The 544,878-nt window shown below is 41.8% G+C and overlaps 4 protein-coding genes across 11 annotated transcripts in view; 2 read left to right on the plus strand and 2 right to left on the minus strand.

Moving 5' to 3' along the window:
* Positions 1-18,368: 18,368 nt before the first annotated feature.
* Positions 18,369-59,432, minus strand: LOC140727335 (uncharacterized). Its single transcript, XM_073044603.1, has 9 exons — positions 59,367-59,432; positions 54,373-54,663; positions 48,453-48,473; positions 47,422-47,673; positions 37,076-37,147; positions 29,087-29,152; positions 25,006-25,242; positions 22,007-22,423; positions 18,369-19,371 (listed from the first exon to the last, which is right to left on the minus strand). The coding sequence occupies exons 1-9, from the start codon at positions 59,395-59,397 to the stop codon at positions 18,482-18,484; spliced, it is 2,277 nt and encodes a 758-aa protein (XP_072900704.1). The 5' UTR covers positions 59,398-59,432; the 3' UTR covers positions 18,369-18,481.
* Positions 59,433-82,882: 23,450 nt separating this feature from the next.
* LOC140727991 (cilia- and flagella-associated protein 44) lies at positions 82,883-290,496 on the plus strand. Of its 2 annotated transcripts, XM_073046057.1 has the most exons (34): positions 82,883-82,993; positions 83,927-84,049; positions 91,237-91,387; positions 91,659-91,821; positions 92,879-92,981; positions 94,519-94,735; positions 95,100-95,214; positions 108,975-109,139; positions 115,074-115,226; positions 116,451-116,498; positions 120,353-120,452; positions 133,788-133,882; positions 149,099-149,308; positions 162,643-162,753; positions 163,471-163,620; positions 172,232-172,462; positions 174,870-175,018; positions 176,174-176,453; positions 184,372-184,427; positions 190,355-190,517; positions 191,788-191,918; positions 194,095-194,285; positions 204,046-204,220; positions 205,855-206,032; positions 208,290-208,745; positions 229,953-230,156; positions 232,828-233,023; positions 238,850-238,960; positions 244,018-244,148; positions 254,882-254,998; positions 256,002-256,203; positions 270,534-270,694; positions 275,567-275,701; positions 290,029-290,496. In XM_073046057.1, exons 1-34 carry the CDS (start codon positions 82,981-82,983, stop codon positions 290,194-290,196), a joined length of 5,352 nt encoding a protein of 1,783 aa, XP_072902158.1. In that variant the 5' UTR covers positions 82,883-82,980; the 3' UTR covers positions 290,197-290,496. The 2 variants fall into 2 exon arrangements, with proteins under 2 accessions (XP_072902158.1, XP_072902159.1); XM_073046058.1 differs by lacking the exon at positions 208,290-208,745.
* Positions 290,497-292,641: 2,145 nt separating this feature from the next.
* On the minus strand, positions 292,642-364,576 carry grtp1a (growth hormone regulated TBC protein 1a). The gene is made up of 8 exons (XM_073046056.1): positions 364,419-364,576; positions 364,192-364,331; positions 350,013-350,171; positions 338,990-339,114; positions 318,777-318,873; positions 305,136-305,308; positions 300,659-300,844; positions 292,642-293,504 (listed from the first exon to the last, which is right to left on the minus strand). The coding sequence occupies exons 1-8, from the start codon at positions 364,460-364,462 to the stop codon at positions 293,415-293,417; spliced, it is 1,014 nt and encodes a 337-aa protein (XP_072902157.1). The 5' UTR covers positions 364,463-364,576; the 3' UTR covers positions 292,642-293,414.
* Positions 364,577-393,466: 28,890 nt separating this feature from the next.
* Positions 393,467-544,878, plus strand: part of mcf2la (mcf.2 cell line derived transforming sequence-like a) — a 275,198-nt gene continuing 123,786 nt past the window's right edge. Inside the window, exons 1-10 of one of the 7 annotated variants that reach the window (XM_073046062.1) lie at positions 393,467-393,600; positions 394,145-394,440; positions 495,325-495,405; positions 505,836-505,950; positions 516,550-516,640; positions 526,706-526,825; positions 538,312-538,428; positions 539,005-539,154; positions 541,190-541,314; positions 542,114-542,228. In XM_073046062.1, the coding sequence (XP_072902163.1) occupies positions 495,333-495,405; positions 505,836-505,950; positions 516,550-516,640; positions 526,706-526,825; positions 538,312-538,428; positions 539,005-539,154; positions 541,190-541,314; positions 542,114-542,228 (906 nt within the window). In that variant the 5' untranslated portion in view covers positions 393,467-393,600; positions 394,145-394,440; positions 495,325-495,332. The other 6 variants (XM_073046063.1, XM_073046061.1, XM_073046065.1 and 3 more) reach the window with 6 other exon arrangements.

Raw genomic sequence — 544,878 nt, forward strand, 5'->3', positions numbered from 1 at the left:
CCTATCCTCAGCCCTATGACTCCGGTTCCCACCACCCTGCCAAATTAGCTTATGCCTACTCCAACAGCTCTAGCAAACCTGCCCTGAAGGATATTGGTCCTCTTCTGGTTCAGGTGTAGCCCATCATTTTTGTGTAGGTCATACCTTCCCCAGAAGAGATCTCAATGATCCATAAATCTGAAACCCTGACCCCTGCACCAGTTCTTCAGACATGCATTGATCTGCCAGATCATCCTGTCTTACCCTCACTGGAAGCAATCCAGGGATCGTTACCCTGGAGGTCCTGCTTTTCAGGTTTCTACCTAGCTCTCTAAATTCTCTCTTTAGGGCCTCCTCTCCTTTCCTTCTTACATCATTGGTACCAATATGTACCAAGATGGCTGACTACTTACCGTCCCCTTTAGAAAGTTGAGGACCCAACCTGAGATGTTCTGGACCCTGACACTTGGGAGGCAATATGCCATCTGGGTGTTTCTATCTCATCCACAGACTCTCCTCTCTATGTCTCTAACTATGGAATCTCCTGTCACCATTGCATTCCTCCTCTGCTCCCTTCCCTTCTGAGCCACTGTGCCAGAGACCCAGTCCCAATGGGGGGCAGGGGCAGGGTGGGGTCTCATTCTCCCCCAACAATATACTTACTTTTGAGGGGATGGTGATTTTCCCTCATTTCAGTAATAAATGGCGCACTGCTTATTTTCAAATTGTGTTTCCTGGTCTTAAGACTCCTCAGTTAGGAGGAGCATTCTCCATTTATCTAGCCTGTCAACCTTTTCCTTTTTAACAATTCTGTAAATTCTAATGAGAAATTTCATTCTTATAAACTCTAGAGAATATAGCCTCCCTGTCAATGCAATCTCTCCTTAAATGACAACCCTGTTTTCTCTGGAATCTTCATGGCCACTCCCTCAGTGACAAGTACCCCCTTTCTCAATTAAAAAGATGAAAACTGGACGTCAGGCGCCTCTCACCAATGCCCAATACAATTGCAGTCAGATTTTCTTACTCCTTGCAACAAAGGTTAATGTGTTCATTAGCCTTCTGGTGACTAGTGTAGAAGCACACTCAAGTCCCACTGCCCAATCCCAACACACTGAGTGAATTCTCTGCTCTTCTCTAGTGTTTGCCAAGGTGGATGATCTCACATTTTCTCAGACAATACTACATCTGCCATTTTCTATTTTCCACAGCTCAAGATGTAGACACCAGGAGGCATGGCTCCTGGTGGTAGAGTGGAGAAGATCTGACACGCACAAAAAGCTGGAACTGCGATCTTGGAGGCTCATAGGGCCAGGTGTTCACAAAGTCAGGAGAAATAAGAGACTGAGGAGCGAAGGAAGGCCATACGCAAGCTAAATGGAACTATGAGGAAGAGCGATAAGGGATTGGGGAGATAATCCTGGAGGAAGTGGAGACTGTGCGATACAAACAGGAAGGACTATCAACTGACTAAGCAATGAAAATTGCGTTATCTTCTCTACTGGGCCTTACTTTCCACTGGGCACTGCTGACATGACTGATATTGTGCGCTGCTGCCAATAGCTTGATGACTTATTTGGCAACTTGTTTACACAAGATACAGCAATTGCTGTTCTGCTCTGTCAGGAACCTCAGAACCAAACTTCTATATTTCTTGTCATGCATCTCTCATAGCAGGGTAAACGAAGTCTGCTCTAACTACTTGGGGGGTCATCTCCCATTACAAAGAGGCTTCTCTTTCTAAATGAATGTCATTTATATTCTATATAGATTGTATTCTATATTCTTTACATTCCATCATTAATATTCTATACTGTTGAAGGTGGCACCAGCGAACAACATGACCAAAGGCCACATCTTTCAGACAGTTTACAAAATCACTTCTTTTATTTCCTTTATTTCTTTTCCTTCTTTCAAATATGTTTCAGCTACTATGGAGCCTGTGATCTACATTTTGATGGTGCGTTTTTGGGCCAAATGAGCAATCAGGCACTTTGCTGTCTCCCAGGGACTTTGGTGAGGTTTCAAGCAAAATGAGTGGCCAGAGGGCTAAGAAGCCTGGAGACAGGATGCGAGCCCACGATGGGCTCCATTTCTCACTGACTGAAACATCGAGGAAGATTGAAATCAATAAGGACAAGAGCAGAAGGTGAATGGGTGTTTAGCATCACTTGCTTGTGAGTGACCAGTCGCTCTCTCTCTCTCGCTCTCTCTCTCTCTCTCTCTCTCTCACTTCCTCCCTCTCACTCAATGCTGCTGGAGTCTTGGGTCTTGGGTAAGGTTTAATCAACACGGTTTGTGGACTGGACTCTGTGGTTTACGTTTCTGGTTGTTCCTTTTCTCATTGCTACTTTGTGTGATTAGATCAGGATGTACTAGTTCTGTGACCTGCAGTCAACAAACACCACAGGGCTAGATTGAACTGAACTGAGCTGAAACTGAACGTTCCTGAACTTTTCATCGACTTTGCAGATTGATATTATATATTCTATGTTTTTCACTCATTTTTTTGCCACTTGCAGGATTTGTTCTTTTTTTGCGCCTTGGAGAATTGATGTTTTTCTCTGAGTGGGTTCCATGGTGTTTCTTTGTTTCATGGCTGTCTATGGGAAGACAAATCTCAGGGCTGTAACTGCATACATGCTTTGAGTCTACAGTACTTCCTCGGTTATCTCTCCTAGGAAGTATAGAAGGGATAACAGGAAATTGCAACCTAGAAATTTGATGGTATATATTTTTTTCTCAGTGCTAAACCAGAGTAAAACAAAATAACAGTAATTTCCTGTAGAGCTGTACAGACCCTCTGGCTAACTGAGTACGTGCTGACTGTGCACACTAATCCCATGTTATGTTCTCCATGTTCCCATCAACTCTCTCAATTCTACAGTTCAGCTACAGCTTACGTTAGACTCACAGAAGACTCTACACAATGTTGGAACACGGGAAGACACTGAAGCTCCCACGTGGCCACAGAGAGAATTTGCAAACCACTCATGCACGGCACCAGAGGCCAGATTGAACCCAGATCCCTGGACCTGTGTGGTCCAGATCTAACCAGGGACAAACTGGTCTTGTGTATGTTGCACACACAATAAGGACAGCTTCATATAATGCTGCTTCCAGTATTTTTGGATGTAAAACAACAATGTTTCTCCAAAGCCCACCAATGCTTGGCCAGTCTGAAACCACCTGTGGTAAACTATGTATTCCTGTCTGGACACGCCCCTCTGCTGACTGCTCCTGTGGCTCCTCCCACAGACCCCTGTATAAAGGCGATTGGGGCACTGCTCCTCCCTCAGTCTACGACATGTCGTGCTCCCTTTTCACTGTTAATAAAAGTCTATTGTTCACTTCCAGTCTCCTAGAGTTTTTGATGGTGCATCACCACCCTGGTTTTCATTATGCTGTTTACAGTCCAGCAGTCTGATTTAAAGTGCTCTTCACATTCTCACATGCAACTTTTGCTCTCTGATGCTGAGCACCGAGGAATCTTGTTGCCATTCCAACTCTGATACCAACACCACAGAGACTTTTTGTGGCCTCCTCTGCCATGGGACCTCAGTCTCAAGAGCTCGAGGTTCTGACTCCCCCTCAGCATTTCACATATATTTTTTACAGCTCAAAAAGGAGGCTATTTGGCCTGTCAAGTCTATGATGGTTCTCAGAGCAATTCCACCAGTCCCAATCCCCGATTTACTTTCTCACATGCCCATCAGATCCAACACCAACTGCCACCCCCTCACCCCCCACTATTCCCGGATTCTCCTATAACTACCTGTACCGTGGCCGATTAACCTTTACCCTAGCCTCTCTTTGGGATGTAGTAGGAGATTGGAGTCCACAGAGGAGCAATGAAGGCACCTATGTGATCACATGGAGAACAAGCAGACCTTATAGAGAGGTCATGATTGAACCCAGACTACTGAAGGCACATTATGTGCTAGACCAATTAATAGCCAGAGTTCTTTATGAGTTTTAACTTTCAGATTGTAGTCAACCAAGAAAGGAACTCCTACGTGGTCAATGCTGGGTGAGCTGAGAGCCTGACAGCCTCACTGCAAGACAGACAGAGATCCTTGGCATCTCTCAGGGCAAATTGTCCCCCTGCATGAATATTGGAGGGTAGGGGGTATTACCTGGCATTATTCTTCAGCTACCACTGGGTGCCACAACAGTACATGAAGTTTAGTAGATATTTGACTGGCAGGCTGAAATTTCAATTTGTCTTATCTGACATGAAGTAACATTTGTTACTGGCTCTCTGCAAGTATACACGTGAGAAGTCCTACAGAGAAAGGTCAATATTACAATATCCTGAGACCTAACATTTGAGATTAGCTAACTTTGTGCATGCATTGAAATATTCCAAAATTAAATAATCCGTATTATGCTTCAGCATGACATGGACTTCTCTTTCATTAAAATGCAAACAGTGACTTAGCACCTATATTTTAATGGTTTATTATCTCCTCCTATGTAGCAAAAGATGAGTTTAGTGTTTGGGATTAAAGTCATAGAGAGATACAGTATGGAAACAGGCCTTTCAGCGCATCAACTACATACTGATCATCCACTCATCTACACTAATCCCAATTTTTATTGTTCTCCATTCTCATGATACTACCACTCACTGTCCCATTAGGGTCAATTAACCTACCAACCCAACCCATACATTTTTGGGAGATGGGAATAAAATGATCCTTATTTTTTCCCTCTATCTTTTTGATCTTAAAATACTTACAGAATCTCTTGAGATTCTCCTTTGTCATATCTGCCAAAGCGATTTTATGTCCTTTTTTGCCATAATGATTTCTTTCCTGTATACTCCAGCATCTTTTTTAATTCCTCAAAGGACTTACTTGATCCCAGCTGCAAATACCCTTTCTTTTTCTGACCAGAGCCTCAATGTCCGTCATCAACCAGGATTTCCTAATACTGCCAGCCTTGTCCTTCACTCTAACAGAAACATACTGTCCCTGATCTCTTCCTATCCCAATTTTAAAAGCATCACAATTGCCAGACATTCCTTGAGCTGCAAACAGCCTCTCCCAATCAACCTTTGAAAGTTCATGTCCAATGCCATCATAATTAGTCATGCCCCAATCTAGTACTTTAACCTGTGGAATTGTTATACTATTTTCCATAACTATTTTAAAACTAACAGAATTACGGTGATTCAATTAAGTTCCTTTCATAGCTATAGTATCTTAGTTCCAAACACCTATCCGTGCTCTAAGTTCACCTGCTTCACCTGTAAGGCTTCTTGCATTAAAAATAAATACAGGTTGGATCATCAGATCTACTTTGACAATAGACAATAGACAATAGGTGCAGAAGTAGACCATTCTGCACTTCGAGCCTGCACCGCCATTCTGAGATCATGGCTGATCATCTACTATCAATACCCGGTTCCTGCCTTGTCCCCATATCCCTTGATTCCCCTATCCATAAGATACCTATCTAGCTCCTTCTTGAAAACATCCAGAGAATTGGCCTCCACTGCCTTCTGAGGCAGTTCATTCCAGACCCCCACAACTGTCTGGGAGAAGAAGTTTTTCCTTAACTCTGTCCTAAATGACCTACCCCTTATTCTCAAACCATGCCCTCTGGTACTGGACTCTCCCAGCATCTGGAACATATTTCCTGCCTCTATCTTGTCCAATCCCTTAATAATCTTATGTTGCAATCAGATCCCCTCTCAATCTCCTTAATTCCAGCATGTACAAGCCCAGTCTCTCTAACCTCTCTGCGTAAGACAGTCCGGACATCCCAGGAATTAACCTCGTGAATCTACGCTGCACTTCCTCTACAGCCAGGATGTCCTTCTTTAACCCTGGAGACCAAAACTGTACACAATACTCCAGGTGTGGTCTCACCAGGGCCCTGTACAAATGCAAAAGGATTTCCTTGCTCTTGTGCTCAATTCCCTTTGTAATAAAGGCTAACATTCCATTAGCCTTCTTCACTGCCTGCTGCACTTGCTCATTCACCTTCAGTGACTGATGAACAAGGACTCCTAGATCTCTTTGTATTTCTCCCTTACCTAACTCTACACCGCTCAGATAATAATCTGCCTTCCTATTCTTACTCCCAAAGTGGATAACCTCACACTTATTCACATTAAATGTCATCTGCCAAGTATCTGCCCACTCACTCAGCCTATCCAAGTCACCCTGAATTCTCCTAACATCCTCATCACATGTCACACTGCCACCCAGCTTAGTATCATCAGCAAACTTGCTGATGTTATTCTCAATGCCTTCATCTAAATCATTGATGTAAATCGTAAACAGCTGTGGTCCCAATACCGAGCCCTGTGGCACCCCACTAGTCACCACCTGCCAATCCGAGAAACACCCATTCACCGTCACCCTTTGCTTTCTATCTGCCAACCAGTTTTCTATCCATGTCAATATCTTCCCCCCAATGCCATGAGCTTTGATTTTACCCACCAATCTCCTATGTGGGACCTTATCAAATGCCTTCTGAAAATCGAGGTACACTACATCCACTGGATCTCCCTTGTCTAACTTCCTGGTTACATCCTCGAAAAACTCCAATAGATTAGTCAAGCATGATTTGTCCTTGGTAAATCCATGCTGGCTTGGCCCAATCCTATCACTGCTATCTAGATATGCCACTATTTCATCTTTAATAATGGACTCTAGCATCTTCCCCACTACTGATGTTAGGCTGACAGGACGATAGTTCTCTGTTTTCTCCCTCCCTCCTTTCTTAAAAAGTGGGATAACATTAGCCATTCTCCAATCCTCAGGAACTGATCCTGAATCTAAGGAACATTGGAAAATGATTACCAATGCATCCGCAATTTCCGGGGTCACCTCCTTTAGTACCCTAGGATGCAGACCATCTGGACCTGGGGATTTGTCAGCCTTCAGTCCCATCAGTCTACTCATCACCGTTTCCTTCCTAATGTCAATCTATTTCATTTCCTCTGTTACCCTATGTCCTTGGCCCATCCATACATCTGGGAGATTGCTTGTGTCTTCCCTAGTGAAGACAGATTTAAAGTACTTATTAAATTCTTCTGCCATTTCTCCGTTTCCCATAACAATTTCACCCAATTCATTCTTCAAGGGCCCAACATTGTTCTTAACTATCTTCTTTCTCTTCACATACCTAAAAAAGCTTTTGCTATCCTCCTTTATATTCCTGGCTAGCTTGCGTTCGTGCCTCATTTTTTCTCCCTGTATTGCCTTTTTAGTTAAGTTCTGTTGTTCCTTAAAAATTTCCCAATCATCTGTCCTCCCACTCACCTTAGCTCTGTCATATTTCCTTTCTTTTAATGCTATGCAATCTCTGACTTCCTTTGTCAACCACTGTGGCCCCTTTCCCCCCTTTGCATCCTTCCTTCTCCGGGGGATGAACTGATTTTGCACCTTGTGCATTATTCCCAAGAATACCTGCCATTGCTGTTCCACTGTCTTTTCTGCTAGGATATCCGTCCAGTTAACTTTGGCCAGCTCCTCCCTCATGGCTCCATAGTTTCCCCTGTTCAACTGCAACACTGACACCTCCGATCTGCCCTTATCCTTCTCAAATTGCAGATAAAAACTTATCATATTATGGTCACTACCTCCTAATGGCTCCTTTACTTCAAGATCGCTTATCAAATCCTGTTCATTACACAATGAACCTTTGCTTCCTGTCCTGCCCCTTTCAGTTCTGCCTACTGAACTTGGCTTGTTTAACTTCTACATTTGCCTCAGCTTTCTCAACTGCCACCCCTACCAGACTAGTTTAAACCCTTCAGAGTAACTCCAGTCAATTCCCCTACTGGGATATTGGTTCTTCTCCAGTTCAGGTTCAACCCGGACACTCTTGTGCAAGTTCCTCGTGTCCCAGAAGAGTCCCAATGTTACAAGAAACTGAAACACTCTCTGCTGCACCAGCTCCTCAGCCAGACATTTGTTCGTCCAGTCTTCCCGTTCCTTCTCTCATTAGCACCGGCAGTAATCCAGAGATTACAAAACTTGAGGTCTTCTATCTCATCCCTATATTCAGTCTGCAGGACCTCATACCTATGGCATTGGTCTCAATGTGAACAGCGACTTCCCTCAATGCAATGTTCTGCAACTGCTTGAAGATATCCTTGCTGGGCAGTGTGGTTCGAAGGAACAGAAGGGCTCAATAAACAAACAAACAAACAAACAAACAAACAGTCCTGATGAAGGGTCTTGGCTTGAAACGTCGACTGTTTACTCTTTTCCATAGATGTTGCCTGGCCTGTTGAGTTCCTCCAGAATTTTGTGTGTGTTGCTTGGATTTCCAGCATCCACAGATTTTCTCTTGTTTGTGATTAAAAAAATAAATCAATAGATAACACCTACTTAGGGCCTTGGGTTAATGTCTGAACTGAAAGTGCAGCATTTTCTCAATATTACATTGAAATGCCTCTATAATGAAATCATATTTCCAGAATGAAACTGACAACCTTTTGACTCAGAGGCTAAGTTGCCAACAACTGACTAATGGCTGACCTTTGAAGTACTTAATAAATTACCCCATAATCTCTTAACCATTTAGATGATGTCTTTATTTCGATATATTCAGATGTTCAGTGACCCTGAGATGTTGATGATGTGGAAGTCTGCAACAGTATTAATGGATAGAGTGATTATGCAAAGTGTATGCACACTCGATGTGGGAAAATGTAAGGTTATGTGCTTTGGTATACAGAATAGAAAATCTGTATGTTTAGGCTGGTACACTGATTTATTAGCCAGAGAAAGTAAACACATAACAAGTAATCTGTTGAAGGAACTCAAAGGTTTGAGAAGCATCTGTTTGGAAACTAGGAGATGTTGATGTTTCAGGTTGAAACCTCTGATTCCATCTGCTACCTACTGCTCCCTCAATGGTTCCCGTTATCATTTATTGTCAGATTCCAACAGTGACAGCCCTTTGTGTTCCCAGTTATCTCCCTCCATCAGCTGTTTCCAACATTCACCAACCTACTCCCCCCCCCACCTCGCTCCATCTGCCCCTCCTTTTTTTCTTTGTCTGCCTTCATCTATTATCAAAATAAAGCGGGTTTTGACCTGAAACAACAGCTCCTTTCTTCCCACAGATAGTCCTTGATCTGCTGAGATTATTTGCTGCTTCAGATTCCAGCACCTGCAATCTCTTCTGTCTCCAAAATAATCATACAGGCAGAGAAAGTATTAGCAAGGCAAATGTACGATAACTTAGGAGGATGATGGCGCCTAACAGCAACTTCTTTGCTTGCATCTTTGGAAATAGCTCTATTTCTATTTTTGGTATCTCTTTTTTTCTCTTTCAAGGTTCTTTTGAAGACCCTGACCTGCTGACTTTGGTTCTTTGTGGAAATGGGACCCGCTCTCAGGGCCTCACAACCAACCACTTATTGATATCCCAAGGATGCAGCCTGGAAGACTAGAGTGCCTTCAGGGTGCTGGATTTTTGAGGCTCTGGAGGTGGGTGGATTTAAGGCTGGTGTAGCCACCTGATGTGTTGTGGGAGATGGAAAATTGTAAGTAGTGAGCTTGCTGCTGGCTGGGTGCCCAGAGACCCAAGCTCTTTGGGCACAAAACTCGGATGAAATGATGCAACAGACTTTTAACACCATAAGTCAGCGATTTGTTTTGTTATGTCTCCCTTCTTGTTGTGAAACGGGGACACTGCTTTTTCCCTTATTCCGGAGAGAGAGAGAGCCTGTGGTATGTTGAATTACCAGGTGAACAAGTAGTTTTTGGGGTACTGCAAGTCTGTGTCTTTATTGATGCTTTGCTGCACATTTGAGTGCTCGGTGGGGGGTGCCAATGCTTTTTTGCTGGTGGGGGAGAGCTTCACTGCTGTTTGTGCGCGGGGAGGGGGAGCTGGGCGGCTTTGGGGTTCTAACATTTAACTGTCGTTCATTGTTTGGGGCACTCCTCTGTTTTCGTGGTTGTTTGTGAAGAAAAAGAATTTCAGGATGTATATTGTATACATTTCTCTGACATTAGATGTACCGATTGCAAGAGCTTTAAGGTTAAGAAGTAATAATATCTTGCTGCATTTGTATCAGGCCTTGATCTGCCCTCGTTTGGAGACTGTGTACAGTTTTGGTCTCCTTAACTAAAGAAACAGACACTTGGAGTCAGTATGAGATGGAATACCAGGGAATGCGTTGGCCCGTGAGGAATTACTAAGATTGGTCTGTTTTCTCTGGAGTTTAAAAGAACAAGAGTGTTATTGAGTCATCCAGATTTTCAGAGGATTTGCATGTTTGATGCCAAAAGGCTGTTCTCTTTTACTACAAGGTGGGGAGTTTGGTCACATAGTCAACAGGGCAAGGGATCAATCAATTGACACCTAGACGAAGCAGAATTTCTTTATGCAGACAGTTGGATTCTGTAGATGTTCAGTGCTTGGAAATGTTCAAAGCTCCAACTGGTAAATGTTTAGATGTAAGGAGAATCATGTTTTATAAGGATTGGGTACGAAAACAAATTTTAAATGATTGGAGTATTGATTTATTATTGGCACAAGAACCAAGGTACAGTGAGTGATAAGCTTCTGTTTGCATGATATTCAGATTGATGATTCTGTAATGAAGCTTACTTCTTCTTCTTAAGCCCATCATTTCTGCTGGGGCATAGGCCACTGGGGCTGGGGCATAGGCCACTGACAGCAGCTCACTAGATTCCTTTGTCCTTGGCCAATGTTTCAAGATGCAGCCAGTCGGATTGGTGTATATTTCCTTTCCCAAGAATGAGGTATTTGGAGCTTCGGTTGGCATTTCTGTACCACTGGGTTTTTATCGGATGGGGTTGCTAGACCCGTGCCTAACCCTCTTCCTTTCACAGCTGGGCTTGGGACCATCTTTACTGCTGTTTTTAAATCTTCTTATCCTTGTCAGAATATCCCAATGTTGTTTATAATGAAAGCAGTATTTATTTGGCAATGTTGTCACTGTTGTTACAGGAAGAATATGGCAGCCAAAGTAGGGTTCACAAATACCAATGTGATAAAGAACAGGTACTGTGCATTTAGTGATGGTTATTGAGGGATAACTATTAGTCAGGACACCGGGGATGGTTCCCTGCCCTTCTTCAAAACATTGTTAATGAATTATTTGATTGAGTGTACAGACGGGGTCTCCAACTATGAGAAACTGAACCCTAATAGAACAAGCTTCATTTCAGTCATTAATCTCAACTTGAGGTGAAACTTTCACATTGAGAAATGAATGGAAAGTGCTTCTGAATCACTCCCAGTCCCAGGGTCTGAGACATCTTGGATCAACTCCACAGCATTCCTAAGTGGGAGGGTGAGCAGCCGGAGGTTGTGGACAAATTGGTACGGACAACAGGTGACAAGCTCCTGTAAAGTAAGTTCAGGAGTTAGGTGTAATGTTAAAGGAGAGGACCTCCAGTGCTGTGATCTCAGGATCGCTACCCATGCCATGTGCTAGTGAAGTCAGAAATATAAACATCATACAGTTTCACACATGGATAAGGAGATGGTGCTTCAGAGTTCTGGATCATTGGGCTCTCTTTCAGGGAAGATGGGGCCTGTACAGAAGGGACAGTTTTCTCCTGAACTGGAGTGGGAATAATATCCTTGCAGGAATGTCTGCTAGTGCTACACGGGAAGAGGGGTTTAAACTATAGCTGTGGGTGGTGGGAATAGTGGAGTGGTTGTGTGGGAAGATGTTGTTAAGCCTATGTATAAATAGGAATTGAAAGCTTGAGCATGGTGGGACTATTGTTCTGAGTTGTGTATATTTCAATGCAAGGAGTATTGCAGGAAAGGTAGGTGAGTTTAGAGGATGGATCAAACATGGAATTATGACATTGTAGCCGTTACTGACACTTGGTTGCAGGAGTGACTCTGGCAGCTCAATGTTCCAGGATTCCATTTTAGATGTGATAGAGCTCAAGGGCTTAGAGGGGGAGTGGTGACATTACTAGTCAGTGAAAATGTCAAAGCATTGCTCAGTCAGGATAGGTTGGAGAGTTCGTCTACTGAGGCTATATAGGTGAAACTAAGGAATAAGAAAGATGTGACCATATTAATGGGATGATATTATAGACCACACAACAGTCTGCAGGAATTAAAGGACCAAATTTGTAGAGAGATTACAGACTATTGCAAGAAACATAAAGTTGTGATAGTAGGTGATTTTAAGTTTCTGCATATTGACTGGGACTCCCAAACTGTAAAAGGGCTGGATGGGATAGAGTTTGTTAAATGGGTTCAGGAATGTTTCCTTAATCAGTACATAGAAGTCCAAACTAGAGAGAGTGCAATGCTAGATCTCCTATTAGGAAAAGACACAGGGTAGGTCACAGAAGTTTGTGTAGGGGAATATTTTGTATCATTGTTCTATTAGTTACAAAATCTTGTGGAGAAGGGTAACATACACAAAATGCTGGAGGAGCTCAGCAGGCTAGGCATCACCTATGGAAAAAAGTACAGCTGAAACATTGACTGTACTTTCTTCCATAGATGCTGTCTGGGTCGCTGAGTTCCTCCAGCATTTTGTGTGTGTTGCTTGGATTTCCAGCATCTGGATATTTTCTCTTGTTTGTGGAGAAGGGTGGGTCTTGTCCTTGGGTTGAGATTTTAAATTGGAGAAAGGCCAATTTTGATGCTATCAAAAAGAATTTGGCAAGTGTGGACTGGGAGAGATTGTTTTCTGGGAAAGATGTACTTGGTAAATGGGGAGGACTTCAAAAGTAAAATTCTGTGAATACAGACTTTGTATATTCCTGTCAAAATGAAGCCCTCCTTTGGTCAGGTTGACCATGGATATTGCATCCTAGTTGTCTATGTGAGGGACAAGCCAGACCACTAAGACATGGACAGCAAGCGGTTGCCCATGCGGCAGGCTTCCCCTCTCCACGCAGCTGATGAATCCGACGGAACGGCAGAGACCGATACAGTTTGGCACCAACAGGGTTGCAGGAGTTGCCAGTCAACACAGGGACTTCTCACTGCCTTAGGGACTCCAGCCCCAGAGCTTTCCTTGGGGTTTAATCCTGAATTCTTCCCCATGAGTGGATATAGCTGTAAGGCAGCAGAGGTTTGAGACCAGAGTTTTCCTTCTCCTAGATGAGCTGGCAGCCGCAACTGACGAGCCCCATCTGCCTGATGGAATAACAGGTTTAGGGAACCTTAGTTTTTGAGAGATATTGAGGCCCTGGTTAAAAAACAGAGATGCATGGCAGCTGTAGGCAGGAAGGAGCAAATGAGGTATATGAGTACGGGAAATGCAAGTGAACACTTAAGATGGAAATCAGGAGGGCATGAGGTGGCTTTAGTAGACAAGGAGAATGAGGATCCCAAGGGTTTCTACAGATACTGTGTATTAAGAACAAAATGATAGCAAGGGATAAAATTGGTCCTCTGGAAGATCAGAGTGGTAACATATGCGTGAAGCCAAAAGAGAGGGGCGAGATCTTAAATGGATTTTTGAACCTGTGTTTACTTGGGAGTTGGACATTGTGTTTATAGAAGTGAGACAAAAGCAGCAGTGAAGTTATGGATTGTATGCAGATTACAGAGGAGGAGGTGTTTGCTGTCTTGAGGCAAATTAAGGCAAATAAATGCCCAGCCCTGTCAAGGTGTTTCTTCAGATCCTGTGAGAAGTAAATGAAATTTAAAATGTCTTTAGCCGCAGGTGAATGCCAGAGGATTGGAGGATGATGAAGATTGTTCTATTATTTAAGAAAGGCTCTAAGAATAAGACAACAAATTATAGGCTGGTAAGCTTGACATGAACAACGGGTAAGTTATTGGAAGGTATTCTAAGGGACTAGATATACAAGTGTTTGGATACACAGGGATTGATTAAGGAAAGTCAACATGGCTTTGTGCATGATGTCTAACCAATCTTAGTTTTTCGAGGAAATTACCAGAAAAGTTGGTGAAAGCAAGGCAGTGGATGTTGTCTACATGGACTTCAGCAAGGCCTTTGACAAAATCCTGCACGGGTCACTTGGCATTCAGGATGAGGTGGATTGGACATTGGCTTCGCAGGAGAAGTCAGAGACTGGCAGTAGACAATTACTTCTCTGGCTGGAGGTGTGTGATTAGTGGTGTGTCGTAGGAATTCATGCTGTGTCTTTTGTTGTTCGTCATCTATATCAATGATCAGAATGACAATAAGGAGGAAAATTCAGTAATGGGGTTTTTGTTAGCTTCTTTATTAGGAGCTCCTCTTCTGTTTTTGCTCTCCAGAATAGGTAGACAAGCTCTCAACCCTATTGTTAAACATACTTTAAAAATTTGGTTTCAATTTCGTAGATATTTTGAGTTAAATGATTTTTTACTTTCTAGTAATATTTATTCTAATTTCTTTTTTAAACCATCAACTTTGGATAAGGCTTTTTTAACATGGAAAATTAAGGGAATAATAACTTTTTTAGATTTGTTTTTAAAAGACTGCTTAATGTCTTTTTCACAGTTAATGGATAAATATGATATCTCTAATACACATTTTTTCAGGTATTTACAGGTTAGGAATTTTTTACGTGATTTTTTACTGAATTACTCCTTGGCCTGCTCTTTAAATTTGGCTTATGTTATTTTTCAGTTTAAACCTTTTCAAAAACGATTAATAGCTATCAGTTATAAACAGTTAATGAATGCTCGCATGTCGCCTAATGATAGGGTTCAACGCACCTGGGAAGTAGAACTTCAACATTCACTTTCAGATAATCAATGGAGTAAAATTTATTACTTAGTCAATAATTCATCTACCTGCGCATGCCATATCTTAATTCAGTTTAAGATAGTACACAGGGCCCATATGTCCAAAGATAAATTGGCGCATATTTTTCCTAATATACGCCCTATTTGTGACAGATGTAACGCAGAAGTGGCTACTCTAACTCATATGTTTTGGTCATGTGTAAGTTTAAATAATTTTTGGAGGGATGTGTTTGGAATATTATCTGAAGTTATAGATGTGGATGTTCAACCTAATCCACTTACAGCAATTTTTGGGATTATTCCAGAGGAAGCAAGCAAAGTGTCTGCTTCCGCCCAACATGTGATAGCTTTTTCAACCTTACTGGCTAGGAGAGCTATTTTGCTACATTGGAAAGAATCTAACCCGCATACTGTTTTTTATTGGCTCTCCTCCATTATGTAATGTCTAAGCTTGGAGAAAATTAGAAGCCGGACATTTGATACATCCTTTAATTTTGAACAAGTCTGGCGACCCTTTATTCAATATTTTCACATGATTTAATTTATTTTTATTTATTTATTTTTCTTTATTCTCTTTGGGGAAAATCCTTATCCATGAAGGTTCGGAGATGACTGAAAGGATGTGTTTTTTTTCCCTCTCTCTTTTTTTTCTAATTTTATCTTCAATTGGACTGCCCAATCTTTCTTTTTCTTTCCTTTTTTTTCTCTCTCTTTTTTTTGTTTCAGTTTAGTTAGTGGGGTTTTTTTTCTTATCAATAAAATTTCCAATCTTTTTTTATGATTGCTATGAGGAGTTGTAGATTTTTTTGACCATTGTATATATAACAGCATAATATATTACCTATTTGATTTTGACATTATATACTTTCTGTTTTTATTATTGCTGTTTATATGTCTTTTATATTATCTTCTTGTTAAACTCCTCTTCCGATTTGTATATTCTTTATTTGGAAATCAATAAAAAAGATTGAAAAATGAAATGAAATGAAAAAATGACAATAAGACCATAATAGGAGCAAAATTTATGCTCCGCCATTCCATCATGGCTGATTTATTATCCCTAAAGAACCATCTTGTAGGTATTCCACAAATTCCCTCTGTTGGGATCCAGCACCAACCTGATTTTCCCAACCTACCTGCATTTTGAAATCCCCAATAACTATCATAACATTTTACATGCCTTTTCTAGTTTCTGTTGAAATTTATATCTCCCATCTTGGCTACTGTTGGGAGGCCTGTATAAAACTGCCATTCAGATCTTTTTACACTTGCGGTTACTTAACTCTACCTACAAGAATTCTACATCTTGCGATCCTATGTCACCTCTTTCTAAGGATTTGGTTTTACAGACCCATATCACACCCTCTGCCTATCTGCCTGTCCTTTCGATACAATGTGGCCTTGGATGTTAAGCTCTCAACTATGGTCTTGCAGCCACGACTCAGTGATGCTCACAATGTCATACCTCTCAATCTCTAACTATGCCACAAAATCATCTACCTTATTCTGTATATTGTGTGCATTCAAATATAACAGCTTCAGTCCTGTATTCATCACCCATTCCCCCATGTTGTGCTTCACCTCTTTCCACTGACTGCAATTTTGCCCTGTCATCTGCTTGCCCATCCTCACGGTCTCACAACACGCAGCATTGACTTTCATACCAACTGCTCCATCCTCAGCCCTATCACTCTGCTTTCCATCCTCCTGCCACCTTAGTTTAAACCCTCCCCCAGAGCCCTAAACCTGCTCACAAGATTATTTGTCCCCCCCTTGGTTTCAGGTGTAACCCATCTTTTTGTACAGGTCATACCTTCCCCAGAAGAGATCACAGTCATCCGGAAATCTGTAACCCTGTTTCCTGCACCACTCGCTTGGCCACTCATTCCTATTCTTGCCCTGACTGGTATGTAGCATTGGGAGTAATCCAGAGATTACTACCTTGGAGGTCCTGCTCTGCAGCATTTTCTCTAACTCCCTATGCTCATTGTGCAGGACCTCTTCCCCTTTCTACCTACCTCCGTAAATGTCTCACCTATGAAGTCATCAGCCTCCTGGATGGTTCTGAGTGCATCCAGCTCCATCTCCAGTTCCTTGACCTTGTCAGTCAGGTGCTGAAGTAGGCTGCATTTCCTATAGACTGTTAGGTACCCTGAAATCCCACATCTCACAGGAGGAGCTTCCATTGCCTGATCTACCATCCTGCCTACGCTTGTCATGCTTTTAACTTCTCAAACTTAAGTTCTAATTTGCACCAGTTCTCGGTGAAGCCCATTAAGCCAAAGCCTGACAACTCTAACACTGCCTACTGTCCACCACTCACACAATGGCCATTCCACTCAAGTCCCACTTCTTTTTATTGGTCCTTGCTAATTAACCCTAGTTACTATTACCTACTTTTACCCAAGCAATCTTCGGCTCTGCAGCCAAGACCCAACAGGGCCTGCTCACCTTTTAAAACTGGCACGTAAAGACCACAAAGAACTATCTCCAACTCACTCTGCGATCTCCTGGTCTGCAAACAAGTCCTGACAGGCTTTGCTTGCTTTTTAAAAGTGGGAAACTAAATCAGCAAATTTGCAGATAACACCATGATTGATGGTCTAGTGAACAGCGAGGAAGACTATCAAAGCTTGCAGCAGGATCTGGACCACTGGAGAAATGGGTTGAAAAATAGCAGATGGAATTTAATGCAGATAAGAGTGAGGTATTGCAGTTTGGGAGGACAAACCAGGATAGGATTTATATGATGAGCAGTAGGGCACTGAGGAGTGTGGTAGAACAAAGGGATCTGGGAATACTGATCCATAATTCCCTGAAAGTGGTGTCACAGATAGATAGGGTCATTAAAAAAAACTTTTGGAACATTGGCCTTCATAAATCAATGTATTGAATACAGGAGTTGGGATGTTATGCTGAAGTTGGTGAGACCTAATTTGGAGTATTGTGTGCAATTTTGGTCATCTACCTACAGGAAAGGTATCAATAAGATAGAAAGAGTGCAGAAAAAATTTAGAAGGACATTTCCAGGACTGGAGGACTTAAGTTATAGGGAAGGTTGAATAAACTAGGACTTTATTCCCTAGAGCGTAGAAGAATGAGGGCAGATTTGATAGAAGTATACAATATTATGAGGGGTATAGAAAGGTTAAATGTAAGCAAGCTTTTTGTGCTGAGGTTGGGTGAGACTAAATCTAAAGGTCATGGGTCAAGGGTGAAAGTTGAAATGCCTAAGGGGAACGGGGGGAATTTTTTCTCATAGAGGGTAGTGAGAGTGTGGAACGAGCTGCTGGAGAAAGTTGTGGATGCGGGTTTATCTTCAACATTTAAGAGAAATTTGGATAGTTGTATCGATGGGGGAGGTATGGAGGGCTATGATCTGGTGCAAATTGATGGGATTAAGCAGATGAATGTTTTGGCATGGACTAGATGGACCGAAGGTCCTGTTTCCTGTAGTGTTCTATGACTCCATGGCGTTGAGTCCTTAAAGTTTTCAGGATGAATATCATCTCCCCTGCCTATCTTCCTTTCCCAAGAAAACTCATGGCTTGCTGAGGAAAGAAGGGCTGTTTAAGGTGGGGTGATAAGAGGTCAGAATTAAGAATTTAAACTTTTCTAATTACAAAGTTGTTCACTTTTACAGCAAACCAGTAACTGTTGTTGATTAATCGACCAATATCTTCTTTTATTTAACAGTGTCACAAATTCGCCTGCTATTCAGACACTCACAGGGCCACAAGCTCAGTGAAAATGGTTTTTTAAAACCCAATTCAGAATACAGCATTCTGCTGCCAGAGAAAGTGAGATGCCAATTCGGTGATCAGTAAACATCAGCATTTTGTTCTGCTGTTGCGATTATCATGTCATCCTTGTAACAGACTCTGATTTCACACTCAGCACTCCATGAATTAACACGAAAGCAGCAGCTTCCCACTTCTATAGTTACACCGGAATTCTGCATCATCCTCTCTGTAATTTCTTTCAACCTTCCATCGGGATGTTCACGTATCCAAGTTGTGCCAGCTTGTTTGGCAATTACTGTGCCAACTTTTTCAGCCTCTTCTTGCAAGGTGCCAGATAAATTGGACAGCTTGTACAGGAGGGGTCGGTTACATTGGAAATATTGATCATCTACATAGCCTCTGCAATGAAGCTGGATCATGAAGGAAGCACAGTTGGAGGTGGAAATTTGGAACACCTCTTCCATTCCCCCATCAATATTCACGGGATCCCGCACACTCTGCACCCTGCACAACTCCCCATTGCACTGGTACATGTGAACCTCTTCAAAAACAAACTGAAATCGCTGCCTGTCATTAGATTTTAAATACTCTGCTAGGGAAAGGAAGGTATCGTAATGAAGTTTCAGAAATAAAGACCTATTGTAGGAGAGAGGCTCAAAGTCAACCAAAGAGAGAAGTCTGGCCCTCATGCCTGAGTCAAAGGATGTCCACCCAAAATCTTCAGTGGTCAGTAGCTTCCTGATTTCCATTGCAACGTACTGTTTGTCCAAATGCCTGTTAAGTTTTGTTGGCAACTTATTGGATTGATAGTCCTGGACCCGCTGAAGAATGTTTAAAATTTTCAAACATAGCTGAGTATATTCTTCATCGAGCAGCTGCTGGTTTTCAAAGTATGTTCTTTCCTCAGACAGCAATGTTAGCAGAGATTTGGGCTGAATCACTTTCTGAATGATTCTTGATGGAAGTCCTAGAAAAGATGGATATGGACTGAAATCACACTCAAGAAAATAGTTAATAATGTGTCTACTCATTTGCGATGAATAGCGACCCTTTCTGTTTAGATTGTAGTGTGAGATTCCTGCTCATTTACTTATGCCTATCTCACAGGCTGCCCAAGGACGTGGAAGCAATAAGACGATTTGCTTTTGGATGCCATCTTTAACACTGTAAAACATTTTTAGCTGCTTCACAAGAGCATCATCAAATAACAGTTAACACTAAACCACATAAGCCATCATGGTAAGTGGTCAAAACCGGATTCAGTGAGGCAGGTCTTAAAGGTTATGCTAATAGAGGAAATAAATAGAGAGATTTAGAGAGAAAAAAATTGATCTTAAAGCCTTGGGAGATGCAGGTAATGAACAGTGGAGCAAAGAAAATTAGATGGCAAGAGGCTGAAATCACAGGATGTAGACATTTGAGGTCTTTAGGTATGATGAATTTACATTAAAAAAAAGGATGACGGTTGAAAGGATTTAAAGCAGGGATGAGAATTTTGAAGTTGAGTTGTGCAGGAAGCAACAATATAACTTCAGAAAGTGGAGTCATGGATGAGCTCAAGTTTATACAGGACAGGCAGGTGGAAGGAGGAGGCAGAGGGAGGAGATTCGTGGAATAGCCGAGTCTGGAGGTAATACAGGCATGTGAGATTTGTTCAGGTAGGGTGGAAGTGATCAGTATTTGTGGTAAACCACATATACCTGTCTGGACACGCCCCTCTGCTGACTGCTCCTGTGGCTCCTCCCACAGACCCCTGTATAAAGGCGATTGGAGGCACTGCTCCTCTCTCAGTCTCCAGGATGTCGTGGTCTCGTTTGCTGCTAATAAAAGCCTATTGTTCGCCTCCCGTCTCCAAGAGTTATTGATGGTGCATCAGTATTGTAGAGTGGAAACGTATGATATTTTTGACTGAGAAGGTGTGAATTCAGAAGCTCGGTTCAACATTATTTAGATGCTGTGGTTGTAAATAGCCTAGTTTAGCCATAGACAGTGAACAGGGAATGTTGATCAGGACAACACCTGGATAATGACAACACATCTGTCACATTCCCAATAGTTGACTAAAGGAAATTTCTGTTTATCCAGCATGAAATATTTAAAGGTGAGGTTACTGTTATATGTACAAGTACATGTTTGCGTAGATGCAAAGATAAACTTACTTGCAGCAGATGTTTACCACTTCCACCTGTCACCTCCCAGTGGACCATGAAATAAAGGGAAGTAGCTGAACATAGAGCACAGTACACAGTACAGGAGTAGGCCCTTCGGCCCACAGTATTGTGCTGAATCAGCTAAAAGGTAAATCAAAAGCCCCCTAAAACATAATCCCTCTTATCTACACAATGTCCACATCCCTGCATCTTCCTTACATCCATGTGTCTATCTAAGCATCTGTTAAAAGCCTCTAATCTATTTGCCTCTACCACCATACTAGGAAGCGCATTCCAGGCACCCACCACCCTGAGTAAAAAACTTATTCCCCCCCCTCCCACATCGCCCTTGAACCTACCCTCTCACCTTCAATGTATGCCCTCTGCTATTAGACATTTCTACTGGGGAAAAAGACGCTCTCTATCCACTTTATCTATGCCTCCCATAATCTTATAAACCTCTAACAGATCTCCCTTCAGCCTCCAGCACTCCAGAGAAAACAACCCAAGTTTGTGCAGCCTCTCATGATAGCACATGCCATTTAAACCAGGCAGCATCCTTGTAAAACTCTTCTGCGCCCTCTCCAAAGCCTCAACCTCCTTCCTATAGTGGGGCAACCAGAACCGTATGCAATACGGCCTAACTAGAGTATGATAAAGTTGCAACATAACCTCTTGACTTTTGAATGCAATGCCTCGACTAATAAAAACAAGCATTCCATAAGCCTTCTTAACCATCTCATCAACCGGTGTGGCCACTTTCATGGAGCGGTGAACTTGGACTCCAAGGTTTCTCAGCTCAGCAACACTGATAAGGATCTTGCCCTTAACAGTGTACTGTCTCCTTGCATTTGCCCTGCTGAGGTGCAGCACCTCACATTCATCTGGGATAAACTCCATCTGCCATTTCCCAGCCCGTATCTGCAATGGGTCTATATCATGTAGTATTCTTTGCCAGTCTTCTACACTATCCGCAACTCCACCAAACTTGGTATCATTTGCAAAATTACTAACCACCCGCCCATAGTTTCATCCCGGTCATTTACAGTTAACGAAAAGGGTAAGTGGGGGGGATATATGCATGATGAGCAGATTGAGAGGGCAGAGTAGGTGAAAGAGAAGGAGTGATGGTACTGGGGGAATAAGGGGATAAAAGGGTGACTAGATGTGAGTGGTTGCCGGAAGTTAGAGAAATCAATGTTCATACCATCAGGTTGGAGACACAAGGTGGAATATGAGCTGCTGTTTCTCTAATTTCCATCTTGACTCAGCTTGGCAGTAGAGGCCATAGTCAGAGATGGTAGAGTGGCAATGAGAAGAGGAATTAAAACTGATGCCCACAGAGAGATCCTGGCTGTTACAGCGGATGGAGTGAAGCTGCTCGACCCAGGAAGAAATACTGAGTGCCTCCTGCTCGGCCAAGATGGATTCTGAAAGAAGCTGACTAATTACCTTTGAAGCTGGTAACCCGCTTGATAACCCGAGGGTGGCAACGATAAACACCTCTCCAGACTGGAATTGCATCAAACTCCACTGCATCCACAAGGGGGAAAGTGTCTTTAACAAGCTGAGCAATAAATGGAATGCTTTTTTCAAAGTTTTCCTCTGCTCCATCACCCCATAGCTCTGCCAGTTCCCTGAGGATCACTATGTCTGCTCGCTTGTTCCTTTCCAGTCTCTGCAGACATTCCATGATACCTAGTGTCGGAACTTCAGAAGCATCTTCTTCTGTTTCAGCCAGGCAGTCCCTCATAATGAAAAGACAGACGTTGCTGAGCTGCTGGCTGACTTCCTTGCCGCAACGACAGTCAGCACGGCTGCTCTGAAGGAGTTGTAACAACAGTTTTGCTCGCCGTGACAATTGCAGTCCTATGGAAGGGAGTAAAGAACAATTAAGCCCATTATGCAAAGCAAATCTTGCAGCAGTTATGATATATAGGCACAAAATTGGTTCACTGAATTAAACATCCTTTTAAATCAATCCCATGCCAGGCACCTGTTGAGGCTGCCTACCATGTATTTCTGAGCAGCTTCCACAGGGTTAACTCTCCTCGGGCTCCCAACTGGCTATAGCTATCCATTATAACCGGCATTTTGATAACAACTCTGCCATCTTCATCACGGATGAAGAGTTTGTCATCAAAATTTCAATTATAATTGATATCTGTACCCGCTGGAAGCCTGAGAAGAGTTTATTCATCATATACGCTGGGATAGCACTAGATCCTTTTTCTACGGAGTCTTTACTCTCTCAGAAGGTTAAGGAGGTTTTGCATAATCACCAATCAGTCTAACAAACTTACAGGTGCACTGCTGAAAGTATCCTGACTGATTTCATACTGGACTGGTACAGCAACTTAATGTAAGAAGCTGCAGGGAATAGTGGATTCAGCCCAATAAATGACCGGATCATCCCACTCCATCATCATGAGGTGCTGCCTAAAGAGACATCTGTCAAAGGTCCCCTCTATCTTGGCCATGCTATCATTGGGCAGGAAGTATAGGAGGTCCTACACCACCAGAAATTCCTTTCAATCACTGGGTTCTTGAACCATCCTGCACAACTCTAATCACTACGTCACTAATCAGTATGGGCACTTTGCACCACAATAGTCTTTGGTTCTTTTTTGTTCTAATCAAATTTTTTCTTGTATAACATTATGTAATTAATGTTTAATTTTTGTTTTGTTGTGAATACCATGTCCCCCATGATCTCATTTCAAATAAGTTGTGCCTACATGTACATGTGTATATGACAATAAATTCAGTTTCTACTCTGTATGACCTGTTCTCCTGCTGACATTGTAGAGGCTTTAATTCACCTTACTTTCCAAAGATAGCTTGAACGAGAGTTTATATAATCTGAACGCACTGAATTACGTAAAACAGTCACATTGTGCCATGGCCAAGAAAGCGCACCAACGCACCACTTCTTCAGGAATTTGACACGTCACCTTTGATCTTTACCAATTTTTACAGATGCACCATAGAACGTATCCTGTCCAGATGCATCACGGAATGGTATGGCAACTGCTCCGCCCATAACTACAAGGAACGGTAGTGTCATGGACTCATGCTTAGTATAGTGCACACTTCTGCTCACCACACCTCAGGAATGAGGTGGTAGCAATAGAGAAAGGGCAGAAGCGTTGGCTGGAATGGAGGACTGTAGTTATAGAGAGATTGAATAAACCGGGTTTATTCTCATTGGAACATTGAAAGCTGAGGGGTGATCTTAAAGAGCTTAATAAAATTATGAGAGGGCATAGACTGTATAGATACATCCGGCAGTCTGGAACTGGAGACACAGGTTTAAGATGAGAGCGTAAAAATTTAAAGGAAATCTGAAGGGCAAGTTTTTTTCCTTAGAGAAGGTGGTGAATGACTATCATAGGAGGGGGTGGAGGTCTATATGATGTTTGAATGGGTATAGATAGGAAAGGTGTAGGGGTTTAAGCAGCCTATTGTTGGCAATTCTGATTAACGTAGATAGGTATGGTCAGCATAGGTCGGAATTGTGGTGGGTTTGGTTTGAGGTGTGTTGGAAGGGCCCTGTGCCTGATCTATTTGATTCAATGAGAGATGTAAAGTGGTCTACTTCAATAAAAAATATCATTCATTGGAGAGAGATTGCTGGTAAAAAATAGAAAGGCAGAATATTGTTCAATGGTGAGAGGCATTGGTATAGGTCAGTCTTTGTTTATGTATAGTTCTTTTAAAATATTTCTTTTTTACCATGTAAATGCCTACTAACATGTATGTACTTTGATAATAAATTTACCTTTAACCTTGAACTTTGAATTGTAAGGTGTTGGATTTCAGGGAGCTCTGAGTGTCCATAATTTAGAAATTATTGGATGTTAAAATACAGGCTGAGCAAATACCTAGGAATGCCTTTGCTGCTGGAGTATTTGAATACAAGCATTCTGATCTCTTAACTGCTATTATGTAAGGACCCAATGAGTTAGGTACAGTAATAAATTTGGAAAACAAATGAAATATTGGCCCTTATCGCAAAGAGATTTGAATACCAGAGTAGGGAACTCTAGGTGCAATCTTGTGAGGGCTGAGTAAGATCATGTCTCGAATATTGTATACTGGTCTGATCTTACTAGAAATTTAGTTGTAATAGGGGATTTCTATAAATTAGGGAGATAGCAGTTAAGAACCAGAATCCTAAAGGATATGTTGCCCATGTGGTAAGGGAATCTGCTGTGGTTTGAAAGGGAGAGGAAATACAATTGTCATGATTCCTGCTGGAACAAACAATCGTAGTAGATAAAGGAGGGAGATCCTATTTAAAGAGTATCTGCAATTAGGCTCTAACCAAATAACTCACACTTTCTGGTCATGATATTTAACTTTGATGCAAACTGAGAACATAATATACTGTAAATATTATAACACATCAATATTTTGAAATTTATAAGACTCTGAATTGTTGATCTTACGATAGAAGTTAACAGAAGCCATTTTTTGCCTCAGTCTTTCAGTGTTGTTGGTTTTCTCCAAGAACATGTGTATCACTGCAGCAAGCTGTTGAACATCTTCAGTATTTTCAAGTTCAAAGAGGCATTCCTGGACAACCTTCCTCAGAAGTCCCAGTAACACACCAAATTCACACACATTTAATGACATGGTCCTTCCAGTGTCCAGCTGAAACTGTGACAGTACCTCTCTGATGAGCTCTGAAACATTGAGATTCAACAACAGATTAAAAGAATGAGCTGGGAATTGACTGAACATACGCAAGTCAAGCCATTGGATTCTTAAATAGCAAAGGCAGCATAATGGTGCCTTAGGCTCGTAACATCCAAACTCTGCTCTTCCTGACCCTGAATCTGCAGTCCCACACAGAGAATGATTGTAATGCACAGGAACAACATTTGGGGTGAGGTCTTGGGTTCTTCCCCACCCCCCTTTCCATCTCCCCTCTCCTTACTGTCCTACTCTGATCCTCTTTACCACAACTGCCTGACCATCATCCATTTTTGTTACCCTTCCTCTTTGCTCAGACAAAGGCCAGTGCCGTTCTATTCCTGACCCCGTTCCGTCATTCAGTCGGATAGCCTTGTAGCATGCAGAAATGAACCATTCTGGAGCAACAAGGCAAAGGTCGATCTCTGCAGACTCCATAAGAACAGGGTGAAATAAATGTCACTGACAGCTAGCTCAGTGGATGAATGGAATGGGACTTGGCAGAGATCAAGAGGCTCACAATCATCCTCCAATCTACTCAATCTTTCCTCTTAAAACAATCACACCATACTCTCCACAATCTCAGTCTCTTCTGATTATCTGAGTCAACCTTCTCCCAACTGCCTCCAATATGCCTTAACCTAAATAAGGAGAACAGTACTTTAGAAACATGTCTCTTTAAGGGCTTGAGAAGGGGACATGTGTCATCATGGATGGGAAGGGTGGAAGGGGTAAGAGGGGATGAATGTAGAGGGAGGGATCCAGCACAGAGGAAGGATCATTAGAATCAGAAGCAGGTTTAATTTCATTGTTATGTCGTGAAATTTGTTGTATTGTGGCACATTCCATTGCAATACAGAAAAATAGAAATATAAATTACAAAAAGAAGTATATATGTATAAAATTAAATCAGTTAAGAAGTACAAAAAGAGAGGGAAAAAGTCATGTGGAAGGGAGTGGAAGAGGAGGTGTCATACAGAGACAGGTAGAAAACTCAGGTAGGGAATTCTCCACTTCCTTATCTTTGCTACTATAGTAAAACGCCAATAAAATGCCATCCGATTCTACAGAAGACCTGATGGTTCAGCATCTACTTCACTATGAAATGTTTCTCACATTTCTTTTAAGCACACAAGGGCCCTGGTTCCTTCACACCCCTTAAAATACACCAGGGCCCCAATTTCCACACTTCCTGTAAACTCACCAGGGTCCCATTTCCCATACTCCCTTTAAACTCACCAGGGCCTCGTTGCCTACACTCCCTTTAAACTCACTAGGCCCCGTTTCCCACACTCCCTTGAAACTCACTAAGCCCCGTTTCCCATACTCCCTTTAAACTCACTAGGCCCCGTTTCCCATACTCCCTTTAAACTCACCAGGGCCCCATTTCCTACACTCCCTTTAAACACACCAGGCCCCGTTTCGTACATTCCTTGTAAAATCACCAGGGCCCCGTATCCAACACTCCCTTTAAACTCACCAGGGCCCTGTTTCCCCACTCCCTTTAAACTCACCAGGGCCCCATTTCCTACACTCCCTTTAAACACACCAGGCCCCGTTTCGTACATTCCTTGTAAAATCACCAGGGCCCCGTATCCAACACTCCCTTTAAACTCACCAGGGCTCCGTTTCCCATACTCCCTTTAAACTCACCAGGGCCCTGTTTCCCCACTCCCTTTAAACTCACCAGGGCTCCGTTTCCCATACTCCCTTTAAAGTTTAAAGTAGATTTATTATCAAAGTATGTATAGATTGTACGACTTTGAGATTCGTGTCCTTACAGGCAGACACTAAACAAAGAAACCCAATAGAACCAGTAAAAAGACAGTCCAACACCCAATGTCAGGAGCAGAATAAGAAAATAATGCAAATAATAATGCAAGCAAATTGCATTCAGAAGAGAAGTCCCCGAAGAGAATCTGTCCACTGACCCTTAGTTCAGCGCAGAGCCCAGTAACGTTGTGGAGCGGAGTGCTGAACCGTCATGTCCCTTGCCTCGGGCCCTGATATCCCGACCTTTCTGATTTGCCTGCACTTAAGTCATCATCCAGACATTATGTTCAGTTGTTTAGATACGCTCTGGGTCCTATACTCTACTGCCTCGATTTGGCCTCTGTATGGCCTTTCCTATTCAGCACGGCTGTTTTCAAGCACACCAGTCTCATTTCCTTCTCAATTCCTTAAGGCCTCATACCCACACTCCCTTCAAACCCACAGCTTTATTGTGTCTTGATAGAAAATTATGTTCTTTTGAAATAAAGTAGTAGTACATTATTCAGATCCTCTTTCTATTTTTGGACATTCTTTGCTGGTTTCCAAAGCTTCTCAGTTCCCATATTCTTGCCATCATTGTATGCAGTTCAGTTGTTAATCTCTCTCATTTACAGTATTTGAATCACCTGTCAGTGGGATTTTTATTTCTCTCACTCTCGAATACTACGTAATATCACTCTAGTAGATGCTATTATTTAAATACTGTAAAAAATGCATACAGAATTTCCCAATCTGTGCAGAAGGCCTTTAAGTTCAGACTCATTCTCTAGCAGTGAGATATTCAAACTAAATGTTAAAATCTCTTTTCTTGTGATTACTTTTCTGTGGAAGTTCCCTTTCAATGAAAATCCGAATTGGTTATATTGAACATGAGAACAGATTCCAAAATACCATGTTTCTTTTTAAAATTAATTTTCTGGTCTGTGGGTCTTTCTGGCAGGATTAACAGCATTATTAACTGATTTGGGAAGAGGATAATGAATCACTGAACATCTCCCCTTATCAATTGCCCACCACACCATCACAGATCTTCCTCAATATTCTCTGCACCCTTCCCTCCTTACTCCTCATCTTAATGTTTCTTTCATTTCTAACTCTTTCTGGTTCTGTTTCTGTGGAGAAAGGAAGAGTTTACATTTTAGATAATTTCATTGATCTAAAATATTAACTGTCCCTTTCTCCGTGGATGATGCCTGATCTGCTAAGTATTTACCACCTGTTTAGTTTTTCGGATTTTCAGCAGCCACACAATTTTATTTCTGTAGGAGTCATGAGGAAACTCTTACTCTGAGTCAGCAGTCACAGGTTTGCCATCCATGTACAAATGTTGCAATACAAACACAATCCATTCGGCTCATCATTCCTCCTCATCAAAAACACATTGCACTTCACCCAACCAGAATTACTAGGGAGAAATGCTGATATTTGCTTCTCCAAGGAACACAAAGTGTTTCAGGCATGCTCAGCTGCTCTGTGCAGTTTGCAGTGACACCCTGGTCAACCATTGTCTGTTTGGTAGACTCCCAAGTGTAACAGCTCTCAGTCCCCAGAAACAGCCTCCCTCCAAATCCCCCAGCCGAAGTCTGCTATGCAAAAGAGATGGTTTTTGAGTGGATGTCAGATGGTTGGGCATCATCCTGACTGGTTTGGCAGGATGAACAGATCCCTGAGTAGTGACACACACAAAATACTCAGCAGGCCGGGCAGCATCTATGGAAAAGAGTTTCATGCTGAGACCCTTCATCAGGACTGGAAAAAAGTGATTAAAAGGCCTAATGAGGGGCCTGTGCATGAAATTGTGGACTGTTTACTTTTTTCCGAAGATATGGCCTGGCCTGCTGAATTCCTCCAGCATTTTGTGTGTTTTACTTTGATTTCCAGCATCTGCAGATTTTCCCTTGTCCCCTAGCAGTGACATTTTTTTGTCCCTTTGAATGGCGTACAAAATCAGAGCATCTATCAAAGTAACTGAACACCCATCCATTGCCTCAAGCTTTTCAGCTGGTCAGTCCACCTATCACGGCAATTCCTGAGAAGGTGTACGTCCTACCACTTACAAACCTTTCTCTGCTTGTTGCAGTTGAACCTCTTCACCAAATACACACTTCAGTCTAAGATCTTCCAGTACTGAAAAATAAATTTCACAATAAAGGCATGGATGACAATGAGAATGAGGTTATGGTGTATCTTCTATATTGTAGTTGAAAGTGAACTTTATTATCAGAGTACATACATGTCACCACATACAACTCTGAGATCCTTCTTCTGTGGGCCTACTCAGCAAATCTATAGAACAATAACTATAAACATCAGGAGCTGGTCAGCTGTTTACAAACTGTGCAAATGCAGATATAAATAAATATGAATAAATAACGAGCATGAAATAAAAATATAACAATCCTTAAATGAGTGAAGTTATTCCCTTTTGCTCAAGAGCCTGATGATTGAGGGTGGTAACTGTTCTTGAACCTGGTGGTGTGGGTCCTGAGGCTCCTGTACCTTCTACCTTGATGGCAGCACTGAGAAAAGAGCATGGCCTGGGTGGTGAGGATCTTTGTTGATTGATGCAGCTTTTCTACAGCAACACTTCATGTAGATGTGCTCAGTGGTTTGGAGGGTTTTATCCATGGTGTACTGGGCCAAATCCAATACCTTTTGTAGGATTTTCCACTCAGAGGCATTGGTGTTTCTGTACCAGGCTGTAATGCAGCCAGTCAGCACACTTCCCACCACACATCTATAGAAGTGTACCAAGGTTTTCAATGACATCACAAGATCACAAGACAAAGGAGCAGAAGTAGGCCATTCAGCCCATCGGGTCTGCTTCGCCACTCCACCATGAGCTAAACTATTCTCCCATCTGGTTCCAACTTCTGGCTTTTTCCCCATAACCCTTGATACCCCAACTAATTAGATACCTATCAATCTCCTCCTTAAACACCCTCAACGATTGGGCCTCCACAGCTGTATGTGGCAGCGAATTCCATAAATCCACCACCCTCTGGCTAAAAAAATTTCAAATGGGTACCCTCTAATTCTAAGACTGTGACCTCTTGTCCTGGACTCACCCACTAAGGGAAACAGCCTTTCTACATCTACTCTGTCCAACCCTTTCAACATTCGAAATGTTTCTATGAGATCCCCTCTCATTCTTCTATACTCTAATGAATACAATCCAAGAGCCGACAAACGCTCCTCATATGTTAGTCCCTGCATTCCAGGAATCATCCTAGTGAATCTTCTCTGAACTCTCTCCAACATCATCACATCCTTTCTAAGATAGGGGGTCCAAAACTGCACACAGTATTCCAAATGGGGTCTTACCAGTGCCCCATAGAGCCTCATCAACACCTCCTTACTCTTATACACTATTCCTCTTGAAATGAATGCCAACATAGCATTCGCTTTCCTTACTGCCCATCCAACCTGGTGGTTAACCTGCACTAGGACCTCCAAGTCCCTTTGCACTTCTGATTTTTGAATTTTCTCCCCATCTAAATAATAATCTGAATGACATGCTGAACCTCCGCAGACTCCTAAGGAAGTAAAGGCGCTGTCGTGCTTTCTTCACAATTGTATGTAACACTTACCCAACAGGCTGGTATATGTCTAGGGGAAAAAGAAATCCAGCCACACACCAACCCCGCCTCCCGTTCACGCAGGTGCTGTGAGAATCGAGTTTATGCCTCGCGCCCCCGCCGGCAGTATCAAACTCACAACAAATACCGGTATGACATACACTTTAAAGAGTTTACTAAAATTAAAAGAGTATTAGGCAGTACAATATATATATATATATACAAGAAAAAACAAAAGGCGCCAACTTATCAAAGTTCAGTCAGTTTAGTGCACATCGGTGGAGCTCATCCAGCGAACCATTCGACTCCTAGGTGGTCGTCCTCCCGAAACTCCCACTTCGGACTCCCCGGTGGTCTCCCGAGCGCACGTCCTGCTTCCTCGGCGTCTCCCTCCGGACTCCTCAAGCCCGCGCAACCCCTCCCCCAAGGTCCCAGCCTCCCAAAACACAATAACATTCCCCATTGATTAACAAGTGAATACAATTACCATATCAGCCATTCTAAAGTGAAACAATGGCGAGAGAAACTTTTAACAGACAAAGAAGCATTCCTACTCGTAACAAACCAAAGAAGCCCTTTTTAGTAACATACACAGGACATTGTACATGTATTTATATGATGGGCCCAGGGCAGGTCCTCTGAGATAGTGACACCCAGGAATTTAAAGCTACCGACTCTCTCCACCTCTGATCTTCCGATGATTACTGGCTCATGGACCTCTGGTTACCCACTCCTGAAGCCTACAATCAGTTCCTTGGACTTATTGACATTGAGTGAGAGGTTGTTGTTATGTTACCACATATCCAAGTTTTCAATCTCCCTCCTGTATGCTGATTTATCACCCCTTTGATGCAGCCCACAATAGTGGTGTCGTCAGCAAATTTAAATATGGTGTTGGAGCTGTACTTAGCCACACAGTCATATGTGTAAAGTGAGTAGAGCAGGGGGCTAAGCACACATCCCCGTGGTGAGACTGTGCTGATTGAGATTGTAAAGGAGATGTTTTTGCCAATCTAAACTGACTGGGGTCTACAAGTGAGGAAATCCAGGATCCAACTGCTCAAGGGGATATTGAGGCCCAGGTCTTGGAGTTTACTGATCAGTTTTGAGGGGGTGATGGTATTAAGTGCTGAGCTGTAATTGATAGAAAACATCCTGATGTATGCATCTTTGTTGTCCAGATGTTCCAGGGTTGTGTGAAGAGCCAATAAGATAACAACCTGTTGCTTCAGTTGGCAAATTGGAGCGGATCCAAGTCACCACTCAGACAGGAGCTGATATGCTTCAACACCAGCCTCTCAAAACACTTCATCACAGTGGATGTAAGTGCCACTGGGTCATAGTCATTGAGATAGGTTGCCATGCTCTTCTTGGGCACCGGTACGATTGAAACCTGCTTGAAGTAGGTGTGTAACACACACTACTAGAGCGAGGGGTTGAAGGTACCCATGAATACACCAGCCAGTTGGTCGGCACAGGTCTTCAGTACTTGGCCAGGTACTCTGTCCAGACCAGATGCTTCCCTTGGATTCACTCTCTTGAAGGCAGCCCACACGTCACACATATAAACATTACCGTTGTCAGTTCTACATCTTAGTCATGGGAATCTGCAGTCCTCAGACACAGTAACTCTTAAAATCGCCACAGGTTTGACACCTCATGGAATAATCACATGGAACAGGACATAAAGACTGCAAGGCTCAATGCTATAGTGAAAAAACAAGCAACTAAAAGCCCCAAACCAAACTAATTTTTTGCAGCTTTAAGAACGTAGCTGCGTTCAGTGAGTGCACTGGAAATTCACTAGGTTGTTGCCTGTATTGTAGTGATGGGGAGAGATCGGATGATTCTGATGACATCACTGTTGTTGGCAAAAGTTCAGATGGCAACGAGGAGGTGTATGGGAGCGAGACAAAATGGCTGCTTGAGTGGTGTTGCAACATCAGCAACACAAGGAACTGATTGTGAACTTCAGGAAGGGAAAATTGGGAAAAGACACCTTCCTCATCGAGACTCAGCAGTGGAAAGGGTGAGCGGCTTTAAGTTTCAGGGTGTCAGCATCAACAAGGATCTGTCCTGGGCCCAACAACATTGACGCAATCACGATGAAGGCACGCCAAAGGCCATACTTCACCAGAGTTTGAGGAGTAACATTTCTACAGATATACGGTGGAGGACATTCTGATTGGTTGCATCACTATCTGATATGAATGCTCAATATGCAGGCTGAAAGAGCAGATTCACACAGCTCCAGCAAGGGCAGAATCCTCCCTATTATCAAGGGCATCCTCAAGAAGGCAGGCACCCATCATTAAGGACCCTCAACATCTGGGACATGCCCTCTTTTCATTACTACTATCAGGGAGGGGTGCAGGACTACACACAAAGTCCTACACTCAACCTTTCAGGAACAGCCACTTCCCCTTTGCCATTAGATCTCTGAGCAGTCTATGAACCCATGAACACCATCTCACTATTCCTCTTTTATACTTCTTATTTATTTTTTAGTAACATAGTAATTTTTAATGCCTTGTACTATAATGCTTCCATAAAACAACAAATTTCACAACGTATTTAGCAACATATTTCCCAGCAGCGCCTTTACTTCCTAAGAAAGCTGAAGAAATTTGGTCTGTCCCCTAAAACCCTCACTAATTTTTATAGATGCACAGTAGAAAGCATTCTTCTAGGGTGCATCACAATCTGGTATGGAAGTTGTCCTGTCCAAGACTGGAAGAAGCTGCAGAAGATCGTGAACCTAGCCCAGCACATCACACAAACCAATCTTCCATCCTTGGACTCACTTTACACCACACACTGTTGGAGCAGTGCTGCCAGGATAATCAAGGATAAGTCCCACCCAGCCAACACACTTTTTATCTCACCTCCCTCCGGGAGAAGGTTCAGGAAGTATGAAGATTCGTACGGCCAGATTTGGGAACAGCTTCTTTCCAACTATGATAAGACTGCTGAACAGATCCTGACCCGGATCTGGGCCGTACCTTCCAAATATCCGGACCTGACTTGCACTACCTTACTTTCCCTTTTCTATTTTCTAATTATGATTTATAATTCAAATTTTTATTATGTTTACTTTGATTTGTACTTCAGGGAGCGCGAAGCACAGAAACAAATATCGCTGTGATGATTGTACGCTCTAGTATCAATTGTTTGGTGACAATAAAGTATTTGTATTGATAATAAACCTGGTTCTGAGTTTGATTCTGCGGGGTAGTGTCACCAGTAATTTACATAACTGCCTCATAATTTCCCAACTCTGAGACTCAGTTGCCAGGCTGGTGTGCCAAATGCCTCCATCACCACCCTATCTGCCTGTGGATGAACTATGAACCTGCACTCCGAGGTCACTCTGTTCCATAGGGCCCTACCATTCATGGTATAAGTCCTAACCAAAATGCAGTATGTCACATTTATCTAGATTGAAAGCCATTTGCCAATCCTGAGCCCGCATACTTGGCTGGTCAAGATTCCCCTGGAATTTTTCATAGCGTTCCTCAGTATCTACAACAGCAGCTATTTTAGAAAATCTGCTTACTTACCTAATGTGCTTTGTGCATTCTCATTGATATAAATTACAAACAATGTAGATCCCAGCACCGACCCCTATGGCACACCACTAGACACAGGCCTCTAGTTTGAGAAAGAACCCTTGACCATCAGCCTCTGTTTCCTATCCACTATCCACCACTGGATCCTGTGCGATCTAACCTTCCAGACTAGCCTGCCAGGAAGGACCTTGTCAAAATCTGTATAGACAGTATCCACTTCTCATGGATAAAGCAATTCTGATTGTCCTGTGTCAGACCTTGTCTCTCCAAATGTTTCCCTCAGAATCCCCTCCAGCAATTTAGCCACAGGTCTGTAGTCTCCTGGCTTGTTTTTGCCCCCCTTTTAAACAACGGTGCCACATAATTCACTCTCTAGTCCTCTGGAACCTCACCTTTGGCAAACGTCTCTGTAAGGGCCTCCACAATTTCTTCTTCAGCTTCCCACAAGGCCTGAGAGGGCATCAGTTCTGGCTCTGGGAATTTGTTCTCTTTAAGGCCTCCAGTACCTTCTCCCTGCTAAGTTGCATATGGTCCAAGACAACACCGTCTTCTCCACGGTAAAACTGAATAGGAATATTCATCAAAAATCTCACCCGTTTCCTGTGGTTCAACATACAGCCAGCCAAGATGATCTTGAAAGGTATTCTCTCCCTAGCCACCCTTTTACTCAAAATAAATCTTTGGAATCTCTTGGGATTTTGCTTCACCTTGTATGCTAGATCCTTCTCATATCCTTCTTTTAACCTTGTAACTTCTCTCTTAAGTGAACTCCTACACTTCTTGCAGTCATCAAGAGATTCACTAGTTCCCAATTGCTTATGCACAGTATATACTCCTTTTTCTTAACCAGAGCCTCATATCTCTGGCCAACCAGTGTTCACTAAACCTTGCAGCCCTGCCCTTCACCCCAACAGGAACATGCAGACCCTAAGCTCTTGATACTGAGTCCCGAGATGGCGCTGGTGAGACACGGCAACATTTTGCAGGCAGCAAAAAAATTATGAACTATTCTATTTAACATACTTTTCCTGGACTATGATCACTGAAATCCATTGTCAGTAATTTCTTTTTGGGGGTTGTGCTTTTGAACTGCATGTATGACCTAGCTTTTGCAGTATCCTGAAGGATTCGGCAAATTGGACTCTGAAGAATGTAGGTACCGCCATGGCAGGCTTTGCTGGAGTGGACCAGCAGCTAGATTGAAGCAGCAGGGGCTTGGCCTGAGAGCGGGAATGAACCAATGTTTAGCCGATTTAAGCCCCGAGCTAGATTAAAGAGATCATAGGGTCGAGGCCAAGAACAAAGGATAAACCAGTATTCAGCTGACTTCACCATGAGCTTCACACACCTCAGTGCTGAACAGACTCTGTAGCTGTGGCCTGCAGCCATCAACACTCCCTCAATGATGAACTGGCTCCCTGGCTGGGACCTACAGCCATCGGGCTCCTGGACCCTGCTCCATGGTTGGGGTCAAGAATGGATATTGTCTATGTGATACGTAAGCTAGGGCAGTATGATATGGAGAGCAAGCTGTTGCCCATGTAGCAGACTCCCCCTCACCACGCAGTAGATGAATCCAAAGGAATGTCAGTTTAGCACCAGGGACATCACAGGAGTTACCAGTCAATGTTGAACTCAATGTAAGGACTCCAGCTCCAGATTTTTCTGGGAGTTTACTCCCAAAGCCTTCCCCATGAGTGGGTATAGCGCAAGACAGCGGAGGTTTGTGATCAGAGCTTTCCTTCTCCTGGATGAGCTGCCAACCACTGTTGACGAGCCCCATCTGCCCAAAGCAAACAGTTTTAAGATGCCAGTAACCTGCCCTTGCCCTTCTCCTGTCAGTAGAAACAGTTCTGCTGGGCTAAATCACTCGTGAAGGCCGAGAACTGGACTTGGTTGTCAGAGGCTATTTGAGATGCACACCATTGGGAGCTTATCTCCACTACTCCCAGTTATAACACCTTAACAAACCATATTATATATATATTCCCATTAATTAGGACACATTAAGACCAATTAAGCAGCAGAACCACTTTGACAAAGTTTTGGGGAAATAGCTACAAAGGTATAAAAGAGACAAAATGAGTAACAAATTGTGTATTAAAATGAAAGAGAACGAATTAGAACACCACCAATACTACTACAGTACTATCAAACTGTGTATTAGTTCCTAATAGTTATCGATGGAGGAATTCATTTGCATTGCTTTCTTTTGACTGTAAAATGAACAAAATCTGTGCAGACACCTATTGCAGATAATGGACTGCTTTCATACAGTGTGGTTGATAATTGCATCCTCCAAATCACCATTTTCATTTCGATGTTCAAGATGATTTTCAATACCTTCAAATTTTCCGTGATTTCTAACTTGTTGAAGTAGTAAAATGATTTCATTTTCACTCCTGGTCATTTCTGGCAACTCCAAGCCTGAATGCTTGAAACCACAGTGAGAAAAACAGTTCTGAATTGCCTTACTGCTTATTTATCATCAACTATAAATCAGAAAAATCTCTGCTTTTTGAAAACAAACTCTCGTATTTGACACAATCTAAAAACTGTTCACTTGAGTTCACGACCACCGAAGTATACACAACTGACATTAGTTAGAAATGTTCAGCAACAGTCATGATAAAGTCTGAATGGCAAAGTTTATATCAGAGTAATTGGCAGTTTAAAAAAATTAAATATTGCAATATACTGTTGCCGCCAAACAACATATTTCATGACATATGCCAGTGATATTAAACCTGATTCTGATCCTATACTGATTTCCATTAAATGTGTCTTCAAATGTCAATTTATTGTGAGCCTTCAAACAACAATCTGAACACTTCACACAACAATGGTAAGCAAAGGATACACATGGGCAACTCAGGAAATGGTGACTGAGCGATCTTACTCACAGGAAGGTATGGGCTGTGTTTCCTCCTGAGGAATGGGACTGTGAGATGATAATGACGTTGTCTGCTCTGCATCTGCAAGGGAACAAGAGTTGCTAGCCAATAAACATGATGTGCAATAGGTTGACCACAACATAAAGCATTGGCATTATTTTCTGAACACTTTCTCCTTTCAGGCAAGTTGAGCGCATGGGCAATTGTTCCTTCAGAGTTCTACGTTCAACTGGCATGCAGATGTAGGGAAATCAGCTGTGTCTCACTAAGGAGCATTCCTATATCCATAGGTTTAAGTTGAGGGATGATCTACTAGAAATAAAACAGAAAGTGTTAGAAATGCTCAGCAGGCCGGGAGGCATCTGTGGAGAGATAACAGAGGTTCTATGATCTTTCATCAGAACTGTTCTAATGAATGTTTATCGGTTCATCAACTCAAAACACTAACTTTATTTCTCTTTCTACAGGTGCTGTCCGGCTTACTGATATGATGAAGGTTCACTTTCCAGGGCCTGAGGGGCTTATTGCAAAGCTCAGCTTTCTAGTACAGCAGCTTGACCTTTCCAAGGGGTTGTGTTGTTTGTGACAAGGTTAACAGATAAACAAACAAGAACTAGTTCTTAGTGTAAAATTACACGGAATCAGTTTGAAGTTAAAAGCACAGCTTTGTAAACAGCAGTACAGGGCACAGGCTGCTGGTTCACAGCAGGGTGGGGAGGGGGTGATGGAGTGGAGCTAGCTGCTAGGGGATGTGCTTTGCAAAGTGAAATGTCCATCAAACTTCTGTCTGCACTAACCAAATGCAAGACAATGGGGTAATGTCACTTGGCTCATCAAACATGGTCACAGGTATGATAATCAATGGTTGGGATATTTGTGTACCTTAAGTGCCAGCCATTATAGCATTAATTTTAGGGGTTTGGGATCTCTGTCCCCAGAAGGTTTAGACCATCAGTTTGAATTACTTTGTCACAGCAAAGGTATCTGAAAAGCATGATATGCAAATAATGCCAACTAGTTACAAAACGGTATAAATGTTAAAAAAAACTGAAGATTGTTGGGAATGACAAGATGGATGACAAAGAAGAACAAGCATTCGTTCCTCAACCTTCAGTTTCTGTGTCAGTCGACCATTCATTCGTAAGTTGTTAGCATGTTCTTTTAGTTTGTAAGATTTGTACCTGTGTTTGGAAATCTTTTGTATTTCGATATATCACTTCCTCAGGTATAGTCTCATTTTGGCATCCATAAGACATTATTAGTTATTGCATTACAGGAAAGTTGTGGAGGCTCTGGAGAAAGAATACTGCCTGGATTAGAAAATATTACCTCGGAAAGTTTGGACAAACTTGAGTTGTTTCTTTGGGGGTATCAGAGGCTGAGGAGAGACCTGATAAGAATTATACAAGATTATTAGAGGCATAGGTAGAGTAGATAGACTCTTTATCCATAAGACCATTAGGGATAGGAGCAGAATTAGGCCATTCAGCCTATCAAGTGCACTCCGCCATTTCATCATGGTGGATCCAATTTCCCTCTGAACTCCATTCTCTTGCCATCTCCCCGTTACGTTTCACACCCTGACCAATCAAGAACCTGTGAAACTCTGCCTTAAGTACACCCAATGAACTGGCCTCCACAGTCACCTGCAGCAATGAATTTCCACAGATTCACTACTCTTTTGTCCTGTGGGGTTGTGCATTATTCTGATTGTTGAAAGTTGTTTCCGTTGTGATTGGTTAGTTTAGAAACTGCAGCTGCTTTTCCCATTGGATAACTGCCTGGTGTCCAGGTTCAAACATCCTGGGTTTATAAAATAGCATGTGGAAGGGGCTTGCTCTCTTTTTCCTTTGCTTAAGGCGAGGATGAACATGATGATTGGGAAGGTATGCTCTGCATGCACTTTTAACTAAGTGTGTTTGTTGAATAATCATCTTTGTATTGTCTGTAACTTGGGGAACATGAAAGTTTGGTCAAATTTTTACAGTTTGTAAATGAATGATTAATATACCTATTCGAAGTCAGTGCATTTCCTGTCTCACTTGCCGGACCTGATTCATTTGGCACTGTGAGCAGGGTCTGTCTTTTTGAGCAGAAATGTATTTCTTTAAGAGGTTATTTAAAAGAGAGGACCCTCCAATTGAGAGATGCAGAGTCCCAGGGTGGACAGATAATAATGCAGGCTTTGGAAGTCTCGCTAACTTACTGATGGGTTACAGGGTGCCAGTAGATTGGTCAGACCAGTTAGATTTTGCTGGGGTTCAAATGAGACTTCACATTCTTTTTTACTTGGGTTTTTCCAGGAGAACGGATAGCCAGCTGATGCTTTTTGGCTTTTTGCAGCAATTGTAAGACATCAGAGTAAAACGATAGTGAGCCTTAAGAATGAACTGGAAGATCTCAGTCAGCGCTGTATTATTCAGAGTGAATCACTATTGATGGCTCAGAGTAGGGCTACGAAGTTAGATGATATGAATGTACAGATAGCCTGTCGGTAATGAAAGTATGGAATTTAGAGGGGGCTCAAAGGGCCATTTGGGACCCTGATCCCGTTAAGGTGCAAGTCACGTTGAGGTGGAGGTGATGATCCTTCTGGTGGGGGTTGGGAGACGGGAATATCTGGCTGGTTGATGCAAATGAAGGGGAGTGGGAGTAGAGTGACTCCCTCCGTTTCATTCTCGAAATGATCACCCTCTCTCTTGTGTGTTTGAAACAATATGGGCCAGGCCAGTAATTATGCATTCCTACACCCCTTATGGGGGCATCGATCCGCAGCTCCTTCCTCTCAGGGGAGGGGGATGGGGAGGAGTGTGCGGGCGATGCTATAATGGACACTTTGAAGAAGGCAGTGCTCAGAGAATTCTCCAGGAAGGAATTAGCGAGTTTAGGAGATAGGTACAGTTGAAGGCTGGGGAGTCTTTGGCTGCAAAGTTATTGAGGTTATGGGTGTGGGGATACCGGTGTGAGCCTATCTAATAGAGAGATGGGTGCCTTAGGAAGACTATCGTCCCAACATGTCATTAATAAGAAGTCAGACATTTGATATATCCTTTAAATTTGAAGAAATCTGGTGACCTTCTATTCAATATTTTCATATGATTTGATTTATTGATTTTTATTGATTTTTTTTGAAGTTTTGGATTTGATCAGAAGGTCTTTCTTCTCTTGGTTTTATTCTCTGGATGGACTGCCCAGTCCTTTATTACCCTTTTGTTTTTGTTTGTAGAGAATAGTGGGGGGTTTTCATATAAAAATTTCAAGAAGTCTTTTTTTTCTTTTTATGAATTGATAAGAGGAGAATTAATTATCTTTTTCCTTATACATTCTATATCAGACTCATACTTTGCATGATTTTGATAATGTTTATTTCACCTTCTGTATGTATTGTTATTGATATATATATATTTGAGATAATTCTCCTCTTGCTTGTATATATGCTCTTTTTAAATCAATAAAAAGATTGAATAAAAAATGTCTGGAGAACATTACTTGCTTCCCTTGAACATATTTTATTTACTGAGTAGGCCTTTCTGGCCCTTCGATCCAGCCACTCAGCAACTCCCCCTATTGAATGCTAGCCTGATCATGGGACAATTTACAATGACCCATTAACCTACCAACTAGTACGTATTTGGACTGTGGGAGGAAGCTGGAGCATATGGAAGAAACCCACGTGGTCACAGGGAGAACGTACAAACTCCTTAGAGGCAATGGTGGGAATTGAACCCAGGTCGACTGCACTGTAAAGCGTTGTGCTAACCACTATGCTGCTGTGACACTAATGCATTACTGTGGGTTCGGGTAATGGCAAGTTAAACTTGAGGATCCCACTCTTGCTGACTAGAATTTAAAACCCCAAGTGGAATAGAGCACAGAAGAGGAGGGCACTAAAGTTCAATGCCAGTGGGCTCTTATCACAGAAATATACTGCGATAGTGCTATCCCACTGGAGAATGTTGAATTATCTTCTGGAATGGTGGGACACCTGCTTACGGGGGCAGTTTTCCCTAATAAAAGGGGCAATGCTGTCTTTAATAGCACCAGCTGTTGGTCGTTCTGTAAGTACAGCAATTCAATTATTACAAGGTCTAGTGTATGGAGAAGAAGGTGATGTTTTAAGAGACTCTGTCTATGTGTGTGAGATTCTGTTATACATTCCTGTCAATGGTATTTCAATTTGCACACTGGACCCACAGTTCAGATTGCGGCATTTGTGTGAAGTCTCCTTACTACATTGCGGAAGAGATGCCACTGATATCAATCTCCTTAGCGACAGAATAAAGTGTTGGGAGAAATTCTCATGTTTTAGCTTTCTGTTTTGGGGGAGCTGGGAGGGGGTAGTCTGTGCCAGCCGCCCTCATCCCACAGTATGCTAATAGTTAAGGGACGAGCCTTAAAAGTCCTGGTGGAGTGAGTGTTTTAAGGGCTGGTATTTCCCTACGTACTATGTGTATAATTGGAAGGTCCTGACTCTTAAAGTGATTTCCTGGCTGACAGAGTGTGGGTGTAGGTGTATTGAGTACAGGCACAAGTGAAAGCTGGGTGGCAAGTGTGAGCAGGACCAGTATCCTGGGACCATGCCCAATGGTGTTGAGAGGCAGGGCATTAGTTGGAAGCTGAAAGGCACGTACTGGGTATGCAGATCCTAGGCATAGCTGTTGCTCCACGGGGGGTGCAGTTGATATGTGGTGCTATATTTATGCCACCCCAGTGCCCTGAATGAGCACCTTGTCCATGCTGGTTATTACAAGGGCAATTACAAAGGAAGCATGTTTTGATTGATAAGCCTTCCTCAGCATGGTACGGCCAGACTGACCGGGGAATGGATTCGATGGCCTTGGATTACCTGCTCACAAAGGAAGGTGACACTTGTACTGTTATTGGTGAAGAATGCTGCACTACGTTCCTGATGAGTTGGACAACATCTCTCACATGGTTGATCACATCTAAAGAGTCAGTGTATACCAATACCAGCTCATTAACTATTACACTCCGGGTTGGGGCTGGTGGACTACTGTAGGGTACTGGGAGGTGACTTGGGTTTACAGTACTGGGTATTGTACTCTTGTGTTTTTTGTATAACTTAGTTTGGAATTTGTGAGAGTCATACAAATTTGAGAGTTGGATCATCATGTTTGCAACTTTAGAGGAGTGAGGTGTCCTGAGGAGGACATGCCTTATTCTGATTATTGAAGGCTGTTTCTGTTGTGATTGGTTAGTTTAGAAACTGCAGGGGCTTTTCCCATTGGATAACTGCCTGGTGTCCAGGTTCAAACATCCTGGGTTTATAAAATAGCATGTGGAAGGGGCTTGCTCTCTTCTTCCTTTGTTTAAGGCGAGGATGAACATGAGGATTGGGAAGGTATGCTCTGCATGCACTTTTAACTAAGTGTGTTTGTTGAATAATCATCTTTGTATTGTCTGTAACTTGGGGAACATGAATGTTTGGTCAAATTTTTACAGTTTGTAAATGAATGATTAATATACCTATTCGAAGTCAGTGCATTTCCTGTCTCACTTGCCGGACCTGAGAACCTGATTCAATATTACACTTCTGGTTGAAGAAATTTCTGTTCATCTCTGTTTGAAATGAATGTTCCTCTATTCGGAGGCTGTGCCCTTTAGTCCTGGACTCACCCCCTATAGGAAACATCCTCTTCACATCCACTCTATTTAGGCCTTTCAACATTTGCTAGATTTCAATGAGATCCTCTCTCATTCATCTAAATTCCCGCAAGTACTGGCCCAAAGCCATCAAACACTCCTCATACAATAAACCTTTCATTCCCAGAATCATTCTTGTGAACCTCCTCTGAACCCTTTCCAATGTCAGCATGTCCTTTCTTAGAAAAGGGACCCAAAACTGCTCACAATGCTCCAAGTGAGGCCTCAGCATTACATTCTTGCTTTTATATTCTAGTTCTCTCATAATGAATGCTAACATTGTAATTGCCTTCCTCACCACTGACTCAATTTGCAGGTTAACCTTTAGGGAATCCTGCATGAGGACTCCCAAGTCCCCTTGCAGCTCAGATTTTTGAATTTTCAACCTGATTACAAAATAGTCTGGGCTTTTATTCCTTCCACCGAAGTGCATGAGCATATGCTTCAACACCGTATTTCATCTGCCACTTCTTTGCTCGTTCTCCTAATCTGTCCATGTTCTTTTGCAGTTTCCCTGCTTCCTCAACACTACCTGCCGCTCCACCTATCTTTCTATCATCTGCAAACTTGGCCACAAAGCCAAGCCAATTCTTCCAGCCAAATCATCGACATATAATGTAAAAAGAAGTGATTCCAACAGAGGCCCCTGTGGAACACCACTAGTCACCGGTAGCCAGTCAGAAAAGGCTCCCTTCATTCCCATTCTTTGCCTCCTGCCAATCAGCCAATGCTCTACCCATACTAGTGTCTTTCTTGTAATGCCATAGGCTCTAACCTTGTTAAGCAGCCTCATGTGTGACACCTTGTCAAAGACCTTCTGAAAACCCACATACACAACATCAATTGATTCTCCTTTTCCTAGCCTACTTGTTATTTCCTCAAATAATTCCAACAGATTTCTCAGGCAAAATTTTCCCTTAAATAAACCATGTTGACTTTGGCCTACTTTATCATGTCCCTCCAAGTACCCTGAAACCTCATCCTTAATAATTTATTCCAACATCTTCCCAACCACTGAGGTCAGACTAAATGGACTTTACTTTCCTTTCTTCTTTCTCTCTCCTTAAATAATAGTTTTGCAATATTATAGTCCTCTGGAACCATGCCAGACTCTATTGATTCTTGAAAGATCATTACTAATACTTGCACAATCTCTTCAGCCACTTTCTTCAGAACGCTGGGGTGTAAGTATTCCATCTGGTCCAGGTCACTCATCTACCTTCAGACTTCTCAGCTTCTCAGGCACCTAGTAATGGCAATTGCACTCATTTCTGCCCCTGACACTCTTGAACTTGCGGCATACTGCTAGTGTCTTCAACTGTGAGGACAGATGCAAAATACTTACTTTGTTCATCCGCCACTTCATCGTCCCCCCAGTACTCCCTCTCGAGTGTCATTTTCCAGTGGTCTAAAACCAGAAACTCCAGTCATTGCTGTTCTGCCGTTATCCCTGCTAGTGTCCTTTTCAAATCAACGTTGGTCAGTTTTTCTCTCTTGCATTTATGATTCTCTTTAATCCACTGTAATACAGATACATCTGACTCATCTTCTCCCTCTCAAATTGCAGGGTAAATTCTATAGTATTAAGGATTCCATTACCTTAAGTTCTCCAATTAAATCTGGTTCATTACACAACACACAATCCAGAATGCTCTCTCTCCTAGTGGGCTCAACCACAAGCTGCTCTAAAAAGCCATCTCATAGGCATTCAACAAATTCCCTCTCTTGCAATCTGACACCAACCTGATTTTGCCAATCTACCTGCATATTGAAATACCCCATGTTTATAGTAACATTGCCCTTATGACATGAGTTTTACATCTCTTGTTGGAATTTGTAGCCAACACTCTGGTTACTGTTCAGATGCCTGTATCTAATTCCCATCAGGGTCTTTTTACTTTTACAGTTTCTTAACTCAACCCACAATGATTCTACATCTTCTGATCCTACAGGTATGACACCTCTTTCTAAGGATTTGATTTCATTTTTTAACCAGCAGAGTCCCATCCCCTCTGCCTACCTTCCTGTCCTTTCAATACAATGGGTATCCTTGGATGATAAGCTCTCAGCTATAATCTTCCTTCAGAAACAACTCAATGATGCCTACAACATCATACCTACCAATCTTTAACTGTACTACACAATCATCTACCTTATTCTGTATATTGTGTGCACTGAAATATAACACTTTTGGTCCTATATTTATCACCCTTTTAGATTCTGTCCCTATGTTACATTGCAACATATCCAGGGACTGCAAATTTTGCCCTATCATCTCCCTGTCCTTCCTCACAGTCTCACTGCACACTGCATCGACTTGTAGACCAACTGCCTTATCCTCAGCCGTATGACTCTAGCTCCCAGCCCCCTCTGACAATTTAGTTTAAAGCCGAGCAAACCTGCCAGCAAGGATAATAGTCAAGGCTTTGGGCCTACTCTGCTCCAGGGATTCGGGTCTATGGACTCAATTTAGTTTTCAAACGCTGTTGCTGCTTCTGTTGTTTATGTGATTTGTGTTTTTCTCTTTCTCTGCACCTTGGGTGTTGGTCTTCCTGTTTTTAAAATTGGGTCTTTCAGGTTTCATGCTTTGTGGCTGCCTGTAAGCAGACAAAGCTCAAATTTTTACAATTTTTACATACTTTGATAACAAATGTACTTTGAATCTTGTACAGGTTATACATTCCCCAGAAAATATCCCAATAATGCAGCTATCTGAAACCCTGGCCCCTGCACCAGTTGCTCAGCCACACATTCATCTACCAAGTCATCATATTCTTACCATCACTGGCATGCAGCACGGGCAGCAATTCAGAGATTACTATCCTGGAGTCCTGCTTTTCGAGCACCATTTCCCTTTGATAAATCCATGCTGATTCCAGTATTCCTCTTAAGCTTTTCAAGGTGATTTGTTTGTACATCTTTGATTGCAGATTACACCATTTCCTTCCATTAATGTGGTAACAAATTGGTTGTTTCTCATTTTCTTTCTCTCTCTCTTTTCTTAAATGATGGGTTTACAATTGACATAATCTGACGTGTTGGAACCTCTCTTCCTACCTGACAAGAACCTAGGAAAGTCACATACTTCATAATCTCATTTGACATTGAAATGGAAAATGGCAGGACCCTAACAGTATCGAGGTACAGAGGAATCTTGGAGTCCAGGCCTATAGCTTTCTGAAAATGCTTGCACAGATCGTTCGGGTACGTGGTGTGCTTGCCTTTATTAGTTGAGGCACTGAGTTCAAGAGTCAAGAGTGGAGGCTTTACAGAGGGTGCAGAAGAAGTTTATCATAATGCTGCTGAGTTTAGAAGGCATTGGTTTCGGAGAGATTGGACAAACTTGGATTATTTTCTCTGGAGCAGTAGAAACTGAGAGGAGATAAAGAAGTTTATAAGATTATGAGAGACGGGTATCTGTTTCCCATTGTTGGAATGTATAATACTAGAGGGCCTACACTTTAGGTTGGAGGGGGGAAAGTAAGTCAAAAGGAGATATGCAGAGCAACACACACAAAATGCTGCAGGAACTCAGCAGGCCGGGCAGCATCTATGGAAAAGAGTAAACAGTCGACGTTTCGGGCCAAAGCCCTTCGGCAGGACTAGAGAAAAAAACTGGGAGTAGATGTGAAAGGTGTGGTGGGGAGGGGAGAGAGTAATGCCAGGCAATAGGTAAAACTTGGAGGAGGAGGAATGAAGCAAAGAGCCAGGTAGTTGATTGGTAAAAGAGACAGGCCATGGAAGAAAGAAAAGGGTGGGGGGGGGGGCAGGAGCACCAGAGGGAGGCAATGGGTGGGCAAGGAGATAACATGAGAGAGGGACAAGGGGATGGGAAATGGTGAAGGGCGGGTGGGCATGACTGTAAGTTTGAGAAGTCGATGTTCATGTCATCAGGTTGGAGGCTATTCAGACAGAATGTAAGGTGTTGTTCCTCCAACCTAAATGTGGCCTTATTCTGACAGTGGAGGAGGCCTTGGATGGATATATTGGATTGGGAAAGGGAAGTAGAATTACCATGGGTGGCCACTGGGAGATCCCGCTTGTTCTGGCGTATGGAGTGTAGATGTTCGACGAAGCGGTCTCCCGTTGGGTCTCACCAATATACAAGAGGCCACACCAGGAGCACTGAACATAGAAAATGACTCCAACAGACTCACAGGTGAAGTTTTGCCTCACCTGGATGGACTGTTTGGGGCCCTGAATTGTAGTGAGGGAGGAGGTGTAGGGGCAGGTGTAGAACTTATTCAACTTGCAAGGAAAAGTGCCAGGAGTGAGATCAGTGGGGAGGGACAAATGGACAAGGAAGTTGCTCGGATTTTCAGCATCTGCCGATTTTCTCTTGTCAGGAGATATGCAGAGCAAGTTTTTTAACACAGGGAGTAGGGAGTACCTGGAATGTGCTGCTGGCGGTGAAAGTGGAGACAAATATGATACAGTGTAGTTAGATAGGCACAGGAATGTGGAGAGAATGTCGGGATATGTATGGGCAGAAAGGGATTAGTTTAGTTGTGTATTTAATTAGTTTTGCAGAACATTGTGAACTGTAGGGCCTGTTCCTGTGCTGTACTGTTCTATGTTGAATGAATGCACTGAGACTATTTCACTCTGGAACTTGGCAGAGTTCTGTAAAAGCCCTTTGCTGTATGACCTTAAATACATGGCATTAGGTTAAAGGTTAAACTTGCTCTCACCATCAATGTCTTCTGCCAGGACCATGTCTTCTTCGCGCAGAGCTTCGTAGAGTCTCTGGCAGGAACGCTCCCCTTTCTGCAGGCAGATGTTAATCAACTGCTGGGCTTGACAGTAGAGTGTGCTCTCTCCCTGCACGATGTCCAGCTCGTACTGTGAAACCGTTTCATTGGAGAATAACCTCATGACAATGGGTCTAATCAGGTGACCAAGTCGCTGGCACAACGTGCTTGCCTGTTTTAGTAGTTTCTGCTCTGTAGGGATAAAAATCACAGGCTTATTTATATTGCCTCCACCCTTTCACCAAGTACAGACAATATTAGTAAATGATTACTTTCCTTTAAGTGGATATTATCACAAGGCTACAAGGACCTCTTGACATGATCAGTGTTACACAGAATACAAACCATCTGTTTTGGTCATTGATTCACACAGTTGATGCAATGATCAAACTTTATGACAGCCCATCAGCACGTGTCGAATTATACACAGAGCACAGGGATGGCAATTCCCAAAGGTCCCAAGCCTCAGTAGGCCCATGAATTGACCCCGACAGCAGGAGGTTATTCCAGTCCTCTCCCAGCTTGCATTCTTCAGAAACTTGTGCTTACATTTAGTTTATTTCTGAGTTATAAGACCATGGGTTCAAATACCACTCCAAAGTCACAGAGAATGTTGCCTCATCTGTGAGGGGCCTTGGGACATACAGTACATATCACTCGTGCTGTGTAAAGCCAGCGATTCATAAAGGTCCAACATGACTCCTGTCTTTCAGTATTCACTGTGCCTATTCTTAAATGATCTTTGAAGTGCCACACTTGTTTTGTTGGCTTACATACAAAACACTATACTCCTGTGGGTTATTACTGCTGGCAGTAGTCATACTCCCTTTAATTGTACGACAAATTATCTGCCCAAGTGTCTAACCAAAGGAAGAAAATAAGCAGCAGAATTAAGAGATACAGACACAGATAGGAGAACTATGTGTGCTAAAATAACAATGCCATTTGAATGATGTGGGGAGATAACGTACCCGTTGGTCCACGCTTGATACCTGAAAAACATTGAAAGAAGTTCTTTAATTGGTTTGTAAACAACTCCACATTACAATCCACTTTCTCAGTTATCAGGCAGTCTCAGCTTTTTAAGGAACTAAGTACTTGAAAAAGAATAAATTCACATGCTGTGAATTTTTAAAAAAATCACAAATGCTGAAATAAAGCAAAAACGGCAGGGATACTCAGCAGTTCAGGCAACATCTGTGGAAGGAGACGGACAGTGAAAGTTTCCATCTGAATGTCATGGTCCCTTCTGGCAATCCCCCACCATGCTATTTACCTCAGGAATTGGGCCTCAATCCCCTCGTTTAGTTCCAATCATTCCCAGGTTCCACTAACTGCACACACTTGCTTTCCATCAGCAAATGCAGTATAAAAACCCTGTGATCACAACAAGGAGCTGCCAGTTTGTTGGTTGACTCTGGTGTGAGTAACCTCATTTCATGGTTCTTAGGACTGCCAGTTCTAAGTCTAGCATTGCTCCTGGATACTGATTCCATGCTCGCTATGTCAAGAATGCCTCCTGACTCTGCCTCCTCTGTCCACTGCCTTGCTTGTGTAACAGAACGAACTGGCCATAATGAACCCAGTGGACATGGATCCTGTACAACAGGCCCTCACCAGTCAGGGCTACCTACTGGGTGCCCATGACAAACTATTTAGGGAGGTCATGGAAAACCTTTGGACGCTGTCCATGAATGTACGGAAGGTCAGTGAACAAGTGGAACCGAGTTTCCGCTTCACTTTCTCTGTCCTCTCCAAGAATACCGACTACCCAAACCACACCACTCGGGATGGTGTCGCCCCTGAGATCAGCAACACAGTCCCCTAGAGAGCCATACGTACCCCAGCCCGAACCCTACGCTGGGGACCTATGGAGGTGCCGGGCCTTCCTGTTACAATGCCCTCTGGTCTTTGAACTGTGGCCACGTACCTACACTTCAGATAAATCTAAGATTGTGTACATCATGGGGCTGCTATGAGGGGATGTCTTGGCCTGGGCAACCACGATATGGGATAACCAACCAGAGGTTTGTCCTCCTTCTCCTCCTCTGTTGCTGAAACGAGGAAGGTCTTCGAACAACCCATTCATGGTAAGGACGCCGCTGAACGCTTGCCGACTCTTTGTCAGGGTTCGCGAAGTGCAGCAAGGTACTCCATCAAGTTCTGAAGCTTAGATGCAGACTCAGAGTGGAATGACGAGGCCCTACAGGAGGTGGTTCGACAGGGCCTCTCAGACAAGATAAAGGATGAACTGGCAGCGAGGGACGACACGGACGACACAGACTGTCTGATCTCGTTGGCCACTAGATTAGATAATCGACTTCAAGAGCGGCTGAGAGAAAGAACCAGTCTCTCCATTCCTTGGGGAAGCCCAGTCCCAGCCAGCCTCCCTTCCCCAGCCGCTCCCAGTGTAGCTCCTGCTCCCTCCATCCCCACCATCCTGGGGGAGGAACTGATGCAGCTGGGACGGAACCGGCTCTCCCTGGCCAAACAACTTCAGAGGTGGGTCTATTGTGGCCAGCTAGGACATTTCTGGGATACCTGCCCTCAGTGGCCAAAAGGGAGGGCACCTGGTGAGCTGAATGATACTCCCTTCAGTCCCCCAGACTCGGATGCAAATCCCGGCTACCGTGAATTACCAATGACAGTCTCTGTCCCTTTCCGCTCTGGTGGATTCCGGTGCCGAGGACAATCTGCTGGATGAAGACATAGCCTCCCAGGCTGGAATACCTCGTGAGCCGCCAACTACCTTCCTGGAGGCCCGGGCCCTGGACGGAAAACTGCTGGCTCAGGTGACCCACTGTACACCACCCCTGACCTTGATCCTATCCAGCAACCATCGGGAGGAGACACGATTCAATCTTGTTCATTCACCTCAAGCCCCGGTAGTTCTAGGGTACCCATGGCTGACCCAACACAATCCCCACATTGACTGGTCTACCGGGAGGATAGCCAAATGGAGCCAGTCTTGCCACGCCAACTGTCTGCGGTCAGCCCCATCTCCCAGGGAAGCTACCATGACCCCGCCTGTCCCGGAACACCCGATTTGTCCCGAATCCCCACAGAATACCATGACCTGGGACTGGTATTCAGTAAACAATGGGCCCTTTTCCTGCCTCCGCACCACCCATATGATTGTGCCATCAACCTTCTCCCCAGGGCCCCGCTACCCACCAGTCACCTTTTTAACCTATCCCGACCGGAGAGAGAGGCCATGGAGAAGTACATCAGCGAGTCCCTCATGGCGGGCATTATCAGACCTTCATCTCCCCGGTAGGCACCGGTTTCTCCTTTGTAGAAAAGGAGGACGGGTTGCTTTGCCCTTGTATTGATTACAGAGGCCTAACCAGTATAACAGTTAAGAATAAGTACCCTTTACCCCTCATTAGTTCGGCTTTTGAATCACTGCATGGAGCCACCATTTTCTCAAAGCTGGACCTTCGGAACACATACTATCTAGTCAGGGCAAGGGAGGGGGACGAGTGGAAAACAGCCTTTAATACACCTCTGGGCCACTTTGAATATTTGGTCATGCCGTTTGGCAACACTTATTGGAGTATAAAATATTATGGAGTATAAAACTTAATGCTAAAAACTATGGTGTGTTGGTATATGCTAGGGAGAGGTGGCTGGGAGCGGTCGCCAGCTGTGAAGTTGCTGTGTAACCAAAACTGGGTGAAATGCTAAAAGACAATGATGTGTTAATATATGCTAATCAGAGGTAGTCAGCTCTGAAATTTGCTATGGGCTCTGCATGTATCCAATTGAATGTAGAGACAATAGGTGTTAATAAAAAGTAGCTAAGGGATATTTTGCTTTGAACTTGTCGGCTGTGTAACTAAAGCTATGTAGGAGACAATATGTGTTAATAAAAAGTAGCTAAGGGATATTTTGCTTTGAACTTGTCGGCTGTGTAACTAAAGCTATGTAGGAGACAATATGTGTTAATGAAAAGTAGCTAAGAGATATTTTGCTTTGAACGTGTCGGCTGTGTAACTAAAGCTATGTAGGAGACAAGTCGTCTGCTGTGTAATTAAAACTATATAGTCGACTAGAACGAATAAGTTAATAGGTAAAAACAATAGTAACGGATGTACTGTGATATGCACCGCTTGGATATGTTAATGCAGCTAAACCAGGTTTGCTTTAAAAAGCGGCTGGGTCCGAAAATCGGAAGGCAGCCAGCGACCAGCTCAATGACTGTCTCAACTTTGATTTGCAAATTAAAGTTTAACCCTTCTTGAAGAATTTTCTGCGTCTCCTGGTCATTTGAAACGCACGAAAAACCACGACACACTGAGGTCTTGTTCCTGTGCTGTACTGTTCTATGTTCTCTCCTTAAATATGTGCCCTCTGGTATTAGACATTTCAACCCCAGGAAACAGATCCTGTCTGTCTACTCTATCTATGCCTCTCATAATCTTATAAACCTCTATCAGATCTCCCCTCAGCCTCCACAGCTCCAGAGAAAACAAACCAAGTTTGCCCAACCTCTCCTTACATCACATGCCCTCTAAGCCAGGCAGAACCCAGTAAACTACTTCTGCACCCTCTCCAAAGCCCCAGCATCTTTTCTTATCAAAGGCTTATGAACCGTCTGTGGAGACTTACAGATGGTACATAAGCCAGCATTTTAGCTCAAAACCAAAAATCAATGCCTTCTGATTCATAATGTTTATCCTGCACATGAACCACCATCCACCCTTTCCAGCCCACCCTATTACTGGAGCAGCCATTGTTGGAATGGTCAATGTCAGAGTGGAGAGCTGAGCCTTTAGCTCGAGGGGTTTCAGTGTGAACAGGCAGAATAAATGGCTCAGGTATGTAGAGTGAGATCAGCTCTTTTAAAAAGCAAAGTTTCAGTGAGAAATCACAGGCAAGGTTCTATTCATTATTTGTAAATCCTTAGTACTTGATTCAATGTGGGAAGGATGTTAATTAGGGCAGTGGAATGCTCCTCCTACAAGATACAGGAAGTCAGGGAACTTCATAATCTCCTTGATGACAACATTTGCAGGAAGTGCACCCAGCTGCAGTTCCTGCCACACTGGGTGAAGGAACTGGAACTAGTGTTGGGTGTCCAAGCTTCATCTGGGAAGCTGAAGGCTTCATAAGACATGGGGGCAGAATGAGGCCATCAAGTCTGCTCTGCCATTCAATCATTGCTGATCTGTTTTCCCCTCCTCAGTCCCTCTCCCTGGCCTTCTCCCTGTAACTTTTGATGCCGTGTCCAATCATGAACCTATCAATCTCTACAGCTGCCTGTGGTAACAAATTCCACAAATTCACCACCCTCCGGTTAATGAAATTTCTCCACATCTGTTTTAAATGGATGCTCCTCTATCCTGAGGCTGTGCCCTCTTGTCCTAGACTCTCCCACCATGGGAAACATCCTTTCCACATCTACTCTGTGTAAGCCTTTCACCATTCAGAAGGTTTCAATGAGATACCCAACCTCTCATTCTTCTAAATTCCAGCAAGTACAGACCCAGAGCCATCAAACTTTCCTCGTATGATAACCCTTTCATTCCTGGAAATCTGCACTATTAATCAGCAACAATATCACAGTTGCACTCAGAGGGGACATTATGGAGTCTATATGGGTAGAAATTAACAACAACAAAGATGCAATCACTGACAATATTATACTATAGACCCCAGTAACCATTGGGACACTGAGAAAAAGGTAGGCAGGCAGGCAAGTCAAGGAAATGTGTGAAAACAACAGGGTTGTTGTCATAGGTGACTTAAATTTCCCTAATGTAGATTGGGACCTTAATGCAAGAGACTTAGACAGGGCAGAGTTTCTAAGCTGTATCCAACAGGGTTTCCTAAATCAGTATGCAGATAGACCAACAACTGGAGGGGCAAAATTGGCCCTGATATAAGTCTTGCAATATAAGCCTGACAAGGTGACTGACCTTTCAGTGGGAGAACAGTTACAGAGCATTGATCACAACCACTTAAGTTTTAAAATAACAACACACACAAAATGCTGGTGGAACACAGCAGGCCAGGCAGCATCTATAGGGAGAAGCGCTGTCGACGTTTCGGGCCGAGACCCTTCGTCAGGACTAACCGAAAGGAAAGATAGTAAGAGATTTGAAAGTAGTGGGGGGAGGGGGAAATGCAAAATGATAGGAGAAGACCGGAGGGGGTGGGATGAAGCTAAGAGCTGGAAAGTTGATTGGCAAAAGTGATACAGAGCTGGAGAAGGGAAAGGATCATGGGACGGGAGGCCTCGGGAGAAAGAAAGAGGGAGTGGGGGAGCACCAGATGGAGAACAGGCAGGGTGATGGGCAGGGAGAAAGAAAAAAAAAACAAATAATTAAATATGTCAGGGTATTGGGTAAGACCAATACCAGACTCCTAGAACAGGCTGTAGTCTAATCTAGGGAAGACAAGGGATTTCCAGGATAACAGAGAAAATGAATCAAGGATGTTCTCAAAGCTTCCTTTAGAACAATATGTCATCCTCATTTACCTCTGGAGATCTTTGGCTGGAGATTACTCATAAGAGAAGAAACAACCAAGAAGGCATTGAAAACCTCAACTATATTTGTTAGGAACACATAAAGGCCAGTAAAAACATTAGGAGTGCAGAACCTTCTAAACAACTCTCCTACGGACCACATCAAGAATCTCCTGTTCACCTGTGGCAGTGTCTGCAGATTCAATGTTGGTCCATTCAACCACCTCAGAAGTCGTAGAACTGTATCCTTAGCCCCTAAGGAGTTTATAAGAGGCCAGGAGAATGGTCCTCTTTGTATTAGAGACCAGAATTATACACACTCCAAGATTATGTACAAATTTAACTTCACTTCATGCTTTTCAATTTGAGGTGTTCTCCAGAATACAACAATGATGTTTTTGCAATATTTGAGTACTGACCAATATCTTCTGCAAGCCAGTTTTTCAGGCGGGGGTAATGGTGTTTACATTTCTTCAGACATTCCACAAATCTCCATGCCTCTCTGTCATTCATTTGAAGATGCACAATCTCAAGGAGCTTCCTTGCCTTCTGTGGTGGTGTCTTCTCAGATCGAATTTCACAGTAATTCTCATGGGTCAAAAGATGTGAAGCAATCATTTGGTCAAGCAGGGGTTCAATATTATACAGTGCAGACACCAGGATATTATGTGAACTTTGTATGTGGTCCTTCATGGTGTTGCTATCTTTGCCTAAAATCAAAGGAAACAGTAGAAAAATCGTTTAGCGGATATGACACATTGGTCTTTTAAAATTTTAGGTTTCACACATTTACATTGCTGCTGAAACAAGTTCAAGGGTGTACCTTTCTTTCAAAGATCTTTGCTCTCCAAGCCTTTCACATATTCAGCTCCAAAATAACTGCCCTAGTCTGAGACATTGCAAGAATATTTAGTATAAGACCCAATTGCACTTGGACAAAGGAAAAACCTTGGGAATTGGAAGCTACAATATAAGCTGTGTCGCAGCATTGCAGGATAATTAGGTTGAGGCCTTCTTGAGTTCCCTCCTCTGGTTCACCTTCCTCACTCTTGGATAATGGCAAGACAATCTGCTCATCTTCATGTAGGGCGAAGGCCATCACCCCCTCAGGTCTATTACACCACTTAAGCTTGCAGCTTGACCTCTTCCTCATTGGTTTGCAGCCAAGTATACAATCTTTCAGTTATTTGACCTCCAGAAAATCTGAGACAGGGAAGTTCCCCTTCCTCCACAGTGAAAGTCAACAACAGGATTTGACCTCAGTTGTTGAACCCATTCAATTAGATTATTTCTTATTTTTCTAAAACCTGAGCTCCTTTGATAAGGCAGCTTCCTCAGACCAGGAATCAGCTTAATTAATCTTTGTTGCTTTATTTTCTTCACTCTCTTGTATAATTACTTCCTGTGTGTTGTTGCCTGATTCTATGTGCCTGATGCAGCTGCAGCAAATCTTTCCATTCTATTTGTTCCTCACTCAACATGTGGATATGACAAAAATTTAAAGACAAGTATATCCATCCTAGAAACACCAGATACTATTCTAGTGTTTGATCTGTCTGCTTGAGTATCTTCATATTTCATCTCCTTTACAATTGATCTGTTTATCTGAATTTCATTTTTCTTAGTGCATCTCATGGACCAACATGTCAAAGGCACTACCCAGCTTTTTAAATATCTTCTTCCCATCACTATGAACGATTTCATATCTTTCCTCATCTGCTGCCTATTTGCTAATTCCTCAGGATTTTTCTGAAGTTTTCAGGACCTAAAACCCAAGTACTGCTGTGAAAAAAAAATCAAAAGGATATTTTTTAAAACTTCCAATATTTTTGTGGAGCAACACAGAAAGCAGCTGAAGAACCTCAATGAGTCAGGTAATCTGTGGAGGGGCAGGACAGTCAACGTTCTGGGAATCTGCAATCTCTTGTGTTTCTTATATTTATATGTTTCTGTTTCAGAAATAGAGTCAGGAAAGAGAAGGCTGTTTCATTGGGGGTCCAACAGTTAAGATTTAAAAAAAAGTTAGAGTTTGTTTTCATGTGCAAAAGGACATGTAAAAACTCAACAACTGATATACAACATTCACAAGTACAAACTTTGTAAAACCATCATGAATTATGCAAAATTATACAAGCAAGAACACAATTAGAGCCTAGCAACGTAAACAAAGTCCACTGCAGTGCCAAGTCATCCAAGTGCCTGTAGTGTTGCAATATTGAGATAGTGATTACGGTTGTACAGGTCAGCTGAATAACAGCATAGTTGAAGGAAGCTTGAGCTTGGTGGTGTGGGATCTCAGGCTTCTCCACCTTCTGCCCAATGGTACCTGCGGGAAGATGGCATTGCCCGTAGAACATAGAAAATGTACAGCACAATACAGGCCCTTCGGCCTACAATGCTGTACTGAACATGTCCTTACCTGAGAAATTACCTAGGGTAACCCATAGTCCTCTATTTTTCTGAACTCCATATACCTGTCCAGGAGTCTCTTAAAAGACCCTATCGTATCCACATCCACCACCTTCACTGGCAGCCCATTCCATGCACTCTGCATTAAAAAAAACTTACCCCTGACATCTCCTCTGCACCTACTTCCAAGCACCTTAAAACTGTGCCCTCTCATGCTAGCCATTTCAGCCCTGGGAAAAAGCCTCTGACTATCCACACGATCAATGGCTCTCATCATCTTGTACACCTCTATCAGGTCGCTCCAAGGAGAAAAGGCCGAGTTCACTCAACCTGTTTTCGTAAGGCATACTCCCCAATCCAGGCAACATCCTTGTAAATCTCCTCTGCACCCTTTCTGTGGTTTCCACATCTTTCAATCTGGTGGGGATCTTTGGGATCAACAAACTGTCTGTCTATCTTTGATGATAGATGTTGCCTTCTTGAGTCAGTCCCTCATGTAGATACTTCTGATTATATGGGGAGGGACATGCCCGTGGGTTGAGGCTTCTACTCTGCAGTTTCTTATGATCCTGCACCTTTGAATGACCTTACTAGACCATAATTTGACTGGTGAGGACACTTTCAACACTATCTGTAGTAGCTTATTAGAGTGTTCAGTGAGATAGAGCCAGGGTAATACAGCATGGAAGCAAGCCCTTCTGCTCAACTAAACCACTCGAACCACAACGTCTTTCCTGCCACACCCATTTGCCTACATTCAGCCCTTAACTGTCCAAGCCCTTCCCCTCTGTGTATCTCTCCAAATGTCTCTTATATGTTGCAATTGTACCTGCTTCAACTATTTCCCCTGGCAGCTCATTCCATATATTTACTACCCTTTGTGTAGAGAAGTTATTGCTCGTGTCTCTTTTAAATCTCTCCCCTTTTATCTTGAATCTGTGCCCTGTGGTCTTAGACTCTCCGATCTTGGGGAAAATACCCTTCACAATTTTATGAACTTCTATAAGGTCACCTCTTATTCTCCTATGTTGCAATGAATAAAGTCCCATCATGGTCAAACTCTTTTTATTACTCAGGCCCTCAATTCAAACAGCATCCTTGTAAATCTCTTCTGCACCCTCTTCATCTTGACAGTGTCTTTCCTGTAACAGGCTGACCATAACAGTTCACAATACTTCAAGCGCAGTCTCGCCAATGACTTATACAACAACATAATGTTCCTGCTCCTAAACTTGATGCTCTGAATGATGAAAGCAGCGTAATAAATGCCTTCTTCACCAGGCAACACGAGTGAATCTGCAGATGCTGGAAATAAATAAAAAACACAAAATGCTGGCAGAACTCAGCAGGCCAGACAGCATCTATGGGAGGAGGTAGTGATGACGTTTCGGGCTGAAACCCTTCATCAGGAGTGAAGTAACATGGGATGGTCAAGGGGGGATAAGAAGTGGGGGGAGGGATAAAGTAGAGAGCTGGGAAGTGATAGGCTGGAGGGAAATGGGCTAGGGGGAAGGTGGAGAATTATGGGAAATAAAAGAGAAAGAAAGGTAGGGCTGGGGGAGAGATTATAGTGAGGGGGGAAAAAGAGAGAGAAAGAGAACCAGACTAAAATAATAGATAGGGATGGGGGTAAGGGTGGGGGGCAGGGGTATCAACGGAGGTCAGTGAGTTGGATGTTCATGCCGGCAGGAAGGAGGCTACCTAGGCGGGAGATAAGGTATTGCTCCATCGACCTGCGTGTGGCCTCATCTTGACGGTAGAGGAGGCCATGGACAGACATGTCGGAGTGGGAGTGGTCTGTGGAATTGAAGTGTGTGGCCACAGGGAGATCCCGCCACTGCTGGAGGACCGAGCGCCGGTGTTCGGCGAAACGGTCTCCCAGTCTGCGGCAGCTCTCCCCAATGTATAAATGGCTACTTTGGGAGCACCGGATACAGTATATCAAAACCTCCTTCACCAGTGGGAGCACCACTTTCTAAGAAAGTAAAGACACAGGTATATCTTCCTTGTGATTGCTCAGGGCAAGTCATCTGATATGTTAATGGCCAGGAATGTAAAGCTGCTGACCCTCTCCACCAACGTAGACTGGCAAGCTCTCACCCTCCTTCCACGTATTACTGGTGTTCAGCAAGGTGATGGCACAATAAAGAATATTTTTTCAATTAACTAGGAGTGGCATGAGGATGTATGCATAGTGCACCCAAAGAGTATCAAATAATAGAATCTTCAGGAATAGTTCTAATTAGAGCAAATAATCCTGGACCTGTCATTCTTTATTCTTGTGTCAAAGTTCAAAAAAAGTTTGAAGTTCAAAGTAATTTTTTTATTATCAGAGAACATTTTTGTCACCACATGCAACCCTGAGATTCATTTTCCTGCAGGCATACTCAGCAAATCTATGGAACAGTAACTGTAAGCAGGATTAGGGAACAACAAGCTGTGCAAATGCAAATGTAGGTAAATAGCAAGAAATAATGAGAGCATGAAATGACAAGTTAAAGAGTCCTTAAAGTGAGATCATTTGTTGTGGGAACATCTCAATAGATCAGTGTGCTTATCCTCTTTTGTTTAAGAGCCTGATGGTTGAGGGGTAGTAACTGGTCTTAAACCTGGTGGCGCGAGTCCTGAGGCACTCGTACCTTCTATCTGATGGCAGCAGCGAGAAAAGAGCATGGCCGGGGTAGTGAATATCAGGAGTAAGCCCAACCAAGAGCCCAGGGAAGTTTTAATTTTGGAACAAAGGAGATCACTGTTCAGTTATTAAAGTTCTAGAAAGTTAGGGCCGTCATTTCCCAGTGAGTGAAGAAGCAAAGATAAAGGATTTACGATAAATAATCAAATATCCCATAACATGATGATATTAATTACTGAAGGTAACAAGTATCAAGCAAGTAGATGAATAAACATAAAAGAGCTCAAGGGAGGAAGTGTTGAGTGATTTATCAAGCATATTGGTTCTGTAAAGTTATAACAAGCCATCTTAAAGTAGAAGGCATCAACTTACCCTCAAGCTGAATCCCTTCATATTGCGCCATTATTCAGGACAGTTGAAGATGGGTCTAAACTTTCTGTGAAGATAAGATGTCAAGAGCTCGGATGTAAGAGGGAAATACAGACATCAGGAAAGTCTCAGCTGCCACTTAGAGCTGTCAGATAACCAAGACCATCATTTTGACCCCCCCACCCCCCCAAGACCTGTAGGTTTACCCAAATAGAACTGCATGGTTGAGAATTTACAAAGTAATATGGAAGTTCTGAAAGGTATTCTCTAGGTGACAGTTAAAAAGGCTAAAAATCATCAGGTAAATAGGGAGAGTGCTATTTGTGGGTACCCCATGGGGAGCACAGTGACTATATGAGAGCATCCAGTATATAGATAGGATGGAGTTTATATGACGGAACACCATTACTAGGATATGCTGTTGAAAGCAGTGGTTGTGGTGGTAGAATTAGGATATAGGTGAGTGCTGCTATTGAATAGATAGATGGGATGTTCACGAGGTAGTTTGATGAAATAGTGATCAATGGTTCTTGTGTTTATACATGACCCACTATCAATGAAATTGGTTGTCATGCTGAACTATTCACAAGTACACATTGTCCTAGTACTACAGATTCCAACAGGGATCTTGGGGTTCAATTCCATAGTTCCCTGAAAGTAGCCACACAAGCCAAAAGGGTTTGGGTCTTGGCCCAAAACATTGACTGTTTACTCTTTTCCACAGATGCTGTCTGGCCTGCTGAGCTCCTCCAGCATTTTATGTGTGTTGCTTGGATTTCCAGCATCTGCAGATTTTCTCTTACTTGTCAAAGAAGGTGTGTGTCATTCTTGTCTTTATTAGTTGAGGTATTTAGTTCAAAAGTCAGGAAATAATGTTGTAACTTTATAAGACTCTGATTAGGCCACATCTGGAGTATTGTGTTCAGTTCTGGTCACCAATTACAGGAAAGATGTGGAGGCCATGGAGAGGGTGTGGAAAACATTCATCAGCATGTTGTCTGGATTAGCGGGTACTTGCTATAAGGGGAGTTTGGACAAATTCAGGTTGTTTTCTCCGGAGCAGCGGATTCAGGAGGAAGTCCTGACAGAAGTTTATAAAATATTGAGAGGCATAGACAGAGCATACAGCCAGTATTTTTTATTACCCAAGGTTGAAAGGTCTAACGTTAGAGGGCATACATTTAAGGTGAGAGGGGGAAAATGAAGGAGATGTGCAGGTTTATACAGAGAATGGTGTCAGGGATAATGTCGATTTTGATACGATAGTGGTGTTTAAGAGGCTCTTAGACAGGCACAGAGAATGGAGGGAAGTGCAAACGAGACTAGGTGGCATTAGTTTAATTAGTTTGGCACAACTTCATGGCCCAAACAGCCAGTTCCCACATTGTACTGTCCTATGCTTTAATCCAATAAATCTGAACTTCCAGCTATCAGTCTCATTAAAGCACATTCTGTGGATAATAACTGAAGAAATTGGATAATATAAACCCATTCATCCTTCCCACGGCAATGAATTCCAAAATTCACTGCACTCTAACTAAGGAAATTTCTCCTCATTTCTGTTCTAAAGGGATGTCTTTGTATTTTGAGACTGTGCCCTCTGGTCCTAGACTATCCCCACTGCAGGAAACATCCTCTCTATATTGACTCTACTCAGTCCCTTCAATATTTTTTGTAAGTTTCAATGAGATCCTCTCTCATTCTTCTAAACTCCAGCAGGTACAGGCCCAGAGCCACCAAATGCTCCTCCTACATGAACCTTTTCATTCCCAGGATCATTCTTGTAAACCTTCTCTGGACCTTCTCCAATGCCAGCACATCCTTTCTTAGATAAGGGACCCAAAACTGCTCACCATATTACAAGTGTGTTTTGATTAATGCCTTATAAAGCCTCAACATTACATCCCTGCTTTTATGTTTAAGTCCTCTCAAAGTGAATGCTAACACTGCCATTACTTTCTTTACTACTGACTCAACCTGCAAGTTCATCTTTAGGGTCTCCCGAATCCCTTCGCACCTCTGATATCTGACTTCCCAACCTGTTGAGGAAATAGTCTATGCCTTTAATCCTTCTACCAGAGTGCATGACCATTCACTTCCTGACTCTGTATTCCATCTGCCACTTCTTTGCCGATTTTCCTAATCTGTCCAAGTTCTTCTTCAGACTCCCTGCCCCTCCACCTGCCTTTGTATTTTCCAGAAATGTGGCCGTCAGTTCCGCCTCACTTTGGCTACAGCATGTTGGTGGCACTGGCAATGAGCTGAAGATGAAGTTAGAGTCAAATTGTTGGATCAACATTCACTTGCAGTTTGACAGATTTCCATCTTTGATTTCCCTGGTAAATAGCAGATTTCTTGGAAAACCCATCTAATTTTCCTGGTAAACAGAAATCCATTATCTTAAATATTACATTACCAAAGCCAGATTTATCTAATTAATTGATTACAATTGCTCAGCTACTGTGGTAGGTCTTATGACATCTCTGGATTGACAGTTGAAGGGTCTGCATGTTAATTCAGTGATTTATCTCATAAACAAGAGAAATTCTGCAGATGCCAGAAATCCGAGCAACACACACAAAATACTGGAGGAACTCATCAGGCCAGGCAGCATCTATGGAAAAAAGTATCAACAAAATAGAGAGAGTACAGAGAAGATTTACTAGAATGTTACCTGGGTTTCAGCACCTAAGTTACAGAGAAAGGTTGAACAAGTTAGGTCTTTATTCTTTGGAGTGTAGAAGGTTGAGGGGGGACTTGATAGAGGTATTTAAAATAATGAGGGGGAAAGATCGAGTTGATGTGGATAGGCTTTTTCCATTGAGAGTAGGGGATTTTCAAACAAGAGGACTTATTTGAGAGTTAGGGGGCAAAAGTTTAAGGGTAACACGAGGGGGAATTTCTTTACTCAGAGTGATAGATGTGTGGAATAAGCTTCCAGTAGAAGTGGTAGAGGCAGGTTCCGTATTGTCATTTAAAGTAAAATTGGATAGGTATATGGACAGGAAAGGAATGGAGGGTTATGGGCTGAGTGCGGGCCAGTGGGACTAGGTGAGAGTAAGTGACGGAACGGACTAGAAGGGCCAAGATGGTCTATTTCCGTGCTGTAATTGTTATATGGTATATGGTTATATACAGTTGACATTCTGGGTCCCCTCCCCCCCCCCCCCCCCCACCTTTTAAATCTACACCTCAGCTTTTTTTCTCCAGTCCTGCTGAAGGGTTTCGGCCTAAAATGTTGACCGTACTTTTTCCCATGTATGCTTCCTGACCTGCAGAGTTCCTCCAGCATTTTGAGTGTGTTGCTCAGTGATTTAACTATTAACTACCATTCCCAATATGTGGGATGGTCAAGTAATCTAATTATATTAATTCTTCTCTCATCATGAAAATGTGTGAATTAAAACTAAGTTAATAAAATAAAATGTATCAGTAACAGTTTTCAGAAAACTTGCAGGATTATTATGAAAACCAAGTAAATGTCCTTCCAGAATGGAAAACTTCTGGTAAGATTATGGTACACTCGGACACAGTGGCTTCTACGGAGAATCAGGTTGGTGCTGGACCCCAGGATAGGGAGTTTGTAGAGTGCCTACGGGATGCATTCTTGGAACAGCTTGTACGAGAGCCGACCAGGGACAAGGCTATTCTGGATTTAGTCTTGTGTAATGAACAGGATTTGATAAGCAATCTTGAAGTAAAGTAGCCATTAGGAGGTAGTGACCATAACATGATAAGTTTTTATCTGCAATTTGAGAAGGATAAGGGCAGATCGGAGGTGTCAGTGTTGCAGTTGAACAAAGGAGACTATGAAGCCATGAGGGAGGAGCTGGCCAAAGTTAACTGTACGGATATCCTAGCAGAAAAGACAGTGGAACAGCAATGGCAGGTGTTCTTGGGAATAATGCACAAGGTGCAAAATCAGTTCATCCCCCAGAGAAGGAAGGATTCAAAGGGGAAAAGGGGCCACAGTGGTTGACAATGGAAGTCAGAGATTGCATAGCATTAAAAAAAAGGAAATATGACAGAGCTAAGGTGAGTGGGAGGACAGATGATTGGGAAATTTTTAAGGAACAACAGAACTTAACTAAAAAGGCAATACGGGGAGAAAAAATGAGGTACGAACGCAAGCTAGCCAGGAATATAAAGGAGGATAGCAAAAGCTTTTTTAGGTATGTGAAGAGAAAGAAGATAGTTAAGAACAATGTTGGGCCCTTGAAGAATGAATTGGGTGAAATTGTTATGGGAAACAGAGAAATGGCAGAAGAATTTAATAAGTACTTTAGATCTGTCTTCACTAAGGAAGACACAAGCAATCTCCCAGATGTATGGATGGGCCAAGGACATAGGGTAACAGAGGAAATGAAACAGATTGACATTAGGAAGGAAATGGTGATGAGTAGACTGATGGGACTGAAGGCTGAAAAATCCCCAGGTCCAGATGGTCTGCATCCTAGGGTACTAAAGGAAGTGGCCCTGGAAATTGTGGATGCATTGGTAATCATTTTCCAATGTTCCTTAGATTCAGGATCAGTTCCTGAGGATTGGAGAATGGCTAATGTTATCCCACTTTTTAAGAAAGGAGGGAGGGAGAAAACAGAGAACTATCGTCCTGTCAGCCTAACATCAGTAGTGGGGAAGATGCTAGAGTCCATTATTAAAGATGAAATAGTGGCATATCTAGATAGCAGTGATGGGATTGGGCTGAGCCAGCATGGATTTACCAAGGACAAATCATGCTTGACTAATCTATTGGAGTTTTTCGAGGATGTAACCAGGAAGTTAGACAAGGGAGATCCAGTGGATGTAGTGTACCTCGATTTTCAGAAGGCATTTGATAAGGTCCCACATAGGAGATTGGTGGGTAAAATCAAAGCTCAGGGCATCGGGGGGAAGACATTGACATTGATAGAAAACTGATTGGCAGATAGAAAGCAAAGGGTAACAGTGAATGGGTGTTTCTCGGAATGGCAGGTGGTGACTAGTGGGGTGCCACAAGGCTCGGTATTGGGACCACAGCTGTTTACGATTTACATCAACGATTTAGATGAAGGCATTGAGAATAACATCAGCAAGTTTGCTGATGATACTAAACTGGGTGGCAGTGTGACATGTGATGAGGATGTTAGGAGAGTTCAGGGTGACTTGGATAGGCTGGGTGAGTGGGCAGATAGTTGGCAGATGACGTTTGATGTGAATAAGTGTGAGGTTATCCACTTTGGGAGTAAGAACAGGAAGGCAGATTATTATCTGAACGGTGTAGAGTTGGGTAAGGGAGAAATACAAAGAGATCTCGGAGTCCTTGTTCATCAGTCATTGAAGGTGAATGAGCAAGTGCAGCAGGCAGTGAAGAAGGCTAATGGAATGTTGGCCTTTATTACAAAGGGAATTGAGTACAAGAGTAAGGAAGTCCTTTTGCATTTGTACAGGGCCCTGGTGAGACCACACCTGGAGTATTGTGTACAGTTTTGGTCTCCAGGGTTAAGGAAGGACATCCTGGCTGTAGAGGAAGTGCAGCGTAGATTCACAAGGTTAATTCCTGGGATGTCTGGACTGTCTTACGCAGAGAGGTTAGAGAGACTGGGCTTGTACATGCTGGAATTAAAGAGATTGAGAGGGGATCTGATTGCAACATATAAGATTATTAAGGGATTGGACAAGATAGAGGCAGGAAATACGTTCCAGATGTTGGGAGAGTCCAGTACCAGAGGGCATGGTTTGAGAATAAGGGGTAGGTCATTTAGGACAGAGTTAAGGAAAAACTTCTTCTCCCAGACAGTTGTGGGGGTCTGGAATGCACTGCCTCAGAAGGCAGTGGAAGCCAATTCTCTGGATGCTTTCAAGAAGGAGCTAGATAGGTATCTTATGGATAGGGGAATCAAGGGATATGGGAACAAGGCAGGAACCGGGTATTGATAGTAGATGATCAGCCATGATCTCAGAATGGTGGTGCAGGCTCAAAGGGCCAAATGGTCTACTTCTGCACCTATTACCTATTGTCTATGGGGTCAACCAAAGGTGTTACTGTCTTTTTTAAATGTATTTTTTACAAGACCCTGCCGGACATTATGAACTTAAAATACCGAGGGTCTAGTCCATCAGTGAGTTGCTCATTGGTGGAGGATTGAAAGAGCTGGACTTGGTGTGGATTGTACTGCTCTCTGTGATAGGGAGGCATTGGTGCATGAAGGAGGTGTGCAGTCTAACAGCGAGAGATCATCCTCGTCGTTTTTTTTGTGATCACAATATCCTGGTGGATATAGGTGGTGTAGAATGCTCCAATCCCATTTCATGGATTCCAGGGACTTGGACTCTCTATTTTTGTGTGACTGTGTTTTGCTGCTATCGTATATGTGCTTGGAATCTTACATGCACTGGCTACCTTACACAGAGTATGTGCTATATGTTCATTGACTCTCTCTACTGTGATTTGCACCTTGACCCTGGAGTAATGTTTTTTCATTTGGCTGTATTCATAGGTATTCATGTATGGTTGAATGACAATTAAATTTGAACATGCTGATCTTCTTTGGTGTGGTACATTTAATTCCAGATGCTAGGATTCAATAGGTCACTGAGATACCGGGGAAACTTCTCAGTTACAGCAAACCTTTACAAAAAAAATGTACAATGTAAGATGGGGCAGAGCATGCAATGACTAGCAAACTCCACCTCACTCACAACTGGAGGCATGCCAAAAATGGGAGAACTTCCACACAAACAAGACAAGCAGCAGCATTTAAAGTCTCATTCAGGGCATATTTTATCTGCCAATCATCATCATGTGCTGTGTCTTATAATGTAGACAATCAAGGTCTTCCATCTTTAATTCAGGCCTGTGGGGAAGACCCCCTTCACCCTGTTGTTCTTATTCTTTCCTCTATCCATGACCATGATTGTTCTTGACAAGTTTTTCTACAGAAGTGGTTTGCTATTGTCTTCTTCTGGGCAGTGATTTTACAAGACAGGTGACGCCAACCATTATCAATACTCGTGAGGTTGTGTGCCCGGCGTCAGTTGGCGCATAACCAGGATTTGCGAAATGCGTTGGCTGCTCATACGACCATCCACCACCTGCTCTCATGGCTTCATGTGACCCTGATGGAGGGGCTAAGCAGGCTAGCAGAGGGAAGGAGCACCTTATACCTCCTTTGATAGAGATGTATCTCCACCCTGCCACCTGATCTGGCAATACTACCCACTAAAATAACAAAGTCAACAATGGTAATGCTACACACAATGATATAGAGTAAGGAGGGAGTGGTAGAGATTTGATTTTCATTTGTTCGTGGGCAAGGCCAACATTTATTGCCTATCTTTAGTTGCTCACAAGAAGTGAACCACCATTTAAAAACTGCTGTAGCCCCTCTGTAGAAGTAGCTTACACAATGCTATTAAGTTCCAGGATTGAGCCAAATGATGTTGATAGAACAATGCAAGGTGGTGGGTGGTTTGGAGATATCCCTTTGCTACTGTTGTCCTAGACAGAAGTGTAGATTTGGGAGATGCTGCTGGAATAGAGGAGATGAATTACTGCAGTGCGTTTTGTATATGGTATGCATTGCAGCCAAGTGGTAGAGAGAACGAATGTTTAGTGTGGTGGATGGGGTGCCGATCGATGGATGGCTCTCTCCTGCATGATATTGAGTTTTTTGTTGAAGTTGCACTCATCCACACAAGTGGAGAATATTCCACGTTGTTCCTGAATTAACTGGTATATGGTAAAACGATTTGAATATCAGGAGATGAGTCGGGATAGTCTATGAACTGTTCTCATAGCCATGAGATCAAGTTAGTTTCTATTTCTATTTCTGTTCAGTGATCTCTTGTCTCCTTCTGTTCAGTGATGTTATAGTGGGGGATAGAAAGTGCCACCAAATAAAGAGGAGGTGATCAGGATTCAAGTTTATTTATCACATGTACACTGAAACACGTTGTCTGCATTGACAGAGTGTGCTGGGAAGCCCACAGGTGTCACCAGACAGCTCGGGGTTAGCACAGCATGGCAACAATGCTCACCAGAACAACACAGAACATAACAAAACAAGCCCCTGTTCTTCCCTCCCACTCATACACGCCCTGGCCCCAAAACCCTATCTAACCCCTAACTCACATCTCGATCCACAAAGCTATTCCCACAAACTGAAAAGAAACACGAAGAGAAAACTAAAACAGAGTTGCAACCTCAAATGAGGTCACAGCTCAGCGCCATCTTAAGCATCAAGACTCCCCGTTATTGGAGACAATCAATGCCAAGCATTCTTTTAGCGGGAACATAGAACATCACAGCACAGTACAGGTCCTTTGGCCCATGATGATGTGCTTATCTTTTAATCTACTGTACTCTAAGATCAATCTAACCCTCCATGTTCCTACCATACGGACATCTCCTCTATCACCACACCTTGCAGCAAGTTTCACAACTCACCGCTCTCTGTGTAAAGAATTTGCCTCTGACATCCCCTTATTCCTTTCTCCAATCATATTAAAATTATACCCCTTTGTATTCTCTTGTGCACCCTATCAAGGCTCCTCTCATCCCCCTTTTCTCCACTGGGGGAGGTCCTCCCTAGCTCAATGTATCTTCATAAGGCATGCCTTCTAGTCCAGGCAGCATCCTGGTAAATCTCCTCTGCACCCTCTCTAAAACTTCCACATCCTTCAAATAATGAGGTGAACACAACTGACCACAATATGGTCTAACCAGGGCTTTATAGAGCCGTAACACTACCTCACGGCTCTCAAACTCAGTCCTCTGACTTATGAAGGCTAACACACCATACACCTTCTTAATAACCCTATCAACTTGCATGGCAACTTTGATGGATGTGGAACCCAAGGTTCTGCTTTTCCTCCATATTGCTGAGAATCCTGACGTTAACTCTGTAGTTTGCCTTCAAATTCAACCTTCCGAAAAGAATCATTTCACACATTTCCAGGCTAAACTTCATCTGTCACTTCTCAGTCCAGATCTGAAGCTTGTCAATGTCCTGTTGCAACTTACAACAACCCTCCACACTATCCACAATCCCCCAAACTTCATTTCATCTGCAGATTTCTTATCACCCTTCAACTTCCTCATCCAAGTCATTTGTAAAAATCACCAAGAGCAGGGCTCCCAGAATGGATCCCTGTGGAACAGCACTGGTCATGGACCTCCAGGCAGAGTTTGCTCCATCTACCCCTGCCCTCTGCCTTCTATGGGCCAGCTAATACTATATCCACACAGCCAGGTTTCCCTGGATCCCGAGCCTCCTGACTTTCTCAATGAGCCTACCAGGGGGAATCTTATCGAATATCTTTAACAAAATCTGTATAAACCACATCCACTGCTTTACCTTCATCAATGTGCTTTGTCACTTTCTCAAAGGACTTTATCAGTCTCGTGAGGCTCCTCACAAAGCCATGCTGACTATCCCTAATCAGAATATGCTTCTCCAAATACTCGTAAATCCTGCCTAAGAATCCTCTCCAATAATTTTCCCACCACTGAACTAAGACCCACAGGTCTATAATTCCCAGTATTATCCCTACTCTCTTGAAGAAAGGAATTGAATTTGCCACTCTCCAATCACCTTGTACTACCCTGTGTAAGCAAGGATGCAAAGATCATTGCCAAAGGCACAGCAGTCTCTACCTTACTTTCCCTGTCTGGCCCCTGGGACTTCTCTGTCCTAAAGTTTTTCAGTTCTAGCACATCAATTTGTTTTAGACCGATCTCAGATTCATCAAGGTCCCTCTCACTGGTGAATACTGAAACAAAGTATTCATTAAGGACTTCCCCTACTCCTCTGACTCCAGGCACATGTTCCCTCTAGTATCCCTGACCGTTCTTACCTGCATTCTGGTCATCCACCTGTTCTTCATATACATGTAGAATGCCTTGGGGTTTTCATTAATCCTACTCACCAAGGCCTTCTCATGCCCCTTTCTAGCTCTCCTTCATTCATTCTTCAGCTCCTTCTAGAGCACCATCTGATCCTTACTTCATAAACCTTAAGTAAATTTCTCTCTTCCTTGACCATGGTTCCTTCACCCTCCCATCCTTCCCCTGCCTCATTGGGACAAACCTATCCAGAACCCACAGCAAATAATCCCTAAACAACCTCCGCATTTCTGTTGTGCATTTCCCTGAGTACATCTGTTCCCAATTTATGCTCCTCATTCCTGCCTAACAGCAACATAATTTGCCCTCCCTCAATTAAATACCTCCCATTCTATCTGCTCCTATCCCTCTCCAAGGCTATGGTAAAGATTAGGGAACTGTGGTCACTGTCAACAAAATACTTTCCCAGTGAGAGATCTGACAGCTGACCTGGTTTATTGCTGAGAGAAAACAAGTCCAGATTATCCACTCTCTCCCCCTACCTTGTCCTCCAAATGCAGTATGATATCCCAGTGCCAATGCTTGAACTCTCTTGCTGTGAAGGCCAATATAAAAATCGCCTTCTTAATTGCCTGTTGCACTTGCAAGCTTACATTTTGCATCTCATTACACCTCACCATTCCCCAATCCATCAGCATTCAGATAATTATTTGGTGCTCTATAATTGCTGCCAAAGAGGATAATCTCACACTTATCTACACTATACTATTTCTGCAGTATCTGTATATTCCTTCAATATGTCCAAATCAACCTGGAGTTTATCTGGATCGACTTCAAGGCTCACCCTCCCACCCACCTTTGTGTTGCCTGCAAGTTAGGGAGATATTGCATTTAATTCCTTCATCTAAATCATTAATGTCTATTGTGAACATCCAGGTTTCCACTACTGATCCTTGTAGTACTGGACTGGTTATTGCTGCCACTCAGGATAAAAGGGCTGGTTTATTCCTACTCTTTGCTTCCTGTTGGACAATCAGTTTTCAAGTAGTAATGCAAGAAGTGAGGACACTGGGGTTTTACAACAAGAACTGCCATGATTGAATAGCAGTGTGGATTCGATGGGCTGAACAGTCTAATTTTGCTCCTGTATCCTATTATATTAACGTATTCATTTCCCCTACACCATTTACTGGATGTTGACACTCACCATGGTCCACCATAAGAACAGGAAAAGGAGCAGGCCTCTTGGCCCTACAAGCCTACTAATCTGTCCTCACCTCATCACCTCATAGCCCTGAATTCCCATTTTACAAAAACTTCTTTACTTCCACATTAAATATTTTAGGTAATCTAGTCTTTATAATGCTCTGCGATAGCTAATTCCAGAGATTCACCACCCTCTGGGAGAGGAAGTTCCTACATTTCTGAGTTTAAATTTTTGTAATTTGAGCTTTTCCACGTGGAAACATCTGAACATCTTTCACCTGCTGCTGCTTATGGATCTTTTATGCTTCCATAAGATCACCTCTCAATATTCTAAACTCTGACGAATTTCTTTGGTCGCTCATGACAGACCATCTCATTCCAGGAGAGAGCCTGGTGAATCTTTTTTTGACTGCCTCCAATTCCAGTATATCTTCTTTTAAATAAGGGGATCAAAACTGCACAGTACTCCAGGTGAGGACTCACCAGTAACCCATATTTCTTTATTTCTAAATTCCAGACTTCTTGCAAGAAAGGCCAATGTGCCAGTTGGCTTCCCATCCATTTCTTGCATCTGCCACCTCTTTTTTTTGCAATTCATGTACAATCCACGTACTTTTTTTGCAATCCCTAAATGGACATTGAACCTATGAACACTACCTCACTTTCAAAAAAATATATATGTATTACTGTTTTGCACTATTTTAATCTATTTAATATATATATATATTTATTGTAATTGATTTACTTTTTTTCTTTCTATATTATCATGTATTGCATTGAACTGCTGCTGCAAAGTTAACAAATTTCACGACACATGCTGGTGATATTAAACCTGATTCTGATTCTGATCTGGACACCATCAGGTGCAGCATGATGAATACCTGTCAAATTGATTGCTAATGAATTATGTTTATCACCACCAAGACTAGCAAAAGCATTGAATTTACTCACTCCAACTCAAATGCACCCCAACTGACTCAGGCACCATGTTCTTAATTGACCCTATGTCATCTGAGCTCATATGTAGCTTAAACCCACAGTGATCCGTTCATTAACAATGATTCCAAATTACATCCTTATTTGCCATATTTTGTTTGTTAACTCTCATGTGAAGCATTCTGGGGTCTTTAACATTAATTCAGTTTTTTTCATATTCAAAAAGACATTAGGATAGTTGAGTCTCTGGGATCGGTCAGGATATACCCAAGGTTACTATGAGAAGTGAGGGAGGTGATTGCTGCACCATTGACGATGATATTTGTGTCCTCACTGGCCATAGGAGTAGTAACAGATGATTGGAGGGTGGCAAATGTTACTCCTTTGTTCACGAAGGGAATAGGAATAACGCTTGGAATTGTAGACCAGTGAGTCTTTCTTCAGTGGTGGGCAAATCATTGGAGAAGATCCTTAGAGACAGAACTAATGAGCATTTGGAGAAGTGATAGTCAACATAAACCATAGGAGCAGAATTAGGCCATCTGGCCCATCGAGTCAGCTCCACCATTCAATCCTTTCTTTTAAATCTCCTCCTCAACCCCTTACTTGGCCTTCTCCCCATAACCTTTGATGCCATGTCCAAGAACCTATCAATCTCTGCCTTAAATACACCCAGTGACCTGGGCTCCACAGCTGCATGTGGCAACAAATTCCACAAATTTGCCACCCTTTGGCTAAAGAAATTTCTTAGCATCTCTGTTTTGAAAGGGTGCCCCTCTATCCTGGGGCTGTGCCCTCTCGTCCTAGACTTACCCACCATGGGAAACATCCTTTCCACATCTACTCTGTCTAGGCCTTTCGACATTTGAAAGGTTTCAATGAGATCTCCCCTCATCCTTTTGAATTCCAGTGAGTACAGACCCAGAGCCATCAAACATTCCTCATATGATAACCCTTTCATTCCTGGAATCATCCTTGTGAACTTTCTCTGGACCCTCTCCAATGCCAGCACATTTTTTCTAAGATGAGGAGCTCAAAACTGTTCACAATACTCAAGGTGAGGCTTCACCAGTGCTTTATAAAACCTCAGCATCACTTCCTTGCTCTTGTATTCTAGACCTCTTGTAATGAATGCTAACATGGCATTTGCCTTCCTCACCACTGACTCAACCTGCAAGTTAAGCTTCAGGGTGTTCTGCACAAGGACTCTCAAGTCCCTCTGCATCTCTGATTCCTGGATTTTCTCCCCGTTTAGAAAATAGTCCGTACATTTATTTCTACTACCAAAGTGCATAACCACGCAATTTCCAGCATTGTATTTCATTTACCTCTTTCTTGCCCATTCTTCTAATCTGTCTAAATCCTTCTGCATCCTTCCTGTTTCCTCAACACTACCTGCTCCTCCATCAATCTTCGTATCATCTGCAAACTTGGCAAAAAAGCCATCCATTCCATCATCTAAATAATTTATATTCAGCATAAAAAGAAGCGGTTCCAACACCAGCCCCTGTGGAACACCACTAGACACTGGCAGCCAACCAGAAAAAAATCCTTCTATTCCCACTTTATTGCCTATGCTATCAGTCAATGCTCTAACCATCTTAGTAACTTTCCTGTAATACCACAGGCTCTTAGCTTGGTAAGCAGCCTCATGTGTGGCACCTTGTCGCCTCCGGTTCATTACATAACACCCAATCCAGTATAGCTGATCTCCCGGTAGGCTCAACGACAAGCTAAAAATCTATCTCTTAAGCATTCAATAAACTCACTTTCTTGAGATCCATTATCAACCTGATTTTCCCAATCTGTTAAAATCTCCCATGACTACCATAACATTGCCCTTTTGACTTGCCTTTTCTATTTCCTGTTGTAACCTGTGGTGCACCTCCCAGCCACTGTTGGGAGGCCTGTATATAACTGCCATCAACGTCCTTTTACCCTGGCAGTTCCTTAACTCAACCTACAAGAATTCAACATCTTCTGATCCTATGTCACATCTTTTTACTGATTTGATGCCATTCTTTACCAGTAGAGCCACACCACACCCCTCTGCCTACCTTCCTATCCCTCCGATGTAACGTGTAACCTTGGACATTCAGCTCCAACTACAGTCATCCTTCAGCCACGATTCAGTGATGGCCATAACATCATTCCTGACAATCTGTGATATTGCAACTAGATCATTCACCTTATTTCTTATACTATGTACATTGAGGGACAACACCTTAAGTACCATATTTGCTATCCTGATTCTGCATCCCTAATGATTTGATACTCAGCCCTTTGGCTGTAACTAAGTCCCATTACCTGTCTGCCCTTCATGACAATCTGACTATCTGCTATCTTTACTTTTTTACCATCTGTCCTATCCTGAGTCCCTTCACTCTGGTTCCCACCCCCCTGCCAAATTAGTTTAAACCCTCCCCAACAGCTGTAACAAACCTGCCTGCGAGAATATTGGTCCCCCTCGGGTTCAGGTACAACCCGTCACTTTTGAACAGGTCATACCTCCCCCAGAAGAGACCCCAATGATCCAAGAACCTGAAGCCCTGTCCCCTGCACCAGCTTCTCAGCCACGCATTTATTTGCCAAATCATCCTGTTTCCACTCCCACTGGTGCGTGGCACAGGCAGAAATCCAGAGATTACTACCCAGGAAGTCCTGCTTCTCAACTTTCTACCTAGCTCTCTAAATTCTCTTTTCAGGACCTCATTGCTTTTCCTTCCTGCCATTGATACCAATATGTACCAAGACATCTGACTGCTCCCACTCCATCTCCAAAATGTTGTGGACATGATCTAAGACATCCCTGACCCTGGCACCTGGGAGGCAACATTCTATCCGGGTGTCCTGTTCACGTCCACAGAATCTCCCGCCTGTTCCCCTCACTATCGAGTCCCCTATCACTACCGCTCCCTTCTTCTCTCAGTTTCCCTACTGCACCGTGGACCCATGCCCAGTGCCTGTAACCCGGTCATCATGGCATTCTCCCTGGAGGTCATCCCCCACAAAACATCCAAAGCGGTCTACTTGTTTTTGAGGGGAATGGCCAAGGGGTGCTCTGCTCTAACTGCCTATTTCCATTTCTCCTGACGGTCACCTCCTGCAACTTTGGAGTGACTACCTCCCTGTAACTCTGATCAATTATATCCTCGCTCGCCCATACAAGCTGAAGGTCATCCAGTTGCTGCTCCAGATCCCTAACACGGTCTTCAAGGAGCTGCAGCCGGATGCACTTCATGCAGATGTAGTTCCCCTGAGAGACTCTGAGTCTCCCAGTTCTCCAACATCCGGCACAAAGAGCACAGTGGAGAGAGGAAAGAAAAACAAAACGGAAACTGTAACAGACACTTTACACAGAGCCGATGCCTCTTCCTAGCTGACACCTCTTCCTAGCCAAAGTCTCTTTTAGCCGAACATAGCTTTGCGAGGAGAAGATCATGTCTTACAAATTTGCCTGAATTCATTGAGGATGTGACAAAGCACATAGATAATGGTAAAGCACTGGATGTGGTGTATATGGATTTGATAAGGTTCCCCATGGTGAGCTCATTCAGGCAGTCAGGAGGTATGGGATCCTGGCAGTGTGCATTCAGAATTGGCTTGCCCTTAGAAGGCAGAGGGTGTTTGGATATGGTGTGTATTCTGTCTGGAGGTCGGTGTTCCACAGAAATCTGTTCTGGAACCCCTATTACTTGTGATTTTATAAATGTCTTGTTGAGGGAGTGGAAGAGTGGTTAGTAAGTTTGCAGATGACAAAAATTTGGTGATCACAAAGTACACTGCAGATGCTGTGGTCAAATCAACACGTACAAACAAGCTAGATGAACTCAGCTCTGGGGATCTCCCATCCACTGCCACCAACCTCATAGTTCCCACACCCCGCACTTCCCGTTTCTACCTCTTACCCAAGATCCACAAACCTGCCTGTCCAGGTAGACCTATTGTCTCAGCTTGCTCCTGCCCCACTGAACTCATTTCTGCATACCTTGACACTGTCTTATCCCCCCTTGTTCAATCTCTTCCCACCTATGTTTGTGACACTTCTCACGCTTTGAATTTTTTCAATGATTTTAAGTTCCCTGGCCCCCACTGTCTTATTTTCACCACGGACGTCCAGTCCCTATATACCTCCATCCCCCACTGAGATGGTCTCGAAGCTCTTCGCTTTTTTTTGGATTCCAGACCTAACCAATTCCCCTCTACCACCACTCTCCTCCATCTGGCGGAATTAATTCTTACTCTCAATAATTTCTCCTTTGGCTCCTCCCACTTCTTCCAAACCAAGGGTGTGGCCATGGGCACCCATATGGGTCCCAGTTATGCCTGCCTTTTTGTTGGCTTTGTGGAACAGTCCATGTTCCAAGCCCATATGGGTATCCATCCCCTCTTTTCCTTCGCTACATCGAAGACTGCATTGGCGCTGCCTCCTGCACGCATGCTGAGCTCGTCGACTTCATTAACTTTGCCTCCAACTTTCACCCTGCCCTCAAATTTACCTGGTCCATTTCCGACACCTCCCTCCCCTTTCTTGATCTTTCTGTCTCCATCTCTGGAGACGGCCTATCTACTGATATCTACTATAAGCCTACAGACTCTCACAGCTACCTGGACTATTCCTCTTCCCACCCTGCCTCTTGCAAAAAGGCTATCCCCTTCTCACAATTCCTCCGTCTCCGCCGCATCTGCTCTCAGGATGCGGCTTTTCATTCCAGGATGAAGGAGATGTCTTCCTTTTTTAAACAAAGGGGCTTCCCTTCGTCCACCATTAACTCTGCTCTCAAACGCATCTCTCCCATTTCCCGCACATCTGCCCTCACCCCATACACCTGCCACCCCTCTCGGGATAGGGTTCCCCTTGTCCTTACCTACCACCCCACCAGCCTCCGGATCCAACGTATAATTCTCCGTAACTTCCGCCACCTCCAACGGGATCCCACTATCAAGCACATCTTTCCCTCCCCCCTCTTTCTGCTTTCCGCAGGGATCGCTCCCTATGCGACTCCCTTGTCCATTCATTCCCCCCCCCCCCCAATCCCTTCCCACCGATCTGCCATGTGCAGAAGTTCGCTGATGACACGGCCATAGTGGGGTGTGTCAGGAATGGACAGGAGGAGGAGTATAGGAAACTGATACAGGACTTTGTGATATGGTGCAACTCAAACTACCTGTGTCTCAATATCACCAAGACCAAGGAGATGGTGGTGGACTTTAGGAGATCTAGGCCTCATATGGAGCCAGTGATCATTAATGGAGAATGTGTGGAGCAGGTTAAGACCTACAAGTATCTGGGAGTACAGTTAGACGAGAAGCTAGACTGGACTGCCAACACAGATGCCTTGTGCAGGAAGGCACAGAGTCGACTGTACTTCCTTAGAAGGTTGGCGTCATTCAATGTCTGCAGTGAGATGCTGAAGATGTTCTATAGGTCAGTTGTTGAGAGCGCCCTCTTCTTTGTGGTGGCGTGTTGGGGAGGAAGCATTAAGAAGAAGGACGCCTCACGTCTTAATAAGCTGGTAAAAAAGGCGGGCTCTGTCGTGGGCAAAGTACTGGAGAGTTTAACATCGGTAGCTGAGCGAAGGGCGCTGAGTAGGCTACGGTCAATTATGGAAAACCCTGAACATCCTCTACATAGCACCATCCAGAGACAGAGAAGCAGTTTCAGCAACAGGTTACTGTCGATGCAATGTTCCTCAGACAGGATGAAGAGGTCAATACTCCCCAATGCCATTAGGCTTTACAATTCAACTGCCAGGACTTAAGAACTTTTTTTTTAAAGCTATTATTAATGCTTTTTGAGTTAGTGATTTAGATGCATATCATATTATTACTGAGTTAAGTATTGTATGTAATGAGTTTTTGCTACAACAAGTGTATGGGACATTGGAAAAAAAAATGTTGAATTTCCCCATGGGGATGAATAAAGTATCTATCTATCTATCTATCTTATCCTTGTAAGCGGAACAAGTGCTACACCTGCCCTTACACTTCCTCCCTCACCACCATTCAGGGCCCCAGATGGTCCTTCCAGGTGAGGTGACACTTCACCTGTGAGTCGGCTGGTGTGGTATACTGTGTCCGGTGCTCCCGGTGTGGCCTTTTATATATTGGTGAGACCCGACACAGACTGGGAGACCGTTTCTCTGAACATCTACGCTCGGTCCACCAGAAAAAGCAGGATCTCCCAGTGGCCACACATTTTAATTCCACGTCCCATTCCCATTCTGACATGTCTATCCAAGGCTTCCTCTATTGTCAAAATGAATCCAAACTCAAGTTGGAGGAACAACACCTTATATACCGGCTGGGTAGCCTCCAAGCTGATGGCATGAACATTGACCTCTATCTTCCGTTAATGCCCCTCCTCCCCTTCTTACCCAATACCCTGACATATTTAGTTGTTTGTTTTTTTTCCTTCTCTCTGCCCATCACCCTGCCTGGTCTCCATCTCCCTCTGGTGCTCCCCCACTCCCCCTTTCTTTCTCCCGAGGCCTCCCGTCCCATGATCCTTTCCCTTCTCCAGCTCTGTATCACTTTTGCCAATCACCTTTCCAGCTCTTAGCTTCACCCACCCCCTCCGGTCTTCTCCTATCATTTCACATTTCCCCCTCCCCCCACTACTTTCAAATCTCTTACTATCTTTCCTTTCGGTTAGTCCTGACGAAGGGTCTTGGCCCAAAACGTCGACAGCGCTTCTCCCTATAGATGCTGCTGTGTTCCACCAGCGTTTTGTGTGAGTTGTTAGATGAACTCAGCAGGTCGGGCAGTATCCGTTGAAAGGAGCAGTCAATGTTTTGGGCCAAGACCCTTCGTTAGGAATTTGGTGATGTTGTGGATAGAGCAGAAGATTGCCAAGGGTTACAATGGGACCTCGAAAGGATGCAGAGCTGAGCTGAGAAGTTGTAGAAGAACTTAACCTAAAAAAAGTGTAAGGTGATTCACTTTGGAAGCTGAAATTTCAAGGCAGAATCGAGAGTTAATGGCAGGATTCTTAGCAGCATGCAGGAACAGAGGGATCTTGAGGTTCATGTGCATAGATCCCCAAAGTTGCAGCATCAGTTGCTAGGGTAGTTAAGAAGGCAGATGCTACATTGGCCTTCATGAGTTCAAGAGCTGCAAGGTAACGTTTTAGCTCCATAAAACCCCAGTTAGACCACTCTTGGAACATTGTGTTCATTTCTGATCACCTCATTATAGGAAATATGTGGAAGCTTTAGAGTGGTTGCAGAGAAGATTTACCAGGATGCTGCTTGGATTAGAGGACACATCTAATGAAGATAGGTTGAGTGAGTTGGGGCTTTTCTCTTTGGAGAGGACGACGAGAAGTGACTTGATAGAGGAGTACAAGATGATAAGAGATATAGATAGAGTGGATAGCTGGAAACATTTTCCCAAGGCAGAACTGACTAATAAAAGAGGGGAATATTTTAAGACGATTGGAGGAAAGTATAGGGAGGATGTTAGAGGTAAGTTCTTTACACAGAGAGTGGAACACCCTGCTAGGGGTGGTGCTAGAGGCAGATACATTAATGGCCTTTAAGAAACTCTTAGATAGGCACAAGCTTGATAGAAAAATTGAAGGCTATGTAGGGGGGAAGGGTTAGACTGATCTTAGATTAAAAGCTCGGCAGAACATTGAGGGCTGAAAGGCCTGTACTGTGCTGTAATATCCTATGTTCATTCTTATTCTTATTTGCTACACAAGACTAATGGGTAATTTATGGTGTCCATAATCTTGTAAGGAATTTAAAGTATGGAGAAAAAGTATCTCTTCTGATAAAAGAGTTCAAAAGTGGTCGGCTTCACCTTAAAATCCTATCCAAGCTACTCAGAAAGAAATTAGGAGAAGCATCCCTTTATGCAAAGAAAATTGTGGATTACTTTCCTACAAAAAAAACTAATTAAACTAATATTAAATCATAGATTGGCAGAGTTTGTTATCAGAGGAGAGACGATGGTAATTAGGTAGAGATACAGGTTTATCACAGACTTATTGAATGGCATCTTCCTTCTACTATGTTTGATTTGTACTGGGAGGGTGGCTGGAAGATTAGTGACTAAATGCTAGCTGTTATAATCCAATGTGTTCACAATGGTACTGTGGATTAACCAATACATTGCAAAGACAATCTTCCTACTTTGACTCATCCAGTTAGTGGTGTCCTAGTGACTGACACTCAGATAAAGCATAATGACACTGTCAGTTATTTTTTTGAAATAAATATTGCATTTACATTGCATGTTTCACAACACAAACACTCAAAATCTTTTTTACAGTGTATGGAAGACTCTTAAAGAGGACCTACTTTTACAATAAATCATGCTTTCTGAGATCGCCAAATCTTACCTTCCCATAAAGTCTGTGAATGCACCAGATAGGAAGGGAACTTGCTTAACTTCCTTGTCAGTAATTTTGAGCTGAGTTGGCCAACTAAAGTTATTACCAGAAGAAACTCACATTCATACAGTTCTATCAGTTGTCTTTACTGGTTCAGTTTGAAGAGAAAAACTGATTCCAGTCACCTGGTTGTATTTCAATAGCTTTGTAACCACCTCTGCCAGTAGTTTAAACATTTCATGGTTCTTTTTGGTTAAGCCTCTCTCCTCATTCTTACACAATTTCTCTCCAATTATCTGTACAAGCATCTCTACTTCTCATACTAATTTCCTCATCCCCTCTTCCCTCAGCTCATGAAAACAACTCTTCTTTTAACCCCATCCATCTTGGTGACAAAGAAAAACCCTGCCCCTTCAGGGGACATCGAGGATCTGATAACCCCACCGTGGTAATTGTCCATGGCCCATCTCTCAGGACCAGATAAGGAGAACAGCCTCCCTCGGGAAGGGCAGGAACCCAGCAATAACTCAATAGCTCAATCATAATTATGATGGGGTGGCAGTGACATAACCTTTTTCTTGAGATCTGAGCATTCAGGAGGGAATCTCTTAATCTCATTAATAATTTCTTACTTAGGAAGGTTGGACACAGGTTCAGGGATCTTTCATTTTAACCTCGGGTACTCAGGACACAGACTCGTGATTCTGGGAAGCCAATGGAAAACTGGCCAATCAGTAATAATTCTCCTGGACCAGTCAATCACACAGACATGCTGAGACAACCATGGATACCCAAGGATAAGAGGGATCTCTGCAGAATGAACCCAATGGAAATTTAATGTTTCATTGTGATTCCCCATCTGAAAGCCAAATGGCCTGAAAGTGTAACAAACCCTACCCTGCTCAAGAGGCCTCCCATCCAAGGGGATTATCAAGCTTAGAGATAGGGACCCCATCCCTGAATCTAAAAAGCTACCTGCTGAACCTGAGTCAACAATGCCTGATGGGAAACTCCTTTCCATATCAATTGAGAGGATATATGTACCCCCAAGGAAGTACCTATGGGAGAAGCCCCAAAGAGTGTTACAGATCTACCCTCACTGTTTCTGTCATGTTTGGTGACCGAGAGGTGTGTCCTGCCCAACTGCATGTGAGTAGATTAGTGTAAAATCTGTAAGAGGAAATGGTAAGGTTGGTGGAGGGTGAAGGTAGGTAGGATAGAGGCTGGGGAACTCTTGGCACCACTGTTCTGACAGATGGATGTCCAGACAAATGGCTAAATCGATTAGCCCATTAAGGTCCAGTACCAGATCACAAGCTGCCAGTTCATCTTTAAGATTGTTGTTGAGCCCTCTGTAGAACATGGCTACCAGAACTGGGCCATTCCATCCACACTCCAGAGCCAAAGTTTTGAATTCAATTGACTAGTCTGCCACTCTCCCTTACCCCGTCTTATGCCAAGAAGTCCCACTGATGGGGTGATTTAATACTCCCTTTAGGGCACAATAAATGGGTCAATAAAAAAGCATTTAGGGTCCCCTCTCTCCCACTTAACTGTTGCCCAACCCAGAGCTTTACCAGAGAGGAGGGAAGTAATGTAAGCCACTTTACTTCATTTGGTAGGAAACTTGTGCAGCATCAGTTTGAACACCAGACAACGCTGGGTTATAAACCCATGGAAGACTCGGCACTTCAGTCGAAGTACTCCAGAACAGGCAGATTTAGAGAGCTATTGGCACTCTCCTCCCGAGGTTATAGTGTACCTAATTCCTGGGCTTTCAGATTTTCTTTGATGCAGGAGAGAGAGAGTTGGCTATTTCCTGCAGCTGCTGCCCATGTTTATTGACTGGGGCACTTTGTTTAGCCAGATATGATTGGTCGCCGAATCCTGTTGCGTTCTCCTTTCTGGCTTGATGTTACTGTGAGTGTCCCTGGCGAACTGGAGTGCAGAAATCAGAGAGACCTCGGCAACTCATAGAAAACAAAAGATTGATTACAGAAATTAACCAACAAAACTAACATGAACTCCAGCAAACTGTACAGAATCTTGCAGATGTGAAATCACTCACAACACACAGAAGAACTCGGCCTGAATTTTACCAAAGATCCACAACAACCAAGCAAAGAGGCGTTGGCATGCAACACCCCCACCCCCACCCCACAAAATACACCCTGGAGCATGTAGGAATTCAGGACCAATCATGTAATATAGGTGCCCAGATGAAGCAATAATCCCCAAATACAAGTGTAATGCAAGACATTGAAAATACTATGGTAAAAGATCCAAAATTGAATAAAAGTGATAAATACAAAGAGAGCTTAACAATCCCCACGATCCCAATTGAAACACCTGCAACACAAAGTGAAAACCCAGAGCTGGAAAGTAAAGACAAACAATTTTCCAAGGGCTGAAATGGCTAACACGAGGGGGCACAGATTTAAGGTGCTTGTAAGTGGGTACCAAGGGGCTGTCAGGGTAAGTGGTGGGTGCGTGGAATGCACTGCCGGTGGCGGTGGTGGAAGCGGATACAATAGGTCTTTTAAGAGACTCTTAGATAGGTACATGGAGCTTAGAAAAATAGAGGGCTATGCACTAGGGAAATTCTAAGCAGTCTCTAGAGTAGGTTACATGGTCAGCACAATATTGTGGGCTGAAGGGCCTGTAATGTGCTGGTTCTATGAAACTGTGAACAAGATTTACAAGTTAACATATAAAGTAACAATCATAGTTTCTCCAAGTCTTAACTTATTCCCAATAGGTTTTAAGAGTGGTAAACGCCACAATCAACGTTAGAGTAAATCTCATTTATCTGCATTTCAGACAAACTCAACCTTTAACCCCATCAAAGTATTTTGATGCGATAATGGTCTAACATTTAACGGAATGACTTTTCCGGACAGATCAATTCATGAATTTTCAAGAACAGGATAAATATGGTATAATCAGATTGTCATTGGTGAATTTAAAAAAAATAGGAATTTCTAAGATCAGCTGTGCACACGAGAACAGAACGCCACCCCTGGTGTAAATCTGGAACCCTTTACGCACCATGTATGAGCCCTCCCTCCGCCCGTCAGGCAGCCTTCACCGTAACCCACAGAAATAAATCTTTTATGCTCATCAGTGTATTCACACACACACAAGCATTTCCAATCTGCCACCATTTGGACATCCCTGCCAGCGCCAATACCCACCGCAGCTGCCCGCTCCCTAGCAACCACTAATCACGGCCTAGCTGACTCGTCCACCATCCCAGAAAGCACCGCTGCCCGCTCGAGTCGGATCCTTCGTTGCTGGGCAACGGCTTAAACATGGAGACCGAGGGTGAGTGAGAGAAACGAGATGTAGCCTTGGGAGAGGGACAGACATAGGGGCACGGAGGGAGGTAGGAGGAGGAAGGTGATGAAGTGAGTGCGCAGAAGGGGAGATGAAGAGAGGTTATGGTACTGGGGCTTTTCTCAGGCACAGGGGTTTCCCTCCTACATCCCAAAGATGTGTCTGTTCATAGATTAATTGGTTACTGTAAATTCCCTCTAACGTGTAAATTATTTTAAATCTGAGGAAGAACTAATGGGTCTTTGGGAAGAATAAAATGCATAGCGTAAGATTTGTGTAAAAATGGGTGTTTAATGGACAGTGCTCACTTATTGGGCTGAAGGGCCAGTTTCTGTCTTGTGTTTGTTTACGATCCTATGAGTCCATTTAGACACAGAGTTCTTCTATTTTGATATTCAAAACTGTATTTTGGGACCAACAATAACGCAGCAGTTGAGGTGGACGCAGGATTAGAGCTATGTGAGGTTTTATTGGAAAACACATCTTTCAGTTTGAAGAATTCACACTCACTTCAGATAATCAAGATTCCCAAAAGCAGAAATCTGTTCTTTAATGTTTTCCATCGCCCAGAACTGGTGACTAAGTGATCTTGTCCACATTTTAAAGTAGTTTTGCTCATCAGTGTCTGCTATCCTAACAAAGCAGAGCAAAAATCATCACCGAATCTAACACTGTTGTAGTTATGGGAACATTAAAATGTACAACATGTGGGTTCATTGCAATTGGTGTACCCTAATATTGATTCTGATGCAAAGTTATTAATCTAAGTTGTTAATATTGTTTTCTTCACAAGTCATGCCTCAGTGTTTTCAGCAGTTTGTTTTTGCAAAATACAGTGAAAGTGGAATCAAATTGGGTGTTTTTAATGGATTGTTACAATTCATTAAATAATTCTTTCTTTTTGTTTATCACAATAACAAGAGGGGAAAGAGCAGGAGATGTCTTCGCAAGTCCCTGATTCTGATGCTCCTGCTGATGACCAGAAAGATGAAAATAGTGAATATAATGTGCCAGAGGATGAAACTGCTTCAGCTGAAGAGGAAGGTGATTTCTCATAACTATTTCATTAGTGTCATCAAATTTTGTGCCACGTTTTATTCTGGGGACTTGTAAAATTTTATTACATTGAAGATTTTATATCAGTGTAATAAATGTAATCAATGTAATTTTATATAATGATTTTACTATTTCCTTTCTACATTCTTGTTATGTGCCATTACTGACTAGAGATTTGAGTGGTATTGTCACTTGTCCAGAGCCATGACTCATTTGACTGGCAGCTGAGGGTTTGGCTTTTCCAGACTTAGAGCTCAGTTAATAAATTGGTTTAGTTGGTCCACTCAGGGATCAAACTCTTTCTGTCTGTCAGTGTCTCAAGTATGTTTAAGGGGAAGTTCTTTTCAATTATTTCACATGCTAACATTCAGATACCATTTGAAGATGACAATCAGAAGAGTGTCAGAAGTTAACAAATAACATGTAAAGGGTGTTTTAACATTTGTTTACTGATTTGAGTTCTGATGATGGACATTGTTTGATCTGCTTAGGATTCTTCTTTAGGTCTTTAACATCTTCCTAATGCTTCAGATGATGCTTCAAGCACACCGTGGTCCAGCCCCTCCTGAAAAAACCCCCCAATTTAGACCCTACCTTACCTAGTAACTACAGACCTATTTCTAAACTTCCATTCCTGTCAAAGGTTATTGAAAAGGTTATTCTTAGTCAATTGCTGCCCTACCTACACCAAAGCAACATCTTGGAAAGATTTCAGTCAGGTTTTAAGGCTTATCATAGCACAGAGTCTGCCCTGCTGAAAGTGTAAAATGACCTGCTCTCCTCTCTACTGACTCAGGTGACTCTGCTTTCCTAATTCTTCTTGACCTCAGCACAGCGTTCAATACTGTGGATCATGCCATTTTAGTAGACTGTCTCCAGTACAGGGTTGGTGTTGATGGCATTGCCTTGAACTGGTTCACATCCTACCTCAAAAATAGAAGCTTCTCCATCAACATAGGCAAATATTCCTCTTCCCCAGCTAGTTTCTCCTGCAGCGTCCCACAAGGTTTCATCCTAGGTCCCATTCTTTTCTCTGTATACATGCTTCCCCTTGGCCAAATCATTCAAAAACATGCCATTTCCTTCCATTGTTATGCTGATGACACACGGCTTTATCTCCCCTTGAAACCAAACAACCGTTGAAATCTAGTCAGCCTCATGAACTGCCTTGAGGACATAAAGTGTTGGATGGCACAAAACTTCCTACAGCTGAATGAAGGTAAGTCTGAAGTTGTCCTATTTGGCCCCCCTGACTCCAACAAAGTGATTACCAATAGTTTTGGTAACCTGTCCACCCTTGTCAAACCCCATGTTAAATCCCTTGGTGTGATATTTGATTCCGCCTTTAAGTTTGACAAGCAAGTTAATGCAGTAGTAAAAGCCAGTTTTTTTCCAGAAAGTCATCCACGCCCTTATATCCTCCCGCTTGGACTACTCCAACTCCCCGTATACAGTCGGCCCTCCTTATCCGTGAATTCAACCAACTGCGAATGGCAAAAACCCGGAAGTGCTCTTCCAGCACTTGTTGTTCGAGCACGTACAGACTTTTTTTTCTTGTCATTATTCCCTAAACAATACAGTATAACAACTACTGTACATAGCATTTACATTGTATTAGGTATTATAAGTAATCTAGAGATGATTTAAAGTATACTGGAGGATGTGCGTGGGTTATCATGGATTGGGATCTGAAAAAAAATCGAAATTCTCTTAGTAAGTTGGAAAAGGTACATCTGGTATTATTTAGTGTCAGTTAGTCAAACGTTTGTCTTAGTATATGGTATATATTTTACCTTTCTATGCATATAAAACACTTAAGAACATATGTTTCAGCGACGGGCTCAGGAATGGAAGTTCTTGGGACTCGGGACAGATCACTCCCGAGCACAGTCTCCACCGTGCCGGGTTGATGTGGAGGATCAAAAACCCAAAACCCCAAAACCCAATAATTAAACCACTGCGTTGCTTAGTAATAATTGTATCTTTCAATGGGGCACAGCCTTTCTCACTTTATCCTTTAAAATTGTTCCAATTGTTGACCGACGTAGCCTAACGCTTTTCAACGATGGCATTTCGACTCTTTCCGATCGCTTTATTATTTCCACTTTATTTTCAATTGTTATCGTGATTATTTTCGTGAACAGAATCACTGCGGATTCAGATCTCTGCCGCTGGGTCCTAATGTCCACCGGACTGAGACAGGTTAAATAAGGTTTGGGGTTCTGCTGGGTCCTAAGGTCCACTGCGTAGAGACAGGTTGAATAATGGACTTGAGCATTCACAAATTTTGGTATCCGCGGGGGGGGGGGGTGTCTCGGAATCAATCCCTCGTGGATAAGGAGGGCCGACTGTACTGGGATTAGTCAGTCGTCCCTGTCCCATCTGCAAGTGGTCTAGAATGTCATGGCCAGGCTCCTGACAAGTGCCCGGAAGTGGGACCATATTACTTCTATCCTGGCCTCTCTCCACTGGCTACCAGTATGGTTTATAATTGATTTTAAGGCTCTCCTGTTTGTTTATAAAGCCCTAAATGGGCCGGCCCCTTCCTGTATTGCAGACCTTCTAACCCCTTATTCTACTCCCAGGTCCCTCAAGTTGGCTGACTTGGGACTCTTGGCTGTCCCGCAATCTAAATTTAAGTTCAGGGGTGACCGTGCCTTTGCTGTTGCAGCCCCTAGACTATGGAACAGCATTCCCCTCCCCATCAGATCTGCCCCCTCCATTGACTCTTTTAAGTCAGGCTCAAAACTTACCTTTATTCACTGGTGTTTGAATCTTCCTGATGTGGCTGATTTTTGGCTCGTGCCTAGACTCACGTGTTGTTTATTTTGTGCCGATGAGCTGTGTGCCTTGTTGTTTATATCTGTGTTTCTTGTATTTGTGATTTTAGCTACCTGTTATGGTTTGTACAGCACTTTTGGACAACATGGGTTGTTTTTAAATGTGCTTTATAAATAAATTTGACTTGACTTGACTTGGAGGGATTTCATTGGCAAATCCGTTAGTACCAATGTAATTGAAGGCAATTAAAATTAAGAAAAAATTATTTATGAAGTTGCTGTGCATGGTGATTGGGTGGTTAAGAAGGTGTATGGTCTGTTAGCCTCATTACTAGAGAATTGAGTTCAAGGGCTGGAAGGTAATGTTGCAGTTATATAAAGCTCAGGTTGGACCATTCTTTGGAGCAATGGAAGATGAGAGGCAACTTGATAGAGGTTAATAAGATTTTGAGAGGCTTGGATAGAGTGGACAACTAGCACCTTTTCCCCAGGCAGCAGTGACTATTACTGGAGGATATCCATATAAGGTGAGTGGACAGAAGTTTAGCGGAGATGTCAGAAGTAGATTTTTACACAGATACATACTACCTGGGGTGATGGTCGTTGTTAATACAGTAGGGACATTTAAAAGACTCTTAGATAGGCACTTGGATGTAAGAAAAATGGAGGATTATGGGCTTTTTACAAGGGAAGGGTTAGATTGATAGTGGCATAGGTTTATATAGGGAGGTGTGGTGGAGATTTGTTTCTAACGAAGTAGGTGTAAGGTGTACCTTCTCTCCGCTAACCTTCAGGTCGCTCTTGGGTAAGGTGCAGCACTTGCTTAGCCCCCCCTTCCCAATCAGGGTCACATGAAGCCATGGGAATGGGTGGTGGATGGTCGTACGAGCAGCAGGTGCACATCACAACTCCTGGTTATGCCAGGCCGCCAATCTCTGAAGAGTATTGATAATGGCTGGGGTCATCTGTCTTGTAAAGACACATTACAGAAGAAGGCAATGGCAAACCATTTCTGTAGGAAAATTTGCCAAGGACAATCATGGTCAACCATGACAGAGCATATGATGATGATGTTTGGTTTATTCTGGTTTGCTTAACACTGTGGATTGAAGGGCAGTACTGTGCTGTACTGGTCTGTGTTCTATCACATGAGTGCTTTGAGGGAGAATAAAATTAGAAAAGACTGAAATGTGCTGCAGTATCACCTTTATCCAGGAATGTTTGAACAGTAGGCTGGAGAATGGCCAATTATTGTTCTGTGAGATTGCGACTGGTCAGTATTGTGACTCTATTTAAACACTTACTTTGTGTCCTTTACCTGAAATGAGCACATTAATCTACTTAACTGTCAGTGAGCATCTGATGACATTGATTTAGAAATGATATGCTGCGTTAAAGGTGGTGGAACATGAAAATCAATGTTTAAGTGGTGGTGTTGTTGGCTAGTTGCTTAAATTGAATGATACATAAAATGAGTGAAGCAAAATCCATCTCCACTCTATTTTATAGTTGAGGTGGATTATTAGTCTATACACGTCAGATGCTAGCAGCAGAATAGGAGACAGTGGGGTAAGAAATTTGTTTGTGCTGAACAAATAGTGTGAGGAAGATTTGTGCCAATTTGCTCTAGTGCCATTTACACAATAAATTTGCATCATTTTCACAGCATCTGTCTTCAGTCCTCATTATTGTAACATTCGTCTGTGCTGTGTGACAGCAGTGCAAGATAATTTGCTATTGTAAAAGCTGGGAGGAAGAGAGGAACATGGCTTGTAGGTCTGGGCCCTAGCATTCTCATTTAAACTGCAGGGGATTGGGCTCGACCCTTAATGGCATGCCAGGAAGGGTCTCTCCTTGTCATCAACTACCTTCTTGTTCTCTTACTTGTTTTTCCTCCTGCAATGTAATGTGCAGCAGATGGCACCATTGTGCTGACTTTGCACTTACAGACATCACTGCAACTGCTGAAAGGTATATTTGTTAATTTTATTTAACCTTTTAATTTCAAAGTACAAGCGCTTTCAGTTTCCCCAGATTACAAATTCCTGATTTACGTAGAACCCGTACATAGGAATGAGTATGTAGGAGACCAAATGCCAGCTGCTGTGACCTGTAGGCATTTTCTGCCAGGTGGCACTTGGTTTGTGGTCACATTTCTTGTTTGTGGGAATGGAACCCTGCCATGGAGCACCTATGTACTACCTGACAAGATACGAGGTGATCAGTCTTAGCCCAGAGTTGTGTCGTTTGGTGTTTCCTTGAGTTCCATTCTTTCCCCTCTGACTACCACAGCACCAGAGAAGAAGATTCTCCCAATACTCCCAGACAATGAAATTTCAGTTTCAGGACCATTATGGTCATAACTTCTTTACCAGCATTTCCAGTAGTTGCATAGAAGTAAGGAGTCTTGGATACAAGACTGTTTTTGCACCTGTTGTAGCTGCCAAAATATGTTGGGCATCTCAGGCTGCTTACGGATGACTGAACTGTGCAAGATTTCTGTGTTAAGACCATGAGGACTTTTTGATGATAGTTATACACAACTCTTGCACTTTCAAAGAGTGATAGACTTTCTTATTAGTAAACAGTTCCCACTCCATAGATATATCTTGCATTTTTCAGACTTGGGGGAAGTCATAATTAGGTCAAACTTGCATTTGTACACTATTTGCTTCACTTTGTTCCTGGGGAAGGAACAAAGTTACAAATACATCAGTTATAAACACAAGAGATTCTGCAGATGCTGGAAATCCAGAGCAACACACACAAAATGCGAGAGAAACTCAGCAGATCAGGCAGCTTCTATGGACATAAATAAACAGTCGAGTGCTGCAAACCACTAGACGTGGCACAAATCAGTCAAATATGGAAAGATGCAGAGAATCATTGATGACTGAATTTTGGCTCAGCCAGGTTGTGTGGTCAAGCACTCTGCTCCTATATGTGATAGATCTCAGTAACATCTTGAACTTCCTTCATGTATTATATTTGGACATGCACCCAAGCTTCTTCAGTAGTAGGCCCCCCTAGCCTGAAATTTCTTCCCTTTTGGCATTTTGTTTGGTAAAGAGATCATATCTATGATCCTTTTTAACATTTATGTTCATACCGAGGATCAATTAGGACTCCTACAAAAGTGCCTACTTTCCATCACCTTAGTGACAGGATGGAGATATGTCACTAACAAAGGAACAACGGAACAAATGTACTGTGTTCCTTCCCTCCGCTAGCCTGAAGGGCACCCTTGGGAAAGTTGTAGCACTTGCTTAGCCCCCTGATCAGGGCCATGGGAGCAGGTAGTAGATGGTCGTATGAGCAGCCGGTCATATCAGAATACTGGTTTGTGCGACAGCTGACACCAGTCAGACAATCTAAAGAATATTGATAATGGCTGGGGGGCGGGGGGGGGGGGGTGGTTCTCCTGGATTGTAAAAACATTGCCCAAGAAAAGCCAATGGCAAACTACTTGTGTAGAAAAATTTGCCAAGAACAATCATGGTCGTGGAAAGACCGTGATAGCCCATGTCATAATCACAGCACATAACGAATGAAGTAACCAGCAGAAATCTCTGTAATTCTTACAACTGAGACTGATCTCCTTGTGATGTTACAGATAGTACACAGGTCCTCCAAGGCAGGATTCAGTCCCTGTGAACTGTTCATTTCTCAAACAGTTCACAAATTTCTTACAATTTGCTAAACAAGATCACTTCTATTGCATCTTTCAACAAACCTGAAATGGTGGAAGATCTTTTTAGATGACATGGGTGCAGAACAGTTACTCTCTGTTCAGAATGATTTTCTATACATGGCCCACACTGTGTTATATATACAACACTTACTGTGACAAGGTTGACATCAAATGAACATTAGACAATAATTAACATCGGCTCTGACTTTTGGATGCATGTACAAGTTGTGTCCTGAATGCCACTATGTAAAGATTGCCACAAATGGGGAAGTAAAAATGTATACAGCGGATTCTGTTTAATTGAGACACATTGGGACCAGTACATTTTGGCCAATTAAGTGTCTGCTCTAATTAGTCAAAGTTTCATGGAAATAGTCAGAAAAGTATACAAAAGACCATTTAATTGAATAACAAATTATGTATTTAAATAAAATACAAGGTCATGCAAATGATGCTAGTTAAAAACTGTTTACTCTAAGCTCTGTGACTAACAGCCATGTGACTGACACTAGTTAGACACTGTTTGGCAACAATCTCCTGCCCCAATTAAGCTGCAAATATCCCTAATAAATGAAGGAATTCCAGATATTTCTCGATTAGATTTTGTTCTTTAAGAGTTATCCCAAACAAGCAGCTGCTGTATTTCAACTGTATAAATGTGCATTATTTGTAGGCAAATCAAATGGTTGTGTTGTTAATTACAGAACAACCTGCAGAGAAGCAGGAAAGAAAAGAAACCAAGAAGACAGAAAAAAGACTACTCCTAGATGACTTTTTCTATGACTATGAGGAATTATGCTCAAAGCCATTCATTTCACCTAAAACATCAATACCAAACAATCTGCTTACTTTTCTGTATCCTTTGTAAAACTCTAGAAATGATTTACACTGGGTTCCAACCAAATGCATGAATTTCAACTGTGGCATGTAAAATGGATATCAGTATCAGTTAATATCACTATATAATAAATTTGTTATCAAATCAATGTACAGTAAATGTCATTTCTGAATAAATTGCAGTATAGTGTAAATTTAATTTTTATTAAGATCAATTAAATCTTTTGAAGTTTGCTTATGATCTCCCACCAACTTGATCATTGTCTTGCTTAACCAAATTTGATACCAGTCATTCTTTTGGCTATGACAGTACTCGGCAAGTGAACTTACAACTCATTGGTGGGGAAACCATCATGTTTGTGGCTGGCAATCTGGTGATTTTCATGAATATTAAGACCAAGGATCAAAAATATATCCGAAGCACTAGTGGAGGAGGCATTGGCATTCTGATGGTAATACTTTCTCATTTCCCGCAGTGTCAAAGTACAATAATGAGAGCAACATACTTCATTTACATAGCAATGGCCAATTGGCTGCTTTTGAAGTCACCAGAATAATTAGTATTTAATTTGATTAATTGCAGATGAAAGTACTTAGAAATTTTGCTTTTGAACATGGGAATCCAGGTTGACTTTTCCGGGTTAGACTATATGGAGTGTTCTACCATCCGAGGAATGATTTTTATTTTGGTGATATGTTAAACTGTTTCACTGTTTACCTTTGTGCTACTATTTTAAGGAGGACCAGTGAGATCTGTCCTGTACATTGGCCAAAACTGAAGTATCAATTAAGTATCAAACACATAGAGAAACATGATTAACCTCTAATTTATCTTACTATAAATCTATTTCTTGAATTTTGGTGTTCTTAAATTTACTGCTACTTTTCTCCATATCGTGCCAGTGCTTGCACCCTCAAGATAGTTCATGGTTAAATTGGTGAATTGACTTATTATTGTCACACATACCAAGGTACAGTGAAAAACTTTGTCTTCAATGTTGTCCATATAAATAATTTTCTTACAACAGTGCATTGAGGCAGTACAAGGGAAAACAATTATAGAATGCAAAATCAAATGTTACAGCTACTAAGAAAGTGCAGTGCAGGCAGACAGTAATGTGCAAGGCTGCAATGAACTATGTTATCAGGCATTTTGGAATACTCTGAGGACAATTAACTTCAATTTTCCTCTTGGGACAGTTACACAGTGGGCACATAACTGATAAATTAATCTGAATCCTAATTATATCAAAAGTCTGTCTGACGTTTAGAGTTCCTAAATTGTTAATTGCAAAGTGATTCACAATTTTAGTAGATGGTTAAAGTATGAAGGTAAAGCAATTGAACTGTTACACACGGAAACTGGAAGTTTAGGCTGTTTAGGGAATCAATGTAATTACTTGTTTCAGATGATTAACTGAGTTGGTAATAGTGGAATCTGCAAAGAGTAGACACTCTAAACCATCCAGTTTATCCCATTGGTTCCCCATTTGTTGTTCTCCCTTGCAGGTTCATCCTAATGGAAATTATTTTGCTGTAGGTGAAAAGGGCATCAAGCCCAATATTATTATCTATGAATATCCTTCCCTGAAACCATACAGGAACCTGAGAGGTGAGTGACATTCTTTTAATGCATCTGCTTTCATGTGCTAAGCTCTGGAATTTTGCCCTTAAACTTTCTCTGCATTAAGTTTTCTTTTTGATCAAGCATTTGGTTACCTACACCACTGCCTTTCTTAGATTTGTGGCAACTATTATTCCATCTAAGTACAGTGGATTCTGATGTATTGGAACACCAGTACACAGTATAGTTGAAGTTTCATGGCAAGTTATGTATCTTTAATTTAGAGATACTGCGGGAAACAGGCCTTTCTGGCCCTTCGAAACGCCAGCCCAGCAACTCGCCTATTTAACTCTGGTATAATCTTGGGACAATTTACAATGACCAATAAACCTACTAACTGATACACCTTTGAACTGTGGGAGGAACCACACACACACATGGGAAGGAACGTGCAAACTTGCTTACAGAGGATGCCGGAATTGAACTCCGATGCTCCGAACTTTTATAGCATTGCGCAAACTGATATGCTACCTTGGCGTCCCGAAATAATTAAAAAGGTATAGAAAGACAAAATACTTTTTAATTGAATAACATATTATGTATTTAAATGAAATACAGAACAAATTAGAACACTATCAATACTACTACAGTACTATAAAACTGTGTATTAGTTCCAAATAGTTATTGATGGAGCAATTCATCTATTGTATGCTGATGTCTTCTTTTGATTGACTGCAAATGAACAAAATCAGTGCTGACAACTACTGAAGAGAATGGAATACCTTTATACAATGCTTTAAATGGTAACAATCTCCAAACCTTCATTTTCATTATAACATGCAAGATAATTGTCGTTATCTTCAAATTATTTGTAGTTATTAACTTGAGATTTCTGGCATCTCAAAGCCTGAATGCTTGAAATTGCAGTGAGCAAAACAGATCTGAATTGTTTTACTGCTTATTTCTTGGCAACTATCAGTGACGTTAGCAAGTGCTGCTATATAAAAACTGTTCACTTTAAGCAAGGTGTAGTGTCTAATAGCCATAAAAGTGCACATGACTGACCGTATTTAGAAACTGTTTGGCAACAGTCTCCTGTGCCAATTCAGCGGTATAGTGTCTCAAATAAATGAAGGGAATCCTAGGCAGAATTTAGAAATGCGGATGGCTCAGCACCTACCTCACTGCAATCGCATTCCCCACATTCTCTTTATACACGTCGGGTCCCCATTTCCTGCGATCCCTTTAAGCTAACTGGTTTCACTGAAAATTGGAAAAAATGTTATACTACCGTGTAATATCCTAAAAAACAAATTTAAAGTGTTTTTAGGGAAAAAGTATGAATAAAATCCTTTACTTATGAAAATTTGCCTATCTGGTGCCACTGAAGTTTTGAAGTTCCAGATTAACAGTTTTACTGTCGTAGATAAATAACTATTTATTTCTCTTTTGATTATCTAGTATTTATGAAGCATTGTATATGGCTGTGAAGTGCAAACAATAATAGTGTAATAAATTGTCAGGTTAGTTGTTGCTATGAGTGAAGTTATTGTGGGGAAATAATAATTTTCTATTTCCTTTCCAGGAGGAACTGAGCGAGGCTATGCTTTTGTTGACTTTAACCCGTCAGGTAACCTGCTGGTCAGTGTAGGGGAGAACCCAGATTACATGGTCACCATTTGGAATTGGAAACAGGAACAAATAGTGCTGCGCTCAAAAGCGTTTTCACAGGATGTTTATCGGATTACCTTCTCTCTAGAAAATGAAGAACAACTGACCTCCTCAGGAACAGGACACATCAAGTATGTGATCGGTCCTGGATTACACCTTGTACTGTTTACGCTTTAATGTTGGTCAGTTAATGTTGATTGCACAAGTGTAGAAGATTAGTATCCATGGAAAATGTCTGTGCTGCTGTTTCACATTCCTATATGATTGAAGCAAATGCAGGTCAGCGAAACAGCACAACTTTAAAATAATGCATTTCTGAATGGCAGCATCGGAGTGGTAAATCTGTCATAATGATGTGTTGCAAATTACAAATTGTCCCTGTGGCTTGAGCATTTACTAATCACTTACTAAGTTGAGAATTCCACCTGTCTATTCCCCATGTGAGGCACAACTGATCCATAAGAAGAGTGCTTATTTTTTTTTTCATCTCAACAGATTTTGGAAGATGGTGGAGACCTTCACTGGGCTAAAACTGCAAGGTGAACTTGGGAGATTTGGGAGAACTACTCTGACAGACATTGTGGGTTATGTTGAATTGCCAGATGGAAAGGTACAGTAAACAAATTTCTAAATCCTGTATTACAGAATAGTAACATAATGGAAGAAATCCATTGGCCAATTGTGTCCATACAATCTTGATGTAAGAGCTATCCAGCGAGTCACTCCTCTACTCTGTTCCCAGCTGTTTTATAAGTTCCTTGCTTTTATTTTACTTTGTACTTAAAAAGCTTAGCATTTTTAAATGACTTTTTATAATAAAATTTAGAGGGTTCAATTCTTGATGTTGTCTGTAAGGAGTTTGTACATTCTGCTCGTGACTGTGGGTTTTGTCCCACATTCCAAAGTCATACAGGTTAGAGCTTGTAACCTGTGGGCCTGGTACGATGGTGCTGAAAACATGCGACTCTTGCAGATTGCCCCAGCACATCCTCGACATCCTCGGACTGTATTGGTTGTTGTTGCAAAAATCACATTTGGCTGTATGTTTGAATGTTTCAGTGATATTTGTGATAAACAAAGCAAATCTTTAATTGACACAGTGGGGGGGGAGGGAGGGAGAAGGAGAGGGAGAGGGAGGGAGAGAGAGGGAGAGAAGGAGGGAGGGAGAGAGAGAGAGAGAGAGAGAGAGACAAAAAAAAAGAAAGAAATGCAGAGGAGCACCAGAGGAAGGTGATGGGCAGGCAAGGAGATAAGGTGAGAGAAGGAAAAGGGGATGGGGAATAGAGGGGGGGGGGAATCATTACTGGAAGTTCGAGAAATCGATGTTCATGCCATCAGATTGGAGGCTACCCAGACGGGATATAAGATGTTGCTCCTCCAACCTGAGTGTGGCCTCATCATAACAGCAGAGGAGGCCATGGATGGACATGTTGGAATGTGAATGGGAAGTGGAATTAAAATGGGTGGCTACTGGGAGCTTCCACCTTTTCTGGCAGATGGAGTGTAGGTGCTTGGCAAAGCGATCTCCCAATCTATGTTGGGTTTCACTGATATACAACAGGCCACATCAGGATACAATAGATGACCCCAACAGACTCACGGGTGAAGTGTCGCCTCACCTGAAAGGACTGTTTGGGGCCCTGAATGGTAGTGAGAGAGGAGGTGTAGGGGTAGGTGTAACACTTGTTCTGCTTGCAAGGATAAATATCAGGAGGGAGATATGTGGGGAGGGACGACTGGACAAGGGAGCCAAGTAGGGAGCGATCCCGTTCAAGTAGAAAGTGTGGGGGGGGGGGGGATGTGGTGGGAAAGATGTGGTTGGATCCTGCTGGAGGTGGCGGAAGTTACGGGGAGTTATGTGCTGGATGCGGAGGCTGCTGGGGTGGTAGGTGAGGATAAGAGGAACCTTAACCACTTGATGCCTTTGTTCTGGAATGAAAAGCTTCCTCCTGAGAGTAGTGGAGATGGAGGAATTGAGAGAAGGGGATGGTGTTTTTATAAGTAACAGGGTGGGAAGAACATAGTCCAGGTAGCGTTGAGAGTCAGTGAGTCTGGTTCCTATGATGCATTGAACTGTGACCACAGCTCTGCAGTTTCCTGTGGTTACGGGCAGAGCAGCTGTCCTATCAAACCATGATGCATCTGCATAAGATGGTGCATTGATTAAAAAGTATGTTGTCAAGGGTGACATGCCAAATTTCTGTAGTCTGCTGAGGAAGTAGAGGTGCTGGGGAGCTTTCTATCAGATTTCTCCTTCCTCAGCCTTTTCTGCTCCCACTTATCACCTCCCAGTTTCTTACTTCACCCCCTCCTCCACCCACCTAACTTCCCCTTCATCTAATTTCACCTATCACCTGCCAGCTTGCACTCGTTCCACTCCCCTTTTCTTATTCTGGCTTTTCCCTCTTTCCTTTCCAGTCCTGATGATGAGCTTTGGCCCAACATGTCGACCATTCATTCCCCTCCATAGATGAAGGTGAGTTCCTCCAGGATTTTGTGTGTGTTCCCAGCACCTGCAGAACCTCTTGTGTTTAAGCTATTAGTGATATTCACTCCTAAGAATTTGGAACTCTCAACTACTCAACCTCAGCACCGTTGATATAAATAGGAGCAAGTGCATTGCCCCCCTCCATCTGACATCACTGACCAGTTCTTTGGTTTTGTGTACACTGAGAGAAAGACTGTGTCATGACACCATGCCACTACACATGGTGTAGTCTCCTTTCTGTACTCTTACTCATCATTATTTGTTATATGGCGGTATTATCTTGAAATTTGTAGATAGAATTGGAGCAGAATCTGTTCACAGTTGTGAGTATGTAGGAAGTAGAGTAGGGGACAAGGACACATCTTGTGAGGAACTGAACCAGTGTTGATGATAATTGCAGCAGAGGTGTTGCTGTCTATCCTTACTGATTGCTCTTGCTCTTTGTTAACATTCATGCTTTCATTTCCTAGACAACTGCTTGCTCCAACAAATTTGTCGTCATCATCTCTTGGAAAAAAAATCCCAACTTTTGATCCCACCATCATTTCAAATTATTGCTCACATATCCCTTATAGCGCCAAGGCAGTTTAGTTGCAGCACCATAATATTGCCTGACTCCCTGGCTTCTTCTCAGTTGCCACTTGGACCCTTTCCTCATGACCCCAGTGTAGAATGCTCTCTGGTTTGGCTTCCTGTCTTCCAACAAATGTGAACTTAAGCTCTTCCAAATACCACACCCCAATTTCTACCTCCCATTGCATCCACCGCCTCTGGGCTTACTGGCCTGCTTTGATTCTCCGTCCAACAATTCTTCAATTTTAAAGTTGTCAGTTATTTTCCAAATTTCTCCAGAGTCTCACTCAGTGTATCCTTCCACTCATTCTGAATATACTACATCTCTTCGAGGCACAGAAAGACATTTGTTGTGAACTGTTACTGAGAAAAAGTAAAAGGTATTAGATTGAAGCCTAAGATTTGCAAAGAGAGGAAGAAGCTGTTTCTGAATTGTTGAATGTGGGTCTTCACCTCCTATCCGATGGTAGCAATGATAAGAGCATGTCCTAGATGGTGAGATCTTCAGTGATGGATGCTGCCTCTTGATGGTGGGAGGGTTATATCTATGACAGAGCTGGATGAGTCCATAACTGTTTGCAGCCTCTTGCAAGCCTGTGTATTAGAGCCTCCATATCAAGCCATAATGCAACCAGTCAGAGTGCTCTCCACTATACATCAATAGAAATTCGTAAGAGTCTTTGGTGCAATGCCAAGTCGTCTTCAACTCTTACAAAGTAGGGCCACCATGTCTTCTGTTATTGTATTTATTGTTGTATTTATCATAGCCGGGGTGGTAGTGGGAATAAGTTCCCACTACCTATAAGGTGCTCCAAATGGCATGCGACTAACAGCCTCTGACAACCAAGTCCAACTCTTGGCCTTCACGTGTGACTTAGCTCCTAGGCCTTGTGGAACTGTTTCTACTGACAAGAGAAGGGGCAAAGGCACCTCAAAACCAGTTACTTTGGGCAGGTGGGGCTTGTAAGCCTTGGATGAGAGCCTACCTAGGAGAAGGTGAACTCTGACTTTAAACCTTTGCTGCCTTGCAGCCATTCCCACCCATGGAAAAGGCTTCGGGAGTAAACCCTGAGGAAGAAATCCAGAGCCGGGGTCCCTAAGGCAGTTTGATGTTGTTTACAGCTTCACTCTGGCAGCCTCAGTGACGACACTGGTGCCAAGCTAGATTGGTGCTTGCCCTTCCCCTGTGACATGGAGAGGGGGAACCTGCTGCATAGGCAACAGCCACTTCTTCAAATCTTCCTGCCCAGGCTTGCGGTCTGCAGAGGACACAGTCCACCAGAGGCGCAAACCCGTGATCCTCTGGGATCGATGGCTGCCTACTACTACTATTACTGCCATATACTGTGGATTCTGGTTAACTGGCTATCAGTTCACCAGGGCAGTTGCCTATCTGGGACAACTCTTAAAAACCAAAATCTAATCGATAAAATGACCTGGATTCCCTTAGTTTATTTGGGAAACTATGCTGCTTTATTGGGACAGCAGACTGTTGCCGAACAGTTTGTAACTAGTGTCAGTCATGTGCACTTGTGTGGCCGTTAGGCACAACACTGTGCATAGATCGATCAGTTTTTAAATAGTGTCAGTGGCATATGTTTGTGTTCAAATAGCACAATTTTTGTCACTGATAGTTGATGAGAAATAAGCAGTGAGACAATTCAGAACCGTTTTGCTCACTGCAGTTTCAAACATTCAGGCTTGGAGATGCCAGAAACAGCCAGGAGTGAAAATGAAACCATTTCATTACTTCAAAGAATTTGTAGGTATCAACAATCATTTTGAATGTTACAATGAAAATGAAAATTTGGAGGATGCAATCGTCAAAAGCATTGTATGAAGTCAGTCCATTATCTGCACTGACTTTATTCATTTACAGTCAATCAAAAGAACACAGCAGCATATGCCAAATGAATTCCTCCATTGATACCTATTAGGAACTAAAGCACAGTTTTATAGCACTGTAGTAGTATTGTTAGTGTAGGGTTCTCAGTAATATTAACTGTAATGTTAACTGCTAATCATAAAATAGCTTCTCTGAAGTGTTATAATGAAATGGCTTCTATGTAATGTTAACTATGAGGTAATGTTCTCTGTAGCTGAAATGTTTGGGTTTTAACTGCTGATAACGGGGGGGGGGGGGGTGAACTAACCAGTGGGAGTCTTGTTATTCTATCTGTATTTGTGGGAACTGGGGTTGATGCGCGGGAAGTTCGGCGAGGAGAAGCAAAGAGGGAGGATGTGCGGGAAGTGCTTTGGTCGACCACTGTGGTTGGTCCCAGTCCGAGAGTCGTGGAAATCGAATGGTGGACCGAGGATATTGCATGAGCTCCAATGTGTGCATGAACTGTATAATCTCTATTCTTGGTGCCTTTTTATTTTATATTTTTGTTTCTCTACTAACCCCATAGTCACAGTAAAATTTATAAAGTGTAATCGTTTAAGCGTACATTGTGTACTGACTGACATTTTACATTGTGGGTTTGTGCCGGGGTGCATTCACAGCATCTACACAAACGTGAGACACAGTTTGGCGGGCAGACGACAGTTTCCCCTGGATGAACACGGGTTGATAGAGCTAAGTGTTAGTGTTCTAATTTGTTCTGTATTTCACTTAAAAACATAATATATTACTCAGTTAAACAATAGTTTGTCTTTTTATACCTTTTTAACTACTGTATTTCCATGAAACTTCAGTTAATTAAGGCAACCGCTTAATTGGTTCAAAATGTACTTGTCCCAATGTGTCCCAGTTAGCTGGAATCTAATGTACTGTTTACACAAGCAAGGAATTTCATGGTATCCTAGTGAATATAGAACATAGACATTAAAGTACAGTACAGGCCCTTCGACAGTCATGTTGTGCTGACCTTTTAACTTACTCTATGTAACCTATCCCTCCTACAAAGCCCATAACTTTCAATTTTTCTTTTATTCATGTGTCTAAGAGTTACTTAGACACCCCTAATATATCCGCCTGTACCACCACCCTGGCAGTGCTTTCAGACACTCATCACTCTCTGGGTAAAATAAAACTACCTCCATCATCTCCCTTAAATTTTCCTCCCAAAAACTTAGAAGGATGCCCTTTTGATTTAGCCAGTATTATCTGGGGAGAAAGATGCTGGCTGCCCGGTCTCTCTATGCCTCTTATCATCTGATACACTTCTGTCAACTCACCTCTCATCCTCCTTTGCTCCAAAGAGAAAAGCTCTAGCTCTCTGAGCTTTCTTTATAAAACCAGTTCTCTAATCCAGCCACCATCCTTTACACTGTCTCTAAAGCTTCCACATCCTTCCAGAAGTGAGCAGGGGTCCCAGAACAGAACACTGTGGAATGCCACTGGTCACAGAACAGACAGTGCTTCATTTATTACTGCCCTCTGACTTCTATAGTCAAACCAATTCTGTTCCCATGCAGTCAAGTTTCCCTGAAGCTCTGAATGAGCTACCATAGGGAACCTTGTCAGGTGCCTTACAAGATCATAAGACATAGGAGCAGAATTAATTCATTCAGTCAATTGAGTCTGCTCTACCATTCCATCATGGCTGATTTATTATCCCTCTCAGCCCCATTATCCTGCCTTAGCCCATAACCTTTGATATCCTATGGAACATACGTGTAGAACACCTTAGGTTTTCCTTAATCCTACTTGCCAAGGCCTTCTATTTCCCCAGCTAGTTCTCCTAAGTCCATTCTTCTGCTCCTTCCTGGCTGTCTTATACCTCTCTGTAGCCCTGTCTGAGCAGAGAAGGCTATATAGGGTGCCTATTCTGTCTGAAGTTCAGTGATCAGCGATGTTCTGTAGGGATCTATTCTGAGACCCCTGTTCTTTGTGATTTTGTTTTATAAATGACTTGGATGAGGAAGTGGAAAGGTGGGTTAGTGAGTTTGTAAATGAAACAGAGGTTGGTGTGTTGTTGATAGTGTAGAAATTTGTCATAGGTTTCAATAAGATATAGACTCTCCTAAATCCATTCTTAAGTTCCTTCCTGATTACCTTGTAACTTGCAAGAGCCCTGTCTGTTCCTTAAACCTTAAATATGCTTCTTTCTTCTTCTTGACGTTCCACATCTCTTGTCAACCATGATTCCTTCACCTTGCTATCTTTTTCCTACCTCAGTAGAACAAATCTATCCAGAACCCCATGCAAGTGCTCCCTAAACAGCTTCCACATTTCCATTGTGTATTTCCCTGAGAGCATCTGATCTTGATTTACACCACAAAGTTCCTGCCCAATAGCATCATTATTCACCCTCCACAATTAAATACTTTACCTTATTGTCTGCTGCTGTCCCTGTCCAAGGTGATGGTGAAGGTCAAGGACTTGTGGTCACTGTCTATGAAATGCTCACTGACAAAGAGATCTGCCACATGACCAGGTTCATTGCTTGAAAAGAGATCCAGTATGACATCTCCTCTAGTCAGCCTGTCTACAAAACTGTGTCAGGAATTGTTCCTGGACACGCCTAGCAAATTTTGCACCATCTAAACCTTTTGCAAGTCAATATTAGAGAAGCTGAAGTAATGTTCCATGAATTTTTTTAATCTTAGAGCATTTGGTATAGCATTTAGATCAATGCTATACTTCTCCTGCAGGATGCAGAAGATCAGGGAGACTTCAAACTGACCATGTGATTTGAGATCAAACACGAGGAAATCTGCAGATGCTGGAAATTCAAACAACAACACACAAAAGCATTTTGTGTGTGTTATGTGATTTGAGATGCTCAGAATGTCATAAATAAGAGTTTTAGTGCGTAGTCACACCTAAGGTACAGGCAGAATGTAGTACGGTGACTATTGTGAAAGGAAAAGGGAGTGGAGAGATGTTGCAGGATTTCCCTGTGTCCGTTCCCCTAGAAAACTAATATACTGTTTTGGATACTATTGTGGGGATGGTGGTAAATAACATTACAGGGGAGGGCAGCAGTAAGCCAGGTCTATAGTACTAGGACTAGCTCTGATGCTCAGTGGGGAATATTGAGAGCAGACCAAAGTCTTGTGTTAAGAGGGGAGACCAGGATATGCAGTGGCCACAAAAATGACTCTGGAATGGGGTATTGCAGCCTTGGTGCCAGAGTTGCTATGGATCATTCTCAAAGAGAGGATGAGCAGATAGAAGCTGTTTATGTTGGATCAAATGACGTAGGTAGAGAAAGGGATAAGATAGATAGATAGATACATACTTTATTCATCACCATGGGGAAATTCAACTTTTTTCCAATGTCCCATACACTTGTTGTAGCAAAACTAATTACATACAATACTTAACTCAGTAAAAAAATATGATATGCATCTAATCACTATCTCAAAAAGCATTAATAATAGCTTTTAAAAAGTTCTTAAGTCCTGGCGGTAGAATTGTAAAGCCTAATGGCATTGGGGAGTATTGACCTCTTCATCCTGTCTGAGGAGCATTGCATCGATAGTAACCTGTCGCTGAAACTGCTTCTCTGTCTCTGGATGGTGCTATGTAGAGGATGTTCAGAGTTATCCATAATTGACCGTAGCCTACTCAGCGCCCTTTGCTCAGCTACCGATGTTAAACTCTCCAGTACTTTGCCCACGACAGAGCCCGCCTTCCTTACCAGCTTATTAAGACGTGAGGCGTCCCTCTTCTTAATGCTTCCTCCCCAACACGCCACCACAAAGAAGAGGGCACTCTCCACAACTGACCTATAGAACATCTTCAGCATCTCACTACAGACATTGAATGACGCCAACCTTCTAAGGAAGTACAGTCGACTCTGTTCCTTCCTGCAGAAGGCATCTGTGTTGGCAGTCCAGTCTAGCTTCTCGTCTAACTGTACTCCCAGATACTTGTAGGTCTTAACCTGCTCCACACATTCTCCATTAATGATCACTGGCTCCATATGAGGCCTAGATCTCCTAAAGTCCACCACCATCTCCTTGGTCTTGGTGATATTGAGACGCAGGTAGTTTGAGTTGCACCATATCACAAAGTCCTGTATCAGTTTCCTATACTCCTCCTCCTGTCCATTCCTGACACACCCCACTATGGCCGTGTCATCAGCGAACTTCTGCACATGGCAGGACTCTGAGTTATATTGGAAGTCTGATGTGTACAGGGTGAACAGGACCGGAGAGAGTACGGTTCCCTGCGGCGCTCCTGTGCTGCTGTCAGACCTACAGTCTCCCAACCGCACATACTGAGGTCTATCTGTCAAGTAGTCCACTATCCAATCCACCATGTGAGAGTCTACTCCCATCTCCGTTAGTTTGTGCCTTAAGATCTTGGGCTGGATGGTGTTAAAGGCACTAGAGAAGTCAAGGAATGTAATCCTCACAGCACAACTGACCCCATCTAGGTGAGAGAGTCCTGCAAAGTAAATATAGAAATTAAAAAGCAGGATCTAATGCTTAATAATCCCCCAATAACTTTCAGTGCCACATGCCAGTGAGGGTAAGAATAGGAAGATATGGCAAATGAATGTGTGGCTGAAAATTTGCTATATGGGGTAGGGATTCAGATTTTTGGACCATTTGAATCTCTTTTGGAGCAGAGGTGACCTGTACAAGACCTGAAATGGAGGCGGAGCTAATATCCTAGCAAGCAGATTTAGTAGTGCTATTAGAACCTATTCAAACTATAAAGAGACTTGGCTGTGATTTGCATTAATTAATAAGGCAAGAATTATTTTAGTTATTAATATCTGATTTTTCTGTTTTGGAGATAACTAGTGAAAGGGTCACATTGGACTGAGCAGGATAGAAGATAAATCATGAAAGAACAGTCAGTCAGATGATAAAGTTTAAGTTGTTTTAGGAAGAGTGTACTCAAGATAAGAGTTTCTGAATTTTCTGATCTAGTGAGGGTGTAAAATGGAACTGAAGGTGTATATATCTTAATTTCAAGGCAGTGAGAAGTCAGAGTAGAGTTGGCATATATAAATTAGATACAAAGTGGGGCAGAGAGGAAAGGGGCAATGTTTGATAATATGCATACTGTGTCATAAGGGGACAGGAGGCTGGACCCAAGTGCAGGACACAGGCACTGAAGTACTAGGGGCAGGACGGGAACAACTAAACGATAGACAAGACGTGGTGACCGTGGTGTGTGTGAGGGACGTGACGTTCAAGGTGATTCTGGGGTTCCGGGAGAGTCCTAGAGTTCAGGCAAGGTGGGATCCCGGAGTTCAGACAGGGTCTAGGAGTTCACTGGGCGGGCCGCATAACTCCTAGGCAGGGCCCGGATCTCCCAGGCAGGAACATGGGGGCCTGAGCAGATCACAGGGCACCTGGGTAGGTTGTGGGGCACAACCCATTGGCAGCGAGGGATAGGTAGGGGCAGAATCCCCCACCGGGCAACAGCAGTCCAGCCAGGCTTGCCCGACAGAGGCAAGGGATAGGAAGGGAACTAGGTCCAGGGTGACTGCCAGACTTACTCAACGACCCCACAACTCCACTCCGTCCCAGAGCCCCCTATATACACCGCCAGCTGATGGGCATCAGGTGTGCCTCCTTGAGTCCAAACAAGCCACAATGATCCACAGGTGTGACTACTTGGGCTCAAGGGTAAAAGGAGGGACGGCTACAAGACCTGGAGTCTGGAGTCCGGAGTCCCCGGACCTGATCAAGACCCGGGATGCGGACTCCGGACCGGACCATAACATACTGTGATAAAGGCTGAAGAAATGAGTATGGTGTACGATATAATGTATTACAACTAGTTTTCTGCAAGTGATCAATTATTTTCTATACCAATTGAATGGTTATCATGGCACTATTCTTTAGTTGGAATGAAATATGCATCTCCATCCCATTACCCATTTCCTAGGATAAGGAGTCTAAAACTAGAGAGCATAGGTTTAAGGTGAAAGGATAAAAATTTCAAGGGGAACTGATGATCAACTTTTTCACACAGAGGGTTTGGTTATGTGGAACAAGCTGCTAGAGGATATATTTGATTTGGGTATAGTTACAATGTTTAAAATACATTTAAACAACAATATGGGTAAGAGAGGTTTAGAGAGACATGTGCTAACATGGACAAATGGGATTAGCTTAGGTAGACACTTGGTAAGTAAATAAGTTGAACCAAAGGACCTGTTTTTGTGTTCTATAACTCTATGTCAACAACTGCTAATCGGAAGGGAAGGTTTCCCTTGAATCTTCTATTACAAAGGTGAGAGAATTGGTTTACATATCAGAGATTGCACTGGGCAACAAAGATTTTGTTTCCTGAATACTTTTGGGTGTATTTTATGGATTTTGGGCTGCTGATCATGAAAATCACCGTGAAATCTCCCTATCACGCACCATTGTTTGGAATTTTGTGTACTCATTATAATAAAGTAATTGTATTTTCAGGAGTATTTGTGATAGCAAAATGTCTCACTAATGTGGCAACAGCTGCGATACTTTCTGTTATATTTGTGGTGAATAAACACTTAAATCTCTTAAGATGGAGCCTGACTCCTCTCATTAAGAAAACCTTTGAGCTCTACTTTGGGTGTAAAATTGGCAACTAAGCCAAAGCCTGGGCTGCTCAAGTTTGTTGCTCAACATGTACGTATATTGATTTTAGACCTTGGCTCAGAAGTACTTGGAAGTTGATGCCTTTTGCTGTCCCAATGATATAGCACGAGCAGAAGGATCAAGTGACAGATGGTTACTTCTGTCTAACTGATGTGTCTGGTTTCTCTGCTAAAGACAAGAAATCCATTGAATACTCCATTCAGCCATGAGATCTGTGCCGCATGATGATAGTCTTCCAGCACCAAAGCCTCCAGAAGCGTGGAGTCTAGAAGAGGCAGACGAAGATGCTTTGTTGCATAAGCTAGGAATGGAAAACAACACTGATACTGATACAGACTTTGAATGCTTTATGTCAAGTGAGCCTTATCTGGTAACTCAATCTGAATTAAATTACCTGATCAGAGACTTGGATTTGTCAAAGGCAAAAGCAAAATTTCTGGGTTCAAGACTGCAACAATAGAATCTAGGATACTGTTGAAAATTTTCTTGGCATTTATACAGCACCAAATGACGTGCAGCTGGTTAACAACATGCTTCAAAACCATGTAGAACAACATATCACTAAAAATTCATTTTCTGCATTCCTATTTAGACTTCTTCCCTGGGTCTTGGCGCTGTTAGTCACTTGCGACTATCTCCCCAGACTCATATGCCAACTTGTCTCAATAGTTTACTCTGCTAACAGCCACATGACTCAGCGGTGAGACTGTACGGCATAAACAATATACATCAAGGTTGTTTCAATTAAGGAAAACCTCACTTTGAATGAATGCTGTGTAAATGCTACCCATACAGAGTTAGCGGTTGGCAAGAAATAACATCATACACTGCATAAAATATAAATAAAGTATGTTTACTTATTTCAGCTTTATCAAACGGTTACTAAGAGAAAGAAAAAATAAAAGGGGCAGTTACAGTAAAACCAGCCTAAGTGTGCACGTAATGTTGAAGCTCATACTGGAGTCATGTGCTGGGCCCATGGACTGTGTGAAAGCACCTGCCACATTCTGAACCTCCTTTGAAGTCCATCTCAAACAAACTAGCTCTTTCTTAGGAGTATTGGCCCTTCCTCCTTGGAGCCATTCATTTGTACAAAGCATTTTGTGCAACGGGACTCTCCTTCCGATGACATTCTGTGGCATCTTCCCTTCTGCCCCGCTCTGCAGCTCCTGCCAAAAGACCCCAAACTGGACTACTATCCATCACCAAGCACTCTCCTCTCCACTCCCCACTTGCTCTGGAACTTTCTACCACTCCCACTGTCCTGATTGGCTGACACAACATTCTTAACTTGAACAACATGTCGTCTTATCTTTAACTGAAACCAAACCAGTCTACCAGCAGGACACACTACTTCTGCAGAAAACTGTTAATGTAAACTATCCCACAGCATAGCAGCAGAAATCTTAACCAGGGCATTACATAAGTTTGGTGAAAGGTTTCTCCAGGACATGGAGAAATGGCATTAGGGCAACTGGAATGCTGGCTGACACAAGCGAGAAGCCTCAGACACTGAATACGAATGAAAATCATTTAACAAAACCTCTTTAGCTTAGTTGAACAACTTGCAAAGTGTCAGCACCATTATACTATTAAACGCATTTTGTTAGTTTCTTGTTTCTCCAAATTCCTATGTGATACAAGTAGTCTAAAATTGTATCTATGTTCAGTCTTTGTGCTCAGTCTACCATAACCACAAAAAAATTCTGAGGAAGCAACACTTTTAAATAAAAAATTGCTGTCCAGTGTTATTGATGACTGGCTAAGAGGTGTAACTTGTGTAGTTTTTAGAGTTTTGCAATCTTAGATTTTTTAGTGTTCCCTCTACTCACTTTATGACCATGTCCTACATTTCTGGAAAGTAACTTTGGAAAGTCACTGCTCCAAGGTGGGCAGGCCTCCCACCAAACTTTAAACAATAACAACATATTGGAGTGCTTGACATTACAAACTATTAACTTATCTGAACATAGCTTGAGATTGAGTAACTAAGATAGTCACACTGTTGTAGATAGGTGTAGTTCAAATGTTGAATATTTCACTAAATCACTCCAGTTGTTCCTGAGGTAAATCATTTTGGTGAACGATATTATAATCCAAGCATTGGATCCTATCAATTGATTTTCAGGAGAGTTTGACTTTTGTCAGGCCTGATTATGGTGAATTCTCATACAGTGATGAAGGTTTTGGTTTCCTGAGATTGGAAGGGGCCAAAAGAATCTTCAGATGCTGAAAATTTAAAGTGGAAACAGAAAATGCTGGGAAGATTCATCAGATTGAGCTCAGGAGATCTAATGATGTGTCATTGACATGTATCATGTTTGTAAGGTACTGTGTTGTCGTTACATTTATACCCTGATTATGATAGTAAACTTGAACTTAAGGTGAAATTTTAACTCTATTGCTCTCTCTGTATATACTGCATGTTCTGTTGAGTATTTCCAGCATTTCAACTTCCTGAATTTATTAGAGATCTGGTTTTATTTCATAACATCAACCTATCTGAGTTGTAATCAATCATTGTTCAAAGAAAACTGGCAGATACTGAACTTGTACAAGAAAAAAATTTATCATTTTGTATAGATATCCCAAATCTTAAGGTCCAGTTACTCATGAGTATTTCTATAGCTTGACAGTTGGTTTGTAGGTAAACATGGCAGTCAGCTTACCCAGAGGAAATAAAATAAATAAACTATTAAATCTTACTTTTGGTAATGTTGATTGAGAGAGAAGTTTTGGAGAATAATTTTGTGGAAAGTTATTTATCTCATTGTATTTCTCTTAGAAAATATACTGCTCTCTTGCAGGTGATATCTGGCTGTGAATGGGGCAATATGCTTTTGTGGGATGGTGGTCTTATCAAGGTGGAGCTCTGCAGGAAGGGTGGCAAGCCTTGTCATCAAGGATCCATTAATCAGTTTGTGCTGGATGAAGGAGAACTTATCACAATTGGAAGTGATGGGTGTGTAAGGGTGAGTAATGACGTTGGCAGATATCAAAACTCAAATATGGTATCAATGATGAAAATATGGTGAGTATGAAGTCTGTTTATTTCCTTTGCTTCATTCACCACACATCACTATTTTATGTTGACATTGGCACTGTTCAGTACAGAAATAGCAGCAGGTGGTGACCCACCTTCTCAGAATTTAGTATTGATTCTGGGACATCAGCCTGAAAGGAAAGGTAGGAGAATACTCATGTGGAGCATAAGAACTGAGCAGCAGTGCTAACTGGCATACATTGCTGCTGTTCAAGTTACTCAAGGCTACAAAAGATGTAGGAGCAGAACTATGTCATTTGCCCAATGCGTCTGCTCTGCCATTTCATTATGGCTGATCCAATTTTCCTGCCTCTTCTCCGTATCCCTTCATGCTTTGACCAATCAAGAATCTATCAACCTCTGCTTTAAATATACATAAAGTTTGGCCTCCACATCTGCCTGTGGCAAAGAGTTCCACAGATTCACCACCCTTGGCTTTGTTCTGGATGTCAGGTGTGGGCTTTCCGCAAGGCTACCAGCCTCCCGGTGGTCAAATCTTCACCAGGTGCATCGAGATGCAGCTCCTTAGAGACTGCGTTAAGGAACTGAGCTGCAGCTCAATAACCTTTGGTTTGTTACGGAAAATGAGGAGGTGATAGACAGGAGCTACAGGGAGATAGTCACCCCAAAGCTACAGGAGGCATATAAACGGGTGACTGTCAGGAGAGGGAGGGGAGAATGTCAGATCATGTGGGCTGTCTCTCTCAACAATAAGTACTCCATTTTGAGTACTGCTGGGGGGTTGGGGGAGACTACCTGGGGGAAGCAACAGCAGTTGTGCCTCTGGCACTGTGTCTAGCACTGTGGCTCAGAAGGGTAGAGAACTGAAGAGGATGGCAGCAGTATTAGGGGACTCTATAGTTAGGGGGATACATAGGCGATTCTGTGGACATGAATAAGAATCATAGATGGCAGTTTACCTCCCAGGTGCCAGGCCCCCGATGTTTCTGAACTGGTCCACAATATCCTAAAAAGGGAAATTGAGCAGCCAGAAGTTGTAGTACATATTGGTACCAATGACGTAGCTTGTAAAAGGGAGGAGGTCCTGAAAATTGAATACAGGGAATTAGGAAGGAAGCTGAGAAACAGGATCTCAAGGGTGGTAATCTATGGATTGCTGCCTGTGCCACATGACAGTGAAGAAAGGAATAGAATGAGGTGGCAGATAAATGGGTGGCTGAAGAATTGGAGCAGGAGACAGTGATTCAGATATCTGGATAATTGGAACCTCTTCTGGGGCGGGTGGGACCTGTACAAAAGGGGCAGGTTGCACTTGAATCCGAGGGGGACCAATATTCTTGTGGGCAGGTTTACTGGAGCTGTTGGGAGTGGTTTGAACTAATATGGCGGGGATGGGGGATGGGAACCAGTATGATAGAGCTGAGGATGAGCCAGCAAGTTTACAAGTAGACGATGGGTGTAACATGAGTGTAAGGAAGGACAAGCCAAACATTGGGTACAAAAGTAGATGGAGCAAGGAGTTAAATTGAACCACAGAGACAAAATTCAAAAGGGCAAAGAATGCAGGACTGAAGCTGCTGTATTTAAATGCACGCAGTATTCAGAATAAGGTGGACAAACTTGTGAAGCAATTAGAGATTGGTTTGTATGACGTGGGCATCACTGAGTTGTGGCTGAAAGAAGGCCATAGTTGGGACCTTAACATCAAAAGTATATTTTGTATTGAAAGGACAGGCAGGAATGTACAGACAGTAGTGTGGCTCTGTTGGTAAGAGATGGAATTACACATTTAGAAAGAGGTGACAGGGTCAGAGAATATTGAATCTTTGTGAGTGGAGGTAAGAAACTGCAAGGGTAAAAAAACATTATGTGTATCATATTCTAGGCCTCCAAATAGTAGCCAAGATGTGGGGTTGAGATTGCAAAGGAAGCTGGAAAAGGCATGTAATAAGGGTAATGTCACAATTTTAATGGGGTACTTCAATCTGCAAAGGGGTTTGGAAAATCAAGTTGGTGTCAGATCTCAAGAAAGGGAATTTGTTGAATGCCTCTACGATGGCTTTTTAGAGCAGTTTTTCCTTCAGCCTATGAGGGGAAAGACTATTTTAGATTGCATGTTGTGTAATAACCCAGATCTTATTAGGGAACTTAAGGTAAAGGAACCTTTAGGAGACAGTGATTGTAATATCAATGACACATAAATGCTGGAGGAACTCAGCAGATTGGGCAGCATCGATGGGAAAAAATGTACAGTTGACGTTTTAGACCCTTTGGCAGGACTGATGGGTTAGTGATCATAATATGATTGAATTCACTCAGCATACTGCGATTTGCAATTTAAGTCACATATATCTCAGAAAGGATGTGTTGTCGTTGGAGAGAGTCTAGAGGATGTTCATGAGGATGATTCTTGAAATGAAGGGGTTAACATGGGGAGCGTTTGGCAGCTCTGGGCCTGTACTCACTGGAATTCAGAAGAATGTTGGGGGGATCTCATTGAAACCTACTGAACGTTGAAAAGGCTAGATAAGGTGGATGTGGAGAGGATGTTTCCTGTGGTGGGACATTCACAGCTAGAGGGCACAGCCTCAAAATTGAGGGGCAACCTTTTAGAATAGAGGTAAGGAGGAATTTTGTTAGCCAGAGAGTAGTGAATCTTTGGAATATTCTGCCAGACTGTGGTGAAGGCCAAGTGCATGGGTATATTTAAAGTGGAAGTTGATAGTTTCCTGATTGGTCAGGGCATCAAAAGATATGGCGAAAAGGCAGGTGTATGGGGTTGAGTGGGATCTGGGATTAGCCATGATGGAATGGCACAGCAGACTTGATGGGCTGAATAGCCTAATTCTGTTCCTATGTCTTATGATCATATGGTCTAAAGAAATTCCTTCTTATTTCTGTTCTAAAAGGACGCCCTTCAATTATTATGCTGCGTCCTCTGGTTCTAGACTCTTCTACCATAGGAAATATCCTTTCCACATCCACTCTATCAAGGCCTCATTCTGAATTCTGAATTCTAGTGAATACAGGCCCAGAGTCATCAAATGATCAGAAGATTACTACATCATTGAGAAGATTGATTTTCTCAGTCTTTTACATTACAATACTGCAACTGAACTCCAATAAGCTTTCCTATGGATTGGATCCAATCTTCAGAACTAATGAGAAGTTATGCCTCTGATGATGAATGTACTCTTGAACCATGATCCAGTGAACCTTAATAGTCAAGCTGCACTGTGAAGACAATTCTTATGTCAGGCACACATGGAGGCTAAGCTCCCAATTTTCATCAACTCATTCTGAGAGGATAGGTTGGTAGGTTTCTACCACCCTGCCCTTGATATTTGCCTCTGCAAATGCCATTTTAGTTTTGAGGAATATCTTCTATTTTGCTGCACTTTTTGCAACTTTGAAATATCATACAATGGGAGTCTAGGAGTCCCATGTATCCCATACCTCTTCACCAGTGAAGTGTATTATAGTACGTATTAACTTTTTACATAAATTTACTTTGGTTGAGAGCAATAAGTAAACATTTTCATTGATGCTGAGCTACCAATGGTGCGAATAATGGAGCAAAGTGTGATTGCTTAATTGTCTCTTAAGGTTGTAATAACCTACTAGTCATAAGGCAGCACTTTTCTTAAGAGTCAACAGATATAGATTGCTGTACCAGTGGGAATGCTTTGATGTTAAATAATGCTAAATCATTAGAGAAATGTAGACTAATCGCAAGGTACCTTCCATGGCTTATACCAGAATGCTAGTCCTTAAATTTTGCCAATGTGCATTAAGTTCCGTAAGTGTTGAGGCTTTTGTTATTTTCAAGTTTAGAAAGTAGTTTCCATTATGCATTTATTCAATGAATAGAAGATTTCCTTTTAGTTGTTTATCTTTTCAAGATTGACATTTATTCTCCCAGTGGAGGTCTTCATTTATTCAATTCTCGTTGTTTTTGCAGAGATTTTTGAATCTGAAACAAATATGTTACATTAGAGAGGATCATCAACTTTAAATTCCTTGGTGTTATCATTTAAGTGGACCTGTCTGGGGCCTAGCATATAAGTGCCATTGCGAAGAAAGCACAGCAGGGCCTCTATTTCTTTAGGAGTTCGCGAAGATTCAGCATGGCATCTTTGACAAACTTCTATAGATATGTGGTGGAGAGTATATAAACTGGTTGCATTACAACCTGATATGAAACCTTAATGCCCTTGAAATGAAAATCTAACAAAAAATAGTGGATGCAGCCCAATCCATCAGGGGCAAAGCCCTCCCCTCCATTGAGCACATCTACATGGAGCATTACCGCAGGAAAGCAGCTTCCATCATCAAGGCCCCCTCCACCCCAGACCATGATCTCTTCTTGCCACTGCCAAGAGGAGGAAGGTATAGGAGCCTCAGGACCCACACCATCAGATTCAGGAATAGTTATTAGCTCTCAACCATCAGGCTCTTGAATCAGTGGGAATAACTTCACTCAATTTCAATTGCCCTATTACTGAACTGTTCACACAATCTATGGATTCACTTTCAAGAACTCTTCATCATATGTTCTCCATAGTTATTCCTTATTTATCTGTCTGTCTATCTATTTTTTTTTCTTGAGTATTATCATTTTGTTGTCTTTTGCACCTCGGTTATTGTCTGCCCTGTCAGGTGCAGACTTTCATTGATTCTATTGTGTTTCGTGGATTTACTGTGTATGCCCACAAGAAAACTAACTTCAGGGTTGTGAATGGTGACATATATACACTTTGATAATAAATTTACTTTGAACTGCTGTTTAGATCTTAAAACTGCTTTCCTTTGATTCTTATTTGCTGCGCTGTGCTGTTGCTGAGGTACATGGGATAGATATGACCCAACATCCAATTTAATGCTATGATCATTCATTGCAGTCAGATCCCAATACTTCATCACAAATTGGTCTTCACTCTCCCTACTATTTATTCCTCCATCAAAGGAAATTATTTCCTTGTGTTCTGTTGGGTAACAACAGACCAGGTTACAATGTCAGAAATTTATGAAGTACCTTTAGGTTTTAGGAAGTATTTAATACACTGTATCTTTACTTTACTTTATTGTCACCAAACAATTGATACTAGAGCGTACAATTATCACAGCGATATTTGATTCTGCGCTTCGCACTCCCTGAAGTATAAACTGAAGTAAATATGATAAAAAATTTAAATTATAAAAAATAATTAGAAATTAGAAAAGGGAAAGTAAGGTAGTGCAAGTCAGGTCCGGATATTTGGAAGGTATGTCCCAGATCCGGGTCAGGATCTGTTCAGCAGTCTTATCACAGTTGGAAAGAAGCTGTTCCGAAATCTGGCCGTACGAACCTTCTCCCAGAGAGAAGAAGGACAAAAAGTGTATTGGCTGGGTGGGTTGTGTCCTTGATTATCTTGGCAGCACTGCTCTGACAGCATGCGGTGTAAAGTGAGTCAAAGAATGGAAGATTGGTTTGTGTGATGTGCTGGACTATGTTCACGATCTTCTGCAGCTTCTTCCAGTCTTGGACAGGACAACTTCCATACCAGGTTGTGATGCACCCTAGAAGAATGCTTTCTACGGTGCATCTATAAAAATTAGTGAGGGTTTTAGGGGACAGGCCAAATTTCTTCAGCTTTCTCAGGAAGTAAAGGTGCTGGTGGGCCTTCTGTATCTGTGTACAATACACTGGTGTGATGGTGAAATGATGGCTACAGTTCCTGGTGTTTCTCTCAACCTGTTCAAAAGCAGTTGTGGGTAACTAATTCCTGTTAGTGAGTTGTAGGATGTGCAAGTCTCAAATGACAGATATACTTTAGCTGAAAAAATGCCCAGCTAATATACTGCACACAGATTTGTATGAATCTCCAATATTTATAAACTGATCTGGTTCAATTGATTTTAGGTCTGGGATTTTGAGACCATTGATACAGCGGAGGCTTATGATGAGTATTCAGTGGTTGAGATGGAACCGATGAATGAATTGTTTGTTGGAAGACATGTTAACCTCCAGTCCATGGTGAAATTCAAAGATTCAAGCTTTATTTGGTGTGCTCAGGTATTTTTAAAGTATTTCACATTGGAACCATATTGGTGTAGGAAGTGGAAATGTAACATTTCATTGTAACAGCTGGTTTATTTACCAACTTTCCTCCAAATTGTCTGCTAGTGAGCAAATTAAAGATGAAATAAACAAATATGGACTAAAGGGGTTGAGAACACACTAGTCAAAAACAAGAAATTGAAATTAAGAAACCATTAATGCTTTAGAATATGATCATTTTGAAGAAACTACCAAGGGAAGGAAGGCAAATTGATTAATATGGCCTAAATACTTTATTGGAGAATTATTGTCTATCCTGTTTCCCTGTTATTACTACTGTTTTTCACGTAAAGAATAAACATTTCAACAAAGATAGCAATAAAATTATATATTTCACAACAATGATTAACTCTATTAAGGAATTGTGTTTTTCATGTCTACTAATAGTTTGCTTCAAAATTAGTTAGTCTTAAAAGTCTTTGACTGGTTTCTCTTTACTCCATGTCCACTGGAATGTCAACTGTACCTATAAATTCTGAGTATGTGGAGGTTTCAGCATTTCTGTCTTTCTCAATGGGACTGAGATAAAACTAAAAGGTGCTCTATGAAAATCATAGTTTTAATGTGTTTTTCAGAAGAGCATATCAAAAACTGAAGACTAATTCAGCAATTTTTAAATTAGTTATTTAATTAAGGTATTTCAGGATGTTTAGAGATGCCCAGTTACAATTTAAGATGATGAATGGGAGTTTCCACTTGGGTAGAATTTTGGTGCATTGTTAATGCTACAAGACGACAAGCTGCTTACTGAATCTCTGGGCAGCATTCAATTTTTTTAAATATAAATTACTGGCGGATTTTTGCCTATAAAGGGAAGATTACCTTGGTGAGGAGCAAAATGGGAAATAGTTTCTGCAATGTTGGGTAACCACTATTTGGATGAATGAAAAACCTGCAGCTGATTTTAGCCTTTAAATGCCCTCTGTTGATGTGGCATCAATAATTCGCATTGGCTTTTTTGAAAATTTGAATATTCCCAGAGCAAATGTCACAATACTGCAATGTGGGTTATTATTTCTGTAAATACTGTAAGGAATTTAATGAAGTCAAGGGTATCATTTGTTTTTTTATGCAATTACATCAGAAGGTGTGGCAGCATTTATATCTTTTCCAGCAATGTTTGGTTTTGCTACATTAACACAACCACAGAAGGTAAAATGTACAATATTTTTTCCATAGGATTCCAGTGGTAGAATCTGGAAACTTGACCTCTCATTTTCGAACATTGTAAGTACAATAAGTTTCTCCTCATTTGGTTAATTTGCCTGATAAGCACATTAGGATTTTAATCTCCCTATATCATTACCTTTTGTTCATGCCTGATATGAATATGTATTCACTCAAGATCCTTTGACTGTTGCATTGCCTGTCTCGATATCGCACTAATAAAAGCAGGTTAGTGACTGTCCATGGGGAAGTGTTTGGCAAGATGGTGAGGAGTGGGTGGAGAGAAGCCTTTTCACTGATGACCTCTTCAGAACTGGGAAAAGCATAAGTAAGCTTCAAGGTGCAGAGAAAGGTAGGGTAATGGAGAAATGAAGAAAAGCAAAGGTCTGGCACTAAGAGTCTTTCTCTATCATTCTCAGTGTGGTGTTAATTTTGATCTAGTTAGAATCTGAAAATTGCACATTTGTGTATTTATCAGCCTCTTTTTCAAGCTGTTTACTTTTCATCTCCTTACTTTCAATCCCTTGATGAAATTTTTACAGCACTTTAATATTGAGTCACAGAGGAATACAGCATAGAAACAGCCATTCAACCTAATCCATCCATGCCATCCAAGATCCCCACCAAGCTAATGCTACTTATCCACATTTGAGTCAAATGTGGATACCTTTGCTGTCCATGTACTTGTCCAAGTGTCTTTTGAATGTTATTGATGTAGATGCCTCAACCACTCATTCCATTTATACATGGTGTTGCCCCTTAAATCCATTTTAAATCTTTCACCTGTTGCCTTGTACACTGAATTCAAGGAATTCTAGAAATAGTTTGTCTTCTTGCATGATGTTGGCATTTAGTTGTCCAAAGAAGATGATCATAGGTAATGGTCAAGGATATGGACCTAAGTGCATAGGCTCAATGCTATTGCTACTGTGTTTCAGCGTTTGTTTTGTGTTCAGTGGCATGGGAACACATTAAGTAATTAAAACAAAAATCTAATTATTGCAAAACTCCTCTGTGTTTTGTGCTTGCATCTAACTAGGAAACATCAATATGATAGAGACACGAAACATAGCCTCTGCTAACTCTCTCCCCTTCACTCTCTCCTCCCACTACTTAGCTCCATCTGCCATTATTTTGCCTGCCTCCATCTATCTTCCACCTGTCTCTACCTTCCAGCTCCAACCTAACCCCTCACCTACGTGTTACCAGACCTTCATCAGTCTACCAGTCATCTAATGGCCCCTGTTTAACTACTCCCCTTCTCTACTTTATACTGATTATCTCTCCTCTCGACTCTCAGTCCTGTTGCAGGGTTTTGATTCAAAATTCTCTTATATCCCTACAGATTGAGTTCAAAGCTTGAAAGAAAATTTGTTACAGTATCAAAATGAATATATTTTACTACCTTGAGTTTTATTTTTGGAGTTATTTACAGGAAAAAATAAATACAATGAAATGTTATGAGAAATTAAACACAAACAGGTAAAGATTGACAAACAAGCAAAGTGCTAAAGCAGACAAAGTATGCAACTAAGTGTAGGGTGTAGAATCTGTTCAGAGAAGTGGTGAATTAGGTTATCCCTGCCAGTTCAGGAGCCTGATGGTTGTAGCAAGAAGGGGGCATTATTTGGATGCTATGGCTAACTTTGATGATAGATACTGTATTCTTGTGTAGTGCTCCATGTAAATGTGTTCAGTGCTGGGAGGGACATTGCCTCTGATATACTAGTCTCATGACAGATACTCTGATATATTAATACCAAGAAATCTAAAGCTACAGGCACTGTCCACCTCTGTTCCTTAATGAGGACTGGTTTACACATCTCTGGCTTCTTCCTCCTGCAGCTGATAGTCAGCTCTTTGGTTTTGCTGACGTTGAGTGAGAGGATGTAGTTGTGATATCACTCAACTAAATTTTCCATCTCTCAGCTATCTGCAATCTTTTGTGTCTCCATTTTACCATGCTTGTTACCCCAGATTTCAGCATCTGCAGACGTTTGTGTCTCTAGAAAGATACTTGAATGTCTGCATGGAGATGGTGAGCCAAAGAATCTATTTCCATGCTGTACGACTCTATGAATTTAAGAGAGATTAAGATGGGGCCTATGTTCTCTGGAATTTAGAAGAATTAAATGTGATCTTATTGAAATGTACAAAATTACAGACACACCTGGATGGAAATTACAGACACTCCTGGACAGATGTCTGCAACCAGTGTTCATACACCTCAAAGTAAAAGATCAGCCATTCAGGGTAGAAGTGAAGAGAAACCTAATCCAGGGGTGAATCTCTGTCTAAGGAAGCTGTGGAAATGGATTTTTTAATATTCTTGATACAGATAGAAGCAGAAAGTGGTACTAATGTAAGCAATCACTATCAATTTTGTTGAATCTTGGAGTAGGCACAAGCGAGGGAGCACCCTATTCCTATGTTTACGTACATCTTAAGTAGTTTCTTCTTACTTAAATAATTTTAGCAGAGAATAGTTGAACATCTCAGGAGGGAAAAGTTATCATTGGTATATTTCAGTTGTGGCTTTAGCTAATAATGTCACCCAATTTACTTCTCTGCTCCTTTGTCTTTTCTGTGAACTCAGTAATCAGTATATTTCAATGTCAATTACACCAAATTTATACAAATACTTTGCAATATTTCCACTGGTTTTCACTGGAATGCTGACAGCCATATTCCTGTTGAACCACTTGCTTTCAAACACATTTCCTTACTGTTCTTTCAAAGATTTATCTAAGGTAGATAGGGTCATAAAGAGAACTTTAAGCAGATTGGCTTTCATAAATCAGGACAATGCATACAGAAATTGGGATGTTATGATGAGATTGTACAGGGTGTTAGTGAGGCCAAATTTATTGTGTGTAGTTCTAGTCATCTATCTACAGGGAATATATCAATAAGCTTGAAAGAGTGCAGAGAAAATTTACAAGTGTGTGGCCGAGGCTCAAAAGCCTGAATCGTAGGGAAAGGTTGAATAGATTAGGACTTTATTCCCTGGAGTGCTGGAGAATGAGGGGATTTCTTATGGGGGTATACAGAATTGTAAGGGGCAAAAGATAGGGTGAATGCATGAATGCAACTCAGGTTGGGTGAGACTAGAACTAGAGGTCATAAGTTTTGGGTGAAAAGTGCAATATTCAAGGGAAATCTGAAGGGAGCCTTCTTCATTCAGAGGGTGGTGCCAGCGGAAGTGGTAGGTGTCGGTTCTCTTATGTAAATGTTAAAGAGAAGTCTGGATAGGTACATGGGTAAGAGAGATTTGATGGGAAATGATCCAGCTGCAGGTAGATGGGTCTAGGCAGAAGATTGGGTTGCATGGACTGGATGGGCTGAAGGACCTGTTTCTGTTCTGCAGTATTCTACTGTAAAATCCATGTTTCCATATGCTTCTGCTCAGACTACCTTGAACCTTGACATCTCTCTCCATGCACTTAAGATACATTTTTAAAATTCCAAAACACGTTCATGTCATTTCCTTATATGAAGTTAGTGTGGGTGGAGATTCCAATGAGATGACAAAGGTGTTGGGTTACTGTTCTTTTGTTTTGATCCAATTTATCTCCCTTGTTGCTGGTGGGAATTATGAATGTGGCATAGTCGCAGTTCTGTATTGTCATTGCTGCTACCAGTATGGATCAAAATCCACAACAGGTAAGCAACACACACAAAATGCTGGGGAAACTCGGCAGGCCAGTCCTGAAGAAGGGTCTCAGCCTGAAAAGTCGACCGTTTATTCTTTTCCATGCTGCTCCAGTGTGTGTTGCTTTGGATCTCCAGCATCTGCAGATTTTTGTGTGTTTGTAATTCCACAACATTATGTGTAGAGTGTCTCCTACTTAAATGTTATTTTCAATGGCTAGTTCTTCCATATTATGCTTAATGGCTTTTTTGAATCCTTTCAGACGCAAGACCCCGAATGTCTGTTTTCTTTCCACGCTGGAGTAATCCAGGCTATGGACTTGTCACCACTTACCTATCTGATGGCAACAACAGCACTTGATCGTAGGTGACTTCTTCACTTCAATGTGGCATGATGTAGTTGATATAGTTGATAAAGCCATAGCAATACACAGCGTGAAAAATGGCCTTCAACCATTATTTCCATGCTGACCATCAACTACCCATTTGTCTACTTTTGTCTATCCATTTTGTCTATCATGTAGGTGATTCATGATACTTCTTAAATGTTGTGTTTCTGCCTGCACTCCCAGCTAGTGCTTTTCTGATTCCAACCATCCTTTAGGTGAAAAATAAAATATGTCTTGTTTCCCCTCTGAAGTTCCGACCACTCAGCTTGAAGCCTATACCCTGCAGTTTACTATTTCAACAAACCAACTATTACCACAGCACCTCAAATTTATGACCTCCATCATAAAGAACATCAGGGCGTAGCAGGTGCATGGGACACTGTCACCTGAAGATTCCCTTCCAAATAATGTACCATTTTGACTTGGAAGTGCTTCAGTCTTGCTGATTCTAAATCCTGAAACTGCCTTCCCAGAAGACAATTCAAGAAGGCAGCTCACCACCACCGCCTTAGGGCCATTTAGGGGTGGGCAATAGCTGCTAGTCTTTCTAGCAACAGCCAGTTCACAACTATGAAGAATATAATCAAACAAGCAAAATGCTAGGTGAGCTTGGCCCGTCAAGCAGCATCCATGGAAGGAAATGGAGAGATGATAATTTAAGGTTGAGATCCTTCAGGTTGATTAGTTGGGGGAGATGGGAGGAGGAACAACAAGCGGATTTCTACTTTGATAACTGTGTGGTAATTTTGAATAGCCAAGCCAGGGTAGGACTTGTACAGTGAATTGCAGGGGACTGTCATATGTTATGGAACAGAGAGATCTGGGGGGTACAAGGTAGACAGGGTGATGCTAGCTTACATCACACAAGGCATAAAAGGAGTAGGGACATTATGCTGCAGTTATAGAAGACACTGGTGAGGCTGCACTTGGAGTATGGTGTACAGTTTTAGTCACTCTTTTATAGGAAAGACATTGGCAAGCTGAAAGGTGCAGAAGAGATTTATAAGGATGCTGCCTGGACTAGTAGAGGGACTAATTTATAAAAAGAGGTTAGCCATGTTAGATCTTTATTCTTTGGAGCAAAGAAAAATTAGAGGTGACCTTATAAAATTTATAAAATCATGAAGGTTATGGATAAGACAGACAGTCATAGTTATTTCCCTGGGGTTGGGGAGTCCAAAACTAAAGGTCACAAATACAAGATAAAAGGTGAAATATTTAAAAGAGACTGGAGCAGTAACTTAATTACATAGAAGGTAGTGATAATATAAGAGGCGGTTGGAGAGTTGCATGGAGGTGAAGGGCTTGGAGGATTATGGGTTGAACGTGAGCAACTGGGACTAGTAGGAGGGATACTGTGTTTGGCATGGACCAGATGGGCTGGAGGTCCTGTTTCCATTCTACATTACTCCTAACACTCTAACATATCTTAAGTTGCAGAGAAGAGTGAGTGACAGACAGGAGAAAGAGAATATGTGAAATAGCAGTGATGAATGACAGGTCCTCTCTGGTGTATGAACGCTGGACTTATGTGCAGCATTTGGGGGACGATTTGCTGGCTGCTGTTTTGGTGAGGTAATGTGAAATTTAAAAAGAACTTGGGACCTTTTGGGACTTTTCAGTGGGTTGCAATAATTGTGAACGATCAGGCACTTGGCAAAGACCAATAAATAGAAGCTAGGTAAAAGTGGAGCAGCCATTGTGGGAGCAGATCAATGTTAGAGTCGATTGGTGTTAGAATAGTTAGCTTCACGCTTCAGCTCAAGAGGCTTAAATGGGAAGAGACAAAGGCCAAGGTGATTTTCTGGTAAATCATCTTTCTTTGTCTATTAGTACACAACTAGTGCAGTGAGAAAGGGCCCAGGTTTAGTGTTGTGTACTTCATGTGACATTTAGGGACTCTGGGAGATCTTCAGTCTCCCTAGTAACCACATCTGCACAAAGCACATCCAGCGGCAACTCCTTACAAACTGTGTTAAGGAACTGGAACTGCAGCAGGATAGCCTTCAGCTCATATGCGATAATGAGGAGGTGACAGATAGGAGCTACAGATTCAGAATCAGAATCAGGTTTATTACCATCGCGTTGTGACGTGAAATGTGTTAACTTAGCAGCAACAGTTCAATGCAATACATAATCTAGCAGGGAGAAACAAAAATAATAATAATAATAAAATAATAACAATAATAAAATAAAGCATAATAATAAATAAACAAGTAAATCAATTATGTATATTGATAGATTACACAAAGTGCAAAAACAGAAATACTGTATATTAAGAAAAAAGTGAGGTAGTGTTCAAAGCTTCAATGTCCATTTAGGAATCGGATGGCAGAGGGGAAGAAACTGTTCCTGAATCGCTGAGTGTGTGCCTTCAGGCTTCTGTATCTCCTACCTGATGGTAATAGTGAGAAAAGGGCATGCCCCGGATGCTGGAGGTCCTTAATAATGGACACTGCTTTTCTGAGACACCACTCTCTAAAGATGGCCTAGGTATTTTGTAGGCTAGTGCCCAAGATGGAGCTGACTAGATTTACAACCTTCTACAGCTTCTTTTGGTCCTGTGCAGTAGCCCCTCCATACCAGATAGTGATACAGCCTGTTAGAATGCTCTCCACATTACAACTATAGAAGTTTTTGAGTGTATTTGTTGACATGCCAAATCTCTTCAAACTCCTAATATAGCTGCTGTCTTGCCTTCTTTATAATTACATCGATATGTTGGGACCAGATTAGATCCTCAGAGATCTTGACACCCAGGAATTTGAAACTGCTCACTCTTTCCACTTCTGATCCCTCTATGAGGATTGGTATGTGTTCCTTTGTCTTATCCTTCCTGAAGTCTACAATCAGTTCTTTCATCTTACTGATGTTGAGTGCCAGGTTGTTGCTGCAGCACCATTCCACTAGTTGGCATATCTCACTCCTGTACGCCCTCTTGTCACCACCTGAGATTCTACCAACAATGGTTGTATTGTCAGCAAATTTATAGATGGTATTTGACTTATGCCTAGCCACACAGTCATGTGTATATAGAGAGTAAAGCAGTGGGCTAAGCACATACCCCTGAGGTGCGCCAGTGTTGATCGTCAGTGAGGAGGATATTGTTACGTAACCCCGTAACCAGGTAACTTACCAGCAAAGATAGATGGATCAGCTGAGTCGGATGCTACTATTTTCAAACGTTTTATTCAAAAAGGGCACAAACGTATGGTTAATACAAAACATTCAGATCATATACATCGTCAAAACTCAATCTAAAACACCGGTGTAACCATAATCAATCAGAAATAAGCTCTACAGTTGTCTAGGGGTAATACTGAGTCCAATTGAAATATAAAGAGTCACTCAGAAGTTTGCAGGCTTTTCCCTTTTGGGAACCGCTGGGGTTTTCACGTTGTAGAGAGAGAGAGTTGATTTAGAAAAGATAAACACTTGCCCGTTGTCTTGGCAGAGCAAATCCTTGGAATCAGGGGAGCAGACTTCCCCGTTGTTAGTTAAAAGCAGTCTTTCGTTGGTTCTAGCCACAGATTCGAAATTCGGAATCTAACGCACGTGGCTTCCTTCAAAATGGCTTCCCGCTCCCACGGGAATCGATATCGTGCTTCCTTGGTGTCTCCTGGGTGCGTCTGAGGGTTCCCCCCCCTCAGACCCTCCTTTATACTTCTTCACGGGATCGCAGGTGTCAGTCAAGTTGCAGGTAATGCGATCTCTCTCTCAACCAGCCCACTTTGCCCGAGGGCTTTTCACGTAGTCTCCATGAGACAATAGTCAATGTCGCCTTTATTCTGCTTCTCGGGAGAACGTGGTCTCTCTCTCTCTCTCCCATTTTCCTGTGTCTATTCAGCACGTCTCTTCCTCTTTTGGGTCAGCTGACCCCCCCTTGACTAGGGTTCTTGAGATTCTCACAAAGGAGGGGGCCGACGGCATAACACCTCCCCCCATAACGGGTTTTTAACCAGCGGTTAAAAACAGGTTGGTACAGGATTTTTTTTTTAATCTACATACTACACAAGCTTTTCTCTTCAGAGTACTACTGTTATACATTCAAGTCAGTATCTAAACAGGTAACAAGTACAGTGCCCCTTTTCTTTAATACCTTAACCTCACGTGCCATGCTAACGCCTGGTAGCATCAGACTTCAGCTCAATGAGTCTTAGCTTACATACATCTACAAAGGTTCATGCAAAATACTAATTTTTATGTTACTTTCAAACTTAACAGTCAAGCTTCCATGGGTGTTGTCTTTATTATTCACATACTTTGTCAAAATCCCTTAAAACCGGCTTCTGCTATTTAAAAATCGCGTCCCCATTAACCCTCGCCTCTTTTCCGGTTAATTCCCTCATGGTGATCTTGGGCACCCTGGCGAAATAGGCTTTCGCCCGCTCCTTTCATAGTAGTTATTTTATCAACGTGTTCCAAACTTAGACCATCTTCCGGATTTCCACCCAATTCCTTAATTTTGTGCAATTTGTTATTTTTCTCTTCAGGACCCGTCATGCTATTAGTTTCCAATTTAAGATCTGCAAGCGATCCCGCTTTGTTCAGACAGCAGGTTAAGTGCTGCCTGTTCACACCACACCCTTGCATAACAATAGCGTGTGGGGCCCCTTTACCTTCCAACTCAACCTGTAATTGATTCACAGGCTTTGTGGTACCAAGCCATTGTCTCTGTAGCCTGGTTGCTGCTTCTGATATCAGTCCAGCCTTTAAATTTTCTTCATTCAATTTGGGAACTACACATTTCCCTTTTCCTTCAATAATATTCACCTCATCAACTTGTAACCCACTTTCGAGCACAAACACCTGGGAACTCTTACTTCCCAAGGTTAACCCTTTTTTTTCCGAACCAAGCCTATCTGCTCCAAAAGGACAGCCGTCTCGTCCAGCTGAGTCAAATACCTCCACTTTTTTCTGAGCTCCGTGACTAGGTTCAGCACCACGTGCATCCCCATCTTGGACACACTCAAACGGGACATTGGCCTCTTCCAGGCTTTCAACACCCGTACCTTTTTCAAATTCTAACGTCCCCCGATCCTTCCAGCTACTCTCTAGGCAGCCCCCCGTTGGGGAAGGCGCAACCCTGCGAGCTGAAACAACCTCCTCGGCCATTTCAGCTGACTTCTCCACAGCAAGGATACCCTTCCTCTCTAAGACTGCCCTCATTTCACTCTCGGGACCATCGAGACCACCTTTAGAACTCTCAACTTCTCCAAACAATTCTGCCAAACCAGACAGATCAACCACGTCCAACTCTGGACGTTTTAACAGCTTTATCCGTTTCTCATCTTTATTTCCTACCTCTAGGACCTTTCTCTTCACTAAGGGGGGGGGGGCTATCTCCTTACCCCCTTTTACTTTACTCCTTTCTGTTTTACCACCCTCTGAACCCTCGTGGTATAGGGTCGGTAAAAACGTCTTGGCCAATTCACTACTGGCCCGAATTAAACTGCTCTGGTTCTCAGCTGCTTTTCTCGACAGGCTGCAAGTGTCCGCGCATGCGGGATAGCTCGGGGACTCCATGGGCGGGGCCTCAACTATCAGGGCGGTTCCCATCTTCCCACCCGCGAGGTCATTACCCAAAAGGAGGTCCACGCCTTCCCCCGGTAACTCCGGCAGGACTCCTAGTTCCACAGGTCCCGACACCAACTCGCAATCGAGAAGGACCCTATGCAAAGGCACGACCTCGGTCCGGTTCCCTATACCTCTCAGGGCTACCTCCCCCGTCTGAGGGCCGAATTTTAACACATTACGGCTCATTAACGATAGTTCCGCCCCCGTGTCTCTCCAAATTCGTACTGGGATGGGGGGGTCCCCTTCCCTCAAAGACACGGTTCCTTCGGAACTAAATGTCTCCCGCCCCTCCGGTACTCCATCTACCTGGGGCCCTCTTGTCCATTTCCTGATTACCACTGCACGCCCGATAGGGATCGCTGCTCTCTCCCTCTCTGGCTCCTTTCTCGGAGCAAAGCAGTTCTATGCGATATGACCCACCTTCCCACAATTAAAACAGGTTAAACCAGGAGATCTCCAGGTCTCCTGTCTGTTATCCTCACTTTTTCTGCTAGCTCCCGGCGGGATCTCCGCCTCAGCCGGCGGGCTTTCCCTACCATTCCGACGGTCTCTCGGGTAACTTTTTGGCGAGGAAAACTTTGTCTTGTGGGTTAGGACATATTCATCTGCGACCCTAGCCATCTCTGAGATGGACTGATTCGTCCTCTCATTTAAATACATTCGGATCTCTTCCGGAACGCAACCTTTAAATTCCTCAATCAAAAATAACTCCCTGAGACGCCCATAGTTCTCGGCCACCTTTTCAGCTGTGCACCAATGGTCCAAGAGCACACCCTTCTCATGGGCTAGCTCGGTATATGTTTGATTCCACCCTTTTCTTAAATTTCGGAACCTTTGTCTATACGCCTCAGGTACTAACTCGTAACCTCGGAGAATGGCCTCCTTTACTTGATCATAATTCCCGTCCCTTTCTGGGGGCAACGCGGCATATACCCGCTGTGCTTTCCCTCGTAACACACTTTGTAACAACGTCACCCACTGCTCTCTGGGCCACTTCTGATTCACTGCCACCTTTTCAAAAATCAAGAAATAACTATCAACATCCGTCTCCTCGAACGGGGGGGACCAACCTCAACGCCCGACTAACATCAAACCCCTCCTCTCTCTCTTCCCCTTGAGCTCTTCACTCCTGCCTTCGCCTGTTCAGCTCCAATTCATGGCTCCTTTGTTTCTCTTTCTCTTCTGCTTCTGCTTCTAGCTGCTTTAGTTTGAACACATGCTCTCTTTCCGCAGCCTTTTCAGCTCTCTCTGCATCCTTTTCCCTCACAGCTCTCTCTGCATCCTTTTCCCTCGCAGCTCTTTCCGCAGCCTTCTCAGCTGCTTCTATTTCTAGCTGCTTTACTTTAAGCTCATGGGCCAGCCTTGCTTTCTCCAACTCTGCTTGATCTGTCCCACTCGCTAATCTCCTTTCGGGAATATTTTCCAAATCCTCAGCTGCAAACACCTTCTTCCCAACGTAATGCTGTTGTATGACCCTTTGCACTTCCTGCCTTTTCATTGCTGGCTTCACCGCTGTGAGGTCTAACGCCTGCGCCAAATTTACCAAGTCTGATTTTGTAGCCTTCTCTAGCGCCTCTACCGTCGGGTTTCTCATAAATTCACCCACATCCATCTTTGCTGGTTTCCCGTCTGGCTACCTGCATAACCAGATTTAAGTTTGGACTTACAGCCCGATTCACTGACCCTCCCGTTTGGTTTCAAATCCGGGACGAGAACCCCACTTGTTACGTAACCCCGTAACCAGGTAACTTACCAGCAAAGATAGATGGATCAGCTGAGTCGGATGCTACTATTTTCAAACGTTTTATTCAAAAAGGGCACAAACGTATGGTTAATACAAAACATTCAGATCATATACATCGTCAAAACTCAATCTAAAACACCGGTGTAACCATAATCAATCAGAAATAAGCTCTACAGTTGTCTAGGGGTAATACTGAGTCCAATTGAAATATAAAGAGTCACTCAGAAGTTTGCAGGCTTTTCCCTTTTGGGAACCGCTGGGGTTTTCACGTTGTAGAGAGAGAGAGTTGATTTAGAAAAGATAAACACTTGCCCGTTGTCTTGGCAGAGCAAATCCTTGGAATCAGGGGAGCAGACTTCCCCGTTGTTAGTTAAAAGCAGTCTTTCGTTGGTTCTAGCCACAGATTCGAAATTCGGAATCTAACGCACGTGGCTTCCTTCAAAATGGCTTCCCGCTCCCACGGGAATCGATATCGTGCTTCCTTGGTGTCTCCTGGGTGCGTCTGAGGGTTCCCCCCCCCTCAGACCCTCCTTTATACTTCTTCACGGGATCGCAGGTGTCAATCAAGTTGCAGGTAATGCGATCTCTCTCTCAACCAGCCCACTTTGCCCGAGGGCTTTTCACGTGGTCTCCATGAGACAATAGTCAATGTCGCCTTTATTCTGCTTCTTGGGAGAAAGTGGTCTCTCTCTCTCTCTCCCATTTTCCTGTGTCTATTCAGCACGTCTCTTCCTCTTTTGGGTCAGCTGACCCCCCCTTGACTAGGGTTCTTGAGATTCTCACAAAGGAGGGGGCCGACGGCATAACAATATGTTATTATCAATCCGCACAGTCTGTGGTCTTCTGGTTAGGAAGTTGAGGTTCTAATTGCAGAGTGAGGTACAGATGCCCACGTTCTGCAACTTCTCAGTCAGGATTCTGGGAATGATGGTATTAAATGCTGAGGTATAGTTGATGAACAGCATCCTGATGTAGGTGTTTGTGTTGTCCAGGTGGTCTGAAGCTGTGTGGAGAGCCCTTGAGATTGCGTCTACCATTGACCTATTGCGGCAATAGGCAAATTGCAGTGGGTCCAGGCCCTTGCTGAGGCAGGAGGTAGTTGCAGCAGGCAGGTAGCTGGGTGACCGTCAAGAGAGAGAAAGGGAACAGGCAGCCAGTGCAGAGTACCGCTGTGGCCATTCCCTTCAATAATAAGGCAAATTGTAGCATATCCAAGTCCTTGCTTATGCAGGAGTTGACTCTGGCTATGACCACGCTCTCAAAGTACTTCATCACAGTAGGTGTGAGTGCAACTGGGTGATAGTTGTTGAGGGAGCTCACCCTGCTTTTCTTATGTACTTGTATGAATACCACCCTTTTGAAGCAGGTGGGAACCACTGACTGTAGCAGTGAGAGAATGAAGATCCTTGGGCATGCCCATTATTTGATTGGCACAAGTTTTCAGTGCCCTACCAGGTATACCATCAGGGCCTGACGCCTTGCGAGGGTTCACCTTTTTGAAAGATGTTCTGGAGTCAGCCTCTGAGACAGAGATCACAGGGTCACCAAATGCTCCAGTGATTTGCATAGCTGTAGTTTTATTCTCCTTTTCAAAGTATGCATAAAAGGTGCTGGCTTATCTGGGAGTGAAGCATCATAGCCATTCATAATGTTAAAGTCTTGCCTTCAAGGAAATAATGGCTACAAACTGCCAGAACTGATATGCATCCTATTTCGTCTCTGTCTTCAATTGGAAATGTTTTTTTTCACTCTTTAACTAGTCTTCCATAGGTCATACCTGGTCTTGTTGTATAATTTTAGATCACCAATCTTGAATCCTATAGATCTAGCACTCAGCAGACTGCGAATCACCTGGGTTATCCATGGCAATGGTGAACTGTCTCAAAGACCATCACCCAGTAGCACTCACATCTATTGTGATGAAGTGCTTTCAGAGATTGGTCTTGGCTAGACTTAACCCCTGCCTCAGCAATAACCTGGACCCAATGCAAATTCCCTGTTGCTACAACAGGTCTATAGCTGACGCAATCTCACTGTCTCTCTTCTCGGCTTTGGAGCACTTGGACAACAGCAATTCATATGTTAGGTGGTTGTTTATTGATTACAGCTAAGTGTTCAACACCGTCATTCCTTCAATACTAATCAATAAGCTTCAAAACCTGGCCTTCTGCAAATGGATCCTCAATTTCCTCATTGGGATACACAGTCAGAGTGGATCAGTAATAAAATATAATTCTCGATGACAATCAGCGCAGTGTACATCAAGATGCATGTTAGCCCTCTCTCTACATTCATGACTGTGTGGATAGAAACAGCTCAAATGCCATCTATAAATTTATCGGCAGCACCACTGTTGTTGGCAGAATCTCAGATGGTGACAAGGACTGATAGATTGGCTGGTTAAGTGGTGTTGCCTCAATAACCTTGCACTCAATGTCAGTAAGACCAAGGTATTGCTTGTGGACTGCAGGAAAGGGAAGTTAGGAGAACACACCTCATCGAGGGGTTAGCAGTGGAAAGGGTGAGCAGCTTCGAGTTCCGGGGCATCAACATCTCAGAGTATAACCTGGACTCAATGCAATAATGCAATCATGAAGAAGGCACTCAACCAGCTATACATCATTAGGAGTTTGAGAAGATTTGGCATATTACTCAAGACTCTAACAAATTCCTACAAATGTACAGTGGAGAGCATTTTGATTGGTTTTCTTATGGTGGCTCCAATGTGTTGGATCAAAAGAGCCTGCAAAAGGCTGTAGAGGTCAGATAACTCCAACGTAGGCACAACCCTCCCCATCAAGGATATTTTCAAAAGACAGTGCCCCAGTAAGGTGGCCCTACTGGTCTTGGTCATGCCTTCTTCTCATTACCATCAGGGGTGAGATGCAGGAGCCTGAAGACCTACACTCAACATTTTAGGAACAGCTTGCCCCCTTTACCATCAGATCTCTGAGCATTCCATGAACACTACCTGGCTATTCTTCTTTAGTACTATTTATTTATTGGAACAGTAATTTTTTTTGTCATGCACAAACAGCAAATTTGATGGCATTTGTATTTCTGTGATAATAAACTTGATTTTGATTATGATTCTTCCAATTTCAAAGGTTTGACAAATGTTTTCTGTCCATCATCATTCGAATTACTTAAGACCATTAATAAATTAATTATGAACAAATGTTAGCCTACCCAATTCTATGTAGTTGGTTAATGTAGATGCAGTTACTGGATTAATGTAGTTATTTCTCATTTCTGGATTTTGACTTGTATTCTATTTAGGCAATTAAATTAGATAAGCTCTAGTGGCACCAATGAAATTAACTTCACTGTCTGAGAGTATTGACAGAGTAGTTTCCTTTTCCCTTATCGCCATCCCATTTGAAGCAAATGTGAATACAGGGAAACTTGTTTTTAAGTTCTATTAGCAAAATATTTTTAAAGCTTTTAGGTTAAAGAATGCTTGCTCAGCATTCTTATGTGATGTCATATGTAATATCTTCAGTGACTACGATACTTAGACTTTTATTATTTAATTATATGAATAGTATGTTTGTGTAATGGATATCTTGATCTTTCTGACCATACCAGCAGATCCTTTTTAAAATTATCAACTTGTAAATGATTTTGACTTAAAACTCCACAAGTTGATGATTGAAATGGTACAATTCAGAAATAATATTGTCATCCTGATGCATGATGTCAAACTGACACATCAACTCTCCTTTTGCCAACACAGGTACTATGGCATTCCTCCAGCAGTTTGTTTTTTTTCACTATTAATCTTTTTGTGATCCTTCTCCATATCCTCTGTCTTTATGTATTTTGAATTTATATCTATTTTCCCCTGTCATTCCCTGTGACAAAACATTCCATTGTATAATAACCTTCTGAGTAAAATTGGCTTCTCCTCATACACTGTAGTAATTTTAAATTGATGATGATATTTTCCCACAAAATGCTCACTAGATGAAATACGAAGGGTGATTGATAAGTTCGTGGCCTAAGGTAGAAGGAGTGAATTTTAGAAAACATTTATTTTTCAATGTAGTCCCCTCTTACACGTACACACTTAGTCCAGCGGTCCTGGAGCATATCGAAGTGGTCCACAGCAGGGGTGATTGATAAGTTCATGGCCTAAGGTAGAAGGAGATATGTATTAACTTTCTACATTATCACTCAAAGAGTTGAACTGCACGTGCATGTAACGAGAGTGTCTTGGACCTCCAGGTGGTCCACAGCAAGGGTGATTGATAAGTTTGTGGTTTAAGGTAGAGGGAGATGAGTTATACAGCTCTCGTTATATGCATGTGCAGTTCAACTCTTTGAGTGAAAATGCAGGAAGTTTGAAGTTAATAACATCTCCTTCTACCTTAGGCCACAAACTTATCAATCACCCCTGCTGTGGATCACTTCTGGAGATCCAAGACGCCGACTTCTGCAAAGAAGGGATCCTTATGCTCCATGACTGCTGAACTAAGTGTGTAAATGCAGGAAAAATAAATGTGCTCGGTTTTCTAAAATTGACTCCTTCTAACTTAGGCCACGAACTTATCAATCACCCCTTGTATTTGCTCCCTGGAAAATTGCATTTAAAAAAATAAATCTCAATTAAATTCCATGATCTTAGTGGATTTAGACATTGCATTCTCTGGGGCTTCAATTTTCTCAATGCTGTTCCACTAGGATCAGATTTCTGTTGTTTGTGATATGACATATGATCTGCATGAAAATGCAGGTGGTCTAATAAGCAAGTTTGAAGGTGATATGAAAATAGGTGGAGTTGTGGATGCAGCAGGGTTATAGATCAATTGGAAATTTGGCTCGATAAGTGTGAGATGTTGTACTTTGGGATGTCAAATGCAAGGACTCTGCAGAGCATTGACATATAGATGCAAGTCAGGTAGGAAGCTACCTGAGGGAGGATAAAAAGCGGATTGGGTGGTAAAGAAGGCGTATGGCATGCTTGATTCTTCAGTTGAGCCATTAAGTATAAAAGTCATATTACATCTGACTTTTGTTTAGGTCACACTTGGAGTATGTGTGCAGTTCTATTATAAAGAGGATTTGGAAGCTTCGAAGAGGGTACAGAAAGACTCACAAGGCTGTTACCTGGATTGGACAGTATTAGAGATCAGTAGAGGTTGGACAGATTTGGATTACTTTCTCTGGAGTGTTGTAGGCTCAGGGGCAACTTGGTGGCATAATTTAAAAATATAATGGTCAAAGTCCTTTTCCCAGGGTGGAAAAATCAAGTACTGGAGGCATAGGTTTTATGTCAGTGGGGAAATGTTCAAAGGCACATTTTTTTCTTACACTGAGCTGCCTGGAATGTGCTGTCTGAGGAATTGGTAGAAATAGATACAATAGCAACAATTAAGAGGCATTTCCAGGCAAGGAATAGAGGGATACGGACTGTGTACAGGCAGGTGGGATTAGTTAGATGGCAATGGCAGCACCAACATGGTGGGCTGCAGGGCCCGTTCCTGTTCTGTACTCTTCTATCTTCTATTTGTAAAACTGCACTGTTGTCCTATGTATGGCCTAAACAATATATTGTATAGGATGTCATTTTATCATAGATTGTTCTTTATAAACTTCGTAGTGCTCTTGGCTCCTATGTTACTGCCCTCATATTTTCTGTAGCTCCCATCACAGGCTTCTTTCCATTGAGTGCATTTTCCCCTGTATGCAGATCTTCTTAAAACTATTCTCCCTTAGACTTCTTTGCACTTACCATTTTTCTGACCTTTTTTTGAGTCAGCTATCATCCTTCTGAAATCTTCTGCACTTGTCAATCCATCTATTTTGTTATGATGGCAGCAGATTTCCATTTTATGATTCCTAAACTCTCCACCCACACTTTTGTAGAAGCAAGATGTGCCATGTTTTCTTCAGAACCATACTTCACCATATAGTTGAGAAGAATTGTGCTTTAGTACTTTTATTTCTGAAAATTGGTGCTAACCTTTTTGCTCAATACAATTTCAGATACAGTGCGCATCTATGACTTTGTGAGAAATGAAGAATTGGTAACTGTGAGGTATAGACGAGGTGGAACTGCATTAACTTGGGCACCACATGTGGTAAGTGAAACTTCCTACATAATAGTAGTGCTTGTTGCTGCAGCTTTTAAGAGATGAAGTAGCTTGTATGAGTTCAGAGTTGGTAGACATGTGCATCTTTTGATACCAGTGCCACTGCTTTGGGGCCCCAAATTCGAGTTGTTGTTCCCTTGCATTCACACATTTGAACATGATATTATGCATTATGAAGGGCCCTGTCCCACCAACCAAAGAAGGGATCACTGTCTATTTCAGGCTAGTTGCTGGCTTATGCAAATTCTGAAAATTGCAAATGCTGAAGTCTAAAATATAACCAAATTGCTGGAAGCACTCAGCTGGTCAGGCAGTGTTAATGGAAAGAGATATTAGATATCAATGTTAATATTGCTGGTTTATTTATTTCAGTTGTTGGTACGGTTTAACTATTTACAGGTAATTATTGTAAGGAAATAAAAGTGCAGACAATGAAAATATGAAATGTATCAGAAAATGCTGCCAAATCACTTACCAGTTTAATATTACAGGTCAAAGCCCCTTTGTTGCTATGGCACTTAGATGAAGGATAAAGGGTACATGCTTGTACAGCAATTTAAATTGCTTATATGATTAGTTTCAATTGGCATTAGGTTCTGCCCAGCTTCTTCTGAGTATCAGGGTCAAGGATGTCTCTGAATGGTTGCAGAAAATTCTTGAGAAGGAGGGTAAATATGTTAGTACAAATAACATGGGTAGAGTGAGAGTTGAAGTCCTACAGAATAAGTATAATGAGTTAGGTCAGAAATTAAGAAGCAGGACTGTGAAGGTGACGATCTCTGGATTACTCCTTGTCCCAGGTGCTATAGTGAGGTCAGAAATAGAAGGACAGGGGAGATGAATTTGTGTCTAAGGAGGTAGTGTATGCGGAAGGGTTTCAGGTTCTTAGACCATTGGGATGTCTTCTGGGGTAGAGGCAACCTGCACAAGAGGGTCAGGTTGCACTTGTACCAGCGAGGAACCAACGTCCTTGCAGAAAAATTTGCTAGTGCTGTATGGGAGGGTTTAAACTGGATTACATAAGAACATAAGAAATAGGAGCAGGAGTAGGCCATCTGGCCTATCGAGCCAGCCCCACCATTCAATAAGATCATGGCTGATTTGTCCGTAAACTCAGCTCCATCTACCTGCCTTTTCCCCATAACCCTGAAGAAGTCTTCAGTGTCCTGCCTCAATGACTACCGTCCCGTTGCACTCACATCCATCATCATGGTGTTTCAAGAGGCTCGTCATGAGGCACATCAAGACCCTGCTGCCCCCCTCACTGGACCCCCTGCAGTTTGCGTACCGTCCCAACCATTCAACAGATGACGCTATTGCCATCACCCTCCACCTGGCTCTAACCCACCTGGACAAAAAAGACGTGTACGTTTGAATGCTGTTCATAGACTTCAGTTCAGCATTCAACACAATGATTCTTCAAAAACTGATTGTAAAGCTGAGCCTACTGGGCCTGAACACCTCCCTCTGCAACTGGATCTTAGACTTCCTGACTGGGAGACCTCAGTCAGTCCGGATCGGAAGCGGCATCTCCAACACCATCACACTGAGCACAGGGGCCCCTCAGGGCTGTGTGCTCAGTCCACTGCTGTTCACTCTGCTGACCCACTGATGACTGTGCTGCAATACACAGCTCGAACCACATCATCAAGTTCGCCAATGTCACGACCATGGTGGGTCTCATCAGCAAGAACGATGAGTCAGCTTACAGTGAGGAGGTGCAGCGGCTAATGGACTGGTGCAGAGCCAACAATCTGTCTTTGAATGTGAACAAAACAAAAGAGATGGTTGTTGACTTCAGGAGGGCATGGAGTGACCACTCTCCGCTGAACATCGACAGCTCCTGGGTATAGATTGTTCAGAGCACCAAATTTCAACACCAGCTCCATAGCAAAGAAAGCCCAGCAGCGTCTCTACTCTCTGCGAAGGCTGAGGAAAGTCCATCTCCCACCCCCCATCCTCATCACATTCTACAGGGGTTGTATTGAGAGCATCCTGAGCAGCTGCATCACTGCCTGGTTCGAGAATTGTGCCATCTCGGACTGCAAGACCCTGCAGCGGATAGTGAGGTCAGCTGAGAAGATCATCGGGGTCTCTCTTCCCGCCATCACGGACATTTACACTACACGCTGCATCCGCAAAGCAAACAGCATTATGAAGGACCCCATGCACCCTTCATACAATCTCTTCTCCCTCCTGCCATCTAGGAGAAGGCACCGAAGCATTTGGGCTCTCACGACCAGACTATGTAACAGTTTCTTCCCCCAAGCTATCAGACTCATCAATACCCAGAGTCTGGACTGATACCAACTTACTGCCCTCTACTGTGCCTATTGTACTGTTTATTATTTATTGTAATGCCTGCACTGTTTTGTGCACTGTATGCAGTCCTGGGTAGGTCTGTAGTCTACTGTAGTTTTTCCTGTGTTGTTTTTACGTAGTTCAGTGTAGTTTTTGTATTGTTTCATGTAGCACCATGGTCCTGAAAAACGTTGTCTTGCTTTTACTGTGTACTGTACCAGCAATTATGGTCGAAATGACAATAAAAAGTGACTTGACTTGAATTCCCCTACTATGCAAAAATCTATCTAACCGTTTCTTAAATATATTTAGTGAAGAAGCTTCAACTACTTCCCTGGGCAGAGAATTCTACAGATTCACCACTCTCCAGGAAAAACAGTTTCTCCTCATCTCCATCCTAAATCTTCTCCCCTGAATCTTGAGGCAATGTCCCCTAGTTCTAGTCTCACCTACCAATGGAAGCAATTTTCCTACTTCTATCTTATCTATCCCTTTCAAATTTTTGTATGTTTCTCTAAGATCCCCTCTCATCCTTCTGAATTCCAGAGAGTACAGTCCCATAGGTTAACCCTTTCATCTCTGGAATCAACCTGGTGAGCCTCCTCTGCACAGCCTCCAAAGCCAGTATATCCTTCCTCAAGTATAGAGACCAGAACTGCACACAGTACTCCAGGTGCGGCCTCACCAGTACCCTGATTAGTTGCAGCATGACCTCCCTGCTCTTGAATTCAATCCCTCTAGCAATGAAGGCCAGCCAACATTCCGTTTGCCTTCTTAATAACCTGCAAGCCAACTTTTTGCAATTCATGAACAAGCACTCCCAAGGCCCTCTGCACAACAGCATGCTGCAATCTTTCACCATTTTAACAATAATCTGCACTCCCAGTATTCCTTCCAAAGTGGATGATCTCGCATTTACCACCATTGTTTTCCATCTGCCTGACCTTGGCTCACTCACTTAACCTATCTATATCCCTCTGCAGACTCTCCACATCCTCTGTACAATTTGCTTTTCCACTCAGTTTAGTGTCATCAGCAAATTTTGTTACGCTACACTCAGTCCCGTCTTCGAAATCATTAATGTAAATGGTAAACAGCTGCACACCCAGCACCGACCCCACTCACCAACTGGAGAAACACCCATTTATACCAACTGTCTGCCTTCTATTGGTTAACCAATCCACTATCCATGCCAATACACTTCCTCCGACTCCATACATCCGTATCTTATTTTTAAGTCTCTTGTGCGGTACCTTATCGAACGCCTTCTGGAAATCCAAGTATACGACATCCACCTGTTCCCCTCTATCCACTGCACTCATTATATCCTCAAAGAACTCCAGTAATTTTATCAAACAGGACCTGCCCTTTCTGAATCCATGTTGCATCTGTCTAATGGAACCACTCCTTTCTAAATGTTTTGCTATTTCTTCCTTAATGACAGCTTCAAGCATTTTCCTGACTACAGATGTTAAGCTAACTGGCCAATAGTTTTCCGTCTTTTGCCTACACCCTTTTTTAAAAAGTGGTGTGACATTTGCTGTCTTCCAATCTGCCAGGACCTGCCCAGAGTCTAGGGAGTTTTGGTAAATGATTACCAACGCGTCTACTATAACCTCCGCCAATTCCCTCAGCACCCTGGAATGCATCCCATCAGGACCGGGGGCTTATCTACCTTCAGGCCCTCTAGTTTGCTCATCACTATCTCTTTAGTGACAGTGATTTTATTGAGGTCCTCACCTCCCATTTGTTCCATAACATCATTCTTTGGCATATTAGACGTGTCCTCCACCATGAAGACTGACACAAAATAGTCATTCAATGCCTCAGCCATTTCCTTATCACCCAATATTAATTTCCCCTTCTCGTCTTCTGAGGGACCTACGTTGACTTTAGCCACGCTCTTCTGCTTTATATATTTATAAAAACTTTTGCTCTGTTTTTATATTTTGTGCTAATTTACTTTCATACTCTATCTTCCCTTTCCTTATTTCTTGTTTAGTTGTTCTTTGTTGCTTTTTAAAGTTTTCCCAATCCTCCAGTCTCCCACTACTCTTTGTGACTTTGTACACGTGAGCTTTTTATTTGATACTATCTTTTATTTCCCTAGTTATCCAAGGCTGGCTCTCCCCACACTTACTGTCCTTACTTTTGACTGGAATATACTTTTGTAGAGCACTGTGAAAAATTTCTTTGAAAGTATTCCACTGTTCCTCAACTGTCCTACCAAGTAGCCTGTGATCCCAATCCACATTAGCCAACTCCTCCCTCATCGTGTTGTAGTCTCTCTTGTTCAAGCATAATACACTAGTTTTCGATCTAACTATTTCATCCTCCATCTGTATGTGAAATTCAGTCATACTATGATCACTCTTTCCAAGAGGGTCCCTGACTACAAGATCGTTAATCTTACCTGTCTCATTGCAGAGGAGTAGATCTAAGATAGCATTTTCCCTTGTAGGTTCACTAACATGCTGCTCAAGAAAGCCATCACGGATGCATTCTATGAAGTTCTCCTCAAGACTTCCTTGACCAACCTGATTCACCCAATCTATGTGGAAGTTAAAATCCCCCATGACAACTGCCGTTCCGTTCTTACAAGCCTCAGTTATTTCTTGGTTAATCGCCTCTGCCACTGCAATATTTTTATTAGGTGGCCTATGGACAACTCCCACCAGTAATTCTTTTCCCTTTACTATTCTTAATCTCTTCTCAGATGGACTCAATGTTCTGTGTTCTGCTCCATAGATCAACAGGGGATGTAGTGGGACTCTTGAGTAGGAACAGGTCAGTAGGCAACAAGTGCAAGTCTAGTTATCAGAATAGCCATGGACACAGTAAAGGCAGAAAAGGAATACTCAGTTATACCGCACTTATTTCGATGCACAAAGTTTAACGGGTAATGCAGCCAAGCACGGATTCGGTTTGAGGTTGAGGTGCTATAACCATAATAGAAACATGGCTGACAGCAGAGCAGGATTGGCAACTCAGTACTTGAAGATATAGATCTTCGTGCATTCAGGTAACTGAGGGGGGGGGCGTGGTTTGCCTTTTTGATAATGGAGGACATAACAGCAGTGCTTAGAAGACATCCTTGGAAATTAATCTATTGAGGCCATATGGGTAGAACTTAGAAACGAGAAAGAGAAAGTTGCTCTAGTGGCATCATATTATAGATTGCCCTCCCCCACCTCTTAAGGTCAGTGGGAACTTGAGCAGGTGTGTAGAGAAATTTAACATAGTTGTAAGAATAATAGAGTTGTATTAGTGGGAGATTTTAATTTCCCTGGTATTTACTGGGCCTTTAGGAATGTTAAGAGGAGTGTATGGAGTGAATTTGTGAAATACGTCCAAGAAAGTTTCTTGAGTCAATATGCAGACCTACTCAGAAGGTGCATCTCCCCTGAAGGTTCAACAAGCAGGACAAGTAACTGAAGTGGCAGTTAGGGAGTACTTTGGCTCTGGTAACCATAATTCTATTAGTTTTAAAATAAGGATGGAAAAGGATAGGGCAGATCCGCAGGTTAGTGCCCTAAACTGGGGGAATTAGACAGGATCCAGCAGAGACTGATTGGATGAGGCTGTTTGAAGGGAAAGGAATGAATAGCAAGTGGAAGACTTTCAAGAGTGTGAAAGCAAGTGTCCAAGCACTTCGTTCTATTAGGGTGAATGATAAACCTGACAAGGTTAGGGAACCTTCGCTGACAAGAGATATTGAGGCTCTGATCAAGAAAAAGAAGGAAGTATACATTGGGGTTAGGCCAGGATTGAGCAAATCCCTTATGACTAAAAAAAAAGATTAAGAATACTCTTAAGAGGGAAATCAGGAGAGCAAAGAGAGGGTATGAGATGAAGCTGGCAGGTAAGGTTAAGGAGTTCTGTAGCTATATTAAGAGTTAAAGGGTGGCTAGGAGTCAATATGTCTCTTTGGAGATCAGCAGAGCTGCTGATGGAGATGGGCCATATTTTTAATGATAATTTTTCCTCTGTGTATGCTGAGGAGAAAATTATGATTGCTCAAGAGATAAGGGAAACAAATAGAGATATTTTGAAGGACATTCATATTATGAGGAAAAAGGTATTTGCAGACTTGCAGCATATTATGATTGACAAATCCGTAATGTCTGACCAAGTGCATCCTCAGATTTAGTGGGAAGCTAGAAAGGAAATTGCAGAAGCCCTGGTGGAGATATTTGCTTCATTGTTAACCTCTGAAGTTCCCAAAGACTGGAATATGGCTAATGCTGTTCTATTATTTAAATAAATGGTAACAAGGGCAAGCTGAAGGCTTGCAGGTTAGCCAACCTGACATCCATATTGGAGAAATTACTGGAAGGAATTCTGAGGGACAGAATCTGCCAGCATCTGGATAGCCAGAGTCTGATTAGGAGGAGTTAGCATGGCTTTGTGTATGAGAAGTTGTGTCTGGCGAAAGTTTTTGAAGAAGTAACCAAAAAGGTAGATGAGGGTAGAGAAGTAGAGAAGTGGATTTTGCCTCTTTGGACTTTAGCAAGACTTTTGATAAGGCCCACATGGTCAAGGATGACACAAAATAGGAAGTGTTGTATATAGTGAAGAAAGTTATTGTAGATTACTGGGGGATTTTGACCAGTTAGGGAAGTGAGCCGAGGAATGGCAAATGGATTTCAAGATATAAGTGTGAGATGCAGCTTTGAAAGTCAAACTAGTGTAGGACTTATACTTTGAAATCTAAGGGAGTGTAGTTGAACTGAAGGATTAAGGAATACAAATGTATTTTCACTGAAATCAGCATCACCGGTAGACAGGGTGATGAAGAAGGCGTTTAGTACACTGGCCTTCATCAGTCAGGGCACTGAGTATAGGAATTGGGACATTATGTTGCAGTTGGATAGGTATGTAGAGGAGCATGGCTTAGAGTGATATAGGTTTAATGCAGGAAATTAGCACTGGTGAGGTGAGTACTTTGGTCAGCATGGACTTGCTAGGCTGGAGGGTCTGTATCTGTGCTGTATTTGTATTGCTTTAAAACTCTGTATCTCTCTGTATCTGCCATTTGGATGTTTACACAATCAGCCTTTCTCTGTAATCTGCCCCAAAGAATTCAAGTCATCTGCAGCTGAGCTAATGAGAAACTTGTCCTCCAAACTGTGTTATCGAGGGGTCCATGATTAACTGGTGTTGAGTGGTTTCTCTTTCCACATATGCTGCTTGTTTGGCTGAGCTCTTCCAGCATCTCTATTTCTGATCAGTCTTTTCATGTGCTCTTTCTGCTTAATTTGTTTCCCTTCAGAAATGTCTGGAATCAGTCTTGTTCCTGTCTGTGTTAATTGCCTAGAATTTGTAATATGTTTTTTTTTGAGCAACCTATGAGCTGCTGGAGGACCTCAGTGGGTCAGAACAGCAACCATGGAGACAATCAGTCTACATACAATCAATCTGTGTACTGAATATAAGCAAATGTGTATCTGTGGCTACACTCAGTTATTTGTTCACTGTGTTTTATAGGATTGCTTTTATGTTTATATGTAATTTTTTTATTTTTTTATTGTGTTTTTCTATGCTGCATGAATCCAGAGTAACAATCATTTTGTTCTCCTTTGTACTTATGTACTGTGATAATAATAAATTCAAATTGAATTGAAATGGACAGTCAATATTCTGGCTCGAGACCCTTCATCTGGACACTGCTAGCTACTACACTTTTTTTTTTCCATTTTACCCTTTTTCTTTTGGTCATCTGGGAAGTTCTGACTGCTATTTCCCCATCCTTCTCCCTTCATGGTACTGTACCTATACAGTAGCTGAAAAACATGTGAAGGATTCCCATTTTTCCACAGCATTTATTTTCTGCCAGACTTTGATTTCAATATTTCCAGGTCAGGCTTGCTTTCATCCAACTGACACCAGCCCTCTCCCAATCGAATATTTTTTTAACATTGGAGATGTCTGTATTCTTTCCCGTAGCAAGTTAACATTGCCTGAAACAGTTGTGGAGGCAGAAACCCTCATCACATCACTGAGTGCTTGCAGAGCTGTGGACATAAAGTTGCATAGAAAATCAACTGGAAGTCAATTTTTGTCTACTAAAATTGCCTCCTCCTGTGCGATGATTCTGTGATATAGGTACATAGGATGGCATCAATCCCCGTGGAAGATTCATTTCAAATCCATTTTGTACTGCTGTGCTTGCTGTTGAGCACTCAAGGGCCAGTGTGTTCTTACTGCTTGACTGGGGCACTTAGCTTCATCTTTAGGGCTACCTCACACAGAGCCTACTACTGCAATGCTCATCAATGGTCAACTACATGTAATTGTTCATTGTGTTTTCCAGTGGTTGCATTTGCTTTGGTTGTTGCTGTGGGTATTGCATTACTTTAATAGGGGCTATCTTATTGGTTAATTCAAGCAATGGAATTCGAATGGAATGTCTATTATCTATAGAAATTCAATGGAATTAAAAAATTGGTATAAGAGGAGCATTCTGAGCAACAGAGCATGAGAGGTGACCTGACAGAGGTGTATAAGATGATGAGTGGCATTGATCACATGGCTAATCAGAGACTGTTACCCAGGGCTGAAATGACTAACACGAGAGGTCACAGTTTTAAGGTGCTTGGAAGCAGGTACAGAAGGGATGTCAGGGGTAAGTGTCAGAGGTAAGTTTTTTATGCAGAGAGTGGTGAGTGTGGAATGGGCTGCCATTCCATTGGACGGTGATGGAGGTGGATAAAATAGGGTCTTTTAAGAGACTCCTGGATAGGTACATGGAGCTTAGAAAAATAGAGGGCTATGATTAACCCTAGGTAAATTCTAAAGTAAGTACATGTTCGGCACAGCATTGTGGGCCGAAGGGCCTGTATTGTGCTGTAGGTTTTCTATGTTTCTATACCACGTTATTTGTCCTTTTTTCCATTAGGCCAAAAGACATAGGAGCAGAATTAGGCCACTTGGCCCATCATGTCTGCTCTGTCATTTTATCTTGGCTGATAGGACTGATTTATTATTCCTATCAACCCCATTCTCCTGCCTTTTCCCCCTTTGTTCTTTCCTCTGCCACTAGGATCTCCCAAGTTAATTATTTTCTAATTATGATTTATAATTTAAATTTTTATTATATTTATTTCGATTTATTTGGCATATCATGAGAATTCTGGACTGAAGATATCATGTTATTTCCAGGCCTGGCCCGTGCATTATTGCTGTTCACTACTGTAGCACAGTGTTAGTATGATTTCCATACTCTAATTATACAGTGACATAATTCTTGTGAATTGGGGTATGGCATTCAATGGAGTACAGTTCAGAATCTGTCCTTCAGATGGTCTTGAGTTCAAAGTAAATTTTATTATCAAAGTACATGTATGTCATGAACCTGATGGTTGAGAGGTATTAACTTTCTGAACTTGGTGGTGTGAGTCCTAATGCTCATGTACCATCTTTCAGCAGCAGCAAGAAGAGAGCATGTCCTGGCTGCTAGGAGGATGCTGCTTTCTTGCGACAGTGTTTCATGGAGATGTGCTCAGTTTGGGAGGGCTTTACCTGTGATGGACTGGGCCGTATCCACTATTTTCTGTAAGATTTTCTGTTCAAGATTTTCCATACTACGCTGTGATGCAGCCAGTACTCTCCACTACACATCTATAGAAGTTTGTCAAAGTCATGCTGAATCTCCACATACTCCTAAGGATTCCATTTCTCTAGCCCACGGCCCTACCAAGATATCGCTGCTCCACCTTCAGAAGGAGAGTCAAGTTTGCCTGAGGTATTATGTCATCATAGCTTTCCCCTTTATAGACTGCAGTGCTTGAGGTTGGATTTAAGCAACAGGGGATTGACCATGGCTATTAATCCAAAATAAAAATGGCAGAAACAGACCAAAAGAAAAAGAAGTGTAAACAGTATAGTGTGGAGTAGCTGAAATATGGATTTATTCCAGCGCCACACAACCGACAGCAGCTAATGTGTTTGTTTTTCAAATGAGGCAATGAAACAATCCAGGCTCCTTAAACCTTTGAAGAAAATAAACTGATAAAGCAAACAAGAACTTGGCTTATTTTTAGTCGCTTTGTGAAAACTTTCAGAAACAGAAAGCACTTCAAAGCATGACTGCTGGCACTTCAGAACAAAACAGTGATGCTTTGTGTGCTTCATACAACAGTTTGTTGGTCATTGCTAAATCTGGAAAAACCCATACAATTGGAGAAGAACTGATTCTGCCAGCAGTAAGACGAGAAGATATAGGAGCATTATTAGTTCATTTGGCCCATCGAGTCTGCTTTTCCATTCATCATGGCTGACCCATTTTCCATCTGAGCCCCAATCTCTGGCCTTTTCCCTTCATGCCCTGAATAAATTATCTACCTCTGCCTTAAATATATGTAAAATAAGTAAGGGAGGTTCTGAGTACGGTTTTGCATAAGTCACCAGACCAAATGATTAAGGTGATTCCGCTCAGCAACAACTCTGTTTAAAGACGAATCTACGAAATGTCTGAGAATGTAGAAGACACATTGTGCAACATACTTAGCATAACAGAGTTTGCTCTGCAGTTAGATGAATCAGTTTTGTCAGACAATGAATCTTTGCTTCTTGGTTATGTTTGCTTCATAGAAGATAAAATCATGATTCATGAGCTGTTATTTTCAAGGGACTAGAAACAGAAAGGAGGAGTCAATATTTCTGATTGTTGGGCATTTTTTCAAAGAGAAGGACATTGTGCTCACCAACTTTCTTGCTTCTGGACTCTTGAATGGAGCTCTTGTTCATTAAAGCTGACCTCACCATCTACCTAATCATGGCCCTTGCACCTTATTGCCTACCTACACTGCACTTTCTCTAGAACTGTAACATAACACTGCTTTTCCCTTGTACTATCTCTGTGCAATTATGTTTTGTGATTATAGTATGGATGGCATGAAGAACTAAGTTTTTTCACTGTATCTTGGTAGATATGATAATAATCTGTACCAAGGATGTGTCAAATCCAGGTCTCAAATATGATGATAATAACTCAGGTTCTTAGAGAAACTCATACTCATTCCTTTCAGTACCCTGGAGTTTTCATCATGGTACACCAGAGCGGTCTCAGTTGTAATTCTCAATTTCATTGCTCGCCAGCAAAACACTTAGATCATCCTTTTCTCTTTAAATCCAGACATTGATTTCAATGGGTGAACAATATAACATTTTCTTTCAAAGTAAACCTTTCTCTGCGCAATGAAACATTTTCTCAGGTAATTAACTCTTATTATGAATGACTTCAGCAAACACTTTTGGAAGTTCCTTAGCTATCTGCTCATCAGCATTATCAGCCTCAGCATTTGCCGATACATTTACAAATTTCCAAGAGCCTTAAGCCACATATGACTCACTGTAAAACATCACCTTTCATCCTTCCTATTTTTCACACCTTTGTTCAGACTTAGTTTTTTCCCTGGATCTGTCATAAGGTTCAGCATCTTGATATTGATTTTAAGTGATATGGTGATTATTAATCTATTCACAAAGTCTTTGCTCATCAGCATATACTGTATAATGATTGTAGACAGTACTGTGCAAAAGTCTTAGGCAGTCTAGATTTTTTTTATGGTTTCAGATGGTATGACCTCCATAGAGCCCTGATATCAACATCATCGATCTGGGATTGCCTCGTGATACAGAAACAAATAAGACAGCCAGAGTCTGCATAAGAACTGTGGCAAGTTCTTCAACATGCTTGGAACAACCTACTATCTGATTTTCTTGTAAAACTGCATGACAGTGTGCCTAAAGGAACTGATGCAGTTTTAAAGGCAAAGGGTGGTCACACTAAATACTGATTGATTTAGTTTTATTTTATTGTTTAATGCTTTTTATAGTATTTTTTGATATTTAGTAACTTTTCATTGTTTTTGAAAACATCTTTGTTTTACAGATTTTTTTACATGTGCCTAAGACTTTTGTATAGTATTGTATATTTTCTATAATGCTTCCATGAACCTTAGAATTAATTCTTACGGAATATCAGTGGTTATATTTAGAGTCATAGAACGATACAGCACAGAAACAGGCCCTTCAGCCCAACTAGTCCATGCTGATCCACATCCGCACTTTGGCTAGACCCATTTGTCCACATTTGGCCCACTCCGTCTAAACCATTGCAGTCCATGTACAAACCCCATTTCCAGAAAAGTTGGGATATTTTCCAAAATGCAATAAAAACAAAAATCTGTGATATGTTAATTCACGTGAACCTTTATTTAACTGACAAAAGTACAAAGAAAAGATTTTCCATAGTTTTACTGACCAACTTAATTGTATTTTGTAAATATACACAAATTTAGAATTTGATGGCTGCAACACACTCAGCAAAAGTTGGGACAGTTAAAATAAGATTGAAAAGTGCACAGAATATTCAAGTAACACCGGTTTGGAAGACTCCACATTAAGCAGGCTAATTGGTAGCAGATGAGGTATCATGACTGGGTATAAAAGTAGCGTCTATCAAAGGCTCAGTCTTTGCAAGCAAGGATGGGTCGTGGCTCACCCCTTTGTGCCAAAATTCATGAGAGAATTGTTAGTCAGTTCAAAAGGAACATTTCCCAACGCAAGATTGCAGAGAATTTAGGTCTTTCAACATCTACAGTACATAATATTGTGAAAAGTTTCAGAGAATTCAGAAACATCTCAGTGCGTAAAGGGCAAGGTTGGAAACCACTGTTGAATGCGCGTGATCTTAGATCCCTCAGGCAGCACTGCCTAAGAAACCGTCATGCTACTGTGAGAATTATAGCCAGCTGGGCTTGGGAGTACTTCGGAAAACCATTGTCACTTAACACAGTCCGTCGCTGCATCCAGAAATGCAACTTGAAACTGTATTACGCAAGGAGGAAGCCATACATCAACTCTATGCAGAAAGGCCGGCGAGTTCTCTGGGCCCGAGCTCATCTCAGATGGACCAAAAGACTGTGGAACCGTGTGCTGTGGTCAGATGAGTCCACATTTCAGCTAGTTTTCAGAAAAAATGGGCGTCGAGTTCTCCGAGCCAAAGATGAAAACAACCATCCTGATTGTTATCAGCGAAAGGTGCAAAAGCCAGCATCTATGATGGTATGGGGGTGCATCAGTGCCCACGGCATGGGTGAGTTGCATGTATGTGAAGGTACCATTGACTCTGAGGTGTATATTAGGATTTTAGAGAGACATATGTTGCCATCAAGGCAACATGCTTATTTCAGCAGGACAATGCCAGACCACATTCTGCACGGGCTACAACAGCATGGCTTTGTAGACACAGAGTGCGTGTGCTTGACTGGCCTGCTACCAGTCCAGATCTATCTCCTATTGAAAATGTATGGCGCATCATGAAGAGGAGAATCAGACAATGGAGACCACAGACTGTTGAGCAGCTGAAGTCTTATATCAAGCAAGAATGGACAAAATTTCTAATTGCAAATCTACTACAATTAGTATCCTCAGTTCCAAAACGATTAAAAAGTGTTATTAAAAGGAAAAGTGATGTAACACAATGGTAAACATGCCTCTGTCCCAAATTTTATTGAGTGTGTTGCAGCCATCAAATTCTAAATTTGTGTATATTTACAAAATACAATTAAGTTGGTCAGTAAAGCCATTCAAAATCTTTTCTTTGTACTTTTGTCAGTTAAATAAAGGTTCATGTGAATTAACATATCACAGATTTTTGTTTTTATTGAATTTTGGAAAATATTCCAACTTTTCTGGAAACGGGGTTTGTACTTGTCCAGGTGTCTTTTGAATGTTATTGATGTACCCGCCTCAACCACTTCCTTTAGCAGCTCATTCCATATACAGAGCACCCTTTGTGTAAAGAAGTTGCTTCTCAGGTTCCTATTAAATCTTTCCACTCTCACCTTAAACCCTCACCCTCTAGTTCTTCATTCACCTGCCCTGGGAAATAGTGTTCATTCACCCAAATGCCCTTTTACCAGGAAATCATCTTATCAATCATTTCTATGAACCTGATATGCAATCTGATGGTGAGGTAAATTAACAAAGTTACATGAGGAACTCTTAAACTTAATTTCTTGATATTTCCCAGTGCTTAACTTAGTTCAACATTCTATTTGCTAAATAAGTTACAGGTCAGTACATAGACACTATGTACTGGTCCGGCATGAACTAAGTGCTGTCTCATCTGTCACTCCACTCCATCTCTACAGTCTGGCCAGACCTAACATAAGATTAAAATAACTTTTCATATGATTGGGGATTCCTAATCTAGAGATTAGGCATGTTGATATTTACTTTAGATGTTATTTATTACTTCTTTATAATTTAATAAATTTTGATCAATTGTTATGGGAGAAATAAATATTTTTTATTTTAAAAATAATTTTAATAGCTTTTGTGTGTCTCTGCATATCAGAAGCATTTTAAAACTGTTAATGCTGTCGCCCCTCCTGTGGGTTTTAACAGGAGGTGTTTGTTTGCGTGAGGTATGGTCATTATTGTGGGCTTGCAACCCTTGTTACCTACAGGGGTCGACTCTTTCTGTGCTCCATATCTAATCTAGAAAACTGCAGACAGTTTTTTACCTCATATGATTGTACTATATTGGGTGTGTATATATGAGCGAAGAATTGCATGTTTTATTTGGTAAAAAATTCTGTTACAATGTTAATTGTTAGTCATTCATAAAGGATATTTGGCTAGGAATTCTACCTTGTTTACTTACAATACTAAACACTGATATGAAGAAGAACTTATGAATGCCGCAATAATTTTCAGCCAAAGTTGTGATTTCAGATTTGGAATATATTATTTCCATGATACCTATTTATTAACTGAACAATTCTTTTCAGAAATTAAAATAATTTACTTTTCATTGGAATTTTAGGATAATTTTAAAACATGTTTTTCTTTCATTTGTGTAGAATTTAAAAGTACATTTTTTCTTTACAGTGCTACCCAGAAGGAAACATAATAATTGTAGGGTTTGATGATGGTGTTATCCGTATCTTGGAAATATACAATCCTCAAGATTTAGCTCGGGTTGCTGGGCAAACGCAAGTTGGTGAGGCTGAACTTCGACTGAAACAAGCCATGAAGCCACATACAGCACAAGTCACTGCTATTGCATTTGACCGTAATGGAGAAATGCTTGCCACTGGTGTAGGTATTTGCAGACATATGTGGTTGTGTTACATTGGTAATTCTTCATACATTTGCACTGAGCTTGGGCTCTTCCATCACTCCTTCCAATGTCTGCACCATCTCACATTGTTTACTTGCTTTGGCTTCTCCAATGACAGATAGAAATGAAAGATGCCAGATGTTGATCACTATTATTCTGTAATTTAAAGTCCTGTACTAACTTGCAGTCTGTTTGGAAGATTAGAGATTGCTTGGGTCTTGTTTTCCTTCTGAAATCAAGTAGGCTTTAAATACTCACAAATGATTAAGTGCACAGCTGATGATGCTGATAAATTCTGCAGACTTGACTGATACGATTGGCAGATAAAAGCTTAGGGATTGGAAATAGGATGAGGTTAAATTGGCCAAAATAAAGCATAAGAAAACAAGTCATTGTGCATGTTCAATATTTATGTAACCTAGTAGATTTTTAAATGTTATGCATACCTTTGTTGAAAATTTACAATTATTTAGTTATTGAGATTAAAATGATAAATTGTTTGATATCAGCACAAGCGATCACAGGATAGAACATGAAGAAAGGATAGCTCAGATGCTATGGATTGTGAGAACTTGATAGACAATGTGGCTATATCATTGGTACCAATGACAATCTTGATATGTGGGTGGTGAGGGTGAGAGGCGAAAGGGAGAAGGAATCTAGAACAAACACCAGTGCAAACTGCCGATATAGCTTTGTATTGCAAGGTGGCTTTTCCATTCATCCTTGCTTAACTGCTGGTCAATGTTGTCAAAAGATTAACTTTTGTGATTTTCAGAAAAAAGTCGAGTTCACACCAAAACTTAAAAAATGAGTCAAGCTATTAAAACATTTGATAAGTTATGAAAATATTAAAGCAAAAAATTAAACTAAATTTTGCTAGTTGTTACATGAGGAAATTTCGATAGCCCTGTGTCATATAACCAGAATTTCTTTGAAGCCCATTTCAATAAATCATCGACTATGCATTAGTGGGAATAAACTGTTAAAAGCAAGATATGCAGCATCACTACCTGATGGGATAAACACAATTGACATTTGACTTTGGATTGAAATAGTATTGTTGTTTTCTTTACTTAATATTGAAGATTGAAAAGTCTAGATAGAGTGGATGTGGTGAGGATATTTCCTATAGAGGGGGTGTGTAGAACCAGAGGGCACAGCTTCAGAATATAACAGAGATGAGGAGGAATTTGTTTAGCCAGAGTGTGGTGAATCTGTGGAATTTATTGCCCAGATGAAAGCCAAGTCATTGGGTATATTTAAAGTGGAAGTTGATACATTCTTGATTAGTCATGACATCAAAGGTTATGGGGAGGAAGCAAAATAAAAATTGCTGGAAATACTCAGTAGGTTGTGTCACATCTGTAGAAAGGGAAGCGGAGTCAACATTTCAGGTCACAGACCTTTCATCAGAAAGTGTTGGTCCCTTAGGTTTAATGTCTGTGTGAAGCCAAGTGATGTGGTCAAGGTAGATGAATATCTATACTCAAAAAGAAGGGCATGGAAAATAGTGAGTTCAGGGAGGGGGAAATTTGGATAATCTAAGCAGGTCAGTGTCAAGGAGGATGTATTCGATGTTGTGTGATGCATAACTGCTGATAAACTCCCTGGGCCAGATGAAATCTATTCCAGGTTTTAGAAGCAAGGGCAGAGAGTTTGCATTGTTGTTAGCCTTGGAAGTAGGTACCAAAAGACTAGAGAGTAGCTAGTATTATTCCACTATTATTCCAGGTGTACAGTAGAAAACTACATGTCAATATTATCGTTGAACAAATTATTGGAGAAAATCCTAAAGGGTAAGATTTATATACAGTCAGAAAAGCAGAGGGTGATCAGCCAAACTGGTAATCTGATCCAGAATGTTAATGTGCATGGGATCCAAGATGAGCTAGCTAATTGGTTTGGTGAAAGGATGTTTTCCTGATTCAAAATTCAAGATTGTGTATTGTCATTTCCAGTACACCATTGTGAAGGAAAACAAAATAATTGTTACCCCGGATCTGATGCAGCACATAAGAACACAATAAAAAATTAATAAATTCATCAGATAGCTTATATCCATAGAATGATTGTATGTTCATAAAGTGACATGAGGCACAGGAGTGTCTGCACATAAGGTGACTGACAGGAAATGATAAAGTAATGGTAGTATGGGATGTGGAGAGGTGGATCAGTGGCTGGAGGTGTTGATCAGCCTTACTGCCTAGGGAAAGTGACTGGTTTTGAATCTGGTGGCTCTGGTGTGCCTGCTCTGTAGCCTCTTCCCTGTGGGAGTGGACAAACAATCCATGAGCAGGGTGGGTGGGATCCCTTGCGATATTTCTGGCCTTTTTCCAGCACCTTTCTGTATGTGTATCCTTGAGAGCAGGTAGGCTCGTGCCGGTGATGGTATAGGATTCTTTTGACTTCCTGTTGTAGAGCCTTCTTGTCCATTGCAGTACAGTTTCTGTACCCTACAGTGATGCAGCTTGTTAAAATGCTGTCTACTGCATATTTGTAGAGGGTTGTTAGTATAGATGTGCATTGTCTAGCTCTCCTCAGCCTCTTCAGAAAGTAGTGGCATTGCTGAGTTTTCCTGATTGTGTAGAAGATGTGGGACCATGAGAGGTTGTGCGAGATGTGCACTCTCAGAAGTTGAAACTGCTTGCAATTTCTAATGCTGTGCTCCTGATGTAAAGAGGTGTGCAAGTGGTGCAAGTTCTCCTGAGGTCAATAACAACCTCCTTTATCTTGTTCATATCGAGGAAGAGGTTATTTGCCTGGCACAAGGCCTCAAGCTCTTCCATCTTCTCATCATTGTTGGTGATGAGCCCCACCAATGTTATGTCATCAGGTGTTTGGTCGTAGACTTTGAAGCCCTGAATAATCAAGAACCTATCAACCTCTGCTTTAAATATACTCAATGACTTGGCCTCCACAGCTGTCTGTTGCAATGAATTCCACAAATTCACCATTGTCTGGCTAAAGAAATTCCTTCTCATTTCTGTTCTAAAACGATGCCCCTTTATTCTGAGACTGTGTCCTCTGGTCTTATCTACAAAAGGGATGCCCCAAAATGTGACTGGCCAGGCAGACCCATTATTTCTGCCTGCTGCTGCCCCATTAAACTTGTGTCTGCATAACTCAACTCTGTTTTATTCTCCCCTAGTTCACTCCCTTCCTACCTACATTCGTGACACTTCACATGCTCTTGACCTTTTCAATGACTTTAAGTTCCTTGGCCCGATTGTCTCATTTTCACAATGGATGTCCAGACCCTAGACACTTCCATCCCCCATCAAGAGGGCCTTAAACCTCTCTGCTTCTTTCCGGACAACAGACCCAACCACCAGTTTCCTCCATCTAGCGGAACTGATCCTCACCCTCAACATTTTCTCCTTTGGATCCTCCCACTTCTGTCAAACCAAAGGTGTAGCCATGGGCACTCGCATGGGTACCAGCTATGCCTGCATTTTTGTCAGCTACATGGATCAGTCCATGTCCCAAGCCTACACCAGCATCGCTCCCCAACTCTTCCTATGCTACATCGACAACTGCTTTGGTGCTGCTTCCTGCACCCATACTGAGCTCATTGATTTCATCAACTTTGCCTCCAACTTCCTCCCTGCCCTCAAATTTACTTGGTCCATTTCTGACACTTCTCTACCCTTTCTCAATCTCCCTGTCTCCATCTCTGGAGTCAGTCTATCTACTGATATCGTATAAACTCAAACAAGAGAAAATCTGCAGATGTTGGAAGTGCTGAACTTTTCCAGCATTTTCTGTATCTTTTATAAACCCATTTGCTCTCACAGCTCTCTGTACTATACCTCTTCTCACCCTGTCACTTGTAAAAATGCCATTCCCTTCTCTCAGTTCCTCCGTCACTCCCACCTCTGCTCTCAGGTTGAGGTTTTCATTCCAGAAAAGCTTAGTTTTCAATGAGATTACCCCTCATTATTCTGAATTCCAATGAATACAGGCCCAGAGCCATCAAAAGCTTTTCATATGACAAGTCATTCAAACCTGGAGTAATTTTCGTGAACCTCCTTTGAACCTTCTCCAGTTGCAGCCATTTTCAGCCAATTTTTCCAGCTATTGCAGATCCATCTGCAAGCCATAATAGACTTCCTTGTTATCCACTACACCCCTAATCTTGGTGTCATCTGCAAATTTGTTGATCCAGTTAACCATATTATCATCCAGATCAGTGATATGAATGGCAAACAACAACAGACCCAGCAATAATCCCTGCAACATACCACTAGTCACAGACCTCCAGCCAGGGAGATAACAATCTACTACCACTCTACGACTTCTCCCACAAAGCCAGATTACTACCTCATCCTGAATGCTGAGCAACTGAACCTTCTTGACCAACTTCCCGTGCAGGACCTTATCAAATGCCTTACTAAACTCCATGTAGACAACATACACTGCCTTGTCTTTATCCGCTTTCCTGGTAATTTCCTCGAAAAACTCTATAAGGTTGTTTAGACGTGACTTAACATGCACAAAGCCAATAGACAATAGGTGCAGGAGTAGGCCATTCGGCCCTTCGAGCCAGCACCACCATTCAATGTGATCATGGCTGATCATCCACAATCAGTAACCCATTCCTGCCTTCTCTCCATATCCCTTGACTCCGCTATCTTTGAGAGCTCTATCTAACTCTTTCTTGAAAGCATCCAGAGAATTGGCCTTCACTGTCTTCTGAGGCAGAGCATTCTGTAGATCCACAACTCTCTGGGTGAAAAAGTTTTTCCTCAACTCTGCTCTAAATGGCCTACGCCTTATTCTTAAACTGTGGCCTCTGGTTCTGGGCTTCCCCAACATCGGGAACATGCTTCCTGCCTCTAGCGTGTCCAATCCTTAATAATCTTATATGTTTCAATCAGATCCCCTCTCATCCTTCTAAATTCCAGTGTATACAAGCCCAGTCGCTCCAATCTTTCAACATATGACAGTCCCGTCATCCCGGGAATCAACCTCATGAACCTACGCTGCACTCCCTCAATAACAAGAATGTCCTTCCTCAAATTTGGAGACCAAGACTGAACACAATATTCCAGGTATGGTCTCACCAGGGCCCTGTACAACTGCAGAAGGACCTCTTTGCTCCTATACTCAACTCCCCTTGTTATGAACAACAACATGCCATTAGCTTTCTTCACTGCCTGCTGTACCTGCATGCTTACTTTCAGTGACTGATAAACAAGGACACCTAGCTCTCGTTGTACTTCCCCTTTTCCTAACTTGACACCATTCAGATAGCAATCTGCCTTCCTATTCTTGCCACCAAAGTGGATAACCTCACATTTATCCACATTAAACTGCATCTGCCCACTCACCCAACCTGTCCAAGTCACCCTGCATTCTCCTAACATCCTCCTCATATTTCACACTGCCACCCAGCTTTGTGTCATCTGCAAATTTGCTAATGTTACTTTTAATCCCTTCATCTAAATCATTAATGTATATTGTAAATAGCTGCGGTCCCAGTACCAAGCCTTGTGGTACCCCACTAGTCACTGCCTGCCATTCTGAAAAGGACCCGTTAATCCCTACTCTTTGTTTCCTGTCTGCCAACCAATGTTCTATCCATGTTAGTACCCTACCCCCAATACCATGTGCTCTAATTTTGCCCACTAATCTCCTATGTGGGACCTTATCAAAGGCTTTCTGAAAGTTCAGGTACACTACATCCACTGGCTCTCTCTTGTCCATTTTCATAGTTACGTCTTCAAAAAATTCCAGAAGATTAGTCAAGCATGATTTCCCCTTTGTAAATCCATGCTGACTCAGATCAATCCTGTTACTGCTATCCAAATGCGCTGTTATTTCATCTTTTATAATTGACTCCATTATCTTCCCCACCACGGATGTCAGGCTAACTGGTCTATAATTCCCTGTTTTCTCTCTCCCTCCTTTCTTAATAAGTGGGATAATATTAGCCGTCTTCCAATCCTCAGGAACTGATCCTGAATCTATAGAACATTGGAAAATGATTACCAATGCGTCCATGATTTCTAGAGCCACCTCCTTAAGTACCCTGGGATGCAGACCATCAGGCCCTGGGGATTTATCAGCCTTCAGTCCCATCAGTCTACCCAACACCTAATGTGAATTTCCTTCAGTTCCTCCATTACCCTGGCTCCTTTGGCCACTATTACATCTGGGAGATTGTCTGTGTCTTCCCTAGTGAAGACAGATCCAAAGTACCTGTTCAACTCGTCTGCCATTTCCTTGTTCCCCATAATAAATTCACCCGTATCTGCCTTCAAGGGCCCAACTTTGGTCCTAACTAATTTTTTCCTCTTCACATACCCAAAGAAGCTATCTTCCTTTATATTCTTATCTAGCTTACCTTCGTACCTCATCTTTTCTCCCAGTATTGCCTTTTTAGTAATCTTCTGTTGCTCTTTAAAAGTTTCCCAATCCTCTGGCTTCCCGCTCATCTTTGCTATGTTATACTTCTTCTCTTTTATTTTTATACTGTCCTTGACTTCCCTTGTCAGCCACGGTCACCCCCTACTCTCCTTAGAATCTCTTTGGAATGAACTGATCCTGCACCTTCTGTATTATTCCCAGAAATACCAGCCATTGTTGTTCCACTGTCATCCCTGCTAGGGTGTCCTTCCAGTCAACTTTGGCTAGCTCCTCTCTCATGGCTCCATAGTCTCCTTTGTTCAACTATAATACTGACACTTCCAATTTTCCCTTCTCCCTCTCAAAATGTAGATTAAAACTTATCATATTATGGTCACTACCTCCTAATGACTCCTTTACCTCGAGTTCCCTTATCAAATCCGGTTCATTACACAACACTAGATCCAGAATTGCCTTCTCCCTGGTAGACTCCAGTACAAGCTGCTCTAAGAATCCATCTCAGAGGCACTCCACAAACTCCCTTTCTTGGGGTCCAGTACCAACCTGATTTTCCCAGTCTACCTGCATGTTAAAATCCCCCATTACAACTGTAGCATTACCTTTGCAACATGCTAACCTTAGCTCTTGATTCAACTTGCACCCTATATCCAGGCTACTATTTGGGGGCCTGTAGATAACTCCCATTAGGGTCTTTTTGCCCTTATAATTTCTCAGTTCTATCCATACTGACTCTACATCTCCTAATTCTATGTCACCCCTCGCAAGGGACTGAATTTCATTCCTCACCAGCAGAGCCACCCTTCTACCCACCTGTCTGTCCATTTGATAGGATGTATACCCTTCAATATTCATTTCCCAGCCCTGGTCCTCTTGCAGCCATGTCTCTGTTATTCCTACAATATCATACTTGCCAATTTCCAACTGAGTCTCAAGCTCATCCACTTATACTTCGTGCATTCATATATAATACTTTTAATCCATTACTCCCCTTGCTTCTCACATCGATCCCTTGCACTTGGCCATACTCTCCGATCCCTTCCTGAGCTTTATGCCCCGTCAATTCTGTTGTCTTTCTTTACTTTTCTTATTCTCTCTTTCCCTTTAACTCCATCCTTATATTTCCAGTTCGTCTCCACCCCCCCCACTTATTAGTTTAAACACATCCGTGTAGCAGTGGCAAACTTGCCTGCCAGAATGCTGGTCCCCCGCCTGTTAAGGTGCAACTGTCCCTTTTGTACAATTCATCCTTACCCCAAAACAGATCCCAGTGGTCTAAGAATCTAAATCCCTGCTTCCCGCACCAGCTCCTCAGCCACACATTGAGATCCCATATCTCCCTGTTCCTGCCCTCACCAACACAAGGAACTGGAAGCAAACTGGAGGTAACCACCCTGGAGGTCCTGCTTTTCAGCCTTCTTTCGAGTTCTCTGAAGTCACGCTGCAGAATTTCTTTCCTCTTCTTCCCGATGTCATTTGTGCTGACATGCACTACCACTACCGGCTGTTCACCCTCACCCTTGAGGATTCCCTGCAATCGGTCCGTGACGTCCTGGATCCTGGCTCCACAGAGGCAACACACCATCCTTAAATTCCACCTATTGCTGCAGAAACCCCTTTCTGTACCTCTCATTATGGAGTCCCCTACTACCATGGATCTGCCTGACGTCTGTCTCTTCTGCTTTGCTTCAGTGCCAATTTTTGACTCGCAGACCTGTCCGCCTCTCAGACTGGCAGTGTCTTCTGTCCCGACAGCTTCCAAGAGGGTGAACCTGTTTTCAAGAGGCATATCCCCCGGGGTCTCCTGTACTCCAAGCATCCATCCTTTCCTCATCGTCGCCCCCTTCTCTCTTCTGGTATTTTCGATGTAATGATCTCGCTGTAGGTCCTGTCCAGAAAACTCTCGTTTTCCCGGTTGAACCTGAGGTCATCCAGTTGCCTCTCCAGTGCCCTAACACAGTCCTTCAGGAGCTGAACCTGGACACACTTTTCACAGTTGTAGCTGCCGGAGGCACCATCAGTGTCCCTGACCTCCCACATTAGGCAAGCATCACACTGAATCAGTTTACCTGTCATCTCTTCACCACCTCTCACCCTCTCCAACTGTGGCGTAGTCTCCTCCCTTGGCCTCCTCGCCGAAGACTCTCGCGCCAAAGACTCGCACTTTTCTCACAAGGCACTTCTTTCGACAAGGCCGCTCCCGGAGTCAACAACTCAAAGGTCCACTCCTTTACTGGCCCACTCAGCCACCTGCTGACTATCCTTAATCAGTCCATTTCTGTAAAAATACTTCTTTCTCTAGTCCCTTAGAATCCCTTCCAATAACTTTACCACAACTGATGTTAGGCTCGCTGGCCTATAATTTCCTGGTTTATATTTAGAGCCTTTCTTAAACAGCAGAACAACATTGGCTATCCTCCAATCCTCTGATCTCTCTCCTGTCGCAAAGGATGATCTAAATATCTACTTGGCCCTGGCAATTTTTGCACTTGCCTCCTGTTGGGTCTGAGTGAACACCTTTGTCCACCCTGATTTGCTTCAGGATAGCCAATACCATCTCCTCTGTAATCTGTACAGGGTCCATGAAGTTGATTCTGTTTTGTCTCACTTCTATAGACTCTGTGTCCATCTCCTGAGTAAATGGAGATGCAAAACAAAAATTATTTAAGATCTCCCTGTCTGTTTTGACTCCATACATGGATTACCGTTCTGATCTTCCGGAGGACCAATTTTGTCCCTTGCATTTCTTTTGCTCTTAATATGTCTGTAGAACCCTTAGGATTCTCCTTCACCTTGTCTGCTGGAGCAATTTCACGTCTTCGTTTAGCCTCCTGATTTCTTTCTTAAGTGTTCTCTTGCATTTCTCATACTCCATAAGCATCTCATTTGTTTGTACCTGCCTATATACCTGCTGTGCACCTCCTTTTTTCTCTTAACCAGGGATTCAGTATCTTTTGGAAACCAAGGTTCCCTACACTTGTTACCTTTACCTTTTATTTTGATGGGCACATACAGGCTTTGTACTCTTAAAATTTCACTTTTGAAGTCCTCCCACTTACCAAGTACACCTTTGTAGAATCCACACAGTCCCAATCCACACTTGCAAGATCATTTCTGATAGTATCAAAATTGGCCTTTCTCCTATTTGGAATCTCAACCCATGGACCAGACCTATCTTTTTGCATATTTACTTTAAAACTAATGGCATTGCGGTCACTAGATGCAAAGTGTTCCCCTACACAAACATTTGTCATTCACCCTGTCTCATTCCCTAATCACAGATCCAGTACCGTATGTTCGCTTGTTGAACTTCTACATACTGATATAGAAAACTTTCCTGAACACACATGATGAATTCTATCCCATCTAGTCCTTTGACAGTACACTCGAACGCTAGAATACTACAGCATAGTACAGGCCCTTCAGCCCTCAATGTTGTGCTGACCCATATATTCTTTAATAAAAAGTACTAAACCCACACTACCCCATAACCCTCTGTTTTTCTTTTATCCATGTACCTGTCCAAGAGACTCTTAAATACCCATAATGTTTTAGCCTTCACCACCATCCCTGGCAAGTCATTCCAGGCTCCCACAACCCTCTGTGTAAAAAAACTTACCTCTGATGTCTCCTCTAAACTTCCTTCCCTTAACTTTGTACATATGCCATCTGATTTTTGCTATTTGTGCCCTGGGAAACAGGTACTGGCTATCCACCCTATCGGTGCCTCTCATAATCTTGTAGACCTCTATCAAGTCCTCTCTCATCCTTCTACGCTCCAAAGGGAAAAGTCCCAGCTCTGCTAACCTTGCCTCATAAGACTTGTTTTCCAATCCAGGCAACATCCTGGTAAATCTCCTCTGCACCCTCTCCATAGTTTCCACATCCTTCCTATAATGAGGTGACCAGAACTGAACACATTATTCTAAGTGTGGTCTCACCAGAGATTTGTAGAGCAACATGACCTCTCTACTCAGTCCCCCTACTAATGAAGCCTAGCATCCCATAGGCCTTCTTAACTATCCTATCAACCTGTGCAGCAACCTTGAGGGATGTATGGGTTTGAACCCCAAGGTTTCTCTGTTCATCCACACTCTTAAGTAACCGACCATTAACCATGTACTCAGCCTTCTGGTTTGTCCTTCAAAAATGCATCACCTCTCACTTATCTGGATTGAACTCCATCTGCCACTTTTCTGGCCAACTCTGCATCCTATCTATATCCTCTTGTAACCTTCGACAACCTACAACTCCATCCACAACTACTCCAATCTTCGTGTCATCCGCAAACTTACTTAGCCATCCTTCCGCCTCTACATCCAGGTCATTTATAAAAATCACAAAGAGCAGGGGTCCCAGGACAGATCCTTGTGGCACTCCACTAGTCACTGACTTCCAGGCAGAATACTTTCCTTCCACTACTACCCTCTGCTTTCTTTCTGTAAGCCATTTTTTTATTCCAAGCAGCCAAGGTTCCACTGAGCCCATGCTTCATAACTTTCTGGATGCATCTCTCGTAGGGGACCTTGTCAAAAGCCTTGCTAAAATCCATGTAGACCATATCTACGGCCCTACTCTCATCAATTTTTTTGTTACCTCTTCACAAAACTCAATTAGGCTCGTGAGGCACGACCTTCCCTTCACAAAGCCAGGTTGACTATCCTTGGGTAGACTGTACTTCTCCAAATGCTCATAGATCTTATCCTTAAGAATCCTCTCCAACAGTTTGCAGACCAACGATGTAAGACTCACCAGTCTATAGTTCCCAGGATTCTCCCTATTACCTTTTTTTAAACAAGGGAACTACATTTGCCATTCTCCAATCCTTCGGCACCTCCCCTGCAGCCAAAGAGGATTCAAAGATCATAGCTACTGTTCCAGCGATCAGTTCCCACAACAACCTGGGGTATATCACATTCGGCTCTGGGGATTTATCAATCTTGATGTTTTGAAGAAGATCCAACACTTCTTCCTTAATCTCCACATTGTCCAGCACACAGGCCTGTTCCATTTCGACCTCACCCTGATCAAGGTCCTTTTCACTTGTGAATACTGAAGCAAAGTATTCATTTAGGACCTGCCCAACCTCCTCCGCCTCCAGGCACATGTTGCCTTTAGCGGCCCCACCTTCATTCTTGTCATTCTTCTGTTCTTCGCATACAAATAGAACGCCTTGGGGTTCTCCTTAATCCTACATGCCAAGGCCTTCTCGTGCCCCCTTTGAGCTCTCCTAGGTCCTTTCTTAAGCTCCTTCCAGGCTACCCTATATTTCTCATGAGCCCCTCTTGCTTCCTGCTTCTTATATCTAACATATGCTTCCTTCTTCCTCTTGACGAGTTGCTTCACATGTTTCATCAGCCACGGTTCCCTTTTCCTACCATTTTTTCCTTGTCTCAGTGGGACAAACCTATCCTGAACCCAGCACAAGTGGTCCCTAAACTTCCTCCACATTACTTCTGTGCTTTCACCCTTGGGCATCTGTTTCCAATTTACTCTTGCTAGTTCCTGCCTCATCCCTTCATAGTTAGCCCTTCCCCAGTTAAGCACTTTCCCATTTTATCCCTTTCCATAGCTATGCTGAAGCTAAGGGAGTTGTGGTCACTCTCACCAAAATGTTCCCCCACCAAGAGGTCTGCCACCTGACCAGGTTCATTACCCAGAACTAGATCCAGTATGGCCTCTCCTCTTGTCGGCCAGTCCACATACTGTGTCAGGAATCCTTCTTGAACACACCTAACAAATTCATCCCCATCTTTCCCCTTGCAGTCAGGAGGTGCCATTCAATATGAGGGAAATTGAAATCACCCATAACTACAACCCTGGATTTCCTGCACCATTCTAAAATCTGCCTGCTTATCTGCTCCTCGGTGTCCCGAGGGCTATTTGGGGGCCTATAGACTACTCCCAGTACAGTGATTGATCCCTTCCTATTTCTGATTCCACCCACACCAACTCAGTGGACACTCCCTCTGCAGCGTCCTCCCTTTCTATAGCTGTGATACTATCCCTAACCAGTAATGCTACTCCCCCCCACTTTCTACCTCCCATCCTCCCATTTTTTAAAACACCTAAACCCTGGTACCTGCATCAGCCAATCCTGCCTTTCCTCCAGCCAAGTTTCAGTAACGGCCACAACATCGTAGTTCCACATACTGATCCATGCTCTAAGTTCATCCCCTTTATTCCTAATACTTCTAGCATTGAAATAGATACATCTCAACCCCTCTAACTGGCTACATTTATGTTTTGTTCCCTGCCTGTCCTTCCTCACCAACTCAGAACACATAGCATCATGCCCTTGTCCTTCTACCCTAATGTCTGCACTCACATTCTGATTTCCACCCCCCGCCAAACTAGTTTAAACCCTTCCCAACGGCTCTAGCAAACCTGCCCGTCAGGATATTGGTCCCTTTCCAGTTCAGGTGCAGCCCATCCTTTTTGTATAGGTCAGACCTTCCCCAGAAGAGATCCCAACGATCCAGAAATCTGAACCCCTGCCCCCTGCACCAACTCTTCAGCCACACATTCATCTGCCATAACTTCCTGTTCCTACCCTCTCTGTCTCGTGGCACAGGCAGCAATCCTGAGATTACCACCCTTGAGGTCCTGCTTTTTAACTTCTTTCCTAACTCCCTATATTCCTTTCTCAGGAACTCATCCCTACTCCTATCTATGTCATTAGTCCTCACGTGGACTATGACCTCTGGCTGCTCACCCTCTCTCCTGAGAATACCGAGAACTCAATCCGAGTTAGCGCGGACCCTGGCACCAGGGAGGCAACAAACCATCCGGGATTCTCGATCTCTCTCACAGAACCTCTTATCTGTCTCCCTTAACTATCGAATCCCCTATCACTAGGGGAGTCCCAGTCAATATCTATCATGCAAAGTGCCAGTTTGAAAGGAATGTGTGAAGGAACTTTACATTTGTTCTTCCCTTCTAGAGCAAAGACAGCACTGTGTTTTTTTTCCAACCTGGGGATCAATATGTGCCAGTGGGATTCATTAACATACCAGGACCAGTTGTGAGCTTGCAGTGGTCTCCACCTTTTCATGTATGTATTACATTACACTCTATAACAGAGTGAAATGAATTTAACTGATTTTTTTGTGAAAATTTCTTCTGCTTTCCTCATTTATAACTTTAGTATCATTTCTATTATCTTGCTGTATTAGAGTGAATAAAAGTGGAGTATTAAGGTCCAGGTTGCCAGAAAACCTTGAAATAAATTCATTTCCTTTCTAACTCCTGCCTGAGTTCTTCTGTCTCCACCAACTGCTCCCTGTTGTATAACACTTTCCCATGTAATACAGGGAATATAACACCTGTATTTGCCTCTTGCCTTCTCACCATCCAGAGACCCCATTGGTCTTTCTGAGCGAAGCAGTTATTTGCTGGTAGTGCTCCTAATTTATCAAATTGTATTCAATGTTCAGAATATGGTCTCTTCTACAATGAGGGTGGTGGTGGCGAGGGGGAGGTAGAACTAATACAGGGTAGGTTATCACTTCGCACAGCCCTGGTGTTTATATCAGAGGAGTGACTCTGAGCTTCTGATTGCCAGGCACATTAATTCTCCGTATTACTTTCACTTTGATGTTAGACATTGTTTTTTCTCTCTTTCTTCAGAGAAAGGACGGAGAATCAACAAGAAAATTAGCACAGGATGGTGGGCTGAGTCATAAATTGAAAAGATCACAAAATGTGATTAAATGTATGTGCATAAAATTCTTGTTTTTTAAAATTTTGCTATTTAACTATTGCATTTTAGGAGAAAAATACGTTACTTATACTTTGTGAAAATGGATATGTGGTTCAAGTGGCACGTCCAGAGCCTGAGGAAATAGATACAACTTTAACTTTTGAGATCCCCCTTCAGAAACAGTACTTCCATTTCAAGAGCATCAGATCCAGCATAGAGGTAATTTATGTATCACTTGACGGAGTAATCCTTAGCCTAACGAACTATAAAAACAAGGTACTCCAGGAAGAATGCAAGGTGACTGTGTCATCACACCCACTGAAGTGAAGAAGCCCTTTCATTTCAGCGATATCACTCAGGAATTCAGTGTAGGCAAGCTTGTCATTTTCTGCTCCTTTGTTTCAACTTTTCTATCCTTGATATCTGAGAGACGGGTCCGTTACAAACTTCTGATGGGAACATCAGTAACTGATATGCCAAATGGTTAGGCAAGCCAAAAGACAATCTTTTTTTTCTGTAAGAACTGATTCAGAATCAGATTCAAATTAGTATGTTCTCATATACATCTCAATGTAATGAAATATCTTGTTTGTGTGAAGGTTACAGAGCATTATAAAACAAAATGAAGAATGGGTCTGAAAGCTGATAAATTCCAAGATGTGATGAACTGCTACCCAAGGTTCTGAAAGAAGTGGCAATGCATTGGTTGTCATCTTCCAAAATTCAAAATAATTGATGTTTACAACAGATTGTAATATAGCAAATATAACCACAATATTTAAGAAGGGAAGGCAAGGCAATTATAGTCTAACATCACTGGTAGATAAATTACTAAAGGATTTTGAAGGATAAGCTACAAATACATTTGGAAAGGCAGTGGTTAATTAGGGATAGTCAATACAACTTTGTGTGTGGGAGACATGACTTATGAATTTATTTGAAGAAGAAACCAAGTAACTCAGTGAGGGTTGGATTGTAGATGTGATTTAAGTGGATTTCAGTAAGGCTTTTAATAATGTTTTTATGGGAAGTTAGATCACATGGGATCTGAAAGAGCTAGCAAATTGAATACACATTAGACTTGATTGTAGGAAGCAGAGGGTGATGCTAGAAGGTTGTCTTTTGGATTGGAGGCCTATGACTAGTGGTTTTCTTCAGATTGGGACTAGGCTCACTGCCCTTTGTTATCTACATGAATGATTTGGATGAGAATGTACAAGGCATGTTTAGTTAATTTCCAGGTGACTCAAACAGATGAAGATGGTTATCTGGATTTGCAGGGGCAACTTGATCAGCTGAGTATTTGGCTGAGGAATGGCAAATGGAGTATAATTTGGAAAATTGTATGGTGTCGCATTTTGGGAAAACAAATGATGGTAGAACTTTCACAGTGAATTGTGGGGGCCCTGGGGAATGTTGTAGAACAGAGTGACCCAGGAGTGCCAAGTACATGCTTCCCTGAAAGTGATGTTGCAGGTAAGCAGGGTTTTGGTATGCTGGTCTTTATCAGTCAAGGCTCTGAGTATAGCAGATGGTACATTAGATTGCAGTTGTACAGGACATTAGTGCAGTCACATTTGGAATACAGTATTGTGTTTAACTTTAGTACTCTGCTGTAGGAAAGGTGCTATTAAGCTGGAAAGAGAGCAGAGATTTATGAGGATTTGCTATGACTTGAGGGCCTGAATTATGGAGAGAGGTTGAGCACATTGGGGCTTAATTCCTTGCGGCACAGGAGTCTAAAGAGTGATTTTACAGAAGTGTATACACTGTTTGGTTACATAGGGTGAATGCATAGTCTTTTCAAGGATTGAGGGATCAAGAACTGGAGGCCATAGATTTAGGGTGAGAGGAGAGAGGAGAAGGACATCTGAGGGTCAACCTTTTCTACCCAGAGGGTGGTCCAAAAATGGAATGAGCTGCCAGAGGAAGTGGTTGAGGCAGGTACATTAACTATATTTGAAAGAAATCTGGATAGGTACATGGACAGGAAAGGTTTAGAGTGATATGGGTCAAATTCAGGCAAATATTACTAGCATAAATGTGCATTTTTGTTAACATGGGCCAATGGACTGAAGGGCCCGTTTCTGTGCAATGTGGTTCTATGATCATAACATGAAGAATAGAGCAGTATGCTTGACCTCAGTAGGAGGAATATGTTGAAACCTATTAAAGAAGATGTAACAAGGCAGAGAAAATAATGTTAGGATTGAATAACGTGAAAATAGATTGATAACACAAAGATTATCTCTGGCAACCTGTTAGTTTTCGAATGTTATAATAGAACAGATAAGGGTGAACTAGTGGAAGTGAATATAGACCCATAGCAATTGCCAACTTGTTCTGTTGTTGCAGTTAGTGATGCAGTAAATGCTGCTGCCAACAGTGAGATAAGTATAGCATGAATAAATAAAGAAGGAACAAAGATCAGCTGCCACACCTCCTAGCTGATAGTTGTGCCAGAATTGTGATTGCAGTAAGTTAGTTTCAAAGGTCCCTAGGTTTCTTCTCCTGGCAGTTTTACTACCTGGTGGAAATTGGAAGAAAAGACAATGAATATGAGTTCTTGAGGTGGCACGGTAACATTATGGTTAAGTTACAGAGCAGGCAGCCAGAATTCTGGACCGTTGATCCAGAGACAAGAGTTAGTATAGCCACTGCTGGAACTAATTTCAGGTAATTAAATAAGCCAAGAAATATTCATAAAATCTAGTTAGACTCAATAACAACAACCATGTAAATACTTGGTTTTGAGTAGACCAGACTGGTTCACTAAATCAGGGACAGCACAGTAGCATCGCAGTTAGCATATTGCTTTGCAGTGCCAGTGATCAGGGTTCAATTCCCGCCACAGTCTAATGCATTTGTATTTCCCCCCGTGACTATGTGGGTTTACTCCAGGTGCTCTGGTTTCCTTCCACATTCCAAAGATGTACAGGTTACTAAGGGTTAATTAATTGTGAGCATGTTATATTGACACCATAAGTGTAGCAATTCTTGAGGGCAGGCCCCAGCGCATCATTGGGCTATATTAGTTATTGACGCAAACAGCAGATTTCACAATGTTTTGATGTACATGTGACAAATAAAACTGATCTTTAATCTTTTTAATGTACTTCAAAAAAAGTATTCTTCCAGTCTTTTCTGGATTGAATTAAATGTGACTCCAGACTTATCAATGCTGTTGACTTCAGAATCAGAATCAGGTTTATTATCACTGGAATGTGACATGAAATTTGTTAACTTAGCAGCAGCAGTTTAATGCAATACATACTATAACAGAGAATAATAAAAATAATAATAATAAATAAAATTAAAAAATAATAAATAAACAGGTAAGTTAATTAGAACCATAGAACTATAGAACATTACAGCACAGAAACAAGCCCTTTGGCCCTGTTTGGCTGTGCCGAACCATTTTTCTGCCTAGTCCCACTGACCTGCACCTAGACATATCCATCCATACCCCTCTCATCCCTGTACCTTTCCAAGTTTTTCTTAAATGTTAAAAGTGGGCCTGCATTCACCATTTCAACTGGCAGCTCATTCCACACTCCCACTGCTCTCTGTGTGAAGAAGCTCCCACTAATGTTCTCTTTAAACTTTTCCCTTTTCACCCTTAACTCATGTCCTCTGTTTTTTTTTCTCCCCTAGCCTCAGTGGAAAAAACCTGCTTGCATTCACTCTATCTATACCCATCATAATTTTATACACCTCTATCAAATCTCCTCTCATTCTTCACGCTCCAGGGAATAAAGTCCTAACCTATTCAACCTTTCTCTGTAACTTAGTTTCTCAAGTCCCGGCAACATCCTTGTAAACCTTCTCTGCACTCTTTCAACCTTATTAATATCCTTCCTGTAATTAGGTGACCAAAACTGCACACAATACTCCAAATTCTGTCTCACCAATGTTTTATACAACCTCATCATAACATTCCAACTCTTATACTCAATACTTTGATTTATAAAGACCAATGCGCCAAAAGCTCTCTTTACGACCCTATCTACCTGTAATGCCACTTTTAAGGAATTTTGTATCTGTATTCCCAGATCTCTCTGTTCTACTGCACTCCTCAGTGTCTTACCATTTACCTTGTATGTTCTACCTTGGTTTGTCCTTCCAAAGTGCAATACTTCACACTTGTCTGCATTAAACTCCTTCTGCCATTTGTCAGCCCATTTCCCTCTGCAAATCCCTCTGCAAGCTTTGAAAACCTTCCTCACTGTCCACTACACCTCCAATCTTTGTATCATCAGCAAATTTGCTGATCCAATTTGCCACATTATCATCCAGATCATTGATATAGATGACAAATAACAATGGACCAGCACTGATCCCTGTGGCACATCACTAGTCACAGGCCTCCACTCAGAGAAGCAATCCTCCACTACCACTCTCTGACTTCTCCCATTGAGCCAATGTCTAATCCAATTTACTACCTCACCATGTATACCTAGCGACCGAATCTTCCTAACGAACCTCCCATGCGGAACCTTGTCAAAGGTCTTACTGAAGTCCATGTAGACAACATTCACTGCCTTCCCTTCATCCACTTTCCTGGTTACCTCCTCGAAAATCTCTAATAGATTGGTTAAACATGACCTACCACACACAAAGCCATGTTGACTCTCTCTAATAAGTCCCTATCTATCCAAATACTCGTAAATCCTATCTCTTAGTACTCCTTCCAATAATTTACCTACTACAGATGTCAAACTTACCGGCTAATAATTTCCTGGATTACTTTTAGAGCCTTTTTTAAACAACGGAACAACATGAGCTATCCTCCAATCCTCCGGCACCTCACCCGTGGATACCGACATTTAAAATATATATGCCAGGGCCCCTGCAATTTCAACACTAGTCTCCTTCAAGGTCCAAGGGAATACTCTGTCAGGTCCAGGGGATTTATCTACTCTGATTTGCCTCAAGACAGCAAGCACCTCCTCCTCTTTAATCTGTATAGGTTCCATGACCTCACTACTTGTTTGCCTTATTTCTATAGGCTCCTTGCCAGTTACCTTAGTAAATACAGATGCAAAAATCCTATTTAAGATCTCCCCCATTTCTTTTGGTTCCATACATAGCCGACCATTCTAATCTTCAAGAGGACCAATTTTATTCCTTACTATCCTTTTGTTCTTAATATACCTGTAGAAGATCTAAGGATTATCCTTCACCTTGACTGCCAAAGCAACCTTATGTCTTATTTTAGACCACCTGATTTCTTTCTTAAGTATTTTCTTGCGCTTTTTATACTCCTCAAACATCTTATTTGTTCCTTGTTGCCTATACCTGTCATACATCTCTCTCTTCTTCTTTATCAGATTTCCAATATCCCTTGAAAACCAAGGTTCCTTATTCTTATTTACTTTGCCTTTAATCCTGACAGGAACATACGAACTCTGCACTCTCAAAATTTCTCCTTAGAAGGCCTCCCACTTATCAATCGCATCCTTGCTAGAGAACAACTTGTCCCAATCCACGCTTTTTAGATCCTTTCTCATTTCTTCAAATTTGGCCTTTTTCCAGTTTAGTACTTCAGCCTGAAGACCAGATCTATCTTTATTCATGACCAAGTTGAAACTAATGGCTTTATGATCACTAGACCCAAAGTGTTCCCCTACACACACTTCTGTCACCTGTCCTAACTCATTTCCTAATAGGAAATCTGATATTACATCCTCTCTAGTTGGTAACTCTATATATTAATTTAGAAAACTTTCCTGAACACGTTTTACAAACTCTAACCTGGCTAGACTTTTGACAGTATGGGAGTCCCAATCAATAAGTGGAAAATTAAAATCCCCTACTATCACAACTTTATGTTTCCTGCAGTTGTCTGCTATCTCTCTGCAGATTTGTTCCTCCAATTCTCGCTGACTATTGGGTGGTCTATAATACAACCCCATTAATGTGGTCATACCTTTCCTGTTTCTCAGCTCCACCCATATGGCCTCAATAAACAAGCCCTCTAATCTGTTCTGCCTGAGCACTGCTGTAACATTTTCCCTGACTAGCAATGCCAACCCCCCACCCTTCATCCCTCTGCCTGTATCACATCTGAAACATCGGAACCCTGGAACATTAAGCTGCCAGTCCTGCCCCTCCTGTAGCCAAATTTCGCTAATGGCTATAATATCATAATTCCATGTGTCAATCCATGCCCTCAGCAATACTCCTCACATTGAGATAGACACACCTCAGAAGATTATTACCACCACACACAACCCTTCTATTTCTGACTTTTCATGAACTTTTAATATCATCTGTTTTCACCCCCGCTCCACTATCTGCTCTGGCACTCTGGTTCCCATCCCCCTGCAAATGTAGTTTAAACCCTCCCCAAAAGCACTAGCAAACCTCCCTGCAAGGATATTGGTCCCCTTGTAGTTCAGGTGTAACTCGTCTCTCTTGTACAGGTCCTACCTGCCCCAGAAGAGGTCCCAATGATCCTGAAATCTGAAACCCTGCCCCCTACACCAGTTCCTCAGCCACATGTTCATCCTCCAGAGCATCCAATTCTTACCCTCACTGGCACGTGGCACAGGTAGCAATTACGTATATTGAATAGATTTTTTTTTAAGTGCAAAAACAGAAATACTGTATATTTTTTTAAAAAGTGAGGTAGTATCCAAAGATTCAATGTCCATTTAGGAATCGGATGGCAGAGGGGAAGAAACTGTTCCTGAATTGCTGAGTGTGTGCCTTCAGGCTTCTGTACCTCCTACCTGATGATAACAGTGAGAAAAGGGCATGCCCTGGATGCTGGAGGTCCTTAATAATAGATGCTGCCTTTCTGAGACACCGCTCCCTGAAGATATCCTGAGTACTTTGTAGGCTAGTACCCAAGATGGAGCTGACTAGATTTACAACCCTCTGCAGCTTCTTTCGGTCCTGTGCAATAGCCCCATCCATACCAGACATTGATGCAGCCTGTCAGAATGCTCTCCATGGTACAACTATAGAAGTTTTTGAGTGTATTTGTTGACATGCCAAATCTCTTCAAACTTCTAATAAAGTATAGTCGCTGCCTTGCTTTCTTTATTGCTGCATCGATGTGTTGGGACCAGGTTAGATCCTCAGAGATCTTGACACCCAGGAACTTGAAGCTGCTCACTCTCTCCACCTTTAATCCCTCTATGAGGATTGGTATGTGTTCCTTCATCTTATCCTTCCTGAAGTCCACAATCAGCTCTTTTGTCTTACTGACGTTGAGTGCCAGGTTGTTGTTGTGGCACCATTCCACTAGTTGGCATCTCTCACTCCTGTACGCCCTCTTGTCACCACCTGAGATTCTACCAACAATGATTGTATCATCAGCAAATTTATAGATGGTATTTGAGCTATGCCTAGCCACACAGTTGTGTGTGTATAGAGAGTAGAGCAGTGGGCTAAGCACACACCCCTGAGGTGTGTCAGTGTTGATTGTCAGCAAGGAGGAGATGTTATCACCAATCTGCACAGATTGTGGTCTTCCAGTTAGGAAGCTGAGGATCCAATTGCAGAGTGAGGTACAGAGGCCCAGGTTCTGTAACTTCTCAATCAGGATTATGAGAATGATGGTATTAAATGCTGAACTATAGTCGATGAACAGCATCCTGACGTAGGTGTTTGTGTTGTCCAGGTGGTCTAAAGTTGTGTGGAGAGCCATTGAGATTGCATCTGCCATTGTCCTATTGTGGCGATAGGCAAGTTGCAATGGGTCCAGGTCCTTGCTGAGGCTGGAGTACATTCTAGTCACCACCCACCTCTCAAAGCATTTCATCAGTGTCGATGTGAGTGCTACCGGGTGTCGTCATTGAGGCAGCCCACATTATTCTTTTTCAGTACTGGTATAATTGTTGCCTTTTTGAAGCAAGTGGGAACTTCCACGCGTTAACAGTGAGAGGTTGAAAATATCCTTGAATACTCCTGCTAGTTGGTTGGCACAGGTTTTCAGAGCCTTACAAGGTACTCCATCGGGACCTTCCGCCTTGCAAGGGTTTGCTCTCTTTAAAGACGGCCTAACATCGGCTGCTGAGATGGAGATCACGGGGTCATCAGGTGCAGTAGGGATCTTCACAGCTGTAGTTGTGTTCCCTTTCAAAGCATACGTAGAAGACATTGAGTTCATCTGGTAGTGAAACATCGCTGCCATTCATGCTATTGGGTTTTGCTTTGTAGGAAGCAATGTCTTGCAGACCCTGCCAGAGTTCTTCTCAGTTCAGCAGCAGTGGAGATGGACAGTAAATGTTGGTATTGTAGTAATGTTCACATCCCATGAATAAATGTCAGAAAATTATCATCAGGATCTTGTATTCCACAGAGGAGACATGAGGCTGCAGATGCCGGAATCTGGAGCAACATAAGAGACACTGGAGAAATACAGTGGCTCTGCTGTCACCTCTGAGGGGGAGATGGAAAGTCAACATTTTGGGTCAAGACCCCTCATCATGAATCCAGATGAAAGGTTTCAATCAGAAATGTTGACTATCCATTTCTCTTCAGTGATGCTGTCTGACCCAGTAGGTTGTTTCAGAGCCTCTTATGTTGTTGCTGCTGCTTTACACAGGGTTGTTGAGTATATCCATGATCAAGGGATGAAGGTTCCTTAAATTTCTTATCAGTACAGTTATATTATTACCATTGTCAAACAATAAGCTATAGTGCCTGCAGTTTTACTCTCGCCTCTTGGCTTTTTTCGTTGATTTGTGATGTTTTCTGGGCAGAAGGATGGCTGATGTCAGTAAAAAATAATAATCCAAGGGCATTATTGTGGGGATGCATGCTGAGGTAATTAATATCTGTATTTCTAATTGACAATCATACATCTGTGTTGGGATAGAGGAACAAAGAGATTAATCGGAGAAAGGAAGTAAAGGAGCAAAAAGAGAAAGAAAAGCAAGAGCGGCTTAAAAAACAGAAGGAAATGGAAGAAGAAAATCAAGGTTTGGCCATTGAAGAAGAGGAAGAAGAGGAGGAAGAGGAGGAACTCCCAATGATTTACATCCCCATTCAGCCTAGTCCTATATTGTGTGGTTTCTATTCAAAGCCAAACACTTTCTGGTTATCTATGGTAAGTCTTTTTGCTCAGAAACAAGGATTGGTCAGTTTATTGCAGAAAAGTTTAATATGGTTTTGATAGAGAAAGTTTCTGTAAGTGTTTTAAAACAATGAAGTGCTTTTGAAAACTGTATTGTAGGAAGTTAAGCAGCCATTTTGTACACCACAAGCTGATCGGACTTCCAAGTGGTAGAAAACACTAGTCTGCATTTGTTGGTGTTGGTTTACAAAAAACTGATTATAACACCCTGAGCTTCAAAATAATATGTAAGGATCTTTTACATCTACCTCATAGGGGCTTTGGATTAAAGTTCACATGAAAATTAACATTTCTGATCATTCATGATTCCTTCAATGCTGTAGTGAAGAAATGGAGTTGGCTAGATACATTAATTGTCAATCATCCCATTCAGAGTTAGCACAGATGTAATAGGCCTAATTATCTTTTGCTGTGGTGATAAATTGCATGATTCCATGATTGTACATGTCCGTGATGCTACTACAAGCAAGCTTTTCACTGTACCTGTACCTCGCAGTGATTTTGACTCAACCTGACTTGATTTAACCTTCCTTAAAACACAGAAGGAGGCTATTTAGCCCACTGGATTAATACTGGTTCACAAGCAATTATGTTCCCTCAATAATTTTACATGTAATCTGTTCTCCCCAGTGTCCTCTATCAGCTATACTACACAACTGCACTTAGAACAATTTTACAGCAGCCAATTAACCTACCATTCCACACATATTTGGGATGTGGGAGTAAATCAGATCACCTGGAGGAAATCTCCTATTGTTGCATGTAGACCAAGCAAACCATGCAGATCCCACCAGGGTTCAGGATTGTAGCTGTAGCACTCATAGTTTCAAAGGTATGTTTAATGTCAGAGAAATGTATACAATATACATCCTGAAATGATTTTTCTTCGCAACCATCCACAAAAACAGAGGAGTGCCCCCAAAGAATGAATGACAGTTAAATGTTAGAACCCCAAAGTCCCCCCCCAGCTCCCCCTCTCCTGTATGTAAGCGGCAGCAAGTAACAATCCCCCCCCCCCCCACCGGCAAAAAGAAGGCATCGGCATCCGCCAATGAGCACTGAAGCGTGAGCAGAGCAACAGCAAAGACACAGTCTTGCAGTTACCCGAAAGACTACCTCTTCACATATTCGACATATCATAGGCTCTCTCTCTCTCTCCCTAATAAGGGAGAAAGAGGTGACTCCGTTTCACAGTGAGAGGGGAGACTTAACAAACAACTCGTTGGTTTACGATGTTATAAGTCCGTTGCATTGCTTTTTCCGAGCTCTGTGCCCAAAGATCTTGGGTCTCTGGCACACAGCCGTAGATCTTCTGACTCCTCCAACGACACACCGATCTCCTGCCATGACACCAACCTTCGATCCGCCCTTCTCCAGAGCCACAAGATCTCAACCCTCTGAAGGCGAGTGAAGCTCTTAGGCTGAGCCCTTGGCGTGCCAAATAACGGCGATTCGTGAAACCCCGAGTGCAGGTCCCATTCCCGCAAAGAACTATAGTCAGTGTGTAACTCCAGGTAAAGGTTTTCAAAAGAACCCTGAAAGGGAAAAATAGAGATATTAAAAATGGAAATAGAGCTATTTCCAAAGATGCAAGCAAAGGAGTTGCCATTAGGTGCCATTAATCCTCCTAAGCTCCTCCTAATTTTGTTTGTTGCTTCTGCATTTTCTGTCTAACTAAGCTTTACAACGCTTCTTTGTAAGGATGAAATGAAATGCGTAAGATCTGTACCTGAGTCAGAAAATACGTCATTGATCATAAACTTGGGCAAATTCTGCTTGTATGTACAATTATGATTTCTATTGCATTCCTGAGGATGTTAGAGCTGCAGAATTCAAGGAATGGAAAAAAGTGCAGACATTTGGGAGGAATTCAGTAGGAAAAGATGAATTATGATATCAGAGAATGATTTGAAAATATCAATGAATATGTTAAAACTAAAACATTGACAAAACAGGAACCAGTGCAGATCACTGACCAAAAGGGTGTGGATGAATGTAAATTAGTGAACCTATAATATGTTAATTGAGTTTTGGATTAGTTTATGTTTATTTGAGATGGCAAATGGAGGTCAGCATGTATAGAGAGTTGATGCATGACAATGAGACCTACTTTTGAGCTTGCACTGATAAGGATCTTGGATTCCTTACCCTTGTGACAGTTGATTCTAATAGTGACTAGTATTTGGCTTTTTACTCTTGCATCCAGCTACAAGATAGCTGATATTCCAGTGTGGGAATGGGTCAAATGTCTCCCTGACATGGGTAAATGGTATGGAAATTGATCTGGTGTGTAGTGGAAGCAGAATGTATAGGTGGGTTTGAAAGGTTTTGGGCCAGTTAGCTTGAAACCTTATTGACTGTCTTTAATGTACCTTTTCAGGGCGATTATGATTGTGGCTACCTCTACCATTGTAAGTTCGCAGATGATCAGAGAATTAGTGAGGACAGCTCCAAGAGTGAGGAAGAGCCATTTGCTTTCATAGCAATTGAAGATGCAACTGAAAACCCAATCAGAAAAATGATATTCAAGTAGGCCATGCTAAACATGAATTTAACTCTTACCTAAATTAATAATTCAACATCTAAGTGTATAGCCCTAAATTGTATATGGTATTTCAACTTTGGTCTTACTAGAACTTTTTCAAAAACAGATTCAATATTCAATCTTGACTTTAAGACAACTTGCACTTGTTTGTCACCCATAACATAGTGGAACACCCTAAGACAGGTAGCATCCAACATGAACTATTATGAGGCAAAATTATGCATCTTTTAAAGAGAAGGAGGGGTAAAGAGGAGAATTTTCAGAACATGGTAGTTAATCAGCTGAACCATGCTTGCCTATCCTAGGATGATTAAAGATTCACAGAAGGTCAGGATGAAGAACTGTACAAACCTTTAGAGCAAGGGTTTCCAACCTCTTTTATGCCATGGACCCCACCATTAACTGTGGGGTCTATAGACCCCAAGATGGGAACTCCTGCCTTAGAGGATGAAGAAACAGGGATAGGCAAATATGTGATAATGTAAGTATTTATACTTCACAAGGGGAAGTCCAAAGGGAACTTCTGACCATTGTTTCAACAGGCAGCCTAGAAAAATAATGAACAGAACATTTTTTATATTTTAGTAGTTGTTTTTAGTATGTTAGTCACCTGATTGAACCATAGTGTTACTGACAACTCCCAGATCATATAGTTCCATTGTATTTTGTTTAATTTGTTTTGCAGGGTACTAAAGAACATTGCTTTCATGCATTAATGTGTTAATTCTTGAGCATTACAAAAAGTAATTAAAATTTGAATCAGATTGGTCCTTGCTAATTGGCTTAAATGATAACACCCAAAAGAAGCATTCCCACGTTCAACCCCACCACAAAAAGAGAGCAAGAAAATGGTGAGGCAGTCTCATACTGGTGATAAAACTTCATGCTAATATTCATATCATTTTAGTTTAGATCCAGCTTTAACTCATTTTGTAACCGCAAGGACATGAAAACATGTGGTGTGCTGTCAATTAATATGAGAGTATATGAAGTAGCTATTCCTTCCAATATGAGATGTAACTGTAATGAAAGAATGAAAAAGCTATATTTAGTTTAGTTTTGATGTGGATGCACTCTTGACAGTGCAAAGACAACACAACTAGTCCAAAGATACTCACTTGCACTTCTTTTTGTTCAAGTTCTGAAAAGGACCTTCTATTTTGTGGCATGGAAGATGGAGCTCTGCGAGTATATCCTCTTAAGCCAAATGATTACAAACTGAAATCCATGCAAGGATTCTGGAGTCTGAATGTACATGATAATGATTATGGCCACATCAATCAAATCTGTATCAGTCACAATGAACAGTTTCTGCTCACATGTGGGGCAGACAGCAACATCTTTGTCTTTGCTATTCTTCCTCAAGAGGAACTTGGTCAATTAATGAGAGGAAAGCGAGCCCTTGTGCCAATTCCTAGGGTAAGTTCAATGTAATGATTTATAATTGTAAATTACGACTGCTGTTTTCCAATTATGACCAAGCTCAAGCGCACCACAAAATTTCATTGTTATGGATTTCCATTTTGCAGCACAGACTAAGTAGGCATTTGCTCTTGTGGTATAAGTGGCAGTGGCGTTAGTTGTGAAATTTATTGTTTTGCAACAGCAGTACATTGCAATACATAATAATATTAATAATAAAATTAAAAATTACAACAAGATGTACAAAAAGAGAGCAAAAAATAGTGAGGTAGTGTTCATGGGTTCATTGTCCATTCAGAAATCTGACAGCAGAGGGGAAAAAGGTATTCTTGAAATATTGAGTGCGTGTCTTTAGGCTCCTTAGGATCCCTTAGGAACGAAGATGACACACTTTCACTCCAATTTTCTGGGTCTGAGCTGAGAAATAAGGACAATATGAGAACTGCAGACTCTTCCACAGGAAGTGTTTGAAGAGATAGTTGAGTGAGTAGTGTATGAAGTGGTGTGTTTCTTCAACCTTTTACACAGGGTTGCTGTATGCTCCTGATGCACAGAGTTGACATTGTTGCCATCAACTGAATGTGTTGCCTTTGTTTTAAGTGGTCATGGGCCAGAGATTCCTAATAATCAATGAAAATTTTTCATTTTTCAAACAGACCTTGAAATGGGCATGTCCAATAGTGTCAACTCAGTATTTAGGGCTTCAGTGCAGGAGAGAATCAGAGTCAGGTTTACTATCACTGACATACGTTCTGAAACTTGTTTTCTAGTAGCAGTACAGTGCAATACATTAAAAAAATCACTACGTTACTAGAAGAAAAATAAAAATTAAAAAAGTGCAAAAAAAGAGCAAATTAGTGAGATAATGTTCATGGACTGTTTAGAAATCTGATGGAAGAGGAGAAAAAGCTGTTCTTAAAATGTTGGGTGGAGTGGATTGGACTTTTCCCAATACTGTCAGTGTTCCAAACCTGAAATGTATGGGAGGCTTTGACATGGCCCTCTAACTGCCTCAAACCAGTGGCCGAAGAGCTGCCCAAATCATAAATAAGTGGACTTGACGTTTATTATGCAACAACTCCATGACAGAAGGAGGGAGAACACCAACAAGCATCTTGGTCAATTTTTTTAAAACCTCTGTCAACAGAAGAGAGCTCACTTCTCAAATTCTGTTGCCTGCAGAAGTTTTTCTCCATCTATGTTTGCTTCACTATGGTATGCAAGCCACCAGGTTCACCATAAATCCAATCTCGGTGAATGCCAGTATCAAGCATCATTGTCCCAATTATTTTTTTTTATTTTTTCTCACTGAAGTGCAGCAACTCATCTCCAACAAGCTTCCAACCAATTTGTGGGACAAATGGGAAACTTTTCAACAACTGCCTGTGCACTCCAGAACTGAGGTCACAAAACCTCAGTGGTCGAATTGCAGTACATAGACAATGCTTGTACATGCACATGAGTCAGGCTTCAAGTCATTGTCAATTTTTCACTGAAGTATGAATGGATCTTGTACTCAAGATGACTTACAGAGTTTTGATATTTAATGTAAGGGTACTATTTGTCTGTTCTGCCTCACTTTGAGTAAGATTTCCAGCAGTAACCTTAATAGATCCCATTCTGGTGAGTGACACATCAACTCACACTTTTTCAGACCATTAGTTAACAAAGTCATTGCCAGGATCACAGGAATTAGTGTTCAGAAAGTAACTGCAGATGTTGTAAAAGTAGAAAATTGGTAACACTCAGTAGGTCAGGCAGCATTTGTGGAGAGAGAAACACAGTTAACATTTCAGCAAATGAGTTTCTTTCATAGTTGGGAACATTTAGAAAAAAAGACATGTAAACGTAAAACAATGAGTCTGCAATTTAAAATATTTCTGCTTTCCAAATTTTCCCAGCTCTCCTGATTAAAAATGAAATTAAATCTATAGAAAACAGTGACTTAGAATTGGAAGATGGAGAATTCTTGTGGATAGAGTTAGAAACTGCAAGGGTAAGAAGACCCTGATGTGAATTATTTACAGACTTCCAAAAAGTAGTCAGGATGTGGTCTACAAGTAAGAGTGGGACAGAGAAAACAAATGTCAAAAAGCCAGTGTTATATTAGTCATAGGGGATTTCAATATGCAGGTAGATTGGGAAATTCAAGTTGATATTATAAACCCAAGAGTGAGAATTTGTGGAATGCCTCTGAGTTGGCTTTCTGGAGAAGCTTTGTGGTGAAGAAGGAAAATTTCAAATGTCACTCCACTCTTCAAGAAGGAAGAGAGGTATAAGAAAGGAAATTATAGCCAGTTGGCATGACCTCAATGGATTGGAAGATATTAGAGTCGATTGTTAAGGATGTTGTTTTGGGGTTCTTGGAGGCATATGAAAAATAGGCCAAAGTCAGCATGATTTCCTTAAGTGGAAGTCTTGCCTGACAAATCTGCAGGAATTATTTGAAGAAATGACAAGCATGATAGACAAAGGAGAATCAGTGGACGTTGTGTACTCGGATTTTCAGAAGGCCTTTGACAAGGTGCCGCACATGGCGCTGCTGACCAAGTTAAGAGCCCAGGGTACTACAGGATAGATACTAGCATGGATAGAACATTAGCTGATTGGCAGGAGGCAGAGTGGGAAGAAAAGGGATCCTTTTCAGCTTGGTTGCCGGTGACTAATGGTGTTCCAGGAGTCTGTGTTGCGACTGATTCTTTTTATGTTATATGTCAATGATTTGGGCGATGAAGTTGATTGCTTTGTGGCCAAATTTATGGAGGATACAAAGACAGGTGGAGGGGCAGGTAGTGTTGAGAAAGCAGAGAAGGTGTAGAAGGACTTAGACAGATTAGGGGAATGGGTAAAGAGCTGGTAGATGGAATACAGTGTCGGGAAGTGTACGGTCATGCACTTTAACAGAAGGTGTGTTCTGAAGGAAGTAGCAGTGGAGATTGCGGAGGCATTAGCAATGATCTTTCAAAAGTTGATAGATTCTGGCCTGGTTCTGGAGGACTGGAAAATTGCAAATGTCACTCCGCTATTTAAGAAGGGGGCAAGGAAGCAAAAAGGAAATTATAGACCTGTTAGCTTGACATCGATGGTTGGGAAGTTGTTGGAGTTGATTGTCAAGGATGAGGTTATGGAGTACCTGGAGGCATATGACAAGATAGGCAGAACTCAGCATGGTTTCCTTAAAGGAAAATCCTGCCTGACAAACCTAGTGCAATTTTTTGAGGAAATTACAAGTAGGCTAGTCAAGGGAGATGTAGTAGATGTTGTGTATTTGGATTTTCAGAAGGCCTTTGACAAGGCGCCGCACATGAGGCTGCTAAACAAGATAAGAGCCCATGGAATTACAGGAAAGTTACATACGTGGATAGCGTGTTGGTTGATTGGCGGGAAACAGAGAGTGGGAATAAAGGGATCCCATTCTGGTTGGCTGCCGATTACCAGTGGTGTTCTGCAGGGGTCCGTGTTGGGGCCGCTTCTTTTTACGTTGTATATCAATGATTTGGATTATGGAATAGATGGCTTTGTGGCTAAGTTTGCTGATGTTACAATGATAGGTGGAGGGACCGGTAGTGCTGAGGAAACAGAGAGTCTGCAGAGAGACTTGGATAGATTGGGGGAATGGGCAAAGAAGTGGCAAATGAATTACAATGTCAGAAAGTGTATGGTCATGCACTTTGGTAAAAGGAATAAACGGGCAGACTATTATTTAAATGGGGAGAGAATTCAAAGTTCTGAGAATCAATGGGACTTGGGAGTTCTCGTGCAGGATACTCTTAAAGTTAACCTCCAGGTTGAGTCGGTGGTGAAGAAGGCGAATGCAATGTTGGCATTCATTTCTGGAGGAATAGAGTATAGGAGCAGGGATGTGATGTTGAGGCTCTATAAGGCACTGGTAAGACCTCACTCGGAATACTGTGTGCAGTTTTGGGCTCCTTATTTAAGAAAGGATGTGCTGACGTTGGAGAGGATTCAGAGAGGATTCACTAAAATGATTCTGGGAATGAGAGCGTTAACATATGAGGAATGTTTGACTGCTCTTGGACTGTACTCCTTGGAGTTTAGAAGAATGAGGGGGTCATCATAGAAACATTTCGAATGTTGAAAGCCATGGACAGAGTGGATGTGACAAAGTTGCTTCCCATGGTGGGGGAATCTAGTACGAGAGGACATGACTTGAGGATTGCAGGGCGTCCATTCAGAACGGAGATGCAGAGGGTGGTGAATCTGTGGAATTTGTTGCCACGGGTGGCAGTGGAGGCCGGGTCATTGGGTGTATTTAAGGCAGAGATTGATAGGCATCTGAGTAGTCAGGGCATCAAAGGTTATGGTGAGAAGGCGGGGGAATGGGACTAAATGGGAGATTGGATCAGCTTATGATGAAATGGTGGAGCAGACTCGATGGGCCAAATGGCCAACTTCAGCTCCTTTGTCTTATGGTCTAATTTCTGAATGTATTACTTTTAGAGCAATGACTCCCCTTAGCACTACGTATTGATCTGTTGCCTGCGCATGTGCATTGATCTGTTATCTCTGCATGCACATTGTCCCCCCCTCGCTGCAATGTGAATACACCAGTTAAAGCCATCTCCTGCATGCGTCCATTTATTTAATCAATATGTAGTTGCATAGACACAACGACGAGTACAAACCTGTATGTCAGAAAATACCACGAACTGCACTGACAGTTATGGGACAAAACAGCGGGAGGACAGAGTTACACAGTAAGGGGCCGTCACAGACACTAACAAAGGGATGTGTGAGTAACAGTGCACTATGAAAGACACAAGTGAAAATAATGTAGCAGTGGCTTCAGCCAGGAAAGTTGACGAACTTGATAGCACTAATGAAGGCTGGGAGTTGTATATCGAGAGGGTAGAACAACAAATAACATGGAAGAGCAAAAGAAAGCCCCCACACTTCTTAGTTTAATGGGTCCTAGGATATATGGTCTCTTGTGCTCCTTAGTAACCCCTGAAAAGCCAGTAAACAAGATGTTTGATGAAATTGTTACAACTTTACAAAATAACTTGAACCCTAAACCACTGGTAGTAGCTGAGAGATTTAGATTTTACAAGAGGAACCAGTCAAAGGACGAATACTTTGCAGAACTGTGCAAACTTTCCCAGTGCTGTGACTTTAGAGGTGGCTTGTATGGGACATGCATATGCTAAAGACTCAAAAGAAGTTACTGTCCGAAAGAGACCTAACCTTTGAACAGGCATTTGCTGTTGCTATATCGTTAGAAACTGCAGAAAAGGATACAGCAGAACTACAGAAAAAGAATTTAGAATGTGAAATGCACAAAATGTCCCTGAATGTTGCAAAAGGCCAAAATATTATTGATATGACAAATCCTCCCATGATGCAAATAACTTGATTCAAAGAAAAAGTTTGCAGAATTTATCATAGACAAGGTAACATAGAGAGAGTGCGTAAGACAGACAAAAAGCACAATTGAGTGAAAAGTTTCAAACATAAAAAACTAAGCAAAGGCATAAAATCAGACAATAGAGTCTGACAAAGGTGAGCTGTCATGCCTAGAACTGTATAATCGTCGTGGCTATCCCTTGAGGTCGAAGATGATGATCTTCGTTCCGTTGATCCATCACAGAGCGAAGACGCCTGTGTGTGTATTTGTTTAACGTGTACTTGATGTTGCACTCCAAGAAGCACATGATACTTCACAAATCAACCAACTGATTCCAATGGCATGGAAACCATGTCGATTGGAGTTGATGGATTTGTTGCAGCCTTCATCCACCTTCACAGCCATTGAGTTCAAAGTAACTTCGTCCGCCTGTTCCACCATTGAGGTCTTGGTTGGTAATACTGTATCGTATTACTGAAGCATATCACAAAATCATTTGGATCACAATAGATGTGTCTGGTGAAAAACTGAAAATGGAGCTGGATACAGGGTCAGTTTTGTCTATAATTCCAGAGGCTGACTACATGGACTGTTTTCTAAGCTACCCTTAGAGAAGACCTCAGTGATACTAAACACCTTCATCGGTGAAAAAGTGTCTCCCAAAGGCAAAGTGATGGAGGCCACAGCAGTTACAGCTTTATGTGTTGAAAAGTGGAGGGCCAGTACTTTCAGACGTGAATGGTTGAGAACTAAACTGGCACTCAGTCAAGGCTCTCGATATGGCATCAACAGGAACTGCAGCCCAGATGGTAGCACTAACTGCTTAATGCTAATGAAAAGGTGTTTGAGAAGGGAATACATAAACAGTTTGAAGAGTTGGCCAAAAGCTGTTCGGGATGCTAAAAAGCTCAAAATGCACTCTCACAGGCACTGCTACACCTGTTTCAAATCTATATCTGTCTTTCCCACAGGCCCCTGTTTGATTCCTTCCAATTAGGTTCTCTTTTCTATTTAAACTTATTAGTCACAAGTGGCATCCTACAAGTGGCTTTGATAAACCATAACATGCTCATCCTCTCAATTTTACTGAAGCCTTTGACATTGATGTCTGCATTATTCCCCACCTGTCATGTCCAAGGTTCTGTACTTATCTACTCTGCTGTGCAGTCACCAGTAGTGTCATCTCTTTCCACTCTTATTACCTCCCATTAGGCCTCTAAACATCCATCTTTAACCATCTCCTATGTATCACCTAAGTACTGTTCCTTCACAACATTATCCAAAAATATGCAACCAACATTACAATTACCGTAATATTTATGATTCCCAGTTCACTCCACCTCTCTTGATTACTATTTCATTTGTTATGGTACTTTTCTGATATCCAGTGAGGCATTAGCAGAAATTGTTTAGAACTATATAGTGAAAAGGTTCTACTGATATATCCATTCACTTCTACAATCCACTCAATAGCCACTAAATTAGGCTCAACCTTGTCATTTGCACTTTTGATCTTATACTTAACCGAGAGCTGGGCTTGTAATCACATATTCATGACTGCCTATTTAACACAATAATATCATTTGCCTCCAGCAGCACACACAAAATGCTGGTGGAACGCAGCAGGCCTTCATTTGCCTCCATCCAGTCTTCATATGCTTGGCATTCAACCCCTCATTCAAACCTTTTCTATACATTTATTTTACCACTTTTTGAACGTCTTCCATTTTCAAATCTGCATAAATGTAAAAAAGCTGTCTGTACCATTGCCTTTAAGATATGTTTCTTGATGATTCTCCCAGAATCCCACATCTGTCAGAATTTTTCGCACTCACTCAACCTATCAATTTTCTTTAGTAATCTCCACGCATCCTACTACCCCTATCATAGTAGGGTCATCTGCAAGCTTGAGTACACAGATTGTTTCTCTGATATCCAGATAATTTAAAATGTGTTTTCTCATTAAAGATGATATAATTTGTTTTTCTCAAAAACGGTGGGCTTATTGATGCTGGCAGCTGCAAGTAAGTTTTTCATTGTACTTGTACATATATGTTCTTGTGCAAATAGCAATAAACGTGACTTTGACTGAGATTCCTAGGGAACACCATATCACACTCTTGTCAAGCAGAGCACTTTCCTACTCTTCATCTTCTGCTTCCCAATCAATATCCAATCCAAACCATATTACACTTTCATGTTTGCTGGAAGTGGAATCTTCTGCTGAAGGTTTTTTTTAATCTTGGAAGCTTACCTCTGTAAATGTTTCAAACTACAAACCAAAATCTATCCATTTGTGCATATTTGTACAAAATGTGCATTTTTATATACTTTTACCTACACATCCTACTTTGTCAACAATGCTCACGTCCCATATGTTATTAAACGTTAAACACACACTGTACTTTCGGGTCAATCACTCTCTCCAAATTTTTATACCTGCATGCACATGAAACACGTTTTCTGATATTGGAATATTCAAACATTAAAAATGAAATGCACATCATTCCAGTGAGGAAAACTCTAACATATTTAATTTTTCCCCAACAGCCAGGCTTTGCTCGTGATAAAGTAGTAAATGATATTGATGACCCAAATGCCTACAGGTATGTTGTTAATTATAAATATGGAAATGAAACCACTGTAAACATAAATAATTTGATAGGTGAATAAAGATATCTGCTTAAATCTGAACAGTTTGAATATTGACTCACTACTTTTGGATAGCCAATTGTCTTCCCTAAGCCCTCAACTTCACAACAGTTTTGACCTACTTTAAGGCCAGAACCTAATTTTTGAGCAAACTTTATCATTAGTTCTTACAACACACACAAAATGTGTGTCAGGATAACTGAAAGGAAAGATAGTAAGAGATTTGAAAGTGGGTGCTCCTCCCCTTCTTACCCCATCTCTGATTTATTTAGTTCCCCCCTTTTTTTTCTCTTTCTGCCCATCACTCTGCCTGTTCTCCATCTCCCTCTGGTGCTCCCCTCCCCCTTTCCTTCTCCCTAGGCCTCCCATCCCGCCTCTGTATCCCTTTCACCAATCACCTTTCCAGCTCTCAGCTTCATCCCACCCCCTCCGGTCTTCTCCTATCATTTCGCATTTCCCCCTCCCCCCTCCTACTTTCAAACCTCTTATTATCTTTCCCTTCAGTTAGTCCTGACGAAGGGTCTCGGCCCCAAACGTCGACAGTTCTTCCTATAGATGCTGCCTGACCTGCTGCATTCCACCAGCATTTTGGTGTGTGCGTGTGAGTGTGTGTGCGTGTGTGCGTGTGTGTGTGTGCGTGTGTGCATGTGAGTGTGTGTGTTGCTTGAATTTCCAGCATCTGCAGATTTCCTCGTCATTAGTTCTTATATCTCTTCATGTGACTTATTGATCAATCTTCTTTGATGATCCTTCTAAACTTATTGGGATGTTCTACATAATAGGGTTATTTAAATCATTTTGTTAGAGAATAATATGGTGATCATCTATCTGTTACAGAACATAATTATTCTTTTGTGATGAATCGATTGAAAATTAAGTGAGTTCAGTAATTCTGTCCCTCAGATCTATTCTGTGATTCAAGTAAATCAGGCTAATCTGTTTCTTAACTGCCTTTATCAACACGAGATTGTGCTGATGCTGGAAATCCAGAGCAACACACACAAAAATGCTGCAGGAACTCTGCAGGTCAGGCAGCATCTATGGTAATGAATGAACAGTCAATGTTTTGGGCAGAGACCCTTCTTCAGGACTCAACATTAACTGTTTTATTAACAAACAAGAGAAAATCTGAAGGGGCTTGAAATCCAAGCACTGCAATGCACACAAAATGCTGGAGGAACTCAGCAGGCCAGGCAGCATCAATGGAAAAGAGTACAGTCGACATTTCGGGCTGGGACCCTTCATCAGGACTGGAGATAAAAGATGTGGAGTCAAAGTTAGAAGGTGGGAGGAGGGGAGGAAGAAATACAAGGTAGTGGGTGATAGGCAAAACCAAAAGGGGGGGGAGGGGTGAAGTAAAGAGCTGGGAAGTTGATTGGTGAAAGAGATACATTGATGCTGCCTGGACTGCTGAGTTCCTCCAGCATTTTGTCTCTTTATCTACCTTAGCTTTTAAAACCTTAATATCCCATCTTAGAAAATCTGCAATAGATAGAATTTTGCCATATAAAAATAATGAGTTTATAGAATCAAAGCTAGTAAATGGAGTTAAGACACATCTCAGTAGCTGAAACAGACTCAATAGCTACTTTCTGTTTTTACATCCTCAGTAGTTATTATTATCCCTTTTGATTCATAAGTTCTGACCTTAAAGTAGACCTCAAAATAAACCTCAAAATTGTTGTGAAATTGGGGGATTAGGGAAGCCTTACTTTGCTATCTGAAACCAGTGATTAAATATTTAAACTGTTAAGATTTAAGTAGCTTGGCAATTCCCACGAGCTCAAGTTTTGACGTGATCTTCAGTTAACCAGGTACATTTTAGAAGGAGAACAGGACTTAAATTTATCTTCAATAACAGATGCATGAAAGGTGGTTCAAGTTATTAACCTTTATCAGAATTGAGAATTTAGAAATCAAACAAATGTTAAGTTACAGAGAAGGGAGAAGGATAGTAGGAATAAATAGAATGTCTTGGTAGGATGAAAACCAGATCAAACTGAATGACAAATGTTTGTAGTACTGGTTGAGGGATATGTCTCTGGAAATCAGTTACGGTCAACAAAACTTGCTTCCACCTCAATCTCTCAGCAGGCACTGTTGCCACTTGTGTCTCTTAGTCTCCATAAATCACAAACATTTCCTTAGTTCTGTCCAGCCTTCTCCTTTCTCTGCAAATTAAAACTTAATTGATTTCTAAATTTTCCCAGTTCTGCTGAAATGTCATAAAGCTGAAATGCTATCTATTTTGCTCTCGACCTAGTGTGCCAGACCTAATGCGCATACCCAACACACACAAAATGCTGGTGGAACACAGCAGGCCAGGCAGCATCTATAAGCAGAAGCACTGTTGACATTTCGGGCCGAGACCCTTTGTCAGGACTCCTCGTGCATACCCAACATGTGTTTTGTTTTTCTTAACTGTAATTTTCCAGCATCTGCAGTTCTTTCTGGTTTTATTTATCTTTCACTCTTGCTGTCTAAAGTGCTTAGAATTACAGAAAACTACAGCACAGAAAAAAGGCCCTTTGACCCATCTAGTCCATGTCAAACCATTTAAACTCCCTAGACCCATCAACCTGCACCCGGACCATTGCCCTCCATACACCTTCCACACATGTAGCTATCCAAACTTACAATAAATGTTGAAATTGAAATTACATCCACCATTTGTGCTGGCAACTTGATCCACGCTCTCACCGCCTTTTGAATGAAGTTCCCCTTAAACATTTCACCTTTCATACTTAACCCATGACCTTTAGTTGTAGTCTCACCCAACCTCAGTGGAAATAGCCTGCTTCCTTTTACCCTATCTATACCCCGCATAATTTTGTATACCTCTATCAGATCTCCCTTCAGTCTTCTACATTCCAGAGATTAAAGTTCTAACCTATTTAATTTTCCCTACACACATCTGATGAACCCAAAGGAATAACAGAGGCGAATACAGTTTGGCACCAGCAAAATTGCAGGAATTGCCAGTCAACCTTGAACTTGACGTGGGACTCAGTACTTTCCCTTGGGGTTTATTCCCAAAGCCTTCCCCATGAGTGGGTATAACCACAAGGTAGTGGAGGTTTGAGATCAGACGTTTCCTTCTCCGAGATGAGCTGCTAACCATGACTGATGAGCCCCATCTGCCAGAAGCGACTGGTTTTAATACACCAGTAACCTGCCCTTTCCCCTTCTGTCAGTAGAAACAGTTCCACTGGGCTTACTAGCTAAGCCACACATGAAGGCCAGGAGCTGAACTTGGTTGTCAGAGGCTATTTGAGTCACAAGCCATTGGGAGCATTTAATAGGTATGGGAGCCTATCCTCATTACCACCTCCCCACCCCCTGGCTATAACAACCTTAAGGAACCTAGTTAGGGAGAATAAAAAGGGGCAAATTGGATGCAGTCCAGTATGAAAACAAATTATAGTGATTGGGCTGCTTTTATTTTGAAATATTAATAGAAAGGATTTTTTTAAAAGTTAAAAGGTATAACTATTCCTCTAGGTACAAGAGATTTTCAGTGATTTGAGAATGATGGACTGGAATCAGGATTGGCAAGAGCTATGGTGGTCCTTTAAAATGTCTCTAGACTGAAATTGCATATTCTCATAAGGAGAAAGGAAAGAGCATCCAAAACCTGGAACTCACTGGATCATAAAGATTAATATGAAGCAAAAGCTTAATGAGGATATCCATACATTTGTTACTTAAATGTATTATTCTAGCATATTTAGATTTGTACCAGTATTTTGTTTAAAAAAAAGACTTAAGGGTGAATTGTGAAGTTGATAGAAGGAAAACGATATAGTATTTAAAAAGGATGCCAGGTAACACAGAGGTCAATAGATACATTGGTCATGGCAGATACTGAATATAGCTGATATCATTCATGAGCCAGTTGTAGCAGTCTTGTTTCTAAATCAGAAACTTAACTTCAAATCTCACTCCAGAGATTTGAGCAAAGTGTATTTTCCATATTACAACAAAGAAAATATTTCAAAGGCACTTCAACAGTTGTAAAGTGCTTTGGGATATTCTGAAATGTAAATAGAAAATGTAATATAAATGCATTTATCTTTGCAAATACAAAAGAACAAATTTAAGTATTTTGCTTAAGCACCTCCAGGCTGAGACTTTTCTCACTGCTGCTGGACCCCTGGGTTTCTCTTCCTCTATTACCACACTCCAACATTGGGTCTCTCAAGCTCCACCATAACAGTTTGGGTCCACGGAGCTTCTATCTTCCTCTCAACCCACCTTCCTGAACACACTAACCCTTCCCCTTTCTCTGATGCCTCCAATTCTCATCCCCCTTCAATACCAGCTCTAATCCCTGCTGTGTCTTCACCAATCCCGTCGACCGTCCCCCCTCTAGCGTGGAACATTCTGCCCTCAGCAAGGTCCTTTGTTCTCCTTCACCCTTACTTCAATGAGTCCCGCCGTGATGCTGAGCTCTTCTTCTGTCACCTCTGTCTCTGAGCCCACTTCTTTGACAAGAATTCCCCATCAGTGATCCCTTCTGTCATCTCCAGCTCTTCTCATCTTCTTGGACCCCTATGCTGGGTCTCTGCCTGCCCTGGAACTTTTCGTCTCTAATTGCTGATGAGTCATCAGCTGGCTCACTTTAGCAATCCTCACTCCTCCTTGAAGGTTACACCCCCTCTGAATGTACTGCCATCCACTCTCTACGAACCAATCCCAACCTTACTAAAAAAACTCACAGACAAAAGGGGTGTTGTCTTAGTGAGGTGGACTGATCTCTACCTTGCTGAGACCAGGTAGCAACTTTCAGACACCTCCTCTTACCCATTCCTAACCATTAATAAACTGTCTCCAACACAATTACTGACCTAATCAATTCTGGAGAACTCCGATCTACTGCCACCAAACTCATAGTTTATTTACCCCATGCTGCTTGCTCCTATCACCTACCTAAGATCCACAAACCTGACTGTCTGGATTAGCCCATTGTCTTTGTCTGCTCCTGCCTGTCTGAACTTGTGTCTTCGTATTTGATCTCATTCTATCCCCCTTGCTTTATTCCCTTCCCACCTACATCCGTGACACTTCTCCTGCTCTCAATCTCCTCACTAACTTTCAATTCCCTGGCCCTGACCATCTCATTTTCACTATGGATGTCCGGTCCCTATACACTTCTAATCCCAATCAATAAGACATTAAAGCTCTCCACTTCTTTTTTAATAAAAGAACCAACTAATTCCCCTCTTCCTTCACCTGACTCTGGCAGAACTGGTCTTCACCTTCAACAATTTTTACTTCAGCTCTTTTCAGTTCCTCCAGACTCGGAAGGGTAGCCATGGGCACCTGCATGGGCCCCAGCTATGCCTGCCTTTTCATTGGCTACATAGAGCAGTCCATGTTCCAAGCCCTTCCCTGGTAATGCTCCCCATCTCCTTCCGTTACATTGATGACTGCATTTGTGCTGCTTCCTGCGCTCATGCTGAGTATATCAATTTAATCAACTTTGCTTCCAGCCTGTAAATTCACTTGGTCCATTTCTGGCAACTTCCTCCCCTTTCTCGATCTCTATATCCATCTCTGGAGACAAACTGTCGACCAACACCTTTTGTAAACTTACCCATTCCCATGGCTATTTTGACTATACTCTTCCCATCCTGTTTCCTATAAAAATGCCATTGCCTTTTCTCAGTTCCTTTGTTTCTACCCAGGGTTCCTCAGAATCCTGTGGTTGAACTAATAAACTTGATTGAGTGGTGATAGAGCTAACCCCTCACAAAACTACCCAAGCTGCATCTTTTGCAAAAGGATTTTTATTCTTTATTATCTATTTGTGTTTGAAAATGTTTTGAAGTGACCACCTACCATGTACTCTGACACCTTTCTGTTTTTGCCATGTATATAGTCTTGAAAATGCCAAACAGAAAGCAGAGATGGATCTGATATTGAAATTGGCAGAGGAAAAGAAGGTGAAGAAAAGAATGGAGATTGATATTCTGCAAAATGAGTTTAAGGAACTTCAGATAAAAAATGCAGAACTGCCTGAACATGTCCAGCTCAAAAAGGAGGTAACATTTAAGAGTTTATTGCTTAACCTCTGATTAACCAACCACAATTACAAGACAGTGGTGGGTTTCCAAACTTTATTAAACAAGTGAGAGCATGATATTCTGAATAGAATTAGATAGTACAGGGAAGAAAATGTTCTTAACAACAGTGCTTTTGAGAGAGGATAAATGCAATTGTTGGCAGAGGTGGTAAGAATTCTGTCATTGTATTGTTATGGAAGTACATTCTAAAGCCATTAATGACTTTTGCAGTTCAAAAGTTGGCCTAGTGCAGGGTTTTGACCCAAAACTCTGGCAATTCCACCCTTACCCACTCATCCACCTACAAAAGCTACTTGACCTTCTGGGTACCTCCAGCAGATTGTTGATAGTTTTGATAACGTTGATTGAGACCAATAAGATTATAAATTTCAGCACAATTGGGAGCCCTTAAAACATAATAAAATATGTTTTATGTTATTGTAAGGGATGGGTGTCAAATGAGGTGTGTAAAAAAAGAACTGTTGGAACAGGCAGATATCCAATCAAAAGCATTTACTCAGCTACAAATTCAATTGTTGGAGTAAGACTTGAACACACTGCCTTTTAAGGATCAAGGCAGGACTGACTTTGAGCCCAGGCTTAGCATCAGTACCATGATGCCACTCATGTTCTGTGTCATAATGCCTCGAAGCATTTAATTCAAAACTAAGAGACTTCGCAGCAGAGTAGCAAACCGTAAACACAAAATACTCTGCAGATGCTGGGGTCAAAGCAATATGCACAGCACGCTGGAGGAACTCAGCAGGTCGGGCAACATCCGTGAAAATGAACAGTCAATGTTTCGGGCCGAGACCCTTTGTCAGGACTGAAGAGGGAGGGGGCAGTAGGTGGGAGGAGGGTGGGAAGGAGAATGCTGGTAAGTGCCAGGTGAAAAACCAGTAAGGGGAAAGATCAAGGGGTGGGGAGGGGAAGCAGGGAGGGGATAGGCAGGAAAGGTGAAGAAGGAATGTAAGGGGAAAGCACTGTGGGTAGTAGAAGTAGGCGGAACCATGAGGGAGGTGATAGGCAGCTGGAGGAAGAGGCAGAGTGAAACTGGGATGGGGGAAGGGAGGGGGAGGGAATTACCAGAAGTTGGAGAATTCAATGTTCACCCTATAAATTTTTTCACCAATTCTATTACTTTACATTTATGTACACAAAGTGTCATTTACCAATCATCAGCTCATCTTCCTAATGTATCTGTATATCTTTTGTAATTAATTTTATCATTTGACACTATATTCTTTAGGATTTTGAAATTGATCGAAGGATTCAAGAACAGATTGACAAACAAATAACTGATCGGATTGAGATGGTTTACAAAGAAATGGCATGGGAACAAGAAAAGTATCAAATTGGCCTCCAAAAACTTCAAGCCAGGTAAAGTTTTGAATGTAAGCATCAGTTCATTATGCTAACAATTGTTAATTAATAGGTCAACATTTTAGAATTCTACATGCAACCACAAGGAAAATTATGAAAAGCAATGGAGAAGTTCAAAACTATTTCAAAGGTCTAATAGATCCCAGCTGAGATTCCCAGGAATAAACTCTTCTCAGGCTTCCAGCCAGGTACAGGTATCAATTATAACTGACATTTCGATGACAAACTCTGCCATCTTCTTCAGGGATGATGTTTGGGCATGTCTAGTCCGGTGGTATTGATACCCCTGTATTCCGTTCCTCCTGATTGGTTTGCCCTCATCCAATCAGGTTTCCGCCTTCCTACTTTGTTTACGATCAAATTCCAGTTCTTACTAGAGTGAGACCTTGGTCTTTGTTAAAAATTCTTTTCTTCTAGTTATTTCAATGGCTTTCTTTACCAGGTGGTCCCAAAAGCCACTGGCGCAGCACAGTAGTTTTGTGCCATTGAAGTCAATCCTATGGTCATTGTGAATGCAATGTTCTGCTACTGCCGATTTCGCAAGGTAACCCAAACGGATACACCTCCTGTGCTCCTTGATGTGGGTTTCAAATATGTGTCCCATATGGCCGCTATACATTGCTTTGCATTCACAGGAAACCCTGTTAACACCATCCAACCTAAGTCCCAGGTCATCTTTGACCCGCATAAGCTGTGACTTGAGCTTCCTTACAGGCTTGTGGATGGTACAAACATTCAAATTCTGATGGAGATGGAGAAGAATGATTGCCTCTCATTCCTGGATGTTCTAATCTGATGGAAACTGGACAGTAGCCTTGGACGTGGCGTTTTTTGGAAATGCACTCATACAGATTGATACCTCAACAATAACAGCCACCTTCATGCCTCCCAATGTAGAGCAGTTCTTTCTACTTTGATTACCCTTGTGAAAACTATTTTGGACCCGAAGATTCTCCCTGAGGAAATAAGACGATTGTACAGAATGTTCCTCCAGAATGGCTACAAGGTGAAGGAGGTCAATTGGACCCTTAAAGGGGCTGACAGAAAAAGCAGAGAACCTAACAATGATGAGGATAACCCATCACCACTGCCTGTTTTTCCCATATTTAAACGGTTTCTGGAAAGATTGCTAGGATCCTGAAGAAATACTAGATTAATACCATCCACACACCTGTAAGAAAGCTGTAATGACTTGGGACTCGGTTTGGCTAGCACTTACAGGATTCCCTGTGAATGTAGAGCAGCTTATATGGGCCAGATGGGGGCAGGGTGGAAACCTGCATCAAGAAGCACAGGAGGTGTATCCTTTTGGGTTACCTGGAGAAATCAGTCATAAAATTGACTTTGATGGCACAAAACTACAGTGCTGCACCAATGGCTTTTGGAACCACCTGGTAAATGAAGCCATTGAAATAAAACAAGGGGAAAAGAATTTTAACAAAGATGAATATGTCACTCTAAATAAGAACTGGAATTTTATTGTATGCAAGGTGGGAGAGCGGAAACCTGATTGGATGATTGAATGGCTGTTCTTCTTTCCTTTTCATTTTTCTGACTTTATCATGAGGTGAGTTGGCCAATCCTTTTTAAGAGAGATAATATTAGCATAACTTGGTGCCTCAGTGGTATTATCTATCTATCCTGTGTTGCAAGTTTTATAATAGTTGTAGTATTACAATATAGTAATAAATAACAATATTGGTATCAATTTAACAAAATGCATTAATGCAATTTTCTGTTGCTGTATCAATGACAACATAAGGAAACATACCGAGATGGTTTCCATTCCAGGGTTTAAAAGGACACGTGTGAAGACATTACAGCTGTCCGAACACATTATCTTTGGAAGATTTGCTTAGATGGGAAGATTGCATAAACCACTTTTATTTAAAAAGCTAACCCTTTAACCTAATATCTGAGAGTTCATTATTAGCTCTAGAGTGATTGAATACCATGATCAACTGAAAATTTTCAAAGACCATCAGAATAGATTTGTAAAGAGTAGATAATGCATGATTTTGTGATGACCTAGTTAAAATAGGAAACACAAATAAGTGATTATGTGTTAAATCCAGCCCATTAGGTAACAAATCTTCGACGGCACAATGTTTTTGTAAGTATTTTTAGATTCTTAATCATAAGATGATCAAATTAGCTGTGAATGTTTCCACAGGTTTCGAGATGCAGTAGAATATGACACAGTTATTGTGCACTGTTTTGAAAGTGATCACAAGGTGTCAACTTACCGAGTAACATCATTCTCCAAAGAGTATCACCAAATGAAGGCTGATATGCTGTGGAAGAGCCAGTTACAGGTGGAGCAGAAAAGCAAAGATAATGCTTTTAAGGAAAGCAAAGGAGCAGGTAGAAAATGTTTTCAGGTCCAGTGCACTTGTTAGTTTATCTTGTTATCTCAACTGCCCAAGATGTTAAATTCTGCCATAATCAGAATATCACAGATCTATGGCTTTTGAGTAGAATATTTTAAATCCTTAAGAAATTTAACAAGTACAATGTTTTGATCCAAACTCTGGTTTTCATTTTGGCATGATTTATTCTGCAGTGTGCTTTAAGGGAAATAGTAACAAAGGAAAGAAAAATGATTATAATCTTTTTACATGGTCAAAAATAGTTTACTGTACTGCAAATATGAATCATAATTCTTTATACCTTATCCTTTTCATTTTTTAAAGTTAATTATTTCCTTTCCAATTTATTTTTAAGTCATGAAAGATATTTTTGTCCTTTATTGTTGGGCCAATGAAACCCTGGTTAAGATGAACCATTTTCTGATTATTAAACTGCATCCAGTTGAAGCTGATTTCAATAACTTTTCAATTATTTCTGTACATTGATCCTATAATAAGATAGTGAAAGTTTATAGTTCGCAGTGGGTTTGAACCCTATAAAGTATGTGTAATTTTCTCTCATTTTTCACATGGGACCTCTTTTGGGACAGGTGTAACCTGTACAAAAAGGATGGGTTGCACCTGAATCCCAGGGGGACCAATATCCTGGCAGGGAGGCTTTCTTAGGCTATTGGGGAGAGTTTAAACTAGAATTGCTGAGTGGTGGGAACCGAACTGAAGTGACATAGGAGGGGGCGGTTGGTTCACAACTAAAGAAAGCTTGGAGACCGTGCGGGAGGGAGGATAGACTGGTGATAGAGAAGGGATATGCTCAGACAGATGGTTTGAGATGTGCCTATTTTAATGCAAGAAGCATCATGAACAAAGCGGATGAGCTTAGAGTGTGGATCAGTACTTGGAGCTATGACGTTGTGGCCATTATAGAGACTTGCATGGCTCAGGAGCAGGAATGGTTACTTAGAGTGCCAGGCTTCAGATGTTTCAGGAAGTACAGGGAGGGAGGTAAAATAGGTGAGGGTGTGGCACTGCTGATCAGAGATATTGTCACAGCTGCAGAAAAGGAGGAAGTCATAGAGGGATTGTCTACTGAGTCTCTGTGGGTGGAAGTTAGAAACAGGAAGGGGTCAATAACTCTACTGGGTGTTTTTTATAGACCACTCAATACGTGATGGGAGGTTTTAATTTCCCAAATATCGATTGACATCTTCCTAGAGCAAGGGGTTTAGATGGGGTGGAGTTTGTTAGGTGTATTCAGGAAGGTCTCCTGACACACTATGTCGATAAGCCTACAAGAAGAGAGGCTGTACTTGATCTGGTATTGGGAAATGAACCTGGTCAGGTGTCAGGTCTCTCAGTGGGAGAGCATTTTGAAGATAGTGATCACAATTCTATCTTCTTTGCCATAGCATTGGAAAGGGATTGGAACAGACAAGTTAGGAAAGCGTTTAATTTAGAGTAATGGGAAATATAAAACCATCAGGCAGGAACTTGGAAGCATAAATTGAGAACAGATGTTCTTAGGGAAATGTACGGCAGAAATGTGGCAAATGTTCAGGGGATATTTGCTTGGTACATTCCAATGAGACAAGGAAAGGATGGTAGGGTTCAGGAACCATGGTGTACAAAGGCTGTTGAAAATCTAAGTCAAGAAGAAAAGAAAAGCTTACACAAGGTTCAAAAAACTATGTAGTGATAGAGATCTAGAAGATTATAAGGCTAGCAGGAAGGAGTTTAAGAATGAAATTAGGAGAGTCAGAAGGGGCCATGAGAAGGCCTTGGTGAGTAGGATTAAAGTAAACCCCAAGGCATAAAGTAACCCCAAGGTAAGGCTGAGTAAACTCCTTTAATTAATCTAATTAGTTTAGGAGTAGGTAATGGAGGCAGCAGTTAGGGCAGTCGAGTGCTCCGTTTGCAGTATGTGGGAAATCAGGGCGAGCACAATTGTCCCTGATGACTACACCTGCAAAAGGTGCATCCAGCTGCAGCTCCTGACAAACTGTGTTAGGGAACTAGAGCTGGAGCTGGATGAACTTCGGATCATTCGGGAGACAGAGGCAGAAATAGACAGGAGTTTCAGGGAGATTGTCCCTAGGAGTCAGGAGACAGTTAGTTGGGTGACTGTCAGGAGAGAGAAAGGGAATAGACAGGAAGAGCAGAGCACCCCTGTGGCCATTCCCATCAACAATAAGTATACCTTTTCAGAAGGCATTTGATAAGGTCTCACATAGGAGATTTTTCAGAAGGCATTTGATAAGGTCCCACATAGGAGATTGGTGGGTAAAATCAAAGCTCATGGCATTGGGGGTAAGACATTGACATGGATAGAAAACTGGTTGGCAGATAGAAAGCAAAAGGTAGCGGTGAATGGGTGTTTCTCGGAATGGCAGGTGGTGACTAGTGGGGTGCCACAGGGCTCGGTATTGGGACCACAGCTGTTTACGATTTACGTCAACGATTTAGATGAAGGCATTGAGAATAACATCAGCAAGTTTGCTGATGATACTAAGCTGGGTGGCAGTGTGACATGTGATGAGGATGTTAGGAGAATTCAGGGTGACTTGGATAGGCTGGGTGAGTGGGCAGATACTTGGCAGATGGTGTTTAATGTGAATAAGTGTGAGGTTATCCACTTTGGGAGTAAGAACAGGAAGGCAGATTATTATCTGAATGGTGTAAAGTTAGGTAAGGGAGAAATACAAAGAGATCTAGGAGTCCTTGTTCATCAGTCACTGAAGGTGACTGAGCAAGTGCAGTAGGCAGTGAAGAAGGCTAATGGAATGTTGGCCTTTATTACAAAGGGAATTGAGTACAAGAGCAAGGAAATCCTCTTGCATTTGTACAAGGCTCTGGTGAGACCACACCTGGAGTATTGTGTACAGTTTTGGTCTCCAGGGTTAAGGAAGGACATCCTGGCTGTAGAGGAAGTGCAGCGTAGATTCACAAGGTTAATTCCTGGGATGTCAGGACTGTCTTACGCAGAGAGGTTAGAGAGACTGGGCTTGTACACGCTGGAATTAAGGAGATTGAGAGGGGATCTGATTGCAACATATAAGATTATTAAGGGATTGGACAAGATAGAGGCAGGAAATATGTTCCAGATGCTGGGAGAGTACAGTACCAGAGGGCATGGTTTGAGAATAAGGGGTAGGTCATTTAGGACAGAGTTAAGGAAAAACTTCTTCTCCCAGAGAGTTGTGGGGGTCTGGAATGCACTGCCTCGGAAGACAGTGGAGGCCAATTCTCTGGATGCTTTCAAGAAGAAGCTAGATAGGTATCTTATGGATAGGGGAATCAAGGGATATGGGGACAAGGCAGGAACCGGGTATTGATAGTAGATGATCAGCCATGATCTCAGAATGGCGGTGCAGGCTCGAAGGGCCGAATGGTCTACTTCTGCACCTATTGTCTATTGTCTTTACCGTTTTGGATACTGTTGGTGGGGGCGACCTACCAGGGACAAGTTGCCATGGTTGTGTCTCTGGCACCAAGACTGGACCCTCAGCTCAGAAGGGAAGGAGGGAAAAGAGGAGAGCAGTAGTGATAGGGGATTCGATAGGGGAACAGATAGGAGGTTCTGTGGAAGAGATCGAGAATCCCGGATGGTCTGTTGCCTCCCTGGTGCCAGGGTCTGCGATATCTCGGATTGAGTTCTCAGTATTCTTAAGAGGGAGGGTGAGCAGCCGGATGTCGTGGTCCATGTAGGGACCAATGACGTGGGTAGGAAGAGTGAGGAAGTCCTGAAAGGTGAGTTTAAGGAGCTAGGTGCCAAGTTAAAGGACAGGACCTCCAGGATAGCAATCTCAGGATTGCTACCAGTGCGGCGTGCAGGTGGGTTTAGAAATAGTAAGATTGTGCAGATCAACACCTGGCTGAAGACATGGTGCAGGATGGAGGGTTTCAGATTTATAGATAATTGGGCAGTTTTCCAGGGAAGGTGGGACCTGTTCCGGCTGGATGGTTTACATCTGAACTGGAGGGGGACAAATATTCTTGTAGGTAGGTTTGCTAGAGAGGCTCCAGTGGATTTAAACTAGATATGAGGGGGGAGGGGAACCAGAGTGTAAGAACAGATGTATGGGAGAAGGAAGAAAAAGAAGACAGTAAAGTTCTTTATACTGTTAGAGATAAACAGAGAGGAAGAGGTGGAGAATTTCTTAAATGCATTTATTTTAATGCTAGGAGCATTGTAAGAAAGGTGGATGAGCTTAGAACATGGATTGATACCTGGACATATGATGTTGTAGCTATTAGTGAAACATGGTTGCAGGAGAGGTGTGATTGGCAACTAAATATTCCTGGATTTCGTTGCTTCAGGTGTGATAGAATCGGAGGGACAAGAGGGGGAGGTGTTGCGTTGCTTGTCAGAGAAAATATTACAGCGGTGCTCTGGAAGGATAGATTAGAGGGCTCGTCTAGGGAGGCTATTTAGGTGGAATTGAGGAATGGGAAAGGTGTAGTAACACTTATAGGGGTGTATTATAGACCACCTAATGGGGAGCGAGAATTGGAGGAGCAAATTTGCAAAGAGATAGCAAATATTTGTAGTAAGCACAAGGTTGTGATTGTGGGAGATTTTAATTTTCCACACGTAGACTGGGAAGCCCATACTGTAAAAGGGATGGATGGTTTGGAGTAAAATGTGTGCAGGATAGTTTTTTGCGGCAATACATAGAGGTACCAACTAGAGAAGGGGCAGTGTTGGATCTTCTGTTAGGCATTGAAATAGGTCAGGTGATGGAGGTATGTGTTGGGGGGCACTTCAGGTCCAGTGATCACAATGCCATTAGTTTCAATATAATTATGGAGAAGGATAGGACTGGACCCAGGGTTGAGATTTTTGATTGGAGAAAGGCTAACTTTGAGGCGATGTGAAAGGATTTAGAATGAGTGGATTGGGACAATTTGTTTTATGGGAAGGATGTAATAGAGAAATGGCGGTCATTTTAAGGTGAAATTTTGAGGGTACAGAATCTTTATGTTCCTGTAAGGTTGAAAGGAAAGGTTAAAAGTTTGAGAGAGCCATGGTTTTCAAGGGATATTGGAAACTTGATTCGGAAAAAGAGAGATATCTACAATAAATATAGGCAGCATGGAGTAAATGAGGTGCTCGAGGAATATAAAGAATGTAAGAAGAATCTTAAGAGAGAAGTTAGAAAAGCTAAAAGAAGATACGAGGTTGCTTTGGCAAGTAAGGAGAAAATAAATCCAAAGGGTTTCTACAGTTATATTAATAGCAAAAGGATAGTGAGGGATAAAATTGGTCCCTTAGAGAATCAGAGTGGACAGCTATGTGTAGAGCTGAAAGAGATGGGGGAGATTTTGAATAATTACTTTTCTTCAGTATTCACTAAAGAGAAGGATATTGAATTGTGTAAGGTAAGGGAAAAGGAATATAAAAGTGGATAAATCTTCGGGTCCTGACAGGATTCCCTAGGACCTTGAGGGAAGTTAGTGTAGAAATAGCAGGGGCCCTGACAAAAATATTTCAAATGTCATTAGAAATGGGGATGGTGCCGGAGGATTGGTGTATTGCTGATGTGGTTCCTTTGTTTAAAAAGGGTTCTAAGAGTAAACCTAGCAATTATAAGCCTGTCAGTTTGATGTCAGTAGTGGGTAAATTAATGGAAAGTATTCTTAGAGATGGTATATATAATTATCTGGATAGACAGGGCCTGATTAGGAACAGTCAACATGGATTTGTGCGTGGAAGGTCATGTTTGACAAATCTTATTAAATTTTTTGAAGAGGTTACGAGGAAAGTTGACGAGGGTAATGCAGTGGATGTTGTCTACATGGACTTCAGTAAGGCCTTTGACAAGATTCCGCATGGAAGGTTAGTTAGGAAGGTTCAATCGTTAGGTATTAATATTGAAGTAGTAAAATGGATTCAACAGTGGCTGGATGGGAGATGCCAGAGAGTAGTGGTGGATAACTGTTTGTCAGGTTGGAGGTGGGTGACTAGTGGTGTGCCTCAGGGATCTGTACTGGGTCCAATGTTGTTTGTCATATACATTAATGATCTGGATGATGGGGTGATAAATTGGATTAGTAAGTATGCAGATGATACTAAGGTAGGTGGCATTGTGGATAATGAAGTAGGTTTTCAAAGTTTGGAGAGAGATTTAGGCCAGTTAGAAGAGTGGGCTGAGTGATGGCAGATGGAGTTTAATGCTGAAAAGTGTGAGGTGCTACATTTTGGTAGGAATAATCCAAATAGGACATACATGGTGAATGATAGGGCATTGAAGAATGCAGTAGAACAGTGATCTAGGAATAATGGTGCATAGTTCCCTGAAGGTGGAATCTCATGTGGATAGGGTGGTGAAGAAAGCTTTTGGTATGTTGGTCTTTATAAATCAGAGCATTGAGTATAGGAGTTGGGATGTAATGTTAAAATAGTACAAGGCATTGGTAAGGCCGAATTTGGAGTATTGTGTACAGTTCTGGTCACTGAATTATAGGAAAGATGTCAACAAAATAGAGAGAGTACAGAGAAGATTTGCTAGAATGTTATCTGGGTTTCAGCACCTAAGTTACAGGGAAAGATCGAACAAGTTAGGTCTTTGTTCTTTGGAGCGTAGAAGGTTTATGGGGGACTTGATAGAGGTATTTAAAATTATGAGGGGGATATATAGAGTTGACGTGGATAGGCTTTTTCCATTGGGAGTAGGGAAGATTCAAACAAGAGGACGAGTTGAGACTTAGGGGGCAAAAGTTTAAGGGTAACATGAGGGGGAATTTCTTTACTCAGAGAGTGGTAGCTGTGTGGAATGAGCTTCCAGTAGAAGTGGTAGAGGCAGGTTCGATATTGTCATTTAAAGCAAAATTGGATAGGTATATGGACAGGAAAGGAATGGAGGGTTATGGGCTGAGTGCGGGTCAGTGGGATTAGGTGAGAGTAAGCGTTCGGCACGGACTAGAAGGGCCGAGATAGCCTGTTTCCGTGCTGTAATTGTTATATGGTTACATGGTTATATGGCATTCTACAAGTATGTGCAAGAGGATAAGATGTGACAGAATAGGACCAATCAAGTGTTACAGTGAAAAAGTGTGTATGGAACCGGAGGAGATAGCAGAGGTACTTAATGAATACTTTGCTTCAGTATTCACTACGGAAAAGGATCTTGGCAATTGTAAGGATGACTTACTGCGGATTGAAAAGCTTGAACATATAGACATTAAGAAAGAGGATGTTCTGGAGCTTTTGGAAAGCATCAAATTGGTTAAGTCACCGGGACCGGACGAGATGTACCCCAGGCTACTATGGGAGGAGAGGGAGGAGATTGCTGAGTCTCTGGCAATGATCTTTGCATCATCAATGGGGACGGGTGAAGTTTTGGAGAATTGGAGAGTTGTGGATGTTGTTCCCTTATTCAAGAAAGGGAGTAGAGATAGCAGTATACTACTGAAGTATATGGATTTCACCAAGGCTTATTGAGAAAATAAGCTATATATACTGTAGTGTATATGGATTTCAGCAAGACATTTGATAAGGTACCTGATGCAAGGCTTATTGAGGAAGTAAGGAGGCATGGGATCCAAGGGGACCTTGCTTTGTGGATCCAGAATTGGCTTGCCCACAGAAGGCAAAGGGTAGCTGTAGATGGATCATATTCTGCATGGAGGTCGGTGACCAGTGGTGTGCCTCAGGGATCTGTTCTGGGACTCCTACTCTTTGTGATTTTTATAAATGACCTGGATGAGGAAGTGGAGGGATGGGTTAGTAAATTTGCTGATGACACAAAGGTTGGGGGTGTTGTGGAGGGCTGTCAGAGGTTACAGTGGGAGATTGACAGGATGCAAAACTGCGCTGAGAAGTGGCAGATGGGGTTCAACCCAGATAAGTGTGAGGTGGTTCATTTTGATCGGTGAAATATTATGGTAGAATATAGTATTAATGGTAAATCTCTTGGGAGTGTGGAGAATCAGAGGTATCTTGGGGTCCGAGTCCATAGGACATTCAAAGCTGCTGTGTAGGTTGACTGTGTTGTTAAGAAAGCATACGGTGCATTGGCCTTCATCAACCGTGGGATTGAGTTGAAGAGCCGAGAGGTAATGGTACAGCTATATAGGACCCTGGTCAGAGCCCACTTGGAGACTGTGCTCATTCCTGGTCACCTCACTACGGGAAGGATGGGTGCAGTGGAGATTTACAAGGATGTTGCCTGGATTGGGGAGCATGCTTTATGAGAATAGGTTTACTGAACTCGGCCTTTTCTCCTTGGAGCGACAGAGGATGAGAGGTGACCTGACAGAGGTGTATAAGATAATGAGAGGCATTGATTGTGTGGATAGTCCGAGGCTTTTTCCCAGGGCTGAAATGGCTAACATGAGAGGACACAGTTTTAATGTGCTTGGAAGTAGGTACAGAGGAGATGTCAGGGGTAAGTTTTTTGCACAGAAAGTGGTGAGTGCGTGGAATGGGCTGCCGGCGACAGTGGTGGAGGTGGATACGATGGGGTCTTTTAAAAGACTGCTGGCCAGATACTTGGAGCTTAGAAAATAGAGGCCTATGGGTAACCCTAGGTAATTTCTAAAATAAGTATGTGTTTGGCACAGCATTGTGGGCCAAAGGGCTTATGTATCAAATTCATGAGAAAACATGATGGAAAAGTAACACCGAAGTTCGAGAGTTTACAAAAGTAGTTCATGAAAGAATCCTAAAGTAGAAAGATGCAATGTTGGGATGTAACAAAATGGGAAAAAATGCAGCATTAAAGAGCTAAAAGCCTGATCTGTCTTGAAAATCTCTTGAAACTCAAAAGATCAGTGAAATTCTGTCTACTTTCATAGTAACTTTGGATGGATATCTGCAATGTCATAAACATTGAGAGGTAACAACAAAATTTCACCCTTGGCATACCAAGAATATCTGAGTGTGCTTCAGAACAGTTAGCAAGCAAAATCATTTGTGTTTGGTCAAATAAGTGTTGAAAAGTATGGTTGAAAAGGTCTGATTCATAAAACAATTTAAATAAGGGAAGGATGACAGAGAGGTTTCGTGGCAGGAGTCATTCAAGAGTAAGATATAAGTAAGATAACTGACTTCTAACAAGTATTTTACTCATTATTTCACACCACTGTCTTGTCTGAATAATTAAAATTACCTGCATTGAGGATCCTCAGTTTACTTTTAATATCCATGAATTTATTTCTCTGACCTCTTTCAAACATTCAGTCATCAAAACATATTCTCAATAGGGATTCCTTAATTCTACCTCATCTCTCTTTTATCCTGCCCTTTCTTTCCTGTATATTGTGCCACCATGAATGTTCCGCATCTAAAGCGTGGCAGTGTTAATGAATTACATGAAACCCTAGATGGCAATTTATTTCTGCCACCATTTTCCATATTTTTGCCTAGCTTGTCTCCAGATTTTCCACCTGACCTGATTTCTTTCTTGTTTCAGCCCCTGACCTCACAGCATTTGAGGATTCTGTCTGTTATTATCCCAGAAATGACTCCACTGTCATTATTTTCTCAGTCCAGAGACTGAGTCGCAGTTCATCACTGCTGAACTATGAATTGAATGGAGAAGGGACAATACGCATCTTGACTGTTTTTCTGCAGCAACCTTTTATTAAGAGCTAGAAGTCACATTGCGACACTTATGGCATCCCCTTGTAGTGGACAGTGATCCTATTGTGAACTGCTGATGATTTGTGTTATAATATGAAATACATTCTCCTTTGAAGGAAAATGGGTCGTGACAACCACTGTGTTTTATTATTGCTCTATTCTCTATTCTCTTTAGACATTGATAAGAATGCAGACCAGGACGTAGATATTGACATGTTGGGGGGGTCAAAACACCGACAAGCAAAGGTGATTACTGGATTACAACATGCAGAAAGACTGCAGAATATAATTAACAAAACAGATAATGCAAAGGCCAAAATTGAACAGAGGAAAAAAGAATGGACAGAGCTGTGAGTTATACTTTTGCTTAACCCTTTGTATGATGATTTCCAGTGAGGAAAGTAATCAAATGGAAGTAAGCAAGAAAGCAATCACAATAAAAACATCCAAGACAATCACTTGCTCTGCACACCATCCAGTGGTGCATAATAAGTCCAGAGAAGAACATGACAATGGTACGCAAATAAGACCAGCTCCATCACTATTGAGCAATTTGCTGATGGGCTGGTTATGCAGTACTTAACGTTCTTTCTATCCAGCAGTGACTTGCGATCATAAAAAGGATTTACAAGGTGGACAAATACACCTTTGATTGGACCCGGAGTGGTCACTGTGCCCAAGAGCATTGATATCTTAATTGGAATGTGAGGAGAAAAGATTGGATTAGTGTAAAATGGGTGGTTGATGGTAGTGCATAGGACCTGTTACCATATTATATCTCTCTGATCCTGAGTGAAACATTACCTGGTTTTCTGATGCCATATTAGATGTAGGCTTAGACATTTCAAGTCTTTTGACAGTTCCAACATTTAGTAAGCTTGGGGACATGCTTAACTGAAATAAAAGCAAAAAATGCTGTAACCATTTAGTGGGTCAGGTCACACCTATGGGAAGAGAAATGGGCTTAATGTTTCAGATCATAGCTTAACTGGCTAGTTAGAAGTTAGCTTGGGGGAACAGGTTGTACTACAAATACTCTGGAGAGGGAAATGAAAGGAAAAGATATAGATAAAGAGGAGGCACAAAGTACTGCAGATACTGGAATCTGGAGCATCATTTAAAGTGGTGCAAGAGCTCAGTGGGTGAAGCTGGAAGGAAAGGAACAGTTCACAATCTCCTCTAGTACTTTGTATGTTGCTGTATATAGATTAAAAACTTAAATTTGCAAGTGCATCCAAACAAAGATCTGGCTGAGAACAGCTGGTAGAGTGAACATTTTTGAAAACCACGTTCAAATGCAATTGTTTTCACTGTTTACAGGGAGCATCCCAGGCAGTATTGATGTGGGAAGATTCAACCTATCATGTTTGCATAAACCTACTGACTGTTGAGCATAATAAATACAGAAACATTCAACATATCAGGCAGTATCTGTGGAAGGAATCAATTATGTTGATGGAAATTAATTCATAATTTGAGAACAGCTTTTGTTGGAAGTGTATTATTTTCTTTTAGATACCACTGAATAAGACAGAGTTCTTAGTACTATAATTGTTATTAAATAAACTGCGCATCCTAACTAATCCAGTATTGTTCTGTATATGAAGAAAGGTAGTTCAGAATTATTATTATAAATATATTAATATAGACATTACAAGTTACTTCACAAACTGAGAATGAGTTTTGCAGATGTTATTGTGGCTTTTATTGTGGATGGAACCCGTGAGCCTTCCACAATCTAGCTGCTCTGTTCCTTTAGTTATTTTATTCATTGTGGTGATTTTGATAGTTGCTTTTGCTATGTAAGAATGTTAAGGGTTGTAGAATGATTGAATGAAATTGAAGTTCAGGTGAAGTTATGATATTGTTAAGTATTGGAACAGGTTGTGGGGGCTGGGTGGTCTACTCTTGTTCTCTTGGTCCTTTGGATTTGAGGTCAAAACGTCCTGATATCATAGATTTCTTTACATTTTGTCTTTTCTAGTTACTTGAGTCAACCTGATGATAACTATGAAGATCCAAATGATGTTGCAGCAATCAAAGATGCTCAAGAGCACATGGGAGATTTCAAGTTAAAAACAGCTTCCGACTACACTGTACCAGAGCATCTGCGTATTAATGCAGAGAAAAAAAGGAACCAACTTATTCACCTGGAGGAACTGGTATGTAACAGAACAGAATTTGATGCATATTCTGTACACTTGCCTCTTCTGCATTGTTGGAATCCTACTTCTGTGACTCAAGTTTCTTTTAAGATGCATGTGATTAGTCTATTATCCCACATGTGCTTCTAGGTTTGACCCCCATGCACTTGAAAGCAATCTGAGCATCCTATTTAATGAACGTACTCACAGCACTGTGGAAATTTCAGGCAGCAGAACAAACTTCACCTAAATTCAAATCTTTGCAGAGCCATGCATAGATGATGGCAGTGATATACAGGCCTCCAAACAGTAACTATGATGTGAACTATAGATTACAATGGGAAATAGAAAAGGCATGTCAAAAGGGCAATGTTATGATAGTCATAGGAGTTTTTAATGTGCAGGTAGATTGGGAAAATCAGGTTGGTAATGGAACTCAAGAGAATGAATGTGTTGAATGCCTACGAGATGGCTTTTTTAGAGCATTTTTTCATTGAGCCTACCAGGCAATCAGCTGTACTGGATTGGGTGTTATTTAATGAACCAGAGGTGATTAAGGAGCTTAAGGTAAAAGAACCCTTAGGAGTCAGTGATCACAATATAATTGAGTTCAACTTGAAATTTGATAGGGAGAAAGTAATGTCTAATGTAGCAGTGTTTCAATGGAATAAAGTAAGTTACAGTGGTGTGAGAAAGGAGTTGACCAAAGAAAATTGGAAGAAGATGCTGGCAGGGATGACAGCAGAGCAGCAATGGCTTAAGTTTCTGGGAAAAATGAGGAAGGTGCAGGATAGATGTATTCCAAAAACAAAGAAATACTCAAATGGCAAAACAGTACATCCATGGCTGAAAATCAAAGCCAATGTAAAAACAAAAGAGAAGGCATACAACAAAGCAAAATTAACGGGAAGATAGAGGATTGGGAAGCTTTTAAAAACCTACAGAAAGCAACTAGAAGAATCATTGAGGGAAAAACTAAAATATGAAAGTATGAAAGCAAGCTAGCAAACAATATCCAAGTGAGGTGAGAGTGGATATAGGGCTGCTATAAAATGAGACTGGAGAAATAATAGCAGGGGACAAGGAGATGGCAGATGAACTAAATTAGTATTTTGCATCAGTCTTCACTGTGGAAGACACTAGCAGTGTGCCAGATGTTGAAGGTTGCGAGGGGAGAGAAGTGAGTGCAGTTACTATTACAAGGGAGAAGGTGCTCAAAAATCTGAAAGGCCTAAAGGTGCATAAGTCACCTGGACCAGATGAACTTCACCCGAGGGTTCTGAAAGATGCAGCAGTAGAGATTGTGGAGACACAGTAACCAGCGGTGTTCCGCAGAGGTTAGTGTTAGGACTGCTTCTTTTCATGTCATATATCAATGATTTAGATGGAATAGATGGCTTTGCTGCCAGGTTTACAGATGATATGAAGATTGGTGGAGAGGCAGATAGTGTTGAGGAAACAGGTAGGCTGCAGAAGGACGTAGACAGATTAGGAGAATGGGCATGAAAGTGGTAAATGAAATACAATGTTGGAAAATGCATGGTCATGCACTTTGGTAGAAGAAATAAATTTGCAGACTATTTTGTAAACTAGGAGAAAATCCAAAAATCTGAGATGCAAAGGGACATGGGAGTCCATGTGCAGAACTCCCTAAAGGTTAACTTGCAGGTTGAGTCAGTGGTGAGGAAGGCAAATGCAATTTTAGTATTCATTTCAAGAGTCTAGAATATAAAAGCAGAGATGTGATGCTGAGGTTTTGTAAGATACTGGTGAGGCCTCACCTTGAGTACTGTGAACAGTTTTGGGCTCCTTATCTAAGAAAAGATGTGCTGGGATTGGAGAGGATTCAGAGGAGGTTCAGAAAGATGATTCCGGGAATGAAAGGGTTATCATATGAGGAGAGTTTTATAGCTCTGTGTCTGTACTCGATGGGATTTAGAAGGTTATGGGGGGTGGGGGGGGAAGGGACCTCATTGAAACCTTTCGCATGTTGTAAGGACTAGTCAGAGTAAATGTGGAAAGGATGTTTCCCATGATGGGTCAAGAAGGCACAGCCTCAGGATAGAGGACTGATAGGTTCTTGATTAGCCATGGCATCAAAGGTTATGGGAAGAAGGCTGAGGAGTGGCGCTGAGGAGGGGAAGAAGAATCAGACATGATTGAATGGTGGAGCAGACTTGATGGGCCATATGGCTTAAGTCTGCTCCTATGTCTTATGGTTTTGTGGTTTAAATGTTATATTTATGTAACCCAAATTTTTTATTGTCTTGTAAAGATCCATGAACTCAAAAGTGAAATGAGCATGAAGGTAGTCGATCTTCGTAACACAAAGCTTAATATTATTAAACAAATCACTGATCTATGTAAGGAGTTGGCATTAATACAGACCAAGCTTGATCCTTTGCAACGCCTTCCTATTCCTGTGGTTCCAAGCATGTATCCTGATGAAATGCCTGAGAAGAAGTTCCAGTATGACCACGAAAAGCTTTTAGAATTCAGGGATGAGAAGCTTCAAGGTGAAAAAAGCAAGAATCAATCCAACCAGGTCAATGAGTTTGAAAAAATATCTGGAACTGCTAATACAACACCAGATAGCTCGATTCATCAACTAGAAGGATATGCTGTGAAACCCCAGTTGTCGGAAATGGTACTACTGTCAAAACTGGAGAAAGAAATCAAAATGATTGAAGAGAAAAAAAAATTATACATGCAAACAGAGATATTAAGGAAGGTATGGAGACAGTGATGATATTAATAACACAGAAGTGTATTAGCTTGTGTAAAAATGTTTTACTGATTTTAGTCAGTATGTCGAAACTTGTCTAATTGATAAACTCTTGGCAATATGGAAAATCGTATTCAGAAACTATTCTTACCAGGTTTCTATCACAGTACACAGTTCCTGACAGATCTCATAACACAGTTGATCCTGCATTCATTGCTACTGGTTTCTGTGTCCTGAAGTAGATTTTGTGCAAGGTTTCATTTAAGCTGTGTGCACTTCCTGCTGTAACTCGCGTCCCATAGCACAATCCTTGCTTGGTCTCACTATCAGCCAGACAGGTCTTATTGCCCCACAGCAGAGTTCCTGCTAGTTTTCACTGTCCTACTGGACCTCATTCTCATTGATATCATTTCTTACTGGGTCTCACGGTGCTGGAGATCATTCTATACTACTAGGTCTCAAGGTCCAAGAGCACTGTAGTGTTCTCGCTCAGGTGTAAGAGAACGCTGAACTAAACACCGAGGTAAACCGTAGTCAATGAAGACAGGATCGCAGTAAGATTAACTGTTTACTGTTCACTCTTCCACATTAACGTATGGTGAAAACTGTTGATAAAACAATACAAAATTTGTACAGTATTTGTTTCCTTCTTGATATCACATTTACATCGTAAGTACTTGCAAAAGTAAACTACAACAACTACATTACATTAAAATGCAGCATACAGTCAGAATCTACCTACGCCATTGACTGCTTTAAATACACTTCAACACAAACTATCCGCAACTCTTTAACTAACGAAAACATAAACCTTATCAACCGTCATTACTTTTAACGGAATCAGCGTTAACATTTTAAATTCAACACATCGATTATCTCATGAACTTACGGCGTTGCTTCACTGATGTTTCTAGTGCGTAGAAAGAAACTTTTCTTGTGCTGATCCTGCACATGTGAGCCCCCTCCTTCCCGTTTCTCCAAACCGGTATTTTCCCACAAGACGCGGCGAAACCGGATGTGACGTCATCACATGCCGCGATATATCACAGACAACGAATTTACTTTAAACAATCCTAACTTTAACTAGAAAATGCTAACAAACGAATTACTAAAGCGAAAATATTATAAACTAAACAAATGCCATAAAGGCAACACAAGCACCGTTCCTGCTATTCACTGACCTACTGCACTATTCTTCCAGAATATCACAGCCCAACAATTGGAGATAACGATGAATGATTTTAGAATCAATGAGTCATAGATCCTCACAGAAAGCAGAAAGTGGGGGGGGGGGGTGGAGAGGGAACTCCCTATGCTACTGCCTTGTCCGTTTGTCCCTCCCCACTGACCCCCTCCTAGCACTTATCCTTATAAGTAGAACAAGTGTTACACTTGTCCCTATACCTCCTCCCTAACTGCCATTCAGGGCCCTAAAACAGTCCTTCCAGGTGAGGTGAAACTTCATCTGCGAGTCTGTTGTGGTCATCTACTGTATCTGGTGCTCCTGGTGTGGCCTCTTGTATACCGGTGAGACCTGATGTAGTTTGTGCTTCACCAAACACTTACGCTCCATCTGCCAGAAAAAGTGGGATCTCCTAGCGGCTATCCATTTTAATTCCACTTCCTATTCCCATTCCAACGTATTAGTCCATGGCCTCATCTACTGTCGCAATGAGGCCACATTCAGGTTGGAGGAGCAACATCTTATATTCCATCTGGATAGCCTCCAATCTGATGGCATGAACATCAATTTCTCAAACTTCCAGTAAATCCCCCCCTTCATTAGTCCTCATTCCCATTTCTCTCCTTCACCTTATCTTTTTGCCTGCCCATCGCCTCCCTCTGATGCTCCTCCATCTTTTCTTTCTTCCTTCCATGGCCTTCTGTCCACTCCTGTCAGATTCTCCAGCCCAGTATCTCTTTCATCATTCAACTTCCCAGCTCTTTACTTCACACTCCTCCCCCTCCCGGTTTCACATCACCTTGTGTTTCTCCTTCCCTCTCCCACCTTCTAACTCTGACTCCTCATCTTTTTTTTTCTAGTCCTGATGAAGGGTTTCAGCCCGAATCATCCCAAATCAGCCCGAATCATCTTTTCCATAGATGGTGCCTGGCCTGCTGAGTTTCTGTAGCATTTTGTGTGCATTGCTTGGGTTTCCAGCACTTACAGATTTTCTTTTGCAAGCCATTACTAGACTTGGTATTTTGCAGAATATAAGGTTATGTAGTGACTTTACATTGAAGGACACCTATATACAGTCTGAGAGAGATGAGAATAGGTCAAAGGCAATAATTTGAAAATTAAACACTAACAATTATGAGGACGTGAGAGCAGAAGTAGGTAAAGGATAGAATCCATTAAAATGGCATTCTAAGTTGAGTACCCAAAGTTGAGTTTATTGTCATATGCACAAGTACATGTATGAGCATGTGTAATGAAAAATTTACTTGCAGCTGCATCACAGACCCATTGCATCATATAGAACCATAGAGCACTAAGCACAGAAAACAGGCCATTCAGCCCTTCTGGTCTGTGCCGAAATTTTATTCTTCTAGTCCCATTGCCCTGCATCCAGTCCATAACCCTCTCCCATCCATGTACCTATCCAATTTATTCTTAAAATTTAAGAGTGAGCCTGCATTTACCATGTCAGATGGCAGCCCATTCCACACTCCCACCACTCCGAGTGAAGAAGTTCCCCCTAATGTTCCCCTTTCATCCTAAAGCCATGTCCTCTTGTATTTATCTTTCCTAATCTAAGTGGAAAGAGCCTATTCACATTTACTCTGTCTATACCCCTCATAATTTTGTAAACCTCTATCAAATCTCCCCTCATTCTTCTATGCTCCAAGGAATAAAGTGCTAATGTGTTCAATCTTACCCTGTAACTCAACTCCTGAAGACCTGGCAACATCCTAGTAAATCTTCTCTGCACTCTTTCAATCTTACTAGAACTGTACACAATACTCCAAATTTGGCCTCACCAATGTCACCAACCTCACCATAAAATCCCAACTCCTATACTCAATACTTAGATTTATGAATGCCAGGATGCCAAAAGCCTTCTTTACAACCCTGTCTACCTGTGATGCCACTTTCAGGGAATTATGTATCTGAACTCCCAGATCCCTTTGTTCCTCCGCACTCCTCTCCTTCCAAAATGCAACACCTCACACTTGTCTGCATTAAATTCCATCTGCTATTTTCTGGCCCATTTTTCCGGCCCATTTTTCCAGTTGGTCCAGATCCCTCTGCAAGCTTTGAAAGCCTTCCCTGCTGTCCACAATGCCTCCAATCTTAGTATCATCAGCAAACTTGCTGATCCAATTTACCACATTATCATCTAGATCATTGATATAGAAAACAAACAACAATGGTCCCAGCACAGATCCCTGAGGCACACCACATCAGGCCTCCAGTCTGGGAAGCAATCATCCACTACCACTCTCTGTCTTCTCCCACACAGCCAGTTTTGAATCCAGTTTACAACCTCTCCATGGATACCTAGTGTCTGAACCTTCTGAACTAACCCCCCAGGTGGGACCTTGTCAAAGGCCTTACTAAAGTCCATGTAGACAACATCCACAGCCTTTCCTTCATCTACTTTCTTGGTAACCTCCTTGAAAAACTCCACAAGATTCGTTAAACACGATCTACCACGCACAAAGCCATGCTGACTATCCTTAATCAGCCCTTGACTGTCCAAATACTTGTATACCCGATCTCTCAGAACATCTTCCAATAATTTACCTACTACTGATGTCAGGCTCACCAGTCTGTAATTACCTGGTTTACTTTTGGAGCCTTTTTTAAACAATGGAACAACATCAGCTACCCTCCAATCCTCCAGCACTGCACCCATGGCTTCTTCTTTCTTATTATTTCTACCAGGGCCCCGGGGCCAAGGTAGAAGCATTCATGTCACGGCCCTGTTTTAACCAATTCTACCACCACCATGCGCAGCAAGTAGTATTCAACATCTTTGTACCATTGATTTGATCATGCCTGAAGACAGAGGTTGTCGATGTCAGAAATACGGGTCTTTTTCAAGACCGGCATTGACTGTTTTATCTGCTAACATTGAAGGATTCTCTGCAGCTAAACAAAACATCCTCGCTACATTATGCAATGGGTTGCAGTGTGATGCCTCTGCCTGCAGGAGACACACACAGGAAGCAAAAACAACCACCCAAAAAATGTTCCTGGTTATGGAAAGACCTCATCGACATTATGGCAGTGCTGTATTTGTTAGAGCTGGTTCAGTCGTAAAAGCCACTTCTAAAACAGAGGAGGACAACATTGAAATTCTAACTGTAGAGCTGAGCAAAGTAGTAGAGACCTCAGTGTACAAGCCACCGGGCTCAGTTTTCAGCTTTTCAAACCTGTATCCAACCTGCACAGTAAACCACAGATCATCATTGGAGACTTTAATAGCCGCAGTACCCAATGGGGGTACAAGGAGTCTAACAATGATGGAGAAGCAGTCGAAGAATGTATGGATGCTTACCAGCTTAGTCTCATCCATGATCCTAAATTGCCAGCCTCCTTCCACAGTGCCCACTGGAAGTGCAGTTATAACCCAGATCTTGCCATTGTCAGCAACGACATCACTGGCCTCTGCAAGAAGCTTGTCACAGACCCAATACCACAGACACAGTACCGTCCTATTGTTATTCAGATAAATGCAACTGTCGTACCATTCAAAAGGCGCTTCAACTACAAGAACGGGTTCACAAGACCCTCCTGACGAAGGGTCTCGATCTGAAACGTTGACTGGTCCTTTCAACGGATGCTGCCCGACCTGCTGAGTTCATCCAGCTTTTTGTATGTCTTTTTAAAAAAATATATTTTTTATTAAATTTTTAAGAGAGTTACATGGAATGAATAGAATAATAGAGTAATGAAAAATAATATCAGCCCTTCCCCTCCCCTTAACCCCCCCTTAACATCCCTATCTTAAAAAAAAGAAAAAAAGAAAAAAAGAGAAAGAAAGAAAGAAGAAAGAAAGATTGCCTGGATATCGGAAGATCCCCATATGCTCCATGGAGTTCAAAATAGCTTTAGTATATACCTTTATTTTTTCCACCCCAAATAGCTAATAATTTTATCTTCGAACGACCTATATATTTAATCCTATCTTTTGTAAACAAGGGTGCCAAATTTTCAAGTATATATCATATTCATTTCTTAAATTATAAGTAATTTTTTCAAGTGGATGCAGCTAAATATTTCATTATTCCAACAGTCCATAGTTAAGTATGAATCTGATTTCCAAGTAACTGCAATAGCTTTTTTGGCTACTGCCAATGCAATTTTTATAAATTTTTTCTGATATTTATTCAATTTAGGTTTCGGTATTATCCCTTCAATATCGCCTAATAAAAATAATATTGGGGTATGTGGAAGTTGTATTCCAATAATTTGTTCCAGTAAAAGTCTTAAATTTATCCAAAAAGGTTGAATTTTAAAACAAGACCAAGTAGAGTGTAAAAAAGTACCAATTTCTTGATTACATCGAAAACACTGGTTAGATAAATTTGGGTTTAATCTGTTTATTTTTTGTGGTGTAATATATAATTGATGTAAAAAATTGTATTGTACTAATCTAAGTTGGACATTTATTGTATTTGTCATACTGTCAACTCCCAAATTTTAAGAATTATTATAAAGCAGATCAACTTAGATTTATTGCATCTTTTTTTGATGAAGATAAACCGGCATGGATTAGAATAGAGTTAGATAAGATAGGAGAAAATATCCCAGAAGATTTTATATATAAATGGGAATCCAAATGGATATGGGAAAAGAAAGAATCTCTTATATTAAAACATTTGATTGATTTATGGAATAAGATAAATGTTGATGATGAGATAAAGAAATCTTTATTAGCAAAGAGAACCCTAATTCAAAATAGACTCATTCCTTTTACAATGGATAACCAACTTTTATATAACTGGTTTCAAAAAGGGATTATTTTAATATATAGGGGACTGTTTTGAAGAGGGTAAATTGATGTCATTTGATCAACTAAAGAATAAATATAAAATATCAAACAACACTCTTTTCTGTTATTTTCAATTAAGGGCTTATTTAAGAGATAAACTGGGTCAAACAATGTTAATGCCGAAGCCTAATGAAATAGAAATTTTAATTCAAAAAGGAAAAATTAAAAAAATTACTTCTTGTATGTATAATTTGATTCAAAAACAGACAATAAACAAGGAATTCATAAGTCAAGACAAAAATGGGAAACTGATTTGAATATTAAAATTGATGAAACAAGTTGGTCAAGACTATGCCTTGACAGTATGACAAATACAATAAATGTCCTTTTTTGTATGTCTTGATTTGACCACAGCATCTGCAATGTACTTTGTGTTTACTACATCTTTGGTCTCACCAAAGAAAATGCTGAACTCTACAGGGTAAATGTCTGAATGTTTGAATCTGACTCCTTCTCAGAGGAAACACTAACTGCCGGTGAGAGGGTGATGTTAAGTATCTCTCAAGAGTGTCAAAACACCTGGAACACCTTGATAGAGACAACAGATCTTACAAAAAAACAGCAAGAAGGCATGGTCTCTCATATGCAAACTTGGAGGCGATCCCAAGAAAGCTGCCCAACATCCCAATGTGTCTGCTAACCAAGTTGCACACCAGTTGCTCCTAAATGGAATAACCAACAAGAAACAACCAAGAGCACAACTAGATGGGAAGAAGTACAGTGATTACCCTGGCTTCATTGGACTATTCATCATAGAAGAGCTGGAAATTGGTATATCTAGTCTAAAACATGGGAAAGCAATTGGTCTTGACAACATAGCATCAGAGCAGATAAAGCATTTTGGACAGCAAACAAAAATATGGCTTCTATAATTGTTCAACCACTGTCTGGAAACACACAAGCTACCTAATATTTGGCAGAAGTCACTATTAAAGGCCAGAAAAGATCCCTCAGATCCAAAGAGTTTTCAGCCAATCTCACTGCTTTGCCACATCAATAAGCTGTTTGAACGCCTGATACTTAATAGCATTGTGTGGCACATGGCCAAGTGGTTAAGGCGTCGGTCTAATGATCTGAAGGTCGCTAGTTCGAGCCTTAGCTGAGGCAGTGTGTTGTGCCCTTGAGCAAGGCAGTTAACCACACATTGTTCTGCGATGACACAGATGCCAAGCTGTATGGGCCCTTCCCTTGGACAACATCGGTGGCGTGGAGAGGGGAAACTTGCAGCATGGGCAACTGCAGGTCTTCCATACAACCTTGCCCAGGCCTCAGTCATCATCAAAAATTGATGGACAGCCGAAGAGAGACTCAATAGGATAGCACCAACTGTAGATGAGAAGATCATTCCAGAGCAAGCAAGATCACATTTCCTATGAGGATGTCATTGACAAATTTGGTAAAGGCAAAAAGAACACCAATGGTGACCTTATGCTAAACTTTTGTGCCTGAGAAGAAATACTTCACCTGGTTGCACCCAAGGTCAAAGCATCTCCATTTGCTTGACCACGTTGTGACTCGCAGAGCAGATATGCCGGAGGTTCTATCAACAAAAGCAATGCGTGGAGCAGAGTGCTCATCTGATCATTACATGGTACAATCACAACTTAGACTTAAACTGCTGCTGCCAAGGCAAAAAACGCCCAGTGAAGCACCCAAGAAATTGGATGCTTCAACAAGTTGGCCAGTGAGGAACATCAGAGGAGACTTGTCACAGCATTAGCATTATCTCTCCAAGAAGACAAAGACCTTCTCAATGACCCAACCAATATTGAAGAATGCTGGAAGCAGCTCAAGAAAACCATCCATTCAACTGCAAGTGTGGTGCTTGGCCACCCTAAGAGAAAAACTCCTGACTGGTTTCAAGAACAAAATGATTCAATTCAAGAACTGTTGGAGTTGAAACAAAGGCTTTATATGTGTCACTTGAAAGAGAACTCTGAAAGAAGTAAAGCAGTATTTAAGGCCATGAAAGCCATAATTCAAAGGGAGATCAGGGCTATGAAGAACAACTGGTGGAATAAGAAAGCGGAAGAACTGCAAGCAATGTCAGACAGGAATGACTACCATGGGCTCTTCTCAGGACTGAAAGCTATCTATGGTCCAAGAAGCAATACAGTGGCTCCAGTAAAAACTGCAGAAGGGAGCAAGCCATGCACTGACAGGAAAGACATCATTGAGCGATGGAGGGAACACTTCTGTAACCTTCTAAACCAACAAGGTGTGGCTGACCGCAATGCATGTGAAGGGCTCACAACTAGACTGGTAAGAGAAGAGCTATGTGGACTCATCACTATGACAGAACTTAATAAGGCTTTAAAAGATACCTGAAGTGGTAAAGCATTCGGGCAAGGTGGCATTTCATCAGATGTACTGACGCACGGTGGTCTTGCTCTGAAGATGTAACTGTTGAACTTATATAATGCTTGTTGGCAGAATCAATGGCTCTCTCAGGATTTCAAAGATGTGCTGATAGTCATCATCTACAAGAAGAAAGGCGACCGTTGTGTTTGTGGAAACCACCAAGGAATCTCCCTTTCTGTCCACAGCTGGCAAGATTATGGTGAAGATACTGCTCAACCAAGATCATCTCAGAAGATGTGCTTCCTGAAAGCCAATGTGGCTTTAGGACTGGCAGAGCAACCACTGACATGATTTTTACTTTGAGGCAACTCCAGGAGAAGGCGGTAGAACAGCAGCAACCATTGTACATCGTCTTTGTTGATTTCTCACAAGCATTTGACACGGTGGACAGAGAAACACTCTGGGAAGTGCTCAAAACTTATGGCTGTCCAGATAGGCTGGTTACGATGATCAAGTTGTTTCATGAGAACATGTCTGGCAAAGTATCTATTGGAGAAGATGTCAGCGAAGCCTTCACCATCAACCACGGGGTAAAACAGGGATGCGTTCTTGCTCCAACTTTGTTCACACTATATCTTGCTGCAGTTTTGGAAACAATCATCCATAATTTGGACAAAGGTGTGTACATCAGGACTCACTCAGATGGAAAATTGTTCAACCTGTCAAGACTCAAAGCCTCAACCAAATCAAGAGAGATATGTGTCAGAGAGCTTCTGTATGCAGATGACTCAGCCCTGGTTGCTACTGATGTTAACGTGATTCAAGAAATTGTAGACTGCTTCTTGTTTGCTGCCACTCTTTTTGGCCTAAGAATCAATGTCTCCAAAACCGAACTTCTGTACCAGCCTCCTCCTCTGTGTAGTCCCAGTGAGACCCAACCACCAGTCATATCTGTCAATGGGGTAGCGCTGAAATGTTCTGACTCTTTCACATACTTAGGAAGCGCTGTGACCAACACCAACTCATCAGATCTGGAAGCTGAGAGGAGAATTCAATCAGCAACAAAAGTCTTCGGTGCTTTGCAGAAGCGACTTTGGTTTTGCCACGACATTAAAATGGGAACCAAGGTCAAAGTGTATAACACAGCTGTTTTAACATCTATGCTTTATTCAGCTGAGACAATGACATTGTATCAAAGCACATCAAGAAATTGACCAAGACACAACTCAGGCATTTACGCCAAATATTACACGTCAAGTGGCAAGAGAGGGTACCAGATGTGGAGGTGCTCAAACGTGCTGGGACAGTCAGCGCAGAATCGTTCATCACAGCTTCTCAGCTGTGTTGGACTGGTCAGGTCACAGGAATGACGGATGATCGTTTACCCAAAGCTGTTTTCTATGGTGAGCTATATGAAGGAAACAGGAAATATGGTGGTCAGAAGCTGCGCTACAAAGATGTGCTCAAGCTCCATATGAAGAACACTGACATGAATGTCAACACCTGGGAGAAAGATGCTTTGGACAGAAGAAGTTGGCGCTGCATTGTCAAGAAGTCAATCCCAGCTATTGAGGAGAAAAGGCAGAAGAAATATGAAGCAGGTCATGAGCGCAAACGTTCGGTGCTAGACCAGTCAAATCACAAATGCAGCTGATGTGGGAGACAGCGCTGATCCAATGATGCTGGTCTTGTGGCCCATAAACGTGCCTGCAGAGACTAAACTCTCAGCACAGTCAACACCAAAATCGATGGACAGCCGAAGAAGAAGAAGAAGATATATGCTATGCTAGTTTCCTGAGTAAATACTGATGAAAAAAAGTTGTTTACCATCTCCCCCATCTCGTGAGGCTCCACACATAGACGAACACTCTGACCTTCTAGGGGACCAATTTTGCCCCTTACTATCCTTTTCCTCTTTTACTTGAGGAAACCCTTTGGGTTTACCTTCACATTATCTGCCAAAGCAACCTCACGTCTCCTTTTTGCCTTCCTGATTTCCTTCTTTAGTATTATCTTACATTTTCTATACTCTTCAAGTAACCTCATTTGTTCCTAGTTGCCTATACCTGCTATACACCTCTCTCTTTTTCTTAACCAGATCGCTAATATCCCTTGAAAACCAAGATTCCCTATGCCTGTTAACTTTGCCTTTAATCCTGGCAGTAACATGTACATTCTGTACTCTCAAAATTTTGCCTTTGAAGGCCTTCCACTTACTGAACACATCCTTGCCAGAAAACAATTTATCCCAATCCACTCTTCCTAGATCCTTTCTCATTTCCACAAAATTGGCCCTTCTCCAATTTAGAACCTCAACTCGAGGACCAGACCTATCCTTATCCATAATTAACTTGAAACTAATGACATTATGGTCACTGGACCCAAAATGTTCACCTACACATACTTCTCTCACCTGACCTCTCTAGTTCCCTAATAGGAGATCAAATATTGCATCCTCTCTCATTTGTACCTCTATATATTGATTTAGAAAACTTTTCCTGAACACATTGGACAAACTCCAAGACATCCAGCCCTTTCACAGTGTGGGAGTCCCAGTCAATATGTGGAAAGTTAAAATCCCCTACTATTACAACTTTATGTTTCTTACATCTGTCTGCTATCTCTCTACAGATTTGCTCCTTCAATTCTCTCTGACTATTGGGAAGTCTATAATACAACCCTATTAGTGTGGTCACACCTTTCCCGTTCCTCAGCTCCACCCATATGGCCTCTGTAGATGAGCCCTCCGGGCTGACCTGTCTACACACAGCTGTGATATTTTCCCTGACTAGTAATACCACTCCTTCCCCTTTCATCCTTCCCCCTATATCACGTCTGAAACAATGGAACCCCGGAACATTAAGCTGCCAGTCCTGCCCTTCCTGCAACCAAGTCTCGCTAATAGCAGTAATGTTTTAATCCCACGTGCCAATCCATGCCCTAAGCTCATCTGTCTTACCTACAATACTCCTTGCATTGAAATAGATGCACCTGAGAACATTTCTATCACGTACAAATCTTTGATTTCTGTCTATACATGCAGTCCTCACATGACCTTTATCCTCCTCCACCTCACTATCTGCTCTAACACTCTGGTTCCCCTCCTCCTGCAAATCTAATTTAAACCCCCTGGAGCAGCAGTAGCTAACCTACCCGCACAGATGTTAGTCCCTCTCCAATTCAGGTGCAAACCGTCTCATCGGAACAGGTCCCACCTTCCCTGGAACAAAGCCTGATTGTCCAGAAACGTGGAGCCCTCCCTCCTGCACTATCTCCTTAGCCACGTATTTAGCTGCATTATCTTCTTATTTCTAGCCTTACTAGCACGTGGCGCAGGTAGCAATCCTCAGATTGCAACCCTGGAGGTCCTGTCCTTCAACTTTGCACCTAACTCTCTAAACTCTCTATGCAGGACCTCCTCCTCTTTCCAATCCATGTCATTGGTCCTTACATGGACCACGACATCTGTCTGCTTCCCCTCCTTCCTTTCTAAGCAGCATTTACAAGAGAAAAATAAACTAAACATAAATTATATAATCTTCTTGCAAGAAAAAAAACACATGGAATAAAAAAATCTAAGTCCATTGTAATGCAAAGTGATGAGAGTGATCATAGTGTTGCTGAATTGTAGTGATGATTAATGTTTTGCCAGTTGATTCAAGAATTGAATAGTTGAAGGGAAGTAGCTGTTCTTGAACCTGATGGTGTGGGCTTCTGTGCCTCCTGCTTGATGACAGTTGCAAAAAGATGGATTGCCCAGATGATAGGGATCTTTGAGTATGGATATTGTCTTCTTAAGCTTTCCTGTAGATATTACAAAAAGTTAAAGATAGTATTAATCAATGAAAAGTAATTATTGTGCAAAGGCAATAAACAGAATACAAAACAAATGATCAAGTAATTAATAAAGAAGGAAACATGGAATGCTAGAAAAGTCTAGTTCAAAATGTAGAAACAGGTAGTAAAGAACTAATAAAATTACTGTTGAATACTCAGAAGTAAATTTGGTGTATTAATAATGGTAAAGAGGTGAATGAGATATTTTGCACCACTCTTCACTATAGAGGGTATAAGTAACATCCTAGAAATAGCTATAAGTCAGGAATAGGAAAAGATGAACTCAGGGAAATTGCAGTTATTAGGGAAGTGGTAGTGAGAAAATTGTTGGCTCTGGGGAAACAAGTCCCTAAATCCTCTTTAACTTCATCCTTGAGTCATAAAAGAAGTGACTGGTGAGATAGTTGATGCCTTGATTTCAATTTTCCAGCTTTTCCCAAGATTCCATAGGATGAGAACTTTGATGGAGTTAACTTTATTCAAAATGGAGAGGGACAGAAAGTAGGAAAGTACAGGTCAGATATCATAACCTCAGTCACGAGGAAAATATTAAGAAGTTTTTTCTAAGATATAATTGGGCACTTTGAAAAAGTCTGGAAAAGTCAGACAAAGTCAATATGGTTTTGTGAAGGATAATTCTGTTTATTCAATATATTGAAGTTTTCAGAGGAAAAAAAGTGCACTAGATATGTGCCATGGAGGAGAACATTGGTGCACTACATCTGGAGTTTCAGAAAGCATCTGTTGAAGTGTCCTAACAAAAATATTGTAGAATATGTGTGTAGGAGGTAGTATCTTTGTGTGGATAAAATATTGTGGAAATGGAGAGCAAGTATAAATGGGTCTTTTACTGGTTGATAAGATGTAATAAATGTACCACAGGCATTGGTGCTGGTGTTTGACTTTTTTCTGTTTTTTATAAATACTAACGAAAGGACTGAATATATGGTTGCTAAATTTGCTGATGATGCAAGGAGAGGTAGTAAAGCAAGTTGTGAAGGGACATAAGGAAACTATAAATGAATATAGGTAGATTAAAGATCTGGCAAGAGGAGTTCAGATTGGAAAATTGTTTATTTCGGTAGGAAAAGTAAAAGGACATTATCTAAATGGTGAGAGATCGAAGAGTTGTGAATATAGAAGGACTTGGTGTCTTTACATATTGATGCATATAATATTAGCATGCAGTGACAGCAGTTGGTTGGGAAAGCTAACAGAATGTTATCACTTATTGTTAGGGGAATTATATACCAAAGTAGTAAAGTTAACTTTAGTTATGTAGGATACTGGTGAGACTGCATCTGGAGTAATGTGCATATTTACCTCATTATTCAAGAAAGCATGTGAATATATTGGAGGTTTATAGACTAATACCTCGAACGGGCAGGCAGATTGTTTAATAAGGAAAGGTTGGACAGACTAGCTCGTATCCACTGAATTTAGAGGAGTGAGAAGAGGCTTGATTGGAACATAAAGACCATGAAAGATCTTGACAGGTTGATGTGTAGAGGATGCTTTCTCTTCAAAGGTTCAAAGGTCAAATTTAATGTCAGAGAAATGTATACAGTATACATCCTGAGCATACCTAGCTCCCCCCACACGTAAGCGGCAGTGAGCAACGATCCCCCCTCCCCCCACCAGCAAAAAAAAGTGTGTATCGGTACCGTCACCGAGCCCATGTGTGTGCTCAGCAATAGCAAAGACCCAGACCAAAGTTACCCCAAACGCTTCGTATTTGGTGCGCCATTTGACAACCCACAGGTTCTCTCTCTCCATGGCAAGGGAGAGGGAGGTGTCCTCCATTTTCACAGCAAGCGAGAGACATAACAACAACCCGTTGGTTAACGATGTTAAAAGTCCGTTTCGTCACTTTTTTCGAGCTCTGTGTCTAAAGAACACAAAGATTTCAGGTCTTCGGGCCCACAGTGAAAGATTTTCTGGCCTCCTGACGACGCACAAGTTTCCTGCCGTGACATCGACCCTCGATCCACTCACCTCCAGAGCCCTGAGATCTTAGGCTTCTGAACACGATTGAGATTCTCAGGCCAAACCCTTGGCACATTAAATAATGGCCAGTCGTGGAACCCCGAGAATGGGTCCCATTCCCGCAAAAAGCACGCAAAGCCTGTGTGTAACTCCAGGTCGAGATTTTCAAAAGAACCCTGAAAGGGAAAAATAAAGATATTAAAGGTGGAAACAAAGCTGTTTCCATAGATGCAAGCAAAGGAGATGCCGTTAGGTGCCATTATCCTTCTTGTTGGAGAATCTAGAAGAAGTGTTGTTTTATTAAAGATATGAAGCAAAAGGTTTGTGTCCGAGGATTGTTACTCTTTGTATAGTGTAAGAAGAGGCTTTGTGTGCTTTTAAAGTAGAGGCAGATAGATTCTTGCTGAGGAAGAGTATGAAAGATTATGTTGATGTTATAGCTGGCTCATCCATGAACTTATTAAGTGATGGCTTAGGCTTGAGAGGTACAGTACTGTGCAAAAGTCTTAGGCATACATATACATTTAGGGTGCCTAAGACTTTTGCACAGTACTGTTAACCTGGAGCAGACAGCAAGTTTATAAATCTGGCGGGAGCAAAGGATGTTGAGAAAAGCGAGGGTGGAGGGGTGTGGAACAAGTGGCAGAGAAGGAGTGCCAAGGGCAGAGGTGGTGTGGGTGCAGACACATCTATCACTGAGACACCAGACAAGGACTTTTGATTCCAAACAATTGGTTTACTGATCATTACAGAATGTCTCTCTGGTGTTTCACGCTCCCTCCCCTCTCCCTTCCTTCCTTTTTCCCAGTCATGATTCCCCTTTCCCATTCTTAATCCACAATAGAGACCTATATCTGAATCAGGTTACCACCACTCACATATGTTGTGAGTTTTTTGTGGCAGCTGTACATATATATGTGCCTAAAACTTTTGCACAATGCTATATATTGCTTGATTAGTATGTTCAGATGTTTCCTGTCCTCCGGTTCCAGATGGGTCTGACTGACACATAGCACATTTCTTGCCAGACCTTCTTTGGCTTGCTGCAATCATCTCTAGACTGATTTTATCATGTTTACCAGTCCATGCTTCAATCTTCTGACCGTGCACCCCCTACTTGACATTTGGAAGGTAAATAGATCCACATTTCTTTTATCTACTTCTGTTTCTTTCTCCCTCTGTGTTCTCTAACAAACAGTTCAGTGTTCTTTTTTCAGTCATCATGGTGGTGACCATTCTTTCTGCATTTTCCCTTTACTTTTTCCTGTTACTTTCAAAAAAAATCTCCCCAGGTCTCCTCCTATTTTAGCCCTCAATCATTTGTCTCTGGTTTGTCCCTAACTCCTCCAAACATCGTTATCTGATCACTTAAAAATTGTTATTGTTGGGACTAATCTCTGATCCCTCTCACTAAATTACTGCTCATTTATTTCCTTCACCCATCCATGCAATGCCAATTTTCCCCTCATTTCAGACACTGCTGCCCTGTTCCTTTTTAAATCTTGATTAACATAATGTTGATAGAAACAGGCCCTTTGATCCACCGTGTTCGTGCCAACCAGCAAGTACTGATATAAACATTATCAGCAGTTAGTCGATAGCCTTCAGTGTTTGACAATTGAAATGCTCATCTGAAATAAATGTTTCAAAGGTAATAGCCTTTACTATCTCCTCAGGCCGTGTGTTCCACATTCCAATTAGCATTTGTGTGAAAAAATTAATCCTTGGAATCCCTCTAAGCCTACAACCCTTACTCTTAACCAGTCCTCCAGTTTGAGACATTTTATCTTCAAAAATTCCATCATTCACTTTCCTGATTAATAATTGCCCTATTCCTTTCTCTCCTAATTTTTTGAATGTGTTGTTTCTCAAATCTGTGCCTATCTCTCCTATAGTTCCTGCCTTTGAAATCATCTGAATCAAAATCACTGATGATATTATCTAAGATCATGATCATTACTGTGGCCTTTCACTGATCCCTGGCCAAAACTAGTTTCTAGCCTGGAGCAATGTAAACAATTTCACTAAGGGGTCCTGCTGAAGGGTCTCGGCCCGAAACGTCGACGGTACTCTTTTCCATAGATGGTGCCTGGCCTGCTGAGTTCCTCCAGCATTTTGTGTGTGTTGCTTGGGTTTCCAGCATCTGCAGATTTTCTCTTGTTTGTGATTGGAATTTCGCTAAATACGCTAAATATTATTGTCTTTAGTTAGCAGCTCAGAGAATAAGTTAATCTCTCTATAGGTATCCTAAATTTGCGGGCTCTCAGAGTCACTACCTATTTTTATTTAATTTGCTTTATTTCATTTATTCCCCAAATGGAATGTAGATGTAATTGACCAGATTAATAAGTAAAAGGTGTTCGAAAATACAGGCAGATATCTACATTTGTAGGTCAAATAGACTAAGTGGAGACAAAACATAATTTGAATTTCAAGTAATCAGAAACTAGCTGATTGATTATTTATTATTGTCATGTACCAACATACAGTAAAAAAAAGCTGTTTTGCATGGCATTCACACAGATCATTTAAAAGCATAAATACATCAGGGTAGTTCAAAGGGAAAAGCAATAACAGAATTCAGAATATATTGTTACATTTATAGTTAGATGGATCGTGCGGTGCTAGTAAGCTATAAGGTGCAATGGCCATGGTGAGGAAGATTGAGATTCATCTTTATCATACAAGAGGTCCCTTCTAGAATCTTACAACAGTGGGATGGAAACTGTTCTTGAATATGATGAGCATGTTTTCAAACTTTTGTTATGTGTGCTGAACAAACCAGATGAAAATGGGGTCCAGGGCTGACCCCCCCCCCCCCCACCGGGAACTATGCTGCTAATGAGAGAGAGAGAGAGATGAAGAACAGAGGTAGAGGCATCTGCTACAGATAAGAGAGAGAGAGACAAAAGATTTATGTATTATGGCTTCTTCAATGATTATTTACCTTTTGCTACAAGGACACCTTTGCTCGTTAACATTCCTGAGGAGACAGCAGGGTGTGGCCTAGTTTGATGGACATGGATATGTTGAGTTGATGGATGGCTGATACCCCATCAGTGGGGATAAAAGACGGGTCTGGGGAGATACCCTCAGACACACCAGTGGACACTGAAAGAGTGTTGTGCACCCACAGGAAGGTGGGGGCCTGGAGGATCGGTTCAGGAGAATCGGTCCGGAGTATGGTGGATGAAGGCAGACCGGTGGGGACTTGTGTGTGTGTCTGCCCTTGCCTGGGTGACGAGTCCATCACTGAAGAATGGTCTAGCCTGGAACAGAAGGGTCATAATCGGTGACCCCAACGGTACAACGGAACAAGAAGATGATGGAAGGTTTGCCTGCTGCAGCTGCTCATCTCTTGCTCGCTCGCTCTCTCCAACATTGCAACACAGCAACAACTACCTCAGCACGAACTGAACTGAACTCTGTATTTTCTTATGACAATTCATTTACCCCTAGACTTTGATAGAGCTTGTTTTTTTACTGTTGATTCTTATTCCTACACTTCTGTATTTATTATTGCTAACCTGTTTTATATGTATATTGGCATTTTTGATACTGTATTGTTTATTTTACTAATAAACACCTTTAGTTACAGTACCACCGGACTCCAATGTATCATTCCATTTCTGCTGGTCCGTTAACCCAGTTACAGGGTACGTAACACTTCTGTATCTTCTACTTGCTGGAAGGTTGGAGAAGAAAAAAATATCCAGATTGGGAGGGGGTCTTTCTCTTGAGCATTGACCTAAAAAGTTAATTATTTCCCTCCCCAGCATGCTGCCTTATCTTTTTTAATTATCCATGGAACATGTGTGGTGTTGGCATATGTATTGTTCATCCCTAAGTAGAAGCATTGTGAATCATCTTGTGTTGGCGATTTTCCACATTTTTGTTGGATGAAGAATCTCATGAAGGATGGTGAAAGATGATTTGCATTGTATTTTTTGATTCATAGTGGTTTGTGGCTTAAAGGGAAACTTTCAGATGGAGTTCTCATGTGCATGCTGACCTTGACCCTCAGTGCAGTTACACTTGGAAGATGCTGTTACTGAAATCTTAGCAAATTGCTGTAATCCATCATGTGGATGATGAGCACTGGATTCAGGTACATTTTCTGAGTTGCTGAATGTGGTGCCAATCAAGTGGGCTGCTGTCTTCGATCATTAAATAGTTCAATTAAAAGCCCTGGAGGAACCATGAGATTCAAAATCTGCTGAGGGCCAGATCTGAGGCATTCAAGTCTAAAGACCAAGAATAGTTCAAGAGGTGCAGCTATGATCTTTGGTAAGCCATTTCACAGGCATAGTGGAGATTCTGAACCAAACTGGAATCAATGAGGGATGCTCGGCAGCTGTGACAGGGCTTGAATGTGATCACATCTGACAAAATTAAATCAAGTGACATAGGAGACAGCAGGGATTTACTTCAAGATGACCTCAATGGCTTCTATGCTCGCTTTGACCATCAGAACATGGAGGAACCATCACAAGCCCCCCACACTGCCTGATAATCTTTTGATTTTAGTTTATGAAACTGACATGTGGGCTGCCTTCAGGAGTGTGAATCCAAGGAAAGCATTTGGACCAGACAGGGTACCTGGCCATGTACTAAAGACCTATGCAGATCAACTGGCTGGTGTGTTCACTGATAATCTTTAACCTCTCGCTTCAGCAGTATGTGATACCCTTCAATTATATCAGTGCTCAAGAAGAGTGTGGTGACCTGTCTCAGTGACAATTGTCCAGTTGCACTTGCATCCACAGTGATGAAGTGTTTTGAGAGGCTAGTGATGAAATATATTAGCTCCATTTAGAAAATAGTCTATCCTTTTATTTCTTCTTCCAAAGTGCATGACCATACATTTCCCGACACTGTTTTCCATCTGCCACTTCACCGATTCTCCTAATCTTTAGTCCTTCTGTAGCCACTCTACTTTCTGAAAACTACCTGTCCCTCCTCCTATCTTTGTATCATGTGCAAACTTTGCAAAACAAAAACAGCAATTCCATCATTGAAGTCATTGACATAATTGTTGACAAAAAGTAATCCTAACACAGACCCCTGTGGAACACTATTAGTCACTGGCAGCCAGCCAGAAATGGCTTCCCTTATGCCCAATCTTTGCTTCCTGTCAATCAGCCACTGGTTTCTCCGTGCTAGTATATTTCCTGTAATACCATGGGCTCTTAAGCAGCCTTATGTGTGGCACCTTGTCAAAAGCCTTCTCAAAATCCAAGTGGACAACATCAACAATTTCTCCTTTGTCTATCCTGCTTGTTATTTCTTCAAAGAATTCCAACAGATTTGTCAGACAAGATTTTTCCTTGAGGAAACTATGCTGACCATGTTCTATTTAATCATGTGACTCCAAGTATACCGAAACCATACCCGTAACAATCAATTCCAACATCTTCTCAACCACTGAGGTCAGACTAACCGGCTTATAATTTCCTTTCTTCGACTTTTCTCCTACTTTTCTCCTACTTTTCTCTCTTCTTGAAGAATGGAATGGCATTTGCAAATTTCCAATTTTCCAGAACCATTGCAGAATCCAGTGATACTTGAAAGATGATTACTAATGCCTCCAAAATCTTTTCAGCCACCTCTTTCATAACCCTGGGGTGTACACCATCTGGTCCTGGTGATTTATCTTCCTTCAGACCTTTCAGTTTCTCAAAAACTTTCTCCCTAGTAATGGCAATTTCATACACTTCTGACCCCGACACACTGTAACTTCCAGCATCATTTTCCAGTGGACTGATATTCACTCTCACCACTCTTTTACACTTTATGTATCTGAAGAAACTTTAGGTATCCTCTTTAGTATTATTAGCTAGCTTATTTCGTATTCTATCTTTTCTTACTTATTGACATTTTTAGTTGCCTTCTGTTGGTTTTTAAGTACTTCCCAATTCACTAACTTCCCACTAATTTTTGCCATGGTTGTGGCATTTTGCCTTTAGAATACTTCTTCCTTTTTGGGATGTATATATCCTGTGCTTTCTGAATTGCTTTCAGAAATTTCAGCCATTGCCGCTATGCTGTCATCCCTGCCAGTGTACTTTTCCAATCAACTTTGGTCAACTCCTCTCTTATGTCTTTGTAATTCCCTTTATCCCACTGTAACACTGATACTTAAGCTTCTCCTTCTCAAATTTCAGTGTAAATTTGATCATATTATTATTGGTTGCCCCTAAGGGTCTTTTAACCTTAGAAACATGGAAAACCTACAGCACAATACAGGCCCTTCGGCCCACAATGCTGTGCCGAATATGTCCTTATTTATGGTTACCCATAGCCCTCTATTTTTCTGAGCTCCATATCCCTGTCCAGGAGTGACTTAAAAGACCCTATCGTATCTGCCTTTACCACCATCGCTGGAAGCCCATTCCCACTTACCACTCTCTGTTCATCACCCACTACCTCTGTGCTGCAAACTACATTGGCTTTGATGCAGCCAACACCACATTCTTATATCCATATCCCCTCACTTCTCCCTATCTCTGTTCTTGTAACTCTGAATTATCTCCTTTAATTCAGGTTTCATCATCGTGCTTGAATTTAATCTTCATGCCATTGGCAACTGGTCCAACTTGTGGCCAATGGTCCAAATACATCTTTAAGTGGCAAGCTATCAGCTTTGATATCTTGAAAATACAAACATATTAGCCCAGGCTGTCATAGGAACAAGTGGTCTGATTCCAAGTTAGATAATATTAATGCGGTGTTTTGTTGTGCTGGAGGGACTTCTCAAGCATTAAAAAAATACTTGTAAAGTAGGAAGAATCAGAGTGGGCTGAGTCAGGAGGGAATCTTAATGTGTGGTCATGACTAATCACTGTTTTATGAAAAAGTTTTAAGGAGTTAGGAAAACAACCATAATCTACAGTTACCCTCGTCTCATGTATTAAATTAATATCATATGAAAACAATAGAAATTATCAACTGAAATTGTAATATTTCTAATTGCAGCAGTTTCCAAGTACAACACTGAAGCATATATTACTGAAATACTGGAAATTTGCATGAAAGGGACTATTCTTAGCTGACTGCTAAACCTTTAATTTAATTTCCTCTCCAGATCAATGAATTAATAAAGAATTTTGATGCAGAGCTGCTGGTTCTTTGCCACCAGAAATATAGGCTAGATATAGTTTTAAAGATGGCTGACCTACGACATATTACACTGTTTGAAGAGGTGCTTCTTTTGAAAGAATTTGAAAAGAGTGAGAACATTCTGCAGGATCGTGTTGACCAACGTACCACTGAAAGAGCGGAAACACAAGTAAGTAGCTCATTCAATTTTCTTTTACCTTACAATGAATCAGTTTTAACTTTGGTTGAATTCTTTTTCCTCATTTTACATCTAGATATTAAAGCAACAACCAGAAATCCTACTCTACTTATCAAAGATATTCCATTTACCCTTTCCAACTCTTGCAAAAAAAATCCCTCTGCAAATTAAAATCAATTTGTTTTCGCTACTTCCCTGTTCTATAAAGGGCCTTCAAACTACAGTGGTGCTATAAAGTTTGTGAACTCTATAGAATTTTCTCTATTTCTGCATAAATATGACTGAAAATGTGATCAGATCTTTGCATAAGTCCTAAAACTAGATAAAGAAAACCCAGTTAAATAAACAACACAACGAACATTATACTTGTTCATTTATTTGTTGAGAAAAATGATCCAATATTATATGTATTTGTTAAAAAAAGTATGTGAACCTTTGTTTTCAGTAACTGGTGTGATCCCCTTGTACAGCAATAACTTCAACCAAGCGTTTCCAGTAACCATTGTTCGGTCCTGCACATTGGCTTGGAGGAACTTTAGGCCATTCCTCCTTATAAAACTACTTCAACTCTAGGATGTCTGTGGACTTCCTTGCATGAACTGCTTGCTTCAGGTCTTTCCACAACATTTCTATAGGATTAAGGTCTGGACTTTGACTCGGCCATTCCAAAACATGAATTTTCTTCATTTTAGACCATTCTGTTGTTTATATATTCTTGTCTTTCAGATCATTGTCTTGTTGCATTATCCAACTTGTATTAAGCTTCAGGTGGCAACAGTCTGCTACCCTGATATTCTCCGGCAAAGAGTATTGATACAATTTTGAGTTAATTGTTCCCTCAACAATTGCAAGCTGTCCAGACCCTGAAGCAGCAAAGCAGCCCCAAACTATGATGCTCCTTCCACCGTGCTTCATAGTTGGGATGAGGTTTTGATGTCAGTGTGCAGTGCCCTTTTCCGTCCAAACATAGCAGTCTGCATTTCTGCCAAGAAGCTCAACTTTTATCTCATCTGTCCACAGAACATTGTCCTAGAAGCGTTGTAGAACATCCTGGTGGTCTTTTGCAGACTTGAGATGTGTAGCAATTTTGTTTTGGAGAGCAGTGGTTTCCTCCATGGTGTCCTTCCATGAACACTATTCTTCTTCTGTGTTTTTCTTGCAGTGGACTTCAGCAAGTTCTAGAAATTTCTGAAGGTCTTTTGCTATTACCCTTGGGTTCTGTTTTACCTCCACTGCATTGTACATTATGCTGTTGGTGTGATCTTTGCAGGACGTCCATTCCTTGTGAGAGTAGCATCAGTACTGAGTTTTATTCCATTTATAGACAATTTCTCTTACGTGGACTGATGAACACTCAGGTCTTTAGAAAACTGTCGACTTTTCCAGCTTCATGTATCTCTACAATTCTTCTTTTAAGGTCCTCTGAAAGTTGTTTTGATCGAGTCATGGTGCACATAAACAGATCTTTTTTTTTCCAAAGAGCAGGCTGTGTCAGTAACCTGACTTTGTGTGTCTTTTTTATAGGGCAGGGCATCCTTACAACCTGCACCTCCAATCTCATCTCATTGTTCAAAACACCGGACTCCAAATAGCTTTTGTAGAAGATATTACCCCAGAGACTCTCATATTTTTTCCAACAAGTACATGTAATATTGGATCATTTTTCTCAATAAATCTAGGAACAGGTATAATGTTTTTTGTATTATTTATTTAATTGGATTCTTTATATCTAGTTTTAGGACTTGCATGAAGATCTGATCACATTTTTGGTCATATTTATGCAGAAATAGAGAAAATTCTACAGGGTTCACAAACTTTCTAGCTCCACTGTGAATATTAACTCTGTTTTTCTTCTCATACATGCTGCCAAGCAGGCTAATTGTTTCCAACAATTTTTGTGTTCAGAGTAGTTTAGAGGTCAGAGTAGGACAAAGTCTCTACACCATCAGTAAGGGACAGCTTGGATGACTAATGATCTACCTTTAAATTGCTCAGGTGAACGTGACCTCAAAAGCACGTAAGAAGCTAGACACCATCCAGGATGAGGAAGTCCTCATGATTGGTAGCCAATCACCATCCTTCCAACAACAGTGCACAGTGCTGTACCATTTACAAAATGATAGGTACACATCCACCATCTTGATTGGTAGCCATCCACCATCCTTCTACCAATAGAGTGCAGTGGTATACACTTTTACAAAATGCACTCAAGAATTTACAGGTTTAGAACGGCAAGATGTGGAATAGTTTGTAAACGGGGACTAGTATTTAAAATGTGTGCTTTGCTTTAACTCTAAACTGCTGTGGAGCAATTAGCACACAAGTGATGGATGAATGGAAACTGATACCGAGTCAGAAGTGAATAATATTGGGCATTCAGGTTGCAGGTGTTAGTATCTGTGCATTCAATTTCAGAAAACTAGGATGTATGTCAAAATAGTGGTAAAAACGTCTTTGGCGAATGATAATTTTAGCAAGGTCGATCACGGTTACAGTTGAAAAACACAAAGACAGCGTTACGAAGTACGGCTAAATAAATTCAAGCTCTCCTGTAGATCGAATGATTCCTACTACTGCTGTGGTCATTCTTGTATCACATTTAATCATCATACCATCCTTCAGTTCTCATATCTGACCAAATTTGGCATACCATTTCTTACAGTTAAAATTAGAGGAATGTTCTCAACAAAAAATGGCCAAAAAGCGAGACATTCTTAAACTACAAGAGAAGGAGAAGGCTATTTATACATCCTTCCAGATGTCTCTGGGTGAAAACAACAAGCATGCTGATTTTCTCACCAAAGTCTTCAAAAAGAAAATCAAACGAAGAAAAAAGAGTGAAGCACAAGTTTCTGCAGGTGCACACACAACTATATTTCTTCATGTAGATTGTCATATTCTCTCATTTCATTTTAATATGATTAATTCAGAGATTTTAGATTCTATAAGAATAAGTTGAATTAGCAGTTTCCAAAATAGCAATTATATGTCAACCACTTTGCAAAGCCATATACTTGTGAAAACATCCTCATTAGTCAGTATATAAAGAATTATGATACTAGTATGACCACTTTCACTGTCCACTACCAGTTGATATGAACAATGGGCCTTTTCATTTAATAGCTGCAGTTGTTCCTGCATTGGTGTCAGTGTGGTGATGCAGGATATTCAGCACACAGGCAATATACAGTATATGCAGTTCAGGGGGAGGAGTTACATAGGGTAGGGGAGAGATCTTTAGGATGATAGTATCTCTACAAAATTTCCCTCCTCTTGATGGTAATGTCATGAGGGCAGAGGTGCTGCTTAAGTGAATAAAAAACAAATGTTGATGGTTGTGGATATGTATGATATACAGCACAGAAGACTAAGGAGTGTTCTGTAAAGCTGACCTTAATGTGATAGAAGACGGAATGATTTTTAAGCAGATGGGCAGAGAGTGGAATGGAATATGTAAATCCCAAAGTATTAATTTCTCAAAAACTAATATTTATTTTTGAAAATCCCTTCTTCCATATCACTCTTCATGATCCACTATTATAATGGCCACTCAACTTAAACCTAATTTCTTTTTATTGGCCTTTGACAATTGCCTAATAAATCATGTTGACTGAAGCCCAACAAAAATTTCAAAAAGACCCCACTCTCTTTTAAAATCTCATGTTGGCTCATCAAAACATCAAACTGCTTATGATGATTGAAGCCTGTCGAAAAGTTCTGAAAGGCCCCACTCATTTTTAAGTCTTATGCTGGCTTGTAAAGCAAGTGACTGCTGAATCACATTACAGATATGCAGAATTCTGAATCATGCTAAGACCCACTGCAACCCGTCCAGCCCTTTCTTATGTCACACATGGTTAAAACCCTATTGATTATGTTGGTATTGCTTCCTGTTTCATTCCTTCTCTGGTATACAAATACAGTTGCCTTTCCAGTCCTTTTGCAATATTGCTGCCTTTTTCATTTGTCCTAATAGGTGGTAAAGAAGGCACATAGCATGCTCTCCTTTATAACACAAGGCATTGAGTTCAAGAGTCAGGAAGTTATGGTGCAGCTTTATAAAACTATGCTTAGGGTTCATCGAGAGTATTGCATTCAATTCCTGTTGTCCAATTATAGGGAGTATGTGGAGGCTTTGGAGAAGGTGCTGAAATGGTTTAACAGGATACTGCCTGGATTTGAGGGCATGTCCTTTAAGAAGACAATAAACAAATTGGAGCTAAGGGGAAACCCGATAGAAGTTTATAAACTTCTGAGAGGCATAAATAGAGGAGATGGCTAATATATTTTCAACCAAGTTTAAAATATTTAATAGCATTTAAGGTGAGAGGAGTAAAATTCAAAGTTGATGTGCAGGACACAATTTTTACACCAAGAGTAGTGGGTGCCTGGATTTCACTGCCTGCGGTGATGGTGGAGGCAGATACAATATTAAGAGCCTCTTACATAGTCATATGAACTGCAGAAGATGGTGGGATGTTATCATGTGCAGGCAGAAGGGATTAATTTAATTAGGAATCATTAGCTTAATTACTTCAAATTTCAAAGTGAATTTATTAGAATGTTGTACGATTCTATGTATGTTTTATATCACCACCAGTTTCAGGCTTTCACTTTCTCCAGTCATATAACCATATAACAATTACAGCACGGAAACAGGCTATCTCGGCCCTTCTAGTCCGTCCCGTCCGGAATGCTTATTCTCACCTAGTCCCACTGACCTGCACTCAGCCCATAACCCTCCATTCCTTTCCTGTCCATATTACTATCCAATATTTTTTTAAATGACAATATCAAACCTGCCTCTACCATTTCTACTGGAAGCTTGTTCCACACAGCTACCACTCTCTGAGTAAAGAAGTTCCCCCTCGTGTTACCCCTAAACTTTTGCCCCTTAACTCTCAACTCGTGTCCTCTTGTTTGAATCTCCCCAACTCTCAATGGAAAAAGCTTATCCATGTCAATTCTATCTATCCCCCTCATAATTTGTAATACCTCTATCAAGTCCCTCTTCAACCTTCTACGCTCCAAAGAATAAAGACCTAACTTGTTCAATCTTTCTCTGTAACTTAGGTGCTGAAACCCAAGTAACATTCTAATAAATCTCCTCTGTACTCTCTCTATTTTGTTAACATCTTTCCTATAATTTGGTGACCAGAACTGTACACAATACTCCAAATTTGGCCTCACCAATGCTTTGTACAATTTTAACATTACATCCCAACTCCTATACTCAATGCTCTGATTTATAAAGGCCAGCATACCAAAAGCTTTCTTCACCACCCTATCCATATGAGATTCCACCTTCAAGGAACTATGCACCATTATTCCTAGATCACTCTGTTCTACTGCATTCCTCAATGCCCTACCATTTACCATATATGTCCTATTTTGATTATTCCTACCAAAATGTAGCACCTCACATTTATCAGCATTAAACTCCATCTGCCATCTTTCAGCCCACTCTTCTAACTGGCCTAAATCTCTCTGCAAGCTTTGAAAACCTACTTCATTATCCACAATGCCACCTATCTTAGTATCATCTGCATACTTACTAATCCAATTTACTACCCCATCATCCAGATCATTAATGTATATGACAAACAACATTGGACACAGTACAGATCCCTGAGGCACACCACTAGTCACCGGCCTCCAACCTGACAAACAGTTATCCACCACTACTCTCTGGCATCTCCCATCCAGCCACTGTTGAATCCATTTTACTACTTCAATATTAATACCTAACGATTGAACCTTCCTAACTAACCTTCCATGTGGAACCTTGTCAAAGGCCTTACTGAAGTCCATATAGACAACATCCACTGCATTACCCTCGTCAACTTTCCTCGTAACCTCTTCAAAAAATTTAATAAGATTTGTCAAACATGACCTTCCACGCACAAATCCATGTTGACTGTTCCTAATCAGGCCCTGTCTATCCAGATAATTATATATACCATCTCTAACAATATTTTCCATTAATTTACCCACCACTGACGTCAAACTTGCAGGCCGATAATTGCTAGGTTTACTCTTAGAACCCTTTTTAAACAATGGAACCACATGAGCAATATACCAATCCTCCGGCATCATCCCCGTTTCTAATGACATTTGAAATATTTCTGTCAGAGCCCCTTCTTTTTCTACACTAACCTCCCTCAAGGTCCTAGGGAATATCCTGTCAGGATCCGGAGACTTATCCACTTTTATAATCTTTAAAAGCACCAGTACTTCCTCTTCTTTAATCATCATAGTTTCCATAACTACCCTACTTGTTTCCCTTACCTTACACAATTCAATATCCTTCTCCTTAGTGAATACCGAAGAAAAGAAATTGTTCAAAGTCTCCCCCATCTCTTTTGGCTCCATACATAGCTGTCCACTCTGATTCTCTAAGAGACCAATTTTATCCCTCACTATCCTTTTTCTATTAATATAATTGTAGAAGCCCTTCGGATTTATTTTCACCTTACTTGCCAAAGCCTCATATCTTCTTTTAGCTTTTCTAATTTCTTTCTTAAGATTCTTTTTACATTCTTTATATTCCTCGATCACCTCATTTACTCCATGCTGCCTATATTTATTGTAGATCTCTCTCTTTTTCCGATCCAAGTTTCCAATATCCCTTGAAAACCATCGCTCTCTCAAACTTTTAACCTTTCCTTTCACACTAACAGAAACATAAAGATTCTGTACCCTCAAAATTTCACCTTTAAATGACCTCTATTTCTTTATTACATCCTTCCCATAAAACAAATTGTTCCAATCCACTCCTTCTAAATCTTTTCGCATCTCCTCAAAGTTAGCCTTTCTCCAATCAAAAATCTCAACCCTGGGTCCAGTCCTATCCCTCTCCATAATTATATTGAGACTAATGGCATTGTGATCACTGGACCTGAAGTTCTCCCCAACACATACCTCCGTCACCTGACCTATCTCATTCCCTAACAGGACATCCAACACTGCCCCTTCTCTAGTTGGTCCCTCTATGTATTGCTGCAAAAAACTATCCTACACACATTTTACAAACTCCAAACCATCCAGCCATTTTACAGAATGGGCTTCCCAGTCTATGTGTGGAAAATTAAAATCTCCCACAATCACAGCCTTGTGCTTACTACAAATATCTGCTATCTCCTTACAAATTTGCTCCTCCAATTCTCGCTCTCCATTAGATGGTCTATAATACACCCCTATAAGTGTTACTACACCTTTCCTATTCCTCAGTTCCACCCAAATATATCTCCCTAGACGAGCCCTCTAATCTATCCTGCCAGAGCACCGCTGTAATATTTTCTCTGACAAGCAATGCAACACCTCCCTCTCTTGCCCCTCCAATTCTATCACACCGGAAGCAACGAAATCCAGGAATATTTAGTTGCCAATCACACCCTTCCTGCAACCATGTTTCACTAATAGCTACAACATCATATTTCCAGGTATCAATCCATGCTCTACGCTCACCCACCTTTCTTACAATGCTCCTAGCATTAAAATAGATGCATTTCAGAAATTCTCCACCTCTTACTCTCTGTTTATCCCTAACGGTGCAAACAACTTTATTATCTTTTTCTTCCTTCTCCCCTACATCTTCGGTCTGAGCGCTCCGCTTCTCTATCACCTGCCTATCCTTCCTCACACACTGTCTACTAGCTTTCTCTATTTGTGAACTAGCCTCCTCTCTCCTAGTCTCTTCAAATTGATTCCCACCCCCAACCATTCTAGTTTAAAGTCTCCCCAGTAGCCTTAGCAAATCTCCCTGCCAGGATATTAGTCCCCCTAGGATTCAAGTGCAACCCGTCCTTTTTGTACACATTACACCTACCCCAAAAGAGGTCCCAATGATCCAGAAACTTGAATCCTTGCCCCCTGCTCCAATCCCTCAGCCACACATTTATCCTCCACCTTATTCCATTCCTACTCTCACTGTCGTGTGGCACAGGCGGTAATCCCGAGATTACTACCTTTGCAGTCCTTCTTCTCAACTCCCTTCCTAACTCCCTATATTCTCCTTTCAGGACCTCTTCCCTTTTCCTGCCTATGTCATTGTTACCTATATGTACCATGACCTCTGGCTCCTCAACCTCCCACTTCAGGATATCTTGGACGCGATTAGTAACATCCCAGAACCTGGCACCAGGGAGGTAAACTACCATCCGGGTGTCCTGACTGTATCCACAGAATTGCCTATCTGACCCCCTAACCATCGAGTCCCCTATTACTACTGCCTTCCTCTTTCTTTCCCTACCCTTCTGAACTACAGGGCCGGGCTCTGTGCCGGAGGCACAGCCACTGTTGCTTCCCCCAGGTAGGCTGCCCCGCCAACAGTACTCAAATGTGCTGTAGTTCCCATGTACTGATACAGTTGATTGTTTCACCCCTTGTACACATTATTGTCCCTTTGCTGAATATTAATATCACTTCCTTCCAGCACTTTCTCATTGGCCTTTGCACAGTTTGCTTGGTAGACTATGTCTGTTTCACTGCCTGTTTCAGTCATGCTTGTATATTACCACCTGTTGTACACCCGTGTCCTTCAGCTAATATTCTAAATATCTCTTAGACTGACACTGCTGTGTGATCCAGTCTTTCTTATACCTTCTCCCTGGAGTTTATTACTTTTCCCTTCCTGGTATGTTGATGTGAAAGCTCTTTTGTCCAGCATAACTTTCATTTTACAGTTTCAGATGAAGAGAGTGAAGAAGAATCAGATGAAGAGTTTGGCTATAGTGATGAAGGGGATGAATCGGATTCTGACGATGGTGGAGTGGATGACTCTGTTTGTCCAGATAGTAAGAGATGTACCATTTTCTACTTTAGCTGCAGAAGATCTATTATTTTTATTTATTGAAGTAACTCACATTAAAAAAGGGAATTTGCAATTATTATTCCACCTTACTATGTCATCTGCATAGATTTTTCTTTGATATTGTTCTGCATCTTTTCTGTCTTTCTCACATGCATTTTCTATCATCCTGGTAGCAGTCTTTACCTCCTCCACTTAATAAAATTTCTGAAGTTTCTAAATAGAATTGAGAAGGCAACAAAAGTTCCATAAATGAATGAAACATCAACTCTACGGATGTTCTCTGACTTTAATCATTTTCTGGCATTTTCTATTGTATTCTTTTACTAAGGCATTCTATTAACAATAGAGCAATTGGTGTCATCATAGATTAATCTATTAACAGAGTGTTTGTAGCTGGAAAAAGTGTTTCAAACAATTTGTTTCATATTAAATTCAGCAGGCGGATTTAGAGTGCACTCTATGTGAGACATTTATCACTGCTTTCCTACACTAGTTTGGCCTTGGGTTTTGGGCTTGGACACTAAATCACTTTCCTCTTTTGTAATGTCTACAAACTCTTAACGCATCCTTTCTATCAGTTCCTGGGTCCTGAATCCCTCTCCATTGGTCTTCAGATACCATCAATCACATCAGACCCTGGGCCCTGAATCCTACTCTTGGTGTCTCTCTTGCAATAAGGTAGTCTATAGCATACTCCAAATAGATTGATTGCTCCCTTCCACCCACACCGTTTCAGTATTCGATCCCTCTGGGATGTCCTCCCTTTCTGCAGCTGTCCCTGATCCCAGATTAGCAATGATGTAACCCCTACCTCTTTAACCTCCCTCTCTTTCTGTTTTGAATCATCTAAACCCTGGAATATCCAGCAGCAATTCCTCCCCTTGTGACAGCCAAGTCTCTGTGATGATCACAATGTTGTAGCTCCATGTACTGACCTTGGCTGTAAGTTTATCACCCTTGTTCCTGATTTCTTGCATTAAAATAGACACATTTCAAACCATCCCACTGACTGCAATTTTGCCCTATCATCTGCCTGACTTTCCTCACTGCAACTAATGTATATGAACTGCCACTTCATCAGGCCTTTTAGTCCAGTTTTCATTCCCCTGCCAAACTAATTTAAACCCTTCCCAACAGCTCTAGCAAACCTGCCTGTGAGAATATTGGTGCCCATAGAGTTCTGGTGTAACCCATCCTTTTTGACCTGGTCATCCCAATCTTAGTGATCCATAACCTGAAACCCTACATCAATTCTTTAGCCACAAATTCATCTGCCAAATCATCCTCTTCTTACCCTCACTGCCACATAACTGAGGCAGTAATCCAGAGGTTACCACCCTTGAGGTCCTGCATATTCTCTCTTCTGGTCCTCATTCCTTTTCCTAGCTATCTCATTGGTACCAATACGTCCCATGATTCTGGCAACTCATCCTTCCCATGAAATAGAGAGTTATGCAGTATCTTCATAAAAGGCCACTGTACAGTTTTGGTACAGTGGTCGATATGGTATTAAAACTATACTAGTCACATAATATAGATTCACCAGAATGGATAAGGGTGGTTATTAGGAGAGAATTGAAATGTTGGTTGAATGAAAAAGACTGAGGAAATACGATAAATGTTCATAAAAATGCAGAGGTTTGAAATAAGTGACAAAGGAAGTACTATATCCTCTACTTTGTAGATCATTGGTTAATCTCCCTGAATGATTAAGGAAAGAGACCAGGAAAATGGATTTACTTCTTGGATAATGGAATAAACTTCCTTAAGGAATGGATTGAGACACAGAACATAGCTTCATTTAAATGAAAATTGAATAAATAGTCGGGAACTGGATAAATTAGCAGTGCCAAAAGATTTTAAAAAATATTTGCATTAGTTATTATTAGGATTGTTAAGGATTATTAGAAATTATTAGGATTAGTGAAGAAGAAACTTCAACATCGCGAACTGTTCTGAAAATGCGAACAGGAATATGTTCGGGGAACAACACACACAAAATGCTGGTGGAACACGGCAAGCCAGGCAGCATCTATAGGAAGAAGCACTGTCGATGTTTCGGGCCGAGACCCTTCGTCAGGATGAAGGGTCTCGGCCCGAAACGTTGACAGCGCTTCTCCCTATAGATGCTGCCTGGCCTGCTGTGTTCCACCAGCATTTTGTGTGTTGTTTGAATTTTCAGCATCTGCAGATTTCCTCATGTTTGCTCTTTAAATATGTTTGTGGAGGTGGTTACCTGAGGCAGGTTATTGTCTCCCTCTTTTATGCACAATTTGATGCACGGAATGGTGTGCCAGTGAGGAAGGTCCCCCTCCAACTCCCCCCCCAGGTGCAGCTACTCTGTCTGGCCATAGCTGATGTGAGGAAGAACCTAGCCAGGGTCAACCATGTAAAGCTGTGGGGCCTGATAACATAACTGATCAGGTGCTGAGGGACTGAGCGGCCCAGTTAACAGAGGGTCTAATGAAAACATCTTCAACATTTCTCTGGAACATCCCTGCAGGCTTCAAGGCAGCTGCCATCATCCTGGTGCATAAGAGGGTGACAGTAATCTGTCTTAATTATTACCATCCAGTGCCACTGACCTCAACAATAATGAAGTGCCTTGAGCAGCTGGTTATGGATTGCATTAAATCCCACCTTCCTGCTACATTGGACACTTCCCAGTTTGCTTATTGCTCAGATTGTCCACTGATGATGCCGTAGCCTCTGCACTCCACTAGGTCCTGTCCTCTGGAAAATGGTGCCTCATATAGCAGGATGCTATTTATTGACCAGCTTAATGTTTAATTTAATCATCCCTCAGATGCTGGTGGGTGAACTATCCTTGTGGGTCTCAATACCTCTCTCTTTAACTGGATCTTGGACTTCCTGACAACAAGACCCCAGTCAGTCCGTGTTGGTAGCAACATCTCTAGCTCAATCACACTGAGTACTGACAGACCCTCTCTTCCCTCAAGGGTTGCATGCTCAGCCCATTGCTGTTCATGCTGCTGGTGCATGACTCCAGTTCAAACCGAATCATTAAGTTTGCTGATGACACAACAGTGGCTGGCCTCACCAACATCAACAACGAGGCGGCTCACAGAGAGGAGGCAGAGCAGCTGGTAGAATGGTGTGAGCACAACAACTTGAGTCTCAAGCAACACACACAAAATGCTGGTGGAATGCAGCAGGCCAGGCAGCATCTTTAGGAAGAAGTACAGTCGACATTTCGGGCTGAGACCCTTCATCAACTGTACTTCTCCCTATAGATGCTGCCTGGCCTGCTGCGTTCCACCAGCATTTTGTGTGTGTTGCTTGAATTTCCAGCATCTGCAGATTTCCTCGAACTTGAGTCTCAATGTGGACAAGACCAAAGAGATGATTGAGGATTTTAGGAAGGCGCAGGCAGATCATTCCTCACTGCATGTAAATGGTTCCTTCATGGAGAGAGTTAGAGAGCATTTAAGTTTCTGGGAATGTACATAATGGACAATCTCATCTGATCCCTCAACACCACCACTTTGGTCAAGAAAGGGCAGTAACATCAACAATTCCTGAGGAGATTGAGGTGATTTAGGCTCTCTCCTCCTCAGTCCAACCAATTTTTACAGGAGCACCATTGAGACTGTCCTGACCAGCTGCATTACTGTCTGGTACAGAAATTGCAAAGCATCTGATTGCTAGTCTCCATAAACAATTGCGAGGACTGCTGCGAAGGTCATAGGGGTCTCACTTCCACTCATCAGAGGTATTTGTCATGAGCGCTGTGTACACAGGGCCCTTAGCATTGTCAATGATCCCTCTGGTCAATGTGTTTGACCCCCCTCTACCATCAGTCAGGAGGTACCATGGCATTAGGACAAGGGCTGTTAGGATGAGAAACGGCTGTGAGACTACAGAACTCCTTACCATTTCCCAGGTCTCATCACGTGTGAAGTGCCAGAAGTGTTATACTGTTTGCCTTTTAACTTGAGACGTTAATGCACCTTATTATTTGTTAATTTATTTGTGGTAATATTACTTGTGTGTTGTGTGTGAGTTATAGATAGATATTTAGATATTTTATTGATCCCAAAGGAAATTACAGTGTCACAGTAGCATTATAAGTGCACAAATATAAATATTAGAAAAGTAGGAAAAATAAAAAAATAAGTTACCACAAGTAGTCCAACGGGAGAGGGTCATCACTTCTCCAGCTATAGATTGACTCATTATAGAGCCTAATGGTTGTGGATAAGAATGACCTCATATAGCACTCTTTGGAGCAGTGCAGTTGTCTTAGTCTGTTACTAAAAGTGCTCCTCTGTTCAGCCAAGGTGGCATGCAGAGGGTGAGAAACATTGTCCTGAATTACCAGGATTTTCCTTTGTTCTACCACAGCCTTCAGTGTGTTTAGTTTGAGTCCTATAACAGAGGCTCAGTCTTTCTAATCAGTTTACTGAGCCTCCTAGTATCACCCGTGTTGATGCCATTGCTCCAGCACACTACCGTATAGAAGATTGTACTAGCAATAACTGACTGGTAGAACATGTGAAGGAGGGGCCTGCATATTCCAAAGGACCTCAGTCTCCTCAGGAAGTAGAGGTGAATCTGGCCCTTCTTGTATGCAGCTTCTGTGTTGGTGCTCCACTCAAGTCTGTCATCCAGGTGCACCCCTGGTACTTGTAAGTCCTCACCATATCCACGTCCTCACCATCAGTAGTAACATATGTGCGTACTGTGTTGTGGACCTTGGTCTGAAGGAATGTTGTTTCAGTTAGTAGTATATGTGTGTATGGTTGAATGACAATGATCTGGAACTTGAACTTGAAATTTTAGATTGCTGAACAATGGAAATAGCTTGGTATTGATCTTTGGCTATAAGGAAAGAATGGCCAATTGAATTAATTTTAGATTGGTTTAAGATTATAGAGAAGTGGGATTATTCTGGACAAATACAGGCTATTAAGAAACAGGAAAGCTTTAAGTTGTCTTTCAAAGAGTCAGCATAATCTGCTTGTTCTGTAAACTGGTTTCCTGATATCTGGTTTGATATGGTATCATTTCTTGATATAGCTTGTGACCCAGCACTATTTGAAAACACCCTGCAACTTCGAGAAAAACGCCTGGATATCGAAGAGGCCGTAGCCGAAGAGAAAAAAACACAGGACTCAATAAAGAAGGAATATGATTTGATTGCTAAAAAGGTTTGTTTCTTGGCATTTTCTATCTGTATAAATATTCTTATTCATATTCTGAACAGGATTAAACTGACTAACAAGAATGCAAAGCTTTAGTTCAGTCAAAAGGAAGTGCAGTAACACTGAGTAAGGTCCAGTTGTAACCCAGAAGTTCAGAAGGTACTAACTAGTCCAGCAATTTTATGTGATAAACAGAAAATACCTTCTGGTCATTGGTAGAGTAGCCAAGGATCTACATGACTGATTGGATTCCATAACACTTTGGATTGGATAACCTCATATCTGGCTTTTGACCTGTTGATCAAAACACCCATAAACCTATTTTATTTAAACTTAGTTGGCTCTGACAATGTTGATTAGAAATGGAAAGCATTTTGACCACTGAGTCTTTGGCCTCTCTACTTGAGGGAAATCAGGGGAGGATTGATGTGTGAATTTTTATTTTACTTTGTAGGTCAAAGTAGAACAAGAATGAGCCAAAAGGAAAATTCAGACTTTCCCATTTCCCACTTATCCACCTTGTCTCATTCCCTCCAGTAAAACATTCTGTCTCTTACATTTCCAGTGGGAATCCATGCATAATTTACTTAAAACATACAAAACTTTGTATTTGGGTAACCTTTTGGTTATCCAGAAGCATCATCCTGATGGTAAAGAGTGCAGTCTCATGGTGCTGTGAACATATTGGTAAATTTATGTATGAATTTGGCCACAAGTGTATTTACTGTGATTGAGTTAAAGTTTGCATGTGCCCCATTTTGGATAAAATATCACAGAGGTTAGACTGTATCATGTGTTACTAATTAGTACTGTGGCATAATTTTCATATTAAGGAAAAATGAAGTGTTGTGCTCAAAGCCTCTACATTTCTATCTTCCATCAACAGTCTGAGCTACAGCTGTCAGAGATCAGTGAATAGTCCACCAAAAACAATTGATACTTCCATCTCCATTGACTAGAAGATATAGGAGCAGAATTAGGCTATTCAGCTCATTGAGTCTGTTCTGCTATTTGATCAATGCAAATTAATTTTTTTCCCTTTCAAGCCCATTCTCCTGTCCATCTTACGAATGAAAAACCTATGGATCTCCTTTTTAATGACTTAGCATCCACAGCCATCTCTGGCAACAAATTCCAGATTCACCATCATCTGGCTAAAAAAATTCCTCCTTATCTCTACTCTAAAGGAATATCTTTTACTCAGAGGCTGTGCCTTCTTGTTCTGGACTCTCCCACACTGGAAACATCCTCTTCACCTCCACTCTATCCAGGCCTTTCAATATTGCGTATTGGTAAAAGATTTCTCCTCTTACCCAGCGAGTACAGGTCTGGATCTATCAAATGCTCCTCATAAATTAATCTTTTCATCTAACAGATCATTCTCTTAAACCAACTCTTCCAATGCCTGCATATCCTTCCTTAAATATGGGGTCTAGTACTCCAAATATGATCTGACCAATGTCTTATAAAGCCTCGGCATTACAGCCTTGTTTTTATATTCTAGTTATTTCCAAATGAATGCTAACATTGCATTTTCCTTCTTGAATTTCTGAATTCTCTCCCATTTAGAAAATTGTCTATACCTTAATTCCTATTGCCAAAATACATGCCAAAATACTTCCCTATTCGGTATTGCATGGGCCATTTCTTTACTCATTCTATCAGCCTATCCAAATCCTTATGCATACTCCCTATTTCATCTGCACTACCTGTCTCTCCACCTATCTTTGTATAATCTGTAAATTGGGCCACAATCCATTAATTCTGTCATCCAGTTATTAACATATAATATGGAAAATAGTGGACCAAGCAGTCACTAGTCACAGCCAACGGCCAGATAAACTTCCTTATTCCTACCCTTTGCTTTCTGCCATTCAGTCAATCTTCTATTCATGGGACTTCCGGTAAGATGGCAATTGTTTAGTTGCTCCGAACTTTTGCTCCGTTATTCTTCTTACCTTTGCACTATGTGTCTCCCTTCTTAAACCTTAGTTAGGTATTTTATTAGTTCTCTTCTACCTGCCTGTGAACACATCTATCTTATAATGGCTACCAAAAGTACTAAAACCGGGAAAAAGGAAACCTCTACGGCTTTGCCGGCTGACATTCTCGCTGTTCTGGAACAACATCGACAAGATACTTTAATGGATTTTAGAACTGAATTTAGAACTTCTTTCAACCAGCTGAATGTCAAACTGGATCAGATTAATGCTAGAGTGGATGATCATGCTGAACATTTATCTCGCATTGACGTAACTTCTGAAGATTTAAAACGCCGTGTTCAATATCTTGAAACTCTCTGCTCCAACCTAGAGGAGAAGAATAGTAAACTTTTTTCCAAAATGGTGGATCTTGAAAATCGGAGCAGACGTTGCAATCTACGAATTCTTGGTTTGCCAGAGGCCACCGAAAAGGGCTCTCCCGTTGAATTTTTTTCCAAGTTTCTCTGTGAGATTTTCGGGAAAGAATTTTTTCCGACTCCACCTGAGCTTGAAAGGGCACACAGGATCTATGTTCCTCGAGCAATTCTGGGTTCCTGCCCACGGCCGATTATTTTATGCTTTCATCAATACCAGGTGAAAAACCGTTTGATGATGGAGGCACGCCGCAGAGGTACTTTTGCCTTTCAAAATACGGTCATTCGTTTTGTGGAGGATTTTGCCCCCCAGGTTCTGAAGATGCGTGCTGAGTTTAAAGGTGCAATGAAAGTGCTTTTTGATCACGGATTCAGACCCTCTCTTCGAAACCCAGCCGATCTTCGAATTACGCTTACTACTGGAGATTATAAGTGGTTTAAATCAGTGAAGGAGGCTGAGGCATTTGTTGGAAGTCTCCCAGCCACCTCGTCTTCTTCGGAACCGGCCTGACCTTCTAAAATGGTTGATAAGCACTTCTCGAAGTAAAACTATCTTTTCCGAACTCAGACTTTACTTGAATAATTCAGTCATTATCTATTGAAACTCTAAGGGCTGTAGTCAATCTCTCCCTGGACTTGGTGTGTTTTTTCTAAATAGATAATTTAAGTTTAATGTTTCCCTGCGAACTTTTAGATTTCACCTGTGTAATCTATTTTATTTTTGTATAACCTTATCTATAGAGAACTACAATTGTCTTTAACTTGTTTTGGAGGTTTGGAGTTTTTATTGAAGGCCTCCCTGTTGGTTGATTCATAGTTTAAGTTTTGCTTTTTTTTCTGTAAATGGTTGATAAGGACTCTCTTTGAATTTTATAATTTCCCCCTTTTCTCCCTCCTTTTTTTTTCTTTTAATCTTTTATAATTTTTTGCGGGTAGGTTAGTTTTAGTTTTCTTCTGATTTTCTTTGTATTAAGTTTTATACTTCTGTTGAAGTTGTTCCTATTTATAATTCTGTTTTCTAGTGCATAAATTAGTTATTATTTGCTATATTATTTATACGGAACTTTTGTTAACGACACAGAACTGGAAGTCATACTTGGGTTATTTTTTTTGGTAGAGCTAGCTGCTTTTTTAGGTAGCCGTCTAATTTTGGGTTGTGAGGGGTGGTGGGTTCTCCAGTTCCAACACTACTCACTGTTTCTTTTGTTTTCCTTTGTTATTCAGGACATGTCTCTGTTTTGATTCTATGGATCTATGTTTACATTTTTGCTCCCAGACTGTTATTGTACTGCTTGATTTTTTATATGCCTGCTACCTTCTATGCACTAACAATTGATAATGGTTAATTCACTTAAATTTGTGAGCTGGAATGTAAAGGGATTGAATCATCCTGCTAAAAGAAGGAAGGTTTTCTCACATATTAAACAACTCAAAGCTGACATTGCTTTCCTTCAAGAAACTCATATTCGTAGTATTGATAATTCTCGGCTTCTGTCAAAGTGGGCGGGTCAGCATTTTCATTCATCCTTTACTGCCAAAGCTAGGGGGGGTCTCCATCCTTATTAATTCAAATATTCCTTTTGAACTCCATAATAAGATATCTGATACAAATGGCCGTTTTATTATTGTTTCTGGTAAATTATACAATACTAAAGTTGTACTAGCAAACCTGTATGCTCCCAATTTTGATGATGTTAATTTTTTTGAACGTTTTTTCTCCTCACTACCAGATTTAAACTCATACTCTCTTATACTGGGTGGTGATTTCAATTGTTGGTTAGATCCTAATTTGGATCAATCGTCCTCTGTTACTAGACTACTTACTAAATCTGCCTTAGCTATTCACTCTTTTCTCTCTAATTATGGTATCTCTGATATGTGGCGTTTCCTTCATCCCACTGAGAGAGACTACTCTTTTTTTTCACATGTTCACCATACCTTTACTAGAATTGACTACTTTTTACTCGATAATCAACTTATTCCATTTGTCTATTCTTGTGACTATCAGAGTATACTGATTTCTGACCATGCCCCAATTACTTTGTCTTTAAATTTTCCTGGTCTCCCTCAGAGGAATAAGCACTGGCATTTTGACTCGACTTTATTATCGGATGATGATTTTCTAAAATTTATTAAGGATCAGATAACCTTTTATTTTAACACCAATACATCATCTGAAATGCCATCCCAGATTGTCTGGGATGCCATGAAAGCATATTTGAGGGGTCAAATAATCTCCTATACAGCAAATCTTAATAGAAAGTCCTATGCAGATCGATTAGATCTCATTAATCAGATTAAAGAATTGGATCAACTGTATGCTCAAACTAAGAATCCTGAATTATACAAGAAGCGTGTAGAACTTCAAACTAAATTTAATCTTCTGTCTACTCAACCTGTCGAACGCCAACTTCTTGAAAGTAAGAGTCACTTCTATATTCATGGTGACAAATCTGGTAAATTTCTAGCCAATCAGCTGAGACGTTCCAAAGCCAAACAACATATTACAAAGATCCAGAAGGAGAATGGAGACTTTACATCGGATCACTTAGAAATCAATGACGCATTTTAAAATTTCTATTCTCGACTTTATTCCTCTGAATCTTTGAATGACAATTTCTCTGTTGATCACTTTTTAAATAATCTGAATATTCCTTCGCTTTCATCTGATTTTAAAGCCAAACTTAATGCGCCTATTTCATCAGAAGAAATATCTTTTGCAATTTCTGCATTGTCCTCAGGGAAATCTCCTGGACCTGATGGGTTCCCCGTAGAATTTTATAAATCATTCTCTTCACTTCTTTCCCCTCAGTTATTCTCAGTATTATCTGACTCATTTAATTACGGTAAATTGCCACCCTCTTTTAATGAGGCATTTATTATTCTTTTATTAAAAAAGGGTAAAGACCCAACAGAGTGTTCCTCGTATAGGCCGATTTCTTTGCTCAATGTTGATGTTAAAATCTTGGCCAAAGTTTTGGCTTATAGATTAGAAACTGTTATCCCCTCTATTATTTCTGATGATCAAACTGGTTTTATTAAAAATCGTCTTCCTTTTTTTAACATTCGGCGTTTATTTAACATTTTATATTCACCTCCAACTGGGATTCCTGAATGTGTTATTTCCCTCGATGCGGAGAAAGCATTTGATCGTATGGAGTGGAACTACCTTTTTGCAGTTTTAGAAAAATTTGACTTCGGTCAAAGTTTTATCTCTTGGATCAAATTGCTGTATTTGTGTCCTACTGCCTCTGTTTTGACTAATTTTCAGAAATCCCAGTTATTTAACCTCAAACGTGGCACCCGCCAGGGATGTCCTTTAAGTCCCTTTCTCTTTGATTTGGCTATAGAACCTTTGGCGATAGCATTTTGAAATTGTCCTGAATTGACCGGGATTTGGAGTTTCTCTTTATCAGCATAGAGTTTCTCTTTATGCTGATGACTTATTACTTTTTCTTTCAAATCCGTCTACATCCTTACCTCCAATGTTTTCACTTCTTGATCAGTTTAGCCAGCTCTCGGGCTATAAACTTAATTTACATAAGAGCGAACTTTTCCCAATTAATAAAGAAGCACAAGAATTAACATTTCGTGATCTCCCTTTTAAAGTAGTTCATAATCAATTTACTTATCTGGGATTACAGTCACAAGGAAGTTTAAAGATCTCTTTCGTGAAAATTTTGCCAATCTTTCATATACTATAAAACAGAGTCTGTTACAATGGTCACCTCTATCTATGTCATTGGTAGGTCGTATCAATGTTGTTAAAATGTATGTTCTCCCTAAACTTTTATATTTATTTCAATCAATCCCAATTTTTATTCCTAAATCTTTTTTTGATTCCTTAGACTCTATTACTTTGTCATATCTGTGGAAGAATAAGCGCTCTAGAATTAATAAAGTTTATCTCCAAAAATCTAAAAAAGAGGGTGGCATGGCTTTACCTAACTTTCGTTTATATTTTTGGGCAGCCAATATACGTTGTGCTACCTTTTGGTCTTTTTTCCATGGCCAACCTGAGTGCCCTAATTGGGTGGCAATGGAGTTGAGTTCCACTAAAGATTTATCTATCTCTGCACTTCTTGGCTCTGTACTCCCTAGTAGTTTGTCTAGATTAATTGTTAATCCTCTTGTTAGACACACTTTGCATATATGGGCTCAGTTTAGGAAGTTTTATGGTTTCCATGGTTTTTCCTTTTCTAGCCCTATCTTACATAATCACCTTTTTTTACCTACTACGTATGATTCAGCATTCCATGATTGGTATAGGAAGGGCATTAGACATTTTGAAGATCTTTTTATTGATAATCGCTTCGCATCTTTTCAACAGCTCTCTGCTAAGTTCAATCTGCCCAATGCTCATTTTTTTAGATATCTCCAAATTAGACACATTATTAATCCTTTAATTCCTAACTTCCCTGAAATGCCTGAGAAAAATGTTATTGATTTCTTTCTTTCTATTAATCCACTAGGTAAAGGTTTAATATCATTTATTCGTGATAAATTAGCAGCCTTACGGCGTGCCCCTGTGGATAAAATTAGAATGGCTTGGGAGCATGATTTAAATATCTCCTTATCTGATGAGACTTGGGATTCAATTCTCAAATCGGTTAATTCAACCTCTCTTTGTGCTCGCCATTGCCTTTTACAGTTTAAGATTGTTCATAGAGCCCATATGTCTAAATCTAAACTATCCCGATTTTACCCTAACATTAGTCCTCTCTGTGATAAATGCAAAAGGGGCGAGGCCTCTCTCATTCATATGTACTGGTTTTGTCCTAGCTTGGAGAAATTTTGGAAAGACGTCTTCATAATGTTATCTTGTATTCTGAATCACCACCTAGAACCTAACCCTTTAATTGCTTTGTTCGGTTTTTTGGGTGAGACAGATTTATGTCTGAGTTCAACTAAGTGTCGAATATTATCTTTTGCTTCTCTCCTGGCTAGATGTTTAATCCTCCTTAGATGGAGGGATGTTGCCCCGCACACGCATGCTCAATGGCTTAATGATATTATGTCCTGCTTAGACCTTGAAAAAATTCATTATTCAGTTCTTAATTCGGATACAAAGTTCCATAAGGTCTGGGGACCTTTTATTGAGTATTTTCATAACCTTCCTCTTAACTAAGGTTTTTTTTTTCGGTCCCTTGCTTTCAGCTCCTTTTTTGTTGGTAGTAGGCGTTAATAACTTCTTTTGCTAAGTGTATTTACAGCTTTGGGGGTTTGAATGTCCTAATGTATACTCTCTAGATTGTGTTGTGGTTGGTCTGGAGTTTTTTTTTTGTTGCGGGGCTTGGGGAGGATACTAATTTTACATATCTTCAATTTGGGTGCTTTCTCAATTATCTTCTTTTGTATTATATTATTATTGTATGTTTATTTTTGCACTGTATTAATGTTCTTCATTTTGATCTGGTTTTTTTTTTAATCTGTAGCGATATAGAAAATGTATAAAAAACTAATTTAAAAAAATCTTCTATTCATGCTAGTACCTTTCCTGTAATACCATGGACACTTACCTTGTTTAACAGCGTCAGGTGTGACACTTTATCAAAGGCCTTCTGAAAAACCAAGTAACCAACATCCACTGACATTCTTTTCTCTATCCTGCTTGTTACTTCCTCAAATAATATAATTTTTATTAGGCATGATCGATCTCTCCTAGAGGAAACCATGCAGACCTGCCTATTTTATCATGTGGTTTCAAGTATCCCAAAACCTCATCCATAATAACAAACCCTAAAATCTTACCAACCACTGTAATCAGGCTAAACACCACATTATTTCCTGACTTTTGCTGCCCTCCCTTCTTAAAGAGTGGAGTGACATTTTCCAGTCCTCTGGGACTATTGCTAACTCTGGTGATTCTTGAAAGATCACTTTAGTGTCTCTACAATCTCCTCAGCTACCTCATTCAGAACCATAGGATATAGTCCATCCAGTCCAGGTGACTTACCCACCTTTAGAGTTTTCAAATTTCCCAATCACATTCTCCCTAGTAATAGTGACTACATTTGTTTATGCCCCTGATTCTATTGAAGGTCTAGCATGAATTTCCTCTTCAGTTTCCTTGTTTCCACTTTCACCATTAATTGTAAAACAAAATAATTAGTAAAAGATAAGTACCTAAGTTACAGAGAAAGGTTGAACAAGTTAGGTCTTTATTCTTTGGAGCGTAGAAGGTTGAAGGGGGACTTGATAGACGTATTTAAAACTATGAGGAGGATAGATAGAGTTGACGTGGATAGGCTTTTTCCATTGAGAGTAGGGGAGATTCAAACAAGAGGACATGAGTTAAGAGTTAGGGGGCAAAAGTTTAGGGGTAACACGAGGGGGAATTTCTTTACTCAGAGAGTGGTAGCTGTGTGGAACAAGCTTCCAGTAGAAGTGGTAGAGGCAGGTTTGATATTGTCATTTAAAGTAAAATTGGATAGGCATATGGACAGGAAAGGAATGGAGGGTTATGGGCTGAGTGCAAGTCATTTGGACTAGGTGAGAATAAACGTTCGGCACGGACTTAAAGGGCTGAGATGGCCAGTTTCCGTGCTGTAATTGTTATAAGTAGTCAGTCCCTCCTCCAAACAACAAATTTTTCATATCATGAATGCCTACTCCAGCCCTCCCTGTGGCATTGCTATTCACATCATTTCACTGCCCTGTGATGCAACTGGTAGAGCTACTGCCTTTGTGTTTCAGTGACCCAGGAATAATCCTGATCTCCAGTGCACCAAAGATAAGCAGGTTGGTAGGCTAAATGGCAGCTGTAAAGTTCCCCTGAGATGCAGGTCAGTGGTAGAATCTGGAACTAGCTCATGGAAATGTAAGGAAAATAGAATAGGATTTCTGTATATAGGATGACCTTGAGAACTAATGTGTTCCATTTTTACAGAAGTCTTATACTGATTTTGAACATAAGTAAGAAAATTCAGTAGATTCTGGTTAATTGGGACATATCAGGATGTATACAATTTTGCTCAATTAAGCATTTGCCTAATTAGATGAAGTTCCATGGAAATAGTTATAAAGGTATAAAAAAGACAACCACCATTAAACTGAGTAATAAATTAAGTATTTAAATAAAATACAGAACAAATTAAGACACTATCAGTACTACTACAGCACTATAAAACTGTATATTAGATCCTAATAGTTACCAGCGGATGAACTCATCTAGTGTACATTGGTACAGTGATAATGGACGACTGTCATACAATGCTTTTTACAATTGTATCCTCCAAATCTTCATTGTCATTGTAACATTCAAGATGATTGTCGATACCTTCAAATTCTTCTTAGTTCCTAACTGATTGAAGCAATGAAATCATTTCATTTTCACACCCAGTCATTTGTGGTGTCTCCAAACTTGAATGTTTGGAATTGCAGTGACTATAACAGATCTAAGTTGTCAAAAGTTCTTCTTTCTCACCAACTATCAGTGACAAAAGGCCCTGCTTTTTGAACACAGCACATGCAACTTATGCTATTTTAAAAGTTTTCTCTAAGCACAGTGTAGTGTCATTCAGTGCATTTGTGCATGCAACTGATGTTAGTTAGAAACTTTGCTATGAGTCTCCTGTCCTTAATTAATCAGCATAATCTCCCAAATAAACAAACTGAATCCTGGCTACTTTCTTGATTAGTTTTTGTTCTTTAAGGTTTGTTCCAAATAAATGCTTCAATTAACTGATAGCCAAATTAATTGGAATACACTGTATACAAATATCACTGTATGGTAAAAATACTTCCACAATATTGTAATGAATGGCATCTAAAGCACCCAAGACTGATAAAAAAGAACAGTTGCTAAAAGTGCAGCGAAGGAGGAAACTAGTTCTGATCTGCTGCTCATAAGAATGAGCAGATGTACATACAGTATATCAGACTTTTGAATTTAATAGTACTATGTGAGCTTACTCATATGTACTTACGGGCATCCAGAAATCAGGTATTCATACACCCACCATGACCTATTATGGGTTGATGGAAGCCGAGACTCATTGCACCAAAGGCCTGTTTCCATTGCTGTATAACTGACTCTACACCTTTATACCCATCTTACACTGAAGACATTTCTATAAATTCACTCTTTGAACCAAACTATCAGTTACTACTCTCTTTCAATCAACTCCTGTAAATGTTTAATGATGGAAACCTAGGTAAAGTTGAGAATGGGCTAACTCTAGAAATGTCTGTATTCATGAAAAACTAAAGAGAAATTTGAGATTTCAATTCTATTTGAAATTTTCAGAGTTGACAGATGTTAGTCAAGTTCCAGTCAGAACACATTGACTGTTACTGCCATTAATCCAATTGCATCTGTTGTCAATAGACACTAGGAGCCTAGAGCTTTGTTCAACAATGTAATTGTACCATAATTATGCAGGTAAAAGCTATTAATGGGACAGTAAAATCTGCTAAACGTGATCTAGAGGTTTTGCAAAGAGAAAAACAACAGAAATTGAATGAGCTGTACGTGGTTGTCCCTCTGAAACTGCATCAGGTAAGAGAATGAATTTAAATCAATTTATAATGGAATTTCAAACTCAATGCATTTGAGATTTAATATGAAGAATGATATAGATGGTGAAATCTCATATTTACATTTTGATATTGGCTGCATAATTTTGATACACACAGAGAGCACACACTAATATTTATTCACTCAACTTGTACATGTAAAGAAAATAACAGACAAATACAGGACACAGGATTCACTTTCATCTGAGTGCTAAGTCTGCATCACACTACTTAAACAAGATACAACAACTGCTTATTCTTGCATAAAGGACTTGCAGGAAGGCACAGAGTCGACTGTACTTCCTTAGAAGGTTGGCGTCATTCAATGTCTGTAGTGAGATGCTGAAGATGTTCTATAGGTCAGTTGTTGGAGAGCGCCCTCTTCTTTGTGGTGGCGTGTTGGGGAGGAAGCATTAAGAAGAGGGACGCCTCACGTCTTAATAAGCTGGTAAGGAAGGCGGGCTCTGTCGTGGGCAAAGTACTGGAGAGTTTAACATCGGTAGCTGAGCGAAGGGCGCTGAGTAGGCTACGGTCAATTATGGAAAACTCTGAACATCCTCTACATAGCACCATCCAGAGACAGAGAAGCAGTTTCAGCGACAGGTCACTATCGATGCAATGCTCCTCAGACAGGATGAAGAGGTCAATACTCCCCAATGCCATTAGGCTTTACAATTCAACCGCCAGGACTTAAGAACTTTTTAAAAGCTATTATTAATGCTTTTTGAGATAGTGATTTAGATGCATATCATATTTTTTACTGAGTTAAGTATTGTATGTAATTAGTTTTGCTACAACAAGTATATGGGACATTGGAAAAAAAAAAGTTGAATTTCCCCATGGGGATGAATAAAGTATCTATCTATCTATCTATCTATCTATCTATCTATCTAACATCTTTACTGTTGTTAACTAAATGAGGTAGGTGTAATCAAAACCTATGTAATTGATGGAAAAAAACAGTATCCTTTTTCTTACAATGGCAGATAGAGTATATTGTCAACGGAGACATGCCAAATGATTTAGTCTCTGGCCTGGTCTTCACCAGTATGGCTTTAACATCACTGCAAAATCGGATCAAAGAGCTTCACGTGGAGACGACAGAGCAACGACAGCTGTATAAGCAAGCACGACAGAAACACGTACAACTTCTCCAAGACAAAGCAAAGATGGAAGCTGAAATAGCAGGTAATTACTGTATATGGCAAAAAGGAGGAAATATTGTCAGAAACCATCAGTGCAAGCTCATCAATGAATGACACCGGTGTGTCTAGGAAAATGGGCACAAAGGCATGCCAAAGGTCAGAGTTAATAGTCATGCTGTAACTGAAATAGGTAGTTCTGAAAATATTGACGAATACTTTACATTTCAACATTATTTTGCCTTCTAAGGCAAATCATGTTAGGTTTATCATCATGTACACAAGCACAATGAGATACTTGCATCAGTATTACATGTCAATTCATGGAATATAAATTTGATTGGGAGAAGTGCACAGATGCTGTAGCTCGTCATCATGCAAGGCTGTTGAGAGGATTTAAAAAGCGAGGATTTCTTTCAGCGGAAGGTTCAGTTGGGAGAAGTGCGCAGACACAGTAGCTCATCGTGCAAAGCCACTGAGAAGATTTTTAAAGTGAGGATTTCTTTCAGTGGGAGATTTGATTGGGAAAAGTGCAGAGACACAGTAGCTCGTCATCATGCAAGGTCGCTGAGAAGGTTCCCGGATAAAAAGGAGACACTGTCTAATGGAACAGTCATCGAAGTAGTGTGAGTCAGAGTAGTAAGGCTTTGGCTCATCGGGACTTTGGTGTGGATGGGCCTATGCATCTGCAGGATATCCAGGAGATTTCCAGCCTTCCTGATGGCCACATCTGTGACAGGTGCATCGAGCTGCAGCTTCTTAGAGACTGAGTTAGAAAACTGGAGCTGCAGATTGATGACCTTCAGCTTGTTAGGGAAAGTGAATTGATGATAAACAGGAGCTACAGGGAGGTAGTCACATCAGGGCCACAGGAGACAGGTAACTGGATGGTTGTCAGAAGAGGGAAGGGAGGACATCAGACATTGGAGATCAACCCTGTGGCTGTCCCCCTCAACAATAAATACTCCCTTTGGAGAACTGTTGGGGGGGTGGGGACAACATCCCTAGGGGAAGCAACAGTGGCTGTTCCTCTGGCACTGAGTCTGGCCCTGTGGCTTAGAAGAGCAGGAGAACTGAAGAGGATGGCAGTTAAAGGAGACTATAGTTAGGGATACAGATAGGTGAGTCTGTGGGTGCAAAAAAGAAACATGGATGGTAGTTTGCCTCCCAGGTGCCAGGGTCCACGATGTTTATGAATGCGTCCACAATATCCAGAAACGAGCAGCCAGAAGTCATGGTACATATTGATACCAAAGACATAGGAAGAAAAAAGGAGGAGGGCCTGATAAAAGAATATAGGGAGTTAGGAAGAAAGCTGAGAAGCAGGACTTAAAGGGTAGTAATCTTGAGGTTGCTGCCTGTGCCACGTGAGCATAGAAATAGAATGAGGTGGTGGATCAATGATTTCTGGATCATTGGGACCTCTTCTGGGGCATGTGTGACCTGTACAAAAAGAATGGATTGTACTTGAATCAGAAGGGGGCCAATATCCTGGCGGGGAGGTTTGCTAATGCTGTTAGGGAGGGCTTAAATTAGATTTGCATGAGGGTGGGAATCGAAGTGAGGCAGAGGATGGGGCAGTTGGCGCACAAGTAGAGACAGCTTGAAGGCAGAGCAAAGATGCACTCAGCCTGATGGTTTGAGATGTGTCTATTTTAGTGCAAAGATGATCATAAACAAGGTGGTTGAACTTAGAGTGTGGATCAATTTGTGGATCTATGATGTTGTGGCCATTACAGAGACCTGAATGCTTCGGGGTCAGGAATAGCTGCTGAGTGTGCCACAAAGGACAGGGAGGGAGGCAAAAGAGGTGGGAGCATGGCATTGCTAATCAGGGATAGTGTTGTAGCTGCAGAAAAGGAGGAAGTCATGGAGGTATTATCTACTATGTGTGGGTGGAAGTCAGAAACAGTAAGGGGACAATAACTCTACTGGGTGTGTTTTATAGACCCCCCCCCCCCCCCCCCGATAGTAACAAAGACATCAAGAAGCAGGTAGGGAGGCAGGTTCTGGAATGGTGCAATAATACTAGGGTTGTTGTGATGGGAGATTTTAACTTGCTAATACTGACTGGCATCTCTTTAGAACATGGGATTTAGATAGGGTGGAGTTTGTTAGGTGTGTTCAGGAAGGTTTCCTGATGCAATATGTAGATAAGCCAACTAAGGAGATGCTGTACTTGATCTGTTACTGGGAAATGAACCTGGTCAGGTGTCAGATCTCTTGGTGGGAGAGCATTTTGAAGATAATGGTCATAAGTCTATCTCGTTTACCATAATGCTGGAGAAGAATAGGATCAGATAATTTGGGAAAAACATTTAATGGGGTTGGGGGAAATATGATGCAATTAGGCAGGAACTTGGGAACATAAATTGGGAGCAGATGTTCTCAGGGAAATGCACAGCAGAAAAGAGGCAAATGTTCAAGGAACATTTGCATAGCATTCTACATGGGTATGTTCCATTGAGGCAGGGAAAGGACGGTAGGGTAAAAGAACCATAGTGTACAAAGGATGTGGAAAATCTAGTTAAGAAGAAAAGAAAAGCTTACAAAAGGTTCAAGAAACTAGGTACCAATAAAGCTCTAGAAAATTACAATGTTGCCAGGAAGCAGTTAAGAATAAAATTAGGTGAGCTAGAAGGGGCTATGAGAAGGTCTTGGTGAGCAGGATTAAGGAAAAACCCCAAGGCATTCTACAAGTATGTGAAGAGCAAGAGGATGAGCCATGTGAGAATACAGCCAATCAGGTACAATAGTGGAAACGTGTGTATGGAGTCGGAGGAGGTAGCGGTGGTACTTAATGAATGCTTTGCTTCAGTATTCACCAAGAACAAGGACCTTGGCAATTGTGGGGATGATTTACAGTGGACTGAAGTGCTTGAGCATATAGACATTAAGAAAGAGGATGTACTGGAGCTTTTGAAAAGCATTAAGTTAGATAAGTTGTCGGGATGGACGAGATATATACCCCAGGCTACTGTGGAAATGAGGGAGAAGATTGCTGAGCCTCTGATGATGATCTTTGCATCATCAATAGGAATAGAAGAAGTACCAGAGGATTGGAGGGTTGGAAATGTTGTTCCCTTATTCAAGAAAGTGAGTAAAGATAACCCAGGAAATTATAGACTAGTTAGTCTTACTTCAGTGGTGGGCAAGTTGTTGGAGAAGATCCTGAGAGGCAGGATTTATGAGCATTTGGAGAGACATGATCTGATTAGGGATAGTCAGCATGTCTTTGTCAAGGGCAGGTCATGCCTTACGAGCCTGATGGAATTTTTTGAGGACGTAACAAAACACTTGATGAAGGTAGAACAGTGGATGTAGTGTGTACAGATTTCAGTAAGGTATTTGATAAGGTTGCCCATGCAAGGCTGATTCAGAAAGTAAAGAGGCATGGGATCTAGGGAGACCTTGCTTTGTGGATCTTGTCCACAACAGGCAAAGGGTAGTTGTAGATGATTTGTATTATTCATGGAGGTTGGTGACTTCAGGGATCTGTTCTGGGACCCTCCTCTTTGTCATTTCTATAAATGACCTGGATGAAGAAGTAGAAGGGTGGATTAGTAAATTTGCTGATGGTACAAAGGTTAGGGGTGTTGTGGATAGTGTGGAGGGCTGTCAGAGGTTAACAGTGGGACGTTAACAGGATGCAGAAATGAGCTGAGAAGTGGCAGATGGAGTTCAACCCAGATAAGTGTGAAGCGGTTTATTTTGGTTGGTCAAATTTGAAGACAGAATATAGTATTAATGGCAAGACTCTTGGCAGTGTGGAGGATCAGAGAGATCTGGAGGCCCGTGCCTTTAAGACACTCAAAGCATATGGTGTGTTGGCATTCAAGAAACATGGGATTGAGTTACAGAGCTGTGGAATAATGCTATGGCTATACAAGACCTTGGTCAGACCCCACTTAGAGAACTGTGTTCAGTTCTGGTCACCTCATTACAGGAAGGATGTGGAAGGAGTGCAGAGGAGATTTACAAGGACGTTGCCTGGATTAGAGAGTGTGCCTTATTGGAATAGGTTGAGTGAACTTGGCTTTTTCTCCTTGGAGCAATGAAGGATGAGAGGTGAACTGATAGAAGTGACGAGAAGCATTGATCGTGTGGATAGCCAGAGGCTTTCTCCCAGGGCTGAAATGGCTAACAGGAGGGGGCACAGTTTTAAGGTGCTTGGAAGTAGGTACAGAGGGGATGTCAGGGGTAAGATTTTCACATAGAGAGTGGTGGGTGCGTGGAATGTACTACTGGTGACAGTGGTGGAGCAGGTACAACAGGGTCTTTTAAGAGCCTCTTAAATGGGTACATGGAGCTTAGAAAAATAGAGGACTATGTGCTAGGGAAATCCTAGGCATTTTCTAGAGTAGGTTACATGGTTGGCACAACATTGTGGGCTGAAGGGCCTGTAATGTGCTGTAAATTTCTATGTTCTATATTGATACATAAATTCTACATGATAGTGAAGAGTATAAAAAAGACTACATAAAAATAAGACATTGGTACAAAAGGAAGACACAATCAGAGACAAATCCATTGCTGAGGTTGGGTTAAGGGAGTGCTGGTCAGTGCAAGAACTTGATGGTTGTAGGCATAGCTGTTCTTGAGCCTACAGGAGTGGGACTTCAGGCTTCCATATCTCCTGCCTGAAGTTAGCATTGAGAAGAGGGCATGACCCAGATGATGGGAATATTTGGTAATAGATGCCCCTTTCTTGAGGCAGTGCCTCCTGTAGATGGAGTCAATGGTAGACTGGGTTGTGTCCACCACTCTGCAGCTTCTTACATTGCTGTGCATTGGAATTGCCCTACCAGGCCATGATGCAGCCAGTCAGGATACTTTTAACAATGCATCTGTACAAGTTTTTAGAGTATTTGGTGTCATACCAGATCTCCATGGTCTCACGAGACTAACGGATGCCTGTTATTATCACTATTGTGCAGTGCTATTTGTCTTTATTCATAGACTGTGTGTGAAAATTGTCATCTGATTATTCCAACTCTCTTGACATGGGTTTGCACAGAAGTCCCATTCTAAACCATCTGCTGAGCTAAATGTGATCCCTGCTCTGAATTTCCAGAGGATTTTATGTGCTTTCTACCTTAAGTCAATGGACTGGGCTGACATGGAGCATTGGTAACTTAACACTTGTAATTCTAAAGATGTAGCATGGTAAGAAGGAATCTAACTACATGGGCATGGAGCAAGTGGAATGAGGATCTCAGGTGAACTGGGGCAACCCCTGACGTCATATCTACAGAGGACCATTCTTTGTCACGACCACTGTCATCCTCCAATTCCTTGGGTTCCAATGCATAGGAGCCTGCAAAGCTCGCAGCAGATATCGAAAGAGAAAGATCATGATGAGCAACATACTTCAGATCTATCTAGGCACTCGAATCACTCATTGAAAATCTTGATAATTGATTGGAATTACAACTTGGACAGCAGTTGAGAAGACAGTGTGACCAGCAGCACAAGTTGTTACTGCTGGTCATGTTATCTTCACAACTGCAGTCTAAGGAAGGAGGTGATCCTTATTGCATAGGAGCTAACCTCTGTGAAGATACAGAAATATGGTGGGTAATTGGATTCCCTGCAGATGAAACAGTCACTCTTGCTTTATGTAACCATAGAGGAAGACAGAACAGTGGATGTTGAGTACATGGATTTCAGTATGGCACTTTACAAAGTTCCCCATGTTGACTCATTCTGTAAGTCAGGAGCCATGGGATCCAGGGAAACCTGGCTGAGATTCAGAATTGCCTTGCCCACAGAAGGCTGACGGTGGTAGTAGATGGAGCATGTTATTCCTGAAGGTAGGTTGATAGGGTGGTTAAGAAGACATATGTTGTGTTGGCCTTCATTAGTTGGGAAATGAGTTCAAGAGCTGTGAAGTAATTTTGCAGTTCTATAAAAATTCTGGTTTTTATACTTGGAATATTGTATTCAGTTCTAGTCGCCTCATTATGGGAAGGATGTGGAAGCTTTAGAGACGGTGCAGAGCAGATTTACCAGGATGCTGCCTGGATTAGAAAGCTTGTCTTATGAGGATAGGTTGAGCGAGCTGGGGTTTTTCTCTTTGGAGAGGAGGAGGAGGAGAGGTGACTTGATGGGGATATATAAGATAATAAGAGGCAGAGATCAAGTAGACAGCTAGGGACATTTTCCCAGGGTGGAAATGGCTAATACATGAGGGCATGACTTAAAGGTGATTGGAGGAAAGTATGAGGGAAATGTCAGAGGCATTTTTTTTATACAGAGTGGTAGATGCATGGAATGTGCTGCCAGGGGTTGTGGTAGATGCATGGAATGTGCTGCCAGGGGTTGTGGTAGATGCATGGAATGTGCTGCCAGGGGTTGTGGTAGAAGCATGGAATGTGCTGCCAGGGGTTGTGGTAGAAGCATGGAATGTGCTGCCAGGGGTTGTGGTAGAAACATGGAATGTGCTGCCAGGGGTTGTGGTAGAAGCATGGAATGTGCTGCCAGGGGTTGTGGTAGAAGCATGGAATGTGCTGCCAGGGGTTCTGGTAGAAACATGGAATGTGCTGCCAGGGGTTGTGGTAGAAGCATGGAATGTGCTGCCAGGGGTTGTGGTAGAAGCATGGAATGTGCTGCCAGGGGTTGTGGTAGAAACATGGAATGTGCTGCCAGGGGTTGTGGTAGAAGCATGGAATGTGCTGCCAGGGGTTGTGGTAGAAGCATGGAATGTGCTGCCAGGGGTTGTGGTAGAAGCATGGAATGTGCTGCCAGGGGTTGTGGTAGAAACATGGAATGTGCTGCCAGGGGTTGTGGTAGAAGCATGGAATGTGCTGCCAGGGGTTGTGGTAGAAGCATGGAATGTGCTGCCAGGGGTTCTGGTAGAAACATGGAATGTGCTGCCAGGGGTTGTGGTAGAAGCATGGAATGTGCTGCCAGGGGTTGTGGTAGAAGCATGGAATGTGCTGCCAGGGGTTGTGGTAGAAACATGGAATGTGCTGCCAGGGGTTGTGGTAGAAGCATGGAATGTGCTGCCAGGGGTTGTGGTAGAAGCATGGAATGTGCTGCCAGGGGTTCTGGTAGATGCATGGAATGTGCTGCCAGGGGTTGTGGTAGAAGCATGGAATGTGCTGCCAGGGGTTGTGGTAGATGCATGGAATGTGCTGCCAGGGGTTGTGGTAGAAGCATGGAATGTGCTGCCAGGGGTTCTGGTAGAAACATGGAATGTGCTGCCAGGGGTTGTGGTAGAAGCATGGAATGTGCTGCCAGGGGTTGTGGTAGAAGCATGGAATGTGCTGCCAGGGGTTCTGGTAGATGCATGGAATGTGCTGCCAGGGGTTGTGGTAGAAGCATGGAATGTGCTGCCAGGGGTTGTGGTAGATGCATGGAATGTGCTGCCAGGGAAGCATGGAATGTGCTGCCAGGGGTTGTGGTAGAAACATGGAATGTTCTGCCAGGGGTTGTGGTACAAGCATGGAATGTGCTGCCAGGGGTTGTGGTAGAAGCATGGAATGTGCTGCCAGGGGTTGTGGTACAAGCATGGAATGTGCTGCCAGGGGTTGTGGTAGATGCATGGAATGTGCTGCCAGGGGTTGTGGTAGAAGCATGGAATGTGCTGCCAGGGGTTGTGGTAGAAGCATGGAATGTGCTGCCAGGGGTTGTGGTAGAAGCAGGCACATTAGGGATATTTAAGAGACCCCGAGATAGGCACATGGGTGAAAGGAAAATGGAGGGTTATGTGGGAGGGAAGGGTTAGATTTCTGTTGGAGTGGGCTTTGCCGTACTGTTCTATGTTCAATGCCATCTACCATGAGGATGATCTACATAGAATATAAGCTGTGCTTATATGTGATTAATGAGCTGATTAACTTACCCAAGTAGTGTGTTGAACCTATCCATCTACGAAGCCACGGCACTCTACATGTGGATAGAGCTCTTAAGGATAGTGGAGTCAAGGGATATAGGGAGAAGGCAGGAATGGGGTACAGATTGTTGTTGATCAGCCATGATCACAGCGAATGGCAGTGCTGGCTCAAAGGGCCAAATGGCCTACTCCTGCACCTATTGTCTATTAAATTACATGTACAAACACTTGAACAGTTCATTGAGAAACTTACAATTTGCATTCGCATGAAGTTAATGTCACTTGTATAGTTGCAAGTGCTTCTCCTTTATTATAACACATACTGTGCAGTGAAACATATTATTCAGATTGCAACACCACACGCTGGGTGATTGAATTTCTCTACCTGTTGCACTACTTGCCACTGTTTTCTGCCTACTGTACTTCAATCACCGCAGCAACAAACGTTTAAATCAGGCTCATCAGTCAGTGCAGTTTTATTCATCTTGATTTATTCCAATCATCTGGAAAATGTATGTGTAGTCACTCTTTTTTGACTGCATTAATTTCCCAACAGGTTAACTAATCAGTAATATTCCAGTTTCTCACTTACACAGTTTTAAATTTTAAAATTGTACATGACAGATTCTCTGATTAAAAACATTCCAAATGAAGAGTTTGTACAATGTTTCCAGCTACATTCCTTAACTTTAAAATGTTGACATGGAAACCATTTGTCCTTAGGGGCTTTTCTTCTCTGCTGTTGTATTTACCTCATTACTATTACTTTATATTACTTATCCAATTCCATTCCTGATTAACAAAATCTACATAGGAAAAGTGATCTATTCATTGGTGACTAAGTGATATCCATACTACCTTTCACTGAAAACACAGGGCCCTTAGTATAATTAACATTCCTACGCATCCATCCAGCATCCTCTTTGGCTTTCTACTATCAGGCAGGAGACTACAATGTATAAAAACAAGAACGGTCAGGATGAGAAGCAGTTTCTTCCCCCAAGCCATTAGGCTTCTGAACTCCCTGCTGCATTGTGTATATATATATATACGTGTGTGTGTGTTTGTATATACTTAAATGACAATAAACTTCACTTGATTTGAAATACCGATAATTATACAATCAATTTTTTGAGGAGTCTAGATTGCTCCTAACTATATAACTGTAAAATGAATTTGACATCCATTTAATATGGAGTCATAGAGTACTACAGCACAGCAACCGGTCCTTCAGCCCATCTACCTGCACCTGGACCATATCCTTCCAAATCCCCCTCCTCAATCCGTGACTTATCCAAACTTCTTGTAAATGTTACAGTTGAATCCATATCTACCACTTCCAGTAGCACCCTCTGAGTGAAGAAGCTCCCCCTTAGGTTTCTGTTAAATATTTCACTTTTCACTCTCAACCTATAACCTGTATTTCTATTCTCACCCAACTTGAAGGGGAAAAAAGAGCCTGCATGCATTCACCCCATCTATATATACCCCTCATAATTTTGTATATCTCTGTAGGATTTCCCTGCATTCTACTACACTCCAGGGAATAAAGTACTAACCTATTTAACCTATCCTTTTTGAGAGTGGTAGCTGTGTGGAATGAGCTTCCAGTAGAAGTGGTAGAGGCAGGTTCGGTATTGTCATTTAAAGTAAAATTGGATAGGTATATGGACAGGAAAGGAATGGAGGGTTATGGGCTGAGTGCGGGCCAGTGGGACTAGGTGAGAGTAAGCGTCGGCATGGACTAGAAGGGCCGAGATGGCCTGTTTCCGTGCTGTAATTGTTATGTACTACAGAGTCATGTTAGTAATGGAACACGTTGGAAAAGCTTGCAGTGTGGGAGCAATGAACTGGGTCCGGCAAGATGAAAGACATACACACTTGAAAGCCCATGCCCAAAAGAGTGCCTGCCACATGTGGGAGACCCAGTCAATTCACCGCACGGTTGATCAGCTGCATGTGCATTCACCACATTCTTGCAATTGATCTGATATGGTACACCAGCAATATACTTGTTCATTTTCAAGCTTATTGATATATTTCCTGTAGGTAGATGACCAGGTGCATACAATAAATTTAGTCTCACCATCTTCAACTTCCCCAACTCCTGTACTCAATTCCCTGATTATGAAAGCTAATGTGCTAAAAGCTCTCTTTACTACCCTATCTCCCCATAATGCCACTTACAAGGAATTATGGATCTGTATTCCCAGATCCCTTTGTTCTCAGGCACAGCCCAGAGCCTTACCATTTACTGTGTAAGACTTACCCTAATTTGTCCTCCCAAACTGTAACACCTCACATTTGGTCCATTAAGTTCCAGTTTTCAGCCATTTTCCTTGCAAATATAAGATGCAGAAGTGGGCTGAGAAGTGGCAGATGGAGTTCAACATGGAGAAGTGTGAGGTGGTACACTTTGGAAGGACAAACTCCAAGGCAGAGTACAAAGTAAATGGCAGGATACTTGGTAGTGTGGAGGAGCAGAGGGATCTGGGGGTACATGTCCACAGATCCCTGAAAGTTGCCTCACAGGTAGATAGGGTAGTTAAGAAAGCTTATGGGGTGTTAGCTTTCATAAGTTGAGGGATAGTGTTTAAGAGATGCGATGTAATGATGCAGCTCTATAAAACTCTAGTTAGGCCACACTTGGAGTACTGTGTCCAGTTCTGGTCGCCTCACTATAGGAAGGATGTGGAAGCATTGGAAAGGGTACAGAGGAGATTTACCAGGATGCTGCCCGGTTTAGAGAGTATGGATTATGATCAGAGATTAAGGGAGCTAGGGCTTTACTGTTTGGAGAGGAGGATGAGAGGAGACATGATAGAGGTGTACAAGATATTAAGAGGAATAGACAGAGTGGACAGCCAGCGCCTCTTCCCCAGGGCACCACTGCTCAGTACAAGAGGACATGGCTTTAAGGTAAGGGGAGAGAAGTTCAAGGGGGATATTAGAGGAAGGTTTTTCACTCAGAGAGTGGTTGGTGTGTGGAATGCACTGCCTGACTCAGTGGTGGAGGCAGATATACTAGTGAAGTTTAAGAGACTACTAGACAGGTATATGGAGGAATTTAAGGTGGGTTATATGGGAGGCAGGGTTTGAGGGTTGGCACAACATTGTGGGCCAAAGGGCCTGTAATGTGCTGTACTATTCTATATATGTTCAAACTAATTGCTCCTATTCTCACGCTAGCTATCCTCAGTTTTCACATATGTGTAGAATGCCTTGGGGTTTTCCTTAATCCTACTTGTCAAGGCAAATGGATTCATGAACTCCTTTAGAAATCCCTTCTGTAATTTAAAGATTAATGATTAGCTTTATTTGTCACATTTACAATGAAATATACAGTGAAAAGTGTTGTTTGTATCTAATCAAATCGGCGAGGATTGTGCTGGGCAGCCCATAAGTGTTGGAACATAGCATTTAGCACTTCTACGAGATGCTGAGAAGAGAATTTGTGTTACACTGTCTCTATCTGTCCAGGATGTGGGCAGCACTGTAGCATAGCTAGTAGAGCTGCTGTCCCACAGCTTCAGTGACCTAGGAACAATCCTAAGCTTGGGTAAGCAGGAGTAAGCTTAGTGAGCACTATGTGGTGCTGTCTGTGCACAGCTTTCACTGTCTCCTTGGGTTTCCTCCCATGTTCCAACAATGTCGAGGTCGGTGGGTTAACTGTGAATTGCCCAAGTAGTAGGGAACCGATGGGAATGCGGAGAGAAGAAAATGGGTTAGGGTAGCATAAATGTGAAAACGGGTGCTTCTTGAACAGCATAGACTTTTTGGTGTGAGTGGCCTACTTCTGTGTTGTATCTCTCTATCTCTTTTTCAACTGGCATAGATATAATGGATTAAATGATCTCCTTCTGGTTTATAAGTATGCTATGATTCTCACTGAGTCAGTTGAGGAGCAATGTGGTCAATTTAAAGATGCAATACACGCGATGCAAGAAGTGTTTGTATCCAGGTCAGAGAAGCAATAAAAACAATAGATCAACTACATGGATAAATAAAGATACACATAAAAATTATTGAAGAAGACAGCTGTATAAGGAAAACAGAAAAAATAGTAATGATATTAACCATAGGGCGTATGAAAATATGAGAGCTATAGTCAAGAGGGAAATTCAGATTGCCGAAAGGCCGCTTGAGAAGGATATTGCTGATAATGCTAAGGCTGACCCCAAGAGATTTTTTCAATACCTTAGTAGTAAAAGAAAAGTCAAGGCGGAAGTTAAGTATACTAGGACTAATAGTGGAGTGTTAAATTATGCAGAGAAGGAAATAACTGATACTCTGAACTCATATTTTGCTAAAGTATTCACCTGTGAAGCAATATGCCAGTAAGTGTAAAGAAAAATAAGGTTGTTTTAAGTGACTTAGAGATCTTAGAAATTGAGGACCTGCTTCAGCTGAAAAGGCTGAAAGTTAATAAATCTCCAGAGCAGACAACATTTATTTAAAGAGGCCTGTGATTTTATATATATATATACACACACACACACACGTATTTTTCAAAAGTCATTGGAGACTAGTGAGATCCGCAAGGACCATAAGTGGGCTTAATGCTGTCCCGGTATATAAGGGGGATGACCGCACTGACCCTGGTAACTATAGGCTAGTAAGCTTAACCTGTATTGTAAGTAAGATAATGGAAACCAAAGAATGAGATGCCAAAGCAGCTGATAAGAACAAGCATGTTAGCAGAAAGCCAGCATGGGTTCAGAAAGGGGAAATCATGGTTTACATAGCTGGAGTTCTATGAAGATGAAAATTTATGATAATAATAGAACGTTTGACTTCATTTACTTGGACTTTCAGAAGGCTTTTGACAAGTTACCTCTCGAGAAGTTAATAAACAAATTGCAGGAGGTAGTGATTCAGGGTAAGGTGTGTGAGTGGGTGCAGAATTGGCTCAAAAACAGAAAACAATGAATTATTGTGAGAAGATCATTTTCACACCTAGAAGATGTTAAAAGTGGGGTTCCACAGGGATCAGTTTTGGGGCCACTGCTATTTTTAATTTACATTAATGATTTGGATAAGCATATACTAAATAAACTAGTAAAGTTTGCTGGTGACCACAAAATTAGGGGGAAATAGGCTGATAACATTCAGGCAGCAGAATCAATACAATTAGATCTAAATAAAATCCAGATGTGGGCAGATAAATGGCAGATGAAATTTAATGTAAGTAAATGTAAATTGTTATATATAAGAAGTAGAAATATTAGATATAAATATGCAGTAGGGGGTCTTGAGTTAGAAAGTGCACTGTATGAGAAGGGTTTGGGCATCCTGGTAGACACATTGCTAACAAAATCTGGACAATGCACAAAAGCGACTAGGAAGGCCAATAGAATGTTGGGCTACATAATGCGCTCAGTGGAGTTCAAGACTAAAGACATTCTCATTAAGCTGTATAATGTGCTTGTGAGGCCACACCTTGAATACTGTGTGTACAATTCTGGTTTCCATATTGTGTGAGGGATGTGATGGCACTGGAGAGAGTCCAGAAAAAGGAGACTAGACTCATTCCAGGTGTACAGGGTACGAGCTATGAAGAAAGATTGAAAAAATTAAATCTTTTTAGCCTAAGTAGATGGAGAATGAGAGGAGACATGATAGAAGTGTTCATAATCATTAAGGGTATAAGTAAAGTGGATGCCAGCTGCATCTTCAAAATTAATCCAACATCAAGGACACGGGGCCATGGGTGGACACTGGTTAAAGGGAGATTTCAGACTAACATCAGGAAGCATTTCTTTACACAGTGAGTTGTGGACACATGGAACCAACTACCTAGTTATATAGTTAGAGACTTTCAAATCTAAACTTGATAGTTATTTCAACACACTATGTGAATAGGAATTTGCCAAGCTTTGTTGTGTTGAAAGGGCTGTTCTAGTCAAAAACTTTCTAATGTACTCAGCCTTTTATATTTACGGCAATTTAATCCCTAATCAGTAAACCTACACCTCTAGCCCTACTTTTTTACATTTCTCATGATTTTTATAACTTGATACATTTAGCTGTTCTTTCCCAGTACCCTTGTGGCAACTTTTACCCAGTTATTGTCACAACATATCCTCACACACCTGATTGTGCTAGGAGCTTACTAACCCGATTTAACAACTTTGATTTTACATACATGCATTCCAAAACTGTCTTGCTTTCTCATGATCAGTCTTTCCACACTTGTCTGACTCCACAACTTCACTCGAGTTTTTGTTGCCACTCCAACTTCCTCTTTCTCCACATTACACCTGGTGGCTACCTCCCTGCCAGTTTAGTTTAAACCTTCACAAACCACTCCTAGCTAGAACATCAGCTCCAATGTTGTTGATGTGCAACTGGTCCAAAAGGAACTACACAGCCCTTTTCCTCCAAGTTGGTCCCAATGCTCCAAGAATTTGAGCACTCCTATACCAGCCATACATTAACTGGTTACTTTTATTCTCACTTTTGCCATTGGGAATAATCCAGACATTATCACCTTTTGATCCTGCCTTTTAATTTCTCGCCTGCAATTCTGTCACTAATAGAGTTGGAAGAGAAATGCTATCAAGAAATGGTTCGGAAGTTTGGCCGTGTGGTTGATCTGGAGGCATTGCAAACACTCTCCGTGAACATTACCTTGGAAGAACTGAAAGAGAAGATTGATGTCAATAACACTAAATTCCACAGAAAGATAAAACAAAGAGAGGTAAGTAACTTCACAGTGTGTGGGTGATACCAACCAAAATAAACGAGTAAGGAAAGTGACTAAATATTTGATCATAAATAGCTCAGCATATTTGACACGTTGAGTTCCAAACTGTGCACCCTGTCCCTCACTAACCTTTCGATATCTGGAAGGGCCTCTTGATAACTTTGTAGGTGCCTCTATCAAATTCTGTCTGATTTGAAAAGTGGTTTGAGGTGCTTTAAATGTTAAACACATTGCAGAAGTGCAGGTTTATCTACCAGGCCACAGAAAATTGTACAGCTACATGGTGCATTTTTAATGCATAAAGTTGTAAGTGCCTGATAATAGAAGTTGCCTTCACATTGTCTTAAGAAATAAGAACCCATTGTGAAGCCTGAATCAGGCCAGAATTTCACACCTGTGTTGTAATGTTTAACTAGTGGCTAAATGTATAGCTGAGGCATAGTGTTTCATTTTTAGATTTAAATTTGTGTTAGTTTAGGGTCAAATACACCAAGGTGCAGTGAAATTACTTGTTTGCTGGAGCTCACAGAGTAACAATCAATATAAACAACTAATACAATGTGTGCAAAGACCATAGTGCAAACTGAAATGTTAAAGTGACAATAATAGAATAACTGAGAGAGGTAGAATTAAGAGGAATCACAATCTAGTAAAACATTTACACATTTTGAGTGGTATTGCTTTGTTCCCTAGGCGGTGCATGAAAGTAGTCACTACGGCACACATGCTGGCCTATTCAAATGCTAATCAGTATCAGGTCTCCAGCACTTAAAGTAGTGGTCGCCAACCTGTCGATCTTTGAGACTTTCCCAGTAGATCCCGAAAAAAAAAGAAAAATAAATACACAAATACTGTTGAGAGATTGTTTCTGGGTTGCGGGGTTTTCGTTCCGTTCTTTCTGCCCAGTGCGCATGTGCATAGCTCCCCTGCACTACACAGTGTACTTCAGTGGTCCCCAACCACTGGGCCGCGAGGAAACTACGTGAGTCAGCTGCACCTTTCCTCATTCCCTGTCACGCCCACTGTTGAACTTGAACCTACGCGAGGTCATCAGTCGCCTAAACGCAGTGACACCCTCGAACCAGGGGTCACTGGTTGGCCTCACGTGGCTGGCGGGAAGCGCCGCTGCTACTGGCCTGGAGCGTGGACAGATGGGTGTTGTCTCTAAACCTGTTTACCACACCGAATGTTCATGGGAAACCTGGTGCTAAAATATTCGCAGATGACCTAATTCGGGCTCAGGGTTTCGTAAGTAGCAGAGCAGCTACCTTGCTGCGATCTACTGAAACAAACTTTTATCGGCTGATAGATCCTACTGGTGGGGGGCTGGCGCGTGTCCTAACGCACTCCTCACTCAGTCAATCGCTCTCTCCGCCGCGGCCCCGGTATGGGGACCTCCGGTCCTGACCTTGTCCTCTCACCCCACCCACGACCAGCCGCACCTGGCCAAGGCGTCTGGCAGCGGGTGGGCAGGAGGCTGCAGTTCGGGCCCGCAGGCTGTCTAATGAGGCCATGAAGCCTTCAAAACTGCTCTGGTACCCTGAGTCCAAGCACCCTGCACTTAAAGACAAACCTGTTGAGTTTTTTCAGCGGAAAAAACGTGAGCAAGCGGGACAGAAGCAAGTGCTGAGAGCCACAAAAACTAAATTGTGGAATAGACTGGACATAAGGAACCTGCTTCAAGTATCGCTGTATTCCCGTCGTGTTTAACACCCACCCCCCTATCGGCCAGTCCACAAGAATATTGTCAATATTAAACCGGCCTGCAGTGCAAAAAAGGGTGGGTACCCCTGGTGTTTATACATTATTTCTACTTCCGGGTTGCGGGGTTTTACTTCTGGTCTTTTCTGCCCCGGTGCGCATGCGTGTAACTAATTGACCAGGGGTCGATCTTGCCTTTCACTAAGGCCAAGGTAGGGGATCTTGGGCTTAAAAAGGTTGGTGACCACTAACTTAAAGAGGACCCACACCACTGCTGGATGTGTATATGCAGCTTTCTGTGGAAGTGCTTGGAACACAAGCAATGACCTTCTTATCCTTGAGGATGGTGTTTTGAGGAAGGCCCCCTAGATCAAAAGTGGTTGTAGGTACCAACAGAAGTCACTGCCAGTGATGATTCTTCTTTGTTTAGGAGCAACAAAAAAAAAGATATTTTCATTTGATTTGTCAGTGTTGGTGTCAAGGTCATTTCCTCTGCCTGTTAACCCTTCCTCTTTAATTTCCACTGCTTCCTGCCGGGGGCCTGTGGAAGAAGCTGTGCTCCCCTGATGATGCAGTAGAGGGCGGCAGAATATCTAGGCAGTTTTCAAGAGCACTGCAGACATTCCCAGCATGACCTGAATTTCACACCAAGGATTCCAGTAGCCTCAGATTGACACTGGCCAGCATTGTCGTGATGTGCTTACAAAATGATCCTGGACAGTTCTTAGGCAGCGGTATTGAACGAATCACAAACAAGAGAAAATCTGCAGATGCTGGAAATCTGAGCAACACACACAAAATGCTGGAGGAACTCAGCAGGTCAGGCAGCATCTATGGAAAAAAGTACAGTCGACGTTTTGGGCCAAGGTCCTTTGGCAGGACTGAGGATAAAAAGATGAGGAATAGATTTAAAAGATGGAGAGGGGAGAGAGATACACAAGGTGATAGGTGAAACCAAGAGGGGGAGGGAAGAAGTAAAGAGCTGGAAGTTGACTGGTGAAAGAGATACAGGGCTGGAGAAGGAGGAGTCCGATAGGAGAGGACAGAAAGCCATGGAAGAAAGAAAAGGGGGAGGAGCACCCAAGGGAGGCGATGGGCAGGCAAGGAGATAAGGTGAGAGAGGGAAAAGGGGATGGGGAATGGTGAAGGGGAAGGGGGGCATTACTGGAAGTTCGAGAAATCGATGTTCATGTCATCAGGTTGGAGGCTACCCAGATGGATTACAAGGTGTTGTTCCTCCAACCTGAGTGTGACCTCATCTCGACAGTAGAGGAGGCCATGGATTGACACATCGGAATGGGAATGGGAAGTGGAATTAAAATAAATAGCCACTTCTTCTGGCGGTAGGTTCTCAGTGAAACAGTCGCCCAATTTATATCAGGTCTCATTGATATACAGTTGGCCACACCGGGAGCCCCGGACATAGTAGATAGCCCCAACAGACTCACATGTGAAGTTTTGCCTCAACTGGAAGGACTGTCCGGGGCCCTGAATGGTAGTGAGGGAGGTGGTGTAGGGGCAGACGTAGCACTTGTTCCGCATGCCAGGAGGGAGATCAGTGGAGAAGAATGAATAGACAAGAGAGTTGCATAGGGAGCGAACCCTGCAGAAAGCAGAAAGTGGGGGAGAGGGAAAGATGTGCTTGGTGCTGGGATCCCATTGGTGATTGAACGACTGGCCAATAGCACCTTAGTCCTCCTCCTAACAGAAGGATGGAGCTTTCCAAGACATCGGAAAAATGTGTAGAGGTGGTAGATAAAAACACAAAATGCTGGCAGAACTCAGCAGGCCAGACAGCATCTTTGGGAGGAGGTAGTGACGACGTTTCGGGCTGAAACCCCTCATCAGGAGTGAAGTAACATGGGATGGTCGAGGGGGATAAGAAGTGGAGGGAGGGATGAAGTAGAGAGCTGGGAAGTGATAGGCTGGAGGGAAAAGGGCTAGCGGGAAGGTGGAGAATTATGGGAAATAAAAGAGAAAGAAAGGTAGGGCTGGGGGGAGATTATAGTGAGGGGGGGGGAAAGAGAGAGAAAGAGAACCAGACTAAAATTATAGATAGGGATGGGGTAAGGGGTGGGGGGCAGTGGTGTCAATGGAAGTCTGTGAGTTGAATGTTCATGCCGGCAGGTAGGAGGCTACCTAGGCAGGAGATAAGGTATTGCTCCATCGACCTGCGTATGGCCTCATCTTGACGGTAGAGGAGGCCATGGACAGACATATCGGAGTGGGAGTCCATTCATCCCCCCCATTCCTCCCCACTGACCTCCCTCCAGGCACTTATCCCTGCAAATGGAAGAAGTGCTACACCTGCCCCCACACTTCTTCCCTCGCCACCATCCTAGGCCCCAGACAGTCCTTTCAGGTGAGGCACAACTTCACCTGCGAGTCAACTGGGGTGATGTACTGTATCCGGTGCTCCCGATGTGGCCATTTATACATTGGGGAGAGCTGCCGCAGACTGGGAGACCGTTTTGCCGAACACCGGCGCTCGGTCCTCCAGCAGTGGCGGGATCTCCCTGTGGCCACACACTTCAATTCCACAGACCACTCCCACTCCAACATGTCTGTCCTTGGCCTCCTCTAGCGTCAAGATGAGGCCACATGCAGGTCGATGGAGCAATGATGGTTCTTATAAGAACAGTTTTACTCATTTCTTTAGAATGAAAATACATTGGCTCCCTGGGTTATGAATTTTGCTCCATATTCCAGCATCTGCAGACCTGTTCATCTCCTATGAATGATCCTATCATTTTCTTACAAACTCTCCCATATATTAAAGCATTTTTCAAATTAGTATATATTAAAACATGGCTTTGTATGGCTGGGCATGGTGTATTTTGCTTTAACTTAATTTTGGGTAGTGTTAGGGTGAATATTCAAAAGTTAAAGAACTATAGCAAGTGTATGCAGTGTGATGCAATACAAGTTACTACAGAAAATAAATGATTCTGACTTGAGGTAAAACTGGCAGTTCTCATTAACGGAACTCTTGTGTGATGCAGGGACTACAGATCGAATGCTAAGTGAAAAGTTAAATATTAGCTTTTTAATATTTCTGAACTATGCATTTAAAGAAGTACTTTTACCACCAGATCTTCCTGAAGAACTAGAAGGCACTAATCACTACAGTAATGTCATTTTTTGTTAACTTTTACCTGCATACAGGAGAAAAGAGCAGAGATGCAAGATGAGCTGATCAGTTACATCAGACAGTATACATGTAGACTGGATCAGTTGAATATGATGCTGACTGAAAAGGAGAAGATTGAAGCACAGTTAAATAGCCAACAGAAGAAAATGGTAATGTTATTAGATCATATCTTGCATTCAGATTCTGTGTATTTTAAAACTTTAAGAATAATGAGCTACAGAGGTTGTTTGCTACAACATTTGGCTCCTTTTGTTCACATACACTTGCCAGATATTGTGATAATTTGGTGAGTCTGGACTGATTTCATTACAAATCAGAGACAAATCATAGGAAATGGGTTAAGGACAGATTAATGGGCTTTCCACGGGTGATGCACATGCTGCAAGAATCCACACACTATGCTATAATGTTAGCAATCTGAGGGAGAAATATTGATCAAGGCATCTGGGACAACCTGAAGTAGTGCCATGAGATCTTTGACTTAGCACTGCCTCAAATGGTTTCATTCTATTTAGCCATCAGTAGCCATTAGGTGAAAGCATAAATTATTTTAAAAACTGTTTAAAAATAAATTTACTTAAAATGCATTTCCTTTCCGGTGGGCTTGAGATCATGCGAATATTGCTTGTGGTGAGTAAGCACGAGATTTAAAAAGGGTAGAGGCTGTTAGGACTTTCCAGCTTGAGATTGTTGGATAATTAGGCACTTGGCAAGGGCAATAAAAAGAAGTTAGGTTTAAGCAGAGCGGCCATTGTGAGAATAGGCCAAGACCTCCGGCAGATTCAGTCACTAGGTATACATGGAGAGGTAGTAAATTGGATTAGACATTGGCTCAATGGAAGAAGCCAGAGAGTGGTAGTGGAGGATTGCTACTCTGAGTGGAGGCCTGTGACTAGTGGTGTGCCACAGGGATCAGTGCTGGGTCCATTGATATTTGTCATCTATATCAATGATCCGGATGATAATGTGGCAAATTGGATCAACAAATTTGCTGATGATACAAAGATTGGAGGTGTAGTGGACAGTGAGGAAGGTTTTCAAAGCTTGCAGAGGGATTTGGACCAGTTAGAGGAATGGGCTGAAAAATGGCAGATGGAGTTTAATGTGGACAAGTGTGAGGTATTGCACTTCGGAAGGTCAAACCAAGGTAGAACATATGAGGTAAATGGTAGGACACTGAGGAGTGCAGTAGAACAGAGGGATCTGGGAGTACAGATACATAATTCCCTAAAAGTGGCACCACAAGTAGATAGGGTCGTAAAGAGAGCTTTTGGTACGTTGCCTTTATAAATCAAAATATTGAGTATAAGAGTTGGAATGTAATGGTGAGGTTGTATAAGACATTGGTGAGACAGAATTTGGAGTATTGTGTGCAGTTTTGGTCACCTAATTACAGGAAGGATATTAATAAGGTTGAACGAGTGCAGAAAAGGTTTACAAGGATGTTGCCGGGACTTGAGAAACTGAGTTACAGAGAAAGATTAAATAGGTTAGGACTTTATTCCCTGGAGTGTAGGAGAATGAGGGGAGATTTGATAGAGGTGTATAAAATTATGATGGGTATAGATAGAGTGAATGCAAGCAGGCTTTTTCCACTGAGGCCAGGGGAGAAAAAAGCCAGAGGTCATGGGTTAAGGGTGAAGGGGGAAAAGTTTAAAGGGAACATTAGGGGGGGCTTCTTCACGCAGAGAGTGGTGGGAGTGTGGAATGAGCTGCCAGATGAAGTGGTAAATGCGGGCTCAATTTTGACATTTAAGAAAAACTTGGACAGGTATATGGATGAAAGGGGTTTGGAGGAATATGGCCCAGGTGCAGGTCAGTGGGACTAGGCAGAAAAATGGTTCGGCACAGCCAAGAAGGGCCAGGGTTTATGTGCTGTAATGTTCTATAGTTCTATTACGGTGAGGAGCTTGATGTTTTGGTGGGGAGAGCTGGAGGCTAAGGTATGTTTCCAGTAAGATTCTTTCTTTCTTATTCCACAGTTAAAGCAGTGGGTATGCCAGGCCAGATAGTGGAATGCTCCTCCTGCCTGATGTGGGAAGGCAGGAAGACCTCCAGTGTCCCCGATGTCTACACCTGTATGGTGCATCGAGCTGCAGCTTCTTACAGGCAATGTTAGTGAACTGCAGCTGGATGAACTCAGAATCATTTGGGAGGTTGAAGGGTTGATTGACAGGAGATACAGACAGCTAGTTACACATAAGGTGCAGGACACAGGGTGACTGTCAGGAGAGGGAAATGGGTAAGCAGTCAGACTGCAGGGTCCCCTGTGACTGTTTCCATCAACAACAAGCATTTTACTTTGGATGGTGTTGGGGGCACGACCTCGCAGTCAAGTCTCTGGTACTGGGGCTCAAAAGGGAAGAGGGAGAAGAGGAGAGAGGTGGTGGTAGGGGATTCAATAGCTAGGGGAACAGACAGAAGATATTGTGAATATTGACGGAGACTCCTGGATCATATGTTGCCTCCCTGTTACCAGGGTGAGGGATGCCGCAGGGTTCACAGCATTTTTAAGAGGGAGGGTGAGCAGCTAGAAGTCATGGTACATATTGGTATCAACGACATAGGTATGAAAAGGGATGAGGCCCTGAAGAGAGAATATAAGTAGGAAACTGAAAAGCAGGAGCTTAAGGGTATAAATCTCTGGATGCTGCCTTTGCCATATACCACTGAGGGTAAGAATAGGATGATTTGACAGATGGATGTGTGGCTGATAAATTGCTGCTGGGAGCAGGGTTTCAGATTTCTGGATCATTGGAATCTCATTTGGGGAAGGTGTGACTTGGTCAGGTGACAGATCTTGGTTGGTGACTTGTTCAGATACATTGATCACATTTACTATAGCCTTGGAGAAGGATGGAGTGACAGTATGGGGAAGTAATTGAGGGGACAGTAAATTATCATACTATTAGACAGGAACTTAATTTGGGAACAGATGTTCTCAGGAAAATGCTGGAGGGGAATGTGAATATTGTTCAGGGAGCACTTGCATGGGGTTCTGGATAGGTTTGTCCCATTGAGGCAGGGAAAGGATAGTAAGGTGAAGGAACCATTGACAAGCGTAATGGAACATCTAGTCAAGAGGAAGAAAGAAATTTGCTTAAAGTTTATGAAGCAAAGATTAGACAGGGATCTTGGAAGTTAAAAAGTAGCCAGGAAGGAGGTTAAGAATGGATTTAGGAGAGAATTAGAAAGGGATGAGAACGTCTTGGAGAGTAGGTTTAAGAAAAACCCGAAGACATTCTGCACTTACATGAAGTTCAGGAGGATAATTAGAATGAGGATAGGATCATCAAGGATAAAAGAAGAAACATGTGCCTAGAGTCAGAAGATGTAGGGGAGGACTTAATGAATACTGGTTTTCATTGAGAGGGACCTTGACAAATGCTAGATTATTGTAGGACAGGCTGAAATGCTGGAACACATCAACATTAAAAAAAGAGGATGTGCTAAACTTTTGAAAAACATTAGCATAGGTATGTCCCCAGGACCAGATGGGATATACCCAGGTTACTACAGGAAGTGAAGGAACAGACGCTGAGCCTTTGTCAATGATCTTTGTGTCCTCACTGGCCACAGGAGTAGTCCCAGAGGACTGGAGGTGGCAAATGTTATTCCATTGTTCATGAAGGGTAATAGTGATCACCTTGGGAATTGTGGATCAGTGTGTCATACGTCAGTGGGTGCGCAAATTAGAGACAAGATTTATGAGCGTTTGGAGAAGCATAGTCTGATTAGGAGTAGTCAACATGGCTTTGTAAGGAGCAGGTCATGCCTCAGCCTGGTTGAATTCTTTGAGGAGGTGACAAAGCACATTGAAGGCAGAGTAGTGGTTGTGGTGTATATAGATCTTAGTAAGGTGTTTGACAAGGTTCCTTATAATAGGCTCATTCAGTAAGCCAGCAGATAAGGAATCCAGGCAAACCTGGCTGTGTGGATTCAGGATTGGCTTGCCCACGGAAGGCAGAAGGCAGTAGTGCATGGAGCATGTTCTGCTTGGAAGTCAGTTACCAGTGTTGTTCCACAGAGATTTGTTCTATTACTCCTGTTCTTGTGACTTTTATAAATGACTTGGATGAGGATGGTAGGTTAGTAAGTTTGCAGATGACATGAAAGTTGGTGGTGGTGTGGATGGTGTAGGTGGTCGTAGGTTACAAGGGACATTGAGCTGGGCTGAGAAGCGGCAGATAGCTTTCAATCCGGAAAATTGTTAAGTGGTTCACTTTGGAAGGTTGAACTTGAATGGCATGATTCTTCATAACGTGGAGAATCAGAGGCATCTTGAGGTCCACACCTATAGACCCCTCAAAGTTGCAGTACAAGTTGATAGGGTGGTTAAGAAGGTGCTGGCCTACATTAACAGGGCAAATGAGTTTAAGAGCTGCAAGGTAGAGTTGCAGCTCTATAAAACTGGTTAGATGACATTTAAAGTATTGTGTTCAGTTCTAGTCACCTCATGATAGAAAGGATGTGAAAGCTTTAGAAAGGGTGTAGAGGAGATTTACCAGGATGAAGTCTGGATTAGAAAGCAAGTCTTAAGATGATAGGTTAGCAAGCTAAGGCTTTTCTCTTTAGAGACAAGGAGGATGAGAAATGAGAATAGATGATAAGAGGCATAGATCAAGTGGACAGGTAGAGGCTTTTTTCCCAGGGTGGAAATGGCTAATTCAAGGGGGCATAATTATAAGGTGATTGGGAGAAAGTATAATATAGGAGGGATGTCAGAAGTAAGTTTTTTTTTACATGGCATGTTGAGGTCATGGGACACTCTTCCAAGGGTGGTATTAGAGGCAGATAATTAGGGGCATTTAAGAAACTCATAGATGGGCACATGGATGAAAAATAGGCAGCTGTATAGGAGGGAAGGGTTAGATTGACCTTGGAGTACTTTAAAGGGTTGGCACAACATTATTGATTGAAAGGCCTTTACTGTTCTAATTAACAAAAAATTACATCATAATCAATTAAAATGAATAAAAAATATTAACATACCTCGTGCAGGCCAGTGATATAATTTAGAGTCAGATGTGAAGTATATCCAGGAGCAGGTCAGTAGCCCATGCAACAGAGCTCTTCTGTATTCCCAGCTTCTTCAATTCAGTACGGACACCACCATGACTTCTTCTCCCATTTTTGCATGGCTATCTCTGAGGTCTTTTTGAGATTTGGGGAAGTGAAGCTTAGCTGTTTTATGGAATGGTAGACCAAATATAAAGGGAAGGATGGCTTAATCTTACTTCTTATATTCACATAGAAGCAGGCCATTTGGCCCATCTGGTCCATGCTGACTAAAATTCTCATCTATGCTTCTCCCATTTAAAAATTAGCTTTATTTGTCATATGTACATTGAAGCATACAATGATATGAGTTGTTTGCGTCAATGAGCAGCACAGTCCGAGGATGCCCACAAACGTTGCCATGCTTTTGGTGCCAACATAGCATGCAACAAATAACCCCTAACCCATACGTCCTTGAACTGTGGGAGGAAACTGGAGCACCTGGAGGAAACCCAGACGGTCAAAGGAGGAACTTAAAAATTCCTTAGACAGTGGTGGAATTTAATGCAGCTTGCTGGCACGAAGTACATAAAGCATCAAGAATTGAATCTGGATCTTGCCTTCGCTGGCACTATAAAGTATTACTGCTGTGCCACCCTGCCCAAAGATTCAAAGTACATTTATTATCAATGTACGCAGTATACAACCCTGAGACTCATCCTCACTAGGCAGCCACAAAACAAAGAAACACCATGGAACCCATTCAAAGAACACATCAAACAGCCAATGTGCCAAAAAAGAGACATATCACACAAATGGCAAGAAGCCGGCGATTAATACGCAGGATTTCAAACTGCCTTGGAGAGTTCAGTTCACTGTTTACAGGCTGCAGATCCAGACTGTGCTGAGGTGCTCTGATCAAATCACATATATAGCAAAAAATAGCAACCCAACACCAGAAACCCATGCAACACGGACTGCAAAGTTCTTCAAAAGCCATGGACACTAAATATTAAACCACAAAGTCCTCCGAGAAAGTGTCCCACAGCCAGAGCTGCGCTGAGCATTCCTTGCAGTGTGGATCCAAGACTCCTGAACGTTCCCTCAGCAACAGCAAGCGAGAAGGAGGGGCAGACTGGTCAAACGCAGGCAGACAGCATGAATACCTCCTTGCCTTCCGCTCCCCTTGTCGATTTCAATCTTGCTTAACACTTTAATCGGCAATGTGTAATAAAGCCAATGCTGTGCCGAACATGCACTTACTTTAGAAATTACCTAGGGTTACCCATAGCCCTCTATTTTTCCAAGCTTCATGTACCTGTCCACCTGTCTCTTACACCCTTTCTATGGTTTCCACATCCTTCCTGGAGAGAAGGAGGATGAAAGGAGACATGATAGAGGTGTACAAGATATTAAGAGGAATAGACTGAGTGGACAGCCAGCGCCTCTTCCCCAGGGCACTACTGCTCAGTACAAGAGGACATGGCTTTAAGGTAAGGGGAGGGAAGTTCAAGGGGGATATTAGAGGAAGGTTTTTCACTCAGAGAGTGGTTGGTGCGTGGAATGCACTGCCTGAGTCAGTGGTGGAGGCAGATACACTAGTGAAGTTTAAGAGACTACTAGACAGGTATATGGAGGAATTTAAAGTGGGGGGTTACATGGGAGGCAGGGTTTGAGGGTTGGCACAACATTGTGGGCCGAGGGGCCTGTAATGTGCTGTACTATTCTATGTTCTGTGTTCCTGTAGTGAGGTGACCAGAACTGAGCACAGTACTCCAAGTGGGGTCTGACTAGGGTCCTGTAGAGCTGCAACTTTACCTCTCGGCTCTTAAACTCAATCCCATGATTGATGATGGCCAATGCACCGTATGCCTTCTTAACCACAGAGTCAACCTGCACAGCAGCTTTGAGTGTCCTGTGGACTCAGACCCCAAGATCCCTCTGATCCTCTACACTGCCAAGAGTCTTACCATTAATACTATATTCTGCCCTACCATATTTGACCTACCAAAATGAACCATCTCACACTTATTTGGGTTGAACTCCATCTGCCACTTCTCAGCCCAGTTTTGCATCCTATCGATGTCCCGCTGTAACCTCTGACAGCCCTATCCACAACACCCCCAACCTTTGTGTGATCAGCAAATTTACTAACCCATCCCTCCACTTCCTCATCCAAGTCATTTATAAAAATCGTGATGGGAAAGGGTTCCAGAACAAATCTCTAAGGCACACCACTGGTCACTGACCTCCATGCAGAATATGACCCGTCTACAACCACTCTTTGCCTTCTGTGGGCAAGCCAATTCTGGATCCACAAAACAAGGTCTCCTTTGATCCCATGCCTCTTTACTTTCTCAATAAGCCTGGCATGGGGAACCTTATCAAATGCCTTGCTGAAACCCATATACACTACATCTACTGCTCTACCTTCATCAATGTGTTTAGTCACATCCTCAAAAAATTCAATCAGACCTGTAAGGCACGACCTGCCTTTGACAAAGCCATGCTGACTATTCCTAATCATATTAAAACCCCTCCAAATGTTCATAAATCCTGCCTCTCAGGATCTTTTCCATCAACTTACCAACCACTGAAGTAAGACTCACTGGTCTATAATTTCCTGGATACCTCTACTCACTTTCTTGAATAAGGGAACAACACCTACAACCCTTCAATCCTCCGGAACCTCTCCCGTGTTCATTGATAATCCGAAGATCATTGCCAGAAACTCAGCAATCTCTTCCCTTGCCTCCCACAGTAGTCTGGGGTGCATCTCATCCTGTCCCAGAGACTTATCCAACTTGATGCTTTCCAAAAGCTCCCAGCACATCCTCTTCCTTAATATCTACATGCTCAATCTTTTCAATCCACTGTAAATCATCCTTACAATCATCAAGATCCTTTTCCATAGTGAATACTGAAGCAAGGTATTCATTAACTACCTCTGCTATGTCCTCTGGTTCCATACACATGTTTCCACTGTCACACTTGATATGTCCTATTCTCTCATGTCTTATCCTCTTGCTTTTCACATACTTGTAGAATGCCTTGGGGGTTTCTTTAATCGTGTTTGCCAAGGCCTTCTCATGGCCCCTTCTGGCCCTCCTAATTTCATTCTTAAGCTCCTTCCTGCTAGACTTATAATCTTATAGATCTCTATCATTACCTAGTTTTTTGAATCTTTCGTAAGCTTTTCTTCTTGACTAGATTTTCAACAGTCTTTGTACACCGTGGTTCCTGTACCCTACCATCCTTTCCCTGTCTCATGAGTTTGTGTTCTGCCATTAGGCCACACGTTCTGCTCTCAAACTCATCGAACTTCTCTGGAGACAGCATATGTGTCAAATCTCACAGTTGGCCCAAAAACACACCATCAAAATGTAAACTGTCTTCAGGATATTGGGATTGGGCACTGGCACTATCTGACTCCTTGACGTGCCTACAGACCTTTCCTATCCACGTACCTGCTCAACTATTATGAAATGCTTGGAGCGGCTGGTCATGGAGCATATTAAAGCCTTTCTCCTGGCTACATTGGACTCTTTCCAGTTCACTTATCCCTCAAATTGATCCACTATCAATGCAATAGCCTCTGTCCTGTCCTGGTTCTCATACACCAAACTGCTATTTATAGACTTCAGTTTTGCAGCACTTTGCAAAATGATTCTTCTTCCCACAATTATTACAGTACTTTTCATAAGCAGGACATGTCTTTGGGGTGTGCCTGCTTCCACATTTGCTGTATGATTCCATATTTGTTTTGCTGTCACTTGTGCTTTGTCCTTCAGTTTACGTAGCTCCCAGTGCCAATGCTGAGGCTAATGCTAACGAAGCACTGGGAGGCCTACATGAAGCCATCAGTGAGCTACTGACTACACATCCTGACAGCTTTGTGGTGATTGCTGGGGACTTTAACCACACCAGCTTAAAGACTGTGTTCCCCAAATTCCTGCAATATGTGGATTTCAAAACCAGGGGAGACAACACACTGGACTAGGTTTATACCAACACCCCACAGGCATACAAAGCAGCCCCCCACCCCCATCTTGGCCACCCTGACCACATATCTGTCATGGTAACACCAGCATATAAACCACTGCTTAAACGTGTGAGAGCAGAGAAAAGACAGATAAGGGTCTGGCCAAAAGGAGCAGACTGTTTTTTGCACACAGACTGGGACATATTCAAAACAGCAGCCTCCTATGATGACCATACAGACATTGAGGAGTATGCGGAGGCAGTAATCAGCTACATAGCCAAATGCACGGAGGATGTCACTGTGGTGTGCTCAAGGAATGTGCTGATGTATTAGCAGATGTCCTGACAGACATTTTCAACATCTCCCTTAGTCAAGCCATTGTCCCCAGATGCTTCAAAACCTCCACAATCATCCCTGTAGCAAAGAAATCAGTTGTAGCCTGTCTGAATGATTACCGTCCTGTTGCCCTGACCCCCATAGTGATGAAATGTTTTGAATGGTTTGTCAAGCCTCATATCACAGCCAGCCTCCCCTCATCGCTGGATTCTCTACAGTTTGCTTATCATCCCAACCGCTCTACGGAGGATGCAATATCCACCACACTGCACACAGTTCTCTCTCACTTGGACAACAAAGACACTTATGCCAGAATCCTGTACATTGATTTCAGTTCAGCGTACAATACCATCATCCCACAGAGACTAGTGGAGAAACTGTTGCTGCTTGGCCTTAACACTGCCATGTGTCGCTGGATTCTGGATTTCTTGACAGAGAGACCACAGTCAGTCCGTGTTGGCAGGAACATCTCTGACTCCATCACACTGAGCACTGGATCCCCACAAGGCTGTGTGTTTAGCCCATTGCTGTTTACGCTGCTAACACATGACTGTGCAGTCAGATTCAAGGGGAACCTGATCATTAAATTTGCTGATGATAACACGGTGGTGGGGCTCATCAGCAAAAATGATGAAACAATGTACAGGGAGGAGGTCAAACACCTAGAGAGCTGGTTCAGTGACAACAACTTGATGCTTAATGTCATCAAAACCAAGGAGATGATCGTTGATTTCAGACGGTCTCAGCCTGAGCACACACCCCTCAGCATCAGCGGCTCCACAGTGGAGAGAGTGGAAAACATCAAGTTCCTTGGGGTGCAGATCTCGGACAATCTCACCTGGTCCAGGAACACCACTGGGATTGTACTTTCTGAGGAAACTTAAACAAGCATCACTCCCCACTAACATCTTAACTACATTCTACAGAGGCGTGGTTGAGAGTGTGCTGACCTTTTGCATCACAACCTGGTACTCCAGCTGCAGTGCTGCCGACAAAAAAGCCTTGCAGAGGGTGGTTAGGGGAGCAGAGAAGGTTATCGGGGTCTCCCTGCCTTCTGTCCAAGACCTCTTTCAGAGTCGATGCCTCCAGAAGACACGGTACATCATTAAAGACCCCTCACACCCTCTCCATAAACTGTTTTGTTCTTCTGCCATCAGGTAAACATTACAGGAGCATCAAAACAAAAACCATAAGGCTACTAAACAGCTTCCTCCCACAGGCAGTAGACTGCTAAATAGCTGCTCTACCTGAATCTGCTTTGGACTCTTTTAACTTGCACTGGACAATATAACTTGATTTTAACCAACATGTGGCTGTTGTGTTTTACTATTTATTGTTGTGTTTGTTATGTTATGATTGCACTTGCCCCTGGGAAACGCTGTCTCATTCTGCCCTGCAGAGCTGATGTATGGTTGGAATGACAATAAAGTTTTTGAATCTTGAATCTTCTTGGGAGCCCCAGCTTTGCAGCACTTTGCAAAATGATTCTTCTTCCCACAATTATTACAGGACTTTTCATAAGCAGGACATGTCTTTGGGATGTGCCTGCTTCCACATTTGCTGTATGATTCCATATTTGTTTTGCTGTCACTTGTGCTTTGTCCTTCTGTTTTCAGAGCAGACACTATTGTTTCTGCCCTGTGCAGCTCCTTAGCTTGTGATCATGTGGTTTCTGCTACCCTACACATACTACTTGCTTTTTCAGTGTTAAAACTTTTTTATGGAGCAGTCTTTCTCCGAGCCCATTATTTGAAGTTCAGCAAACTATTTTGTTTCTAATTAGTGAGTCTCTCAAATCTCCAAACTCACAGCCAAGTATTGGTCAAAGCCAACACCTTGTTTCTGGTCACAGGAAAATAACTTGTGTTTTTCAAACGTGACGTTTTTACTTAGAACAAAATACTCCTCAGATTTTGGCATCAGAGCATCCAATGTAAAGGCTGTCAATTTGAAAGTTGTTGTAGATGTCCAAAGCATCTTTGCTAATTACATGTAGAAAGATGTTCATCAGCCCCTCCCTCTCTGCTTGTTGCTAAATATATATTGAATTGTTGTTTGAAGCATTTCTAGTTATCAGTTAGATTGCCAGTAAACTGCATAGGTGTGGGAGGACTTAGCTAATCCACGCCAGAATATTTGGGCTCTCATCTGAATCTTTCTTGGTTAATTTGGTGAACAACGGAACAACATACACATTGGCTGCCAGCTTCTCTCCATCGGAACCTAGCGTTGCTTTCTTAGTTGCTCGTGGTATTCAGTTACGGTTCTTATTTAGACCTCGCGTCTACTTCTGATATCATGTTATGTTTGTTCTCAGTGAAGTCAAACAGTATGGGTAAAAACTAACACATCTATTAAACAGTAATGGCTCCAGCTCAACTTGAGCAGGTGCGCCCAGCTTTCCAATGTCACTTATGGTTCTGGGTGAGCTGCCCACGTTGCTCACTGGGAAACGCAGTTCTTTATTATAACACACCCAGGAACTTGAAATTACTCACTCTTTCCACTTCAGATCCCTCTATGAGGATTGCCATTTGTTCCTTTGTCTTAACCTTTCTGAATCTCCAATTTTTCCAGGTTCCAATGAAAGTTCATTGGAACAGTACCTCCGTTTGTTTCTCCACAGATGCTATCTTACCTGTTGAGTCTTTTCAGTATTTTATTTTTGTCTAAAGTTAATCCTGTTCACTGACAGTCTTCATACTACCATTCCAGAACATAGAACAGTACATCACAGGAACAGGCCCTTCGGCTCACAATGTTGTGCCAAACCAGTTAAATTAGTAATCAGATGGCGAACTAATCTCTTCTGCCTACATTTTCCTCACATTCATATGCCTATCTAAATGTCTCTTAAAAGTCCCTAATGTATCTGTTTCTTCCACTACCTCAGGCAGTGCATTCCAGGCATCTACCACTCTGTGTAAAAAAAAAAACCCTCTCACCCACTGATATTTCAACCCTGAGAAAACGATGCTGTCTATGCCTCTCATAATCTTATAAACTTCTATGATATCTTCCCCCAGCCTCTACTGTTCCAAAAAAAAACAAGAAGTTTGTTTAACCTCTCATGAAAGCACATACCCTCTTATCCAGGCAACATCCTGGTAATCCTCTTTTGCACCCTCTCCAAAGCCTCAATATCCTTCCTACAGTTGAAGTCAGAAGTTTACATACACCTTAGCCAAATACATTTAAACTCAGTTTTTCACAATTCCTAATATTTAATCCTAGAAAACATTTCCTTCCTCATGATGCCATCTATTTTGTGAAGTGCACCAGTCCCTCCTGCAGCAAAGCATCCCCACAACATTATGCTGCCACCCCCATGCTTCACGGTTGCGATGGTGTTCTTTGGCTTGCAAGCCTTGCCCTTTTTCCTCCAAACATAATGATGGTCATTATGGCCAAACAGTTCAATTGTTGTTTCATCAGATTAGAGGACATTTCTCCAAAAAGTAAGATCTTTGTCCACACGTGCACTTGCAAACTGTAGTCTGGCTTTTTTATGGTGGTTTTGGAGCAGTGGCTTCTTCCTTGCTGAGCAGCCTTTCGGGTTATGTCGATATAGGACTCGTTTTACTGTGGATATAGATATTTGTTTACCTGCTTCCTCCAGCATCTTCACAAGGTCCTTTGCTGTTGTTCTGGGATTGATTTGCACTTTTTGCGCCAAGGTACGTTCATCTCTAGGAGACAGAATGTGTCTCCTTCCTGAGTGGTATGTCAGCTGTGTGGTCTCATGGTGTTTATACTTGAGTACAATTGTTTGTACAGATGAACGTGGTACCTTCAGGCATTTGGAAATTGCTCCCAAGGATGAACCAGACTTGTGGAGGTCCACAATTTTATTTTCTGAGGTCTTGGCTGATTTCTTTTGATTTTGTATGTAAACTTCTGACCCACTGGAATTGTGATATAATCAATTAAAAGTGAAATAATCGATCTGTAAACAATTGTTGGAAAAATTACTCGTGTCATGCACAAAGTAGATGTCTTCAACGTCATGCCAAAACTATAGTTTGCTAATAGGAAATCTGTGGAGTGGTTAAACAATGAGAGTTAATGACTTCAACTGTATAATAGGGTCAAGTAGAATTTTATAAGTATAATTGTGGTCAAGTAGAATTTTATAAATCTGCAAATTAACTTACTGACTTTTGAATGGTGCCATTACTAATAAAGGCAAGCGTGCCATATGCCTCTTTAACCACCCTAACAACCTGTGTGGCCACTTTCAGGGAGCTATGAACTTGGACCCCAACATCCCTCTGCTTAACAGGTTTTTGCCATTAACAGTGTATTGTCTCTTTATATTGGACCTACCAAGGTGCAACACTTCACATTTTATCGTGTTAAACTCCATCTGCCATTTCTGCAACTGATCTATATCCCATTTGCCAGTCTTCAATGCTATCCCCAAAACTTCCAATCTTCATATCATCTGTAAGCTACTAACCCATCTACATTTTCATCTAGATCACTCAACTACATCAAACAGCAGAGGTTCTAGTCCAGATCACTGCAGAACACCGCTAATCACAGACTTCCAGCTAGAGTCTCTTTGACAACTATCCTCTGTCTTCCGTGGGCAAGCTACTTCTGAATCCAAATTGCCAATTCGCCATGCACCTAAAATCTCCACTGCACCATCTCATATTCCTTTTTGTAAATATTTATCTTAATTTTTAATTATAGAAATCAAGAATCAAGAAAGAACATACATCAGCTTCACTGAACATTTTTATATGTGTACTCTCAACTAAATGTCTGCAGTATTGAATATAGATATACTTAAATCTGGTAATATCCAGTTTGTTCACTGTTGCAGTACCATCAAATGGAGCTGTTCACATGTACTTCAGGATGAAAGTTTATCAGTTGTGCATCAGGGTAAAAACAGACTGAAGGACACCAGTTCAATTTGAAATGGTGAACTTTAGAAACCACAGTTCTGTGGGACTGTCAAGGGTCTGTGGTATTTACTGCTGCAGTTCAAGTGTAATCACCTCTGAAGCCAAAACCAGCTGTCAGAAATATTTTGTATATTTCTAGATATCTAGATAGTAGTTTCCAGTTTATAGTTACTCATTGTATCTTATCACAGACACCAGCTTGAAATGTGTGGAACTGATGGCAATTATTACTGCTTTGTTCCAGGGAGCAGAAATTCAGAAGCAGAAAGTTACACTGTCGGAGAAACATGAGCTGATTCAGCAGGTGGAGAAACAAGCACAAGAAATCAATGATTTGAAAGAAGAAATAAATCTGCTAACACGAAAAGGAGGTCACATTCTTCCCCCTGCCCAGCCACCTTTACCACAGTGAACTCTGAATCATCATTTAATAACATTACTTACTTTCAGCTACAGAATGTTCCTATTTTATTCAAACAGATTTTTTATTCTGGCCACAATTCTGCACCAGAATTGTTATTTCTTCGCAAGACTTTCTACTTTAGACATTACTACTTCAAGAGAAGCGTACCTGTGAGAAAGACAGTCAGAGCATTCTGAGAGAAAGAAAGGGAAGCACTTTTTGCCTCTTTGGACCCAAAATTGATTCTACACACTTAAAATTGCTCAGTAAATTCTGAAATTTCAATGCAATAAAAGGAAATTTGATGAACTCACTTGCCTTGTGGCAGAGGGTATTTACCATGTTATCTGAGTGGCATTAATTTTAGAGGTTACTAATTTGTGTGAGTTTGTATACCCAGTGAGAGTAAGTTACTAATAATTTAAATGCATCTGCTATAAGTCAGGTAAGACACAAAACTATGGCCAGGCGAGGGACTGGAAGTACTAGGATCTTCTCTAGAAACAAGCTGTTGTTGACAGCTTGACCTGTAATCTTGATGCATGGTCTCAACCCAAAATGTTGACTGTCTCTTTGTCTCCATAGATACTGCTTGACCTGCTAAGTTCCTCCGGCAGATTGATACTTGCTAAGACAATACAAAACTAGGTGTGATCATGAGTGGGAAGAGGATATAGAGCATATATGTCAAACTCAAGGCCCGCGGTGGAATTATCTTTGGCCCGCGAGATAATATCTAATTACTATTAAAGCTGGCCCCAGTAATCGAAGCGCCTATGGCGTATGATATGGCTAATGCTGAGTTTATTCAGGTACCAGGTTTTCAGGGTTTTTAGTGTTTATTCGGCAGTCTTCTTCATAAGAAATGGAATTTGTAAAGTGAAACACTTTGTAGTTATAGCAGAGACTGAGACACATGAGAGCAGGCTGAAAAAACGGAGGCAACGAAAGCTGCGTTGGCACGCGTCCAACTGATCCGGCCCGCATGAAGCTGCATTTTGCTCAATCCGGCCCGTGACCTAAAATGAGTTTGACACCCCTGATATAGAGGCTTCACAGCGATACAAACAAGTTGAGTGAGTTGGCAAGAATGTGGCAAGTGCAATATAATTTGGGGAAAATGAGAAGTTATCACTTTAACTGCTATAGTTCATCTAGAGTTCCACAGAACTAAATGGCCTACTTTTTTGAAATAGTCATAAGATGAATCCATCAGGGTATGCATTTAAGTTGGTACATATGACTACTGATAATATCCCATGTTAATCAGAAAGTTAAAAATCAGAGTGTCCCAGGGAAGATGGGGAGTTGTAAGAAGCAAAGGACAATGACCGATGGGGAAAGCTGCTTGCAATAGGGATCTTTCTCCTCCTGCTCTTGATGGCGTGGTGTGGATCAGTGATTTACTCTTAAGTATATGGTATTGCTGAAGATGGCAGATGATGCAAAGGTCAGCTTCTGTGGTTGGTAGTGAGAAACTGGGCCACATAAGTTACAGAAAAATAAATATGGGGTTGCCAGGTTAGCATGTAAGGGACAAACTGGAATTTGATATGGGGGCACACAAGTAATGCAATGGGAAGGGCAGACAGAGCAAGGGAATAATACAACATAAATGGCAGACTGTGGAGAAGTGGGTTTGTGGTACACACCTGATTCTACTTTCCTGAATGTAGCAGGCTGGTAGATTATGTAGCGATATCCATCATTGGCCGGGGTGGCAAATGTGATCGGTGAAGTCAAGTTAGAACTATTCTGATGCTAACTAGACTACTGTTTACAATTCTGGCAACCATATTGCAGTCACTGTAAGGAAGAGAATACATGAATGTTACCACAGTTATTTATAAGACTAACTTGCTTGGGTTGTTTAGTTCAGTATACAGAAATCTGAGGGGAAGATTTAAGTCAGGGTGTCTAAAATCAGGGACATAGAAAGAACTTATTTTTCTCAAACGTAAAAATCAGTCATTTGGGGGTATAGTGGGGCAGAGGATTCAATTTCCACCCAAACAATAGCAGAGTGTAGACATGTTACCTTAAAGGCTGGAGGAAGCTGAAACACAGATTTTAACAGTACATGATGGAGTTATGCCACATTTATACAGCCAAGAGTGGAGAAATTAGATTTGGCTGAATAACTCTCAGCTAGTTGGCTTTCTATAGTGTAAACTTCAGTGGTTTTATGATCATCCAGCCCTCACTGACCACCTCTGGTTCCAATGTATTGAGTTTAGCAGTTTCTAATCTAATCAATTTGCTGCACAAATCCAGCTCCTGACTTTCATAATGCAAACCTGCTCAATCCTGCCTTGACTCTCTCAACTAGACTGTTTTGTAAAGGGACCAGGGGTATTGGGTAACTGAGTGATATTTTAGGAAATCAGAGAGATGGTGTTTTTTGCATTTGATCTTTCAGGTTCCTTTGCTATCAATGATACTCAGATCCAACAGTTTACAGAAAGTGCTCAGACTATTGTTTAATTATCACATTTGCACAAAAATCCACTTTTTTAAAAAATACATTTAAGCATCTTTTCAATTCTGCTTTTATAAACAGGTACAAAATATCAACTGCTGCAAAGGAAGAACCCTGTATGCACTAAAAGAGCAGATCTAGTATCCAGGAAAGTGCCAACGTTTGATTATTGCCTTTACAGATCAGAGATGCAAGCTGCCATCAGACACTACTGCATTCCATGTAAATCACACTGGAAACATGCCGATGCCTTGATCAGATATGGGAAATCAGCCTTGCCAAGGCAGTGCAGTTCATCCATAGTGTGGGGATTGGACAGGCAGTGCTGGTTACAAAAATTTAATTACACCTGATCAAATGTCACTGATATCAAAATAATATTCACCATCTTCACTTACTAAATCTTAGATAATTCTATTTAACAATACATTAAAAAGTTATATTTTGAGTGAAAAGTAAATATAAATTAATGGTAAGAACTTACAAGAAATCTAGGAGTACAAACAGCCCTTCATTTAGCAATGTTACTTTAAATCTTAAACAAATAGTTGTATTTTTGATCACCTGAATTCTAATTATGTACAAATAGCTAGTCAATCTTTTTGAAAAACAGTATTGTACAGGTTAGACATAGCTCACAGTACATGACATGCTGGTGAGACAAATCCAGCCCAAATGTACAATGGAAGAATGTAAGAAGTCTTCAAGGTCCTGAGGTAATTAGTCAGCTGGAGCTGAATCATGCACATCAACTTTGATCATCTACCTGAGCCTTGCTAATCTCTCGTAGCCTGATGATCGTACTGAGGGGCAATCTTCCAGGTTCAGTAAAAATTCTCTAGAGTTAACGGTAAAAAAAAGCAAGGTAAGATTAATCAAATCCTGTCAATGTTACAAACCTGTTGTCAGGCCCATTGTAATGCAATCTATACCAACAGTTTGGATGAGAATGTAAAAGGTCATAAGACATAAGAGCAAAATTAGGCCATTCAGTCCATCGAGACTGCTCCCCAATTCCATCATGGCTGATCCCAGATCCCACTGAACCCCACACACTTGCCTTCTCGCCATACCCTTTAAAGCCATGACCAACTATCAACTTCCACTTTAAATATATTGATGGACATGGCCTCCACCACCGTCTGTGGCACAGCATTCCACAGATTCACTACTCTCTGGCTGAAAAGAAATTCTTCCTTGCCTATGTTCTAAAAGGGTCACCCCTCAATTTTGAGTCTGTGCCCTCTAGTTCTGGATCCCCACACCAAGGGAAACATCCTCTCCACATCCACCCTATCTAGTCCTTTCAACATTTGGTAGGTTTCAGTAAGATCCCCATGCATTCTTCTTCTAAATTCTAGTGAGACCAGGCCCAAAGTTGCCAAAAGCTCCTAATATCTTAACCCCTTCATTCCCAGAATCATCCTTGTGAACCTCCTCTGGAATCTCTCCAATGACAACACATCCTTTCTGAGATATGAGGCCAAAAACTGTTGTCAATATTCTAAGTGCGGCCTGACTAGTGTTTTATAAAGGCTCAGTGTTATCTCCTTGCTTTTATATTCTATTCCCCCTAAAGTAAATACCAACTTTGCATTTGCCTTCTTTACCACTTTTAGAAGATTTTTACCAGCTTTTAAAAGCTTTCCACTGATCCAACTTCCCACTCACTTTTGCTACTTTAAATGCAGTTACCTTTCCTTGTAAATTAACCTTCAGGGAGTCTTGCAGAAGGACAAGACCCCCTGCACCTCTCCCCACTTAGATAATAGTCCGCACTATTTTTCCTTTTACTGAAACGTATTATCATACATTTCCCAATACTGTATTCCATCTGCCACTTTTTTGCCCATTCTTCCAATTTGTCTAAATCCTGCTGCAATCAGCAGTACCTACCTCTCCACCTATCTTCATGTTATCTACAAACTTTGCCACAAAGCCATCAATTCCATTATCAAAATCATTCACAAACAATGCTGAAAGTAGCAGTCCCAATACTGAAACCCCTGAGGAACACCACTACTCACTGACAACAAACCAGAGAAGGTCCCCTTTATTCCCACTCGCTGCCTCCTGCCTGTCAGCCATTCCTCTATCCATGCCAGTACCTTTTCTGCAATACCATAGGATTTTATCTTGTTAGCAGCCTGTGTGGCACCTTAACAAATGCCTTCTGAAAATCCAAGTAAATGGCATCCACTGCCTCTCCTTTGTCCACCCTGCTTGTTACTTCCTTAAAGAACTCTTACAGATTTGTCAGGCAAGATTTCCCTTTACAAAAACAATGCTGACTTTGTCTTATTTTATCATTAGTCTCCAAGTACCCAGAAACCTTATCCTTAATAATAGACTCCAATACTTTCCCAACCACTGAGGTTAGGCTAACTGGCCTATAATTTCCCACCTTTTGCCTTCCTCTCTTCTTAAAAAAGCAGAGTGACATTTGAAATTCTCCAGTCCTCTGGGACCACGCTAGAATCAAGTGATTCATTAAAGATCATGACCAATGCATCCGTTATCTCTTCGGCAACCTTTCTCAGGCCTCTGGGATGTAGTCCATGTGACTTATCTACCTTAAGACTTTTGAGTTTACCTAGCAATTTCTCCCTTTATAATAGCAATGGCACTCACTCCTGTTCCCTGACACTCACAGACCTCTGACACACTGCTAGTGTTTTCCACAGTGAAGACAGATGCAAAGTGCCCATTAAGCTCATCTGCCATTTCTTTGTCCCTCATTACTGCCTCACCAACGTAATTTTCCAATGGTGCAATATTGACTCTCTCTCATCTCCCTTTTGCATTTTATATTAACTGAAAAAACCTTTTGGTATCTTGCTTTATATTATTCACTAGTTTGCCCTCATATTTCATCTTTTCTGTTTTTTAAGTTGCCTTTTGTTGGATTTTAAAAGCTCACCAATTATCCAACTTCCCACTCACTTTTGCTACCTTATATGCCCTTTCATAGAAACACAGAAATCCTACAGCACAATACAGGCCCTTCGACCCACAAAGTTATGCTGAACATGCCCCTACCTTAAAAATTACTAGGCTTAACCATAGCCCGCTATTTTTCTAAGCTCCATGTACCTCTCCAAAAGTCTCTTAAAAAAACCCTATCGTATCCACCTCCACCACCATTGCCGGCAGCCCATTCCATGCACTCACCACTCTCTGCGTAAAAAACTTACCCCTAACATCTCCTCTGTACCTACTCCCAAGCATCTAAAACCTGTGCCCTCTTGTGGCAGCCATTTCAGCCCTGGGAAAAAGCCTCTATCCACAAGAACAATGCCTCTCATCATCTTATACCCCTCTATCAGGTCACTTCTCATCCTCTGTCGCTCCAAGGAGAAAAGGCCAAGTTCACTCAACCTATTCTCATAAGGCATGCTTCCCAATCCAGGTAACATCCTTGTAAATCTCCTCTGCACCCTTTCTATGGTTTCCATATCCTTCCTGTAATGAGGTGACCAGAACTGAGCACAGTACTCCAAGTGGGGCTTGATCAGGGTCCTATATAGCTGCCTCATTACCTCTCGGCTCCTAAATTCAATGCTACGATTGATGAAGGCCAATACACCGTGTGCCTTCTTAACCACAGAGTCAACCTGTGCAGCTGCTTTGAGCGTCCTATGGACTCAGACCCCAAGATCCCTCGGATCTTCCACACCTCCACACTGCCAAGAGTCTTACCATTATTCTACCATCATATTTGACCTACCAAAATGAACCACTTCACACTGTTCTGGGTTGAACTCCATCTGCCACTTCTCAGCCAGTTTTGCATCCTATCAATGTCCCGCTGTAATCTCTTACAGCCCTCCACTCTATCCACAACACCCTCAACCTTTGTGTCATCAGCAAATTTACTAACCCTTCCTTCCACTTCCTCATCCAGGTCATTTATAAAAGTCACGAAGAGTAAGGGTCCCAGAACAGATACCTGAGGCACACCACTGGTCACCAACCTCCATGCAGAATATGACCCGTCTACAACTACTCTTTGCCTTCTATGGGCAAGCCAGTTCTGGATCCACAAAGCAATGTCACCTTGGATCCCATGCCTCCTTACTTTCTCAATAAGCCTTGCATGGGGTACCTTATCAAATGCCTTGCTGAAATCCATATACACTACATCTACTTCTCTTCCTTCATCAACGTGTTTAGTCACATCCTCAAAAAATTCAATCAGGTTTGAAAGGCATGACCTGCCCTTGACAAAGCCATGCTGACTACTCCTAATCATATTATACAGTGGCATGCAGAAGTTTGGGCACCCTGGTCAAAATTTCTGTTACTGTGAGTGAGTAGAAGATGAACTGATCTCCAAAAATCATAAAGTTAAAGATGAAACATTCTTTTCAACATTTTAAGCAAGATTAGTGTATTATTTTTGTTTTGTACAATTTTAGAGTGGAAAAAAAGGAAAGCAGCATCATGCATGGCAAAACCTTCAGCTTGCGCCTCTTGAGATAGTCCATTGTGGATTTTGAGGTGTGTTTAGGATGATTATCCTGTTGTAGAAGACATCCTCTTTTCACCTTCAGCTTTTTTTTAAAAAAACAGATGGTGCGATGTTTGCTTCCAGAATTTACTGGCATTTAATTAATTCTTCCCTCTACCATTGAAATGTTCCCCATGCCACTGGCTGCAACACAAGCCCAAAGCATGATCGATCCACCCCCATGCTTAACAGTTGGAGTGGTGTTCTTTTCATGAAATTCTGCACCCTTTTTTCCCCCAAACATACCTTTGCTCATTGCGGCCAAAAAGTTCTGTTTTAACTTCATCAGTTCACAGGATTTGTTTCCAAAATGCAACAGGCTTGTTTAGATGTTCCTTTGCAAACTTCTGACGCTGAATTTTGTGGTGAGGATGCAGGAAAGGTTTTCTTCTGATGACTCTTCCATGAAGGTCATATTTGTGCAGGTATCACTGCAGAGTAGAACAGTGCACCACCACTCCAGACTCTGCTAAATCTTCCTGAAGGACTTTTGCAGTTAAACAGGGGTTTTGATTTGCCTTTCTAGCAATCCTACGAGCAGTTCTCTCAGGAAGTTTTCTTGGTTTTCCAGACCTCAACTTGACTTCCACTGTTCCAGTTAACTGCCATTTCTTAGTTACATTACGAACTGAGGAAATGGCTACCTGAAAGCACTTTGCTATCTTCTTATAGCCTTCTCCTGCTTTGTGGGCATCATTTATTTTAATTTTCACAGTGCTAGGCAGCTGCTTAGAGGAGCCCATGGCTGCTGATTGTTGGGAGAAGGTTTGAGGAGTCAGGGTATTTATAAAGCTTTGAAATTTGGCCTTTCCTACTGATGACTGTGAACAAGCTATAGCCCTAACAAGCTAATTAAGCTCTGAGGCCTTGGTAAAAGTTATCTGAGAGCTCAAATCTCTTGGGTGCCCAAACTTCTGCATTGCACTCCTTTCCTTTTTTTTAACTTTAAAATTGTACAAAACAAAAATAATACACTAATCTTGCTTAAAATGTTGAAAAGAATGTTTCATCTTTAACTTTTGAAGATCAGTTCATCTTCTACTCACTTAACTATTCACAGTAACAGAAATTTTGACCAGAAGTGCCCAAACTTTTGCATGCCACTGTTCTTGTAGAATGCCTTGGGGTTTTCCTTAATCCTGCCCACCAAGGTCTTCTCATGGCCCCTTCTGGGTCTCTTAATTTCCTTCTTAAGTTCCTTCCTGTTAGCCTTATGATCTTCTAGATCTCTAACATTACCTAGCTGTCTGAACCTTTCGTAAGCTTTTCTTTTCTTCTTGACTAGGTTTACTACTGCTTTTGTATACCACGGTTCCTGTAACCTACCATAACCTCCCTGTCTCTTTAGAACATACCTATGCAGAACTCCACACAAATATTCCCCGAACATTTGCCACATTTCTTCCATACCTTTCCCAGAGAACATCTGTTCCCAATTTAAGCTTCCAAGTTCCTGCCTGATAGCTTCATAATTCCCCTTACTCCAATTAAACACTTTTCTAAATTGTCTGTTCCTATCTCTCTCCAATGCTATTGTAAAGGAGATATAATTATGATCACTGTCTCCAGAATGCTCTCCCACTGAGAGATCTGACACCTGGATCAGGTTCATTTTCCAATACCAAATCAAGTACAGTCTCTCCTCTTGTAGGCTTATCTACATATTGTGTGATGAAACCTTCCTGAACACACCTAACTCCACCCTATCTAAACTCCTTGCTCTCGGGAGATGCCAATCAATATTTAGGAAATTAAAATCTCCCATCACACCAACCCCTTTATTAATACACCTTTCCAGGATCTGTTTCCCTATCTGCTCCTCGATATCCCTGTTACTATTGGGCTAAAACATCCAGTGGAGTTATTGACCCTCTCCTGTTCCTAACCTCCACCCACCTTTCCTTGGCTTTTATGCAGTTCTTAACTTCCCTTGTTAGCCACGTTTGCCTACCCCTGCCATTTTAGAACAATTTCTCCTGTGGGACTATCTATCCTGCACCTTGTGAACTATTCCCAACCATCACTGCTCTGGTTAGAAAGTCTGCAGACACTAAAATAGGTGGTTTTAGGAACACTAAAGATAGTTTTCAGGAGTACAGAGTGATTTTGATCAAATGGGTAAGTGGGCTGAGGAATGGAAAATAGGGTTTAATTCAGATAAGTGTGAGGCATTACACTTAAGGAAGACCAACCAGGACAGCACTTGCACAGTGAATAGTAGGACCCTGGGGAATGTTTAGAACAGAAGAGCCTAGGAGTACACGGTTACCTGAATGTGGTGTCATAAGTAGACAGGGGAGTGATGAACATGTTTGGCTTGCTGACCTTCATCAGTCAAGCACTGAGTATAAAAGTTGGGATATTATGTTGCAGTTGTATGAGATGATAGCAGGTCTTGTTTGGAATAGTGTTCAGTTTTGGTCACCTTCCTCTACACATTATGCCTTTTAAGCTGGAAGAAATGCAGCAAAGATTAACGAGGATGTTGCTAGGACTCAAGGGACTGAGTTATAGAGGTTGAGCAGGCTACAACTTTATTCACTGGAGCATCAAAGAATAAAGGGTGACCTTACAGATGTGTTTAAAGCCATGAGACAAAGATAGAGTGAATGGACACAGTCATTTTCCCAGGATCGGAGCATCAAGAACAAAAGTACATAGGATTAAGGTGAGAGATTTAGTAAGAACCCGAAGGGCAGTTTCTTAACCCAGAGGGCGGTCCATATGTGGAACAAGCTGCCTGAGGAAGTGGTTGAGGCAAAAAAGGTTTAGAAGGATATGGGCCCAACGTGAGCTTAGATGGGTATTGCGTTGTAAGACTATAATAGAAAGCAAATGAAATGACACCGATCATATTGGCATGGAATTAGGCTATTTGGACTAATCAACCAGGCTGGGTAGCAGCTTGTTGTTAATGTGCTGTGGGTTTTTTTTTGGCCATCCACCTCACTCCCTACACTTTTAATCTTCTCAATGGCAGACATATAACACAGAAACAGAACCTATGCACCAAGCTGTTGTCAATTTCCAGGCATCATCTGAATTGTATTTAACCTCATGTCCATCATACCGTATCACCTTCCCGTTTTAAAATGTTGAGGTATTGTCTCTGTTTTACTTACTAACCACAGGAGTAATTACCACACCCCTTCATACTTCTATGTCAGCTTATTGTACACACCTCATTACTGGAAGTAGATGCTTAAAGACTGACACCAGCCCTTGGAAGTGCAAGGGCCAGACAAGCTATCTTACTTCAGCAGTGGTGCCCTTTCCTTGTCACCTATTTGGTTTGACTGTGCTATGGCAATATGCTTAGAAATAGTTTCCTGCGCTAAACTGTAAGTTGGTTAATCCATAAGATTCATCCTTTGCATCCACTGACTCACTGGGAAATTTTACATTTGATGCATGATTAATAAACTCTTCAATAATCTAGAACAAGCTTAGATGATCAACTCAAACATCAGAAATAATCTCACCTTCATGAAGTTGTGACAGTCTTGGACCAGAGGACCACGTGTGATCTGTTTGAACTTTTCACAAACCGCAGGGAAATTATTTGCCTCTAAGATTGAAGCCTGGTGGTACTTTATTAATGTCAAGGCCACACGAAAGGTGATTTTAGATCCTTCATAGAACAGACAGTCCCAGATACGAAGAACTGTCTGGAATAATGGAAAATAGATATCAAGCCAAACAGCAGAAGAACAAGCCCTTCAATCCATCATATACATTTCAAACTAACACACACAAAATGCTGAAGGAACTCCGCACATCAGGCAGTTTCTATGGAGAAGAATAAACCGTCGATGTTTTGATCTGAGACCCTTCATCAGGTCATGCCAGCTCCATATACATGAAGATGTGGTCAGTAGCATTATGCCTTGGCAAATTTAATTTCAATACTTAAACTTTGAGAGTTTAGTCAAGTTTATTGTCATCGCATCTGTCATACATGTATTTGTACAAATGAAAAACTTACTTGCAGCAACATCACAGGCTCACAGCATCGAATATACAACATTCAAAATAAAAACACACCAGAAGTTGCATAAGAGAGAACGCAAATAGATCAGGAACAAATTCACTTAAGTGTTAAGTGATCATCGTGTTGCTATATTCAGCTAGTGATTAGAATTGTGGTTCGGGAACCGAATGGTTGAAGTGAAGTAGCTGTTCCACCTGTGTGCCTCCTGTTCTACTGTAGCTACATAACAGAAGAACATAAGAAATTGGAGCAGGAGTTGCCATCTGGCCCGTCGAGCCTGCTCCACCATTCAATAATATCATGGCTGATCTGGCCATGGACTCATCTCCACCCACCTGCCTTTTCCCCATTACCCTTAATTCCCCTACAATGCAAAAATCTATCCAACCTTGTCTTAAATATATTTACTGAGGTAGCCTCCACCGCGTCATTGGGCAGAGAATTCCATAGATTCAGCACCCTCTGGGAACAGCAATTCCTCCTCATCTCCATCCTAAATTTACTCCCCCAAATCATGAGCCTCTATCCCCCTAGTTCTAGTCTCACCCATCAGTGAAAACACCTTTCCTGCCTCTATCTTATCTACCCCTTTCGTAAATGTTATATGTTTCTATAAGATCTCCTCTTATTCTTCTGAATTCCAGTGAGTACAGTCTCAGGTGACTCAATCTCTCCTCATAGTCTAACCCATTTGTCTCTGGAATGAACCTGGTGAACCTCCTCTGCACCGCATCCAAAGCCAGTATATCCTTCCTTAATTAAGAAGATCAGAGGTGCACACAGTACTCCAGGTGCGGCCTCACCAGTACCCTGTACAGTTGCAGCATAACCTCCCTGCTCTTAAATTCAATCTCTCTTTAGCAATGAAGGCCAACATCCATTTGCCTTCTTGATAGCCTGCTGGACTTGCAAACCAACTTTTTCATGCACAAGCATTCCGGTTCTGATGCACAGCAGCATGCTGCAATTTTTTACCATTTTAGTAATAATCTGCTCTTCCATTTTCCCTTCCAGAGTGGATGACCTTGCATTTACCAGCATTGTATTCCATCTGTCAGACCCTTGCCCACTCACTTAACCTATCTATATCTCTCTGCAGACTCTCCATATCTTCTGCACAATTTGCTTTTCCACTCAATTTAGTGTCATCAGCAAACTTGGGTACATTACAGTCAGTCCCCTCCACCAGATCGTTAATGTATATCGTGAACAGTTGCAGGCCCAGCACCAACCCCTACGGCACGCCGCTCACCACTGATTGCCAACCAGAGAAACATCTCAACTCTCTGCTTTCTATTGGTTAACCAATCCTCCATCCACGTTAATACACCACCCCCAACTCTATGCATCCTTATCTTATGGTAAGTCTTTTATGTGACATCTTATTGAATGCCTTCTGTAAATCCAAGTAAATAACACCCATCTGTTCCTGACTATCCATTATGCTCATTATATCCTCAAAGAACTCTAGTTAGTTTGTCAAACAGGACCTGCCTTTGCTGAATCCATGCTGCGTCTGCCTGATGGATCCATTTCTTTCCAGATGTCTTGCTATTTCTTCTTTAATGACAGCTTCAAGCATTTTCCCAACTACAGATGTTAAACTAACTGGCCTGTAGTTACCCGCATTTTGCCTACATCCTTTTTTAAACAGTGGTGTGACATTCACCATCTTCCAATCTGCCAGGACCTGCCCAGAGTCCAGAGAATTTTGATAAATCATCACCAAAACCTCTGCTATAACTTCTGCCATTCCTTTCAGTATCCTGGGATGCATTCCATTAGTATCTGGGGACTTATCTATCTTTAGGCCCACAAGTTTTCTCAGCACTACCTCCTAAGTGATAGCTGTTGTATCGAGGTCCTCCCCTCCCATAGCACCCATAACATCTCTCTTTGGCAATGTTAGACATCTCCTCCATCATGAAGACTGACACAAAATAGTCATTCAAAGCTTCTGCCATTTCCTCATTATCCCCTTCCATCAATTCCCCCTTCTCATCCTCCAAGGGACCTACATTCACTTTAGCCACCCTTTTCTTCTAAATATAATTATTAAAACCTTTACTATCTGTTTTTATATTCGGTGCTAGTTTATTTTCATAATCTCTCTTCCCTTTCTTCATTGCTCACTTTGTGGCTCTTTGTTGATTTTAAAGTCTTCCCAATCTTCCAGTTTCCCACTATTCTTGGCAACTTTATTTGCATGAGTTTTTAGCATGATGCCTTCTTATATTTCCCTAGTTATCCAAGGCTGGCTCTCCCCACCCTTACTGTCCTTGCTTTTAACTGGAAAATGTTATTGTTGAGCACTGTGAAAAATCTCTTTCAAAGACTTCCACTGTTCCTCAATCATCCCATCACATAGTCTGTGTCCCAGTCTACATTAGCCAAATCCTCCATCATCCAATTGTAGTCTCCATTGTTTAGGCATACTAAAACACTGGTTTTAGATGGAACTATTGCACCCTCCATTTGTAAGATAAATTCAATCATACTGTGATCACTCTTTCTAAGAGGATCCCTAACTACAAATCACCAATCTTACCTGTCTCATTGCACAGGACCAGATCTAAGATAGCATGTTCCCTTGTAGGTTCAGTAACATGCTGTTCAAGATGGATGCAATCTATGAAGTCATCCTCAACACTGCCTCGACCAACGTGATTCACCCAATCTACGTGCAAGTCAAAGTCCCTCATGATAACTGCTGTTCCACTCTGACATGCCTCAGATATTTCTCTGTTTATTGCCTGAGCCATTGTAATGTTATTATTTGGTGGCCTATAGACAACTCTCACCGGTGATTTTTTCCCTTTACTATTCCTAATCTCTACCCAGATGGATCCAACATCCTGCTCCTTAGAACTTGTATTGTCTCTCACTATCACCCTGATCTCATCCTCTGCTACCCACATCCCTTACCTTCCTGCCTATCCTTCCATTATCACTATAAAAAGATGGCATGGCCTGGATGGTGGAGACCTTTGATGACAAATGATGCCTTCTTGAGGCAGTGCCTGCTATAGAAGATACTACCAATCGTGGGCAATGCTGAGTCCACTACTCACTTGTCATACCAGGCCATGATACAACCAGTTAGGATACTTTCAATAGTACATTTACAGAAGTTTATTACGGTACTGATCCCCTAAGAAAGTCGAGACATTGTGATTGCATCTATGTACTGGGTCATCCAATATGTTAAAGCTAGGGATTTAACGCTGCTGACCCTCCTGATGCACTGATGTAGATTGATAGATGTTCACACATCTCCCCCTTACTGAAGTCGACTATCAGTTCTTTAATTTTCCCAGACATTGAGCAAGAGGTTGATCTTGTGGCACCACTCAACCAGGTATCCCATCTTGGTCCTTTATGCTGACCACCCTCTGCGTGAAAAAAAAATGTTCTGTAGGTCTCCATTAAACCCCTTTCTCCTGACCTCAGCCACTCTGCTATGGGGAAGGTATCTAACTATCTACCATATCTATGCCCCTCAAATCTCTCTCTATCTGTCCCCTTTGCCTCGCACATTAACGTGAGAAAGTCACATTATTTATGATTGGATATGGTGCTGTATAGTCTTGGGCCCATTTATGACAGGTGTGCTCTTGGGAAACTCCAGCAGTCCTGAAAATTGTGTCTTCTTGTTTATGGATGGATGTACCACTAAAACTATGAACTTACACTTAAGGAGATGAGGCTGTTTGAGGAAAAAAAGTCAGTTCATTTTGTAATTGTTCAGTAAACATCAAAATGTTTGGAGTAAATTCCAAGACGCTAGTGTAGGCAGTACAAGTCAAGAGTACAGAGCTGTACTAGTGCCCCTTCTCCACAGCACATTAAAACAAGATTTAAATATACAACAAAACAGAGTTCCTCTAGGAAAAAAATTCTCACTGAAAGCAGAGTTAAATAAGCGAGAAACCATGCATTCAACTGTAAACTCTGTCCCAGGGGCTTACCTCCACGGGAAGAATGTCAATAAACAAACAGATAAACCATCGAGAAACAACCAAGGTCCACATCACATTGTGCCGTTCCATTAACTCCGCGATCGCAGGGACCTTCATCCTAACCAGATGAGCCAGAACCTCTTGATCAGTCTTTAGTCCAATCATTGTTGGACTGTAGAAACCTGGAAAAAGAGGAAAGGATATTTTAGGGAAAGAAAAATAAACACTTGTCCATTACAAGCAGTATTTCAAAAATGGAGAACTTTTTCAAACGAAGTGTTCAAACAGGTTCCATGCCAACAATCGGAGGTGGCCTTTACATTGTTTCTTTGGACTGCCTCATTCCCTGTTAAATGTCAACCCCGGATTACAGTTTAAACGTACATCCTAGGCAGTCACACCTATTAGATTAACAACTTCAAATCTGTCTGTGGCTAGAAGCAAGAGGGTGGGACTGTGAGTGGGGCAGGTAGGTAGCGCAGGAGGAGCCTCAGCCCTTGAGCTTGTCCAACAGATCCGAGGTTGCTACACCCCGTGAGGATGAGAGTGCGGACTACAGGAAGGTTGAGCAACTGAACCATGGCAATATGGTTCAGCGAGCCATTCAAGAATGGGAAGAGAAATGTAGTTGTAATAACACCACAAGACATAAGAGAAGAATTAGACCAAGCAGTCCATTGAGTCTGCTCTGCCATTACATCATGGTCAGTTTGTTAACCCTCTCTACCCCATAACCTTTGATGTTCATACTGATCAAGAACCTATCAGCCTTCACTTTAAATGCACCCAATGACCTGGCCTCCACAGCTGCCTGTGGCAATGAATTCCACAGATTCACCACCCTCTGGCTAAAGAAATTCCTCCTCGTCTGTTCTAAAGAGACATCCTTCTATTCTGAGGCTGTGCACTCTGGTTCTAGACTTTACCAGTATAGGAAGCATCCTCTCCACGTCCACTCTATTTAGGCCTTTCAATATTCAATAGGTTTCAATGTGCCCTCATTCCTCTAAGTTCTAGTGAGTACAATCCCAGAGCCATCAAATGGTCCTCATATATTAACCCTTTCATTTCCAGAATCATTCTTGTGAACCTCTTCTGGACCCTCTCCAATGCCAGCGCATCTTTTCTTAGAAAGCAGCCCAAAACTGCTCATGATGCTCCATGTGTTGTCTGCCAATGAGTCATAAAGACTCAGCATCACATGCTTGCTAGTCCTTTTGAAGTGAATGATAACTTTGCATTTACCTTCCTTACCACCGATTCAACCTGCAAGTTAATCTTTAGGGAATCCTGCATGAGGACTCCCAAGTCCCTTTCCCTGAATTTTCTCCTGATCTAGAAAATAGTCTACACCTTTATTCCTTCTACCAAAGTGCATAATTCACTTCCCAACACTATTCCATCTGCCGCTTCTTTGGGAATTTTCCTAATCTATCTAAATCCTGCAGACTCCCTGCTTCCTCAGCACTATCTGCCCCTCCACCTACAGTATATTTGTATAGAATACATGCCAAATATGATTGCAGCAAAGCCATCAACTCTATCATCCAATTCATTGATAAATAGTGGGAAAAGGAGCAGTCCCCAACACTGTCCCCGGAGAGGACTGAAAACACGAGCAGCCTCGTGGAGAAGACTAGAGATGGGGTGCAGGGTCGTGATGGACTCCATTTCAAAAGTCAAGGAAGACTGAAGCATCAAGGTGAATGAAGAGGAGGTCAGCTGACATTCTCCACAGAGGCCATGAGGTTGGCAGCAGTCAGTAGCTGGGTCAGCATGGTGGATGCTCTTCAGAGAAGGACTAAATTTGTGTGACTGCTCTCCTCAACAGTTTTGGAGTTCTGAGATTTATGTGATTATAGCACTGTAGTTTATACCGATATCCTTCAGCTTTCAGTGTTTTCTTTCTTGCTGCCCATTGGCGGGTGGACAATACGTTACTTTTTGTGTGAGGGAGGGCTTGGGGATTTGGGGTCTGATGTTCTTGTTGCTGTTTTTCTGTGTGGACAATCCGTTAGATGTGTGTGTGCGAGAGGGGTTAGAGTCGTGCTATCGTTGCTGTTCAGCTGCCGTTTCCCATTTGTGCGAGGGGGGATGGGGGTTTGATGTTATTCTCAATGTTTTTTTAATGAGAGAAGGGGTGGGGGTTTTTGATGTTCTAGCTGCTGTATTCTGAACGGGTGATCTGTTAGTTTTTGTACGAAGGAGGGGATGAGGGGATTTGATGCTCCAGCTGACATTCTCTGTGTGGGTAATCTGTTATTTTTTGTATGAGGGAGGCGTCGATATTTCAGCTGCTGTTTCCCATTTGTACGAGGGAGGGGTTGATTTTTCAATTTGTACGAGATAGGGGTTGGGGGAGGTTGATATTTCAGTTGCCGTTTCCCATTTGTACGAGGGAGGGGTTGATATTTCAGCTGCCGTTTCCCATTTGTACGAGGGGGGGTCGATATTTCAGCTGCCGTTTCCCATTTGTACGAGGGAGGGGTTGATATTTCAGCTGCCGTTTCCCATTTGTACGAGGGAGGGGTTGATATTTCAGCTGCCGTTTCCCATTTGTACGAGGGAGGGGTTGATATTTCAGCTGCCGTTTCCCATTTGTACGAGGGGGGGGTCGATATTTCAGCTGCTGTTTCCCATTTGTACGAGGGAGGGGTTGGGGGGGTCGATATTTCAGCTGCCGTTTCCCATTTGTGTGAGGGAGGGGTTGCAAGCTTTGCTTCTTTTTCTCTGTCTTTCTTGTGCAGAGGTGGTTGATGTGTTTTCTTTCAACAACGCTGAAGTTTTTTCATGGCTATCTGGGGAAGATAATTATCAGAGTTGTATTGTACATGCTTACTTTGACAATAAAATGAACCTTTGACCCTGTAGAACACCACTAGCCAACCAGAAAAGACCCATTTTATTCCCATTCTTTGGCTTCTATCTGTCAGCCAATCTTCTATCCGTCAGCCAATCTTCTATCCATTCTAGTATCTTTCCTGAAATATCATGGGCATTTACCTTGTTTGCAGGCAATACAATAACAGGTGGAGGGGCAGTAGTGCTGAGGAAGCAGGGTGTCTGCAGAAGGACTTGGACAGATTAAGAGTATCGGCAATGGCTGGCAGATGGAATACAATGTACACTCAGTGCCCACTTTATTAGGTACCTCCTGTATCTAATAACGTAGCCACAGAGTGCATGTTCATGGTTTTCTGCTGCTGTAACCCACCCACTTCAAGGTTTGATGCATTGTGCATTCAGAGATGCTCCACTGTTGTAACGTGTGGATATTTGAGTTACTGTCGCCTTCCTGTCATCTTGAACCAGTCCAGCCATTCTCCCCTAAGCTCGCTCATTAACTATGCAATTATGACACAAAATGCTGCTGTCTAGATGGTTTTGTTTTTCACACCTTTCTCTGTAAACTCTAGGGACTGGTGTGCATGAAGTTCGCAGGTGAACAGCAGTTTGAGATACTCAAACCAGCTCGTCAGGCCCAACAATCATTCCACAGTCAAAGTTACTTCGATCATATTCTGCTCCATTCTGATGTTTGGTCTGAACAACAACTGAACCTTTTGACCGTGTCTGCATGCTTTTATGTATTGAGTTGCTGCCACATGGTAGGCTGATTAGATATTTAGACTAACGAGGTGTGCATACGTACCTAATAAAGTGGCCACTAAGTATATATGGTGATGCACTTTGGTAGGAATAAAGACAGAGACAGCTTTCTCAATGGGGAGCAAATTCAGAAATCGCAGCTGCAAAGGGATTTGGGAGTCCTAGTGTAGCAGGATTCTCTAAAGGAGGTTGAGATGGGAGTAAGGAAGGGAAATGCAATGTCAACATTCATTTCAAGAGGACTAGATTATATAAGTGCAAGGATGTAATGTTAAAACTTTACAAGGCATTGGTCAGACCACACTTAAGAGAACTGTGAGCAATTTTGGACCTTGTATCTAAGAAAGGATGTGCTGGCATTGGAGAGGTGGCAGAGGAGATTTACAAGAATGATTCAAGAATGAGGGGGTTAATGTATGAGGAGCATTTAATGATGATAGGCCTGTACTCACTGGAATTTAGAAGAACAAGGTGGGATCTCATTGAATCTTACCAGATATTGAAAGGCCTAGATACAGTGAATGTGCAGAGGATGCTTTCAATAGCGCTCCGACAATGACCAGAGGAAGCAGCAGAATAGAAGGATGTCTCTTTAGAACAGAGACAAAGAGGAATTTCTTCAGCTAAAGGTTAGTAAATCTGTGGAATTGTGCCACAGATATCAGTAGAAGCCAAGTCATTGAGTATATTTAAAGTGAGGATGATGGGTTCTTGATTATTAAAGTCAGTAAAAGGTTACAGGGAGAAGGCAGGAGAATGAGGCCGAGAAGGAAAATAAATCAGTCATGGTTGATTGGTAGAACAGACTCAATGGGCTGAATGGATCAATGGAAGTCTTTAAACACAGTCCCATTGCACTCTGCAGCTTATTCTGTCTTGTGTGACCATCAACTCTCCCTGCCACTGGGGGTAATTTAACTGAGTAAATCAACCACACATAGAACATGGAATAGTACAGCACATTACAGGCCCTTCGGCCCACAATGTTGTGCCGACCCTCAAACCCTGCCTCCCATATAACCCCCCACCTTAAATTCCTCCATATACCTGTCTGGTAGTCTCTTAAACTTCATCTCTGAGAGGATTCAGAAACTCCCAGCAAAAATGTGCAAACTCCACAGTCGCACCAGAGGCCAGGATCGAACCCATGAGCCTGGATCTGGCAACAACATTAACTGCTGCACCACAGTAACCCAAATTTCTAACCTTCCTCAATTCTGATGATGGGTTATTAATCCCAAATGTTAATTGCTTCATTCTCAACAGATTATGGGTGACCTGCACCAGGATTTTCTCTTTCATTGTTAGTGTGTGTACCGTCTGGTTTATCTACTATGACAAAAGAAATCTTCTCCTGTCCAACGTTGGAGTGGAGCAAGCACAGTTACAACTTAATTGAACAACAGCAAGTCATCCAGACTGTAACAGAGCAGGTTTTAGATCATCAATGGCGTACCGACGATCTACACCCAACTCTGTTTGTTGCTTATCGATGGGGTGGTTGTCTCAACTAATTCTGCATGTAAGCAGAGTCCTTCCCGAGATGTCTTAAAGGAATGCAGTAGGACTGCCTGTCCGATTGGTTTATTTACTAGTCCAGTCACAATATATCACCGTCACAGTGCAAGCTAACATGTCAATTCTAAACATACGCAGCTGATAATGTTCCTGAATTTAATGGCTTACTAGATCACTCCTGTGAATGTTGGGGGTCATTACAAATATATGATCCTGGAGCCAGAAACCAGGCAGGGGTGTATGGCACATTTCCTTCCTCGTGTTCTAGTTTGAGACCATTACTGACATTTGCTTTTCATTCCAGATTTAATTTACTTAATTTAAATATAGTGCTCCAGATGCTCTGCAGTAGATATGAACACTTAAGTCTAAATCATTAGCCTAGCCTTTGGATTAATAGTCCAGTAACACAATCACCTGCAAGCACTTAATATGATAATCCATAGCAAGATGCTAAGCAGATCTAAAGATAAAGATTACAGATAGCCCTCAACAGTTTCCACACATTTATTGTATTCCACTGGTTGGGAAATGTGGTTCATTGCCCAGTTCCCTGCAACACATCAGCACTACTGACTTACAACAGGTAGAGTCCTCAATCAGGGACACAAAGAAGAACTCACACAAGGTTGTTCAGTTCTACCTATGCCTGCAGAGGAAATCAACTAAGCAGGAGGATATGATAGCCAAATGAAGCCGATCGTAGATTCATACACACAGAAACAGGCCATTCCACTCTCCACATTTCAATCACTAGCAGGCATTCATCCATATTAATTTCATCTTCCAGCATATAATGCCATTAGACATCAAAGTTTCACCACATAATGCCATTAAACGTTAAAGTTTCACTGCTCAATGATCTTGGGTGAAGTGGGTCTTGCTCTCTGACACCTCCTAGGTGCTCTTTCTGCAGTGATCACGTTAATTCTTCCCACTTTATCAAGGTACCAATCTTAAGTTAATTCTGTAAAGCTCATCATTTGATGCCTGCTTCCAAGGAAGTGGCTTGAGCAGCCAACTAGCTTGTGATGGAAAGTATTTCCATGATGTTAATGAGTTCCAAGATTTTGACCCAATTGAAAGGACAACAAATAGCAGGTCAGCACTGAGTACTTTGAAGGAAAACTTCATGTGGTGACATTTCCAAACACCTGTTAGCCTAGTCTTTGAAGATGATGGACGTTATAGGGTTGGGGAAATATTACCGAGTATTCATGGTGGATGGAGAAGGCATCACTACACTCCCAACTTGTGACTTGATGACGACAGTGCAGATCAGTGATATTTTTCAATGTAGCAGTAGATCAGTCATCCAGCTGAAGTTAAAGTCTGCAGGAGATCCCAGGATGAGGAAAGTGGGATTTTTAGTAATAGCACTGCTGCTGAATGTCAAGGAGCTGTTAAGGACATAGAATAGTACCCCACTGGAACAGGCTCTTCAGCCAATGATGTTGTGCTAAATTAACAAAATCAGTAATTAAATACCCAACTAAACTAATCACTTCTGCCTCCACAATGTCCATATCTCACCATTTTCTGCATTTATGTGCCTAGTTTGGAGGTTCCAATGCACAGGGTTGTACTAGGGTTTAGTCCATTGGGCAATGATAGAGCAAGTGAAAATCCAGGTCGTGAGGTTGAAGATGGTGGCTCAATCCCATTCTCTTAGTTGCCTCTGCATCTCATGGAGGTCTGGCTTTGAGCTTCCCCCATGCAATGGTGTCGAGCAGATTAATAAGCATTTGGATGAGAAGACACAGTCAAATTATCTCCAGCACTGTGACTGACAGGAGATTCACAATTAGCAACTGCACAGGCAAAAGAAAAATCAATGGTGCCATCATTTTCCAGCTGGGATGGAGTTTCAGCTGTCCTCTGCTTGTGGTACACAAAAGGGAAGGTGGTGTGGAATACCAAGGATCACTAAGCAATTCAAAGTTCAAAGTACATTTAAACACTCTTACTAGTCCGTTCAAGGGCATTGGTGACTCCATACCAGGCTGTGATACAGCCAATGTACTCTCCACCACACATCTACAGAAGTTTCTTAAAGTTTTAGACATCATGCCGAATCTTCGTCCTTCATCCACTTAAAGGTGATGTACCTGCCTGCTTGAGTTAAGTCTGCGAGTCCTTCAGATGATCATGAAATCTATAGTTAATGAAGTCAAGCTAAAAGACACATTTCAGATTGAGTGAGAGTAACTGAAAAGAGGCACATTTAGAAGTATTGTACATAGCCTGCAAAATGATGCGGTGGTTCACCAGTGGCATCGTGCCTCCCCATCTTTACAATATACTGGTTATATAGAGTATAGGACAGGAACAGGCTGTTACCCTCATCGCATGTGTGCTGAACACAATGTCAATGCCTGCAAATGCTGTGTCTTTTCATTCCCTCTTAATGCCATCATTGTCCTGCTTGCAACACTACTCTGGTAACGCATTCCATGCACCCACTTTCTATGTAAAACTTGCCTCATCTCCTTTAAACTTACCCCTTCTCATCATAAATGCTTGTGCTCTAGTAGCTGGCATTTCTATCCCAAGGAAAAAGATTCTATCCACATCCCTTATAATTGTATAAACTTCTATCAGGTCTCCTCCTCAGCCTCAAACACTCTCACCTTCCAGGAGGAATGCTGCTGCCCCTTCACCCTAACCCAGAAGTGGGGGGAGGTGTGTAATGCCCTGTTCCAAGGGAAGCTGGGGGGGGGGGGGGGGGCAGCTGTTTGAATGTGATCACTGTAAATTGCCACAGAAAATGACCCATTTCTGAACTTTGTACTGGAGGAAATCAGACAATTTCATGGATATCAGTGGCAGAAACACTACTGGCTTTATATAATAAAATATAGAGAATATCTGATAAATGAAGACTGCTGATTCAATGAAATGATCACAATAACTGGAAGTGAGTGAGTGAGTGAGTAGCTCTTTCTGCAGCAGGTCCCGTGGTTCTGTTTTGCACATTGAATGGAGGCATCGAGAAAATCTGTTTAGCAGTGTTTACCGCCAGACACAGCTCAGTGCCTGTCACATTCAATCAGTAAAGAGATTTGTTGCGCTTGTAATTTGCCCTTAATGTACAGAGATGTGGCAGCCAGCTAATTTCAGGTCAGTTGCCTTGTCAGCTATCTGATCTCAGCAGCTGGAAATATAGTGGAGCCCGGTTAACTGGGACACACGACCAGTACATTTTGGTCCAATTAAGCAACAGCTTTCATGGAAATAGTTAAGGTATTAAAAATGAGTAACAAATTAGAGCAAAATTAGAATACCACCAATAATACTAACTACTAATAGTAATCAATGGAGGAATTCATCTAGAGTACTCAATGAACAAAATCAATGTGAACATCTAGTGTAGATAATGGACTGCCTTCATACAATGCTTTCAACAATTTCATCCTCCAAATATTCATTTTCATTGTAATATTCAAAATGATTCTTGATACCTTCAAATTCTTTGTAGTTCCTAACTTGTAGTGAAATTATTTCATTTTAACTCCTGGCTGTTTCTGGCATCTCCAAGGCTGAATGCTTGAAACCGCAGTGAGCAAAACAGTTCTGAATTGCTTTAGTGTTTATTACTTGCCACTTATCAGTGACGAAAATCACTGCTTTTTAAATACAAACACATGCAACTAATGCTATTAAAAACTCATCGTTCTAAGCACGGTGTAGTGTCTAATGGCCACACAAATACACACACAACGGACGCTCGTGAGAATCTTTTCAGCAACAGTCTTCTGCCCCAATTAGGTGGCATTTTGTTCTTAAAAGTTGTCCCAAATAAATCAGGTTCCAGTTAACCAGTGGCCCAATTTACTGGGATCCACTGTAATCCCTTTGCTTTTAGTTCAGTAGTTCCAGAACCAAGAACACAACATAATCCTTTAATAATCACAAAAATAAACACCAAGAGTAATACCTCCTTTAATAATCACAAATCTATGAGGATTAAAAAAATACAGAAAAGCTCAAGTTTCAATCATTCTGATCACAGCCACACTATTTAGATTTTTTCACAATGGAGTATGGGACAAAATACAGTTCTGGGCAAAGAAAGTAACATTAATAGACCATTTTTCAAATAAAAACTTGATTACTTTGTAGGTACATAGCCCAGTGCATGATTAAACAAATATAACAAACAGGACACTAATGATCAATGACATAATGAACTAGACTGATTAATTGAAACTAACAGGTGTAGTAGAAATCAAACTGGATGAAAGACAACCAAACTAAAAGGTGAGGGTGTGGCAGATGTGAGAGTCCAATCTTCAAATCATCATTCTTACACCATGGCAAGAGTGAGCATAGCAACAAGACACAAGGTGACAAGGTCCCCAATGGGAAGCTGGTCAAAAAGGCTCAAGGTAGTAAACTGGATTGACGTTGGCTTTGTGGGAGAAGCCAGACAACATACTGTTGTTGGGGGGGTGGAGACCTTCCAGGGGACCAGGTTATTGGCACTGAGCATAGGTCATGGTGCAAAAGGGAAAGAGGGACAAGAGGGGTGCGGTAGGTATAGGGGGCTCAATCAGGAGATTCTGTGAACATGAATGGGACTCCCAGGCACCAGTGTCAGGGACGTCTTGGATTGTGTCCACAGCATTTGAGCCAGATGTCTTGGTACACATTGGTACCAATGACATAGGAAGGAAAAGCAAAGAGGTCCTGAAAAGAGAATTTAGAGATAGGCAGAAAGCTGATTTGGGTCGATCATTTCCTTTAATTTCTCACTTACTTGCTAGCTGGTCCCTTGTGATCAAAGATTGCTTGTCCCAGTGCTGAGAGTTCAGAGGTGGCTAATGCAAGATCGGTTTGGGGGGGGGGGGGGGGGGGGGCGGGGGGGTTGGTCATCTGCTCCGGGCTTCCATGTACTCCCAGTGAAGATAATCCATTGTCATTCCCATAACTCGGGGGACTGGGATGTTAATGCTTCTTCCAAGACTTACCACTGTAGTGGAGATTAGAAAGAATTCCTCTTTCAGGAGTCTATTGGACAATGTGGACTACCCAAAGTTACAATTGTTGACTTGGGAGAGGGCACTAGCACTGCCCACTTATCCTTCCAGTGGAGTTGGAGGGTCTTGTTGAGACAAATTGCCAGCATCTCTCCAATGCTTTTATTTTATTAGAAGGATAGCTGTCACTGCTGCCTGGTAGACCACAAGATTTTGACCTTCAGACTTAATTCTTCAGATAGCTGGTGATTTGGAGACAGGAGTGAACATTACTAACAAGAGGTGGTTCTCAGGATGTGCATGGTGGGGCCATGTTATCCAGGGTCTTGTTCTGGAGCTTTACTATTGGTGGGTGATTTTTTACAGTGGGGGCAGCCTGGTTGAATGGCATTTTGTGAGGTTTCATCTACAGCTCATACACTGCTCCAGATTCCTGCATCTGATGTCTCATTTCCAAACCTTAAGACAATTTATTCATTGCAAAAAAGAAAAAAAAATGAACACAAGGAGGAACTCAGTAGGGCCAGGCAGATCTGTGGAAGGGAAAGGAATGACTGAAGTTTTGGGACAGGAGCCTGCATCCAGACTTGGGAATCAGACTCCAAATGTACATGTGTAAGAATCAGCTGTGACTGCAGCTTAATGACCAGATCCATTCCATTGGGAACCTTGCTGGAGGCAAGGTGCAATCTTACCATGAGAAAGATTGGTAACACATTGGGCAATGACACAGCCTCACCCAACACCAGTATGCTCAGGAATTAAGTGCATTGTCAAACCGTCGGTTAAGATCACAGCTTGCACACCATCAAGATCCAAACATACAATGGAAACAAATTTGAGAAGTTTGGCAAGAGTTAAAAGAAAACTGAGCGTTAAAAGGTTGCATAAAAATCCCTGTGTAGTTGTTGATGCTGATCCCTACACTCCTCTGAAGCTGTCACCTAATGAAAATCATGTCCACTATAATTCTAGATGGATACAATCCATACTGTGACTCTAGCAGTGACTGGGAGCACTTGTGGAATGTCTAGCTGGTGACTTTCCTTTGCAGAAACCTCTCTGGAGGGGTAGAAACCTGAAGTCTCACACCACCAGGTTCAGCACAACTACTTTCCTACAACCATTAGGTTCTGAACAGATCATATACAACTTTAACCCTACTTCAACAACAGAGCACTACCATCATCTCTCGCACTACCATGGACTTGTGTTTTTTGTGCAAAACAAGATCTTAATGCAAAAAGTCCTTTTTTTAAATTCAGTCTTGTCTAATTCTTGGCCAATGTATGCTCGTGTTGTCTGTAACTACGTGTCTGTGTGCAGCTGCACATTCTTCATTGCACCTGTACCTCACTACTTGATACTGTATATGAACACCTTGACTTGTATTTACCCACAGACAGATATGGTCTTTGAAGTTGGTCACAGCTCCAACTTCTCTGGGATTCCCTGACACATCTTCTTCCCAAATGTGGCAGTGAGGCCGTGCACTTGTGAATGAGATGGAACCATCAGCTCCTTGGGTCTTGTCACCTAAACAGCAGTCGATGGGTGGAAGGAGTATGAGGCTCAGCAGCTAGATACTCAACATTTCTTCAGTGTTTTCAAGACCTTGAGGTCAGGAGGGTCCTTTGACTTCATTACACAAGTTACCCTGCTCAGCTCCACTGCCACCCTGACTGGCATGGGTGAAAACACCATGTAAACAATTGAAATACAAGGTCACAATATAGTCACCATGTACCAACTCAGTGCAGTGGGGTGGACCAAACTAAGTATTATACACACCCTGTTAAGAGATGCAGCATGGAGGCAGGCTTGTCTGCCCAGCCAGTCCACACAGATGATTAAGCACATATACCAAGATGATCACACCACAACCCATGTTAATTCTCCCCACATACTCATCAACACCATTATCCGCGCAGTACTAATCACCAAGTTTCTAAGCTTGGGCCTCTGTAACTGGATCCTTGACTTCCTCAGAGAGACTACAGTCAGTGTGGATTGGTAATAGCATCTCCTCCTCACTCACAATCAACATAGGCATACCTCAAGGTTACATGCTAAGCCCACGGCTATACTGTCTACGCATAACTACAAGCCAAGCACAGCTCAAATGCCATCAATAAATTTGTAGGCATCACCACTACCAGTAAAATCTCAGGTGGCAACGAGGAGGCATACAGGAGTGAGAGAGATCAGCTGGTTGAGTGACGTCACAACAACCTTGCACTCAACATCAACAAGAGCAAGGAATGTTGATTGTGGACGTCAAGGATGGGGAGATGGGAGAACACACATCAGCCCTCACCAAGAGGTCAGTGGTGGAGAGGGTGGCAGCTTCAAGGTCCTGAGTGTCAACATCTCCAAGGATCTGCCCTGGGCCCAACAGAATGTACATGAAACATTACATGATTTCCAACCCAATTCTACCATTCACCTCCACACTAGGGGCAATTTACAACAGTGTTAACTTACAAACCAGCACACATTTGGGATGTGAGAGAAACTAGAACAGCTGGAGGAAACCCATTTAGTCACAGAAGAACATGCAAACTCCACTCATACAGCACTGATCTCAGGACTTGGGAGCTGTGAGGCAGCCACTCTACCAACCGTTCCACCCAATGGCAGGATGAACAAGCCACCAGCCGGATAATACCCTTTGGCTCCATCTTCCAAGATGCTCTCCTCTGACAGTGCAGGTTTGGTTCCCTCATTGGGCTTGGCACACCTCAACTCCAAGCATCTGTTCAAATTCTGCAACTTGATTTCTCAGTCTATCAGTCATCCATCTGTGCCATGTTTGTTTTTTTTCCCCTTTGTTTCTGAGTGTAGGATGTGTCTAGCCTAAACCACCGCCCGTCTTCCTGTTCTGTTCAATTCAACACCCAACGTTCTCACTCTGTTTCCATTCACCCACTGATCAGATAACCTTGTTTACTGCTTATCCCACATTCACTGATTTTACTCGATTAGGATGTCCTCTTCCTCTCCTGACCCTGTAGCTTAACAAGCTTCTTTTGTCTCCTTCGCAGTACTGAGGTAGTCTGGTCAAACTGAAGACATGATAGCATAGCAGTTATCATGGCACTATTACATCTCAGAGTTCAATTCCGGTGCTGTCCATAAGAAGTTTGTACATTGTTCCCATGACTGTGTGGTTTCCTCCCACAGTCCAAGGCCATACTGGTTAATAGGTTAACTGCTCATTGTAAACTGTCCAGTGATTAGGCAAGGGTTAAATTGGTGGATTGCTGGATTGCATGGCTCGTTGGGCCGGAAGGGTCTGTTCCACACGGTATCTCTAAATAAAATAAACTGAAATGTTAACTGTTTCTCAGATGTGGCCCAACCTGCAGAGCATTTCCAGTATTTTCCATTTTAGTTTTAAGTTTCTGATCACGTCTGGAAACCCAATTCTTCCAAAAATATAATTTAATCCAGATATATTGCCATTTTTAAGTAGCAGTGTGAAAGGCTAAAAAGGGGAGAAGTGATATTGGCACAGTAATAGGCACATTTTCAGCTGGCATACCTGGTACTATCTTCTTAATCAGAGAGTCTAACAACCAGAAGGACTTCTCTTCATCCTTGGTCACTATAAGCAAGTAGCCAGCAATAAAATTCATCCCCTGAAAAATAAAGCAATGACAAATTACGTTATCCAGAAGGAAACGCCAATGAAAATTACTGGATGATGACAGAGCAGCAATGGCTAGAATTTCTGGGAGCAATTCGGAAGGCACAGGATATATACAGTGGCATGCAAAAGTTTGGGCACCCCTGGTCAAAATTTCTGTTACTGTGAATAACTAAGTAAAAGATTATCTGATTTCCAAAAGGCATAAAGTTAAAAATGACACATTTCTTTAATATTTTAAGCAAGATTACTTTATTTCCATCTTTTGCAGTTTCAAAATAACAAAAAAGAAAAAGAGCCCAAAGCAAAAATTCCAGCACCCTGCATGATCAGTACTCAGTAACACCCCCTTTGGCAAGTATCACAAATTGTAAACACTTTCTGTAGCCAGCTAAGAGTCTTGTTTGGGGAATTTTTGCCCATTCTTCCTTGCAAAAGGCTTCTAGTTCAGTGAGATTCTTGGGAGATCTTGCATTTTCGATGATGTTTAGGTCAGGGGCCATGTGATGTTTGCTTCCAGAATTTGCTGGTATTTAATTAAATTAATTCTTCCCTCTACCAGTGAAATGTTCCCCGTGCCACTGGCTGCAACACAAGCCCAAAGCATGATCAATCCACCCCCATGCTTAACAGTTGGAGTGGTGTTCTTTTCATGAAATTCTGCACCCTTTTTTTCCCCCAAACATACCTTTGCTCATTGCAGCCAAAAAGTTCTATTTTAACTTCATCAGTCCACAGGACTTGTTTCCAAAATGCATCAGGCTTGTTTAGATGTTCCTTTGCAAACTTCTGACACTGAATTTTGTGGTGAGGACACAGGAAAGGTTTTCTTCTGATGACTCTTCCATGATGGTCATATTTGTAGAACAGTAGAACAGTGCACCACCACTCCAGAGTCTGTTAAATCTTCCTGAAGGTCTTTTTGATCTTTTTGAAATCAAAATGGGGGCTTTGATTTGCCTTTCTAGCAATCCTATGAGCAGTTCTCTCGGAAAGTTTTCTTGGTCTTCCAGACCTCAACTTGACCTCCACCATTCCTGTTAACTGCCATTTCTTAATTACATTACGAACTGAGGAAACAGCTACCTGAAAATGCTTTGCTATCTTCTTATAGCCTTCTCCTGCTTTGTGACATCATTTATTTTAATTTTCAGAGCGCTAGGCAGCTGCTTAGAGGAGCCCATGGCTGCTGATTGTTGGGAGAAGGTTTGAGGAGTCAGTGTATTTATAAAGCTTTGAAATTTGCATCACCTGGCCTTTCCTAACGATGACTGTGAACAAGCCATAGCCCTACCAAGCTAATTAAGGCGAGACCTTGGTTAAAGTTATCTGAGAGCTCAAATCTCTTGGGGTGCCCAAACTTTTACATGGTGCTCCTTTCCTTTTTCTCACTCTCAAATTGTACAAAACAAAAATACACTAATCCTGCTTAAAATGTTGAAAAGAATGTTTCATCTTTAACTTTATGACTTTGAGATCAGTTCATCTTCTATTCACTTAACTATTCACAGTAACAGAAATTTTAACCGGGGTGCCCAAACTTTTGCATGCCACTGTACATCCCAAATAAGTATTATAAAGGCAGGATGACACAACTGTGGCTGACAAAAAAGTCAAAGCCAATATAAAAGTCAAAATGAGGGCATATAATAGAGCAAAAATTATTGGGAAGTTAGAGGATTAGTAAGTTTTAAAAACCACAGAAGGCAACTAAAAAGGTCAAAGGAAAAGCTGAAGTATGAAAGTAAGCTGGCCAATAATATTAAAGAGAATATCAAAAGTTCCTTCAGATATAAAGTATAAAGAGAGGTTAGAATAGATATCGGACCATTGGAAAATAACGCTGGAGAGGTAGTAATGGGGGACACGGAAATGGTGGACAAACTGAACAAATAATTTGTGTCAGCCTTCACTGTGGAAGACACTTGCAGTATGCCAAAAGTTTGAGAGTGTCAGGGGACAGAAGTGGGTGAAATTGCCATTACTAGGGAGAAGGATTTTGGGAAAGTGAAAGGTTCGAAGGGAAATAAGTCATATGGACAGGGTGGTGCACAGCCCAGGATTCTGAAAGATGGCTGGAGAAATTGTGGAGGCATTATTAATGATTTTTCAAAAAAATCAATTGATGCTGTCATGTTTCTGGAGGACTGGAAAATTGAAAATGTCACTCCACTCTTTAAGGGAGGGAGGCAAAAGAAGGGAAATTACAGGCCAGTTAGCCTAAGCTCAATGGTTGGGAAGATGTTGGAATTGATTAAGGATGGGGTTCCCGGTATTTGGAAATATATGATAAAATAGGTTGCAGTCAGCATGGTTTCCTTAAGGAAATATCTTGCCTGATAAATCTGTTTGAATTCTTTTAAGATCTAGCAAGCAGGATAGATAAAGGCGAATCGGTGGATGATGTGTACTTGGATTTTCAGAAGGTCTTTGTTGAAAGCCCATGGTATTATAGCATGGATAGAGCACTGGCTGATTGGCAGGAGATAAAGAGTGGGAATAAAAGGAGCCTTTTTATGTTGGCTACCAGTGACTAGTGGTGTTCCACAGGAGTCTGTGTTGGCTTGTCACATGAGGAGTGTTTGATGGCTCAGAAACTCTACTTCTTCTTGCGTTGTATGTCAATGATTTGGATAAGGGAATTGATGGTTTTATGGCCAAGTTTGTGGACACTACAAAGATAGGTGGAGGGGCAGGCAGTTTTGAGGAAGTAGAAAGGTTACAGAAGGACAGAGTTTAGGAGAATGGGCAAAGTGGCAGATGGAATAAAAGCATAAACTTTTCTAAATAAAGAGAAAATTCAAAAATCTGATGTGAAAAAGGACTTGGGAGTCCGCATGCAGGATTCCCTAAAGGTTAATTTACAGTTTGAGTCAGTGGTGAGGAAGGCAAATGCAGTGTTAGCAGTCATTTCGAGCGGACTAGAATATAAAAGCCAGGATGTTATAGACAATAGACAATAGGTGCAGAAGTAGACCATTCGGCCCTTCGAGCCTGCACCGCCATTTTGAGATCATGGCTGATCATCTACTATCAATGCCCGGTTCCTGCCTTGTCCCCATATCCCTTGATTCCTCTATCCATAAAATACCTATCTAGCTCCTTCTTGAAAGCATCCAGAGAATTGGCCTCCACTACCTTCCGAGGCAGTGCATTCCAGACCCCCACAACTCTCTGGGAGAAGAAGTTTTTCCTTAACTCTGTCCTAAATGACCTACCCCTTATTCTCAAACCATGCCCTCTGGTACTGGACTCTCCCAGCATCTGGAACATATTTCCTGCCTCTATCTTGTCCAATCCCTTAATAATCTTATATGTTGCAATCAGATCCCCTCTCAATCTCCTTAATTCCAGCGTGTACAAGCCCAGTCTCTCTAACCTCTCTGCGTAAGACAGTCCAGACATCCCAGGAATTAACCTCGTGAATCTACGCTGCACTTCCCCTACAGCCAGGATGTCCTTCCTTAACCCTGGAGACCAAAACTGTACACAATACTCCAGGTGTGGTCTCACCAGGGCTCTGTACAAATGCAAGAGGATTTCCTTGCTCTTGTACTCAATTCCCTTTGTAATAAAGGCCAACATTCCATTAGCCTTCTTCACTGCCTGCTGCACTTGCTCATTCACCTTCAGTGACTGATGAACAAGGACTCCGAGATCTCTTTGTATTTCTCCCTTACCTAACTCTACACCGTTCAGATAATAATCTGCCTTCCTGTTTACTCCCAAAGTGGATAACCTCACACTTATTCACATTAAACGCCATCTGCCAAGTATCTGCCCACTCACCCAGCCTATCCAAGTCACCCTGAATTCTCCTAACATCCTCATCACATGTCACACTGCCACCCAGCTTAGTATCATCAGCAAATTTGCTGATGTTATTTTCAATGCCTTCATCCAAATCGTTGACGTAAATGGTAAATAGCTGTGGTCCCAATACCGAGCCCTGTGGCACCCCACTAGTCACCACCTGCCATTCCGAGAAACCCCCATTCACTGCTACCCTTTGCTTTCTATCTGCCAACCAGTTTTCTATCCATGTCAATGCCTTCCCCCCGATGCCCTGAGCTTTGATTTTACCCACCAATCTCCTATGTGGGACCTTATCAAATGCCTTCTGAAAATCGAGGTACACTACATCCACTGGATCTCCCCCGTCTAACTTCCTGGTTATATCCTCGAAAAACTCTGACAGATTAGTCAAGCATGATTTACCCTTGATAAATCCATGCTGGCTCGGCCCAATCCTATCACTGCTATCTAGATATGCCACTATTTCATCCTTAATAATGGACTCTAGCATCTTCCCCACCACCGATGTCAGGCTGACAGGTCGATAGTTCTGTTTTCTCCCTCCCTCCTTTCTTAAAAAGTGGGATAACATTTGCCATTCTCCAATCCTCAGGAACTGATCCTGAATCTAAGGAACATTGGAAAATGATTACCAATGCATCCACAATTTCCAGGGCCACCTCCTTTAGTACCCTAGGATGCAGACCATCTGGACCTGGGGATTTGTCAGCCTTCAGTCCCATCAGTCTTCTCATCACCGTTTCCTTCCGAATGTCAATCTGTTTCATTTCCTCTGTTACCCTATGTCCTTGGCCCATCCATACATCTGGGAGATTGCTTGTGTCTTCCTTAGTGAAAACAGATCTAAAGTACTCATTAAATTCTTCTGCCATTTCTCTGTTTCCCATAACAATTTCACCCAATTCATTCTTCAAGGGCCCAACATTGTTCTTAACTATCTTCTTTCTCTTCACATACCTAAAAAAGCTTTTGCTATCTTCCTTTATATTCCTGGCTAGCTTGCATTCGTACCTCATTTTTTCTCCCTGTATTGTCTTTTTAGTTAAGTTCTGTTGTTCCTTAAAAACTTCCCAATCATCTGTCCTCCCACTCACCTTAGCTCTGTCATATTTCCTTTTTTTTTTAATGCTATGCAATCTCTGACTTCCTTTGTCAACCACTGTGGCCCCTTTCCCCCCCCTTTGAATCCTTCCTTCTCTGGGGGATGAACTGATTTTGCACCTTGTGCATTATTCCCAAGAATACCTGCCATTGCTGTTCCACTGTCTTTTCTGCTAGGATATCCGTCCAGTCAACTTTGGCCAGCTCCTCCCTCATGGCTCCATAGTTTCCCCCGTTCATCTGCAACACTGACACCTCCGAGCTGCCCTTATCCTTCTCAAATTGCAGATAAAAACTTATCATATTGTGATCACTACCTCCTAATGGCTCCTTTACTGCAAGATCGCTTATCAAATCCTGTTCATTACATAATACTAGATCCAGAATAGTCTTGTCCCTGGTCAGCTCTCGTACAAGCTGTTCCAAGAATGCATCCCTTAGGCACTCTACAAACTCCCTATCCTGTGGTCCAGCACCAACCTGATTCTCCCAGTTCACCTGCATGTTGAAATCCCCCATAACTACTGCGACATTACCTTTGCCACATGCCAATGTTAACTCCCTATTCAACTTGCACCCAATATCCATGCTACTGTTTGGTGGCCTGTAGACAACACCCATTTGGGTCCTTTTGACCTTACTGTTCCTCAGTTCTATCCACATAGACTCTACTTCTCCTGACCCTATATCCCCCCTTGCAAAGGACTGAATCTCATTCCTCACCAACAGGGCCACCCCACCCCCTCTGCCCACATTTCTGTCCCTACGATAGCACGTATACCCTTGTACATTCATTTCCCAGGTCTGATCTCCCTGCAGCCATGTCTCCGTTATCCCAACAACATCATAGTTACCCATTCGCACCTGGGCTTCAAGCTCATCCGCCTTATTTCTGACACTTCGTGCATTCAGATATAGAATTTTTAACCCATTTCTCCTCTCTCTGTTTGAATCGCTGCCTATTGTGCTTAACCCAGCTCCCCGAACTCCCATCGGGCTATACGCCCCTAGAATTTTGTTGTCCTTCCTAAATTTACTTATTCTTTCAACACATTTAACTCCATGTTCCATCAGACCATCCATCTGTACATGTGTCCTCCTTATCACTTGTTCCGCCTCACCTTTCTCTACTACACACTTAATATTCCGGAACCGTGTAGTCCCCACCTGTCCTTTATTCTTCCTCTCGCTATCCTCTCTCACATTCTGGATCCCCGCCCCCTGCAAATTTAGTTTAAACCCCCCCCCACCCCCCAAGAAGCACTAGCAAACTTCCCTGCAAGAATGTTAGTACCGCTCCAGTTCAGGTGTAAATCGTCCCTTCGGAACAGATCCCACCTTCCCTGGAACAAAGCCCAATTATCTACAAACCTGAACCCCTCCCTCCTGCACCATCCTCTCAGCCATGTATTAATCTTTATAATCCTTCTGTTCCTTGCCTCACTCGCATGTGGCACAGGTAGCAATCCTGAGATTGTTACCCTGGAGGTCCTGCTCTTCAGCTTCGCACCTAACTCCCTGAACTCCCTACGCAGGACCCCGTCACTCATCCTACCCACGTCATTGGTCCCTACATGGACTACAACATCTGGATTCTTGCCCTCCCTCTCGAGAATAACCTGCACCCGATCTGAGATGTTTCGGACCCCAGCACCAGGGAAGCAATATACTATCCGAGACTCCCGATCTTCCCCACAAAATCTCCTATCCGCCCCCCTGACTATAGAATCCCCTATCAATACTGCTCTCTTCTCTTCCCTCCTCCCCTTCCTAGTCGAGGGTCCAACCTCAGTGCCAGAGACAGGACCACTGCAGCTTGTTCCTGGTAGGTCATCCCCACCAACAGTATCCAAAACTGTATGCTGAAGCTTTAGAAAGCGTGGGTGAGACCTCAGAGTATTATGAGCAGTTTTGGGCCCCTTGTCTAAGAAAGGATGGGCTTACACTGGAGAGGATTGAAAGGAGGCTCATGAAAATTATTTGATGGCTCTGGGCCTGTACTCACTGGAATTCAGAAGAATGAGGGCAGACCTCATTGAAACCATCTAATGTTAAAAGTCTTGATAGAGTGAATGTGGAAAGGATGTTTCCTAAGATCAGAGGACATAGCCTCAGAACAGAGGGACATCCTTTTAGAATGTAGATGAGGAATTTCTTTAACCAAAGTGCTGAATCTGTGGAACTTGTTGCCATGGGTAGCTGTGGAGGCAGAGTCATTGGGCATATTTCAGGTAGAAGTCAGTAGATTCTTGATTACTCGGGGCACAAAGAGATACGGGGAGAAGGCAGGAGATTGTGACCGAGAGGGAAAACGGATCAGCCACGATGAAATGGCAGGGACCCAATGGGCCAAATGGCCCAATTCTGCTACATTTTATCGAATTAAAAGAAATGTCATGAGAAGTTAAAATACAAATTTGATGGTTTAAATTTTGGCAAAACTTCTATAAGAGCCACAAGTGAAGCATCCTAAATAATGAGGTTTAATTTGGGAATCATAAACAAGAATGCAGAATCTGGAAATGTGACAATAAAGTAAACACCTGGCAGCATTCGTGGAGAGAAAAACAGTTAATATCTTAGCTCTGGAGCTTTTCCTTGTCTCTTAGAAGGAGAGAGGTGGTGTCTGGAAGGATGGAACAAACCAATTGAATATCCCTGATAACATGTAGCCAGATCAAATGGATTAAGGGGGGTACTCAGAGGGTAATTATTTTTCTTTGTCTGCCAGTAGTAGTTTGTATCAAAGCAGAGAGAAAATTAAGCCAGTAATCACAGACAGATGGTCAGGTCTGATAATAGTTACATGCATATGTGTAATGTGGACTCTTACTATCCATACCGATCCTTTCACCCATGCTCACTCGTTCAATCTTTCTGTGCACCAATTCTCCCATTGGAATCTTATGACAAACTCCCATTCTCAGGGCTCAGCTCATGAACCAAAAACTTCTACAACAGCCCAGTCGGCTTTTTTTTTGCCATAATTCCATCCACCCATTCAACCAGTTCTTGTAGCTCAAGATGCTTAAACCTGTCAGCCTGGCTCCCCTTTCCTTTCAATGCCAGCATAATCGGTGGTGGGGAGCAAGAGCTGGAACTGTGCAGTCTGCCTGGTGTACACCTTTCATCTCAGTGTTTTCTCAATGGAGCATAGTTAAGAAAAATACAAACCGTGCCTGGGTTATGAATATTCAATTTATGGATCTACACAGTCAAGCGTCCATAACATTATTAAATTCAAAAGTTCAATGTACATTTCTCTCTACAAACATTAGTTTGCCCTTTCTTTCTCCACTTTTAGCGACTGCTCTCATGTGCTTTTAATGCTGGAGGTAAGATTCAAGATCGTTTAATATCATTTCCAGTGCATTAATGTAAAGGAGAATGAAATAATTGTTACTCTGGACCCAATGCAGCACAAAAAAAAACACAGTAAGATGAAGAACAAAATATAAACACAATAAATAAAGATACATATGATAGCTTATATACATTGATCTTATGTCCATATAGTGATATCATGCATAAGCTAAGGTGACCCTGACAGGAAATGATAAATTAGTGGTGTTTGGGGGTGTGCAGGGGTGGGTTACTGTGTGGAGGTGTTGATTACTCTTACTGCTTGGGGAAAGTATTGTTTTTGAGTCTGGTGGTCCTGTTGTGGATGCTATGTAGCCTCCTTCCTAGTGGGAGTGGGACAAACTGTCCATGAACAGGGTGGGTGGGATCCTTCATGAATTGGTTATCAGATAGTGATTTTTGTGCATTTTCTGACACGTGGACAAAACTGCCACGTATGTTTGCAGAAACAGAACCTGATCATTACTGGGGGTAGCCTGTAATGTTGTGTTTAACAATTAAGTGCATTTCTTTCATATGATTACAATAGGTGGAAAATACAAGAATTCCTGAACAAATAAAATTCAAACTACCACTAAGCATCAAGAGCCTTCTAAACCACTCAGCTGCAGGAACTCTAAGGTTCATGGAGTTTGAAAATGAATTTATGCAAGAGACCAAATATTCTGACTTAAGATTTAAAGCGCTGTTCATGAATTTGTAACACTTAAAAGCATTTCCACTTCTTAAACCACTTCTGGTTACTGTTAAAATGCAGTGAAAGCTCGCAAAAAATTTGAGCTCCCACAACTTGTGAAGAGGCAAGTACTTTTACTGTTACTTGAGATTCGAACATTCACTGGGAAGAACTTCAATGCTCTTTTCTAACAGGGGACAAGAAATCTTTCACCATCTGTCCATGAGGCAGTTGGAACCAGTTTATCACATCCCAAAGACAAAAAAAGTTTGCTTCCTCCAGCATACAAATTAGAGTGTTCATTGCTTTATCTACCAGCACAGAACCTGCAGTAATCAGGCAAAGCAGTATTGGAGAGATATCTTACTTTCACAGGAAGAGGAAGTGTGATATGTCAGTGCAGGGTTCCTCTGTGGCCATTCCCCTCAGCCATAAGTACATTCCTTTGGATACTGCTTGGGGGGGCGGGGGGGGGGGGGTGAAGACTGGGATGACTTATCAGGGCACTACAGCAGCAGCCAGAGCAGTGGCACGGGTAACCACTTCCAAAGATCAGCAGGGAAGAGTAAAGTCAGATGGAGTGATCGTCACAGACTAGTTAGGAAGACAGACAGCAAATTCTGTCGCCACAAAAGAATGTGTGTTGCCTCCCAGGTGCTAGGGTACAGTATGTCCAAGAGGGAAGGTGAGCAGCCAGATGTAGTGGTGCATATTGGCACCAATGACACAAATAGAAAAGGAGAACAAGTTCTGTGCAGTGAGTATAGAAAATTAGGGAAGAGGGTGGAGAGCAGGACCTCCAAGGTAATAATTTCTGGATTACTCCCAGTACGACATGCTAGTCATGGCAGGAAAAGGATGATGAATGAGTGGTATAGGGGGCAGGGTTTCAGATTTCTGGACCACTGGCAGGGTGGGGGGGGGGGGTGAAGATTTCTAGGAAGGTATGACTTGTACAAAAAAAATGGGTTAATAATGAACCCAAAGAGGACCAATATGCTTGCGGGCAGGTTTGCTAGAGCTGCTGGGGAAGGTTTAAACTAATTTGGTGGGGATAGTAACCAGACTGAACATGGGGCAATTGGTATACAAGTCAATGGACGATGAGGAAGAGCAGGCTGATGATAGGGCAGAATTGCAGTCAGTGGGATAAATTAAAGTGTAACATGGGAGCAAAATTGAAAAGGGTGATGAATATAGGACTGAAGGTGTTATATATGAATACACACAATATACAGAATAATGTAGATGATCTTGTAGCACAGTTAGCAGGTGACTTTGTGGGAATCACTGAATTGTGACTAAAGATGATCAGAGTTGGGAATTTAACATCCAAGGATACACATTGCATTGAAATGACAGAGGGTGGGATGGCCCTTTTGGTTAAAAAAAAATCAAATCCTTTCATTTTGTAAATGTTGGGAATTTGTAGAATGCTTACGAGATGATTTTTTTTTTAGAGAAGCTTGCTGTTCAACCCACTAGGGCAAAAGAAATTCTGGACTGGGTGTTGTGTAATGAACCAGATTTGATTAGGGAGCTTAAGGTAAAGGAACCTTTAGGAAGCAGTGATCATAATGATAAAATTCACCCTGCAACTTGAAAGGGAGAAGCTAAAGTCAGATGAACAGTATAAAAGCAGAGTAAAGGGAATTACAGAGGCATGAGAGGAGCTGGCCAAAGTTGATAAGGTGTCATTATCAAGGGTGATGGCAGAACAGCAATGGCTGGAGTTTCTGGGGGCAAATCAGAAGGCACAGGACAGACAAATCTTGAAGATGAAGTATTCCAAAGGGATGATGAGGCAACCATGGCTGACAAGAAGTCAAAGACAGCGTAAAAGCAAAAGGGAGGGATTATAACAAAAATTCATGGGAAATTAGGGGATTGGGAAGCTTATAGAAAAACATAACATAGAAAATAGGTGCAGGAGTAGGCCATTCAGCCCTTCGAGCCTGCACTGCCATTCAGTATGATCATGGCTGATCATCCAACTCAAAACCATGTATCTGCTTTCTCTCCATACCCCCGATCCCTTTAGCAACAAGGGCCATATCTAACTTACTCTTAAATAAAGCCAATGAACCGGCCTCAACTGTTTCCTGTGGCAGAGAATTCCACAGATTCACCACTCTCTGTTGGTCCTAAAAGGCTTCCCCTTTATCCTTAAACTGTGACCCCTCGTTCTGGACTTCCCCAACATCGGAAACAATCTTCCTGCATCTAGCCTGTCCAATCCCTTTAGAATTTTATACGTTTCAGTAAGATCCTCCCTCAATCTTCTAAATTCCAGTGAGTATAAGCCTAGTCGATCCAGTCTTTCTTCATATGAAAGTCCTGCCATCCCAGGAATCAATCTGGTGAACCTTCTCTGTACTCCCTCTATGGCAAGAATGTCTTTCCTCAGATTAGGGGACCAAAACTGCACACAATATTCTAGGTGCAGTCTCACCAAGGTCTTGTACAACTGCAGTAGAACCTCCCTGCTCCTGTACTCAAATCCTTTTGCTATGAATGCCAACATACCATTTGCCTTTTTCACCACCTGCTGTACCTGCATGCCCACCTTCAATGACTGGTGTACAATGACACCCAGGTCTCGTTGCACCTCCCCTTTTCCTAATCGACCGCCGTTCAGATAATCTGTTTTCCTGTTCTTGCAACCAAAGTGGATAACCTCACATTTATCCACATTAAATTGCATCTGCCATGAATTTGCCCACTCACCTAACCTATCCAAGTCACCCTGCATCCTCTTAGCATCCTCCTCACAGCTAACACCGCTGCCCAGCTTCGTGTCATCCGCAAACTTGGAGATGCTGCATTTAATTCCCTCGTCTAAATCATTAATATATATTGTAAACAACTGGGGTCCCAGCACTGAGCCTTGCGGTACCCCACTAGTCACTACCTGCCATTCTGAAAAGGTCCCATTTACTCCCACTCTTTGCTTCCTGTCTGCCAACCAATTCTCTATCCACATCAATACCATACCCCCAATACCGTGTGCTTTAAGTTTGCATACTAATCTCCTGTGTGGGACCTTGTCAAAAGCCTTTTGAAAATCTAAATATACCACATCCACTGGCTCTCCCCTATCCACTCTACTAGTTACATCTTCAAAAAATTCTGTAAGATTCATCAGACATGATTTTCCTTTCACAAATCCATGCTGACTTTGTCTGATGATTTCACCTCTTTCCAAATGTGCTGTTATCACATCTTTGATAACCGACTCTAGCATTTTCCCCACCAACGATGTCAGACTAACCAGTCTATAATTACCTGGTTTTTCTCTGCCTCCTTTTTTAAAAAGTGGGGTTACATTAGCCACCCTCCAATCCTCAGGAACTAATCCAGAATCTAAGGAGTTTTGAAAAATTATCACTAATGCATCCACTATTCCTTGGGCTACTTCCTTAAGTACTCTGGGATGCAGACCATCTGGCCCTGGGGATTTATCTGCCTTTAATCCCTTCAATTTACCTAACACCACTTCCCTACTAACATGTATTTCCCTCAGTTCCTCCATCTCACTAGACCCTCGGTCCCTTACTATTTCCGGAAGATTATTTATGTCCTCCTTAGTGAAGATAGAACCAAAGTAGTTATTCAATTGGTCTGCCATGTCTTTGTTCCCTGTGATCAATTCACCTATTTCTGACTGTAAGGGACCTACATTTGTCTTGACCAATCTTTTTCTTTTCACATATCTATAAAAGCTTTTACAGTCAGTTTTTATATTCCCTGCCAGCTTTCTCTCATAATCTTTTTTCCCTTTCCTAATTAAGCCCTTTGTCCTCCTCTGCTGGTCTCTGAATTTCTCCCAGTCCTCAGGTGTGCCGCTTTTTTTGCTAATTTATATGTTTCTTCTTTGGACTTGATACTATCCCTAATTTCCCTTGTCAGCCACGGGTGCACTACCTTCCCTGGTTTATTCTTTTGCCAAACTGGGATGAACAATTGTTGTAGTTCATCCATGCGATCTTTAAATGCTTGCCATTGCATATCCACCGTCAACCCTTGAAGTATCATTTGCCAGTCTATCTTAGCTAATTCACGTCTCATACCTTCAAAGTTACCCTTCTTTAAGTTCAGAACCTTTGTTTCTGAATTAACTATGTCACTCTCCATCTTAATGAAGAATTCCACCATATTATGGTCACTCTTACCCAAGGGGCCTCACACGACAAGATTGCTAACTAACCCTTCCTCATTGCTCAATACCCAATCTAGAATGGCCTGCTCTCTAGTTGGTTCCTCGACATGTTGGTTCAGAAAACCATCCCGCATACATTCCAAGAAATCCTCTTCCTCAGCACCCTTACCAATTTGGTTCACCCAATCTATATGTAGATTGAAGTTACCCATTATAACTACTGTTCCTTTATTGCATGCATTTCTAATTTCCTGTATAATGCCATCCCCAACCTCACTACTACTGTTAGGTGGCCTGTACACAACTCCCACCAGTGTTTTCTGCCCCTTAGTGTTATGCAGCTCTACCCATATCGATTCCACATCCTCCAGGCTAATGTCCTTCCTTTCTATTGTGTTAATCTCCTCTCTAACCAGCAATGTTACCCCACCTCCTTTTCTTTCCTGTCTATCCCTCCTGAATATTGAATATCCCGGAATGTTGAGCTCCCATCCTTGGTCACCCTGGAGCCATGTCTCTGTGATCCCAACTATATCATATTCATTAATAACTATCTGCACATTCAATTCATCCACCTTGTTACAAATGCTCCTCGCGTTGATACATGAAGCCTTCAGGCTTGTTTTTACAACACTCTTAGCCCTTATACAATTATGTTGAAAAGTGGCCCTTTTTGCTTTTTGCCCTGGATTTGCCTGCCTGCCATTTTACTTTTCACCTTACTACTTTTTGCTTCTACCCTCATTTTACACCCCTCTGTCTCTCTGCACTTGTTCCCATCCCCCGCCACATTAGTTTAAATCCTCCTGAACAGCAGTAGCAAACGCTGCCCCAGGACATTGGTTCCAGTCCAGCCCAGGTGCAGACCGTCCTGTTTATACCGGTCCCACCTCCCCCAGAACTGGTTCCAATGCCCCAGATATTTAATCCAATGCCTCCGCCTTGTACCATTTTTCAAGCCACGTATTCAACTGAAATATCCTCCTATTTCTACTCTGACTAGCACGTGGCACTGGTAGTAATCCAGAGATTATTACACCTTTGTGGTCCTACTTTTTAGTTTATCTCCTAACTCCCTAAATTCACCTTGTAGGACCTCATCCCGTTTTTTACCTATATCATTTGTACCTATGTGCACCACGACCATTGGCTGTTCACCCTCCCATTCCAGAATGTCCTGCAGCCGCTCAGAGACATCCTTGACCCTGGCACCAGGGAGGCAACATACCATCCTGGAGTCTCGTTTGTGGCGCAGAAATGCCTATCTATTCCCCTTACAATCGAATCCCCTTACACACACTTGCGCAGTCGTGTCCCTGTTAAACTGCCGCAGAAAATGACCTACTTCCACAAACTGCTCTCTTCAAATACTCCCGCTGCCTCACGGTCCGACTTACACGCGCTTGCGCAGTTGTGTCCCCGTTAAACTGCCGCAGAAAAGTGAACAGAAAGCAAGTTTAAAAAACCATAAGGAAAAAGATTAAATAAGAAGGGAAGCTAGCCATCAATATCAAAGAGGATACAGATCCCCACCCCCAGATATAAAGTGGATATTGTACTGTTCCAAATTTTCACTGCCGAGGTAGTAATGGGGGATAACAAAAATGGCAGACAAACTGAATAAGTATTTGCGTCAGTCTTTGCCATGAAAGACACTAGTAGTATGCCAGAAATTCAGGAAGAAGAGTGATTGCCAGAAGCTGAAAGGTCTGAAGGTAGGTAATTTACCTTGATCAAATGGATGCTGGAAAAAGTAGCTGAAGATTGTGGAGATATGAATAAGGATCTTTCACGAATCACTAGATTCTGGAGGACTAGAAAATTAGAAATGTCACTCTGCTCTAAGAGGGGAGAGAGGCAGAAGAAAAGAAAAGGCGGTCAGTTAGCCTGACTTTAGAGGTAGGGAAGATGTTGAAGTTCATTATTCACATTTTCAGGGTACTTAGAAACACAATCCATCAAATAGATAAAAGCCTTGCCAGAGTGGACGTGGAAGAAATTACCCTATAGTGAGAGAGTCTAAGACTATAGAACAGAATAGAGGAATGTCCTTTCAGAATGGAGGTGAGGAGGGATTTCTTTAGCCAGACTGGTGAATCTGTGGAATTCACTGCCACACGCAGCTGTGGAGGCCGAGTCTTTATGTATATTTAAGGCAGAGTTCAAAGATTCTTGATTGGTCAGGGTCTGATACGGGTGGGGAGTGGGGAAGAGAGAGGAGAGAGAAGGCAGGAGATGGGATCTGTGGAAAAATGGATCAGCCATGATGAAATGGCAGAGTAGACTCAATATGCCAAATGGCCTAATTCTGCTCCTATATCTTACGGTCTTGTGATAAAGCAGGTCAAAGTCAACATGGTTTCCATAATTGACAATCTTGCCTGACAAATCCATTAGAATTATTTGAGGAATGAACAGACAGGATAGACAAAGGAGTCAGTGGATGCTTGGGTTTTCAGAAAAACTTTGACAAGGTGCTGCACATGATACTGCTTGTCAAGTTAACAGCCCATGGTATTACAGTAAAGATTCTAGCACGGATACACAATTGGCAGACTGGCAGGAAGCAGAGATTAGGAATAAAGTCAGCCTATTCTATAAAGTGACAAGCGGTGTTCCATTGAGGTTGGTATTGGGACAGTTTTCCCCCTCCTTGTTATAATGTCAATGCTTTGAATGACAGAATTGCTGGTGTTGTGGCCAAGTTTGCAGACAATAGAAAGATAGGTGGAAGGGCAGGTAGTGTTGAGGAAGGAGGACTTGGACCTAATTTGACTAGAAGAATGGGCAAAGGACTGGCAGATGGAATATAGTGTAGGGAGTGCATGGTCATACATTTTGGTGGAAGGAAGAAAAACATAGACTATGTTCTAAATGGGGAGTTTGCAAATTAAACTTTAGGGAATCTGCATGTTGTGTGGGTGGTAATGTCAGCATTCATTTTGAGAGGACTCAAATACATAAGAAAGGACATGATGCTGAGGCTGTATAAAGCATTGGATGTTCTGCACTTGGAGTATTGTGAGCAGTTTAGCGCCTTATCTTAAAAAAATGTGCTGGCATTGGAGAGGCTCCAGAGGTGGTGCACAAGAATGATTCTGGGAACGAAAGGGTTAACCTATGAGGAGCATTTGATGGCTCTAGGCTTGTACTCACTGGAGTTTAGAGAATGAGGATAATCTCATTGAAACCTATTGAATATTGAAAGTCCTAGATAGAGTGAATGTGCAGAAAATGCTTCCTATAGTGAATGGGTCTAGGACCAGAGGGCACATCCTCAGATAGAGGGATATCCATTTAGAATAGAAATGAGAAATTTCTTTAGCCAATGCGTGGTGAATCTTGCCATGAGTGGCTGTGGAGGCCACGTCATTGAGTATATTTAAAGCAGAGATTGATATGTTCTTAATTAGGCTGTCAAAGGATCTGGGGAAAAGGCAGGAAAGTGGGGTTGAGAGGGATAATAAAACTAGCCATGATAGAATGGTGGAGCAGACACAATGGGCCTAATTGTATTCCCATGTCTTACGGTTTTACAAGACCATTAACACTTTAACAAGTATTAAACATGACATGAGTGAACGAAGAATTCTCCCCCGCCCATGAAATAATCTTGAATGTTAATAATGCCTTTGGAAGCTGCAGCTCTTTCACATGCTATGCTCTGGAAGACAAGAACTGAAGAATCAAGATATCAAAATTATGTTTATTATTACTGGCATGTGACGTGAAATTTGTTAACTTAGCAGCAGTTCAATGCAACAGATATCAGTGTAAAGCTGCTGCCTCTCTGCCCCAGTGATCTGGGTTCAGTAATGAACTCTGCTGGCTCTTGTGTGGAGTTTGCACGTTCTTCCCATGACCATGTAGGATTCTCCTGGGTGCCACATTCCAAAGATGCCCAGTGCAAGTTGTCCCCAGTGTAGGCAAGTGGTACAATCTCAAGGGAGTGATGAGAATGTAGAGAATATAGTCCTCTGTACAACCACCTCCCTCGGAGCACCATGGCTATATCCATACGTCAAAGGCAATTCACCAGCCATTGTTATCACCACGTTCTAAAGGGCTTTTAGGCTGGGCAATTTAACCCTGGCTCAGCTTGCAAAGACCACACCCTTGCATGATTAAACAAAATATGGTCCCTTTAAAGCATATATGTCAAACTCAAGGCCCGCAGGCCAAATCTGGCCCGTGGTGGAATTATCTTTGACCCGCGAGATAACATCTAATTACTATTAAAGCTGGCCCCAGTAATCGAAGTGCCTATGGTGTATGATATGGCTAATGCTGAGTTTATTCAGGTACCAGGTTTTCAGGGTTTTTAGTGTTTATTCGGCAGTCTTCTTCATAAGAAACGGAATTTGTAAAGTGAAACACTTTGTAGTTATAGCAGAGACTGAGACACATGAGAGCAGGCTGAAAAAACGGAAGCAACGAAAGCTGCGTTCGCACGCGTCCGACTGATCCGGCCTGCATGAAGCTGCATTTTGCTCAATCCGGCCCGTGACCTAAAATGAGTTTGACACCCCTGCTTTAAAGCCTTAAGGACACATGGAACCGTAGAACATTACAGCACAGAAACAGGCCTTTTGGCCCTTCTTGGCTGTGCCAAACCATTTTTCTGCCCAGTCCCACTGACCTGCAGCTGGGCCATATCCCTCCAAACCCCTCATCCACATACCTGTCCAAGTTTTTCTTAAATGTCAAAAGTGAACCCGCATTCACCACTTCATCTGGCAGCTCATTCCACACTCCCACCACTCTCTGCGTGAAGCCCCCCCCCCCCAATGTTCCCTTTAAACTTTTCCCCCTTCACCCTTAACCCATGATCTCTGTGTTTTTTCTCCCCTGGCCTCAGTGGAAAAAGCCTACTTGCATTCACTCTATCTATACCCATCATAATTTTATACACCTCTATCAAATCACCCCTCATTCTCCTATGCTCCAGGGAATAAAGTCCTAACCTATTAAACCTTTCTCTGTAACTCAGTTTCTCAAGTCTCGGCAACATCCTTGTAAACCTTCTCTGCACTCTTTCAACCTTATTAATATCCTTCCTGTAACTAGGTGACCAAAACTGCTAAGCTTTTGCTAATCTTAGGAACACCAAACCTGATCTTGCAACATGATTCCTGAAGAGCAGTTTGAAATTATCAAAACTTGTTTTTTTTTGGAAGAGTTGCAAATGAAACTAATTAACATTGTTTTCTACTGCAAAATTCTTACAATTTATTCTTTGAATGAAAATAGAAAAAATAAATTTTGTGCCAGGTTGGTGACTGTACAGAATTGCCAAGTCACCCAGATTGAAACCTTTCCTCACTACAGAGCCAGGAGCCTTTCAGTGGGCTCCTATTCTGAACATAACATTGTCAGCCTTAGTGCTGTCAAACACATTTCCCCAAATCAGTAACACCATCACTGTCAGTGCACACAGAACTGCAAGGAGGATGTAACAGCACTAAAGAGGGTGCAGGGGAGATTCACAAGGATGGTACCAGGCTGTAGAAAGTTAGTTCAATGAAAGACTAGGGGCGTTTGATACCTAGAGGTCTGGAGGTGTATCATTATGAGTGTGATTATCAGCAGAGTGATTAAAGAGAGCCCATTTCTCTCTACAAATAGATTAATGATAAAGGCATAGATTGAATTTGGTTAGATTAGAGGGGATTTGAGGATGTATTCTCTCCAACCATCACACATGACAGTGGGGGTCAGGAACTCATGCCTTAAGGAATGGTTGGGTAGAAGGCTACAAGTGTCATACAGCACACAATGAATACTTTTACACAAAGCAATGTTATGACGAACAGAGACAGCAAGACCAAAAACAGGGAAGTAAAAGCACTGAGTGAGACAGGTTGATTCCATCAAATCACTCACCAGATTTGCACACTAACCAGAACCTAAATGTAAATCCCAGAAAGCAAATTGCTTAACCTTCCACGGACAGTAAAGTTTTAACTTTATTCTCTCACTTCCATACTGCTCGTCCGTTACTGTTTACTCTGCAAAAGACTTCTGGACACCAGCTCAGTATTTGTGCAGATCTAGATCTAGGGATTAGATACTGATCTAGGCACCTAGAGCTGCACAAATGCCATTTTTCCCCCGAGATCAGGGCCACAGTAGCATAGTGGTTAATGCGACACCACTACAGCTCAGTGTGTACTTCAATTCCTACACCATCTGTAAAAAAAAAAAAATTGTACATCCTTTCCATGAAGCACACGAGTTTCCTCCCAAAGATGAATCAATTAGTGGGTTAGTTGGTCATTGTAATTTAACTTGTCCTGTGATTAGGCTAGGATGAAATTTGGGGCTGCTGGCTGGCACAGCTCGAAGGGCCATATCTTTAGATAATGAAGTTTGTATCTTGTTATATGACTGATTGAATGCTTCCTACTATGATAAGATGGACTCTTGACCTCATACTCTAACTCCCTGTGGCCTTGCACTTTCCCTGTAAGTGTAACATTTCTCTGCATTGTTATTACTTTCCGCTGTACCACCTTGACACACTGGCGTGATGAAATGTGATCTGTATGTATGGCAACGTAAAGTATATGTGTACAGTATATACGACTACAATAGATCAATTTACACTGCTCCCTCTAAGCTGTGTGTGCGGCCACACAGTAACTAAAGCGTTCCTGCACAGAAAGCCTTTGTTGCTGTGCAGCTGGAATTTTCTTCTAAGTAAAGTGCTACACAGTTTTCAGGTTGTGTAAAAAAAAATCTTCCTTCTCAAAGCAATGGTTGGTCTGTGCAGCTGTAAAAAATCACGGGGATGTTGTTTACCAACTTAAATGAGAATTAATTTATTCCCCAAATTCTATATCCTTGGGTAAACCTTCCTCATTCATCAAGGATGACAAGCAGATTTTGCAACTAAGTCCTTCACCTCTACACCATCTTGAAAACTCACCATTTTAAATACCAAACGTTACACACTGATGTTGGCACAACATTTAAAGAGCAGATGTTACATACCTGGCAATAGCCAATTGCTTTGTTGTGATTTCCATATGCCACTAAAACATTGAAAAGTGGCTGCTGTAGGCAGGGATTAGCTGTTCTGCGAAACTGTACATTGTCAGGGAATGTTCTGTTAATGTCTGCAAACAAAAAAGGTTATTTGTGTTGTTCTTCAGTGTGACTGAATGAAATAATCCAAGGTCCTCAAGGCATCATTAAATGTCATTTCATACTGAATCAGATCCAATCCTCATTGAATCAAGATTGAATGACAATCTTGAATTTTGAATCCAATATTTACATTTCTCTTACGCACATTGTTCTGACACAACCACAGAGGAGGAGGAACTTCGGAACACCAGCACCTATGGGCTCTACAAGTCTATTGAATCGGACAAGTGAAATTTGTAGTTTTGCAGCAGCACAGTGTGAAGGCATAAAAATCTGCACATTACAAATATAATAACTAGTGCAAAAATAGGAATAACTTTTTCAGTTTTAAGAGCAGACTTGCTGTGCAATACAATGGACTTGACCTCACAATTTACCTTGTCACTGCCTTACACTTTAATGTCTATCTGCACTGCATTTTCTCTGTAACTGTAACACTAGATTCTGTATTCTGTTACTGTTTTCTCTTTGTTTGTACTACCTCGAGGTACTGATGTGAAATGACCTGTATGGATGGCATGCAAAACAGGTTTTTCAATACTGCTTCTTGGTTTATATGTCAATAATAGGCCAAATATCAATTACTATTCAAGGTGCTCACTCTCTGACCTAGAAATGCATCATGGAGTCTAAATCTGGAATTTATAAAATAGGGCAAAGTTCCATTAAAATAAAGCACAAATGCTGTCCAATTAACACTCTCATCCAAATTAGATTAGTTGTTTGATCTTCAGCTAACTAGTCTACGTTCTGCAAAACCAATTCCCTAATTTCTGTATTTTTGCTACTCTATCACCTACTAATATTTGTCTCAAAACCATATTTTTAAGACGGCCTCTTTTACTCACTCCCATCCCGAGTCCACATAAAAATGCAGCCAAGAAATTAGATTTAATATGATACCTCTGTGAAACTTGTTAGGCTGTTCTGTAATATTAAAAAGGCACCAACTACTGTAACACAAGCTGGATTGAAATGGATTTAAGGATAAACTAACACATTTTTAGGAAGAAAACAGGGTCGACAGCTATTGAACGTTAAGACGTTTATTCTAATAATACTCGTCCTGATTTTATTTTTAAAATCATAATTTACATCTGCCATATCCCAGTTTGTTGGTGATATCACTGTTGTAGGCCGAATCAAAGGTGATGACCAATCAGCATTTAGGAGGGAGATTGAAAATCTGGCTGAATGGTGCCATAACAACAATCTCTTACTCAATGTCAGCAAGACCAGGGAGCTGATTACAGACTTCACGATAAGGAAAACACAAACCCATGAGTTAGTCCTCAGAGGATCAGAGGTGGAGAGGGGGTCAGCAGCTTTAAATTCCTCAATGTTATTATTTCAGAAGACCTGCCCAGGCCCAGCAGGCAAGTGCAATTATGAAGAAAGCATGGTAACACCTCCACTTCCTTAGGAGTTTGCAGAGATTCAGCATGACATCCAAAACTTTGACAAACTTCTATAGACGTGAGGTAGAGTGTATATTGACAGGCTGCATCACAGCCTGATATAGGAACACCAATGCCCTTGAATGGAAATCCTACAAAAAGTATTGAAAACAGCCCAGTCCATCACGGGTAATGCCCTTTCAACCATTGAACATATTTACATGAAACACTGTCGCAGGAAAGCAGCACCCATCACCGGGGACCTCCACCAGCCAGCACGTTGTCTTCTCGCTGCTGCCATCAGGAAGGTGGTACAGGAGCCTCAGGACTCACACTATCAGATTCAGGTACTGTTACTACCCCTCAACCTTCAGGATCTTGAACCAAAAGGGATAACTCTACTCAACTTCACTTGCCCCATCATTGAAATTTTCCCACAACCTATGGACTCACTTTCAAGGACTCTTCATCTCAGGTTCACAATATTTATTGCTTATTTATCATTTTCTTTTTGTATTTGCACAGTTTGTCTTTTGCATGCTGGTGGAACATCCAAGTTAGTATGGTTTTTCATTGATTCTATTATGGTTATTATTCTGTTATAGACTTATTGAGTAGGCCTGCAAAAAATTAATCTAAGGATTGTAGATGGTGACATACACATACTTTGATAATAAATTTACTTTGGACTTTGAACGTTTTTTTCTTTGTACAAGGGCGATCATTAAAATAGTTCAAACTCACACAAGTGTGCCTTCTAATCTACCTAATAACAATCTTATAAATACCCTTTTCTATTCCTATAACTTGGGTAGTTTTGTATTATTTTATATTTAACATGGATACAAGATTTCTACCTCTGAATTTTTAGATGTGATGATTCTAAATGTGTGATTTAGAATCAAAGGGGAATGTTGAATTAGACTGTATAATTGTTAATCTCTTTGCAGTTTAACTTTCTTATGCCTGCTTGTATTTTATATAATTACCTATGTATATGCAATTGTTTAGTGCATCCCTGTGTGGTTATAGTTCTTTGTATTGTTCTGGAAGCTTCTCAGGAATTGCATTATTTGAATAGGGGCTATCTGATTAACTCTCATCTGCAAATCTGAATGGAGTGTCTGTTATCTATGGTATAAGAGCAGAGCAAGTTGGCTCGCCATCTTTATTCCTTTTATCTCCATGTTCTTTCCTGCTCGTTATTAGACTCTTGCTGTTCTCCATTTCCAATCTTTGTTCTCGTTGCTCTTAATAAACCTATTGTGAAACAATAAGTCTTGAGCCTTATTTTTGATTTCTGAAAGAACTCCTAATCAAAAACATCAGAACCCATCAATAGCGAAGATAATTTGCTTATGGTAGTTTAAATTACAATTTTTATTTTTATTTTCCTTTTTTGTGAGCTATCTGATGTTTATAATTGATTGCCTGGGAAGAAGTGAGGAAGGATGGGCAGGCAGGCACAGGTATCTGAAGAAATCCATGAAACCAGCGAGGCTGCGGTTTTTCTTTGACTTACGGGACTGTCTGTTTCACTTAGCTATCCATTTTCACAGATGCACAGTCTGTTTATTGTCCATCTTTGATCATCCTTACATGGTGATGACAAGTGACCTTCATAAGCCTCTGCAGATCATCTGATGAACCAGCTCTTCCGTTGCTGTGGGGCAGGGAGCACTAAGACTTTGATTCAGTGATGGAGGACTGGTAATGTTATGATTCAAGTGAGTATGATGTGTGACAGAGGAAACTGGCAGGCAGTGGAGTTCAAATGCTCCTGCTGCCCTTGTCCTCGACAGCAGGAATTCACAGCTGGGGAGGTGTTATTAGAACAACATTCCTGAATAATTGCAGTCCACTTTCAAGCTGGCACACAGTTATACCACCAATCATTCCGCAAGTCACTTTAAAATACAACTATCCTAGTCCCCCTCCACCACCTGGAGGAGGAGAGCCCATATCTGCCACCAGTATTCAATCCAGATTAAGCCCCTCCTGCCCATTACTTCAGAGCTCTGACCTGCGTTGCTGCCCAGCATCCCATATCTTAATTAAAATAAATTACATTGCCTTGAAGGGCATAAATGAGCAACTAACCAACTCATACTTACCCTGCATCGTTAATACTTGCCCTCCTACCACCCCACCAGCCTCCACGCCCACCACATAATTCTCTGTAATTTCCGCCATCTCCAATGAGATCCCACCACCAGACACATCATTTCCCCCCTCCCCCACTTTCTGCTTTCCACAGGGATCGCTCCTACTGATCTCCCACCTGGCATTTATCCTTGCAAACGGAAGGAATGCTACACTTGCCCCTACACCTCCTCCCAAAATACCATTCAGGGGTGCAAAGAGTCCTTCCAGGTGAGGCAACACTTCACCTGAGAGTCTGTTGGGGTCATCTATTATATCCAGTGTGGCCTCTTGTATATCAGTGAGACCCATAATAGATTGGGAGACCACCCTGTCCACCAGAAAAAGTGGGATCTCCCAGGGACCACCCATTTGAATTCCACTTCCCATTCCAACATGTCAATCCACGGCCTCCTCTACTGTCATGATGAGGCCACACTCAGGTTGGAGGAGAAACATCTTAGATTCTGTCTGGGTAGACATATCGATTTCTAGAATTTCCAGTAATAGCCCCCCACCTTCTCTATCCCCATTCCCTTTTCTCACCTTATCTCCTTGCCTGCCATTACCTCCCTCTGGTGTCCCTTCCCCTTTTTCTTTCTTCCATGGCCTTTTATCCTCCCATAAGATTCCCTGTTCTCCAGTCCTGTATCTCTTTCACCAATCAACTTCCCATTTCTACTTCACCCTTCTCCCATCCATTTCACCATGTGTTCTTTCCTCCCTTCCCCCCCACCTTTTAACTCTGACTCCTTATCTTCTTTTCACCAGTCCTGCTGAAGAGTCTCGGCCTGAAATATCAACTGTACTCTTTTTCATCGATGCTGCCTGACCTGCTGAGCTCCTCCAGCACTTTGTGTGTGTTTCTTGATAATACTTGGGCTATGAGTATTATTTATTTCATGCATCATACCACGCCACAAAATTCTTCTGATTCCACACCCTTGTGACATTTGACAATGTTAAGTGCTGTTATGTAAATAGAAACTATGGAGGGTTTTTTTCCAAAAGTATGAAAGTAATGAAATAAAACAGTGAGATTATAATCTATGATATAGGGATGATACACAGGCTTCCAAACAGTCCTGGAACAAGACAGAAATATTGCACAGGTTTGTGAAACTAGGACCAAATGCAATAAATAGATGAGAAAATGAAGAAATGGAAACAGTCCATTCAGCTGATCATATCCACACCAGCCAGCGTGAAATGACATGCATTACCTTCATCTTTCAGCACTTGATTCATAGCCTTCCACGCCCAAGCAAGGCAAATGCTCATCTAGTCACTTTTGTGACTCTGCTTCCACTGCTCTCAGGCTGTTCCAGGTACACTCTGAGTGAAAAAAGTTCTTCCTTACATCCTCTCTAACCCTTACCCTAATTCTAAATCTCTGACAATAGGAACATCTTCCAGTGGTCCACACTATCTAATTTTATAGATCTCAATCATTTTCCACTTTGACCTCTCTTCTCTAGGTAAAACAAACCTAGCATCTCCAGTCTCTCCTTGCAACTTAAATGCTCCATCCCAGGCAATATCTGTATGAATCTTCTCTGCCAACAGAATCAGAGATTTCAAGAACCAATTCTAACTCTGTTGATGTGTAGTGTATGGCTTCACTGTACAAAGATGCTTTTGATTCCATTAGATTAAAATGAAAATTCAACTATAATTAAATTTAAGTAACTGGACAAAATCTCAAAGAATGTGAAAAATTAGTAAGGGAAGGACATTTAAAATAAAATAGCCATCATGCATAGGACAGAACAATGATCCACGGTTTAAACAAAATCTGAAACAGAAGGCAAGTTACAAAATCACCTGTTCTCTTTCATACTTTACGCACCACCCTCAAAGTCGCAAGTAACTCTCAAACAAATTGGGAAAAGCTTTACACTAAGGGAAATCTAGAGAGAATATTCTGGGGTTGGGGAATCAACCAATGAGGCTATACAAATAGAACTTAGAAATAAACGGGTGATCATTTTGATGAGATTATACACAAGGTCTCCAATAATTGTCAAAGGCTGGATGAGCAAATATGTAGGAAAAATTGCACACAGGTGTAAAAATTATAAATTCAGGTCATTTTAACCTAGCTAGTATTGACTGGGATTGCCACAGTGTGAAGGGTTTAGTAGTTGCAGAATTTGCTAAGTGTATCCAGGAAAGTTTCCTGAAGCAATGTGTACATGGTCCTGTCAGAGAATGGGCTAGTCTCTTCCCAAGATGAGGCTATGAAGTTACAGAGGATTCTAAGAGACAGAATCTGTCTGCATTTGTAAAGGCTAATGAATCATTGGGGATAGTCAGCATGGCTATGTGCATGGGAAATTAGGCCTTGCAAATTTGATTGTTATTTTTGAAGCAGTCACCAAGGCATTTGACAAGGGCCAGACAGGGCAGGACAGTAGATATTGTCTACACAGACTTTAGCAAGACCTTTGACAAGGTCTGGAACATTAGATCACATAGGATCCAGAGTGAGCTAGCTAATTGCATACAAAATTGTCTTAAAAGGAGGCAGAGGGTGGTAGTGGAAGGTTATTTTGCCAGAGTGCAGGTCTGTGACCAGTGGTGTGCCACACGGATTTCTGCCAAGTCTCCTGCTGTTCATCATAAATATTAATGAATTAGATGAGAAAGTAGGTGGCCCGATTACCAAGTTTGCAGAAGACATCAAAACTGATATCAGTGAAATATAAATGGCATTGGTCCTAGCTCAAGCCCATTACCACTACATAAAGGAAATTTAACGAGACAGCAAAGTATTGAAAAAATGTCAGGAAAGCGTCCAGCTTGTGACATGCATCTTATCTGCATCAAAATATTGCACCATTAATTTACTGCAAATTGCCCCAAATGACTATGACAAGACTGACATAGCAAACCCAGAAAACCAAACATAACTAGTATGGCAACCAGAAGAGCATGGTCGCACCAATGACATGTGCAGCTGTAATAGGATTTCTCAACCCAATGTACCTGATGTCCCATCTGATGAAGGCAAGCATTGCATAAGCGTTCACCACCCTGCCTTTTTACATTGTTAACACCAGGGGACTATGTACATGTACCCTGGGTGTCTGTTCAACAACATTTTCCAGGGCCCTTTCATTCTCTAAGCTCTGCCCTGATTAAACTATCTAAAATGTGTCATGTTGCACTTGTCTGACTTAAATTTCATCTGTCATTGCCTCTTTCACATTTTCCATTTGACCTGGATCCTCCTGTAACTTTAGTCAACCTTGTTCACTGACATCAGTTTTGAAGTCTTCTGCGAACTTGGTAATCGGGCCACCTACTTTCTCATCTAATTCATTAATATTTATGATAAACAGCAGGAGACTTGGTAGAAATCCGTGTGGCACACCACTGGTCACAGACCTGCACTCTGGCAAAATAACCTTCCACTACCACCCTCTGCCTCCTCCTCCTCCTAAGATAATTTTGTATGCAATTAGCTAGCTCACTCTGGATCCTATGTGATCTAATGTTCCAGACCTTGTTAAAGGTCTTGCTAAAGTCTATGTAATGCCATTTATTGCCATAGGAAGAAGTGATTACATTGGAGATGGTGCAGAAAAGATTCAAGGATGTTGCTGAGACCAGAGAGCTTGAGTTATGTGGAGACTGGACAGGGTGGGACTGTTTTCCCTGGAACAAAGGCAGCGCAGGGGTGACCTTTCGGATGATTAGAAAATGGAGAGGCATAGAAAAGGCAGATAGTCATAGTCTTTTCCCCTTTAATATTAAAGGGCACAGATTTAAAGGGAGATTTGAGGGACAGAGACAGAGAGACAGAGAGACAGAGAGAACTGCCACAGAACATTAGCACAAGTACCTTGATAGGAAAGATTTAAAGGTAAATGAGCCAAATGCAGACAAGTATTTATTTATTTATTGAGATACAGCACGGAATAGACCCTTTGAGCTGCACCGTCCAGCAACCCCCCATAGAACCCTCGCCTAATCATGGAACAATTTACAACGACCTATTAATGTACTAGCTGGTACAGGTCTTCGGACTGTGGGAGGAAACCAGAGTGCCCAAGGAAAACCCACACATTCTATGGGAAGGAGGTACAGATGACATTGGAATTAAACTGAACTCCAGCTCAGAGTGTTGTGCTAACTACTACATTACTGACACCCGACAGGATTAGCCTGGGTAGCAGCTTGGTCAGCATGGGGATGTTGGGCCGAAGGGCCTATTTCTGGGCTGTGACTAGTAATGTTAAATCTGGAGACCAAAACCTATAACCAATTTCAGGAGAATCTTGACAATGCACCTCCTCAGTACAAGCCCAATACCACTACATAGAGGAGATTTAATGAGACAGCAAAGTATTGAAAACATGTCAGGAAAGCGTCCAGCTTGTGACATGCATCTTATCTGCATCAAAATACTGCACCATTAATTTACTGCAAATTGCCCCAAATGACTATGACAAGACTGATAGATAGCAAACACAGAAAACCAAAAATAACTAGAAATTAGCAACTCTTATTTTTTTCCATCAAACCTTATCTTTAAAGATTTTGCTGCAACTTCCTTCAGTGACCAAGTAGATAATTTGGGCTACTTGTTATACAGACTGGAAAAAAAGTGATAAATACAAAGACGTATCAAGTTCTGTGCAACAATTCAAATGGTTCTGTTTATTATCAACTGTAAATAATAATTCGACTGCAGACTTTAATCCTGCCTGGGCTTCTTTCCCTAATCGTCATTTACATCCCGAAATGCTCATTTTATGGTCAGCTCCTTCAAATATCTTCACTACTTCAGCCATACCTCTCAAAACACTGACCTCTACAACTAAGCCTCAGGCTCCCCTTCATGTCACACACCACCCTGATCTGAATTACTTTTTCCTTGTTACTCCCGTGTCGAAACATCCTTCCCAAAGGCACTGTGGGAAGAACCACCGTGGATGAAGGCAGCAGCTCAGTAGGGATGCATCAAAAAAATATCGGGTTTGCCTGGGATGTCAAGATCCAATACACAATTGGACAAGTATGCATATATTATCGTTTTTTTGAAAACACACACACTCCATTTCAACAGAAACAAGCTTTGCTTGAACAGAGCTTAGAACTCTGCAGATTTGCAAGGCTTTTAATTCACACGTGCAGAAGATTAGTTGGAAACTTCAAACCTATGCACTAGTCGATCATCTGACAAGTCTGATCCACAGGAATAGAGCAATGGAACAGATAGCATTCAGTCAGGGTGGTGGGGTGGAGATACGTCTCCAAAGGAGGTAGAAAGCTCTCCTTTTCTCCACTAGCCTGCAGATCACTCTTGAGCAAGCTGCAGCATCTGCTTAGTCCTCTGATCTGGTCATGTAAAGCCATGGGAGCAGGTGGTGGATAGTTGTATGAGCAGCTGGTTTGTATCACAAGTCCTGGTTATGCGACCACTGATGCCAAGCAGACAATCTGAAGATTATTGATAATGGCTAGGGTCACCCATCTTGTAAAGATACTGCCCTGAAGGTGGCAATGGCAAGCCACTTCTGTAGAAAAAATTGCCAAGAACAATCATGGAGACTGTGATCGCCTACGTTATATATCATGGTGCATGTACTAATGCTTTTTTCTGGCCAGTAGAGGTGGGGGTGGGGGGGGGGAAATGTTTCTTTTGTTGGGGGGGGGGGGGATTGTTGCTTTTTCCTGGCCAGTGGAGGTGGGGGTGGGGGGGGGGGAGATCATTGCTTGCTGCTGCTTATGCACGGGAGGGAGGAGAGCTGAAGGGGGGGTTACTTTGGGGGTCTAACATTTAACTGTCATTCATTCTTTGGGGGCACTCCTGTTTTCGTGGATGGTTGCAAAGAAAAAGCATTTCAGGACATATATTGTATACATTTCTGACATTAAATGTACCTTTGAACATGATGATAACACCAGTTCTGTCAGTAACTCCAGTATTGCAAAACCACATCAGCTTACAGTTCATACCAGAAGGGACTATAACTTGACTTTAGATGCAGTACACAATCAAAGTGTGGAATCACAGCCTGTTGTGTAAACACTGACAAATCCTATGTAAGGTTATGTGGCATCTTGTTGACAGAAGCACACTGCTAGAGTTGTTAGCATCCTTCCCTCAATTTCTATTTGCTTTAAGCACCAACTGTCACTTAGTCTAGCGATTTAACAGAGATCTGACATCCTTTATGGGCCTTAACATGGGGCAATTTGCAGTCAAGAGAATATTCTGGAAAAGGAAACTAACACCTCGAAGCAATTGGAATGTGATTTGGTGCCTTGGAAGCTTGATAACTGTCAGTAACTAAAATACTAACTAATTACAACGGCTGGTGCAACACTTTCAGCACAGGGTGCAACATTCTGGAAAAGGTCAATTAAACCCCAGCGTCATTGGTTTGAAACTTGTGGGCATTCACATGTGCGTACATATGCACGTGTAGAGATTTGGAACCCATTAAGGTACTCCAGCATCATGTTTGAACAGTGAAAGATGCAATGAGATGAGAAGAGAATCACAGCCTTTAATGGGCTGAAGCCTTACTGAGTTTTGTCAACTACTTTTGCTCTTTTAAGCACCATTTTATGTAACCATCAATTTGTTGTTTCTTCTGACCTTGCCTCCCTCATTCTTTCCTCTCTGTAATTATGTCAACAAAAGGAAAAAAAGTAGTTCACTTTCTTCTCCTACAAATGCTTATCAATACTCAACCACCGTTAATTTAGCCTTGGGATCACATGCAACCAAACACACCCACCTCCTTGTTTCTCTTCCTCTTGCTGTTCTTGTCTTCCACCTTTTCATCCCACATGCCATTCTTCACCCAGAGTTGCTGACACATCAATATTCTCTATCAACAGCCTTATTTCCTCCCAGCCCATTCTATCCACTGTTCACATCAACACCTCAAAGAAGATCTGTTTGGTTCTAAAATTCACAACAGGGTGGCAAGACAGGCAAAGGAGGACATAGTATTGAACTTAGCATATATAGTTTCCTGACTGCCCCACTTGACTTCCTGCACAATTTCATGACAAAATGCTCTGCACATTTTTAAGATGGAAATTTTGCAGTGTACACAGATTGCAAAACAAGACACCAGATTCACACTATTCTCTAATAATCCTTGAAATAATTGTCTTGTATTTTGTCCTTGAACATCTAAAATTTTAGTATCTGGTTATAAAAGGGACCAACTAAAATAAATAGCTCTGAGTGCTTCACACCATGCAGTACACCTGTTGGTATAAAACAGCAATTAACTCCCGAGATTTCACATGTTATTACAGATAGTTATTAAGATATTAGTTAAATTTTGTGCATCAGATACCTGTTCTTACAGATTCAATCAGCTTTGGATCTTCCTCCGTTTCCAGCATCTTCTTATAATAAACTGGGTTCCTTTCCATCTGTTCCTGGGCTCCACTGACAGTCATCCAGATGAGACTGCGATACTCATTTGGAATGCCTTTCCTGATGTATCGTTTCACTTTAATGGGAAGAAAAGCAAGTGGTCAATATCCTAAACACAAGTAAACATGATAACTCTCACGTCACCTCTACTAGTAGTCCAGACAGAATACTTGATTTCAGTGCAGTAGTTTGATTTCTTCATTTAAACCAATTTCCTTATTAAAAGACAAATCCTGAATTTGCCATGACACAATTGTTGATTAATAGTCAAGTTATTTGTATGCAGAGCAAATGGCATCAGGATATTATAAACATTACTGAGAAGAGAATGGTGCAAATGATTAGAGACCTAGTACATTTTACTCCTCCTAGCCTCAGTATTGTAGACTTTTTTCCACCATGAGCACTCATACAAAAAATAACAAATTTTACGGTAGGAGTGCAAATATACTCAACTACTTTCTATGAGTATCAGTGTTTATTCCAATTCATCCCCGTTCCCCAAGTTCACTGATAAATTGAATTTTGGATTGTATTTACATTCAAAAATTAACCCAGCTAAAACATCTACAAGTTTCTTTTCAAACTGCCAATACCCAACTAGAATCAGCTCCATCACAGGCACAAAACTCTCCACCGTAGGCACAAAACTCTCCACCGTAGGCACAAAACTCTCCACCGTTGAAGACAAATTCACGGGAAGGCCTCTTTAAAAGCTGGCATCCATCACTAGGGTCCTTCACTATCCAGGACATTCCTTCTCAACTTTGACAAGTGGCCAATCCGGACATCGGAAGTTTGGAGAGGAGGGGGACTTCAATCAGGTCCACCGCCTGAGAATAAAAGGCTGGAGCAGCTCGCTGGCAGCATATTACAGCTTTGACCAGTGGGCAGTCAGCATTTGGGATTAGCATCAGTAAGAGCAAATTAAAGGCAGGCAGGGGCAAGCGTAGCAGCCATCGCATCAGTTATCGTCTGAGTGGACGTAGAGAGGTGATCTTAAGGCATTAGCTCTTCAAGGTTTCAACAAAGAGAGGCCTCACTCAGAAAACAAAGCAAAGAAAAGCTCAAGATTTTTCCTTTTCTTTATATCTGCTCAGGTAGGTAGCGATAACAGGCGGGATAGTGGAATGCTCCTCTTGTGGGATGGGGGAAGGCAGGGAGACCTCCTGTACATCTGACCACTCCAACTGCGAGAAGTGCATCCAGCTGCTGCGTCTAACAAACCATGTTAATGAGTTGGAATTGGAACTGGATGAACTCTGGATCATTCGGGAGGGTGATAGTTAGGAGATATAGAGATGCAGGACACAGGAAACTGGGTGACAGTCAGGAAGGGGAAAAGGGTTAAGCAGCCAGTGCAGAATAACCCCGTGGCCATCACCCTCAACAACAGGTATATCTGTTGTAAAGACGCTACAGAAGGACTGAGTCAACCCTTTCATTTCTTCTACCAAAGTGCATGACCATACACTTCCTGACACTGTATTCCATTTGTCCATTCGCCTAATCTGTCTATTTTCTAAATGGAGAGAAAATACAAAAAAAAACAGGTGCAAAGGGATTTGGGAGTCCTTGTGCAGGATTCCCCAAGAGTTAATTTGCATGTTGAGTCTGTGGTGAGTAAGACAGATGTAATGTTAGCATTCATTTTAAGAGGACTAGAATATAAAAGCAAGGATGTAATGTTGAGACTTTGTAAAACACTGGTGAAGCCTCACTTGGAGTAGTTTTGGGCCCCTCATCTTAGTAAGGATGTCCTGAAACTGGAGAGGGTTCAAACGAAGTTCATGAAAATGATTCCAGGATTGAATGGCTTGTCATATGAAGACTGCCTATTGGCTCTGGGCCTGTTTTCATTAGAATTCAGAAGAATAAGGGGTGACCTCATTGAAAGCTATCAAATGGTAAAAAGCCTTGACAGAGGGGATATAGAGAGGATGTTTCCTTTGGTGGGAAAGTCTATGACCAGACAACAGTCTCAGAATAGAGGGGCATCCTTTTAGAAAGGAGGATTTTCTTTAGCCAGAAGATGGTGAATCTGTGGAATTCTTCGCCACAGGCAGCTATGGAAGCCAAGTATTTATGTATATTTAAGGCAGAGGTTAACAGATTTTTGATTGGTCAGGGCGTGAAGGGATATGGGGAGAAGGCAGGAGATTGGGGCTGAAAGGAAAATTGGATCATCAATGATGAAATGGCAGAGCAGACTTGTTGGGCCAAATGGCCTAATTCTGCTCCTATATTTTGTGGTCTTATTACTACCATCAGGGTGGTGGTACAGGAACCTGAAGACCTCACATTCAATGATTCACAAACAGCTTCTTCCCCACCGCCATCAGATTTCTGAACAGTGCATGATCATTACTTTATGATTCTGACATTTTGCACTATTTATTTCAGTCATTTATAGACTTTTGTCTTTGCATTATGCTACTGCCACAACAAAATACAAGTCAGTGATATTAAAGGAATTCTGAAGGCACCCCTAGCTACCCATATTTGAAGAATACACAAACTAATGTTGTTGCTATTCAGAGTGGAAGTATCTGGCAAAGAACTGCCTTACATCTCACTTTGCATATGACAAGAATCTTCACAGACTTGCTTCTTTATCTCTGAATGAAAGAGCTTTTCAATTTGAACAGATGCCTTTAATAAATCCTTTCTCTTTGGTCTAAAAAACATGCTTCACTGCACTCAGAACAGCTGAATTAGTAGACTGTTACTTTATTAAAACTAAATCCAATTACTATCTTCAATTAATATGGAGCAACTACGATTTGAAAGCTTAACCTCACTCAAAATAAAATCAACGTATTTCAATCAAGAATCTACACCAAGCAGGCATAGTCAAAATACAAAAATTATCCAAATTCAATGTAAAGAGACACTGCAGTGTCTGATACTACAGAAAGACAAAATATTTGCATGGGATTTCAAAAAAACTGGTTTGATTTCTCTGGTACAAAGGCACAGAGGGATAACCTAATGAGCTGGTTAAAATTACAAGGTTTTAATTGTGAACACACTCACACATGTAAAGAGTCAAGGTAGGGACCATACACAAGAAGTTGCTACTAGTAAATCCAGAAGGAATCGAGTGTGAAAACAAGTAGATGCCATGATTCAAAACACTCGTTTGTTATGTACCGTGTCATATGACGAGGGTGATCATGGTCTTTTCATGACCATGATTGCTCTTGGCAAATTTTTCTGCAGAAGTGGTTTTCCCTTACCTTCTTCTGGGCAGCAACTTCACAAGATGGTGACCCCAGCCATTATAAATACTGTTCAGAGACCGTCTGCCTGGAGTCAGGATTGTGATATGCACCAGCTGCTCAGACAACCATCCACCGCCTGTTCCCATGGCTTCACGTGACTCTGATAAGGGATGGTGGTGGTGGTGGCTAAGCAGATGCTGCAGCTTCTCAAGGGAAGATTGTGGGCTAGCAGAGGGAAGGAGTGCCTTACACCTCCTTTGGTTAGAGATGTATCCCCTCCCTGCCATCCCTCTGATTCATATAAATGGCATTTTAAAGGGAAGGTAAGTAAAGATACAAAGGAAAAGAATAGACAGGGTAATAGGGTGCTATTATGTAAATATAACGGGAAGAAGCAGTAGCAGATCAGTTTTCTCAATGCAGAAGGAGTATATAAAAGGGTTTTCAAATGTTGCCTCAAGAGTCAGAGTAAATACAGCACATATACATGTTCTTTGGCCTAAACTGGTTCACGTCCCAAATTCCTGCATTCAGCCTATGTCCCTCCAGTCTCCTCCCCATGGTCTATCCAGATGCTTCCTAAAATGTTACTATTCTACCCACTTCTGGTAACTCCTTCTATATCCTTCAAACTCTGAATGAAAACATTGCCCCACAGGCCCCTAGATCTTTCCCCTTTCATCCCAAATCTATGTCCCCTAGCTTTGGTCCCTCCTACTCTGGGGAAAAGACTGTTAAAGTCCATCTTATATACGTCTCTCATAAATCCAAAAACTTTCTGTAAGATTGCATCCAGCCAGATGGGGTACCTGGACATACTAAAGACCTGTGCTGATTTTGGAGTGTTCACAGATCTCTAACCCCTCCTTTCAGCAGCAAAAAGAAGATAGCAAACCATAAACAAGAGAAAATCTGCAAATGCTAGAAATCCAAAGCAATACACAAAAATACTGCAGGAACTCAGGTCAGGCACATCGATGGAGAAGAGCCGATGTTTTGGGCCGAGACCCTTCTTCAGGACTGGAAAGGAAAGAAGGAATCAGATTAAGAAGGTGTAAGAAGGAGGAAGTACAAGGTGACAGGTTACAGGTAAAACAGGGAGAGGGGGAGGCGGCAAAGTAATTGCAAACAAATAGCGTTCTGAACTAAAGCCCGCAAAGAGAGTCCCATAATTCCGCGCAGAGCTTTTAACAGGGGGACCAAAGCAATACACAGTACTCAGAATCACAATTATTATCACTACCTTGTATGACAGAAAATTTGTTTTGTCACAGTGGTACAGTGCAAAGTCAAAATTACTACAATTACAAATTAGGAATGTGGATAGGCTTGTGGCTGGTGCCAGGTCTGGAGTGCTTGTATATTTCTTGCTACCTGTAAACTTGCTACTTCACTGGAAAGTGCACTATATTATCATGTAAGATTTAAAAAAAGGAAATAACTTTCTTGAACTGCAACAATTTTATTTCTTCAACAGCAATTAAGGATAGGCATTAAGTTGTGTTTCCAGTGATGCCCATGTCCCACGCATGATAAGCAATGTCTGGTCAGAGTGTATGTGCAGCATACCGTATAGTAAAAAAAATCCTTAATTAGGTGGCAGTACTGAAGTGCATCTTACAGAAAAACTAACTTGAAAGTACAGTTCAAAAATGACAGACTCTGATGATATTTTTCATGTCTTGGAAGAAGCCGCATACAGTGTATGAAGTCAAATGTATACAATTTTTGAGATTCCAGCATGAAATAATCCGGCATCACACCTTGGAAAGACTGATGAGAGGAAGAGTCAGAATAATACATTTAGCACATGGAACACAGATCTTCATTAGTTGGGGCAGCAAATACAAAAGTAGGGAGGTTATGCTCCGACGTTATAAAACATTTGTCAATCCTCAGCTGGATGAAAGTCTGGTCACTACACATGGGGAAGATGTGATATCACTGGAGAAGGTGCAGAAGAGATACAACAATAAGCTGGTTATGTTGAAGTCTGGGAAGAAGGACAAACTGCAGGAAATTTTTCTTCATATCGGAATTGGACCAGTAGTGTTCCACAAGAAACCTATTGTTTGTGATGACTTGTGACAAAAATGCATATGGGTCTGTTAGCAAGTTTTCAGATGACAAAATTTGGGAGTTGCAAACAGTAAAGGTGGTCAGAAGACACAGGAGGATCTACAGCAGTTACAGTTATAAGTGAAAAAACATCAAGTATTGGTGCTGCTCTTTGGGAGATCTATGCAAGTACAAATTGTTATTGTCACATTTACGAAAGGTACAGTGAAAGACTTGCCTTGCATACTGTTCATACGTAATTCATTAGAGTATTGAGGTAGAGCAAGGTAAAACAATAACAATGAAGGGGAACCCAAGTTAGAGGAAGTGCAGGTAGACAATAAGGAACAAGGTCATAACGAGGTAAACCATGAAGTCAGAAGTTTCTTATTGTATGACTACTGAACAGCACAACAATGGGATAAAAGCTGTCCTTGAGAAAACAGAATGTTTGGGTTGAGTGGTGTCTTTAATTATGTTGGTCACTTTACCTGGGAAACAAGAACTATAGACAGATGGGATTGCAGGCTAGTTCCCATGATGTGTCCACAATTCTCTGCAGTTTCCTGTGGTCAGAGGTAGAGCAGTTGCCATACCAAATTGTGATGTAGTCAGATAGGATGCTTTTTATGGTGTATCAATAAAAATTGGTAGGATTCAATGGGGACAGGCCAAATTTCTTTAGTCTCCTGAGGAAGTAGAGGTGATAAGCTTTCTTGTTGGTGTGATTAGACAGTTGGTGTGGTGTGGTTTACCTCAGGATCTCTTGCCTCATTTGACCAATTGTCAAATAAATTTGCACTCCCAAAATCACATTTTTACAGATACCTTCAAATTAGAGATTCTCTACGTTTCCAATTAGCTACTTTTCCTATAGGTCCTGATAAAAATTTACTGGACGATCTTTTAAATTTAAAACCTTTTGTTAATGGTTCTATTACCGGTATCTATAACTTGTTGATTGATTCTAGACAAGACTTTTTAGATAAAATAAAAAAAGCTTGGGAGGATGACCTAAATTGTCAGATTTCTGATGATAGATGGAATAAAATTCTTAAACGGGTTAATAAATTATCTTTCTGTGCTCGTCATTCTCTTCTACAATTTAAAGTGGTTCATAGAGCTTACATTTCTAAACAGAAGCTCTCCAGTTTTTACCCGAATGTTTCTCCACTGCGTAATAAATGCAACTCTGCTGATGCCTCTTTAATTCGTATGTTTTGGTTTTTCCCTACAATTGAAAAGTTTTGGCGGGAAATATTTCATACCTTCTCTCAACTTTTTAGGGTCCAATTTGACCCAAATCCCCTTACTGCCTTGTTTGGTATTATTGCAAATGAAGAGATAACTTTAAATACTCCTAACCTACAGGTTTTAGTTTTTACCTCTCTTTTAGCAAGAAGAGCAATCTTGCTTAAATGGAAGGAGTCTACCCCTCCTACACATCTTCAAGGGCTACGTGATATTATGTTGTATTTAAATTTAGAAAAGATCCGCTGCTCAGTCTTAAATTTGAAACTATCTTTTTATGATATTTGGGGACCTTTCCTAAATTACTTTTCCAATTTATAAAGTTTAACAGTGCACAGACTTTTATGTATATTTTTATCTTCTCTTCTTAAGTGAATATGTTTCTTTTTTCTAATTATCCATTGTCATCCATCAGCTTTTTTCTTTGGTAGTTGGTTGGGGGTTGACTTTTTTTAATAAAAAAATTTCTTTTATGATGTATGACCTATCTTTAAATTTTTGATTACAGAGTGGTAATACCTTCGTGTTATGCTATAACATTTTGATCAATTTTATTACAATATATGAATGTACACAAGTTATGTTGAGATATATCTATGTGTTGCACTCTGTAAATCTTTTAAAAAGAAAAAAAACCAAAAACAATGTGGTAGATTGTGTGGTCAAGAGTCCACCTCACCACACGAGAGGGCCATTCAAATAGTTCTAGAAGACTGGTGGGTGGCTAATGTTCCATTGTTCAAGAAGGATATCACTAGTGAGGTGAAGTCAGAATTGTCTCAATAATAGGAAGCAGATTGAGATGGTTGAAGTTTGATTCTCTGTCTAGAGGCTTGTGATGAGTGGGCTGCCCCAGGAGTCAATATTGGAACCACTGTTATTCATTATTTATATAAATGATACATGGCACAGTTAGCAAGTTTCTTGTTAGACTAAATTAGCAGGTCTTGCTAATAATGAAACAGGTTACAATGAATTAGAAAGGGATCTTGATCAGTTAGGGAGATGATTAAGGAACAACAAACGGATTTCAATTTAGACGAGTGTGAGGTGATTCATTTTGGACATTCAAACTGGGGTAGGAATGACAGGACACTGACGAGTGTTGTGAAACAGAGGGATTTGGAGTACAAGTACAGGTGCCCCCCCCCCCCCCCCCCCGGTTTACGCCACTTCACTTTTACAAAAGACCTACATTAGTAACCTGTTTTTGTATTAGAAAGAGGATTTTCGCTTTTATGAAAATTTACCCATATAAATTAATGGTTCTTTGCTTTGCGCCATTTCGGCTTAAGAAAGGTTCCATAGGAACACTCTACCTTTGTAAGAAGGGGAGGAGGGGCATTAACGGAAGTTAGAGAAGTCAATGTTCATGCCATCAGGTTGGAGGCTACCCAGCCGGTATATAAGGTGTTGTTCCTCCAACCGGAGTGTGGCTTCATCTTGACAGTAGAGGAGGCCATGGATAGACATATCAGAATGGGAATGGGACGTGGAATTAAAATGCATGGCCACTGGGAGATCCTGCTTTCTCTGGCGGACCGAGCGTAGATGTTCAGCGAAACGGTCTCCCAGTCTGCGTTGGGTCTCACCAATATATAAAAGGCCACACCGAGAGCACTGGACACAGTATACCACACCAGCCAACTCACAGGTGAAGTGTTGCCTCACCTGGAAGGACTGTCTGGGGCCCTGAATGGTGGTGAGGGAGGAAGTGTAAGGGCAGGTGTAACACTTGTTCCGTTTACAAGGATAAGTGCCAGGAGGGAGATCGGTGGGAAGGGATGGGGGGGGGGGGGGGGGGAACAAGTGGACAAGGGAGTCGCGTAGGGAGCGATCCCTGCGTAAAGCAGAAAGGGGGGGGGGAGGGAAAGATGTGCTTGGTAGTGGGATCACGAGTCCAGATTATGCAACCACAGTTGCCAGGCAGACAATCTCAGAGGAATATTGATAATGGCTGGGGTCACCATCTTGTAATGGCGGCAATGGCAAACTACTTCTGTAGAAAAATTTGCTAAGAACACTCATGGTTATGGATTGAGTAAATAAGAACAACAGTGTAAGGGGGTCTTCCCCATAGGCACACAGTAAAGACTAATGGAAGACCAGGATCACCCGTGTCATACAACACAGCACATAATGATGATGATTAGTTTACAGCAGAAGCAAGATCAAATCATATTGAAAATCCAGCAAGTTCCAGCCAGTAAAACCAATAATTACCCTGCAAACTTTATTAGAATCAAAGTTTGTCTTATGTGCAAGTACATGCAATGTACATGTAATGAAAAATTTACTTGCAGCAGCATCATGGGCGTATCAAATAAACAGCATTCACAAGAAAAAACAAATTATTAAAAAACAATTAGAATTTTAGAAAAAGACAAAGTCTACTTTAGTGCAAAGTGTTTATAGTGTTGCTAAACTCTAGCGATTAGTTTTGCCTATTGGCTGAAGAACTGAATGGTTGAAGTGGCTGTGCTTGAACTGGCTGAAATTGGACTTCTGTACCTCCTGCTCAGTGGTATCTGGGAGAAGATAGTGGAGACATTTAATAATAGGCATTGTTTTCTTGAGGCAGTGCCTCCTGTGGATAGATACCTGGTGAAGGGTGCCCCATGATATAGGGGGCAGAGTCTGCTACTCTCCGCAGCTTCTTAGCTTCCTGCGTATTTGAATTGCTGTACCAGACCATAATGCAATCAGGATACTTTCAACAGTAAATCTGTGGACGTCTGTTTGTTGTTTGATAAGCCAAATCTTCTTAAAGCAAATAAAGACACTAGTGCACCACTTATTCATTTACTGCATCTATGTGCTGGGCCCAGGACACGTCATCCAAAATTTCAACACCCAGGAATTGGAAGCTGCTGACTCCTCTGCCACCAACTCCTCAATGTGATCTGGCACATGTTTACTCTCCTTCCCCTTCTTAAAGGGAATCAGCACTTTAGTTTTGCTGGTATTCAACAAGAGGTTGTTTTTGTGGAACCACTCAACCAGGTAACCTATCACGCTCTGGTGAGTCATCCACCATAGCTGAGTCATAGGAAATTTCAATAAATTGGAGCTGCACTCAGACACTCTCATGTGTGAATACAGTAGAGCAGGGAGCTAAGCAAGCAGACTTGAGGTACACCTTGTTGATCACACTGTTTGCTTCCCATATTATAGCACTTCAGGTGTACTAAAGTCCTTTAGTATGCATTGAATAGTGAAATTTTGTTTAAGAACAATTGAGATGCTTCCTTTTCTAAGGATTTGTCAATCTTTTCACACACAAAGCCCATGAAGTCACATGAACAGTTCTTCTATAACCCACTCAGTGTGGAAAACGATCCACGTAATGCCCAAAAGCCAACCTTGGTTCCAAAGTCACAAGGAGTATCTGAACACTCTGAAACCCTGCCATGCTTCTACAAGTGTAAAGGCATGAAGACAAAGTAGATATTAGCTATTGGTCTGATGATAAGGAGGAAAATTATCTTTGAATTTATAGTTTTATGACTGTTTATGGAAAAAGCAATATTCTTGCACAAAGCAATAATTTGAAGAGAACAATTTAACTTTTTAAAAAAATGGTTACTGAATTAACATACAATTTGATGAATACATGTTTAGCCAATTTGCAATTAGTTACAAGACCGCAGAGATGGGAGTGTTTTGGGGCATTTAGCCCATTCTGCCTAATCTATTTTCCCCTCTCAAACCCATCTCCTGCCTTCTCCCTGTAACCTTTCACACACTGGCTAATCAAGAACCTATCAACCTCTGCCTTAAATACACCTAATGACTTGGCCACCACAGCTGCCTGTGCCAACAAATTCCATAGATTCACCACCCTCTGGCTGAAGAAATTCCTTATCTCCATTCTATATGGCTGTCCCTCTATTCTGAGAATGTGTCCATGGGTCTTTGACCAAATATAGGAAACATCCACTCAGTCTAGGTCTCTCATTCTCCTAAATTCCACTGAGTACAGGCCCAGAGCCAAACACTCCTCATCTGATACCCTTTTATTTCTGGAATCATTCTCGTGAGCCTCCTCTGAACCCGCTCCAATGTCAACACATCTTTTCTTAGATAAGGGGGCCAAAACTGCCCTCCAAGTGAAGCTTAAACAGTGCCTTAAAAAAAAACTTCAGGATTACATCCTTGTTTTTATATTTGAGCTGTCTCAAAATGAATGCTAACATTGCATTTAACTTCAACACCAACTCAATCTGCAGGGTAACCCTTAGGGGATCCTACACAAGGACGCCCAAGTCTCTGCACCTCGGAAATTTGAATTTTCTGCCTGTTCAGAAAATGGTCCTTGCTTTTGTTCCTTCTACTAAAGTGCATGGCCATATACTTCCCAACACTACTCCATGTGCCATTTCCTTGCCCATTCCCCTAATCAGTCGAAGTCCTTCTGCAGCCTCTCTGCTTCAGCACTACCTGCCCCTCTACCTTTCCTTTGTACTGTCCACAAACTTGGTCACAAAGCCATCAATTGTCATCCAAATCATCGAAATTTTATGTAAAAAGAAGCAGCCCCAACACCAACCCCTATAGAACATTAGTCACACTAGCCAACGAGAAAAGGCTCCCTTTATTCCCACTCTTTGCCTGCTGCCAATCAGCCAATGCTATATCCACACTGGTATCTTTCCTGTAATACCATGGGCTCTTATCTTGCTTAGCAGCCTGAAGCACAACTCCTTGTCAAAGGCCTTCTGAAAGTCCAAGTACACAATGTGCACTGATTCCCCTTTGTCTATCCTGCTTGTCATTTCCTTAAAAATTCTAGCAGGTTTGCCAGGCAAGATTGTCCCTTAAGGAAACCATGCTGACTTTGGCCTATTTTATCATCTGCCTCCAAGAATTCTAAAACTTCATCCTTAACAATTGACTCCAACATCTCCCAAACCACTGAGGTCGGGCTAACTGGCCTACAATTTTCTTTCATCTGCCTCCCTCCTTTCATGAAGAGTGGAGAGGCATTTGCAATTTTCCAGTCTTTTGGAACCATTCCAGAATCTAATGATTCTTGAAAGATATTTACTAATGCGTCTATAATCTCTTTCAGAACTCTGGGGTGTAGTCCATCTGGTCCAGGTGACTTACTTTCAGACATTTTAGCTTCCCAAGCACTTTTTCCCTAGAAATAGCACTCTTCTACCCCGCCCCCCCCCCCACCCCCTCGAGCTTCTGGCATACTACTGGTGTCTTCCACAGTGAAGACTGATGTAAAATACTCATTTAGTTCCTCTGCCATTTCCTTCTCCCCCATTACTACCTCTAGTGATATTTTCCAGTGGTCTGATATCTATTCTCGTCTCTTTTATTCAGTGTATATCTGAAAAACTTTTGGTATCATCTGATATTATTAGTAAACTTAACTTCATATTTCAGATTTTTTTTAGCTTCCTCCTGTTGGTTTTTAAAAGCTTCCCAATCCTCTAACTTAACAATAATAGTTGCTTTTATTTTTTTTAAACTTCCCTTGTTAGCCACAGTTGCATCATCCTGCATTTGAAATACTACTTCTTTGGGATATATCTATCCTGCATTTGAAATACTACTTCTTTGGGATATATCTATCCTGCTCCTTCCAAATTTCTCCCAGAAACTCCAGATATTGCTGTTCTGCCATTATCCCTGAAAATGTCCCCTTCCAATCAACTATGACCAGCTTTCTCATGCCTCTCATTCTCCTAACACCACTGTATTACTGATAGACCTGAGGTTAGCTTCACCTCCTCAAGTTGCAAGTGAAGTCTATCATTTTACAATCACTGTCTCCTAAGGGTTCCTTTAACTTAAGCTCCCTAATCAAATCCAGTGGTGGGTTCAACCACAGCTGCCCTGAACAGAAAACTATTAAGTGTTAGGAAATACCAAAGCACAAGAAAGACAGCAGATGCTTGAAATCTGCATCATCATACAATATGCTAGGGGAATTCATCAGATCAGGCAGCATCTATGGAGGGAAACAGACAGCCAATATTACAGGACTTGAAGAGGAGCGACGGCTTGTATGAAAAGCTGTCACCTCAGTCTTGCTCTCTGCCCATCACTACCACTGGGCAGGAGGCACAGAAACATTAGTCCCACGTGATATGACCCTACAACCAGGCCCCTAAACTGACATACTCACCTCAATGCTGAATTGACTCCAATCAAACTTGTTCCGCCCTCTTTCCCCTTCAAATTCTATTTTTTTTTTATTATTTGTGTGGGTCTTCCTTTGCACATTGCCTGTTTGCCATTTTTTTTTGGTATAGTTTTTCATAAATTCTACTGTATTTATTTTCCTATAAATACCAGCAAGAAAATGAATCTCAGGGTAATCTATGGTGGTATATTTGTAGATTGATAACAAGTTAACTTTAAACTTTGAAATGGGGGAATGGGGTGGAATAAGAGTTGGTAGGTGATAGGTGGAACCACGTGAGGAGGGATGGAGAGTGCAATAATCTGGAAGGTGATAGGTAGAGATGCAAAAAAAAAGTTTAAGAAAATGGAATTTGATTGGGGAGGATAGTGGACCATGGAATAATGGGAAGGTGGTGAGGAAAGAAACCAAATTCTGCTAACTGCCCTGAAGTATTCAGAAACTAATACTTAATCGCTGTGAATATTAGTGAGATGATATACAAAACCGCTAAATTCAAAAAATAATTGTCAGTCCAAGAACCATAAAGATAAAGTAAGACACAAAGCACATCATTGGAATTGAAGACAAGTTTAACCTACAGAAACAATGCTTAAAATAAAACGACTGCAGATATAACAATTGGTATCTATAGTGTCCTTAAAGTTTCCCAAGAGCATTAACCAAAGACAATTTGGCCAAGCAGAAGAGCATTACTCATTTATTTCAATAAATCCAGCTTAATTTTGCTTCACTGAGTAACCCAAGTGGTACTACAGGCTCCTTAACCGTCATTTCCAGTCTATATTCCAAAAAGTACCCCAAGTTCCATTCCCATCATATAGTCTAGAACAGCTGAGCATTAAATTCATCTAAAGAGAAACATATTAAGCACAATTCAAAGTAATTATGCAGAATCTGCATTTTGCTTTCTGCTTTTTAAATACTCATTTTGTTAAGGCAGATGACCATTATCAACGAGACAGTGTCATACACAAGAGAGAAGCTACACTGCGACGGGAGTACTCGACCACTCCGAGCCTCAGCACGCAAGAATCGAGTCAGGAATACAACGGCGGAACATATTCTATGGATCATACAACCCTATCAACGCTTCAAGTCCCGCACACAGAAACAGCAGCACTTTTGGGAGAGGCAGGGTTCTGTATCAAGGATGTTTGACAGACGGTAGGGGTGTTAAGGATAGATAAATATTAGTAACGTGGAGCAAAGGAAAGCAAAATTCTTATGCCCAAGAAGCAAGTAGGAGTCAGACACAGACTCGCAATTTGGAGGAAATATTGGCAAACGAAGACCGGAAAAGAGGTGGTCAATGTAGGAACCGAGGAATGGGAAGGGGTGCCCGGACCCTCACCGCCCCCCAGGCGCCGAATGCGCTAGTTACTGGCAGGCCTGTGACTCACCTCTCAGGCTCCGTTGCAGCCGGCTGCCCTGCAAGAGTTTGCGCCATTTGATCGCCCGGCGGTTCAGCACTGCCTGGTAATCCGACACCAGCTCCTCTGCCTCCTTGCCCGCCGGACGCTCAAACCCATACTCGTCGATCCTGGAGAGAAAAATAAAGCACAGCTTAGACCCGACCCGACCTGAGGCGCGGCGACAATTACCGGCCCGATCGCAGCTCAGCCGGTACCTGGTCATTGGCTCCTGCTCGGAGCCGGTCTCTGGTGCCTCCATTACCACCACCAAGCCGGTACCGAGTGCCAAGCCCGCGCCAGCGAGGCAGGACGCGCTACACACCCCCAACCCTCTGCAGCCAGCCAATCGCCACGCCCCGATCACCTGCTAACCGCCACGCCCACTTCTACCTGCCAATGGCCCCGCCCACTGTCCCGTCAATCATCAGATTAGAGTCCCGCCCACTGCCGTCCGCCAATCATTCAGCGATAGCCGTACTCGGAACCACCCGCCAATCACCGTTAATGACCACGCCCTCTGCCACCCGCCAATCATTGGAGGATGACCACGCTGCCAATCATCTGCAGATCGCCCCGTCCTCTGTCACCCGTCAATTAACCTGAGAATCTCGTCCACTGCCATTCGCCAATCCGTTACCCGCCAATCCACTGTTGACCACGCCCACTGTCACCCGCCTGTCCCCGCTGATAACCACGCCCCCTGCTCGCCAATTCCCTCACCGGCTGCCAAGTGTTATTATCCCTTATTCTGACACCTGAGGTAGGGGCAGTTAACTCATGTAGGGCCCTGGTGATCTTTAAATTAAAACAGGCTTGGAGGGAGATCTGATCCCCGTCGTGGCTCCCTTCATACTCCATTACAGTAGGTGGCGATAATGCATCCTCTTGGTAGGTGCGAGCCGCCATTAGCGCAAAAAGAAGTTTATTATCACTGTCTTTTTGATGTGAGATTTGTTGTACTGCGGCCTGCAAAAATATATAAGCTAACTTGCCAATCACTTCGCCCATCATAACTAAAACTCTATTTTTTTTCCACAATTTCTAATGAAGGATCTTTATCATTACTTTTTCAACTACCTGACCTGCTGAATGTTTCCAGTAGCACCAAATACTGAAGGAATTCACCTAGTCAGGCAATATCGAGGGAGGGGAATAAACAGTAAACGTTTCAGACCGAAACCCGCAGAATCTTATTTAGAGTTAGAGGGCACAGTGGCCCTTCCGGCCATAGGACCATTTAGTGCACTTCCATCATTCAATCATAGCTGAATTATTATCCCTCTCGTCCCTATTCACTCTGCCTTCCCCCATAACATTGAAGAACGTATTTTAAGGATGTTTTAAGTTTACCCGTAGACTTGGCCTCCACAGCTGTTTCTGGCAGACACAAATAACCTACTAATCTATATGCCTCTGGAAGGTAGGGGGAAACCCACGTCGTCACAGGAGAAGATACAAATTCCTTACAGACAACAGCAGAATGGAACCTAGATCGCTACACGGCAACCATTTTTTATTTTAGATTTCCAGCAAATGGTATTGATTTTGTTACGAACCCCGTAACTGGGTGTCTTACCAGCAAAGATAGGAGTATCCATTGGAGTCTGATGATACTATTTTTAACAGTATTTATTAGTAAAAATACACAAAAATAATATCAATACAAATATACAGATAATATACGTCATCAATACTAAACCTAAAAGTGCGGGTATAATAATAATCAATAAGAAATAAGCTCTATCGTTGTCTAGGGGATAATGAATTGTCCGATGGAAATATAAAGTTCAGTTCCGTTCATACAGGCTGCAGTCGTTGTTGTTCACTATGTTGCAATTGTTGGAGAGAGAGAGAGAGAGAGAAAGTAACTTGCCGACTTTCCTTTTACGATCTTAATCCGTCTCCGTCCTTTAGCTAGACCGTTCCGTGGAGGACTCGTCACCCAGGCAAGGGTGGACAAGCCCCCACCGGTCTTGTAGCGTCTCTCCTGGTGCGTCTGAGGGGTGTTTCCCCAGACCCTACTTTTATCCTCACTCACGGGGTCTCAGATGTCAATCAGGTTGGGATGATGCAACACATCAACCAGACCACTCTGGTTGTCCCCTGAGGGGTTTCAATGAATAGAACAGTACTCAATACACAATTCCTTCTCCACGAGACAATAGCAGTAATCTCTCTCTTTGTCAATAGGAGACATTCCAACCTGTGCTGTGCCCCCTCTCATAAATTTGTATGAGCTGTTTATCTCTCTCATTTCCTTTGATAACAGCATCAGAGTAGTAGCGATTTGCGATTCTCCAAAAAGGGGGGCGGGCATTGGCGATTCTGTACCCTTCTGCCCATCAGAGTTGCTCCTCATTCGTAACAATTTGAAGAATAAACTGGATAAGCTGGCCTTTAAGGCTGTAAGGTAGGCAGAGTAGGCTGAAGAGTTTGGAAGATGGAGCACAGTGGAACTCTGGCGGAGGATGCCAGCCCATGAACCATTAACATTGCAGTTGACCCACCATCTGTTACACACGTGTGTGTATTAAGCCAACTAACGTGCTGGTGTCACATTTAAAATCAGTGTTTGGCCTGGTATCATTTGTTTGCTAAGCATATCCTGTTCTGACTGGGTCTAAATGTTGATTTTTACAGTTTTAGGCAACCCTTACCTCCTGTGTTCCCCCTCCCCACCCCGTTGTCTGCCTCCAGTTCATTCATTTTGGTTCTTTGTTCCATATCCTCCTTCCAGCCCTCATTCCTCATATCCATCCTCCTCCTTGTTCATTATTACCCACACACTTTACTCACCAGCTGCCCTTTAATGAGGAGTCCTCATGTATCATTCACCCAGCTCTCTCTGCAACTCCACCTCTTTCTTTTTCCTACTTCATGCGTCCCTGATCCATCTCAGCCCTCCCCCTTTCACTCCACAGATTGTTTTTGGCCCACTGAGTTCCTCCAGTTTATTTTTGCACATATTGTGGTGTCTTGTGCCTCGACAAACAACTTGTGCAGGAACTTCCATCTGAAAGGCTGGTTGCTAATTGTTAGGCAATGACTTGGTTACAAGTGGAAGTAGTTTCTATCTAATCAGGCAATTCTTCTTAGTATCATGGAAACAATAACCACCCTGAAAGTAAAAGCAGAAAATAAATGTCAGAGTTGCATAGCAGATCAAGCAGAAACTGTGAAGTTGATGATTCAGATTGATGAGTTTTCTTCAGCTATCAAGATTCTAGCTTCCAGGCAATGCAGTCCTATTTTATGCAATCTCTCTTGGTGATCATCTCCTGTCCAGGTAAGATTATGGCACATCATTTATTAAGTAGTTACACCAAAGCAAATATATCCTTCTTAAAATGTGATATCCAGAATTGTCCATATTACCACGGATTATTTTATCTAGAGCTTTGGACTACATCTACCCTTTTTCATTCGAGTCCTGTAGAAAGTGAGTCCAGTGTTCCATTAAAGAGTTTAGTTATTTTCATTACCTTGCTGTCATACAGTGGTGCTGAAAAGTTTGTGAACTCTGTAGAATTTAATCTATTTCTGCATAAATATGACTTACGACATGATCAGATCTTCACGCAAGTCCTTAAACTAGATAAAGAGAACTCAATTAAATAAATAAGCATTATGCTTGTTCATTTATTTATTGAGAAAAGTTATCCAATATTACATGTATTTGTTGGAAAAATTATGTGAACCTTTGCTTTCAGTAACTGGTGTGACTCCTTTGTGCAGCAATAACTTCAACCAAACGTTTCCAGTAACTATTGATCAGTTCTGCACATCGGCTTGGAGGAACTTTAGGCCATTCCTCCTTACAAAACTGTTTCAACTCTGAGATGTTGGTGGACTTCCTTGTAGAACTACTTGCTTCAGGTCCTACCACTATAGGATTAAGGTCAGGACTTTGACTTGGCCATTACAAGCAAGAGATTTTCTTCTTTTTGAACCATTTTGTTGTTGATTTACTCTTGTCTTTTAGATCTTTGTATTGTTTCATTATCCAACTTCTATTAAGAACATAAAAAATAGGAGTAGGATCAGGCCTGCTCCACCATTCAAGAAGATCATGGTTGATCTGACCATGGACTCGTCTCCACCTACTTGCCTTTTCCCCGTCCCCATTACCCTTAATTCCCCTACTATGCAAAAATCTATCCAACCTTATCTTAAATATATTTACTGAGGTAGCCTCCGCCGCTTCATTGGGCAGAGAAATCCACAGATTCACCACTCTCTGGGAAATGCAGTTCCCCCTCATCTCCATCCTAAATTTATTGCCCTAAATCTTGAGGCTATGTCCCCTAGTTCTAGTCTCACCTACCCGTGGAAACAGCTTTCCTGCCTCTATCTTATCTATCCCTTTCATAATTTTATATGTTTCTATAAGATCTCCTGTCATCCTTCTGAAGTCTAGTGAAGTACAGCCCCAGGCGACTCAATCTCTCCTCATAGTCTAACCCCCTCATCTCTGGAAATAACCTGGTGAACCTCCTCTGCACTGCCTCCAAAGCCATTATATCCTTCCTTAAACAAGGAGACCAGAACTGCACACAGTACTCCAGGTGCAATCTTCCCAGTATCCTTTACAGTTGCAGCAAAACTTCCTGCTCTTAAGTTTCAATCCCTTTAGCAATGAAAGCCAACATTCCATTTGCCTTCTTGATAGCCTGCTGCACCTGCAAACCAACCTTTCGTGATTCATGCACAAGCACTCCCAAATCCCTCTGCAAAGCAGCATGCTGCAATCTTTTACCTGGTACGGAGTGCTACCCTGACATTCTCCTATAAAGTGTCTTCATGCAATTTTGTAGTCATTGTTCCCTCAAAGATTGCAAGCTGTCCAGACCTTGAGGCAGCAAAGCAGCTGCAAACCATGATGCTCCTTCCACCATGCTTCATAGTTGAGATGAGGTTTTGGTGTTGGTGTGTAGTGCCCTTTTTCCTCCAATCATAACAATGTGCATTTCTGCCAGAAAGTTCAACTTCTGTCTCATCTGTCCACAGAACATTGTCCCAGAAGCATTGTAGAAAGTCCAGGTGGTCTTTTGCAAACTTGAAACATGTAACATTGTTTTTTTGGATATCAGTGGTTTCTTCTATGGTGTCCTTCCATAAACACCATTCCTGTTCAGTGTTTTTCTTATAGTGGACACATGAACAGAGACTTTAGCAAGTTTTAGAAATTTCTGCAGGTCTTTTGTAGTTAACCTTGGGTTCTTTTTCACCTCCTTCAGCAATGCATGTTGTGCTCTCAGTGTGATCTTTGCAGGATGCCCACTCCTAGAGAGAATAGCAGCAGTACTGACTTTCCTCCATTTGTAGACAATTTCTCTTACTGTGGACTGATGAACACTCAGGTCTTTAGAAAGGCCTTTGTAGCTTTTTTTCCAGATACTTGCATCTCTACAATTCTTTTTCCAAGGTGCTCTGAAAGTTATTTTGATCGAGGCATGAACAGAACTTTCTTGAGAAGAGCAGGCTGTGTCAGGAACCTGACTTTGTGTGTCTTTTTTATAGCGCAGGGCACCTCTACAAACCAGACTTCCAATCTCATCTCATTGAATGGAACACTTGACTCCAAGTAGCTTTTGTAGAAGGCATTACCCCAGAGGTTCATATACCTTTTCCAACAAATACATGTAATATTGGATCATTTTTCTCAATAAATAAATGAACACATATAATGTTTTTGTGTTATTTATTTAATTGGGTTCTCTTTATCTAGTTTTAGGACTTGCATGAAAATCTGATCACATTTTAGGTCGTATGTAGAAATAAAAAAATTCTACATGGTTGACTAACTTTCCAGCACCACTGTACTCTGATGTGGGCATAAATGGGCTTTTGAATCAATGCTGTTTGTTGTTTTTCACACTTAGAAAGTACTGTCCAAAATGGATGATCTTATATTTGTCAACAATGAATTCTGTTTGCCATAGTTTATTCTGCCTGTTTAATCTATACTTAAGCTTATAATTAAGTTCTTATTTGTATCATTATCAAAATAGCATCCATAGCTAACTGGACAAACTTTCACAATCTGTCAATTTTACTATTTATTCCATAACACATCAAAAATATGGTACTTTCTTGATTTAATTTCAATAGTTGGTCAAATGTCTTTTATTTGCCTGGAGCAGGGGTTCCCAAACTTTATTATACCAATACCCCAGGTTGAGAACCCCTGGCGTACAGAAACCTCTCCTATATTACTTGGGTAGCCAACAATTCAATAGTATAAATACCGAATATTCCTATTTCAGGTCATCCTTACCTCTTTTTTCTATTTGTTGTTACAACAAATAAGGGGCAGGGCTAAAAATGGCACTGGAGGGTGACATCTCCCAGCCCATCAGCGAAACAGCTAAATTCTTCCTCTTGTAAAATTCTTCTCTATTTTCTTTTTTAAGGTGGCTGGGGTCCTGTTAGAGAACGTGCTCTACAAAGGTACTCAAATTGCAGTTCTGCACAGCAGTGTGTTCCTGTTCTTGGAGCCTGCTGATCGGCTGCATTTTCGATATGTCCTGGTGTGGCCTGAAGTTGAGCATCTTCGGGGTGTGGCCTTGCGTAGCCATGCGGATACAAATTCTCGCCGGTGTTGCGAACTGAAGCATCACTTGGAGCTGGTACATTGGGACAGTGAGAGAGGCTGAGGAAGCCTCTGTACTCAGGCAATCACCTTCTCCCTTGATAGTGAGTGAGAGTTTTCTGACGATTCTCGAGTTGGGGAACTCGAAGTAAAAAGTGACTGTAACATCAAAACGGCGACTGTTTGTCTCCTCTCTCACTGTGGAAAGAGTGATATCTGTCTCTCCCTTGTTAGTGAGAGAGAGAGTGTCTGAGGGATGTTGAATTGTTGGAATGAACAGTTAGCTTTTAATCTACTGTAGATCATGGCCTCTCTTTGAGGGCTTTGCTGTTGTTGGCATGGTGGGTGGCTAGAATATTAATGCTTTATGGTAGAATAAGTGGGAGGAGGGAGGAGGGTTGATGCTACTTACTGATGCCTGTGTGGGGGGGGGGGGGAACAAGGTGCTTTGTGGCTCTGATATTTCCATCATTCATTCTTTGGGGTTTTTCTGTTTCAAGGATGTCTGTGAAGAGTAAGAATTTCAGGTTGTATATTGTATACATTCTGTGATATTAACTAGAACCATTGAAGCATTGAACATGCCATTCAACCTGTTTTCTAATTCGGTCAATAATCTACCTATAATTGTATGAGGTTCAATTTGAGGTTTTTACGAATGGCATTATCAAGTGTCATCAGAAATCTATATAAATAGGATCCAAAAAAATTAAATTTGTTGGACATAAGCCACAATTTACCATCCTTTTTTTGATCACTTGAAAATATTTAGTACATTTGGAGTCTAGTAATGTCAAATAATAGATATTTGGCTAATTGGTTTTATTTTCTTGGTTCCCTTTCTCAACCTTTAACAGCAAGAGGGTAAAAGAGTTGATTTATTATGATGAATTTTGTTATCAAAATCAGCTTTATTATTGTCTTATATGATGTGAAATTTGTTGTTTTGCTACAGCTGAGCAGTGAAAGGCAATAAATTGCTATTAATTACAAAATAAATAAATAGTGCCAAAAATAAATAACAAGTTAGTGTTCATAGTTCACAGACTGTTAGAAATCAGATGGTGGAGGGGAAGAAGCTGTTTCTGAATCGTGTGTGGGTCATCAGGATCTTGTACCACTTGCCTGATAATAGTAATGAGGATAGAGCACGTGCCAGATGGTGGGGTTTCTTAGTGATGGATACTGCCTTCTTGAGGCATGGTTTGTTTGGGACATATATAAAGTTCTTGCATTACTACTTTAAAACAATAGGGATGTATCCCACTTAAATTCTATTCTTTTTATATTTGTTATTTTGCTGATGGTTTTGCTGACTGCCCTGATTCAGTAGTGGTGTCCTGCTTGGAATCCCCTTCCTCTTTGGCATATGCTGGTAGAGGAGCAGTATAAATGCCTCATTTTTCTCGTTTGCAATAATATATCACTGCCATAGGTTTTCAGGTGCCCAAAATCTTTCCTAACCAGCCTCTTATTTCTAAACTGCAGGTACGAGTACAGTAGGGCTTGCATGTTTTGCTGCCTTTTTTTTAGTTTTAGGTTGTCCTTTACCCCTTTTTATCCTCTGTATCTCTGTATTTCTTTGGATAAATAGAGTCTATGGTGCTCAGCTATCACTGTAATTAAAATTTTTAAAAGGCTTTTCTCATAGATGCTGTCTGACCTGAGTATGTCTGGCATTTTATACTTTATTTCAGATTTCAAGATAGTACAGCTTTTGCTTCTTTTTATCTCATTGATTTATCTCAGTGCTATTTTTCTCTCTAATAGACTTACCCAGTTGGCCAATTTCATCCAATTGAAATAAATCTGACATACATCTAGTAAGCTTTTGACTATCTCATAGTAATTGTTTAGTTTCTTTTCAATACAATGCTACATCGAACTTGATGACAGATGAACCCATTTGGGGTGGTGTGAACATGTTGTGGCTAGCACAACACTTTATGGCACCAGCGATGCGGGTTCAATTCCCACCACTGCCTGTAAAGAGTTTGTACATTCTCCCTGTTGATTATGTGGGTTTCTTCCAGGTGCTTTGGTTTACTCCTACGGTCAAAAGGTGTACTGGTTGGCAGGTTAATTGGTCATTGTAAATTGTCCCGTGATTTGGCAAGGATTAAATTAGGGGATTTGCTGGTTGGCATGGCTCAAAGGGCCAGAAGGGTCTACTCCTCCTGTATCTTTAAATAAATAAAACATTGCACAGTTGTTTCATTATTCTTTATCTATTAAGTTTACTTTGTAGATTTTGGAATGTGTCAAACACGCACATTCAACATTTACCATCTGATAATAAAGGAATTATTTGAAGAATAATAAAGGAATTAATCCTGGATTTCAGTGCTTTAAAAGGGATAGGGGGAAGGGGAGGAGGGGTGGTATTACTGGTCAGGGATACTATTACAGCTACAGAAAGGGTGGGTAATGTAGCAGGATAATGTTGCTCTTACTATCTTTCCTTTCAGTTAGTCCTGACGAAGGGTCTCGGCCCGAAATGTCGACAGTGCTTCTCCTTATAGATGCTGCCTGGCCTGCTGTGTTCCACCAGCATTTTGTGTGTGTTGTTTGAATTTCCAGCATCTGCAGATTTCCTCGTGTTAGCTCTATAAAACTCTGGTTAGGCCACACTTGGAGTACTGTGTCCAGTTCTGATTGCCTCACTATAGGAAGGATGTGGAAGCATTGGAAAGAGTACAGAGGAGATTTACCAGGATGCTGTCTGGTTTAGAGAGTATGCATTATGATCAGAGATTAAGGGAGCTAGGGCTTTCCTCTCTGGAGAGAAGGAGGATGAGAGGAGACATGATAGAGGTGTACAAGATATTAAGAGGAATAGACAGAGTGGACAGCCAGCACCTCTTCCCCAGGGCACCACTGCTCAATACCAGAGGACATGGCTTTAAGGTAAGGGGAGGAAAGTTCAAGGGGGATATTAGAGGAAGGTTTTTTACTCAGAGAGTGGTTGGTCGTGGAATGCACTGCCGGAGTCAGTGGTGGAGGCAGATACACTAGTGAAGTTTAAGAGACTACTAGACAGGGATATGGAGGAATTTAAGTTGGGAGGTTATATGGGAGGCAGGGTTTAAGGGTCAGCACAACATTGTGGGCCGAATGGCCAGTACTGTGCTGTATTGTTCTTTGTTCTTTGTTGAATCAAGGGGCATGGGATAATATTGGAAACTTCACTGAGATTGATTCAGATCAATTCAGAGAAGGCGTGAATGGCCAGAAAACTTATGCTTGCTGTTATTTGTTTTGCTCTTTTTCATGTGAGCTAGTTTGTTTATCTTGTGAAAAGTAGCACCTCCCACCAGAATGACTTTATCTTCACTACACACTGGTTTAATCTTCACTTCTACAATTAACTACTTCCCCAGCTGTTATCCTGAACCTACACAGAAAATTACATCTTGTAGGGAGTCACTTGGATACAATTAAGCAGAGGTGTATAGTACTTGTTATGGAGAATTCAGAAGCAAGGAGCAGTTGTTCATCGTCATAGGGACGGATACAGCAGCGAAGTACAGTGGTATGAGGAGAATGAGTTCCACTCTGTGGTACATTATTGACAATACTGAGAACAAGCAGGAACAGGTTTAACTGGATGTGTTGAAAATAAAACAGTACAGTACAGGAATGGACCCTTCTGCCCACAATGTCTGCACCAAACATTGTGCTGGATTAAACTCAATTTCTTCTGCCTCCACGTGATCTGTGTGTTTATCTAACAGCGTCGTACATGTTACTATGGTATCTGCTTCCATCACTCCTTCCAGAAGCCCATTCCAGGCACTCAACACTCTGTAAGACAAAACCTGCTCCACACATCCCCTTCTCACTGTTAATGCTGTGGTATTTGACATGTCTACCCTGGGTGAAATATTCTGTATGTCTACTCTATCTACGCCTTTCATAATCTTATAAACTTCCATCAGGTCTCCCCTCAGCCTCTGATGATCCAGTCAAGTTTGTCCAACCACTCCTTGTAGCTCATGCTCTGTAACCAAGCGGTACCCTGGTGAACCCCTGTAGTCTCTCAAGTCTTGACAACCTTACTGTAATGTGTGAGCAGAATTGCACAAAATACTCCCAAGTGTGGCCTAACCAAAGTTTTATATAGCTGCACAGGATTTCCTGACTGCAAGTGGCACATGCCACCTCTCTTCATTTCCACCCTATCTGTTCTGTAGCCCCTTTCAGGGAGCTATGGACTTGGACCCCAGGATCCCATTATAGAACCATAGAACATTACAGCACAGAAACACGCCTTTTGGCCCTTCTTGGCTGTGCCAAACCGTTTTTCTGCCTAGTCCCACTGACCTGCACCTGGCCCATATCCCTCCAAACCCCTTTCATCCATGTACCTGTCCAAATTTTTTTTAAATGTCAAAAGTGAGCCCGCATTCACCACTTCATCTGGCAGCTCATTCCACACTCCCACCACTCTCCGTGTGAAGAAGCTCCCCCTAATGTTCCCTTTAAACTTTTCCCTCTTCACCCTTAACCCATGATCTCTGGTTTTTTTCTCCCCTGGCCTCAGTGGAAAAAGCTTGCTTGCATTCACTCTATCTATACCCATCATAATTTTATACACCTCTATCAAATCACCCCTCATTCTCCTATGCTCCAGGGAATAAAGTCCTAACCTATTCAACCTTTCTCTGTAACTCAATTTCTCAAGTCCTGGTAACATCCTTGAAAACCTTCTCTGCACTCTTTCAACCTTATTAATATCCTTCCTGTAATTAGGTAAACAAAACTGCACACAATACTCCAAATTCGGTCTCACCAGTGTCTTATACAACCTCACCATTACATTCCAACTCTTATACTCAGTACTTTGATTTATAAAGGCCAATGTACCAAAAGCTCTCTTTACAACCCTATCTACTTGTGACGCCACTTTTAGGAAACTATGTATCTGTACTCCCAGATCCCTCTGTTCTACTGCACTCCTCAGTGTCCTACCATTTACCTTCTATCTCAGTGATATCTCAGTGCTGTTTAGGGTCCTACCATTAACTGTGTACTTTACCCCTACATTAAACCTCTCGAAGTGTATCACCTCACACTTGATCAGATTAAATTGCATCAGCCATTTCTCCACACATATGTGTAACTGATACAGTATATATTCTACTATAACCTCTGACAGCCCTTTACACTGTTTGCAACTCCACCAATCTTTGTGCTATCTGTAAACTTACTAACCCATTCATCTGCCTTTTCATCCAAGTCATTTATATAAACCACAAAAAGAAGAGGCCCCAGCACGCCTGCAGAACATCAGTGGTCACAGACCTTCATCCAGAAAAAGACCCTTCCCCACCACTGCCATCTTTCTTCTGTGGAAAAGTCAGCTACAAATACAATGTCACAAGTCACAATGGATCCCATGCAAGAAACATTTGGGATCAACCTACCATGAGGATCCTTGTCTAATGCAGGTTGAATGTACACCTTCTCTCTGTAATCACAGACTTCTGCTGGGTGGTTTCCTCCTTTGCTCTGGTAGGTTAAGTGACCACTGTGTGCTCAGGTACACAGGTACGCCTGCTTGTTAATACACTCTCCATAAACTCACTGGGTTTTGGCTCTCATATTTTAAACTCACCTGGTTCACTGAAAAAGAAATAGTCCCGTGTAACATGGCTTACAAGTAGGTTAGGGTATTAACAGTGATAGCCTGGAAGATCTACCAGCTCACAAAAAAGTCATGAATGTATCAGGTTATTGTTAAACCTTATTAAAGTCAGAACATGGAATCAGGAAAAGGAGGCAGAATAGACACTAAACTGGTTACAGAGCAGAATCTGTGAATAAGACCATGAGACATAGGAGTAGAATTAGGCCATTTGGCCCATCGTGTCTGCTACACCATTCAATAATGGCTGATCCCTTCTTTTCCTCCTCAGCCCCACTACCCAGCCTTCTCTCCATAACCTTTGAAGCCATCTCCAATCAAAAACCTATCAAGCTCTGCCCTAAATATACCCAACCTGGTCTCCACAGCTGTCTGTGGTAATACATTCCACAAATTCACCACCCTCTAGCTGAAGAAATTTCTCCGCATCTCTGTTTTAAACGAATGTCACTCTATCCTGATGCTGTGCCCTCTTGTCCAAGACTCCCCCACCACTGGAAACATCCTTTCCACATCTACTCTGTCTAGGCCTTTCAACATTCAAAGTGAGATCCCTCCTCATCCTTTTAAATTCCAGCGAGTACAGACCCAGACCTATCAAACGTTCCTCGTATGATAACCCTTTCATTCATGGAATCATCCTTGTGGACCTCCTCTGAACCCTCTCCAATGCCAGCACCTCTTAGATGAGGAGCCCAAACCTGTTTGCAATACCTCACCAGTGCCCTATAAAGCCGCAGCATCACATCCCTGCTTTTGTATTCTAGACCTCTTGGAATAAATGCTAACATTGCATTTGCCTTCCTCACCACCGACTCAATCTGCAAGTTAATCTTTAGAGTGTTCTGCACAAGGACTCCCAAGTCCCTCTGCATCTCAGATTTTTGTTTTTTCTCCCCATTTAGAAAATAATTTGCACATTTATTTCTCCTACCAAAGTGCATGACCATGCAATTTCCAACATTGTATTTGCCACTTTCATGCCCAGTCACCTAATCTGTCTAAGTCTTTCTGCAGCCTACCTGTTTCCTCAACACTACCTGCCCCTCCACCAATCTTCATATCATCTGCAAACTTGGCAACAAAGCCATCTATTTCATCTAAATCATTGATATACAACATTAAAAGAAGCGGTCCCAACACTGGTCTCTGCGGAACACCATTAATCTCTGGCAGCCAACCAGAAAAGAATCCTTTTATTCCCATTCGCTGCCTCCTACCAATTAGCTAATACTCTAACTATGCCATAACTTTCCTGTAATGCCATGGGCTCTGAACTTGGTAAACAGCCTCATGTGTGGTACCTTTCAAAGGTCTTCTGAAAGTCCAAATATACAACATTAATTGCATCCCTTTATCTATCCTATGTGTAATCTCCTCAAAGATTTTCAACAGTTTCATCAGGCAAGATTTTCCCTTAAGGAAACCCTGCTTACTTTGTCCTATCTTGTCCTGTGACTCCAAGTACTCCATAACCTCATCCTTAACAATTGACTCCAAGATCTTCTCAGCCACTGAGATCAGGCTAAATGGTCCTCAATTTCCTTTTTGCTGCCTTCCTCCTTTCTTAAAGAGCAGAGTGACATCTGCAATTTTCCAGTCCTCTGACATCAGGCCAGAGTCCAATGATTTTTGAAAAATCATTACTAATACCTCCACAATCTCTACTGTATCTCTTTCAGAATCCTGGGGTGCAGTTCATCTGGTCGGGGTGACTTGTGTACCCTTGAGTCTTTCAGCTTTTTGAGCACCTTCTCTCTTGTAATGAACTTAACGCGTTCTATGCATGCTTTGAAAGGGAGAACACAACAGCTGTGAAGATCCCTGCTGCACCTGATGACCCTCTGATCTCTGTCTCAGAGGCCGATGTTAGACTGTCTTTAAAGAGAATGAACCTTCGTAAGGCAAAAGGTCCCGATGGAGTACCTGGTAAGGCTCTGAAAAGCTGTGCCAACCAACTAGTGGGAGTACTCAAGGACATTTTCAACCTTTCACTGTTATGGGCAGAAGTTCCCACTTGTTCCAAAAAGGCAATAATTATACCAGTGCTAAAGAAGAATAATGTGGGCTGCCTTAATGACTATCACCCAGTAGCACTCACATCGACAGTAATGAAATGCTTTAAGAGGTTGGTTATGACTAGACTGAACCCCTGCCTCAGAAAGGACCTGGACCCATTGCAATTTGTCTATCATCACAATAGGTCAATGGCAGACAGAATCTCCATGGCTCTTCACACGGCTTTAGACCGCTTAGACAACACAAACACCTATGTCAGGATGCTGTTCATCGACTATAGCTCAGCATTTAATACCATCATTCCCACAATCCTGATTGAGAAATTGCAGAACCTGGGCCTCTGTACCTCCCTCTGTAATTGGATCCTTGACTTCCTAACTGTAAGACTACAGTCTGTGCAGATTGGTGATGATCAACACTGGCGCACCTCAGGGGTGTGTGCTTAGCCCACTGCTCTACTCACTGTATACACACGACTGTGTGACTAGGAATAGCTCAAATATAATTTATAAATTTGCTGATGATACAATCATTGTTGGTAGAGTCTCAGGTGGTGACGAGAGTGCGTACAGGAGTATGATATGAGATTTCATAGTGATATAGAGATAGATAGTGAGATATGCCAACTAGTGGAATAGTGCCACAGCAACAACCTGGCACTCAAAGTCAGTAAAACGAAAGAGCTGTTTGTGGACTTCAGGAAGGGTAAGATGAAGGAACACATACCAATCCTATAGAGGGATCAGAAGCAGAGAAAGTGAGCAGCTTCAAGTTCCTGGGTGTCAGGATCTCTGAGGATCTAACCTGGTCCTAACATATTGATGTAGTTATAAAGAAGGCAAGACAGCAACTATTAGGAGTTTGAAGCCATTTGGCATGTCAACAAATACACTCAAAAACTTCTATAGTTGTACCGTGGAGAGCATTCTGACAGACTGCATCATTGTCTGGTATGGAGGGGCTATTGCACAGGACCGAAAGAAGCTGCGGAATGTTGTAAATCCAGTCAGCTCCATTTTGGGCACTAGCCTACAAAGTACCCAGGACATCTTCAGGCAGCAGTGTCTCAGAAAGGTAGCATCCATTATTAAAGACCTCCAGCATCCGGGGCATGCCCTTTTCTCACTGTTATCATCAGGTAGGAGGTACAGAAGCCTGGAGGCACACACTCAGCAATTCAGGAACAGCTTCTTCCCTTCTGTCATCTGATTTCTAAATGGACTTTGGAGCTTTGGACACTACCTCACTTTTTTAAAAATATACAGTATTTCTGTTTTTGCACATTTTAATAATCTGTTCAATATAGGTAATTGATTTATTTGTTTATTGTTTTATTTTATTTATTATTTTTTTCTCTCTCTGGTAGATTCTGTATTGCATTAAACTGCTGCTGCTAAGTTAACAAATTTCACGTAACATTCTGGTGATAATAAACCTGATTCTGATTCTGGATCTGAAAGTATCTACACTCACTTCTCTTCCCTTGCACCCTTCAACATCTGGCACAATGCTAGTGTCTTCCACAGTGAAGACTGATAAAAAAATACTTTAGTTCATCCGCCATCTCTTTGTCCCTGTTATTTCTCTGGCCTCATTTTCTAGCGGTCCTATATCCAGTCTCATCTTTTTTACATACTTGAAAAAGCTTTTACTATCCACTTTGATATTGCTTGCTAGCTTACTTTCATTTTTTATCTTTTCCCACCTAATGATTCTTTAAGTTACTTTCTGTAGGTTTTTTAAAAACTTACCAATCCTCTGTCTTTCCACTAATTTTTGCATTGCTGTGTGCCCTCTCTTTTGCTTTTATATTAGTTTTGATTTCTCTTGTTAGCCACTATTTTGCCAGTGGAGTATTTCTTTGTTTTTTGGAATACATCTATCCAGTACCCAATCCAGTACAGCTGATCCCTGGTAGGCTCCACAACAAACTGCTCAACAGACATCTCGTAGGCATTCAATAATATCACTCTCTTGAGATCCGTCTGATTTCAACCTGATTTTCCCGACTGACCTGCATGTTGAAATCTCCATGATTATCATAACATTGTCCTTTTGACATGCCTTATAATCACTGGTCTACATCCCAGCTACTGTTGGGAGGCCTGTATGTAACTGCCATCAGGATCTTTTTATTCTTGAAGTTTCTTAACTCAACCCATAAGGATTCAACATCTTCTGATCCAATGTTACATCTTTCTACTGATTTGATGCCATTCTTTACCAGCAGAGCAATGCCACCACCTCTGCCTACTTTTCTATCCCTCTGAAACAATGTGTAACCTTGGACATTCAGCTCCCAACTATAACCGTCCTTCAGCCACGATTCAATGATGGCCACAACATCATTCCTGACAATCTGTAATAGTACACAAGATCATCCACCTTTTTTCTTATACTCAACGCACTGAGCTACAACACTTTGAGTGCTGTATTTGCTACCCTTTTTGATTCTGCACCCCTAATGCACTGATACTCACCCTGCTGTCTGCAATTTTGTCCGATCATCTGCCTGCCATTCCTGACAGTATGACCGCACGCTATCTTTGCTTTTTTTTTCACCATCGGGTCTATCCTGAGGTCCTTCACTCCAGTTCCCACCACTCTGCCAAGTTTGTTTAAACCCTCCTGAACAGCTCTACCAAACCTGCCTGCGAGAGTACTGGTCCCCCTCAGGTGCAGGTGCAACCTGTCACTTCTGTACTGGTCATACCTCCCCCAGAAGAGACCCCAACGATCTAAAAATCTGAATCCCTGCCCCCTGCACCAGCTTCTCAGCCACGTATTTACCTGCCAAATCATCCTGATTCTACCCCCACTGGTGCATGGCACAGGCAGCAATCCAGAAATTACTACCTGGAGTTCCTGCTTCTCAGCTTTCCACTTAGCTGAGAAGAAAGAAGATATTTCAGTGAAGTAAGGGAAATTACAGTGAGAGAAGTTGGCCAAAGTCGAAAGGAATGAGGGGAAAAGGGATGCAGAGTAGACACCAAGCTGCTTACAAAGCAGAGTGAGGGTTCAGGGTGATTGCTAAGACTGGTGGATGATTCCTGAGATCCTGACTGATAACTCACAATATCAACATTTACAGATCACAATAAATTTGGGCTTGTGCTTAATTCTGAAAAGTATAAAAAATACAGATACAAGCCTTTAATGCAAGGATTTGCATATGGTAATGGTGTAGAAAAATCTGGGATACAGATTCACAAATCATTAGAGTAGTTGGCAAAACCATAAAAAAGGGCAAGGAAAGCACTAGGGTATATTTCTAGGAGATTATTTAAATGTGGGGATGTTGTATTGACCTTGTACATTTTGTTGGATCACATTGATGTGTGAGGTTTTGTTCTCATTCTACAGGAGAATATTGAGGCAGTGGAGAAAGAACAAAAATGATTATAGGGATGATACCAACATTGAGGGGCTGCAACTGTCAAAAAAAGACTTATCGTGATGGGCTGTTTTGTCTGGTTCTAAAAAAACTCACCTTTGCAATGAACGACCCCTCTACCACCCCTCCCCCCACTCTTCCAGACTTTCCTAGATGAACAGGAAGGAACACGTCCTGTCAGGCTTTCCAACCCAGCTGAGGTAGGATAGGCCTTTTAAGCAGTGGAACAACAGCCTTCATACCCTGCTGTTTAGGCCAGCACCATTTGTGAAAGACATTTTATAGTGATGCTAGTTATGTTTATGTGCTGAACAGTGAACTTTACTCCATTTTCTCAGTGGCAGCTGTGTGTAAACATGGTATTCACACAGATAGCCATGACTGGGTTTTGGATAAATGCATATTAAAACAATGCAGGGAAGGTTTTACTTGAGGGGAGTTCAAAACTAAGGGTGGTAAACAGAATAATTAGTAAATTAGAAATCCATAAACAACTTCATTTCTCTGGAATGAGGAACACAGTTATGAAATAGATCACAGAAATAATCTAAGTACATTTAAGGGAAATTAGATTACAACATGAGTGAGTAAGTAATGAAGATTTTCAATAGGACAAGAAGGTTCAATAGGGAAAAGTTTCTGTGCTTCTGTATAAGAACACTTTCAAACCGCTGACTGTCCTTGATCCTCCAGTCATCACAACACTCTTGTAACTCCATCATTTTACTTTCTCCACATTACAAACAAACCTTTATTTCCTGAAATTCAAAGGACTCAGAAGAGCACAAAAGGGACAAAATTGGAATGTTGGTGTACACTGATAGCTGACTGAATTTCATCAAGCCCAAACAGGGCTTGTTCTCTTCTGCAGAAACACAGGGAAGCAGAGATAGGCACTGGCATCTTTCAGCCACAACCTTTGTACTGCTGGTACAGTAAACAGTAAAAAAGGAACAATGTTCCTCCAGGACCTTGGTGGTACATGAAACAACACAAAACTACACTAGACTATGTGAGACAGCACAAGGCTACAGTAGACTATGTAAAACAACATAAAAACTGCACTAGACTACAGACCTGCACAGGACTACATAAAATGCACAAAACAGTGCAGGGCTGTACAATAACTAATAAACAAGACAATTGGCACAGTACAGGACAAATTACAATATAATAATAAATGATGTAGATGTCAGTCTAGACTCTGAGCATTGAGGAGTCTGGTGGCTTAAGGGAAGAAACTGTTGTATAGTCTGGTTGTGAGAACCCGAATGCTTCGGTACCTTTTGACAGATGGCAGGAGGGAGAAGAGTTTGTGTGAGGGGTGCATGGGGTCCTTCACAATACTGTTAGCTTTGCAGGTTCAGCGTGTGGTATAAATGTCTGTGATGGCAGGAAGAGAGACCCTGATAATCTTCTCAGCTGACCTCACTATCTGCTGCAGAGTCTTGCGATCTGAGACGGTGCAATTTCCGGACCAGACAGTGATGCAGCTGCTGAGGATGCTCTCGATACATCCTCTGTAGAATGTGGTGCTACACTGTGCCCAAAGGTGACTTGCAAGCCAGCGGATGGAAGGAACATTTTACATGATGATGAGTATCAGTCTTGGTGAAATCCGTATTAAGGAAGTGTGAGCTGTTTTCCTGCATTACACAAGGGCACATACTTAAACCATTCAGACTTGATGAGATCTGTATTAACTACTCAGATGTTTCTACCAGCTAAGGTGGAGAAACTTGTTTGCCCAGTGAATTTACTTCTCTAAACATTTTAACTATGTTCTTCTGTCTGCACGTTTTGTCATGTGACTCCTTCCTTTTAGCTGAAATTAAGTAAATGACTATGCATTTAACTTACTTCTAACATTGCTAAACATGTTTCCTGAGTTCTATTCTCTGTTATTAGTGTTGGTCAATTTATTGGGTGTACAGTTTCTTTTGCCCTAGTGCTTAACTTGGGACTTCTTTTGGTGACTTCCTATCTGTCTGATTCCTTCTAGGGCTTTGGCCATGTTATCTCTGAGGTATTCACCTGTCTTTCTATTGCTCCCTCCTTGGAAAGCACACCCTGATCCTTCGCCACAAGCGAATTGTACAACACCAACATTTTCTTGTAAAATGTGTAAATATTCCCTGAATTCACTCTCAATAGTTTTGCAACAGTGCACCTGACCGAATTGTCCGAAGTCGGGTTAGTTATAGCACTGAAATGTCCTTAATCAAGGTTACACAAGATGTCCTCTGTGACAGCCAAACAATGCTCTCCTATAGAATCTCAGTTATCGTTCACTGTTCTCATCTGGTTTGTCCATAACTCTTCCTTTTATTTACTTATGTTATGACCACTTGGAGATACCAATTCTTGCAAGGTTAATATACACATATGTCAATAACACACAGTGGTAATCTTCTTTATTATCCCTCCATTATCCTATATTGTCAAAGCACATGTTCAACATTCAAAGTTGAAGAGTTGTAAATATCTCCAGTTAGAACCTGACAAAACCAAATCCTCCTTTGTTGCAATCTTTGAAGTTACTGTGCTTGTTTAATGGTGTCAAATGTGGCTTAAATTCTTGGTCCCACTCCCACACAAATCAATTGGTCCGTGTCCTTCTGTACTTTCCAATTTCTCGATGCAAGTTCGAGACATAGCACCTCATCTTCCCTTTGGGCACATTGCAGCCTTCTGGACTCAGTACTGAATTCTGGAATTTGATTTATTTGTCTATATTTTTCATTCAACTGTGACATTTGTTCAACTTGTTTGTTTCTCTCATCTTTCTTCCTTTGTTTCATATGGGAGCGAGGACCTGCCTAGACTGACTGCCGGGCATGTCTTCCTGATCTGCATTTCATAACTTCTTCATTCTTTTACCCATCAAAAAAACTACAGCTGCTGGAAATCCAAAATAAGAATAGAAAATGCTGGAAATACTCAACAGGTCAGGCTGCTTCTGGCTTTGTTTTTTTTTTGCACTAAGACCTTGGTGTTTTTTTTGTTCTCTCTTCGCTGTTTTGTATAGTTTGTGTATAATTTATATTCTGTGTATTCCCTGCACCTATGTTCCTGTGATACTGCTGCAAACATGATTTTTCACTGTATCTATCTGTCACTATACCTCTGCACATGACAATAAAGTCAACTGACAAACTGGATTTATTTCCTGCATTCTATGATCTTTTGTCTATGATCTCACTCTCTAACTGCTTCCATTCAGTTATTGACCAGAGAGCCTTATTTGCAGCTTAACCTTGCCAGGGACATCCCCATCCCCTCCAACCGCTTACCCTGCAGCTTAACAAGTTTCTTTTATCTTCTTAGTTCTGACGAAGGGTCTTGAGCATGAACCATTTACTTTGATTCTCTTCCCACAGATGTGACCTGACCTGCTCAGTATTTACATCAAATGTGTATTGACGAGTGGGAGAGTGTGGATGAATGAGGCTTTCAGACAAAAGTTGCACTGGAGGTTGAGAGTATTCAGCACTGCTATCCTGTGGTCAGAGTTGGACATGTCACTTTCATTGGCTGTTCAGACAGTATCTGAGAAGAATGAGGATGTTTTCCTCTCTAGAATGATGGCCTGCCAGAGTGATGGAGAGGACTCAGCCTTACCACTAAGCTGAAGGTCTACCGAGCAGTGGTTCTCGGTACCACTGTAGAGACCTGGACTGTCTACAGCAGACACGCTAAACAGCTCAACCACTTGCACTTGAGCTGCCTCCGCAGACTTCTCCATGTACGATGGCAGGACAAAGTCCCAGACACGGAGGTCCTGGAGCGGGCTAGCACCCACAGCATCTACACCCTCCTACAGAAAGCCCAAGCCAGATGGGCTGGCCATGTCATCAGGATGTCTGACAGTCGACTACCAAAACAGCTGCTGTATGGAGAGCTGAGCCAGGGCAAGCACTCAGTTGGAGGGCAGAAGAAACGTTTCAAAGACTGCCTCAAAGTGTCCCTCAAAGACCTCAACATCAATCCCAGTAGCTGGGAATTGCTTGCTCTGGACCGCCCAACCTGGTGGAGCAGGACCACTAAAGGAGTGTATGCAGCAGAAATCAGACGCACCGCAGAGGCTCAGAGGAAACGCCGCGCGCAAGGCTCGAGCTACCTCCACTTCCACTGCAGCACCTACCCTCATGTGTCCCACATGTGGGCGAGCTTTCTGGGGCCGGATTGGCCTCACCAGTCACCTCCGGACCCACAGTCACAAACCCTCCACCTGACAGAAGTCGTGGTCGTCTTCAACTCCGAAGGACGAACAACAACAACAGAGTGATGACCTAATACGTACCTTTTAAATGATTAAGGGAGCCCATAGATAAAAATTATTCCACGAGAGAAAGTGTAAAACTTGGGTATATAAGAAATAGTAATAAGTATAGCGGGGAATTCAGGAGAAACTTTTTTTCTGAATACATCTTTCCACAATACATAGTTTGGCAAAAGTAGTAAAGGGAAAGAAAAATAGTAAAGAGGAGTTAAGGGGAAATAGAAATGAAGGAGAAAGCAGTAGGGTGTGCTGGAAAGGTCAGAAGAAAAAAAAACTCGGGTTTAGCAGAGACCTTGGGACTGACTGGCCTGTTTTTGGAGTTTTAGTTGGATGTAATAATGAAAAGTCAATTAAGCCTTTGTTCCTATCACGCAAGCACATTTAGAATAGAAATTTTAGTGGAATGTCAAAATGTGCTAGGTATTAAATATTTCAGAGTTTTGAAAAAATGAACCACTCTCTTACATACTTCGCTGACTTCTTGTTTTCCTATCTAATTGTATTCCCACCTCTACCTATTTGCTTCCTTCTCAAGTTCCTGTTTTCATTAGGACTTCAACGTTATTTCCTTCACTTAACAGCCCCCCCAATGAATATAACTCTGATTCCCCTTTGTGAATTATTACCTATCTATCCATTTCTACTTGCTTCTCAAGTCAAGTCAAATCACTTTTTATTGTCATTTCGACCATAACTGCTGGTACAGTACACAATAAAAATGAGACAATGTTTTTCAGGACCATGGTGCTACATGAAACAATACAAAAACTACACTGAAACTACATAAAACAACACATAAACTACACTAGACTACAGACATACACAGGACTGCATAAAGCCCACAAAATGGTGCAGGCAGTAGAATAAAGACAATAGGCACAGTAGAGGGCAGTAGGTTGTTGTCAGTCTCGGCTCGGGGTATTGAGGAGTCTGATGGCTTGGGGGAAGAAACTGTTATACAGTCTGGTCGTGAGAGCCTGAATGCTTCGGTGCCTTTTGACAGATGGCAGGAAGGAGAAAAGTTTGTGTGAGGGGTGCATGGGGTCCTTTATAATGCTGTTTGCTTTGCAGATGCAGTATGTAGTGTAAATATCTGTAATGGCGGGAAGAGAGACCCCGATGATCTTCTCAGCTGACCTCATTATTCGCTGCAGGGTCTTGTGATCTGAGGGTGCAATTTCCGAACTAGGCAGTGATGCAGCTGCTCAGGATGCTCTCAATACAACCTCTATAGAATGTGGCGAGGATGGGGGTGGGGTGGGAGATGGACTTTCCTCAGCCTTCGCAGAAAGTAGAGACACTGCTGGGCTTTCTTTGCTAAGGAGCTGGTGTTGAGGGACCAGGTGAGATTCTCCGCCAAGTGAAGGCGGAGAATCTCAAAGGATGGAGGCAATTGCTAGAAGTGGCATTCTCGAATCTTTATTAACCCTCGTTTTAACACCTTTTCCTATCCCTTCTCCACAATATTCAACAAACTTTAAAACATGAATTCAAATAAGAACAAGGAAGTTCTATTTTCCATTGGTTCCCTCTGCATTGATCAGGCCCAAACCAATTTGAGTGTCCCGGAGTTGGGGTAAAAGGTATATGAGCACAACAAAGTAACTCAAACCTAATTTACTACCATAAAATAGAAAGGACAGATAAACCACATAGAATGCCATCTGTCACAGGTAAGAATAAAATCGAGTAAGTTTATCCTTGGACATGTAAGCCCTATGTACAACCTTAAATTGTATTAGGGCATGTTTAGCACAAATAGAAGAAGAATTGACTAATTGTAAAATTTTCTCCCACTGCTCAGTGGGTATAAGACAGTGAAGTTCTTTTTCCCATTCCTTCTTAATTTTTTCTGATACTCCTGGCTGTATTTTCATGATCATATTATAAATGATGATTACTAAACCCTTCTGGCAAGGATTCAGAGCTAAAAAAATTTCCATAATGTCCATTGGACATAATTTTGGAAAAGACTGTAACATATTATTCAAGAAATTTCTAACTTGCAAGTATCTAAAAAAATTAGTTTTAGGCAAATTATATTTGTCTGTTCAAAGGACATAAAACTGTTATCTAAAAATATGTTATACCTTTTGTTTTCCGTAATACAAAGGCTTGATCCATAAAAGAGGGCTGAAAAAAAAATTTAGATGTAATAGGGCTTGATAAGATAAACTTATTCAAGCCAAAGAATTTACGAAATTGAAACCATATTCGTAATGTATGTTTAACTATAGGATTAGTTATTTGTTTATTCAATTTAGATAAAGCAAAAGGAAGCACCGATCCTAAAATAGAAAACAATGAGAAGTCTTGTACAGATTTACATTCCAAATTTACCCATTGTGGGCAAGGTGCTATAATCAGTTCTTGTGTCCAAAATATTAAATATCGAATATTAACTGCCCTATAGTAAAATCTTAGGTTTGGCAAAGCCAAACCTCCTTCTTTCTTAGGCTTCTGTAAATATTTTTTACTTAATCTAGGATTAAGTAAAGTCGCTTCATTGACCCACATGTTTTGGTCTTGCCTCTGTTTGCAAAATTATTGGAAAGATATTTTCGGTATTATTTCAACAGTTCTGAATATCAAATTGCAGCCGCATCCTATTACTGCAATTTTCGGTTTACCAATGGTGGATAATAGTTGTTTATCCCCCTCAGCCCGGCGGATGATTGCATTTGTCACATTAATGGCTAGAAGATCTATCCTATTGAACTGGAAAGAAATTAATCCTCCAACTATATTTCAGTGGTTTTCTCAAACTATTTCTTGTTTGAGTTTAGAAAAAATTAGAAGTGTTGTCTTTGACCCTTCAGTTAAATTTGAAGAAACTTGGAGACCATTTATTCAACATTTTCATATGAGCTAAACTGACTTTTCCTAAGCCTTACTTTTATTATCCTTAATTATTTGGATGGAGGTACGGAGTTATTGACGCTACTGTGTATATTTGACTTAATGCAATGGCTCATGTGTGTTAGGTATTTTTTCTTTTTTTAGGGGGGTTTTCTTATTTTCTTCATTTTTTTGAAACTACTATGAGTTTGGGAGGTTATTATATATGGATTATCATCTATTTGTATTTATACCTTAACCTATTAATTATGTACTCTCAAGCTCTTTGTATTCATGTTTCATTTATGTTTGTTTAAAATTAATAAAAAGATTTAAAAAGAAACCATGTAGAATGCTATGTAGTAAGTCACAAAGATTTCAGGGCTCACAATTCTTAGTCACCACTTGATTGTCCTGTTGTCAGGGGAACTCCAAATTCCGACTCACTTGTGAAACTACCCTGGGTCCTGGGCATTGATCGCAATTCCTGGTCTAGGCGAAGTGTAAAATCAAGAAATGTTCCCCAATAAAAATGAGTTTCACACGTGTAGAGAGATACACACAGACAAACACTTTGATCTTTTGTTCTCATGCAACCTGATTTGTTTCATTCAAATAACATGTGTTCATTAATACAGTGTTCAGCATACCCTTGTGAATCTATTAGATGTTTTAATAGTCAATCCTTATCCATCAATCCACCAATGTTTTGGATATAAAATAAAATTTCTTTAGTTACAAAAGAACATTAATATTACATGTAAGTGATAAGCCCTAAATCTAAAAAAGAACCCATCAAGGCAATTTGACAGGCACTAAAGAAGAATCCAAAGGCTGTCAACAAACATTAGACATTAACAAACCTACAATGTTTCACTTGTACAGACGTTCTAATGCAGCAAACTCACAAAGAGCACTAAATTTCTTGGTGTTCACCTGGCGGAGAATCTCACCTGGTCCCTCAACACCAGCATTGTGAAAGACCCCACGCACCCCTCACACAAACTCTTCTCCCTCCTGCCATCTGGCAAAAAGTACCAAAGCATTCGGGCTCTCACGACCAGACTGTGCAACAGTTTCTTCCCCCAAGCCATCAGACTCCTCAATACCCAGAGTCTAGACTGACATCTACATAATTTATTATTATATTGAAATTTGTCCTCTACTGTGTCTATTGTCTTGTTTATTATTAATTAATTATTGTACTGCCCTGCACTGTTTTGCGCACTTTATGTAGTCCTGAGTAGGTCTGTAGTTTAGTGTAGTTTTTGTGTTGTTTTACGTAGTCTAGTGTAGCCTTGAGTTGTCTCACATAGTCTAGTCTAGTCTTGTATTGTTTCATGTAGCACCATGGTCCTGGAGGAATGTTGTTTCATTTTTACTGTATACTGTACCAGCAGTTTATGGTCGAAATGTCAATAAAAAGCGACTTGACTTGACTTGAAAGAGTTAAATTGTCATTTTGACTGTTCAGACATTCATTCGATGTTTTACAAGATTTAATATAATGCCATTACCCTCTTCCTCTCCCTCTGGCTTGTGTAAATTTCACCAACAATTTGTCCTGATCCAGCCACTTGAATGCTATGGTCAAGAATGTACACCATTGGTTACAGTTTAGCACATCCTCAATGAGCCTTACTGATTTCAACACTGAATGCATCCTATCAGCTTCGTATGCAAACTGAAAAGAACAAAATAAGTCACCCAAGATGCAAAGTTAAAGGTAAAGGCCATAAAACAATACTGCTTGTATTCTGGACAACATCCAGTGATGAAATTGACACAGGGCAGTCAGATGACCTTGAGCCAACAAAATGGAAATATCAGAGATTGATCTAAAAAGGGAAGGATTTTGGAGCACAGGCAGTGATGACTCCCCGGAGACCAACTATTGCAAATGTGGAGGACTCCATGTTGGACATGTGGAAATCACATCAGGACCATGAGGAATGGCTGGATAGAGTAGAATTTTTTGTGTAATATAAATAGTGAGGCTGTGGGACAAGCCTTGCAGATCAGGGTATTTGAAAAGAATGAAAAAAATCTGAGCCAATATGATCACCAGGGAGAAATGGATGAAGAGTCTTGGCCTGAAATATCGGCTTTTTATTTCTCTCTATAGATGCTGAGTTCCTTCACCATTGTGTGAGTGTTACTCTAGAATTGGACGATTCCGGTACAGACAAAAAGAATGAATTACCTGAGAGCTAGAGAATTTGTTATTGAGGCTCATAGGGAAGATGAGGTGTTACATCTCTTACAATTGTATGGGAAAGTGCAATTAGATGGGGACCGGTTATTATTTTCTTATTTAGTGATGTAGTGCAGAACAGGCACTTCTGGCCAAATGAGCTACACAGCTCAGCAATCCATCTATAGCCCAATCACAGGATAATTCACGGTTGTTTGGGATGGAGGAGCGTGGTTAAGGCCAACCAGTGCAAGCCTGAGGAGCATCATTTATTTGGGCATGTTGAAGCCTTCCAACTGAATATCCCTTCTCATTGCTTATCTCCCTTTTCACCCTCCCAACTTGCCACCCAGTGCCTTTTTCCTCCTGTCCCCTTCCTCCCTTGCTGACCCTCTACCTGCTTCTCTGCTGTTATCTCCTGCCGTCTTCTTTATCTACCATTCCCAGGTGCCTTTCTCTATCTTTGGCCCTTTCATGTTTCTTATCTGTTCTATTCATTACAATGGATCAGTTTGTGGAGGTGGGGCACAATGCACCACTATACTGTGGACTTACCGTAGATTCCGGACTACAGAGCGCACCTGATTAAAAGCCGCTGGCTCTAATTTTAGAAATAAAATCAATTTTTTACTTGTAAAGGCCGCACCGGATTTTAGGCCGCACCGGATTTTCGGCCGCAGGTGTCCCACGTTGTAATATGAGATATTTACACAGAAAGATATTACACGTGAGGATTTTTTAACTTTTAATTAAATCCATATGGTAACAAATACAAATACATATTGCAAATGCTTTTTTTCGAACCGTGCCCGTAACGCGGCTACTTTTAAATATACGTTGCGTATACTTCTTTACTGAACAACATTCCAATATCTCCTAACGACTGGTAAAAAATATATATACTGCAGCCTACCAGGAAAAGTTATTGATCGCCTTTAACTTAAAAGCAGCGTTTTCGCTCTGCCGCTCGACCCCCTCCTTTCCGTTTATCACAAACGGCATTTTTCCCACAAGACGCGGCGAAACCGGGTGTGACGTCATAGCATCCCGGGATGTAGTACAGAAAACAAATATAGTTAAAACTCTTCTAACTTTAACTAGAAAATGAATTACTAAGCGAAAATATTATAAACTAAATAACTGCCATAAGGCAGCACAATGCTTCGAGTGTTTTCCATGTTGATGAGGGTGAGTACAAATGACTGATTTACAATAATTTAATTGTGAAAGTGCGCTTGATTTATCGTACAATTTCATTGGACCTCTGTGAACTACTCATCAATTTTATTGGTCTATTGTTACGAGGCAAAATGTTTACGAGGCGGCATGAAAAAAAATAATGCATTAGCCGCTCCGTATTAAAGGCCGCAAAGTTCAAAGCTGTTCAAAATGTGGGAAAAAAGTAGCGGCTTAAAATCCGGAATCTACGGTAGTATATATGTGACACTAAAATTCTTTCTCCCTACCTTGTGTGGCTTTCTAATAGATATGCGAAGCACTCAGAGATGCCTTGCAATGCTGCAGAAAGATCTGAAAAAAATATTAAGAAAGATATGATTACAATGCTTTAGCTTCAACTAAAAATCTGTTGTAGCCAAGTCAAGGATTTATTTCCTATATTTCTTCAGTTGTTTCCATGTTTGTCATATGTTGCTGTTCTTGTGATAACTTTAGTGTTAATCTTGAAGAACTTGACCATTGTCTTTAATACATAGATTGTTTTACTGACTTTGGATAAGTGCAGTAAGCATAATGGGAAAAGACTTGTTCTGGGAGATCAGCATCTGTTATACAGTACATAATCTGTGGGTCTTCTAAATCAAGTGAAATCTGTTTTGTTAAATCTTGCTGTGGGACTACAGTCATAAACTTCCTGTTATAATTGGTGTCACTGGAGAGTCGAGTAATTGCAAGACAGAGTCTTTCTAGTAATATGATTTTTACAAATTTCTCATCAAATGAAAACCATTAAATATATTGAATTAGAATTGTACTAGCAGCTGATGACATATAATTAACCTTCAGCTTCTAAATCTAACTAGCCTTCAGTAAAAGACTGACAATCTTTTTATACAGTTTTGCATAGTTTATTTCTCACCCTTCCTCCTTCCCAGTTTATTTTGATGACATGACCTTTTAACCTGTTCCAAATCAGGAGGTGTGATTTCTGAAGCTTGAATTGACTCCGAACATGGAATGAAAACTGGTGTGTCCCAACTCACTTGATGTATTACAATAGCTGTATGACAATGATTGCTGACAGAGAGAAGTCATTGCTCCGTGGTAAGAAAGGGAAGTAGACCTGAATCAGCAATATACTGAAGTGCAGTTCCATGCTGATTTGCGCAGTTAAGTGTAGGTCTGTCCTCTAGTGGTGCACTGTTCCTGGAATACTGCTGAGAGTTGGCTGCTGCTGCAGTGATGAGTCATGGTAAGTGGAAATAAATAACAGACTCAAAATCTTTTAATGATGCACAAATACTGGTAAACAAGATGCCAACCTCTCAGCAGGGACTGTTATTTTATTTCTGTTTATTTGCAAATCAGATATTGCTTATTTGTACATATAATATTTCCATTTGATTAATATCTGTAAATTCATTAAATCTTACTGAGGTCTAAACTTTGTGTAAATGTGATCTATACAGAAGTATTTAAATATATCACATTCTTAACATTACCCAAAAGGACAAGAAACCAAAGCTGATTTTTTAAATGATAAACTGTAGAGAAAGATAAATATTCACTTCTGGAATGTAGTGAACTCTGACACCACCAAGAGAAGAATTTTTATATTATTGAAGGATAAATGAATTGTCTCCATTGACAGATATCCTATTAGGTTGCTGGAAATAAGCATAGCATTAGAAAGGTCAATGTGGTTATCTGCTGTGCAGGCTGTCGTTCGCTTGCAGGAAGATTTGCACTAATCACACCAGTTGTTCGGGATTTATTCTATCTTTCTCTTACTGCAGATTTGGCCTTAAAAGCTGCCTTCTATTTGGATTATTTCAGAAGATGTTTGTTGCTGCTGGTCAGACTTTTATAATACAGATGAAGAACATTTAATAAAGAACTTTCACAAATGTTTCCTGGGGGAGCTCGCAGTTTGAACTGTGTGCTTTGAACAAAGATGCAAATCTTGTTACAAGGAACATCACGGCAATTTATCCGTTACCATTTGGCTTTATCCTTTCTAAAGTGACCTCGGTGGTGCTCATCTCACTTTCAAAGATAAATTCAGAGGGACGCAACAAAGGAAGGTTGTCTGGTGAGCTCTTCATTCAGTTTATATTGTCTGGATTAACATTAATTGTTTGTCTGTGATTTCTCTGCCCTCTTATCCCAATCATAATCGTTTTAGTATCCAATGTCTGTGTAATTAAGTTTATTTCTTAAATATTGCAATTACACCAGTATTCCCCACTACCAGCTCCTTTGGTAATCCCAGACACAGGATCAGGTTTATTATCACTAACTGTATTGCATGAAATCTGTTGTTTTGCAGCAGCAGTACAGTGCAATACATAAAGGGAACATAAATTACAATAAGAAATATGAAAAGTAGTGCAAAAGAAAGCAAAATAATGATAATCCAAAGAAAATCTAGTCCAATGTGGGTTTCATGCAGTTAATAGAATGTCGACATCATTATAAGTGTAGATCCAGACAGCAGATGGGGCTCGTCAGCTGTGGTTGGCAGCTCATCTAAGAGATGGAAAACTCTGATCTCAAGCCTCTGCTGCCTTGCGGCTACAACCAGTCATGTGGAAGGCTTCAGGAGTATACCCCAAGAAAAATCCCTAGCTGGTGTCTCTAAGGTAGTCCCATGTTGAGTTCAATGTTGACTGGCAATTCCTGCTATGCCGCTGGTGCCAAACTGTATCGGTCTCTGCCGTTCCTTTGGATTCATCAGCTGCGTGGAGAGGGGGAGCCTGCTGTATGGGCATCAGCTTGCTTTCCACATTGTACTGCCCAGGCTTGCGTATCACTGGGACACAACATCCACAGTTAACTTCAGCCAATGAAGGACCTCAAGATGGCATTAACCCCTTTGTTGCAGCAAGATTAAAGTTGCAGGTAAAAGCATTTATAATACTAACATACAGATCACCTTAATAAGCTATGTGTATTTAATAAAGTGGATAATTTTGTTTTACACTATTTTTGCGTTTTATTTGTAGACAATGAAAATGTTAAGCACCAGGATATCACAGGAAATGCAGTAACAACAAATTAACAAGGACAATATTGCAATGTTCCAATTTTAAAATGTTGGTCTACGATGAAGGCTTAAAACAGTTTGTGCTATTGTTCTCAGGCATGCAGCAATAATGTAGCTATGAACTTACAAAAATATATACAGATCTACCTTCATATGAGTATTAACTTTTGTTTTTTATCTTGGCTGAGATATTGATCATTTCTGATACCCAAAACTTTTGTAATTGTGTTGTAATGCTGTAATAGTGCAAAGTAATGTGATTTCTAAAGCTGTTAATTACAAAAATATGTATGATATCTAAAATGATCTTCAGTCAAATAAAAGAAGGTAAATGAGGAGAGAAGCAAAGATAATTGGAGTTCATGTACACAAAGTGTTAAATTTAATGACAAGGGTTAAGAAATCCATTAAAATCAGCTAAGCAGGATTTATTTTCTAGAACGGAAGTAGAGCCCTTATGCTAAACCCGCATTGAGCCTTGATCAGATTTCATAGGAAACACTGAATGCCATTATAATTAACAGGTTATAAATAGAATATGTATACAAATATAATTTGCAAGGATGAAATCAGAAATGCAAAATTGTAGCTAAAGGACGATGATCAATAGCTTGAGTCTGATTTTTCTTGAAAAGAGAAGAAGGCTTGAGAGGTGATCTGAGAGAAACGTTTAAAGTTATTTATTTTAATGGCACGTACAGAGAAAATGATTCCTCTTTTGGAGAGAAAATACCAGAGCCATTATTATACGTAAGTCTTCAATAAAAATTCACAAGCAACCTCCTTATTTAGAGCCTGGTAACTTGGACTCCCTGTCGGTGGCTGAGGAAAATAGAGTGACTGACACATATAAATATCAAAAGTTTGAGGTAAAAGGGAGTGAGGTTTTTGATGATGAGGGCTAGAAAAGCTCAAGAGGGCTTGAATTAAATATAAAATCTGGCATGGACTGATTAATATGCTTCAGTCATATATTCCATGCAATTTAAATGAATGTTTAAAGAAGATTTTTTAAAAGGACTTGGAACTCAATGTGGCTATATAAAGTTCTAAATGTTGTATGCTGTGATAATTTCATAATTCAGCATTCAATGTAGAAGTACACTTTATAGAGCTGTGATCTCAGCATTGCCATATACCGGTACTTGGAATGCTAACTCAGCCTGAAGAACCTTTGCTGCATGAACATCTGAAAGACTGTGCTTAGAAACGTTATATCTGTATGTTAGAACAAACACTGCACAATATCCAAGTGGAAAGTGAAATCAATGCAATATGTAGTGTGTGTGTGTGTGTGTGTGTGTGTGTGTGTGTGTGTGTGTGTGTGTGTGTGTGTGTGTGTGTGTGTGTGTGTGTGTGTGTGTTTGTGTGTGTGTGTGTGTGTGTGTGTGTGTGAGTGTGTGTGTATGTGTGTGTGAGTGTGTGTGTATGTGTGTGTGTGTGTGTGTGTGTGTGTGTGCTCAAGTACAAGAGCTATTTATTCACTAACATGATTGCAATTTGTAAGTAGGAAATCCGTTTCGCAGCACTTACATCACTGCAGTGGGTACTGCAGTGGGAATGTTTACTGTACTATCATTGTAGCATTTATTATAAAGATGTAAGCATCATCATGTGGCCTAGAAGTTAAATATCAATGTGCTTATTGTTTCAATGTTAAATGATTAGAGGTAATATCTGGAGAGAAATATGATAACATCCGTTTCTGTTTCACTTGTGTCTGGAAATTCAGCTCATTGATTCTGAACATGCAGTGATTTCACTTCCTTTGCTGTTCTTGTTTTGCATTATTGAAAGGAGTCTTTGACCGTGTTGTCTGGGCAATTGGGCTATTGCAGGTGTTACGTACCCCGTAACTGGGTGTCTAACCAGCAGAGAAAGAAGAATCCTTCGGAGTCTGGTGGTACTATATTTCAAGGTGTTTATTAATAAAAATAAGCAAAACCATATCAATAATGCAAATATACATATAACACAAGGTAGCAGTAATAAACCTGAAAGTGTAGGAATAATAATAATAATAATAATCAATAATAAACAAGCTCTATCGATGTCTAGGGGTAAACAAATTGTCATAGAATATAAAGTTCAGTTCAGTTCATGAGTGCTGAGGTAGTTATGCTTGTTGAGTTGTAATAGTTGGAGAGAGAGAGAGAGCGAGTGATTAAACAGTTGCAGTCAGCAAACCTTCCTGTTGCCTTTTAGATTCCATTGCACCGTTGTTATGGTGGTCATTCAGCTATGACCCCTCCGTCCTTCTGCTAGACCATTCTTCTGTGGTGGACTCATCACTCTGGCATGAGTGGACACACACACAAGTCCCCACCGGCCCTGCTTTTACACTGATAGCCTTAATGACCGACCTCCTGGTTCGGTCTCCGAAGCCCCCACCTTTCTTGTGGGTTCCAACACTCAATCAGTGTCCACTGGCGTGTCTGGAGGGTGTCTCTCCAGACCTGTCTCTTTATCCCTACTAACGGGGACTCAGCTATCCATCAATCCTGAATGACTGTGTCCATCAAATCAGGCCACTCCTTCAGTCCACTGAGGAATGTTCATGAGCAAACTATTGTCCTTGCAGCGAAACAGTAAATAATTCAAAAAGGAGTCACAATACAGTTAATCAGCGATTTCCCCCTCTCTCTTATCTGTTGCCGATGTTCTTGCCTGTTTTTCGTCTCTTTCTCATGGTCAGCATAGCAACAGAAATAGTTCTCGGGGGGGGGGGGGGGTGGGGATGGTTAACTCTGTACCCTATTGTCCATCAGGTCTGTTCATCACTCATAACACAGGACAAACCAGATCTTCCTTCTCTGACCTCTTTGATCTCATTCAGTGCTCCTGATGTGGCCTTCTCTACAAAACCAAGCAAGACTAGGTGACCTCTTTGCTGAACGCTTGCACTCTGTTCTCAATGACTATCTTGAGCTCTCAGTTACAAGCCATTTTAACTCCTCCAGATTCTTGTGCTGATCTGTATGTTCTCGGCCTCCAACGCTGCCAGGGTGAGACCGTAAAACAGCCTCTGCGTATTCTCTCATATTCTGCCTCTGCAACCCAATGGCATGAACACAGAATTCTCCAATTTCTGGTAACCTACTTCCCACTGTTCCTTTCTCTGACCTCCTGATCCCCATATCATTTCACAGAACCTCCTGTTTTTCCAACCAACCCTGGATCCCAAAGCCCCTGCTGCCATTTTCTTTCCCCTTCCTCACCTGGTTCCATCTACCTATCACTCACACATTCAAACCACTGTTCCCATATCCTCCTCCCCCACTTTCTTTACTTGGTTCCACTCAAACACCCTCTTTGCTTATCATATCCATAATCTGCAGCCATTTGTTGTTTCTGCAATCTCAACCCCTGTCACTGCTTCCACCCCTCCCTCCCCCATCTGGCAGCATTTGCCCATGACCCCTCTTCACCTGATCCACCTTCTACCTTCCCAGCCATTCTGAGCACACAACACACAGAATAGGGCTAGACTGCTAGTTGGCATGTATTCTTCATTGGAAAATAACAGTGCAAAATTAATTTATGCTCAAGGCCATTCAACTTCCCTGCAATCCTGTAGTTGAGTTTCTGTCAGAACCTTTAACAAGCTCTTACTTGCTTTATATGCTTTACCCTTTTCTAGTTGCAAAATAAACTCACTGCTAGCACCTGAATCTCTTGTTATGGGTTGAAGTTAATGGGTCATTGGTACCAGTATTGGAGAAGGAGAGATGTATGGGATAAAGTAAAAGGGAAGGAGCATGTGGGATAGGTTTCTGAACTCTGAAGGATAAATAACCAAGATAAGAGAGATAAAAATTTAACTTCAAGTAAAATGGAGACAAAATTGAAAAGAAGGGTGATGAATGCAAGACTGAGGGCGATATATTTGAATACACACAGCATAGGAAATACAATAGATGATTTTTTAACGCAGTAATAAATTGGCTGGTATGACGTTGTGGGCATCACAGAGTTGTGGTTGAAAGACTATCACAGCTGGGAGCTTAACATCCAAGGATAACTATATCAAAAGGACAGGCAGGTAGGCAGAAGGGGTGAGGTGGCTCTCTTGGTAAAAAATGTTGTCAAATCCTTAATAAGAGATGACAGGATTGAAAGATGTAGAATCTTTGTGGGCAGAGTTAAGAAACTGCAAGGGTAACAAGACCCTGATGGAGTAACATACAGGCCCCCATACTGTGGCCAGGATGTGGGATATAGAAAAGGCATGTAAAAAGAGCAATGTTGCAATGGTCCTAGGAGATTTCAATATGCAGGTAAATTCTAAAAATAGGTCAGAGATGGATCCCAAGAAAAGGAATTTGTGGAATGCCCATGAGATGGCTTTTTGAAGAAGCTTGGCCCACTAGAGAAAAGACAATTCTAGATTGGATGTTGTGTAATTAACTAGGTTTGATTGAGGAGCTGAAGGTAAAGGAATCCTTAGGAGGAAGCGGTCATAATATGATAGAAATCCCCTGCAGTTTGAGACGGAGAAGTGAAAATCAGATGTATCAGTATTATTGTTGAGTGAAGGTGATGACAGAAGCATGAAAGAGGACTTGGCCAAAGTTTTTGGAAGGGGACACAAGCAAGGATGCCAGTTGAACAGCAATAGTTGAAATTCCTGGGAGTACTGTCATTAGAAAGACACATGATTAAAGCATCTCAAAGAAGAAGCAGCATTCTAAAGGGAGGACAAAGCAACCATGAATGAGAAGTGGTCAAAGACAGTATAAAAACAAAAGAGAGGGCATATAATAGAATAAAAATTAGTGTGAAGCTAGAGGATTGAGAAACTTGAAAAAAAGACAACAGAAAAAGCTATAAGAAGAGAAAAGATGAAATGTGAATACCAGCTGGCCAATAATATAAAAGAGTGCACCAAAAGATTTTTCAGATACATAATGAGTAAAAGAGAGGTGAGAGTGGACATTGGACCACTAGAAAATAGTGCTGGAGAAGTGCTAATGGGGAACAAAGAATGAACCAAATAAGAATTTTTCCATCAGTCTTCACTGTGAAGTCACAAGCAGAATTCCAGAAATTCAAGAACGTCAGGGGACAGAAATGAGTGTAGTTACTGTACTAAGGAGAAGCTGGTTGGGAAGTTGAAAGGGTCTGAAAGTAGATAAATCACCTTGACCAGGTGGACTACATTCCAGGGTTCTGAAAGAGGTGGCTGAAGAGATTGTGGAAGTCTTAGCAATAATCCTTCAATAATCACTATATCCTGGAATGGTCCCAGAGGAATGTAAGATTGCTTAGGAAAGAAGGGAGGCAAAAGACAGGAAATTATAGGCCAGTTAGCCTGTCATCAGTAATTGATAGGACATTGGAATCCATTATTAAGGATGAGCTTTCGGGGTGCTTGGAGGCACACAATAAAATAGGCTAATGTCATGGTTTCCTTCAGGGGAAATCAGGCTTGACAAACCTTTTGGAATTTTTTGAGAAAATAACAGGCAGGATAGAGACAGGAGAGTCAGTGGATATTGTTTACCAGGATTTTCAAAAGGCCTTTGACAAGGTGCCGCACATGAGGCTGCTAAACAAGATAAGAGCCCATGGTATCACAGGAACAATACTAACATGGATAGAAGATTGGCTAACTGACAGAAAGCAAAGAGTGGGAATAAAGGGAGCCTTTTCTGGTTGGCTGCCTGTGACAAGTGATGTTCTGCAGGGGTCAATGTTGGATCTGCTACTTTTTAACATTATATATTAATGATCTGGATGACAGAATTGACTGCTTTCTGACCAAGTTTATGGATGGTACAAGGATAGGCGGAGGACAGGTAGTGTTGACAAAGCAGGGAATCTGCAGAAGAACTTGAACAGATTAGGAGAATGGGCAAAGACATGACAGATGGAATATAGTGTAGGGAAGTATATGGTAATGCACTTCTGTGGAAGGAATGAAGGTGTAGACTAGTTTCTAAATGGGGAGCAAATTCGGTAATGGGAGGTCCAAAAGGACTTGAAAGTCCTAATGTAGGATTCCTGAAAAGAAAACTTGTTGGTTGAGTTGGTAGAAAGGAAGGCAAATGCAATATTAGCAAACGAGAGAAAATCTGCAGATGCTGGAAATCCAAGCAACACACAAAATGCTGAAGGAATTCAGCTGGCCAGGCACCATCCATGGAAAAAAGTACAGTCGACATTTTGGGCAATAAGAATATAAAAAATAGTTCAAAAAGAGAACAAAATTGTGAAGTAGTATTCATGGGTTCATGGACAGTTCAGAAATCTGATGGCAGAGGGCAAGAAGCGGTTCCTAAAACATCAAGTTTGTGTCTTCAGGCTCCAGTGCTTCCATATTGATGGTAGTAATGAGAGGAGGTGATGCTCTGTGATATTGCACCACTCCTTGGTGGTAGGGAGGCTCATGACCATGATGGAGCAGACTGAGTCTACAACACTTTTTATGATCATGCCCATACCAGAAAATGATGGAACCAGTCAGAATGTTCTCGACTGTACATCAGTTAAAATTTACTAGCGTCGTTGGTGACATATCAAATCTCCTCAAACTCCTAATGAAATATAGCTGATGACAAGCCTTCTTTGTAATTGTTGGGTCCAGGATAGATGTCTAGAGATGTTTGTTTGTTTATTTATTTATTTGTTGAGATACAGTGCAGAATAGACCCTTCTGGCCCTTTGAACCATACCACCCAACAATTTCCTGAATACATTTGAAGTCCAATCACAGGACAATTTACAATGACCAATTAACTTATCAACCAGTATGGCTTTGGACTCCGGAGCACCCAAAGGAAGCCCACGTAGTCATGGGAAGAACGTACAAACTCCTGATACGTAGCGATGGGATTTGAACCCAGGTCACCTATACTGTAAAATGTTGTGCTAACCACAATGCTACCGTAACATCCAGGAAGGAATATGCTGGGATTAGTGGAGGTCCAGGGAAGGTTTACGACAATGATCTCAGGAATGCAAGTGTTAACATAGGAGAAGTGTTTGATGGTTCTGGGCTTGCACTCAATGGAGTTTAGGAGAATGAGTGGAATTTCATTTAAACCTTCTCAATAGGCCTAGATAGAGTGCAAGTGAAGAAGATGTTTCTAATAGATGGAGCATGTAACACTAGAGGGCACAGCCTCAGATAGAAGGATGTCTCTTTAGAACAAAGCTGAGGAGGAATTTCTTTGGCCAGAGGATGGTGAATGTGTGGAATTCATTGCTACAGGCAGTAAAATAGGCTTGAGAAGGAAAATAAATCAGCCATGGTTGAATAGCAGAGCAGACCTGATAGGTGGAATGGTGTAATTCTATTCCTATGTGTTATAGGATTAATATTAACCTACTGAAGTCAACCTTCAATTCATTACAGCAATGTACCTGACAGATTATACACACTTCAGCTACTATGCTTTGGCTTTGAGCAATCAAATAAACTGCTTCATGACGGACTGTGATCCATCATCTCCCTTTTACTCCGTCACCTCTTTACATGCTTCAAGATATTTGATAACACCATGTTTGTTGCATCCCCTGTTCCATATCCAGCTTGGTGAGAGAACCATTCATAGCAATTAAAATCCAATCATATTTGCTGGAATAGGTGCTGGAAATAAGAATGAATGGTGACTTCATTGAAACCTATCGAATGTTGAAAGGCCTTAATAGAGGATGTGGAGAGTATCTTTCTATAGTGGGTAAGAATCTAGGGCTGGAGGGCACAGCCTCAGAATAGAAAGATTTAGAATGGAGATGAGGAGAAAATTCTTTAGCCGGAACGTGGTAGGTAAATCTGTGGGATTCAATGCCACAGGCGGCTGTGGAGGCCAGCTCATTGGGTATATTTAAGGCAGATTTTGATAGGTTCTTGATCAGTCAGGGAGTAAAAGAGTAGGAGGAGAAGACAGGAGAATGAAACTGAGAGGGAAAATGGATCAGCCATGATGAAATGGTGGAGTTGACTTGATGGGCCGAATAGCCTAATTCTGTTCATCTCTTGTGTTCTTATATTTGGAACTTCTTCAGTTACTCTTCTGAGCTTAACATTAATATTTTTTATTTAGTTCTCAGAGCAATGCATAATAAAGTTCGGTTAGCTTGCCTAATTATTATTACAGCATCCAATCCTTTAGTAAATTCTGCACTATGATATCTAGATCCCTTTGCATTGCAGAGCTGTTGAATCTCTCACTATTTAGATAATGTGATCCTTTTTTATTATCTCTGACAGGAGATTTCACATTATTCCAATTCGTGCTCCATTTGCCAGATCTTTTTCCACTGATGTAGCCTATACGTATATTTGTAGTTGCAACTTATTTCCCTATATAACCTTGTGCCATCAGCTTATTTGCAGGCATACATTTGGTGCTTTTAAACAAGTCACTTGTGTGAACTGTAAAATGCTGAGGCATCCACCAGCAGTGATCCCTAAGGAATACTTTTTGTTTTGTCAATCTGGAAAAGCAGCATTTTAGGCTGTCCTTTGTTTCCTGATAGCTAACCAATCTTCTGTCAGTGATAATATGTTACCACCTATTGGATGAACTTTTATTTTCTGCAGTAACCAATGATAAGGCATCTTATCAAATGGCTGCTGTTAATCTGTGTCTAGTATATTACTGGTACTCCTTTTTACTTTTTCCAAAATATTCAAGAAGGTCAAACTGAATTTTCCTTTTACAAAACTATGTTTATAGTACCAAGATTTTTTCCTTTGGTATCAATAGTAATGGCTTCTAATTCTCTCTAATTTACAGAAGCTATTTGGCTCTGCAGTTTCCTGCTTTCAGTCTCCTTCCAATAAGGAGGTGATGTCAAGTCTCCTGAAGTATTAAGATGGATAAATTCCCAAGTTATTGAAGAGGAAAGAATGGAGATTGCATGGGCCTTGACAAAGGTCTTTGTAGCCTCTTTAGCCATACTGAGGTCCTTGAGGACTAGAGGAGAGCCTTTGTTGTTTCTCTGTTTAAGAAGGCCAGTCAAAACAAAACAGGAAATTATGGGCTGATAACCCTTACTTCAGTGTAAGGGATTTTATTGGGAAAAAAATCCTTAAGAATGGAGCCTACTTGCATCTGGAAATGTATAAAACTAGGATTGTTAGCATGACTTTGTGTGGGAGAGGTTGTCTTACAGACCAGACTGAAATGTTTTGAGGAGGTGATGAAGAAGATTGATAAAGGTAGAGCAGTGAGTTTTCTGTGTGTCACGTATATAGTGCCTATAAAAATATTCAGCCCTTGGAAATTTCCATGTTTTATTACTTTACAATATTGAATCACAGTGGATTTAATTCTTTTTTTGACACTGATCAACAGAAAAAGACTCTTGTGTCAAAGTGTAAACAGATCTCTACAAAGTGATCTCAAACCAGTGTATTATGCCTGAACAATGGAGACTACAATCAGATGATGGAGGATTTGGCTAGTGTAGACTGGGAACCCAGGCTATATGATGGGATGGTTGAGCAACAGTGGAAGACTTTCAAAGAGATTTTTCATGGTGCTGAACAGAAGTATATTCCAGTTAAAAGCAAGGACAGTAAGGGTGGGGAGAGCCAGCCTTGGATAACTAAAGAAATAAAATAAGGCATCAAACTAAAAGCTTGTGCATACAGAGTCACCAAGGGCAGAGTGTAGTATATCTAAGTTTGCTGATGATACTAAATTGAGTGGAAAAGCAAATTGTGCAGAAGATACAGAATCTGCAGAGAGATACGGATAGGTTAAGTAAGTGGGCAAGGGTCTGGCAGGTGGAGTACAATGTGCAGAGGGACTTGGGAGTGCTTGTGCATGAATCACGAGAGGTTGGTTTGCAGGTGCAGCAGGCTATCGAGAAGGCAAATGGAATGTTGACCTTCATTGCTAGAGGGATTGAATTTAAGAGCAGGGAGGTAATGCTGCAACTCTACAGGGTACTGCTGAGGCCACACCTGGAGTACTGCGTACATTTCTGGGCTCCTTACTTGAGGAAGGAAATACTGGCTTTGGAAGTGGTGCAGAGGAGGTTCACCAGGTTGATTCCAGAGATGAGGGTGTTAGACTATGAGGAGAGATTGAGTCACCTGGGACTGTACTTCACTAGGCTTCAGAAGGATGAGAGGAGATCTTATAGAAACATATAAAATTATGAAATGGATAGATAAGAATAGAGGCAGGAAAGTTAATTCCAATGGTGAGTGAGACTAGAACTAAGGGATTCGGGGGAGTAGATTTAAGATGGAGATGAGGAGGAATTACTTTTCCCAGAGAGTGGTGAATCTGTGGAATTCTCTGCCCAATGAAGCAGTGGAGGCTACCTCAGTAAATATACTGAAGACAAGGTTAGATAGATTTTTGCATAGTATGGGAATTAAGAGTTATGGGGAAAAGGCAGGTAGGGTGGAGATGAGTCCATGGCCAGATTAGCCATGATCTTATTGAATGGCGGAGCAGGCTCGACAGGCCAGATGGGCGACTCCTGCTCCTGTTTCTTAGGTTCTTACGTTCTTAAAACCTGGAGGAAAACCTGATGCAGTCTGCAAGAGAACTGCAACTTGGGAGAAGATTCGTTTTCCAGCAAGACAATGATCCTAAGTATAAAGCCAAACCTGCACAGCAATGACTTAAAAACAATAAAGCGAATGTCCTGGAGTGGCCAAGACAAAATCCAGACCTCAATCCAATTAAAAATTTGTGGCTGGACTTGAAAAGGGCTGTTCACTCACAATCCCTTTGAATTTGAGCAGTTTTGTAAAGAAGAATGGGGGAAAATTGCAGTGTCCAGATATGCAAAGCTGATAGAAACCTATCCACACAGACTCAAGGCTGTAATTGCTGCCAAAGGTGCATCTACTAAATACTGACTAGAAGGGGGTGAACATTAACGCAATCAATTATTTTGTGTTTTGTATTTTAAACAACATGAAAACTTCCAAGGGGGTGGTGAATATTTCCTATAGGCACTATTAAAATTGGCTTAGTCGTAGAAGATAGAGGGCAGTAGTGGAGGGTGTTATTCTGACTAGATCCCTATCATTAGTGGTGTTCTGCTGGAACCTCTTATTTATGATCTAAGTATATACATGGGGTGAAAATATACGTGGGTTGATCAGTAATTTTGCAGAGGCCACAAAAATTGGTGCAGGTGTGGATAGTGAACATAGAAATGGTTGATGGAGTTTAACCCAAACAAGTCAAATGTGACAGGAAAGTATACAGTGAATGGCAGGACCCTTAGGCACATTAATGAGTTGGGGCAGCTTGAGATACAACTTCACACTTCCTGAAAATTGCAACACAAGTGGATGGTGGTAAAGAAGTGTACAGCATACTTAACTTCATTGGTCAGGGTGGTGAGTATAAAATTCAGGAAGTCATGTTTGCAGTACACATTTGGAGTATCGTGTGTAGTTCTAGTTGCCACCCTACAGGGAGGATATGGAGATTTTGGAAAGGGTGGAGAAAAGGTTTACCAGGTCATTGCCTGGATTGAGAGCATTGGCTATAAGAGGTTGTTCACATTTAAATTGTTTTCTCTGGAGCATCAGAGGCTGAAGGGTAGTCTGATAGAATTACATACAAGTATATGAAGCAAAGAAAGGTGAAAAGTTATTGAGGAAGTTTAAAGGAGATTTACTAGGCAAGCTTTCTTTTATACACAGTGCCTTGGGCATGGTACCAGGGGTAGTGTGGAAACAGATATATTTAAGAGGCATTAAGATAGGCACATGAACAGGCAGGGAATGGAATGGAAGGATGTAGACCACATGCAGGCAAGCTGAAATTGTCATCTGAAAGTTTAAAATCTCATTGTGGTCAACACAGACATTATGGGCTGCAGGGTCTGTTCCTATGTTCTGTGTTCCTGTATTGAATAAAGGAGTTACATTTATTACTTACCAATGTTCGGACTCTTATCAATTTATTGTACATGTGTATTTATAATTAACAGAATCAGATTTTACTTTGTCACTGGTAATGCTGACATTAATTGTCCATCCTTGATTGAATCACTATGTGATGTTCGCATTGACTCCTTTCACTGCCAGTGCATAGAGGCTAGTATATGTAGCAGCTACATTGCAGCAAGCTAGCAGGCTGATTTTAGCTACATTGCTCAGCCTGTGACCTCTGCTGAGAAGAGCTGAGTGGAGCAATATGTCAAATTTACAATGCCGAATTTTCATTTTCAATGGTTTCATTTTAATTCACTAATGGTCTTGATTTGACTATCAGTATTGTTCTTTCTGTTGCTAAACTGCCAAAATTTCCTACTATTTTTGCTGTGGCAAATATCTTCTTGAAAACCATCAACAAATCAACTCTCAGGATTCTGGAAACGAACTAACTGCTTCTTAGGGCAGCAGGATTTGGACAATAAGTTATGTTTTTTCCCCATTAAATTAAGGAAACACAGAAACAGGATGTAGGACCAATTAAGCAGACTGAAGAAATTAGTTTTCCTTGGCCATAAATCCTATCCACAATGATTCAACATCTTTTTTCTAATGACTTGATTTCATGTTTTACCAACGGAGCAACACCGTCCCCTCTACCTTCCCACCTATCCTTTTGATGTATATCCTTGGACGTTAAGCTCCCAGCTTTTAGCCATGATTCAGTGATGCCTGCAACATCATACCTGCCAATCTGCAACTGTGCTGCAAATTCATCTACCTTATTCCATATACTGCACACATTCAGATACAACTTCAGTCTAGAATCAAAACCCTTTTTGATTTTGGTACCCCATGCTCAACCTTTTGATTTTTAACTTCATCTGAGCTCTTACCAATATCTGTCTCCACCACCTGTCCACTAACTGTTCTGGCACTCTGGTTCCCATTCTCCTGCAACTCAGTTTAAACCTCACCGTGCAACATTAACAAACCTTTCCACTAGGATATTAGTCTCCCTCCAGTTCAGGTGCAAACCATCTCTTCTGTACAGATCTCACCTTCCCTCGAAGAGAGATCAATGATCCAAAAATTTTGTGCCCTCCCTCCTGCACCAACTCTTTAGCCAGATATTAAACTGTATGATCTTCTTAGTTCTGGCCACACTAGCATGTGGCATGGGTAACAATCCTGAGATACAATCCTGGAGGTCCTGCCTTTTAACTTAGTACCTAATTGCCTGAACTCCCTGTGCAGAACCTCGTCACTCATCCTACCCGTGTCATTGGTACCTACACGGACCATGCATTCTGGCTGTTCACCTTCCCACTTAAGAATACCGAGGACTCGATCCGAGATATCCCAGACCCTGGCACCCGGGAGGTAACATACTATCTAAGAATCTCAGTCTCACCCACAGAACCTCCTGTCCATTCCCCTAACTAATGAATCCCTACCACTACAGTGTGCCTCTAAATATTAAATACATGTCTTCTAATACTTGACAATTCTATTCTGGGGGAAAAAGATTCTGATTCTGTGTGCACAGACAAATGACAGACTCTCATACTGAGCCAGAAACAAGAGTTTATTCACTGGAACTTCATTGGCTTTACCAAGCGATACTGCAAGACAAGTCATTCCTGAAACACACACAAGGTCCCCACAATGAAAGGTCCTCTAGGGAGGCTATTTGGGTGGAATTGAGGAATGGGAAAGGTGCACCTAATGGGGAGCGTGAGTTGGAAGAGCAAATGTGTAAGGAGATAGCAGATATTTGTAGTAAACACAAGGTGGTGATTGTGGGAGATTTTAATTTTCCACACATAGATTGGGAAGCTCATTCTGTAAAAGGGTTTAGAGTTTGTGAAATGTGTGCAGGATAGTTTTTTTGCAACAATACATAGAAGTACCGACTAGAGATGGGGCAGTGTTGGATCTTTTGTTAGGGAATGCGATAGGTCAGCTGACAGATGTATGTGTTGGGGAGCACTTCGGGTTCAGTGATCACAATAGCATTAGCTTCAATATAATTATGGAGAAGGACAGGACTGGACCTAGAGTTGAGATTTTTGATTGGAGAAAGGCTAACTTTGAGGAGATGCGAAGGGATTTAGAGAGAATGGATTGGGTCAAGTTGTTTTATGGGAAGGATGTAATAGAGAAATGGAGGTCATTTAAGGGTGAAATTATGAGGGTACAGAATCTTTATGTTCCTGTTAGGTTGAAAGGAAAGGTTAAAGGTTTGAAAGCGCCATGATTTTCAAGGGATATTAGAAACTTGGTTCGGAAAAAGAGGGATGTCTACAATAGATATAGGCAGCATGGAGTAAAGGAATTGCTCGAGGAATATAAAGAATGTAAAAGGAATCTTAAGAAAGAGATTAGAAAAGCCAAAAGAAGATACGAGTTTGGTTTGGCAAATAAGGTGGAAGTAAATCTGAAAGGTTTCTACAGTTATATTAAAAGCAAGAGGATAGTGAGGGATAAAATTGGTCCCTTAGAGAATCAGGGTGGTCAGCTATGTGTGGAGCCGAGGGAGATGGGACAGATTTTGAACGATTTCTTCTCTTCGGTATTCACTAAGGAGAAGGATATTGAATTGTGTAAGGTGTGGGAAACAAGTAAGGAAGTTATGGAACCTATGACAATTAAAGAGGTGGAAGTACTGGCGCTTTAAAGAAATTTAAAAGTGGATAAATCTCTGGGTCCTGACAGGATATTCCCCACGACCTTGAGGGAAGTTTGTGTAGAGATAGCAGGAGCTCTGACGGAGATCTTTCAGATGTCATTAGAAACGGGGACTGTGCCGGAGGATTGGCGTATTGCTCATGTGGTTCCATTGTTTTAAAAGGGTGCTAGAAGTAAGCCTAGCAATTATAGACCTGTCAGTTTGACATCAGTGGTGGGTAAATTAATGGAAAGTATTCTTAGAGATAGTATTTATAATTATCTGGATAGACAGGATCTGATTAGGAGTAGCCAGCATGGATTTGTGCGTGGAAGGTCATGTTTGACAAACCTTATTGAATTTTTTGAAGAAGTTACGAGGAATGTTGACGAGGGTAAGGCAGTGGATGTAGTCTATATGGACTTCAGCAAGGCCTTTGACAAAGTTCCACATGGAAGGTTAGTTAAGAAGGTTCAGTCGTTAGGTATTAATGCTGGAGTAATAAAATGGATTCAACAGTGGCTAGATGGGAGATGCCAGAGAGTAGTGGTGGATAATTGTTTATCGAGATGGAGGCCGGTGACTAGCGGGGTGCCTCAGGGATCTGTTCTGGGCCCAATGTTGTTTGTAATATACATAAATGATCTGGATGATGGGGTGGTAAATTGGATTAGTAAGTATGCCGATGATACTAAGGTAGGAGGTGTTGTGGATAATGAGGTGGGTTTTCAAAGCTTGCAGGGAGATTTATGCCGGTTAGAAGAATGGGCTGAACATTGGCAGATGGAGTTTAATGCTGAGAAGTGTGAGGTTCTACATTTTGGCAGGAATAATCCAAATAGAACATACAGGGTAAATGGTAGGGCATTGAGGAATGCAGTGGAACAGAGAGATCTAGGAATAACAGTGCATAGTTCCCTGAAGGTGGAGTCTCATGTAGATAGGGTGGTGAAGTAGGCTTTTGGAACGCTGGCCTTTATAAATCAGAGCATTGAGTACAGAAGTTGGGATGTAATGTTAAAATTGTACAAGGCATTGGTAAGGCCAAATTTGGAATATTGTGTACAGTTCTGGTCACCGAATTATAGGAAAGATATCAATAAATTAGAGAGTAGTGCAGAGACGATTTACTAGGATGTTACCTGGGTTTCAGCACTTAAGTTACAGAGAAAGGTTGAACAAGTTAGATCTCTATTCATTGGAGCGTAGAAGGTTGAGGGGGGATTTGATCGAGGTATTTAAAATGTTGAGAGGGATAGATATAGTTGACGTGAATAGGCTGTTTCCGTTGAGAGTAGGGGAGATTCAAACGAGAGGACATGATTTGAGAGTTAGGGGGCAAAAGTTTAAGGGAAACACGAGGGGGTATTTCTTTACTCAGAGAGTGATAGCTATGTGGAATGAGCTTCCTGTAGAAGTAGTAGAGGCCAGTTCAGTTGTGTCATTTAAGGTAAAATTGGATAGGTATATGGACAGGAAAGGAGTGGAGGGTTATGGGCTGAGTGCGGGTAGGTGGGACTAGGTGAGATTAAGAGTTCGGCACGGACTAGGAGGACCGAGATGGCCTGTTTCCGTGCTGTGATTGTTATATGATCATAATGAGTGCTCTCTCTCTCTCTCTCCGTCTTGTTTTATGGCAGTTGGCACCCAGCTTGATGGTGCATTACCGCCACCTTCTGCTCCGGAGTATGCGATGGACTCACATTCTAAATCCCTTCACCCAATCGCACACATACACATACCCTAACCTACACTTTATCCTCCCCATCCTAGTACCCTATTTCTGTTTATCCATCATATCCTATTAAAAAAACCCTGTACCCCTTAAGAAAGCTAAAAATACCCTGACCTGTGTTCTCTCACCCATGCCCAGCAACCCTTTTAATGTGAGTTCCTGCACCCCCAATTCCCTTAGATTAATTCTCATCATCTCTCTGTATCCCATACTTCCTGCAACTCAGAATTCCATGCTCTACTGACTCCTCTTCCTGACATTCTGCACACAATCCTGTCTAGTGTTTCCCTATCAATTTCAATGTTTGGTTTAGTGCACAGTGCCCCAGCCTTAACCTAGTCCACACAATTTCCTCTCTTCTGCATCTACTTCCTACCCTAGTACCTGCAACACTTTTTTGTATTTGATATAAATGCCTCCCTTTCCCCTCCCTGTCCCATCTTTCTTGCCACATTTGGTTAATTTTTCCCCAGATTACACACTTAACCTCTGCTTTACTGATACTAATGTGCATTTCTATATTTTCTTTCTTTATTGCCCTCTTTGCCAACACATCCACCCTTTCATTGCCCTTCACCCTTACGTGAGCTGGAACCCATAGAAATTTAACCTGACCTCCCTGATTTGCAACTCGTGTGACTGACTGAAGGATTTCATGAACTACATCTTGCCGGCTGTTTGAGTGACAAGACCTTAAACTTGCTAGTACTGAAGATGAATCTGAGCTTTGACTAGTTTAGTTTTCTCCACCCAACGCAATGCAACCAACACTGCCATCATCTCCACTGTATACGCTGCTAACTTATCAGATGTTCTTCTGCTGATTGCAATTGCTTTTGCTGGTATAGCCACCCCAAACCCTGTCACTCCTGTCTCAGGTTCCTTAGCACCATCTGTATAGACCTGAGTATAATCATTATACTTTTCCATCACATGACAGTTAAATGCACTACCAAATCAGTTTTATACTTTCCTTTCCTTTTTACCTCTAACAAATGCCAGTCTACGTCAGGCCATACCAGCTTCCATGGAGCTACAACCGGATAAACTACTGAAGGACTTATCCTTAGATCAAACACTCCACATGATCTAGCAATATCATTCCTTACCCGACTAAAGTTTTCCCTCTGAAACCTCCCATTTTCCCAGGACTCCTGCAACACTCCTTTAGCAGGGTGAGAATAATTGTGTCCCTGCAAATTAACCCAGTAGTTTGCCATCAATTGCATCCTTCTTAATTCCAAAGGCATTATTCCCATTTCTACCTGCAGGGCTGATACTAGTGATGTTTTAAAAGCCCCACTGCACACTCTCAAAACCTGAGCCTGAATCACATCCAGTTTCCTTATAAGAGACCTAGCTGCTGATCCATATGCTACACTTCCATAATCCAACACAGATCTTACTAAAGCCACATACATTCTCTTTAATGCTGAACAACTTGCTCCCCATTCCCTACCAGTCAAACATCTCATCACGTTTATTACTTTTTTACATTTCTCCTCAACTTTCCTGATGTGGTCTGCCCATGTTAATCGTGAATCAAATATAACTCCCAGAAATTTAAATGATCCAACCCTTTCTAATTCAATCCCATACATCCTTAACTTCTTCCCTACTTCAATTCTTTTCCTAGTGAAAAATACAGTTTGAGTTTTTTCCACTGAAAATCTACATTCCCAATCATAACCCCACTCTACCACTTCATCAATTGCTCCTTGTAGTTTCCTGATTATATGCTCCGTGTTCCTGCCTCTTTTCCACAAGACCCCATCATCCGCAAACAGTGACCTACCTATATCCACTGGTACCTTTGTGAAGACATCATTGATCACAATGATGAAAAGTAATTGGCTAATCACACTACCCTGAGGTGTGCCATTTCCCACTATGTACTGTTTTAATAATTCTGATCCAGTCCGAACTTGAATTTTTCTACCAAACAAAAAATCTTTAATCCAATTAAAAACTCTCCCCCCAACCCCCATCTTGTGCAGTTTAATTAATAATCCTTCCTTCCACATCATATCATAGGCTTTTTCAATGTCAAAGAACACTGCAGCTACTGATTCTTTATTTGCCTGGGCCTTTCTTATTTCAGTCTCTAACCTTATCACTGAGTCCATGGAATTCCTTCCCTTCCTAAAACCACTCTGATAACTTGCCAGCATTCCTCTCTTCTCAAGATCATATGATAACCTTTCTGTTATCATCCTTTCCATTACCTTACATATATTTGATGTTAGTGCTATTGGCCTGTAGCTAGTGGGTTTTGATGGATCCTTGCCAGGTTTCCTTATTGGAATTACTACTGCTTCTTTCTGTGCACTTGGTAATCTTCCCTCCTCCCACACTCTGTTATAAAAATGCAGTAACTTCAAGAGTGCTCCTTCTCCTAGATTTTTTAGCATAACATAGCATATTAGATCTTTCCCTGGGGAGGTTGGTCTCGATCTCTTTACTGCTCTCACCATTTCTGCCAAAGTAAATGGATCATCAATTATATCATCTGTTTCTTTCCTCCTGTTTAACACACCTGGGTATTGACTCATTGTTCTTTCCCTTCTCCTTCTCCCTTCTTCAGACAAATTTTCTGAACTATGTATCTTTACAAATGATTTGGCCATGATCTCAGCCTTATCCCTGCTGGAGACTGCTGTTTCCTCCTCAGATATCATTACTGGATACTCCCAATCCCTTCTATCTCCCCCCATCCTCTTAATCATTCCCCATACCTCTCCCGCAGGCGTTGTTCTTCCTATTTTGTTGCAAAAACTCCTCCAACTTGCCCTTTTAGCTTGATGTATAGTTCTTCTCACCACTGCCAGTGCCTTCTTATACTGAATCAAATGCTGCATATTAGGGGTTCTTTTAACTAGCCTGAATGCTCTATTTCTGTTTTTTTTTAAAAAAAACAGCCTGACAACATTCCTTTGTCCACCATGGCACTAGTTTTCTATTCATCCTATTTTTACTCCTGGGTATAGATCCTTCTGCTGTCATAATAATTGCTGAAGTCACCTGACTGTTTAATTCATCTATATCTCCAGAAATGTCAATCTTTGTCAATGCTTCTTCACAACTTCTGGAACTTACCCCAATCTGCTTTTCCAAACACCCACTTTGGGACTCCTCCACCTGGTCTTATTTCAACTCTTTCACCCACTGAACATAAAACTGGGTAGTGATCACTGCCTACTGTTGAAGCAGTCCAAACTCCCCAGTTACTAATGCCAGCCAAGACATTAGACACTAACGTAATATCTAATACCGACTCAGTGCCTGTCGTTATGCTTATCCTTGTTCCTCTACCATCATTCATACATACCAAATCCCTTTCTTCCATCAAATCTTCAATTACCGTTCCATTTGAACCTGTAATCGGATCCCCCCATATTGTGCTGTGAGCATTGAAATCTGCACACCACACTACTTTATGTCTATTTTGTCCTTGTATCCTTAGTAGGCTGTCCAAATCCAACCTTTTACATGGATTGTAGTAGTTAATTATAACCACTCTCTCCCCTCTCTCCCATATTTCCACCACTATGTATTCCTGATCATCTCCTTTTTCCAGTACTCTATACGGTATACCTTGCTTGATTAACATAGCACAACCTCCTCCTCCCCCTAGATTTCTATCTTTCCTTATCATTGTATACCCATGTACCACAAAGTCTAAAGCTGGTTTCAACCAAGTTTCCTGAATACACACTACATCCGGTTTTACAACCATTTCCTTAATAAAGTCCTTAAATTCCTGGCCATTGGCCAGTAAACTCCTTGCATTCCATTGCAAAAGAATCACCATAATGAGTACTAACCAACCTATGACACTTCCTGGCTTGACTGATTAGTGAGGTTCTCCCTCACTTCTTCCCATGTCAGTCCTACTAATCCTAAATGGTTTACTGCTGCTTTGACCACCAGCTGAATTTTGTCACTTTTTGACTTTATCTCTGCCGTACTATTAATGACTCCTGCAATGAATGTTACTAGAGCTTTTTTTCCCACATAAATCCTGTCATTTACTCTTCGCTGCATCTCTTGCATCCCTATTGCTCTCTGGTCATTAGGAGCATTATTCTGTTCTCTTGACATTCTTACAGCTTCTGCATAAGTGATCTTTCTTCTCACTCTTATTTCTTGAATTTTACTCTCCCATTTCATAACCTCACACCCACTATACGCCACATTATGAGCTGCTCCACAATTACAGCATTTTGGTTGCACTCCTGTTCCGCACTTTCCATATTCATGATCATCCCCACATCTAGCACATCTCCTCTGCCTTTTACAGTTTTTAGCTATGTGTCCAAACCTTTGACAATTATAGCACCTCAATGGCTTTGGCACATATATCCTTACTGGGTAACTCATGAAACCCAGGAACACTTTCTTTGGAACTCCTTCAAATTCAATCAATACTGTTTCACTTTCCTTTTTCATTCCCTCCTTTGTTGTTTTCAGTCTTAGAACATTAATTACTTTCCCCCCTTTGATATTCCTGTTCAACTCTTCCACGTTTATACTCATTGGTACACCCATGATCACTCCTTTACAACCACCATTTCGTGCTCCCACCCTCCCTGTATATTCCACCTTGCATTTTCCTATCTCTTTTAGCTTGAATGCTTTCTCAAGTTGTTCCTCATTCGCACATCTTACCAATAGATTGTCATCATTAAGGACTTTTGCAAATACTATTTCCCCTATCTTATTTGCCAGAGTTGTTGTTAGCACAAACGGGTTAATTTTCTTCATGTGTCCTTGCGCCTTCTCATTAAACCTAATTATGACAACACCTCCTCTCTGAACTTGTTCATCTTCCTCACTTTCAGAACTCTCTCCATTGTCATTTCTTATTCTTTTATTCCCTTTGTCTCAGTTTTCATTCATCCATCCCCTCACTATCTCCTTATTCCCTTTATTTCTCCCTTCACAATAATCCATTTCTCCCCAGCTGCCTACCTCTGATCCCTGATCCCAAATCCCTATCCCGCTCCTTCTCCACTCTCTTTCCCTCAGCCCCTCCTCTCGCCTTGTCTGCCATTACCAGACCCAGGCACCCCCCTCCCAGCAATTCCCACTCCTTCCCCACTCTCTTTCCCTCAACAAGTTCCAAACCACTTTAATTCAAGCACCGCCAGCCAGCAGTTCACCTCTGGCCACAATCTTGTCTATGCCCTATGATCAAGCCCACAATGAGTGCTAATCGAGAGTCCACTTTAAATATTCACAGAATACGGAACACCTGTGCCAGTCACGATTAACTTGACAAGATTAAACAGAAAGCAGATAGGCTTAATGACTGTAGTAAAGACAACAATTAACAAATACAGGTGCAAAGCCAGCAGGGCTCATGACACTACACTATTTATGCCTCTCAAAGATGGTTTGATTTTCCTTTCTCTTCTCTTCAGTAGGTCTAATGTAGAACAGCAGGATATTGCCATATATTTCTTAATGTTGGCCTGGATTTTTTGGTCACTTGCTGGGGTTTGTGCCTAGCGCTGACCTTGAACAAGGCTGCTTACAAAGATTAAATGGGCTTTGGCATGGATTTCACCACTTCCAATATAATGAGCAATTGGGCACCATCTGGAGGGTATTTGTTACACCCAGGAACAGTGTTATCAGCGAAGTGGCTGAGCTGTTGATCTGATTGAAAAACTCCTCTCCCTGTCAGCAACTTGCTACGTGCAGATCCTAGGAGCTGTTGTCAGTAAGGATGCTGAGCACTGACATTTTTGCTGTTAAAATAATATAAGTGTGATCTATAGGAATGGTACCCTTGGAATTTGAACAACAAACTGTTCTTAAATCTTAAGAGCTACATATAAAGATGCATAATTATACATTAGAGAAACAGGCCCTTGAATCCACCAACACCATATCAACCATTAAACACCCATCTACATGAATCCTAAAGAAACCCCTTTTTATTTCCTCCACATTCCCAGTGACATCCTAAAATTCCATTGTTTATTTATGGCTATGGGGAATTTACAGCAGCCAATTAACCTACCAACCTGCGCATCTTTGGGATGTGTGAGGAAATCAGGGCACCAAGAGGAAACCCATACAGTCACAGGGAAAGCATGCAAACAGTGCCAGAGGGCAGGGTTGAACCTGGCTTGCTGGAGCCTTGGGGCAGAGTTTCTACCAACTGCACCAACTCGTTATCCATGTACACAAACTGGGAGTCTGTGTCTCAAAATGTAAACTTTTTGGAGGGGCTTTAAGATAGGTGAGAGAAGTTTTTTGGGGTATTGACAGGAGATATTAAACCAAGTATTTACTATTGCCCACAACTGAAATTTCTAGATTGTTCTGGTAAGTCAATTTTTAAAACTGTTCTTTTGCCTTCAATTTAAAACAAAAATCCTAAAAGTCTAGAGTTGGGGATTCAACTTGGTGGAAATTCCGAGTGCATGAAAAGGTTAAAAAAAAGTGCTCTGCAAGGGGCAGTGGCAACACCAATGGCACTAATCCCCAAATGCTCCCAACATTCAATTCTACGGGCTCCCTCTGTTACCAACCATCATCACCCACTTTCTCAAGGTCTGATCCTTGCTAAATCACACCCTCCACATCCTCAATGAATTTTATTCCACTGCTGTGAGCCCCACAGACTATTGACACCCTCTGCAAGCTGTGAGGATGTGGATAAAAGGACTTTGTACATGATTTGTTTCCAGACCTGTCCTATTGCATTCAACATACAGTCACAGAGAAGTATAGCCCTTCAGCCCATCTAGTCCATCTGAAACCATTTAGACTGCCTACTCCCATCGACCTGCACTGGGACCATAGCCTTTCATATCCCTAATATCCATGTACCTATCCAAACTTCTCTCAAACATTGATATCGAGCTTGCATGCACCACTTGTGATGGCAGTGCAATCCACACTCTCATGACCCTCTGAGTGAAGAAGTTCATGTTCTCCTTAAACTTCTCTCCTTTCACCTCTTACCCATGACTTCTGGTTGTAGTCTCACCCAACCTCAGTGGAAAAAGCCATTTACCCTATCTGTACCCCTCATAATTTTGCATACCTCTACCAAATCTCCTTTCAATCTCCTGTGTTCTAAAGAATACAGTCCTAACCTATTCAATCTTTCCTTATAACTCAGGTCCTCCGGACCCGACAACACCCTTGTAAATTTTCTCTGCACTCTTTCAACCTTATCTACATCTTTCCTGTAGGTAGGTGACCAAAACTGCACACAATACTCCAAATTAGGCCTCACCGACATCTTATACAGCTTCAACATATCATCTCATTTCCTGTACTCAGTATATTGATTTACGGAGGCCAATGTGCCAAAAGCTTTCCTTATGACCCTATCAACCTGTGATGCCACTTTCAATAAATTATGTACCTGTATTTCCAGATCCCTTTCTTCTACCACTCTCTTCAGTGCCCTACCGTTCACTCTGTACGATCTATACAAGTTGGCCTTTGATCTATACAAAGTGCAAAACCTCACACTTGTTTGCATTAAATTCCATCTGTCCTTTTACAGCCCATTTTTCCAGCTGATACAGATCCCTCTGCAAGCCATGATAGACTTCTTCACTGTCCACTACACCCCCAATCTTGATGTCATCTGCAAATTTGTTGATCCAGTTAATTACATTATTATCCAGGTCATTGATATAGATGACAAACAACAAAGGACCCAACACCGATCCTTTCAGCACACCTCTAGTCACAGGCCTCCAGTCAGTGAGGCAAAACTCTACAACCACTCTCTGGCTCCTCCCGCAAAGCTAATGTCTAATCCAATTTACTACCTCATCCTGAATGCCAGACAACTGAACCTTTGTGACCAGCCTCCCATGCAGAACCTTGTCAAAGTCCATGCAGACAACATCCACTGCTTTGCCTTCATCCATTTTTATGGTAACTTTATTGAAAAACTCGATAAGATTGGTTAGACATGGCCTACAATGTACAAAGCCATGCTGACAATACTTAATCAGTCTATGCTGTTACGGACTCAGCAACAATAAATATATGAGTGAGGCAGGGTTTTGATAACAAACAAAACGTTTATTAAACACTGAAAAACAAATCCCCAAAAGTAAACAAATCACTAACGTAACCGGAAATCAGCTGCTGTGCGGCAGCTTAAACAGTTCTTAAAGCAAGGAAGCTTAAACAGTTCTTAAAGCGATGTTGCAAAAACAGTTCTTCAAAGTAGTATTGCAAAAGTTCAAAATGCTTACAGTCCATTTAAGGGAGAGACTTTTTAAGACGATTTAAATTCTCTTTCACGTCGTCTTGTTTCGGTTCCCAGTCGAACTACTTCCCACGAAGAATTTACGAAGGTGGACAAATGAAAGGGCTTAAAGGCACTGACCTTTCCTTTACAAAACTGTTCCCAATCCTTTCTGCTATTCACAGGGATTAACACGGGCACAGTCAACGAATTCCTTCCGAATGAGGATCAAACAAAGTTGAACCTGTTTCACCGTCGAAATCGACTTTCCTCGATCTTTTAACTCCCGAACTCTGATCTTCACTCTCGACTGATTCTCAACTAGCAGTATTATAAAGAAACTGCTGGCAATGACCTTTTAAACTTTAGGCATTAAATAAAACTCCATCTTTCAACCACACTGCGTCATGATATTAAATCACGCAGTGGCATGAAGTCAACATGGCAAATCCAGCCACGAACTGCCCCTCCTCACAGGGAGGGGTCCTCCTTTTATACCCTGTAAAAAAAACCTGTCACATGACCTCTACTGGCGGGAAAATGACGTCACTCCACCATCACAAGACCATTACCTCAAGTCCAGTATAGCTTCAACACCAGTCACGTGACAAGGGTACCACTGTCACGTCTCACGGGTACGTAACACCTCCCTCCAAAAAAAAAATTTGTCTGTCAAGAACAAAAATTTTAACAATTATTTACAAGAAAAACAAATGTATAAATTTTATAACATACACAATATACAATACAGTATCATCATATAACATCTTACAACTCACAATACAGTAGGAGTGTTACAATTGTAAAAAAAACCACTCCATAAAAAAATTACATTGTACATTCAACATCGAGATAGACAATCAGCAACCACATTATCTTTACCTTTAATATGAGTTATCACAATATTGTACTCTTGTAACATCAAACTCCAATTTAATAACCTTCTGTTTTTGTTTTTCATCTTACTCAGAAAAACTAACGGATTATGATCAGTGTAAACAATAAGTGGTTTTTGAGTTGTACCAACATATACCTCAAAATATTCCAAAGCTAAAACAAGAGGTAACAATTCCTTCTCTATTGTCGAATAGTTTCTTTGATGCTTATTAAATTTCTTAGAAAAGTAAGCTACTGGATGATCAACCTCAGCACCCTCATTCCTTTGCATTAATACTGCTCCTGCAGCCTCATCACTAGCATCTACAGCTAATGAAAAAGGTTTTTCAAAGTCAGGTGCCTTGAGCACAGGTTGTTGACATATCATTGTTTTCAATTTTTCAAATGCTTCTTGACAAGGCACTGTCCACACAAACTTCACATTCTTCTGCAAAAGGTTAGTTAATGGAAGGGCAACATTAGCAAAATTCTTACAAAATTTTTGATAATATCCTACCATTCCCAAGAATCTTCTGAGAGTTTTTTTTCCCCGTTGGAGTGGGAATCTCTAAAATTGCCCGAACTTTTGCCTGAACAGGAACTACCTTACCTTGACCCACAACATAACCAAGGTAAGTCACAGTGGCATGTCCAAATTCACTCTTAGCTAAATTAATAGTTAAGTTAGCTTTTGAAAGCCTTTCAAACAATTTCTCCACCGCAATAATGTGTGCTTCCCAAGTATCATTTCCTGTCACTAAATCATCAATATAAGCATCAGTATCTTTCAACCCCTGAATCACAGAGTTAATCATCCTCTGGAAAGTACCTGGGGCATTCTTCATCCCAAATGGAAGAACATTATATTCATATAGCCCAGATGGAGTTACAAATGTAGAAATCTCCCTACCTCTGTCCATTAATGGAACACACCAATACCCTTTCAATAAATCAATCTTTGTAAGGAACTTTGCTTTTCCAACTTTATCTACACAATCATCTACTCTAGGAATTGGATATGCATCTGTTTTCGTTACAGCATTCACCTTCCTATAGTCCGTACAAAACCTAATACTACCATCTGGTTTTGGCACCATAACACAGGGTGAACTCCAATTTGAGTTAGAAGGTCTAATGATATTATTCTCTAACATATATTTAATTTCTTTCTCAGCAAGTTCACATTTTCCTATGTTCATCCTATATGGGTGTTGTTTAATAGGTTTGGCATCTCCAACATCTACATCATGTGAAGCTATAGTAGTCCTTCTCGAAACATCTGGAAACAAATCCTTATATTTAAAAATTAATTCCTTCATCTGCAGTTTCTGCTCTAGCTGTAAATGTGCTAATTTCTCATCAATATTTTCCAGAATGGTTGAATTTGGTAACCTAACAGAACCAATGTTGGATTTAGAATGAAATTCAGATGAATCATCTATCATGTTCCTAGTTAAATCAAACTCATTCTCACTAACCACAACAGTCATAGTATCAGATTGTTTCTCAAAATATGGTTTAATCATATTTATATGACAAAGTTGTGTGGACCTTCTATGATCTGGAGTTTTTATCACGTAATCCACATCATTGATTTTAGACACAATTTCATAAGGACCGTGAAATCTAGCTTGTAAAGGATTCGTTTGCACTGGGAAAAGAACCAACACCTTATCTCCAGGCTTAAACATCCTCATCCTAGCTTCTTTATCATACCAAAGTTTCATTTTCTCCTGAGCCAATTTTAAATTTTCCTTGATTAAGCTACAAGCTTTATGTAACCTGTCCTTAAATTTCAAAACATAGTCCAACAAATCAGTGTGTATTTCCTTACTAATCCACTTCCTCATCAACACTCCTTTTTCCAAGTAATATCCTACTGACACCTTCTCAATTTCACTATCTAGTAGAGCTTGTTCTCTTAATTTTATAATCTCAGGGTCTCTATTCTGCTCTGCTATCATCTCCTTCCGAGACAGAGATAAATCTTCATAGTCAGACTTACTCCAAGAATCTTGTCCAACCAACGAAGGTAAGAAAGTCTCTGACACATCCTCAAAACTCGAATCCTGAGTTGAACAGTCATGAGTAACAACCTCATTCTGCGCATCAATCTTTTTAGCCATAGCTCTAGTCACAACACAGGAAGAATCTGTGTTAGAATTCATCTCTGGTTCCTCTGACTCCATTGTCAAATGCACTTCAGGAAAAACTTGTCCACCTGCCAAGTCATTACCTAACAATAAAGAAATATCCTTCACAGGTAAGCTAGGCTGTAATCCTACTTTAACAAATCCTGTAACTAACCCTGACTTTAAATTTACTTTATGCAAATGTACAGGCATAAAATCACTCCCAACACCTCTTATATAATTTACCTCACCAGTATCAGACTCTTCATTAAACTTCAATACACTGTCTAACATCAGTGATTGAGAAGCTCCAGTATCCCTAAGCATTTTTATTGGCACCAGAGTCGATCCTTCCTTCAAGGATACAAACCCTTCAGTTATAAAATGATCATATCCCTTTCTAACTTGGTCAGACTCTAACAAAACCTCATTTGTGTTTATCGAACCCTATAATTTTACAGGTGCTTCAGTATGTTGCACACAAGCATCTGGAACTGCTTCCTTCTCTTTCTTTTTCAATCTGAAACAGTTAGCTATTACATGGCCAGGTTTCTTACAATAGTTACAAATAGGACCAAACTGTATTTCCTTCACAGGTTTTCCTTCCTCCTTACCTTTCTCATTAACTTCTGATTTAATTTCTGATTTACCTTGAGTCTCTGTGTTATTTTTCCTCTTAAAAATTCTGCCCTGAGGAAATTTATTCTTATGGATTAAAACATACTCATCAGCTAATCTAGCAGATTCCTGCAATGTATCAGTATCCCTCTCATTTAAGTAGGTCCTTACTTCAACAGGGATGCTTCTTTTAAATTCCTCTATTAAAATCAGCTCTTTCAATGTATCATAGTCCTCATTTACATTTTTAGAAGAAACCCATCTCTCAAAACACACAGCTTTATCATAGGCAAATTCCACATAAGTTTTTTCCACAGACTTCTTCAAACTTCTGAATCTTTCTCTATACGCTTCTGGGACCAATTCAAATGCTTTTAAAATATGCTTTTTCACAATATCATAATCAAGTGCTTGCGCAGCAGTTAAAGCTGTATAAACTTGTTGTGCTTTGTCTTTAATTACACTCTGTAACAACACTGACCATTTATCTTTCGGCCACTCTGAAATCTGAGCAATCGTTTCAAAATGTTGGAAATATCTTTCCACTTCTGTTTCACTAAATGGAGAGACCAATTTAATTTCTTGACTAGCAACAAACGTTTTTCTAGAACCAGAAGACTGATTCCCAGACCTTAATTCCGCCATTGCATATTCAAATTCCCTTTTTTTCTGATCAGCTTCTAACCTACAACACCCCAATTCTACTTTACTTTGTTCCAACTTCATTTGTTCGATTTGCAACTGCATCTCTATGTCACTTATTGGAAACGGCTCTAAAATTGATTCATCAAAATCACCCGAATCCACATAGTGTGACGCGATTTTTCTCTGTATTAGAGCCTTTGATGTAGTCTTCAAAATACCTTTAAGTGGCAATCTACTAGCTATCTCAGACACCTCAGTTTTTCTCGCCTTCGCTAACAACTCCGCGTCTGGCAAAGCCAGAAACTCATCAATATTCATTGTTGCCGAATACCACTCACAAGCCAATCAAACAAAAGAATCGAGTATTCCCCTTTTCCAAAACACCGATTCAAAATTTAACAAGCATTTAAACTCAAATGATCCATCTTGGACGCAGCCCCCATATTTATGTTACGGACTCAGCAACAATAAATATATGAGTGAGGCAGGGTTTTGATAACAAACAAAACGTTTATTAAACACTGAAAAACAAATCCCCAAAAGTAAACAAATCACTAACGTAACCGGAAATCAGGTGATGTGCGGCAGCTTAAACAGTTCTTAAAGCAAGGAAGCTTAAACAGTTCTTAAAGCGATGTTGCAAAAACAGTTCTTCAAAGTAGTATTGCAAAAGTTCAAAATGCTTACAGTCCATTTAAGGGAGAGACTTTTTAAGACGATTTAAATTCTCTTTCACGTCATCTTGTTTCGGTTCCCAGTCGAACTACTTCCCACGAAGAATTTACGAAGGTGGACAAATGAAAGGGCTTAAAGGCACTGACCTTTCCTTTACAAAACTGTTCCCAATCCTTTCTGCTATTCACAGGGATTAACACGGGCACAGTCAACGAATTCCTTCCGAATGAGGATCAAACAAGGTCGAACCTGTTTCACCGTCGAAATCGACTTTCCTCGATCTTTAAACTCCCGAACTCTGATCTTCACTCTCGACTGATTCTCAACTAGCAGTATTATAAAGAAACTGCTGGCAATGACCTTTTAAACTTTAGGCATTAAATAAAACTCCATCTTTCAACCACACTGCGTCATGATATTAAATCACGCAGTGGCATGAAGTCAACATGGCAAATCCAGCCACAAACTGCCCCTCCTCACAGGGAGGGGTCCTCCTTTTATACCCTGTAAAAAAAACCTGTCACATGACCTCTACTGGCGGGAAAATGACGTCACTCCACCATCACAAGACCATTACCTCAAGTCCAGTATAGCTTCAACACCAGTCACGTGACAAGGGTACCACTGTCACGTCTCACAGGTACGTAACAATGCCTATACAAATACTTATATATTCGGTCCTTTAGAATACCTTCCAATAACTTTCCCACAACTTATGGCAGACTCATTGGCCTGTAATTTTCTGGTTTATGTTTAGAGTCTTTTTTTAAATAGCAGAACAATATTGGCTATCGCCCAATCCTCTGGTGCCTCCCCTGTCACTAAAGATGATTTAAATATCTCTGCTAGGCAGTTTCTGCACTTGAGGGACTGAGGGAATACGTTGTCAGGCCCTGGGGATTTATCGCCCCTGATTTGCCTCAGGGTAGCAAACACCTCTCCTCTGTAATCTGTGCAGGGTCCATGAAGTTGATGCTGCTTTGCCTCACTTCTATAGACTCTGTATCTGTCTCCTGAGTAAATATAGATGCAAAGAATTTATTTAAGATCTTTCCCATCTGTTTTGGCACCACAGTATACCTCAGCTCCCCTTTACCCCTCTGCTTTCTATGTGTTGAGATATTTAGGCTTGCAGGTGGTTGATGCGCATATTAGTATTTGCAGCCTGAGTTTGTGTTTTTTAGAGTAGGTTTGAAAGTGTAATAGTGAGAAGGGCAGTGCGGAAAGTAGGTAGTGTAAATATATAAGAGGTCCAGACTACGTCTGGGTTTTTGGGCTGGTGATGATGGTGAAGCTGGGGAATATGGTACGTAGTCAGCAAAGGTTATCCAAAAGATTAATTAAAAGGGGGAAACAGCATATGAGAGTAAAATTGAGGGGAGGGGGTACTGCACAGGATCGGAAAAAGCTACAGAGTGGCAAACTCAGCCTGCTCCATCAAGGGCACGAGACTCCCGAGCAATGAGGACATCTTCAAAAGGCGATGTCTCAAGAAGGGGCATCCATCATTAAGGACCCCCCCCCCCCCCATCACCTTGGACATGTCCTCTTCCCATTGTTCCTATCCTGTGAAGACACATACTCAACGTTTCAGGAACAGCTTTTTCTCCTCTACCATCAGATTTCTGAATGGACAATCAACCCATGAACATGACCTCACTATTTGTTTTTTTCTTTTTGCAGGAATTGCTTATTCTTTACAAATACTTATTGCTATTTAGAATTGAAAAATTGTTATTATGTATTGCTGCCACCAAACAACAAATTTCATTACACATGCCAGTGATATTAAAATTGATTATGATTCTGAAGGACGGAAATGAAGGAAATAGTGTTTGGGATGCTGATGGAATTAAGACCAAAGATTCTCAAAACCCGATAACCAGCGACTATAAAAATACTGGATACATAGATGATCATTTCACAATATTCTTTGAACTATGGAGCAGTTCCCAATGAGTGCAGAGTAGTTAATATAATTCCACTGTAATAGCAGAGAATTCACAAGACAGTGACCAAATTGGATAAAAGCACCACATTGATTTATGGAAGAAAAATCATGCTTCACCAATATTTTTGACAACATAACCACTACGGTAGATGGAGAAACCAGTGGATATGATGTAACTGAATATTTGGACATCTTTTGGGGGTGCCTTACAAACGAGAATAGTATGCAAAATTAACACATTTGAGATTACAGATAATGTACTAACCTGGATAGAGAAATGGTTTGCAACAAGATTCCATGGACCCTTAGTAGTGACCAGTGGAATATCATTGGTTTCAGTCTCTGGACCACAGCTCATGAAAACGAACATTAATGATTTAGACGAGGGAATCAAATGTATTATCTCAGAATGTGTGGGCTATACAAAATTGCATTGTAGTGCAAGCTGTCGTGAAGATTCAAAGAAGCTCCAGGATGATTTGAACAGGTTGACTAAGTGAGCAAATGCATGGAAGCTGAGGTATACTGTGGATAAATGTGACGCTGATGAGGTATACTGTGGATAAATGTGACATTGATGAGGTATACTGTGGATAATTGTGATGTTGATGAGGTAGACTGTAGGTAAATGTGACATTGATGAGGTATACTGAGGATAAATGTGACATTGATGAGGTATACTGTGGATAAATGTGATGTTGATGAGGTAGACTGTAGGTAAATGTGACATTGATGAGGTATACTGTGGATAAATGTGACATTGATGAGGTATACTGTGGATAAATGTGACATTGATGAGGTATACTGTGGATAAATGTGATGTTGATGAGGTATACTGTGGATAATTGTGATGTTGATGAGGTAGACTGTAGGTAAATGTGACATTGATGAGGTATACTGTGGATAAATGTGACATTGATGAGGTATACTGTGGATAAATGTGATGTTGATGAGGTATACTGTGGATAAATGTGAGGTTGATGAGGTATACTGTGGATAATTGTGACATTGATGAGGTATACTATGGATAATTGTGATGTTGATGAGGTATACTATGGATAATTGTGATGTTGATGAGGTAGACTGTAGGTAAATGTGACATTGATGAGGTATACTGAGGATAAATGTGACATTGATGAGGTATACTGTGGATAAAAGTGATGTTGATGAGGTATACTGGATAATTGTGATGTTGATGAGGTAGACTGTAGGTAAATGTGAGGTTGATGAGGTATACTGTAGATAAATGTGAGGTTGATGAGGTATACTGTGGATAAATGTGATGTTGATGAGGTATACTGTGGATAAATGTGAGGTTGATGAGGTATACTGTGGATGAATGTGATGTTGATGAGGTATACTGTGAATGAATGTGACGCTGAGGTATATTGTGGATAAATGTGACATTGATGAGGTATACTGTGGATAAATGTGAGGTTGAGGTATATTGTGGATAAATGTGACATTGATGAGGTATACTGTGGATAAATGTGACATTGATGAGGTATACTGTGGATAAATGTGACATTGATGAGGTATACTGTGGATAAATGTGAGGTTGATGAGGTATACTGTGGATAAATGTGATGTTGATGAGGTATACTGTGGATAAATGTGACATTGATGAGGTATACTGTGGATAAATGTGAGGTTGAGGTATATTGTGGATAAATGTGACATTGATGAGGTATACTGTGGATAAATGTGACATTGATGAGGTATACTGTGGATAAATGTGAGATTGATAAGGTATACTGTGGATAAATGTGACATTGATGAGGTATACTGTGGATAAATGTGAGATTGATAAGGTATACTGTGGATAAATGTGATGTTGATGAGGTATATTGTGGATAAATGTGAGATTGATAAGGTATTCTGTGGATAAATGTGACATTGATGAGGTATACTTTGGATAAATGGGAGCTTATTCCCACTAGTGTCAGAAACAAGAAGTTAATTTTTGAATACTGATATATTAGGAAGGGTTGAGGTGAAACAAGACCTGGGTATTATTGTGCACCCACCAACGAAGGGAAGCATGCAGGGTAAGGAGACAGTTCCAGTGGCAAATGGGATCCTGGCTTGTATGGCGAGTGGATCTGAGTACAGTAGAATGGATCATAGTCAAAACTGAGTTTATTATAATGCGAATAAGTACATGTATGCATAGTTACAATGATAAACAGTAATGCAGCAGCATCACGGTCATATAGCATCAGATACACAATATTCACAAGAACAAAGTAAATTATATGTAAATTATATAAAAATATCCAAGAAGTTTGAATAAAAATAGGAAAATACTTTGTAGTGCAATGTTGTTATCGTGTTGCTATACTGAGGTAATGATTATGGTTGTGCATTTTGGTTCAAGAAGTGAATATTAAGGATGTCTTAATGGAGTTGTAATGTGCTTTGTTGAGAACTCACCTTCAGTATATTGCAAAGTTTTGATTTGTTGTACAAGGAAAGATGTTCTTGTTGTAAAGAGATTGCAAGTGCAAAATGTCTACACAACTGGGTTTTGTGATTGTAGGACTGGTGTATGGGGATGAATGGGTCATTAATACATATTTTATTAGAGGAATAAGAGGGATTTCATTGAAACTTATAAAATTCTGATTACACTGTGCAGACAAAATGCAGGAAGATTGTTATCAGTATGAGTATTTGGAACCAGAGAACACTGTCCAAAGACACCAGGTAAGCCATTACCTGTAAGTGTCTAATAAAGAGATAGTCCTTCACCTACAGGGTGATGAAACTGTGGGCTATGTCCCACAGAAGTAAGTTGATGTCAAATCACTAAATAAATTCAAGAGTGCAAAGGAGACCAATAGATTTGAGGAAAAAGCTGAAACAAGGTGATGAATTTGGATGGTCAAATTGAATGATAGAACAGTTCAAAGGCCCAAAATTTCTCCTCCTGCATCTATTTTCCACAGGTCTATGTTTCTATGTCTGGTTGTTGTGTTCTCATGAGGGATTTATGTGTGGTGTGCTTGTAGGCTGCATCTATAAGATATTGGAGCAGAATTAGGCCATTCAGCCCATCAAGTACCTGATCACAAGGACAATGTGCATTCAAGTTGTTAGTATGTATGTCAAACAGCAAAGTACCAAGAACTGACCCTGGCAGCTCACCACTGATCACGGACCTTCAATCTGAAAATCAACTCACAACTGTCAACCACTGCCTCCTATCACCAAGCTAATTTTGCATCCAATTTGCCAATTCACCATGGATCTCAAATACTGGAACCTTTTGAACCACCTACAATGCAGAACCTTGTTGACATTTGTGAGCTAAAGAAGAGATAGTGTGTGGAAAGAACACAGGAAATGCAGGTACTCGCTGTTATGTGCCTGTTCTTCAGGGTACTGACATCACCTACAGTTCAGAAACCCTAGGTCCATCCTGCAGAAGAACAATACTTTATGAAGCATAGAGAGTTGTTAGCATTGCTGGAAGGAACATTTTCAAGCTCTCTTCAACTGTGACTGTGTCCATGGTATAAACCTCTTCTACTCCATTTCTGGGTAACTAATTAGTCCACTCATAGAGCCATTTATGACCAGTATGTGGTACTAGCCGTATGCTAAGTAAAGAGCAACAAAGCTTCAAGGGGAAACATGATCTCCACTGAAGTTCAAAAATGTGGTGAAGAACTGCAGTCACAAATACACAACATCAACTTCCACATCTGGGATGATGAGAACGTACCAGAGGCCTTCAGTTGTACCAGAGAGACAAATCTGATTGTAATCTGGTGGTCCAAAGCTGCACCCTGAATCTCATTGTGAATTAGCTTCATTTCAAGACATAATCTTCACTAAGCAAATAAGAGAAATAAGAGAAATCAGGAAGCAGCACCAATCTTAATCTTTTTACTTAGTCTTTTTTGACTTCTACAAAAACTCAACCAAAAATGTATTCTCAGATTTAGCTACTGATTCATTTCTATTTTACATCTGTTGCATGATGGCAAGAAGTTGTGATCTTAACCAAAACATCAAAGTGCTGCTGTCTTTCTCTTGCTCTCCATGATCTTAACCAATGGGTCCACAGCATACCTGGTCTCTGGGGTCAAACAAGGTTGCATCATTGCCCTCAGACCCTGATCAGTGTTTCTTGCTGCACTTCAGCAACATTGCCTCCAATAAGCTTCCTGCTGAAGTAGAGGTAAGTAACAAGGCAAGTGGGATATTTTTCCATCTACTTCATCTCCACTCCAGAACCATTATGACACCAACTTCAGTCATTAGGTTGTAATACATAAGGGCTTCTGTGTATTCAGGTTCTGAGGCCAACTCCAAGTTATTATTCGTTCATTCACTGAAGCTAATCAGAGGACGTAATGCATAACAACTGCAAAACAAAGGTTCTCAACTAACCTATTTACTGTGTAACACCACTATTCGATAGGAGAGAACCATGAGGAGATGTAGCTGATATTGTCTACATCTCATAGGCTGATGAGAGTTACCCATCACGTTCAGTATGACAATCTATTGCCTTTTACCATAGAACCATAGAACATTACAGCACAGAAACAGGCCTTTTGGCCTTTCTTGGCTGTGCCGAACCATTTTTCTGCCTAGTCCCATTGACCTGCACCTGGCCCATATCCCTCCAAACCCCTCTCATCCATATACCTGTCCAAGTTTTTCTTAAATGTTAAAAGTGAGCCCACATTTACAACTTCATCTGGCAGCTCATTCCACACTCCCACCACTCTCTGTGTGAAGAAACCCCCCCTAATGTTCCCTTTAAACTTTCCCCCTTCACCCTTAACCCATGTCCTCTGTTCTTTTTCTCCCCTAGCCTCAGTAGAAAAGGCCTGCTTGCATTCACTCTATCTATACCCATTATAATTTTATATACCTCTATCAAGTCTCCCCTCATTCTCCTACGCTCCAGGGAATAAAGTCCTAACCTATTCAACCTTACTCTGTAACTCAGTTTCTCAAGTCCCAGCAACATCCTTGTAAACCTTCTCTGCACTCTTTCAACCTTATTAATATCCTTCCTGTAATTTGGTGACCAAAACTGAACACAATACTCCAAATTCCTTATACAACCTCACCATAACATTCCAAATCTTATATTCAATACTTTGATTTATAAAGGCCAATGTACCAAAAGCTCTCTTTACTACCCTATCTACCTGTGATGCCACTTTTAGAGAATTTTTTATCTGTAATCCTAGATCCCTTTGTTCTACTGCACTCCTCAGTGCCCTACCATTTACCTTGTATGTTCTACCTTGGTTTGTCCTTCCAAAGTGCAATACCTCACACTTGTCTGTAGTAAACTCCATCTGCCATTTTTCAGCCTATTTTTCCAGCTGGTCTAGATCCCTCTGCAAGCTTTGAAAACCTTTCTCACTGTCCACTACACCTCCAATCTTTGTATCATCGGCAAATTTGCTGATTCAATTTACCACATTATCATCCAGATCATTGATATAGATGACAAATAACAATGGACCCAGCACTGATCCCTGTGGCACATTACTAGTCACAGGCCTCCACTTAGAGAAGCAATCCTCCATTATCACTCTCTGACTTCTCCCATTGAGCCAATGTCTAATCCAATTTACTACCTCACCATTTATACCTAGCGACTGAATCTTCCTAACTAACCTCCCATGCGGGACCTTGTCAAAGGCCTTCCTGAAGTCCATGTAGACAACATCCACTGCCTTCCCTTCATCCACTTTCCTGGTAACCGCCTCGAAAAACTCTAATAGATTTGTTAAACATGACCTACCACATACAAAACCATGTTGACTCTCTCTAATAAGTCCCTGTCCATCCAAATACTTGTAGATCCTATCTCTTAGTACTCCGTCCAATAATTTACCTACTACAGACATCAAACTTACTGGCTAATAATTTCCTGGATTACTTTTTGAGCCTTTTTTAAACAACGGAACAACATGAGCTATCCTCCAATCCTCTGGCACCTCACCCGTAGATACTGACATTTTAAATATATCTGCCAGGGCCCCTGCAATTTCAACACTAGTCTCCTTCAAGGTCCGAGGGAATACCCTGTCAGGTCCTGGGGATTTATCTACTCTGATTTGCCTCAAGATAGCAAGCACCTCCTCCTCTTCAATATGTATAGGTTCCATGACCTCACAACTTGTTTGCCTCATTTCCATTGACTCCATGCCAGGTTTCCTTAGTAAATACAGACAGAAAAAACCCATTTAAGACCTCCTCCATTTCTTTTGGTTCCATATATAACCGGCCACTCTGATCTTCAAGAGGACCAATCTTATCCCTTACTATCCTTTTGCTCTTAATATACCTGTAGAATCTCTTTGGATTATCCTTTACCTTGACTGCCAAAACTACCTCATGTCTTCTTTTAGCCCTCCTGATTTCTTTCTGAAGTGCTTTTTTGCATTCCCCAAGTACCTTATTTGCTCTCTGTTTCCCATACATAACATACATCTCTCTCTTCTTTATCAAGAGTTCCAATATCCCTAAAGAACCAAGGTTCCTTATTCTTATTCACTTTGCGCTTAATCCTGACAGGAACATACAAACTCTGCACTCTCAGAATTTCTCCTTTGAAGGCCTCCCACTTACCAATAACATCTTTGCCAGAGAACAACCTGTCTCAATCCACGCTTTTTAGATCCTTTTTCATTTCTTCAAATTTGGCCTTTTTCCAGTTTAGAACCTCAACCCAAGGACCAGATCTATCTTTATCCATGATCAAGTTGAAACTAATGACGTTATGATCACTGGAACCAAAGTGTTCCCCTACACACACTTCCATCACCTGTCCTAACTTGTTTCCTAATAAAAGATCTAATATTGCATCCTCTCTAGTCAGTACCTCTATATATTGATATAGAAAATTTTCCTGAACACATTTTACAAACTCTATCCCGTCTAGACCTTTAACAGTATGGGAGTCCCAATCAATATGTGGAAAATTAAAATCCCCTACTATCACAACTTTATGTTTCTTGCAGTTGTCTGCTATCTCTCTGCAGATTTGCTCCTCCAATTCTCGTCGACTATTGGGTGGTCTATAATACAACCCCATTAATGTGGTCATACCTTTTCTGCTTCTCAGCTCCACCCGTATGGCCTTGGTAGACAAGCCCTCTAACCTGTCCTGCCTGAGCACTGCTGTAACATTTTCCCTGACTAGCAATGCCACCACCCCCACCCTTCATCCCTCTGCCTCTATCATGTCTGAAACATCGGAACCCTGGAACATTAAGCTGCCAGTCCTGCCTTCCTGTAGCCAAGTTTCACTAATGGCTACAATGTCATAATTCCACGTGTCAATCCACGCCCTCAGCTCATCAGTCTTCCCCACAATACCCCTCGCATTAAAATAGACGCACTTCAGAAGATTATTACCACCACACACAACTCTTCTATTTGTGACTTTGCATGAAACTTTAACATCATTTATTTTCACCCCCACTCCACTATCTACTCTGTCACTCTGGTTCCCATACCCCTGCAAATCCCCCCCCCCCCAATAGCACTAACAAATTTCCCTGCAAGGATATTGGTCCCCCTGTAGTTCAGGTGTAACCTGTCTCTCTTGTACAAGTCCCATCTGCCCCAGAAGAGGTCCCAATGATCCTGAAATCTGAAACCCTGCCCCCTACACCAGTTCCTCAGCCACATGTTCATCCTCCAGAGCATCCAATTCTTACCCTCACTGGCACGTGGCACAGGTAGCAATCCTGAGATTACCATCCTCGAGGTCCTGCTTTTTAACTTCCTACCAAGCTCTCTATACTCACTCTTCAGGACCTCCTCACTCTTTCTTCCTATGTCATTGGTACCGATGTGTACCATGACATCTGGCTGCTCACCCTCCCATTTCAGAATGCTGTGCACGCGATCAGAGACATCCCTGACTCTGGCACCCTGGAGGCAGCAAACCATCCGGGAGTCTCTGTCGCAGCCACAGAACCTCCTGTCTGTACCTCTAACTATTGAGTCCCCTATCACTACCGCTCTCCTCTTCCACCCTCCCTTCTGCACTGCAGAACCAGACTCAGTGCCAGAGATCCGGCTGCCACAGCTTGTCCCAGGTAAGCCAACAGTATCCAAATCGGTATACTTGTTGTTGAGGGGAATGGCCACAGGGGAGCCCTGCTCTGCCTGCCCTTTCCCCTTCCCTCGCTTGACCACAACCTGTGCAATGCTCCTTTGACGTAACTGCCTCCCTGTAGCTACTATCTATAAACTCCTCATTCTTCCGAATGATCCGGAGGTCATCCAGCTCCTGCTCCAGTTCCCTAACGCGGTTTGTTAGGAGCGGCAGCTGGATGCACTTCTTGCAGGTGTTGTTGTCAGGGACATCAGAGGTCTCCCTGACTTCCCACATCCTGCAAGAGGAGCATTCCAACATCCTGCCTGGCATTCTCTCTACTCTAAACAAACAAAACAAAACTTACCGGAACCTACCCTCGCCTCTGCCTGTTCACGCCGAAGCCTGTTGAGCCAAAGCCGTCCCACTCTGACTCGGTCCACTCCGACGATGGCCGCTGTATATGGCGGTCTTTCTTTCAAACCTTTGGCGCGCTACGTCACGCCTGCGCAGTCTAGCCTCTTTGCCTCGATCAGTTAAAAAAAAGACTTCTCTCCGAGATTCCTTTGCTTCTTCACTCTCTGCCTCTTGCTTCAATTTAAAAGACCGTTGAAAAATTCCTCTCCTTTTTAAACCTTTTGTAGAAGCTTGATTATTGTAATTTCAAACCTTTCACAAAGTTCATGATCTATCAGGCATCTCTGATCCTGCTTTCCTGTACACTTCTCAGAGAAATGTGAACTACACGTACCAGACTATTTAAAGCACCGAGGAATTGTTACCAGTGCTGTCTCAGCGGAGTCCTCCAAATCTATTGGCAGTATAGGAAAATTGCTCTCAGGCCATTATTCCACAAACTGAGGGCCTAAATGCCTTCAGTCGTCTCCAAAGCACCATCTGCATGCCTAAAACCAGGCTACCCCAAAGAAAATGCCATTCCCGGCTCTATCACATGTAATATACCACTGGACGGACAGAAGAAAAGATTCAAAAGTTATGAAATTCTTATTAAAAGAAGTATAACATTTCCACAGACCTTTGGAAATTCTTGGTCCATGCCCTCTTAAAGTGGAGAAAGAAGATTTAAACCAGTCTATTTGTTGTGAGCTCACAGAAACCCAATGTACTGTACATGACTATAAAGTGTATACCACTTCCAAAGCTACTTACTCTTGCACCTCATATCTATTTGCTCCCAATTTAGCCTCATTGGCCACCTGAGAATCCACAAACTGAAAGAGTAAGTAAATCATTACTTGTGCTGTAGCCAATCAAAGATGAAGGTGCAGTGAAAATAATCCAGCACTTTGTTCGTGAAATGAGATTGCGTGTATGTTTTTTGAATATTTGTCTAGGGCTATGGGTGGAGGCTTACGTGTGTGGTTGGTTAGGGTGGATTAGGAGATTCTTTGAGATACAGAGATAGCAGAATAGAGAAGAATGGACAGAAAAATAAAGTCCTAAAAAGTAATCCTGACCCCCTTGTACACATACCTGTAGATTTGTTCATGACTTTTGTTGTGGGCGTGTATCCAAGAATATGTTTTCATTATTGTAAAATTCGAACATGGGAATAATGGTAAGCCATGTAATAGTTCAGGTCTGTTCTAGTGAGGTCTTGGTTCATCTCTGACCACATATCCAGCTTTTAACAAAAACCTATTGATCTTGAGTTTAGGATTAATAATTGACTGAGCCTAAACTAGTATGGAGAAGACATTCAGAGATCTCCACAGTACTGTTCCTTTTCAAGCCTGAATAATCATTTCATTTTTGGACTACATGTCACATTTTATATAATGTAGAAATGGTCATTCAGCTCATTGAGTCTTCGTCAGCCTTTAGAATGTTCTCAGCAATCTAATTTCTTCATTAATATCTGTGTAATCTAATATCTCCCACATGCTAATCAACTTGCTACTCCTGCTACTATAAGTGGTAATTTATAGTACTTATCATCCTGCAAGCCTTTGGAATGTGGCAGGAAACTGGATCAGCCAGGGGAAACCCATATGGTAAAAGAACACTTCAACTTCTTCAAATGACGCTTGATCTCAAATTCTGAGAGTGGAAATAAATTCTAAATATTAGTTCCTCTTAGTATCTTTAAAACTTTGGTCAACATCTTAAATCAAGGGACTGCAGCCTGAGTTTAACCCTTGAAGTCCATATACTGTACTGGCTTTTTCGAGGTGCATTCAAGTAAATCTCTTCAATACCCTTTTAAGGGTGACTCCCATAGCATAACATAAGAAGTGAAAGCTGAATTAGGCCAATTGGTCCTTCATACTTCCTTCTGCTATTCAATAAGATGGTATTTTATCTTTTCTAGACTAATCCCATGTCCCTCGATTCTTTTAATAACTAAAATTGCATGGATCTATGTTTTGAAGAAACTTCTTAGCTGAGCCTTCTCAGCACTCATGGTTGGAGAATTTCAAAGATTTACTGCCGGCTTGGTGAAGACATTCTTTCTCATCTCTCACCTAAATGGTTGATCTTTGTTTTGCCATCATGACCCCTGATTCTAGATAACCCAACCAGGAAAACCTCTTCCATACTCTGTTAAACTCTAAATTTACAACAACTTTCGGATTCTCACCTTTTGTTTACCAAAGTGGATGACGTTGTATACTTTCCACCCATTCTATCTTGCCACTTCTTTGATTATTAAACTTAAACTGTCTATATATATCCCTCAAGAGCTGTCTCACATTCACGCTGCCACCAAGCTTTGTATTATCAGCCACCTCAGATATATTACACTGAACAGCAACTGTAACCATGTTACTGCTTTGTACTGGCTTTGTGAGACCCGACTTTTGTACTTCATGCCTCTTCTTCATAAAGCTCAGTATTCCACCTGTATTTTTGACTGTTTGGTTCACCTTCAAGGAAATATGCAGAATTTTCAATTTTTACATCTCCTTTAAAATGCACCATTTAACTTAGTCTTTGTTCATTCCTCCCACTTCCTCACACTTGATTTCAAATTACCAGCTTTTCCCCATTTTGTCACATATATTTTCTCTTGAGGCATTTTACTACCTTTCTCACAGTTTATTACATATCAGACTCCAATCTGATCATCTTCACAGTCTATCTAAATTCTATCATTCCGTGCATAATATGATTATCCTTACTGGCCTCACAAAGTGTACATTGAAATCAGTTTGCCACAGCTTTCCCTATTTGTACAGTCCATTAATGACTGTAATTTTATGCTTTCATCTGGATCATTTGTAATTGACAGATATGTCGGCTTATTTGGGAAATCTATTGCGGGAAAGAATCAAGTTCACTTCCAAATTTTATAAAACTGTGGACATTAGACATGTGATTAGGTTAAATACCCATTTTGCAATATATTTACTTTGGATGAAAGTATTGTTTAATAACTATTTGAACTATTATTTTATTCCCAAAAATATAAAGTGTAGAGTAATCATGAAGAGATAGATAGGAGTGTTAATTATTGTCTAATATTGTAATTTTTTAGCCACTAGGGTTGGATTTTACATACAACCTTGTTAACAGGTGGTGGCGTTTGAATTCTCAATCAGAGGACATGCTGTCTGTTTTCTTAGAACAGTATCACCTGACAGGATCTATTAAATCTCCCTCAAAGGGTCCCTTAGGGAGGTTTTAAACCATCGACAAACAAGCGCACGATTTAACTTTTAATTGCTTATGTGATTATGTGAGATTATTCTTTAAAGGTGGAAATTTTAAGTACATCTGTCTTGATTAATTATTAGTGGAATGTGTTAACAAGTCCAAGAGGACAACACAGGTGTATGTAAGATTTCACCACAATCAGATATACCCTGCAGGACCTACCCAGGCTGCTGGATGACATGCATAATGAGTGTGGTACAGGGTGAGCCCTAGGTCTTGTCACTGTTGCTCAATGAGAGAATGAATAGTTCCACTCCTATAATGTTTATCTTGTAAATTGGCACAATGAATAATAATTGGTTTCCTTGTTGTGTGAGACTATTGCTGAAATGTGGCTGCAGCTGAAACTATTGGCAGGTGTGTTTTGAACGGGCTGCTTCTATTGCTATTCTCCAGAGATTGAATAACCTCAAGTGTTAAGTATCACAGGCGCAGACAGGCCAGCAAGCAGAAGTTTGAATCTATATCTGGTGGAGCAATTCACTCACTAAAATCGGAATGAAAACACATCTGCTGTAAGTACTCACCTTGTAAATGTGTCACTGATGGTGGGAAGGCACTGATGTTGTTGGTGGACCTGGATCTATCCAACGTACAGTTTGCGAATGGGGACGCATCTGAGGCAAGATATGCTTGTGCACTGAATCTGTTTCTGCCATCGATGTGGAACAGGGACCGGTCAAGGTCACTGACAGAAGGACAGGACTGGTCAGGGTCACCGACAGAAGAACAGGAACTGGTCAGGGTCACTGACAGAGGACAGGAACTGGTCAGGGTCACCGAGAGAGGACAGGAACTGGTCAGGGTCACTGACAGAAGGACAGGAACTGGTCAGGGTCACTGACAGAGGGACAGGAACTGATCAGGGTCACTGACAGAGGACAGGACCAGTTAGAGTCACTGACAGAAGGACAGGAACTGGTCAGGGTCACTGACAGAGGGACAGGAACTGATCAGAGTCACTGACAGAAGGATAGGAACTGGTCAGGGTCACTGACAGAGGACAGGGACTGGTCAAGGTCACTGACAGAGGACAGGACCGGTCAGAGTCACTGACGGAGTTCAGGCCCAGTCAGGGTCACTCATATTCATATTAGTTTATTGTCATAGACGCCAGGTTGCAATGAAATTTCTTGTTTGCATAAAACCAACAGAGTAAATGACCAACAGATAAATATAACAGGAAATACAGGACTGAATGCAAAAACATCCTGGTGAGAAGTATAGTAGTGCACACCAATATAGTGCAAAACAAAATGCTGTAGTGACAATAACTGAGAGAGGTAAAATTTGAGTTTGTGACGGCACCATATGGAAGGGTGTGTGAAGGAGGTGATTGCTTCAGAAGTTTGGTAGCAGTGGGAAACAAACGAGTTTTATTGTCTGAGCTTTCAAGCTCTTGTACCTTCTCCTGGAAAGTAAAAGAAAGAAAATAAATGGCCAGAATGTCAGGCGACACTATTGACAACACTATTAAATGTCCAGATGCAATGCACGGTGAAGGAGGACTGGATGGAAGAAAATGATAAGACTGTGATGGACTGGGCAGTATTCCCACCCTCTGCTGGCTCTGTCACTCCAGACCAGAGCAGCTGACATACCAGGCTGAGATACAAGCAGTCAGGACACTTTCTATAGCACTTCTCTAGATGGTCAAGAGAAGATTTGTGGACAAGCTAAATCTTCTCAGGTGCTTAAGAAAATACTTATGCTGATGGTCTCTATGTCAGTATGGAGGGACGAGGAGAGGTTGCTGGAGATACGAATGCCTGGGAACAGAACAGTCGACCCTCTCTCCAGTGGTGGGAGGGGACTGGTCAGTGTCTCCAGTGGTGGGAGAGACCGGTCGGCGTCTCCAGTGGTGGGAGGGGACTGGTCAGTGTCTCCAGAGGTGGGAGAGACCGGTCGGCGTCTCCAGTGGTGGGAGGGGACCGGTCAGTGTCTCCAGAGGTGGGAGAGACCGGTCAGTGTCTCCAGTGGTGGGAGGGGACTGGTCAGTGTCTCCAGAGGTGGGAGAGACCGGTCAGTGTCTCCGGTGGTGGGAGGGGACCGGTCAGTGTCTCCAGTGGTGGGAGAGACCGGTCAGTGTCTCCAGTGGTGGGAAGGGAGCGGTCAGTGTCTCCAGTGGTGGGAGAGACCGGTCAGTGACTCCGGTGGTGGGAAGGGAGCGGTCAGTGTCTCCAGTGGTGGGAGAGACCGGTCAGTGACTCCAGTGGTGGGAGGGGAGCGGTCAGTGTCTCCGGTGGTGGGAGAGACCGGTCAGTGACTCCGGTGGTGGGAGGGGACCGGTCAGTGTCTCCGGTGGTGGGAGAGACCGGTCAGTGACTCCGGTGGTGGGAGGGGACCGGTCAGTGTCTCCGGTGGTGGGAGAGACCGGTCAGTGACTCCGGTGGTGGGAGGGGACCGGTCAGTGTCTCCGGTGGTGGGAAGGGACCGGGGAAGGGAGCGGTCAGTGACTCCGGTGGTGGGAAGGGACCGGTCAGTGTCTCCAGTGGTGGGAGGGGACCGGTCAGTGTCCCCGGTGGTGGGAGAGACCGGTCAGTGACTCCGGTGGTGGGAGGGGAGCGGTCAGTGTCTCCGGTGGTGGGAGGGGAGCGGTCAGTGACTCCGGTGGTGGGAGGGGACCGGTCTGTGTCTCCGGTGGTGGGAGAGACCGGTCAGTGACTCCGGTGGTGGGAGGGGACCGGTCAGTGTCTCCGGTGGTGGGAGAGACCGGTCAGTGACTCCGGTGGTGGGAGGGGACCGGTCAGTGTCTCCGGTGGTGGGAAGGGACCGGGGAAGGGAGCGGTCAGTGACTCCGGTGGTGGGAAGGGACCGGTCAGTGTCTCCAGTGGTGGGAGGGGACCGGTCAGTGTCCCCGGTGGTGGGAGAGACCGGTCAGTGACTCCGGTGGTGGGAGGGGACCGGTCAGTGTCTCCGGTGGTGGGAGAGACTGGTCAGTGACTCCAGTGGTGGGAGGGGACCGGTCAGTGTCTCCGGTGGTGGGAGAGACTGGTCAGTGACTCCGGTGGTGGGAGGGGACCGGTCAGTGTCTCCGGTGGTGGGAGAGACTGGTCAATGACTCCGGTGGTGGGAGGGGACCGGTCAGTGTCTCCGGTGGTGGGAGGGGACCGGTCAGTGTCTCCGGTGGTGGGAGAGACCGGTCAGTGACTCCGGTGGTGGGAGGGGACCGGTCAGTGTCTCCGGTGGTGGGAGAGACTGGTCAGTGACTCCAGTGGTGGGAGAGACTGGTCAGTGACTCCGGTGGTGGGAGGGGACCTGTCAGTGTCTCCGGTGGTGGGAGAGACCGGTCAGTGTCTCCGGTGGTGGGAGAGACCGGTCAGTGACTCCGGTGGTGGGAGAGACCGGTCAGTGACTCCAGTGGTGGGAGGGGACCTGTCAGTGTCTCCGGTGGTGGGAGAGACCGGTCAGTGTCTCCAGTGGTGGGAGAGACCGGTCAGTGACTCCGGTGGTGGGAGGGGACCGGTCAGTGACTCCAGTGGTGGGAGGGGACCTGTCAGTGTCTCCGGTGCTGAGAGGGGACCGGTCAGTGTCATGGATGCTGGCTGGAACCAGTTTGTGTCTCTGACAGTGGGAGGAGACTGGTCAGTACCTCCGATGGTGGGATGGGATCAGTGAGGGTTTCCAACATTGGGAGAGGACCAGTGAGTATGCCATGCCCTTAATATGTATATTAATACCAGTGAAACAGTACTGTGTGCTGTTTGTGACTGTTCTTTATTTTTTCAAACTTTCACTTTGTATAAGGAGGTTAAAAAAATCATATTGTGAATTCAAGAAATGATGTTTTATGTTTGCCATCTTCCACATATTTCCTTGCAAATAGGGAAATTAGTTTGGATGACTGGTGTTTTCAGATGTATTTGACAAATAGTATGATTAGACCATGAATGTCGATAGGAGGAAACTAACATGAGAGTATCATCAGCGATAGGCAAGGATAGTTGGATGCATTTGCTACATTACCAGCTTTAATTTTTGCCTACACATCACCCTTATGGATAGAGATTGAGATTGGGATGCAAATTCATTTGCAAATCACCAAATGCAAAATTTGTCATGGTTCAGCATGACTACGCATTGTTTAAAACTTCTTTAAAGATAAATCAATCTAAAATATGTTACTTGAAAGGCAACCTGGTAATTTAATGTGACTGAAAATAGGTTTATCACAAAAATAAATTGTTGAAGAGGCTACCAGTGAATAGCCTCTTCATTTCAAAACCATTTTCTAGTTACATTGCAATGCAGTAGTGAATATAGTAATTGTAAAAATAATCATTAAAAGCTTTTAAAGTATGGCTGTCCATATTCTTGTTGCCACACATACAGCTTATGTTTACAGGCCTTTAAAGCCGGCTAGTAGATAGTCAGTAGAAATTCCAAATGGTGACAAGGCTTGAAGTTGGGGCGTGCCTAGTTTTTCAGGTAAGTATGTTCTAGTATGATGTTTTTCGTACTCAAGGAAATAAAGTATTCCAATAACTCCAGTGAGAAAGCACAGATGAATGGAAACTCTGGGCTATAAGTACAGATGTAACAGTGCTGTTCATTCCAGTTGTTAGTTTCAGTGTTTGGTTCAGAAAATGGCAGTCAACAATATATAATTATTTGATGCATAACCCAAGGAGAAGGTACAGCAATGAGATTCTCTTGGGATTGAATTATGTTTTTCATTCCTTGCACATCCTTTGTGAAGAGAATCTAAAATACAATAGAGGCAGACATGAATAATTCAATCATCTGGGGTTAGAGACTGTAAATGAACAATTGGGGTCAGAGCTGGAATTATCTGGCCTTGATTCATCTAGCTACAAAGTATTCAATAAAATGAGATTATTAAATTATATTTCAGTAGTCTGCTCATTTCGAGTTTTCAACTATATCTCACAATTCTACTCATTGTACAGTTTTGAAACTTATTTCAAGTGCAGATAAACACTTTTGATGGGAGGCCATAGCAGTTAACAACAATGAACGGGAAAAAAAAGGATAGAACTACAAAGAAGTGGAGTGGTATGGAAGTGGAAATCACTTGAAGTAGCAAAACAAGTTAGCAAAGCCACTAAAGGTGCAAACTAAGGTTTATATCTAACCAAGTAAGTTAAAAAGTCAGAGATGTTATCTTAAACATCGAACTGTTGCAAGAGCGCAATAGACTGTCCTATTCTCTATGTAATTAGAAGGAAACAGAAACACTGAAGAAGGCACAAGAAGTATGTACCAGAGGCTATATCTATCATGAAAGACTGAAAGGACTAGAGCAGAGGCTCCCAGTGTTTTTTATGACATAGATCCTTACCATTAACTGAGGGGTCTGTGGGGCCCAAGCTGGGTACCCCTGCTCTAGAGTTTGGAGATGCAAGAGATGGTGAAATCTGGAGGACAAAAGGAAGGATCTCAGTGAAACCTACTGGACGATTAAAGGCCTAAATAGAGTGGATATGGAGAGAATGACTCTATTTTAGGAGAGTCTAGGGTCTGAGGACACAGCCTCTGAATTAAAGGATGGCATTTTAAAACTGAGATATGGGACAATTTTTTTACCCAGAGGCGCTGAATCTTGAATTCATTGCCACACATGGTTGTGGTGGGCAAATTGCAAATTCTCTCCAATCTGTAAGAATGGAGTCAGCAGAAAAAAAAGAAATTATAGGCCTGTTAGCCTGATTTTAGTGGTTGGGAAGATGTTGGAGTCCATTATCGGGGATGAGGTTTCAGGTTCTTGGAGGCATATGATAAAATGGGGCAAAATCAGCATGATTTCCTTAGGGAAGAAATTTCAGCAAACAAATTTGTTGTAATTCTTTGAGGAAATAACAAGCGGGATAGACAAAAGCGAGTCAGTGGATGTTGTTTACTTGGATTGTTGGAAGGCATTTGACAAGATGCCACACCTGCGACTGCTTAACAAGATAAGAGCCCATAGTGTTACAGGGATGATACTAGCATGGATTGGCTCTGGTTGGCTGCCATTGACATTATATGTCAATGATTTGGATAATGGATTTGATGGTTTTGTGGCCAAGTTTCTAGATGATATGAAGATAAGTAGAGGGGCAGGTGGTGTTGAGGAAGCAGAGAATCTGTAGAAGAACTTAGATTGGGAAAATGGGCAAAGAAGTGGCAGATAGAATATAGTGTATGGCCATGCACTTTGGTAGAAGTAATAAAGGTAGACTGTTTTCTAAATGGGGAAAAATCAGAAATCAGTGATTTAAAGGGACATATAAGATTCACTAAAGGTTGACTTGCAGGTTGAGTTGGTAGTGAGGGAGGCAAATGCAATATTACATTCATTTGTGACAACTTGAATGTAAGATCAAGGATGTAATGCTGAGGCTTTATAAGGCATTGGTCAGAGTGCTCCTGGAGTATTGTGAGCTGTTTTGGGCCCCTTGTCTATGTTTTGTAACTCAAAAACATTATAACTAATTGGAAGAAAAGCATGAGCCTGGGGATGCAAGTCTTAGTTTCATTTTGCTTTTGATGAGGCACACATTTATGATGTATGCCATTCATGTACTTTTACATATAATCTATAATGAATTATTTAAATAACAAAGAATGCTTAATCAAATAATATATTTACAATATTACTGAAATATTAAATACAAAACACTCCTTCCTGCTTAGCTATAAACTAATTCAATATAAAACAAACACACACACACACACACACACAAACACACACACACACAAACACACACACACACAAACACACACACACACACACACACACACACAAACACAAACACACAAACACACAAACACACACACACACACACACACACACACACAAACACACACACACGACAGGGCTGAGGGACAGCACAGAGGTGCTGCTTGTGGCTGCACAAGAGTAGTAGAAGCAAGGGTCTATCACACCAGACAAGACCCAAGGTACAAGGAATTTGCTGTAACCATCCAGCACATTGTAGCAGCATGTAAGATGCAGGCAGGGACAGCACATTCTGAACAGCACAACCAAGTTGCAGGAATTGTATACGGGAACATTCCCAATTCCAAATGGGAAACACCAGAGAGGGTAATGGAGAATGACAGAGCTAAGATCCCGTGGGACTTTAAGCAGGTATAGGCCAACCAGCCAGACATAGTAATACTGTACAAGGAGTAAGAGAAAGCAATAATAATAATATTAATACATGTGGCAATCCTGAATGACAGTAACATCAGGAAGAAAGAATGTGAGAAACTGGAGAAAGAATATGAGAAGCTGGTGTAGAAGATGATGAGAGGCATTGATTGTATGGATAGTCAAAGGCTTTTTTCCCCAGGGCTGAAATGGCTAGCACGAGAGGGCGCAGTTTTAAGGTGCTTGGCAGTAGGTACAGAGGAGAGGTCAGAGGTAAGTTTTTTTACACAGAGGGTAGTGAGTGCGTGGAATCGGCTGCCAGCAATGGTGGTGGAGGCAGATACAATAAGGTCTCTTAAGAGGCTCCTGGATAGGTACTTGGAGCTTAGAAAAATAGAGGGGTATGGGAACCTGAGGTAACTTCTAAAGTAAATACATGTTCTGCACAGCATTGTGGGCTGAAAGGCCTGTATTGGGCTGTAGGTTTTCTATGTTTCTAAATACCAGGGCTTGAAAGGATGTGGAAGGTTAAAGCCAGAGTAATCCCGTTGGTGATATGAGCACTTGGAGCTGTGACTCCTGGACTGGGAGAGTGGCTCCAACAAATCCAGGGAGCAACATCTGAGATCTCGGTGCAGAAGAGGACACTACTAGGAACACCAAGGATACTGAGCCGAACCGTCAAGCTCCCAAGACTCTGGTAGAGGACCTGAGATTGAGGAAGAAATACAATTACACGCTACTCATAAGATGTGATAGAAATCCTCTGTTGACAATGTTTAATCACTAGGTAACCAGTTGTTTTTTGGTGAATGTGGACAATGGTCTTCGTTGTTGCTAGAGTCCCCACATGCACTTAATGTATCCTCTTTCATGTGGGTTGCTGTTAAAGTAGCATTCCACAAATTCCATGTTGTCCCATCCCATCCATTTATGGTTTGATCTGGTAGCCGGTTTATCGCCAGATGGTCCTGGTTCCCCAACCATTGGCACGGACCTTGTTAATCCGGTGACGTCAGAGCTGGCATGACTCTTCTTGTTCTTGTCACTGTCATCTGCAGGTTTTTGTGGGCAGATTTAACATGAGTGTGAGGGATCCAGCCCAACACCCCTACTGGACTGTCACCAATGGGACCCGAACCTCAGACCCCTGAACTACAGCTGGCAGCAGGGCAGAGCCCAGACAGTTCCTGGTGTCGGCCTCAGGCTTGACCCGAGTTCCGGCAGTGCCCTGTTGATTCTAAATAGTTATGTTATTGTGCTCTTTCTCTGTTGTAAATGTCATTCTCACAGGGCTTATCTTTTCTCCAGTATGAGTTCTTAGTTGGATTATCTGCAGGCTTCGGTTTAGTTTTTTGAAATGGCATCTACAAACTCATTTAGTGGAATGACTTAAACAGCTGAGCTAGTGTGCAGTTCTATCTTAATTAATCTGCCGTTCACTTCTGGTGTAAACCATATCACTTGTCTATTGTTAGTTTTCATATTGTAAATCTCAAGACCATTCAGTCCTGTATCATTATCAGATATTTCATCAACAGAATGCATATTTGATCTCTTTTTGAAACTGCAACTTGACTTTTTATCTATTGCTCTTCGCTGTGCAGTCTATTTAATTTTTGTCTGCCAAACATGCTCTCCTACTTTGTTGCAATTTCTGCAGGTTTTGCCTTTAAATCTTTATAGTGGGCCTTATAGTATCTTTATAGTTTCTGTTTCTGCAATTTTGTTCATGCTCACTTTCATTCCTGACTGTAACTCAACGGTGTCTCTGTCTACTGTTTCTATTGATACAGCTGCTCTTTTAAATGTGAGTTATGGATTTTGAATGCTCTCTTGTAGGTTTCTACAGACTAAATGATCTCTCAGGGCATCATTAAGCCCGTCACTGAACTGACAATGCTCAGACAATCTCTTCAATTCATCCACAATGCTGAAATAGACTTCCTTTTGATTCTGCTTATGAAACCTAAAGCATTCTGCAATCAAGAATGGATTCTGGTTCTAAATGTTCCTGCATTACTTTTACAATATCAACAAAGCTCTGTTCGGCTGGTTTGGTTGGAGCAGTTAAACTTTTAAGCAAACTGTATACTTTTCCAGCCAATCCACTCAGCAAAACTAACACTTGCTTTGCAAGGGCTTTTTCATTTGCTTCAAAATAGTGCTCAGTTTGTTCAGTATTCAATTTTTAGTTATCTGTTGTGAAATTGAACACGTCTTGCAGTATCTTTCCAATGTAGCCATTTATTTCTGCTGTTTTTTGTATTATCAACCGGTACTCACTGTTGGTAAACCCGTGAATTCATCCATTTTCTGCCTTTTTTAACTCAACCTTCTCTGTCCCTTCCCGAAGAAGCACATGCTGCTCCGAAGAAAAAAACGTGCTGTGCTTTTTTAAAACTCAAACATCTCACTGTGCTTCAAAAGGTAGGCAGTTGTGTCAAGTTTGTTTAAACTCCCTCATTGCCATTGTTATGTTTTGTAACTCCAAAAGATATAATTGGAAGAAAAACAGTGAGCCGAGAGATACATGTCTTAGTTTTGTTTTGCTTTTAATGAGGCCACACTTATGAAATGGCGTCATAATGATGTATGCCATTCATGTACTTTTACATATAGCCCATTATGAATTATTTAAACAACAAAGAATGCTTAAATCAAACAATATATTTACAATATTACTCATATACCTATTAAATACACAACAATTGCCTCTGCTCTCCTCAACTGATCAATGTGTTGTCTGCAGATGACAACAGACACAATCTCCACAATATAATGGGGGAGTCTAGGGAGTCCCTGTGCAGTTGAATCCTGGATTTCCTCACTTGTAGACCACAGCCAGTCCAGATTGGCAAAAATATCCCCTTCACAATCTCCATCAGCACAGGAGCATCGCAGAGGTGTGTACTTTGACCCCTGCTCTGCTTGCTTTACACCTATATGGTTAATAAGTCCAACACCATATAAAAGTTTGCTGATAAAATCACTGGTGTGAGCTGTATCAAAGAGGGTGATGAATCAGCAAACAGGAGGGAGATTGAAAACTTGGCTGTGTGGTGTAATAACAACAACCTCTCACTCAAACAGGAGAAAATCTGCAGATGCTAGAAATCCGAGCAACACACATAAAATGCTTGAGGAATGCAAGAGGCCAGGCAACATCTATGGAAAAAATCACAGTTGATGTTTCAGGCCAAAACCCTTTGGCAACCCTTTGGGGGGGGGGGGGAGAGAAACACCAGGTGAACACCTATCCTCTCACACAATATCAATAAGACCAAGGAACCGATTGTAGACTTCAGCAGAGCCAGTCATCATTCAAGGATTGGAGAGGGCCAGTAACTTTAAATTCCTGGGCAAAGGCAAAGAGAGAAGCAAATTAATATTGGTAGATATGGATTGAATGGATTGAAGGAGCATGGAGGAGCATGGATTGAACAAGGGCACGTTCTTTAATAGGCTGAGACAGAATGACATAATTAACAGTTAAGGGGCGAAGTTAATGGTGAAACTGGTGTGTGTGTGTGTGTGTGTGTGTGTGTGTGTGTGTGTGTGTGTGTGTGTGTGTGTGTGTGTGTGTGTGTGTGTGTGTGTGTGTGTGTGTGTGTGTGTGTGTGTGTGTGTGTGTGTGTGTGTGTGTGTGTGTGTGTGTGTGTGTGTGTGTGTGTGTGTGTGTGTGATGTTTTTAATAGTAAGACTGTGGACAAAAAGAGGAAAAGCTGAGCCAAAATGATGGTAGACCAAAAAGGTAACTTGATCATTTCCAATGACTATTTCTCATACAAAGAGAATGAGGTAATTATCAGGAGTATTCCAAATCATGTTCTGTAGGCTGCCAAAGTTAAAACATACTCTTAGTTTCTATCTTGTGATACCTCCCAAGAATCTTATGTTTTGAAAGTCACCTCTCATTCTTTCAAACTGCTTAGGACCAATCTGTTCATCATCTGCTTATAGAACTAACTAAATTGACGAATGATCTCTCTTTAAATAAGAAGACCAAAACTGCATGCAGTACCTCAGAGCAATCTACACAGAAAGGACTACCACTGTTCAGGAATGCATTTCACCACCACTTTCCCAAAGTTAATTAGTGACATAAGATAATAAGTACTGGCCTTGTTAACAATGTGCTGATCCTGAAAATGAATGCATTAAACAAATGCTGTGGTTTCTCAACATATTATGCAGTTGTAACAAGTTTTCTGTATATTTACATTCTGTCTTCTTTGCAGTAAAAGCTAGCTTGTAAAGCATTAAAATGTGAAGTCATCCACTTTGGTAGAAAGAAAAGTCAGAGTGTTTATAAATGATGAGAGATTGAAGGCTATTGGTGTTCAGAGCAATCTGCATTTCTTTCTCCACAAATCACTGGAATTTAACTATATAGATACAGCATCTAAGTAGGAAGGCATAGAGGTATGTTAACTTTGAGTAGAAGAGCAGAGAAGTGTTATACAGAGTCCTGCTGGGACTGCATCTGGCATACTGTGTATAGGTCTGGTCTTCTTGCTGAAGGGAGGATATTCTTGTGATAGAGGGACCGCAGTAATGATCAGTGTGATTCACTTGATGGCAGATTTGTACAGTCGGCTCTCCGTATCCGTGGGTTCCGCATCCACGGATTCAACCAACCGTGGATCAAAAATATTCGAAAAAATAATTCCAGAAAGTTCCAAAAAGCAAAACTATTCTGAGTCCACGCGAATGAAGTGATGAGTAGCCATACCCTGCTGTAGCCTCCCGCCATTTCATAGATCCTCAGTCTCTCTACAGCACTCGTTGTTTGAGCATTGTTCAAGCATTGAACGAGTAGTGTCTCGTTCGTTTGCTACTTGTGTTGTGAATGAGAGGAAGGCGTTTAAGGCTAGTAAGGGATGGCTGGCTAGCTATGTGAAGCACTACAGCCTCAAGAACTTAAGGATCATGGGAGAATCGGCATCAGTGTTCTCAGAAGAGCTATGATGGTTGCGTCTGTACTGAACATGTACAGACTTTTTTTCTTGTCATTATTCCCTAAACAATACAGTATAACAACTATTTACATATCATTTACATTGTATTAGGTATTATAAGTAATCTAGAGATGATTTGAAGTATACGGGAGGATGTGCATAGGTTATATGCAAATACTATGCCATTTTATATAAGGGACTTGAGCATCTGCGGATTTTGGTATCCATGGGAGGTCCTGGAACCAATCCCCCGTGGATACTGAGGGACGACTGTAGTATGAAGAGAGATTAAATAGACTAGGATTGTGCCATCTTGAAGCGGAGAACTACAGAGATCTCATGGTTTGGCTTGTTCCCGTAAGGAGAAGGATGGTAAGGTAAGGGAACGTTGGATCACCCAAGAGCTCTTAAATTTGGTCAGAAAAAAAGGAAGCACATATAGGATTTAGGAAGCTAAAATCAAACTGGGCCCTTGTGGAATATAAAGATAGCAGGAAAGAGTTCAAGGAGATGATTAAGAAGGTCAAAAGGGGCCATGAAATGCCTTTGGTGAGTAAGATCAAGGAGAATCCCTAGGCATTTTATACTTAGGATAATTAAGGAGAGGGTAGGTCCACTCAAGGATAAAGGAGTGAATTTGTTCTTGGACTCAGAGCAAGTGGTTGAAGTACTATTAGGTACTTAGTGTTACTGTCTATCAAGGAGAAAGATTTGAAAGATTGCATGCTAATGTGATGTGGGACATTTTGAGATTGAAGAGGAGGTAGTTCTGGATCTTCTGAAAAGCATTAAGGTGGATACTGGTAAATCCCCATGATCAGATGGCATACATACTAGAATACTAAAAGGATCAAGTGAGGAGATTGCTGGGGCTTTGACAAAAATCTTTGTGTCCTCACTAGCAACAAGTGAGGTCCTTGAAAATTGGAAAATAGCATATGTGCCAATGTTCAAGAAAGGAAATAGATATAATCCAGGAAAATATAGGCCAGTGAGCCTCATGTCAATGGTAGGGAAGTCATTGAAGAGAATTCTGAGGGATAGGATTTATGCGGATCTGGAAGGCATGTCTTATTTAGGGGCAGTCAGGATGACTCTGTGCAAGTCATGCCTAACAAACTTCATAGCATTTTTTTGAGGAAGATAAAGGAATTTGATTATGATAAGGCTGTGGACCTTATCTGCATAGATTTCAGGAAGGTATTTGATAAGGTCTCTCATGATAGTTTGATTCAGAAGTAAAAACGTATGGGACCCAGGGTGAATAGCAAGTTTGGATTCAGAATTGGCTTGCCCGTAGAAGACAAAGAACACTGTTTTTCTGGATGGAGGTCCATGCTGGGACCTCAATGGTTTGTGATGTATTTCAATGCTTTGGATAAAATTGTAGATAGGTGGATTAGCAAGTTTCAGGATAATACTACCATCAATCCTGGATTGGTGCAGTTTTGGACAGTGTAAAGGACTACCAAAGAATAAGGCGGTGTGTAGATCAGTTACAGAAATGGGCAGGTGAAGTTTAATCTGAGCAAATGTGAGCTGTTGTACTCTGAGAGGTCAAATGAAAAGAGAAAGATTTCCCTTAATAGAACTGAGGTACAGAGGGATCTTGAGATCCAGGTTTGTAGTCGCTATGCAAGTGGATAAGATGGTAGAAACAGGTTTGGTAGGGGTGTTGAAAATCTGAGTAACAAAGTCATGTTGCAGCTATATAAAACTTTAATCAGACACTTGGAGTATTATGTACAGGTCTGAATGCTGCATTATAGGAAGGATGTGGAGAAGGTGCACAAGAGTTTTATCAGGATGCTGCCTGTATTAGCCTCTATGATGTATATGAACAAATTTGGGTTGTTCTCTCTAGAACACCAGAGGCTGAGGGGAGACCAGACAGAGATTTTTAAAATTATGAAAGGAATAGACAGTCAGAATTTTTTCTCCAGAGTGGAACCATCAAACACCATAGGACATGAGTCCTAATGAAGGGTCTCGGCCCGAAATGTTGACTGCTCATTTCCATGGATGCTGCCAGACCTGCTGAGTTCCTCCAGCTTGTTGTATGTGTATCTTTGACCCCAGCATCTGCAGTGTACGTTGTGTTTATCATAGGACATGCTTTTAAGGTTAGCAGCATTCTTTTAATGCAGTGAGTGGTGGTGCCTGGAATAGATTACCAGGGTTAGTAGTCGAATCAGGCACTCTGGTGGCATGTAAAAGGCTTTTAGATACATGTGAATATGAAGGGAATGGAGGGATGGGGATGATACACAGGTGGAGGGCATTTAGTATAAATTGGCACCAAGACTGCACAAAATCGTGGGCTGAATTGTCTGTCCAGTGCTATACTGTTCCATATTTTATGAACAAATTTCTTACCTTGACTGGATTAATTTCAGTCCTGAGCTTTGCTCTGGCTAGGAGTCTAGAAGCAAGGGTCACAGTCACAAAATAAGAATTAGTCATTCAGGGCAGACGTGCAAATCTTTGGAATTCTGTACGGTGGCTCAGTTTCTGAATATGTTCGACCACTGAGAATGATAGATTTTTTGGATTTTAAGGGAACCAAGGGATAATGGGGTTAGTGAAGAAAAGTGGAACTGAGGTGAAAGATTTTATGGATTTGCAGACTAGGCACTTCTCATTATTCTGCCCTTACAGTTTATCCATATTCCTTTAAAGATTCTTTATGCTTTTCTAATCATTTGCTTTTAGACTTTATGACATAGAAGTAAAATTAGACCATTCAGCCCACCAAGTCTGCTCCACCATTTGATCATGACTGATTTATTTTCCCTCACCATCCATTCTTCTGTCTTCTCCCTATAACCTTTAATGCCCTTATCAAGAACCTATCAACCTCTGCTTTAAATATATCCAATGACTTGGCCTCCACAGCCGTCTGTAGCAATGAATTCCACATACTTAGTGTCCTTTGGCTGATGAAATTCTTCCTCATCTCTTCTAAAGGCACATCCTTTTGTTCTGAGGCTATGCTCTCTGGTTCAAGATTCATCCACTATAGGAACCATCCTCTCCACCTACACTCAGCTTTGAATATTCAATAGATTTTCATGAGATCCTCCCTCATTCTTCTGAACTCTAGCAAGTACAGGCCAGGAATTATTTTCATAAACCTTCTCTGAACCTTCTCCAATGGCAGTACATCCCTTCTTAGATATGGGGCTCAAAATTGCTCACAATACTCCAAATGTGACCTGCCTAATGCCTTACAGAACCTTAGCATTACATCCTTGCTTTTGTATTCTCACCCTCTGGAAATGAATGCTAACATTGCATTTGCTTTCCTTACTAATTTTTAGGGAACCCTACACTGAACTCCCAAATTCCTTGCACCTTCAATTTCTGAATTTTCTCCTCATTTAGAAAATAGTCTACACTTTTATTCTTTCTAACAAAGTGCATGACCATACACTTCCCTACATTATATTCCATCTGCCACTTCTTTATCCATTCTCCTAATCTTCTGCAGATTCTGCTTCCTCAGTACCACCTGCCTCTTCACTTATCTTTGTAACATCTGCAGTTTCCCCCCCAATGTTTCCACTTTTTTATGCTAATTAGCAAATTTGGCAACATCACACTCTTCCCTTTATCTAGAGTCAACCTTAGAGATTTTAGATAATGTTGAGGGATCTGGCGTACCAGGGACAGCAGTAGGGGCTTAGTCTCTGACACTGAGTCTGGCTTGGTGGGTCAGAAGAGAAAAAGGGAGAAGCAAAGAGTGGTGGTGATAGGGGATTCATTAGTTAGGGAATCGACAAGAGGTTCTGTGGATAACAAAGAGACTTCCAGGTTCCTAGGTCAGAGATGTCTAGGATCAAGTACCAGCATTCTTAAGAGTAGAGTGAGGAGCCAGAAGTCATGATACACATTGGTACCAGTGACATACCTAGGAAAAGGGATGAAGTTCTGAAGCGAATTATAAGGAGTTAGGAAGAAGGAAGCTAAATTATAGAACATTGAGGGTGGTAATCTTTTGATTGCTGCCTGCACCATATGCTGGTGAGGGTAAGAATATGATGATATAGCAAGCAAATGCATGGCTGAAGATTTGGTGCAGGGGTCAGGGCTTCAGATTTTTGGATCACTGGGATACCTTCTAGGGAAGGTATGATCTATACAAAAGGGACAGGTAAACCTGCACTCAAGAGGGACCAAGTCCTCATGGGCAGGTTAGCTAGAGCTGTTAGGGAGGGTTTAAACTAGGATGTCACAGCAATGAAAACCAGAGTGTTAAGTGAATGAAGCAGTTGGTGCAAAGGTAGATTCAATGTGCAGAGAGACTATGAGGAAGGATAGGCAATGGACAGAGCATTAATGCAATGAGTTAGATGGGTTGAAATGTGCTTAATGTGAGGTTATTAAGGAGGGTGATGCATGGACTGATACATGGAATTATTATATTGTGACCACTATGGAGACTTGGCTTTCACAATGGCTGCTTGATATTCCAGGGTCATTCCAAGGATAGAGAGAGAAGTAAAAGAGGCACTGTCAGGGATACTATCACAGCTGCAAAAAGGGAGGACATTGTGAAGGGATTGTCTATGGGGTCAGTGTGGATGGAAGTCACAATTAGGAAGGGAGCAATCAGTCTATGGAAGTAATTTATAGGCACCCTCCATCACCTGGGGCAGAATTTTTTAGATGTGTCTAAGAAGGATTCCTGTCACAGTATGTGGACAGACAATAAGCCTGGTCAGGTGACAGACCTCTCTGTGATTGAGCATTTCAGAAACAGACACTACAACTCCCTGATCATTGAAATAGCTATGGATAAGGATAAGTGCAGAGAGTATAGAAGAGTATTTGACTGGAAGTGAGCTAATTATGATGGTATTAGGAAGGAGCTTGGGAATGTCTATTGGGAACAGGTATTCTGAGGAATATGCTCAACAGAAATGTGGAGGCTATTTAGGAAGCATTTCCATGAGGGAAAGGATGGTAGGTAGGATGGAGGAACCAAGAATGGTGGAACTTTAGTCAAGAGAATGAAGGAAGCGTATTTAAGGTTTAGGAAGCAAAATATCAGTCAGGGCTTTTCATAGTTATAAGTTTGCCAGGAAGGAGCTTAAGAGAGGACTTGGTAGAGTTAGAAGGGGTCATAAGAAGATCTTGGTGAGTAGGATAAAAGAAAGTCTAAAGGCATTCCACACATGCACGAGTAACAGGAGGATATCTAAAGTAAGGGTAGAACTGCTCTGGGGAAATGAGGAAGGATGTGCCTGGAGTTCAAGGTGATGGGAGAGATCCTTAATGAATATTTGCTTCAGTGTTTGTCAAGAATGTGACGTCAATGTAGAACAGGCAAATATGCTGGAGCATGTCAAGTTTAAGGAAGAGTCACTGTTGAAGCTTGTGAAAAAGCAATAGGCACAGGTAAGTCTCTTGGACCGCATGGGATATACCCCAGGTTACTACAGAAAATGAGGGAAGAGATTGCTGGGGCATTGATGATGACATGCACCCTTTCTGGTCACTAGAAAAGTACCAGAAGATTGGAAGGTGGCAAACGCTGTTCCATTGGTCAAGAAAGGTAATATGGATAATCCTGGGAATTATAGACCAGTGAGTCTTACATCAATGTTGGGCAAACTTTTAGGAATAGGACTTACAAGCATTTGGAAAAGCCTAGTCTTAGTAGGGATAGCAGAGTTTTGTGAGGGGCAGGTTGTGCCTCATGAGCCTAACTGAGTTTTGCAAGGCAGGTTTGCTAGAGTTGTCTGGGAGGGTTTAAACTAATTTGGAAGGGGAGTGGGAACTGGAGTGATAGTGCTGAGGATGAGGTAGTTGGTTTACAAACAAAGGTAATCTATAATGAGACTCCTAGCAAGGAGAAGCTGAAGACAGGGCAAAATTGCAGTCAGCAGAATGAGTTGTAATGTAAGAGGCAATGTAAAATCAAAAAGGGGGAATACAGGACTGAAGGTGTTATATTTGAATGCACGCAGTGTATAGAATAAGGTAGATGAACTTGTAGCACAGTTATAGTTGGGCACATATGACATTGTGGACATCACTGAATCACGGCTGAAAGAAGGTTAATGTCCAAGGATACATGTTGTATCAATAGCACAGACATGTAGGCAGAGTGGGTGGTGTGGCTCTGTTGGTAAAGAATAAAATCAAATCATTAGAAAGAAGTGACATAGGATTGAAAGGTGTTGCATCGTTGTGGATAGAGCTAAGAATCTGCAAAGGTAAAAGGTTCCTGATGAGAGTTGTATACAGACTCAAACAGTAGAAAGGATGTGGTCTATAAATTGCAACGGGAGATAGAAAATGCAATATTACAACAATCATGGGGGATTTCAATATGCAGGTAGAGTGGAAAAATCAAGTTGGTGCTGGATCTCAAGAGAGGGAATTTTTAGAATGCCTATGAGATGGATTTTTAGAGCAGCTCATGGTTAAGTCCACTAGGGGACCAGCTATTCTAGATTAGGTGTTGTGCAAAGTACTGGAATTGATGTTAGAGAGCTCAAGATAAAGAACCCTTTAGGGTAAATAATCATAATATAAACAAATTCACCCTGAAATTGGAGAAGGAGAAGCTAAGTTCAGATGTATTGTTATTACAGTGGAGTAACAGAATTACACAGGCATGAAAGAGGAGTCGGTCAAAATTGACTGGAAAAGAACACTGGCAGGGATGACAGCAGAGCAGTAATGGCTGAAATTTCTGGAAGCAATTAGGAAGGCACGGGATATATACATCCTAAAAAGGAAGAAGTATTCTGAAGGCAAGATGACACAACCGTGGCTAACGAGAAGTGAAAGCCAACATTAAAGCCAAAGAGAGGGCATATAATAGTGCAAAAATTAGAGGGAAGTTAGAGGATTGGGAAGCTTTTAAAAACCAACAGAAGGCAACTAAAAAGTTATTAAGAGGAAAAAGGAGGAATATGAAAGTAAGCTAGCCAATAAAATTAAAGAGGATACCAGAAATTTCTTCAGGTACATAAAGTGTAAAGAGAGGCAAGAGTGGATATTGGACCACTGGAAAATGATTCTGGAGAGGTCGTAATGGGGGACAAGAAAATGGTGGATGAACTGAATAAGTATTTTGCATCATGGAAAGTATTTTGCATGTGGTGATGTTCCACAAGGTTCCTTGTTGGGACTGCTTCTTTTTACATTATATGTCAATGATTTGGATGATGGAATTGATGGCTTTGTTGAATGATTTGTGGATGATATGATAGGTGGAGGGGCAGGATATTTTGAGGAAGTAGAATCTACAGAAGGACTTAGACAGATTAGGAGAATGGGCAAAGAAGTGGCCAATGGAATACAATGTATGTGGTCATGCATTGGTAGAAGAAATAGGAGAATAGACCATTTCCTAAATGGAGAGAAAATTCAAAAATCTAAGGCACAAAGGGACTGAGAGTCCTTGTGCAAGATTAACTGAAAGTTAATTTGAGTCTGTGGTGAGGAAGTCAAATGCAATGTTAGCATTCAATTCAAGAGGGCTAGAATATAAAAGCAAGGATGTAATGTTGAGACTTTATAAAACACTGGTGAGGCCACAGTTGGAGTATCATGAGCAGTTTTGAGCCCCTTATCTCAGAAAGAATGTGTTGACACTGGAGAGGGTTCAGAGGAGGTTCACGTACATAATTTCAGGATTGAATGGCTTGTCGTATAAAGAGCGTTTAATGGCTCTGGGCCTGTATTCACTGGAATTCAGAAGGGTGTCCTAATTGAAACCTATTGAATTGTGAAAGGTCTTGATAGAATGGATGTGGAGAGGATGTTTCCTATGGTGGGATGGTCTAGGCCTCAGAATAAAGAGGCATCCATTTAGAATGGAGATGAGGAGGAATTTTTTCAGCCAGAGTGGTGACCCTTTGGAATTTGCTGCCACAGGTGTCTGTGGAGGCCAAGTCTTTATGAATATTTAAGGCAGAGGTTGATAGATTCTTGATTGGTTAAGGCATGAAGGGATATGGGGAGAAGGCAGGAGATGGGGCAGAGAGGAATAATGAATCAGCCATGATGAAATGGTGGAGCAGACTCAAAGACCCAGTTGGGCCTAATTCTGTTCCTGTATCTTATGGCTTAAAATCAAACTGATGAAGGTAGAGCGGTGAATGGGGTGTACATGGAATTTAGTAAGGTGCTTGTCAAGGTTTCCCATGGTAGGTTCATCCAGAAAGTCATGAGCCATCTGATCCATGGAAGTTTGACTGCATTGATTCAAAACTGGCTTACTTACAGAAAGCAGAGTGTGGTAGTAGTTATGCCTGAAATTTGGTGACTAATCTGTTTTGGGATCCCTGCTCTTTGTGATTTTTAGAAATGACTTGGACGACAACGTGGAAAGGTTAGTTAGTAAGTCTGCAGAAGAAACAGATGTTTTGGATAGTGTAGAAGGTAGTTGTGGGCTACGATGGGATACAGGCAGGATTCAGAACTGGGCAGAGAAATTGTAGATGGAGTTCAGTCTGGAAAAGTGTGAAGTGATTCACTTTGAAAGATTGAAATTGACAGTGGAATACAAGGTTAATGCCAGGTTTCTTATCAGTGAAGAAGCACAGAAGGACCTTGGGGTCCAAGTCCATAGATCTGGCACAAGTTGATAAGGTGGTTAAGAAGACATATGGTGTTGGCCTTCCCTAGTCAGGGGATTGACTTCAAGAGAAGGTTTCAGCTCTTGCAAACTCTGGTTAGACCACAATTAGAATCTTGTGTTTAGTTCTGGTCACCTCATTAAAGGAAGAATGTGAAAGCTTTAGAGAGGGTAGAGGAGATTTACCAATATGCTGCTGGATTGGAGAACATGTTTTATGAGGAAAAGTTGTGTAAGTTGGTGCTTTTTTTATTAGAATATACAACATAGAACATTGCAACATAGTGCAGGCCGTTTGGCCCATGATATGCTGACCTTTTAACCTCCTCTAAGATTAACCTAAGCCTTCCAACATTTTTCTATCATTGATGTGTCAATCTAAGAGTTTCTTAAATGTCCCTAATGTACCTACTTCTACCAACACCCCTAGCACCCACGATTTTCTGTGTAAAGAACTTACCTCAGACGTCTATGCTATACTTTCCTCCATTCACCCTTATATTATGCCCCCTTGTATTAACCATTTCCTCACTGGGAGAGAGTCTCTGGCTATCCATTCTATTTATGGTACTTATTATCTTTTACCCTTCTGTTGTAGGGTAACGTAATCGGGAGAGATGTATGTAATTCATAACCACTGACTTTGAGTTGGGGTTTCACTTTAAGGGGTTGGTCTGACATGATGATGTTGTTACATAAGGATTTTAGCATGTTTTTGTGGTGTAGGTTTTGGATTTCAATAGGATGTGTTACTGGTTTCATTAAACTTAAAATGCCTCTTTTTTTTGTGGAAACCTACATTGGTAACCCCAATGCTCTAGGGCCATTCTGGGGTTATTGAACATGTTGGTCAATGCAGTTGCTTTGTAGTTTTGGGAGCAAAATACAGTCACTTGGTTTGGATAAGCTGAGGCCCAGTTTGCCCTGCAAGAAATCTCTGCTAACAACAGCAAATATTTCTATGTGGTTGAATCCTCAGCAATTCCACGGCAGTGAGAGTGGTGTGTCTGCACACGATAAATACCGATCACTGAAAACTCACTTTTACAGACTTTTGGACCACTGGAGTCTGAGCTGACCAAACAGTTGCTCTCCTTACCCAATGGTAAGCCTTCAGAGCTAATGGACCACGTGCTGTCTCTCCTGGGAAATCACCACCCTTGTTTTATTTTTAAAGAACTCTTCATGCAGAAAATGCCTGATTCAGTTCGTGTAACCCTCGTTAATGCTTCTGTGATGGACTATAGGGAGCTTGCTAAAAGAGCTGATAGTCTAAACTCAGCTAGGCAGCGGTGCACCATTCCCTTCTCTCTACCTCAATAGGCCCCTGACAGGCTGCGAAACTGATGAAGCCGGGCCTGAGCTATTACCTTGCTTGCTTTGGCAGGAACACTAGGAAGTGCTGACTGCCTTGCAGCTTCGATAGAGCCAGAGCATTGGGACATCAGAGGTCTGATAACACTGTGGGTTCCATCTGCCATACAGTTCAAGGCAACGTCTCCTATGTGGCACAGATGCTCGAGTAAATGGTGTTACAGGCATTGCATATTGGTGAGAAGGCAAAAAGTGATGAAACATCTCTGGAGGCTGCCAACAGCAGCAGGAACCAGACTTACGGATCATGACGGGTGATGCTGTACTTCAGTGGGAAATGATACACGTGGGACTTCATCCTGGCTAAAATGGCTAGACCTCTGCTTGGTGCAGATTTCCTGTGAATCCAAGGGCCGTTAAGTACTGCCGGTTCGTGGATGTCAAGGACTTCGGGGTGTTACCCTACTCCCCAGAAAGTTCCCCACAATGACTCTGTCAGTGCATGGACCAGTGCATGTGAGTTTACTCAACTGTTGGGTGAATTCCCAGATCTCTCCAAGGCCACATTCTCCATACAGTCACAAAAAGTGGGGTGAAGCACCACATTCCCACAACTGGCCTGCAGTCCATGCCCGTGAGTGTAGACTGGACACAGAAAAGCTGACAACCACGAAGGGTGAGTTTGCGAAAGTGAAAAGACTCGTAATTATACACCAGTGGAATAGCTCCTGGGCTTCACCCCTGCATATGGTCTCTAAATGCAATGGTGGTTGCCGCCTAGCTGGTGATTACTGACGCCTTAAAGAGGCCACCAACCTCTATCATTACCTGGTCCCACACATTCAAGACATTTTGGCACATTTAGCTGGAAAGTTAATTTTTTCCGAAGTTGGTCTAGTTCAGGGCTACCATCGGGTGCCTGTATGCTCTGGAGGATATTCCCAAATCAACTGTGATCACCCCATTTGACCTTTTTGAGTTTCTGTGCATGCTGTCTGGGCTGAAAAATGCAGCACAGACTTTCCAGTGGCTGATGGACTCTGCATTAAAAGACTTGGGTTTTGTTTTTGTTTATCTGGATGACATACTTGTTGCCAGTGCATCCAAATCCGAACACATATCTCATCTCCACACACTTTTTGAGTGCTTAAGCCAACACGGGTTGATTATTAGCCCTGCTCAATGCCAATTTGGGTTGTCAACTATTGACTTTCTTGGACATCACATCTTCGCAGAAGGTGTGAAATCCATCCCATCAAAGGTAGCTGCTAGTATTGATTTCCCACCACCCTGCACTACTAAAACACTGCAGGAGTCTTTAGGGTTAGTGAATTTCTATCACCACTTCATTCTGTGAGTTGCTGAACTTGTGCTTCCCCTGTATAGTGCATTTAAAGTCAATACCACTAGTCAAGTGCTTGACTGGTCAGTGGACATGAGCAGGACATTTGATGATAGCAAATGAGCTCTTTCTAGTAAGACCCTGTTGGCACACCCGCTCCCCAACCCACCCATAGCCATTACTGCTGACACTTCAGACTGTGCTGTGGGTGCTGAGCACGGACAGTTGGTCAGAGATGTGTGGCAACCACTCGCCTTCTTCAGGTGGCAGCTCCGACCCTCCGAAAGGAAGTACAGCACGTTTGACCGTGAGCTTCTTGGACTCTATCTGGCTGTCTGCCATTTTTGTTTTCCTCTAGAGGGTCGCCATTTCACACCATTCATTGACCCCAAACCCTTCATGCATATGATGGCCTAACTATCAAACCCTTGGTCTGCACAGCAGCAGCACCAACTGGCCTACATATCTGAGTTCACAATGGATATATCAAGGGGAAACTTAATGTTGTGGCGATTGCCTCTCTCTGCCAGCCATTGAGGCCGTACACATTGGGGGTTTATTATGCCTGTATGGCAGCCAACCAAGTTACTGACCCAGAAATCCAGGCTTACCAGACAGCAGTTACAGGCCTGTGGTTGGCTGACATTAAGTTCAGGAAAGTTGGGGTTTCTGTCCTGTACAGTGTCTCAACTGGTCATCCATGCCCCATTGTTCCCACAAACTGGAGATAGACTGTCTTCGACTCATACATGGCCTTTCACATTTGGGCCGGGAGGCCTCACAGAAACTGGTGACACTAAAGTTTGTTTGGCACAGCTTCAGAAAGGACGTGCGTGATAGAACTGCAGCCAGTGTGAAGTGCCAGTGAACAAAAATTAACCATCATATTCAGACACCATTGGCACCTTTTGAGGTCCCTGAGCAATGGTTTGATAATGTCAACGTAGACCTTGTTGGTCCACTTCCCCCCCTTGCGGTTTCATGTAACCTTCTGACCATGGTGGACCATACCTTCAGGTCACCAGAGGTTGTCCATCTAGTATTGATGATGGCCACAGACGTTTCACCGCTGCTTAAAGGTTGCTCTGAGGGCTTTGCTCACTGGTTTGTCTTTGCACGATCATCTCCCATGGGTTCTGCTGGGGCTCAGATCTGCTCCAGCAAAGCACCAGCAGTCACCTGTGGCTGAATTGGTATGTGGGCAGCCATTCTGAGTGCCAGATGTTTTCATTCCTGATGCCATGACTGCCTGGTGGGCTCTGAATAGTGTTCCACCCTCCTCAGTAAATTCAATTCTGTTTCACCTATTTCTACCTCCCATCATGGCATACAGCATTCTTGGGTCCCTGCTGACCTATGTTCCACCTTGTTTGTTTTTGTCTGCCATTAGATCCCTTTTTAATGGCCCATTCTGCTTTTTGGAACAGGAAGAAAAGACTTTTATCATAGATTAGACAAGTAAACCTGAATGTATTTCAGTATTCCAGTGTATTCCAGTGAGGATGCAATGATCATTGCCAAAAGCACAGCATTTTCTTCCTCCTTTCCCGTTGCAACCTAGGTATATCCAATCTGGCCTTCAGAAGTTCTAGCATATCCTCAGTATATTAGCCTGTTTGACACTGTCCTCACATTGGTCACTATGCCCCTCTCTGGTGAATATTGAAGCAAAGTATTCATTGAGGACCTCCTCCAACACCAGGTACATATTTCCTCTATTATCCCTGATCAGTTCTACCCCCACTCTGGCCATCCTGCTGTTCTTCATATATGTGTCAAAGTTCTTGGGAGTTTTTCTTAACCCTACTCGACGGCCTTCTCGCTCTCCTATGTCCATTCTTCAGCTCCTTCCTGGCTAGAGCCCTGTCTGATCCTTGCTTTCTAAACTTCCGAGTATGTTTCCTTCTTCTTTATGAAATGTTCCAGCTCTCTTGTCAGTTACTGTCATTTACCCTACCATTTTTTCCATCTCAATGGGAGAAACCTATCCAATACCCCCAGCAAGTGCTCCTTAAACTACCTCCACCTTTCTTTTGTGCATTTCCCTGAGTACATCTGTTCTCAATTTATACTCCTCAGTTCCTGTATAATAGCTTAACTCACCCTCCCCCAGTTAAGTACCTTCCTTTACCATCACTTTCCAAGACTATAGTAAAAGGACACTATCTCTGAAATGCTCTCCCTCTGAAAGTTTTGACACCTGACCTGATTCATCGCCTGGCACTAAATCCAATTTGGCCTTTCCTCAAGTTGGTCTACCGACATATTGAGTCAGGATTCCATTCTGGACACACCTAACAAATTCTGTCCCATCCAAACCTTTTGCACTGAGGAGCTGCCAATCAATATTAAGGAAGTTGAAGTCCCTCATGACAACAACTCTGGTATTTTTGCACCTTTCCAACGTTTGCCTACCAAATTGGTGAGGATGTCTATAGAATACTCCCAATAGAGTGATTGCTCCCTTCCTGTTTTTGACTTCCACGCACACTGACCCTGCAGACAACCCCTCATGATGTCCTCCCTTTTTTGCAGCTATGATACTAGCTCTGATTGGCACTGCCCCTCTCCCACCTCTTTTACCTCCTTCCCTGTCCCTTTTGAAACATTTAAACCCTGGATCATCCAGCAAGCCATTCCTGTCCTTGTGACAGCCAAGTTTCCTTAGTGGCCACAACATTGTAGTTCCATGTACTGACCCGTGCTCTAAGTTAATCATCCTTGTTCCTGATATTTCTTGCATTAAGACTGTCAGACATAGGAGCAGATTTAGGCCATTCAGTCCATTGGGTATGTTCCACCATCCATCATGACTGATTTATTTTCTCTCTGCATTGTAACCTTAGATACCCTTATGAATCAAGAATCTATCAGCTTCTGTGTTAAATATACCCAATGACTTGACCTCCACAGGTTCACCACCCTCTGGTTTAAAAAAAATCCTTCTCATTTCTGTTCTAAAGAGACATCCTTCCTTCTGGTCCTAGGCTTCCCCACTATAGGAAGCATCCTTTCTACGTCCACTACAGATATCCCGCCTCTCCCGGAAGTTCGGGGAGTCTCCCACATATTGATAGCGGCTCCCTGACACCTGCAAATTATATACAATATCCTGGAAATCTATTTTTTTGAGAGGGGGAGGGAGAGGGAGAGGAAGAGTGAGAGGGAGCATCCTGATTGGCCTCTCTTCATGCTAAGTAGAACTATCAGTTGTCTCTGTGGGTGGGCTTTACAGTTGACCTCAAAAATAATGACAGTGTTGCTCGCTGCACTGTTTGCAACAGTGACTTTTCTATTGCCCATGGTGGGTTAAAATGTAAAAGACATGTTGAGGTGAGTTTAACAGGTGTCATTCAGTCATTAGTATAGCTAAGGTTATTTAAACTAGCTGGCTAGCTGCTAAGGAGCTACTCTATTGATATCCTACGTGATGAGGCCAAACTCCCTGTAGACTTTCTTAAAGTTGTAAGAGAATAAAAACATGACTCCATGATAATATAAGTACATATTTTGATGTCACATTTTCAGCATATACCCAACTTGGTTTACAGATTAGACAAAATCACTAAACAAAGTATTACATACACCCTTGGAGTCAACTGGGGGTGGGGGATATGGGGTTGCAGGGGGTGGGGGTGCTACCTCCCTGAAAAGAGTTTTTACAGGGTGGGATGTCTGCCACTACATCTAGGCCTTTCAATATCTAGTAGGTTTCAATGAAATCCCCCCCTTATTCTTCTAAACTCCAGTGAGTACAGACCCAGAGCAATCAGATGCTCTTCATACATTAGTCCTCTCATTCCAGGGATCATTCTCATGAACCTCTTCTGGACCCTCTCTCATGCCACACATCCTTTCTTAGATAAGATGCCCAAAACTGCTTATAATACCTCAAATGCAGACTGACCAATGCCTTATAAAACCTCAGCATTACATCATTGCTTTTATACTCTAGTCCTCTAGAAATGAATTTATTTGCCTTTCTCAACACCAACTCAACCTTTAGGGAACCCTGCACCAGGACTCCGAATACCTATTGCACTCCTGATTTCTGAATTTTCTCTCTGTTTAGAAAATAGTCTATGCCTTTATTCCTTCTACCAAAGTGCATTACTATACAGTTCCCTGCATTATATTCCATCTGCCACTTCTTTGTCCATTCTCCTAATCTGTCAAAGTCCTTCTGCAGTCTCCCACTTACTCAAAATTATCTGGCCTTCCACTTATTTTAGTATTGTCCACAATCCTGGCCGAAAAGCTATCAAATCTATCATCCAAATCAATGACATATAACATGAAAAGAAGTGGTCCAAAGACTAACCACAAGACTATAAGATATAGGAGCAGAATTAGGCCACTCAGCCTATTAAGTCTGATCATATCTGATCTAGGATCCCACACAGCCCTATAAACGTGCCTTCTCGCCATATCCTTTGATGCCCTGACCAATCTGGAAACTTCTGTTGGTTTTTAAAAGTTTCCCAATTCCTTTAGCTTACAATTAATTTTTGCAATATTTATATGCCCTTTCTTGCAGACTTCCCTTGTCTGCAGTCGGCTCATCTTCCCTTTAGAATGCTTCCCTTCTTTGGGATGGATCTACCCTGTGCCTTCCAAATTGCTTCCAGAAATTCTTAGTCATTGCTGTTCTGTTGTCATCCCCACTATTGTACAGTTCCAATCAACTTTGGCTGGCTCCTCTCTAATGCCCTCATGCCTCTGCAGTTCCCTTTACTCTATTGTAATACAGTACTGATAAATCTGATTTTAGCTTCTCCCTCTTAAATTGCACAGTGAATGCGATTGTATTACAATCGCTACTCTAAGGGTTCCTTTACCTTAAGCTCCCTGATTAAATCATTTTCATTACACTATACCCAATCCAGAATTGCTTTTCCTTAATGGGCTCAAACCAAAGCTGCTCTAAAAAATCCCTTGCAGCTCTTAACTCTACCCACAAGGATTCTGCATCTTACTATCCAATATCACCTCTTTCTAAGGATTTAATTTCATTTTTTATCAGCAGAGCCCACCATCCCTTCTGCCTACCTGCCTGTACTTTCGATGTGATGTGTATTCTTGGATGTTAAGCCCCCAGCAGTGATTTTCTTTCAGCCAGGCCTCAGTGATACCCACAATATCATACCTGCCATTTTCTAACTATGCTATAAGGTTGTCTACCTTACTTTGTGCATTCAAATATAACATCTTCAGTTCTGTATTCATCATCCTTTACAAATTTACCCCCAGGTTACCAGAAATCAAATTCTTATCCCATTCTAAACTTATTGTCTTTTTATTTACTTTGGAGACTTTTGTAATATCTCCTGGACTCTCCTTCCCTTTTACTTTAGAAACATAGAAAACCAACAGCACAATACAGGCCCTTTGGCCCACAATGCTGTGCCGAACATGTACTTACCTTAGAAATAGCCTAGGGTTACCCATAGCCCTCAATTTTTCTAAGCTCCATGTACCTATCCATTATCCTCACTTTTCTAAACTGTTGGACTGTTGAACCTAATATCTAGTTTAAAAGTTCAAAGTACTTTCATTATCAAATTACATTTACTATATACTACCTTCAGATTCATCTACTTACAGGCAGCCACAAAACAAAGAAACTCAATAGAACCCATAGCAAAGCAAGCAGATCTTAAGGTTGTATAATTTATACATTTTTTGATAATAAATGTACTTGAATTGTAGAAAAATGAAGACTATCAAAGCACCCTACAAAAAAAACCAAGTTGTACAAACAATAAAAGCAAGTGAATAACATTTAGTAAACACAAAGTACACGTTGATGCTGTGATCAAATCAACACGTACAAACACACTGGAGGAACTCAGCAGGTCGGGCAGCATCCGTAGAAATAAGCAGTCAACGTTTTGGGCCGAGACCCTTCATCAGGACTGAAGAAGCAGGGGGCAGGGGCCCTATAAAGAAGGTGGGGGGAGGGTGGAAGGTGCCAGGTGAAAAACCAATCAGAGGAAAGATCAAGGGGTGGGGAAGGGGAAGCAGGGAGGACATAGGCAGGAGAGGTAAAGAAGGAATGTAAGAGGAAAGCACTATGGGTAGTAGAAGAAGGCAGACTCATGAGAGAAGTGATAGGCAGCTGGAAGAGGAGGCAGAGTGAAAGTGGGATGGGGGAAGGGAGAGGGAGGGAATTACTGGAAGTTGGAGAATTCGATGTTCATACCAAGGGGCTAGAGACTACCCAGACGGTAAATGAGGTGTTGCTCCTCCAACCTGAGTTTGGCTTCATCATGGCAGTAGAGGAGGCCATGTATAGACATATCCGAATGGGAATGTGAAACAGAGTTGAAGTGGGTGGCAACCAGGAGATCCTATCTGTTGTGGCGGACGGAGTGGAGGTGCTCGACGAAGCGGTCCCCCAATCTGCGTCGGGTCTCACCGATGTAGAGGAGGCCACACCGGGAGCACCAGATGCAATAGATGACCCCAACAGACTCACAAGTGAAGTATTGCCTCACCTGGAAGGACTGTTTGGGACCCTGAATGGTGGTAAGAGAGGAGGTGTAGGGACAGGTGTAGCACTTACGCTTGCAGGGATAAGTGCCAGCTGGGAGATCTGTGGGGAGGGACGTGTGGACTAGGGAGTCGCAGAGGGAACGATCCCTATTTAGAACTGAAGTTCACAAAAGTGAGTCTCCAGCCACGAAGTTGGTCATCACTACAGCCGATCCAATGAGACTGACCTATCATCCTGCTTCTTAACCCCCTGCCAAGCTGGTTTAAACCCTCTCCTATATAGTTCTAGCAGATCTGCCCATAAGGGTATTGGTCCCCCTCAGGTTTAGAGTGAAGAAGCATGAGATGTGACTTGATAGAGGAGTATAAGATTATGAAAGACATAGCTAGAGTGGACAGCCAGCACTTTTTCCCTAGAGTGACAATGGCCAATACCCGAGGATGTCCTTTTACAGTGAGTGAAGGAAAGTTTAAAGGTCAACCAGAGTGCTGAAGACAACAAACTGTGCAAATGCAATATAAATAAATATTTATAAAAAATTGAGAACATGAGATAATGAGATACAGGATCCATAAAGTGAGATAATTGGTTATGGGAAACATCTCAATGATGGGCAAATGAGTGTAGTTATCCCTTTTTATTCAAGATCCTGATGATTGAAGGGTAGTAACTATTCTTGAAAATGGTAGTGCAAGTCCTGAAGTTCTTGTAAGTTCTACCTGATGGCAGCAGCAAGAAAAGACCCTGACCTGGGTGGTGGGTATCTCTGATGATGGATGCTGCTTTCCTACACTAGCATGTAAATGTGCCGAAAGGTTGGGATGTCTTTACTCATGATATACTGTGTCAAATCCACTACCTTTTACAGAATTTTCCTTTCAAAGGTATTGGTGTTTCTATACCAGGCCACAATGCAGCCAGTCAATAAATTCTCCACTACACATCTATAGAAGTTTGTCAAATTTCGATGTCACATCGAATCTTCAGTGACTCCTAAGGAATTAGAGGCACTGCACTGCTTTTTTCCCAATTGCACTTGTGCTGGGTCCAGGACAGGTCCTCTAATATAGAAACATCCAGGAATTTAGAGTTGCTAACCCTTTGCACTTCTGATCCTCCGTTTCCCTTTCCTGAAGTCTACAATAGTTCCCTGGTCTTGCTGACAATGAGTGAGAGGTGTTGTTATGATACCAGTCAGCCATATTTTCAATTTTCCCCCCAATATGCTGATTCATCACCACTTTTGATTCAGCCCACAACAGTGGTGTCATCAACAAATGTACTGTACTTAGTTACACAGTCATAGGTGTAAAATGATCAGAACAGGGAGCTAAGCACACATCCCTGTGGTGCACCTATGCTGTTGGAGATCGTGGAGGAGATGTTGTTGCCAGTCTGAACTGACTGGAGCCTGCAAGTGAGGAAACTGAGAATCCAATTGCACAGGGAAGTATCGAGCCCGAGGTCTTGGAGCTTATTGAGATGATGATGTGTTTGAATGCCGAGCTGCATTCAATAAAGAGCATCATGTTGTATGCATCTTTGCTGTCCAGATGTTCCAGGGTTGAATGAAGAGCCAGTGAATTTAGGGGAGATATTACAGAGAGTACCGTAGTATGTTCCTAGAATGCAGTGCTGGGCTGCTGGTAGAGGCACATGCATTACAGACCCTTAAGGAACTCTTAGACAAGCATGTGTAAGGAAAAACTTGAGAGTTATGGGCTATGCAGGAGGGTAGGGTGCGATTGATTATGGAGTAGGTTTACTTGGGTTGGCAAAACATTGTTGGTGGAAGGGGCCATACTGTACTGTTTTTTATGTTCTATACATTAGAGCAAGAACAGAAATAAAGTTGCAGGTAAAAGCTGTGAAATGCAGAGCTATAGAAAAAGTCCAGTCGTTCCAGGTAATGTGATTGGATGGAGAAAAACAGAGTTTATACACTGTTGTGACACAGATAACCTTTATCTTAATTACTATATTCCTTTTTATATATTTAGTATCTCATTTTATATTTCTTATCACATTTCTCGCACAATCTTAGGTGAGAGTAAGCGTTTGGCACGGACTAGAAGGGCCAAGATGGCCTGTTTCCATGCTGTAGTTGTTATATGGTTATAATTTATTTTCCCTCTCGTATTTTTGTTTGTCTATTGTTCCTAAATTAATGTTCTTTCGGGTTTACTTTTTTCCCAGTTTGATACTATCCTTGATATCCTTTGTTTGTAATGAAAGAATCATCCTTTTTGTAAAGTTTTATTTCATAGTGGGATATTTCCATGAAATTTATAAGATATCCCTTTAACCAACTGCCATTTCTTATCCAATTAAGAAAAATCATTATCTTATTACACACTTTGCCTCCACTTTCATAAACGTCATAACTTTAAGAAGTTAGTTTCAGGTCTAAGTTATGCTAACTGTTCTGTGGTTCCTGCTCCATGAGCGCTTTCCCTCATCCCTTCTCATTACTCAACATTTCTAAACTAGCCTGTTCCTTGACCAATTCCATGTTAGACAAGAGAATGTCTCCAGTGTATTCTGTGAACTCCTCCAAAGATACCCTTGCAGTTTAGTGCCTTGAGAGGGTATCAGGTGGTTACAGAGCTTCTCCTTTCAAAGTTATTCATCTTATTCTTCTGTACTTACTTGTCATTTGTCCATGTGATAAATGCAGATGTTTGGACAGTTCTAGAAGGAATTTGAAATAAGTTATCCCCATGATGGCTTACAGTGGGGTGAGGATAGATAAATGGTCAAAGCTTTAGAGGGCAACAATTGAATATGGCAATGTCATCAAGTGAGACTGAGTGGCATTTTATTGAGCAATTAGATGTCTGAAGGTCCCATAGACCCTAACAATTCTGAACTTCTCAGCACCTAGGGAAGTGTTGCTCAAAGAATAGATGCTTACCCTGGCTTTGCAGGCACTTCCGGCAATTGCTTTCTTTTAATTTAAATCCAAGGAAGAATCTTATAGAATTGTCAGAAATAGTGCATTTGAAGATAAGAGAATTTTATACTTCAGAGAAGATGGACCAAAACAAAAAAAGGCAGAAAATTCAAATACACAAACAAGAAACATAAATACAGCTTTAGTAACTATCGAAAGCTCTTAAAAAGGCAAAGTGTGGGTGCTTTAAAGACAGACCACAGAAATGTATAACTAGAAATAAGGAACAAGTATAATAATTAAACCATGACTTTGCATGAAACTTAACAGAAGAAGATATGCAAAATCTACTGGATTTACTAGAATATGAATATATTGATAAGGATGAGGAACTGAAAGAACCAAGTCAACAAATAGTACAAGAGTAGTTGGTGGGCTTGAAAGCCAATCAATTCTAAGGAGCACAATGATCTACATCTGCGCACTTTGAAGGAGTTGGCTTTAGAGGTAGTGGAATTGCCTTCTAAAGCTCTGTGCATTCTGGAGTGTTCCTAAGGATTAGAGGGTGAGCTAATGCAATTCCGCTATTCAAGATAAGAGGGAGAGCAAAAACAGGAAAGTTCAACCCCATTAGCCTGGTATCTGTGGTAAGGAAAACATTGGAATCTATAATGAAGATTGTAATATATTGCAATTGTCAGAGCCAATAAGGAAATATCATGGTTGACAAATCTGCTGGAGTTCTTTAAGGATGTGATGGCTAAAACCAGTGGATTTTCTGAAGGCACTCGATAAATTGCCACACAGGAGGTTAGGGCATCCACAATCTGATGTGGATTAAACATTGGCTATTGTAAGGTAAAGAGTGGAAGGGATTCTTCTTATCTTGCTAAACTGTGTCTAGGTTGGTGATGGGGTGGGGAGAGAGAATTAGTGCTTGGTCTTTAGCTTTTCACAATCAATATCAATGATTTGGCTGAGGAACTCAATTTCTTATTTCTTAGTTTGCTAACAAAACTAAAATAGGTGCGACCATGGGTACGAAAAAGATTGTAATGAAGTTTCAAGGGACATGGAGGAGTTAAGTGAGTGAGGCAGTCAACTTAGTGTATATTGTGGGAAAATTCCCGCTGCTGCCTGTAAGGAGTTTGTATGTTCTCCTAGTGGCTACATGGGTTTCCTAGTCTTCTCCCATTGTCCAAAGACATATCAATTGATAGGTTAATTGGTCATTATAAATTGTCCTGTGATTAGGCTAGGATTAAATTGGAGGACTGCTGGGCAGCATGAGTCAAAGGGCCTACTCTACACTGTATGTCAATAAATTATAAAACATTGTGGAACAATCCACTTTGGTGCACATAACAGAAAAAGAGACAATTTTGTGAGATAGTGAGAAACTGGGTGGTGATAATATTCAAAAGGACCTTGTATACCTGTCACTGAAGACCCACATATAGGTTCAGTAAGGGAATGAATAGGACATAGTATGTTGGCCTTTAGGTTGAAATAATTTGAAGACAGGAATACAGAAGTCTTATTGCAACTACATTGATTACATAGTTTTGATCTCCTTACCTCAGAGGATGTGTTGGCTGCCAAATGAGTGTAGCAAGATTCACTAGATTGGTTCCAGGGATATCAGGATTGCCTAAAGAGGAAAAATTGACGAGTCTGGCACTGTATTTTCATTGAGAAATACAAAGCTTTTCTGAGCTTGCAGGCTGGATGCAGGGAAGATGTTTTCCATGGAATAAAGGCTCTAGGACCTGGGAGACAGCTTCAGGAGAAAGACGTGGACATGTTCTGTACAGCTGCAGGCTACTGTTTTCTGGGAATAGGTGCCAGTCACAGCACCTTGGCATATCTTGCCATCCTTTCCATGCATGCTGAAATCCTAAGGAAGTATTGTTGTTTCCTAGAAACTTGGTGCAGTTCTTTCTCACCTTGTAAACTGTAGACAAAACTATTCTGTAGTGCTGTAAGATCTCAACAGAACTGGATAAATTCTCAGATAACAACCTGCTGTTACCTCTAATTCTGTTCACAGTTCCAGAATTTGTAAGAAATCCCGAGCAGTTGTGGATTGCGGTAGTCCACTATCATTGTTGGTGAGAGTTATTTATGTAAATGACCCTTAAAGGATGGTATTGCAATAGTATTACATCTGCTAGCATATAATGCATTACCGACTCAGATTAGCCAGACTCAAGCTTTAGACATTGCAAAGTACAGCAGACTTCAGTAACAGGATTTGTGCTACATAGCAATCTGCTTTATCTTAAATGTCAATTTGTGTTCTGCTAATTGAGTTTGGGAAGTCTCCACCCAAATGGCTTCAGCAAAAAAAATCTTCATCTAGCATTCTGATAATTGTTGTTTTGAAGTGTTCAGTAGGAATATGGCCTAGAAAAAAGAGCAGCAGACTCATAACTGAAAAGTTATTTGATAATCAATTGTTCTGTTCCTAGCTTAATAGAAGTGGATGCCTGAAATATTTAAGTGTTCCACCCCCATAGCTAGCATCACATTAATTTATTCAAAGTTAATACAGGTTTCATGAAATCACCCTGACCATCATCCTTCTTTGCAGTATCATCTAATATTTCTAATATTGTGGTCTGGATCAAATATGTCCACCTTTTGGAAGAAACATACACAAGTTGACTGATAGCAGATTTCTGTAAACTGAGGCTCCATCTGCCCGTCTGGTGCCCAGCTTGGGGCACAAGCTGAAGAGGAAGGAGGTTCCTCTGCTGGGTCAAAACTTATCCCTCATTTTTACTGTAAATGGGACTTTGCTGGGCACAAGTTGGCTGCCATATTTCCTTCAACTGTGTGCACACAATTACTTAATTGACCATAATGCATTCGGTAAAGGCATTGAATGAATGTCATTTTGTTAACCCATGCAAAAAGCTGACAAGGCTGCAGAAAACAATGAAATATCTTCAGAAATATATTTGAATAGATAAGTGGGGACTATTTTGCATATTGTGCCAACACAGCTCCATGTCTGACAAGTAGAAGTTTCACTCCTGTCTGGGTAATTCTGAAGCAGACGTTGCATCCTACAATGCAGATGTGCTTTATTCTTTGAGTTCCTCAGTTTAAGGTCGGTGTTTAAATTTAGCTTGACTATTACTAGCCAGGAAGGAAGCATGCACACAGAGCCTTCCTTTGGGCTTATTGTATTTGTTGTTGTAATTGATTTTTAAATAGGATGAGTGGCTGTTTCAGCTTTACCAGAGTGCTTCAGTCATTATAAAGACCATTGATTGCCCCAGTTTTGTGGTAAGGACAGAGATGCTTGACTTGTATTGTTGCTGAAAAGCTGGATAAATGACTGAATTCTCCTAGCTTGCTTGTGCTTGTTTAAAAAAACACAAAAACTGACTGCTCTGCAAAACAAACAGGAGAACCTTGGAACCTTCTCAGTGAAATACGGTAGTTATTTTTATTTTTTCTCCGTAACAGTGCAATTGAAATACATAACTATTAAGTAATAATAAGAGAAATAAATTCTCCCATATTTAGGCAGATGACTTGATCTTGTTGAAGTGGTATTAGAAAGTTCACACAAACCTTTTTTAATGTGTTTTCAATTTTGCAACAATGGTCAGAGGTAAAGATCTTAGTAACACCAATCAGAAACTAAAACAACTTGAGTAATTTAAGGAAAGCTAGTTATAGATTTATAAAAGACAAATCAGCTTGAAACACATAATTAAATTGATGAAGCAACAGAAGATTTATGAGGGGAATGCAGTGGAAATTGTCAATATGGATTTTTAGAAAGAATTTCAGACAAAGTGCTGTTCAACAAAAGTCAATTTAAATAAAAAATAACAGTGAATCATGATAACTAGTTATTTTTAATACTGGAGGATGGTAGAGAGAGTCAGGTCCACTGTATTTGTTTTGATACATGTCTAAATGACTTGGGTATTAGTATCGTTGGTAAACTTTAAACTCGGAAGGATTTGAAAAAGGACATGGGCAAGTAGAAAGAACAAAAAGGGAGATGGAATTTAAACAGAAGAGTGGGGCTGCTACATTTGGTCAAAGGGATGGCTAGTGATAATGGAGACTTTATGGCCATTGTAAAGATTGTGCAGGAACAGAAGGATCTGGGGATTCGTGTTCAGAGATCTTTAGCTGTGACAGGATACACTGAGGGATCAGATTACGAAATATATGGATTTTCAGGCGTCATAAACAGAGGCATTGAAAATTAAAACTGAAGTTATTCTGAACCTATAGAAAACTCTGCTCACTCACAATTAAAGTATCACATTTATTTGTGGTCATCATAATTTAAAAAATGTGCAGGTGTTTGAGAAACTGCCGACACGATTTTTCAGAATAGTTCCAGGAATGAGAGATTTTAGCAGAAGTTTTCTTATAATAAAGCAGGATGAAGAAAGATGTGATAGAGGTGTACAAGATTATGACATTTTTACATCACGTAGATAATTCTCTTCCCATTAGCTGATGATATAAGGACCAAGAGATGAAAATTAAGGGCAAAGAGACACAAGGAGGGTATGTGGATTACAGTTGTTACCCATTCTGCCTCAGAGGATGGTAGAACTGGAGAACAAAAAATAGGAAATTGCAGACACATAGGCCTTTGACAAGGTCCCGCACGGGAGGCTGGACAGAAAGGTTCAGCTGCTTGGCATTCAGGATGAAGTAAGGTAGTACATCGGAATTGACATTGGCTTCAAACGAGAAGTCAAAGCATGGTAGTAGATGGTTGCCATCCTGACTGGACTAGTGGTGTGCTGCAGAAACCGATGCTAGGCTGTTGTTGTTTGTCATCTATATCAACAGTCTTAATGATAATGTGGTAAACTGGATCAGCAAATTTGTGGATGACACCAAAATTGGCGGTGTAGTGGACAACAAGGAAGGCTATCAAAGTTTACTGTGGAATCTGGACCAGCAGGAAAAATGGGCTGAAAAATGTTAGATAGAATTTAATGCAGACAAATGTGAACTATAATGCTTCATAACTCCAAACTAATTGAAAGAAAAGCATGGAGTTGTGGATAACCTGTAAGGCACACACTTTTAGTGAGGCATACACTTTTGACGTGGTTGTGTAATGATGTCTGCCATTCATGTACTTTTACATGTAAACTGTAATGAATTGTGTAAACAACAAAAAAGCTTAATCAAACAATATATTTACTTATATAATATATAATACAACTCCTAAATAGATGTCCACAGCATAGTAAATTTTAAATTGTCCTATTCAGGCCTGAAGGTTTAGTTGCTGTGGAGGATTTCTTACATAATTGGGATAATGTTTTTCCTGCTTGTCAGGTGAGACTTGTGGCTGTGAAACAATCTCAGGTTCCGGGGCCTTGTGGCGGCCCACTTTCTGTGCAGGCGAACCGGCTCACAAATAGCCAGCACGCGGGGGGAGACTTTGGTCACGCACCTCTGACGTCATTTCCGCCTGGAGAGGGCAGGCGCTAGGGATTAAATGCCAGCGCCGCGAAGTTTGAATAAACTAATCTCGAAACGGCTTACCGACTGCGTGTCGTTATTTCAGCGCTGTGTGTAGCACATTGCTACAGTGGTGACCCCGACGGTCCAAACGGGATTTGGACCAAAGATGACCGACTCTTCATCTGTTCACGCAGTTTCGCTAAAACTGCCGACTTTCTGGACGCTGCGACCACGCGTGTGGTTTAGCCAAGCAGAAGCCCAGTTCCGGATTCGGCAGATATCCTCTGATTCCAAGCGTTACTACCATGTGGTGAGCGCCCTTGACCAGGAGACGGCCGCCCAGGTTGCCGATTTCATACAGTTGCCCCTGGAAGAAGGCAAATATGAAGCATTCAAAGCGCTGCTCATTGGGACCTTTGGCCTCTCACCGCGTGAGCGGGATGCCCGCCTGCTTCACCTGGACGGTTTGGGAGACAGACTGCCATCAGCATTGATGAACGAGATGCTGTCCCTGGCCGACAGACACAAGCCCTGCTTCATGTTCGAGCAAGCGTTCTTAGAGCAACTGCCCGAGGACATACATCTGCTGCTGGCCGACGCAGATTTCAGCGACCCCCGGAAGGTGGCGGCCTGGGCAGACGTGCTGTGGAAAGCCAAGAGGGAGAGCGTGGCTTCCGTCGGTCAGATTACCAGGCCACGCGCCCAACAGCGGACCAAACCAGGCCCGGCAGGGGGGCGCACACAGCACAGAGGAAGGAGTGAGGAGGACAGTGAACAGTGGTGTTTCTACTACCAGCGGTGGGGCACAAAAGCCCGTCGTTGTCGCCCGCCCTGCAAGGGCCAGAGCCAGGGCCAGCTGCCACTAATGACTATGGTGGCTGGCCACCAGAACAGCCTCTTGTACGTCTGGGACAAACAGTCGGGACACCGCTTCTTGGTCGACACCGGAGCGGAAATCAGCGTCTTGCCCCCGAAGGGGTACGACACCCGCAACAGGAAGCCAGGACCCACCCTGAGGGCTGCTAACGGCAGCACGATACAGACCTACGGCACCCGCACAGTGCAGCTGCCAGTTCGGTGCCAGCCGGTTCACATGGGACTTCACACTGGCCGCTGTGGCCCAACCACTCCTGGGGGCGGACTTCTTGCGAGTTCACAGCCTGCTGGTCGACTTGCAAGGGAAAAGACTGGTACATGCCGAGACTTTCCAGACATTCTCCCTGGGTGAAGCCAAGTTGCCGGCCCCACACCTCGACTCCATCACGCTGTTGGACAACGAATTCACCAAAATCCTGGCGGACTTTCCATCGATTCTGGCACTGCAGTTCACGGCAGCCATGCCCAGACACGAGGTTCAGCACCACATCCCGACCAAGGGACCACCTCTCCACGCCCGCGCATGAACCCCATGCCAATAACGTCTTTGGAGGAGCATTCCCACAAATGCCCTATCAGGAACAGACTAAATTCAAACAGCCCAGACAGGACTGGAAGTCCCAAGGAGGGGGACAGAGGAGCTATGGGCAATTAGCAGCCCAGGGTAACAGGGGGTCTTGGCGCGGAAAATTATAGTTTAACCTGAGATTTGGGAATAAGTGCTTGAGTTTATTGGGGCTTTTGTGCGCGGACTCTTAGTCTTTCTCTGTGTGAGACCCTATGGGTCTCAAAGGGGGGATATATTGGAGTATAAAAGTTGCATTGTTTGCTGTGTAACCAAAACTATGTAGTCAGTTTTGATGTAGATTATGTAGTCTGAGTTTGCTATTTGCTATGCATGTATCCAATTTAGTAGGAGAATGAAATCTTAAGAATGTAGAAGACAATGGTGTGTTAATAAGAGGTAGCTAAGAGATGTAGATTAGAACATGATTAAGCCAATAGGTAGAAACAATAGTGGCGGATGTACTTGTGATACGCAACTATAGACTGATTGGATATGCTAATGCAACTAAACCAGGAGATTGCTATAAAAAATGCGATGTACAAGGATCGGTGGGCAATCAGCGACTAGCTCAATGACTGTCTCAGCTTTGATTTGCAAATTAAAGTTTAATACTTCTTGAAGAATCTTCTGCGTCTCCTGGTGATTTGTGGGGCTCGAGAAACCACGACAGTAGCTGCATCCATTGCTACCAAGAAATTTATGCCCATGAATGGTCTGGCAAAATCCATGTGAATCTTCTGCCAGGGCAATGCAGGCCATTCCCAGGGATGGAAAGGGACTGTTCTTGGCAACTTCTGGACATGTTGGCATTCTGAACAGAGCATGGCAAGCTGTTGATTTATCCTAGGCTACCAGACAAAGTTTCAGGCCAACACTTTCATTTTAACCACACCTAGATGACTGGCTTGTAGCTTCTCCAACATTTTAGTTTTCAGCTTGCATGGCACAACAACTTTCAATTCCCACAGAAAGCAACCTCTGTCAAGGGCAAATTAATCCCGGCACTGGTAAAAATGGAGGAACTGGAATTTCTGCTGCACATATCAGTCATTTTGGATTGCCATGTAGACCTGAAATAGTGTGGTGTCTTTTCTGGTTTCCCTTTGGGTCATCTCTGTCATAATAGGGAGACCGTTGATTTGCATTAGGAAGAATATTCCAAGAGGAAGGTCCTCTTTTGTAGAATTTTTAGGTATTTTATTTTCCAAAGTTGAGTGGAGCCCATGAAAATGGAACAATCCATCAACATTTCCATGATTAGTTGTTCTTTTGAATTTGATCTTGTAGTTGTGACCTCCAAGAAACAGAGCCCATCTCTGCATTTGTGTTGCTGCTATTAGTGAAAATTCTGTGGATTGAAAAAGGACAGTAGCGGCTGATGGTCAGTAATGCGGGCATACCCTCTCCCATACAAGTACTGGTCGAAAAATGCTTTACCCCAAACTAGACTCATGGCCTTTCTGTCAGTTCTTTCCTGCAGCAGTAAGGGATCGTGATGCAAAGGGTATGAGGCGTTCATTTCTATCACTCATAATTTGATTGACTGCACTTACACCAAAAGGTGAGGCATCACAGGCAAGCTTCACTAGACCATGTGAATTGAGATGTGTGAGTACAATGCCTGATGTCACCATTTCCTTTGTCTTTTGGAAAGCCACCTTGTACTGCTTTGCTGATCGCCATTTCTTCCTGATCTGTAGTAATGAGTTGAAGGGGTGGAGCACAGTAGCCAGGTTTGGCAGGAACCTGTTATAGTAATTGACAAATCCTAAGAAGCAACTGTAATTGTAACACATCCTTTTCCTTGGGTCATCTACCACTACTTGAATTTTCGCAGCTCACCTGTGTAATTCTTGTGGTTTAAAGAATTCACACTTGTTGCATCATGTGCAGAACCCATAATCTTCTAATCTTTTTAACACTATTTTGAGGTTTTGGGGTGTTACTTGTCATCCTTGCCCATAACAATGATATCATCTGGGTAACACTGCATGCCTGGCCAGACTTGCAGCACCTGGTCCATTATTGTCTCCAGAGTGCAGGTGCAGATGCTACTCCAAAATCAAACCTATTATAGTGAGAAACACTTTGGACTCTTCTTCCACCTCTATCTGTAGGTAGACCTCAGTTAAGTTCACTTTCGAAGTGTTTCCCTCTGGAAATGTTTGCGAAGATATCCTCTATCCTGGGCAGATGGTGACCTTAACATCACCACAGATCCTGACAGACCCATTCTTCTTGGCCACCATTGGTGTTGCCCATGGATTCCACTCAATCTTGGAGAGAATTTCTTCAGCCTCCATATGATCTAGCTCATTGGCTGCTTTATCATAGTTTGTATAAGGAACCAGATGGGCTTTGTAATTACACCTCCCTCCCCTTTCTTGATCTTTCTGTCTCCATCTCTGGAGACGGCTTATCTACTGATATCTACTATAAGCCTACAGACTCTCACAGCTACCTGGCCTATTCCTCTTCCCACCCTGTCTCTTGCAAAAAGGCTATCCCCTTCTCACAATTCCTCCGTCTCCGCCGCATCTGCTCTCAGGATGAGGCTTTTCATTCCAGGACGAAGGAGATGTCTTCCTTTTTTAAACAAAGGGGCTTCCCTTCGTCCACCATCAACTCTGCTCTCAAACGCATCTCTCCCATTTCCCGCACATCTGCCCTCACCCCATCCACCTGCCACCCCACTCGGGATAGGGTTCCTCTTGTCCTTACCTACCACCCCACTAGCCTCCAGGTCCAACGTATAATTCTCCATAACTTCCGCCACTTCCAACGGGATCCCACTACCAAGCACATCTTTCCCTTCCCCCTCTTTCTGCTTTCCACAGGGATTGCTCCCTACGCAACTTCCTTGTCCACTCATCCCCCCATCCCTCCCCACAGATCTCCCTCTTGGCACTTATCCTTGTAAGTGGAACAAGTGCTACACCTGCCCTTACACTTCTTCCCTCACCACCATTCAGGGCCCCAGACAGTCCTTCCCGGTGAGGCGACACTTCACCTGTGAGTCGGCTGGTGTGGTATACTGCGTCCGGTGCTCCCGGTGTGGCCTTTTATATATTGGTGAGACCCGACGCAGACTGGGAGACCGTTTTGCTGAACACCTACGCTCAGTCCGCCAGAGAAAGCAGGATCTCCCAGGCCACACATTTTAATTCCATGTCCCATTCCCATTCTGATATGTCTATCCATGGCCTCCTCTGCTGTCAAGATGAAGCCACACTCCGGTTGGAGGAACAACACCTTATATACCGGCTGGGTAGCCTCCAACCTGATGACATGAACATTGACTTCTCTAACTTCCGTTAATGCCCCTCCTCCCCTTCTTACCCCATCCCTGACATATTTAGTTGTTTGTTTTCTCTCTGCCTGTTCTCCATTTCCCTCTGGTGCTCCCCCACTCCCCCTTTCTTTCTCCCGAGGCCTCCCATCCCATTATCCTTTCCCTTCTCCAGCTCTGTATCCTTTTTGTCAATCACCTTTCCAGCTCTTAGCTTCATCCCACCCCCTCCGGTCTTCTCCTATCACTTCTCATTTCCCCCTCCCCCACTGCTTTCAAATCTCTTAGTATCTCTCCTTTCAGTTAGTCCTGACGAAGGTTCTCGACCCGAAACATTGACAGTGCTTCTCCTTATAGATGCTGCCTGGCCTGCTGTGTTCCACCAGCATTTTGTGTGTGTCATTTGAATTTCCAGCATCTGCAGATTTCCTCGTGTTTGGGCTTTGTAAAACTTGGGTTGGCATTTTCATTTAACACTATGTTACCCTTTGCAGTTTGCAGTCAAACACATTGCTGTTAGACTGGCAGATTTTACAGGCTAGAATGGTAAAAGCGGCAAATTTTCTTCCCTGTTGTCCTCTGTACTGTGGGTTTTTATAGAACATAGAGCGTAGAACAATACTGACCAGTACAGGCCCTTCAGCCCACAATGTTGTGCTGACCCTTAAACCCTGCCTCCCATATAACCCTCCACCTTAAATTCCCCCATATACCTGTCTAGTAGTCTCTTAAATTTCACTAGTGTATCTGCCTCCACCACTGACTCAGGCAGTGGATTCCACGCACCAACCACTCTCTGAGTAAAAACCTTTCCTCTAATATCCCCCTTGAACTTCCCTCCCCTTACCTTAAAGCCATGTCCTCTTGTACTGAGCAGTGGTGTCCTGAGGAAGAGGCGCTGGCTGTCCACTCGATCTATTCCTCTTAATATCTTGTACACCTCTATCATGTCTCCTCTCACCCTCCTTCTCTCCAGAGAGTAAAGCCCTAGCTCCCTTAATCTCTGATCATAATCCATACTCTCTAAACCAGGCAGCATCCTGGTAAATCTCCTCTGTACCCTTTCCAATGCTTACACATCCTTCCTATAGTGAGGCGACCAGAACTGGACACAGTACTCCAAGTGTGGCCCAACTAGAGTTTTATAGAGCTGCATCATTACCCCGCGACTCTTAAACTCTATCCCTCGACTTATGAAAGCTAACACTCCATAAGCTTTCTTAACTACCCTAACTACCTGTGAGGAAATTTTCAGGGATCTGTAGACATGTACCCCCTGATCCCTCTGCTCCTCCACACTCCCAAGTATCCTGCCATTTACTTTGTACTCTGCCTTGGAGTTTGTCCTTTCAAAATGTACCACCTCATACTTCTCTGGGTTGAACTCCATCTGTCACTTCTCAGCCCACTTCTGCATCCTATCAATGTCTCTCTGCAATCTTTGACAATCCTCTACACTATCTACAACACCACCAACCTTTGTGTTGTCTGCAAACTTGCCAACCCACCCTTCTACTCCCACATCCAGGTCGTTAATAAAAATCACAAAAAGTAGAGGTCCCAGAACCGATACTTGTGGGATACCACTAGTCACGACCCTCCAATCCGAATGTACTCCCTCCACCACGACCCTCTGCTTTCTGCAGGCAAGCCAATTCTGAATCCACCTAGCCAAACTTCCCTGGATCCCATGCCTTCTGACTTTCTGAATAAACCTACCATGTGGAACCTTGTCAAATGCCTTACTAAAATCCATGTAGATCACATCCACTGCACTACCCTCATCTATATGCCTGGTCACCTCCTCAAAGAACTCTATCAGGCTTGTTAGACACGATCTGCCCTTCACAAAGCCATGCTGACTGTCCCTGATCAGACCATGATTCTCTAAATGTCCATAGATTCTATCTCTAAGAATTTTTTCCAACAATTTTCCCACCACAGATGTAAGGCTCACTGGTCTATAATTAACCAGACGATCCCTACTACCTTTTTTGAACAAGGGGACAACATTCGCCTCCCTCCAATCCTCCGGTACCATTCCCATGGACAACGAGGACATAAAGATCCTAGCCAGAGCCTCAGCAATCTCTTCTCTCACCTCGTGGAGCAGCCTGGGGAATATTCCATCAGGCCCTGGGGACTTATCCGTCCTAATGTATTTTAACAACTCCAGCACCTCCTCTCCATTAATATCAACATGCTCCAGAACATCAACCTCACTCATATTGTCCTCACCGTCATCATTCCCTCTCAGTGGTGAATACTGAAGAGAAGTATTCATTGAGGACCTCGCTCACTTCCACAGCCTCCAGGCACATCTTCTCACTTTTATCTCTAATCGGTCCTACCTTCACTCCTGTCATCCTTTTGTTCTTCACATAATTGAAGAATGCCTTGGGGTTTTCCTTTACCCTACTCACCAAGACCTTCTCATGCCCCCTTCTTGCTCTCCTCAGCCCCTTCTTAAGCTCCTTTCCTGCTACCCTATATTCCTTAATAGACTCATCTGATCCTTGCTTCCCAAACCTCATGTATGCTGCCTTCTTCCACCCGACTAGATTTTCCACCTCACTTGTCACCCATAGTTCCTTCACCCTACCATTCTTTATCTTCCTCACTGGGACAAATTTATCCCTAACATCCTGCAAGAGATCCTTAAACATCGCCCACACGTCCATAGTACATTTCCCTGCAAAAACATCATCCCAATTCACACCTGCAAGTTCTAGCCTTATAGCCTCATAATTTGCCCTTCCCTAATTAAAAGTTCTCCTGTTCACTCTGATTCTATCTTTTCCCATGATAACGTTAAAGGCCAGGGAGTGGTGGTTACTGTCCCCCAGATGCTCACCCACTGAGAGATCTGTGACCTGACCCGGTTCATTACCTAATACTAGATCTAGGATGGCATTCCTCCTAGTTGGCCTGTCAACATACTGTGACAGGAATCCATCTTTATCGCACTTAACAAATTCTACCTCATCTAAACCATTAGAACTAATCAGGTGCCAATCAATATTAGGGAAGTTAAAGTCAACCATGATAACAACGCTGTTATTTTTGCACCTTTCCAAAATCTGCATCCCAATCTGCTCCTCGGTATCTCTGCTGCTACCAACGGGCCTATACAATACTCCCAATAGAGTAACTGCTCCCTTCCTGTTCCTGACTTCTACCCATACTGACTCAAAAGGGGATCCTGCTACATTACCCACCCTTTCTGTGGCTGTAATAGTATCCCTGACCAGTAATACCACCCCTCCTCCCCTTCCCCCCCCCATCCATTTTAAAGCTCTGAAATCCAGGAATATTGAGAATAAAGGACTATGAAGGACTATTTTCTTAAGTCATTCATTCAGTTATGTTGGTAATTTTAGATATACCACAGGTTTATGAACATAGCATTGGGAAATTCATTGGTCTCCACTTATGCTGCCATTTACTGACACAAGAAGATAAATGTCTAGTAAGTCTACTAAAAGTCTAGTGACAAGAAGGCATACAGGAGTGAGATATATCAGGTAGTTGAGTGGTGTCGCAGTAACAACCTTGCACTCCACATCAGTAAGCACACAGAATTGATTGTGGACTTCAGAAAAGATAAGTTGAGGGAACACACACCAGTCCTCATTGTGGAAAGGGTAGGGTGAGCAATTTCAAGTTCCTGGGTGTCAACATGTGTGAGGATTTATCCTGGGACCAACATAAAGAAAGGCATATTCATATATTTCATTAGGTGTTTGAGGAGATTTAATATGTCAGCAAAGGCAATTTCGAATTTCTACAGATATACCACGGAGAACATTCTAACTGGTTGCATCACCATTTAGTATGGAGTGGCCATTGTACAGGATCAAAATAATCTGCAGAAAGTTGTAAACTCAGTCAGCTCTATAATGCCTTCCCAGCATCCAGGATATCCTCAAGGAATAATGCCTCAAAAAGGTGGCATCCATCATTAAGGATCTCCATCAGCCAGGATGTGCCCTCTTTTCATTGCTACTTCAGGGAGGAGGTACAGAAGCATGATTCGAGAACAGCTTTTTCCCCTCAGACATCTGATTCGTGAAAGGACATTCAACCCATGAACACTACCTCACTACCTTGCATCCACCACTTCCGCTGGCAGTTCGTTCCACACTCTCACCACCCTCTGAGTGAAAAAGTTGCCCCTCATGTTCCATTAATCATTTCACCTTTCACTCTTCACCCATCATATCTAGTTCTAGTTTCACCCAAACTTAGTGGAAAAAGCCTGCTTGTATTGACCCTATCAATACCCCTGATAATTTTGTATGCCTCTATCAAATCTCCCCTCATTCTACTATGCTCCAGGGCAGGGGTTCCCAACCTTTTTTACGCCATGGACCCCTGCCATTAACCAAGGGGTCCGTGGATCCCAGGTTGGGAACTCCTGCTCTAGGAAATAAAGTCCTAACATACTCAACTTTTGCCTATAACTTGGGTCCTCCACTCCCTGCAATATCCTTGTCAATTTTCTCTGCACTCTTTCAATTTTATTGACATTTTACTACAGATAGGTGACCAAAATTGCAAATTAGGTCTCACCAATGCCATATACAACTGCAACACAACATCCTGATTCCTGTACTTATTACTTTGATTTATGAAGGTCAGTGTACTAAATGCTTTCTTTACAGCTCTATCTACCTTTATGCCACTTTCAAGGAATTATGGATCTGTATTCACAAATCCCTCAATTCTACTGCACTCCTCGGTGGCCCACAACTCCCCATCCAAGTCCTACAAACACGAGGAAATCTGCAGATGCTGGAAATTCAAACAACGCACACAAAATGCTGGTGGAACGCAGCAGGCCAGGCAGCATCTATAAGGAGAAGCACTGTCGACATTTCGGGCTGAGACCCTTCGTCAGGACTGATCTAAGTTTCCTAAGTCCTACCCTGGTTTGTCCTTGCAAACTGCAACCCCTCATACTTGTCTGCATTCAATTCCATTCACCAATTATCATCCCGTTTTTCCAGCTGGTTCAGATCCTGCTGTAAGCTTTGATAGCCTTTCTTGCTGTCCACTATACTTCCAATCTCAGTTTCACCTGCAGATTTGCTGATCCAGTTTACCAGACTATCATGCAGATTGTTGAAGTAGGTGACAAACAACACCGATCGCTGTGGCTCACCACTAGTCTCAGTGCCCCGAACAGAGACGCGTCCATCTATTACTACCCTTACTTCACCCACCAAACCAATTTACTGAATCCTCTTAACCAGTCTGTCATGTGGGACCATGTGAAGAATATCGCTTGCCTTCATGAATATTCCTGTTAACTTCTTTGAGAGACTCTTTAAGATTGGTTAGACATGACTTGCCATGCACAAAGCCATATTGACTATCCCTAATCAATCCCTGTCTGTTCAAATACTTATATATCTGGTCTCTTAGAGTATTTTCCAATAACTTGCCCACTACTGATGTCAAGCTCACCAGCCTATAATTTCCCAGCTTATTCTTAAATAGTGGAGTGACATTAGCTATCTGCTAATCTTCTGGCCCCTCAACTGTGGCTAAGGATGTTTTAAGTATCTATGCTAGAGCACCTGCAATTTCTGCACTGGCCTCCTGCAGTCTGATGCAGCAGCATGTCAGGCCCTGGGGTTTATCCACCCTAATTTGCCTCAACAGCAAACAGCTCCCCCTCAGTAATCTGTATAGGGTTCTTGACCTTGCTGCTGCTTTGCCTCACTTCTATAGACTCTGTGTCCACCTCCTGAGTTAATACACTTGACACTGTGCATAGATAACCACTCTGATCTTCCAGAAGACTAATTTTGCTCTGTAGAAAGCCCTTGGGATTCTCCTTCACCTTATCTGCTAAAGCAACCTCATGTCTTCTTTTGGCACTTCTGATTTCCCTTTTAAGTGTTCTCTTGTATTTCTAATACTCCTTAAATATCTCATTTGCTCCTCCCTGTGTTATGGTCCGGTCTGAAGCCCACATTCCGGGTCTTGATCCGGTCCGTGGACTCCGGACTCTGGGTCTTGTAGCCGTCCCTCCTTTCACCCTTAAGCCCAAATAGGATCAACTTGGTTTATGGAGGTGCACCTGATGCCTATCGGCTGGCAGGTGTATATAAGGGGCTCTGGGACTGAGTCTAGTTGGGGGGTTGTCCTGTTCCCCTGTTTGTCTTGTACCTGCTGTTCCGTCTGGTTTGCCTTGTTTGTGCTGTTGTGCTGTTTGCCTGGCTATCCTGTTTTGACCCTGGCTTGGAGTACCCACTGTTAATCATCTAGTTCTGTAAGTCTGTTCTTGTAGTCACCCTGGACCGAGCTCCCTTCTGATCCCTTGCCTCCGTCGGGTAAGCAGGCTGGACTGCCGTTGCCCGGCGGGGGACTCTGACCCTTTCCTACCCCTCTCTTCTGACAGGTTGTGCCCCGCAACCTGCCCAGGTACCCTGCGTCTTGCCCAGGCCCCGTGTTCCTGCCTGGGAGGCAGCCCTGCCCAGGAGCTATGCGGCCCGCCCTGAGGACTCTGATCCTTTCCTACCCCTCGCTTCTGATGGGTTGTGCCCCGCATCCTGCTCAGGTGCCCTGCGACCTGCCCAGGCCCCTGTGTTCTTGCCTGGGAGGCTGGGCAATGCCCAGAATTAATGTGGCCTGCCCAGGGGGCTATCCTCCCAGCATTCCTTGTCCTATAGACCCATCCTTTCGCCATGAACTCCAGGGTCCTGCCTTTCGCCATGAACTCTCTGAACCCCAGGATCACCTTTGCATGCCACGGTCTCCCCATCTTGTTCTATCCTTTAGTTGTTCCTGTCCTGCCCCTAGTACTTCAGTGCCTGCATCCTGCATTTGGGTCCAGTCTCCACGTCCCCTTGTGACACCCTGCTGCCTTCTTCTTAATTATGGCCTCAATATCTCAAAAATCAAGGTTCCCTATCCTCATTTTTTATTCTGACAGAATCCTAGATAAAGCACACATTGTCACAGGAAGAACATGCAAACTGCACATGGATAGCACTGGAGGTCAGAAATGAACTCAGGTCATTAGAACTCAGAAGCATTGGCTCTACAAGCTGTGCAATAGTGCCATCCTGTATACAGTTCTCATTGACATGCCTTAAAGATGATACATAGCAACTGACTTGGGTGGCAAAATGATTTGCAACTATGGTACCAGAAATGCAAAATGAGTTGCAACTATGGTACCAGAAATGCAAATAGCAGGAAAAGAGTGGATCAAACTTCCAGAGAGTGAACCTGTGGAAAGCATCTGGCCTGGATAGTGTCTTTGAATGTATCCTTAGATCATGAGCAGATCAGCTGTTGGAATATTTGTAGACATTTTTTTAACTTCTCTTAGATTCAATCTGAGATTTCCTAATTCTTTTATAAGATCACTATCATCCCAGTACTTAAGAAAAACAAGGTTACATGCCTAAAAGACTACCACCCATTGCCTCTGACATCCATCATCATGAAGTTTTTCTAGAGGATGGTCATGGCATGGATTAGTTTCAGCTTTCTAGACAACATCTACCCACTGCAATTTACCTACTGACAAAACAGGTCTGTGGCAGATGCCATCAGTACTGGCCTACATTAATCTCTGGAGCATCTGAACAGTAAAGACACCTACATTAGAATGTTGATTATTGACTCAACATTCGGCACTATAATTCCAAACACTTATCTCCAAACTCCTAAACTGGGACTCCGCCTCCTTTTGCAGCTGGATCCTTGACAGACCATAATTAGTAAGATAGGCAGCAATGCCTCCACCAATATTATCCTCCACACTGGAGACCCACAAGTCTATGTCCTCAACCCAGTCTATTCAAAACTATGTGGCCAGAATCTGCTCTCACTCCGTTTGCAGATGATACCCCCATAATGGGCTGTATCTCAAAGAACATTGAGAGTACAGGAACAAGATAGATAGCCTGGTAATATGGTGTCATGACAACAGCCCCAGTCTCAGCAAAACAAAGATCAAGCAGGAAGGGGAGTAGTACAGATGTCCTCTTTACATCAGTGGTGCTGAGGTTGAGAGCATCAAGATCCTAGGAGTGACATTATCAATAGCTTGTCCTGGTCCAACCATGCAGATGTCACAGATATGAAAAATGCACCAACACTTTTACTTCCTGAAGAAGCTAAAAAATGTTGGCATGTCCCCTTTGACCCTCACCAATTTTTATTGATAAAGCATCATTTCCAGATGCATCATAGCTTGGTATAACAACTGCTCTGCCTGAGACAGCAGGAAACTGCAGAGAATTGTGAACATCAGCCTTTCCTCCACTTCTCACTATGTCAGTAAAACAACTGCTATAATCAAAGACTCTGATATTAGAACATCGAAAACCTACAGCGCAATACAGGCCCTTCGGCCCACAATGCTGTGCCGAACATGTTTTTAGAAATTACCTAGGGTTACCCATAGCCCACTATTTTTCTAAGCTCCATCCAGAAGCCTCTTAAAAGACTCTATCGTATCTGCCTCCACCATCAGCAAATTTATTAACCCATCCCTCCACTTCCTCATCATGAAGAGAAGGGGTTCCAGAACAGATCCCTGAGGCACACCACTGGTCACTGACCTCCATGCAGAATATGACTCATCTGCAACCACTCTTTGCCTTCTGTGAGCAAGCCAGTTCTGGATCCACAAAGCAATGTCCCCTTGGATCCCATGCCTCCTTACTTTCTCAATAAGCCTTGCATGGGGTACCTTATCAAATGCCTTGCTGAAATCCATATGCATGACATCTACTGCTCTACGTTCATCAACATGTTTAGTCACATCCTCAGAAATTTCAATCAGGCTCGTGAGGCATGACCTGCCTTTGACAAAGCCATGCTGATTATTCCTCATCATATTATGCCTCTCCAATTGTTTCTTAAATCTCTAAATCCTCAGGATCTTTTCCATCAACTTACCAACCATTGAAGTAAGACTCACTGGTCTATAATTTCCTGTGCTATCTCTACTCCCTTTCTTGAATAAGGGAACGGCATCTGCAACCCACCAATCCTCCCGAATCTCTCCCATCCCCATTGATTGATGGAAGGATCATTGCTAGAGTCTCATCAATCTCCTCCCTCACCTCCCACAGCAATGGGGTACATCTCATCTGGTCCCGGAGATTTATCCAACTTGATGCTTTCCAAAAGCTCCAGCACATCCTCTTTTCCGTAGTGAATACTGAAGCAAAGTATTCATTAAGTATCTCTGCTATCTCCTCCAGTTCCACACACACTATTCCACTGTCACACTTGATTGGTCCCATTCTCTCATGTCTTATCCTCTTGCTCTTCACATACTTGTATAATGCCTTGGGGTTTTCCTTAATCCTGTCTGCCAAGTCCTTCTCATGGCCCCTTCTGACTCTCCTAATTTCATTCTTAAGCTCCTTCCTGCTAACCTTATAGTCTTCTAGATCTCTATCATTACCTAGCTTTTTGAACCTTTTGTAAGCTTTTCTTCTTGACTAGATTTTCAACAACCTTTGTACACCATGGTTTCTGTACCCTACCATCCTTTCCCTGTCTCATTGGAATGTACCTATGCAGAACGCCACGCAAATATCCCCTGAACATTTGCCTCATTTCTGCCGTATATTTCCTGAGAACATCTGTTCCCAATTTATGCTTCCAAGTTCCTGCCTGATAGCTTCATATTTCCCCTTACTCCAATTAAACGCTTTCCTAACTTGTCTGTTCTTGTCACTCTCCAATGCTATGGTAAAGGTGATAAAATTGTGATCAGTGCCTCCAAAATGCTCTCCCACTGAGAGATCTGACACCTGACCAGGTTTATTTCCCAATACCAGATCAAGTACAGCCTCTCGTCTTGTAGATTTATCTACATATTGTGTCAAGAAACATTCCTGAACACACCTAACAAACTCCACCCCATCTAAACCCCTCGCTCTAGGATATGCCAATCAATATTTGGGAAATTAAAGTCTCTCACCACGACAACCCTGTTATTATTACACCTTTCCAGAATCTGTCCCTATCTGCTCCCCGATGTCCCTGTTACTATTGGGTGGTCTATAAAAAACACCCAGCAGAGTTATTGACCTCTTCCTGTTTCTAACTTCCACCCACAGAGACTCCGTAGACAATCCCTCCATGACTTTTTCCTTTTCTGCAGCCGTGACACTACCTCTGATCAATAGTGCCATGCCCCACCTCTTTTGCCTCCCTCCCTGTCCTTTCTGAAACATCTAAAGCCTGGCACTCTAAGTAACCATTCCTGCCGCTGAGCCATCCCAGTCTCTATCATGCCCACAACATCATAGCCCCAAGTAATGATCTACTCTCTAAGCTCATCCGTTTTATTCATGATGCTTCTTGCATTAAAATAGTCACATCTCAAACCATTGGTCTGAGCATATCCCTTCTCTATCACTTGCCTCTCGCACTGTCTCCAAGCTTTCTCTATTTGTGAGCCAACCACCCTTTCCTTCATCTCTTCAGTTCGGTTCCCACCCTCCACCAGTTCTAGTTTAAACTCTCCCCAATAGCCTTAGCAAACCTCCCCGCCAGGATATTTGTCCCCCTTGGATTGAAGTGCAACCCGTCCTTTTTGTATAGGCCACGCCTGCCCCAAAAGAGGTCCCAATGATCTAGAAATCTGAATCCCTGCTCCCTGCTCCAATCCCTCAGCCACTCATTTATCCTCCACCTCATTCTATTCCTATACTCACTGCCAAGATTACTACCTTTGAGGTCCTGCTTCTCAACTTCCTTCCTAACTCCCTGTAGTCTGTTTTCAGGATCACCTTCCTTTTCCTGTCTGTGTCATTGATACCAATATGTACCACAACATCTGGCTGTTCACCTTCCCACTTCAGGATATCTTGGACGCAATCAGAAACATCCCAGACCCTGGCACCTGGGAGGCAAACTACCATCCGTGTTTCTTTCCTGCATCCACAGAATCACCTGTCTGACCCCCTGACTATAGAGTCCCTTATTACTGCTGCCTTCCTGTTCATTTCCCTACCCTGCTGAGCCATGGGGCCAGACTCTGTTGCTTCATCCAGGTATGCCCCCCCCCCACAACAGTACTCAAATAGGAGTACTTATTGTTAAGGGGGACAGCCATAGGGGTACTCTCTGGCATCTGACTCTTGCCCTTCCCCCTCCTGACTGCTACCCACTTATCTGTCTCCCGAGGCCCTGGTGTGATTACTTACCTATAACTTCTCTCCATCACCTTCTCACTTTCCCTGACCAGATGAAGGTCATCGAGCTGCATGTCCAGTTCCCTAATGCGGTCTCCAAGGAGCTGCAGCTCGACGCACCTGGTGCAGATGTGACCTTCTGGGAGGCTGGGAGTCTCCTGGACTTCGCACATCTGACAGCCAGAACAGAACACAGGCCTCACAGCCATATGTCCTGTTTCTATTCGTCAGAAGTAACCTACCTCGCCTTGACCTGTTATCGCTGAAGCCCTGTTGAGCCAAAGCCCTCCTATTCTGTCTACCTCTACTCCGTCACCTGCTCCTCTGATGTCTGCTCTATAAAGCTGCCTTCTTTTTAAACTCTTCCCGCTGGTTTAACTCGTTGACATCCACATGCCTGCGTGGTCATTCCTCAATCAAACCTTATTCTTTGAGTCTTTGAGAGTTGAAGTCCAGGGAGTCTCTTTTCTCTCCCCAGCCATCAGGCAGAAGATTATAAAAGCTTGAAAGCGTATACCACTGGCCTCAAGGACAGCTTTTATCCCACCTTTATAAGACCACTGAATGGTTTCTTGTACAATAAGGTGGACTCTTGACCTCATAATCTACCTCATTATAAGCTTACATAGAAACATAGAAAATAGGTGCAGGAGTAGGCCATTCGGCCCTTCGAGCCTGCACCGCCATTCAGTATGATCATGGCTGATCATTCAACTCAGAACCCTGAACCTGCTTTCTCTCCATACCCCCTGATCCCTTTAGCCACAGGGGCCATATCTAACTTCCTCTTAAATATAGCCAATGAACTGGCCTCAACTGTTTCCTGTGGCAGAGAATTCCACAGATTCACCACTCTCTGTGTGAAGAAGTTTTTACTCATCTCGGTCCTAAAAGGCTTCCCCTTTATCCTTAAACTGTGACCCCTCGTTCTGGACTTCCCCAACATCGGAAACAATCTTCCTGCATCTAGCCTGTCCAATCTCTTTAGAATTTTATACGTTTCAATAAGATCCCCCCCTCAAATCTTCTAAATTCCAGTGAGTATAAGCCTAGTCGATCTAGTCTTTCTTCATATGAAAGTCCTGCCATCCCATGAATCAATCTGGTGAACCTTCTCTGTACTCCCTCTATGGCAAGAATGTCTTTCCTCAGATTAGGGGACCAAAACTGCACACAATACTCTACTCTAGGTGCGGTCTTACCAAGGCCTTGTACAACTGCAGTAGAACCTCCCTGCTCCTGTACTCAAATCCTCTTGCTATACTATTTGCCTTTTTCACCGCCTGCTGTACCTGCATGCCCACCTTCAGTGACTGGTGTACAATGAGACCCAGGTCTCGTTGCATCTCCCCTTTTCCTAATCGGCCGCCATTCAGATAATAACCTGTTTTCCTGTTCTTTCAACCAAAGTGGATAACCTCACATTTATCCACATTAACTTGCATCTGCCATGAATTTGCCCATCACCTAACCTATCCAAGTCACCCTGCATCCTCTTAGCATCCTCCTCACAGCTAACACCGTCGCCTAGCTTCGTGTCATCCGCAAACTTGGAGATGCTGCATTTAATTCCCTCATCTAAATCATTAATATATATTGTAAACAACTGGGGTCCCAGCACTGAGCCTTGCGGTACCCCACTAGTCACTGCCTGCCATTCTGAAAAGGTCCCGTTTACTCCCACTCTTTGCTTCCTGTCTGCCAACCAATTCTCTATCCACATCAATACCATACCCCCAATACCGTGTGCTTTAAGTTTGCACACTAATCTCCTTTGTGGGACCTTGTCAAAAGCCTTTTGAAAATCTAAATATACCACATCCACTGGCTCTCCCCTATCCACTCTACTAGTTACATCTTCAAAAAATTCTATAAGATTCATCAGACATGATTTTCCTTTCACAAATCCATGCTGACTTTGTTCGATGATTTCACCTCTTTCCAAATGTGCTGTTATCACATCTTTGATAACCAACTCTAGCATTTTCCCCACCACCGATGTCAGACTAACCGGTCTATAATTCCCCGGTTTTTCTCTCCCTCCTTTTTTAAAAAGTTGGGTTACATTAGCCACCCTCCAATCCTCAGGAACTAATCCAGAATCTAAGGAGTAAGCTTGCAACTGTTTGCCTGCTTACACTGCCCTTTCTCTGTAACCGTAACACTCTATTCTGCACTTTGTATTGTTTTACCTTCTGCTACATTAGTGCACTTTTGTAATGAATTGATCCATACGAATGGTATGCAAGGCAAGTTTTTCATTGTACCTTGGTACATGTGATGAACCAGTTTACCAAGCTGGGTCAATTTCATTTTTTTAAAAAGTCATCTGCAATATGATCAGTATAATATTTCAAAGGAAGTGTTTTGTTAGATAGCATGCATGCAGTTTTTACTGGATGGAGAGGAACATAATTAGAAGCCATTAACATGAGAGAGTCACTTGGAAATCAAATAGGAAACCGAGTGCAGACATAAGTGATTGCAGATGCTGGAACCTAGAGCAACACAGAACAGAACATAGTCGAGCTGAAGGTTCTCTTCAGCTGTCCATTTCCCTCTTGTGCTACTGAGTTCCTCCAGTGTTTTGTGTGTTTGTCCAGTGAGTGGAGTGAATTGTCATGTACATATGTGAGGCATATTCGTGATAATTCATTTAGGAGGAAGCTAAATAAAATACTTATTGTTTTGTTTTGCAGATGAGATCATGCATCAAGACAGTCCTTTATATGCTGCTGACATCACTGAACAGCTGGCCAAACAATTTGCCTTTCGATCAGGTAAGGGTCCTTGAGCACGCAACATCATTTCCTCATAAAGTCAGGATATGTGGAACTAAACTGAAGCTCTAGTTCCTTTTTCTGTTCCAAGATGGGAAAAGCATGATTTGTAAATATTGTAACATTTCAATAGGACATTGACTTTCAAAATTCAGATATTATGTATAGAAGTGGGAATTTCTCTGTGTTGTTAGCCTGCAGAAAGCAGAGAGTTGAGAGAAAGGAACAGAAAAACCGAATAAAGAGGAAATGTCTGCTTTGGTTCAGTAGCCACGTTCTTGTGGAAGCGAACTGAATGATACAACATTAAAATGCAGCAGATGAAAGGTGCTTGATTTAACTGATTATGTAATCCGCCTGTATTATTAGTGGAGACAATTTGTGAAGGACTGCATATCAAATTGTGTTATAGTGGTTTTCGTTTCTGCCTCTTCATATTTCATGAACTGGTTGCATGTCTATTATTAAGTTATAGAAGTACAGAGCAATACAAAACAAATACAGGCTCTTTTGCTGACCATAGTGCCCAGTTTCCTGCTTTTGGCCATGTGTCTCCTCTACGTACCCCTCCTAGTGCTTCCTAAATGATACTACTGTACTGCTTCAACTGCTCCTTCTGGCAGCTCTACCACCCACTGCATTGAAAAATTGCCCCTCAGGTCCTTTTAACTCTTTCCTCTCTCACCCCTAAACTTTGCCCCTAGTTTCAGTCCTACCTACCTACTATTATCGATATAATATTTCAATTATATTTTGGTAATTTTCTGTGTGTGTATGTATATATTAAACATCCTTGTTAATTTAAATAATTCATTATGGGTTATATGTAAAAATACATGAATTGCATATGTCATTACACTACGATGTGATACACATGCGCCTTGCTTAAAGTAAACTTGATTTAGACCTGTATCCCTAGACTCTGGTGTGTTCTTTGAATTAATTTAATATTTTGAAGTAACAAACCATAACACCTATGTTGGGAAACAGACTACCACCATCCAGCTTAACTACACCTCTTACAATTTGAAACACTTATAAGATTGAAGAAAACCCTTCCTTCTCCTATGTTCCATAGAATAAAGACCTAGGCAGGCCAACCTTTTCCTGATCACATTTATTCCTATATACAGTATCTATGTATAATTGTAGCTATAGTAAGTTGCATCTTTAAGTGGAAAGATGACAACATTTATCCTTGAATGAGTTTATCACTCTGATGCTTCTTGAGAGTTCAATTGCTTGGACAGTTAAATGCAGCAGTATTGGACAAGTGATTATGGCTGTACTAAGAAGCAGCCTGATGTAGCAGTTATTGGGAACTTTTGGCGGGAAGATAGAATTGCCAAATATTCTGCTGCTTAGTCTAACTAGACAACTTAGTCTTCTCAAGTCACTGATGAACTATAATGATGCAGCAGGCTGGTCTATAAGTGGCTGATGGAAGTATTTGGAAAGAGTCACTTCCAAAGTCTTTGAGTTATGAGCAACAGCAAGTTTAGAAAGTAGTTATTTGCAATATGTATCATCTTTGTTATTCTCTTTGATTTAAACACACTTTAATGAACACAGTTCACTCGGTTTTACATTTGTTATATTGAAAATAACTTCAAAGGGGCAATTCCTTTTCAAAATTCCTTTTCCTTAATTCAGAAACATAATTATGTTGTGCACCATTCAAGGGATATGCATCAGAAGGGTTAAGTGTTACTGACCCTGTGTTCTTTTGAGGAATCTGAAGAGTTTGACTGGTGGAGATGATTACTTCCTACTCCAGTTCACTGTCAGCATAAAGGTTCTTTGATGATGCTCTCGTGAAGTGCCTTGGATCCTTCCAATATGTTAAGAGGGCTGAAGTCCAACTATGGTTTAGAAAGACCTGGCACAGCCTTTGTGTTGGGTGCATAAATAATACTGCATTTTTGGTCAATTGAATAATTAATCAGCCAAATTAACTTAGCACCCTGTATTCTGGATATTCACTAGGTATTTCCATATTTTCTTTACATTCTGATACAAAGTGATCTGGATGTCCTCCTGCAAGATTGACAGAAGGCTAGCATGCAGGTAAAACAAGTAATTGGGAGACCTGGCAGAATGTTGTGATTTACTGCTGTGGGGAATGAATACAATAGCGGGGAGGTTATAGTTCAGCTACATTGGGAATTGGTTTGAGACCGGATATGGAATACCCTGAATAATATAGACTAATATCTGGATTACGCAGGTTGTCTGATGAGGAAAGGTGGACAGCCAGAGATTTACGTGCTGTAGTTTAAGAAGTGGGAAGTGATTTGACAGAAGCATATACAGTAGTATCCTGAAGGTTCTTGACGGGACCAATGTGGAGATAATGTTTATCTTGTAGAAGAATCTAGAATTTAGGGGTGATTGTTTTAAAAGAAGGGGCAGTTAATTTAAATCAAAGAAAAGAGTAATACTTTTCCTACAGTGGATTGGAATACTCTTCCTCAAAAGGTGGTGGAGGCAAGGTCTGCATATTTTAAATAGAAGCTTGCTAAGCAAGGTGATGAAAGGTTACTGCTAGAAGGAATAATGTGCGGTTGAAATTAGTCACATTAATAGCAGAGCAGGTTTGAGGGGGCAGGGCCCACATTTGCTTCAGATTGGTATGTTCCCTGTGGAAATAAAGCTTCAACTTTATGCAAAACTTTATGCAAAGTGCTCAGAGCCCTAATTTACATGTCATTTGGTTGCCGTATCCTGCTGCTGCTTGAGGACAGCAGAAATAGAACATAAAGAATGAGCGTAACACTCAGGAGACCCTTCCCTAATCTTCCAGATTACTCTTGAGTTTCTGTGAATTCTGGACTAATATCCTGGATGCTGCTCTGAAAAAGCCAAAAGAAAAATCATATTGTCAATAAACAAAGCTCTTTATTAATTTTTTGAACAATGTAATACATTCATTATATTAACACTAAAGATGAAATGGTGGATATAGTGTTTAACTGGATAGGGAACAATTGAAGATTGATTGGTTATATTGGTTATGTTACCCGGGTTTCAGCACCTAAATTACAGGGAAAGGTTGAACAAGTTAGGTCTTTATTCTTTGGAGCGTAGAAGGTTGAGGGGGGGCTTGATAGAGGTATTTAAAATTATGAGGGGGATAGATAGAGTTGATGTGGATAGGCTTTTTCCATTGAGAGTAGGGAAGATTCAAACAAGAGGACATGAGTTGAGAGTTAGGGGGCAAAAGTTTAAGGGCAACACGAGGGGGAATTTCTTTACTCAGAGAGTGGTAGCTGTGTGAAACGAGCTTCCAGTAGAAGTGGTAGAGGCAGGTTTGATATTGTCATTTAAAGTAAAATTGGATAGGTATATGGACAGGAAAGGAATGGAGGGTTATGGGCTGTGCAGGTCGGTGGGACCAGGTGAGAGTAAGCGTTCGGCACGGACTAGAAGGGCCGAGATGGCCTGTTTCTGTGCTGTAATTGCTATATGGTTATATAATGACATCTGCAGGAATAAATTCAACTAAAGAACATAACCCCACCCATTTGCCTGTAGTAAGTCCTGTGAGGAGTTATAACATTAATCCTTCAGGCTCTTTAGCTGTCAAATTCTTTAGTTCCCTTCAGATCCTGAAACTAAACAATGCTAGTCATGGCCAAAGGCTGAGCATTCTTGTTATTGACATGAAGAAGCAAATAACAAAGATGATTCCAGGGAAGTGTTTTAAGGAGAGATTAAGGAAGCCAATCCACAATTGCCACCCCAGGGTACTGGATGATGACCCTTTCATTGCCCCTGCCAATTCCCACACTGAACTTTGCTTTCTTTGATTTACCATCCTTGGTCTTCTCCACTGCCAGGGTGAGACCTAATGCAAACTAGGGGAATCATACTTCATATTTTAATCGATATAGTCTACAACCCAATCAGAATGAATTTTATAACCTTCATCTCTGGAATTTTACCCCCATTCTTTCTCTGGTTGTCCCATTTTTGACCCCTCTCCCATATACTCCCTCCATCACCCCACCACCCATTTTCATCTCCTGTCCCTCCTAGTTCCCTCTGCCTGCTACCCACACATTGCAATATTAAACTCTCCAGGTCCATCTCTCCCCGTCTGATTCTGGTTCTATTGGCTCTTCACCTCTCCGCTATTGGTTCCCATCATCACTTTCCCCTCTTATCTGATTCCGGCATTGATAGCCTCTGTGTTCCTGTTTTTCACCCTTCCAGTAGCTGACCCCATCTTCACCCTGCCCTTCATGAGGCAACCTGGCTTTACCTGATTTTAGTTTTGCTTGCCTCTGTCTCCCAAATCCAGTCCTGCCCTGCCCCACCTTGCTCCATCTGCCTGTTATCTTTCACCCTTCCATGGTTCATCATTTACTCCTGTCTCATTGCTTTGTCTCTCCTCTTTTTATCAGCTATCTTCCCTTTCCACCTAGTCTTGCTGCAGGATTTCCACCCAAAACATTGACAATTATTCCCCCTCAAAGATGCTGCTTGACTCACTGAGTTCCTTCAACAGATTTTGTGTTGCTCCAGATACCAAAAACTACAATCAATTTGTCTCTGTCTTTCCCTTCTAAGGAGGTCTGTGACCTAAAGTCCTAATGATCATAAGGGGGATTAATTAAATTTGACCAGGGTAGCCGTTCACTGGAGTTTTCAAATACCATTGAACAGAGGTTAACAGCATAGCAATCAGTTGTAAACAACAAAGATGAAGCAATCCCCCTTCCCTTCATGCACAACGTTATTTTTCAGAAAGTCATAAGGTAAAGCTATTGCTTTGTGCTATTTAAAAGGGGTTCAATTTATGTATGGACTGCCTCTAATGACCTGAAAACGTCATCTTGTGCCAGTGGAGATATCTAACAAAACCAGGCACTGAGGATGTAATGAAGTATTCGGAGAAACAGTCAAGAGTCCAGAATGATTCCATGCAGTGATCCTGAAAGGTAGTTGGGCTGCAGGAGATTATAGAGAAAGGGAGGAATGAGGCCATGAGGAGATTAAAATGCTTACCTGAGGATCTTAGTTACAAGTGAACTCAGGCAAGGAGGGTCAATGATACTTTTATTTGTGAGAGAGATATGAGTGAGAAGCTTTGAGTAAAGTAGAGAGAGATGGTTGCAAAGACCCTGGATTGGCCTAAGACAATAGTCAGGAAGAGGGTTGGATTTGGTAATTACGGATGGTGAATGAATATTGGATGCTGGGCAAGTAATGTAAGATCAGAGGGAATGGAGAAGTGGGAACAGGTGATGATATGTGGAGCAGTGTACTTTTGGATCCAACTTGCCAAGGGCTGGCATATGGAATTGTAGGAGACAAAAATAAATATTTGGGACAGATATGAGGTGATCTTTCTCCCCAGTGAGAGATTTAACCGAGACTTTAAAGGATAACTTTTCCATCCAGTGGGTGGTCCATATATGAAAAGAAGAGGTGGTTAAGGAAGGGATACGGACAGGTAGATGGATAGGATAAGAATGAATTAGAGGCATAAGGGGAAAACACTGGAAAATGGGACTAGTATCTTGGTCATCATGGACCATCTGGGCTGAGGTCTGAAAGACCATAATATATAGGAGCAGAATTAGGCCATTTGGCCCATTGAGTCTGCCCCACCATTTCACCATGGCTAATCCATTATTCCTCTGATCCCTAATCTCCTACCTTCTCCCTGTATCTCTTCATGCCCTAACCAATCAAGAATCTATCAACCTTTACCTTAAATATACATAAAGACTTGGTCTCCACAGCTGCCTGTGGCAATTACTTCCACAAATTCACCGCTCTTTGGCTAAAGAAATTCCCCCTGTGTCCTCTGGTCCTAGACTCCCCACCATAGAAATCATCCTTCTCAGATCCATCCTATCAAGGCCTTTCACAATTCGATAAGTTTCAATTAGGTCACCCCTTAGTCTTCTGAATTTTAGTGAATACAGGCCCAGAGCCATTAATTGCTCTTCATATGACAAGCTGTTCAATCCTGGAATAATTTTTGTGAACTTCCTTTGAACCCTCTCCAGTGTCAGCACATCCTTTCTAAGATAAGGGACCCAAAACTGCTCACAATACTTTAGTGAACCCTCTCCAGTGTCGGCACATCCTTTCTAAGATAAGGGACCCAAAACTGCTCACAATACTTTAGTGAGGCCTCACCAGTGTCAGCACATCCTTTCTAAGATAAGGGACCCAAAACTGCTCACAATACTTTAGTGAGGCCTCACCAGTGCTCTATAAGGCCTCAACATCACATCCCTGCTTTTATATTCTAGTCCTCTTGAAATGAATGCTAACATCACATTTGCCTTCCTCACCACAGATTCAACCTACAAATTAACTTTTAGGGAATCCTGCACAAGGACTCCCAAGTCCCTTTGTGCCTCAGATTCTTGAATTTTTTGGTCCATATAGAAAATAGTCAACCCTTCTATCAAAATGCATGACCATACATTTCTTGACACTGTGTTCCATCTGCCACTTCTTTGCCCATTCTCCTAATCTGTCTAAGTCCTTCAGTAGCCTCTTGACTTCCTCAAAACTTCCTCCATCTATCTTCATATTGCCTGCAAACTTTGCAACAAAGCCATCAATTCTGTCATTCAGTGACATACATGTAAACTGAAGCGGTCCCAACACAGACCCCTGTGGAACATCACTGGTCACTGGCACAGAGTCACTGTATCACTCTATGACTCTTTGAAAGCTGGGTCTACTAAACATTTCCACTGCTCATGTGTTTGGTCTGGACATAAGCAGCAAATTCTACTGATTGAATTAAGACAGGAAAAATACTAGATACAGGGATGGCATTGGAGCCATTTCTGTTCTCATGTCTGTAGTGAGGACTGAGGCAATGGAGAAGGAAACTGTGAATTAGGTTATGAATTGTGAAGAAGGCAGAGACTCTTGTCATACACACCTGCTTGCACCCTTGTGTTTGGCAAATCAGCAGATCCCAGCTACTAAACTCAAGAAAACTGGTCCTACTTGAAAAGGTTTATCATAAGTCCTCTCCCAGTAATAAAGTAATCACTTACCATCACTGTAGTGAGTGTGCCTATTTTAAACATTATGCAATGGAAACCACATGTATCTGGTTAGTAGGCCTGGATTCAGATCTACATGGCAACTGAGGGATACCTTGGTTGCCTTGGTTACGATCTATTTTTATCTGTGTGCATTTGCAGTTCCTGGGAGCAATTCTAATCCAAGCAGGAAATCAACTGTCACTGCCTGTTTGAAATCATTAGTTTGAGTTCTTCATCCATACTAAAAGGATTTTACTATTTATAACAGGTTGACTTCTGTAAGTGTAACCAAGGTGATGAAGCCCAAAAAATATTCCAAATGACTTGAAATCAAAATTTGGCCCCTATCTGCCACGTTTACAAGACAAGTTGTAAAGGTTGTCACAGGGCTGAGGCTTGATGAACATTGATGCTGCGTGGAAACTTGCATAAATAGGGCTGAGACAGTAGACCAGTGGTGATACCATGCAGTTTACTGGTGTGTTCATTTGCAGAGTTACAGCACCATGTGTGATGACGCTGGTCAATACAGGAAGCACACCAATGAAAGGACATGGAAGTTGTTCTTTTGTCAAATTTTAAAATATAGGAATGATGAGACCAGAATATCTCAGTTAGGGGATATAAATACTTAGAGCAGTTCATCATATAATAGAGTGCCCTCCTGGTGAGAAGCTACCAGTAGTAATGTCTTCTTGGCAAGGGACACCAATGGTAATGCCATTGGGAGTGAGTATGCCTTAACAAGAATGATCAATTTTTGTCATATACCTGTGAAATAAGATGAACAAAATGCCGGGCGAATAGTGTTATGTACCCCTAGGGTTCATTTTTTCTGTGGACTGTCACTTTAAAACACCGGGAGAATGAGACTGACTTCTGGACACTTGGATTTCTGCTGACTGCAGAGTTGCTTGCTTGCCATGGTGGAGAGAGGTGGAGTGATTTGATGGGCAATAGAATGTTATGTTTTCTCTGCAGCTTGTTTACTTTTTACAAGGACAGTCATAGACCCACAAAAAACCACAGTCAGAGTCAAGATGGATTCAGTCAACGAAAGACACCAGTGAATCGGTCGCTGGTTTAAACTTTCAGTAGCCAAAAGGGGTGAGTTGAGATCAATCCAGTGTATTGATAAATGACTGTCACAAGTTTGCTGCAACTAGAAGAAGTTTGCAGAGAAGAGAAGAGAGGAGAGGAAGGTTTGAAACAGAAGAAACCTAGTGACAAAGAGATCACTGTTTGGACTCTCTCTCTAAGTAGCCCGTGAGGGTGAGTTTGTTTCCATTTGGCTACAAAAGTGTGACTGTCACTTAGTTAATCCACAGAAGTGGGTTCTCTGGTGAGAGGGGAAACCTTTGTGAGTACCACATGTGTGTTTACTCTTTGTCTGGGTGTGGTAGTTCACTGAAGAAAGGCATCCCTGTGGCAAATCACTGTTGGAGTTATTTTGTATGTCGTGGAACTGGATAAGTGGCTATCACAGTTGTGTGTGATTGGGGTAACTGTGTGGAATCTATCGGTGTGTTTACCCTTGCCTGGGTGGTGGTTCCCTCGAAGATGGTCCCCTTTGTGATAAGCTACTGTTGGTGATAATCCATACGTGGATTCTGTTTGAGTGTCCTGCGGCCACCACTTTGAGATGTCCCGTAGCTGAATTCGGGTGTGGTACCACTTGTGTTGAAAGGATATTCATTGAAGATCACTGTCGGTGATACTTCATGTGTGAAGTGGAACAACTTTGGAGATAAAACCTACTGCTATTGTTATTTTGTATCGCTGTCATGGAATCTGTGGAATATCGACATAAATTGCCTTTTCACAACATTCGCCTTTGGATTACAAACATCTCGCATTAATTAACCTGTGCAACTGAACTGAATTTTCTTATATACCATGTAAGACTGTATCACTTACCACCTAAAGTTGAAGAAGTTTGGGGATTTATATATTTACACCTAAATATGCATAACACCGTTAACTCCTGATTTACCTGGTTTAAGTTACTATATGACGTAGTTACTAATAAAATAGTGTTTTGTTAACAGTAAAACCAGACTCCAGGTGTGTCCTATTGCTGCTGATACTTCTACAGGGTTGCATGTACGTGACAAAAGCAATACTTAACAATGCTTTGACTATGGTGATAAGGTTGTGTCTTACGCAATTGAATTGGAGTTATTCCTCTGGCATGACAAATGGATCGAGCTATTGGGATTTGTAAGTTCTGGTGGCTGATTGTCAAGGATAAACTTGTCAGTGAGGACTGTTGGCTTTAAGGGTTAGTGGATGATTGTGAGGGTTGGTTTTGACTGAGGACTATCTGTGGTCAGGGTTGGTGATTGTAATTGGCAATTGATTGGCACAGTTGATGAATGTAATAGTTGGGGTTTGACTGGTAGGTCTGATGATTTCAATGATTGATGACTGGCAGGACTAATGATTCTAATAGTTGTGATTGATTGCCAGTGTTAATGATTGTGGCTTGATTGTCAAGTTTGATGATTTGTAATGCTTGGTGGTTGTAATGGTTACTTAGTTACTTATTGCCCATAACACCACTGGCATTTAGGGCAGCAATGGGGGTCCTCCATCTCTGGCTGTGTTCACAGCTTCCTTTTATCACACCAGTAGCTTCCTCTCGGTTTTCACTACTGTCAATCCTACAAGTCCTGGGTGGATACTCAGGAATACCGTCACACTCAGATGTAGAAGGATTCTTCATTGCTGTTTCCGTAACAATTTTTTTTTAACTAGTCAGGGTTGTTAGTCCTGAACGGAACCCCTGAACGGAACCCCTGAACCTGGAGGGATTCACTCACTCTGTCCTCTACACTTTGACCTGTTTGGCATGGGTGACCCTACCAAGAGCCAAAACATAAAGCCTTGACACAAATCTTCAAGTTCAACGACAAGGTTGGAGTCCTTTTGGAGGGGTTGTAATGGTTGGTGATGAAATATTTGGTGATGTGCTAGGTGTTTAAAAGCCGGCGATATTAATGGAACCACAGAAATTGATGGACTTCTGTCTATAGATTAACATTATCCCAGGACTGATATGATTAATAATTACCTTGCAGTGTAAACTTGACATTATTGTAAAAGCATTTCCAAGAATGTATAGAGCTGCAAAAGATGAACCCTTACCAATACATAGAGCTAGGGATATGGAAATGATAAGCATAGGGAAGTCCTGGATGAAGATGGATGCGTACAGGTGAGAAAGCATTAAAGTATCTACTACTCCAGTTAAGGTGGATTCGGAGGTGGTCGATCATGCTGTGTAACCACAGTGTCTGATTCAGTACCTTTGTATAACCAGCTTCCTTTGTTCAGTTTAAGTGTGCAAAAGTTAAAAAAATTGTAGTGATGATAATAATTCTGTAATATTATTTTTCCTTACAGGCGGTCGAGGAGATGGCGGGTGTCCAATTATAACCTTTCCTGAGTATCCAAACTTCACTGATATCCCTGAGGAGGAGTTCCAAAATGTTATAACATATCTGACCAGTGTTCCAAGGTAAGATTCAGGTAGTTCCTATAGTAGTGGCTTCCAAACATTTCGCCTGAATGACCCATTAGTTTCATCTCAGTTACTTCAATAAAATTGAAGTCCCACGGACTCCATAATCCTTGGCATTTATACCCCACAACCTCTGACCTGAAGGGGTGGTTTACAGAAAAGCAGAGCTCTTGCTGGAGCTGCCATTTCACCAGGAACGATGTTAATTACATGTTTTTTTAGCTTACTGCAAGTGCAGACTAATAAATGCAACGCAAGAAAGAGGTGTTATTAAATGATGAGACTGCTTTAACTTCTGAATTTCTAATATCTGGACACGGTGCAGAGTTTTCAGTCCACCAGATGGACTGAATGGCGGCATCAGGAAAGGGCAGAGGTATATCAAAGGTACATCCTGAGACCAATGTGACGTGTAATCACAAGGAAGGCATAACAGCATCTCTACTTTCTCAGAAGTTTGCGTAGATTTGGCATGAAACCAAAAACTTTGACAACATTCTATAGATAGTGGAGACTATCCTAACTGGTTGCAAGATGGCTGGTACAGAAACACCAGTACGGGGAACAGAAAAGACCATAGAAAGTGGTAGATATAGTCCAGTCCATCACTGGCCAAGCCCTCCCCACCACTGAGTATATTTAAGTGGAGTGCTGTCACATGAAAGCAGCAGTCAACACAAAGACCCGCATCGTCCACACCACGCTCTATATACACCACTACCATCAAGCAGGAGGTGCCACGTCACCAGGTTCAGAAACATTTATTACCCTACAATCATTGTACTCCTGAACTGAAATGGACAACTTCACTCACCACAACTCTGAAATTATTCCAAGCTCCACGACCTTTACTTTGTCACCAAACAATTGATACTAGAGCGTACAATCATCACAGCGACATTTGATTCTGTGCTTCATGCTCCTTGAAGTACAAATCGAAGTAAATATAATAAAAATTTAAATTATAAATCATAAATAGAAAATAAGAAAAGGGAAAGTAAGGTAGTGCAAGTCAGGTCCGGATATTTGGAAGATACGACCCAGATCCGGGTCAGGATCCGTTCAGCAGACTTATCACAGTTGGAAAGAAGCTGTTCCCAAATCTGGCCATACGAATCTTCATGCTCCTGAACCTTCTCCCGAAGGGAAGAGGGAAAAAAAGTGTGTTGGCTGGGTGGGTCATGTCCTTCATTATCCCGGCAGCACTGCTCCGACAGCGTGTGGTGTAAAGTGAGTCCAAGAATGGAAGATTGGTTTGTGTGATGTGCTGGGCTATGTTCACGATCTTCTGCACCTTCTTCCAGTCTTGAACAGGACAACTTCCATACCTACAGACTCAATTTCAAGCACTCTTTACAACTCATATTCTCACTATTAATTTTTCTTTATTTACAGATTGGTTGTTTGATAGTCTATGCTTATGTTTAGTTATTTATAAATTCTAATGTACTTTTTTATTTTTCTTGTTAATGCCTGCAAGAAAATGAATTTCATATGGTAACATGATGTATTTTGATAATAAATTTACTTTGAACTTTAATTCAAGTACAGAAAGAGATCTAAATAATAACTAAAATAAATGCATATGTAAGTGGAGATTTGAGACTGTAGTTGCTGGATTCTGGAGTGAAAATTGATCTGCTGGAAAACACAGTGGGTCTTGCAGTATCTATGGAAGCAGAGGGATGGTTAATGATTTGGCTTGAGACCCTGCATCATGACATAAAACTTCAAATGACCCTTTGCCTCTACCAATGCTGCTTGTTTGCTGAGTTCATCCAGCAGACTATTCTTTTTGCTACAAATAAACTGCGTACATGAGTAGACAATTAGTCTCCTTGAGCCTCCTCTGTCATTCAGTAAGATAACAACTGATTTGATCATAACCTCATCTCTGCATTGCGGGTAATCTTTCACCACCTATCACCAACTCTTCCCTCCACCTTACCTAACAAGAATCTATCCCCATCTTCCAAAGATTCTGCTTCTGCTGTCTTTTGCAGTTAAGAGTTCAACACAATCCGGGGAGAGAAAATTTTCAGATCCAGAGAGAGTGATTAATTTATTTTTTCTCTCTGCCCTATTCTCCTGCCTTCTACTTTTTGATGCCTTTAATCAAGAACCTAACAACCTCCTCTTTAAAAGTACCCAATGTCTTGCCCTCCCCAGCCTTCTGTGGCAATGAATTCCACAGATTTATCACCCTCTGACTAGAGAAATTTCTCCTCATTTCTGTTCTAAGTGATGTCCTTCTATTCTGAGGTTGTGCCCTCTGGTCCTAGACTCTCCCGCTATAGGAAACATCCTTTCCACACCCATGGTATCTAGACCTTTCAGTATTTGATATGTTTCAATGAGATCCCCCCCTCATCCTGCTAAACTCCAGCAAGTACAGGCCCAAAGCCATCAAATATTCCATATACATTAACATTTTCATTCCCAGGATCATTCTCATGGACCTCCTCTGGAACCTCTCCAATGCCAGCACATCCTTTCTTAGATAAGGATACCACTTACTCAACCTGCAAGTCAACCTTTAGGAAATCTTGTATGAGGATCCCCAATTATCTTTGCAGCTTTAATTTCTGAATTTTCTTCTGTTTAGAAAATAGCCTATACCTTAATTCCTCTACCAAAGTTCCTTCTACCATACATTTCCCTACATCACACTCCACTGGCCCTTATTTCCCCATTTTCCTAATCTATCCAAGTCCTTCTGCAGACTCCCTTTTTCAACACTATCTGCCGCTCCAGCTATCTGCAAACCTAGCCACAAAGCCATCAATTCTGTCTTCCAATTCATTGACATAAAACATGAAAAGAAGCAGCCCCAACACCGACCCCTGCAGAGCACTGCTAGCCACTGTCAGCCAATCAGAAAAGGCTCTATTTATGTCCACTCTTTGTTTCCCGGAAGCCAGCCATTCTTCTAACTATGCCAATCTCTGTCCTCTATCCCAATCCCTGGGCTTTTACTTTGTTTACCAGCCTGTGGCACTTTGTCAAAGGCCTTCTGAAAATCCAAGTAAACAACATCCATTGACTCACCTTTGTCTATCCTGCCTGTTGTTTCCTCAAAGATTTCCAACATATTTACCTCCACACCTGTCTCTAAACCACTCCTTGCCTTTATTAACATATTCAAAGATCTTGGTCCTGTGCTTATTTTGGAATTGCTGTCCTATCAGATAATTAAACTTTATACGTTATTACGTAACACTATCACATAAAACCAGTTTGTTTTTCGGGAGGAATATGCATTTACAGATCAAGGATAGGCTCTTCACCCCTCTGACCCATACTGATATGGTCATTCCAATTCTATGGACTTATTGCCACCTTCTGGAGATCTTTGTACAGCTCAAAGAGGCACAGAGCGTTCAAATGCCTTTCATTACAGGACATGGGCCAGGGATTATCAGAGTCAGAGAGAATGTTGCATTTATTCAAAGGTCTTTTGAAAATAGTTTTGAACCTTCTCTTCTATTTACCAATTAATTGTTCACCATGAAGCGCTTCTTCAGAAGTCTGGTGTAAGGAATGCAGTTACTGACACAGGGAAGATGGCAGTGCACTTGGACATAACGGCCACTCCAGGTCCAATCGAAGGTGTATTTGTTCATCTTGTATGTCTTCTTTATAATTGCAAGACACCGCTGGATACTAAGAACATCAAGTACTGCAGGACTATCGCATCAGTGAGTTGTTCGATAGTGATAGAGCTGGACTTATTGTGTACCATTGTTGTGTATCAGTGGACAGTGTGCAGTGGGAATGATGGTCTTGGACAGTTTTATTGTGCTTGCAAGACCTGTCTGGACATTGGTAATGTAGAATACTGCAAATCTGGTTCATTGGTGAGACTGATGGTGGTGCAGTTGCATTACCTTGGTTGAGGAGAGGACTGGGCCGAAGCTGCGGAGTCACCTGCTTCAGCTGATCAGGAGAGGAGACACCAAGGTGGTGTGGGAAAGCCCTTGTAGGGCATGCTGGAATCAGTATTGGGTTGGAGCTGGCTTCTCTGTCAGTGCTGCTCTCCAGTGTTCGCTCAGTGCTGCCTTCTGGTGTTATCTCGGTGGAAGAAACAAGCTGGATCAGGACAACTTACTAGCAATTCTACAGTCGTGCCATTCTGGGACTTGGGCTATATTATTTAATAGGTTTCAATAGGTGTATGTAATGTCAGAGAAATGTATACAATATACATCCTGAAATTATTTTTCTTCACAGACGTCCATGAAAACAGAGTACCCCAAAGAATGAATGACAGTTACAACGTTAGAACCCCAATGTCCCCCCAACATCCCCTCCCACGCACAAACAGCAAACCCCAATGCCCCCTCAACTCCCCCTCCCATGCACAAACAGCAGCAAGATAATGATCCCCCACCCCCACCAACCGAAAAAGCATCAGTACCCTCTGAGCACTCAATCCTGCAGCAAAGCATCAATAAAGACACAGACTTAACTGTTTATTTGAGACTGTTTGTTTTTCTGCAGTCATAACCAAATGTGCTATTTGTGCTCCACAGCTCCTGCCAAAAGACCCCAAACCAGACCACTGTCTTTCAGAAAGCTCTTCCCCACAGCTCTCTAGAACCTTCTCTCACATCCCACAATTCTGATTGGCTGACTCACATTTCTAAACTGAACAACGTTTCTAGCTGAACCCAAAGCACACTTTTCTGCATGGGATGCTGCTTTTGCAAAAAACTGCTAATATAAACTACCTCACAGCATAGCAGTAGAAATCTTAACCAGGACTCTCCCCCCACTGAAAATAGATATGTCCTCGTGACTTTGGAACTTACTCAATCGTTATTAAGAACACTACAGTATTCAAATGATTTTCATGATTTCAGGATCCCCAATCCATTTGTACATAAAGTAAATGAAGTAAAAGAAACATCGCTTTCAACTGGATCCGGGCAGACCAACACTAGTGTGTCAGTTACTCCAACGTCTGCTTTCGAAAACTCCCGTTTTAATGACAAGTAACCAGCATACGGCTACTCATCAGTACTAAGCCCCCAAATCTCAAGGGCACCGAGTGGCATCAATGGTAAATGCGTCACATAATGGTCGTAAGAGGATCAATAAAGTGAAGTAACTTGAGAACCTCAGAATTTCCGTCAACTGCTGAAGGATCCATTAGACCTTTCACATCGGACAACTCTTCCCCTCACTTTGCAGAAACGAGAACAACTTGTCTTTAAAGTCTTTACCCTCAGCTACGTGCCCCCTTCTCTAGAAATATGGACTGCCTATGACCCTGCCTCTCTGGGGTCTTCCAACCTAACAGGTACCGCAACTTCAGTTACCTCACTGCTTGCCTTGGACTAACACGACATCTTTACCGGCTGATTAGTCAAAATGCTGGTTAATCAGTGTAACTTTTCCCCATGCTTTTACAGACCTCAGCACTCTCAGTAGCAGTTTGTCAGGAATTTGGACATCCACCCCACTCAGAATACAAGTGTTATTTGTGGAAAACTGCTTCACATCTCCCTGCAGCATCCGTAATAAAGTACCTCGTCACTTTCCCCAACGCTAGTTTAAACACAGGCTTTAGCACACAAACCACCTAATCGATCCTAAAACAGCATTCAAACAACATCTGAAATCACCAGTCTTGATAGCTACCTCAGCTAATAGCCACAGGACTTAGCAATAAGGAATATACGTCTAGGGTCAGTATGATTTTGGATTCAACCAAGCAGAAACATCATGATGTTCCAATTAAAGAAACCATGATTTGAGTGAATGCTGTGTAAATACTGCCCATAATTATCTGTTGGCAAGAAATAGCAGATCATACACCACATAAAATTATAAAGAAAGTATATTCACCAATTTCACCTTTATCAAACAGTTAATAGGAAAAAAGAAAAGAAAAGAAGGGATTATTACATTTAAACCAGTCCAATGTGCCCATAAGCATTGGAGCTCATACTGGAAAATTGGGGGGTGTATCTCTTACTCATGTGCTGGATCCACAGCCTCCTATACACGCCTGCCACATTTTTGAATTCCCCTCAAAGTCTCTCTCTCCCCTCTCTCTCCTCCCCCTCCTCTCTTTCTCTCCCCTCTCTCTCCTCCCCTCCTCCCCCCCTCCTCTCTCTCCTCCCCCTCCTCTCTCTCTCTTTCTTCCCCCCCTTCCTTGGAGCCATTCATCTGCACAAAGCACTTCTTGCAACAGGACTCTCTTTCCAACAGCATTCTGTGGCATCTTCCCATCTGTCCCAATCTGCAGCTCCTGCCAAAAGACCCCAAACCAGAATACTATACTTCAGAAATCTCTTCCCCACAGCTCTCTAGAACCTTCTGTCACATCCCACAATGCTGACTGGCTGACTCACATTCCTAAGTTGGGCAACATGGCTCTTTATCTTAGCCAAAACCAAAACACACTTTCCAGTGTGGCACACTGCTTTTACAGAAAACTGCTAAACTACCTCACAGCAGAGCAGTGGAAATCATACACAGGGCATTACACACTTATTCACATAATGCAGAACAAAATTTCCAGAAGTTTACTTTGTATAAACACTAGAGGCATGTTAAACTGTTATGGCCATTAGGAATCATAGTGAGCACTTGTAATTAAATAATTATGTAAAATACTAGCAGATAATTAATTGTTGAGCCGCAAAGAAAATGACAATTAAATGGTCGGATACAACAAAAATCATGCATAGTGGTTAGTACTGCTCCCTGCATTTCCTAGAGTTCTCAAGCAATGAAGACCATGTTCATTGAAACACACACAAAATGCTGAAGGAACTCAGCAGGTCAGGCAGCATCTATGGAAATGAATTCCCTGTTCCTGACCTAATGACACTCCACGGTAGAGTTCCCTGATTACTACCCAATGCCATACCAATCTAGTTTCCTGATTCCTTCAGAATCCCATAGCACCACCGAGTTTTCTTATTCCTACTCAATCCTTCACAGTTCCCCAAGCTCTCCATCCAGTAGAGTACCATGTTAGAGTTTCCTGTGCCATAATTTATACCCTTTTGCATCAGCAAAGTTCCCAGTTCCTTGAGCCTTGAATAAACCTACACTTCCTAAAGGAAGGAGGCACTTGTTATACAGAGGGTGTGGTGAAGTTTCTTCAAACTGGATCCTGGTAAGGCTGATCAAGAGTCAGGAGCGTTACAGCACAGAACACGCCCTGTGACTCACCTTGTATGTGTCAACTGTCAACAGCATTTACACTAATCTCCCATTTTTAGTTCTCCTCTACTCCCCAAATTTTAACACTCACCTACTGAAAGTTCAGTAACTTTCTTGCTGAAAGTTCAGTCTTGCCTCAACTAATTTCCTGTGTAGCAAGGCGAACATTCTCCAACATTTTGCATTGCTTTGTGTATATAATTACCAAATCATAATACATGTCATAGAGAAGAACAGCACAGAAACAGACATCTAGTACATGTTGAAAACATTTAAACTGCCTACTCCCATCAACCTGCACCGGACCATATCCCTCCATATTCCTGCTATCCATGTACCTATCCAAACTTCTCCTAAACATTGAAATCAAGCTTGTATACACCACTTGCGCTAGCAGCTCATTCCACACACTCGTGATCCTCTGAGTGAAGAAATTTCTCCTCATGTTCCTCTTAAACTTCTCATCTTTCACCCTTAATCCATGACCTCTGGTTGTAGTCCCACCCAACCTCAGTGGAAAAAGCCTGCTTGCATTTACCCTGTCTAAATTGTTCATAATTTTGCATAGCTCTATCAAATTTCCTCTCAGTCTTCTATATTCTGAATTATACAGTCCTAACCTATTCAATCTTTCCCTTATAACTCAGGTCCTCCAGATCTGGCAACATCCTTGTAAATTTTCTCTGCAATTTTTCAACTTTTTGTTACATCTTTCCTGTAGGTAGGTGATCAAAACTGCACACAAATTAGGCCTCACCAACGTCTTACACAATTTCAACATAACATCCCTTCTCCTGTATTCAATTTATGAAGGCCAATGTGCCGAAAGCTTTCTTTACGACCCTATCTACCTGTGATGCTATTTTCAAGGAGTTATGGACCTGTATTACCAGATCCCTTGGTTCTACCACACTCCTCAGTGCTCTGCCAACTCTGTAAAATCTACCCTGGTTGGTCCTACTGAAGAACAAAACCTCGCTCTTATCTACATTGAATTCCATTTGCTGTTTTCTCCCCATTTTTCCAGCTGATGCAGATCCCTCTGCAAGCCACGATAGCCTTCCTCACTGTCCACTAAACCCCAAACTTGGTGTCATCCGCAAATTTGCTGATCCAGATAACCATATTATCATCCTGATTGTTGATATAAATGACAAACAACAGACCCAACATCAATCCCTGCAGCACACTACTAGTCACAGGCCTCCAGCCTCTAGTCAGAGAAGCAACCATCCACTACCACTCTTTGACTTATTCCACAAAGCCACTGTCTAATCCAATTTACTACCTCAACCTGAATGCTGAGCAACTGAACCTTCTTGACCAGCCTCCTGTGCAGGACCATGTCAAATGCCTTGCTAAAGTCCATGTAGACAACATCCACTGTCTTCCCTTCATCCACTTTCCCAGTAATGTCCTCGAAAAACTGTATAAGTTTGGTTAGACATGACCTACCATGCATGAAGCCTTGCAGACTATCCTTAGTCAGTCCATGTCTATCCAAATACTTATTTATTCATTGCTTAGAATTCTTTCTAATAACTTTCCCACAATCCGTTTATAGTAATCACTTCTTGAACTAAATTGGACATATACACTCAGTGGCCTCTATTAGGTATACCTTTACACCTGTTTGTTATCGTAAATATCTAATCAGCCAATCAAGTGGCAGCAACTCAATGCATCAAAGCATGCAGACATGGTCAAGAGATTCATTTGTTATTCAGACCAAACATTAGAAGGGGGAAGAAAAGTGATCTAAGTGACCTTGACCGTGGAACGTTTGTTGGTACCAGTATCTCAGAAACTGCTGATCTGCTGGGATTTTCACGGACGACAGTCCTGAGAGTTTACAGGGAATGGTGTGAAAAGCATCCAGTAAGCTGCATTTCTATGGCTGAAAATGCCAGTTAATGAGAGAGGTCAGAGGAGAATGGCCAGATTGATTCGAGCTGACAGAAAGGTGACCATAATCACATAAGCATGAGTTATGACAGTAAGTGTACAGAAGAACATCTCTGAACACACATCGAAGCTTGAAGTGGATGGGCTACAGCAGTAGGAGATACACTTGTAGGCTCATGAGATGCCTTATAAAGTGGCCACTGGTGTATGTTCTTTTATTCAGTTTGAAGGTGGATTCAGGAAGTGAAGAGCGACGTAACAGAAGGCAGGATTGTTTATACAGAGACATATGGCCAAAGGGGCCTTGACAAAATAAATAAATAAATAAATAAATAACCTGAAGGTACCGATTGAAGTTTGCAGGTAAAGGAACAAGAGTAGTTGATAAGGAAGATTTGTTTTGTTCAGCATGTTGTTATGGTCAGGTTCATTGCTTGATTAAATAGTGAAAGTGGTTTCAATTGTAATTTTAAAGGGAATTACATTAATTATATGTAGAGCTATGGAGCGAGAGAGCAAGGAGTGGGTTTAACTCCATAACTCTCTCAAGAAAGTTTACGCCGGCATCTTGAGCTAATTGTTCTTGAGTGCTCTTCCTTTCACTCTACAACTGTCCTCCCTGTAATTCAAACCATTTAAGGAATGTAATTTGAAAATATAAACCAGGTTTTTGCTCACCTCCTCCACCGATAGTCACAAAACACTGCAAAATCTCAAGATTGAGATGAGAATGTTGCTGTCGAACAAATCATGCAGAGGCTATGCCACATACTTGTGCCCCAATGAATAAAGAAGCAGAATTTTACAGTAGAGCTGCTGCATCTGATGTCTGTATTTCAGTTCCATGTCAGTCCCAGAACCAGGAATAGAAATGATTGCTGTCAGAAGGCGTGCTAGCCCATCTTTTAAATCCCATGTGGGTAGCCAGAAGCCAAGTTCTGGCATTGTACAGTCGGTTCAGATTTACAGGGTCTGTGGTTTTCAGACTCATTTGGCACCATCTGTGACACGAGTTGTTGAGTGAAAGGTAAATATGAAGCTGTTTCTGGCGAATCAGTGCTAACCTCCCCCCACCCCCCCCCCAACTTACCCTATGTCTGATTGCATTCTTGTTTCATTCATGAGGAAATGCTGCAGTTTGATTTTCTATTAGAATTACCATAGATCTGGGAGAATTCCTGAGTCTCTTTAATGAAAATAATTTATAACCTACCATTAGCATGTTCCCTCGTCAGCAACAGTTACCTAACGTAATGCATGATGCGGAAAACGAGCTTTGATTGTGCCCCCAACCTGGGTCATGGCTGCATCTGGCAGCAGTTAGTTTCTCGCTAACAAATGGGAGTCGAGGCTTTGAACCCTTTGCTCGGTGCCAGGAGACTTAAGATCCATGAGGGTGTGTGCAGCAGAAAGATCAGCACACTGGGGGGCTTTTGATGGTGTAATTATCTGGGACAAGCTGATGTTCTTTTCTATTATTAACTTATTTTCTGAACTGCTTCTCTTGTTCAGCCTTCAAGACGGTGGCGTTGGATTTATTCTGCTCGTAGACAGGAGACAGGACAAATGGACCTCTGTAAAGGCGTCGCTGCTGCGAATCGCGGTGAGTTTCATTTCATTACAGACTTCGGAAGCCTCATATCTTTAAGTCAGGTGCTGAATAACAAACAAGCCAAAAGAAATTCAGTCATCAGTGACACATGATCAGCATGGCATGGAGTGCATTGGCCAGAAGAGGACTGCCTGCTTTTGCCTATGTGCAGATGTTCAGAACTGCACCGTGAATCTCCGCACTGCTAAATGAGACTGTTGTACTTGGCCATTGGACTTCCCACGGAGTCCAGCTGCTGAGTGCAAACCTCTGCAAATGTTCTTGGGCTTACACTAAGACAGCCTAACATGCACAGGTTAGCACTGCAGTGTCCTATGAGCCCCTTCATTAGAGAGGAAAACATATCTGCAAGGGAAAGGGATGTACAGCGATTTTAAATTATTTTTACTATTTTTGTGCTTTATTGTTAAATGGTAAAAAAATTAAAATGTGCAGTTTTCTAGGTTAATTGGCCTCTGTAAATTGGCAGTTTCTGAGCTGCAGCTTGGTGATTCTATGGTAATTTTATCTTTTATATACAGGCTGTCTCTGGATTATAACCCCCAAATTTATGGACACCCCTCCATACAAATATGTCCATACATACATCTCTATGAATGACAAAACCAATTTCCACCCTCCACTTTCAGTAATTGTTGTTTCATATCATTCTTGGTGCTTGATAATGTTTTTGGTTATCAGAGATGTGAAGAACATTCAATCTCTGATGAAAAGTAACTCTGCTTGCCTCCACAGATGCTGCCTTACCTACTAAGTGTTTCACCATTTCCTGCTTTTATTCCAGGTTTTCATCATCTGAAGTTTTCTTGATTTCCCTTCGACCTCATTGATAGCTTTGAGAGGTGATGATGTGGTTTCAAAGGCTGTCAGTTAGGGAGGAGGGACTTGTGGTTTATGATGTGAGCCAGCAGCCAGCTTCCAAGCGTAAATCAACTCGCAGGGTGGTGTTGCAGTAATAGTAGGTTTAGTGGCTGGGTGACTAACTCATTGTGATGTACAAATGTGGCAGTTCTGTCTCAGTCCTGCTCATCCAACCTAAAAATCATCTAATGGTCAAAAATTTGTCTTTTTATCTGCCATGAGAGTAGTCCGCCATCAGCCTGGTAGCAAAGTACATTACACCTCAGGTCAATGCCAGGCAGGTACTGGAGGAGCTGAGCTCCATGATCAGCAGTCATGAAGAAGCAGACACTGATGCGGGGGATTTCATCCAGGCCAACTTGAAGAATTCTGTGAACAACTACCACCAGCATATCACCTGTAGAACCAAAGAAGCTAACACACTTGACCACTGTTATACCACCATCAAGAACTGTGGTGTACAAAGGCTGTTGTAAATCTAGTCAAGAAGAAAATAAGAGCTTATGAAATGTTCAAAAAACTAGGTAATGATAGAAATAAGGCTAGCAGGAGGGAGTTTAAGAATGAAATTAGGAGAGCCAGAAGGGGCCATGAGAAGGACTTGGTGGACAGGATTAAGGAAAACCCCAAGGCATTCTTCAAGTATGTGAAGAACAAGAGGATAAGACGTGAGAGAATAGGACCAATCAAGTGTGACAGTGGAAAATTGTGTATGGAACTGGAGGAAATGGCAGAGGTACTTAATGAATACTTTGCTTCAGTATTCACCACGGAAAAGGATCTTGGCAATTATAGGGATGACTTGCAGTGGACTGAAAAGCTTGAGCATGTAGATATCAAGGAAGAGGATGTGCTGGAGCTTTTGGAAAACATCAAGTTGGATAAGTCACCAAGATAGGACAGGATGTACCTCATGCTACTGTGTGAAATGAGGGAGGAGATTGCTGAGCCTCTGGCAATTGTCTTTGCATCATCAATGAGGACAGGAGAGGTTCCAGAGGATTGGAGGGTGGCAGATGTTGTTCCCTTATTCAAGAAAGGGAGTAGGGATACTTACTTCAGTGTTGATGGTAAGTTGATGGAGAAGATCCTGAGAGGCAGGATTTATGAACATATGAGAGGCATAATATGGTTAGGAATAGTTAGCATGGCTTTGTCAAAGGCAGGTTGTGCCCGCTTGCCCGCTGGCTTGCCCGCAGAAGGCAAAGAGTGGTTGTAGATGGGTCATATTCTGCATGGAGGTTGGTGACCAGTGGTGTGCCTCAATCTGTTCTGGGACCCTTAGCGATTTTTTTATAAGTGACCTGGCTGAGGAAGTGGAGGGATGGGTTGGTAAATTTGCTGATGACACAAAGGTTGGAGGTGTTGTGGATAGTGTGGAGGGCTGTCAGAGGTTACAGTGGGACATTGATAGGATGCAAAACTGGGCTGAGAAGTGGCAGATGGAGTTCAACCCAGATAAGTGTGAGGTGGTTCATTTTGGTAGGTCAAATATGGTGGTAGAATACAGTATTAATGGTAAGACTCTTGGCAGTGTGGAGGATTGGAGGGATCTTGGGGTCCGAGTCCATAGGGCACTCAAAGCTGCTACGCAGGTTGACTCTGTGGTTAAGAAGGCATACGGTGCATTGGCCTTCATCAATCGTGGGATTGAATTTAAGAGCCAAGAGGTAATGTTGCAGCTATATAGGACCCTGGTCAGACCCCACGCGGAGTACTGTGCTCAGTTCTGGTCGTCTCACTAGAGGAAGGACGTGGAAACCATAGAAAGGGTGCAGAGGAGATTTACAAGAATGTTGCCTGGAAATTGGTAGCATGCCTTATGAGAATAGGTTGAGTGAACTTAGCCTTTTCTCCTTGGAGTGACGGAGGATGAGAGGTGAGCTGATAGAGGTATACAAGATAATGAGAGGCATTGATCGTGTGGATAGTGAGAGGTTTTTTCCCAGGGCTGAAGTGGTTAGCATGGGAGGGCACAGTTTTAAGGTGCTTGGAAGTAGGTACAGAGGAGATGTCAGGTATAAGTTTTTTACACAGAGAGTGGTGAGTGCGTGGAATGGGCTGCCAGTGGTGGCGGTGGATACGATAGGGTCTTTTAAGAGACTCCTGGATGGATACATGGAGCTTAGAAAGATAGAGGGCTATGGGTAAGCCTAGGTAGTTCTAAGGTAAGGACATGTTCGGCACAACTTTGTGGGTCAAAGGGTCTGTATTGTGCTGTAGGCTTTATATGTTTCTATGTTTCTCTAACCCTTACTGTGCCATTGCACATCCACACTTTGGAAAGTCCGATTACTTGGCTGTACTTCTACTCCTTGTGTTTAGGCAGACGCTAAATACCTCAGCACTAGTGGTAAGGACCAAGAAGGTATGGTCAAGGGAGGTGGAGGAGCATTTACAGGTCTGCTTTGAGTCAGTGGACTGGACAATATTCAGAGATTCATCTTTGAATCTGAATTTACATGCCATAATTGTCACTGATTTCATCAAAACCCATGTGGATGAGTGTGTGACTTTGAGGACATACTGCACATACTTAAATCAAAGCTGCGAATGAACTAGGAGATTTGTAGTCTGCTGAGGGCTAGATCTGTGGCATTCAAGACTAGCTATCCAGATCTATGCAAGAAGTCCAGGTATGACCTACAGAAGACTTTTTTAAAGGCAAAAATCAATTCCAATTGAGGTTAGAGATGGAAACGCATATCCGTCAGCTCTGGCAGAGTTCACAGGCCATTGCTTTCTACAAAGTGAAACCTAACATCATGAATGGCTGTGGTGCCTCACTCACAGATGAACTCATTGCCTTTTATGCTTGCTTTGAATGGGAGAATAAAACTACATCTATGTAAATCTCTACAGCATCTGATGACCCTGTGATTCTATCTCAGAGGCCAACATCAGAACATCTTTCAACAGAGTGAACCCTCTCAGGGTATCAGGCCCTGATGATGTATCTGGTAAGGCTCTGAAAGCTGTGCCAACCAATTAGCTGGAGTAATCAAAGGCATCTTCATTTTTTCACTGCTGCAGTCAGAGGTTCCCATCTGCCTCAGATACCCAGAGGAGCAGGGTGAGCTGCCTCAATGACCATCAGCCAGTGGAACTCACATCTACTGTTCAAAGTGCTTGGAGATGTTGAACATGGCTAGAATCCACTCCAACTCCTGCCTAAGCAGGGACCTGGACTTGCTGCAATTTGTCTGATGCCACAATAGACCTATAGTGGATGCAGTCTTACTGGCTCTCCACTCGCCCTTGGATCACCTGCACATTAGTGATACTTATGCCAGGCTGCTGTTTATTGACCTCAGCTCAATGTTCAACACAATCCTACAACAAACTCGAAAACCTGGGCCTCTGTGCGTCATTCTGCAACTAGATCCTTGACTTCTTCACAGGGAGATCACAGTCTGTGTGGATCGGAAATCGCAATCAACATAGTGCAATTCAAGGTTGCATGCTTAGCCCACTGCTCTACTCTCCCTACACCCATGACTAGGTGGCTGGGTATAGCTCAAATACTATCCATAAATTTGCTGATGACACAACAATTGTCAGAATTTCAGCTGGTGATGAGGCATACAGGAGTGAGATAGATCAGCTGGTTGAGTGGTGTTGCAGCAATAACCTGGCATTCATAGTCAGTAAGACCAAGGAACTGATTGTGGGCTTCAGGAAGGGGAAGAAAAGGGAACATGTGTCAGTGCTCAATGGGGGAATCAGAAGTGGAAAGGGTTAGCAATTTCAAGTTCCTGGGTCTCAACATCTCTGAGGATCTATCCTGGGCTGGAACATATTGATGCAAATACAAAGAAGACCCAACAGTGGCTATATTTCATTAGGAGTTGGAGGAGAATTGATATGTCACCAAAGTCACTCCATAAATTCTACAGATGTATCATGGAGAGCATTCTAACTGGTTGCATCACTGTCTGTTATGGAGGGGCTACTGCACAGGATCAGAAAAAACTGCAGAAAGTTTTAAACTCAGCCAGCTCCATCATGGACATTATCCTCCCCAGCATCAAGAACATCCCCAAAAGGCAATGCCTCAGAAAGGTGGCATCCATCATTAAGGACACCCATCACCCAGGACATGTCCTCTTCTCCTTGCTACCATCAAGGAAGAAGTACAGGAGCCTGAAGACACACACGTATCATGAACAGCTTCTTCCCCTCTGACATCAGATTTCTGAATGGACAATGAACACTTCCTCAGTGTATTTTGCCCTCACTTTTTGCACTACTTATTTAATTATTTTTTCAATATACTTGTAATTTATATTTTTATTACTAAGTATTGCAGTATGCTCCGCCACAAAACAACAAATTTCACGATATATCCTGGTGATATTAAACCTGATTCTGATTTGAGTGGCTTGCTGATCAGTAGGATGTCTATGACAATGAGTTTTGTCGCTGGCAGTCAGGTCAAACATTTTGCTTCGGAAATCTATGGTACTTGTCAAAGCTGATTTCAAGAATGAAAGTTCCAAAAACATTGGGTCAATGCAGGGTTCCACTCTTTACTCTCTGACAGGAAATGTAGCTTAGAGATCAGGCATACCTCAACACATCTGCTCCCTAGTGGGACAGCACGGTCACTGATTTTATTTAATACTGTAATGCACAGCCACATTCTAGGCCTTTTTATTGCCACTATATGTCAAAACTTAAATCCTTCAATTAAGGGTTTCTGGTGCTAAAAATTATTTCATCTAATTTGATGTTTTTGTGCTCAGTGTGATCTACTTAATCTTTGCACAGGTTTGGACATTATTATAGATGCCTTCCCTCCCCCATATGTATGACATGGAAGCTTCTATGTCCTAGCTCCTACCTTATTGGAAGAGGCTTCTGTGCAGTGAATCACATACTCACAAAAAACAGAAACTGTTTGGACATTGTTATGTGTGGGGAACTAAGGCTTTTGCTGGCACAACTTGATCCAGATATTTCAACTCCTGCTAAAAACTATCAGGCTCAAGGATCACATTGAGGTCGAAGCTGCTGCACAGTGCATAGGCACTGTGTAAACTAGGTTTAAAGATAAATAAAAATTTAAAGCAGAACCATTTTTCTCATGTTAGTACATGGTAGACATTTTTTTACACTATGGGGTGCTGGGAAGTATATTGTACCTAAGGCGGGTTTTGGCAAGTATGAAGGTGCTTTGGTGGGGGGGATGTTGGCAAGTACAAAAGTGCTTTAGGCGGTGTTGGGTGAGAAAAGGTTACAAAACACTGATCTAGGAAGTACTGTGATGTAAAATAGTGTGCCCTACATCTTTTGATCTTGAAGGAAAATATCTATTTCAGGACTTTGGTATTATGCCTGCCCATTGGAGTCAAATGAGTATAACTAGAACCTTGCTATGGGCCCAGGAGAGGATGTTGACATTGATTCACTTATCCTGCCCTGGATTTGGAAGATTTTGAGGAGAACGCAATGCTGGTATCTTTCTAATGCTTTGAAGAGCCTCCAGGAGAAAGTCCAGGTCTCAGAAGATTGCAGGAAGTAGAAAAACTGTGTTTTGTGTAAGGCCCATTCTCATGCACACTTCAGTGGCAATGGTGGCAATGATTCAGAGCTTAGTCTCTGAAAATGTACCAACGTAAGCAGCTTGTTGGCCAGGATTAGAGTGGTGTGGGTTATGGGGCAGAGGTGATGTTAGCTAAATTGGTTCCTTTCAGACTTGTCGGTTCGTCCCACTCCAGTAGAAATCTTATTGATGATGAGGTGTGGCATTGTGGCAAGAATGGTTGAATAAAGTGTTGGCCCTATGGTATAGTCTTAAATGATGCTGGTCTGTTGTGGTTCTATTGGATAAATTTGCAGATCTCATACTTAGATGAAAGATAAATTTCCGAGGCAGCCAAATTTGATAAAGAAGCACAAAAGATCTTCTTGACTTAGGGCTTTTGTGAGTTTATAAATGCCCATGTTGATGCTGCTCTCTGGAGCTCTCTTGGAGTTGGCATGGGGTGGAGGTCATACCTATTGCACCTTCAGAGAGACAGATCTGTCTGGTCACCAGAAGGAGCTGAATGACCAATGTAACCTCTACCAATGTAACTCTCTACATTTTGCTCGATGAGTCAATTAATGTAAGCCTTGATATTTGTACTCGAACTTCAACATCCACAGTCTTCTGAAGAGAAAATCCCACATTTCCATTTGTGAAGAAAGCTTCTGCCTGGTCTAAATCCAGAACAGCTGGGTGTGAGTGATCTGGGACCAGTGGAGGAGCCAGTGTTTCCTGGCACCGGGATCTTGGTGGAAAAGTGGACTATCTTTTCTGCCTTAGCTTCATACCTCCACAGTCTCATGCTCTTCACCTCTCATTGCTTAAAATCCTCCATGACCTGGGTCAACATGTTGCCATCGTGTGGAGGCTTGCGTGCTTCAAGGACTCCAACAGGCGATACCAACTCAGGGCCACCCATATGGGAACAGCTGTGGATGAGATGCCAGATGAAGATCGATCCATCCTCAGCTCCTGAATGAAGAGACTCATGTTTGCCCCTCCTGGGCCACACCTCATCATAAATCAAGCCAACTTTTCAATATGTACTGGCTCAGTCACCACCCAGAAAAACAAGGTCCACATTCAGGGTTCCTAGAGTCTGCCGTGTTTGAGAAGTATACTAGACTCAATGAGCTCCGAGATGTATTTGCCGCGGTTCATCGATGCAGCCATGAGTTGGTGGAGTGGCTTGACAAAAACCAATCAGAAGTGTGAAGAGAAAGACAGCTGCCATATTAAACAACTGACTAACATTGTGGGGTTGGGGAAAGAATGATAACAGAATCCAAGTGAATGTTCATAAACTTCAAAGAATAAGCTGAAGTTATCCAACCTGCTGGTTATGTTAACAGGATGCTCTGCAGACTGAATCAAATGGTGGAGGCTACCATGAAGAGAATCTGCCCTTAGACCAATCTTGTCCGTCCACCGCACCCTATTAACAGCTCCACACTCTGATGACCTGTCCCATTTCCTGTGTCCTTCATTTCCCATTCCCTCACCCCTGACCTTCTTCCCTTCAGTCCAGATCTTTCCCCTAAGCTGTTATCTGGACCTGTGGTCTCTCTCTGTTCTCTGATGCAGAGAGCTATCCTTTCAGTGAGTTATTTGAGCCTCGTGAATAGTGATACGTTTGTAGCAATGGGACTTAAAAGAAATATTCCTTTGCTCACTGTTCATTGCCAATTGCTATGGCTTTACAGCTGCTGAGAATTTCTAGTCCTGGTGACTGTTCAGTTGCCTCATCGCTTATTGTAGGGTTTTACATTAAGTAATCAGTGAATGCACTGTCTTTTTCCTAAGTTTAGGGAATGAAACACTGGAGGATATGGGTTTAAGATGAGAAGAGAAAGATTTAATAGGATCTCGAGCGGCAGCTTTTTTTTAAACATAGAAGCTGGTGCATATTTGGAAGGAGCTGCCAGAGGAAGTGTTTGAGACAGTTATAATAATCTATTTTAAAAGAGAATTGAATAGATATACTGTATATGGATAGGAAAGAGAACGAAATGGGTAAAATGTGAGCAAATGGGACTAGCTTGGATGGGCATCTTCGCTGGCATAGGTCAGGGGCCAAAGGGCCTGTTTCCATGCTGTATGACTCTATGACACCAACTCTTCCCAAAACTTACATTGGTTGTGCACTTTTAGGGGACATGAATGCTTGAAGGGTGAAGTAGTTGATAACAATTTGTTCTGTGCACTCAGAGACCCAAAGGCACTGTAACCTGCAATCACAAATTAGTCTCTGATTCAATCCTCTTTTCAACCAATAAACTGGGCAAATGTGGCAGCATTAAATACTGAGTGGGTGAGGGCTTTGTCAGTCGGGGTCGACTTTGGATGTTGCATCCTAGCTGTCTAGATATGCAAGCCTGGGCAGTACGATATGGAGAGCAAGCTGTTGCCCATGTGGCAAGCTCCCCTTCTCTATGCATCTGATGAACCTAAAAGAATGGCAGAAACCAATACAGTTTGACATTAGCAGTGTCGCAGGAGTTGCCTGTCAACATTGAATTCAATGTAGGACTGCCTTAGGAAATCCAGCTCCAGATTTTTTCCTTGGGGTTTACTCCTGAAGCCTTCCCCATGAGTGAGTATAGCTGTAACGCAGCAGAGGTTTGAGGTGACTTTTCCTTCTCCTAGATGAGCTGCCAACCATGGCTGATGAGCCACATCTTTCCAAAGCAACTGGTTTTAAGGCACCAGTAACCAGCTTTTGGCCCTTCTCCTGTCAATAGAACTAGACTTGGTTGTCAGAGGCTATTTGAGGCACACACCATTGGGAGCATTTAATAGGTAATGGGAGCTTGTCCCTCATTTACCCCCCCCCCCCCAGCTATAACAACCTTTAAGAACCATTAAATACTATGGTCTAGGAAATCTTTGGAGATATTAGATTTACTGAATAAGATAGCTGATGACTATTTTGTGCACATGGAAAAAGTCAGCCATCCCAGCACATTGTTAAAACCATCAGTTGTGGGCCTGACTGGTGTTCAGAGGGGAAAGGAGTGCTGGGAAGCTTTGTGAGAGGGGTTGTGGGGAGTAGGACAGGAGGTGTACTGCTCTCCTTGTGCAGGAAGTACACAGATAGCGCTGTCCTTTAAGAACTAAGCCAAAGCTTACAGACAATAATTTACGATGGTGTAAACAAAGGAAAGACAAGACTTGATTATGTAAGTATGCTTCAGTCCGCCTGAAAAAATCCAGCCAAGCCAAAATGGCTGCTCTCCTCAGGTGCTCCAACTGAATTTCAAATTTAAAGGCGGCAGTACCATTAGAATTAAAGTCAGCAGTCTGAAATAAAAGTCTGAACAGGGGGTTGAGATGTGTTGGGAAAACTTTCCATTGTTGATATAGGTCTTGCCTATGGAAGCCTTCTTTCAATAGAGGCCACTACATCCTGCCATAAATAATGTGGAAATCATGTTGTCAGCATGGGATAATCAGGAATGCTCAGTCAAATTTCCAAAGTGTTTCATCTGACTTGGAAAATATCACAATTGTTCTTCCCCCTCTCCCCAGAATGAAATGAATTACAGCACTAGGAAAACAACTGTCCAATGAAACACAATTCATGGCCTTACAGTAATTGCCTACATCACTTCTTAGAAGAGAATTTTCAGGAAATTAAGTTGACCTCTTTTTTTTTCTTATTCTAGGGATCATTTCCAGGAAACCTTCAATTAGTTCTCGTACTTCGGCCTTCAGGAATCTTTCAGCGAGTGATCTCTGATTTTAACCTGAGGTTCAGTCGAGATGATTTTAAGCTGAAGGTACCGGTAAGTGAAATGTCTCAATCTGATTTTCATATTTGGGTTGTTGATCATAAATGTTGTATCTAATAAAAGGAATGGATCCAAAATATTGGTTAGCATCCTATGAGGCAGGATCTGCCCACTGCTTGCCAAGGGCAGCACATTGGTACAACTAACAGATCTGCTGCCTCATAGTTCTAGGCACCCAGGTTCAATCCTGGTCTTGCATACTGTCTGAGTGGTGTTTGCATTTTCTATTTGTGACCACGTGGGTTTTCCCCACATCCCAAAGACGTGGCCCAACCACACCAACCCCAAAACTCTGTTTTTCTATTTCACAGACACCTCAATTCCTGTTATAAGTACATTGGGAAATAAATATTGGCCAGGGGTTCGAATCCTACAACTGTCTGTAAGAAGTTTGCACATTCTTCCCACGACTGTATGGGCCTCCTCCGTGTGCTGTGGTTTCCTTTCACATTTCAAAGTTGTACCGTGGACACATTATGTTGGCGCTGAAAGCATAGCAACACTTGTGGGCTACCCAGCATGATCCTCGCTGATTTGACCTGATGCAAAAACAGCACTGTTCACTGTATGTTTCAATGTACATGTGACAAATAAAGCTCAGCTCTTTATCTCTCTTTACATCAGGGTGATTTTCTGTTTTAACTAACTGGGGACTTGTTGGTGTTGCAAGAAGATAAAGTTGGATCTTCAACTTTTCACTTCATAAATTATTGACCTGGATGAGGGAATTGATGGCATTGTGACCAAGCTTGCAGATGATACCAAAATATGTGGAAAGTTAAGTAGTGTCATTGAGACAGGGAATCTGCAGAGGGATTTGGGCAAGTTGGGAGAGTGAGCAAAGAAGTGGCAGATGGAATGCAGAGTGGGGTTATGTGATTTGGCAGGAAGGGTAAAGTGTAGACTATTTTCTAAATGGAAAGAGAATTCAGAAATCAGAGGTGTCACAAATTTGATGTCATCTAAGTCAATGACAATAATTCTAATTCTGATTCAAAGAATTGGGAGTCTTAGTTTAGTTTAGGATTCCATCAAGGTTAACTTTCAGGTTAAGGCTGTAGTTAATGAAGGGAAATGCAAAGTTAGCATTCATTTCAAGAAGACTAGAACATATAAACAAGGATATACTACTTAAGGTTTATAAGGAGTTGGAACTCATTGGGATATTGTAAGCAGATTTGGGCCCCTTATCTAAAGAAGGCCCGGGAGAGGGTCCAGAGGATGTTTGGAAAAATGAAACAGGAATGAAAGGCTTAATGTATGAGGAGTGTTTGATATCTATGGTCTATACTAAATAGAATTCAGAAGGATGATTGGGGATTTCATACTACTGGATACTGGGAAGCCTGGATAGAGTGGAGAGGGTGTTGTCGTTATTCGGAGTCGAGGATCCAAAGTCAGTCTCAGAACAAAGGGTGACCTTTTAAAAATGGAATGAGGGTTGTAAAATGGTGGAATTTGTTGCCACAGAGGGCTGTAGAAGCCAAGCCACTGGGTGTATTTAAGGCAGATATTGGTAGATTCTTGATTGGCAAGAGGGTTAAAGGTACAGTTAATTATGTTCCCATATCTGCATATTAAGAAAAAATTTAACTGGACCTATTGGGTGCGAAATATTCTGACACATTCTTGTGACTTTTGTCATTAATGATTGTTGCTATAGAATAAAGTGGTTCCTGGATGCTGGCATTTTAAACTTACCCAGGCAATGCACTAAAGTGAAATTCTATTTCATGTTTCTGCACAAAATCAGTAACAAACACCATGCCAAATTAACCACTTTGCTGCATTTAATCCTGTATCTTGAAATGTTGGACATTTCTGTGTCTGTGATTTCCATTTGCCAAACATCAGTGATACATGGTAAAATTAGTGTTGAAATGGTGCGATGCTGTGCCATGTAGAGGCACCAAGAAGAGATAAGTACAGACTGGGTGAAAAATGATATAAATGAAAATTATTTTAGGCTTTTTTTGAATTCCTAGAACCGTATTTGGTATGTTGTCCAGCCATTCACATGGAAGGTAAAATAGTACTTTGTATAGAGCCTGCATCAAAACTGTGAACTATTACAGAATGAATATAACTGGAAGATTCAACCAAACTGCAGATAATAGCTGACAAAGCTGGGGGTAAAACTGTGAAAAAATATTACCTCACCAATGTTTGCCACTCAAAATAGGAGCTGTGGTACTTTGGCATGAATGTGGTAGACCAGTTACTGGCAAATACCAGTTATCTAATATTTCACCCCTCCCACTGCTGTGGACAAAGTCCTCCCAATATAAAGTGAGTCAGGTTGCCTCTAAAAGCTGCAAAAAGCTAAAATCTTGTTTTGCAATATCTGGAGGGAAAAAAACAGGCTTTTAAAACTGCCAAGATTTGTTTTTCACTAAAGCACATAACATTAAACATAACCTTTTCCAAATGCTCCCCCAAAGTTAGCCAAAAAGTATTTCCAAACTGCACAACATCTTTCTCATTATAAGAAAATAGGACAAATCAACTCTGGCTATTTGACACCTGGTAAGTATTTTCTCAATCTTCAGCAGATGCTGGAACAGTGCTATCAAATGGCACTGAGTCTTCATAAACTTGCTCACTGATGTCTAACTTAGATTTTTCTAGGACCACTTGGTTGCAAACATCATCACAGCCTTGAACCAAATGTGGGCAATGCTGAGGGTGATGCCCTTTGACATCAGGTAGCATTTGTCTGATTGTGATATTAAAGAGCTCCGATAAAGCTCAAGTCAATGGGCACACTCCAAAGTTTGCAGTCATGTTTTGTATGAAGGAAAATGGGTGTGACTTTTGAAGGACAACCCACCCAATCCTAGGGAATCACTGGAGGAACAAAACAGAAAATGTTGGTACAGTGTGATAGTGTAGCAGTTAGCATAATGTTGTTACAGAGGCAGCGAACCCGGATTCACTTCCACTGTTGTCTGTAAGGAGTTTCTATGTTTCCCCTGTGTCTATGTGGGTTTGCTCTGGGTGCAATTCCAAAGTTGTATGGGTTTGTAAATTGATAAATCACATGGTGTAACTGGACAGTGAAGGCTCATTGGTCCAGAAGGGCCTATTGCTGTGCTTATCTCTAAAATAAAATAAATATATTAAAGCTCAGCAGGCCAGCCAGCAAGAGAAAGAGATACTGTTTTAGGTCGAAAACCCTTCATCAGAGCTAAAATGTTCATTCTATTGCTCTCTCTGGGATGCTTCCTGATTTGCTAAAAAATTCCAGCATTTTCTGCTTTTATTTCATACTTCAAGCTTCTGATGATTTTGCTTTTCAATTCCCCTCACAGCAGTGTGCTTAGCCTAAAGATTTTCCTCAGCTTTATCAGTTAGATATGTTTACTGTGTTCAGCTGCATTTGTGAAAGGAAGCACTCCAGCCCTGCATTTATCAAAAACTATCAAATGCCGAAGGACATTGTGGGATCCCTTCATCAGAAGGACTGCAACAGTTCAAGGTGGCTCTCCCCCATCTTTGAACATCAATAACTAGCGGTGGCCAATAAATGCTGGTTTTGTTGTGACATCGGATCCCAGAAAATGAATAAGCTAAAGAAAAATAATTTCCTCATTCCACTCCTTCCCTCTCTTCACCTTGCTAGACCCAAACTGATGCTGCCTGGTCCAGGTCCATCTTACAATCTCACTCATACCGAGGCCTCTCACCACTCAGAGATCCAAGCCCAGTGGAAGTGGATGTTTACTGGCTGCCGGAGTCCGGCTTCACCAGTCTGACAATCATTGAGGGTCTCTAATCCACCAGACAATAATAAACTAATTCCAATTTCAACTTACCATATAATAAATATGACTGTTGGCTATCTTTATTCTTTTCCATAGATGCTGCCTGACCTACTGAGTTCCTCCAGCATTTTGTGTGTGTTGCTCTGGATTTACAGCATCTGCAGAATTTCTTGCGTTTATGACTGTTGGTTATATTAGTTTATCTTGGGTTTCATTAGTTACATAATGTGATTATTCAGTCAGAATTATTACTAAAAAATTTTCTGACCAACCATCTCATAGCACAGAGACATTTTTCTCTCAGCTCCCTTCCCTTATAAGCCTTTTCCCAGATCTGCCCTCCATCCATTGTCCTATTTCTCTCCCATTCCCTCTTCCAAACCAGTTGGTTTGTGATATTGAGCATTCTTCATGTGACTGCTGATAACTTCTCTTCCTAGTTCTCATGTCAGCTGCCACTTAAGTTATTCTATGTATCTCCCTCTCAGAATCCAAATCAAATGCAAAAACTACAGTATTTGTAATTGATATACTATCTCCTGCCTTCCTTACTTTTCAAAGCTCTTAAACATATTGTTGCCACTGTAGTTGAATGTGCGTTGAATTTCTATTTGAACTATTCATGCAGGATGTAATTGTGACCATAGTGACTGTGTGCCAGCCTTCTGATGACAAAACACTCAAAGGACCCTTTTCACTTCAAAATGCACTTACACCACTTTCTCACTTACAGCAAGACCTCTTCCATTTATACTGATTAGAAACATATCACTATTCCTGCATCAAGAGTTCCTTTAATCGAAGCACTGGATAAACCAGAAGATTTGTAATCTGCTAAGAGCTAGATCTGTGGTGTTTAGAGCTGACAACCCAGAGTCATATGAGAAGTCAGACAGACAGACAGACAGACATACTTTATTGATCCCGAGGAAATTGGGTATAACCTCATATTGCAAGTACAAAGAGGCAATTTTGGTCTAAATTTTGGGCTTGCACAATATAACTTCCTACAAGGCAAGATCAGCTAGATTAAGTAGCAATGACCCATTACTCTTGGAGGAGGTCAATGCTTTTTACGCTTGCTTTGATGAGGAGAACTAGATAAGCCCGACCCCACCTCCTCCGCAATCCATCTCTGGATGACCCTGCAATTTCCGTGTCTAAGGCCAACACTGGGCATCCTTCAAAAGTGCAAATTTACAAAAGACATCTGTTCCAGATGGTGTACCTCCAAGTACTAAAAGTCTGACCGGTTTGTACTGGTACCCAATGATCTGCCTCAATGACTACTATCCGGTATGTATTTACTCCAATTATAATGAAGTGCTTCAAATCAGCTTGTGCTTGAGAGATAACACAGATCTGCTCCAATTTGCCTACCACTATAATAAGCCAATAGCAGATGCAATTTTCTCTGGATCTTCACTCTGCTCTGGGTGATCTGGACAAGAGGATATGCTGCTGTTTATAAACTACAGTTTGGTATTAAACATAATCATCACATTCACACTCACCATTAAGCTTCGAGACCTGTGCTGCTGTATCACACTCCAGACATCCCACCCTGCAAAAACTCATTTCAGAGAGGTAGCACCCCACCCCCTGCAACCCCATATTCCACCCCCCCCCCCCCAGGTCGACCTCCAAGGGTGTATGTAATACTTTGTTTAGTGATTTTGTCTAACCTGCAAACCAAGTTGGGTATATACAGAAAATGTGACATTAAAATATGTACTTATATTATATTATCATGGAGACGTTTTTTTTTATTCTATTACAACTTTAAGCAAGTCTACAGGGAGTTTGGCCTCATCACGTAGGACATCACTTAGTCCCCTTCTCTACTCTTTATACTCTACAACTGTGTGGCTAAGCAGAGCTCTAATGATATCTTCAAATTTGCCAATGACACTCCTGTTATTGGGTTAAGTACAAGTGGTAACAAGTTAGCTTACCAAAACAAGATAGGGCACCCATTTGAACAGTGCCACACCAAAAATCTCTTGCTCAACATCAGTAAAACTAAAGAACTGAAACTAAACTAAAAGAAGGAAGGAGGGCAATTTATGCCAGTCTGTATGGGGGGTCTGCAGTGGAGAGAGTCAGCAGCTTTAAATTCCTGGGTGTTAACATATCAGGTGACCTGTTCTGGGCCCAGTACACAGGGGCTATTCTAAGGAAAATGCCTTTGCTTACTTCGGAGGTTAAGGTGTTTCAGCTTGTCACTGAACAACCTGACAAACTTCTACAGGCGTACTGCTGAAAGAATCACACATCACGGTCCGGTACAGCAAAGCAAATGTGAAGAAACTGCAAAGAGTAGTGGACTCTGCCCAATACATCTCAGACACTTCTCTCCCCACCATTAGCAACACCTACTGAAGGCATTTCCTCAAGAAGGCAACATCCATTATCAAAGGTCAGCCGGGGATACAGAAGCCAGAAGCCCACAACATAAGGCTCAAGAACGGCTATTTCCCTTCGACTATTCAGCTCTTGACCTAGCTGCTAAACCCTAGTCACTACTGTTTAGCAACACTATGACAACTTTGGTCACTTTGCACTAAAATGAACTTCTATTTTTTTGGTTCTAATTGTGTCTTTCTTGTAAAAAGTTGTGTATAATTCATGTTTAATTTATGTTTTTCTTTGAATGCTGATTGACTGGAGCGACGTGCCTATGAAACTGCTGTATATATATCTATACTTGTGCATTAGACAATAGACTCAACTTTGATTTTGCCTCAGGTAGACTTCTTCCTATTCACTCCAGACACACCACAGAAAAATAATCAGAAATTGTTTGCATTAAAGATAAATTTGTAACATTGAGTGATGCCTGTTATTTGAATATTCTGAGTACTGTTTCCTGATCATGATATTTATAGAAAGCAGATCATCTTCAAACAGAATTGCACAGTTACATTTTTACTTAGAGTACATACAAAAATATCTGTAGTCTTGAAGAATCATAAGGAATTTATAGTGACCCTTGGGATGGAGAGGATGTGCCTTAGACAGGCACATTGCTGTTCATTCAGGATAAACCACAGGAAATAACCAACAATTCCTTCATAAGATATTATAGCAGAAGTAGGCCATTTAACCCATTGAGTCTGCCCTGTCATTTGATTGCAGCTGTAAGAATTATTTTTTGTCTTCATAAAACCAGTTACATTACTTGCTTGCCTTATACTGAGTACTGTTCCCATTACAATAAATCTGTAGTTGTTTCAGTGACCGTTCCATCAAAATATTATCAGAGGAAGTTGATACTCTTGTAGGATAACACAATCACATACGATTAATAGAAAGTTTCATGGTTATGGTATAGTGCCTTTCAAAAGATTTCACCCCCACCCCTGGAAGTTTTCATTTTTATTGTTTTACAACATTGAATCAACAGTGGATTTAATTTGGCTTTTATTGACACTGATCAACAGAAAAGAAAACTCTTTTATGTCAAAGTGAAAACAGATTTCTACAAAGTGATCTAAATTAATTACAAATATAAAACTCAAAATAATGGATTCACCCCCTTTAATTTGGCATACAAATCATCACTGATGCAACCAATTGGTTTTAGAAGTCACATGATTAGTTAAATGGAGATCTCCTGTGTGTAGTCAAGGTGTTTCATTTGATTGTAGTAAAAATACACCTGGATCTGGAAGTATCCTAGCAAAAACTACATCATGAAGACGTAAGAACATTCCAAACAAAAACACATGAAAAAGTTATTGAAAAACACAAGCTAGGAGATGGATACAAGAAAATGAATATCCCTTAGAGTACAGTCAATCATCAAGAAATGGAAAAGATATGGCACAGCTGTAAATCTGCCGTTCTCAAAAACTAGTGATTATGCAAGGAGTTGTCTGGTGAGGGAAGCCACCAAGAGACCTATGACAACTCTGAAGGTGTTACAAGCTTCAGTGGTTGAGGTGGGAGACACTGCGCGTACAACTGTTGCCCTGGTGCTTCACCAGTTGCAGCTTTATGGGAGAGTGGCAAAGAGAAAGCCACTGTTGGGGGGAAAAACCTCACATGAAATCTCAGCTAAAATTGCCCGAAGGCATTTGGGAGACTGAGTCAGCTGGAAGAAAGTTCCATGGTCTGATAAAATCAAAATGAAACCAAAACTTTTGGCCATCGGACCAAACGCTATGTTTGGCATATAATCACAAACGCACATAATCAAAAACACACCATCCTGACCATGAAGCACGGTGATGGCTGCATCATGCTGTGGGGACGCTTCATTGCAGCAGGCCCTGGAAGGCTTGTGAGGGCAGAGGGTAAAATGAATGCAGCAAAATACAGGGAAATTCTAGAGGAAATTCTGATGCAGTCTACAAGAACTGTCACTTGGGAGTAGCTAAACAGGAAACAGCAAAGTTAATGTCCTGGAGTGGCCAATTCAGAGTCCAGACCTCAATCCAACTGAGAATTTGTGGCTGGATTTGAAAAGGGCTGTTCACTCACATTTCCCATGCAATCTGACAGAGCTTGAGCAGTTTTGTAAAGAAGAAAGGGGATAAATTGGAGTGTCCAGATGTGCAAAGCTGATAGAGACCTGTTCACGCAGACTCAAGGCTGTAAATGCAGCCAAAGGTGCATCTACTAAGTACTGATTTGAAGGGGGTGAATACTTATGCAGTCAATTATTTTGTGTTTAATAATTGTAATAAATTTAGACCAATTTGTAGATATTTGTCTTCATTTTGACACGAAAGAGTCTTCTGTTGATTAGTGTCAAAAATGCCAAATTAAATCTATCATAATTCAATGTTGTAAATCAATAAAATGTGGATTTTATTGGGGGGGGTGAATACTTTTTACAGGCACTGTATATATGCAAATACTTTGCTGCTTGCTAAAATGATTACCTTGATATGTATCCTTTCAAATAATGCATATTCCTAAACCCAGTGCTCAATGAATTCATCTCAGAATTATTGTTGCCTGTGAAAAACTACACCTTGATTTCAACCTCTTGATTTTACAAGGGCACCATGCCTTGGAATCAAAATTCCTCATCTGTCCACAATTGAAACAGTATAGGTACTTATTGCGCATGTGATGGAGTTGCTGATGAATAACTCATTATGTTGCATCTACAACAGTGTCATTCCATACAGAATCCTACTGAACGTTTGGCAGTCCTTGAGATATCTGGAACAAAGGAGATGGTTCTTTGGTTGTTTCAGTCAAGTTGTAACCGGGGATTCGAAAGATTTCTTCTTAAACACTTTATCAATGCCTAAACCATGATGTGTCAATTATTAGTTATTGGATCTGTGTTCGTGCTCGTTAGTCCAAATGCTTTGAGTATTATTTGTCTTTCGATCACTTAGACATGCTGGATGTCAGGAAGTGCATGTACAGAATCTGATCGTGGCTGCGGGGTGTGTTTTTTCTCCCATTGTGCTTTAAGTCGTTCTGTTATGTCAGAGTTGCTGTGTACTTGTCACTCTTGTTGATATAATAGAAACAGAAAGTGCTGGAAATACTGAAGGGGCCAGTCTGAATCTATGGAAGGAGCGGTATAGATAGATAGATGGATGGATGGATACTTTTTTGATTCCAAAAGCAGTTACAGTGTCACAGCAGCATTACAAGTGCACAGATATACAAATATACAAATAATAGAAGAGAAGTAAGAAATAATTAAAAAAAAAAGTTCTCTCAAACAGTCTAACAGGAGGGGGTCATCATTTCCCTGGCTATAGGTTGACTCATTCTCGAGCCTCATGGCTGAGGGTAAGAATGACCTCATATATTGCTCTTTGGAGCAGCGCAGCTGTCTTAGTCTGTTACTGAAAGTGCTCCTCTGTTCAGCCAAGGTGGCATGCCAAGAGTGAGAAGCATTGTCCAGAACTGCCATGATTTTCTATAGATTTTCCTTTGTTCTACCACAGCCTCTAGTGTGTCCAATTTGACTCCTATAACAGAACCAGCCTTTCTAATCAGTTTATTGAGCCTGCTGGCATCACCCGTGTTGATGTCATTGTCCCGTTACACCACCACATTGAAGATTGTACTGGTGACAGCAGACTGGTGGAACATATGGAGGAGAGGCCTGCTTACTCCAAAGGACCTCAGCCTCCTCTGGAAGTAGAGGCATCTTTGGCCCTTGTACACAGCCTCTGTGTTGGTGCTCCACTTGTCTGTCATCCAGGTGTACTACCGGTACCTGAAGGTCCTCACCATCAACAGTAACTGGGAGCAGTGCAGGCTTATTCTGCCTAAAGTCCATCACCATCTCCTTTGTCTTACTGATGTTGAGCTGCAGACGATTCAGCCTGCACCATTTGACAAGTGCACCATCAGGGCCCTGTATTCATCCTCCCATACTCCCTTTATACATCTAGCTATTGCTGAGTCATCAGAGAATTTCTGCAGATGACATGACTCAGTGTTGTATCTGAAGTTGGTGGTATACAGGGTAAACAGGAAGGGAGCCAATACAGTCCCCTGTGGGACCCCAGTGTTGCTTATAGCCATGTCTGACACACAAACTGTGGTCTGCCAGTCAGGTAGTCCATTATCCAGGATACAATGGCAGAGCCAACCTGCACTGAACAGAGCTTCTCTCCCAGCAATGAGGAGTCAAAAAACAATCCTCACAGAGCTGCCCTGCTTATCCAATGGGAGTAGGCTCTTTTCAGCAGATAGATGACAGCATCGTTGACTCCAATGTGCTCCTGGTAGACTGCAGGGGATCGAGGGCTGATCTGACCAGGGGTTGAAGGTGAGCCAGGACCAGCCACTCTAAGGACTTTGCGATGGATGGGTATAGTTAATGTTTCACATCAAAGACACCTTCATTAGAATTTTTATTTTTCTAGCATTCGCATTTTCTTTGATTTTCACTGTTCTTGTGGTGTTAACTTATCAAAATCCGATTCATAAGAGTGTACTAGTGAGTAGATGATGTGGGTTACAAATAGCCCATGTTGGTTCTGTTGGATAGAGATAGAGCTAGAGAGACAGTGAGAGAGAGATAAAGAGACAGAGAGTGATAATATATATTTATATATTAATATTCCAGATGTTCAGGATCAACTGTAGTTTATCCTAAACAAATAGCAATGTTCTTCTCTGAGACACATCCTCTCCATCCCAAGGGTTATTCCAAAATCAGGTATTGGCGGTGTTACAGATGCAGTGCTGTGGACTTATTCATCCAGCATCTCCACTGCATGTATGGAACATATCGTTATTGTCTGCACATAACCTCCATGCTCTTACCTCTTCTGGATGGTTCAATGAGCTGTGGTAGCCTCTCATTCCTTGGCCATCTCCTCACTCATGCCTCTATCGTACCTCTTCCATAACTTGCATTCAGGCTCTTGCTTTTATATACCCTGGATATCCTTAATACTGAGTCACTGACCCAACTACTCTGTATACTGTAGGAGAAGGGTTAGCAGTGAAATATTAACTCTCTAACCAGTAAGTTAACCGGTGTAGTTTGTGCTACAGATGTATATCAGTCCATCTGTTGCCAGGTTAGAAGCACTCCTGCAACCTTATTACCCAATCAACTGAGAGTGTTCATTAAACTTGGACAAAGTTCATGAAAATTAATAAACACATCTCAAGGTTTTCAAATAACTAACTGAATGTTCTGTGAGAGATTGACTTGATGTAATCCCAGGTTGATTTTGCAGCGAGATAGACTCATTGCTTTAAGAATGTCTTCCCTTGCAGGTCATAATGCTGAATTCAATCTCAGAATTACAGAACTACATTGATAAAACACAGCTGACAGAAGAACTTGGGGGAACCCTGGAGTATTGCCACATGCAGTGGTTCTGCCATCGCACTGTAAGTTTCCTTCCTATCTTTCCTCCTGATTAAGTTTGAAGTACTGAAAGTGTAGCTGTGATGTTTTTAGGTCAATTGGTACTGTACTATTATCCTCAGACATCCTGTCCAGATACCTGCGTATTACCTGCTGGTAAGCCATCTGACTTTCTGAGCAGCAGAATTGACCCACCACACCCACTCCTACCTTCCATCAAATCTATCAAATATCTGTCCTTTGCTTAGTTAGCACAGTTTTGTTAAAACTGGTGCTCAGTTCAACTAGGAATTGATGATGAATTGAACATGGGGCTTCTGTATTCTGCAACACATAGTCCTCGACAATGTGCTACAGATCAAAAGAGTTATAGAGCTGCTCTGACGGCTGCTAATACAAATAGGCCAATTTATTTTTGCAGACATGTACAAATAAGGAATTTGCATTTAAAACAGGTTTACAATTCTGTCTCAAGTGCTTTTTAAAAAAAAATATCCATGCCATGATTTTCATCTGGGTTCGTAAATTAACCACTCTGGTTCCATCCAATTTACCATATTCAATCTAGTTCATATTTCTGATGTCTTTGTTTGCATTAGGCTATTGAAAGTTTTGCTGTCAAGGTGAAGGAAACTGCCCAGGTGCTTCAGATGTTTGGGACAGAACTTGCTGAAACTAAATTACCAAATGATGTTACCACAACCATGGGTCTTGTAACAAAGCACACAGAGAAAAAAGAAATGATGAAGGTAACGTGCTAGATGTAATGCATACATGTTTCAAGGAATATATAATAAGTAATTTACTAAACAAGGCATAAATCTTCAACAGTAAACCTAAGTTGGGATTTCGAGTTGTATTTACCTCTTGTACATGTCATCATACACTGTCTATTGTATCTGGCTACTTTTAAACATGCAGAACAGGATTATAAATGAAAGTCCATATGCACACCTCCTGAATGGAGATCCTTGTCCTCGATGAAATACCATCCCAACCCTCACCTCAGCATAGTGAATGTGGAATGCAATGTGGCTATCCTCCAGGAGCTGATTCAAATATCTCTGCTAGGGCCCCTGTAATTTCTGCACTAGCCTCCTATAGTGGCCAAGGGAACACCCTTGTCAAGCCCTGGGGATTTAACCACCCTAATTTGCCTCCTACAGAAAACACCTCCTCCTCTGTCATTTGTATAGGGTTCAAGACATCACTGCAGTTTTGCCTCAGTTTTATAGACTTTGTGTCTGACAGTTCAGTCTTATTGTCAGTTCAACCATATGCATGTTCCTCCAGGCCAAAGTACATAACACACTATGTATAACTCACACAAAACACATAAAGTAATAATACCGCAAATAAATGATCAAATATTAAGATGCATTTACATCACAAGTTAAAAAGTAAACAGTATGACACTACTGGTGTTTCATACGTGATGAGACCTGGGTGACGGTAGGGAGTTCAGTAAACTCACGGCCTTGGAGAAGAAGCTGTTTCCCATCCTAACAGTCTTTGTCAGTACATCCTGCCTGATGGTAGCAGGTTAAGGAGATTGTTGGATGGGTAGGAGGGATCATTGACAATGCTAAATGTCTCTAATGGATGGAAGACAGATCCCAATGATTTACTCAGCGGTCCTCACAATCCTTTGTCAGGTCTTGTGGTCGGACGCCTTGCAATTCCCGTACCAGATGGTGATGCAGCTGGTCAGTACAAACTCAATGGTGCTTCTGTAAAAATTGGTTACAGGGGGTGGGAGGGGTGAGCCTTGCTCTTCTCAATCTCCTCAGGAAGAGGTGGTGTTGAGGAACCAGGTGAGATCGTCCGTTATGTGCTCTCCCAGAAACTTGGTGCTCCTAACTCTCTCCACAGAGGAGTCATTTATGTGCAGTGAGGAGAGGTCAGGCTGTACCTTCTGAACATCCACACTCACCTTGTTAGTCTTGTCAACACTGAGACTCAAATTGTTGTGCTTGCATCCATACATATAAACGAGCTCCCTTAATATTGTTAAACTCTGAAGTCCAACATAGGTACATAGTTCACTCCTACGAATGGCATCGTTCTTCTCTCCCTCTCTCCTTCTAGTTATTGCTCTTATCAGTTTTATGTGCATTTGATGTCATTCACTGTGGAGGTATGGTTATATTGAGTGATTATTGTGTTTTCTGACTTGCTGACATCTGACTTGAGCATGTCTGTAAAATCAGAATCCATTAATTACTGTAATATGCCATCAAGTGTCTGTATAAAGCATTGGGGAAGCAGATTCGTATTATATTGTTATATTGAAGAACATTACAAAAGCACTAAAAGTCAGTTTTAATTATTGTGATTTTCAATCTGTTTACTCTGATGCATTATGTTGGTGTCGTGTAAGTACAACTGTTAAATACACAAAATTAAAGCGGGGAGAAGGTAGTTGAGAGTCACTCCAATCACCTTTTCCAGAGCCTCTACAAGCTTTATTAAGGTGGAAGGAACAAATCTTTGTAGCAAGTTCATGTTAGGCATTTCAAGCTGTTCTTGGACAATGGTTTGGTATACTTGAGGGACAAAGCATCAAAGGCAATCTTCATACAATCAACAATTTGGAACAGAATCAACAGCCAAATGTTAACCCAGTGGAGTGAACCTATAACACACTTCCATTCCAGTTTCAGCACAAAGGGAAATCCAGAATATTACTTCCACAGTGGAGATTTACCAGAAGTATGTACTGTAAGTTGGAATTCTTATTCTACTCATGAATTTTCCTTTCTCTCTCCTTTCGCTCTCTAAAAGAATGATATAAGCCAGACACGAAGACAGGGTTGTTCTCTCCTCTCCTGTATTCTGGAACCGGTCAACAGAAATCCAGGGCATCGGCTGAACACAGATGAGCTGGATAATCAGACCACTGTAGAACGGTGAGCTTTTTTTGCCTTTTTCATTAGTAATACGATCTGTTGATCTTTCCAAAATGGAAGATCATGACTACAGAGAATGGAAATCTCATCCTAAAATCAGGGGGTCTCTTTGTCTTACTCTTTTCCTTTATATGGCTAACCACTGAAAGAGCCACATGCAGCAACTCAGCTTCAGCATTGACTGTCTCATGTGGCAGGATACTGGCAAGGAACTTTACTTCTATTAAAAAGAAACAACCAAAGACCACAACAGATGACAGTTTGTGATGTTGTAAAACAAGCATACTGGAGATCAGTTAACGTCTAGAGAGAAAATGATTAAAAAGTGAACATTGGGGTTTGAAACCTCGACAAGAACCAGTTTGTAAGATTTGTAACTTGTAAGTGAATATACTGTTCTCCCCCTAGATGCTGTGTATGACAAGTATTTTCCTTCTCTTTCAGTTTCTGACATTAGTATCTCTAGCTGTGTACATCACTTAGGAATTACAGAATCGCATAATAGTCTGTGCTGATCTCTAAATGCTGCTTAAGAAGTGTGGGTTGTTCTGGCCAACATCCCACTACATGGGACAACTAACGTTGCAACTGAAATATGACATTTCAATGGTTCTGTTTAGAAATTTCAACACAATAACATTTGAACTAAGCCAGCATTAATGCAGCACCTGAGACCCCTCCCAATTTCCTTTGTCGAACTGTATCCTGGCGGCATGGAAAGAATGCCCAGTTGTATTACACTAGTTACTTCCCTATTATTCAGTGAGGTTTGTGTCCTAAATTTTCCCTTTACTCTCAGGTTGCTTGCACAGTTGTGTGAGACTGAAGTGGCCTTTGACGAGTTTTGGAGTAAGCATCAGCTGAAGCTCGAGCAGTGTCTGCAACTCCGACACTTTGAGGAAGATTTCCGTGAGGTGAGTGTGCAGGAGAGAAATGGGCGAGGCAGATCCCAGTCACTGACATTGACTACATGTGGTTGTTAGGGTATTGGACCAGTTGGCATTATCTACAAACATGAATTCAAATTCGTTGCCTCAGCAGCAAGGATTCTGGAAATTCTTGCTGGAAAGATCACTCTAAGGAAAGTTATTTCTAAGTTATATGGCACTGGTAATAGTTGCTGCTGACCACAGAATCTGGTTCATTGTGCTTGTGAGGTGACCCCTGGACCAATGGGTCATTGTAGGTCAGATGTCTATGTCACAAAATGATATGGAAAATAGGCCAACCTGTACTGGTATTATCCAGGACAAATGAATTTCCTGTTTAAGTACAGTGTGTACTCTCCAATGTGTTTCTTATTCCTTCCATTCCCCTCTTGTCTTTAGTCACAGGGTAATACAGCATAGAAACAGGCCATTCAGCCCAACTTGTCTATGTTGACAACAGCATCCTCCCTGCTAGCCCCAGTTTCCCATTCTCAGCCCATAACCCTGTAAGTCCCACCTCTCCAAGTACTAACTGCTTCTTAAATTTTGCAATTGTCTCCACCTCGACCATTTCCTCTGGCAGGTACTCAATACCCTTTATGTACAAAAATTACCTCTCAGGTAGCTTTTGAGACTTTCCCCTTTTATCATGTATCTGTTCCCTCAGGTTTTGGATTCCCCAGCCCTCCCTGTCCACCTTATCAGAATCAGAACCTGGTTTAATATCACCGCCATATATCCTGAAATTAGTTGTTTTGTTGCAATAGTACATTGAAATACATAGTAATAAAACTATAAATTACAGTAAGAAATGCACTGTATTTAAAAATATAAATTAAATAAGTAGTGCCAAAAGAGTGAAGTAGTGTTCATGGGTTCATTTTCCATTCAGAAATCTGATGGCCAAGGGTCGAAATTGTTCCTGAAATGTTGAGTGTCAGACTTCTGTACCTCTGCTCTGAAAAGCCTGTGTGCCTTCTTCATTCCCTCTTTTCCATCCTCCTTTTTCCCTCCTCTGCTTATCCCCCTCTTCCTGCACGCTTACCTCCCACTTTTCCTGTACATCCCTCCTGCTTCTCCTGGACATTCTCCCCCTTTCTCATGTACCTTACATCACACCCTTCTTCCTTCCTCCCTCTCTCTTCATTCCACTCTCCTCCTCCCTTCTCCTCTTTATCTTTTCCTTTCCTCTCTATTGTGCCCTCCTCTTCCTCTACCCGTCTCCATCTCTTCCCTTTCCATCACCCCCTCCCTTCTCTCTCTCCCTTCTCTCTCTCCCCCTCACCCTCCACTCTCCCCCTTGCTCCCACCCTCCTCTCTTCATCTCTCCTTTCTTTTGTTCACCCTTCATCTCTCTCCTCCCCTTCCTTCTCCCCACCCTCAGCCACCGTCTCCATCCTCTCCCCCAGTGCCACACTTCTCCTTCCTCCCTTTCCACCCTCTACAACAGCAGCAGTCACTGATAGTGTTTACTGGTCGGTTGTTTAGCTTGTGATTGTGATGTAGATAGCTTTGTCCCTATGCAAAGCTTTTGTGTCATCCTGATTCAATAGGTTTCAGTAGGTACATTTAATGTCAGAGAAATGTATACAATATACATCCTGAAATTCTTTTTCTTCACAAACATCCACAAAACCCGAGGAATGCCCCAAAGAATAAATGACAGTTAAATGTTAGAACCGCAAAGTCCCCCCCCCCCCCCATGGCTCCCCCTTCCACACAAAAGCAGCAGCAAGGCAACAAATCCCCCCCCAACAGCAAAAAAACATCGGCACCCCACCCCACCGAGCACTCAAACATGCAGCAAAGCATCAATAAAGACTCAGTACCCCAAAGACTACTCATTCACCCGGTAATTTGACATACCGCAGGCTCTCTCTCTCTCCCTAATAAGGGGAAAAAAGATGTCCCCGTTTCACAGCAAGAGGGGAGACGGAACAAAGCAACTCGCTGATTCCCTGCTGAAGTTCCCAGAGATTCTCTCCAAACCAGGTAAATTGTAATATGCTTTTGCAGTCAGTACAGAGTTGACGTTGCTGACCACAGACCACGAATCTTGGCCATTTGCTTCTCTTTAGTTTATTTTAGGGATACAGTGCGGAGTCTGCCCTTCCTGCCTTTTGAGCCAAGCCATCCCAGCAACCCCCAACAACCCTGATTAAATCTAACCTAATCACAGGACAAAATGATCGATTAACCTACCCAGTACATCTTTGGAAAGTGGAGCAGCCGGAGTAAACCCATGCACCCCACTGCAAGAATGTATAGAGACCCCTAACAGAGCTACCTTCTTGGACAGGGAAGGTGGCGTTGGCTTGACTACTCAGTGTGGGAAAATCCTTTGGTTAGTGAAAAGCAAAGTGTAATGGTCAGTGAGACATTTTGTGTTTGATAGATAGATAGATAGATAGATAGATAGATAGATAGATAGATAGATAGATAGATATTTTATTCATCCCCATGGGGAAATTCAACATTTTTTCCAATGTCCCATACACTTATTGTAGCAAAACTAATTCCATACAATACTTAACTCAGTAAAAATATGATATGCATCTAAAATCACCCTCTCAAAAAGCATTAATAATAGCTTTTAAAAAGTTCTTAAGTAGTTTACTTAAATACATTGAGTCCT

Source organism: Hemitrygon akajei, chromosome 5, assembly GCF_048418815.1.
Source record: "Hemitrygon akajei chromosome 5, sHemAka1.3, whole genome shotgun sequence".
Taxonomy (NCBI): domain Eukaryota; kingdom Metazoa; phylum Chordata; class Chondrichthyes; order Myliobatiformes; family Dasyatidae; genus Hemitrygon; species Hemitrygon akajei.

What these genes read in the sequence shown, in the direction of transcription:
- LOC140727991 (XM_073046057.1), top strand. An exon ending in GATGACCCAAATGCCTACAG is followed by an intron (nt 184,428 to 190,354) that starts GTATGTTGTTAA and finishes CCATGTATATAG; the next exon opens with TCTTGAAAATGCCAAACAGA. An exon ending in AAACAGAGATATTAAGGAAG is followed by an intron (nt 208,746 to 229,952) that starts GTATGGAGACAG and finishes TTTCCTCTCCAG; the next exon opens with ATCAATGAATTAATAAAGAA.
- LOC140727335 (XM_073044603.1), bottom strand. Translation starts at nt 59,397, where the DNA reads ATGGCGCAATATGAAGGGATTCAGCTTGAGG. An exon ending in TGAAGGGATTCAGCTTGAGG is followed by an intron (nt 54,664 to 59,366) that starts GTAAGTTGATGC and finishes CTTTGATTTTAG; the next exon opens with GCAAAGATAGCAACACCATG. An exon ending in CCTGGCAGAAGACATTGATG is followed by an intron (nt 37,148 to 47,421) that starts GTGAGAGCAAGT and finishes GTTCCCTTGCAG; the next exon opens with ATGCAGAGCAGACAACGTCA.
- grtp1a (XM_073046056.1), bottom strand. Translation starts at nt 364,462, where the DNA reads ATGGAGGCACCAGAGACCGGCTCCGAGCAGGAGCCAATGACCAG. An exon ending in GAGCAGGAGCCAATGACCAG is followed by an intron (nt 364,332 to 364,418) that starts GTACCGGCTGAG and finishes TTTTCTCTCCAG; the next exon opens with GATCGACGAGTATGGGTTTG. An exon ending in ACTGTCACAACTTCATGAAG is followed by an intron (nt 293,505 to 300,658) that starts GTGAGATTATTT and finishes CGTTAACTCTAG; the next exon opens with AGAATTTTTACTGAACCTGG.